The sequence below is a fragment of the Phacochoerus africanus genome, chromosome 1, assembly GCF_016906955.1.
Source record: "Phacochoerus africanus isolate WHEZ1 chromosome 1, ROS_Pafr_v1, whole genome shotgun sequence".
NCBI lineage: Eukaryota > Metazoa > Chordata > Mammalia > Artiodactyla > Suidae > Phacochoerus > Phacochoerus africanus.
In genome coordinates, this window is record NC_062544.1 from 238,619,178 (window position 1) to 239,186,018 (window position 566,841).

A 566,841-nucleotide genomic window follows, 5' to 3' on the forward strand; every position below is an offset into this window, starting at 1 on the left:
AGTGCAGGAGGGTTCCCTTTTCTCCACACCCCCTCCAGCATTTGTTATTTGTGGACTTATTAATGATGGCCATTCTGACTGGTGTGAGGTGGTACCTCAAGGGAGTTTTGATCTGCATTTCTCTAATAATTAGTGATGTTGAGCATTTTTTTCATGTGCCTGTTGGCTATCTGTATTTCTTCTTTGGAGAAATGTCTATTCAGGTCTTTTGCCCATTTTTTTCCATTGGGTTTTTGGCTTTTTTGCTGTTGAGTTGTATAAGTTGCTTGTATATTTTGGAGATTGAGCCCTTGTCAGTTGTATAATTTGAAACTATTTTCTCTTGTTCTGTAAGTTGTCTTTTTTTTTTTAAATGGTTTCCTTTGCTGTGCAAAAGCTCATCAGTTTGATTAGGTCCCATGGGTTTATTTTTACCTTTTATTTCTATTGCCTTAGGAGAATGATCTGAGAAAATAATCTGTAAGGTTGATGTCAGTGAATGTTTTGCCTATGTTCTCTTCTAGGAGTTTGATGGTGTCTTATCTTATGTTTAAGTCTTTAAGGCATTTGGAGTTTATTTTTGTGCTTGGTGTGAGGGTGTGTTCCAGTTTCATTCATTTATATGTGGCTCTCCAGTTTTCCCAGCACCACTTGCTGAAAAGACTCTCTTTTTACCATTTTATATTCTTGCCTCCTTTGTTGAAGATTAGTTGACCTTATGTTTCTGGGTTTATTTCTGGGTTCTCTATTCTGTTGCATTGGTCTGTCTGTCTGTTTTGGTACAAGTACCACCCTGTCTTGATTACTGTGGCTTTGTAATATTGCCTGAAGTCTCAGAGAGTTATGCATCCTGCTTGGTTTCTGTTCCTCAGGATTGCTTTGGCAATTCTGGGTCTTTTGTGGTTCCATATAAAATTTTGGTTTGTTTGTTCTAGTTCTGTGAAACATGTCCTGGGTAATTTGATAGGGATTACATTGAATCTGTAGATTGCTTTGGGTAGTATGGACGTTTTTACAATATTGATTTTTCTAATTAATATTGGAAAGACATTCCAGGAGTATGGAATATCTTTCCACTTCTTTGAATCCTTTTTAATTTCCTCGATTAATATTTTATATTTCTCAGCATGTAAGTCTTTCACCTCCTTGGTCAGGTTTATTCCCAAGGAGGTTATTTTTTTGTTTGTGATCTTAAAAGGTATTGCATTTTTGTAGTGTCATCAGTATTTTGATAGGCATTGCATTGAATTTGTAGATTGCTTGGTGTAGTTTGGCCATTTTAACAATATTATTTCTTCTGATCTAAGAGCATGGGATATATTTCCTTTTCTTTGAATTGTCTTCAATTTCCTTTTAACACTGTTTTATAGTTTTCAGCATATAGGTCTTTCAAATCCTTTGTTGAGTTTATTCATAGATCCTTTTCTTGGGCTGTGATTTTAAATGGAATTTTCTTTTACTTTCCCTTCTGATATTTTATTGTTAGTGTAAAGTAATGTAACATATTTCTGTATGTTAACCTTGTATCCTATTTCCTTGCTGAATTCATTTAATAGTTGTAATCATTTTTATGTGGCGACTTTAGGGTTTTATACATAGGGTGTCATATCACCTGCAAATAGTGACAGTTTTCCTCTTCTCTTGCAATTTGGATACCTCTAATTTCTTTTTATCATGTGATTATTGGCTAGGACCAGCAATACTATGTTGAATAGAAGTGATAAGAGTGAAAATTCTTGTCTTATTCCTGCATTTAACAGGAAGGCTTTCAGCTTCCTGTTGAGTACTATGTTGGTTGTGGGTTTGTCATATATAGATTTTATTATCCTGAGATATGTTCTCTCTATACTCACTTTGGTGAAGTTTTTTTTTTAATCGTCAATGGATGTTGAACTTTGTCAAATGCTTTTTCTTTATCTATTGCGATGATCATGTAGATTTTGTCTTTTCTTTTGTTAATATAGTGTATCACTTTGGTGTATACTGAACCATCCTTGTGGCTCTGGAATCCAGCTTGATTATGTTGTATATCCCTTTTTATATATTGTTGGATCCAATTTGCTAATATTTTGTTGAGAATTTTTGCATCTATGTTCATCAAAGATATTGACCTGCAATTTTCGTTTTTTTTAAATTGCATCTTTCTTTGGTTTTGGTATCAGGGTGGTGATGGCTTCATAGAATGAGGTTGAGTGTTTCTTTCTCTTCAGTATTTTTTGGAACAGTTTGAGCAGGATAGGTTAAATTTTTTGCATATTTGGTAGAATTTTCCAGTAAAGTCTTCTCGTTGTGGTCTTTTGTTTACAGGGAGTTTTTAAAATTAGACTCTATTTCACCTACAGTGATTGGTCTATTCAAGTTATCTATTTCTTCTTGACTCAGTTTTGGCACACTGTGTTTTTCTAAAAACTGTCTATTTTTTCTATATTCTCTAATTTATTGGCATATAACTATTCTTAGTATTTTCTTATGATTTTTAAAAAATATTTCTGTGGTATAAATTGTTATTTTTCCTCTTTAGATTTTTATTTCATTTATTTGTGTCCTTTCTTTTTCCTTTTTGGTGAGGCTGGCTAGAAGCTTGTCAATTTTTTATCTTTTAAAAAATCAGCTCTTGTTTTTATTGATATTTTCTGTTGTTTTTTTAAACCCTATTTTATTTTATTTTCCCCTCTGGTAGTTACCATTTACTTCCTTTTTCTGACGTTGGGTTTTGTTTGTTTTTTTTCTAGTTCCTTTATGTGGAGGTAAGGTTGTTTATTTGAGATTTTTCTTCTTTTTTTAGAAAGGCCTGTATCACTGAATTTCCTGCTTTTGCTGCATCTCATAGATTTTGTAAGGCTGTGTTTTTGTTTTCATTTTCATTTGTCTTGAGGTATTTCTGTTTCTTTTTTATTTCATTGTTGAACCATTGGGGGTTTTTTTAGTAACATGTTGTTTAGTTTCCACGTCTTTGGTCTTTTACCATTTTTTTTTTCCTGTAATTGATTTCTAGTTTCATCTTGTTGCAGTCAGAAAAGATGCTTGAAATAATTTCAGTCCTCTTAAGTGTGCTGAAATTTGTTTTGTGACCTAGTATGTGGTCTATCCTAGAGAACATTCCTTGTGCATTTGAAAAGAATGTGTATTCTAGTTTTTGGATGTGGTGTCCTGTTGATATCAATTAAGTCCAACTGATCTAATGTGTCATTTAGGATCAACTTTGCCTTACTGATTTGCTGTCTGGATAGTCTGTTTGTTGATGTCGTAAGGTGTTAAAATTGTATTTTTGTCAATTCTCCATTTGTATATGTTAGTTTTTGCTTTACACATTTAGGGGCTTCTGTGTGTGTGTGTGTAAATGTAATCTTCTTGTATCCATCTCTTTAGTATATAATGATGCTCTTCTCTCTCTCTCTCTTTTTTTTTCTTTTTTTTTTTTTGCTTTTTTTTAAGGGCCACACCTTGGCATATGGAGGTTCCCAGGTTAGAGGGTCTAATTGGAGCTACAGCTGCCAGCCTGTGCCACAGCCATAGTAATGCCAGATCTGAGCCATGTCTGTGACCTACACCACAGCTCACAGCAATGCTGGATCCTTAACCCACTGAGTAAAGCCAGAGATCGAATGCACAACCTCATGGTTTCTAGTCAGATTTTTTTCTGCCATGCCGGGATGGGAACTCCCAAAGCCTTTGTTTTAAAGTCTATTTTGTATGATATGGATATTGCTACCCCTGCTTTCTTGTCATTTCCATTTTCATGAATTATTTTTTTCTATCCTCTCATTTTCAGTTTGTGTGTATCTTTTCCCCCTAAATGAGTCTCTTATAGCCAGTGTATTGTATGTTCCTGTTTTTTTAAAAAATCCAAACTGTTACTCTGTATGTTTTATTTGGAGCATTTAGTTCATTGACATTTAAAGTAAATATTGATAGGTGTGTACTTGTGGCCATTTTAATATTTGTTTTCCAGTTGTTTTGCAGCTCTTCTTTATTTATTTCTTTTTCATTTTTTTTCCTTTTATGGTTTGATGTTTTTGTTTTGTGGTATGCTTAAGTTCCTTTCTTTTGGTGTCTGTGAATCTGTTGTATATTTTTGAGTTAGGATTACCATGGAATTCAAGTATGCTGACATTAACTGTATCTACTTGCTTTAAATTGATGGTCACTTAAGTTCAGACACTTTATAAAATATTACATTTTTATACTCCCCTCCCCATATTTGGTGATTTTTGATGTCCTATTTTATATCCTCATGCTTATCCTTTTACTCTTAATTGTAGTTGTAATTGCTTTTATAATTTTTGTCTATATTTAAATCCATTTACTGGCTTATTTAAGTGATCTTCAATCCTTTTATATGTTTGCTTTTTATATTGTGATTTTCCCTTTCCTATAGAATCTTTCTTCTTTTGTATTTAAAGAAGACCAATAATTTATTATTATTTATTGTTTAGTATTGCTAAATTATTTAATTTTTGATTGTCTGAGAAATTCCTTATTTTCCTTCTAATTTTTTTGACCACTCCCATAGCATGTGGAACTTCCCGGGCCAGGGCTCAAACCCATACCACAGCTGTGACCCAAGCCACTGCAGTGACAATGCTGGATCCTTAAACTGCTTTGCCACAAGGAAACTCCTCCTTCTATTCTAAGTGATAATCTTGCTGGGTAGACTATCCTGGGTTTCAGGTTTTCCCATTTCAGGACTTTGAATATATCATGCCACTCACTTCTCTCCTGCAAAGTTCCTGCAGAGAAATTGGTTAATAGCTTTATAAGGATTCCTTCACAACTGACTCTATGTTTTTCTCTTTCTACTTTTAGAATCCTCTCTTTAAATTTTTACCATTTTAATTATGATATAGTTTGGTGTGGATCTTTTTGGGTTCATTTTTAGGACCCTGTGTGCTTCATGTACCTGGATATCTGTTTCCTTCTTTAGCTTTGGGAGGTTTTCAGCAGTAATTTCTTCAAATACATTTTGGATTTTCTTTTCTCTCTCTTCTTGTCCTGGAATCCCGTTTATGCATAGATTGGCCCATTTTATATTATTCCATATATCTTGTATGTTGCTCTTATTTTTTTTATTTGTCTTTCTACCTGCTGTTCTGATTGTATGGTTTCCATTATTCTGTCTTCCAGATCACATATTCATTCTGCATGTCATTTAGTCTGCTATTTGTTGCTTCTAGATTGGTTTGTCTCTCAACAATTGAATTGTCTATTTTTGATCATTTTATCTTTATATTTTCTAGTTCCTTTTTACAATGATATGAATTTCTATCAATCTATTAATTTAGTTAGTGTTTTCATTACTTCCTTTTTGAATTTGGGATCTAGTAGACTAGTGAGTTCTATTTCATTATTTGGCTTTTCAGGGGTTTTCTCTTGTTCTTTTAATTGGGAGAAGTTCCTTTGCCTTTTCATTTTGCTTAACTTTCTTTGTCTATTAATTTAGGAGAAACAGTTATGTACTATGGTCTTAAAGTGTTATTTTTATGTAGGAGTGTCCCTGTGTAGACTGTATGTGCCCTTTGTCTTTGGTGCAAGGGCTAGTTTTGGTATAGACACCAGCTATGTCTTTCCTTAGGGTATGCTGGTCATTATCTCCTTGATAGGAAGTATAGTTAGTGTTGTAGTATATGGAGCCTGCACTGAATGTGAGGTGGGCCTTTGCGACAGTCACCACTCTGTCAGGGGGAAGGTCTGCTACCCAGCTGTTGGACTAGAAGCCCTGAGGTCAGGATTGGTCAGGCTTTGTTGTTGTTGGGTGCATGCCCTGCCACAAAGTAGGTGATTGCAAAAGCAAGTAAACCCCGTGCAGTCACAGCAAACTATGCACTATGTGTGAAAGTGTTTGAGGCTCCATGCAAGCAGCTCAAGGTCATGTCTCTTTCTGTTGTGTTTGTCTCTGATCTAGTGCAAGGCTGTGGTATGGAATAGGCTGGGGCTGGTTGTCAGGGTGTTGCAGCCACAGGAATTGAGGGCAGTCTCTGTACCATACTTCTCCTAGGACCTGTCTGTCCCAGATCCATCACTAGGCTACAGTGTGCAGTGGGTTGAGCTCAGGGGCTCTTGCTGATGTGTGAACTGCTGAGTGCTTCTGAGCACACTGACAATGGCTATCACTGATCCCCCAACCCCAGACCAAACCCCAGGCCCTCCAGGCTCTCTCTGTGTAGCTAATGTGTCCTCTTCCAGTTTCTGTTGGTTTGAGAGCCAGAGCTTAGATGCTGCATGCTTGTGGCACTGCCCTGTGTGCATGCTGATAGCGGCCTCTGTGGCTCTGCCCAGATCCCACTCCAGGCACCCCTGAATGTCTCTGCACAGCTAGACTGAGTCTGCCCAAACCTCATGCCAGGCTGTGGTGTGCAGTGAGCAGGGCCAGTGGGTTTGTCCCTTCAGATTGGAAAGTGGGGCAAGGCTGTGGCCATCAATGCAAGGCTGTCTCCACCCTGATTGTTAGCAAGACAGCACATGTGTACTTCTTGAGAGTAGAGTCTAGATTCTCCAGCCCTATTTGTCTCAGCAGATTTCCCCAAAGGCAAGGGGTCCTGCTTTCTCTGCATAGGACTGCAGGACTGGGGTGCCCAGATTGAGGCTCGACCCGTTTACTCTTCAAGGTGAGTGTCTATCCTTGTGAACCTTCTCTTTACAGATCATTTCAGGGTTGCAAGTCCCAACCCAGTGCCATTTTTCTGTCCTCTCTAATTACCTAGAGATATTTCTTAGAGCTTTGGTTGTATGGGAATTTTTCTGCCAATTTCCTGTTAATTTTCGATGAAATTGTTCTACATGTCAGTGTATTTTTGATGTGTTGTGTGGGGAGGTGAGCTCCACATCCTCCTACTCTTCCATCTTTTTTTTTAATCTCCCTTTTAAATTTTATTGGAGTACAATTGACCTACAAAGTTGTATTAGTTTCAGGTATATAGCAAAGTAGATCAGTTATACATATGCGTATATCCATTACTTTTCAGATTATTTTCCTATATATGTTATTACACAGTATTGAATAGATTTCCCTGTGCTATATACTAGGTCCTTGTTACCTATACATTTTATATATAGTAGTGTGTATATGTCAGTCTCAACACCCTAATCTATCCCCCCGCCCCATGCTTCCCCTTTGGTAACTACAAGTTTGGTTTTAAAACCCTCTTCCTCCATCTTGCTCCCCCTCCTCCACGTGTATTTTTCTATTTGGATTTAGAATGTTTCTTTCTGTTTGGAATACTCTTCTATACTTTCAGTGGTAGCTATAGCCAAAAGGACTCAAATACATGTATATCCTAGGAGGGAGATGTAACCTTAAATTGGCTTCAAAGGGATCCTTTTTCATTTCCTTATTTCTATTTATTCTCTTATTAGAGATTTATTCCACAGTGTAATTCTCAAACTCAATTTTGCAGTATCTTTAGACCATTTAATTAACTCTGCTTGCAGCTTTGTTTTCACATCCCCAAACAATGCAACATAATTGGGAAATATCCAGAGGGGTGTCACCTCTGTTAAACAATAAACTGAAAAGCTGTGGACCCTGTAGTTTAAGGAGTGATCATGGCTCTTTCATCCCAGCCTTTAGTATATATCAGCCCTCCCATGTACCACATACAATAATGCGTAAAAGTCAGCCTGCTGGCAAAAGCTCCTATCTAGGGTATATTTAGGACTACCATCCTCTTGTCCTACCTGCTGCCACTTCCTTACATACTTCATGCTCTCAAAATCCCTGATGCTGTACTCTACTTTTAGGACCTGCCTCTGACACATACTCCTGTTCAGAGTCCTTTCTCTGCTTTACTAACTTATATTCCCCACTCAGCCCTCCTTTGATTTTTACATTACTTGAACCCTAGGTGGGAGATATTCTCTCCACCCACCTAAGCCCAGCTCTGTACTTAGCACTTCCGCAAAGAAAACAGAACTAGACAAAATGTGGAAGACAAACTTCATAGCTCCAAGATGTACAACTGAAATCTTAAAGAAGCCTGTTTCCAGCTTAATAGAAGGAATTCCTGACAGTCTTTTATAAATACAAGTTGCTAATTCCTTAAAAGTTATGAAGCCAAAAATCAAGAGTCAAGATGCTTTCAGACATAGCAAAGAATGACCCATGAACATCACTTAGTCATTTAAAGGGCAGTACTTCCCTGTGCTGTAAAAAGCATTGTGGAAAAGAACTTCATGCTCTGGTAATATACCCCCACTGGAGCAGGATACCCCTCCATTTGGACCATGAGTCTCATTCAGTAAGGTAATTGCAGAGACAATGTTTGGGCTGACAACATGGAACACTAGGTTTTCCATTTCAAATATGAGTCATAATAAAAATTACTTTTATTAACATGCCCTAAAGACCACAGCATATCTTTGTATTTTATTAGTTGAAGATATATAAGCCCTTTAAATTCCCCTAGAAGAGGACATTATGTATAAGAAACTCAAAAGTGTGAACTGATGGGTAAAATGACTGCACAGAATTTATGCACAGAATTTGAGAGACTTATGAGTTTTAGAGGACGTCTCATTTGACATAATGGAATTAATGTTGAACACTTAAAATGCCAAACATAAAATGACTGAAAACTATGACACCTTATTTAGAGTAGTCTTCTGGATGTCCTTTTGCCTTTTACCTGCTTTCCCAGGGAGAAAATATAAATAATGATGCCATCCAATCATTGTACCAGGATTCCATTAGGGTCTACTGTTTTGTAGAAAAGGAAAGCAGAGGGCACATTCCAAGATCCCTAGTTTGCCTATTTTGACACATGTTTTTGACACAGCTCCTATGTATGGAGTTAATTGCCTCACCTTGTTCCAGAAAATAAATGAAAGCAACTTAACAAAACCACAAAAAGACTCTAAGTACAATAAGCAATAAAAAAGGGTGGGGATAAAAAAATAAAGCCAGGAATGATGCCAAAACATGCACACTGCAAAGACCTATATACATTTAGTATGGGTGGGGGCCACGTTTGGCTTTGGTTTTCCAGCAGTCGACGCAGAAACAGAACAAGGTCACAAAATAAATGCAGTCGCTCAGAGCAAAAATTACATTTTTTTGGACATAAGAACCGAGGTTTTTCTCCAGGGTTTTTCTAGAGAGAGTACTATAGGATTTAATAAGCAATGTCGACAGCACTCTTACTATATACAATACTGAGCTTTATGGCTGCTTACAGTGAACTTGAATGTAGGTGATGGCACTATACCAAAGATTACCTAATAAAATATTACAGAGTGGGTCAACCCTCAAGTTGAGAATTGCAAAGGGTTGAGATTTTACCATATGTGCAAGCTAACATGCACAGTTCATGGATGCTGGCTGGAGACGCAATGATCCTGGGTCAAAGACAAAGGATGGTTCATTTATTCCCAGCAATAGCCATAGCCCAAATATCAGCGTTCATGCTCATTCAAGGAGCCCCAGTTACCGCAAGGCCACACAAACAAGCACAGGTGATCCTTACACATGTCACAGGTTTATGACAAGAAAGGAAGCACCCCAAGCTTAGGGAACTTGAATCTTTGATAATGGGCAGTGGACATGTGTTCCCTTTGCCCCAGTGTGAGACACTACCTTAATTATATTGGTCAGTAATTAAACTTCTATCTACCAAAGGCTATTTGCTATACCAACATCATTGAAAAGATAGTCTGGTGCATAGGGAATCAGTGCTTCTTCTCAAGGACATTTAGAAATGTGAAGGACCCTTGGAGAATTGTACCCCTCCCTGCAACAACTGTGCATTCCAAGTCACAGTCTAGCTTTTTCTGGCTTAATACCTTTAAACTAGATGGAGGAATTAATGGATTCTGCTTCATTTGACTCATTTATCCTAACATATGGCATTCTTACATATTTTTGTCACTGGGTACAGGGATAAACAAAACAGGCAGAGAGAAAATATAAATACAATGTATGTGTTTTTCCAAAAGTTCTTCCCATATGTTCTCTCAACGAAGATTTTTTTGGTAATAAATTTTATTTTTTTAGAGCAAAATTGAGCAGAAGATACAGAGATCTCCCATATACCTGCTCCCTGCTCCCACACATGCAGAGATATACCTTATAACCCGGCCCTCCCATTGCCAACATCTCTCACCAGAGTCTGTTACAATTTGTATAACTGATGAACCTACACTGACACAGTGTTATCATCCAGAATTCATATTTTACATTTGGGTCCATTCTTGGTGTTATACATTCTTACGGGTTTGATTAAATGCACAAAACAAGTGACTTGGATATTTGTGACTATTTGATGTTTTCTCTGATTTCACAAGTAATAGAGCTTCACATTTTCTGTAGTTCCAGATAATTACAAGTGCTCGCAGAGGCATTTGAACCAAGGCTTAAGGTTGGCATTCTGTTGTGACACCTGGGAACCCTGTGGGGGTGGGGTGGGGTGTGTGTGTAAATTACTCCACAGCCATCATTGCCAACCCATGGGCAGAGGGTAATTATTCCGTAAAAATGACCTTAAATCCTCCAGTGATGCTATGACCCCAGCCCTAATGTTTTCTTCCATGAGCAAGGCACTTACGGTGCTTCTGGAATATTTGCCTACCTTCCATTGAGGTTGGGACTCTGACATGACAGAAAATTTTTGTTTGTTGAGAAGGTGAAACGCCTCCTCTGATGTGGTCCATTTCTTTAGGACCTGCCTCCTCCCATATACCAGGAGGGCTCTATACTTTCAGTATCTCCAATGAGTATTTGTTGTCCTACAAGCTAAGGTAATACAACCAACTTTTTCTTACAAAATTCCAATCAGAGACTGACCTTTATTTAATGCCCTCAGTCAGTTCCAGCCTACAAATAATTGTAATTATTGCTAATATAAACCTGATTTAGCCTGCTGGGCAAGCAGACCCTGATTCCTGAATTCCATTACCTAACCTTCAGGCCAGCCCCTCACACTGTTTTGAAAAACCAGTCTTCTTTCAATTTTTCTATTGTATATATATATATATATATATATATATATAAATTTTTATCCCCTCACAAAAACCTGTCATTTCCTGCTAGCACAGTGGCCTCACTGGCTTAACTTGATGGCAATGGATATAGAAGCAGAATCAGCTGTGCCAGCTGGATGAATGTCCAAACTCGGGTTTGAGAGAGCTGCCTATTCAAGTAAAAAATTAGAGACGAAAAAGACCTGTTAAATAACCCAATCCCCTCCGTAGCCAGTGCCAAAGCATTCCTGTGCTGAAAGCTTAGCTTGGGCCAGCTCTAAATGACTTTAACAATGTGCCTTCTCACGCTTTATTTGGAAGACGGGCTTTCTCTTCAATTTTTCTTTTTTCTTTTAGCAAGTTTTTTTGACTAGAATTTCATTTGACCACCATTATTCCATTTCCCTTTTACTGTTTTGGTTCAGCTACAGCAACCTCATGAAATAAGCTATTTTCAAAGAGTTGATATAAATGTACTGGCAACATTTAAGGTACTTTGTTAACCCAGTCATTCCAGCAGTGCCTGTGTTCGGGGCCGTGTGAGGGAGAGAGGACACACATGGGCTTTGGCGGTACATCTGCTTGGTTAGTATTACAGTTCTACCTAACTGTGGGGTTGATTAATGTCATTATTTTTGTCATTCTCACTGATTCCTGTGTGCCTGGCACTATGGGAAGTACTGTCCAAAAATTCTGCTAGCAAGTTTATAACATTATTACTATCAATGCTGTTTTTGAATTTAAATTTTAATAATGAAGAGTGGAAACTCTAGGGTTAAGTTGTTTGAAATGACAGCTCCGTTGCTTCCTAGCACCATGACCTTGGGCCTTTCTCTTAATTTCTCTATGCCCAGTTACACTGTAAAATGGGGGTGATGGCAATGCTTCTCTCCTAGGTTTATTTTGAGCAATAAATATGAATATTTTTGAATTGATCAGATCAGCCCTTGGCATGAAGAAAGGACTTAAATATATCCACTATTGGTGAGATAGAGATGGAGAAGTTTGTTCAAAAGCACGTGGTATCCAAATTTATACCCATTCAGTTCTACTCCAAAGCTCAGCCAAATTTTTAACTATGAGAACACACCGGCTTGGTCAGAGCTCTTAACTTTTCTGAGGCTCAGTTCTTCTCACTGGTAAATGGGGCTAACACAAGCTCTCCTATACAGTCACTGTGAGGATTAAAGTGCAATAATGTAGGCAAAGATGCTGTTATAGAGCCTCTCCCAGAGCTGGGGGTCAATCAGTGATAGTGATTTCTCTGTATATCTACATCCATATCTATTGAACATCTGTATGCATATATCTCTGTGCATATCTATATATGTACACATGTGTATTATAAAGAATGAATAGCTGTATAGCCAATGACTTGCTCTTAAAAGTTTCTCATGATATTAGAACATCAAAATGGTTCAAAGAGCCTTTTTATGAGTTTACTCCCATTTGAAAGAATTGGATTGTTTACTATATAATTAAAACCAGTTTCCTTTCTAATAAGATTTAATTTTATATTTTTAATTATATATTTTTAATGTTCCAATCGTTTTAAGGATTTGTAAAAATCATTCAAAATTGCCTCAATACCTTTTCTTTCACAAATATAGATGGACCATAATTTCAAGTTTTGTATCACAGAGGAAAGGTAAAGGACAGACAGTTATAACCCAGCAGGAAATGTGATGATATGTTTTTGCTATTGTGCTTTTTTCTTTCTTTTTCTTTCTTTTTTTTTTTTTTTTTTTTTTGGTGTATGTGGGAAAGGGTGTGATGTCATTTTGTCTCCACCCCCTGTGAGTAAGCCCACGGCACAGCTAAGTGCAGCCGCCCGCCTCTGTCACTGGGAGACAGTCCACTTAAATGCAGCTCCAGGGTTGCAGGACCCCCACCAGCATCACTCCCCGTGTGAGGTGGCAAATGCAACATGCTCTCCAGCTTGGGGTGTCTACTTCTCTGTGGAAGTATTGCACTAGCCCTGGGAAATGCACAGAAATTGCCAAAAGGCAAGTAGCTCTGCTGTTTCATGTTTTCAAACTAATATTTAAAAGATACTGGTTTTTAAATGTTAATATTAAATGTGATCTGGTTTGTCAGGTGGGGGGAATAGAGTTCTTCTCAGAGAGTCAAAATTCAAGTGTGTGGAGAAGCAGCTTAAACTTTTGCTTTGTTCCCCACTTCTCTGCTATTTACTTTTCAATTGGATCTCTTTATTGAAAAAGGAAAGAAAAGAAAAGAAAACCAACTTCTTCCTGGGTTTAGCAGATGTTCCCAGCAGGTTGAATGGTATAGATTCAAACTGCAGTATTTGTATATGGAATCATATTGTATAGATGGGTATTGTGGTCGCTTGAAAAGACTTGTTTGGTGTGTTTATCCCCCTCCTCAGAGACTAAACCGGTGCTAGCTTAAGGTTTAAAAGAAGCTAATTTGAAACCTAGAATCTTTTGTGTAAACCTCACATAAACCTGTTAACTTGGAGGCTGAAGAACTCTAGGCAGGGCGCACCAAAGAACAGTCACGCGCTAATTTGTAGACACTTCTCTCTAGTGGAGTTTGGAAGAGGGTTTAATCTGCTGAACACGACACTCCCCCTTTTCCTGGCTAAACTGCTCTCATTTTAGTGTTGGTATTTTGTTTACAAATGTAATCAGAAGAAAATTTAAATGTCCTAATTTAGACACTAAAAATAATCTCTTGAGCCCATCAGCTTGAAAACAAGAGCTCACTTTTCTTCTATCTTTGAATGTAAATGTTGCATGTATTTTTTTGTTGTTGTTGTTCCTCTGTCGAGGCACTTTTCTAAGCCAACTCCAGGTCTGTGAAGGCTTTTTATGGTTGCAGACTGCTGTAGTCAGCAGGATTATGAAAAACAGGCTGGAATTTATCATACAGTTATGATGGAAAATATCAGAGACAATGCAGAGCCACAGGCTTGTCAAAACCCTGGTGTGCATGGAATTGGAAAGAAAGGTTGTTTAGGTCAGAATATCCAGAAGATCCTACCCGATTCTCCCTCTGGATAGTTTGCTCCAAAATATCTTGTCCAGAGTGAAAACTGTTCTCTCCTCAGTATGTTAAGTGAAACTTGAATTCAGAGTGTGAAGGCTGAAAGATTTGGCCAGTTGATATTTCACATGATGATGTAAAAAGCAATAAAAAAGGCTGGGCAAACCTTCTCAACACTAGTAATTATGAACAAAATAAAAATATCCATGATTAGCTCTTTTTCTTTTATCAAGAATTTTGTTTCTTGATCACAGTAAAAGTGTTTAAATAAATCAATCATGAGCCACAAGCATTCAGAATTAATTGTCCCTACTGCTGAAATAGTTAAGAAGGATCAACCATCTGAGCAAAATCTGGAGGTTTTACCTGCAAATGGTTTTATTTTACCTTATATTTACTGTGCAGGAATGATAACTGTAAGTTTGTTACTGCAGACTTCTGCAAATTCCAAATGCTTTAATTACCGTGTTGCAATCACTAGATGCAATATCTTGACACAGTTTTCCTTTACTTGTTATGGCAAAAAAAAAAAAAAAAAAAAGTTGTTGGAAACAACCACATAACTTTTGCCTAGCTCATGGCACTTTAATCTGAAGTATTTTCATCTAGTATTTTCTTTTGTAATTTAAAAACAATATCCATAGGTTTAATACTTTGGGGGAAAAACTGTCAAATTAAAATAATTATATTATAAAGTAAAGAGCAAGTCTCCTTGTCTCTAAGCTTTCTTTTTTGTTTATTATGGAAGCTTTTGAGGAACTTTCTTTTAGCTGAGGTCGCCTTCCTCAAATTGCATTTTTCAGGAATAGGTATACTGTCCTCAAAAGGGGTTCGGGGCTGGCATCTGCTCCTCATCAATTACTTGGGGGACATTTATGCTCTTTCTGTTTTGCCAGGGTGGGGGTGCAGTCACAACAGACTGTAGAACTTGAAAGATTCTAAAAATTTCTCAGTAAAGAAACCTGTCCCATTTTTTTTAACTCATTGTTTTTCAGACTCATTTGATGAAGAACTGCTTTTCTAGTGGAACAGCTATATCTTGCCAGGGGCTTGTCTTTCGGAGAACTTGAGGAAATACTGAGCTAATTTTGAAAAAAAAAAGATAAAAGACCTTTTTTTTTTCCCCCCTTCATACTTTAGAGTTAGTTAACTATCATTTGTCATTTATGAGGAGCATAGAATTTTGGAGTAAGAAAAGATATTAGTGATCACCTAGGCTGGGGGTTCCCAGATCTTTGGACTTATGGACCTGTAAAAATACAGGGTTCCATTACAGAAGATGTACTTGAATTTTGCCATGTGAGAATGTTCAAAGGGGGAAAAATCCCCATGGCTCATAAAGCCTAGCCATTCTAACAGATTTATAAAATAAATGAATTTATACAAATAAGTCCATTGTTTTTATTTTTCCCATTTCACCATAGACTGATGAAAACTTCATCACAGGCCAATATTTGAGAACTACTGACCAGTGTAATTAAGATACCCAAAGGCAAGGAGGTTTAGTAACTTGGACTAAAAAGACTGGATCCCAGGTTCATGACTTGAACTATGTGTTCTGTTCTGTTTTGACACAAGTGTTAGGACTTATGTTCTGTAGTGTACATGTGAATGCCACCCTTCCCTTCAATAAAATGGCTTCTGGTAAAGATCATAAATATCTTCATCTTCACATTTTCCTAAGAACATATCTGCTCTGTGTATGTATATGTGTGTGTGTATAGTTGACAAATATAGCTGACATAGGAAAGAGAAATTATTTTTTAAATAAGAAATCATTACATGTTTTATGCTTATTTGCTTATGTAGCCACATACTTTGTTATAGAAAATAAAATCCCGGGGTTCCCGTCATGGTGCAGTGGTTGACGAATCTGACTAGGAACCATGAGGTTGCAGGTTTGGTCCCTGGCCTTGCTCAGTGGGTTAAGGATCCCGAGTTGCCCTGAGCTGTGGTGTAGGTTGCAGACGCAGCTTGGATCCTGCGTTGCTGTGGCTCTGGCGTCGGCCGGTGGCTATGGCTCCAATTCGACCCCTGGCCTGGGAACCTCCGTGTGCCGCGGGAGTGGCCCTAGAAAAGGCAAAAAGACAAAAAGACAAAAAAAAAAGGAAAAGAAGAAAATACTAAAAGAGTCTTTCCTACTTTTAAAAGCTTAGGATAAAATTTGAGACTATTATTAATGTCTTCTCCTCCCTACACCTTAATGACTTTGTTCTTTGGCAAATCATTTACCTTCACTAATCCTCAGTTTTCTCATCTGTGAAATGGGAATGATGGTAACAATCTTAATGTATTTTAGAATAAAATGGGATAAAATGTGCAAAGCTTTTAGTGATGGGTCTGACAGGTATTTAGCAAATGTTTATTGAATCGCAGAACAATGGATCACTACTGAAAAAATATGCATCCCAAGTAATATGTGATCTTGTGTTCAAACTATCCAACAAACCTCTTGGAAGGCAGCAAATGAAGTGCCATGTTCTTGGTGAAAGGTGGGGCAAGGGAATTAAGAGTTACTCTACTGCACAATGAGAGAAGTTCTCTATTCTTTTCCTGTCTGACCTCCTCAACCCAGTATTTGATGTCAAGTTCAAACACCTCTTTTCTCTGTGGAAATCTGCACCTTTGCCTTGGATCAGATTTTCTGTGGGGACAGAACCTCCAGGAGAGATCCTCTCCACCTTGTTTTTCAGGAGAAGAATTAGACCATAAACACACAGGCCCTGAAGAAGAATTACCACATTGTTGTAAACCCTTGAAACCCCCTGTGCTTCAGCAACCTCTCAGATTCTTTATTCTTGGCACCATAGAACTTTTTCCCCCTGGTATACAGGCTAAACTAAAAACCACAGGGAACAATATGTAGTGAAGGGAGCCAAAGAAAGCTTATGAAGGGGCAGGAGGGCCTTGACACACCTCTCTGTGGAAACTCCTGTGTACAGCAGATTATAATCAGCCAGAGGGCAAAGGCTACCATTTCCAGCCAACTCTCCCAGTCCTCCTGATGTAGGTGTGAGGAAAACTACAGAGGAAGAGCCCAGAGACAAGTGTAACCAGGTGGCCCAAGGACATGAGGCTCTTAGGTGCCAGTCTTGGCTTGTGCAGAGGGAGGTGGCAGCTGGCCCTCAGCCTCAGGTTCTTACCTGACAGGGGAGAAATCTCTGACTCCAAGGAGAAAAAAAATAACAGGCAGATGATAATAATAACAATAATGCTCAAAGCTATTAATAACTCATCATCATTATTATAGAGAACATTATTTGAGCTCATATTGCTTGTGGTAATTTAGAGTTAAATATTTTTAATGTGGGAAAACTAAATACAGAGTTCCCATTGAGGCTCAGTGGGTTAAGAACCCAGCATAGTGTCTATAAGGATGTGTGTTTGATCCCTGGCCTCGCTCAGTGGGTTAAGGATCCAGTATTTCCACAAGCTGCAGCATAGGTCACAGGTGCGGCTCAGATCTGGCAGTGCTGTGGCTGTGGCGTAGGCTGGCAGCTACAGCTCTGATTCAACCCCTAGCATGGGAACTTCCATACACCACAGGTGCAGCCATAAAAAATAAAAGACAACTAAATGCTTGAAGTTCCCCTATAAAGCAGATATTTTATTACTCTCAATTTACAGAGCATAAAATTGTGCCTCAGAGTGATTTGCCCAAAGTCACATAGCCAGAAAATGACAAAAGATCATACCCTTAATTTCTTTGTAATATCAGTTCCCTCCTCTAATAAAGATGTGTTAATTTCTTCAAGTAAAAAACTGTATTCTGTGTATATGTGGAGCACTGAGGCTGGGAAGATACAGCTTGATACCCATCTTTAGGGAGCTGACCAGTTGATGCAGGAGACAAGGATGGAAAGGGATACTGACAATAGAGTGAGATCATCCTTTGATTCGGCTTAAGCACAGAGAACATCCAGAAGGACCCAACCCAGATTGGAGGGGTAAAAATTATGAGAGGATAAGGCACTCAAGTAGAAGCCTGGAAGATAAACATGTGTTGGGATGAGGAGGAGAATAGTGGGAGGGGTAGGTGACATGGCCAGAACCTAGGCTACCCCCAGGGGCCAGAGCTCAGCAGGTGTTCAACTATCCAGAGGGGAAGCCCAGACTGAGAAGTCCACACAAGATGCAACTGCGTCTTCCTGGTCTCTCTCTGCCATGGCTCCCCAAGATGGATTACAAAGCAGAAAGAGAGGTTGTCTTTGGAGAGAAGGGCTCTTCTACTTCCTCTAAACTTTCCCTGCCTCTCACCTGGGGTCTGGCTCATTCTCTGTGGAGCCCTCACTTTAATAAAACAAGAGTGTGTCCCTCTAGTGGCCCCGTTCATTTCTCCAAATGGTGGCTGATACTTGTGAGAGCCCAGGGAGGTTATCTTCCATCTTATGACAGGAAGTTGGGGGCAAAATAGCCGGGAGTGAAAAGAACCCTGCCAGGTAGGATTCTGCCTTTATTAGTCATACATACATACATATATTTACATACATACATATATATATATTTACATACATATATGTACATATGTCATACATACATATATATTTATATGTATATATTTATATTTATATATGTATATATATTTACATTATCCTCAGAAATATTTACTTTTTGCCTGTTTCCTGATTGCCATTTCTAAAATAAGGTATAAAAAAAGGAAAACCACAGGAGAATTAGTGTACCATCTTTTACAGTTCTAAAGTTTCTAGGCAGTTTTATTGATTTGTTTGTCTAATCAAGCAGTGTTTATTGAGCATCTACTTCATAAAGCTGCATAAGCTCCAGCTCCTATGATAAACATATTAGGAATGTAAAAATTGATCAAGTACAATTTTTGTGATGCTAAGACTATCATATTTAGAACCCTAGGATTAAAAATAAGATTTCTCTCTGTTAATTATATATTCATTAGTTTAGATTAGTTTTATAGAGTGCTGTATCAAGCTATGAGATACTAAATATTAAGGAATTTTAGTCTCTGTCTCTCAAAATTTAATGGGGCACAGAGTAACATTTGAAAATAAAAGAATTTGCATGAACTACATTATAGAAAAGAGAGTTAAAATGTTTTTATATGTTAATGTGAGTTCATGAAAGATTTGTCTAGGATAAAAGTGAGGTGTCTAAGAGTTCCTGTCATGGCTCAGTAGTAACAAACCTGACTAGTATCTATGAGGACACAGGCCTCACTCAGTGGGTTAAGGATCCAGTGTTGCTGTGAGCTGCAGATGTGGCTTCGATGCCACTTTGCTGTGGCTGTGGTATAGGTCAGCAACTGCAGCTCCGATTGGACCCCTGGCCTGGGAACTTCCATATTCCATAGGTGTGGCCCTAAGAAGCAAAAAAAAAAAAAAAAAAGTGAAGTGTCTAATAAAGGGAGGGTTATTAAGGAGATGTGACCAACTATTCTTTCTGGGACATTATCCTCAGAAATATTTACTTTTTGCCTGTTTCCTGATTGCCATTTCTAAAATAAGGTATAAAAGAAGGAGAGAAGATTGAAAGTAAATAGATGAACAATTACAGTGATCTAAGCATAAATATAACATTTTAAAATAAGTAGGATAATCTAATGTGAGGAAATTACTAGAATAGTCTAAGGAGAATGTAAAAATAAATAGTATCAGATAAAGAAGGAACATAATAAACGTTAAATAGCAATGGTTTAAATACCTACATTCTGTTAAATTAACATTTAAAGAAGATGATAACAGTTAACCATATTACTATATGCTAAATATTTATATAAATTTTCTCATTTTATCCTCACATCTATTAAATATATTTATATATTATTATTATCCCCACTTCACAGATGAGGAACTAAGTCTATGGAGTATGTTAGCTATCTATTGCTGTGTAACAAATTACCACAAACTTAGCAGCTTAAAACATCACACATTTATTATTTCACGGTTTCTGTGGGTTAGGAGTCCTTTTGGTTTAGCTGGGTCCTCCCCTTCAAGGTTTCTCACAAGGCTGCAACAAAGGTGTCAGCCTGGGCTGAGGTCTCCTTGGAAGGAATTCTGTCCTTGAGAGTCATTTTGATGGCCTCATTTCCATACTGGTTATTGGCCAGAGCTCATCTCAGTTCTTTGCCACATGGGCCTCTTTACTATGGCCTCTCATTTTGTCAAAGTGTATGAGCTCTGATGAGTCAGCAGGCAAGACGGAAATTACGAGCTTGTGTAGCTTAATGGTAGAAGCCACAGCCCCTTACCTTTGCCATACTCTCTTGGATAGAAGCAGCTCACAGGTCCTGTCCCACAGAAGGATTATACAAGGAGTGAGTGTCAGGAGATGGGGATTTTTTATTCGTGATCCTTTTAGTGTCTACCCACTACACAATGGTCAATGGCTGGTTGGAGTTACACAGCTAGTAACTGATACAGTGGAACTATGAATACAGGAAATCTAACTCCAGAAAATATACTAGTTTGAGTATTAATATCCCATCCACCCCCCACAAAATTCAGCCTTTAATGGCTGATGCTCAGCAGGCAAATTGCCAGTATGTCTGCCTCCATGGTTGGAGTTGATGGTAGGAAATCCCTGAGAATTGAGATAAATATCTTACAAGGGCAAAGACTCAAGGTGCATATTCAGTACCCAGTATGGACTTTATTTTCTGTATATAAGTGAGCAGTCAATGCCTAGATTCCTCTGCTGATTTCTTCTGTGGTACATCTAGTGTGGTTGATCCCATGTAGAGCTGTATACAAAGTGAATTGTCCCAAATTAAAAGCTTTGCTTTCCTTGTAAGATTCAGATGCTATCATATCTTAAAGAAAGAGAGAAAACATAAGACAAAGTGAAAATGTTCTTTAAAGAAGTATACAATTTCAAGCAGCTAACACCTATGAAACTTATGATACAGTCCCTGTAAAATTTGATTCTGAAACATCACTAAGTGGTATTTCCAGCAAATGGAGGAGTTGCTATAAGGTTGAATTAAATTTGTGTTTGGAGGAAGAAAGTATACTTCTAGTAGTGGATATGTCGGAGATGACTAGTTAAACTGAAGGAACTTCTTTTAGGTCCTTTTTGGTATGAATAAAATAATAATTCTTTCATATGCTCTACGAATCAAAGTTTAGGTTGTAGACAGAATTCACTCTTAATGGGACACCTAGTATTTTGCAGAACATTTAATACTGGAGTACTTGGTGGGCTTCTTTTTTTTTTTTTTTAAATCTCTAGCCCATAGTTTATCCTGTGCTGAGATGGTCCTAAAGGCCTAGGAGGTACATGGTAAGAAGGGTTTACTTCAAGGTATCAGGCTACTTTATAAAAGTTCTGTGAACAGCAAGACTGAATCAGGACTTACCCTACTGTACATAATTTTATCTTGGGCTCCCCATTAAGAACCTTCTACAGAGAGATTTTTATAGTGTGTTGTAGGTTTCCCTGATCGAACAAAGCCCTGATTATATGTCCAGTGATTTTGATAGAATTTGGAAGCCTTATAGCTAGAGTAAACTTTTTAGGTCCTCTCAGTGTAGCAAGCTGTGAAGTCAGCTAATGTCTTCCCTGTGGAATTCTGAAATGGAGGTAAAAATGTGATGCCTTCATGAAAGTGTCACTGTTGTTCTCCAAGTAAGAACTACACATTTAAAGTCCATACACTAGAAAATCAGGCCAAATCCACCCACTCCAAGCACCTTCTGATAAGATTATAAATTAATTTTTAGAGAAGACTTAGGTCTAATTTAAGCTTCCCCTATGATATAGCAATTCAGTGTAAGCATGTTCTTTATCCGTGAGTACAAAAACTAAGCATCTGTTCTCAATTGTTGTAACCCACACATTAGGATAAATGAAAGTTTTCAAAAATATCAGCACTATTCTGTTTCCCTACTCAGTTACGATTTCATTGGTCTGGGGTGGGAGTTTTAAAAATTTCTCAGTGATTTTAATGTAGCCAGAGTGGAGCACTACTGATCTACAGGTTTTGAAATTTTGCACATGTAAGTGCTTGATAAATCTTTCTGGTTGAGTGCTGGGTAAAATTTAAAATTTGCAAGTGAATTATTTTGATATTTTAAGTTTTAATATCAAGTTAAAGGTGTTTTTTTTTTTTTTTTTAATTTTGTGCTACTTTGCACCTGGATGCTAAAGCATTATTAGGAAACATTTTGAAATTTCCTTCCAGGTCAAACAAAATAAGAAAATGTTTAAATTTGAAATTAACATTTGTTTTTGTTGTTAGAAAAAATTCAAATGTCTGCTTCTTTTTTTTTTTTTTTTTAATTTTTTGGCTTCCCCATGGCATATGGAGTTCCCAGGCCAGATCTGAGCTGTAGTTGCAACCTAAGCCACAGCTTCAGCAACACTGGACCTTAATTTCTGTGCAGGGCCAGGGATTGAACCTGTGTTCCAGTGTTCCCAAGATGCCACTGATCCAGTCAAATGTCTACTTTTGCAAAATCTCAGAAGGTAGAGCTGAGAAGCGATGGTTAATAGTGTTTTTCAGCACAGAACTTATATTTATTTATTCTTTCATTCAATTAATTTAGAAAGAAATCATATTAGGATTACTGGTGTATAAGTATATGTACAGTGGGATACTACTCATCCCTAAAAAGAATGAAATTTGAGGGCATTATTCTAAGTGAAATAAGTCAGAGAAAGACAAATACTATATGATATCACTCATGTGGAATCTAAAAAATACAACAAACTAGTGAATATGATGAAAACAAAGCAGATTCACAGATATACACAACAAACTAGTGTTTACCAGTTGTGGGGTGGAGGGGCAAGATAGGAGTTGGGGGTTGGGAAGTACAAACCATTAGGTGTAAGATAGGCTCAAGGATGTATTGTACAACCTGGGGAATTTAGTCAATATTTTGCAATAACTGTGGAATAAAAGTAACCTTTTAAATTTTTAATAAAATTTTTTAAAAGAAATGTTTTAAAAAATTATCATATTAGGAATATAAGGATGATTTGGACATTTCCTGCCTTTGGGAACTTGAAATTTGTTCTATTTAAAACTGATACAAGTTGGCCACACAAAGGTCATTTTCTTTTAGATGAAACTGTTGGTGTCTTAATTCTTTTTTTTTTTTTTTGTTAGGGCTGCACTCTAGGCATATGGAAATTCCCAGGTTAGGGGTTGAATCAGAGCTACAGCTGCCAGCCTTTGTCACAGCCACAGCAACACAGGATCCAAGCTGCGTCTTAGACCTACACCATAGCTCACAACAATGCCTGATCCTTAACCCACCAAGTAAGGCCAGGGATTGAACCCGCAACCTCATGGTTACTAGTCGGATTCGTTTCCACTGTAGCACAATGAGAACTCCCAGTGTCTTAATTCTTATCCCTGTGTAACAACTAAAATTTGCAAGAGTTAGGCTGTCCCAGTGTGTTACCAGGTACTAGCTTTAAGTGATATATATGTACCTAAGGCAGAAAAAAAATTATTTCATGTAATATATTAAGAAAACCAAAGCAGCCCATGACCTTGATTAATGCAAAATACAAAAGTTAAGAAAACATCCAATAAATTTTCTCATTGAAAAGATCTGGGTTATATGAATTGCCTTTGGAAATGGTTCCTTTAATTGTGCGTGTTACCATATACATTCCAGCTCATCTTCTTACTGTTTTATGTTAAGGATAATTTATAAGCATATGGGATAACTTATAATCTAAAACATCTTTGAAGTGTATTCCATTGTGTGACCAAGAAAATGAAAGGTCTCTTCTCTGAATGGAGACTGAACCCCTGCTAGGACAAAACTGGGGGTACGTTGCTTTCAACAAGATGTCCAAGTGGAGTTTCAGATTTTCTTTCTCCTTAAATGCCATCTTTGGATTTTTCCATTCTCTGAGCTGATAAGAAAACATTCTGGTTTTCCAAGGGCCCTGATGAGGGTTCACTGTGCACTTATTGTGTGGGTGTGTGAGCCCTAACAGGCCTTCCTTCTCTGAGAGCAGCAGATTCTGTCATTGAAGGAGGGGTTTGGGGTGACTGCCAAAGTCATGCTGGCAGAGAACTCTGGAATTCAGTCCTGATACAGATATGCCGGCAGGGGATTCAGGACAGTATCCTTCTCCTTTCACTTTCCCAGATGGAGTTAAAACATCTCTAGCCACTAAGTTTGGGATAAAGTATCAGATGATGTGAAGAATGGCCCCTCCCTTCCTCTCTTGGCTCATCCTCTTCACAGATCCTATTGTTATAGAATAATTCTCTAACTACTCATACTTTTTACTAGTATTAGAAGGAAAATGATGCTGGCCATATTCTGCTATGGAGGTTGACCCAAAACTGCAGTCTCATTATGAACTGGGAGGATAAATACTGGAAAATAGGAATAGGGGCTAGTGGTTAAAGTAAGGAGTAAATGTGAGCCTGGCAAGGGACCTGACATCTCTGAATTATCAGATCTGCTTCCCTGGAAAAAAAGGGAATAATTACCAGTTCTCTTTCTAGCTTCCCCTGATAAATAATACTAGAGTGACGGTAATGGGTTTTTGGTAGTAATTTTCTTAACCTAAGTAAGAGGGGATGTGGAAGACCAGGCCCAGTTTTGAAAACTCTACCTGCCATGGCAGCTACAGAAAGCTAGACGTTCTTGTCTCCTGGACACGTCCTGGAAAGAGCCTGAGCCAGAAGAATACTCTGTTTTTGTGTGTCAGAATCTCACATGTCCGGGCCTGGGGGGTGTCAGCTTCACAGTGACAAGAGGCCTGAGGATGGGATCCACGGAACTGTGGATTTTTCTTAATACAATTCTTGCCATCAGCAGCTTCCATGCCCTTGTCCAGCTTTCCCTGCAGGGCTCAAGAAGATTTACCTTTTATTGCGAGAGACTTGGGAGCACAAATCACAGTCCTTAGTCATTTTCCTTCCATGTACGCTTGAGATGCAGTTCTGTGTAATTTGACTTTCACCTGGATGCCTGGTCTGTCTGATTGATTCTCAGGTACTAGGTTGGACAGCTCAGTCTTCTAATGAGACTCTTTTTTTTTTTTTTTTTTTCCCCTGCCCTCCTCCCTTTTGTGCCTAGTTGTCCTTTCCCTTAGGCTTCCTTCTCTCTCTCTTTTCTTTACAGTTCCCTCCTTTCCTCTTTCCCCCAGCTCTCAACACCATAGGAGTCCTTAGAACATTCTCTGGGCTTCCACTCTCAGTCTCAGCTGCTGGCTATTTTGGCCCTCATCCTCACTGCACAGCTGACTCTTCATCTGTTTGGATTCAGTAGAAATCATCCCTTTGGAAGACAACGAACATTTTGTATTTTTTTTAAAGGCAGGAATAGCTGTTTCTATGTCTTACTAAATGTTCCACATGACTGAGACCATCACGGTTTCCTGCACCTTTATCTTGGCTATGTCAACAAGGTTGCAAGCAGTACAAATTAATATTAATCTGGTGAGCTTTGTGCATATCAAATTGAATAAACCATACTGTATATTTACGGCATAGTTTGTTCTTGAATGATTTTGAACATGGCATGAGTTGGTATGTCCCCCGAAGTATGGCAATAACATATGCATGATAAAAGCCAGATACCGCAGTGTTATTTTTTAAGGTCACTTTTCTACTTGTTCTTGACGTTTTGTTCCAGGGGAGTTGTTGGAGTTTAATATTTTGAAGAATTTACAGAGAACTTTGCCTTTTCGGGTGGCTCGGGCTGGATCTTAACTTCAAATGCCATGGTTCTCTTTATTTGACTGGTGGCCAACATTTCCATGAAAGTGAGTTTCTGTGTCAACTGTCTCCATGAAACATGATCTTCTAATTGGCACCTGGATCACAGTTGTAAGCATTTCATACCGTTTCAACATACCAATCTTCCTCTTTGATCTCGATTTCTCTGATCTCTATGCTATTTTTCTCTATTTCTTTTTTTCCTTGCTGTACTCAACAGATGACTTCCAAATTTTCCCCTCACTCTTTACAACCCTCCTATTTTCTGCTTTCATGTCTTCTTTACATACCCATCTTTGTACTTGGAAGACCTTCCACTATTTCTGCCACAAAAAGTTTATGCAGTCTATTGACTATTAGACTTTTTTCAACCACAGTGATAATGACTAGCGAATACATATATATATATGTATATATATGTATATAAAATTAGATTTCCAGATCCAAGTGTATGCGCTTACACATGTATGTGCCATGCTGCATTCTTGTATTGGTTAGATAAAGGTCTTAGAATGGATTAAATTTGGTGTGATGGACCATTGATTTTTTTTTATTGATAACCATAATGGTAATAATGTGGTTTAGGGTTTTGCTCTCATGAAAACCTAGTTCCCATAAAAACAGCCTTTCACTGGAGCAAGTGATTGTTTTTATTATCCTGTTTGGGGAATAGAAACTCAAAGTATTGATATTACAACTGAATCACCAGAATAACTAATAAAAAACTCCTTGAATCACTTGGAGAAGCAATAATACTTCACACTCTAGGTTAGTCAGAATTCCTTCTCCACATTTCTGTTGGCAAGGAAATCTCACTTTCACAGTTTTTCACCAATGTGTTAATACTTTCTTGAATACTTTTAGGTGCCTTTCTCAGCTGTTTACAAAGAACACCGTTTAGTTTTAGAAGACCTTAAATTTGTCAGATGAATTCATTATATAACATTTGTTCTTAATTGGCCATTCAATCCAAGCATCTGTTTTTACTTATGTCAGAAAATTAAGACAACAAGTATTTACCGTAGTGTTTTCCAAAGTCATCATAACCCATGGCTTACATGTTATCTGTAAGGTTTTTGTGGTGTCCCAGAAACATCCATTTCAAAAAGTTTTTCATGGCCTGAGGTTCATAGGCCACAAAGGAACCATGGATGTTAACACTAAATAAACTTCCTGTAAATTGTGTTATCAAATGATTTAAATGGCATTAAAGGATAAGCATTAGAAGAGTCCAGATCCTTTTAGTAATATCTCTAAGGACTTTTGTATTTTGTCAGAGTGTGTGTTTATTTGTTTCTTTAAAGGGGAGAAGCATGTTCCCCCATTTGCCTGCTTGTATCTGAAGTCTCTCTTCCATCTCCCTTCTTTCTTAATGATACTTGCATCCTGCTTCCATCCACAAATTCTGGTTGTTGAAGATGAGATGGGAGTAGGAAATGAAACCTATGAGTTTTGTCTTATTGAGATGTAGGTGTTTTACAAGGCTGGAGATTATCATTCTCAAACTACATTGAGGAGCAAGACATCACTGACTGCAGTGGTCCTTAAGCTTGAGCATCGGGATCATCTTGTTAAAACTCAGAATGCTGCATCCCATCCCTAGAATTTCTGATTCTGTATATGAAGTGGGCTAGTCCAGAGAATTTGCATTTCTCTCAAGTTCCCAGGTGACAGAGGTGTTGCTTGTCCTCATTTTCAAACCACTACATTAATGAATCTATTAAGAATGCAAAGCCCTACCTCTCCCATCTCCACACTTCTCTCCCTCCGCCTTTAGGATAGTCACACCAGATTCTAACTTAGGAGGTCTGGGTAACATGCATGTTAAATAACTATCACTGATGATTCTGATGCGATTAACTGTATATGGAGAAATAATATTTATTTATATAATCAATACCAAGCATGGGACACTAATTCCAAGAAAGTAGTTAAGAGGAAATCAGCTAACAATATAATTCTATAAATTTGGAGAACCTGTGCTTTTCATTTATTCAGAATATGATACATAACTGTAAAAAATGTTAAGCTTGAGGCAGTAGACCTCTAGTTCTTGTGATGAACTTCTGTCTCCTTTATACTTTGAAACCATCTTTTCCCATAGCTAGCTGGAGCCTGAGCAGCACCCACCATTAATTAACCTTGTTTGGTGGTGAGTAACGTTGAAATCTGGGACTGGAAGATTTGGGTGACATTATGAGATATTAGAGTCATTCTGCTTGTGTATTTGTGTGTTAAAATTAATGCCTAATATTGGCCTGAAGCATCTGTTAAATGTAACCCAAACTTAAGAAAACCCACTCTAAAATATGAATAGTTTACCATGTCAATCAAGAAAAATACAACTGTGAAACTAAAGGTGAATTTGATACTTCACATGAAGGTCCTGTTATTTTGACTTATATAGACTGTTAATGAGCTAGCCCTTCAGCTGACATTGACATCAGCTTATTGTTGAACATTAGCTGTGACATTTATATTTGGTAGTTAGCTAAAAACATTGTGTATGTTGCTTGCAAGTTGGGGTTCCTTTTCTTAGCAACAGGAGTCCATAAACTTATATTTTCAAGTTGTAATGTAAAGTAGCACATTGTGGGTATGTACATTTTGGGGGAGACTATTGGTCTTTAGATATTGAGATTCTCAAAAAAGTCTAATAGCCAATGAAAGTTAAGAAGCACATGTCTATGTCTTTCAATTGAGTTAGAATTAGGATGTGTTGAGTGGCTGGAAGAATTATACTATATTTATAAAACATGCAGAAAGGTCTTTGAGATGGTCCATAAACAATCTCAAATTTCATAACTAAGATGTGAACATACAGTTTATGTAATTGATTTTGATATGGTGCAAAAAAATTTAAATGTGGAAATATAGAATCCAAGATGATTCTCAGTAATCCTCACCTGAGAGTTTATGCCTGTGGAATATCCTCACACGTGGAATCATGAAAGGCCTGTGTATCCATTGGAGTACAGAAGAAGGGAACAGGCTAGGTCGTAAAAGACATTGTAGCTCACACCTTGCTCTTTCCTTTGACCTCCACATCTGGGGAAAACCAGGTACCATGTTAGGAAATACTCAAGCATTCCTGTGAAGAGGTCCATGTGGGTAGGGACTGAGAACTACCTGTAGCCAGGACAAACTTGACATCATAGGAGTGAGCTATCTTGGAAATGCATCCTCTAACCCAAGTGAAGCCTTCAAACGATGGTAGCCCTGGCCTTAATTGCAGTCTCATGAGAGATTCTGAGTTGTAACAACCTAACCAAGCTGTTCTCAGATTCCTTCCTGATCCAAAATAGTATTCCTTCCAAATGCCACTGTTGTTTAAGCCATTAAGCTTTGGGTTAATTTACTATGCAATGATAGGTGATAATAAAGGGAGTGTATTTGCTGCATTTTTAATTGTAATTTAAAGGACTATTTAAGTGGAGCAAAAATAGAATGAGAAATATAGTCTTTATTGGCATATGACTTTGAAAATATTATATGGTCTATGGGCAAAAGGTAAATGGAAATAAATTCAAGAGGAGTATTTTTGAATCAATTCCCTTTTCCAGGACTACAAAAAACTGCATGTATCCCGATCAAAGAGTGACTGGAAAAATATGTGAACAAATGATCTTTTAATCATTGAAAATATTTGATTGTTTAGAGCAACTTAAGGACCACATTTTCTAAGGCCTTGATCGATGGCCTTGTCATTCATTCCAGAGGTGATTTCAGGACCGGCCTTAGGCCAAAGGTGGGTCTGTATTGGTCCTGCTGTCATTTTTAGTAGCGTCAATCTATACCCAGAAGAGCTTAAGGGGGAACTGGATCCAAGATCCACCCTTAGATGACCTGCAATTCCTGAATTCCCCTGAGGAACAAATGGGCCTCCTGGGATAAGCCTGGCTCTCATCTCCTCAGGCATAGCTTTCACCTCATACTGAAGTTTATGCCATGGCATTCTAAATGCGGTTGTATCTCTAGGTTAAGCCTTTGTGAAATTTCCTATTTCTTATTAAAAAAATCATTTTATAAACATCTAATGTTGTAATAGGAGAAATCAAGATATAAGGAAGAGAAATTATTCTTGTCCCTGAGTTTATACCCTAGCAAAAGGAATAGATGAACAAAACGGGAGAATACAATGTAATAAAGGCTGTACCTGAGGAAAGAATAAAGTTGAATTGAGGCATAGAGAGGAAAGGTATTTATTTTGCTTGAAAATGTTGGAAAGGTCTTGAACAGGGCCTTCTCTGTCATTCTGAAAGTTTTTTATGGCATTTACACGAGTGTCTATTTAATAAAATACTTAATATAGAGAATATAGTTATGTGTGCTATCTGGGGAAGGCGAGTAGATTTTTCTACCCCCAAACCAGAGTGCATGGTAAATGTGAAGATATTTTTGAATACATAGATAACATGTTTGAAAGCTAGGGCTCTTCCAAAACATACAAGAGGAGTTCCCGTCGTGGCGCAGTGGTTAACGAATCCGACCAGGAACCAAAACATACAAGATATTCTAACTATATTTTACCTCTGGTGTACTTCATTAATGGATGGTATTAGGACCTTATTAACAAAGCAGCTAGCAAAACATAAAATGAGGTAGGCAGTTTTTTTCCAGTTGGCCAGTTTCTTGGCCAACTGGATGGAAACTGGGTCACTTGGATGATATAGGTTACAAGGGACCTGCTTCGCCCCTCATCCCAGACCAAACTCCAGTCTAGACCTCGAGTCTTCTTCTAACATGCTTCATCATTCAGGGAATCACAAGGCCCCTTGTGGTCTCTTGCTTTCACGCAGATTCAAGGCACCAGGGATTTGACCTTTCCAGAGTGTTTATCATAGTTGCCAAGGAAGGGCTGTTTTAGCAGTAAAAACAGCTCGTTTCCTACCACTCCTTCATCCACTTTAGATGAACACACCTAATTAAGCAATTAAAGCATTCAGGCTTTTGAACCAAGTTCTACTTGTGAAGGATGCTATGGGCAAAGAACACAGTCAGGGAAGCCAAAAAATTGAGTCTTATCTGAAACCATCATCCAAACAGGTGATGTGCCACTAGAACAGTCACAACTGTGACTAGCAATCAACCATGTTAGGATCATTTTCTCACTCTGTCCTCGGAAGTGGGAACACCCTCATCTTCACTGGCCCCTCTTCTCCAAGGCAGTGGTGGGGCTCAGACTTTTTAATTAGAAGTGAGCGCATATTGCTTTGGGATTCAATTGTGTTATCTTCTTTACAGAAGTTTTCTTTTATTGCAGTTTAAATAAAATAAGGAAGTAACTTCCAGTGAGTAAAGGCTTTTATTTACATGCATTTTAGACTTTGCAATATCCTTATTTCTCTTTTCTTCTAAGAAAATATAATTATACCAATGATCTTTGAGGAATTTCCAGGTTGTTGTTAATACGTCTAATTGTTGGATAATATCCACATCACTATATTAAAAGCAACTAATGTATCAAGCAGGAGAAAATTTTCACCCAAACTGTGTGCAAAGAACCTGCCTGTTCTGTTTTAGAGAGATTGGATCTCAAACCACATCTCAGGCATGTTTGACCTTCCAGAGTGCCCCTCTCCTGATATTCCACTCTGCACCTTAAAGTTAAGTGTGGGAGTTCCCATTGTGGCTCAGTGGTTAACAAACCTGACTAGCATCCATGAGGACGGGGGTTCAATCCCTGGCTTCGCTCAATCCCTGGCTTTGCTCAGTGGGTTACGGATCTGGTGTTGCTGTGAGCTGTGGTGTAGGTTGAAAACAAGACTCAGATCCCACGTTGCTGTGGTTCTGGCGTAAGCTGGAGGCTAGAGCTCTGATTTGACCCCCAGCCTGGGAACCTCCATATGCCGCTGGTGCAGCCCTAAAAGACAAAAATACATAAATAAAGTTAAGTGTGATTTATTTTAACATTACTTTCAGTTGATTAGTAAATAGTCTTCTGTAGTTATAGCTTAATCTAGAGGAAAGTAACAAATAAAATTTTTTCCTTTCTATATTGTAAACATACAGTGTGTTTGTCTATCCCCATTTGTCTACCATTTGTCTACCCCATTGTTTCATTCAATCTGATAAATTGTTGTTTTATCAGTTTTAATCAGGATATAAAATGTTTCCAATACCTTAAAAAATTCCATTGTGTTCCTTTGTAGTCAGTCTCTTCCCCAAACCCCCATCTGGGAAGCACTGATGTGATTTCTGTCCCTGTGGTTTTGCTCTTTCCAGACTGTCCTATGATAGAAGCTTGTATTATGTAGCCTTTCTGTCTGGATTTTTTCACCTAGCATAGAGCTTTTGTGATATAGCTATGTTGTTGCTGATATTAGTTTATTCTTTATTGGTGGAATTTGTATTCCATTATATTGCTGGACCACAATTTATTGACACAATCACCAATTGATGGACATCCAGGGTGTTTTTAGTTTGGGGCAATTATGACCTAAACTGCTATAACATTTACTTACACATCTTTGTGTGCATATACGTTTTCATTTCTTTTGGAGTGGGATCGCTTTGTCATATATTAAATGTAATTTTAACTTTAAAAAATGCCAAAGCGTTTTTAAAGAGGCTTTATTACTCTTGATAGGAAAGTATAAGTTTTCAGTTACTCTATATCCTTGCCATTCTGTGATATTGTCAGCTTTTTTTTTTTTTTTACTTTGAGCCATTCTAATAGGAAAGAGTCAGATTAGTTTTGAATCCATGTCTTTACATCTTAGAGACTGGCCCACACTTGATATGATAGGTATCTTCCTTTAAGAAAAAAATATGAGATAAATTTTCTAAGAAACCACAATTTTATCTGAAAGGTCATAGATAAATTAATTTGCTGAAATCCACAGTAATTTCCTTGTGAGATAAGATAAAATATGGAAATTGGCTACACTTGCCTGATAGACACAGAGAAAACATTCTATAAAGTTTAGTCTTATCTCTCTCCCTTCCTATATCTTGTATTCATGAGTCATCATAACCCAACCATTAAAATGATACAATCTAAATGGAACTGTCACATAGGTTTTTTTTTTTGCCTCTTTCAGCTTTAAGACTCACTGTAAGCCTGCCTTACATACTTGAAAAGATACTTTGAACAACAGTGCTCAAGATTAGAGAATGCCAAGTAAATCTGGGCGTCCCATGTAGTGAAGAAATGAAAGCCCTCTATCTGTTACAAGTACATTTTAGAGAGTAGGGAAACTCACAAATATGGGTTCTGCTAATAATGAGGATTCACTGATTGTATTTGCTATCCCTGTTCCACAGGGTGGATCATGCATGTTGTTATTTATGTACAATGACATGGTGATGCCATTCTTATCGCTTAGCATGGGTGTTTTCTCTAGCCAGAGGCTAAGAAAACTTAACATTCATTAGGGGAAAAAAGAAAGAAAGAAACCTCAATACTTAAATATCTCACTCACTGGGCCTCAAACACCATAAGCAGATTAGGAAAACCAACAGCCTAATGAAACTGCTTATTTACACTAAAAATATGCATTAACATATGAAGATAACATCATGTTGAAAAGCCCTGCCTGGCAAAAATAAGAGCTCCACTGTTTGATTTCTTTAATGTGGGTGATGTCTTGTTGGAACCTGATTGCTTTTGTGAACATTTGCAGCTGTCTTGTAGGATCCTTTATAAATGAAGTCGCCATCCATCACTTCTATCCTTGGCTGAAGAGTAGTTTTCACATCTCAGAGGTGCTTTATAAATGTTTGCAATCACCAGCTTTTTTCGTAGATTCCTTTTAGTACAGAGAGATTTTTTTTCCATAAAAATTTGATTTTTCCTGACTTTAATTTCTACAATGTAAATTGTATTTTCTTGCTGTTTTAATGGCAATGTTAGCTTTATTAAATCAAGGAAACCCTAAGTACATCAATGTCTTGAGCTAGTGAGGTGAAATGACCAGGTTGCATAAATATTTTTGCAGGAATCTGGTGCTTTAGGGAAGGATGACATTCCATTCCCCATTGCCCTCCTTTCTACCCCTTTTGTGGAAGACACACCCTTCTCAGTCCACATTTCTGTGATTCTTTCAGTGGCAAAGTGCAAGTTGATTTGACTGGCAAGAGCCAACACGACCTCCTTTATGTTTTAATTTCCATTTTAAAAATCTATTATTAATGACCTTGTTTTTTGATTCATTCATTAAAAAAAAAACCCCAAAAACCCTGTGGTTTTGCTGGGACAAAGAAAGACAAATACCTTGATAAGCAGATGAATGAAATTCAACTTTCCATCAACATCTGTTAAACATCTATCTCTTTACTTGCTAGTTATTTTCATGTTTATTGTGTGATATAATTCTAGGTAAGGCATTTTTTATATTTCAGAGGGAAAAATCCAAAATGGGTGGTAGACATAAATGTGAAAATGAAGCACATTTTATCTATGCCACCCCCCAACATTCCCAGTGTTGTCCTCTCTGGAACCCAAAATCTGAAGACTTCTATTGCTCCAGCAGACCGGCCTTCTCCTTGTCGCATTCCAGACTATCCCATAACTATCTCTTGTCAGAATTTCTCTAAGCAGTGCCCTATTCCTGATAGCCTACTCTTTGAAAATGATATTCTCATTCATAGTAAAGTGTTAATGGCTGGTAATAGCTAAATGTCTTATTTTTCTGAGTCTTTTATCTTAAGGTGCTTATATAAATAAAGACAATATAAGAGAACTGGGTCCATCTTCTCAAATGGGAAGATTTCAACTTTGTAGAGTTAGAGGGAAAGAATTGTTCAAGCATGAGAGCCCTCCTCATGTCTCTCAAATCATGTCCAAATCAGTGACAACCCATTCTGTTTACATGTCCAGTGGGTCTTGGAAAAGGGACCAAGTAATGTCCTCACTGCTGAAAGTCCTGACGGTAATACATATGTTTACAGGCAACTTGCAAGGCATGTTGGGAAAAGGCTGTGTATTTAATTCAGAAAATGGCATCAGCAGTCACCAAAATTTCTTGAAGCAATTATAATCACCAAGAAAGCAGTATTAAGGTCTCTTTGCTCAATGAACTCCTTGGAGTAACTCAGTTTAAATTAAGGTTTAAAGGAAAAAACCCTTGTCTTGAAGCATGTGACATGAACACCCATGGTGAGCCACTCCCCTGTACTTTCACTTGGATCCTGAGAAGGAGCCACACTGATTAATGGGGGTGTGGGGGGTCTTATGGCTCCACACAGTGGTCCCCCATTTGCTCACTTGTATTTATTCCACCTCCCTCATACTCTACAGGGAGGGAGAACAATGTTGTGGACAAAGAAGAAAGCTTTCAGCACTAACTGAAGAGTTGCTGTTCTCAGGGCACTGCTCCAAGTCTAGGGGACGGGGGTAACAAGCCAGGAGCTCATGGCCCTCAGCACCGAGGAGAGGAAGATAAGAACGGTCAGGGGCAGCGTCTGGATGGCACAGATGAGAGAGGTCTAGTCAGGTGGGACCTGGGGATTATCTCTAGAGTGGGTGAGGACAAGTAAATTTAATACACGTTGCTGGGCTCTGAGTCCTTAGGTTCTTTGGAATATTTCAGAGGGGCAAGAGTAAGACCCCAAATCCTATTTGGGTCCATATGTCTCTAAACGTGACAACACTCTGCAACTGAATACCTGAGAAATGGGCTTCATATGCTGTGTCATTTTAGAGTGTCACTTTAGGAAGAACTATAGCAACTTTTCAGATATCCACGTGGACACTGGATTTTGACAGAAGCAAGACCCAACACGTTTCAAAGCCAAATGATGCTTCTGATTTTGCCAGTGTTTTTATAAAATAAAAAGTCTAATTTCTGCTTCAGATCAATAGGAATTCATTCAAAAAGTACTTATTAATTGCCTTCTGTGGTGCAGGCACTATAGGAGGATGAGTATGGAGGAAAGTGCCCTCCATCTTTTTTTATCACATGGACATGAACAGCTGCAAAGGCTGTCAGCCACCCAGGCGTGTGCCTCTGAGGCAATTGGGGCTGCACAGAGACTGGGGGGATGGCCAGGATTCAGCCAGATCAGTGTCTGTGGGAATCCATAGGAGCAATCCATTGAAAGAAAGGCAGTAATTCCTTTTGTAATAGGGAGTTTGTAAATAAAAACAATTTAATAATAATTTTCTTTAAAAAACTATTTCTAATGTAGCTTTGTGTTTGAGGCTAACCTTATATGAGCAGGGGGAAAAAAAAAAGGACAGACTGCATTTTTCTTTAAATCTTAAATAAAAACCAAACCAAAAAAAAAACTTTCCTCTGCTGATTATTGGGGATTTCCTTTGACTCTTGGCAGATGAGTTCCAAAAATGAGTTAACACCCTCTGATGTGGACTCTTCCTACTCCACCCTGATTCTATTCCAGCAAAATCCATTCTTCTCTTTCAAAAAAAACATGTGTGTGGTTTTTTTGTTTGTTTGTTTTTTAAATATTGATGACAGAGATCTGCTTTTCTCTCTGTCCTAAGCTATGCCTGGAGATTTAAAGATACTGGTTTCTCTGTCTTCCTTTTCAAAGGCACATTTTGGGGACAAAATGCTGTTCTGGGGATGACATTTGTCACATGTGATTGATGGAAAATTCTGTCAAGCTTATAATGAAATTCAAAGTCAAGGACCTGCCACAGGCTGTGTTTATTGGTTCTGCTCATCTCTTTCATTCTTGGCTCTCTCTCTGCATTGAGCAGCATGGGGTCTGTGGCATGGAGCTGATTGGTAGACAGGAGGGTTCCAGTTCTGGTGATGCCCCTAGTTAACACTAGAACCCTACAGCAGTCACCTGGCCTCAGTTACCTCCACTTTAAAATGAAGAGCAAGTTCTACAATCTATACATTCCTTTCTATCTCTAAAATTCAGGGTGGTGCCTCTGTAAATAAGAACACATTGGGAATGGCCTTTGTAGCTCATTTGCATCTGCATGTGTGGATGGCTTGGCTCTCCCTTGGGTCTGTGATTTCCTTGCTTCATAGTTTGCCTCATTTAGATTGTGTCTGTGCCACCCCACCCTTGTGTCAAACACTGGATCTGAAGAAGATGAGGCAATGGTGACCCTGCTGGTGAACTGAGAATAAATAGATTACCCCTCCTGTGGGTTTGGAAAAGCTCAACAAATGCCAACAGGAATTATGCAAGAAGCTATGTCTGCAGGAAAAATGCACATGCAAAGGATTACCTCTATTTGTTTTAGTACAGCAAAATTATATTTAAGATCTCTGAAATGTATCATTTCTTAACAGGATTCTGAGATTTGAAGCTATGGTGTATGCTTTTAGAATAATAGGCTGGAAGTAATTTCAATCAGATTCAGAATTTGGATCAAGAAGGCCAGATAGTTCTATTAGAACTCCTCAAGGACTCCATGACAGTCCTTGCCTGGGTCTTCCAACACCCACAGAGCCGTATTTTGATGCCAGCTTCAATCAGGTGATAATTAACCTCTTCCTAATCTCATTTGTCTTGGCAGATTTCGAAAAGCTATGTGTTTATCAACCTAGATTTTTAAAATATGTGTGAATATATATTTTTATGAAGACTAGGCTTAACTGAAAACTATTGGCTAATTGCAGATTAAAATTTTATCTCTCATAAAATGCCTGTTGAGACTTCTTTATTCATAGACTAACATAATAAAATTTATATGTCAGGCTAGTTGTAATCATTGAACATTTTGCATGGATTGAAATCTGAAAATTTCATAGAGAACTGAGTACATTGCCATAAAATTGGAATTTATTAATTTTATTGCACATTTTCTGATAAACTTTCCTTTGTTCTTTGGTGCTTCAAAAGCTTGAGAAGCTGACATATCATTCATTTCAAATAAAATTTGATTTACCAAAATTCTAATACAACAAATACTTGATCTGTCGGGCTAGGAACTGATGGAAATCTAATGGGATTTACCTTTAGCATTCAGAACCAAAAATCCCAGAGGGTATAGAGTTCAAACCTTTCCTTTCAAAAATAAGAACACTGAGGTTTAGTAATATTAAACCAATTAACTATTAACACTGCTAGTCAAGGACAAAATTACATCTGCCAAAGTAACTTTCCTATACCTGACTAATCTTTACTATTGTTAAAAAAAATTAAAACAAAAAAGTCTTACCAAATCTAGATATTTAAATTTTATTGTATATGCAGTAACATTTGAGTTCCTTAGTGCAAGACCCTGTGCTCATCAAGGAGGGGGATGCAGGAAGGGGTGGCCAGGAAGGTACAGAATCAGAACATATGGTTTTCTAGGGAAATAACCATAAATACAAATCCATGAAGGATGACATTAAAATAACAGCTTACGTCTTAGAAGAACATCCTTCTCAGACTAGTCATTTCTACATTAAGGGAGGTGTGTCCGAATATTTATGTTCATAAAGTTCTTATAGTTTAATCTGTATTATAGCATCACAGGTTTAACTAAGTAAGAAACTATATTTAACAAACCATCTCAGCTTTTCATTTGTGATCCAACCTTGTGATAATGAAGAATCTGCTAAAGTTTTCTTATTGTTTAATTAGTTCGCTTTCGAGCAGGGGTCAACAAACTTTCTCAGTAAAAGACCAGATAGTAAACCCTTGATTTACTTGTGATCCATACATAACTGGTCATACTCAACTCTGCCGTTTTTACCAAAAAAGGTGGCAGGCTGAACTTGACCCATGCGCCACCATTTGCCCTTTAGAGCATGAAATGAAGAGATGGTATTGCCTCACCTACTTTACTTCACCAGAGAGAAGCTGGCAAAAGCTATGCTGATGGATAAAGGTCTTACCCAGTTTTCTAGATGATCAAGTTAGACTGAGTTTATTGATATTGGGTCTCTTGTCTGCACTCATAGTTCACACATGAATCATGGGTCTCAATTTTGACATAACAGCTGAGTACAATGGAAACAATTAGTATTGTGAGTCCAGCATGACCACTTGTATGAGTGGAGATCAGAAGCATTCTCAGGATGATGAGATTGATCTTGCTTTCATGTTGCTTTTTTAGGATTAAATTAGGAGGAAAACTAAGCTCATCAGAAAACTAGACCTGGTGTGTGGTCTTCTTTTTTGGCCAACTTTGGCCATCTTTGGCCATGGGTGAAGTCCTTCCTTAACCCAGGGAGATGACAGATGCATGCATTTGTATGCATTCAGACACCTTTACAATAATGGTATCACTTATCATTTGTAAAGATGACTTAGAACACAAAAATTGAGCATTTTTTGGAATGGGAACTTTGTTTTATTCCCAGCTGTGACGTTTTGGCAAAATCACTAAACAAGTCTGGATCTCTTTTGACCTCATTTGTTAGATCCTTAAGGTTCTTCCACCACTAACACACCATGTTTCCATTCCCCAGAGCACCCAGCACAATGCCTGGTACACAGAAGTTACTCAATATTGGCTTCTTTCTGTTTTTAAGAATGCTACATAAACTTTCCTCACTAAAATCCATTCTAATAGTGTACCAAATACTTCCTTTGATATTTTAAGTTCATTCAAAGAATAGAGGCTTCCTAGGTTTTCATGTCATTACGTAGCAACTCTACAAGGATGTACTTTGGTCCAGCAATTATTGACCATATTTAAGGACATTTACTAAAACTGTACAGTTGCATTTCTTTTTTTAAAGCAATAAAAATGGGTTTACTCTAGAAAGTGAGTGCAATATAAAATGCTATAAGTAAACTTAGAGTCTTCAAAGGGAATAAAGTATAGCATCCACACAGATAAAATATTGAATTCCATTCAACTTACATGGATTAATAAGAGGGAATGTTAAATTGTGTTAAATAAAATATATGTAGTCATCAAATAGCTCAATAGGCACTACAATATCTAAAGAGTTGTATTTCTTTCATGAACCCTGCTATTTAAAGAAACTGGAATTCTTAATGTTTTGAGCTGCCAATATTTCTTTCACAAGACCTGTTAATACCTGAATTTTGTAGTTCTTGAAGTAGGAGAGATTTTAGAACTTGAGAAAGATGGAACTTAAGTTCACAGATCCTTAATGTAGATTTACCTTAGACCTGTGATTCTACTAATTCAGATGTCCGAAGTTTGGGTTTATATTCATACTGCAAAGGGTTGGCTTGTGTGTGCAAGAAGTGGCCCTGGGAAACAAGATGCAAATGACCAATAAGAAGTCTTCACCTCCATGTTACCTGTGATCATTCTACTCACACTATTAGAAGTTAGATAATATAATTATCTTTTTCTTACTGATGTGAAAATTTTCCATAAGAAACATCCTAATTCCACCTTAATAGAAATTAACTCTTCAGATCTTTTCCAGTGTGATAATTAGCCAACCAGAGCTATAATGAAGGGAGGATGGCACAACTAGAGAGGGTAGCGAGACTGGTAGAAACCAGAAGTTTGGGTAGGGGGGTGGTTAATGTATTGAAACTGGAACTGGAAACCAGGAGGACTCTGAAATTTTTGTTAAGAAGCTCCCCTTTCCCTCCCAGCCTAGTGCAGGACCAACAAATTGAAAACTTTCTGCAAACTATTATTCTTTTAAAATGATTTAAATGTCTTGAGCCCTTTCATATTAAAATAAAAAAATCAGTCAATGAGGAAAGAGAAAGAGAGAGAGGGAGGAAAGAGGAGAGAGAGAGAGTGGCAGGGAGAAAGGAAGAAACTTCTGCTCAGAAATTTTAGGGGGGAGATTGTACCTAGTTAATTGGTATTTCAGGGCTATTGAATGCTTCTGGTGTGCCAGTTTTTAGGCATTGGGGATACTAAAGTGAATAAAAAAAAGACAATTGTACTTTCAGGAAGTTTACATTTTAGAGGGCAGGAAGATGTTAATTGTATAATAGAATACTAAAGGAACAATACAAACCGAGATCAATGTTCTCCACAAATAAATGTTTGGAAAAGAGAAAACAAGTCCAGGCTGGCGTGTCAGGGAAGGCTTCCATAGGAAGGAACTCTTAGTTAAAGTCTGGAGAATGGGTAAGAGTTTCCCAGGCGAGGAGAGGAGTGAGACTCAGAGCCTCCTTGGGAGAGGAGCCAGCTCTGAGCAGATACCCTACTGTGGATGGAGCAGGTAAGGTGGAGGAAGTGAAAGTTAGCCAGTGTGACTGGAGTGCAGCAAGCAAGTGGAGGGTGCTGCTAGATGAGGCTGCAGAGAGAGGCGCAGGAACTTCTCACACATTGGGGATCAACCACATTGAAACTGTTGGTCATCATCCTAAGAGCAGTGGAAACTTTGAAGTGTTCTGGGCACAGGTGGTATAATCAGAATTATGCTTAAAGACAGTTTCTCTGGTCACCAGTGTAGAGTGTGTTTTAGTAGCTAAACTAAGAGATGGTATTGGTTTGGCTAGTGGAGTAATTTCCTGGTGATAAATAAAAATAAATGAATTTGTGAGATATTAAGAAAGTGGAAATATTCATATTTTACAAAAGAAGATACTGATAAAAGAAGAACACATTAAAGATGACTGCCAGCTTTCTAGCCTATATCTATTGTGAGCACAGAAAATGTACTGACTGAGAATTATACCCTATCCCTGACCATGTTCCGAACCCAACTCTGCTATTTACTAGTGGTGGGGTCTTAAGGTGATTCTTTACCTACTCTGTCTCATCTTTGAAATGGAGATGGTATTAGAATGCACATCACAGAGTTAGAACGAGGATTAAATGAGGCAATGTATTTAAACAATGCATGAACAACCTCATCATAAAGGTAACGGTCATTCTTTGAGATAAGAAAATGGTTCAAAAGAGTTAGTTATAAGGCTAAGAATATGAGATTGGTCTTAGACATATTGAGTCTGAGGTGACTTTGAGCTTTCTTAGTGAAGAGCATTGATCAGAATGTTTTGTGTATAAGAACCTAGACTCAGTGAAAAGGTTTGGACTAGGGTTATGAATTAGGAATCATCCATGTGTAAATGACAGTTCAGGAGTTCCCCTTGTGGTGCAGTGGAAACAAATCTGACTAGTATACATGAAGATGTGGGTATGACCCCTGGCTTTGCTCAGTGGTTTAAGGATCTGGCATTGCTGTGAGCTGTGGTGTAGGTCACAGACGCAGCTCAGATCCCATGTTGCTGGGCTGTGGCTTGGCTGTGGATGGCAGCTGTAGTTCTGATTTGACCCCTAGTCTGGGAACTTCCATCTGTTGCAGCAGCCACCCTAAAAAGCAAAAAAAAAAAAAATCTGATGATAGAAATGAATAAAATCACCATGAAAGTCTTTAGAATGAGGCTCAAGGGCCCTCCAATATTTAACTACAAGGTAGAGGAGTTTGAGACTACAAAAACACAAAAAGGAGCAGTCATAGAATGAGGAGAATTTTGGGGTGTTCTCATAATGGCTCGGTGGAAACAAATCTGACTAGTATACATGAGGACACAGGTTTGATCCCTGGCCTTGCTCAGTGGGTTAAGGATCTGGTGTTGCTGTGAGCTGTATTTTAGGTCACAGACACAGCTGGATCTGGTTTTGCTGTGGCTGCTGTGTAGGCCGGCAGCTATAGCTCTGATTTGACCCCAGCCTGGGAACATCCATATGTCACAAGTATGGCCCTAAAAAGACCCCCCCCCCCAAAAAAAAAAAGAACTAGGAGAATTTTAAAGGAGAGTGTGGCCAACAGTATGTCATGCTGCCAAAGTTCTAGTGAGATGAAGAGTGTCTGCAGAATCTAATGCCCTAGAAAATACAGTTACTGCTGACCTTATAGGGAGCAGCTTCTTTTGTATAATGGACACAGCAGCTATTTCACAGTGGTCTAAGGATGAGGGAAAGAGAAAGAATGAGTAAAGATAATGTTGCAAAATTTGGCTATAAAGAGGAGGGGAGGGAGAAGGTACTGGAAGAGAATGAGAGGTCAGCTGAAGACAGTGTTTCATTGCCATTATTTTTTTTTTTGAGAGCAGTTATAGATTCATAGCAAAATTGAGAGGGGGGTACAGAAATTTCCTGTATATCACCTGCCTCTACAAAGTATAGCCTCCTCCACTATCACCATCCCCCACCAGAGTGGTACATTTGTTGTAACTGATGGACCCACACTGACTGACTTAATCATCCAAAGTCCATAGTTAAAGTTCACTCTTGGTATTGTATATTCCATGGGTTTGGACAAACATATAATGACACATATCCATCTTTATACTATTACATAGGATATTTTCACTGCCCTAAACATCTGCTGTGTTCCACTTATTCATCTGTTCTACCACCAACCGCTCCAAGTCCTGGCAACCATTGTCTTTTTATTCTCCATAGTTTTGCCATTTCTGAAATGTTACATAGTTGGAATCATACACTATATAGCCCTTTCAGATTGGCTTCTTTCATTTAATAATATGCATTTAAGGTTTGTCCATGTCTTTTCACAGATCGATAGCTTATTTCTTTTTAGTACTGGTACATTGTTGGAATGTACCACATTTTATTTATACATTCACCTACTTAAGTGCATTTGGTTGCTTCTAAGTTTTGGTGAATATGAGTAAAGATGTTATAAACATCCACGTACAGGTTTCTGGTGGATATAATTTTTCAATTCCTTTGGGCAAACTCCTAGGAGCATGATTTCTGGGTAACAGATAAGAATATGTTTAGTCTTGTAAGAAACCACCAAACTGTCTTCCAGAAGTGGCTGTACCATTTTGCATTCCTACCAGCAGGGAATGAGAGTTCCCATTGCTCCACATTCTTGCCAGCATTTGATGGTGTCAGTGTGCTGGATTTTGGCATTGTGATAGGTATGTGGTGATATCTCACTATTGTTTTAATTTGTATTTCCCTGATGACATATGATGTGAAGCATCTTTTCATATGCTTATTTTTCCATCTGCATATGTCCTTTGATCAAATGTCTGTCTGTTAAGATCTTTGGCCCATTTTTATATCAGTTTGTTTGTTTTTATTTTTGAGTTTAAAGAGTTCTCTGCATAATTTGAATAACAGTCCTTTATCAGATGTATCTTTTGCAAATATTTTCTCCTAGTCTGGATTTGTCTTTTCAATTCTCTCAGCATTGTCTCTCACAGAACAGAAGGTTTTCATTTTAATAAATTCCAGAGTATCAATTCTTTTCTTTGGTGGATGATGCCTCCAGTGTATTACACATATTTTGTTAGATTTATACATACGTATTTAATTTTGAGGGGTGATAATGCAAATGGTATTTGTTTTTAATTTCAAATATCAATTATTCTTTGCTAGATATAGGAAGGTGATTAACTTTTGTGTATTAACCTTGTATCCTGCAACCTTGCTATAATTGATTATTAGTCCCAGATTCTTTCAGATTTTCTACATTGGCAATTAAGTCATCTGCAAACAAAGGCAGTTTTATTTCTTCCTTCCAAATAAGTATACCTTTTATTTTTATTTTATTTTATTTTATTTATTTTCTTATCTTTCTATATTAGCTAGGACTTCAATTACAATGTAAAAAGGGAGTGGTGAGGGGACATCCTTGCCTCCATGTGATCTTAGGAGGAAAACTTCATTAAGTATGGTGTGAAATATAGGTGTTTTTATAAACATTCTTTATGAAATTGAGGAAGTTTGCTGTTTTATAGCTTGCTGAGAGTTTTTTTTAAATCATAAATAGGTGTTGGATTTTGTCAAATGCATTTTCTGCATCTATTGATATAGTCATATGATTTTTCTTTTTTTGTCTGTCAATGTGATCAATTGTATTAATCAATTTTCAAATGTTGAGTCAGTCTTGTATATCTGGGATAAAGCCCACTTTGTCATGGTCTATACTTCTTTTATATGTTGTAGAATTTGATTTGCTAATATTTTGTTGAGGATTCTTGCATTTATGTTCATGAAACACTGGTCTGCAGTTTTCTTTTCTTGTATGTAGTTTCCTGGTTTCAGTATTAGAGTAATGCTAACCTCAAAGAATGAATTAGGAAGTATTCTCTCTGCTTCTATCCTCTGAAAGATATTGTAGATCGTAAAATCTCTTCCTTAAATATTTGGTAGGATTCACTAGTAAACCTATCTAAGACTGATGCTTTATGTTTTGGAAGACTATTTATGATTAATTCAATTTGTTTAGGCCTATCCATATTGTTTTATTCTTCTTGTGTGAGCTTTGGCAAATAGTGTGTTTCAAGAAACTGGTCATTTCATTTAGGTTATCAAATTTCTGAGAATAGAGTTGTTTCATAGTATTTCTTAATTATCCTTTACTGTCCATAAGATCTATGGTGATGTCTCCTCTTTCATTTCTGATATTACTAATGTGTATCTTTTCTATTTTTTCCTTAATTAACCTGCTTATAGGTTTATCAATTTTATTTTATCTTTCAGAGAACTAGCTTTTGATTTCATCAAATTGCTGTTTTCAATTTCTTTTATTTCTGCTATAATTCTCATTATTTCTTCTGCTTATTTTAGATTTAATTTACTTAGGTTATTGATTTCAGATCTTTCTTATTTATAATACATGCAGTGAATGCTATAAATTTTCCTCTAGGAACCACTCTTATGGCATTCCAAAACTTTTGATAAGTTGTGGGTTTTTTTTTTTTTTTTTTGTCTCTTTAGGGCTTCCCCCATGGCATATGGAAGTTCCCAGGCTAGGGGTTGAATCGGAGCTGTATCCCCTGGCCTATACCACAGCCACAGCCATACCTGATCTGAGCTGCATCTGTGAACTATACCACAGCTCATGGCAACACCAGATCCTTAACTCATTGAGTGAGGCCAGGGATTTAACCTGCATCATCATGGATACTAGTCAGATTTGAGCCATGATGAGAACTCTGATAGGTTGTGTTTTAATTTTCATTTAGTTCAAAATATTTTCAATATTACTTGAGACATTCATTGAACAATGTGTTATTTAGAAGTGTATTGTCTAATCTCCACAATATTTGGGGATTTTCTAGTTATCTTTCTTGATTTCTAATTGATTCCCTTTGTGGTATGAGAGCAGATATATTGTATACTTCTTTTCCTTTTAATTTATTTTCCTTTTAATTTGTTATTGTCTGTTTTATGATCCAGAGTGTGTTCTATTTTTTGAATTTTCAATGTGAGCTTGAGAAGAATGAATATTGAATGTTTGTCAGATAAAGTAACTTACATATTTCATTTATATCATTGACTAATGGGAAAGAATATGCCATACTCATTGTCTCTTTCTTATTAATGCAGCTAACATCTATTTCTAGAGTTGACTTGTGATTCAAAGTTGGAAATTTAAGTGTGATAGTGGGCAGGTGGGGTGAAGTATATTCCATTGAGTAGAGCATTTTAGTGCCTGGAATTGGGCTCCAGATGATCCTTTTTTTTTTTTTTTAACATACTGTTTCCTTATTGAGTGGTTGGTGCTAGATCTGTCTTTGCTAGTCCTTGCTGTTTATGAAGGCTGCCTTTGAGTGAACTGATATAAAGACATTGTATTAGTTTTCTATTTCTGTTGTGATAAGTTACCACAAACTTAGCAATTTCAAATAACAGAAATTTATTATCTTATAGTTTTATAGGTCAGAAGTCTGGGTGTGCATGGTTGGTTTATCTGTTCCATGTCTCAGGAGACATACAGGTGTTGGCTGATGTGGGCTTATTACCTGGAGACTCTAGGGAGAATCCATTTCCAGGCTCATTCAGGATTTTTTTTTAATAATGATTTTATATTTTTTCCATTATAGCTGGTTTACAGTGTTCTGTCAATTTTCTACTGTACAACAAGCTGACCCAGTTACACATACATGTAGACATTCTTTTTTCTCACAATATTATGCTCCATTATAAGTGACTAGATATAGTTGCCAGTGCTATACAGCAGGATCTCATTGCTTATTCATTCCAAAGGCAATAGTTTGCATCTGTTAACCCCAAGCTCCCCAACCACCCCACTCCCTCCCCCACCCCTTAGCCACCACAAGTCTGTTCTCCATGTCCATGATTTTCTTTTCTGTGGAAAGGTTCCTTTGTGCCCCATATTAGATTCCAGATATAAGTGATATCATATGGTATTTGTCTTTCTCTTTCTGACTTACTTCACTCAGTATGAAAGTCTCTATTTCCATCATGTTGCTGCAAATGGCATTATTTTGTTATTTTTTATGGCTGAGTAGTATTCCATTGTGTATATATACCACATCTTCCTAATCCATTCGTCTGTCAGTGAACATTTAGGTTGTTTCCATGTCTTGGCTATCGTGAATAGTGCTGCAGTGAACGTATAAGTGCATGTGTCTTTTTCAAAAAAAGTTTTATCCAGATATATGCCCAAGAGTGGGATTGCTGGGTCATATGGTAGCTCTATGTATGGATTTCTAAGGTACCCACATACTGTTTTCCATTGTGGTTGTACCAGTTTTCATTTCCACCAACAGTGCAAGAGGTTCCCTTTTCTCCACACCCTCTCCAGCATTTGTTATTTGTGGACTTATTAATGATGGCCATTCTGACTGGTGTGTGAGGTGGCACCTCATGGTAGTTTTGATTTGCATTTCTCTAATAATCAGTGGTGTTGAGCATTTTTTCATGTGCTTATTATCCATCTGTATATCTTCTTTTGAGAATGGTCTATTCAGGTCTTTTGCCCATTTTTTTCCATTGGGTTGTTGGCTTTTTTGCTGTTGAGTTGTAGAAGTTGTTTGTATATTTTAGAGATTAAGCCCTTGTATGTTGCATCATTTGAAAGTATTTTCTGCCATTCTTTAAATTGTTTTTTTTGTTTGTTTCTTTTTATGGTTTCCTTTGCTGTGCAAAAGCTTGTCAGTTTGATTAGATTCCGTTGGTTTATTTTTGTTTTTATTTCTGTTGCCTTGGGATACTAACATTTGTAAGGATGATATCAGAGAATTTTTTGCCTATGTTCTCTTCTAGGAGGTTAATGGTGTCTTGTCTTATGTTTAAGTCTTTAAGCCATTTCGAGTTTATTTCTGTGCTTAGTGTGATGCTGTGTTCCAGTTTCATTCATTTATATGTGGCTCTCCAGTTTTACCAGCACCACTTACTGAAAAGACTGTCTGTTTCCCATTTTATGTTCTTGCCTCCTTTGTCAAAGATTAATTGACCATAGGTGTCTGGGTTTACTTCTGTGTTCTCTACTCTGTTCCATTGGTCTGTCTGTCTGTTTTGGTACAAGTACCACACCATCTTGATTGCTGTGGCTTTGTAATATTGCCTGAAGTCTGGGAGAGTTATGCTTCCTGCTTGGTTTCTATTCCTCGGGATTGCTCTGGCATTTCTGGGTCTTTTTTGGTTACATATAAAATTTTGGATTGTTTGTTCTAGTTCTGTGAAAAATGTCCTGGGTAATTTGATAGGGATTGCATTTAATCTGTAGATTTCTTTGGGTAGTATGGCCATTTTTACAATATTAATCTTTCCAACCCAGGAGAATGGAATATCTTTCCATTTCTTTGAATCCTTTTTAGTTTCCTTGATTAATGTTTTATAGTTCTCAGCATATAAGTCTTTCTCCTCCTTGGTCAGGTTACAGCCTGCCAAAACTGAATCAAGAGGAAATAGATCAACTGAACAGACTGATCACTAGAAATGAAATTGAATATGTCATAAAAACACTCCCTACAAATAAAAGTCCAGGACCAGATGGATTCACAGGAGAATTTTACCAAGCATACAAAAAGGAACTTATAGCCATCCTCCTTAAACTTTTCCAAAAGTTTGAAGTACCACTGCCAAAGACATTCTATGATGCCATCATCTCCCTAATTCCAAAACCAGACAAAGATACCACCAAAAAAGAAAACTGTAGGCCAATATCTTTGATGAATAATGATGCAAAAATTCTCAACAAAATTTTGAGAATCCAACAACATATAAAAAAATCATACACTAGGACCAAGTGGGATTCATCCCAGGTTCACAAGGATGGTTCATTGTATGCAAATCAATCAATGTCATACACCCCAGTAACAAAAGTAAAGCCAAAAACCACATGATCATCTCAATAGATGCAGAAAAAGCATCTGACAAAGTCCAACATCCATTCATGATCAAAGCTCTTACCAAAGTGAGTATAGAGGGAACATACCTTAACATAATAAAAGCCATTTACCACAAACCCACAGCAAATATACTATTCAATGGAGAAAATCTGAAAGCCTTCCCACTGCAATCTGGAATAAGACAAGGATGCCCACTCTCACCACTGTTACTCAATATAGTACTGAAAGTCCTAGCCACAGCAATCAGACAAACAAAAGAAATAAAAGGTATTCAAATTGGAAGAGAAGAAGTAAAATTGTCACTGTATACAGATGACATTAATGCTATATATAGAAAACCCTAAGGTCTCGACCCAAAAACTGCTCGAACTGATCAACAAACTCAGCAAAGTAGCAGGATAAAAATTAACATTCAGAAATTAGTCACATTTCTGTGTACTAACAATGAAATATTAGAAAAGAAATATTAAAATACAATACCTTTTAAAATTGCACCCCAAAAAATCATTCAGGGTCTTGGTGGCAATAAGTTCCACATGGTTGCAGGACTAAGGCCCTTCTTTCCTTGCTGGATGTTGGCTGAGAGTCATTCTTAGCTTCTAGAGGGCACCCATACTTCCTGTCAAATGGTCACTTTCATTCATCGTTAAAGTCAGTAACATGAGTTGAGTCCTTCACATGTTTGAATCCTTCTCACTTCTCCTTTTGCCTCCTCTGTCCTGTTTCCAGCAAGAGAAAGTACTCTGCTTTTAAGAGATCATGTGATTAGATTGGGATAACTCATGACAATCACCCAGATAACTCATGACAATCTCCTTACTTATAATTAAGTCTATAACCTTAGTTACATCTGCAAAGTTCCTTTTACCATTTAATATATCTTTTATCTTTTGTATATATTGTGTCTTTTTTCCCTGCTTGCCTCCCAGTTTTTGTCTTTGTCTTATCTTTGTTTCCAGCAATTTGAAGATCGCATGTCTAGCTGTTGTTGTTTGTATTTATTGTCTGATTGTTTCTTGGGTTTCTTGAGTTTCTGTGGTTTGTGGTTTGGTGTGCATCATTTAGAAAATTTTCAACTCTCTCTCTCTTCATATATTTCCCTTGTTCTATTTTCTTTCTTCTTCAGAGTTTCCAATTATATATATCTTGAACTGGTTGATATTGCCCCTCTTAGATGTTCTACCTTTTAAAAATTTTTCTTCTGTAGGTCACAGATGCAGTTCAGATCTGGCATTGCTGGGGCTGTGGCGAAGCCTGGTGGCTGTAGCTCCAATTCAACCCCTAGCCTGGGAATTTCCATATGCCACATCTGTGGCCCTAAAAATCAAAACAAACAAACAAACAAACAAACATTTTGCTTCTTTTTATCTATTATCACGTTCTTCATTTATGACATTCCAATTTGATCCATTCTTGTGCTTTATTTCTTCCTTCTGAATTTATCATGTGATTATGTATATTGTCTGCCTTTTCCACTAGAGCCTTAAACTTATTTATCATAGTTATAAATTTCATATGATAGTTCCAACATCTGTGCCACTATCAAAGTCTGGTTTGGTGGATTGCTTTGTCTCTTGATGGTGTGTTGTTTTCTTCTGCTTCTTAGTACATCTCACTTCTTTTTGTTTTAAACATAAATCATTGTAGATGAGCAGAGAATGAGGAATATAGATTTTAATGCCTGAAAATTAGCCTGCATTTCTTTTGCTGCGGCCTTAAGTTTGAGACTCTTGTGTCATGAGTTGAGCTGGGTTTGTGTTTCCTTGTTGTCATGCTTATTCCATGGCACCACAGACTTCAAATTTCTCTAGCATTACCTTTTAAAGTGAGAAATAATTTTTCAGAGGGTATTTCTTATATTCTTCCCTTTGATCCTGCACCTCAGAGATTTTTCTTCATGCTTTTCATGCTCCCTTAGCATTAAACTAGTAGTGTTGCTAGCCATTCAGCAATTTTTAGACAGTTACCAGGGGGCTTGGATGGGTTCCCTCTGTTGTTCTGATCCAGTTTCTGTCTTAGGAAGGCATTGTGCACTGGGTCTTGGGAATGGGGTCTGCTCTGTGATTCTGCCCCACCCTCAGTGGAAATTTCTATTGGTTTAGGACCAGGAGGTATTCCTGCCCCTCCCCACAAGGGTAACATATGCATTTCTGTTCCATTTTCCCAGGTACAGTGGACCCTCCCCTGTGACCTAGGGCATCAAGCTTATTTTTTTCCACCCAGGAAGTTAGGCTTTTGTTCCACAGGAAAGATAGAAGAGAAGGATCCAGGTGGTACTTGATGAATATCCAATAGTGGCTGCCGAGCCATCATTCCCCACCCCAACCTTGAACCACAAAAGAGGCTTTCTCATGACCCTCTCACTACTTCCAGTCTTTCTTATAAGCAATGAAGAAGGTCATGGAGAAGAGCCTACAAGGGACTGCAAATTCTCCTTGTGTCTATTTCTCCCAGAGGTCTACATTCTCTTCGTAGTGTGAACCTGGTCTTTAGGAATTCATTAAAAATTTTCTGACAAGCTTCTACGTCATCCAGTGGTATCTCTCCTGGGATGTACCTGTCTTCTCTTAGATTTCAGGCTTCCTTACAACTTCAGATTTTTGATTTTTTAAAAAAAAACTTGGAAACTTGAAGATTGTTTGGAGGCACTTTTTTGGTTGTTGTAAGTGTGGAAGTGATATTTTATTCAGCTTTATACATCCTAAGTGAAAATCAGAATTTCACTGTTTTAGAGAAGTTTTGGAACACTTTTATACTATATTTCTGTTTTAAAATTACAGGTATGAGTACTCCTTTCATTAGTTTTCTCAGTATGGTAGTTTAGAGAATATTAGTTACATGGGAGAAAAAAATGTTGAGTTGCTGGTCCCTCTGGTGACCTGTGTCCTAAAAATACATTCTCTCTAATGGAGTGAGGCTGCAAAGAAAATGCCATGCTAACTGTTGCTTTGTCTCTTTCCCTCACTCACATTATCTCTCCTTTGTTCTGTTTCATTTCTTAGTCAGTTTGTTATTTGTAGCACCAGCCATGTGTTTCTCAATTTGGACTATTTTTATGAGGTATTCCACAAAAATTTATATGTAGTTATGCTGGATCCCAGCACAATTCTCCCTACACCCTGAGCTGAGCTGTGAGCAGTGAGGCCCAGAATCATAGTTAATGTTTGAATCTCCTTTGGCAAATAAATTACCATCTCTGGGCTTCAGTTTCCTCATTTGTCTGGTTTTCCTCCTTTCTCACTGGCTCCTCCTTCATCTCCTTTGCTGATTCATTCCATCTTAGCAAGGTCTTAAATTGGAACATTTTAGGACTGAGTATTTAGATCTTCTTTCTCTCCTCTCACTTTGTTGGCAATCTCACCTGGTTTGGTGACATTAAATACCATCTAGATACTAATAAATTGAAAATTTATATTTCCAGACCTGACCACATGCTCAACTTCAGACCCATTTATCCAAATCCCTATTTAATACCCTGCTTGACTTTCTAATAGATACCACGGTTTTAGCATGTCTAAAACTAAGTTCTTGAATGCCTACAGTCTTTCCCAATTCAAAGAAAATTCCATCTTTCCATTTACTCAGGTTGGAAAATGTAGCTATGTTTTTTTGGGGGGGGTCTTTTTAGGGCTACTTCTGTGGCATATGGAAGTTCCTAGGTTAGGGGTCGAATCAGAGCTGTAGCTGCCAGCCTACACTACAGCCACAGCCACAGCAATGTGGGATCCAAGCCATGTCTGTGACCTACACCACAGCACAAAGCAACACCAGATTCTTAACCCAATGAGCAAGGTTGGGGATCAAATCTCTGTCCTCATGGCTATTAATCAGATTTGTTTCTGCTGAGCCATGATGGGAACTCCTGCAGTGACATTTTTAATGCCTTTTTTTTTTTAACTTGTAAATCTCGCATTTGATTCACCAGCAAGTATTTTCAGCTCTACATTCAAATTTTATCGCAAATTTTTATTTCTCTATTCGTCTCACTTGCATTCTCTCCCATCCTGATTCAAAGTCCCATCTTCCTCACTTGGATTATTGCTGTGGTGCCATGACTGGTCTCTCTGCTTTTGCTTTTTAGAATATTCTTAACACAACATTCACAGTAATTTTGTTAAAATATAAATCAGATCATAGCATTCTGCTCAAAATCCTCCAATAACTTACCATCTCAGGGTGAAGATCTAAATCCTCCCTAGAAGGCTCTACTGATCTAGCCCTTTTGCTTTACCTCTTTACCTCATTTCCCTCTTTCTCATCTTCCAGCAGCCAAGTAGCCACATATACACACTTACACTTGGTGCTTCTTCATCCTGCTATGTTCTTCCCCCAGACACCAGAGTGACTCCCTTACTCTTTTTCTTCAGGTCTTTATCCCTTAGCAAAGACCTCTCTGTCCTCTCTATATAAGAGTGTACCTCCTCCCCACATTGAACTTTCCTATCTGCTTCCCTGATTTGCTTTCTTCCACGCATTTATCTCTCTCTACACTAGTCGAGATAGGCTAGATTATTCCTGAACAACAAACAACCCCTAAGTCTCAATGGCCTAAAAATGACAAAACTATACTTCTTGCTCAATTACAGACCCTCTGATAATGGTCATGAACTCTGTCCTTTGTAATCATTCAAGGCCTAGGCTCCATCTGGTTAATTCCTTCCCTGCAGCTGGGGAAGAACGGAGTTGAAGGATCTTGCACCATCAAGTAATGTGTTCAACTGCAAGTGCCAAATATCCCTTTTCCACACAAACTACTGATGACAATTAAGTACATAATTATGACTAAGGAAATAGAAACACATACTCCTTTCTGGTGCACAGAATTAGAGAGGAATTCAATTATCAACAAACAGCAGTGGTACCTGTCACATCATCTGACATACCAGATGCCTTAATTAGTATTTGTTTAGCTTTTTTAACTAAACTGTAAGCTCAATGAAAACATGTCTTTTTGTTTGTTTTATTCATGGATGTATGCTCAGCTCATAGAAAAGAGTTTAGCATATTCTAGACACGCAATACACATTTGTTAAATGAAAGAACGATTGAGTTTCTATAATGATTTTTAAAAAATACCTACCTCCCTGAAAAACTTGTCAAAAATGCAAAAGCTTCTACATGTACAATGTGGTCAATAATATTACATAGTATTGCTGTTATTATATAATTCTAATAGGAATATGTCTGCAAAATGAAAAATATTTTAAATTATCAAAATAATATAAGTTGGAGGAGATGAGATTAAGATGGCTGAATAGAAGGACTGGAGTTCAACTTCTCTCCTAAAAACAACATAATCACAACCAAATGCTGAGAAATCTTAAACCAAATAGACTGGAAACTTTCAAAAAGATATCCTACTCTAGAAGACAAAGAGGAGGTCACATCAAGAGGTAGGAGGGGCGATTATGTGATATAAGCAACCCCATACCTGTGGGGTGGGAAGCCCCATGCACTGGAAAGTAGCTGTATCACAGAGACTCACCTACAGGAGTGAAAGTTCTGAGCCCCAGGTCAAGCCCCCATGCCTGGGGATCTGGCATTTGGAGAAAGGGCCCCCAGAGCATCTGGCATTGAAAGCGAGTGGGGCTTGTGTGCAGGAGCTCCACAGGACTGTGGCTTGTTGTAGGGGAAGGGTGTTGGAAGCAAAGCTCTTGGGAATATTAATCAGTGTACGTTTCTCTGGAGGTGGCCATTTTGGGAAAATCTGGCGCCACACATCAGTGCTGAGAGGCCCTAGGCCAAACAACAATTCAGGCGCAATCATAGCCCCATCCATCAGTAAAAGGACTGCCTAAAGACGCCCCAGGCACACAGCTGCCTCTAATCTCACCCAGAGACAAAGCCCCACCCAAGAGGAATAGGAATCAGCTCCACCTACCAGTGGGAAGGCATTAGTCCCTCCCATCAGGAAGCCTACACCAAGCTCCCATACCAACTTCAGCCACAAGGGGGACAGACACCAGCAGTAAGAGAGGCTACAACTCTATTATCTGCAAAAAAGTTCACCACACCAAAAGCCTATAAAAATGAAAAGACAGAGGACAATAACTCAGATGAGGGAGAAAGAAAAAAAAACGGAAAAACAGCTAAGTGATCTAGAGATTCTCAGCCTTCAGGAAAAAGACTTTACACTGGTGATGCTGAAGATGATGCAAGACATTGGAAATAAACTGGAGGCAAAGATGGATAATTTACAGGATAATTTCGTTACTGAGCAAAGAAATACAAGATATAGAAGTTCCCATTGTGGTGCAGTGGTTAACGAATCTGACTAGGAACCATGAGGTTGCGGGTTCAGTCCCTGTCCTTGCTCAGTGGGTTAAGGATCTGGCATTGCCATAAGCTGTGGTGTAGGTCACAGACACGGCTCGGATCCAGCATTGCTGTGGCTCTGGTGTAGGCCAGTGGCTATAGCTCCAATTCGACCCCTAGCCTGGGAACCTCCATGTGCCGCAAGAGCAGCCCAAAGAAATAGCAAAAGACAACAAAAAAAAAAGAAGAAATACAAGATATAAAATTCAAGCAAGAAGAAGTGTAAAATACAATAACCGAAATAAAAATTTCACTAGAAGCAACCAACAGCAGAGTACATGAGGCAGAAGAACAAATAAGCGAGGTGGAGGACAGATTAGTGGAAATCACAGATGTGGAACAGAAAAGAGAAAAAAGAAAAGAAATGAAGAGAGTCTCAGAGAATTCTGGGACAATGTTAAATGTACCAACATCCTTATTATAGAGGTGACAGAAGGAGAAGAGAGAGAGAAGGGGACAGAAAAACATTCAAAGAATTAATAGCCGAAAACTTCCCTAACATGGGAAAGGATCCACTCATTCAAATCCAGGAAACACAACAAGTACCACATAAAATAAACCCAAGGAGGAACACCTCAAGACACATATTAATCAAACTGACCAAAATTAAAGACAAAGAGAAAATATCAAAAGCAGCTAGGGAAAAGAAACAAATAACATACAAGGGAAACCCGATAGGGTTATCAGCAGATTTTTCAGTAGAAACTCTGCAGGCAAGAAGGGAGTGGCATGATATGCTTAAAAGTGATGAAAGGAAAACACCTCCAACCAAGATTACTTTACCCAGCAAGGCTCTCATTCAGATTTGAAGAAGAAATCAAAACCTTCAGAGATAAGCAAAAGCTGAGAGAATTCAGCAACACTAAACCAGCCTTACAACAAATACTAAAGGAACTTCTCTAGGCAGAAAGGAAAAGACAGCAACAGGAAACAAAAATACAACAAATGACAAGGCTCACCAGTAAAGGTATATGTATGTATATAGTAAAGATATGAAATCATCCACACACAATTATGCCACCAAATTCCGAAATCATGAGACGAGGAGGGTACAGATGCAGGACACCGGAGATGCACTTGCAATTAAGAGACCAACAACTTAAAACGATCTCATATACATATAGTCTCTTATATCAAAACTTCAGAGTAACTGAAAACAAAAATCTACAAATGATACACAAACAAATAAGAAAAATCAACTCAAATACAACACTAAAGATAGTCATCAAACCAGAAGAGGAGAGAACAAGAAAAAAAGGGAAGAAAAAAGAGCAACAAGAACAAATCCAAAGCAATTAATAAAATGGCAATAAAAACATACATATCAATAATTACCTAAAATGGGAGTTCCCTTCATGGTGCAGTGGTTAACGAATCTGACTAGGAGCCATGAGGTTGCGGGTTCGGTCCCTGGCCTTGCTCAGTGGGTTAAAGATCCAGTGTTGCTGTGAGCTGTGGTGTAGGTTGCAGACTCGGCTTGGATCCCACATTGCTATGGCTCTGGCTACAGCCAGTGGCTACAGCTCCGATTAGATACCTAGCCTGGGAACTTCTACATGCTGCGGGAGCAGCCCTGGAAAAGGCAAAAGCCCAAAAAGAAAAATAAATAAATAAATAAATAATTACCTAAAATGTTAAAAGACATAGACTGGTCAAATGGATACAAAAACAAGAACCATATATATGCTGTCTTCAAGAGACCCACTTCACTTCTAGGGACACATACATTGAAAGTGAGAGGATGGAGGAAAATATTCCATGCAAATGGGTATCAAAAGAAATATGGAGTAGCAATACTCATATTGGGAAAAATAGACCTTAAATTGAAGAACATTTTAAGAGACAAGGAAGGTCACTACCTTATGATCAAAGGATTAATCCATGAAGAAGACATAAAAATTTTAAATATCTACACACACAACATAGGATCACCACAATACATAAGGCAACTGCTAACAACCTTAAAAGGACAATTTGACAATAGCACAATAATAGCGGGGGACATTAACACCCCCCTTGAAGCAATGGACAGATCATCCAGACAGAAAATCAATAAGGAAACACAGGCCCTGAATGAAGCATTAGACCAGATAGACTTAATACATGTGTATAGAACATTCCATCCAAAAGCAACAGAATACACATTCTTCTCAAGTGCACATGGAACAGTCTCTAAGATTGATCACATCCTGGGCTACAAATCAACCCTTGGTAACTTTAAGAAAATTGAAAGCATATCAAGCATCTTTTCCGACCACAATGCTATATGACTGGAAATCAACAGCAAGAAAAAAACTGAAAAAAAACACAAACACGTGGAGACTAAACAACATGCTATGAAACAACCAATGAGTCACTGAAGAAATCAAAGAGGAAATTAAAAAATACCTAGAGGCAAATGACAGCTAATATATGACACTCCAAAGCTGATGGGATGCTGCTTAAGCTGTTCTAAGAGGAAAGTTTATAGCAATACAAGCCTAACTCAGGAAACAAGAAAAAGCTCAAATAAACAAGCTAACTTTACAATGAAAGCAGCTCGAGAGAGAAGAACAGACAAGACCTAAAGTTATTAGAAGGGAAGAGAAGTCATAAAGATCAGAGCAGAAATAAATGAAATAGAAACAAAGAAAACCATAGAAAAGATCAATGAAACGAAAAGCTGGCTCTTTGAAAAGATCAACAAAATTGATAAACCCCTAGCCAGACTTATCAAAAAAAAAAAAAAAAAGAGGACTCAAATCAATAAAATTAGAAATGAAAAAGGAGAAGTAACAACGGACATCACAGAAATACAAAGGATCATAAGAGACTGCTATATGCAACTATACACCAATAAAAGAGAAAACCTAGAAGAAATGGACAAATTCTTAGAAAAGTACAATCTTCCAAGACTAAACCAAGATGAAATAGAAAAGATGAACAGACCAATCACAAATACTGAAATTGAAACTGTGATTAAAAAATTTCCAACAAACATAAGTCCAGGACCAGGTAGCTTCACAGGCGAATTCTATCAAACATTTAGACAAGAGCTAACACCGCTCCTTCTGAAACTATTCCAAAAAATTGCAGAGGAAGGGACACTCCCAAACTCATTCTATGAGGCCACCATCACCCTGATACCAAAGCCAGACAAAGACTCCACAAAAAAAGAAAACGACAGGCCAAATTCACTGAGGAACATCGATGCAAATATCCTCAACAAACTGCTAGCAAACTGCATCCAACAATACATTAAAAGGATTGTACATCATGATCAAGTGGGATTTATCCCAGGGATGCAAGGATTCTTCAATATCTGCAAATCAACCAGTGTGATACACCACATTAACAAAATGAAGAATAAAAACCATAGGATCCTCTCAATAGATGCAGAAAAAGCCTTTGACAAAATCCAACACCCATTTCTGATAAAAACCCTTCAGAAAGTGGGCATAGAGGGAATCTACCTCAACATGATAAGGGCCATATATGACAAACCCACAGCTAACATCATTCTCAATGGGGAAAAGCTGAAAGAATTCCCACTGAGATCAGGAACAAGACAAGGATGTCCCCTCTCACCACTACTCTTCAACATAGTTCTGGAATTTCTAGCCACAGCAATCAGAGAAGTAAAAGAAATAAAAGGAATCCATATTGGAAAGGAAGAAGTAAAACTGTCACTATTTACAGAGGACATGATACTATGCCTAAAGACTCTACCAGAAAACTGTTAGAACTCATCCATGAATTTGGCAAAGTTTCAGGATACAAAAGTAATACACAAAAAAAGACTGCATTTCTGTATACTAACAATGAAAGTTCAGAAAGAGAAATTAGGGAAGCAATCCCATTTACCATCACATCAAAAAATTAAAATATCTCGGAGTAAACCTACCTAACAAGACAAAAGACCTGTACTCTGAAAACTATAAGACACTGATGAAAGAAATCAAGGATGACACAAATAGATGGAACGATGTACCATGCTCGTGGATTGGAAGAGTTAATATTATCAAAATGACTATACTACCTAAGGCAATCTATAGATTCAATGCAATCCCTATCAAATTGCCAAGGACATTTTTCACAGAACTTGAACAAAATATTTTAAAGTTTGTTTGGAAGCACAAAAGACCCAGCAACCAAAGACATCCTGAAAAAAAAAAAATGGAGCTGGAGGAATCAGGCTCCCTGACTTTAGTCTGTACCACAAAGCAACAGGCATCAAAACCATATGGTACTGGCACAAAGACAGAAATATGGATCAGTGGAACAGGATAGAAAGCCCAGAATTAAACCCACACACCTACAGCCAAGTAATCTATGACAAAGGAGGCATGAATGTACAATGGAGAAAAGACAGTGTGTTCAATAAGTGGTGCTGGGAAAACCGGACAGCCACATGTAAAAGAATGAAATTAGAACACTTCCTAACACCATACAAAAAATCAACTCCAAATGGATTAAAGACCTAGATATAAGACCAGATACTATAAAACTCTTAGCAGAAAACATAGGCCAAACATATGCTTTCTGACATAAATGACAGCAACATCTTCTCAGATCCACCTCTTAGAGTAATGACAAGAAAAACAAAAAAGAAACAACAACAACAAAAATGGGACTTAATTAAAGTTAAAAGTTTCTGCACAGCAAAGGAAACCCTGAACAAAATGAAAAGACAACCTACAGAGTGAGAGAAAATGTTTGCAAATGAATCAACTGACAAGAGATTCATCTCCAAAATTTATAAACACCTTCTGCAGCTCCATACCAAAAAAACAAACAACCCCATCAAAAAATGGACAGAAGATCTAAACAGACAGTTCTCCAAAGAAGACATACAGATGGCCAGGAAACACACGAAAAGATGTTCAACATCACTCATTATTAGAGAAATGCAAATCAAAACCACTATGAGGTACCACCTTACACCAGCCAGAATGGCCAACATCCAAAAGTCTACAAACAGTGCTGGAAAGGGTGTGGAGAAAAAAGAACACTAGTACACTGTTGTAGGGATTGTAAATTGGTGCAACCACTGTGGAAAACAGTAGGGAGATTCCTCAGAAAACTAAACATAGAATTACCTTTTGATCCAGCAATCCCACTCCTGGGCCTCTATCCAGAGAAAACCATGGCTCACCAAGACACATGTACTCCAATGTTCATTGCAGCACTATTTGCAATAGCCAAGACATGGAAACAACCTAGATGTCCACTGACAGAGGAGTGGATCAAGAAAATGTGGTACAGTACTTCCCATGTGGCTCACAGAAGATGTGGTACATATACACAATGGAATATTACTCAGCCATTAAAAGGAATGAAATAACGGCATTTTTAGCAATATGGATGGACCTAGAAATTATCATGCTGACTGAAGTCAGTCAGACAATGAGACACCAACATCAAATGCTATCACTTACATATAGAATCTAAAAAAAGGACACAATGAACTTTGTAGAACAGATACTGATTCACAGACTGAAAAACTTATGGTTTTCAAAGGAGAAAGGTTGGTGGGTGGGGAGTTGCTGGCGGTTTGGGATGGAAATGCTATATCATTGTACAACTATACACGTAATAAATTCATTGAGTAATATTTAAAAAATAATAATATACGATTCAAGCAGAGAATAATCTAATTTAAAATCTTATGAAGAGCAGAAATATATAGGTCAAATATCTAGTATGGTTTCCAGTAAGTTGTTAAATGTAATGGAAATCTTCTGGTATCTTTTAGCGGGGAGGGACAGGAGATCACACAGTGAACACCTCGCAAAGGGACCCTGGATCTGCAGTGTCATTTGTGAACAATAAAGTTCTTTCTTTTTAAAAAAAAATCCACTCTTCTTCAAGGGAGGAGACCTCCAAAGCCAGTTGTGTGCCCCACCCCACTCGGATGATGAAACACTCGTCTACCAGGCACCGCATGTAGGGCTTTCGCTTTTGTCAAGCTTGTTCCTTTGGGGGTCTGAATTTGTTGTCCTCCTGGGTAGAAGGCACCTCTTTGAACTAGAAATATGCAGCAGGAATGTGCGTCATCAAAACTGCCACTTCTTTCTTCCGATGACATGCATGTTGACAGCTCTCTGTGTGGTTATGGAGAGCCTTTCCTAAATTTGTGAGGGGAGACAGATCTGGTTTCCCTGCACAGTCCCTTGCCAGCCAAGCTCTATGACACTCTGGAGGGGTGGGGGAGACACAGTTAAAAAATGAAAAGAGGAGTTCTCCTGTGTCACAGTGGGTTAAGGACTCAGTTTTGTTACTGTAGTGGCTTGGGTTGCTGCTGTGGCAGCAGGAACTTCACATGCCATGGATGTGGCAGAAAGAAAGGAAGAAAGGAAAAAGAAAAAGAAAGAAAGAAAGAAAAGAAAGAAAGAAAGAAAGAAAGAAAGAAAGAAAGAAAGAAAGAAAGAAAGAAAGAAAGAAAGACAGAAAGAAAGAAAGAAAAAGAAAGAGAGAAAGAAAGAAAGAGAGAAAGAAAGAAAAAGGAAGAAAGGAAGGAAGAAATTATAAACACATTTTACTTTTCCCCCAGGTTTGGTGGAAATATGTTTCTGATAATAACGAGAGCTGCTGATAGGCTTGTCCATGTGTGTTTGTGTCTTGTGGATTTAGACAATTTAGCTGGCACTTTAATTGGGGCCCAGAATTTTGGAAGAAAAGGCTTATCCATCCCTTGAATGCTAATGCAGATTAGTAACTTGACCCTTAAAAGATGAACATTTTCATCCAAAATGAGTGCCAAGCATTTGCTAAGACTGTGTACGTGTGATATAAAAGCCTGTGGAACTGTTTGGATCTTGTCTCATACCACATGTTTTCCATGGGAGTGGCTGACAAAGTAACTGTGATTCCTACCATTGTCCATTTATCGCTACTTCATTTATTTCATTACAAAATTAAGTATTTCAATTGTAACAGTGAAGAACAGAGGAAAGGAATAGGAGAGACACTCGGAATGATCATTCTAAAAATACATGCAACGAAGGGGCTTTAGGGAGAGTATGTAAGTGAAAATGATCCTTAAATTGATTAGAAGTGATTTTGTGACTAATGGCTAGCCAGTGAAATTCTATCCAAAATGCAATTCCAAGATTTCATGAATCCCAGCCCTCTTCAGCCTTTTTATGATTTTGCCAAAAAATTAGAGTTGTTGCCTTTTTGGTCTGAAGTGAGTACTTCCTGTTTGTATTGCTGATTCCAAGTTTTGGTTTATTATGCCACATTAGAAAATAATAGTAAGTTTTTCAAATGACCACTGAATTATTTCTGAAAGGCAGCTATCTCACACATATCTGTAAATGGCACGTTTGAGAGGAAAATATTCTGATGAAAACCAGAAATGCAGTGCCTAGGTTCACTGTGTCTGGGTCTTTGTTAGACAAATTACACTGAGGAAGGAGGAAGTTTCTCAGTTCTTCCTGAGAGCAAAACCATGGTCTGGCTTCAGTGTATCTGTCTAGTGTCATTGGGAGTGGTCCCTTCCAACTCTGAGATTCCAAGGAGCTATGACTATGAACCTTCCATTTCAACCCAAATGGCCTATTTTCTTTCTGTACCTATGTGCAGGGTTTAGAGTTCAACATGACATTCTGCTTCTACCACCTTCAGCCTGAAATGCTCTTCCAAGTCCTACTTTTCATGTGACTCTTATTTTAGGGCTCTGCTAAAGTCCCACCTTCCCCAACAAACTTTCCCTGGAGAGGAATCTCTAAACCCTCTAAATTCAATAATGGCAAGTATTACTTTGTATACAGTACTCTTTCCAACTGGCTGGTAATCTCCACAAGAGCAAAGGTTGTATTACTATCTCTGAGAAGTGTATTCCTTAAAGTATCTTCCTCCATGCTTCAGAAAAATCCTTTTAAACATATCTATCTGGCTGCAGATCTTACCATGTGTTAAACACTTAGAGATCAGTACCCCTCATGACTGAGGTGCAAATGTGGGAAGTGCCTTACTCATTTTTGCATGTGCCGTATTTCCCCTGTGCCTGAAACATTATTTTATAATAGACCATTTTCCCCCATTTATAAGGGTAGCCTTATTTTGACCTTTATCCTTTAAGCATTTGAGTCATCTATTGTTTTGGTACTAAAGGTGGAAGGGGGATAGAGGTAACATAAAGCAGGCTTGTATTATTATTAACCTGGAAATAATAAGAGGAATAGATTGGATAGGTGATGAATTTGGTGATTATAAAAAATGGGTGAGACTGACTTCTCTTTCCAAGCTAAGTGTGTGGGTTTTATGAAGGTCCACAACATACAAGCGCTCCATCCACTTTACATGGGGGTTTGGAAGAGCTATAGTTGAAGAGTGAAAAAAGGAAATCAAAGATGATGTCAGGAGGAGGCAGGATGAGGTTTTAGAAGATAGAAAGATAGAAACAGGGAAAAAAAAAATAGAACAAGAGAGCAACTCAGGAGAACAAAGTGGGGTTTTACAGAAATAAAAAATAGATAGCATGGAGATTTTTATCTAGATTGATTATAGAAGAAACTGACAATTCAGGGTTGAGATGGGTTTGACTTTATATGCACAATGTGTGGTATAGCAGCTTGTTCATAGGAAGCTCCCTAAAAGTAATTCTTTGGGATGAACTGAACTGGGCCGGGGACAGTTTTTACCAAAACCTAAGAGTTTCATTTGTAGACCAGAGAGAAAAATACCTTTTCCCTCAAAGATCAGAATTTGAATAGGAAGAGCTGAGATTATCATTCAATTGTATATAAATAGGATAAATTAGAAATAATAAGCAATGATCATAATAAAAGGGGTCAAGAAAACAGTCAAAATAGGAATTGGTGGAAAACATTGATTCACTCACAACCTATTTCAAAAATTAAATGCTATCACACTATAATTTATATGTGGTTTGTCTTTAAAAGTCTCTTCAGTTATAACAAAAGCATTGGTCTCTGAAAAGAACTGAACTGAAGTGGGCAAGATTAAGTTGGGAGTGAAAAAGAGAGAAAGCTACTTTGCCTCTCAAGTTTAACTTTTCTCAAGAGAACCACTGCTCCAAAGCCCTAGGATGATAGTGAAGCCAAGCCACAGGCATCTTGGCATTTGGATTTCTCCATGTTTGATGCAAGTTTTATAGCAAGATATGAAATGTGACTCTACAAGGGTGACTCCGGTGCCAAGGACTGTGGCAGAAGTAGGGAAGGCAGAGGAGTAAAATGTGATAGTTGATATTTGGTGTCATCAATGATGGCATCAATAGTTCAAAAATTTGAGAAAACTGGAGCAGAGTGAGTATTTAAGAACTAGAAATGAAGATTTCAGGGGAAGCTAAGTTATTTAGTAGGTATCACGTAAATTGTTATTGAAGCCCAAGTGTAAGGGAGTTCTCTGAAGGAGCACAAGACTGAATCTTGTGGTTTTTTTTTTTTTTGTCTTTTTTTGCTATTTTTTGGGCTGCTCCCACAGCATGTGGAAGTTCCCAGGCTAGGGGTCCAATCAGAGCTATAGCTGCTGGCCTACGCCAGAGCCACAGCAATGCAGGATCCGAGCCATGTCTGCAACCTTCACCACAGCTCACGGCAACGCCGGATCGTTAACCCACTGAGCAAGGGCCGGGATCGAACCCGCAACCTCATGGTTCCTAGTCGGATTTGTTAACCACTGCGCCATGACGGGAACTCCCAACAAGACTGAATCTTAATGAATTGCCAATCTCTGAGGGCCAGAAAAGGAAGAGGAGTGAGGGAGAGAGATGGAGAAGCATTCTTGGAAAAACAAGATCCAGCATACTGTGGTGTCACAGAGTAAAACCAATGTGAGTGTGGGTATCTGGGTTCATGCATACATGAATGCACATGTGAAAGCATATGCATTAAGGTGGCCAAAGGTGTTAAATGCTACATGGGGACTCAGAATAAATGCCTGAAGTGTGGCATTCTCCAACCTGTACCAGACTTGTCTCAGACATTTCTAGACTCATTAAAACCATTGAAATTATTTTAAAGCCAGTGTGGGAAATAACAGATTTTTAGCCTCTGTTCTATGAACAGTTTTATAGTAGGTGACTGTTAAGAATTAGTCCATCGCTGCTCATAGAGAAGATTGAGGTTCATCTCTACATTCTTGGCAGATGGAATTGAGTGTGCTGGGCTTAGTGCCATGTCCCCTGGCCATGTTGTGTCCAGCTCCATGAAGCCAAGAACCATGTTACCATGAATGACTGGCATGAGATGCCTGGAATGGGATGGACACTACAGAACTAAGTACCTGTGTTTTTTGATATTTGGACCCCTTAGAAGACATCCCACTCAGATGAGAGATTTCCATGAGGGAATGATATAAAATGGAACCCCATGTTATGATCGTACCCCAAGTTGAAATTAAAGAGTAGATGGAAATATTCTTTTGAACAACAAGAGATTTTGATAGCATACACCTTAAGCAATATCTTACAGGCTGGATTGTCACAGACATTACACCTGCTCATCTTTACTCTTCCTCTGTTTGAAATTCCCTTCCTCCTCTTCTCTGAACAAGTCCTTTTGACATTCAAGACCCAGCTTAGATTCTGCTTCTTCTACGAAACCATTCCTGACCCAGTCGTTTCTAATTAATGTTCTTTTGAATTACCTCAGCTTGCGATTTACTCCTCTTATGTTGAATTTCTTGTGGGTTTTGAGTAATAACTCTTATAGGTCTACATCCTCTAATATAATCCATTTTCTTTAAAGAGACTTATTTGTTTATCTTAACATTGATTCATATTTAATAAAAATGTTTATGTGTTCATTTGTATTTATTGAATAGTCTCTTTGTGCTTGGGACAGTGTCCTTGTATAATTTTAAATCACATGTCAGCTGTATCTTATTTATAGGATGACTATTTGGTTGAAATGCAAGGAACTTTAAAAAGTCAAAGTACTAATAAATTGAAAGAACCCATGAATAAAGTCTCAATAAAAACTACCTGGGAGCTATACCGTTTAGAAACTGCTTTCCAGAAACTATTTCATTTAATCCTACCAGCACCTCTGAGAAGGGAGCTATGTATAATTAATCCTATTTTATATGGAAGAATGTGACATTCAGACCTTAAGTTAATTATTCATATGACAAGGGCAATTGAGGATTTCACTTGGGACTTGAACACAGGTTTCCTGGCTCCAAGATTTGTACACAGTCCTCTCGCCCTAAGGACCACACCTTATAGGATCAGGCAAAGAATCTCAGGGACATGGAAATATTAGTGCTTACATAGCCAAAAATTTTAACAATAATCTTATAAATAATTCAATGAGCTTATACAATTGTCATATGGATTCAGTATGATGGCTCTCAAATCTAATGAAAAACTAGGCTCAAACTAATTGCACAAATTTTTTAAGATCAAGTCTTCATTTCTAAAATGAATATCAAATTTCAGCAAAATAAATTCAATCATGAAATCATTGAGATAATTGTTAAACTCAACTCACCGAAGTGTTACGGGATCTTTTTATCTACTATCATAAAAAGATCTCTATGAATTATTTAAAATATAGTGCAGTCATTAAAAATGAGCCTACAGAGGTATATTTATGTCAAATAAAGTACAAGTTATAAAACAGCACCTAGAATAGAATCCAATTTTTTTAGACAATTACATATATCATACCCAGGAAAAAAATATCTGGAAGGAGAAATATTCTTTACTGAAGACTTCTCTGTATGTTAAGATAATGAGTAATTTTTAAACAAATTTGAGCTCTTGCAACACTTTTGTAAAATTTTAATTTTAACTTTTTAATTAAAATAAATGTATATTATTTGTATTTGTTTTCTTTCTTTTTTTTTTGTCTTTTGTCTCGGCACATGGAGGTTCCCAGGCTAGGGGGTCTAATCAGAGCTGTAGCTGCCGGCCTACACCACAGCCACAGCAATGCCAGATCCGAGCTGCATCTGTGACCTACACCACAGCTCACAGCAACGCCGAATCCCTGACCCGCTGAGCAAGGCCACGGATCAAACTTGCAACTTCAGGGTTCCTAGACAGATTTGTTTCTGCTGCACCACAATGGGAACTCCTTATTTGTATTAGTCTTAAGTTAAAAAGTTAATGCAAGGATTATTATTGGGTGGGGTGGAAATGAGATCAACATATGCAAGGAAGAGGAATAGGAAATATGTTGTCAGCCTGGGGCGGATTACAGGGGAGACAGAATTACTGTAAGGTGTCAGCAGCTTAACTCAACATCTGTCCATGACAATGGAGTCAATTCGAGTCACTGGCTTTATTTTCATTTAGCTTTGGGCTAAATAACAGAATTAATCACAGTTGATTTTTTGTTTTTTAAAAAGAAGCCTTTATTTCCTTGTTTCACAAAGAAAACTGACTGAATTTGTTGTCATAACACATCTGACATTTGCTGGAGGGAGCTCTATTCATTGAATTCCATTTAAACTGTAATCTATTTGGTAAAATATCTTTTGTGTTTTTGTTTGTTTGTTCTTATGGCCACACCAGCGGCATATGGAAGTTCACTGGCTAGGCATTGAATCCCAGCCACAACTGTGACCTTATGCTGCGCCTGCGGCAATGCCAGATCTTTTAACCCACTGCATTGGGCCAGGGATTGAACCTGCAACCCGTGCTGCTGCAATCGGATTCTTAGCACACTGTGTCATGGTGGGAACTCCTCTTTGGTGTTTTTTGATTAAAAAAGCATCTTTTTTTTCCCCCTGATCAAATAAACTCTTGCTGCTTTTTGCTAAAGGGCATGGAAGGCCAAATTTGTATAATGTGGATATATTTTATAACTATAATGTTTACATTTTGTATTATTCACTTCTCAGAAGTTTGTGCACATGGGTAGCTTGATGGGTGAAAATCATTTAGATTTGCTTTTTTAAAAACATTTTTATTTTTTCAATTATAGTTGATTTACAGTATCCTGTAGATTTCTATTGTAAAGCAAAGTGACCCAGTCACACATATATACACATTCTTTTTCTCACATTATCCTCCATCATGTTCCATCATACATCACTGGATATAGTTCTCTGTGCTATATAGCAGGATCTCATTGCTTATCCACTCCAAATGCAATAGTTTGCGTCTATTAACCCAAGACTCCCAGTCCGTCCCACTCCCTTTCCTTCCCCCTTGGGAATCACAAGTCTCTTCTCCAAGTCCATGAGTTTCTTATGTGTGGAAAGGTTCATTTGTGCCATATATTAGATGACAGCTATAAGTGATATCATATGGTGTATGTCTTTCTTTTTCTGATTTGCTTTTAATATATTGACAGATCTTTTCAGGTGGCCTACAGGGACCCCACCTGTCCTCTGAAGCGCCATTGAGTCCCCTTGTCCCATCACACTCCAACCACACTGTCTCTAAATGCACCAATTCTGCCCTCAGTGCCTTTGCCCTTGTCCTTACGGGTTACCTGAGAATGCTGTTTGCGCTCTCTGTCCTCATACCATGTGCACACTGGCACTCTGGCTGACCGATTCCTGGACTTGTTTCCTTCTCAGATCAGAGCAGTCATGGAGCCATGGACGGTTTGGGACCCTCAGCACTGAACCTTGGGTCTTTACTTCAGTATTTCCTTGTGTCTATTTCCTGCTACTAACAAGTTGCCTTGCCCTATATTCTTAATCTTCTTTCTCAGAGTCATAGCTTCTGTTATCTAACAGTTTACCATCTCAACTTCAACTTACATTGGTCCCTTATTTTATCTCCTTGCCTCTCTTATTCTGCTTCCCTTATAACTTAGATGGATTCATTTCACACCAGAGAATGATGTGACCAATGGGAACTGGATGATTCACATCTTTGGTATTTAAGGAACAATTTCCCATGAATAGTTCTTGGAAAACTCAAAAAGAACCATCTCATTTCTTCATTTCAGAGTTTAGAATTTGGAACAGAGAAGGGGGCAATTCATAACAGCTCCTAAGTTCTAAATACAAGCAAAAGAAAAAAACCTCATTTTGTCACATAAAAAAAAGAGTTACGAGGAAGGCTTCCTTCTTACTTCCGCAATTTTGAGTCAAGAAGGCTGTTTTTCCTCAAATAGTTCATTCTGGTAGATATTCCTAACACTATAAATGTGGTAAAATGCTATTTTAAGTACCCAGTCTTGAGTCGCATCCACAATGCAGGCTGGGAAATTTTAATAATAGCAGACCAGTAGGCAATGATACCAAGACATTTTGGCTTTCTTTTCCTCACCTAGGAAAGTTCAAACTTTACATAATTCATAAATACCAGAGAAGTTGATGAGATATATACACCTGAGATAGATATATGATCAGAAATTTCAGTATCTTATCAAAAATGAAAAACATTTTCAGCATTCAAAATGTTTAATGCTGTTTGAAACTGTGACAAGTATTATTAAAATATAAATAAATCTTAAGTCACTATAGATAGCTATTTATTTACATAGAAGAACCCAACTAAGTCATTTTGTTCACAAGGCCAAAGTTTGTATCAAATTTCACTTTAATTTTAGGTTTAAATAATAGTAAAGTTAAACTCTCCAGAAATGGCTAATTCTCTGGGGAACAGATAGTCACATAATTAGTATAGTCTAAAATATTCTTAAACCTGAAATGACTGGAGATTGAGCCGACAACTAGGTAATTTCTCCCGTATCATAATCATTGATAAGAATGTCAATGATCATTGTACTGTTTTGCAGAAATCTTATTTCCTGCATTGTGGATAAATTGGAGTTACTGTGTTTTAAAATAATTACTATAACAACATGAGTGGTCTTATTTTTATTAATGACTAAAGAGAAATCTCAGAGTTTAAAATAATTAATTCATACTATATGTGTAGTGACAGTGATAAAACAATATAGCTCATTTTCTAGATTTCACAATTTGATGTCCTCAAACATAATATTCATAATTTTAAAATTAATATAATAAAAAAACAGACTAATACGGAGAACAAACTTAGTAATTACCATTGGGAAGAGCAATATAGGGGTAGGCAGTTAAGAGGTACAAACTATTGTGTATGAAATAAGCTACAAGGATGTATTGTACAGCACAGAGAACATAAGCAATATTTTGTAATAACTATTAATGGAATATAACCTTTAATCATTGTATTTTACACCTGTAACTTATGAAATATTGTACATCAACTATACTTCGATTTAAAAAAACTGAAAAAAATGGGAAAGTTTAGCAGTTTCTTAAAAAGTTAAGCATCAAGTTATGTTATTACTCAGCTGTTGTACACCTAGGTACTTACCCAAGAAAAATAAAAACACATGTCCACACAAAGACTTATAGCATACCATAATAGCAGCATTATTCCTAATAGCCAAAACTGGAAACAATCCAAATATCCATCAGCTGAACAAATGGATGAACAAAATGTGATCCATAAAATGAAATGCCAGCCAGCAATTACAAGGAATGAACTAGTGATACAACACGGATTGATGAATCTCTCAAACGTTATGCTAAGTGAAAGAAGCCAGACACAAAAGATTACATTTATATTAAATAACCAGAAAAGCAGAAAGCAGAAAAGTAGTTGCCTGGAGCTAAGGGTGGGAGCATGTATTGGTTACAAATTGATACAGGGAAATATTTTAGAGTGATGAAAATCTTCTCAAACTGGATTGCAGTGGATTTGATAAATTCTAGAAGTTTGCTAAATATAAATTTAAACTGTATACTTAGTGAGTTTTATGGAGTGTGATTAGGCCTCCCGAAAACTGTTAAAAATTATATGTGACACACACATTCTTTCCATATATCTATAAAAACATGTGTTCTCCATTTCAAACATGAAGAGGATAATTTGGGAGTCTTGTGAGAAATAAATGTTATATGGAATTCTTAGGATAGTGTTTTGATAAACAAGTTAATGTTCTCATTCATGTCCCTGCCTTTTAACAGGAAGATAGTATTTCGTCTAGATGAGGTGTTAGAAATATCCGTGAATGTGAGATTGAGAATGGATTTGGACTTCTCCAGTTCATTCTACCGAGGAGAAAAAAATGAGCCTTAGAGAGGAAGGAGACTTAGGTCAAACACGCTGAAAAGCAAAGTTGATGCCAGAACCCCTTCATTCTTCCACAACATATTAAATTGGGATGCCCCACTATGGCGTTGCTAGCAAGTAGCCCTTCCTAGAGTCTCCTAAGTCTCATGGCCACGCTGCCTAATACATGGTGCCACCTTATCACACTCTCTTGATGGTTTAGTCATTTTCCTCCATCCCGTGGAGGGCTTTTGATGCCATGAGATCTCAAAATAAGCAGCTTTATACTATCAGCCTGGGGTATTTATTAACTGAACAAATTACAAACAATTCACAAAGACTCCAAATATCTAAATGGTGATGGCGGATGAAACATTTATTCCAGCTCCATCTTGTGTGTTTTTTTTGTGCAATTCTGCATAAATGAATGAATGCCAGAAATAGGTAAGAGTGTTCTGTTACTGTTTTGATGATTTTTTATAAGATGGCAAAATTTTCATTTTTATAACATGTGTTTCCAATTTGCTCCCTCAAGCAATGTTTTAGCAAGAGATATATGATCTTGTTTGTGTAGGATTTCTTATAGTGCTGGTAGAAATTATGTATTTTCTGCTTTGTCCTATAAAGAAGCACCTTGACTATATTTGACTTCTACTTGGTCAGTAGAATTTACTGTGTGCCCATATTGGAGTTATTGACAATATAAGGAATAAGAAATATTGGTCCTTTTAGAAAAGTTGACCAAATAGAATGATATTAACCAGAATGACAGCTTTTCTGTTTTTTGATGCCTGATCATTTTGAAATTGTCGGGACAAGCAATTTGCTTTTCCTCATGAAACATGTTTAAACGTACCCAATTTCTTCATGGTGAAAATCACTCTTAGACCTAAGAAAGTCAATATTGTCAAAAGAGGCTTACCTGTGCCTGGTGTTTCTTTAGCTGGGAGTGAGAGGGTAAAATAACGGAAAACTTAAGTGTCAGTAACCAGTGGTTAGGCTTCCAGTGGAATGAAATCATTATATGGTTTTGTCTTCATTTGCCCTTAAATATTTATTTAAGTCTTATGATTAAGGGTCTATTTTAAATAGGAGGGTTTATTGTTTTGTTTACATGGTAAATTTAAATATCTGGAAAGAATATATATATTTTATATAAATGTGTATATATACATATATATATATACACACACATATATATAATTTTCCCTGGTTCTCAGAGAAAATTTTAATATAATGAAATTAATATTTTTAAAAACTCAGTAAATCAAAAAAGCTGATACTTTGTGAAGATACCAGAAGATATAAGAATGTTGTTTTAATAATTATCTGAATACTACTCAGTGAAGATAACAACAGCAAAAACTGTTGCTACCTACAGCAAAACTGATGAATCTCCAAAACTTTATGGAGGATGGGGTGGGAATGTGGGGAAATCTTCTGGGTTGATGGTAATATACTAAATCTTGATACTGGTTTGTATTACATAGGTATATGGCACTTGGAAAAAATGATTGATGTATAGTTAAGATTTATGTATTTCATTATATGCAAATTTTATCTCAAAAGAAAAATACAAATAAATCTTGAACTCTAGTTAATTATAAAAATACCGAAGCATTTAGGAGTGAAGAATACTGAAATTCAACTTACTTTGAAATTCATTAGGAATAAGATGAACTGGAGTTTTCACCATGGTGCAGTGGGTTAAAATCCAACTAAAGCAGATGGGGTTGCTGTGGAGGGGTTCAATTCCTGGCCCAGTGCAGTGGATTAAAGGATCTGGCATTGCCACAGCTGGATAGGATTCAGTCCTTGGCCCAGAAACTTCCATGTGTGTGGGTGTGGCATAAGAGAAAAAAAAAAGATGGATTGATGGATGGAGAGATAATTTGTGGTAAAACAAATAGGGTATGATATTGATCATTGATTTGTGGTGGTGGCTCTATGGATGTGCACTGAAAATTTTTACTACTTTTCCTAAGTTTGAAATTGTTTATAATAGAAGCAAAGATGAGTTAACCTTTTCAGTTTCTAAATATTGGTTAGATTTAAAAACACATAATCGATGCTAGAAGTCAGAGAAATTTTCCTAGCACTTAAAAACATTGTTTAACATTTAACATTTTATGTAGCTTCAGAAATAGTCATCCTAGAAAACTAATTCACAGAGTTTTTCTAAGACCAAAATATATATAAAATTCTCATGACAGGAAATTTAACTGGGTTGTGGATGAGGTCTTTTTTTTCTGTATTGCCTATCTGTAAATCCCTTTCAAGAGAAGTTGGGCGCATTAATTTTAGGTTTGATACACTGCGTTTGCAGAGTAATGGCTCTCAAAATTGAGTGTGCATCAGAATTACTCAAACAGCTTATTGAAATACATGTTATTGCCCTACTCTGAGCTTCTGATTCAAGAAGTCTGGAGTGGGGGTCTGAGAATGTGTACTTATAACAATTTCCCAGGCCATCTTGATGCTCTCATTGGGGGATCCTTCTTTAAAAACCATGGCATGGAACCTATCCCACCTTCTGTTAGGAGGACCTATTGTATCACTCTTTACTTTAAACAGCAAGAAGATGTAAGCAAATCATCTCTAAGATTTTCATTAAAATTGAGCAGAAAAAGAATAAAAAGAAAAGCAAAAGAGTTCCTGCTGTGGCGCAATGGGATCAGTGGCATCTCTGGAGCTCTGGGATGCAGTTTTGATCCCTGGCCTGGCACAGTGGGTTAAGGATCCGGTATTGCCTCAGCTGTGGTATAGGTCACAACCGTGGCTTGGATCTGATCCCTGGCCTAGGAGCTCCATTTGTTATTGGGTGGCCAAAACAGAAAAGAGTGTTAATCCTTTAGCCTATTCAATTTTTTCTTTTTTACTTTTACATGTATTAAAATAATAAGCAGTAAGAATCTACCAGTTGTCTAGAGCAGTACAGAAAAAGCATTACAAATTAGATTTTGAAATCCACTTCCCTACCTGCATTTGACATATCCTCCTCACATAAAAAGTACTTTTGTGACTAGTTTAACAAAACTAAAGGAACACTTCTGTTATATATCCTCTCATTCCACTCCTTCCATCAGATATAGTGCTGCTCTACTGTAGCTGCATTGGACATTTTTTTTTTCATTATGCTGCACTGAAATAGTTTACTTATCTACCTAATTTACTAGAATGCACAATCTTTGATCAGATTTGACTGGTCATATTTGAATTGATGTCGCTAATGCTTGGTAACTTGCCATGAGCGAGTAGATAAAATGAAAATCAGATGAGTAAAATAGCTAATCCCCAAATTCCCCAAAGCAAATACAGATTTTATTTAGATTTTGTAGTTGTTTGAAATGAATCTCATCACTGAACCCCTTCCCTTATAGCAAATATGTGGTCATTAAGTGCATGTGGTTTCTCCTCCCACCCACCCCTGAAAAAATCCAGCATGCTTCAGACTTCAGTGACTAATTTTAGGAGAATTGGATCAAGGGAGTATGTGCAAATGACAACTGTGTATATCTCAGGATGATATTTCTTCTTAAGTATGAGAGGCTGTTGACTTAGAAGGTAGTCTATGAAAAGTAATTTTCCTGCTTGGCTATTGACTGGGTTACAAAGTAGGTAGTGAAGTTTTCACTCCTTTGGTAAAACTATTAGCCCTACCAAGTGGCCAATGTCAACACTGGCAGGTTCAGTCTGTCTCATTCAGTCATCCAAAGTCACCAGACAGTGAAGTATTGCCCTGAGGTTTCAGGGCGCTGGGGATTCTGACCACAGTGGAAACAGTGGTTATTTTAGCCAAAATGGAAATCACTTACACAAACAGCTGGGCAAAAAGTTATATAGTGTCTGATTAGGGAGAAAACCTTTTCCTCTTCAGATTTCTGGCAAAATGGCATTTTTTTTTTCTGAATTCAAGAGCAAATATCCTCTGTGTATTTGAGGACCATAATGTCTTAATAAGAAGGTAACTACTTGACTCCTGGGGGGTTACAGCTCTATGGGAATTGTTTAGGGGTGGCTTATGAGAGGAGCTCTCCAGGTAAGCTGGGACTTTCCATTCCCTGAACTCTGAGAGCACATGTTGCGTGTGGGAATGTGTCTTTCAGCTGGCAGACTCACCTCAAGGCACTGAAGACAGAGCAGGCTGTTCTGCTTGAGCTGGAGCAGAGATCACGGGAGACGCTCTGGTGTGAGCCTGTTGCTAACATTGATCATATACATGTAAAGTTAAATTTTAAGTTTTTTAAAGTCTCCCATTCCCTGTCTTTGGCAGCTGTCCTTGTGGCTTATGGGACTTTGACCATTTTTTTTTTCTATTTTTTTTAAATGCCATTTTTCCTTAGATTTATAAAAAACATTGTTTTATAGATATCTCTAAATTAATCAGAATTGTTATATTTTCAGATATTTTCTTACATATTCTTATATTTCATATATATATATATACACATATGTATGTATATATACATATGAGTTTGCTTTTTTGTCTTTTTAGGGCCATAACATATGGAAGTTCCCAAGCTAGGGGTCGAATCAGAGCTGCAGCTGCTGGCCTACACCACAGCCATAGCAACGCCAGATCCAAGCTGCATGTGTGACCTACACTGCAGCTCATGGCAATGCTGGATCCCTAAACTACTGAGCAAGGCCAGGTATTGAACCCATATCCTCAAGGACATTAGTCGGGTTCGTTACCACTGAGTCACGTGGGAAGTCCTATATTTTATTTTTTATTGAAGTATAGTTGATGTATATTATATATTACAGGTGTACAATATAGTGATTTATAATTTTTAAAGTTCATACTCCATTTACAGTTTTTATAATATATTTGCTATGTTCCTCATATTGTAAATATATCCTTATAACTTATTTTATTCCTTAGTTTGGACCTTTCAATTGCCCCTTCCCCCTTCCTTCTCCCTACTGGTAGGTAACCATTAGTTTTTTCTCTATATCTGTGAGTCTGTTTCTTTTTTCTCTTATTCAGTAGTTTATTGTATTTTGTTTTTTTTAGATTCTGTATATGTGATATCACACAGTATTTGTCTTTCTCTGTCTGACTTATTACACTTAATGTAATGCCCTCCAATTCCATCCATATTGCTGCAAAGGACAAAATGTCATTTCTTTTTTATGGCTGAGTAGTATTCCATTGTGTATATGTACCACCTTCTTTATCCCTTCCTCTGTTGATGGACACTTAGGTTGCTTCCATATATTTTTTTTTCTTATATCATAAAAACACAAGAAAGGATGCCTTGCTTACCTCTAAAGCTGTGTGCTGTTAATTCATCATTTCTTGAATGTCCAGAATCTCTTTTCTTCTGTTGTTCTTATATAGGTCCCTGACTCAGCTTCTGAGTTGTATATATTTAGTGAAGTAATCTTATTTGTAAATTTGGACATAAATGTCCCAACTATTTGTAGCTGAATCCCTATACTCCTTATGTTGTGCAATCTATCACCCAAAGCCCCTCATTACCAGTGACAGCAGCGTCAGAAGGCAGGGGAGATAGAAGTCAAAGTTATGGAAGTAAGAAGACCAGGGTGGGTGGGAACAGCTTGAGGCCTATGGGAAGATTAGAGAATTTCAGTTGGGTTACCCTTATCAACTTGCCCATTTTTGTAAGTAACAATTATTTTTGCATGGTTTTTGTGAATATGGCTGCTGTATTGGGCCATAAGTAAAAGATGGTCTGAGTGGTGCCATTCAGATTTTTGCAGTGCACAACTTAAACAATTGTCAGTGCCATCCCTGTTTCCAGAAGACATGTCGTAGAGCTGCTCTGTGTTTACCACAAACCAGCTCTTTGCAAGTTCTCAGAAATTCTCTATTGGGCCTTGGTAAAGAGTTTGGAAGAGAGAGAGAGAAATCTGTGGAATTTTGAGGAAGAATTCTAATATGGAGGCCCAGAGAACCAAAATAACATGAGATATATGGGATTAATAGTTGGAATATAAACACTTAAAAATTTTAAAAGGATTTGTCTAGTAACATTCTATAAAGGCTTTTAACTATAATTCTGTATACAGACACCTCCACCACCATCATTATCCCCAAAGCAATTTAATTCCTTCTACCCATTTTGTCTGGCATGCGATTATGTCTTGCAGAATGGACATGGACATTCCTTATCTCCATAACCACCTTGCATAGACTTTCCTTCTGCTGGAAGTTTATTCATGCATCTTGCCATTACAGCACTTGTGGAAGGAGTTTCTATAATACCTAACATTATTTGTTAATAGCAATATTTGATCTTCATTCTGTTTAAAATATTTAACTGAAGTTCTGGTGCTTTTCTTGCCATGGAAAATTTCTAGTCATATGCCTGGCTTTCAGATGATTGTTGTTATTAGTAAGAAAAAGCCACTCTATAGACTACAGACTATACATTTCTGCTGAAGGATCAGGAGCAATTGAAGATATTTAGCTAATCATCTTGGCTGCTCCCTTTACTCTGTGGCTGTAACAAGAAAATCAATGTATTACATATAATTTTCTTTCTCCCTCTAGTATCTTTCCTTGGGTCATGGTATAAGGAAAGTCATTTGGATGCCACTGTTATGTGATACTTTTTGACTCCCTAAGAATTAAAGTGAATATTAAATTATTGCCAAGTCCCATGTTAAAATTATGGTTTGTATAACTTAGCATTATGGCTCAGTTAAACACAATTTATGTCATCAGCTCTGATTTTTTGGGAACCTTTTGAATGTGCTGTAATTGTCCTGCCTAATACATAAAGTTGAGATGAGACACCTTGATAGTTCCTTAATTAGCTGTTATGGACTTAAAGGCATTGAAATTCTTCCCCTTTCAACTGTCTAAGAAGAACGTAGAATACATTTGAAACTTATAATTTTCAGTACTTGGAGCATAATAATACCTGAAAAAGGACTTGCTGGCTTTATATAGGCACCATTGGTTGGTGAATAATAAAATGAGGCACTGTTAAAACTACTTTCTGTTATACAAGTGAAAAACACTACTTTTCAACTATTTGAAAACTTTAACCTTTATACTTCATTCACAATAAACTCTTGTATTGATTGAGGTAATTTGTGCACATGAGTTACTCCATAACCAATCTATGTTTTCTCTATCCTTTTGTATATGGAAAGTATCTGATATAAAAGCAGTCACAGTGTCTTCAGAATAAGAGAACTATGGTCAAATTACATCTTTAACACATAAACTCATAATAGCAATAAGATCTTATTAAAGTACTTAATTTCTTTGGGAAAAAAAAAAAAACTCTACTTTCACCAGTGTGGTAATGCCAAGATGCTTGAATGAACTTCTATCAGGAGAGTCTATATAAGGTGATAACAAAGATGAGGACAATATGGCTCATTCTACAGTGGCATGAAGGCACGCCAGGGAGATTCAACCATGTCGAAATGCTGTTCTGTTCTGTTCTGTTTAATTGCTGAGTCAGGGCCCTATTGTATGGATAAGCCATAATTTGTTTATCTAGTCAACTGCTGATGGACATTTGGGTTGTTTCCAGTTTGGTGGTTCTTTGAATATCTGAATGCAAGTCTTTGCATGGACTTATATTTTCATTTCTCCTGGGTAAATACCTAGGAATTAATTGATGGGTTATTTTGTAGCTGGACCAATAGTTTTCACAAATGGTGAAAGTTTATGAAATATTTAACATTCACATTCAAAATATAAGAGGGCTCCAGTTGCTCTTAATTCTCTCTAACTATTGTTACTAACAATCTTTTTAATCTTAGTCATTCTTATGTGTATGGTATCTCACTGTTGTTTTAACTTGCATTTCCCTGAAGACTAAGGATAATGATCACAAGTGGATGAACCCTAACCAGCCAACCACCTGCCTTTTTTAATAAATATAGTTTTATTGGAACAGAGAAAAGTACATTTGTTTACATAACGTCTATAGCTGCTCTTGCACTGCAGTGGCAGAGTTGAATTGTTGAGGTAGACAACATCTGGCCTGCAAAGTCTAAAATATTTACTATTGATTCTTTACAGAAGACATCCAACAACCCTGGATGTTGAGCATCTTTTTGTGTGCTTGTTGGCTATCATATATCACCTTTACTGAGGGATCCATTCAAATTTTTTGCCCTTTATTCTTAAATTTTTTGTTGTCCTATTGAGTAGAAACATTTTTCTAAATACCCTGGATACAAGTCCTTTAGTAGATAAATGCATGGCAAATATTTTCTGCCAAACTATACATAGAGTTTTCTTCTTCTTTTTAGTCCTTTTAAAGCCCAAGACTAAAATTTGATCAAGTCTAATTTATACATTTTTAAAATATACTTCAAATGCCATATTTGAACTGATGGGAATCGGTTTAATTATTTTTATGCCTTAAAAAATTTGATCTTTTAATAACTAAATAAGTGAACAAGTATACATTTTGACAGTATAAATAGGATGTGTTTTAAAAAAAGAGAGAGAGAGAGAGGAACATACTATTGGTAAGAATAGGATTTATTCTTTTAATCCCAAAACAATTGAGTCATTATTTTAATGACATCACAATTATAGCTATTCTTTTACTTAATATCTTATGGAAATAATTGCTGATCCGACTATTCCCAAACTTGCCATTTAGTGTTTTAGACATTGAAAGCTTATTAGGCCAAGGTAATTATTGCCAGTATAGTAATAGATTTTTTTATTTTATCTTTTACTTAGAATTTTTTTTGTATTTTGCATTTTTTTCCCAAAGTGATTTTATCTACTTGACCGATTTAGACAGTATTCTGAAATATTTTGGAATGTATTAGGATAACCTTAAAGAGAGATTAAGCATTTAAGAATTCTTCCTATTGAATGGTTTGTGATGGTAACTCTTTCTCACAGATCAGTGACTGGATATTCAGGATAGTTTAGCTGGCTTAACTAGGTACCTTGTGTTTGGGCTATGTGGCTTTGCAGAGTTTTATTGAAACTGACCATAGCTACTCAGAATTCTGGGGTCAGAATTAAATGTCTGCTCATCACCTGTGCCTAAGCAATAGCAATCTGCCTCCTCTGGCTGATCAATCTAGAGAGTTATGGACTTGTATGGCTTTAACTTTTGTCGGATTTTTCTCATCTTGTACCTTCCTCACTGTTTCCAATGCCACAGGGCATGTATTTCCTTTTAAAAATTAAAAGGGGATTAATTCTAAATTTGTTTTGAAAGGCATTTTTTCTTTTAGCATTTCACAACACCCTTTGAAACATTTAAAGATACCCTAGGGTATTGCAAACAGAGGATTAGAAACAACTGTCATAGATCCAAAGTTCTATTTTGCCAACATGCGATCTTTTTTTTTTTTCTCAGCCATTCTCATATTGCTTTCTGAAAATGTTAACATTCTTCACTTCTCTCACTCCTTTTTGTTTTTTTTATTACTCAGATGAATTTATCACATCTGTAGCTGTATAATGATCATCACAATCTAATTTTATAGGATTTCCAACCCACAACCCAAGCACATCCCCCCACCCCAAACTGTCTCCTCTGGAGACCATAAGTTTTTCAATGTCTGTGAGTCAGCATCTGTTCTGCAAAGAAGCTCAGTCTGTCCTTTTTTCAGATGCCACATGTCAGTGAAAGCATTTGATGTTGGTGTCTCATTGTACGGCTGACTTCACTTAGCATGATAGTTTCTAGGTCCATCCATGTTGCTAAATTGTATGTAAGTATCAACTCTTCTGGATCCACTCCTCTGTTGATGGACATTGAGGTTGTTTCCATGTCTTGGCTATTGCAAATAGTGCTGCAATGAACATCGGAGTACATGTGTCTTTGCGAGTCATGGTTTTCTCTGGGTAGATGCCCAGGAGTGGGATTGCTGAATCAAATGGTAGTTCTATGATTAGTTTTCTGAGGAATCTCCATACTGTTTTCCACAGTGGTTGCACCAATTTACAATCCCACTAACAGTGTAGTAGGTTTCCCTTTTCTCCACACCCTCTCCAGCACTTATTGTTTGTAGCCTTTTTGAGGATGGCCATTCTGGCTAGTGTAAGGTGGTACCTCATGGTGGTTTTGATTTGCATTTCTCTAATAATGAGTGATGTTGAACATCTTTTCGTGTGTTTCTTGGCCATCTGTATGTCTTCTTTGGAGAACTGTCTGTTTAGATCTTCTTCTGCCCATTTTTTGATGGGGTTGTTTGTTTTTTTGGTATGGAGCTGCAGAAGGAGGTAATAATTTGTGGAGATTAATCCCTTGTCAGTCGATTCACCTGCAAAGATTTTCTCCAATTCGTCGTATTTCTGTGATGTCCGTTGTTACTTCTCCTTTTTCATTTCTAATTTTATTGATTTGAGTCCTCTCTCTTTTTTTCTTGATTAAGTCTGGCTAGGGGTTTATCAATTTTGTTGATCTTTTCAAAGAGCCAGCTTTTCGTTTCATTGATCTTTTCTACGGTTTTCTTTGTTTCTATTTCATTGGTTTCTGCTCTGATCTTTATGATTTCTTCCCTTCTAATAACTTTAGGTCTTGTCTGTTCTTCTCTCTCGAGCTGCTTTCGTTGTAAAGTTAGCTTGTTTATTTGAGCTTTTTCTTGTTTCCTGAGTTAGGCTTGTATTGCTGTAAACTTTCCTCTTAGAACGGCTTTTGCCACATCCCATAGGTTTTGGAGTGTCATATCTTTGTTGTCATTTGCTGCTAGGTATTTTTTAATTTCCTCTTTGATTTCTTCAGTGACCCATTGGTTGTTTCATAGCATGTTGTTTAGTCTCCACGTGTTTGTGTTTTTTTCAGTTTTTTTCTTGTTGTTGATTTCCAGTTGTATAGTGTTGTGGCTGGAAAAGATGCTTGATGTGATTTCAATTTTCTTAAATTTACTGAGGTTGGGTTTGTAGCCCAGGATGTGATCAATCTTAGAGACTGTTCCATGTGCACTTGAGAAGAATGTGTATTCTGTTGCTTTTGGATGGAATGTCCTATAAATATCTAAGTCCATATGGTTTAATGCTTCATTCAAGTCCTGTGTTTCCTTATTGATTTTCTGTCTGGATGATCTGTCCATTGCTGTCAGTGGGGTGTTAAAGTCCCCCACTATGATTGTGTTGTTGTCGATTTGTCCTTTTAAGGTTGTTAGCAGTTGTCTTATTTATTGTAGTGAACCTATGTTGGATGTGTAGATATTTAAAATTGTTATATCTTCTTGGATTGATCCTTGATCATTGTGTAATGACCTTCTTTGTCCCTTAAAATATTCTTCATTTTAAAGGCTACTTTGTCTGATATGAGTATTGCTACTCCAGCTTTCTTTTGATCCCCGTTTGCATTGAATATTTTCTTCCATCCTCTACCTTCAATTTGTATGTGTCCCTAGAAGTGAAGTGGATCTCTTGAAGAGAGCATATATATGGGTCTTCTTTTTGTATCCATTCAGCCAGTTTATGTCTTTTGGTTGGGGCGTTTAGTCCATTAACATTTAAGGTAATTATTGATATGTATGTTCTTATTGCCATTTTATTAATTGCTTTGGATTTGTTCTTGTTGCTCTTTTTTCTTCCCTTCTTCTCTCATTCTCTCCTCTTCTGGTTTGATGACTCTCTTTAGTGTTGTATTTGAGTTGATTTTTCTTATTTGTTTGTGTATCAATTGTAGATTTTTGTTTGCAGTTATTCTGAAGTTTTGATATAAGAGTCTGTATGTATATGAGATTGTTTTAAGTTGTTGTTCTCTTAATTGCAAGTGCATCTCCGGTGTCCTGCATCTGTACCCTCCTCGTCTCATGATTTCGGAATTTGGTGGCATAATTGTGTGTGGATGATTTCATGTCTTTACTATATAATATATATATACATATACCTTTACTGGTGAGCCTTGTCATTTGTTGTATTTTTGTTTCCTGTTGCTGTCTTTCCTTTTCTGCCTAGAGAAGTTCCTTTAGTATTTGTTGTAAGGCTGGTTTAGTGTTGCTGAATTCTCTCAGCTTTTGCTTATGTGTAAATCTTTTGATTTCTCCTCCAAATCTGAATGAGAGCCTTGCTGGGTAAAGTAATCTTGGTTGGAGTTTTTTCCTTTCATCATGTTAAATACATCATGCCACTCCCTTCTTACCTGCAGAGTTTCTACTGAAAAATCTGCTGATAACCCTATCGGGTTTCCCTTGTATGTTATTTGTTTCTTTTCCCTAGCTGCTTTTGATATTTTCTCTCTGTCTTTAATTTTGGTCAGTTTGATTAATATGTGTCTTGAGGTGTTCATCCTTGGGTTTATTTTATGTGGTACTCGTTGTGTTTCCTGGATTTGAGTGAGTGGATCCTTTCCCATGTTAGGGATGTTTTTTGGCTATTATCTCTTGGAATATTTTTTTCTGTCCCCTTCTCTCTCTCTTCTCCTTCTGTCACCCCTATAATATGGATGTTGGTGCGTTTAACATTGTCTCAGAGTTCTCTGAGACTCTCCTCATTTGTTTTCAATCTTTTTTCTCTTTTCTGTTCTGCATCCGTAATTTCTACTAATCTGTCCTCCACCTCGCTTATTCGTTCTTCTGCCTCCTATATTCTGCTGTTGGTTGCTTCTATTGAATTTTTTATTTTGGTTATTGTATTTTGCATCTCTTCTTAAGTTTTATATCTTGTATCTCTTTGCTCAATGATTCCTGTAATTTATACATCTTTGCCTCCAGTTTTTTCCAATATCTTGGGTCATCTTAGGCATCAACAGTGTAAAGTCTTTTTCCTGGAGGCTGATAATCTCCTCATCACTTAGTTGATTTTCTGAGGTTTTTCCTTTCTCCCTCATCTGAATTTTAGTTCTCTGTCTTTTCATTTTTATAGGCTTTTGTTGTGGTGACCTTTTTTTGTAGGTAATAGGGTTGTATCCTCTCTTACTTCTGGTGTCTGCCCCCCTTGTGGCTGAAGTTGGTATGGGCGCTTGCTGGAGGCTTCCTGATGGGAGGGGCTGGTGTTTGCCCACTGGTAGGTGGAGCCAATTCTAATCCCTCTGGTGGGTGGGGCTTAGTCTCTGGATGGGATTAGAGGCAATTGTGTGCCTGAGGGGTCTTTAGGCAGCCTGTTTACTGCAGGGTGGGGCTGTTATCCCACCTGGATTGTTGTTTGGCCTGGGGCTAATCAGTGCTGACTGATGGTGGGGCCAGATTTTCCCAAAATGGCCACCTCCAGAGAAAGGCACACTGATGAATCTTCCCAAGAGTTTTGCTTCCATTGTTCTTCCCCCACAACAAGCCACATTCACCCCTGTTTTCCCAAGAGGTCCTCCACGGACTGCAGTCAGATCTGACCCAGATTCCTATGGAGACTTTGCTTTGCCCTGGGATCCAGTGCACGTGAAAGTCTGTGTTTGCCTTTTAAGAATGGGGTCTCCATTTCCCCCAGTCCCGTGGGGCTCCTGCACACAAGCCCCACTGGCCTTCAAAGCCAGATGCTCTGGGGGCTCTTTCTCCCAGTGCCAGATCCCCACGTGTGGGGGTTTGATGTGGGGCTCAGAACTCTCACTCCTGTAGATGACTCTCTATGATATAGTTAATTCCCAGTCTGTGGAACTTCCCACCCAGAAGGTATGGGGTTGCTCATATCATGTAATTGCCCCTCCTATCTCTTGATGTGGACTTCTCTTTGTCTTCTGGAGTAGGCTATCTTTTGTAAGGTTTCTGGTCCATTTGGTTGAAGATTGCTCAGCCTTTAGTTGTGAATTTTGTTGTTTTTAGGAGAGAAGTTGAGCTCCAGTCCTTTTATTCTGCCATTTTAATCCCACCTCCTCTCACTCCTTTTTTTTTTTTTTTGGTCTTTTTTTTTTAGGGCCGCATCCAGGCATAAGGAGGTTCCCAGGCTCAGGGCCCAATCCCGGGCTCAGGGCCCAATCAGAGTTGTAGCTGCTGCCCTACATCACAGCCACAGCAACATCAGATTCAAGCTGCGCCTATGACCTACTCCACTGCTCATGCAATGCCACATCCTTAACCCACTGAGTGAGGCCAGGGATTTAACCTGTGTCCTCATGGATACTAATAAGATTCCATTGAGCCACGATGGGAATTCCCACTTCTGTCACTCTTGATTGGTGTATGTTTTGTTTCTCATACAGGATACAATAAAGTGTTCTTCCAGGACTCATTTGTCTGTACTCTTGGGCTTTTCTGGGTGATATATATGCTACTTTACTTATGAATATTTTCCTATTTAAGCTTGTATCAGGTTGTAATTTTTTTAATGATATTTTTTTTTTCCATTATAGCTGGTTTACAGTGTTCTGTCAATTTTCTACTGTAGAGCATGGTGACCCAGTTACACATACATGTATACATTTTTTCCTTACATTATCATGCTCCATCATAAGTGACTAGATGTAATTCCCCGTGCTACACAGCAGGATCTCATTCCTAATACGTTCCAAAGGCAATAGTCTGCATCTATTAACCCCAAGCACCTCATCCAACCCACTCCCTCCCCCTCCCCCTCCTCCTTGGCTATTCAGCCATAAAAAAGAATGAAATAATGCCATTTGCAGCAACATGGATGGAAATAGAAACTCTCATACTGAGTGAAGTAAGTCAGAAAGAGAAAGACAAACACCATATCACTTATATCTGGAATCATGTTGTAATTTTTTTAAATTATCTGTACCTCAAGTCATTCACTTGAGGTCTTCAATACTATCTATTGAAAGATAACTGTAATTACATGACTAGTCTTCCAAACCTTTAAGTTCAGAATTACTTTGAGTGAAGAGAAACTTATCAAAGATGAAAAATTACTATAGGATGCACTGACATGTACCCTAAATTACTGGGAAAATTAAGTATATAAAATTGAATCCTAGTTCAAACATTCATTTAAAGGGTCACTTGACAAACTTATTCAGATGAAAAGGATGAAAAAAACTACTTAAGCATTTTGCTGATCTCTGACAGGGTCAATGGGATCATAACTGAGTGAGCGAAGGGGTGTCCTGGGAATCCATGCTGGGTGACAAATGTGAACATGGGTGTAGGGCCAGGGCCTGTATGCACTGCAGAATGTGAGGCGATTTATACTGGCCAAAGAGAAATGAGAGATGTTGAAAAGTAACAAGAAAAAGCATGAGTGGCAAGATAATGAAGGGCTCTGAGTTCCTAGCTCCAATAAGGAACTGGGGTATAGTCTCAAAATACTATTAAATGTGTGACTCTGTTTTGAGAAAAGATTAGTTTGTGTGCTTTACTCTTTTCCAGGACTTTGTAAAGTTTAGCTCTAGAGAGTATTATGAGTTGGAATTTCAGATAAAGTAGGTCAGATAAATGTTAATTTATTCCAAAAGTTACATGATGTTGATACATTTAGCAAAAGAAAGACAGGAGTCATGAAATTTCCAGGCAGAGGAAGCAAGAACACTTCCACTTTTGTTAGTCAGTAATTCTGTTTACAGCCTTCCTCTTTCTCAGTTAGTGCAGCCAAGCTTTCCACTTTCCAAGAGGAGGAATAATGTGGTACATTAGGCCACAATCTGTGAGGGAAGGTCTAATGTGATGATGCTGTGACTCTTAGCTCTTGACAAGAGTACAGCCTAAGTATACTGATTCCTAATCTCTTCCTCCCAACAAGGTGTTTTGATTTATTACCAGACCTTATAACTTTCTAAGGTAGCAGAATATGTGCTTGATTTATAGTCGTTCCTGTCCATTGAGCAAGATGGGTAACTGTAGGTTTAATCCAGGCACATAACTAAGAAGAAAATTGGCTTGGCCAAAATCTGTGTTATATTTGTGAGATTATCTATTTACCTACCTATCTATGATTTTGCTAAGGTGATTAGATAGATGGATAGATAGATAGATAGATAGATAGATAGATAGATAGATAGATAGATCTGATAAAGTTAGGAAAAAAATATTAGCATTTAACATCATTTTGAGCATTGTAGTCTGGGGTTAGTTGCTCCTTACTCAATAGGGTCATGACAAAGTCCAGCCTAGTGAGAACCTAAGATTCAGTTTTGACCCTGTACTTAAGCTGCAGAGTGTCAGAGGTGTGTCTGCCCTCATTTAATCACTTGTGCTATAAGAGAACTGGACTACATGAGCTTGGTAGAGTTTTCCTTTGATTTTGGATAATCCACTCAGTATCTCTGGACTTCAATTTTGCCACAAGTGTAGGAAACACAATCAGACAGTCAAGAAGTTCACAGGAACTTCATAAAATTCTTTGGAAAGTACAAAGTACTATACACATACCTTGAAATCATAGTACCAGCTGCTGGGGTGAGAGTGTCGTTTCCACAGCCTGGTATCCAAGTCAGGATTGTCTTTATTTTTTTCAAAGCCCCAATGGATTCTTTCTTTATGGCTGTATCAAGGTGGTGCTGGATTATTTTCAACTGGAATGGTATAAATTTAGCGTGATGGCTTTGGGATGCCCATACTATTCATAGCTGCTGACTGGTATATACACAGTATGTCTTTGATTAATGAGAAATAAAATGTGAATTATTAAGTTAGTAAGTATAATCTTCCCCACAGGTAAAATACTTTAAAAATATGAAATCCTTGTTAAATGAAGAAATAAAATAATTGGGGTCCACAATCTCTTATCTAAAATTTTTGGGGCCAGATGTGTTTTTGAATTTAGAAAATTTTTAGATTTCAGAAATGTACTAGGATGCCTAGACCATGTATTAAGGAACCTCTTCAGTGGCATCTTGATCAGAACCCCTTACTTAAACTATGATTAAACATGTAAATAAGTCACACTGACTATTCGGTGAGATTAAAGAAAGACTAAGTGGCGCCATAACAGTTCAGATTGAATTTTGTTGCCTAGTTAGTTTGATATAAACTTACGAAATTCTTACAAAGCTTTTTTCTGGATTTCTGAATTATGGCTAAAGGGTTATGGGTGGGCCTGATTAAGTAACCAATTACTGAGCTTTGAGATGGTGCCATATGCATTAACTTTTGTAAACAACCTGTCAGAATTAACATTGTTATCCATTACCTGTAATTTACAAATCAGGAAACAAGTCTCAAGCACACTTCAGTGAGTAGCTGGAGGCATACTGACAAATGTGTGGCAGAGCTGTGATTTGAATCCAGTTCCTTCCAGCCTCAAAGACAAAAGACAGTGTTGTTTCCTCATTGCTTGTCAAGACCTTCAGTGACTGTGACTGTTTGCCCCTGTGGCCTACATAGTTAAAAATAACAATGATGATGCCTTGAAAATATAGGGTTTCTCTCCTTATTCTGCAGACCCTCTGAGGAAGTTCATCCAATGATCATTTACAAGCTAATGACACCCACCTGGATGGGTCTGGATCCCATTTCTGAGCATTACGTTTAGATGGTCAGCTTCTGTTAGCCATCTCCATCTAGTTGTCTCATCGACCCAGTGAACTCCAAATAGACCTAATCATCTTTCCTCTCAACACTGCTCCCTTCAGAATTCCCTATTTTACTATTTCAGTTACCCCTCAGCCAAAACCTACCCACTTCCCTACCTTTTACACTCCGTTAGTCACTAAGCCCTATGGGGGTGCAGGTGGAGAGCAACACTGAGGAGGCTGGGGGTTTCAAAGCGCAGTAATTAAACTTACCAATAAGACATTTCAGATCCCTTCACCATTCCCAGTGTGTATAAAATGAAAGTTCTGACCAATTTTGATAGCCCAAATAGCCTTAAATCCCATTTACCTGCTCAATAATAAACTACCAAATATTAAACCATAAGATTTTACTTTGTATTCTAGATTGCCTTAAATGTTATTGTCTGTTTTCTTTGATCTCAAAATTACTTGTATTTTAGTTATTTAGCTGGATGTGTTGTGATCTTGAGTAGCTATACAGTAGCTACCTTTGCTCCAAATTTATCTTGAGATGCTTAAGAGGTAAAGTTACAGCTGACTATATTTTCTTTTTCATCTTTAGGTAAAAAGCCAAACCTCAAAGTCCACATTAATACCACAAGTGACTCCATCTTCCTGAAGTTCCTGCGTCCACATCCTAATGTAAAATTGGAAGGTTTTCTGCTGGGATATGGCAGCAACTTATCGCCAAACCAGTACTTTCCTCTTCCTGCAGAAGGGAAATACACTGAGGCCATAGTAGGTAAGATATTTGGGTTTCAGGCATAGGAGGAAGAGTTAAAAGGTAATTAGTGTTTTATGATACTTTTTTTTTTTAATTTTTTGGGGTTTTTTTTGAGCTTCGCTCATGGCATATGGAAGTTCCCAGGCCAGGGATCAAATCCAAACCATACCACAGCTGTGTCAACATGGGATCCTTAATCCACTACACTGATGGGGGATCGAACCTGCACCTCAGCAGCAACCTGAGCCACTGCAGAGACATTGCCAGATCCTTAACTTACAGTGCCACAGTGGGAACTCCTCAAAATGTAAAACAATTTTTCTATACCCTCAGCCAAACCAAATGCCATAATTACAAAACATATTCCTAACTGTTGTAACCCATGGCACAATTTTTTACATCAAAAAATGTACAATGCATATTTTGCATGCACTGCAGAAATAATCAACTTCATTTCCATTATACCTGAAATCTCTGACCATATTACTAAACTTGCCTAGGTGAAAAATTAGCTAAAATACCTGGGCTTAAATCTCTGTAACATAGCTTATTTATGCGGATTAATTTTTCTCCCTTGTGTCTTTACTTTCTTCTGGTAGAAAATATCAACTACAGCTTTCTAGGTGTCTCTTCAGGACAAGCTGCCTTTAAAAAGAAAAGACAATGTATTACATTTTTGAACATTTTAGGGTATTTCAGACAAAAGATTAAAATTTTTCTGTGTTATAAAATTTTACATTTCATTGAAAATACTTTGTGTGTGTGTGTGTGTGTGTGTGTGTGTGTGTGTGTGTGTGTGTGTGTGTGTGTCTCTATAGGGCCAAACCCATGGCATATAGAGGTTCCCAGGCTAGGGGTCGAATCAGAGCTGTAGCCACAGGATCCTTAAGCTCAGGATCCCTAACCCACTGAGTGAGGCCAGGGATCAAAACTGCATCTTCATGGATGCTAGTCAGATTCATTTCTGCTGAGCCACGATAGAAGCTCCTAAAAATACTTTTAATCACATTCAAATGTAATTTGAGGATATGGGCACCTTTAAGCCTTCTCTAGGAAAATTACCTGCAAATAAAATGTTTTTAAAGCATAGCATTTTTTTAAAGGGATCATCTATTTAGAATGCTATCAAAAGCTTCCTGAACAGCATGAGATTTGTATTTTCATCCACTGCTAGGGTTATCACTAAAAAGCCTTTCCATGAACTTCCAAAATTTAATCCTATAACTTGAACTACTGAAGACCAGATCTGAAATTCACACATACATGTAACAATGTTGAAGATGAATCTGCTTTGCCCTGTAGCCCTTTGTTCCTCATGGGGAAGTCCCTCTTTTACTTTAGGCAAAAGAGTAACATTATCAATTATAAATGTTTAGACTAGATATTACATAAGATTAAGCACTTTAAAGCAAACACATCACATTTTGTTACCCCTCCCCCCAAAAATTTGAGAATTAGGCATTTTGACAAATATAACAACACTAACCTGTTAAACCATAAGGAATTTGAAAACTTGCAAATATCCCCCATGGTATTTACCCTTTAGTATAAAAAATGACTGGAAGCTATATACTTACCCCACATAAATAGAAAGAGATCTATGGCTTCTTTGCTTATTGAGCATTAGAAGTAGTATTTTATTTATGATAATTTTTTTATCCTTGGTTATATAGATGGAGAATTTGGTCAGTAGTAAACATCCTTTCCTTATGAGGTGGAAGGCATTCAATCTTAAAGTGATAGAAGTCAGATTGCTAATGAAAATTATGTGTAGAAAACCATAAAGAAAATTTCTAGCACAAATATACCAGTCTTTCACTAGTTCAGTGATGAGGGATGATTGAATAGACTAGGTACCCTTTTATTTGTTTACAATTATTTTCATACCTTAAAATGTTTATTATGAAAAACATTCAAACATATAGAGGGAAACCTTATGTCCCATCATGCAACTGGAATACATATCTCTGTTTTGCTGATCTCTTTCCATGTATTCTTCACAGACATTTGGGGATATTTTAAAGCATTACTAGATATAATATTTGTAAAACCTGTGAATACTTCAGCATGTGTTCTAACAGGTAAATATTTTTAGTACTGCCTTGTTTTTCTCGTAACAATAATCCCATGATATTGTTTTATAACTTGTCCATGTTTAAATTTCTCTGGTGATCTTTAAGAATGCCTTCTTAGAGTTGCTGCCTTTTTGAATCAGGACCCTACTTGGTCTACATGTTAGCTTTGGTTATTGTATCTCATAAATTGCTTTCATTTTGTAACCATCCTCTCTCCCTTCCCTTTTTAAATGTTATTGATTTGCTGGAGAAACTGGATTGCACATTCGGTTTGTATTTAATGGTTGCTTCTAATCATTTCTGAACTGGCTCCTCTGTATTTCCTATGAAAGGTATTTAGATTTGGAGTCTATATTAGAGTTGGATTTAGCTTTAGGGGGGAAATAATACTTTACAGACGGAACTGCTTATTTCCTAATAACACGGAAAAGAGGTACATAATGGCTAGTGTTGTACTTTATGAGGTTAAGACTGTTTGGTATGTTTAAGCCACCTCAGCCTGATCCCTCCACTATAAAATTCATCATCAAATTTGCACTTAATGGTTTTAACGTCTATTGATGATCATTGCCCAGATCCATTATTTCATATAGGGGTTATAAAATGGCAATCTTACACCCTAGATGTATACTGCATAGACTCTAATTCTGTCCTTTCTTCTGCATTTTTAGCTAAAATTCTACATTAAAAAAGAATTTTCTTTTTTTTTTTTTTACTTTTTTACTTTCCTTATACAGTTTTTTTGGGGGGGGGGAATTTAGTTTTTATAGGAAATACAGGATAAATTCTTATTGTAATAAATTGATGCCCTGGAAATCTGCAGTGGTGACCAATGTTTTTGTTGTTTGTTTTGTAATCAATAAGAATGCATTGGGTTTTTGGCATTGATTTTTAGACATGTAATGACTTTTGATCAGCATATCACTTAGCCATCCCTTATGATTCTTCTCATTGTCTAGCTTGAATATGGTTGGTTGTTTAACCTTGTTGGTTGTTCACTATTAAATTATGAACTTCTTAAATTCAGAGTTTATGCCTTATTCTTTGCTTATTTATAGCAGAATGACCTACCTTGAGTAGACAGGCAGTAAATATTTATGGCACTGAATTGAATAGTCAAGTGTGTGTAGAATGTTTAGGCTGGAGGAGGCTGTGAGAGATTATATAATCTAGGCCCTTGTCATCAGGCTACTATATATCTAAACCATCCATGGTAGATGACACAGATCACAGTGTGTCTTAAAGATTGCTAAGCACAAAAGATTCCCAAACTTCTCCTGGAAAGCTATACCAAGTAGCAGTTTCAGAACTCTTACCTTATCATTTAGATCAATATGTTCTTTTTTATTTATCTCTTTTCTCTTCTAGTATTCTAGTGGAAGAGGGAAAAAGAATTCCTCTTAGATATTTCCTTTCCCATCTTTCTCATGCCAAAGAATCTGTGTGCTTCTACTTTTATTACTTCAAAATGGACTTGCATTTCCAAATTAGACATTATCTTTGTTTGCTTATGTGGTAAGGGCCCTCCCAGAACAAAGGGAAGGCAATGTGGCATAACCAGCATCTGTGTGCCCATGAGTAACTCTGTGGCAGCAAGACATAATCAGTATCCATGTGCAACTTTGTAACATAGACCATCCACCCAGAAATTACAGAATGTATATTACCTTATAAGGGGGACAAAGGGACCAAAATTTAAAAAGGAAATAACAGAGGGTATATAAGAAAGCGCCCCACTGTGTTCAGGGCTCAGCCTTTGGATGTGAATGTGCTGAGCCACTGCCGACACGAATAAACACTACTTCCTGGCAAAAAGCCTCGGTGTCCCATCTCTCTGTATGAGAATCCTGCAACACTTAATTTGCTTATTTATAATCTTTCTTAATTATTTTGGTTGTAGTAATGACTCTTAAATGATTAGGTAGCTGTCTATTAGTTTTCAATAGCTGCCATAACAAATCACCACAAGCTTGGTGGGTTAAAATGTTACAACTTTATTATCTTACAGTTCTCTATGTCCAAAGCCTATTGTAGGTCCCTCTAGATAAAGTGAAGGTGGTGGGCCTTCCCTTCTGGAGGCTCTGAAGGGAGAATCTCTCTCTCTGCTTTTTGCAGCTTACAGAGGTACCCATATTCCTCTTCTACCTTGAAATCTAAAAAGTAATACAAATAAATGTATGCACAAAACAGAAACAGACTCACAGACATAGAGAACAAACTAGTGGTTACCAAAGAGGAAGGAGAAGGGGCGAAATTGTGGTATGGGATTAAGAGATACAGACTAGTAGATATAAAATAGGCAACAAAGATCTATTGTACAGCAAAGAGAATTACAGCCATTATTTTATAATAACTTTTAATGGCCTATCATCTATAAAATACTGAATCACTGTGCTATACACCTGAAACTAATTTAATATTGTAAATCAACTATACTTCAATTTAAAAAATCCAACAACACTGGATCAAGCTCTACTCACACCATATGGTTCTGATCTCATCTGCCTCCCTCTTCCATTTTTAAGGGTCTCTGTGATTCTGTTGAATCCACCTGGATAAGCCAGGATGCTCTCTCTATTTTAAGGTAAATAGATCAACAACTTTATTAGTATCTGCAGCTTAATTCTCCTTTGTCATAGAGCCTAACATGTTCACAGGTTCTGGAAATGAGGAAGTGGGCAATCTTTAAGTGCCATTATTCTGCTCACCAAAAACTGTATTTTGAAATTTGTCTCTCTACTCTATTCCTGTTCTGCTACCAATTACAGTATGATGATTCTCCTCACCTGTAAAACAGTATTGAAGTCTATTTTTCACAGATGTGGAATGGGCATGTTAGTGAATTCATGAGCATAAAGTGATGAGTGGAAATTCCTTGGATGCAAGTTGTCATACAAGAGCAAGGAATTTTTATTTTTATTTTATTTTATTTATTTATTTATTTATTTTTTTGCCTTTTCTAGGGCCGCTCCCGCGGCATATGGAGGTTCCCAGGCTAGGGGTTGAATCGGAGCTGTAGCCACCGGCCTACACCAGAGCCACAACAACGCGGGATCCGAGCCGCGTCTGCAACCTACACCACAGCTCATGGCAACGCCGGATCGTTAACCCACTGAGCAAGGGCAGGGACCGAACCCGCAACCTCATGGTTCCTAGTCGGATTCGTTAACCACTGCGCCACGACGGGAACTCCAAGAGCAAGGAATTTTTAATGTCTTTGTGGAAAAAAAGCATCACTTACATCCCCTCCCCTTCCTTCATGCTGTAAGAAGATAGTAGTATTTCTTCAATTCCACCAAACTACACCCCAACATTGTAACTTACTTTCCTTTTTGAAATAAAAAGTGCCACTTTGACACATTCTACTTGTTTGATGTGTTTAAAAGATACCACCATTGAAATGAGAAGCTACTAATCATTCAGAAATATTCCAGTTAACATTTAGTGATACATGGACTAATATTTCTACTAAATAATCATTCATAAGCAATTCTAATTTATTTAAATATCTATATAGTATCAGCAGAGGCATTTTCAAAGTCAAATGCTGGTCTTATAAAACTAAAAAACATGAAACATTCACTTTTGCTTCTTTTTTTTTTTTGCTTTTTATTTATATATTTATTTATTTTGCTTTTTTTAAGGCTGCACCTGTGGTATATGAAAGTTCCCAGGCTAGGGCTCAAATTTGTTCTGCAGCTGCTGGTCTAAGCAACACTGGATCCTTAACCTACTGAGTGAGGCCAGGTATCAAACCCACATCCTCATGGACACTAATTGGATTTCTTCCCACTGAGTTACAATGGGAACTCTCCTTTTGCTTCTTTTGAAATAAAGATTCACATGAAACGTTTGTAAAAATTTGACTTACATAGAATCTTCTAATAGTTTTGTAGGTTAATTGGAGCAGCAGAAAAAGTAGTATTTTCCCACGTGACTATTAAAAACTATTAATGGCTATGAGAATCCTGCAATGATGTGATAAAACATGATTCAGTGTAATAGAGCTGCTAAGTTCCCATATCCTCTTTTACCCACATCATGAATGTTCTCATTCTGGTTTACACATCTAACTTTTGCTTTGCTACTTTTATGTTAAGCTGTTGGTAATTTGGAAACATCCAATACAGTAAAAAAAAAAAAAAAAAAAATTCTTTTGACACTGAGTCTTTATGGACTCATACTTTATGATGTTCTCTTGACCTCTGAAAAGACTTTAATCAGTGTCACCTGGGAAGGAAAAAGTTATATTCCACCAGTTTTGAAGAGCAAGTTAGGGAGGTATTTTTGCGTCTTTACTTCAAGAAAATCTTAAATTAAAAAATATCACGTATATTTATCACTACCACAAATTCTAACTAAAATTTGTCTTCCAACCAGGTGTTAGGACTCCAAAGGGATTTAAAAGGGCAAATTTCCTAACTCATGTTCTCACAGCTGCTAACCCCCATACTCACTACCCTGATAGAGTGTTTCTCCCATTCAGCCATGAGCCTCTTAATCACTCTCCCTAGGCGCCATCTTGCCTATATTCCCTCAAAGTGATTCCTGACCTAGGAAGAGGAAGCAATCCTTATAGTCCTCTAAGATGCTCTACCCAGGAGAGAGCTTGGACCAGAATGCTAGCATCTGCATTCTAGGAAAGATTCTCCTGTACTTGGAGAGGCAGCATGATGTGGAGAAACGATATGCATGTTTTCAGTGAGACATCTGAGTTCAGACGCAACACAACTTACTATGGAGTAGTTCTGGGTAAGTTATTTAATCTGTTTCATTTTTTTCTTTATAAAATAGAGAAATAATCTTTCATAAGTGTTGTGAAGACTATAGGTAAATTATTTAGGTAAGACTAAGATAAACCCTGGCACAGAGTAGATATGTTTTATAATTTTTGTTAGTTGCTATTATAACAAGCCGAGTGGTTTTACCTTTTCTGAGCTTTGTTTCATTTGCTCATAATGAATGGACTAAATCACCATCATCACCACCAAAAGTTTTGGTCAAGATTTTAGCACCTAGATTAAAAAACCTTGGTAGCCCTGTGGTTTTGGTTTATGTTTTGTTTGCTTTTTGGAGAATGCAGTGTCAGCAAAATGGCAGAGATAGTTTTTTGTTGTTGTTGTTGTTGTTTTTGTTTTTTTTTTTTAGCAGAGTTGTCAGTTACTGAAAAGTAACAATAATCATCTGTATACCATAACTAAGAAATGTTTTCTTGGAAGAGACAACTCCCAAACAGATTAAGAAACAAAGGAAGAAGCAAAATCTAAAAGTGTGATATAGTTCCCTTGGCACACACACAATGGTTTCCCATGGTCATGATCATCTTTTAGTCATTAAGGGGGAATTCCTGTTCAGTGCAATTGGCTGAAGAGTCATCAGGCACATTTTAGACATTTACAGCTGTGGCCTCCAACAGAAAAGGTGAGTGCTCACAAGACACAGCTGAAAGGGTTTGGAATTGCTAGACATCACTTTTCTCATCTGTCTTATTCTACTAAAGCCATTTTTAGCAAGAAAAGAGCAAGAATTTTGTCCTATTAAGTAGAAGTCAAAATAAGAGCCCAACACTTGTTTCATTTACTTTAACTCAGGGTAGTTTTATCTCAGAAAGTTCAGGCAAAAATTTAATCATCAGTTTCTTATTCTGAAGTTTCTTGCTTTTATTTCACTGAAGACAATTAAAAAATTTTTAATCCAGTTTATTTACAATGACTCAGATATGAATATAATTATATGCTTATAAATTTTATACAATTTATACTGCTATAGATTAACCCCTTACAAGTTTTACCCTTAATTTTTACATTTGTATAGAAGATAAGAAGATATTTTTCCTCATCATTGCAAACCTTAAAAACTTCAGCTGTTCTCTTGGTGATAAAAATATTTTGAGTGTGCTCCTCATTTTTATGGAAGTGGGATGAAATATAAAATAATAGAGATTGCTACTATTCATGGAAGGATCAATGTTACCTAACGACAGAACAAGTGGATACTTATTGTGGAAAGTACCACAAGGACGGTGATGGTGGATTCATTCAAGAAAAATAGGTGGAGGTTGATAACAGAAAGAAGAACATAGGGAATTAAATTAAGCTGAAAATGACTAGTGAAAAGTAGCCAGATAAACTAACAGGGGGAAAAGATACAGTGTCAGCCTGTGAAACCAGCCCAGTTCCCCTCTTCCCTAGCAAAATCCTTAGAAAATAAGCAAGAGGCTGTGAGCAGAGAAAGCAAAATAGCAGCCTGAAGTGAATACAAGGTAGTCCCACAATGTAGATGAAGGATATGCTAGTTATGTGGGGGTAAGGTAGTATTCTTAGTGCCCTTCTACACTTAAGTAAACTGAACCTCTGAGAGTTTTAAGTAAATTTATAAAACTACCTCAGCTAGTAAATAGCACCAGGGTTTGAACCCAGAAAGTCTGATTCTAGAACCTGGATTCTGGAATGCTATACTCTATTGCCTCTCAAAACTTAGGGAATTTTATCTGTTTTTCTACAGTGGAAAGTACACATAAATCCCTGATTTGTTGTTTTTGTAATGTACTTTAAACAAAGAACAGGAAAAAAAGAAAGGCCATGTATCATGGAAGGAGCCATTGGCTACCTAACTCATTAAGGTTTAAATAAGTCAAAATACATAAAGCACTTACTGTGTCCCCAAAACGTGTTCTCCTCTACCCATTCCACTACCACCACCATCTTTCTTTATTATGAGCTGCCCACTGGTCAAGCCCTACCTCTTCTTCTCAACACACAAGGTGAGCATTTTCTTTTGCCATCATTCTTTTTTTTTTTTTTTTTTTTTTTTTTGCTTTTTAGGGCCGCACCTGCAGCATATGGAAGTTCCTAGGCTAGAGGTCGAGTCAGAGCTGCAGCTGCTGGCTTATGCCACAGCAACAACACGGGATCCAAGCCTTGTCATCAACTTAAACCACAGATCATCGCTTAACACACTGAAAGAGGCCAGGGAACAAACCCACATCCTCATGTATACTAGTTGGGCTCGGAACCTGCTAAGCCACAACAGGAACTCTCTGCCCTCATTCCTAATCAATTGCTCTTTATCTTTATTTTGGTTTGTCTTGTCTGTTCCCACACTCCACCCAAATAGAAAACTGCCAGAGCAACTAAGGACCCTAAAACTTAGATTTCTTTTTCACCTCCAATGCTGTCATGATTTAGAAGCACAATAAATGAATGGGTGAGAGGAAAGGGGGAGACCCAGGAAGTCTGAAACAGCTGTGGGTCCCACTTAAGATGGGTATTTTTCTTTTGTTTAAAACTGTTTTCAAAATGTCATCTAATATTCCTACTTAGTTCTTCCTCTGGAAATAGTTTTACCACTGGGAAGTATTTGGCTTTAAATCTTCAAGATTAATCCAGATTTTTCATTTAAAAAATGAATTTCAGAATCACTTGATTTTCCTCCAAGGCGCAAAATTTAGCAGAACTTGAGGAAGCTTCAAAGGGGATTTTTTTTTTTTTAAAGAAATTGGCCTAGTGGGTACCAACTTACTAATAAATATTATGCCATCGCTGGAACAATTCACCCCAAGTTTATGCCAGAATGTCCTTGTTTGAAAATAGATGCCCAGTTTACCTGTTTGGATAAGATAACATCTTTTCAAAGTTTCTTTTTTCTATTGGATTCAACTGTAATGTTTTCATGGTCTTCCTGACCTCACCAAACAATAGATAAACTGTCTCCAAGTTTATCTTTTCTTGGAAACACAATAAAAGAAACTCACTATATTCCAATATAAAGCATTTTTTTTTCAAATTTATTGCACAATGCACTGAGACCAAAGTTTTAACTTTTAAAATTTTATTCTTAATTATATCTGTAAGGGTTCCCCAAAATAGCTTATAGCCCTTTTGTCCTAGGTCAAAAGTGTACCCTGTCCCAGATTCATTGCAAGAGGCTTGTTGAGGAGAAAGGGTCTTAGAAAAACAATTGTCAGCAGGAGGATAAAGTAGAGAATTGTCCAAAACAAGTAGAAAGTTTAGACTTTACAGTTTCCTTTATTTTTAGGATGACAGCTCAAAACCAAGGACTACAATCAAACCCTAGTTTCCTAACTACATGTATTATTTCCTTAAACATTATACTTTCCTGAACACAACACTCCTTGCCACAGATTGATGCCTCCTGAACTGCTCTGCCGTGAGGGCCAGCATTTGATTACATTCTGGTTTGGGTTGTTGGTTTTCATTAGCATCAATCTCACTAGTTAACCAGTGAGCTGCTCAGGGCAAGCTGACTCTCACTATCCCTTGTATACTCCCTGACCTGGCTTGATAGATCTGTGGGGTACCCAGAGTCCATTGGGAGTTTGCTGGGCAAGCCTCCCAGTGAACAAAATTGAAAAAGTCTCTCTTTTCTTGGTGTGGAAATCTCCAGGAGAAAAAAACAAAAAACAAAAAAACTAATTGGCTTAAGACATTGATTCTACCCTCTTTATTAAGCATGGTTATGGTTTACACCTGCTGCTGTGGTAGAATTATTATTGTTGCTCCCCTTTCTCACAAAGGTATCACAGTTTAATTGAAAAATGATAACTTGTGTGGGAGAAAGACTTGAATTTTTGGCATTGTCTCCTGGTATTTGACCACTTGATTCTAAGCTAATAGCTCATCCATTTCTCTGCCACTAGGACCCTTCTCACAGAGAAGAGGTTTCCTGCAAGTTGGCTTCTGACACATTTTATTCACCAAGCAGGATTCATAGTAGCTGCTCACCAAATGCTGGAAGTTCTCACCAATCTTTGGCTGATAATTTAATGTTGTTGGGCATCTACAATGTGCTGGTCCAAGGGCTTTACAGAAATGGGTCACTGACTCCTCAGAGCAACCCCTTGAATCAGGTAATATTAGCATCCTCTTCTCATCAATGAAGACAGTAAATCCCTGAGATATGAAGAAATCTACAGGCACAGGCTGTCTCCAGAGCCTGTGCACTTGACACCCATGCCACAGTGCCTTCCCCATGGCATGTAAAGAATCTGTGTCCTTTGAACCCTATGTATAAACTCATTGTGGGAATTATTCCTGACCTCTCATCCCCATATGGTAATGCTGACAAGAACATTTAAAGAGAGAGAAAACATCTTGCTGATTTGAACACTTTGGTGATTTACCATTTAATGGCTAATATGACCTAGCTTTATTATCTAAAGGGCAAACATCCAAATGAAGTCCTGATTTTTTTTAATCGTATTTCCTGTAGAGATAAATATTAACGAAGTAAACTCACTGGAAAATGTGTGTGAGTGTGTGCAGACTCTCCTTCAAGAGCAAGCATTTGCCAAACCTTAAATGAGTTCACAGACAACACCCTACACTAAATATCTCTGCGGGGTGCACCTATAAAACACAGGCAAGGAAAAAACTACAGGCAATAAAATCAACAATTTTAATGTGTAACAGTCTCCAAACTAGGAAAGGATGTGTATTGACTGTGGTGGCACATGGGTAAGAGAAAGAGTTAAGTATTTATTTCCATTGTCTGGAAGAGAATTTGTCAGGGCTTGACAGTGGGGCAGGGTTAGCCTGGGATAATAGCTGAGTGAGATGCTCCAGAATGAAAGCCAGGACAACAGGAAATGAAGAAGCACCTGGTCCATCTGAGCTGTGGTCAGGATGCAGGAATGGGGTAGGGGCAGGTCAGGCCTGGCTGCCGGGCGTGTGACCAGTGAGCTCAGAGGAGCCCTGCATTTGAAGTTTAATGCTTTGCTGTCTTGAAAATCTTAATAGGTTTACCTTTCAGTTTTATTTTGCCAGTGAGATCGGATGGGACGATGGCATGTGAGCTGAGGGATTGGTGCCTGAGCTCTTATTTTGGCCTCCAACTCCTGCCCCTGACTTGGTCCTCTGGTCCCCCTGTCCCCTGCTGCTGGGCCTTCCTCTTCCCACCCCCACTTAGTCACCACTGCTGCATTCCACCATCTGCAGGAACCTGGGTGTGGTTGCAGGGAGGGTCTGGTGGGCACTCCCTTGGTGATATCTGGCAGGACATGGTGGCTACAGTGCCTGGACCAGCTGGCACTGCCACAGTGCATTCATGGATGCTTTGGCCTATGCCAGCTTCTTTCTCACCCCCATTCAGTGACTGTCCTAAGACTGAGGTTACCATTCCTCTGTGGCCGTGGGTTCCAAAAGCAGACCTTTGGGAAAGGGAGATTGGCTTTGTGCCCTGAAGGGTGAGGTGTGGGGTTAGGCACTTTGATCCTGAGGCTGCCCCTCGTGGGGAAGGTGCTATGCAGTCAAGCAAGAAAGGTTCAGGGGGAGGTGAGCACCTGCACTCCTCCACAGAGCATTTTAAATAACCAATAAATACTGTGACAGGTTGAGACAGAGTCCATGAAAGGAAATATTTTATATTTTGGTGTCTTTAATATTACTTTTAAAATAGGTGGGATCCCACCTGTGGATTTTGCATTGATTGGGGCCATAAAATATGTAGTCGGCACTGGGTCAAGTGTATGTTTTCAAAAGCTCTCAGCAGAATTATAGGAAAACTCAGAAAAAGTTTCCAGCAATGTTGTCGAAACATGTCTTTGAAATGCTCATATGTTTGGAAAAAGGGGGCATCTCTCCTTCCAGATGGCAAGCTGTGAAGAGCGAAGGAGTGTTTAGGAGTCCACATTATAGTGTTTAGGAAAATCCCTCTTTCCCTCCAGCCTCTTCCTTCCACCCCCTCCTTTCCCACACTCTGTCTTCCTATTAAAGCTGAGTTTTCATCTCATATATCTCATCTCATACAGTTTTCATCTCATGAGGCATCACTACTCTGCAGTGCAGACATGATCAGTTCTGAATAACTCCTCTGGCAACATGCACACCAATAAAATTTGTCAGCTCCCTTTAGAACATGTCTATGAGTAAACATTCTAGAATGCCACCAATCGTGGATGGGCTATCCCTAGTCATTTTTGCATCAAGGGTTGCTCAGTGGTTCAGGATGGCTGTGCCTTTTATGGGCCATTTAACCTTCACCATTGTCCCACCCCGCTTGGGGGCTGGGGCCTCAGGCTCCCTCTTAAGGGCTGAGAGATGCCAGAATTGTCTCAGAGCCCCAGAGCATAGCAGAATACTTTATCAAAATGGGCACTGGTTCATTTTCTAAAGGATTTTGTAACATTTAATGGAACAATTACCAACAGGTAATTAGCAGATTTTCTTTAAAATTTGGTTTCAATTATTTTTCAGGTGAAAGATAAATATTCTTAGACATAATGCCACATACTTTTTGTAAGAAAAAACTTCAAAAGGAAAAAATTAGTTCTATAGACAGGCTTAACAAAGACGAATTCGGTGATTAAAGTTTACAAGTTGTTCAAAAGATAATTCGCTTGTGCTGACAGCTATTTCCCAGACCCATAATTTTTTTAAATTGAATATTGTTGATTTACAATATTGTGTTAGTTTCTGCTGTACAACAAAGTGATTCTTTTTCATATTCTTTCCATTATAGTTTATTAAGGATATTGAATATAGTTCCCTGTACTAGACAGTAGGCCTTGTTGTTTATTGGATATTTAGTAGTATGTATCTGATAATCCCAAATTTCTACTTTCTCCCTCCCTTACCACCTTCCCCCTTTGTTAAACCTAAGTTTGTTTCTATGTCTGTAAGTCTTTTTCTGTTTCAAAAATAAGTTCATTTGTGTCATATTAGATATTCCACATATACTTCTGCATACTACTGTCTTTGTCTGATTTTTGATATTCTCTAGGTCCATCCATGTTGTTGCAAGTGGCATTATTTCACTTTTTATGACTTAGTATTTTATCTCTACCACATTTTCTGTATCCATTCATTTATCTGTGGACACTTGGGTTGCTTCCATGACTTGGCTATTGTAAATAGTGCTGCTATGAGCATAGTGGAAGGTATCTTTTTGAATAGGAGTTTTTTCAGATATATGCACAGGAGTAGGATTGCTGGATCATATGGCAAGTCTCTTTATACTTCAGGAGACTCCATACTGTTTTCCATAATGGCTGCACCAATTTACATTCCCACCAACAGTGTAGGAGGGTTCCTTTTCTCCACACCCTCATAAACTCTTTTACTTTTTTTCTCTTTACTTCTTTCTTTTGCCACACCTGAAACATATGGAAGTTCCTGGTCCAGAGACTGAATCTGAGCTGCAGCTACCTACACCAGAGCTGTGGCAACACTGGATCCTTTAACCCACTGTGCTAGGCCAGGGATCAAACCCACACCTCTGCAATGACCCAAGCCACTTCAGTCTGATTCTTAACACACTGTGTCACAGCAGAAATTCCTGTTATTAGTAGAATTCTTAATGATGGGCGCAGTGACCAGAGTGTGCTGGTTCTTCACTGTAGTTTTGATTTGCTTTCCTCTAATAATTAGTGATGTTGAGTATATTTTCATGTGCCTATTCACCATTTATGTGTTTTCTTTGGAGAAATGTCTCTTTAGGTCTTCTGCCCATTTTCTGATTAGGTTGTTTGGTTTTTTGTTGTTGAGTTCTATGAGCTGTTAGTATATTTTTGAAATTAAGCCCTTATTTGTTACATTGTTTGCAAGTATTTTCCCCCAGTCTGTAGGTTCTCTTCTTGCCTTGTTTATTGTTTCCTTTGCTGTGAAAAAACTTTTAAGTTTAATAAGGTACCATTTGTTTATTTTTACTTTTATTTCTATTGCCTTTGGAGACTGACCTAAGAAAACATTGGTATGATGTAAGATTTATGTCAGAATGATTTACCTACGTTCTCATCTAAGAGTTTTAAGGTGTCATGTCTTATATTTTAAGTCTTGAAGCCATTTCGAGTATATTTCTGTATATGATGTGAGGGTGTAATGTAACTTGATTTAAATTATTTAAATTCAGCTGTCCAGCTTTCTCAACACCATTTGCTGAAGAAACTATCTTTTTCTCTTTGTATATTTTTGCCTACTTTGACAAAGGTTAATCGACCCTGGGGATTAGGTTTACTTCTGGGCTCTCTAGTCTGTTCCATTGATCCATATATCTATTTTTGTGCCAATACCATCCTGTTTTGATTACTGTAGCTTTGTAGTATTGTTCAAAGTCTGAGAGGGTTATGCCTCCAGCTTTGTTCTTTTTTCCTTAGGATTACTTTGGCAATTCTGGGTCTTTTATGGTTCCATATAAATTTTAGGAGTATTTTTTCTACTTCTGTGAAAAATGTCATGAGTAAATTGATAAGAGATCACATTAAATCTGTAGATTGCTTTGGATAATATGGCCATTTTAATAATACTAGTTCGTCCAATCTAAGAGCACCAGACCCATAATTATTTTTTCCTTTCTTCCTGAAAAGCATCAGACTTCCTTCATTTTTACTCTAGTCTCAGGCAATAGATAGAGAAATAGACTCATTCTTTCATTCAGAAAATGTTTGCCATAGTCATTTGACATCATTCTTGGAATGCTGAAGTCTTCTTAGATCTGATTCTGATTTCCTCTCCATCAAAGAATTTACGATAATTATAATTAAATAATGCAACTGTACAATTACATAATACAGTTCTACAATTGTATTATTAATAACCATTTCTCTCCATGGTACAATGTAAGGTCTATAATGTCTTGTTTATCACATTACCTAGAATGGTAAAATGCCTATATTGAAGAATCAATAAGATGTAACAAATTGTGAGGACATGTTTATATAGTTACACTGTTTTTTAACCAGTTTATATATTTTATATTTTACTTATTTTCAGAGGGTGTATTATTTTTGTTATTCTTACCAGTTAAGTTATTCTTTTTATTATGCTATATAAAATATTTAATGGTATATAAGGCTTTCTTTATAAATTTTAGTTGCATAATATACACAATTTTAATATAATGCTAATTTTTAAAGAAAAATTGAAATGTAATAGATAATACTAAATAGTAAAGATGAAAGCCATACAAAATGAGATAAAGTATAGAATAAATTTCCTATTTGTCTCAGAATATTTTCCATTCCACTTCTCCAGAAGGAGTTACTTAATGTCTTTCTTAAGATCCATGATATAATAATCTGTGTGAATGTAATTGTGTTTAAATGTATGTATTTTATTCTGTAAAATAAATAAATAAATAAATAAAATTTCAAAAAAAAAAAAAAAAGAAAATGTTTGCCATACAATTACTGTTTCCAGGTTTAAAGGTAGAGAACTGAACAAAATATGAACTGAGTCTGGGCCCAAACCAGTGTGATCCTCAGCCTGCCTTGTCTTCCTCAGGGGGCTTAGAAACACTCTAAAAGTAGACAACTTCAATTAGTTTATAATGAATCGTATTGCTGTAGACATTCATTTTTATGTACAGCTAAGGACACTGTGCTAGTTATCTCCTTAATGATGCATTAAAAATAGCTAAACTTCTGTATTCATAAATCTGGTAAGCAGAGTAAATTTAGAGCAGTTCTGACATTACTTATAACTACTCTGTCTTCTATTTGGAGTTCTGGCTTCTGTGAAACTTTGCAAAGCTATGGCTTGGTATATGCTCAAGCAAACATCAGGAGTCCCCCAATTTTCTAGAAAAATGCCCCATTAATTCTTTTGTAGAAGGGACATTGAACTTTCTGAAAAGACATCAGTGTTGTTCCTGAGTTGGTCCGTGCTATCAGTAGCCACTGTTTTAGCTTGTTAATATGTAATTTAGGGTTACCTAATTATCACGGATGTGTCTTGTGGTGAATTTGTTAACACTACCCTTTGGAGGAGTGCATTTATTTCATCAACAATATTTGAGTCTCGTTTTCTAGTAACTGGACTTCAGAAAGAATACAGACTTTGGTTCAAATGTGAATCATTTGTACCCCCTTGTTGTAACCAATTTGCTATTATGGTGTCAATTTTTTATCTTTACTTTGTCATGTGAGAATGGTTGGGGGTAAGGAGCAAGGTTGGTCACATTACTGAAATTTAGAACTGCTGATAGTGGCCTACAGAATAGTAGCATTTTACTGTCTTTTTACCCCCAACCCTCCCATCAGACTGTGCTCCTTTCTCAAGGAGGCTGCCCTCCTCCATCCCCCTTTCATGGACCAGCAGAGAACAGTGTCTGCAGAACGGGCAGGGTACCTGAGATAGAACTGTAGCACCAAGGGTCCTGACTGGAGCTCTATTTGCTTATCCTCAGTGTGGCCACACTTAAGTGTTTTTTTTTTTTTTTTAAACTGACTAGTGCGTGAGTGGAACTCTCCACCTGAGCTTAAAACACAAGGAAGCTTTTCAAGGGTATTTTTCAAACAGACATTACTCACTGTTGATGAAATAAGGCACAAGCACTGTCTGCCAAATGTTAAAAGCTAAAGGGAATACTTAAATTTGGATTGTACCCACTCAGGTCAGATTACAGCTCTGTGTGGCATGTGGATGCTTGCAGATGCAGAGAAAAACTGACATTTCTGTATGGAGGTTTCCATGACCATAGTTTTTCTTTTTCTTTCAGATTTTGTGGATGATTTTATGCTTAATAGGAGTCTTACGATGTGCCATCTTGATTTCTAATAAAACAGTTACCTGATTTCATCCAATCCAAAGCACTTTTAACTATAAATCATACCACTCTTTTATATAAATCTAAGAAAGAATAAAGCTGAGGATTAATGACAATGTTTTTGTGTCTCTTAGGCTTGTGTTTTGTACTTATTGAAAGAGCTTCCTCTCCCTCATTAATACATAAATGTTATTTTATTAATAGATGATTTTATTTTTAGAAAGTTCTTTGTAGAAAGTTCTTTGTTAGAATAGCTCTAGGTTTTGTTTTGTTTGTCTTTTTTGCCTTTTCTAGGGCTGCTCCGGCGGCATATGGAGATTCCCAGGCTAGGGGTCTAAACAGGGCTGTAGCCACTGGCCTACACCAGAGCCACGGCAACGAGGGATCCAAGCCGTGTCTGTAACCTACACCACAGCTCACAGCGATGCTGGATCCTTAACCTGCTGAGCAAGGCCAGGGATCAATTCCTAGCTGGATTCGTTAACCACTGCGCCACGACGGGAACTCCAAGAATAGCTTTAGGTTTAATAAAAGTTGCAAATGTAGCACAGAGAACCCTTTGTACTTGACACACAATTTCTCCTATTCCTCACATCTTATGTTAATACAGTACAGTCACAACTTTTGAACAAATAGTGATATAATATTAACGGATGTCCATACTGTCCTTCATTTTCATGTAAGATCTTGTGCTGTTCCAGGGTAAGGACACCACATCACACTAGTCCACATAGATTCTTATAAGCCCATCTCCAAGATTTTCCTTAGTTTTGATGGCCTTAATGGTTTGGAGGAGTTCTGGTTAGGTATTTTGTAGAATGTCCTTCAACTTAGTTTTGCTGGAAGTTTTTCTTATTTAGTAGGCTGGGGCTTGGGGGATAAGCAGATCTATTACTTTTTTTAAAAAATTACAAGGAAAATAAGCAAAAGAAAAGTTAAATCACTGCTAAATATTCTTCCCTTTGAGAGTCCAACTCTTCTGCTTCACCCTTCGAACGGCAGCTATCGGTAGCCTTGTTTTTCCACCATACTGCTCTGTGCTGGCAAGAACAGTGATGATACCGTGTTTGGGAAACACTGCTCCACTGGGTTTCCTTTCAAATCACTAAGCTTCTTTTGCCAGTTTTGAAGATGTCACTTTCTTGACCTTATTGGAAGGTGTCAGTAAATGACAGCAAGGATACAGCTGCCCACCTTGGCCAATGTGCTATGCCATTGACTATAAAATGCATTTGAGAGATTGGAAAACCTGAGAGTAAAAGAATGTCTTATAGCCAATGAAATACAGCATTCTGTATTTTTAATATGTCATTTCCTATAAAACAGCTTTATATTGGATATTGTCAAATTACCATTTGGGGTTAAGACATGACTATGTTGATTTTATGTCTCCAAGTGAAAACCAGTTGACTCCCACCTGCTAGATTAGTAAAAAGTCAAATAAATTTCTTAGGACTCTATTGTTGCTTCTCCCCCCGCCATTTTTCAAAATCCCAAGAAGCTGGTATAGTCCCAATGGAGGCCCATCCAACTTCCACATGCCGAGTGGCTATTTTCCATTCAGGGTCCCTTGCTTGCATGGAGCCTTCTCTTGGGCTTGAGATCCAGGGCCTGCTGGCCAGTCTCCACATGGGTGGCACAGCTGCTCAGAGGAGCTACTTCTGTGAACAGCTCTCTGGCTGGACGAAGAGATCTATTACTTTTTTAAAAAAGTGTTCTCCTGTGTTCTCCTTGGTGGGTTTCTAGGGCGGCAGCTCAAATGTCTCACTCTCCATCCCAAAGCATCTTAGGACGCCGTCTACATCCAGAGGGCAGGGGAGGTTCCCGCCTCCACTGGGGACTTGGATGGACTGAGGATTAAGCCCCAATGTTGTTTTTAAACCTCCAGATCATAGTAGAAATAATCTGACCTTTTTTCTTTTTTCTTTCTTTCTTTTTTTTTTTTTTTTTTTTTTTTGCCATTTCTTGGGCCAGTCCTGCGCACATGGAGGTTCCCAGGCTAGGGGTCCAATCGGAGCTGTAGCCACCGGCCTACACCAGAGTCACAGCAATGCAGGATCCGAGCTGCATCTGCAACCTACACCACAGCTCTTGGGAACACCAGATCCTCAACCCACTGAGCAAGGCCAGGGATCAAACCCACAACCCCATGGTTCTAGTCAGATTCGTTAACCACTGAGCCGCAATGGGAACTCCTGGCCTCTTTTTTTTTAAATCCAAAATAAACCTAATTACTGACAAAAGGGGTTTATGGACTATCTTACACAAAGTTGCCTAGAAATTCATTTCAATCTTGAAAATTCTCTCCTGGACACAAAGAGTGACTGAAATTATGTCCACCTTTTGTGATTAGGTTTGAAGGGACCCAGATCTTTAAAGCACAGTAGTATAAGCAGAGTGGTGCCTGGCCCTCTCCTGCCAGAGAAAACCCTCCCCACCCTCCACAGATCTGGCCTCTAACAAGACATCTGCAAGCCAGCTTTCTTTAGCTTAGAGAGAAGGTGGCTCTCTGTACATTATGATTTCAGGGACAGATCAAAGGAATTAGGAAGGGTGCTAGGCCAAAAGCTCCTCCCCATTGGTTACTTGATGCCATTTGTGTATTCAGTAGCTGATATATGCTCTTTTTATGTAATTAAAGTAGAATGGATCATGAGTCCAGGTATTGTATTAACATGAATTCACTCATGCTAAGTTGTAAATTATTGGTTTTGTGCTTCTCTCTGAGAGCAAATGAAAATAAGATTGAAGAGGACAACCACAATCAGTAAAGTGAAAAGAGGCACCTTGAAGAGGGTAATGGAGAGTTCCCATTGTAGCTCAGGAGGTATCAAATCCAACTAGTATCCATGAGGATGTGGGTTTGATCCCTGGCCTCACTCAGTGGGTCAAGGGATCCAGCATTGCTGTGGGCCATGGTGTAGGTCAAAGATGGGGCTCAGATCCTGCGTGGCTATAGCTGTGGCTGTGGCTGTAGCTCTGATTCAACTCTTAGCCTGGTGTGACCCTAAAAAAGCAAAAAAAAGAAAAAAAAAGGTGGGAAATGGACATAGAAAATTGAGTCCTTCATGAGCAAGTCTGTTCTATCTCCCCCTTGTGGCAAGGCTGGTCCTATGTGTAAATATTCCAGGTATGCTTCCAATCCACTGCTTCGTTGTAGATATTCCCACATCACGGCAGTAAAAGAATATATAATATAGTCAGCGACATCATTCTCTATTTACCTAATCTCAGGTAGTCAATAAAAAATGCTGAAGCGGTCTATAAAAATAAAATCATAGAGTAACATTTAAAAATACATACTAATAAAAGGGACACAAAAATGAGGGTTGAATTTTCTGATAAATCCAGGGAGAATTATTCAACAGAAATGTATTTGTGCGATCCTGCACTTTTAAAAAACATGGTTCAGGTATTTTACAATGCATTTTATCATATTGAGGGGGCATTCTATTAAATCCATATTAATTAAGAATTGATGTCAGATTTTGTCAAATGCCTTTTCAGCACTTGTGAAAATTGGAACTTATTTTCTCCTTGTATTACCTTCATGAAATAAACTACACTTGGCTATAATGTATTATTTATCATGTGCTACCAGAATCATCCTGTCAGCATATTTTATAGGATTGTTTGCATTGATATTTCTGAGCAAATAGTGTCTACTCAGTGACACTTAATAAAAATGGTAAGAGACTTTATTCAAGGGGCTGAGGTTTCTCGGATAAGTATAGGGACCACTGCAGGGGGATCTTATAGTGGGGGAAAGAGAGTTGTCTCAACTCCAAATATAACAAGGAAAAATGGGAATTATAGCCAAGGAGCAGAGTGGGAGTGAGTGAATAGAAAACTACTAAGAGAAGACATCAGGGCTCAGGGAGGATTCTGGCTAACCTGACATACCAGGCTTCTTGACAGAGGCAGGCCAGGGTGATCAGATATCTTCTGTGAGGTGGTGGAGGTTGAGGAACCTGAGCTGGTACCAGTGTCATCAGGTATGGAAGATGGGGGATGCTGGCTAAACCATCTCAGCAAGACTCTGGCTAAAACTGGACAATGCAGAGATGAACACAGAAGCCCAAATCAGGGCTTTGTTGAGCAAGAGTTGAAAAGAGCCTGATTAGAGTTGGTCAAGAGAATATTTTTCAAGATGGTGTGTAATTTTCTTTTTTTTAATTGTGAAAGTTTTGTATTTTAAAATATTTGGTGCTTTCTCTTAAAAAAAAACACACAGTTTTGAACATTTTTCCTTTTTTTGCTTTTTAGGGTCATGCATGCAGCATATTGCAGCTCCCAGACTAGGGGTCAAATCAGAGCTATATCTGCTAGCCTATGCCACAGCCATAGCAGCACAAGATCCAAGCTGCATATACAACCTACACCATAGCTCACAGCTGATTGAGGCCAATTGAACCTGCCTCCTCATGGATAATAATCAGATTCATTTGCTCTGTGCCACAATGGGAACTGCCAGAACATTTTCTTTTTAATACATCCTCAAGGCTCTTAGGACACCAATTTACGCTTTTAAGAAATCATCATCATCATGATAGCTAACATTAAACTAGCATTTTCTATAGTTAATCATCACTTAAAACCCCATGAGCCCCGGTACTATGATTTTTTTCCCATCTTCCATGTAAGGAAACTAGGTACACTGATGTTAAGTACTTTTCTTGTCTAGTAAGTAGCTGAGCGGGATTTGATTACTGGCTCCAGAATCCCTGCTCTAATGCCCAGAAATTTAGTTTGACATGAAACCAAATTGTTAAAGAATATGGCAGGGTAAATTAAATGTTTTCATTTTCTCATGCCCTTTACCTGATTTTCCTTAGGATCATCTTGACTTATTTTTTTAACTCAATGAATTCTATCATATTTATAGTTGTACAATAATCATCACAACCCAATCTTCTTGGCTTGTTTGTCTTGTGGAAACTCGCATAGTGGGAAAAAACCCACTACAACAGTATTCTAAAGCAGTGTGCCTTGAAAGGCAGGTGGCCCCTAATAAAAATGTGAGGAATAGGATATATTGAGCAGAGAAATTATTGAAGGATTATTTGTGTTACCAAAAAAATCTAGGTCTTTATAAAGGATTTCAAATGTAGATTTCCTTGAACAGGAGGCTGTTCCTATCTTCTACCATAAAGGCATTTAAAATATGACGCAAATTAGATTTAATTACCTGAAGCATTGTATAGGTTTAATTGTCAGGAATGGAAAGTTTGTCAAGATCACTGCATTCTATACAAATTTTCTTAAAATTTCTTAATAGTATACATTATGTAAATAAAGTAGCAGACTTTGCTTTGGGTTGCTAAAATTTCTGATCAGGTTACAGGGCATATATTTTCATTATGCTCCAAAACCTCGAAGAATTGCATAGTGCAGAACAGTAATAGCAATCTTGTTTTTCAGTTGTTTTATTTTTCCATGTCTGTGTTCCCAATTGAGTGCAAAGACTGCTGAATTACATGAATTTGGAAGTTTTTAATGAGCAGTGAGAGCCAGTATATGCACCCAAGTCCTGACATCTGTTCCAATTTGTAATTGGCTGTAACAGCCTTTGCTTTATACAAAATGACTGATCATAACAAAAATGACTTGTAAATTACTCCTATAACCATATGTCTTGGATCATGGCACTATCTTTGGCTTCTATGTTTATTATTTTTCTAGTATTTCAGGTTTTTTTTTTTTAAAGCACTGAGGCATGGTCGAATTAGTGTGTATCAAGGAAGGAAATAAAAAGCTAACTCTAAGAGACTCTGCAACAGTGAGAATAACTTTATAAAAACGGGGTTTAACTTTGTTTTCTAGAAATAAATTCCAAAGTTGTATTAAAAGGGTATTTGGTGGACAAGATAGCTACATAATTTTCAAGGCCAAGTGCAAAAAATTACACAAGGTCCATGATTCAAAAACCAAGAAAAAGGTGTCATTAAAAGTGCTAACATATACAGTTTTTTTCTTCCACAGTTTCTCTCTTTACTTGTCATGGTACTATTTTATTTACTATTTCATGTCATTTAAATAAAGAAAAATCAAAAGTTTAAATTATGAGAATAAATTTTGCCATTTATCTTTATATTGTGCAAGGCTAAGTGCTTTTAACTCCTGAGCAAAATCACTGGAATTATAGTTTGTACTTTGTAGTTCATACATGCATGTGTATTTTATTCTTACCACACTAGCAAAACTCAAAACTCAACTTTTTGATATTTGCACATTGTACTAATACTCTCTGCCTTCCACTTACTCATGAGTGAGGGAGAACAAGAAAGAAGAGGAACCAGGGATTACTCTAGCTTTCCATTACCCTGTATGTTATAATTTTCAGTGTAGGTGGCTGGCTAAGCCAGGAAAGGAACATGAATAAGAAAGGACATGATAGGATTCTTTGGTCATTTTTGTTTCTGAAAATGCCACTGCCTTCTTTCTGCATTTCGATGCAAGTTCTGGTTCAAATGGAACATGTGATCTCACAGGCCCCTTCCACTGCCCCTTCCTCAGTCATAGATACAATATGCTTACCCTACTCAACCTTCGAGATTTACTGAACCCTCATGTATCATGGGCCCTTTGGAATGCTGTGCTAATGGCCACTTTATGGCTAAATGTGAATGGAAGGAAATGAAGACATGCATTATTGTTGCTATCTCCTCTGCTCACACACATATTCCATTGTCCTGTGAGACAGCTCTTAGAAAACACAAATCAAAGATAAAAGTAGGAAGAATTTCTAAATGGTGACAGCCAGGTATTAAACTGAGCCTAGGACCCTGTGTGACTGCACACATTATTGACCCATAGAGCTGACCTACCCCGTGACCTCCTCTACAAACTGGCTGAGACTATTACTTGTCAAGTAGGATTGCCATGAAGAGTAATTACATTATATATGTAAAGTGCTTAGCAAGTATCCTATACATAAGAAAGTACTCTAATATATACATAGTAGTTTTTTAATACCTGTATTGTTCTATATCCCAAATAAAATCAGGAAATGGTTATTATATTCCTACTAGAAAACTTTATTTAGGTTGAGCATTCCTTATATAAGTTCCACTAAACAAGATGTGCTTTGAATCACATGAAATTCTGAAACACAAAGAATGCTCCTTTATCTGCATTAGGTCATTAGGCACCAATACTCACCTGAGGTCAGTTCAAGAGGTTACCTGGTTCACCTTTTGCAGTGGTAATTATTGCAGCAGGTTATAGCAAATAGGGCTGTGTGGGATGTCCAGGGAAAAGATAAAGCCTCGAGTCATTAAATGTATTGAATTGCCAGGGTGTCGTGGGCTGAGAATGAGGTCAGCCCCGTAAAGCCTTGGGCAGAGAAGGCCTCTGTTTCAAACACATGGAGGGAAGTTATTCAACTGGAAACGAAACCAAGATTTGAGGTCTACCTGAGCAAGTAGGCATGAATTCTGATCAACTACAGCATCCAAATGAAGTTTGGTGTAGAATGAGTTTCAAGATCTAAAATTACTGAAAAAATATTATAAATAATGTGTATCAGTCAATCAATTAATCCAGTAGAGCTGCTTGTAAGATGCTATTTTGAATGCTCAAAGTGGATTGGACTTATTTATATACTGTATTAATATACTGTACATCTAAACCAACCATTCATCTTGAAAACATTAATTTAAAAATGTATTTGATAAATTATTAGCCCCTGATTGAGTGAGCATTTATCATTTAAATATAATTTCTTTTAAAATTTCATTTCAAGAGGCATATGAAAAAGTGTTCAACATCATTAATTATCAGAGAAATGGAAATCAAAACTACATTGAAATACCACTTCATATCTGTCAGAATGACCTTCATTACTACATCTACAAATAACAAATACCGGAGAAGGTATGGAGAAAAGGGAGCCCTCCTATACTGTTGGTGGGAATGCAAATTGGTACAACCACTATGGAAAACAGTATACCTCAGAAAACTAAATAGAGAACTACCATATGACCCAGCAGTCCCACTCCTGGGCATATATCCGGACAAATCTTTCCTTGAAAAATATACATGCACCCCTATGTTCATTGCAGCACTATTCACAATAGCCAAGACATAGAAACAACCTATTTCTAGTTTTTCTGAAGAACTGCCATACTGTTTTCCACAGTGCCTGCACTAGTTTACATTCTCACCAACAGTATAGGAGGGTTTCCTTTTCTATTTCCATTGCCTTGGGAGACTGACCTAAGGAAACTGTGGTACCATTAAGTCAGAGGAACCTTTGCCTATGTTCTCCTCCAGGAGTTTTATGGTATTGTATCTTAGGTTTAAGTCTTTAAGCCATTTTGAGTTTATTTTTGTGCATGATGTGAGCGTGTGTTCTAACTTCACTGATTTACATGCAGCTGTCCAACTTTCCCGACACCACTTGCTAAACAGACTGTTCCCATTTTATATTCTTGCTTCCTTTTATATATTCAAAGATTAATTGACTGTAGGTGTGTGTGTTTCTAAAACCTAAGTATTTTGAAAGAGATTCTCTATTTATTTTCCATTGGTATATTTTAGGTGACTTAAATCATGACTTTTTAAAAACATTGTTCATGAAAATGATTCTTGGATGCAATAATAGACCAAAAATTTGTGAAAATGTGGCATGAAAACAGTATTTATCATGATTCTTTTAAGACTTCTCCCCCACTCCTGTCCATTGGGTTTTGAAAACCTGAATTTAATTTTCATTTTAAAAACTTAGTGGCCTGAACTATCCCCAGCATGAGCTTTCCAAATTCCTGGGCCCTATCACGGGTGGGTGCTGTGGTTACAATGACGAAAGCTGGGGAACACTGAGTCAGGAACGGGCGTGTTGAATGCTGCTCCTTCTTGAAGAATCTCGCTAATAATGTTACTGTTTTACAGATGCTGAGCCTAAATATCTCATAGTTGTGCGACCTGCTCCTCCTCCCAGTCAAAAGAAGTCATGCTCAGGTATTTTTTTTGTTGTTGTTAATTTTTTTTTATTATTGTTAACTTTAAAACATGCCTTTTCATCTCTTTTCTACTCATGTAGACCAAGCACCTTGGGGATGCCTTAGGCATGGAGGTTAGAAGATGCTCAATGCCAGCAGGCCCCAGGTCAACAGATGACCCTGCTTGGGAAACAACATAGCTGGTGGGAGAGGCTCTTGGGGGCCTTACCAGCACCATCACGTCCAAACTGCAGGTGGAAGCAAATTACTGAACCTCTCTGTGCTTCCATTCTCTCACCTGGTAGGGTACTGGTGAAGATAAAATGATTCATGGATATGCAACACATGGGACAGGCTTGGCCCATGGCAGGTGCTGCTCTTGCTGGCCTGCCTCTGTTTTGCAGTGTGTGAACTCACACCTGCTGTTGTGTCTTTCTGGTTTTTAGGGCAGAATTTGATGTCTGACCTTTACTGAAGGGAGCTGTTTACATTTCAAAAGCACAACTCATTTACATGTGTTTTAAATAGGTTGGAACCTGAATTTTATTTATGCCTCTTCCTTCTAAATCTCTTGTATTTAGTCAAACATAGAAAAAAAGACTTTTTTGACAGCAGTACAACATCCATTTTCCCACGGCTATGGAGACTTGGAACTGGAAAGTAGATACCACAGGTGGAAAAAAGTGGAAACATTTCTGCATGACTAAAGGAAGGTTAAAATCCTAAGTTGTCCCAAAATCACCACTAAATTTCCTCTCAGATCAAATAAGCAAGCCCTTGCCTGTGGATATGCTTCTAACTGATGTGGTATCTTCCTAGCTCTGCAGATAGAGCTGATCACAATGCTTTGCTTTGCTTTTTCATGTTCAATGTGACCTGTCCTCAAAATTATTGTTTCCTAATCATATCTACCTTTCATAGTACACTGGATGTACCACAGAAGAAAAGGATCTTTTTTGCTATTTCTTTCCTAAAGGGTGGTGGGGTACATAACAGATACCACATATACTGAGCAAAGGGGTCCTCTGTACCTGTTTATATGGTCTCCTAGGTGTACTAGCCATGCCTGGTTACCAGAAATCAGTTGCCACAATCCCTTCCCCTCCTTCTGTTGGTTTCTACTTTTTCTTCTTCTTCTTTTTTTTTTTTTTTTGCCACACTTGGAGCATGCAGAAATTCCCCAGGCCATGGATTGAACCCCTGCCACAGCAGTTACCAGAGCCATAGCAGTGACAGCCTCAGGTCCTTAACCCACTGAGATACCAGGGAACTCCTGGTTTCCATTTCTTTAGAGGCCCAGTAAGTGGTAAAATGTTTTGAGAAATACAAATTCCTTTTATTAGCCTTCTATATTATCCCAAAGCTTGGGGGAAATTTCAGTCAATACTTACAACTTATTAATGATAGTTGTCTAGGCAGCTTTCCATACACTTTAAAAGAAATGTACTCTCAGTATTACAAGACTTATTTCAAAAAATTTAATAATAAAGTCAGGCAGCATGAGTACAGTTCTATGGGATTCTGGCTTCACAGTTACTGAATTTTTCTTAATACAAATATTATAAAGCAAATACACTAAAATAAGGAAAGTCAAGAGTGATTACAAATTAGCATTTTATAACTTTGTTTCCTTTCATTTTGTGGCTTCTGTGACACTGGCCTTAGAGATGATTTTTCACTGTGTAATGACCAACTCAGGAAATTGTTTCATCTTTCTCAGGATATAATACCCCACCTTTCCTTTCAGGCAACGGATATAATTTTTGTTTTTGTGATCTGCATTTGAGAGTGATGTAATAAGTAATGGATTACCTTCTATTCACTTTACATTTGTATTTGCCATATAAATTTTAACTATTTAATCATTTTCAAATTAAGATCCAAATTTAGTGAAATAATTATTTGATGGTCATGTAAAATTCAGCTTCCTGGGGGAAATGTATCTTTTTTCTCTAAGTGGCATTTCCTCATACATTGTGAACTAAGTCAGTGATGTAGTAAAAAGAAAACTAGATTACCATTCAGGAGACCTGCATTCGAGTCTTAACCTTGCTTTCATTGTGACCTTGAATGCCCTTGAACTACTTTGGGCCTTATTTTTATCTATCTATTCAGACAGTTGTACTATGTTAGTGAAAATAAACTCAGTGGTGGGAAAAGCCATATCAGATTCACCACCGGGCTTTTTTAAACTACATGTGCGCCCTAACATTATCTCAGATTCTGCTCTGCCCCCCTTGAGAGCCAGACTTGAACCCTTTGACTCACAGTTATGTAAAGTACAGGTAGAACTGGAAAAATTTACAGAGAAGTATAATTGCATGTATGCAAACAACTAATAACCATCCTTGAGAATTATTTAAAATATTTTTTAAAAGATTACCTATGGAGTTCCCATTGTGGCTCAGCAATAACAAACCCGACTAGTATCCGTTAGGATGCAGGTTTGATCCCTGGACTCACTCAGTGGGTTAAGGATCCAGCACTGCCATGAGCTGTGGTGTAGGTCACAGACATGGCCCAGATCCTGTGTTGCTGTGGCTGTGGTATAGGCTGGCAGCTGCAGTTCCGATGTGACCCCTAGCCTGGGAACTTCCATATACTGCTGGTATGGCCCTAAAACTCAAAAAAAAAAAAAAATCTTATGTCACAGCAAAGTAATTTGCCACCACTCAGTTATCTTTAGTCTGGTCTCAGAGGGCTTTTCCACCAGAATAACAGTTTATACAATTTAAATCTAACAGAAGCAATAAGCATGGCACAATTTTCAAGGGCATTTAGTTGAAATAACCTCAGCTAAGCTCGTATAAGGGGTACCCTCCCACCCACCTTGTAATAGTTGCAGGCCATTTATTCTGTTTGGTTCCTACTGCAGTAGATAACTGCAACAAAATTATTTTTACAGCAAATATAAACACATAGTCTCATGAAATGAAAGAGGGAATTAATGGAAATACAAAATATCCATGTTTCATGTAAGTTATGCCTAGTTTTATTAGGTCCTACTGCATTTTTAATTAATTAATCCTTTTGGATTTTTATTTACCCAGATTTTTTGTTTATGTGCCAATATTGGTGTCTGTGGTTGAGAATCTTTCCTCTTTTTCACTGTCCTCCCATTCCTAAAGCTTCAAATATTTTTGAGAAGGCAAATGTCTGCACTCCACCCCATGATGCTTGAAAGAATCTACAGTGGTTTCTCAGCATCCGTCTTCGCATTGCCCAAGCCCTATTAGTTTCATCAAAACAACTGTGCTTCCTGTATTATTTCTACTCTTCCAGCATCATTAAAAATGTGTGTACCTTTTCCATTTAGACACCTACTCTAAAAACAAAAATAGGCTTATCGGCATGATCTGATGAGGGATTTTTAAACTTGAAAATAAAAAATTTTGAAGAATTTAACTAATATTATAGATGGTTAACTTTATTTTCTCTTCTGTGACATTAATTTCACACTAATTCACAGTCTCAGGGAAAAAAATAAGCATACTTTTGTCTGTAAAAGAAAAGAAATGAGTATATGTATACCTATATGTGTTTGCATGTGTGTTTATTTCACTGGTAATAGCCAAGACCTCCATATGCCTCCCTAACCCAAAAGAAAATAAAAACTAGGAAGAGATACATTTTATATGCATACACACACATGTAAATCTCAGAGTATTTCATTTGAGTCATGCTTCAATTCATGGACAAAACATCACTAACATTTGTGCACTATATGAAAAGGAAATGAATGCTTTCACATTCTTCATCATCTTGCTAAATCATCTTTACCCAAATCATGGAAAATACACTAAATATTACCAGAGTTAAACTGTCCATTACCTCCATAGGTAAAACACGGTCTCGCAAGCCTCTCCAGCTGGTAGTTGGCACTCTGACACCAAGCTCAGTCTTCCTGTCTTGGGGCTTCCTCATCAACCCTCAGCATGACTGGACATTGCCAAGTCAGTGTCCCAATGACAGGTAAGTCACCATAATGGAAGATTTTGGTTTTTATCTGAAAATTGGCACCTGCTTTCAATAGTATCTACACATGCTTTAGGAAGAATGTATAAATATCAGGTGCATCAGTATTTACAGATCACCTATTAGCTGCAGAGCCTGTTCTAGGTATGGAGGGAATGGGCCCTACCCTTTAGGGAGTTATCATCTACCTCAACAGAAAACATATACAAGTATTTTTTCTTTCCAAAGAACAAACTAGAATGGCAAATAAGCCAAATAGCAAATGAGGTTTTCGGTGATACTAAAAGCTCAGAGGATGAGGCCAAAAGCAGTCAGGAAAGACTGTTAAAAGTTGCAGGAGTTCCCTGGTGGCTCAGTGGGTTAAGGATCTGGTATTGTCACTACTGTGGTTCAGGTGCATTTACTGGCCGGGGAACTTCCACATGCAGGGGTGTGGCCAAAAAAAGTTGTCAATATTGGTCTTTGGTTTCAAAAGGGTGGAAAAGGCAACTGGAAAAATGCTAAAAACAGTCGTTCTCTCTCGATGTGGTCCCCAAACCAAGCAGCATCAGCACCAGCATCATTTGGGAACTTGTCAAAAATGGAAATTCTTGGGTCTTCGGACCTACTGAATGAGAAATTCCCAGGGAGGGGCCAAGTTATTTGTGTTTTAACAAGTCCTCCTGTTGATCCTGATCCCCACCTAATTTGAGGGATCACTGGCTTAGAACACTGGAGCGACACTTAACAAGAAGAATTGTAGGTAGAGAAAAACACAGTTGGAAATGAAGCTACCATCTTCTTTGACAGAACAAAATAAGAAATATCTATAAGTATTTATTTTTTAAAATTACTGCCATTCATCCATCCAACACATGTAGTTGCCATTGTCTTTGTGCTGGGTACTGTACTAAATACTGAACCATGATTCTGAATTGAGTATAAAATGATACTTGCTTATCATAAACATTTTCTACAGTAGCTTCAAAATTCAAAACTTTGCATCTGGCATTCAAAATTTGCAAACCTAGGCTTTTTTATTTCTAAAGTTTTTTTTATTTTAAATACTTGGTGATTTTTAAATTTTAAAAGTTGTTTCATTCCCTTTTTAAATAAAAACTTTGTTATTGAGATATAATTTAAACCCAGTAAAATGCATAAATCTTAGGTGTTTAGTTTAATCAGTTATGAAAAAATGTGTAACCATGTACCAACCTATGAAGCAATAAAACATTTTCATGACTCCAGAAAGTGCTAGAAAGTTTGTCTACTTTGGAATTCCATATAAACAGAACCATATAGTACGTTCTCTTTTTGTTTCTTTTTATTTAGCATGTTTTTGAGATTCATCCATGACATAAAAAATATCAATTGTCCATTCCTTTTCTATTCCTGAGTAGTCTTACATTAAGTGAATATTTCACAATTTATGATCCATTTTCCTGCTGGTGTACACTTGAATTGTGTTTAGCTTTTTATCATTCTGAATATACCTTTTATAAACAATTTTGTATAAGACTCTTATGGACATATCTTTTACTTCCTCTTAGAAATACTAGAAGGAGAACTGCTATGTCACAGGGAAAATAAGTATTTGATTGGGGGGAAGGGCAGTGGGGCTTAATTTTTCCAAAATTCCCACAAGCAATGTGTGCAAGTTCTGGTTGCTCCACATCCTCATCAGCATTTCATGTCATCAATATTTTTCATCTCAGTCATTCTACTATAGTCATATCTCATTGATGTTTTTATATGCATTTCCCTTGTACTAAAGATACTGAAAATTTTCCATGTACTTTTTGACCATATATCCATTTTCTGTAGTGTTGGATTTCTTATTTGTCTAAATTGGATGGAAATAGAGCTTTAAAAATTTTTTGTAAGTTCTCAACTTAAGAAAGGAAAAAAATTAAATTTTGTTTCATATACCCATAGTTCTGAAGGAAGAAACTCTTGGAAAAAGGCATGTAGAAATATGCCAAAACCATGTTTTTTGAAAAATAATGTTGAGCTGTTTGAAAGAACCTGAAATATTCCATATTTCACTCACTGCTAAACCTTTGACTTAGTTTAGAAAGTGAACTCTTCAAAGAACCTGCTTTCTTGTGATAACTCCAGTTTCTAATAGTGTAGTCCAGGGTTTCAGTGCTAAGAAAACAAATGTTTATGGGTTTCTTTCTTTTTCCTTTTCGTATTTGTAGTCTTCTTATTAGGAAAGAAAAAAGGGGGCAGGGGAAGAAGGGAGGGAAGGGCATGGGAAGGAAGAAAGGGAGGGAGGAAGGAGATTCAATACACTTGTAATAAAATGTAGTTCATTTTATTCAACTTGCTTAATAAATCCATGAGGTTCAGTAACTCACAAATATGTATAGCATATAGTTTGATATGATTTCCTCCCCTGTCCCCAAACCTTTCCTTCAATTTCACTTGGTCCTGTGGAACCCTCCATGAAAGAACTTACCTGATGACTGACTCTAGTTGATAGGTGTTGCCATGTTTCAACAACACAAGCAGATAATAAATGTGGAGAAGGCAGGCGAACAGACGGCAAGATGGAGCTAGAATTTTATCCAAGGCATTTGACTTGAAAGCCCAAGCTACTCAGACCATGGGTGGACTTCACCCCCTCCTCCTTGACCAAACATCCTGGCTCTGCTCTTCTCATCAAATAGAAGGAGTCACGCCTATCAAACCACAATATTTAAAGTCAATAATTCCACCTAGAATTAAGCTTTTTTTAAAAAAAAAAAGATTCAATAGAAACATGTCAAGATGTTTGCCAACTTTCAAACCTGAGTGTGTCGGAAGATCAAGGTATCCTTGACAGAAACAGGGAACTGTTAGGACATGACTAAAAGGGAAGAATTAAACAGTAATGACAAAAAGAAGCATTTGAAGTAACTTGCAAATTTTATTTACTCATGCCTCCTTTCTCCCTAGCTAGAACAGCTAATAAAGAGCTGACATTTTAAAGTCTTTGTGGTATTTGAGAAAAAATAATAGTCCTTATTTAAAAACTCTGGAAATACTGTACAGATTATAAGCACGCAAATAAATCCACCATAACAACTCTCAATTACTGTAATTAGAAGCAGACTTGGAGAATTCCACCCTCATATGATTATGCAGATGATTTTTTTTTTTTTTTTTAGAATTCAGAGTAATCCCATAGGTTAGGATAAGCCATGATAGTTATAGGAAATGATTCCTTCTTGAAAATTGGAAGGTTAATTACAGCTCAAGTTTTCTTTCAGAAGTGTATTCTGACAAATATTGGAATCTGAATGCCCTTGGCTTGCTGCAGGAACACCAACTGGTGTCCTTTTAATTAATTTAACTCTAATATTTGGCACCATGTGTAAAGTCTCTGATTGAAAAAAAAAATCGTTTCACTTTGGTTTGCATAGCTTCATTTATCCTATGCAAATGCAAATAATTTATTGGAAAAGTTTTTTTATATTATACCTTGAGTTTGGGCTTTATAATCAAAGTGCTTGTGTAGTGAGTTTTCATTGAGAAAACCTTTGGGGTTTTTTGTTTTATTTATTTTAAGCTTGGAAATATTACTGAAAGTTCACTTCATCCTTTGTGATATGTTTCCATAGGATCCGAATGGGTCTGCCATGTTTTTATATCCTTTTCTGAGTTTACATTGAAGAGTAAATGTACTTAATTTATAGTTTTTTATTCTTAATGGGCTCTGAAGAGAAGAATGTACACATTTGTCTTGAATCTATCAAAGGTCAAAAGAATGCTTTCCAAATTGGCCCAGATCAAGGGTAAAACCACAATTTATTTCACCATTAATAGCATATTTTTTCCTTCCCACATTTCCAACTTGTTAAAATGTTCAAGATTGCTTTAGTTCTCATTCCTTTGCCAACTTATTAAAGCTTTATGATTCGTTTAGAAATCATTTTCACATTTTCTAACACTTTCACAGTGTAGTTACTTGCTCTTAATGTAGAATGAGGGCTCTCTTTTTCGACTGGTCCAGAGCTAACTCTAGCCTTTCTTTTTTTAGTCCCAAGTTTTTAAGAAGCAAATATTTTCGATGTCTGGGATTTCTCACTTGACTGAGACCAGTGCCTCATTACCCACTTGTCTTGCCATGTAAATTTTAACCTCTGTGAGGACAGAGACCATGGGTATCCTAACCACCATTGCCTCCCTAGTCCCTGGGCCAGTATCTGGCACATAGTAAGGCTTTGGCAAATATATGCCAAGTGAATAAACAGTGAAATGTCAGCATTTTCACTTTTGTGTCTCATCATTACTTCAAACTTATGACAAAATGGGACTTAAACTTTCTCTTGAAATATTAGTTCCTTTGTCTTATTACTCTCTGAAGTACCATCATTCTTCCACTCTTCCTCATTTGAAACTTCATTTTTTACTTTTCATTTTCTATAGCTATTGAGGCTCTAAATTATGTTGGCTTTGCCTTTGAGAAGTACCCACATCAGTACCTTTATTTTCTACATCTCCATTTCCACGTCAATGATTCCCATCCAGGCACTCCTTACGTTACCCTGCATCCTGGGAATACAGGCTACTGTCTCTGTCTCTTTTCCTTTCCTAGTCCATCCTGGCTTCTGCAGTACTGAAGAAATGTAGGCTGTCTGCCATCAGTTCACTCTTTCTTCATCCAGGTTTGTCTTTACCTCTCTTCCGTTCTTACCAAGGAACACATTTCTGACTTTAGATGGTGCTCTTCATCGCATCCTTCCCACACTCTGCCAGACCCTGCTCGTCTACATTTGCCTCTTTCCTGATATTGGTACCCTGCCTCTTGATTGTAAACAAGCTCAAGATTTTCCTCCCTGTAAACCTCTTCTCAGTCTCTTCTCTGAATTCCAAAACTTCTCAGACTAATCTGCTCTCATATTTTTTATTTTATTCTACCCTCACCATCCTCATTCCCTTTTGCTGGCTTCCATCCTCTTTTTATCATTCCATTGGAACTTCTCTTGATGACCATCAAGGTCAATTATTTACCAGCTCCAGTAGGGTTTTCTCACTTCTTATCCTTTTAAATCTTTCTATTGATGTTTTTGGCCATCCTCCCATTCTTGAACTCTTGTATCTTGGAAAATTCTATTTAGATTTCCCTCTACCCTCTTTCTTTTCTGCTTCCTTGTTATCTTGTATCTCAAATATGGAATAGAGATCTATCCTTGGATGTCTCACCTATGTATCCACCTTAACTCATCTGTAAGACTTTTCTTCAACTCTCACCTCCATATAGGAGTGGTTCTCAAACTTTGATGTGCTTGCAAATCATATTGGATGTACTGTTAAAAGTACAGATTCTGATTCCATAGTCCTGAGGAAGAGCCTGAGATTATGCATTCCTAAGAGCCCCTAGGAATTTCTGACATTGCTGTTCTATAGGGAATAGTAGGAGTGATAAGGATGTAAATGACTTTCAATACTGAACCTCTGACCTTGACCCAATTCCAGAGTTCTAAGAGTGTATTTTTAGTTTTCTGAGGAATATTTTCTTTCTTTTTTTTTTTTTTTTTATCTTTTTGCTATTTCTTGGGCCGCTCCTGCGGCATATGGAGGTTCCCAGGATAGGGGTCTAATCGGAGCTGTGGCCGCCAGCCTACGCCAGAGCCACAGCAACGCAGGATCCGAGCCGCGTCTTCAACCTACACCACAGCTCACGGCAACGCCAGATCGTCAACCCACTGAGCAAGGGCAGGGACCGAACCCGCAACCTCATGGTTCCTAGTCGGATTCGTTAACCACTGAGCCACGATGGGAACTCCTCTGAGGAATATTTTCATTAGAATGACTAAATGACAGTGTTCATCACTTTAAACTCAAACTGAACATGTTTACTCTCTTACTTTTTTTTCTGTTTTTAATTACTCAATGAATTTTATTATATTTATAGTTGTACAACAATAATCACAACCAAATTTTATAGCATTTAGATCCCTAACTCTTAGTGCATCCCCCCACCCCTCAACCTGACTCATTTAGAAACCATAAGTTTTTCAATGTCCGTGAGTCAGTATCTGTTCTGCAAAGAAGTTCATTATGTCCTTTTTTTAGATTCCACATGTAAGTGATTGCATTTGATGTTGGAGTCTCATTGTCTGACTGACTTCACACAGCATGATAATTTCTAGGTCCATCCCTATTGCTGCAAATGCCATTATTTCATTCCTTTTAGTGGCTGAGTAATACTCCATTGTGTATATGTACCACATCTTCTTGATCCACTCCTCTGTCAATGGACATTTAGGTTGCTTCCATGTCTTGGCTATTGTATAGAGTGCTGCAATGAACATGGGAGTACATGTGTCTTTTCAAGACACAGTTTTCTCTGGATAGATGCCCAGGAGTGGGATTGCTGAATCAAATGGTAGTTATATTTTTATTTATTTATTGTCTTTTTTTTTTTGGCATTTCTTGGGCCACTCCTGCGGCATATGGAGGTTCCTAGGCTAGGGGTCTAATCAGAGCTGTAGCCACCAGCCTATGCCAGAGGCACAGCAACACAGGATCCGAGCCGCGTCTTCAACCTACACCACAGCTCACGGCAATGCCGGATCGTTAACCCACTGAGCAAGGGCAGGGACCGAACCCGCAACCTCATGGTTCCTAGTCGGATTCGTTAACCACTGTGCCACAACGGGAACTCCAGTAGTTCTATTTTTAGTTTTCTGAGGAATCTCCATACTGTTTTCCACAGTGGTTGCACCACTTTACAATCCCACCAACAGTTAATGAGGTTCCTTTTTCTCCACCCCGTCTCTAGCACTTATTTTTTGTAGCCCTTTTGATGATGGCCATTCTGGCTGGTGTAAAGTGGTACCTCATAGTGGTTTTGATTTGCATTTCTCTAATAATGAGTGATGTTGAACATCTTTTCAAGTGTTTTTTGGCCATCTGTATGTGTCCTTTGGAGAATTGTCTGTTTAGATCTTCTGTCCATTTTTTGATGGGGTTGTTTGTTATTTGGTATGGAGCTGCAGAAGGCATTTGTAAATTTTGGAGATGAATCCCTTGTCAGTCAATTCATTCTCAAGTATTTTCTCCCACTCTGTCGTTGTCTTTTCATTTTGTATAGGGTTTCCTTTGCTGTGCAGAAACTTTTAAGTTTAATTAAGTCCCCCTTTTTTTTGTTACTTCTTTGTTTTTACTGTCTTTACTCTAAGAGGTGGATCTGAGAAGACGTTGTTGTCGTTTATGTCAAGGAGTGTTTGGCCTATGTTTTCCTCTAAGAGTTTTATAGTATCTGGACTTATATCTACATCTTTAATCCATTTTGAGTTTATTTTTGTGTATGGTACTAGGAAGTGTTCTAATTTCATTCTTTTCCATGTGGCTGTCCAGTTTTCTCGGCACTACTTATTGAATTGCTGTCCTTTCTTACTGAAAGAAGTTCACTCTCTTACTAAAAGAACTCCTTTTCTATCACTTTAACTTCCCTCTTCTCAAGTTTGAATATTTGGTTTTAATTTTTACTTGTACTTTTCTTGGTACTCCTATCCTATGAGGAATCTAGTCTCATCGTTTCGCAGAAATATAACTTTGATCTGTTCCTTCTTTTCCCCCTTCCTTCTGTTTCTTCCAGGATTCCATATGAGATGATTTCCTTTATCATCTCATATTTGGACTATAGCATATTGAGATTTCTCCCTCCATTTTTTTCTAATTCTTCCACTGCTGATAAATCCAGCTTCCTTTATTACTACTCAACTTTATTTACCTGTTGAAGATTCTCCCCTAGCTCCCCCATTTCCTGGTGAAAGAAATCATAGAATTTCTCCAAAATCTAACTCAAGGAATGTGTGAGTCATGCCCCTGCCATGAGATTGGAATCTGATCTACTTTGCTTTTCCTGGATCTGCTTTCAATCACACCACTGGGATGGGATTTACAATGTAGCCATTTTATAAGTTCAGGCCGCAGGGTGCGGTCCGCAGCCACCCTCCACACTCTCTGCTTTTCACTCTGCCTTCTTTAGTCATAATCAAATGTACATCTGCCTCCTTCCCCATCCTGTGAGCTCATTTTTGAACATATGCCCAGCGTCTTACTCATCTTCACACACACAACCTAGCATCATATTTCTAGTCTCAAGAAATGCATAAATGAATAAGCAAGTGGAATGTCAATAACTAGCCTTAAAATCCATTCCATTCAGCCTTTGAACCTCTTGTGCAACATCACTGATCCAGAGGCCACAATGAGTATCTCCAGGGATGGTAACATAGCGCCAATGCTAGGGGTATTAATTCTGGTCAGACTGACCTAAGTTCAAAGTTGTGCTCTATTATTAACTGGGTGGCCAGGGATAGGTTACTAAAATGCTTTAAGCCTTGGTTTTCTCATCTGTAAAGTACAGGTAATAATTGTAATATCTGGTAGGATTGTTAGAATCAAATGACATGACACATGTAAAATGTGGCTGAGTTAACATAGTGTCCAGCATGCAGTGAACACTCAGGAAATGGTGCTGTTTTCTCCTAGTCGTCTTATTGTTTTTGATACTAGTTAGCTTCTTTATGTGATCATTGCCACTTTAGGCAATCTATTCCATTTGTTATAGCACTAAAAATCACTAGAAGCTTCTTCCTCTTGTTGAGCCAGCCAGCAGTGAGTGATAAAGAGATTTTGGAAATGGTTTACCAGTTTGAAAATTATTCCAAGAGTCCAGAGAGAGTAAGGACCCAAACTGGGCCCTTAAGTGTTACGTAGGAATAGAGAAGAGACAAGTGCAAGAGGTATTGTGCAGGAGGTATATCTGGACTTGAAAACTGATTGGACATAGGAGAGAAAGAACGTGAAGTCAATAGAAATAGAAACAGATTTGGGAAAGATGAGTAGATTTTTAAGGTAGTTATGAAATTCACAGATGAGTCAATCACTGGATTTGATCATGAGGTTTTACTGTACTAACAGGTCAGACAACAGATTGCAAAGAGATTTAGGCATTATGAGTGGTAAGAAAGTGGAAGACACTTGATTAGTTTTGAGAATATTTTTTTTTAAAGTTAATGGCAAGAATAAGAAGTGAGCATTAGTTTCGTTTTTGTTGTTGTTGGTTTTGAAGGTTGTTTGTTTTTTGCTTTTTGGCCATGCCTGTGGCATGTGGAAATTCCCAGGCCAGGGATCAAATCCTCGCCACAGCAGCGACCCAAGCTGCTATAGCAACAATGCCAGATCTCTAACCCACTGCACCACAGGAGAACCCCAAGCATTAGTTTTATTTTACTTTGATATAATGGAACATGTTTGAACAACTTTTTAATTCAGAGAAAAGTCTTCAAAGAATCAAGAGAAAGGATGCATTGTAGGTAGAATAAGAAAATGGAATACAATCACCAAGACATTTATTTTTCAGAAGAATGGATAACCCTGAATCAGGAAGGGCAAGGAGAGAGGGAAAGGGGGAGAAATGGACTTGGAGAGGAAGGGATGAGAGCTAAATTTGTGTCAGCAGGCAGTCTCAGTAAGGCAGGAAGCAAGGACATTGTCGACGGGGCATCAGCAAGTGTCCTTTGATGTGAAGAGAGGAAAAAAAAAAGTGTGTGATGTGTGGAATAGATGTTTTGGGAAATTGGTAGTTAATCATATAGAAATAAAGAATTTCTGGGTTAGTATAGAAAGTTCCTGGAGTTCCCGTCGTGGCTCAGTTGTTGGCAAATCCGGCTAGGAACCATGAGGTTGAGGGTTCGATTCCTGGCCTCGCTCAGTGGGTTAAGGATCTGGCATTGCCCTCGTTGCTGTGGCTCTGGCGTAGACCAGTAGCTACAACTCTGATTAGACCCCTAGCCTGGGAATGTCTATATGCCACAGGACCAGCCCTAGAAAAGACAAAAAAAATAAAAAATAAAAAAAAAAGAACGTTCCAAAGATGACCAACCATGTGCATCAATCCAGGCTAGTTTGTGAGAGGCCTGAATTTATTTTCATGTTATTCAGTTTCTCCACTTGGTAGAATTCACTGCCAGTTACATCATTAATTTTATTAATGGGGTTTCTACCTCTGGGGTTTCTAGTCTGTGTTCTGCCTCTGTATTTTATTAGAATAGAATTCTAATATGTACCTAAAATAAAAATTTAGAAATAGTAAGTTTTCAAAGATTGTCTAATCTAACGCCCATTTTTCAAAGCAGAAAATTGATGCCTAAGTGGGCAGAGAGACTCTCCTGATGTCATGCTACTCATTTGCAGCTGACAAACATCTAAGCCAAACCACAATCTACTTTCTCCATCATATTTTGAGGAGCTATGGGTTTTTTAAGTTATAGCAGTAGTTATCATCAGTTTTGAGCCTATCGAAGAGATCCAAGAATAGAATATTTCCAGTTGAACCAAACGTTATCCTCCACAGTTCCTTACTGCTTAATTAGGGTATGACATGTGCTTCTTTCTAAAATCCAAATTGCTAGGCAGGCTTTCCAGAAGTATTTTCTGATGACATTCACTGGCTACCACCTCTATCTTTAATAGACTTGTTGCTTCTCCATGCACTTGTGCCTAAATTTAATTAACCACAGGAAAAAAAGTGCAATCAACATTTGATCCTACATGTCGTCAGACAATAATGGGAAATCTGTTATTATATGTCATGGTAAATACACAATAAAACAAAACAATGAAAAACCTTAAGTAATGATCAAAGGATTTCTGATTCCTTTTACTTTTCTTCCACTCTGGTCATTTTTCCTATCTTTTTCATCTCCTTTTCCCGAGCACCATAGTAGAGAGATGTTAGCTTAAGAGTCAGAAAAATAGCCATTTGCCTGACTCTGTTACTGATTATCAGGCTTTCAACACTCCTTGCCTCTTTTTCTCCTCTACAGTAATTCTTGCTCTGCTCATTTCACAGTTTATTGTATGCATAAATTGAAATAAATTTAAAAACCTTAAGTCCTCTACAAAAGTACAATGTAGTACAATTTATTGGATTTTCCTTCCCTTTTCTTTGATTCTATAGGAATAGTGAGCTTTGGTAAATGAAACTTACACAGTGACATATTACACAATATAACTGTAGACCTAATGGGTTAAATCAGTATATTTTGGTGATTGAGTCATTCACCATTTAGAGCAATTATATTCTAATTTTAGAATTCCCTATGAGCACCTTAGGATCATTCTATTCATTCTATAATATATATGGAGTAAGTATTCTGTGCTAGGTTGGACAGCACTGTTTATGATCATAAGGCCTACATTTTGCTTTAAAATCAAGAAAATTTACTTCAGCACTTTGTAGCTAGGTAGTCTTGTTTACTATCTCTTAAAATTTAGCTGTTGCCTGGAATTGCTGCTGTGGCATGCAGGTTAAGGATCCAGCATTGTCTCTGCAGTGGCTCGGGTCGCTGCTGAGGCAAGGGTTCAATCCCAGTCCCAGTGCAGCAGGTTAAGGATTGGACATTGCCACGGCTGCAGCATAGGTCTCAGCTATGGCTCAGATTCGATCCCTGAGCAGAGAACTTCCATATGCCACAGAGGGAGCCAAAAAAATAAAATAATTTAGATTTTGTGTATATTATACAATTTTCAGTTAAGCCAGTATTGAGGAAGGTAACCTAACTGAAGCAGAGGAGAAGGTCTAACTGCCTGTACTTGTATTTTTCCTGACCAATTTGGTTCAAGAGGTGGTATTTAGAAAGCTTTGTGATCAAGACAAGAAAATTTTTCAGGCTAGATTTTTTTTTTTTTCTAAGATTTTTTTTTAACACAGTCTGGGAACATTTCTATTTCATTTTATCTTAGGAAGATGACATAAAATCAAACTTATTGGGAATTCTGGAATCTGACCTTTGGTAGTTCTGTTAGCATTGCCCCCTGCTCCCACTGGATCATAGAAACAATTCAGGACTTCAGGAATATATCCAAACTAGAGATACATAATTGTGTAGGCCCATCTGGTCTGATTTTAGCTTCTTATGACTTTCTCAAAATCCTGTTATAGGCAGGGAAGGGAAAAAGACAAACAGAAATTCCATGTGACATCTGTCATCACATGTATTTCATAAATCACTGTTGAGGTTTCAACTCACAGTACACAGAGGGTTGGTATCTATAGCATTTGTTCTCAGTAGCAGTTAGTGCTTTTGCTGGAACAGCCTCCTTTACTCTGTCTTCTGTGACTTTGGAATAGAATTGGAAGCCCAGAGAACTGCTTTTATTAGGAAGAAGCAAGCTAATGAATGAGTTTAAGCATTTCAGTAGTTTGGGACTAGTGAGAAAGTAGGCTTAATATACAACTATGTCATCCCTTTGTACATATGAAACTGTATGGGTTGCATACCCCTTGCTGACTTCATGGGCATGCAACCAATACAGTCACACAGGTTCTCCACTTAGAAGGACCCATGCCTGGTTTAGTGCTTTGTTGTCACCATCTTAATAGTCTTAATCATTTTTGAATAAAGGGTCTTGTGTTTGCATTTTGCAAAGAGACCCACAGATTACATAGCCAGTCCTTGTTTGCAGAGATTCTGGATAATTTTTGTGTATTATCAAGAACCTGTGCCTCAGGGAACTATATCTAGTCACTTGTGATGGAACATGATGGAGAATAATGTGAGAAAAAGAATATATATATGTATGACTGAGTCACTTTGCTGTGCAGTAGAAATTGACAGAACACTGTAAATCAACTACAATGGAAAAAATAAAACCATAAAAAAAGAACCTGTGCCTAACACTTAAAGATAAACACACACACACACACACACACACACACACGTTTTAGCATGAGTAAGTGAGTGAAATTTTAAGCCTTTAAATAAAAGCAGTTAACCTGATAACTGCATTCTCAGTCAATTTACAATATTATTCATTCATTCATTTACTCATTTTCATTCAGTTGCTTCAAAATTTTTAATTTAGTAACTACTGTATGCCATCTTGTAAGATGTAATGGTGAATGTCAAGAATTTGTGGTCTTAGGGGAAAGAGTTCTATTAAAAATTACAGAATTTTTTTTTAAAAAAAGCAATTGACCTGGGAGTTCCCATTGTGGCACAGTGGTTAACGAATCCAACTAGGAACCATGAGGTTGCGGGTTTGATCCCTGACCTTGCTCAGTGGGTTAAGGATCCAGCGTTGCCGTGAGCTGTGGTGTAGGTTGCAGACGTGGCTCAGATCCCGTGTTGCTGTGGCTCTGGTGTAGGCTGGTGGCTACAGCTCCCATTCAAGCCCTAGCCTGGGAACCTCCATATGCCTCGGGAGTGGCCCAAGAAATGGCAAAAAGACCAAAAAAAAAAAAAGAGAAATTGACCTGAATCTTAGTCCATTTATTTTTCAGAGTTAAGAGTTGAGGGGAGGTACTAGATTTTGAGAAAAATTTTAAATGTAAAAAAAAAGAACACAAAATAGAACAACAAACACATTTCCCTCATTATACATACAAGGTATTATTTTATTCTATCTAATTGAAATGTTTATTTAGGAATAAGAATCAGGAGTTCCTGTCATGGCTCAGTGGTTAACGAATCTGACTAGGAACCTTGAGGTTGCAGGTTCTAGCTCAGTGGGTTAAGGATCCAGCACTGCCCTGAGCTATGGTGTAGGTCACAGACTCGGCTCGGATCCCGCATTGCTGTGGCTGTGGCGAAACTCATTGGCTACATCTCCAATTAGACCCCTAGCCTGGGAACCTCCATATGCCATGGATGCAGTCCTAGAAAAGACAAAAAATAAAAATCAGATAAATGTTATCTGTTGGCCCCACCTCTGGGGCCTGCTCTCTCTACCTGCTCATTGAGAGCCAAAGCACTATTTCAAATGCTGCATCCTTCCAGTATTTCTTGTCTTTTTACACTGACAGGAATAATATATGGTAACATATTTTGTGTCAGTGTCTTGATATTTGCGTAAATTACATGAAACTACATGGGCCATTTTTCAACTTGCTATTTGCATTCATTATTTTGTTTGTAAAATCTCTCTATATTGATAAATGTAATCCTAGTTCATTCACTCTCCTTACTGTAGACCGTAGCAGTGCAAATCTCCTTTCCTGATCTGCTGCCTGCTTAGTAAGGCTGTATAGAGCAGAACCAGAGAAGTCTCTATCTTGGTTCTGCCACTACCAATGGTAAAAGTCACTGGCTGGTGACATTAGGCAAGTTGTCATCTTTCTGAAACTCTGTTTTCATGCTTATAAAATGGGATTAATAATTTCTACCATCCAAGATGTTTTTGTGATGATTAAATGAGATAGTATATGTAAAATCTCCCATGTGGTAAAGGTGCAAAAAAATAGTGGTGAGGAGAATCATTACTTTGCCCAATATATGTCTGAATATTGTGAAGGCCTAAATACTTAGGGAATAGTGATCTTAAAATTTGCACTCTTTGATTTTTCTCTTTCTACTCTGAGCTTGGCTATTAGTCTTGATCCTTTTTTTAATAATAAGATAATTTCACCTTTGGAATTTTTGGACGCCTTAGAGTCTTAGCTCCTTCTTTTACAAAACTGAATGATATTTCCTCTAGTGCACCTTCCATGGTGTTAAAAGGCTTAAATCCATACAGTTATGAAGCTCTATTAAATATTCATAAAAATATGCCTATATTCTTCTTTATGCATAATTATAAAAAAATGAACATTTAGTGATTTCTAACTTTCATTTTGCAAAGTAGCAAGTAATAGAACTGAGAGATCTGGAATTCCGTCAGACCACAGCTGTGTGGCCACCCAGTCCCCTAGCTTGCAGTTAGAAATTAAAACCTTAAGCACACATTGAGCTGCTTTTTCATATTCTCTGCAAGTTTTAAAAATTCTTAATAGAAGCCACTATTAAATCTTCAGAGCAGATGAGAGTCTGTGATGTGCTAAGAAATTTGAAATAGTTTCTGAATCTCCTTGTGGTCTTACAGTGTACTTTTTTATTCAACAGATTTTATACAATTCGCTATAGAGAGAAGGATAAGGAAAAGAAATGGATTTTTCAACTCTGTCCAGCTACTGAAACAATTGTGGAAAATCTGAAGCCCGACACGGTTTATGAATTTGGAGTGAAAGACAATGTAGAAGGTGGAATTTGGAGTAAGATTTTTAATCACAAGACTATTGTTGGAAGTAAGTACCTGGAACTATTTGAGTAAGCTTTCTGTAGTTATTTTTCTTTTTTCTGTAATTATTAAATTTCAAATTATTTTATTAGTTGTATAATATGATATGAGTTAATGTCCATCATCTGTATTTGAGAAAATACAAAATGAACAGAATTTGACTCTTGATATTGCAGAATCTTTTTTATAGAGTGGATTTTTTAAAAAATAGGTGATAAACTAGTATTTGATGACAAATTCTTGGTAACTTTATTGGCCATTGTTATATTTTAAATCAGTCTCTGACCTATGAATATTAACTGAGTTACAACACAGTGATGTGTACAAATGTTAGTTAAAAAGCTGGACCAGTAGAAGTGACTCTGCAAAGACCTTAGGGGGCCCTGTGCTTTCCTCCTACCATCCCTTGCTTCAAACATCATTGGAATCAGTATTTGAAGTGATAAAAAAATAACATAATATGTCTGAGTTAGAGCAGGAGTTGTTACTGTCTTCATGATGATTAGTAAGCACTGATTTAGGGAAAAGAAGAATGAAAAGAATGTCATCTTCCTCTTGTTTTTGTCAGGTAAAGGCAAAGTAAATGGGAAAATCCAGAGTACCTATGACCAAGTCAACACAGTGGTACGTACCAGATTATTTTTAAGAATGTTTTTAAAAAATCATGTCTGCTTTGTACTTTTATAAAATAAGAAAATAGTCCTATTATGAGATACTGAAACCAGATTAACTGCCTGGCTATAGAGTGTTGGGTCAAGTATAAAAGCTTTTGAAAATTAGTTTCTTTGTCAGAAAGAGGAGGTGGGGCCATGAGACCAGATCAATTCTCATTTGTTTATAGCTGTAAAATTCTAATATTCAGCAGTTACTCTAGTACTTCGGCATCCTAGTACTTTGAAGTTATACTTACTATCTCCTATCCTGTGGTTATTTTTTACTATTACATGTTTCAAGAGTAAACTAGTATATGCTATACTTAGATTGCTACTGTTCAAATCTTTCTTCTATTTTCTATCATTTCCTACTTCAAAGAACCAACCCTTTCCAAAATGAGGAAGCAACTAGTTTGGTTTTGTAACATGCCCAGCCTCTATTCAGTGCAGTAATGTTTGTATGTTTCATGTGCCAGGCATTTTCCTCCTGTTAACCCTGTTCTTGCTCACCTCAGAAACTCCATTGTTCTTTTTTCCTTCACTTGTCAAAATCTATTCTCAGGAAACATCATATCAATTACATACTACCTGTTATAAATGTAAGCCATTGTTCTAACCGTCACAGAGATGTTTGCCTTTTAAATCACATGCCTAATTATAAAGTAAAGGACATTATGTCACTGAGCAGGTAGAGGTGGCACTTTGGAGAGAAGAGAGGAAGTTGATGTTGGCTTTGGTCCCTATGTATTGGGAATGTCCAGCCAGGGAAGTACCCAGAGTCACGTAAACATGCAGAGACTCTATTGATGGTTGCTAATTGATGGTTGCTATTCATTGTGTGCATGATGCATGTGGATAGATAGCTCTGTATGTCTAATTAAAGAGTCTGCAGAATAACCCATTGCTCATAACCTAGTGGTGAAAAAAATGGTAGTATATACCTTATTGAATAAAAGAAAATGCGGAATTATTTTCAGTGACAGAAAATGAATCTGGGTAAAATAGTCCAGATACAGTAACTGTTTCTTTGTTTTGAATGGGCAGAAAAGTAATTAAAATAATCATAATTATTAGATTATGATAATTCCCCAGGAGACTATTTTGATATATTTCAAATCATGAGATAAGAAAGAAGATTGTAGACAAATTCCTAGGCCTGAGTCGATTTATTCATTTTCTTTCCTTCTTTCCTTTCTCTCTCTCTCTTTCTCTCATTTCAATTATTTTCCTAATTATCTGATATTTGATGGAGAGTATTTTGATATATTTCAAATCATAAGAAAGGAGATTGTAGGAAAATTCCTACACCTGAATTGATTTAATCATTTTCTTCTTTCTCTCTCAATTTGATTATTTTCCTAATTATCTGATATTTGGAGACATGTATAAAATAGGAAAAGAAATATTAACACGATTACCTATAACACTGCCAAATAAAGACTGTGTAAAACCATTTATGCAAACTATTACATTTAGAACAGATAAGCAAAGTTCTACTGTACCACAAAGGGAGCTATATCCAATCTCTTGGGATAGAACATGATGGAAAATAGTATGACAAAAAGAATTTATGTATATTTATGACTGGTTCACTATGCTGTACAGCAGAAATTGGCACAACACTGTAAATCAACTATAATAAAAAATAAATAAAATATAAAAAAAATTTAAATGTATGGTTTTTTTTGTTTTTTTTTGTTTTTTTGTTTTTTGTCTTTTTTGTCTTTTCAGTCTTTTCAGGGCCGCACTTGCGGTATGTGGAGGTTCCCAGGCTAGGGGTCGACATCAGAGCTGTAGCCACTGGCCTACGTCAGAGCCATAGCAACACTAGATTCTAGCTGCCTCTGCAAACTACACCACAGCTCACGGCAACGCTGGATCCTTAACCCACTGAGCAAGGTCAGGGATTGAACCCACAACCTCATGGTTCCTAGGCGGGTTCGTTTCCACTGCGCCAGGTCGGGAACTCCAAAAGTACTTATCATTAAAAAAAAACAACAACAAAAAAAACCCGTTTAGGAGTTCCCATCATGACTCAGCAGAAACGAATCTGACTAGCATCCCTGAGGACACAGGTTTGATCCCTGGCTTGTGGATCCAGCATTGCCACAAGCTGTGGTGTAGATCGCAGACACTGCTGGGATCTGGCATTTCTGTGGCTGTGGCATTAGGCCAGCGGCTGCAGTTTCAATTCAACCCTTAGCCTGGTAACCTCAATATGCCGTGGGTGCAGCCCTAAAAAACAAAAACCAAAAAACCATTTATTGTCTACTGTTAAAACTTTAGAATGTTATCTTTTTTCCAAGCATGTTTCATTATAAAATTAAAATCATGCTAAACAGGCAATTTTAATCTCACTCTTTCACTTAGCCAAAATATGGTCTAGCATATTTCATTTTCTTAAATGCTCTTCATATGCATAATTTCAATTGCTATGTATTATGTAATCTAAGTACACTATCATCAACTCAATCAATTTCAATTTGTAGGCATTTAAGTTATTTCTAGTAGTTGAATTGTAAGTGATGTTATGCTTAGCATTTATGATCATAAATCTTTGTTCACATTTCTGATTATGTCCTTAAAATAGATACTCAGAATGGAAACTAACAGTTAAAATTTTAACATTTTTAAACTTCCTAATATGTTCTGTCAAATTTCTTTCCAGAAATATTTTACCTATTTACAATCTTCCTGACAGTGTATCATAGTCACCTTGCTGTAGTACCCTGATTATCAACATGATGTATTTCCATCACTAAACTTTCAGCTAATGTTATAGTGTAAAATGGTTTTTAAATTTCTGTTTCTCTGATTGCTGATAAAGCAGCATTTTCTTCACTTATTTATTAGCTACTTGTATTTACCATTTAATGACCATTAGTTTCAGTTCTGTTTATTGGGCATCTCATAGTTTCTTTTTTTTAATTGAATAGTTTAAAGACTTTAAAGAAAAGAGAGCTTGTGATATTATCTAGAAACATTACTCACACATTTGTTATCAATTTTGTTTATAGGAATTTGTGAAATAGGCAAGTCTTAATTTGCTTAATCAAGTTATCTGTCTTCTCCTGTCATGTCTTCAATTTCAGAAAGCCCTTCCCTATCCAGAGGTTAGATAAATCTCTCTCTCTTTTCTAAGTTGTTTAATTTTGTAACTAACTCTAAACTACATGGATTTTATTTTGCTATATTACATGTAAATGAGGTTATATATTGATGAGGTTATTTTTCTAAATAATTAACCAATTGGCTTAGCACCAAATATTGAATTCTTCCATTCCTTAAGGCCCCTTTGGCTTTGTCTCTCTTAAATCCAATCACAGGGAATAGAGTTACTCTTACATTCTCTTCTACAACAGTCTTCACTCTTGTTGTGAATGGTTTCCTAGGAAGCATATTTTATCTCCCACCTTCTAGGCAGTCAGGCTTTACCTTGTGTGTAACTCAACATCCTTTGCTTTATTCCTTCTTTTCACCATCATATGCCAACAATTTGTATTTCTTTTGGCAGAATATTTCATTTAGGGTGAGTTACTCAGTGACACTGGGAAAGATGATTGATGTTTTATTCCCAAGAAATTTGATTTATTTTCCACATCATAAATAGCCCTGACAAGAAGATCCAAGAAGAAACTTCCTGCATATGTGACACAGAGCCAGATATTTTATCACTTCAAGCTGTGAGGCAGAGTACCCCCAACTCCAGCCAGTTCCAATGAGCTGTGGTTTAAAACTCTTGGTTATTTCCAAAGGAAAACCCAAATTAATTGAAAAGGTATTTTAAGGCTTCTCTGTGAGGCTTTCTTCATTGTTACCTTTTGGACAGCAGAAAAAAAAAAAAAAAAAAATGTTTCCCAAACGGCCATCTGTTCTTCGTGGGGGAGTTCTAGAACATGGGAAAGTTGAAAAGGAACCTCTTGGGAGTGCTTTTGGCCATCTTAAATGGACACTTAGAATTGATTCTGAAAGTTGATTTGATACTTGGAGGATTAAAATATTTTAATCCAAATGAAATCCATATCAGTCCAAATGTTTACCCATCTCTTCTCTGAGACTGATCTTAGAAGGCAGTATTTCAAGAGATAGGAAATTAATTCCAGAGTTTTAAGTAAAAGATATGTTGTAAAATGTTTCAGTCATCTCTTCGTGCTTAACTGCAGTATAACCCTTTCACACCTCTAAAAATGAGATTTGAAATGGGAACAATTTGAACTTGAGGCTATCCATTTTTAACAGATAAAATGAAATTTAGGTGAAAAATTTGAATGTGAAATACAACCCCATTTTAAGGATCCTGTTACATTATATTTTGTAATCCATGCATCTAAGCATGTGTTCAGCAAGCAAGTCCCAGTACACTTGTGCCAGTGGACATTTAGCAGGGGTCTCTTTTGATTATTAGTGCCTTTGTTCTACCACTTATGAAATACTCTGAATATCACCCCCCTGCCTACACCTCTAGAAAAATCAGAGAAAAGATGTACACATAAACAAAACTATGATTCCCCCTATATAAGTTGTGTCACTTGAGATCCATGTAACTGAGAAGGAAAAAAACACATCATTGCACTATTACCTTTATGCTAAGAATCAAGAACACTGTTTTTTTTATCAGGGTGAAACCTGGTATTTACTATTAGGTTTTATTATATAAAAAAATAAAGTAACAATGATTAACAGGACCTAATTTTAATACAGTATTTCTGTATTAAAAAAAATTTAGTTATCTAAATAGTTCACTAACCAAATAATAAATGTTTGAAGTATGCAGCACATTTTAATAGTTATTTTAAAATAGAAGTTTAATTATTTTAATTAATCCAAATCTCCTTAGAATCAGTGTTCCCCTAAAATAGAACATCTATTTTCACCCTTTTTTCTGTCAGAGAGATATCTACTTATCTTTTTAAAAAGCCATGTCTATCATTGATGAAAAGAGAGGTGGTATCAATTTTGAAAGTGTAACAGTTAGCAGATGAGTGAATAAGGAGAAATACGGTCTGGTCCTCACTCACACCCTGAAATTGTGTGCAGTGAATACATCACGTGCTCCTCCATTCTTAGTAATCACTGTCCAAAGCAGAAACTTGAAAATTTCTATCTAGACCACCAATATTACCAAAGGTGTGTGTCTGAGTCCTCCCTAGCTGACCAGAAATACAGAGACTTTTGCAAATAGGATGTTAGATTCACTTCTGGTCAGAGGTTATGTCGAATCAGTATATTTCGTAATTCTCATCAGAATACCCTAAAAATGAATTAAAACCAAAATGTAACATGCCCAAGTTTTTCTCATGTGGTTTAGCTCTTGAGTCATCGAAATTTGATTTTGAGCAACTCTTAGCCACTCCCCAAATGAACAGCTCTTCTTCATCTCAAGGCCTGAGAACAAAGTTAAATCTACAGTGCATATGTTGACAGAAATACCAAATGGGCAAACCTGTAAAGAATAACTTGCAAAGCATAGCATTCTGGTGTTATCACTGTTTTTATTAAATTAATTTTCAAAATAATATCAAGAGGATTAGCATAACACAAGTTGAATCAAAGTTCTCTCACACTCTATGGTTCCTGCTGGTTATTTCTAGATGAGTGTAGGCTTTCTCTAATCTAAAAAAAGCAAGCTGAATTGGTCACCAAGAGAATTGCCTTTTACGGATTCAGCATCCTCTCCCCATTGAATCTTATCAACTGGATACTCGGCCACAAGTTCCCCCGTATCCACCATGCTCAGGATATAGCACAACCAGTGTTCTTAAGGAAAAGAATTTCAAAAAACTCAAAAAAAAAAATTCATCTCTTATAGGGTAGGAGGGAAGTATGATTACTTCCTGACATACAGTAAACATTTGAAAAAGAATTGCTGAAGAGAGGGGCGAGAGCTGAGGAAGAAGGTGGTGATGGAAGTTTGCAGCAAGAAACTGCAAGGGGTCAGCAAGCTGCAGAGAAAAGAGAGTCAGCAAGGAAATGGCTTAAGAAAGAAAACTGAAACCAGCATGGTGCCAGTGGGCAGCAGTACTGTGCTAAGGGCACCCCAGTGAAACTGTGCATTATCTTGTGGAATGTGAAACTCTCACTGCCCTGCTTCCCACCCCTATGCCCCACAGCACCTACACTGAGACACCTATACACATTGATAAATGCTCCTAAGAGCAAAACTGACAGCAAGGAAAGGTTGCTGGTAACTTTTTAAAAGAACAGTATATGTGAAACTGTTCAGCTGCAACTGAGCTGTAATGGGTTAAACACTGTTAACTTGGGAATTATCACAGTATTTCATTCTCAGCAAGTCCAGGTAACAGACATTTCTCTACACTTTTATAAGAAGGGATTCAGTGTGGATTTCTTATTGGGAATTTTTAGAGCCTTCAGCCTAGATGCTTTCTTTGGGCAGAATGACTTTGCTGATGCCCTTTAAATACCTACTTACAGAGAGGGAGCTGCTAGCTCATTAGGCCGGTCTTGATACATCTTTGGATCTCTGATTAAACAAGAGAATAATTATAGATATAGAAAGATTTGGATTCTGCAGCTAAGTGATGTCCTTATTTTTTGGCAGAACATATTGTCCATATAGCCGTGTCATCGTCTTAATAGAACACTGGTCTGTGGTCAAGTAAAAAGTCCAACAGAAACTGTGTTCCATTCAAGTGAGGAGTGGAATATTTTTCATTTGTTTTTGTCAAAACTTGTTTAAAATAGGTCATCACAGCAAGGGAAATGAGAATTGGAATAATGCATTTCAAAGGCAATCAACATAGCAACACATAGGCGTTTCTGCTGTAATGTGATGTGTCTCTAAAAAACTTCACACTCTGTAAAATGTGTATGAAATGGCAGAACTCACAGGGCAAATGGAAGACAAACCATTCAAAAATCTGTGGAACCGTAGCCACAGCTCTGGCAAAAATGATTATTAATATCTGAAGAGATAATAAAATAATTATTAGGAAGTTCTCGTCGTGGCACAGCAGAAATGAATCTGACTAGGAACCATGAGGTTGCGGGTTCCATCCCTGGTCTCACTCAGTGGGTTAAGGATCTGGCGTTGCTGTGAGTTGTGGTGCAGGTGGCAGACATGGCTCAGATCCCCAGTTGCTGTGGCTGTGGTACACGCCAGCAGCTGTAGCTCTGATTTGACCCCTAGCCTGGGAACCTCCATATGCCGTGGGTATGGCCCTAAAAGAAAAAAATAATAATAATTTAGGGCACCTAATATTTTTATGATAAAGCTTAGAGGCCCTGTGCCAGGGAATACATCAAAGCTAAACATTTTTTTTCTTTCCTGCTTAAGGTTATACTTCCTACTCTTCCCCTATCCCTCACCTGGGAAACATTGTGATAAATTAAATTAGCATCATTCCTCTATTTACCTATAATGTATGAGCTCTGCACCACAGAAGCATATGTAGTAGCTAAACAGACTGCTGGTTAAAATAGCTTTTCATAATTATAAATGTAATTCACTGTTGTAAGGAAGTTGGAAAATGTAGATAGGTATACAAAGTAAAATTAATGTCATAATTACTGTTAAAAAAAAGCTATCATCTAGTTCCTTCTGGTCTTTTGTCTACATATTTATTATATAATTAGATTATACTGGGAACATAAATTTGTTATCTTTTGTATTTATTTATATAACAATGTTTTCCCACCTTATTAAATAGATGTCAAAAATTCGAACCATAATTTATTTAACAAAGCTGCTGCTTTGGATGATGAGCTTGTTTCACATTGTGGTAATAAATGAGTGTAACTTTGATTAATTCCTTAGGCTAGATTGCTAAGTAGGAAATTACTAAATGTAATAGTCCACTAGGGCTGCTAAAATAAAAACACCACAGACTGGGTGGCTTAAACATTTATTTCTCACAGTTGTGGAGCCTGAGAAGTCCAAGGTCAAGGTGCTAGCAGATTTGGTTTCTGATGAGAGTTTGCTTCCTGGCTCAAAGACCAACATCTTCTTGATATGTTCTCATGGGTCACAAGGGTGGAGGGAGGTCTCTGGAGTCTCATAAGAGGACTAATCCCATTCATGAGGGTTCCACCTTCACGAGTTATTTACTTTCCAAAGGCCCCACTTCTAAATACCATCACATTGGGGATTATGTTTTACATTTCAGCATACAAATTTGGGGGGAACACAAGCATTCAGTCTATGGCACTGGATCAATATAACACAAGAAGTATAGATACTTCTTTTATAAAATAATCCAGGAAGAGTAAACTTTTACTTTTTGTGTGTGATTTAAACATAAGGATTTTAATACAAGAAGAAAAATAGCCAATAGTAAGCATGGTATTATGGCCCTTCTTTATTACAGGAATATCATTTGCTAGAATGAGAGCAAATGAGCAAATCTCTTGCTCACAAGTGTAAACATCTATGTGGTTAATATCTCATTCAGCACATTCTGGATTGTTAGCAGATCGGGTACTTACAGTATCTGTATCATGGATAGAGGTTAAATCAAGTGTCCAAAAAGTGATGCCATGCTAAATCCCTTAATGAAATCGAATTCTTCTCTATGTGTTTGTTGCCTTTCTCTTATCTTGTTCCATGTCTCTCCCTTGACTGTCTTCTTGTTGGTTCACAATCATGTCCAGTGAGGACTCTACTATGAAGTTAACACTGAAAGTGTCCCTAGTTCAAACTGCTCTGACATAAAACTTCCTGTGGGGCATATGAGGCAACTTGGAAGGAGGGAGAATACACTGTCCTCTGGGACCTGCCCTTCCAGTTTTGAGGTCCTCTGGGCATAAATACATTCAGAATAGTCAGAAGTACAAGCTTTGGAAGTAGACAAGTCTGGATCTGAGTCCCCGTTCTGCCTTCTTGGGCAAGGAAGTGATTGGTGTCAGGAGCTCATGGTGGTTGTATTGTCTGAAGCAAAAGCTTTGGGACACACTCAAACAATCAATGTTGACTGGTTTTAAAAGATAAAATGTAGGGCATGCATTGTGGTTGATTGCAGATATGTTGATGGGCTGTTTGTTGTTATGGAGGTTTTCAAGGCATTTAGAAAACTAGCTACATCTCTGTTTGTGTGGTCCTCACTTATTACCCGGAATAAAGCAATCCCATTGGCATTCTGATATTCAAGAGCCCGTTCCATATTTTTCTCTTCTATATGGTCAATAAAAGGAAAAGTAGAAGAAAAGTTAAAGAGATAGAAAAGATTGAAGTTAAAACAAAAAAAAAAAGAAAAAGAAAAGATTTGGGAGTTCCTGTTGTGGCTCAGCAGAAATGAATCTGACTAGCATCCATGAGGACACAGGTCTCTGGCCTTGCTCATTGACTTAAGGATCCGGTGATGCCATGAGCTGTGGTGTAGGTCCCAGATGTGGCTCAGGATCTGGTGTTGCTGTGGCTGTGGCACAGACCAGCAACTACAGCTCCCATTCGACCCCTAGCATGCCGCAGATGTGGCCCTAAAAAGACAATAAAATAAATAAATAAATAAATAAATAAATAATAAATAAATAAATAAATAAATAAATAAATGCTAAAGAAACTACGATTTTAAAAAAGATTAAATGTAGCTTAAAATCATTTTGAGAGGGAATGTAAAAACAGAATTTGGCTGGGCCACATGTCAAATGAAGTGAAAATCAGTTAGTATTTAATCCAGAGGATTTAGTTTCTTTCCATTGCAATTTCTAAGTAAACTAAACTAATAAGAATTTTGAAGAAACTGTCAAATCTTTGGACGTTTATGGGGAAAACCAAATGAGTACAATAAAATAGAGGCAGATAAATGTACTAAAGATCTTTCCAGCAACTGTTAACCCAGAGTCATGGGAAACTTCATTGAAGACCAGAAAGGGATACTTCCAGTTTTTTTAATTTACATTTTTTCAAGTTAATAGGAACTCAAATGCTGACTTTCTTCCTCTCTTTTCAGCCATCATATGTCCCGAGAAAAGTGATCCCAGTAACAATCATCAAACAAGGTAATTTGTATAAATCTGTGCTAGATATGTGTTTACAACTATTTTAATATACTATTTAAATGAAGATAATTAAACATAGCACATATTCTTTAGTTTTTCTTATTATTTTTCAGAAAAAGTTTGAAGAAATCAGTAGGTCTAATAAATTAGAATTTAACAGATAGTTTTGACTCTCGTATCAACAGGCCAAGTCTCCGTAAGGCACAATGGTTGGACAACTAGGAAGAGACAACCCTAACCAGTGTTAAAATTTAAAAAGCCAATTAAATATATGTAAGCTTTCTTCAGGCCTATGGTAGTTTACATAAGGAAAATCATTAATAGGAGGTTTGGGTTAATGAAACAACGATGATTTAGTGGTCACTCGAAGGAAGGAAACCCAGATTTCAAGAATAATGTCATTTCATTTCAGGATCCAATTGTTTTTGTTGTGACTTTCAGTTTTTCAGACTATTAAAATGGCTGTATTATTTCCAGAAAGTTTCTTAGTGGAAAAGATTGGCCCTTAAAATAGTTTCATTTTAAATAGATTCTCATTTAAATCATTTTCATAGATTCGTTTTAAGGAAACACAGTGTCCTCAGTGTGTTCTCAAAACAGAGTCAGTTAGTATTAGAATTATCCAAAGGTTCTTTGCTTTGAGAATATACACTTTCTAATTCTTTTTATTTAGTGGGTCATTGCCTCACTTTATGCTAGTTCTTTAACTTGGGTAGGCTTTGGGAAATGGAGCTGAGAAGGGAAATTTTCAGCTCATTAGAATCGAACATGTTATGATGCAGTGGTGGCCTTTCGTTACCTAAAGGCAGGAGTGTTAAGATAAGATGTGCCTGCTAGTTCTTTCTTTCACTGTAGCTAGCCTAATGAGTTCCTTTTTTTAACTGAAAAGTTAGATCAGGGCTTCTCCAGTGCAGATAGCTTCCCTTATTATCTTCTTACTGCTTCCTTTCTCTCCCCACCCCCTCCCCATTCACACTGCTGTCTTTTGGTATTTTACAGTGATTCAGAATGTTACTCACAAAGCTTCAGCTAAGTCCCCAGATAGGACTCCCTATGGAGGAACAATACTAGGTGAGTCTATCTTGAAATCTACATCTACATTACAGAAGGGAGGCTCTTTTTTGATAATAAGACCATTATGGAATTTTTCATTATTAGCAGGTCTATTAAACTGATGTTGGATTATTCTGCTTTCAGTATTTAGCATCCTAGCTTGGCTCCAGTCCAGGCTAGAATCCAAGAGATGATCTCTCTATCCTTGTGTGTTAGAGACACAACTCTAGCCTGTGCCTAGTGGGAAGGATGACTCCTACCCTAAGGCCCCACAGGGCAGTTGTGTTTATGGGAGAGACTTTGTCATAGAAGAACTGCTTTTTTTTTTTAAGGTTATTATTAACAGTGAATTTTTTTATCACACATCTTAAGCAATTATTTTACAATAGTCTATGGATTAAAAACCAAAGTATATTGGTAGTTTAGTTCCAAATAGGGAAATGATTCTGTTTAAAAGTTATTATCATATTTTTTCCAACATTTTAAAGTTTGGGTTAAAATTGGCTAAGCAGGAGTTCCCATCGTGGCTGAGCAGGTTAAAAACCTGACATAGTTTCCATGAGGATGCAGGTTTGATCTCTGGCCTCGCTCAGTGTATTAAGGATCTGGTATTGCCACAAGCTGTGACATAGGTCACAGATGCAGCTCAGATCTGGCATTACTGTGTCTATGGGGTAGGCTGGCAATTGGAGCTTCAATTCAACCCCTAGCACATGAACTTCCATATGCTGCAGCTATGACCGTAAAAAGAAAAACAGAATAGCACTCAAAAAAATGACTAAGCAAAATAAGCACTAGACTTTGTGCTCTGAGTTTTGTGTCATGATGCATTTTTCTTGATTGATCGATTGACTGATTGATTTCTCTTTTCTTGCAGTCCACCTTGTCATTCCAGGTCTTAATGAAACCACCGTAAAACTTCCTACCTCCATAATGTTTGATATATCAAACGCACTCAAGACACAATTAGGTAAGCAGCAAAGATCCATATGTGAACTTTGCAGTGACTGAGTACTAACACAGGTATTCCTAGGATATCTCAGGGATCTATCAAATGAGCTGTTTGGGGATCTCAAAGTAAAAAGTAAGGGATAGGCATGTGCACTGTTGATGAGAAAGTAAAATGGTAGAGCTATTATGGAAAACAGTATGATCATTCCTCAAAAAATTAAAAATAGAATTACCATATGATCCAGCTATTTCACTTTGAGTATATCACCAAAATAATTGTGGGGAAAGGGTTCTGAAAGACATATTTGTACACCCATATTCACTGTAGCATTATTTACAGTAGCTAAAATGTAGACGCAAACCAAGGGTCCTTCAACAGATGAATGGATATGCAAATTGTGGTATATGCAATCAATGGAATTTTATCCAGCCTTAAAAAGGAAGGAGATTCTTACATATACTACAGTATGTAGATGAACCTTGAAGACATGTTGTTAAGTATAATAAGCCAGTCACAAAAGACAAAAAGACTGTATGATTCCACTTACACGAGTTACCTAGAATGGTCAGATTCATATAGACAGAAGGTACAGTGGCGACTACCAGGGACTAGAGGAGGACAATGGGGCATTAGTGTTTAATGGTACAGAGTATCAGTTTTATAAGAAGAGTTCTGGAGACAGATCGTAGAAATTGTTTCACAACATTATGAATGTGTTTAATTATGAACTGTACACTTAAAAGCAGTAAAGTTTATAAATTTTATGTTATGTATGTTTTTTCCCAATTAAATAATTAGAAAAAAGAAAAGGGCAGATAGGTTGGAGTGTTGGAGGTATTCATATAAATCACATTCTACAAGGAAATATTTTTATAATTTATGAAAGAAGAGTGAACATTTATTAAATTATCCAAAATATACACATTTATAGAGATATAATTTTTAAATGGAGTCTTTGTTATAAATTATACTTTTAATGCTATACTATCAAGAAGCTGCTGGATATTTTCAGTGAGAACTGATGTAAAGGTTAGATCTGTTAGAATCATTACTTACTTGAGTTGATACTGCTTCCTACTTCTAGAAAGAACCAAATATGATTTTAGTGTTTAAAAAAACATAGAATATAACAAATTGGGGGGAAAAAACATCGAAACCCTGTAATAGGAGTTCAGGAAACAATTGGTATGGTCAATGGACTAAACTAGTGGCAGCATTTCACTATCAAACAGGTCTGAGTTCACTCTATAGCAGAGGATTTCAAACTTGAGGAAGCATGAAATGCTCTGGAGGGCTCATAACACCCAGACTGCTGGTTTCCCCACCAGATTACTGATTACCTCAGTAGGTCTGGGATGGGGCCTGAGAATTTTCATTTCTACCTAGTACCCAGGTGATACAGATGCTGCTGGTCCATGTCCCACACTTTGAGAACCACCCCTCTAAAGTCTCTGGAAGGTGGTCATGGTCTGCAACCACTAGGGGTGCATGAACAGGCACTACTTGCAGCTCTGATCACCTCAGAGGGCACCACCTAGGAGGGCATTATGACTGAACACCACCCACTATTGTTCTCACTCCCCTGGGAACTCACCCTGCTGCTGTTGCTGCCACTGCCACTGCCAAATGCTCTGGGCACAACCTAAATCTGCCCGAGACTCATTACCTCTTCCCAGGGCCCTGCAACTAGGAGTAGCCTGGGCCACCTTCCGGCAGGTCCTTGCTACTGTCAAGACCCCAGCAGCCAGGCATTGACTACTAGCCCTACCCATTGTTGCCTTCACCCTGGAAACACACTCACCACCCTATCAAAGGGATAAAGGCTTGTTCACACTGTAGAAAGAGATAGCAATTATCCAAACTCCCACATCAAAAATAAATAGTAACCCCCCACACACACAAAATACAAAGGGGCACACTTGCATAGAAATAGCCCTCCAAGACTCAAGTAGTTTGTTTCCCTAAACTCACAGAAAAAGAAAAATATGACCAAAGTGAAGAAGCTTGGGAACCATTTCCAGTTAAAAGAAGAGGAGAATTCACCTGAAGCAGCAAACAACTAAACAGACTTCTGCAGTCTAACAGACACTGAGTTCATAAAAAGTGATAGTGAAAATACCAAAGGAATTAAGGGTGAATATGAAGGAACTGAGAGCAGATATGAACAGTAAATACAGATTACTTGGGAAAGGAACTAGAAAATATAAGGAGGAACATAGAAAAGTTAGAAAATTCATTTTCAGAGAAGCAAACTGAGCTAAAGGCACTAAAGAGCAGAATGAATAGTGCAGAGGAATGAATTAGTGACTTGGAAGATAGGATAATGGGAATCACCCAATCAGGACAGCAGACAGAAAACCAAATGAAAAAAAAATGAAAGATATATAAGAGACCTATGGGATAATATAAAGCAGGCCAATCTACACATACTAAGAATTCCAGAGGATAAGAAAAAGAAAACGGGGGATTGAAAATATATTTGAAGAAATTATGGCTAAAAACTCTCCAAATCTAAAGGATACTGATATCAAGATACAGGAAGCACAGAGGCCCCCAAACACATTGAACCAAAATAGGCCCACACCAAGACATATTATAATAAAAATGGCAAAAATTAAAAATAAAAAGAAGGTTCTAAAGGCAGCAAGAGAAAAACTAAGCATTAATTATAAGGGAACCGCCATGAGGATATCAGCTGATTTCTCTACAGAAATACTACTGGCCAGAAAAGAGTGACAAAATATATTCTAGTTTCTAAAAAGGAAAAATTTGCAGTGTAGAATACTCTACCCAGCAAGAATATAATTTAAAATAGAATGGGAAATAAAGAATTTCTCCAACAAACAAAAGATAAAAGAGTATAGCAATACTAAACACATTCTAAAAGAAATACTGAAAGGGCTTCTCTAAATAAAAAAGAAGTAAGAAGAAATAGGATGGAGGAAATCATAATTGGAAAGCAATCACTTGAATAACCCAGAACACAGATCTAAAAGAAAAAAAAAAAGCTATTATAAAATGATGATAAACACAAGCAACAGCAAAAGGACAAACATGAAGATATTAAAAAAAGGACATCAAAATCGTAAAATATGGAAAAGAAAGTAAGAAAATCTAGACTTTTTTTTTTAGAATGTTTTTGAGCATATATGACTACCAGGCTACAATAAGCAACTATGGAAAGGTGTTAACATACTAGAAAAACAGGGCAACTGCAAATAAAAACCAAACATTACATTCACAAAAACTAAAAAGAAAAGGACAGAAGCATAAAAGGAAATCATCCAAACAAACAAACAAACAAACAAAAAAAAAAAAAAAAAAGAAGGAACAAAGGAGAAACATAGAATCAACTGGAAAACAAGGTTTAAAATGGGAATAAATACATATTTATCAGTAATTACCTGAAATGTCAATGGAATGAATGCTCCAATCAAAAGATATAGAATGGCATATTGGATAAAAAAGCAAGAGCCTACAATATGCTGTCTACGAGAGATTCACCTTAGGGCAAAAGACACATAGAAATTGAAGATGAGGGGAGGGGAAAAGATATTTCGTGTCAATGGAAAAGACAAGAAGGCAGAAGTTGCAATACTCATGTTAGACAAAATAGACCTTAAAACAAAGGCCACAAGGAAAAAGGACAAGATTTAATGATAAAAGGATCCATTCAAGAAGAGGATATTACAATTGTCAATATATATGCCCCTAATATAGGAGCACCCAGATACCTACAACAAACGCTAACAGACATAAAAGGAGAAATTGATGGGGATACAATAATAGTGGGATAACTTAACACCCCACTCACATCAGTGGACAGATCTTCTAGACAGAAAATCAGTACGGCAACAGGGATCCTAAAGGACACAATAGAAACATTAGACTAAATTGACATTTTCAGGACATTAATACCCCGCCAAAATCAGAATATGCATTGTTTTCAAGTGCACATGGAATATTCTCAAGGACTGACCACATACTAGGGCACAAAACTAAGCTCAACCAATTTAAGAGTTCAGAAATTATCTCAAGTATCTTCTCTGACCACAATGTCATGAAACTAGAAATCAACCACAGGAAAAGAAATGAGAAAAAATTGACTACATGGAGACTAAAAAACATGCTACTAAAAAACCAATGGGTCAATGAGGAAATCAAAAAGGAAATGATAATGAAGACACAACCATTCAAAAATCTATGGGATATGGCAAAAGCAGTGCTTTAGAGGGAAGTTCATAGTGATACAGGCCTTCCTCAAAAGAGAAGAAAAATCTCAAGTTGACAACTTAATCCACCACCTAAAAGAATTAGAAAAAAGAAGAACAAATAACACTTAATGTCAAAAGAAGGAATGAAATAGTAAAGATCAGAGAGGAAATCAATAAAATAGAGATTCAAAAAAAAAAAATCAATAAAACTAAGAGCCGATTCTTTGTTAGGGTAAACTAAATTGACAAACCTCTGGCTAGACTCTCCAAGAAGAGGAGAGAAAAAAACCAAATAAACAAAATAAGAAATGAAAAAGAAATCTCAAGGGATGCTGCAGAAATACAAAATAATAATAATAATAATAAGAGACTATTATGAACAATTATATACCAACAAATTTGACAACCTAGAAGGAATGGACAACTTTCTAGAGACTTAACAGCCGCCAAAACTAAATCAAGAAGAAATAGATCAGGGAGTTCCCGCCATGGCTCAGTGGTTAACGAATCCAACCAGGAACCATGAGGTTGCGGGTTCAATCCCTGGCCTCACTCAGTGGGTTAAGTATCCAGCGTTGCTCTACGCTGTGGTGTAGGTCACAGATGTGGCTCAGATCTGGCATTACTGTGGCTCTGGCGTAGGCCGGTGGCAACAGCACCAATTAGACACCTAGCCTGGGAACCTCCATATGCCAATCGTGCTGAAAAGCCAAAAAAAAAAAAAAAAAAGGAAGGAGGAGGATGGAACTAGAGAATCTCATACTGAGTGAAATGAGCCAGAAAGACAAAGACAAATACCATATGATATCACTTATAACTGGAATCTAATATCCAGCACAAATGAACATCTCAGAAAAGAAAATCATGGACTTGGAGAAGAGACTTGTGGCTGCCTGATGGGAGGGGGAGGGAGTGGGAGGGATCGGGAGCTTGGGCTTATCAGACACAACTTAGAATAGATTTACAAGGAGATCCTGCTGAGCAGCACTGAGAACTTTGTCTAGATACTCATGTTGCAACAGAACAAAGGGTGAGGAAAAAAAATGTAATTGTAATGTATACATGTAAGGATAACTTGATCCCCTTGCTGTACAGTGGGAAAATAAAAAAGAAAAAAATAAGAAGGAATAGATCAACTGAATAGACCAATAACTAAACATGAAATTAAATATGTAATAAAAACACTCTTTACAAACAAAATTCAGGGCCAGATGGCTTCACAGGCAAATTCTATCAAACATACAAAGAAGAACTTATACCTGTCCTTCTTAAACTCTTCCAAAAGGTCAAAGAAGGAACACCCCCAAAGACATTCTATGAAGCCACCATCATCCCATTACTAAAACCAGGCAAAGACACTACCAAAAAAGAAAATTATAGGCCAATATCTTTGATGAATATAGACGCAAAAATTCTCAACAAAATTTTAGCCAACCGAATCCAACAACACATAAAAAAGATCATACACCAGGACCAAGTGGGATTCATCCCAGGTTCACAAGAATGGTTCAACATATGAAAGCCAATCAATTTCATATACCCCATTAACAAAAGAAAAGTCAAAAACCATGTGATCTTCTCAATAGATGCGGAAAAAGCATTTGACAAAGTCCAAAATCATTCATGATCAAAACTCTTACCAAAGTGGGTATAGAGGGAACATATCTTAACATAATAAAAGCCATTTACCGCAAACCCATAGCAAATATAATACTCAATGGAGAAAAGCTGAAAGCTTTCCCACTAAAATCTGGAACAAGACAAGGATGCCCACTCTCACCACTATTATTCAACGTAGTATTGGAAGTCCTAGCCACAGCAATCAGATACACAAAAGAAATAAAAGGTATCCAAATTGGAAGAGAAGTAAAATTGTCACTGTATGAAGATGACATGATACTTATATAGAAAACCCTAAGGACTCCACACAAAAACTATTCAAACTGATCAACGAATTCAGCAAATTATCAGGATACTTTGATTAACATTCAGAAATCAGTCGCATTTCTGTGTACTAACAATGAAATATTAGAAAAGGAGAATGAAAATACCATCAAAATGCCATCTACTCTGCCCTATGCCTGGGAAAGGCTTGTTTGCAAGAAGATTTGGTCCCTAACCCATTCTTCAAAATGCAAAAACCACAGGAGTTCCTACTGTGGCTCAGCAGAAACAAACCTGATTAGCATCCATGAGGACACAGGTTCAATCCCTGGCCTCACTCAGTGGGTCAAGGATCCAGCATTGCTGTGAGCTGTGCTTTAGGTCACAGCTGCAACTTAGATTTGGCATGGCTATGGCTGTGGCATAGGCTGGCAGCTGCAGCTTCAATTAGACCTCTAGCCTGGGAGCTTTCATGTGCCACAGGTGCAGCCCTAAATCAACAAACAAAAACAAACAGGATTTGTGAAGGAGACTGAAAACAGCAGAGTTTTTTCCCAGACCACTCTGGTCACTTTTGAACTGGAAGGCATTTTGTTCCTTAGCTCTTAGTTTTGAGGACTTTTCCTAATTTTTTTGTTTGTTTTTGTCAAGTTCCTACCTTAATATCAATTCAGGCTTTTTATTTTCTTGAATTTAGAAAATTGGGAGTTCCCGTCATGGTGCAGTGGTTAACGAATCCGACTAGGAACCATGAGGTTGCAGGTTCAGTCCCTGCCCTTGCTCAGTGGGTTAACGATCCGGCGTTGCCGTGAGCTGTGGTGTAGGTTGCAGACGCGGCTCGGGTCCCGAGTTGCTGTGGCTCTGGCGTAGGCCGGTGGCTACAGCTCCGATTAGACCCCTAGCCTGGGAACCTCCATATGCTGAGGGAGTGGCCCAAGAAATAGCAAAAAGACAAAAAAAAAAAAGAAAAAAAAAAGAAAATTGAACAGTTGATTTCATTGTTTTGCTTTTTGCTTTTATTATTCTGATACAAATCACTAAAGCTTCAGGATTAAGTGTGATTTTAATGAAGACAGATTCTCTATAGTATATAAATAGTAAATGTCTTTTTAAACTTATTTCTAGGGAAATGTGTCTTAAACACATGACAAATTTCTTACACATTGAAGAGACTGATGGACGCTATGTTTGATGATGCCCATCAATCCATCAATTGTTCCATCTTAGACTGTGTTTACAAATTTACAAATTACATTTTAGATTTACTGGTTTTTATGAGAATAGTGTGACCATAAACTGTTCTTTATACCAATGAAGGAAAAACAAACTTTTCCTTAATTATCACTACAATTCAGAAAAGTCTGACTTTGTGAGGGGGTAAATCCTAAATATAACATCCTCGTTTTAGCAGAACCCAACATGGGACATCAAGAAATTATTGGCTTTTGTTCTAAGAACACATGATGTGAATAATGAGAGAAATAAACAAGAAAGCTAGTATACACACACACACACACACACACACACACACACACACACATATTTTCCAGGGGCATAAAAAGAGGTTGCCAAAGCCAAGCCAGAGCCTGCCAAAACTGAAAGGAAACAACTGTGTTGAAAAAAGGCCCAGAAGAATCAGAGAGGAAAAGGAATTTCCTGGGTTTTAGGCAATGTTCTGATGGCATTTTATCTGCTGTTGCCAAGACAGACAGGAGTTGTCCATAGACAGTGCAGGTGAACGCTCAGGGGTTGACAGGAGTCATAAAGGGTCCCATTCAAGCATTTTTCCCTTTAACTAATCTCTCATGCCTGAAGTGCCATATTTAGAAATATGGTGTGCCTCTATAAGGAACTAGTGATATGTGGAGAATATAAATACCTCTTGGAAAGGTGGTTTTCCATTTTTCTTTTATTAGCAGCTTAAGTTAGGTTAATGAGATTACCCTCTCAGGGCATGTTTTGAACATAAGGAGCTAAAGCAATTCAGAGCATTGCCTGAAAGTCTAGAATGTGGAAGTTAAAATAAATAATATCCAAAACATAAATTCAATGAATATATAGTCCTAGTCAACCAGGGAACCACCATGAGTGTAGGGTATTACACAGGAAGAAAAGGATTAGCAAAGATACCCTGAAGGAAAAAAGAACACTGGAAAAGAAGAGACCATTAAAGAAAATCCTTATAATCTTACATTAAAACAAACAAAAAACCTCACTGTGGCACCTGCTGAAAGCAACAGGACTAGAGCCCATAAAAATTTATGATCTGAATGTTGCTTCCTATGCTGACAATCACAGTGGTTCTAAACCAAAGCTATGACTACAGAAGAAGGCAGGAGGGGAAATGTTGATAAAATTTAGAAATCAAAAATTAGGATTTATCCTAAAATTATACTGAATCTGTCTATTTATTTATTTATTTATTTATTTTATTTTTTGCTATTTCTTGGGCTGCTCCCGCAGCATATGGAGGTTCCCAGGCTAGGGGTTGAATCGGAGCTCCAGCCACCGGCCTACACCAGAGCCATAGCAACGCTGGATCCAAGCCGCGTCTGCAACCTACACCACAGCTCATGGCAACGCCGGATCATTAACCCACTGAGCAAGGGCAGGGACCGAACCTGCAACCTCATGGTTCCTAGTGGGATTCGTTAACCACTGCGCCACGACGGGAACTCCTGTCTCTTTTTTTAAAGTTATTCCAGAAAGAGTTCCTTCTCTTTTTGCCCTGATAAATTAATTTGAACAGTAGTGTTAAACATTTCTGTTGTACAAACATGTTGTTCAGCTTCCCACACCAGGAATCCAGAACACCCACTTGACTGATCGATAGGGCAAATACACTAGCAATTGAGCTGTTTCTAGCATGTTAAATCACTCCTGAAAATCCTTTGCTCTAGGAATCTATTTACTTTTCCACAGTACATACAGAAAGTTGATTTGCTTCCATGAACTCTGTGAAAGGGATGACTTTTAACTGTCTTTAAGTTCATTGGAAGTAAATACTTGGTGCCCACATTATCTGAAAAGAAGAAAATGGCCTTTACAGCAGTGATATGAACTATAGAAGGAAGTTACAAAATTTGCATCCCCAAAGAACTTTGAGAGAACAGATACGGATCACTAATTTTCAACAGAGGGTGATTTTGTCCCTTGGGGATATTTGGCAGTGTCAGGAGACATTTGATTGTCATGGCTATGGGAGTGGGTAAAAGCCAGAAATGCCGCTAAATATTCTCTAGTTCACAGGGAAGGCCCCCAACATGAAAAGTTACCCAGCCTAAAATGTCAACAGTGCCAAAATTGAGAAACTCAAGAAGTTCCAGTACAGCCTCAGGACTCCAAAAAATCCCATGTGATTATAATCATTTCAAGGTGACATGATCACGGTATCTCAAATGTGAATAAATTCTTTCATGCCACTAGGCTGTTTCAAAATATTATGTTTATTATTGATTCAGTGCTAAATAGCTGAATCTAGTTAATCCTAAATGCATTTTTTTTTTTAATGGAGAATGTCTTAATCATGGGGCAACTCTGGTATAGAAATGTTCTTTCTTTGAAAAAGAATACCTAAATTTTAGAAAGAAGTTTCCTGAAGAGTTGTCAAAAGAAGAAAAAAAAAAGAAAAAAAAACAAACAAACAGATTTTAGTTTTTTACACTAAGCTCGCATACAGACTCAAAAGATCTGTGTTAACATGGGGCTCAAATAAATATTGGTATTTTTTTACCTCAAATATCTTCAAATAACTTTGTTTCCTATGTGTGTTATTTATGTTTTTCTAAAACTTCAGTGCCATAACCTATTACATTTTTACCATGCATAATAATGGATAATTTCTATTCATTGATTTTTTTTAAACAAGCAGTAATTGAATATAAATTCCAGGGAGCATTGTTACGCAGCCTATATCTTCAAGAAACTATTTATGAATCAGAATGACTTAATCATGTTCTCAAATCATTCTGATTCATAAATGGAGTTATGAATCACAGTGGGTTGTGATTTTTTTTCTTCATTCCAGTGCTTAGATCTTAAAGTATTACTTAGGGTTAGTAGGAAGGAATTCTGAAAACTATCATCTACTAATACTAATCCCTGGTAGAAATGCACAATAAATTCATTGACTTCCTAGTAGGAAGGAATAAGAACAGAATAGATTTCTTGAAATAATCTGTTGTTTGATCGTTTTGAGTGAATTATATTTGGAAACTCTTATTATGAGAAAGTGAGGTAAATTTTTTTCTCTCTGATTTTTAGCTAAGAATGAAACCTTGGCATTACCTGCTGAATCTAAAACGCCAGAGGTAGAAAAAATCCCAGCACAGCCCATCACAGGTAATGAGATCCCTACGTTATTAACTTTGAGAAAAGAAATATATTTTTTCAAATAGTAAATTATTGACAAGACTGATTTTTTTTTTCAGTGAAGAGCCAATAGGAAATGCATTTTGATCAAAATCATACAACAATAGGAGATTCTAGGTCTTTCATCTAATATCTGGAAAAACAATAGATGCAAAGTGAACTATTGAATTAAGTAACTGATATGTAATATGGAAGCTGTATTTTTCACTCTGAAAATTGTTACCTCAACATTCTGAAATATTTTTATAATGAATATAATACCATAGTTTTGGTGGTTTCTGCTTATAAAAAAAGACGAGAGCATTTTTCATTTCTTCACTTTCACAAGTGGTTAGTTTAGTAAAATGCCATTATTCCTCAAAAATCCATCACTTTATGTCTATGAAAGTATCTGGAATCATTTAGTGAAAATGACTCTTGAAGACTAACAATCTTTGTGTAGAAAATATATAAGGTTCAGTAAAAATCCTTTAAAGAATAAATGCAGTATGCATTTCCCCCTGTTTTATCAGCTGTTACTAACAAACATTGAGCATTTCTCCTGTGAATAAAATGCCCAAGTCCAGTCCATTGGGGACACATTTTTCTTTCAACTACATAGTTTTTTGCCAGAGCAATAAAAAGCTCTGTGAAACAAACACCTGGCAAGAATTCCTTCCAAATCCATGTTTAGCAAAGTAATTCCAATCTAAAGTGAATTTTTTAATCCAGAAAATTGCTGTAAATTGAAATACCAGTGATATTTAACTTGTATTAAACTCTTGGACTCATGATTGGTCCAGAGAAGATAAAGATTGGTGAGGAAATAAAATAGCTCGATTTCAAGAAACCTATTGAAGCAGAAATTTTTCTAGGAAGTATTTGGTCCTATGAGTTTCCACTTGCCTCAGTGAGTTAAGAATCTAACTGCAGTGGCTCCAGTAGCTACAGAGTCACCAGTTCGATCCTCAGCCCAGCACAGTGGGTTAAAAGGATCTGGCATTGTCACAGCTGCAGCATAGGCTCAGATTCAGTTCCTGGTGTGGGAACTTTTATGTGCCTCAGGTGCAGCCATAAAATTTTTAAAAGAATATTTGGTCCTACCTAAAGGAGAGAAATGGACCTTCCATCTCCCACCTTCAGGGAAATTGGAGGCGAGGTCGAACCCTATGCTGGAATAATCCATTTGAATTAAATTCCTAGGTAGTTTCCTGATTTCCATATAATTGGTCAGTACCAAGAAGAGCATAGGCATGACCCAGTGGAGAGTCAATCAATTTTTTCCCAATAACACTTTCTTCTCTTGGCACAATATCTGATGGGAGACTCTACAGATTTCTTAGTTCTCTGCCAAGACCTCCTCAGAATTTTCCACCTTGGAAACATTGAAGCAAACACCATAATTCATTATTCAATGTTGTGTTTATTTCATGTCCTTACTCTACAAAATTCTGGAATTGTGTGGCTTGCAAGTCATTGCAGATCTCAGTGAACTTAGTTCTTATTTCTCAAAAGTTATTTACCTGAGGGTCCTCTTTGCCTTTGATCTAGCACTTGAAGCAACCTTGTGACTGAGCGTTTGAATCCTGATAATTTCAACCCAGTTCCAAGCCTTGCATGTTGACTGCAATTTGGAAGAGAGAAATCTTAAAATATCATAGTTCTAAATAAACCTTTTTACCCTGGGTCATTCTTTTATCTGCCCATTTATTACCTCATTTAATAAATATTTATCATGTGCTTGCTTACCATATCCCAGACTTTGGGCTAAACCTTGGAGATAAAGAGGAGAAAAGAAAAGGCAAATAAAAATCTGTAATTAATCTGATATATACTTCCATGGAGGTCAATTCTGGGCCCTTTTTGGAGCACATGGAAAGTGGACCAAACCTAGAAAGAAAGGGTTTAGAGGAACATCTTTTCAGGCCCTGGAGCAAGACAGGGAGCCCTTAATTAACTTGAAGGGAATTGGTCCATGTGAGTGTCAGTTACCGATTCTATAGGGTAGCAAAATTGCCTTATGGTCTTCATTTGTTTCATCTTTTATCTTAATTTGTAAAGTTATCTTTTTTACCTTCCAGCAACTCCAGAATCAGTGCCAAGAACCACTAAACCCACTGCGTCTAGCGCATTAGACATTTCAGAAACAACATTGGGTAATTCTAAGAACTTTTCTTTTTCTTAAAAAAAATAAAATAAAACCTCCCAACCCTTATAGAAAAGAAAAGTAACCCCAATGCTTTGGTTTCCCCATCATCCCCACTTCCTCTCCCCTCTTAGTGGCAGTAGTTCATCTTCCTCTTTCCTGGACCAATTCCATTAAAGAATTAACAATATGACTTGTTCCTGGTGACTAATATTCTAGGCAACCCTGGATGCTAGGTGCTAACCATATACCCTTTTTGCCTGTCTCTTGGGATGTATGGAAGAACAGAATGCCAGCCTTTTAACCTACAAAGCTTAGAGGGGTGAGAATCTTGATAATATCTGTGCTTCCCATTTCAGTTGGCTTTTCCAAGTCTTATGTGTACTAAATTTAAGGAGAATCCCCACAAATGTCGTGCTTTTTTTTAATTAGAATTTTATGTCATGCAAGTTAGCTACTTCTTGGGCCAAGAGAATCTAACTTGCTTTATTCTCTTTCCCCCCACCTCCCCTCAAAAAAGGGGGAGACCGACAGGTATGTATTTTGTTCTGTACCTGTAATGTTGATTTTCATGCCATGAAGGTATACCTTCAAATTGTAACAACTATGTAAAACTATTCCAGGGAATGCCAGCTTTTTCCACGAAAGGCACCCACTGGGCAGTGTACCCTCTGTTATGAACATGCCTCACATAACATTGTTCAGCCACAGTGTCAAAACTCAGGGGGTTTCTAACTGAATTCTTCTTTATTGCTGTTCTCAGGGAAAGGACCCCCAAAACATCACAAGCTATTTTAATACCTAGGTTTGAATTGCCACTGAGCACTCTAGGTCAAAATTATTATTAAACATTGCCGCTTATTATTACTTTGGCAATTTTATGCTTGCTTGAAAGAAGTCCTTAGGCTAATTCATTCAAATTTATCCCCTCACAGGAAAGAAGGGACATGTGGCTTGTAGAATAATAAACTCCCCAAGACTAAGCCCTTAAATGTTATAAAATCTTAATTTTATCATCTAGGAACCTAAAGAGTCTTTACAAGAAACCCTGGTGGGTGGTCAAATTTTGATATCTGATTCTTTTAATTCAAAATCCTTGTCACAGAAGAAATTATTTTCTATATTTTTCCCAAATATCTTTTTACTCAAGTCTTTATCTTGAAAGAGAAGATACATTTATGCTATTTCTGCAGATTGCTTCTTAGAATTCCTAGCATTTGAGTGTAATATAAAAAAAAAAGTTGTTGGGGGAGCTTCAATATAAAGCTATATAGTTACTGAAATTCTAAAAAGCTATTAGACATTTTCTAGTTCAGCTGTGTTTGGTGCTTGATTTAAGTTTAAACAAAATGTATCTGAGAGCACATAGCTGAAGAAATTCAGGACACTAGTTTAAGGGTGAAAAGAAGAGCCTAAACTCCTCAAATTTGGTAGCTTGATTAGCAAAAATAGAAGCTGACATATTATCCATCATTGAAACACATCGGTAAGAAATATTTACTGCTAACAGTCCCTTACTGGAGTAATTTGCTTTTTTTTTAGTTTGTTTTTGCAAGCTTGAGATTTTAAAAACCTTTTCTCTTACTTGCACTTCAAGTCGTAACATTTCTTATGTGTTTCATTGCAGCTCCAAAAAGCCTTCCAGAATTTCCTCAGGCAAAAACACCCTTCCCATTTGAGAAATCTTGGGGCACCTTGGGTAATGATAGCACCTTAAATCTGGTGTTAAGATGTGGGTGGTAATTGCTTAATTCTGAAGGATAGTTTACTGGATCCTATCTATGCAAACCTCAACAAACTGATGAATTCAGTTAACTCAGCCAAACAAGTAGTTAATTTCAAAAGTTAAAAAAAAAAAAACACTATTTGTCTGATTGGATTTTCTACAAATTGAGTAACAATACCTGTTAATTCCATATAGCCCATTTAGTTAGTTTTCTGTCCTCAAAAAGGTTGAGAATACGATCCCAGACTCTGGTATATCTCTAGTCACTACTCAAATGCTCTTTGAATGGGTTCCTATCAATTTCTTCTTGATATATCGTCCTGATGTATAATGATGTTTAGTTGGGTCAACATAAGGTTTTTTTTTTTTTTTATTTCAGGCTACTGGTAACCACTTTACCACACCAGCAACCTATTTCTATCTCTTTATCCTCTCAAAAAAAAAAAAATTCTCAGTGAATTCCATTTTTTTTTTTTTTGCTGTAGCTTCAAGTGAAAAGCCATGGATTGTGCCTACAAGTAAAACATCTGAAGATTCCAAAATTTTACCACCTCAAACTGGTAATTGCATTCTTTTTTAAAAACATAGATTGGAGCAACCATATTGAATAACTTCTCTTGTTTTTATTTTTAGGATGATTATCCATGTACTTGGTAGTAAATGATAAAGCTATAATCATGGTATTTAGATGACTTTTTTTTTTTAATGCAAAAACAGAATACTTTTGCATTTGTGTTAAAGATCTGTGTTTTAGTGTCTGGATATACAATTATATGTCTGGCTAGAAGATGAACTGCAAATTGGCTCATTGAATTTCTAGACAGCTTTTTAGTAACATGAGAGCAGGAACAAAAATAAGAAGCACCATCATGATCTGATTTAACGGTATGAATTTAATATTTTTCTTGCAGGTAGATATTTGCTTCTTTTTCAGTAAAAATATTCAGTGAACATTTGAGAGTTTACTACGTGCAAGACAGTGTTACTAAGTCCCAAAATCTGTACACATATTGCGATGCAGAGGAAAGACCACATGTCTTGGCACTAATATTGTACTTTGGTTCCAGTTCTGGCTTTACTACCAACCATATATTTTAGCCATTTTTCTCTACTTTCCTGGATCTTAGTTTGTTCTTTTGTAAACTATAGCAATTGGCTTTTTTCTCTTGAGAATTCTTGTGTTCCAACACTAAAACTTATTGAGGGGAATAGCTCCCCTTTTTAAAAAAGAGTTTTTTTCTCATTTAAAGGGTTTTCTCCTTTATATCTTTTCTTTGATGTCTAGTAGTCAATTAGTGGTCAACGCTGACATGTGAGAATTAGAAGAAAACCTCACAAACCACTTTGTGTGATTACTTCCATGATTTTTGTTGTACTTATTTGTATTTTAATTTCATGAACTTTCTAGTTGTGATTTTTTTTTTTGAGCACATATGATTAGTATATAATGTAGCTAGAAGTTCATGTAATAATGTTAAACACACCTACATTCTATGGTATTCTCAGGAAAGGAGTCCAGCAGAGGACTGGTTTGAGATAGCATGAGAATGAGCTTACAGACTCATAGAACTTGGTCAAATTATCCTTTCTCTGGTAAGTGTAATGCGTTCAGTTCTTAGCAAAAGATACAAGGATAGCATCAAATGAAGTAAGCGTGTCTGTTACAGTCTCCCCTGGTTTTCTCAAGTCAATCCAGAAAAGCCTCCACCTGGGTCTTTCTAAGCCTTTGTTCCCCACATCACTGACCCTGAGACTCTAGTGCAATTACTTAATGTGGGTGCGAGAACACCTTCAGCAGTCCGGGTCACCTGAATCTAAAATCTGAGCTCTGGGTGATTCCATACTGAGCCTCTAGTTGCTATCACAGAGGCACACAGCTGCCCTGACTATGGAACAAAGACTAGGCTGTGGGCATGTTTATGGTTTATCTGCTGCACTGTGGCAGTCCTGGCCTGACCCCCACATTCTTCATGAGCCTCACATCTCCCAAACCAAAGACTGTTATAGCCCCCTGGACTAGATGAGCTCTTAAGCCTTAGCTTAACCCCTTAGCTTTTGAATTATAAACAGGGGATTTCGGGTGTTCCTTTGTTTCCCTTGAGCAGTCTCTATATTTCAGATATCTATGATTAGTTAGCAAATGGATCAAAACCTTAAGGAAAGCATTTGTAAAATGTAATGCCTAAGACATGAATTGTATAGCAGCCTGAACTGAAGCAAGTTTGGGGGAATAGGAAGAATATGTTTGGATGTGAGGTTTGCAGAGTTATAAGGAGACACCGATAGATGAGATTGGAAATCCCAATCAAAGAAATATTCCTTTTGCATTTAATTACAGTAAAGGAATATTCTGGATTTGCCCTGGTGGAGAGCGAATAGTGGCTAATGCAGGGACCTTTTACTTTCAGAGGAAGGAAGCAGTTTGATTATTCAGCTTCCTGTTTCCTGCCAGGGCCTCCTTAGGCTACCAGAGAACTTCTAAAAGCTTGCCTACCTGCAGTCTCTAGATGAAGTGTTGGGGCTTGTAACAGGTCAGTGGGTATAACTGCAAGCATATGCATTAGCTTCAGAAACTTCCTAACCTACGTTTTATAACACTGAGTTTTATATCTCTGCTACCTGGTATGATTTATGAACATGCAGCACTGTCATCACCAGGGAGCTTGTTAACAAGGAAGAATCATGGGCCTTTCTTCAAATCTATTGAATCAGAGTTTGCTGTTGAACAAGATCTCCAGGTGATTTGCATGAATATTAAAATTTCAGGCTCACTGCCTTATCACTGTGATCTGTGATATTTCATGTGGTGAGGCTGAGAATCATCAAATATGGTCAATTATAGGACAGATGGCCCGAAATCAATACAGCTGGTTCCTCAAAGTGGGTGATTAAGTATTTCTTGTTTCTGCTAATGCTTGCAATGTGCCCATCTAACTCTTTTATATGTGTCCTGTGGCATCTTCCTAACATGTTAAATTTCTAATTAAAATTCATCATATGTGTTATTTAAGATTTAAAAGGTTGATATATTCACATAATCCTTTCACTTATTTCAACATCTGTTTCTTTCTTTTTTTTTTTTGTCTTTTCTAGGGCCGCTCCCGCGGCATATGGAGGTTCCCAGGCTAAGGGTCGAATCGGAGCTGTAGCCACTAGCCTATGCCAGAGCCACAGCAACGCGGGATCCGAGCCACGTCTGCAACCTACACCACAGCTCACGGCAACGCCGGATCGTTAACCCACTGAGCAAGGGCAGGGACCGAACCCGCAACCTCATGGTTCCTAGTCGGATTCGTTAACCACTGCACCACGACGGGAACTCCGACATCTGTTTCTTGATTGATTTTTTGTGAATTTATACATGCACTAAGTTTCTATTTCCTATTTAGTTTCAACATATATGATTATTTTATTTTCTAATTATTCATATGGCTTCCTAATGCAGTTATCTGAGAATTAAGAAAAGAAAGAGGCAGAGATAGTATTTAAATTCCAGTCCATAAAATCAGTGGTCACATTTTTAGTTGTTAAATATTTTGAAGAAATTATATATTTCAGCTTGTTTTAATGACATTATTATAGCAAAATGAACACATTTTGTTTTGTCTGTTGGGATACAATGCATCTATATTCACTATGAAATTCCCTTCAGCCAAAGACCACCAGGAATACACCTGTATTTGAAGAAAGTGAAGTTTATTTATTTATTGTAACAGTGGAGAATGCAGACCATGAGGAACTGTGGATCTCTTAGGAAGAGGATATTGAAAAGGACTTATAGGATTTGGTTTTCTGTTAGGATTCTGAGAAGTGTTTAAGGAAGTGAAGCTTTGCTCTGAATTGGATGCCATCAGAAAGTGGGAGTAATCTGTGATTGAATAGCTTACTCATTCTTATCTAGAAGACAAGGAAAGAGGTGTGAAACTAAAGCTGTGATTGATAAAGATATTAGCCAGAATATAGGGACAGTAATTTTTGGATTCATGCAGTTGTGTTCCATACACTGGCAGAATGCTCCTGTTTTTGTCTTGGTCCATTTTGGTCACTGAGTAGACTAGTCTGAAACTGATGTTCTTTTAAATTGTTGATGTTCAGTGAGAGGACACCACAGCCTAGCTGTGAGCACCCAGCCAACACCTGGATGCCAGGGGCTGCTTTTCTCTTTATCAACCATTAAATGCAGTTTATACATAAATACTTTTTGTAAATTTCATTTTTCTTTGACATTTAGTAGATTTTTTTTCTATGTTTACTTCATATTATGCATTGGTCAGAATGTATGATCTCAAAAAGATTTCTTTTTTACCACTGGATATGAAAAGCTATGTGGAAATTCTAACTTGCATGTCAAATATTGGAATTATTCCAATATTTTATGGCAAGAGTGGGACAGGGTATTTGGAATTTGGACTATCCTTGGAAATCTGAGAAGTGCAGTCATCAAACATATTCTTCCCACTTTTAGCCTATGGGCCCTAATATTTCATTACGGCTGCATTTTGTGATCTCATTATTTGGAATTGTATTTTGTATTAAATCTTCTCTAAGGTATAGTTAGGTAAGATTGATTGATTTTGATTTCCTTGGCAAATCTAATTTTCCTTAAAGTACAAAAAGGAAATTATAAAAATCTACTCTATAACTATGTGCTAGAAAGTAAACTTATTTATAAGTTCTGTATTAAAAGAAAGTTGGCCACATTTTAGAAATACTTAAGTGCTTATAATAATCATTCAGAAAAGTCAATCTTTTTGATTATGCAGTGGAGTTGGTCTATTAGAAGGTGGCCAGTTGACTGTGATTTCTATTACTATAGAGTGAGTTCTAGAAAAGCTCTCAGTACCTTCCACCCCTCAATGAATTGTGCATCTGCATATGTGTGCACAGATTTGTTAGAGTAGCTCTTCATGGGAGTAATATAATTTTGTATTTGCCTGGCAGTTTTCTATTAAGAGATTCAAAGTGTTGTATGTATACCATCATATTGATCTTCAAGAAGTCCCTAGAAGCAAAAAGAGTTACGATTTTCTTTTGTCATAATGAGATAATATGAGAGATTTGGCCTCTGAATGGCAATAAACCACTCCAAGTTAAAAGTGAAACAATGTCATATAGCTTTTGAAATTTTCACTGTATAGATTCGTAGCAGAGTAAACGTTCGTATTAGGACTATGTCTCTCTTAGATGTTTAAGAAACATCAATTGGTCTATAAGAAAGGCTGGCCAGTCCTGAAGTTCATTCTCATTGTGAACATGATCATTAATCTGTGAGCTATAGGGTGAGACAGCACTTGGTTAATAGACAGCTCAACAATTTGCCAGTTATGTGGCGGTAGACAAGTGATTTAACCTCTTAGAGCTTCAGTTTCCCTGTCTATAAGGTAATATATATTTTTTCCACAGGATTGTTATATCTTAGAAATAAAGTGTAAGTCACTTAATCTAATTCACGGTACTAAGGATTCCACATTAGTGGAAATGATTCCATCATTTCCTTGATACAGTAAACCATTGCATTGAATGCCTATTCTCTTCCCACTACACTGCCCATCCCAAACTCCCTGAGTTCCTGAAGATTCTTAATAATAATAACAATAAGAAATTAATTAATAGAAATAAGCAGGAGAGAAAAAAGATTCTCTCTCTCTCTCTCTCTCTCTATATATATATATATATGGCATACCAAATGATTTTGGGGTCTTCATTTCACTTGTATAAAAATGTTTAAGAAGGAAGGAAAGGACATATGTACTGCGAGTTGAAAAAGCCCTGTAACGCCTTGGGAAAGGCCTAATGTCTGTCCTATAAAGCCCACAGCAGGGATGGTAAATCATATCACATGGCAACACTGTAGGGTCAGAGTAGGAGACTGAGTCATTCTGTAAACTGGGCTATGAGGCCCTGCCTCAGATCAGGGTACCATGACCAACTTCATGTGTTTTATATGGCACCAGAGGTGGGTAAGGCAGCATAAGTGCCATGTATATATTGTCCCCCAGAAAGGGCAGATGCATGATTTCTACAGCCCTTATATGGTTGGAGGAGGAAGATGGAATTCACTGTTTTGTCTCTGGCTTGCTAATGCTACCAGTTTTAAGCTGCCTTAATTGACTTGCTTATCCCTTTAAAAGTTCATCATTTTATACCAGGAAGGATTTGAAGCCTGAATCAAATAGGAAACAGTCTCCTTATATAACCCAAGATGATCCAATGTGTTTATTTTTGTCTTTAGAAAACTCTACTGCCAGTTTCCCACCCCCCACCATGCCCAGACTGACTTTTCCCTCTAAGTGTACTGTAACTTATTACTAAGATGACAGTTCCTTATGGCATAATTACTTCCCCTTGAACAATAAACTGTTATCTTTATAGATGTCCCTTGATAGAACAGAGGATAGTTTGCCTTAGTCTTTTCATTAGAACCCACATTGGGAGCTCCCTTTAGGAGTTCATTACTAATTAATTTCAGTGTTTCATTCTTTCAGTACTTTGTAGAACTTTACTAAATTGCTATATGCACTTAAGGTCTATAAATTATTTAAAGACTTGAAAGCTGAAGTGGTGAACAGCTCAAGGAGTGGTATAGCAGCTGGAAAGTTTTGGCCCTAGGTGGTTTGTTTACAGTGGTTGAAAAGAGGTTGAACTCTACATTTGGATTTTTTTATCTGCCTATAAGGTGTTGATTAGCATAGATCTTGCCCACCCAACTGGATTAAGCCCTAGAGAGGAGAAAAAATAGGAATAAATGATGGTAATGGTGTTCTGAGATCAGGAACATAGAATTCAAGTTTAACAGATGGTTTACAGTTTTACTGGGGCCTCTTAGAGGTTTACATCCTCAGATTTTGGTTTCGTTTCATGAGCATTTTCTTGAAGTCAGTATTTTCACAAATTTCAAGGCCAACCAGAAAGGCATTTTATTTTTTTATGAACTGAAGAGAGCATTATTTGCTTATTTAAATTGTACTGAGAACACTGCATGTGGTGTTTATAAATACTTTTCTCTTCCAACTACATATTGATGGTCCTGCTGTATTTTCCTCTTGAGTCTTCCTATATGTGTTTAGGATTCTACTTCCATGATAGGGTATGGACACATAAGCATATGACAGGTGGCTGTTTAGGAGAGAAGAGATTTGTGTGCACACGTGTATCTGTTCTGAAATAATTAAAGAATCTATTAATTTATTCTCATCCTTACTAAGGGCATAAACCGCACCCACCTGTCAAACTCATTGTTATTTGTTCATTGTAGTAGAAATATTGCATATTAATTCCATTGAGTCTCCTCATGTTTCAGGCTCTGTAGTAAACCTTTGTGTGCATAAAGAGCATGACAGGCACAATTTCTATCCTAATGAGGTCATGAGATCTTTTATCTAAGAATTTGTGTTTAAAAAGATGAGGTCTTTCATCTAAGAATTTGTGTTTAAAAAGGAATATTATTCAGCCATAAAAAGAATTTGTGTTTAAAAAGATGAGGTCTTTCATCTAAGAATTTGTGTTTTAAAAGGAATATTATTCAGCCATAAAAAGAATGAAATAAGGCCATTTGCAGCATCATGGATGGACCTAGAGATTTATCATACTAAGTGAAGTAAGTCATACAGAGAAAAATAAAGATCATATGATATCACTTACATGTGGAATCTTAAAAAATGATACAAATGAACTTATTTATGAAACAGCAACAGACTCACAGACATAGCAAACCAATTTATAGTTACCAAAGAGGAAAGGGGGGAGATAAATTAGGTATCTTGGATTAGCAGATACAAACTACTATATATAAAAAGGATAAACAACAAGGTTCTACTGTATAGCAGAGGGAACTTCACTTAATATCTTGTAATAAAATATAATGGAACAGAATGTGAATAAGAGATATACATATATGTATGAATCACTTTGATATATACCAGAAATTAACACAACATTGTAAATCAATTATACTACAATTTAAATATAATAAATTTAGAAACAGTCCAACAGTAAAAAAAAAAAAAAAGTATCTTTTGCATAGTTACTAATGTTCACAGAATTTGAATAAAATAAATTTAGGAATTTTTGATAATTGGAAATACCTTGTCTGTGTGCCATCACATGTTTCCAGAGCAATATCAAAGTATTTTTATTATAGAATTTGCATCTAATCAGCTTTTATAAAAAAAAATAAAATGTACAACCAATACAACATAATTTAGCAATGATGTTTTAGGAAGTTATAAGCAAATGAGCAAATGGTAGTGTGAAAAATATAATTAATATTTTTCTCTGAAAAATATAAAAAGTAAAATTTAGTTATCATGATTATAAGCCATTACTACTTTTTGAAAGAAACTAATATTTCTTTTTATACCCTTTGAATTGAGCTACCTATTTTATTTACATTACACTTCTCCTACAAATTTTGGTATGATTTATGTTCTATGAATTCAGGATTGGAAATAGTGCTTAATGTCAATTAGCTGCAGCACTTCACCATTGAAGTAAACATTGGTGATAGATGATGTCTGCCTCTAAACAGCAACACATGATTGCATGTGGAGATGCTAAAAAGTAGAAGACTTTACCCTTAACTATTTATCAATGTTATAGCTGGAGAAGCCTTTTAAAAACCAGCAATACTTAACCATTTCCTGAATTTTATTCTGGTATAGAAAAAAGTACATTGATAAGAGTTTTATAAAGAAATCAAGGAGTTTCCTGGTGCTCAGCAGGCTAAGGATATGGTGTTGCCACTGCTGCTGACTCAGGCTCGATTCCTGGACCAGAAATTTCCACATACCATGGGTGTAGCCAAAAACAAATTGAATTTTAAAAAAAGAGATCAGGAGTGGTTGATTTTTAGAGAACTCCATTTTCCACACTCTCTCCTCTGACATCCATTACTTCAGAGCTGAAAAGTAGTGTTTAATCCAGGAATAAAATCAGGTTGTTGTGTGTTTCTCAGAGATACCAAACAACATACAAATTCCAGCAAGTGGTGTTTGTGTGTTTTTAGCACTCAACACTCAGAAACTCCAGAAATTAGAACTATCAGAGACCAAGGCTACTGGCAAATGTATAATTTTAATCTTAAGATTTAAGAAAACATTTAGAAGTAAGAGGCCCCTGACATTTGGGATGGTTCAGACATGAGTCACATTTGCAGGAGGAGGATGAAAGGAGGGTTTCTTTCTCCACAATAGTGCCTTCTGGGAATAACTTGAGGGAGGATGGCAGCCTGGCTTGAACCCCCAGAATGGAAGGGCATTGTAGATACAGAGAAGAGGTACAAAGAGAGTGGATAAATATAATCTCTTGGAATAAAAATACAGAATATAAGAAAGTTGGTCCCTCGTCACTAAATGGAAGGGAAATGTTGGAGTTAGGATAAAGACAGTCACAGCATTTTTCAAAAGCAACAATATAATTAAATTGTCTATGAATTTACATTTTCTTACCTAGTATCAGAGGGTTAAATATAAGTTGGTAATGTTTTCCAGTTTATTTAGTAGTTAGAGTGAGCTGACTTTGCTGGATTCGTGCTTTGAAATTGGCTTAAAGCGAACCCAAGATCAGCAACTGCCAACATTTTTGTCCTTTAAAAGATGAGTCATTCTTATCTGACCCTTTAAAACTGGAGCTAGGCTAAAGGAAACTACATTACAAAGTAATGGATTTACTCTCAGGATATTTACATATTTTAACTCATAATATTTTTTTTTGAAGATTTTGCAAAGCAATAAATTCACCTGCACAAACAAATGTATGTCCTACCTCTTTACTATGTAGTACAATATAAATTACCCTCTCTGCATATCAGAGTGTGGCACATGGTCTGGTCTCATCTTTCTGACAGCTTCAGAGGCAATGATTAAAAATCATTACATTGTCACTGAATTACAAGGCACCCCACTGCATAAATTTTCCTGTGAGCTCCTCCCTTTATAGTTTATCTCTGTACAGCCATTTTCAATGGGCAAGGAAAGTAATACCTGCCTCATGACAGCGTATGCTTCCTCTACACCTCTCATTATCATGGTGAAAGCTCTTTGTACCCAAATGAGAACTGTTGTAATTTTGATATTATTTTCGCTTGCAGATTCAACTCTTAAGTGAACATGAAAATTATCCTATATTAAAATCAACTTGTATTTTTAAGGTCACCCTACTTTTCATTATATACAATATACAGTTTATTTTTTAAATCCATCCAGATTATAGGAGGCTCCTGACTTCAAGGAGGAATGTAGAGAGAAATCTGCCTCTAGGTAAAATGGTAGGAATGACAGTGTGAGCAGAAGGAGCTGGTCTTAACTCTGCCATTCCTGGCCCTGCTGATGGAATGGGAAATACGCGGAATTTGATGATCCTAGTGTGGGACCACTAGCAAATACCTTCAAGCCAGTGAATCTCAAGTTCATTATCTAGAAAAATGGAGATTCATGAGGCTAATGTCTACTTCGCTTATTTCTCAGGGATATTAACAGAGTTAAATAAGCTGATGTATGAGGAAGTATTGTGCAAACTGTAAAGTGCTATCTAGATATCATGATGGTAAATTTTACTAAGTAGAAAGACCAAGCAGTAGACTTTGTGCAAATCACCTCAACATGACTGCTATTTCCTTCTTTGGAAATCTCTCCTCAAATTGCCTTCTGACTTCATTTATATTATGCTCTTTGAAGCTATTTGATTTAGAGCTGGCACCACTTCATGTAAACATACCGCACCATGTTCACATCACCCTAGAGGCCAGAGTCAGGGCTCGCTGCATAAAAGCCTTTAGTTTAGGGCGAGAAGGAGGAGAGACAAGTCCTGGTGATTGCTTACACATGGGTGACAAGACCAGTAGCCCACAGCCAATGCTCCCTAGCACCTACATCAAACTGCCCTCCTCTGCCAGCACTGAAATGTGTCATGAAATCTTTTAAAACTAATCAAAACTAACAGCTTCTCTTTTCTTTTACCTTTTCTTTTAAAAGCCGCTTATGATGTTTTCTCAAGCCCTACAACATCAGATGAGCCTGAAATAGCAGAGCCCCACACAGGTATACCTAGCCTCTCAACTCTTGTTTTAGATGCCAGGTGTGCTGACAATACGGCATCTGGTTTTCTCCCTTTCATTTTGGCAGAGGGAAAAATTGCACTTTCTAGAGGTCCCCAGAAGAGGTGTGGCAGTCTGTGCCAGGGAGATGAATTCTACCCCCTTCTCCCATTGAGAGATTATTTCTTCACATCCATCAGGAAATAAACTCTGCCACATGTGGGAGATGCAGATAGATTAGGTTGCCACCGAGGCAGAGTGACAAAATGGCCTATCACTCTACTGTTCAGAATCATTCTAAAATGGCTTTAGATTCCTAAAGAGTTTTCCTTAGAGTTGTGTTTCCCCAGTGGGGGTGGTTTTACTCTTTTTCCTCCACCTCTCCCTTTTCCTGCCCCCACACAAAAATATTCTACCATGGCTAGAGATATTTTTGTTTGTCGCAGTTGGGGAAGGTATTTCTGACAGTGGGTAGAGGCCAGGGATGCTGCTAAACCCTTGCTATGTACAGGACAGCTCCCCAACAAAGAACTATGCAACCCTAAAGAGCAATAGTGCCGAGGGTAGAAATGCTATTCTAGAGCAATCCTGTCATTCATTTGTCAATAGAAATATAATTGGGTCTAATCTTTGGTATTCACTTACTGATCCATACAGTGAGTTTAACTCAGTCTAATCATCCCTTTGAGCAAGTGTTTATTTAGCACTTACTAGGTACTGCAAGAGATTGAATGTGGATAAGACTGGTTTCTGCCACACAGAGACATATATCTGGTAATTTTTGCATATGTAGACTTAGCTCTATGTATGCCATGATAAATAAAGGCAAATAATTTAAAATAGCATCAGAAAATTTTAAAAATTAAAGAGATTGCGTGTTCGATCCTGGCCTTGCTCAGTGGGTTAAGGATCCAGTGTTGCCATGAGCTGTGATGTAGGTTGCAGACAGAGCTCGGATCCCACGTTGCTGTGGCTCTGGCATAGGCTGGTGGCTACAGCTCCAATCAGACCCCTAGCCTGGGAAACTCCATGTGCTTCAGGTGAGGCCCTTAAAAAAATAAAATAAAAATAAAGAGAATGCTAAGATGCTAAGAGTAGGTTCAGTTAGCAGTTAAGAAACAGAGGGACGGAACGAGAAAAATAAGTTGAAAACAAGTTGAATATAGGAAGAACTCTTTTATCACATTTTGTAATGTTTGAAGTATGTATGTTTTTTAAAATGAGTTCATCTTAAACTCCTAATGAATCACTAGTTTGAAAATGTTGGTCAGCAATCTCTCAAATGTTCTTGATATTTTTCCCCATTTGAGGCATAATTTATTACTCATGAATTTGTATTTTATTCCTGGGGCCTTCTACTGCTTTTATAAATGTTGACATTTATTCCAACAGCAACAAGCGATCCATTTCTGGATTCTCTCCCACCTAAAACTTCTAGAACTCTTGAACAGCCAAGGGCAACACTGGGTAATGTTTTTAACAGAAAAATTGTACTTTGTTTTCCATCAAAAGAAAATCCATGTGAATGCCTTTCTTCCAAATGACCATTTCATTCCATCACATCTAATCGTTTCTTTCTTTCCTATTTCTGAATATAATATACATATATTTTTTCCTACAATGCAGGCATCTTACATTCCATTTTGGGCTCTCTCTTTTTTTTTTTTTTTTTGAACCATAATAGATGATATTTTTTCCATCCTTGAAGGAATGAAAAGCTTTGAAAACTGCATGGACATCTTCATCACCATCTCATCCCATCTCCATGTCTGTGGCCTGTATGACCTCTCTTCCATGCACTGAGGCTGCCTGGAGTCAGCTACTGAACATTTTCATTCTTTCCTTTTCCCTCCCTTTTAATTATCATTTCATCCACCAGCTTTCAAGACCACATGCATTTTTCATCCTTATTCATGTCCTTTAGCATGTGCTTGGTTACACCATCTAAAAGCATGTTGAAACTCTTCAAATACCTCATTTTAACCAAAATTACTTGTTGGGATGGGGTGTTTGTGTTTTCAGCTCCAAGTGAAACACCATTCGTTCCTCCAGAACTGGAAATCTTTACCAGTCCTGAAATGCAACCTACAACACCTGGTAATTAATGACGTTTGTATAGTTGAAAGAAGAGATGAAGTGACAAAACGAATCAGTCATGTTGCCCTTTTCAGAATATTTTCAGTAGTAAATATTTCCCTTCATCCTCTACCATGAAATTCTTCAAAGAGCTGCATTATCCATCATCCCTTAGCTTTCTGATAATCCTCAAAGAATTTCCATTGTCTTGGTTTCTATATATATTTTTTAATTGAGCTAAAATTAATATATAACATTAAATTAGTTTCCTGTGTACAACATAACAATCCATTATGTTGAAGAATTATTTCAACATATTTTAAAGAATTATTTCCTTTCTAAACTGCTTGCAAACATGCCAACCAGAAAATGGCAGCAAAATGATGGATGATAATTATTTTAAAATATATTACCTTTAATTAACATATTTAGATGCCCCTTGGTGGGACTGTTTTTCTCAATGTATTTGAAGTACAAAGAGCACCAAGCAGGGTCTGCAGTCCTGGACAAGATAAAGAAAGATGAGTAAAAGAGAGTAACACAACCTATATTCTATAATAGAAAATTATTGGAATAATTAAATTAGTCATGTTTCACTTCTGGTGAGGTTAGGTGTGATCTACAGAATTAAAGAAGTTCTGGAGTCCTGTCATGGCTCAGCGGTTAAGGAGCCTGACTAAGATCCATGAGGAGTGGGTTCGATCCCTCAAGGGTGCTCTGTTTCTGTACATTTAACTGAACAATGTACCTTTGATTTTCACATAGACATTTAATTCTTTTTGGGCCCAATCAACAGTTACTTATTGAGCACGTATTCTATGTAAAACACAGTGCTGGGCATTCTAAGGATACAAAGAAAAAAAAGCAGTTCTTGTACTCGCGAAGTTTACGAATTTATAGTTATAATCAGACTGACCCATGAGAAAAATCAGTTATCAAAGCTATATTAAATCTTCTTTCAGCTCCCCTGCAAACTACATCTATCCCTTCTACACCTAAACGACGCCTCAGGCCTAAAATACCAAGAACTAAACCTGGTAAATAACTGTCTCTTTTAACCTTTCAGGATGTTTAATTCTAAATAAATAATGTCCATCTCCTTATCATAAAAAGTGATATGATTCTATAGATTAAAGACACTTCATAAAATTTGAAATTAACTGAAGATGAATAATTAATGCAATATATCAAAAATCATACCTTTTAATGTGATTTTTATTGAAAATTATATCCATGGCGTTCTCACATGTGAATTTGGGTATAAACGTTGAAACTAGTCATGTTGTCATAGTGATACATAGTGTGACTTATTTTCCTGGCATGCATCTATATTTAAGTGTTTATTAGACTGACAGTTCCTTGTTTTTGTTGCCTGCTTTGTTTCCTGTTTTGCACTCAGGCAATGGCTGAGATGGAGAGGGCATGACTCTGCCTTTCCAATTGCTCATAATCTTCAAAAAATGACATATCATAAACAATGAGAGCAGCAAAAGATTATATAACCTACTTGTGAGACTGTAATACTTGTGTAGAAGCTCAGAAAAGGAAAGTAATAGTCAGAAGTATAAGCCTCAAAATATGCTCCTTGGAGGAAAAGAAGAGGGAAACAGCATATATTATGGCACAGAGTTTCAGGGAGAAGTTTTTTCTCAACCTAGAGGTGATATTCTTCATTGCCAAATACACTCAGAACATGCTTAGCAAACTTCATTGTGCTTATTCCATTGCTTATTCCAATTTTTCATAGCCTACACTATTATGAGCGAGTTTAAAAATTATTTCCCAAACTTTTACTTGCTTTACTACTATAAACACTGACTAAATATGGCAAGATTTTAAAAGGGTCATTCAGTTCCTCTTTGAAGGATGTTCTTTATTGTTTCTAGAATATTTTAATTTGTTTTTCCTTTCCATCACCAGAAAGAACCACACGTCCTGGAATAATTACATCTAAAATTTCTAAAAGCCCTGAACCTACATGGACAACACTGGGTAACAATATGTCCTTAGTAGATGTGTTTCTTCATTTCTCCATGGAAAGTCCAGTATCCCAACTTATATGTAACGTCTTGATCTCTGTTGTTATTGGATCATTTCAAGTGTGTGTACAACAGCCCCATGGCTTTCATGGTTTTGGATAGCTGGCCCTATAGTTAGGAGATGTGAATTCAGCATTGAGACAGCATCCTGTACCTTGGAAAGCTGTTAAACCATTGACACTTTCTCATCTTCTACCAAATCACTGTTTTAAAAATTCTCCATATTTTTGAGTAAGGCCCTCAAGTTCAACTTCAGACTTCATTTGGAAAAATAGCTTTCTATTATGGTGTTAGTAAAATGTCTCTATGCCACAGACCATAGTGTTATGCCTACCAGTAAATATTAATTTTAAAATATTTCTCTTTTCTGGTGTTTAAAGACTTAGATGTGCCTGAAAATGTGAAATAATGTGTAAAATCATTACACTGATTTTGTTTTTTTTTTTTAAGCATGGATTAAAATCATTGTCTCACTTTGTGTAGTTAGGGCAACTAGTTGCAGTGCTATTTCTCTTGAAATGTTTTCTCAAACCAGATGAAAATGTCTTACTGTATTTTATTAAATGCTATTCTTTGAATTATTATTTTAATGGGATATTTCCATAATCATCCAAGATGATAGGTTTATTCCACTTAAAGTATAGATTTTCCTTTTGTGATTTTAGATGCCGAAATGCCTACATATCAATTTGTCGATGACATTGTTTCTTTATTTTTCCAGCTCCCAGTAAAACACCATTTATTTCTTTGAAACCTAAAATTCCTCTCAGTCCAGAAGTGACACACACCAAACCTGGTAATTACCATGAGTTTTCTTTTGATATTCCAAAATTAGGATTGGAAAATTATTTTATGCCATTTTTTGGAGCAAGAACTTCTGATTTGTATTTTCTTATTTGATACAAATTTCCATGAAAAGAACAAAAATCAGATGAAATGACCTCATTTTAGCCATCTCATCTGATATTATCATAGCATGGCTGTGAGCTATGTGGTGGCTCATTATGCTCATGGCCATCACAGAGAAAACACAGAATAGAGTGATGTGAATGATTGAGACCTCTCTTGTCTAGGACTGCAGAATAGTTTCCATGTGGCAAAGCTGATTGGAATTCTGATCATACTGAACAGTAGCCTTTCAGCTGAAAAGTGAAGAAGACTTTCCATCTCCTAAGAATCCTGCCTTGTTTGGGGGCTTCTCCATTCTCAGGCTGCACGATTCTCCTAATGTTCTATGACTTCTTTCTAAATGAGGGTTGATTTCTGAACCCTGACTTCTGTTTAGTTCCCAGGAGATATTAATGGCATTTTACTGAAGAAAAAAAAGGCTTTTTTTTTTTTTCTTTTTTGCTAGGAGAGGTTATTCTGTGTATGTTAAAAGCAGAGACAGTCCCCTGCATAAATATTGCAGGTTATAGTTAATGATCAGATAGATCTTCATTGTTTCTCTCTCTCCAGAATCTATATTGCAGTCTTAAATATTGATTTATAAGATTGTACGTGGGGAGCTTTGTCACAACTCATCATTTTTGTCAACCTTTTAACACCTTAGCTCTGAGAGAAATATATTTCTCACTGTAATGTTCAATGGATTTTTCGTTAATGTATGTTTACAAAATGGGATTATTAAAGCGAGAGATTTTCTACTTAAGTGGGCATATTTGGTTTTTTGCAATGAAATGGGTAAGGCAGAAAAATGTAACTGCTGAGAAACAGAACCTCATGGCTCTTTTCAAAGAGGCAGTGAGATTTCCAGCTGTTGTAGGCCTTGGGCCGAAGGAAATTGGGGATTAGGCAAAGGAAGCAGAGTTGATGTTGCCTCTGTGAGTGAGGTCTCCAAGTCAGAGAAATGGAATTAAGGATTCTTATTCAGAGGGGCAATTTGGAGAGAGAGCATAGCTAATAAAATGTAAGTACCCTAGCAATTTAAATCAAAGGACTCTGACAGCTCTCTGAGTGAAGATTTTAAGGTACATTTTAAAATTATTTTTTAATTTATTTTTAAATTATGCCCAGAGGACTTTGGAATAAGGTAGAAACAATTATATTTATTCTGTATTTAGGGGAGTATTACCAATTCTTTGGGGCTATTACCAAGCAGATCAAGAAGTATTACCCTATGTTTGGGTCAGAACTTTAAATAAATGTTTCTCCAATCTAATAACTTCTGTTATTAGATGATAGAATTTTAAAACATTAAAAAATGCTCCAAATGTTGATTACCATTTATTCATGATAAATTATACTATCAAGTTAAGTGTTTTCTGAAAAATAAAGACTTCTGAGAGGAAATTCATGAATACAAGTTAGGGTGGGAAAGTGTGCTCTTATCACTCTAGGGTATTAGAGCAAAAAGATTTCTTAATTTGACATTTCCTTTGAAAATGTGGGAAATTATTTGGAAGATAATGACTTTATTGTCCTTTGATGTCTACCTTCTAATCACCTAGGAATAGCCACACTTTTTCATCTAATAGCAAGTATTACCACTTCAGAATCTGCACCTAAACTTAAACCAATTCAGTGGACTTTTGAATGGTCTGAGACAACACAGAGTAATGACCTGATGTCTGCAAACCATTGTTTGGGTTTTAGCTTTTTTAAATGTATTATTTTATGGCAGCCACCATTATAGCTCTGCCAGAGGTTTTTGTTCCCAGCTAAGGTCCAGGAGAGCAAATGAACCACCAAAAGTTGTTGGGTTTTTTTGTTTGTTTGTTTGTTTGTTTTGAGTCATTCATTGCTTTTCCCATCTCTCTCCTCATACTCTCCTCTTTTTCCATTTCACTTTCCACACAGGCTGCTTTTCCTGTGGTTTTCCTTTGTGGTTAAACTAACAAGTGAAAACTGTGGATTTTGGTTTGGTTTTTGGTTTTGGTTTGTTTTATAAGCAGAATCCAGTGCTTTTCTTGAAAATCCCAGCCATCTTCCATGTCCCAACTTGTCTGCCTTATTCAGTAAGAATCGTTTCTTTCTTAATCAAGATTGTAATGACATTCGGCTCTTTAAGTTTTTAATTAACTTGAAAAAAAGGGAGAGACTTCCAATTACAGGTGTTTGTTGTACATAGTTCTCTGACACAGTGGATGGAGTTATAAATTGTACTCATTACTAGTCACAGATCCATGAGCAAGTTTCAGTTTTCTTTGTTTTGTGCTGAGGTGAGTGGTATAGTTATTTGGCTATCACTCAGCTTTTTTATGGACCATTTTTATACCTTTATCCATAAGACCTTAAAGCTATGAAATAGAGTAATTCTTATCAGAAGATATATTTGCTTTTAATAAACAATGACTTTAATATATTTATATGTAGGTAAATTGGAAGCATCATTGATGGGGCTCCATACCTATTTGGTCTTAGTCTCTAGAACTCATAAATGCTGATTTTTCTTCATAAAGACAGCATTCTTTAATCTTTGTGAAAAGATGCTACAAGTAGTAAAAATCTTACTTTTTCACACTTTTAGAAGGCAGCTTTGTAGAAATTAAAACATGAATGAAAATCTTGACGTTTCAAGAGTATATTGTTTTTTGCTATTTTCAGATATAGCTCTTTTTTGATACTTATTATATTTAATTACTGATATTTACTATTTATTTTCCCTTTCTCCTATAGCATCTGAGATCTTTAGATTCCTCCACTCCCTGCCCCTTTCTCTCACTCACACACACTTTTTACTTTGCTTAAGGCACTTCTATCTGATATACCACAACAACATTGCCATTGTTATTATCTATTTCTGACAAATTATTGAGAAGTCAGAACTCTTTTCTGGCCACAGACATTCTGATGAATGATGCCGCCTTTTGGTAACACCTTGTGCCATTATGCCTTGCTTTCAGAATAAATGAAAATTCTCTATCTGAATTATTTATCATCATATTTTCTTTTTTAGTTGCTAAAGAGTCACTACTTGCTTCCCCAAAGCTTTCCACACCCACCCATGCAGCAATATCAGTGATAACTCTGGTAAATGTAATAAAAGTAATATTAAGGACAAAATTATTTAAATTCTGTTAAGCTGGTCAAGGGTACGATATTAATTAATTTCTATATGAAAAAAAGTTCAAAAAGTCCTTACTTTTATATTTCAAAAGTTGAGTTCCTTTTTTATTTTCTTTCTGAAAGAAAACAATTCTTTTCGTTCTATAGAAAAAGAATCCTATTGGACGATCCTTTAAAAACCCCAGACAGAGATTTTTACCAAACCATATTCAGCATGAAGAATAATCTACTTTCTGCAGTCTGAATGACATTGGAGAGTTTGTTAACTGTCAGAATATTTAGATAATAATTTTATTCAATATATTCAGCATTTTGTGAAATCTGAGATTATTTTCTGACTTCTATTGCTTTACTAATTTAAATGGAATAAATCTTATATGTAAATCACTTTGTTCAGTACATGCTAGTAAATATGAGGAATATCATATGAACACCTGTGGACCTTTTTAGACCATAGTTGAATTCCGGTTTTTTGCAAAAGAGTCTGATCTCCAATCAGGCTGAAAATTGTTCAGAACTAACAGAGCTTCAATGTGGTTGCAGGTCTGATGGGTCTGCTCTCTCTTCCCGTTTCCTTAGATGAACCTGACTCTCCTGCATTAAAACAAGGTAGCAGGGGAACGACCTCCAAGAGGCCACCCTGACCTCCTTTTAAAGTCAAAAAGGCACCAGAGGCAGTATGGGGAAAATAGCTAAAAATCAACACCAAAAATTATAATTCTCAATTCTTTCTTCTGCTTTGGTTTGTGGAGACACTGTGGGGTGATTGAGATTTTTTTCCGTAAGGCAGTTGAACATGATCACCAGTGAGAGAATTCTCATATGAAAAGGACTTTTCATCTCTACTTTAGATGGTGCTTGTCAGCATCACCTTGGCTAATATTCACTTTCATTGCAGCCCCGGAACCTGAGACCCCACCACCATCACCACCACCAATAGGTAATGGAGTTTACTTTAGTGAGTAGAAAAGAATGGTCTTTCTTTCACACCCTCTGAGTTCAACTTTAGCTTTAGCTTTTTAAAAAATTATTTCTTCGTTATCCTTCAGATCTTTCTCTCAGCCATTTTTGCCAGAAGATAAACTCTCTGCCTGTGCTTATCTAAGCAGAGGCTCTGAGACAGCCATGAAAGCCATCTGGATGTTAGCTTGTCACATTCCCTGCTGTCCCTCCTTATACTTGAGGACTATGTCCTGTGCTGGTTTTAATCTGTTTATTTCCCATAGAGAACCATGGCTTCCCCAGGACATATTTGTGTTTTCACTCTTGGAGGTCTTTTTCTTACTTTCGAAACTCTAATATTTGCAAATTTTCTTGAAAAGCATTATGGTCTTTCCAGATCTAAATGTCCTAATGTGTCCCTTGGAGATTCATTAAACAAGAGAAATAGAAAAACTTACTCCAATCTTTACAGCTTCTTTTTCTTCAAGAGAGCAAAACATGTGTTCTGCTAGTGCCATCTTAGCCAATTACCCATATTTTCCTTCATAACATGAGCTGTTGGTTGCTTTATTGCATTCACATCTCCCATGCCTTTTTTTTTCCACTTTTCTTTCCAAACTTAACTCTCTGGCTATAGTTTTGTTCATTTTGTCTGAAAACACAGGAATCATATAAAAATGAACTTCTCATATGGATAAAAATTTCACCATTTATGTTGGCTCAACTTAGTAATTAAAAGTTAAGTATTTTTCATATTTCAATAAAGTTCATCATTTTTCCTTTGATTCTGATTCTTTCTTGATCATTTTTCATGCAGTCTTAGAACCTGGAACACTGGGAACCAAACCTTCAACAACATTAGGTAATGCAGTGAGTGACCTACCTTTGCTTCCTCTTGTCCTGATTGCTGGTGTCTTTATTAACAGGCTCACAAGTAATGGATTTGTTTATTAATGTCCATTTCTGTGTGTGTGTGTTCTCTCTTCTCTCAGAGAAAACTGTTAAATCCTATAGTTTAAAAACTATACCTCAGTCATTAAAAGTTGCCTTTCCTGAAATAATTTCTGAATCAAAGCCTTTTTACACATGTTACTGATTTGGAGATTTTTCACGTGCTAAGTGAAAAATGTTTCTTTTTGAAGCTTAGGCCAAATTTTAATCTTTATCTCCAGTGCCTTATTAAGTGTAACTTTTATCTTGTTCCTGTTAAATACATACTTTCAAAAATTGTACAAGACTGTCTTCTCCAAGCTGTACAAAGTTATGAATTTTCCAGCTCAAAATAGAAGAATAGATCTCTTGAACAGTTATTTATAAATATTTGGCAAGATAATCATTATTCAAGACCTCCTTAAATTGGGTAAATAATGATAGAAGATTGCAAAACAAAAGAATATGTACCTGCAATAAACCAAAGGGCTTCAGTGTGTTTCCAAGATATACACGGGGTTGTCTGTCAGTGTGTAGAGCCACCATTTGTGTGTTAACTAGCTCATTTTCTTTCTTTAGCGCCACCAAAGACGAAACGACCAGGTCGCCGTCCCCGCCCCCGCCCTAAAACCACACCTAGTCCAGATGTGCCCAAGTCCAAACCTGGTAAATGTGATATTCAGGGTTCCAATTAACTTAGAAAACGGGATATACAGTTTCTGATATAATAGCTACTTTCTACCTAAAGAGCTGGGCTTTAGGAAATAGTATAGTTGATTTTTCTATTTAAACTTTCTATATTCACATTTTATTAGTGCATGTTAATATTTTATTTATAGCTATTAAGTTCACACAGCAATAAACTGGCCCACTAAGTGGACCATTAAAGTAGGTCACCCTGAAAATCTTAGAGGAGATGCATTTTCATGGCAGATGAGGAGTGGGAAAGCAATGGGGAGATGAGGGGCAAATGAAAAAAATAAAAAGGAAAATTACATTCAGAAAAAAGTACCACTTAAGTAAAATTGAAGAATTTTTCCTTCCTCAAGGTGCCACTTCTTGACATAATCGGTATTTTTGGGTTTTGCCTCTGTAGCTCTGGAACCTGCTACGGTACAGCCGGAGCCCTTGGGGCCCACAATCGGTAATTCTGCTCTCCTCCAATTGTTTCCCAAGTTGTCATTTTGCTTTTCCTACTTTCCACCCAGGCATGACTGCTGCTCTGCACACCATCACAGTTTTGTTTCATGCCTTCCCTCATGTTTCCTATCTGGGTCTGAAGAGCCTGAAGATAGGAAACTTCTAGAATTCTGTGTGCTTATTCAGGGAAGGTCTGTGATTTTGGACACAACTTCCTGGTTTTCCATAAATGCTATGTCTTTCCATCACAGGTGTCCTTGTGTTGAGAAAACCATCTACTCTTTCTCAGGGGCTTTTGTGCTCACCCTGGACTTGACAAATGGCAACATTTCATTCTAGTGCTGTGATTTCCATTTCATTGCTCTACCTGTTCAATTTGTAAAGTCCTCTCCCTTTTAAAAAGCTGCATGAAATATAATGAATGGCCTTTTCAGCTTTTCTGTTTCTTCGAAGAATGTTTTTGAGCACGTTTTGATAACCAAAGACACACACACTGTTCTTGGTCTAAGGTACAAGATAAAAATAGTAATGGTCTTAGTAACCTCAGAACATTAAAAGTCTCAAGCTGGTTTTATGGTTTTCAGTCCTCCTACTGTTTGATTATAATTATTTCATTGTAGTTTCTCAGCATTCACAATAAATCTGTCACTGTTTTAGGTTAGAAAATTCTAGAAATCAATAACCATGTAACATTGTGTATAATTTCAAGTATTTATGATTATTTTCCTGGTTTCCTACTAGGCAAGTTTAAAATTTTTTACCTTACTGTTTTTATACTGAAAAACCCTATCAATTAAGAAATAGAACTATTATACTTATTTTAAAAATTACTTACACGGAAAGAAAGTGTTATTGTAGTTCTCCTTACTTTTGCTGAAAGACACATTTTGAATATTTCCTTAAGATTTTTTTTTCAGAAATATCAATAGAGATGGAATAATTTCACACCTTTCCCAAGAATTAATTATGTTGCATATTCACTGAATTTATATAGTATCTTTGAGCATATGTTTCCTTAATTATGACAGTTTCAGCCATGACCATGCTAATTTTTAATACCTTTTTCTTTAGCGTCAAAACCATCCAAAAGACCTAAAACTACACGTAGAACAGATGTACCTAAAATCCAGCTTGGTAATCACTACTTTCAGTACCTTGATCTGTAACTAGGAAAACAGTGTGTAAGTAACATTAATCTTGACATTCACAGCTCTGACATGACACTAATTATAGCACCTTTCTTCTTCAGATTCAAAACCACCAAAGCAATTACTTCCTAAACCCCAAACCACAGCAAAACCAGATATGCCACCACCTAAATCCGGTAAACACAATTTCCAGAGCTTTGGTTTAAGAAGTTTTGGTTCTGAAGTGTTTTGGGGATGTTGCTGAAAATGCTTATAATTTGCCATATCATATAAAGCAGAGAAACCCAAATAATATGATTTTATTCATTATATTCTCAAGGTAGCCACACTGATGTTTTATGTGTTAAATGAACAGATCAATATTTGCGAAATGAGTAAATTTTACATCCGATTGTCTGACAGATTCCTTTTTCTTAAAGCACTTTTAGGCTTTGTTTTCTGAAATCAGGTTTGTAATAAATAGAAGCCTGGTTCTTCTGCATCTGGAACATTTTTGAAAGTGTTTTTAGCAGACACCATTAGAGAGGCTGACACTATTCTTCCTTTATAAGCACATGGAGATTGGTTTTCTCTAAAATACCTTACTGGTATTTTAAACAGTTCCTATTAACTAAGTGATTTTTCAGCTAAGTAAGAAGATATTATGTAATAGTCCTGAAAATTAAGTTGTTTTTCAACTGAAAATTTCTCCTAGAATTCCAATTAGTATAAAATTCAAATTTACTAGGAGAACATCTGTCATAATAAATAAGCTTATCAAGAATGCTATTTAGGAGTTCCTGCTGTGGCATAAAGGGATCTTTGGTATCTCTGTAGCACCAGAACGCAGATTTGATCCCCTGGCCTGGCACAGTGGGTTAAAGATCTGGTATTGCCGCAGCTGTAGTGTAGGTCACAACTGTGGCTCAATCTGATCTCTGGCCTGGGAGCTCTGTATGCCATGGGGTGGCCAAAAAAGGAAAACAAACAGACAAAAAAGTTGTGAGGTAATTTATATCAACTTAGAATCAGCCAGGTTCTGGATCCTGTGAATTAAGCATTAGTGAGTACCTGAAAGTTCAGACTTCTTGACTTTTATGACTTATGTCTGTTTATTTGTTATGGCACAGTCTTGGAGCCTGTTACATCTGAGCCAGAAGCACCCTCCACAACCATAGGTAATGATGGATATCTTCCTTCTTGGTCAATGTTTCTCAGATTTGTCCCTCTCATCTCCATCACTGTCTGTATTCTCTTGTGTAAACAATGGTCATTCATCAACGTTTTCATTTATTCCCCCAAGTTGTTTATCATTTTCAACAAGGACGTTTTCTGTATCGTTGGGCATTCTTACATCTGCTGCCCAGCTTATAACCCCTGACTATTGTTCCTCCTTTGATCACCTTCAGAGGTAGTCTGCTTGCTTGCAGCACTTGATATTGGCAGGAGTCTCAGGCGCTCCCTCCATCCATTCTTCAAACGAGGACATTTTTGAAATCTCTCCTTTGATGTGTATGTAATTTAAGATGTAAGAGAGGAGCAATGAAAAACCTGGTTGGGGCTTGAGAAAATACCTAATTGTCTCTTTCTCATAAAAATCCTTTCCTCCTTTATTCCATACTATTCAAATGCAACTGGGCCCTTCTGCTGACAAATCCATGTAGGGGTGTCGATCCCAAACAAAATAGGGATTCCAAACAAAATAGGGATTCCCCATTTTTGTTTGAAGGCAGTCAGCTTTGAATATTGCTTTTGTCCTGTTGCTGTCACATTCCATCTCATCCAGATGCTGTGTTTTCCATTAGTTCAGAAGATGTTCTCAAATGTGACTTAAACTAACTCTGTGCTATGCTAACTTGGACATTCAGCAAAAGGCAGTCTCTGCATAAATGCTTACAGAGTTTCTGGTGATAAGATATCTTAATGTTGTAGTCAATCTTCTGCACTTAACGAAAAATAGAGACACTAATTTAAAAACAAGGAATCATAAATCTTAGTTTCATATCTATGCATAACTCAATCATTTCAGAATATTATAGGACTATATAGAAATCCTGTTTATCCAGGCAAAAAGTTGAATTTTTACTTTTCAGATTTTTTTCATAATCATCTCTGTTCCTCACTTGAATACTTATCTCCTAAGTGTCCATTTGAAATAAATGTACAAATAAGGACAAATTGTAAGAAAGAAAATCACATTTATTGTGGAGAAAAAGGCACAAGTTCATTAATTGCATAACTGTCACAGATCTCCAATAAATAGACCAAGAACATTTTGAAAATTCTGACCACTACCACCATTTCTCAAAAAAATAGTGAAAGCCTTTCAAATACTAACATAACTTTTCAAAATAATTTGTCAGAGTTATTTAAAATACATAGGAGACAGACTTATTTTGGAGCCAAGTTTCCAATATAGCTACAATCAAATAATTAAACACCAAAAAGGCCACTTTTCATTGGTCTCACTGGGGTGCAAAATGCCAAGGGTATGGCTGTTTTGTAAGATAAATGGGTACCAGAGTACAGCCAGTTATTACAGAATAAATATTCTTTTTCCAGAGTTTATAAATGCTTTTTAAACATTATGGGATTAAAAGGATTCATTTTCAAGGTAATTGTCTCCCTTTTCCTACATTTCTTAAATCTCCATTGATTATTGTATTGCTTTCGGTCAGTTCCTGACACAGACATTGAACCTGTAACTCTGAGAACTGAGGCTCTTCCAACGACATTAGGTAAATGACTGTTTATTTTGTTAAGCAAGAGTGTTTTCTGATTACTGTCCCATCTATTCCATTTCTATCTTGGTCAAAGGGTTTTCTCTTTTGTAAGATTTTCTTTCATCATCCTCTTTCATCACTCAACTCTATTTTTCATTTTGAATGTATTGAAGATGTTTAAAACAAGTTAGTGGGTTAGAATATAAGCCTGTGTAAAGTTAGTGCAGAGATCCTCTTGCTCCTGTTATCCAGCTTTATTAACGCTTTACAGAGCCTGTGGGTCTGCTGAATTTCACGTACTGCAGGGAGTATCTGCCCCATAGGCATCAGGTAAAATTCTGTGGCCATCAATAGAAAGTTGTTTTAAGATATGCCAGGCATTTTTATTGTCAGCCAGTGATCTTAAGAAATAAGATGTCTTTATGCTAATGTTTAAAGGGCTATATGTCTAAGCCAACTAGTTTCTAAATACAATCTCCGCAAAGCAGGCCAGCCTGGTTTCTCTCCAATGTGAAATGGACATGCTGTGCTTCTGACTTCCCTCAGGGTCCTCTTTGAAAATCTGACAGCAGCAATAATAGCAAAGTTTTCAGATAATTAAAATAATGTTATATGTTATTTCTCAAAAGAACTGTTAGTAGACACTCCCACACTGCTTTTGCATATAGAAAATATTGTAAAAAATCCAAACCAAAGAGAAACATTTCTCAAGACTCAAGAAAATGTGGCAAAATTTTAGAAAACCTAGAGCCATGTATAATCCTTTCTTTCTGCAGTCATAAGACATTAACCAGTTTCCTTTCTTCAGCTCCAAAAACATCCCAAAGAACAAGAACACGTCGTCCACGTCCACGTCCCAAACCTAAAACCACGCCGAGCCCCGAGACTCCTCAGGCCAAATTAGGTAAATAAGTGGTTCCTGGCATCCATGAACCCTCTTGGATATGCTACTGGGTGGCAGTGTATCTCTCCACTTAGTAACCCTGTGAGCCTTCAGGGTGGAGGCCCAAGTTACGAGTGCTTGTGTCAGTTTGTGCGACTTCCTCATGCTGCTTGGTATCTTCTTGGTACCTTGTATTTTATTTTCTTCTGTGAACATTCGTTTACATTCTCTCTTTGATTCTGGCCCAACAAAACCTTTCTTTTTTAAGCATTTAACCTATTTAGTTCAATTAGTCTCATATTTGATTAAGTACTACATAAGCATCTGTGAGGGATTGTTTGGAAATAACAAATGATTTAGCTTCTTTGAGGAAAGAAGCTGCTCTTATGTGAAAGTATTCATAAGTGGTTATAAAGGAATATGGACAAAAACAGTATATTTATTGAGTTTTACCGCCTGTTAGACACATAGTTAATTCCTAGGGAAGTGAAAGATCTATGGTCTGAAAAGTGTAATGTGGATCTTGAAGTGTATAGAGTTCATAGGTTCTATGAACAGGAGTATGGAGGATGAACAGGTATTGCATAAACAGAAGCAGGAAGGTGCCGTATGTGTGGATGACAGCAAAGGGATAGGACTTAGAAGTGGAACCCAGTTGTGAGAAGGGAGAAAGGCTATGTCCATTTGGCTGGCACTCGGAAACTGTGGCCAGCAGTGCTACTTTTCGATGGGTCTGTGGAGAGGACTTTGGATGCCTGACGTCCATGATTGGATTTGAGCTGTTTGGCCACAGTGTACTCTTCTTTCTTTCCTGATCAGTCTTTGTCCTGATAACAGAGAGATGCACCGACAAGTTTTGCAGACTGAATGACCTCCTGTATTTGCTCTTCCATATGCCTTTGTTTGGTCTTTTTCCAAAGTAGACTTTCAACGACAAAGAGCATTGTCTGTTTTGGTTATTCATCACAGTATCTACTTCAATGTACCAACCCTTGCATCTATGATGATCTAGGGCTTTGTTTTCCAACATATAGTATTTTAAATTATACTTTCACATTCTTTTCTCATAATTGTTAACCATAACGTTGTTAAAGAGATGCCTAAAGATTTTTCTAAACGAAGTCTTCTATTATATTACCAGATAATATAAAAAAGCAATACTTGGAGCTAACTATGGGGAGATAATAATGACATAACCATTACATAGGATCAAATATCTTTGTACCTTCACCTCAGAACTTTAAAAAGTTTGCTTTCTGGCAGTAGAACCAATGCTTCCTGGTAAAGTTCATTTTCAAGAAAGTGTGGTGATTTTTCTTATGTGTTAACATTTCTTTTTTTAAATTGCTTTTGATCATTTCTTGCTACAGACTTTGAACCTGTTACTCCTGGGACATCTTTAGGTAATGACCCTTTATGTCCTTCAGCAAGTGCTTTTTCTTATTCGTTGTCAGACTTATCGGTGGTGCTATAGAGATGATGATGTCATAATTCATTGTCATCCTATTGCTGTATGCATCTTAAAATAGAAAAGGTTTTCTAACATTAATATATATATGGACTTTATTTCAAGACGGCTGTCTGTGCCATCTCCCAGCTTGTACTTTCATCATGTCAGTCTGAGTCTCTATTTAAATAGTACTGTTTGTTAGCATTGAAGTCCCAATGTGATTCTCCATATAACCCTTGTTTCAAACCACCAATGCAGTATCAATTATGATACAATGAAGTCTCTATAAGCATCTTTATACATTTCAAGTTCTACTTAAATTTTTTAAAATATTTATACTTTATCTAATTTTGTGTAATTACTCTAGTAAATTACCAAATGGCGAATTTTTCCAGGCCTAGCTATTATAAATTGTAAGTGAATACAATAGGATTGTTTGAACTTCTCTCATACTCACCATTTAGTGTGATTTGTCCCTAGGGACCTTTTTAAGAAAATGAGAGTTCCTCACATTCATTTCTTAAACATAGTTGTAATGTAATTCAATTGATAAGGGAATTCTCAAATATAAAAGGAGAAATATATCACTGTATTAAAGGAGAAAATTTCAAACCAAAATTACTAAGGTATCTCCACTCAAAGAAACTGACAAGTTTTAGAAAGTTTAGAACCCTGTTATATCTTCCTATTCAGAGTTAATGGGGGCATCAGCACTATATTAACCCTTAGTTTTCTTCCTTCAGCTCCAACAACAACAACAACAACAACAACCACAAAGAGACCCCGTCGTCCACGCCCCAAACTTAAAACCACACCCCATCCAGAAGTACCTCAGACCAAACTGGGTAAATAATGTGGTTTCTGGTTTAAGGAATCCAAGTATTCTACCCTAGTTGGGACCCTAAATTCTATGCACATAATAGGTCCATCCTTGTATATCTCTTAAGAGAAAAGCTACTTTTTTTATTCATCCCTTCTGTGTCCGCATAACCATATTAGCAGTTATGAGATACATCAGAAGTAGGAATTATGTTTTATTTCCCAATCATTTTGTACCTTAATTGTAAACAAAAACTATAAACAGGTAGAAAATAATGTAAGGCAGCATATTTATACAAAGGTAAAATAATTTCTCAAATGATACAGATGCTATATGCTAGAAGTATAGTAAATACTTAGAGCAGGAAAATAGCCAGGATAATTAAGGCAAAAAATCAGTATAGCGTTTGGACAAGTGGAGGGTTGAGAGAACAGAAACTGATGAACAGGAAACGCTTTGGATGAAGCTGTTGTCCCAGAGGATGGAGTGTGGATACACTCCTGACCTAGGGCCCATAGGATGAACTAAAGAGGGCTGGGGTGACTAGCCAAGAGCATAAGTTAGATCCAGAGGGCTTCAGTGGTCCTTACTTCTGCACAGGACCATACTTTTTCTGTCCTTAGAACTGAAGATCATAGTCTGATATGATACCACAAGCCAAGAGGTTATTCCTCACCATATTATATTAAACAGCAATGTTTTCACTAAGGCTGTGGTGTTTTATCGAGTGTAATCTCAGCTGCTTTTTTGGCTATCTGTCCTATGTGTGGTAGACAGACACTAGGGTGACCTCCCCCCACTCCACACCCCCTCTCCTCCCCTCCACTTCCTACCTCCATAGTTCCTGCCTCTAGGTGTTAAAGCTTTTGTGTAACCCATCCTTTCCCTCCCCCTTCCCTCTTCCCTAGAAGTCTCAGAAGCATTATTTTTACTAATAAGATGAATTTTCTGACACTTCATGCATTCAGAAAATCTCTTTGATTTCTTTTATTACTTTGAGCAGTTCCTGCCACAACCCCTGAACCAGTTACTCTTAGGACGGAGGCTCCAGGGACCACAATAGGTAATGACACATTATGTCCATCAGCCTCTGCTTCTGCTCATTTCAGACACATTTCATCAGTATCACAACCACAGCTTCTCCTGCTTCACAATACTCTATGTCATCCTCTATTGTCATTCAGCTACCTCTCATATAAGATATATTATTAATATATATCTTCAACATATTGAAGAGTATTAAAACAACTCATTTTTGTTATTAAGAGAGCCAGATATGAACTTAGTTTAGTGTACATATCTGCAAGGCGATACATTTGAATTTGTGGCAACTCCTTCCTATGTAACCTTCTAATCAAATTTTGTGTTGCTGATTTTGAAATGCAGTCAGTGGGGGATGGGGAAGGGCATGTCTCGCCTTGATCTAAACTGAGTACATTGTCACAGCTATTATGGTGTGGCATATTTGTTGTGCAGATCTAAACTACATTTTTACTGCGTGCATGATTGTTTTTATTTTGCCACTTTAGGTAATGATACGGTCTATTTCTCAGTAAGGAGTGAAATAGGAAATATGCCCAAAGCTAGTAAATTGAAGTTACAAGCACCATCATTAATATAGAGTTACCCAACACCTCCCCTGCTGTCACCATAATGCAGTAGGTTTTGGAAACTTTTTTTTTTTACTCTAAAATCCCTGTGAGGTCTCCATGTTTCTGTGTGACTTTTGTTTCTCAAAGTAAGATAAATTATATAAAGAGGCAATCATCAAAACAGGGGCAAATATTTCAAACTCAAAAACTTCCTGAAACTCACAAAATTATAATTCTGTCCACAGCTTCTGGAACTAAAAATGCTCTATTAACCTAAAATTTTCTTCCTTAGCTCCCAAAGTGCCTCAAAGAACTCGTCATCCACGTCCCAAACCTAAAACCACACCAAGTCCTGAAGCACCTCATACAGAACCGGGTAAATGTGTAGATCTGGTTGAGGAGTTCGGGCAGCCCGTCCCAGTGGGGTCCAGAGAAGAGAAGGGAAAAGTTAGGATCAGCGGCTGCTTTCACTCCAGAGTAGGCAGCCAGAGCATAGCTGCAGAGGTCTTAAGTGGTGGCCAAATTCCTTCCACTTTGTGAATTAGATTCTGCTCTCTAAATGTCTATTTCATTGGCTTCTCATTCACTTCTATTCATCTTTTATTTATTTATTTATTTGTCTTTTTGCCTTTACGTGAGCCACTCCCGCGGCAAATGGAGGTTCCGAGGCTAGGGGTCTAATCAGAGCTGTAGCTGCCAGCCTATGCCAGAGCCACAGCAACGCGGGATCTGAGCCGTGTCTGCAACCTACACCACAGCTCACGGCAACGCCGGATCGTTAACCCACTGAGCAAGGGCAGGGATCGAACCCACAACCTCATGGTTCCTAGTCGGATTCGTTAACCACTACACCACGACGGGAACTCCTTTTTTTTTTTTTTTTAATTCATCTTTTAAATATTGAATTATGAGGTGGACAGAACCAGCTACAGAACAAACATATGTTTGGACAAATGGATTATTTCTCAGTAACTATAACAGTTGTATAAGTCATGGTAAAGACCTAGGGCAAGAGTTGGCGAATCTTTTCTATAAAGGGCAAGATAGTAAATATTTGGGGATTTGTGGCCCAAATAGTCTCAGGTGCATATTTTTCTTCCCCTTCCTTTTGTATGACCACTTAAAAACAGAAATGGATTTCCCGCTATGTCTCAGTGGGTTAAAAATCTGGCGTTGCTGCAGCTGCAGTGTAATTCACAGCTGCAGCTCAGATTCAGTCCCTGGCCTAGGAACTTCCATATTCCATGGGTACAGCCATTAAAAAAAAAAAAAAAAAAAAAGGAAATGGGCTGTATAAAAGAAACTATTGGCAAGATTTGGCCTACAGACCGTAGTTTGTCAGCCCCTGGTTTAAAGAAATGAGTAGGGAGAACCAGAAGATTAGGAAGGACTTGGGCATTGAAATCACTATAGATTTAGAGGACCAGAGGGTGAAAAGCTCAGAAAGGCAAGACGTGTGGAAACCAGTGAAGTGGGCAGAGACTTCCCTGACCAATGAAGGTGGTCAGTCTTCTAAGTGAAGTAAGTCTTCTAAGACTTGTAAGTCTTCATTTTATTGAAGCTGCTGCAGCTAATTGGGCTCATGGGACCAGTAGAAAAGGAATTTTTACTGTTAGACTTAGGAGTTTGGGTTTCATATAAGAATCATCAGTATCCATATATGGTAGGCATTCTCTGGGCATGGAACGGAGGAATAAATACCCAGCTGAACCATAGACTCAATGGCTGCCCTTTATCTTGCTCTCTTAAGTTGCCCAGTTGACCAAAGCTTGTGGTCTCTTGCCAAAGATGAGCTGTTAGCAAGATGAGTAGGGTCTGTTTTGGTATATTACTTAGACTAGGATCAGCAGAGAAAGAAACTTCAGGGGTACTTCTTAGGAAAAGACTGCAAAGACAGTCCCTCCTAAGTGATGAACTGGTACCCAGGTGCATACACTGTATAAACGTTTATTTTATTATTGTTTTTTGTCAGTTCCTGCTACAGACCTTGAACCAGTTACTCCCATAAAAGAGGCTCCAGGTACACCATTTGGTAATGCCACTCGCTGACCTTCAGCAAGTGTTTTTTTTTTTTTTTTTGCTCATTGTCAGACTTTTGCTCATTCCACTCTGTTGTCATTTAGTTAAATTCTTTATCTTGTGAGTTAAACATGCATAAAATAAGTTACTTCTTATTCTAAAGAGAGCCATGCCTAGATCTTATTTGGGATATCTTCCTGCCCTGTAACTTAAATTTTTTTCTATGCCTCTTTATGCTCAACCAGAGTTCTCTGTTATGGTAAATTTCATATATTCATGAAAGTACCTGATTCGCATCTATGCTAACCAGGTTGTGACAGGGAAATGTATTTATACATCTTTTGTACACTTGCCTTTTTAAAAATCTGCCTGCTTTTTTGTTGTTCGTTAACATTTGGGTAATGTATTTTTAGTGACTTGTCTAACATAATGTGATCAAGGCTAATAAGTTTAAATAGTAAGCCTCATCCTTAAAGTAAATCTGACTCCCTTTTACTCTCCACCATAGTTTAGAAATGATTCTTAAACTTTTCTAATGCAGTCAGAGGACTCTAGGAGAATGTGATAAAAATATCAGTCTTGACTCTTTAAATTAGTAACTTCATTTTATATATCAACTTTGTCCTCAAATTATCTTCAATAACCAAGGAAGATAACTAGCATAGTAGGGGAAAACTTTTCACACTAGAAAGATACATTTCCTGAAACTGAAGAAAATCTATCAAGCTTCAGAAAACTTAAAGAAGATTTTTTTGAAACACCTATAATTTGCAGAAACATAAGCTTTAAAGTAACTGAAGGTTATCTTTTCCTACTTCCAAAAACGTGCCAACGAACATGTCACTCACAACACAAACTTAAAACCACTCCAAGTCCAGATGTAGCTGACACTACACCAGACAAAGCAGGGTCCTGTTTTAAGGTGCCTGGCTGCCTGTCACTGGTTGAAAATGTAAACAAACCTATATACCTCCAGTAAGGGAAGCACGGAGTCCTTTTGACTCTTCAGAGCTGGCAAGAAGTCCATATTTGGAAAGACAAAATCTTCTCTCATGCTGAGTAGTATTTCTTAGTCTGAAGGCTAGTTGAGCACAAATACTTCTCTGCATGAAAAGCCTATAAGATGAAAATTGGGCAGGGTGTTTTTGCAAATTCATTTTTCTTAGGTACACAAATATTAAGTATAAACTTATAGTAGGTATTTTTTTAATGGGCAATATATGATTTTTTTAAACTCGCATGTAATCCAAAATCAGTGCTTTTGATCTATAGTTCTTTCCTAAGCGGTGATTGAGGGACCCAGATTCCTCCATCTCATACCTCTACAGCAGATCTTAAAGAAGTGAAAATCAACATGAGCTTCAGGAGAGCAGGGAAGGTGTTGGAGCCTTGATGTCAGAATTTGCCCAAGTGGAGAAATGAGAGCAAAAGATGAAAAAAAAAAAAAAAAGGATTTATATAGAAGCAACCTGAGGGGGTAGAGATCTTGCTTCTTCTAGTGCCAGGCAACACACTTTTATTGGGGACCATGCATTCAAATGACACCACCTGAAGTTGAATAAGACTAATGTTACTCTTAATGAGCATCATAAATCTCTTCTGTCCACCCTTCAATAGTTTCCTGCATGCTGAGTGTAGAAAGGTGCTTTACTGGGTGCCACGAACCAAATGGCTGCCCCTTCTTGTTTGGGCAGAAGTCATAGGATCTTTCCAAAGCTGAGTTCTCAGCAAGATTATCAGAGCCATCTTTGGCTATTTGTGGAATGACTTCTTGGTTCTTTAGGAACATTTCCCATAATTTGATAAACATGGTTGATATTTTCTTTATTCAGCATGCACAAAAGTGCAAGTTAGTTTTTCACATGAGGGCTATTTGAAACATATTTAAGTAAATGCCTAAGAATGTCCTAAAGTCTACCAAAGTAGACTTGGATAATCAAGCACTGACTACAGGAACCACTTCCCTCTTGTGGGGCTAAAAGGAGACCAGAGGTAATGACTAGCTCATGACTACCTCTACAAATGGGCCAGGTCTGAGCACAGCAATTGAGTTTCCTTGGTATTAACAGCCTCTAGGACTGCCCAAAATAGACTGGGTAGCTTAAACAACAGTAATATATCTCTCATAGCTCTGGAGGCTGGAAGTCTAAGATCAAGAGGTCGGCAGGTTTAATTTCTCTTGAGGCCTCTTTCCTTGGCTTGCAGATGGCCGCCTTCTCTCTTTGTGTGAGCATCCCTTGTGTTCCTCTTCTTACAAGGACAATGGTCCTTTTGGCTTATGGCCTCATCCTTATGACCTCATTTAATCTTAACTGCATCTTTAAAGGCCCTTTAAAGGTAGTCACACTGAAAGTCAGGACCATCAACATAATGAATTTTGAAGAGACACATTTCAATTCACACCACCATTCACTCAGAAATGTTTTAAAAAATTATTCTAGAGGTAATAATATTACACTGGTAAGATTCATTTTGAAGTGAATGTTGTAGCTCTTCACACATTAAAAAAAAACTCTTTTTTTTTTTTTTTTAATTACTTCAGTTCCTGTTACAGACCTTGAACCTGTTACTTTTCCAACCGAGATCTCTGGGATAACATTAGGTAACGACCCTGCGCCACTCACCTAATGCTTTTGCTGCTGGTTGTACAGTTCGTTCAGTCTCCATCCCCATCACATGGCTTTTTCTCTTTCACAACATCACCACCATCACCCTCCGTTGCCATTCAGTCACTTCTTTCATCTGAAGAGTGCGGAAGCCTCTTAAAAACAAGTTTCCTATTGTTTTTACGAGAGCAGGCATGAGCTTAGTTCAGAATATTTCCCTGCCTCATGGTGCACCTGAAATTGTCACATTGCCCTGTGCTTCGTTGAACAGTGTTCTGTGCTACGGCTGAGTTTAAAGCAAATTGGGATCTATGTCTTCTCTAGGCTGATCAGCAATAACAGCTACTCTCAAGCTCCTTTGCACACCTAAGTTTCTAGATATTTAAAAAAATGGTTTGCATGGTATGTTTGTTTCTTTGTTGGTCCTTAAGTAATGATGTGTTTTATTACTGATTTGACAAATAGAAAATTATCCAAATCTGAAAATTTAAATGATAAGCTTCTTCCTTAGTGTGACCCTACCTTCCCCTCCCAGATGCACCAGAATCGAATCCTCCTTCTCAATCATTTTCCCCCAGTGAGGAAGTTCTATGAGTATCTGATTACAAGTACTAAGTTTCATGTCTTGAATCAATAATTTGACTATATACATGAGTCTGCCTCCAAAGTACCCTCAGTGATTAAAAAAAAAAAAAAAGATGCATTGGCATAAAAGAAGTGAAAACTTTAAATTCCAATTTCATGGAACTTTAGAAAAATCTAACAGGTTTTAGAATGAGCTCTCTTTCGTACCCAGAGGGGCAAGACATAGAATAACATAAAGCTTTTCTTTCTTTAGCTACCAAAGCCTCACAAAGACCTCGTCGCCCACGTCCCAGGCCTAAAACCACACCGAGCCCTCAAGTACCTCATACTAAACTGGGTAAATGTGTGATTCCTTGGTTTAAGGGTGAGCCCTACTAGCCTGTCCCAAGGAGGATCCTAACAGTGCTGAGTTCTCCCTCTTTCTAAGCGTGAAGTCATAAGGCACCATTAGGAATGTCTTTTCTACTGGATGTTGGAGAGAACATGACAGGATGGATACAGTTGATGCCAGAATACCTTAGTCTTTCTATGGGAGAGTCTTCTTTGCTATATATTTAGTATATTTCTTACTATCAAATTCCATTCAAATCTTAAAGATAAAACTTCTTTAGCAGAGCCAATATATTCACTTCAACTAAATAAACAAATTTTAAGTACCTTGCAAATTCCTGAACCAATATTGGCAATAGTGGGTGATAGCCTAGCTGTAGGAGTCTTATTTTATTTCTAAAACATTAAAGTTCAGAATATGTTTGCATGATATGAAAGAAAATATCAAGGCACACTGGACTTGGACCTTAGACTTTGGGCCCACTGCAGGATTTGAATGTGTGGGGGGAAACAGGAACCAAGGCAGAAGAATAGGACATGTAGTAGTTGGGGGCTGGGGGTGCCCAGAACAGACTGTTCTACTTCTAGATAGTCAAAGCATGGATGTTGATGCTGCTGCATTTGGATGGATCCATCCAGCCAACTGAAAAGAGTATTTTGAGGAACTGATTCAGGAGCTTAGTTGTGAAACAGAAACATCAATGGTCTTTGGATTCTACTTCCCCTAGGCTCAAGCAAGACAGATGCTCTACTGAGTACTATAGACTGTGTGATCATTTCTGTCCTGCTGTTTTATGTGCCATGGTTTGGACACAGGTCTCAGATTCTTACAAATAAGCTCTTAGCAAGAACAACATAGTCCACTTCAGTGATTAATTTTTATATATATTTCAAACTTAAAACTGTCTATTGCATCTGTGTTTACACACAGTAAGTGCTCATTTTCAGCTCCCATAGAAGTACAGGTTGATCATATTATTTTAAAGACAATTTATTTTCTCAGTGTACATTAGGTTAATGCCTAAAAATATTTTCCACTGACCGCAGACTTTTCCATATCAGTTAGAGTCCATTAGTTAAAACCTACGAGAATTTCATGTTGGCTTCTTTAAGATGCTCAAGACAGTGCCAAGGCTAAGCCTAAGACTGACCATGATTATAATTGGGCCATGTCTTCAAAGAACAGTCATCTTCCCTTTCAGTTTTTTCCTTTCCTTTTCTTTTATAGGAGGAATGATATATATACAAGCAAGTTTTGTTGTGAAATGAATGTTCTAACTTTTCATATATTTTAAATCTCTTTGGTTTACTTACTGTATTATTTTTTGGTCAGTTCCTGTTACAGCCCTTGAACCTGTTACTCTTAAACCAGAGGCCAGAGGAACAACATTAGGTAATGGTACACTGTATTTTCAACAAGTTTTGTTCTGCTTAGTGTCAGAACGAGTTTCATCTTACTTCACGTGACAAAAGTTTTCTTCTTTGTGGCTGTTCATCTACATTCTTTTCAAAATTATGAAAACTCTTATGTTGCCTGATGTTTTTAATAGAACTAGTCATGCGTGAACCTCCTTTAGGACATATATTTGCCACATAACCTCTCTGAAACTGTCTTTCTGTCTTTTGTTCATGCAGTGCTTATGATAAACCTGGCTTTCCCCAGACATATCACAGGTCTACCTCTTGTCTAGACAGATAAAGCTATTAACAGCTCTCAGGGCCAAGAGGATCCAATCATTGCATATCTACATTTCTACCTTGCTCTCTATTTGCATAGTATTTTGTTGTTTTGTTTCTATATAGATAATAATATGTTCTCATTTTAATAGTTATACAGAACATGTGCCAAAGATTAAAAGACAAAATTATAAATCTCAGATTTAGTATGACCATCCTTCCCTATCCATTAAATTTTTTAATAAATTAAAAATAAATACATAATTAAAAAAAAATGGAGTTCCCATGTGGGTTAAGTATCTGGCATTATCACTGCTTTGGTTTAGGTCGCTGCTGTGGCATGGGTTCAATCCCTGACCCAGGAACTTCCACATGCCTCAGGTTCAGCCAAATAAATAAATTAAATTAAATTAAATTTGGCAACAGTTCTTTACCTTTTTGTTGTTCAATCCAACTGCTCTATAAGACTTCAATGATAGTCACTAATCTTTATTTCTTAAATTAAAAAATGGCTTTTGCCCTAGAAGAAACTTCCATGAAAAGAAGATATAAAAGGAGTTTATGTAATTGACAAAAAATCTCAAACTAAAAAGTCAAATATCTAACAAGATGTAGAAAATCTGCAATTATGCTTTCACTTCCCATAACTTCCAGAACCATGGGTAATGTAGTTATGTAATAACCCAAGAACTTCTTCCTTCAGCTTCTAAAACGTCACAATAGAAGGATCATCCATGTCCCAGACCAAAAACCACACCAAGTCCTAAAGCACCTGAGTCCAAGCCAGGTAAACATGTGTTCCTGGTTTAGAGTCCTAGTAACCTAACCCAGCAGGGTCTCAAGAGTAATCCCAGTTGCTGGAAGTAACCAATATGCCCCATGAGAGTAATAATACAACTCATAATAAATTGCAGTTCCCAGAGTTCCCGTCATGGAATAGCAGAAGCGAATCCAACTAGGAACCATGAGGTTGCGGGTTCGATCCCTGGTCTTGCTCAGTGGGTTAAGGATACAGCATTGCTGTGAGCTGAAGGGTAGGTCGCAGACTTGGCTCGGATCCCATGTTGCTGTGGCTGTGGTGTAGGCCAGAAGCTGTAGCTCTGATTCAACGCTAGCCTGGGACCCTCCTATGCTGTGGGTGCAGCCCTAAAAAGCAAAAAAAAAAAAAAAAAAATTTGCACTTCCCACTGTGAAGATGGCAAGAACACAGTTGGGAGATCTGTGGGGCTACTGAATGCCTTATGCTTTCTTAAAAACTTCATCACTGGGTGTTTTATTAACTTCCACTTATCTGAAAATAAAACTTCTTAGAAAAATTACACATATTCAGTTCATATGAAAAACATGAAGTGCTTCAGTATCCCCAAGTTGTATACCTCAAAAGATACTAATATATCAGATGTGTGAGACATGTTTTAGTCCTCAAACCTGCAAGACAATTGAGAACAAAAGCTTTTTTATATGTAAACAAAATAGAGGATGGCATAAAATAGCATCTTTCCAATTATAAGATTGATTTTTGGGTGCTACCAACAAGATGGGCTGGGTATGTAAATATCTGGAATAGAAAAAGATAGATTGAGAGAGAGCAGAACCTTGAAATCATCATAGTACATGGATGAGTAAAAAGATGGAAAGGAATAAAATGTGTAGGAGTGGATATAGGTAGAGACCAACCAAAGGAGATAGTCTAACTGTAATACCAGTATAAAGGACATCTGACTTCAAGGTGGTAGTCAAAGCTTTTATAGATCTTGATCAGTTCATGGACTCCCCTGGTAGAGATCTCTAGGTACCTGACAGAGCAGTTGAGATTTGACTGAGTATATTTCAGCAAGCACATCTTTGCACACGAAGGCATGTTCTTTCTTTACTTAGTATGGAGGGATACCCAAATTGATTCAGTCTCATGCCTCCATCTCTTTCCAAAGTCCTTAGCAACACTCACACATCCCACTTTGACTTATTAGTTAGAATCAGATAATCAAAGGAAGAGGAATAGGAGATATGTACCTAACTTAGGTATGGCCAACTTTTAGGAAATTAACTGTGTACTTTTCTAGTTTAACAGCTTTTAAAAGTTGCTATGTAATCCTAGAAACTATATTATGCTAGTAAAATTCATTTTGAAGTAAAGGTTTTGAGTTTTCATTTATTTAAGATGATCATTTGATTTATTTTTGATACTTTTGGTCAGTTCCAACTGCAGTCTTCGAACCTGTTACACTCAGAACTGAGGCTTGGGTGATGACACGAGGTAATTACACGTTGTGATCCTCAGTAAGTGTATTTCCCTCTCATTGTCAAACTCATTGCATCACCATCACAGCTGGAGGTTCTTTGGCTTCATAGAGCTACATCATCATCCTCTTCTGTGGCTCCATTATAAACGTCATCCTAAAAGCATTAAAGACTCTGACTCTTAAAACAAGTTGTCCCTTGTTTTTAAGAGAGAGCCATGCATGACTCTAACTCAGGTCCACTCTTATACATATAACCATCTGAAATTTTTTTTGTCACCATCTGTGTTTTTTAACCAATCTTTTGTTAAATCTGGGTCTAAGAGGCAATTCTCTTGACTCCCATGACTATTACAGTGTCAGGGGAGTTCTTCGTGGATCTAAAAGTCTACTGTCTTTTTAAACTTTCTATGTGATATTTGTTCTTTAACTGACATTTTAGTTTATGTCAGCGTCTTATTTTAGTAAACTGTCAAACCAATGAGTTTGTAACTGCCTATCACCACCACCCTAATATTTTTGCAGTGATTCTCATCCTTTTTATTCAACGACGACTTCTACAAATGATACTTCACTTCTTGAATGAATAACTACTTTTACATATGACTCATTCCCATTGTTGGAATGAGTTGTTGTTAACAATTGAACATTCAGTTGTTTTTTAAGTAACAACAACAAAAAATTATTTTTAAAAAATGTTTATTTAAAAAAACATAACAGTATAATAAGGATGAAAGCTTCAAATTAAAAAGTTGAAAAAATATACTTCCTATATGTGAGAAATATAATATGAGGAAATCTAATATAAGTTTTAGGAAATCTAGAGCTGTGTCATGGGACCTATAGCTTCTGAACAACAGATTCTATAGTAACTGAAAGTTTTCTTTCTCCAGCTCCTAAAACATCAAAACGGACCCGTCGGCCACGTCCCAAACCTAAAACCACACCAACTCCTGAGGCACCTCGATTCAAACCTGGTAAATGTGGGTTTTCATTAAAGGAGTGAGTCCTTGCAGCTCTTGGGAGTCTGGGATTGATGCCAGTAGAGGCAGAGACAGCCTATGTGCACTCTATATGGGTAAAAGCACAAAATGACCTCCTACTGCTTTCTACCGAGTTAGCAGAGGAAAACATGATGGGAGAGATGTGTATGGCAGCTGGATTCCTTGTGCTTTCTACTCTTACTATATATTTTATTTAGCTTTTCTTATTCTATTGTATTCTTATCTTAAAGACAAGATGTCTTAAGTAGAAGCAAGCATTTCATTTTTATTTCAAGAAACAAACATGAAGTGCCTTCCATCTTCCCACAGCCCATCAATAGCTGTGAGGAGATCACAGAAGTGGGTGGCTTGTTTTTACTTCTCAATCTGCAATGTAGCCAAATTCAGAACCTGCCCCAGTGGGAAACATCAAAAGTTTGAAGGAAGGAAGTATGTCTGTGCAAATTGAGCTTTTTTGCCAGGGTTATAAACCTCCTTGACTTAAAGAGAGAAACGTTTGTGAAGGACAGGAATAAAGAGTTGGACAGAAGTTGGGTCTTAAAATCATGAAGATGAACATAGACAGAAAGAAAGGAGGTATAGAGACCAACCGGAGAGCACAGACTTCTGGCAAAAGAGAGGTTCTACTTCTTTTTTAAAAATTTTATTGGGGTGTAGTTGATTTACACTGCTGTGTTAGCTTCAAGTTTACAGCAGAGTGAATTAATTATACATATACATACAGCCATTCTTTTTTTTTCCCATGGGAGGTTCTACCTCTAAGTGGTGATGATAGTGCTGAGTTCAGAAGGGTCCCTAAGAGCAGTTAAAGAAAGTACTTGAAGACATGACTCGGAAGTTTGGATCTGAACTTAGAAACGTCAGTGGGCTCTTGCCACAGTCTCTTCCACCTACATAGGGTACTGCATTGTTGTGATTAGAGCTGAGGGCTGCTCTAGTGGGAACTACACTCAAAATATTCCTTATCCTGATTTGTTGAGTGCCTTTGTTTCAAGCAAGGAATCAGCCTATTTCCAAATATGAGTTCTCAACAAGATCTCCATGGTTCACTTTGCTTAATTCTTTCTTCTGCCTCTTTTCAAAACATAAAAGCTATTTATTGTAGCCACGCTTGTTTAGACATTCTATTTCCTTTTTTCCTCTAGTTTTACTAGGATACAATTGACATACAGGTCTGTACAAGTTTAAGGTGTATAGCATAATGGTTTGACTTACCTGCATCATGAAATAATTACCACAGTAACTTTAGTCACTTAGTTTAATTCATCTCAGATACAAAATTAAAGAAATATAAATTATATGTTATACCTCAATTTAGAAGAAGGAAATATAAAAAATATCTTTTCCTTGTGATGAAAACTTAGACATTCTATTTCCCTAAAGCTTCCACAGAAAAGCCAACAATTGCCAGAACAGTATATATTAGTAAAACATTTAAACAGATTTCCAAAGGCAGCCTTCTATAATGATTGGAATAAGGTACTTGGACACCTGGGAGAATATCGTGTTGACTTTTTGAGATGTTTACCAGATGTTGTAGGCTATGACTAACTATTTCATAAAAGAAGGTTCAACTGGCTTTAGGTGACCAAATCTTTTAACAACAAGTATGTAATTTAAGAAAAAATATTCAAATTGTTCTATATCTATCAAAGCAATATCATACTGTTAAGATTGAATTTGCTGACTTTTCACCAATGTTTATTTCATTGCTTTTGACTAGTTTCTACTACAGATCTTGTACCTGGCACTGAAGCTCCAGAAATCATGGGTAATGAGAATGTGTGTCCTTCCAGTAGTGCTTTTCCTGCTCATTGTCATCCCATTGTAGCCACCAGTTCTCCTGCATCTTAAAACCACTTCTATATCCTCTATTTTCATTCCATTGCAGTCTTTATCTTGCAATTCTGCTAAATTCTGCATCAAGTTATCTGTTAAATTTAAGAGCACTGTGTTTATACTAATTTCAGAATGTCAAACTGCCATGTAACAGCTCCACATCGTGTCATGTGATCTTGGGCATCTGTTTAAACAGCATTGACTATTTTATGCTTCCTCTTAAACATGAATTTCTATCTATCTCTTATTTTTATCACTTGCTTTTTCCTCATCACTTGTGAAAATACCATGTTTCTTTGATTGAGTTACTTTTTTATCAAATTAGGATCTATGTGATTATAGTGGTGGATCTGTGGTTTCAAGGAATGATGTTTGTATTGATGATTGAATTTTTTAATGTGCCTAAGTCTTAAAAGTTTAAATAGTGGACTTTGATGATAGAATAGGATGATTTTTTTCTCCTTTTCCACTGGGGTTTAACAGAGTTCTTAATTTGCATTGAATCAAGGACCACTTTGACATTTTGATGAGCACACTCCATTTGTTACATTGATCCTTGTACTTTCAGGTATATGAACTCATCTATGTACCATGATTATTGAAATAATAGACACTTATCTCAACTTGTGTAGAAGTATAAGCAGACCAATAAATGCTTTTTCCAGTAGTTAGAAAAGAATATATTATATAAATCTGTAAAAAGTTTAGTCAGACATCTTCCATACTAGAAAGAGTCAGATAATCAAATCTAGAGCTTCTTGTTGGCCAGAGTGATACTGAGCAAAGTGCAATGTTGTGCCTCTAACTTATGAGATAATTTATATTGGCAACAAGTTAGTCAATCTGCAAAGACCAAGAGTGTGGCTCTTTTCTATCATCCATGAAGCTTTAAAATTTGCTTCTAAAAATTAGTTTTCAAATAAATTTTTAAATCTCTTTGGTTTATTTTATTATTTTTTTGTCCAGCTCTTCCTACAGTCCTTGAACCTGTCATTTTTAGAACCAAAACTCCAGAAACCACATTAGGTAATGATATTCTGTGTTGCTCAACAATTTTTTTCCTGCTCATTGTCAACCCACTCTATCATCATCATCATCACATTATCACCAGCTTCATAAGACTGTCTTGCCATCCTCTGCTCTTCTTCAACTTTCTTTTTCTCCTTAATGGAAGTATTAAAGTCTCTAAAAAGAGGTTACCTGTTGTGTTTTTGGTTTTTTGGATTTTTTTTATTACTCAAATGAATTTATCACATCTGTAGTTATATAATGATCATAACAATCCAATTTCAAGTTACCTGTTGTTTTTTAAAGTTATGCATTGACTTAGGTCAGAATATCTGTCTATCATGTAATCTTATTTGAATTTGGGTGATGTACTTTTGTCTAAACAGTGCTCACATTTAAAGCTGAGTTTCGAGCACAGTAATGTCTGTATCTTCTCTAGACCAACTAAATCGTAACAATTTACATGGTACCATGGATTTTTTGATATATTTAAATTTCTCAGTGTGAGCCACCTACAGTTTGGTAATGGTTAGAAGCTGCTTCTTAGACGAAGTTCTTGGTGTCTTTTTTTTTTTGTCTTTTTTTGTTGTTGTTGTTGTTGTTGCTATTTCTTGGGCCACTCCCGCAGCATATGGAGGTTCCCAGGCTAGGGGTCTAATCGGAGCTGCAGCCACCGGCCTACGCCAGAGCCACAGCAATGCGGGATCCAAGCCACGTCTGCAACCTACACCACAGCTCACAGCAACGCTGGATCATTAACCCACTGAGCAAGGGCAGGGACCGAACCCGCAACCTCATGGTTCCTAGTCGGATTCGTTAACCACTGTGCCACGACGGGAACTCCTCTTGGTGTCTTATAACAAGATAGGCATAGTCACTTAAGATTATTTAGTGCTGTATGTACATTTAAACACACATGATCTATTTATTATAGCCATGAGTACATAGACATAGGTATATTTTTTAGCTTGCAAGAAATACAACGTTACTTTCCTATATTTTTTATGTATACTACCTAAACAGATTTTCCAAAGTAAGCTTCCATATTAAAATCAGAAAAGCAAACACCTAGGAAAGCCTCATGTTGACCATACTAAGATTCATAGTAGAATTCAAAGGTTGTGCCTACCTTCTGCGGTGATTTTTTTCCAAACTATAGAGACGATTTGGATTCTATGAATTCAAAGTTTAAAAAAATTTGCTTGTCATTTGAAACTAATGCTCTGAAGAAAAAATAAAGACTTTCTGTGTGTGTTTAAACTTTCTTGTGTTCATGTTGTTGCTTCTGGTTAGTTCCTGCTATGAGCTTTGAACGTGTTACTTATAGTTCTGAGGCTCCAGAAACAACATTAGGTAATGATTTTTGTGACCTCATTAAATGCTTTTACACTCACTGGAAACTCATTCCATCACTGTCGTAGCCAGAGTTGCTCCTGCTTCCTTAGACTCTGCTGTTGCAATTCTGTTTCATACTTCATTTTATAAGTAGTCAGGATTCGTAATTCAAATGCTATGGATAATTTCTAACAGATGTCCCTGGATGGAGCTGAGGAAATCTATCTTCCATGAAACCCCTTTTAACATTCAGTGAAAAATCTGAAGTCCACATTTTCCCTTTCTATTTAGAAATTAGATCTATAAAATGATGATAATTAAGTACCATGAAATTTCTCTGAGGAACTTACTTTCTATAAGTTTATTGTGATATTTTTGTTATTCTCTTCCTATTTTAAGGAATAGGATTTCCCTGTTAAATTATCCAAAAGAAAAAAGTTGCTCCCTGTTAGTGTCAGTTCTAGTGAATATAAGTTACATGTTTTCCCATCATCAATGAACTTGACTATTCTTATTCACCACAGTTCAGCATTGGCTCTTAATCTTTACTAAGCAGGAATCTCTCTGAATACCTAATTATGCATATTAGTATCTGTATCTTTAAATTAACAAATTTCATTATTATTTTGGTCTCCAAAATACCCTCAGGGATAAGGAACAAACTAGTAAAGTGAAATTTTTCCAAATCAGGCAATAAACTCAAGAAAATCTAATGTTTTAGAAAACAATGATCCACTTACATGCTATTTATGGTTTCTACACCTAAATACACAATGACAACTCAAAGATTTTATTCCTTTAGTTTCAAAACATGGTGAGAAATCCTTCTCCCAAACTTTAAACTTCCCAAAGCTTCACAGTTAAAACCAAGAAAATCTATGGTTTGGGTTTAAGGGATCCTTTCAACCCACAGCAGCTGGGTCCCAAGAGTGATAATGTTGTGGCTTTCTAACTTGTACTTCCCACAACTGTGCCCTCCTAGAGAGAAGGTAGCATTTCTGCAATTGTACATGGCCTAGCAGGTTTATAGCTAGAGGAGGTCAATATGATAGCCAAATGCACAAGGATTGTTTCTGATGAATAATGCATCTTATTCAATTCTCTGATCATTCTATTCATCTCTGTTTAAAATAGCACTCCTTCTTTGTCTTAGGTAAATAAGTATTTCTTTGCCCTCTGTGGTCCCAGCACCCTATTAGCAGTTGAATAATGTAGGATGTGGGACAGAGAAAGAGATCAAAGTAAGGGCATGTTTACCTCTCAAACAAGGTACACTATAACTATGAAGAAAACCTCTTAATGAGTTTTTCTTAGATAAAAACAAATTGCTTATACAAAAGCAGCTTGTTTGGTTAAAAAAAGAGAGAGAGAGAGAAAGAAAATATTTAAAGGAGTCAAGGGTCTACATGGGCCAATAGAGAATAGTTGGGCTTTGAAATAACTAGAATTTGAATTAGTGGGTGGAATTATGGGAACAACAAAATAAAACAAGAACTTTTGACACCTATTGAGGGTACCCAAAGGGGGTACATAGAACAAAACACTCCTAGATGCTACTGAATATTTTGTTAATGATACTATCATGAAATCGGCTATAGAAAGCCTTCATGGAAATCAAGATTCAGATGCAATAGTCAACTTAATTGAACTTAATTTTTTCAAATAGGTTCTTGCTTTTTTGAGAAGAATGGTTAAAATCAGGGATCAGCAAAGGAGCAAAACTTTTTATGTAAAGAGTTAGACAGCAAATATTTTAGACTTTGCAGACCATCCATTCTGTCCCAATTACTCATTTCTACTATTGTAGCTTGAAGGTAACCAATGCCAAGATGTAAGTGATATGTAAATATACCTTGAATCATCTTAGTTTGTAGGTGTGGTTGTGTTCCAATAAAACTTTATTTGAATTTCATACCATATTTACATGTAATAGAACATTAATCTTCTTTTAATTTTTTCTATCAATTGAAAATGTTCTTTTCTCACAGGCCAGAAAGAGGGGGGATTTAGGATTTATTATCCGTAATTTGCATAATTTCGGCTTTAAATAACACATAGTTTGCATGCCACTCCATAACCCTGCAATTTTCAAAGTCCGTGTATTGCTACCTTTATTTAAATTCTGTGAAATAAATTATCCATAATAACTTTGACAACTTAGACCCTCTTCTTTCAGCTCCCATTGAACTGCAAACTCTTACTTTGAAACCAGTGACATCACCAAGCCTAGACATGACACAAAGTCAACCTGGTAAATAGATTATTTAATCTGTCTGGGTACACCATGAGCTTCAGGGGACACACTCCAAGTGTTGTATTTGCAAATATTAAAAAATGCAAAATACACGTTTGGTAACTCTGTATTTTGTACTTGCTCTTTCCATGATTGCATGTTGGTGTTAAATTAGTAATACATTGTATTCATATTAGTTGTGTTATTCAACTCTATAGAAATATTTATCTTCATTTTATTGGGTTTTCTCTGTATCATATTAGAGAATAATCACATATCCGATAAAGGAATCAACAAAACTACTTGGAAGAAATGATTTTATCCTTTACCTTTATTTTTCACAAACTTACAGATGTGTGGTTCTCTTTAGTAATAAGCTAAATGGGTGCTGTGCTCTGTGAAAAGTATGCTCATTCAATTGTGAACCTTAAGGAAGGAGAAAGTTCTCACTTTGGTGGTAGAGATAACAAAATTTCACCTTATACAAGAGCCTGAACATTATTGCCCTTCACTATGAAAAACAAATTTTAAAAATCATTCTTAGCAATGTGTTGCAACTCTCTGACATTTATTTTGAAATGATGGATCTTACTTTTCTCTAACATAGGATTATGTAATTTCTTTTCATCCCTTTTGTGTATATTTTAATTAGCTAGCTGGCATTTTGGTGTTCCTGTTGACAGTACAAGGTATGATTGTTAATGATAACCTGCAACACATAAAATTATTAATTCAATTCAGTTACTTGAGTCTCCTTTGGTCTTAATAATACTATTGTTATTATAGTGACAGTCGACACTGAGCACTTACAAGTATAAGGTACTTGTCTAAATAGTTAGTTTGAATTCACTCAGTGCTCACAAGAACCTATCCTTGATCAATTGTACCATTTTGTGTTTTTTTGCTAGTTTCTGAAGTCGTGGAATCGGTTACATTTAGTACTGAGTCATCAAAAGAAGCTATAGGTAATAATGTTTTCCAGTGGAAAGTCAGGTGTATGTGCTTTTCCATCTCATTGTGGAAGTCACCTTGGGATGTCCTCATGCTTTGTGACATTTCATAGCTCTTCACATCTTGTCTGAGCTCACCCAGTGAATCTTGAGAGTCAAATGTTACACGCAGCACGTTGCACTAGTATGGCTATGCAAATTTCGCAGTTTCCTTATTTAGTTTCCTCTTCACTCTGAATGCAAAATTTCATTTGTTAATATTCTGGTCACTCTTGTAATATGAATATGCACATCCTCTTTTTCATTTTCATATTGTTTTTAAGATTCATCCCCATGCTTTCATGAACTCACTCTATGTTGTCCTCTCACTAGAATCCTTAAACAAAATATGTAGGGAAGTGAAATTATCTGCTTTGCTCCAGGTAGAAATTGCTTTAAGACTCTGCCAGTTAGCATGTGTGTGTGTGTGTGTTCATTCACATTCCACATTACACACTGCCTTTATTTCCTGCCTAATATACCTAAATGTTATTTATTCTCACAAGTATATCTACTTAAGATAATTAACCTCTGTCATCAAATTAAGTAGTGTTCCATTACAATGGGTCCTCTGGGCTGCCCACTACTAACCTACAATTCCCTGTTTCTTCCCTAGTACCAACTGAAACAGATTATCCCACTGCCAAAGCACCACTCAGGCCAGAGGAGCCAAAGACTGAAGGTGGTAAAGGTTTCCATGCTTTGATTCACTTATTCAAAAAAAAAGTTTAATTAGCATCTGTCATGTTTCATGAAACATGAAAGTTCAAGCTGGGGTACCTGTTCTACAGTTGAATAGCTTTTTTAGAGCTATAGTTTCCAAAATTCTTGAATTCCTAAAATGGTCTTTGACTCTCTGACTACAGAAATAAATTTCAGTTTTGTAATATCTAAATATTGAGGCATAATAACATTTGACAGTCAGGATGAGGTATGTTGATATTCAAGAAAGAGATACTTGATTATAGCTTAATATCTTACATTTTTAAAAATTGTTCTTCTTTGTTTTGATGCAGTTGTGGAATCTATTACATATGTGTCTGAACCACCCGAGACCATGCTAGGTAATGACACAGCCAGCAGCTTTTGTCTCCATTGTCACCATCACCCAAGAACTGAGGTTCTCCCTCATTGTGAATTTATGCTGCAACATCATTCTTTGTCATGGCAGTTAATTTTCTTTTTAGATGCTTCTATTCATAATCATTGACCAAAAAGTGTCTTTTCCCATTAAGTTTTGTATCTAGACCCTGGTCCCTCTCTCTCTCTCTACTTAAGTCACTGAAACTGTCAAATCTGAAGCATCTTTTTCCTAATGTTGAACATTCTCCCAGCTTGTTGTTCTGTTGAATATTTCAGATAATATTTGTGGTATGATGATCCACTTATACTTCTTCCCCTAGCAAAATGCTTTGCATTAATGCTCACTTTATCATGTTCATTTACATGTTTGGTGTTTTCTTCATTAGTTAAATAAATAAAATTCAACGCTGCTGAATGGCTTATGCTTTCACATTTTTTATCACTTTGTTTTTCTCTTTATGATTACCATCGAACATATCTTTCTAGCATTGTTGGGGAGGTACTAGTGAGGAGTGAGGATTTAAAAAGTAAGGATATTGCTTACTTGGAGAGTATTTTATAACCTGGCATCTCTAAGCAATTTTTAAACTAAATGAACTATGAAGTAGGACTGCTATCTTGCTGCACACTTGGAATTTTCTTTATTTTTTAAAAAATCTCCTTGTTACCATTCTTTCTATCATCTGTACGCAAGTTGTGAGAAGCACTATAGTAACTCTGGGTACTTTCCTTCAGTTACCATAGAAACATCACTTCTGCCTTCCCAAACTATAATCCTACCCAGCCCAGATGAGCCTCAGACCGAACCGGGTAAATACATTTTTTTGTATTTCATGCAGAAGGTGAGTGTTTGCAGAACTTATAAGAATGGAAAGATGATCTATCGGCACTGCTATTAGTTATCTGAAGCCCTAACTTAATCACTGCTCACAGTCTTGGATGGGTGATCTTACCTTTCTAATGTCCCACTTCTATTCACAATCTGTAGCCAGTCACATGGCAGTGTTGTGAATATAATTTAGGATATAGCTGACAAACACCTCTCAACTACTCTGCAAGTCTTTCAGGCAGGAAATAGTAATATTTCTGAGTAAGACCTTTTATATTCTATTTTAAAATATAAATATTGTATCTTAACTTTAAATACTTTATCATTTTGACTAGGTTTACAATGTCTATGGTTATATAAAAACTATTTTAAGATACCTAATTTATGTGTGAGATTAACCGAAACCTCTAGAAACAGATTTCACTATGCAGTCCACGTAAAGGGATACAACTGGCCAGCCATCTCATCATTTTTCAGGTCCCTTACTTCTTTCTACTGTGCCTTCCTGTGGCGGTTTGACCATTTCACTGCATCCAAATAGGAGAAACTAAAATCAAACCAGTTACTTGGCAAGTCATAAAGGTTTATTTGATGGTGAAATTCAAAACATAGGGAACAAATCATCAATGTGGATATCTAAATGTGCTTCTTCTTTCAAGGAAAAATTCTCTCAATATTTGCTGGCTCTCCCAACAGCAGTTTAATCATAAATAAGCCCAAACTTATATTTCAATTGACTTTAAACTATTTTGTATGGCTCTATTTCCAAAAGAAATATGGATATCAATTTTATTCATTGTCCTCTAAAATACCCTTTTCAGCTTTGCCTGTTCAACTGTACAGTTTTATTTTTATCAAGACTTCACACTGACTGTCTTAACTGGATCTGTGTCAATTATCTCTAACTTTTCCAAAGTTTTTTTTTAATAGCTGTGATCATTAATATGATTGAATCATTTAACTGTGAATACTGTTAGTGGTACTAATCTCATTCTGAATCTTTTTTTTTATAGAATTGCCTCATGACATGCCTTTACCTGAAGATGCTCTCTTTTATAAACTGGGGGGAGCAAACAGCCTATCAGTAGGAATCTCAGCAAGCAAAGCAGTTCAAAGTCAGGATATCACAAGACTAAGGAAACTCTAGAAGTATAGCATTTTAGGATTGGAAGGGCTTTTAAAAATCCTTTTACTGTTGATGAAGAACCCATGGTTGTAGACCAAGTGACCAGTAAAGCCAGCTCTAAATCTCCAGGCTCCAGGCTCCTAAACCTGTGTAATCTCCAACAAATCTGGTTCATCTCTCTACAGGCTCCACTGAAACCACTTCATGCCCTGTGTATTTTGATTAAGTTTCAGGAAGAAGTCTCTTACAGACTCAACTGATTCTTTTATCTATAATTCTTCTTTTCAGCAAGCTTTTCTGGAGGTGCCTGAAACTCCATGACCTTGAAACTTTTTTGTTTCTTATCTCTCTTTATCCCAAACACACTTAATCCAATCAAATGAGGCATTTCCACAAGCTGTGACTTTGCATTTAATAGTTCTTTTCCTCCAGCAGGATATGCTTTCAATTTTCTTGGTGAAGAAATAATTGATTTTTACACTGAATGTCCTAGAACTTCTTTAGGAACTACCCAGCAGACGAGTAACTTTCTTCAATAATGTATCCTTTCAATTTCTGTTCAATTTTTCTTCCCCAATGTAACCAATACAAATTGTGTTGTGTTTAACAAGATTAATTTATTTCCATTAGCACTTACTATTAAGATGCTTTCATTTTCTAGACATATTTAGAATGTAACACTTTTTATTTAGAAGAAATTATATGTTTTTGCACTTAAAGTGTTATACTGGGATTTTCTGATTAGACGGTGTGAGCTTATACTAAGGGTGAATTTTTTATTGAGAAATTTAGTTTTAACTCATTTAAAATATATTTGAAGTAGATATTTCTAAAATTCCAACAGTTGTATTTGCCAGCTGAATATCTTGGATATCAGTTAATGTGCTTTCTTATTTTTTATTCTATTATAATAAGAAAATTATCTTCTTATACTTTGTGGCTCTTTGAGAGCTTTAAGTGCATTAATTGCTGTGTATTTAGGTCTTCAGTCACTGCACAAACATCTCTGAGATCCTAGAGGTGTAGGTACTGTGATTCCCAAAGAGCTCAAGGGCTCCAAACCTATATCCTTTCTTTTAGCTCCTAAGCAGACACCGCGCACTCCTCCCAAACCAAAAACATCTCCACGTCCAAGAATCCCACAAACACAGCCAGGTAAATACATATTTTATACTCTGGCCTGAAAAGTTTAATGTTAGTGGGGTTGCTCTGTTGAATTATAGCAAGTTAGATTTTTAATCCTTGTAAACTTAGTTTTCCTTTGAAACCTAGTAACTCTTTAAATTTATTTATTTATTTATTTATTTATTTTGGTCTTTTTGCCTTTTCTAGGGCCGCTCCCGCGGCATATGGAAGTTCCCAGGCTAGGGGTCTAATCAGAGCTGTAATCACCGGCCTACACCAGAGCCACAGCAATGCAGGATCTGAGCCGCGTCTGCAAACTGGACCACAGCTCATGGCACCGCTGGATTCTTAACCCATTGAGCAAGGCCAGGGATCGAACCCACAACTTCATGGTTCCTAGTCATATTCATTAACTATTTCGCCACGACGGGAACTCCTCTTTACATTTATTGTTAGACTTTATAGTAAATTATATCACTGGAGTAGGTCAGTTCAGAAAGCTTCCCTATTGTTACATTATTTGAGAGAGTTTGGAAAAGAATAGAATTTCTTAAAAGAGCAGCCTGCCAAGCCCTTGCCTCTCTCAGCTTGAAAAACCCTTCCTTGGTCTGTGAATGTCCTCCCCCGACAATCACCCACATTTTTTGATCTTTCAGTAGATTTTATTTAATATTAGGTTATGAAGAGTTTTGATATATATCCTCTCCTACAAAATAATGATTACATAATATTGCTTTGATTATTTTGCTATAAATTTTGGAAAGGACTCATACAAGAGTCATTGTAAACTATTTTTATTCTGTTCAATAAGCTCTTGCTTGAATGATTAATTCTAACCCTAACTTCTCAACCAAGATCTTGTCCAGTTCCTCTGACTGCCTTGGCGGATCTCCATTTCAGGCTACCATAAACTCGACATGCCTCAAAGAAAGTTCATCTTTCCCTCCTTTCAGTTTCTCATTTACATCTGTTGCAGACACTCAGCATTTTACATCTGATTTTTATTCTTTTCCTCATCCAGCCACTTAGATCCATCAGTTTTTCCATACATCTCTAGCATTGGTGCCTACTCCAAACACATACCCAGTCATGCCTACTCTACTGTCATTAATCAACTGCTCTCCTGTCCCTCTTCTCTCCTAATTTAAAATTCATATCACCCCTTGATGCTTAAGTGGTTAACTAATTCATTTTATCAGTCAGTCACTCAACAAATATTTATTGCATGCTGAATGCATCGTGCTAGACACTGGGAATATGAAATGAAATTTTATACTCCTATAGTGAAGGAAGTTACAATATAGACCAATCACCTAAATTTAAATTTATGCATGACCCACTTCCAAAAAGTATATGAGGTACACTTTACCCAGTTTACTAGGAAAGCAACCCTAACTATGACTAATGGCCTGGGAAAGGGAAAATATTTGCAACATCAAAATTATGCTTGATCCAGGTAGAAGTTCTGAATTACCAACACAAATTATTTAATCAAATTTCAGCATCCTTACTGAAAAGAAAAACTGTGGATTTGGGGGTGAGCTTTAATATCTGAGTGATGTTAATATATCCTTTTATACTTCAGAGAGGAATTTTGCCTGTTATCTTTTCTTTCAGGGAAACTTCCTTGAAAGACAGTTCTATGTACCACATCTAGCTAATGATTTTAAGTCTGCTTTAATATATTTTGAAATGTGTTTTTGTTTAATTACTACAATTTGCTAAGAAAATGATATGGGTAAAATACATAACTATATGAAGGTACCAAGGCAACAATCATCTGAAAGAATAAGAAATTAGAAATAATAACAAGAAATACATTTGAAATATTAACATACCAGAAATACTGGGGAAAATAATGATTAATAAATAAATAATGATTAATGAATAGAATAAGAATTTTGAAAAACAAGTATATTAGATTTGTGAATAGGAAACCAAAATATAACTTGGTTAGGCCAGCAGCTACAGCTCTGATTTGACCCCTAGCCTGGGAACCTCCATATGTCAGGGGTGCAAGCCTAAAAATAAAATAAAATAAAATATGCATTCTGATTATTCCTCTTAAAAGTTGGTGAAATTAGGTTCTCTCTGACCTAGAGGAATACAAGCTTTACTTAATAGATGCCAGCAATATTCTATGTTTTTATTGTCTTTTAAGGGGGTTTGTGTAGTGATGCATATGCATCACTAAATAGTTCAAAGACAAATATTTAAACCCTAATACCTCCTCCCTTACTCCTGGCTAGCTGTTGTAAATTTCAAAAGCCAATTAGGAGAATGTTCTGTTCTTAAGTACAACACCAAATGCAAATTACTGTTGTTGGGCTGTAAAGGCATCATCTGACAATAGTGTGTACAACTTAAAGAGCAACATGATGTGTTCACCTAGTAATCTTTTTCAGAATGAAATTCTGTAATTGGGCATGCCACCTTCTTATTTATACTTAAGCTATATTTATAAATTAGATAGCAAAATTTAAATTACTGTATTTGGCACTGAAGGACATATTGAGATAAAAATGTGGAACAAATCATCAAGAATCTTTTGTCATTGAGCACAGGTTTGATTTTTAGATTCCTAAGTAACTGTGAACAATCGCATTATTAATAATTTTATGTCTAGAAATCTTATAACCATCCAATTTTTGGATGCTTTCTAGTTTTTGAGGCAGCAAATATGAAAAAAAAAATTTACTCAGATCCTTCAATGTCAAATCTGTAAATTTTCTCCAAAAGTGGAAACAAATGTTTTGTAGGAGTACAGCTTTGACATCATTTTGACATTCCACACTTAATTCTCACAACCACCTTTTGAGTTTGGACAGGTTTATTATTTCCACCTAAAAAATGAGAAACATATTAAAATGTGACCTGCAGAGCTGGGATACAGAGAGCCCAAGGCTTGGGAACTCGTGGTCATGTTTGGATCTCAGTGTTCAGTTCAAGTCTTGTCTCTGGTGCCTGATAACCATGGATCCTCAGGTAGATAGTCTCCAACCCAAGGCTTTAAAGTGAAGCTGAGAGGGAATTCCCACTGTGGCACAGCAGGGTAAGGATCTAGGAACTTCCATATGCCACGGGAGCAGACCAAAAAAAAAAAAAGTTTTAATAAAAAATTTAAAAAATAAAGTGAAGCTCATAATTCCTTCCTCCCAGCATTATAGTGAAAACCAAAGGGCACAATCCTTATGAAAGTATCTTTGAATAAGATATAAATAACTTCACCCTTTTTTTTTTCCTGGTATCTATTACGTTAGCACCTTTTTCTTCAAAGGAACGGTTGTGGAAAGAATTTTGGTTTGTGAACATGTTCATTTAAAGGTTTATTTAGGGCCTGAGACTTGAAGGGGGCTTAAGATGTGACCCACCCACCTCAGCCCCTTGTCCACTTCACTTTCCATTGCTAAGTTGACTGAGTTTCTCTCATGCATACTTCGTGGGCTCCCACTATGAGTTCACCGATTTTATCTTCACAGAAAGACATGGGGATACATTTAAGAAGTCAAGCAAACATCCAAAAAACACAAGCACTTATATTACTTTAATTTCTATCTCTTCTGAAACAAAGATTTCAAAAAAATCTTCATCTTACCCTTAACCTTTAGTCAAATTTTACTGTGTTTCAGATTTCATATTCTTAAAGTATCTGGAAATCTAACTGATCTAATTTTAGAGCTTAAGGTTTATTTTTTCCATCTAACTCCCATTTCAATACTTTTTTTAAAATCAGGGTCAGGCTTATACCTTGTCATATCTTATGTGTTAAGCATGACTGGGAGATGCTGAAACCAAGTGACTCATGATCTGAGCTCTCTCTTTCAGTTCCTAAGGTGTTCCAGCGTGTCACTCCAAAGCCTAAGACATCACCAAGTCCAGAAGTGTCCTATACTCCATCTGGTAAATGCTTTATTTCATGTTTAAGCCAAATGTGTTCTACTGTCACACTTTGCTGCAATGAAACATGAAGGTTGGTGAATATAGGGCCTATATTTCACTTAGGTTCAGATACCACATTGTATCATGCATGATATAATCATTTCAGAGTATTTATAAGAGTTACTTAAGGGTTCATATTGTAAGTCATTGATATAGTTCAAAGCCAGAGAATTACACCTGCCTTCAGAATGCTTCTTCTAGAATTAAATTTCTCTTATTTTCTGACTCATGAAAAATAATCTACCCATGTTAACTGCACTATGCTCACATTTCAGCAAAATACGATAAAATTAAGAATTTCAAAAATTTTGGAATTTTCCCACAAAAATGATAAAATGAAGTTTTACAAATGGAGCAAATGACATTTATGCATTTTCTCAGATTCAGAAATTTTCCATTACCCAGGATTGAGGGTTTTTTCCCTTTTAAATTCTATTTTACCAATTCATGGAGCAATAGCTTAAGAAATTTGTCTCACACACACAGACAAAAATGATTTCATTAGCTAAAATCTATTTCTCACCTATCATATGAGAAGGCTTTTTGTCTGATTATAAGGGGAATAATCTCCTGTTTATGGAAGCAGTGAGGATGGGGACTGCAAGGACCCAGACATTTCTCTAGGTCTTCACATAGGAAGCCGCTGTTACCTTCTCTCGTTAGTTCACTCTTGGTTCATTAATAAGCCAAACCAAGTTATTTTTTTAACTAGAGTACCTGTGAAATACTGTACATTTTCCCCTTTCTTTTTAAATGTTCAATTATTATAAATTCCTAGATGTTCCCAGAAGCATATGGACAGTTCCCAGAACCAAAGGATTGCTGTAACTTGACAACATTTTGGAAGCAAGTACATTCACTTGCTATCATGTTTTCCAGGTTGTATAAGTGCTGCTGTGGGATAGGTTGTTGCAGGTGATGAGAGGCTACAAAGAGCCTCTTTTGTCCTGAAGTCTAGAATTTAAATTTATGCCAGTAAATGCGTCTGTCAATATGAGAAATGCCAATAAGAAAAAAGCTGATCTTCCACTTGCAAAAGGTCTACTTCTTGTTTTCAGTTGTGGAATAAAATATAGAATGGAAGTAGAGTCATTACAGATAACAGGAAAAGATTCAAGTGATTTTTATCACCTTTCCTTTTCATTAGAGAAAGTAATACTTTTGGTGCTGATATGATATCATCTCATTGCAACAATATATCTAATAATTAGACTTTATTGTTTTCTTTTTTTAGGGACACAGCTTTGGCACATGGAAGTTCCCAGGCTAGGGGTTGCATAGGAGATGCAGCTGCCAACCTACACCACAGCCACAGCAATGCAGGATCCGAGCCACATCTGTGACTTACACTCGTGGCATGCCAGATCCTTAACCCACTGAGAAAGGCCAGGAATCGAACCTGTATCCTCATGAATACTAGTCAGGTTCCAAAATGGAACTCCCTTTTTCTTATTTTTTGATGTCTAATATTTGCGTTAATTGCATCAACACCTTATTTTTCACAGACACTCTAACTCGTAAGCTTGAGCCCTGGAACAATAGCGCAAATTCTCCCCTTGGAGCCTTCACTGAGCGTACCCCATTGACCCTCCAGTTCCAAATGTTCAGTTCAAATTCTGTCTCTCAACCTGGTGTTGGTCCTGCCATTGTGTCCATCAGGGGTTCCCCTTTTGCTCCAGGGGGTGTGATGCTACAGGAGGAATTATAAGGCAATCATTACTACTTCTCAGTTTTCTCCCAAGTGTCGATACAAACTGGATTCAAATGGTTTGGGGCTTATTTCTAGGCTCAGGTTTACATCCTAATAAGCCCACAGCGATGCTTCTTGCTCAGAAAAACAGGGTAAATTCCATGTAGATTAAACATATACTGGTATCCTAGGGAAATAGATGCTCTGTAAAAATCTAAAAATGGAAAATGTAGTGCTAAAATCAGGACAGAGTTGTTTTATCACAGTGTTTTTCTCAAAATTTAATCTGAGATATAAGTAAAAAATTCAAATTTTTAGACCAGTAAGTCAGTATCAGTTTCTCTGTTCAACTTTTCCAGTCTATAGATTCCAAGGCATAACACAGTTTTCAACCAATTAGATTTTTAGAAAATATCTTTGAATCATTCAGTTGAAGTTATTTACAACACTTAAAGAGGAATCTAGACAAACAGCCCATGTTCCACATCCAGAACCAAAACAGAACTGACTTTTCTTTTGATCTGCTTTGGAGGAATGATTTCAAATTCAGAGTAAAGGACTTGCCCTGATGCCTAGCTCAGCAGAGATGTACCTTCTTTGTTGATTTGTTTCTGTAGCAAAGGCTGTCTTGGCTTTGAGGTGACTCTTTTGGCCCATAGATATTTGGATAGACTTCAGTCTCTGGGAGCAAACCAGGAAAAAAAAAATCTAGATTTTATCAAGCTATCCAATCCTACAAATGTTCTATTACTACTCTTTGGCAAATTCAAATTTGCAGTCATACTTGAGCATTTTTGCAGTTAGGAGAGAAGAGACTAAGGCTAAAATGTCTTTTGGAGATGGAATTGCTAGGACCTAGACAGTGACTGAGTGGCATTATGGAGAGAAGAATGTCACTGTGGTCTAAAGCTTGGGCAGGCAGTAGATGATAGTGCCATTAACTAAGGCACTTAACACATAGGGAAGAATAAAGGTTTGATGTTTGCAAGTGCTGGGTTTGGAGGGCCGTTGAATTGGTGGTTGAAGTGTATTTTTGGATTTCTAAACATATGTCAATATTTAGGATGTAGATTTGGGAGTCATTTGTCTACATATAGAAGGTTTTTAAATCTTGTGAGTGGATGACATCATCCAAGAGAAAGTACAAACTGAGAAAACAAGAGTTTGGGGATCAAAGTCATGGAGACACAGCTATATTTAAGGAGTGGATAGGGGAAGAGGAGCCAGCAGAAGTTGCTGTCAAAAGATCAGAGAGTACCAGGGAAGAGAGACCAGGGAGGCAAGGCAGGGAAGGATGGCCATCAACAACCATGAGGTGAACAGGGGTCGGAAGAGCTATTGGACTTTGATGGTACAGGTCCAGAAGCCTGCATCTGAAACCTGTGGGCCAGTGCTTCCGAATTTAGCCATCTTCAGACTTTAGAAAGGTGCACCTATACCACTGATTACAAACATACTAATAAGTCTGCAGTGAGAAGTATGAATAGTCACACAACTCAGGATGAATAAAAACTGTAAATGGATTCAAGTCAGTTCTAGTCATGTTTTGCTGTCAAATAAGTTAAGGAAATAACTTTTCTGTTTTCAGAGCATTCTGAGCTTCAGAACTCTGCATGAGGCCTTGTGGATCCATGGGTGCAGGAGATCAGTGAGAGGGAAGCCAGTCCACAGTGGATGAAGAAATGCAGTTATGAGACCAGGAAGCAGAGGCCGATAGAGTTTTTAGATTAAAGGAATGAGGGTGAAAAAGGGATGATTTGAAGAGAAAACCATGTCAAACAAATGATTATTATTTTTAGGATGTTGGAGCAGTTTAGTTGTTTCATAGATGGGGAGGGAGGAACTTGTGGATAAAGAGAAAAATATAAAATAATAAAAAAATATAAAAGAGAGAAAACAAAAAATAATAGAAATAATAGAAAGTGAAAGGCTCCAGAGGAGATAGGAAGGAAGGTGATGGCCCAAGAACACAGATAAAGTTCAGAAAGTGGGCTCTGAAAGGTTTCTACCTTTTTCCTCTCAGACTGGACCTTAGGGTACAAGATTAGAATAAAGCAAGAGAAATGAAAAGGGTGGATAGTCTATGTGTATTTCTTTTCTAAGATAATCTCCTTGTAGCCTATTGCCGGGGGAAACCTTATTGAAGATTTTAAATCCCAGCATCTTTGTCAGAGAACGACACTTTCATTCTCTCATCTACACCTGCCAAACATTCATGCACATTCATTTACATTTGTCCATTTTGGACTTTTCCACCCACGATTGTCATAATTGTCTTGCATTAGTTGATTTTTTTTTAAGGGAGGTGCTCTTTATTCAAAAAGGTAGTTGATATAACTGGTAAGTTCATTGGTTAGTTAATATAAGTATTAAATTGGCTAGTACAAACGGGTCTGAAATATAATAATGGTAATATAAGGAAATCAAAAGTGCCTTCTCCAAGAAATTGTCATGATTTCCATTGATAAGTTTCCCCGAGCATAGAAGATTTAGGTTTTAAGAATCATGCTCTTATTCAATTTAATATATATGAAGGAATGCCACATAGGGAAAAAGAAAAAAAAAATTGCATTTCTTGGAGCACCCGTTAACCAAGTATGAGAATGATTCATATCCCTTTCCTGTGAATATTTCTAGTTCTTTCCTTTCCACTGATTTCACCTGCTTTAGAAAGTTGGGTATGGCAGTTATTAAATCATCACTTCATGCCTAAAATGTGCCAATAGCAGCAGCAAGAATCCACATTACTCCACCCTAAACTCCTCAAGAAACTAAGGTGGGCAGCGAGTAATGTATTTACAGCACAGTGGGTTTATTGGTAGCACATTTCTTCTCAGCTTCTCCTTTCCTTAATCCCAGTGCCTTTCTATAGTCCAGCACTGCAACCAATTAGGGTGTTTATAAACTATAGGCTGTTTTATATGGCCATGACCATGACTTCCACGGAGTCCCACCAAAATGCCTACTCCCTCTACCCTCCAGATAAACAGTCACCTTGATTTACAGCTGAAAATGCCTCACATTTTGCCACTTGAATCCTTAAAAATACCACATAGCAAAGGTGAAATGCTCACTCTTGTGATGGGGTGTTCTCTTTGTCCACCACTAATCTTTTTCAAGTTACCTCAAAAAAAAAAAAAAAAAATCCAGATTTCAGGTTCCCCTGGTTATTTATTCCCTTTCAGGTCATAGAGCTTCTAATAGAGTCACTTGTCTTTTCAATGGACCAAATTCCACAACTGTGATTTCACTGGTACTTACTTAGTGGTCTCTAACAGCAGATGTGATATGCAAGTTAAACGTGCTTCCTATAAGCCATAAAAGAGAATGACTGTCAATTTTATATAATCTATTTCTATACTAATGGTAAAGCGGTGTTTGTCCAACTTACAGTACAGAATTTTTCTTCATCTTTCTCAGAAGCAGAGTTCTAGCCCAAATCCTAATTTTTATTCCTCTAGCACCATATAAGAGACAAGTAAATTCCACTGCATACCAAAGGGTAATAATGAATTCCGTGTGGTAGGAAAATTTTTCTGTGAATGAGTGGGGTTGACAAGGACTCCTTGTAGGGCAACTAAATCAAACACATTTTCTTGCTGCTGAAAGGAGATTTGCCATAAAAACCTGGTATTAACAATAGGTGACTCACCCTAGTATTTTTCCCAATGAGAATTAAGGTATCAAATTCCCAGCTTTCCATTTTATTTTGCCAAAGTAGAACTTGACACAGGCATTAAAAATATCCTGGATATGGGGACTGAATAGGAGTAGGTTTTTTTTGTTTAGCAGACATTTTTCTGCTTTGTTTTCATGTTTTCATATGTTGGGAGGCCCTGATACCTATTATATTAGACTAGATATCACTAAGAATGCAAAAATTGCAACATTTATCTAGCATTTACTATGTAACAAGCACTCTCACAAATTTTACATTTGGTATCTTCCAATAAGTTGCTTTCACTCTCATTTCTCCCCATAATAACTGTTGGTGCTTTTAGAATGAAACTTTGTTCTTCTCTTAAATATTTAAGAATTTTGCCTTTCTTGCTGTTTCCTTCAATTACAAGCCATTTCTGCATTTTAAGATAATGTATTTTCTCTTGCCGTCAGTGGAATTTTAGCAGGAATATCAAATGGCATCTAACCACTTCAGACCAAAACTGACTTATTACTTTGAAGACAACTTGAGGGAGACCCACCTTCTGGTGTTTAATTACATTCATTATTTCTTCCTTCCCCCCCGACCCCAAAGGAATTTTCAAAATGAACTGCAACCAACTTTGTTTTACTGTTACTAGAACCTTCCCTGCACAGTGATATTTTTCCATTTTAGAAAGACTCTTCTTGGCTTAGCTCCTTAGCATTGTGAAAATGCCTTTGCTTTATCCATGCTTCCCAGATTTTATATCTGTGGGTTTAGTTTCACTCCAGGTGTGACATAGAGAGTGCACAGTGTTTTATAATCTTTTTCTTTCAGTTCCAAGAGATGTGTTCCTTCCCCATAAACCAGACCCTGAAGTCTCTCAGAGCGAACCTGGTAAATGAATTGTTTTATTTTCCCCATTAGGAAGTATGTTTTTCCAAAAGTATTCTTGAGGTAAATATATTTTTGCAATGATTTTGATGTGGAAGAAGTTCAGAGAAAATTGTGAATAGAAAATGTGTATTTCTTTTGAGGAAGATTTACTCATACAATTTGTTTGAAATTCTTTTTTTCCCCAGGAGGGAATAGTGTATAATTATTTTCCCTGAAAGTGTTTTTGTTGACTAGGAGATCATGCTAAAGTTATAAGACAGAATTATTAACTGGGTCAACCATTTTCACCTTTTCAGAATGTAAATATAATTCCATTCCAAAATGGTGTACTTTGAAATTTAAAAATATGGATGCTTACGCAGAGTTTCCTCATAGTGACAGTGCATGAAAACTTTAAAGTTTTAGCTAACCTAAGTTTCCTGGGTGTTGCCTGATACATAGAATTTTCTCATATTTGTTATGATTCTAAGAGAATGTTTAAATTTCAAATGGGTGCATATAGAAACACAGGAACTAGGTTTACTTCACCACGTAGTAATTCTCATAACTATATTTCTTTGGTTTGCTTTTGGCCTAGTTCTGCAACCCGTTACCTTTAGAATTGATCTACCAGAGACGACAATAGGTAATGGCTTTCCCATTTGACCCACTCTAATTGTTTTCTTGGCTTCCATCAAGGTTGCAGGTCTTTCTCAAATGACTACATTTAAACATCATCTGTTCTCAATCCTTTTCATTGTTTCATTCTCATTATTTTTACTTTTTCCAAAAATAGAGAGGCAATGATTTCACTGTTCCAAAGGTTGCTCTGAAGACCAACTTAAGACAACTCATTATTGAGTCCATCCTCATCTACCTCATCTGTCTTTCTCTTGAGAAATAGTTCTACCACTCTCACCACTGGTTCCATGGTTCCTCACTCAAACCCATGTAGTTAACATTTTCTGCTAATTCAGTGGTTCTCAGCTGTGGCGTTACATACAACACACTAGCATGTTGTGAAAGGTGTTAGCAAGTATTTATTATTAATATTGGTCAAAACACTGCAATTTAACATTGGTTTATTTCTAAAAATAAACTTTCACAAACTCCAGATGGTTGCTACAGCAATAACACTCTCTCCCTTTGTAATCCTCTGTGCTCTCCTGACAGACCCAGGACCATGGCTAACTCATTCCCATCTTAACCAGGTATGGTCAGGGAGGTGTGTCGAGCAGCCAGTGTCTTTTATTATCCTGGTGGAAAAAAAAAAAAAAGCAGTTGAGAACCATTGTTCTAATATTCCACAACCATTTCCCAGAAGGTTCTATGCACACTTACCTTTCTTTTCCATAATTCACTTAATGTTTTCGTTTTTCTATTTCAAATAAAGGAATCTCATGTAATATTATTTTGGCCAGGTGCTGGCTATTGAATCTCAAGATTGACAACCTTGGTATTTATCTTTTCAGCTCCTTTAGAGACACGAGGCAGCCCTTTCATTCCTATGATCTCACCAAGTTCTAGTCAAGAGGAGCTACAAACCACCCTGGGTAAATTTTGTTTTGATATTTCAGTCCAACGAGGACTAACATTTTAGGGATTGCCCTTAAAGTAGCATTGTGTTCCTGGGTTTCCAAACAACAGAGGGTATCTTTATCATTTTTTAAAAAATATCCATTTCACTTGATTCTTTTACATTAACTGTTTATTTGTCCTTCTAAAATTTATGCTGATTCCTTTTTTTTTTTTTTTTGTCTTCTTAGGGCTGCACCCTTGGCATACGGAATTTCCCAGCCTGGAGGCCGAATTGGAGCTGAAGCTGCCAGCCTACACCCAGCCACAGCAACACCAGATCCAAGCCGCATCTGTGACCTTCACCACAGCTCACGGCAATGCTGGATCCTTAACCCACAGAGCAAGGCCAGGGATCAAACCTGCATCCTCTTGGATGCTAGTCAGATTCATTTCTACTGAGCCATGGTAGGAACTCCTAATTTCTAATGTAAAACGAGAGTGTTTTAAAACATCTTGACAAAATTTCAATTATCTTAAAAAGAAGAATGTTCCCAAAGTATATCAGTGCTATATTATTTTTGTTGCTTTTTCCACATTTGAAACAGCATTTGGGAAGAAAAATTTCATCTAATATTTGAATATTTTATGGGTGCTGTGTGCAATACCAAGCAATGGGACTCCCCAAATAAAACTGTTTTAAAGATGAGTCCTTACCCTGGAAAGCTCGCTATCTAAAATGAAGACAGGATTTAGGGATATTGTGCTTCCTCTGTGCCACCTGGTATTCTACATGAATTTTTAAATTTAAGCCATGTAGCTATTAATTGCCCCATTTTAAAGACTAGAAAATTGAGGCATAGAGAGATTGAAAAATCTGGCCAAGCCATACAGCTAACATCAGGACCAAATTGGAACCCACACACTTAGTCACCAGAACTCCTGGAAAATTAACCCCCATGTTATATGTTACAAAAGTTAATAGAGAAACGAGCAGCATGCCCATTAAGCAAACTACCTGAGGGTATCAGAGAAGGCTTCATACAGGAAGTGACATGGATGCTGGGTCTTCAAGCTGGAATGAGAGTTGAAATTAAAGCTGTGAAAGGTTAAAGACAGATGGAGAGGAAACACGTGGCAGAGAATGACAGCCAGATTCATCTGATGAGCATGTGGGTGGCCTGGAGAAACACAAATGGATGAATGAGTCAGGCAGGTTTGGTGGGATGAGCTGGTCATGCTTTCGAGGAGTTCAGCATCAATGTCTTCACTGTCTAGGAAACCCCAGTTTGCCTGACACTTGGCTGAAATTGAACCGGAAAACAAAAGTTCCCAGCTTGTATTTTCTGGTTTCTCTGCCCTGTCCATGCTGTAGCCCATGTGGCTCTTTTTAAATCAGTGGCTTTATTTTCCCCTCTTCATCCCTTTTCAAATAAATGCATACTTTGCAAGTGTCTGCCAAAATGAAGTTACTGATCACATTATAAAAGAAATCCTTTTTGAAGGAAAAAATTCAAAACTGAATGAACAAATATATCCTAATTACCAAATATTCATCTGTTGTAGCCTAGACCCTCAAAGTCAACACTCCCATAATGGCAAAGTCAAAAGTCCTAGTGTTCTCATTGTGGTGCAATGGAAATGAATCTGACTAGTATCCATGAGGATGCCTGTTCAATCCCTGGCCTTGTTCAGTGGGCTAAGGATTCTGGCATTGCTGTGGCTGTGGTGTAGGGCCTGGCAGCCACAGATCTAACTGGACCCCTAGCCTGGGAACTTCTGTATGCCTCAGATGCAGCCATAAAAAGAAGAAAAAAAAGAAAAGAAAAGAAAGAAAAAGAAAAGAGAAAAAATGTTCTTAATCAGGAACCCTGCTGGGTATGCTAATTATCTAAATGCCACTCCCTGTTTTTTAAATCTATTTTAGTTAAATGGGCCAACAATCACAAGTATCTCTCTTAGGAGTACAATCCAGATTATAAAATAGTCAGAGGACAAGATGACAACCTATTATTTGCACCAAGTATCTCCTTGGGTCCATTATGTGGCAACGTGAACAACATGATCTACTCTGTATGATGTTGTAATGACTTCAAGATAATATGAGGATGGAAGTATTGCCACACTTATTTTTATTTTGTCAGGAGTAATGCATCTGTATGTCAATAAACTTTGATTTTCACGTGAGACAAATAGGATATTTAGTCTTATTTATTCTTATATGGTGTTAATTCACATTAATTCCTATGATCTATTTCTTTTTCTAGCTCACCTAGATAACTTGTGGAGCTCATGAAATATGGAGGAAACTTGAAGGCAATGATAGATAAATACAGGAGGCATCACCAATAATACAGCCATGTCCAAAAATACAATCATGAAACAGTGATCCTGAGTTAAACGCTTTTGGAAATCTTTTTAATAATCATTAAAACCATAGCGAAAAAAGACAGTAAATATGATAAATGAAAGTTATTAAAATGTACATTAATTTTGAAATAAGATGCTTACTGGGCATAGTTACAAATGCAATTTACCACTTTATCATTGCACAGGGAAGAAAGGAGTGTGAGGCTTTTTCGACATGTTCATAATAATAATTATTTAAAGCCAGCTATCTTACTGTGTTCTCTCCCTCAGAAACAGACCAATCCACCCAAGAACTCTTCACAACTAAGCTTCCACGAACAACCGAATTGGCAAAGACAACTCAAGGTAATGCTATTTCCCCAATTCTGGATAGTAAATTTTCCTTCTTTTTTAAGCAGGAAGGAAATTTTCTTTTAAGAACATAATTTTTCATCGCAGTAAATTAATGTATTTTTTTCATTTCATAAGTATAGGACATCAGCCAAATAGGAATATTGATATGAACATCAGTCGAATGTAGGAAAGATAATTTCTTTAGTTAGAGCTTTGCTTTTGGATGTATGGTCAACTGCTTGATACTAATAGCAAAGAAAGCTCCAATTGCTTTTTACTTGCTTAGCTTTCTTTTGCCTCATTTTCCACATCTGAGAAATAAGAATCTTTTCTAGCTTTCTCCTCCTCCTGTTCTTCCTTTCTTTCCTTTTTTCTCCCTTTGTCCTATCTCCCAAACTTGATGAACACATTGATATTGCAGTCTGAAAAAGGAAACTAGTGCCAAGAAAAATCATTTTTTAATGATGACTTAATATTAAAATATCCAGGAAGTTTTACTCTGGGGTTTCCTTATTTTAGTTTTTTCCTTCTTTTTTGGAAGTCAGCTTGCCTACACAAAGCTCTTTCTCACATCTTCGTGTTCTCAGGAGTCTTTCCTTTTTGTATCTTTCTGTCCTACTGGGGTTATAACAAGTTGTGGATTTTCAGTATTTTCTTGTTTCTTTTACTTTGTTTTTTAATTACCCCCTTTTGCCTATTTCTACCCCTAGCATGTAGGCAGCCCAAAAACCAAAAAAAAAAAAAGGAGCAAATAATTTTTAAGAAGTTATAAGACAAGTTTATTTTACTCAGTTATCAGTTACAATGGAGGGGTTTGGTGGAAGAAACAAAATAATAAGAGTAAATAATAATAAAAGGAATCAATTGTAAGATATATATTTTATAATATGTGAAGCAGTACTTATTCTAAATAAACATGACAGAGAATACACTATGGAATAGGACAGTTCTTGTAAGTTTTCTTTTTTTATATAATGATTTTTTATTTTTATCATTATAGCTGGTTTACTGTGTTCTGTCAATTTTCTACTCTCAGTTTTCTTTTGAACTTGTTTGATTTAATTTTTATAATATCTCCAATGTTTATTTTATCATTTACTTTATCACCGCCTTTCTATTTATTAACTTGTATTTATTTAAAAATATGTGCAGAAGAAAGGAGCCCACTAAAATGGCAGCCCGCCCACACCCTCATTACCGCTTCAGCCACTAACAGCAGATGTTCAATCTTATTACATCCATATCCCACCCTGATTTTTATGTTCATTTTTTAATGTTTTTGCAAACCTCTTTAATATCTGGCTTAATAAAATATAGCTGGATTCTCATAAACAAACACGTTTATGTTTAATAGCAAAGTCAAAAATATTTACAGTAAGTAGGATAAAAACTCTATTCAGCTCAAGTTGTATTGCCAAATGAGAACAAGATTTCAGTTCTTTAAAGCTCTGTGGATTTCAGAATTGAGGATAAAAAAATCATAGGCCTGTCCTTTTCTTGGTTTTGCTTTTTCATACTTTAAAGGGACTATCAATATTTGTATCAAATTGCTTCTAGGTTTTATTAGGAGAGTTTCACTGTTGATTGGATGTATATCCAGGATCTGATATCATTCTCTGAATTGTCTTAACATCTTATGTTTTGAGGATCCTTAGCTTGTGCCTTAACTGTGTGTCTCTAGGCTTCACACTCTTCTAAACTTGTGCCAAGGATCTTTAAAGGAGGCTCACCAGGAATGCATTTCCAACCTGATGCAGCCGGAGCCCTGCGTGGGGGTAGAGGGTCAACTTTACTAATGGCACTCTGCATATCCGGGGATCATGCTGCGGTCCAACTCTGTTAAATGTGTGCCTGAGCTCCGTGGACAAGGAAGTCCATCCACTGTATGGTCCTGGGGTTTTTGTGCTGTGGTTTTGGTTTTGTTTTTAACAGCAGGCATTAGATGCACATGACAACACACAACAATTTGAGAGGTCTTGTGGGGGTGAAATCATTCCTTTCATCTTGACACTGCACCCGTGTGTGTACAGGACCCATGAGGCTTCTTGGTCTCCAAGTCCTCAGCAGTGGCCCCCAGTGCTCCAAAGAAACTTAGTGCCTAAAACCTACAGTGTGAACCTACTAGTAGCATCTCCATTACCTTTCTCTCTGCCATTCTTGCTTCTTTGTCTGCTGAGACAGTTCCCTGCAGCTGTAACTCTAACCCTGACATATTCAAGCTTCTCTCCTCTGCCCCTCTCATCTCAACGCATGGTAGAAATCCAATTGGCCAGAAGCCAAAGTATTCTGGGATACCTTGGTTATTTTATTTATTTCAATCCCCGATCCTTAGCCTACCCAGGGCAAACTGTACCCTCCTCCCTTTCCCCCTATACTGGGCAGAAACAGGTCCTTTAAGGTATTTTTCCTGTAATCCCTGTTTGTTTATTTTTGTGTTATCTTCAAGTTTTTTTTTTTCTTTCTTAGCCACCCCTTGCATATGGAGTTCCCAGGCCAGAGATCAGATCCTAGCTGCAGTTGCAACCCAAGCTGCAGCTGCAGCAACACCAAATCCTTAACCCACTCTACCAGGCCAGGGATTGAAGCTGCATCCCAGAACTCCTAAGATGCTTCCGATCCCTTTGCACCACAGTGGGAGTTTCATTCCTCAAGTATTTTTAATGCTGTTTTTAAATAATTTTTATAAAACTATTCAGATATGAAGCCATCTTCTAAAATTATTTATATTATGAATCACCAAAACCATGCATGTGGAGGTGATATTTACAATGTTTACATTCTCACAAGGCTCTTTTGTCTTTATTTTTTTAATTTAAATTTGAAACCCTTGAGCAGTTTTCTCAAGGCCAGGGGTTATGCGTGATGAGCTATGTGAGTAACTCATGACCAAAACTTGTTACATTTCTTCTCCTTTATAAAAAGCTCTTTCAAGATTTAAGAAAAGACTATAGTATAGTAAAAAGGAAAATTCTAATCCTGTGATTCTGAAATAATGACTTGTAGTGCCGATTTTTTCTGTGTTCTGCTCTGTTTCTTTTCTAAAGTTCTAAATTCATATATGTTCTAGAATGAGACTAGTTAAGAGCCTTGATTCTTCTATTTCTTTAAGTAGGAGCAATCTAACATTGAAGAAATTAACAAGAAATCTAAAGTATTTTAATATTTTAGACAGGGAATCCTACCCCTCTCAAAGAAAATTGAAGAAAAACACTCACAAATCATCATCACACATTTTAGGTTGAGCGAGAACTGATTTTTTTTTTTTTTTGTAACATCCTGCGAAAAACATCACTCTAGTTACTACACTTTGAAAGGCCCACATTAAACCTACAGAGAATTTCAGTATGTGTCTGCTGGTTTTGGCCTGAAGTATGGCAAAATTCTGCTCATCAGTCTTTGCTTTGGACGCTTATAAATGAGCAATGTTATAATCTGTTTTGCAGGTGTATTTTTTTAACATAGTAGGCAAGGCATTTGCTGATTTATGGTTACATAAATACCTACTCAAGATGTGAACAAAATCATTGAAACAGTGTAATCCACTTACACAGTTTGCAAGAAAAATTTTTTCCAGTCTTAGCATGTTTGGTAAAAAGCTTGATGAAGCATTCCCAAGAAGGTTGGTGGCAGGAGGCAATGTGGTGTGTCAAGGGGAGCAGAGAAGGGAAGGGAAGGATAAACAAATTCCAGGATGAACACACACCTGAAAACCTGAGGAAGCAAAAGGAAAAGTATTTCAGCTGAATTGCTCATGAATTTGTTAGCATACAATGGTCACTACTTTTTTTTAAAGTATTGGGCAAGTTTTTATTAGTGCTCCTCACTAGGCCAGGCCTTGGATAAGAGGAGCAGGAAGTAACAGGGCTATCTGAGTTCTTGATCTTTGCTTATCCTCTCTTGATGGGCAAGAGAGCAGAGGTCATTTTCTCTCATTTCTAAAGCTTTAATGAATGCCACTAAGTGAGTATTTATTCACATAAGGGTTCATGAGCTAAAACAATTTGATAGAGACAACATGTTTCTACTCTTTTTTTCTTACATACCTAAACATATTTTTCTTTTTGCCTTGAAAATTACTTATTGTCTTTCACAAATGTTCCACAGTGACTCCCTAATTGAGAGATATGAATGGATGGATAGATGGGTTGATGGACAAATGGACATGGATGGGAGGGACAGTTGGTTGGCTTATATGTTTAACCATGTTAAGCCACCACATGGTGAAATAAATCCCCTTGAACAACATGGACTAAATGATGACTAATCCTTACATGATTACAAATAACCTTCTTCACTTTGATTGTGTTAATCTTTCATTTCCAGTCATGAATGTTTTCCCTTGCTTTATTTTCCTTGAGCTTCAATGCTGTGATGCATAATTCAAGATTTAAGAATGTTCTTTATACTTCAATGCAAAGTTACAAGCTGTGGGTCTGTAGGGAGCTAAATCTCTATTTAGGGGCCTTGGCATGTTGGTTAGTAAATATGGTGTGGTTCCTCTGCTTCAGCACCACACAGATTGTTTACTACTCCTGTGAGGCCCAGAACACCCGACAAACCACACGTCAGACCTGGTAAGTTGTTTCTCTTTCTGATGAGCTAAATAATCAGCACATCTAAGAGGATATAAAATGGGAGTTCCCATCATGGCTCAGCAGTTAAGGAACCCGGCTAGCATCCATGAGGATGCGGGTTCAATCCCTGGCCTTGCTCAGTGGGTTAAGGATCCGGCATTGCTGTGAGCTGTGGTATAAGTCACAGATGCGGTTCGGATCCTGCGTTGCTGTGGCTCTGTCATAGGCCAGCAGCTAGAGCTCAGATTCAACCCCTAGCCTGGGAACCTCCATATGCCGAGGGTGCAGCTCTAAAAAGACCAAAAAAAAAAAAAAAAAGAGTGTATGAAATGTATTGAAACAAGTCAAATGTATCGTAAGAGGGCTATATATCCTTATAGTGAAATAAATAACATACAAAATCCTAATCCTTGTGGCTAAATAGAGAGGTACTGATGAATCCATGGAAATAGAAAGAGTTGACAGAGATGTTTAAGGATAATTACATTCAGAGACCAGTACAGAAACTTAACAGTAAAAAAATCTTTAAAATAGTACTTTCGTGTAAATCACACTCCCCCATTCAGTTTTCCTTGGTGATTATAGAGATAGCATTACTATTAGCCATGATGTATTACATGTTTTAAATGTTACCTTTTAAGAAAAGACGGTCTCTTTCTAATAGAAAAAACTCTTATTCTGGGAGAATATTTTTACTTGATTCTTTCAGATGATAAAAAATGAACACATTTTACAGGTTGTAAACAGCAAAAATATAGGGCTAATTAAACCGGAAAATACTTTAAATTTTCTAAATTCACTAAAGGTTCTAGGATTCCCCTTCACTGGAGCTTGTTAAGGAAAAGTTAACTTGAGAGGTTGATTCTATCTGTGTAAATTACTCCTGTGCTAACGTATAAGTTGGACCAGAGACTTTAGTGTTTCCTCCACTTTTTCTCTCTGTGATTCTAAGAAATCTTAAAGTTCTAGTACTTCCCGTCATGGCTCAGCAGTTAATGAACCTGACTAGTATCCATGAGGATGTGGGTTTGATCCCTGGCCTCACTCAGCAGGTTAATCCAGTGTTGCCTTCAGCTGTGGTGTAGGTCACAGGTATGGCTCAAATCTGGCATGGCTGTGGCATAGGCCAGCAGCTGCAGCTCCGATTGGACCCCTAGCCTGGGAACCTCCATATATGCTGCGAGTACAGCCCTAAAAAAGAACCCCCCCCCAAAAAAAAAAGAAAGAAATCTTAAAGTTCTAAATGAAAAAACTGGCTTATAAGGTAACATTCCTATTGAACATCTCTCCAGGCACATAGAAGAAAGAACAAATACATTTTTCTCTCCGTCGGTTTATAGAGGAACCCATATTTTTTTGAGTAGTCCTCCAACTCCTAAAGGTAATAGGTGCAGAAATCTTGCAAAACAAATATCCCTCCATGTGACTTTTGTATCATGATAGCTGTTGAGAGCTTAATGTGTGGCTGGTTATATTAAACCTTTCTACAAAATAATGAAACAGAAACAATAATGGCTAACAGAGACTGGGTGCTTATGGGTTCCTGTGAGGTACCACTGAGGGAGCTAAGGCATAAGAAGAGCTAGGAAGTGGATTCAAAGACAAGCAGTCTGGCTATAGAGTTTGATCTCTTAATCCCAGTACACTTAGTGCTTTCCTTAAAGACCTTTCTAAATGGAGGATAAAACAGGTAACCTCAATGTCTTGGTAATATCATGACTCTCAACAGATTATTTTATTGATGGTTGTTCAGCAGTTAGTTGTAATTTTGGTGTTTCTGTAAGACAAGGTAAGCTTAAGTCCTTTTACTCGGCCACCTTCTCCCAACCTCTCATGACTCTCAATGGAACAGGAGAGAAATTTCAGTGATTTTATCATTGTTCGGTGTTTAATGATGGACTTGTGCCAGATGTGAGAGCATCTGTACCTAGAGCCCCCTCCAAAAGGACCACCAACTTATGTGTTACGAATTAAGGCCTTGACAAATAAATACAGTTCAAGTTTTGGGTTTTCATTAGGCATAATAATTCCTGATCTTTTTTCAGTCCCGTTTTGAAATGCACCTAGTGCTTATAAATGAAGCAAGATATTTCCCATTTAGAACTATAAATTCCTTTTATTTTTTCAAGCCCAGTGACCACCTCAGAGTACAAACTCCTATCTCTAGTCCCAAATTCAAGTCTGTGATTTTTATACCAGAATTGTGGTTCCTGTATTCTGAACAATAATTTTTGGTAAGCCATCATATTTTTATTCCCCAGTTAAGTTAACTCCAATTCTCTGGAAAGTTTTATTTTTCTTTGGCGGCAAATTTTCAGTAAGAAAATGTCTAAACTATTTCTCGCTTTTTTGTAGTTCTCAATAAGACAACTGCAAGACCTAGTAGACCGAAGCCCAGTGGGATGCCCAGAGGGAATGGAATAGGAACAGGTAATGATCACAAATTTATTTCCTTTTGATCCTATTAAATTGTAAATAGTTTCATTCATTTTTTCATAATTTGGTTGAATTCACATTTTAATTCCTATTTTGCCAGTTTGGGAAGTTCATAGAACTGAAACTTGTAATTCATTCCAAAATGACAATTTCAAATGTCTCTGAAAACATTAAAAAAGAGTTTTTCATTTTTCTCAACCCACTCCACTAAACTGGCTACAATATACAGTCTTGATTCTTAAAAGATCCTGATTAAGTATGAGTTACTGGATTCAAATATCAAAATAGCTGTTTTCCTAATTTCAAAACACTTTCCACATACAGGCTTGGCCTTGTATCACTTGGTTCTCAAGTTTATAATTTCATAAGTACCATTATAATTTTTTCAGAAGACCCACATCTCTTAGCCATTTGGAATATGGCATTTGAGTGATAAGAGCAATTAGCAGGAGTTCCCGTCGTGGCGCAGTGGTTAACGAATCCGACTAGGAACCATGAGGTTGCGGGTTCGGTCCCTGCCCTTGCTCAGTGGGTTAACGATCTGGCGTTGCCGTGAGCTATGGTGTAGGTTGCAGACGCGGCTCAGATCCCGCGTTGCTGTGGCTCTGGCATAGGCCGGTGGCTACAGCTCCGATTCAACCCCTAGCCTGGGAACCTCCATATGCCGCGGGAGCGGCCCAAGAAATAGCAACAACAACAACAACAACAAAAAAAGACAAAAGACAAAAAAAAAGAGCAATTAGCAGTTGATCTCCTTACTTATAAGCATATTAATGTTTCCAAATCACTCAGCTTTATTAAATGGCATTACCTTAGTCCAGTCTGATCTGGTCCAGTCTGATCTATGTAATATCATACAAATAACTAGGAAAATGATCTGATAAAAGTTCAAACATCCAACTCATTAAGTGGATAAATGCCAATTATTAAATGCCTTAATATATGATTACAATGGTCCCTTGAAATATTTTTTAAGTGGTATAAATCTTGTGCCTGCTTATGAGAAATGCATGAAAATTACAGTTTATTGAATGCATATCTATTTAATCAACCCATAATTGTTTCCTAATGAGAAAGTGATGTGACTATTACCTGATGATATGCACTCAGTCTAAAAACCATATTGATTTTTTTTTCAGTGTGTGTTTTTGTGCTATGTTATTACAGTGTCTTAAGTTCTAGAAATTCACTTCCCTCAAAATCAGTTAATGAGGCAGACACTATAAATTCCTGAAATTTTTTCCTCATGAAAAATAAGAAAGCATTTCAATATCTATTTCTGCTCAGTTGCTCCTTTAATTCTTTCCAAGTGAGATTAGACACTGCATAGTGTTTCAGATCTACTTAAACGATTTGGCTCTAAGCAGAGCCACCTTCTTAATATTCAAAATAATTCCCCAGAGTTTGCCTAAGTGAAAATAGAAGAAAGCATTTATGCAACAAAGCAAATAAAAGAAACAAGTAGCTGTGATCAAACTTGAAAGCCATTAACCTTCAGTATAATAAAGCATTGATTCTCACTAGGTTAAATGCTAATTATCTTTCGGAAGGAAAACAGAGCATTATTATATTTTAGTTTATCAGCAATATATATGTTTTTCCAGGGACACTTATAATGCAAATTGACATCTATTATTCTCTTGTGTGGACCAATTCAACTTTGTAATCACTTATCTAAATTAGCTTTGAAAGGATTATCTCTTACCAAAATTTCTCCTGTGTAATTAGTTGATTGCTGGTAAAAACAGGTTGGTGAGCACAGGAAAACAAAGCTGAGCTCACTGCTTCCCCTCTCCTTGCTCCACTACCACCCCCAATAAAAATTCATTCTATGTCTGACTATTGGGATCCCCCATTCAGGGAAGGACTTTCTGCCCACCTGCAGGGAATGAAGTCAGCAGGCTCCTACTGTTGGCCTCAGTTGAGAGAGCCTAGCTTAGATATGGGTGGTACATCTCCCTGTCTACCACAACAAAACATAACATCAGGAAGGCAAGTCTGGCTCAACATTCAAACAAAATTGGTGTAATTTACCATATTAACAGAGCAAAAGAAAAAATTATATCACAATCTCAATACATTAAAAAATCAACCGTTGGACTAAATCCAAAATCCATTCATGATGAAAACTCTTAGAAAACTAAGAGTAGAAGGAATTTTCCTCACTATGATAAAGGCCATCTCTGAAAAACCTACAGCTAACATCATACTCAGTGGTGAAAGTCTGAATGTTTTTCTCCTAACACCAAGAGCATGAGAAAGGATTCCTGCTTTTACCTCTTCCACTGAAAATAGAAGTGGAGTGTTAAGCCAGTGCAGTAAGTCAAGGAAAGAAGTAAATGGTATAGAAATTGCAAATCCCAGATGACATTAACTAGCATATTATGAAAGGAAAATTTAACAACTCTCAAGCTATTTGCCTGGGGAATAATGTTTTGAGAAATTGGTGAGAAAATGAATGTTTTTAAATCTATTCTCTTCAGGTTATAGACTTACATGGGTCCACCTTACTTTGACTCTGCATAGTTTTGATCTGACTTGTTTGCAGAAATGCAGGTATTTACATCAAGTTTATTTTATCCTCTGATCCAGTCCTGCTATCTCATTCATAAGCACTTCTAGCCTCTACTGAATCTTAATGAGACACCATTTCTCTGTTAACTGATTTCTTATCCAACTTTGACATTTTATCAAGACTATGTATCTTTATTACCCATCTCACATATATTTTCCTATGGGTTTTCTTGCTGAAATTTTCAGCACAGATATTTTACATTTAAAGATAATCAGTTGATAAAAGGATATGTTTGGGAGTTATAGGACATTCCTCATGGTCTTAGGTTGCTTAAGTTTTGCCTTTGGAAGACTGAAATGGAAAGATTCTGAGGCCTCAAAAATATTGATTATTTGGGCCTCTATAAAAATTTTGCAGTGATTTCATAAACCCCAGGAATCTTTAAGCCATCTCGAGCCAAGTTCCTTATTGTATAACATCATTACATATATTTCCCCTGCTTTATGTGCATTTCACATCTATATGCATAAATATTTCTCCACCAAGTTAGAAAGTAGCCTGAAGAGAATGAAGTTTTAGGTAGGTCATTTTTCCAGCAGTCTGATTTTTCAGGGCTTCCAGAAATGTATCTCAACTTAACTGATGTGTTCTACATGTTATACACAACTTGAGATCTGACTCCAGAGATGCAACCACCCTGCCCCAGACCAGCGGTCTGCACAAACCACAATCCCACAGGCCAACTCCAGCTCACTGCCTTTTTTTGTAAATAAAGTTTTATAGAAACATAGCTGGCTTTCACAATTGAGTGGCAAAGTTGAATAGTTGTGACAGAGACAGTGTGGCCCACAGAGCTAAAAATATTTACTGTCTGACCCTTGACGGAAAAAAATTGCCCACCCTGTGCTAGATAATGTCTCCAGCTTTCTCCCTGTAGAAGGAAGCTGCTAAGTTGTGCAGCTCTTCTTTCATTCAACCAACATTTATTGAAGGCCCAATGTGTGCCAGGCAAAGTGTAGTTTGGGAACCACCTTGGCACATGTGGTTTGGCAGATACATTAAATACCTGAACCCAGACTCCTTTCTCTACTCCTTTCTCTCCTAATGAGGACTCCATACTTCACTGGCCCCACACAGATTGTGCTTGACAACCAGAACCCAGATTCCTCCAAGGTGAGGAATGTGTTTGTCTGAGCCATGGCTCAATCATCCAGTCTGCTGGCTCATCATCCTGACTTGTTAGCCAGGTGCTAAGGTTTGGCAACAAGAGTGAGGGAACTGATCATCCATAAACAACACTCACTCCTTTCTGGTCACAGGGAATAGTCTCTGATACATTTGGAAATTGATTCCGGGTTTACTGTGTTTGTTTGCAAAGTTTCTGTTACCATGGTTAAAAATACCCTGATTGTTACTTCATTTTTTGACAATAAATTGCTAAGGGGTGAACTATATATAAATCCAGAGATTTTTGGAGAATTCCCTTATGACATTTGGAGGCTCACACTGAAGTTCAAATCATGATCCTTCCAGAGCCACCTCTGCCCTTTAGAAAATAGTGGATTAATCCTGCATGAGGGAAAAAGAATTCAGGTCTCAGCCAGGGCCAGACTGGCTGATTAGATGCCAATTCCCGAGATTTCTTTCTCTGCAGTCTCTCTTACTGGCTTCCTCTTTGACCCTCCCATTGCCTCTCTGCTACCTTTGACCTTTATTTGCTCTCCTCAATTCAGGGCAACAGAACTTCACTGGTGTCCAGGTCCTTTGTCTGCACTGCTGCCTGGCTGACATGCAAACCACAGCTAGGTAGAGCCAAGGCCGGAGCTGGAGTTCAGTCTCCTGCCCCCAGTTCAGTGCTCTTTCCCTGAACCACAAGGCCGCCTTCTGCAGGGCTCTCCACAATCTTCTCATCCACTGCTGGTTTTTCTCTGTTTCTAAAATCTAGAAAAAAGTCCAGTTTAGTAGCTAACCTTCTACTGATTTGGGTTTTTATATTTAAGGATCATAATATGCTTCCATCTCTACCTATACAGAAAGTGATAGAAAATGACTGGTTTCTGCTGATTTCTCCCTTAATCAGAAAAGAGATGGAGTTCCTGTTGTGGCTCAGCAGGTTAAGTACCCAACGTGGTCTCTGAGAGGATACGGGCATGATCCGTGGCCCTGCTCAGTGGGTTAAGGATTCGGTGTTGCCTTAAGCTGTGGTGTGGCTCAAAGACGTGGCTCAGATCTGGCTTTGCTGTGACTGTGGTATAGGCTGGCAGCTGCAGCTATGATTTGACCCCTAGCTGGGAAACTTCCATATGCTGTGAGTGCAGCCCTAAAAAGAAAATGAAAAGAAAAAAGTTGGAGAAATAAAGAATATACTTTTTAAAAAAGAAATAAAAGAGGCCAGGGATGTTTCCATCTTTGGTCTTATTCAGAAAATAATCCTGCAGAATTTCAGATTTTCTCCTAGATCTCCCTGTCACCAACCTGTGACTTGCCAATCTGCATGTTCCTGGTTGGGAAACCATGTCATCCTTGCATTTCTGAGTCCCACAAACCCCCACATGCTTGCCAGCCAAGGCCCTTTAGCCATCACCCCATGGTGGCACTTCAAACCACTCGAAAGACCATATAGAACTCGAGGGCTGAAGTCACTTAGAGTTATTGTGAGGAGTAAGAGAAACATTAGAAAACAAAGCTCAACCAAGTAAACTTGAAGTCTGAATGGGCTTTATTCAACAGTTTATGAATTGGACAGCATCCCATCTAGCAACTGGAAGGGCACTAAGTGGGATTGTGCAAAATGAAAGGTTTTTACAGGAAGAAGGATGGGTGGAGCAAGGGAGCTATTAGCAAAGGGAGAGAAAATGTTATCTTTAGGCCAGGACATCTTCTTTGAGGGCAGATGGGAACTGCATGGGTTTTATTATGTAGATTGCCTCTTCTTACTTTGGGGAATGGAGGGGGCCCTTGTGGCAGATCACCTCATGGGTGCTGACCAGAAAATTCCAGACTGGTTGGTTGAGATTACATTTTTTTTTTTCAGGGCTGCGCCTGTGGCATATGGAGGTTCCCAGGTTAGGGGTCTAATCGGAGCTGTAGCTGCTGGCCTACACCACAGCCACAGCAATGCCAGTCTGCGACCTCCACCACAGCTCATGGCAACGCTGGATCCTTAACCCACTGAACAAAGCCAGGGATCAAACCCACAACCTAGTTGGATCCGTTTCCACTGTGCCACGATGGGAACTCTGAGATTACATTTCTAGGGAAGGTCAACACTGCCATAAGTCAGGCAGTAACTCTAGGTTTGGTATCGTGGGCTTTGGCACAAGTGACACCATTCAGGGCCTATACTTTTCTCTTTAATAAAAGGCTATCCCAATTAGTGCTTAAGAGATGGGCTTGGGAATTGAGCACCTGTGGGTGTGAATGCCTACACTTGAGATGTGAGCCCCTGGGTGAGTGCTTAATCTCCCCTCACCTTAGATTTTCTCATCTGTGCTGTTAGGGTGAGATCTCTCACCCAGAAGGGTTGTAAGGATCAAATCAGGTAATGAATGTGTAAGGGGCTTGCAGAGCATTGGATCAAAATACTTTGTTTATTTAAGGATGGAAAATTTGGAGAGGGTATAATAGAGTTGTACCCTTGAAAAAATAGTGGTAAATCAAATCTCATCAAGCCAGGTTATCCCAGTGACACAATGAAAGTACTTTCCATTCCCTGGAACCATGCACAGAGCACCCAGCCAAATGAGTCATTTTTCACACCATTACCACTAAGAGGAGGGCACAGGAAGAAGACTGAAGAGCTGTTTGTTCTCACAGTGTTTGTGGGATTAGCCACAAAATAGTCATTGACCCCAGAAACATTTTCTTTTCCTACCACAAATAAACAGCATTTGATTCATGGCTCCATATAAACCATTCACCATGATTTTATGTATTATGTCTTATTCAAGCAGTAGAGAGTGCAGGATTACAATATTCAGTTCCATAAATTTTTAGTCATAATTATTATTATAATTATAATGTTAGTAATATATTAATACTATAATGTGTTAACATTAATTAGTTATAATTAACAATGTAATAAATTAATGTGAAAATATCATCTACTTTTTGGCAAGCAGAGCTTCTGTTGTGTGTTTAATATATCTGCCCACACATTAAATGAGACTAAGTGTGTAATGTCCCTACGGATGCCTAGAACAGAGCGACCACTCAGAACAGGGTTGTGGTTGTGTTTGTCCTTGTTAATGCACTAACTAGTATATTAATTCAGTGTTCATTCTTATTTTTTAATATGTGAATTACAGTCAGGTCCTCAGAGTAAGGATTTTTTTTTTTTTTTTTAGGATGAGCCATTACACCTCACATAATATTTACTTTAGAGATTCTAAAAACATCTGTTCTTACTCTTTCTTAATGAAGACTGCCAATCATATCAGGGGAGGTTATTTTATAATGTAAAAGAATAATATTTTTTAAAAACAGCATGAAACCTGAACTGCTTCCCTCTACCCTTAGGATTGCTACCCCAAATCCTAGCATGGGCACCAGGTAATTGACTTAGTAATAACCACCAGATGGTGTTTGAGAGACTTCAGAGATGAAATATCAGGCAAAGTAGTTTTTAGATCAATTTCTTCTAAACAGCAATTTGGAGTTCTAAGTCTGCCCACGCCTAGCTTACAAATCTCGAAGGTACAGATCTAGTCTATGGCCTAACCAGACTGCTAGCCAAAGCCCCCCCAAATATATTTTTAAAGTCAGGTCATTAAGTACAAACGCAAACACATTGGAATTTTAAGGGTTTTTACTGGGGTAGAGTAGTTAGAGAAAAATTTTTTAAAAACCACAAAATGTTCCCATGAATACTGGCAAAAAAAATGGCCAGTCCTGTAGATGAAATCCTCCTGGTGAGACAGTGCCACCAGGAAGGCTATGCAGGGTGGGCATCATGGATAATGAAGGCAAAACCATGATTTACAAACACTGTCCCTTCAGAGAAAATATTACAACTAATGAATGCAGCAGGGCTTTAAATTTTTTCTCCTACATGCAGATGGGAAAAGCCAATTAAAATGTTTTGGCACAAAAATACCTATTCCCTTGCTCTGCAAAAAATGCACATTATCACTGACAACTCTACCAAGTTTCCATGAAGATTCTTTTACACATTTTTGCCCTTTATTTATTCTGTCATTATCTCTGCTCACAGGGGTCAAGCAAACACCACTGCCATCTGGTCCTGGTAGAAATGTATCCGTGGACTCTACTCACTCCACAAAAAAACCAGGTAAGAAATAATATGCTAACTCCCTCACTCAGCTCTGCTCTAAAAATAGTAACTGTAAGTTACATTTGTTGCAGCCAAAAAATCAGCATTCTCACAATCCTCAAATCTTCAGAACCACCTAACTGTGTGTGGGTCTTAATAGGAAAACATACAAACATTTTGCCTTTGGGGAAGTGAAAAGTGCTTTGGCACTCAAGTTGAATATGAATAAGAACCTTTAGTGGGGCACCGATTTCGTAATTACTTCACATAATGTTCAGAAATGCTGAAGAGTCACTATGGATTTTAGTTTTCATCGTGTACAAGGTTTCTTCTTATGTAATTTATTATTATACCCTTTTTCCTGCAATGATATATGTTCCTAATTTAGGACTGTGCTCTGTATAATAGGCCAAAATTATGAAGCTGTAATATCTTTGCATTGAATAAGAGTTCTGTGCTTTTTAAATGGATGCTGTAAAACCTACTCTGATGTATTAATATCTGGGCTACTGATTTATACACTGTCATCACCACTCACTCCCCCATGTGCTCACACAAACACACACACATACTCTCTCACACACTCTTGCACGTGAACGCACACACACAGTGCAGACACACAAACACATGCACATAAGTCTTAATATCCCAGGAAATACTTAAAACCACAGGGCGTTTTCCTGGATTGTCCATTTTACTTGAAGTTTTTTTTGTTTGTTTTTTTGTCTTTTTAGGGCCGCACCTGAGGCATATGGAATTTCCCAGGCTAGGGCTCAAATCTGAGCTGCAGCTGCTGACCTACACCACAGTCACAGCAACGCAGGATCTGAACTGCGTCTGCAACCTACACCACAGCTCAGGGCAATGCTGGATCTTTAACCCACTGAGCAAGGCCAGGGATAGAACCCACATCCTCATGAATACTAGTCAGGTTCGTTACCACTGAGCCACAACGGGGAATCCAAAGATTTTTAAACCAACATATATTTTGCAAAGTAGGAGATGAATTTTGAAGCTGTAGTACAAGACCTAAAATTTGGGCTAGGAAGGGCTATTCCAGATACCTCTAGCCTTGTCAGCCTTTGTGCACATTATAAAAAGATACCTCTTCCCTCTGGCCTTTAGGCAAACCATTTAGGAAAATGTGCCTTTCTTCTAGGTTGACAGGCTTACACCATGGTTGGGTGAGTGAGCAATTGGGTGTTAAACTTTGTCCCCCACTTACAACTCTGTGGCCAGGTGCCCTCGTGTGACACACAACCCTTCTTAGTGACCTTGCTCTCCATGGGCACAGGCTTATTGCTTCTGCCATCAGGACTACTTTATTGTCATCATTTGAGAAGTTCTGAAAGTGTTTGTTTAGTTATACCTATGTAATAGAGTTGGAGGTTGGCTGGAACACCTACTAAAGGAGAAATAATATGCTTTATCAGCCCAAAGTTAAAACGGTGTAAGAATTGCATCTGAAAATCAAAGGCAATTGGAGCTAAGGAAGCTCAGAAATGCTGCTGTTGCATCTCTATGGGAAATTAAAGATGTTAAATTCTAGGAGTTCCCATCGTGGCTTAGTGGTTAATGAATCTGACTAGGAACCATGAGGTTGCGGGTTTGATCCCTGGCCTCGCTCACTGGGTTAAGGATCCAGCATTGCCATAAGCTGTGGTGTAGGCCGCAGACATGGCTCAGATCCCACGTTGCTGTGGCTCTGGTGTAGGCCAGCAGCTATAGCTCCGATTAGACCCCTAGCCTGGGAACCTCCATATGCTGCGGGAGCAACCCTAGAAAAGGAAAAAAAAAAAAAAAACGATGTTAAATTCTATACATCTATACACCTGCTCAAAAGGCAGATGCACTGATATATTTTCATCTATAATTAGAGAATATTTTTCCATACACTAATATGCTTCATTATCCCTGGGTACATTATAAACACTTGCTTAGAAGAATACCAGAAAATATTACAGGCACTTTTCTATAGAATCTCTTCTCTGTCATCCAGCTGCTACTTGTCAAACATTACATTTTTTAAAAAAACCCGTGATTTTTATAGAGTGAATCCTTATGACCATGTTATCTGTAATATAATCTCTTAGCCATGATCCCAGGCACTCGTTGCCCACCGTTGCCGCCTCGACCCACGCCCCCACGAAGAAAGCCTCTGCCACCAAATAATGTCACTGGAAAGCCAGGAAGTGCAGGTATGTCCTTCACTTACCTTCCTTCTCCCTGCCTGATTTCAGTTTTACTGCCCAACCATAAGTCCTTCTTAGCTCAAGCAATGGACAAGCCTTTGGTGTGTGTATGGCATGTGTCTATGTTGGCCCCCAAGAGCCAACAGCTTTGAGGACTCACATCTTGATTCTGGTTGGGTGGGGTGAAAGCATCCATTCATGTGCACACAGGCCAGTTTGCTTCTTAGATGCTATGCCTGGAGCTGAGACAGAAGCTGACTTAGGTTCTTCAACAAGTGGATTATTTTGGATGAGATGTTTTTTGCTGCCAACCCACCAGGGGTAATGGACAATACCATCTGCTTATCATTCTGTCTCTCTTTTTCTTTCTTTCTTTTTTTTTTTGTCTTTTGTCTTTTTATGGCCGCACCCACAGCATTGGAGTTTCCCAGGTTAGGGATCAAATTGGAGCTGCTGGCCTATACCACAGAACAGCAACATGGCATTTGAGTCATGTCTGAGACCTACACCACAGCTCACAGCAATGCAAGATCCTTAACCATCTGAGTGAGGCCAGGGATCGAACTTGTGTCCTCACGGATGCTAGTCAGGTTCGCTGACTGCTGAGCCACAACGGGAACTCCTATCATGCTGTCTCTTAAAATAAAACTCTATACATCTCCTTGTTGGCGTCCCTGTCCACCAGCCTTCCTGCTGACCCCACTATATGGTGCAAAGGAAAGACTGGGGACTGGAACACTCAGGGTGATTGAGCAGGTCCAGCCTGTGCAACCAGTCAGGAATCTGTTGTAGCAGTCAAGCTGCCCCTCACCTCTGCATTGTGGCGTGTGTGGTCTTCTTCCCATAGAATGACCACTCCCAGCCACCCAGGATACTCGTACTTCATTCTTTTCCTGAGGAAACTTCTCCAGCTCCCCCAAAGTAGTCTTAGTATTGCTTCTCTGTTCTACTTGTCCCTGATACATACCTCTGTTAGAGCAAAGGGCATGCAGTTTTATACCTGTTTGTGTTCTTGTCTTCCCTACTAGATCATGAGCTCTGTGATGACAGATGACATTTTCTCTGAATTTCCAGAGCCAAATCCAGTGCTTGGCACATAGAGAATGTTTAATAAGTAATCACTGAGAGAATATATGAATGGAATTAAGAATCAGTGAAAATTGGAATTCCTGACATAGCTCAGCAGATTAAGAGCCCGACTAATATCCATGAAGATGTGGTTCCGATCCTAGCCTTACTCAGTGCGTTGAGGATCTGGCATTGCTGTGGTTGTAGTATAGGCCAGCAGCTGCAGCTCCAATCTCGACCCCTAGCCCAGGAACTTCCAAATGCCACAGGTGCAGCCCTAAGACCAAAATAACTACATTTTTAATTAAATTAAATAGGCAGAGTGATATGTGGTCCAAATCCAGGACTTTGCAGAGATTCCCATGGAGAAGCCCCACTGTCCCATCCCCACCAGCCCCTTCATGTTCATTTAAAAAAAAAAAAAAAAAGAATCTGAAAATTGACCCAGTTCAGAGCAAAGATTCACCTCAATTCTCTTAAAGGTTTTTCTATTGGACCTGCCGGCAAAACACAGCATGTTCCCCATCTTTCCTGACTCTTCCCTCATCATCTATAGTCAGAAGCAGGATAACAGTGTTAAAGAAAGCTATGGAAGATGAAACTGATAAGGATTTATGAGAAAGGGAATGGATGTCACTTTTTTCACAGGACGAAAAGAGGGTATAGTGATAGAGAAGCTTTCATGCTACAGCACAGGGACAGTGAACCCTAGGTTGCTTTTCCCATCACCGAAGTAGGAATCAGCCTTTCATCCATGCTTCTGGTGTCTTCCTGAGTCAAGGCCCAGGGACATGGCCCCAGTGAGGAGACCAGGTTTTCCTCATTAATTGTAACCTGGAGTGTCTGTGACTTGAGTTTCTGCAGCTCTCAGATCAGACTGGATGAGTCCCACACTGAAAGTGATGCCTCAGTGTCCCCCATGGAAGACCTCCATGGGACCTCCCATGTCCCCCATGGGACCTCCCCCCATGGGACCTCCCCCCATAGAGCTCCCCTGCAGGGCTCTGTGTCTGCAGCTGCAGCTCCATGTCCCCCATGGGACCTCCCCCCATAGAGCTCCCCTGCAGGGCTCTGTGTCTGCAGCTGCAGCTCCACGACCTTGGATTCTGCCATATGAAAACTTTTTCTCTCTCATCAATAACTGTAGCTTTAGTATAACCCACTCAGCTTCAAGAATAAAGATAAACACCTCCCACTTCTGAAATTAACTTTGGTCCCCTCCCCACACCTTCCCATCTACCTCTAACTCAAAAGAAATTGTTACACTAATGTTACACTAATATATGTACATAATGGCTGATTCCCTTTGCTGTACACCTGAAGCTAACAACATTGTAAGTCACCTATACTCCAATAAAATTTATTTTTAAAAAATAAAAGAAATGGCTACACTGAGGAGCCAAACTCAATTAAGGTCAGTTGTATAGATTTGGCCCTGTGAACATCACAGAAAGTGTATAGGGAAATCAGGAAATCAACTAAATGTTCCAGGAGTTCTCTGAACACACACCCTCTCGCATAAGTGCCTCCAAGCACAGTCTTAGTCTGCCGTGAGGCATCTCCACTTGTCCCCTCTCTCCAGATCTACTGAGGCCTCTCAGCTCCACTCCCCTTGCCAGGGTGAAAAGGCCATGCCATGCTTCTCATAGTTTTTGCTCACCCTCATTGGGCCCACTCTCACCAGGAGTGTGAGTCTGCAGGGGCTGGACCAGCAGCCCATCTGAATGGTGCATCCGTGATTCCATGCTGGACCATGGTCATGGGTCAGTCCTATACCCCTTGACTCTATTGTCTGAGAATGACTCCTTTTCCCAGGAGGACTATAAAACCTATTCTGGCCTCCATTCCACTCTGCTCTGCTCTGTCCCACCTGCCTGGACCTTGGGTTGTATCCTGTTTGGGAGACCTCCAAGTGTTTTTGGAGTGGAGGAGGCATTGTTGAGTACAGCATCTCAGGATGACACTCTTCTGGCTACTAGCTCAGGATCACAGCGTTACCTTAGAAATCTTTTTCTTTTTCCCTGGCTGTCTCCCATGCCTGACAATTAATCTCACATCAGCCCGCTCCATTCCCTCGACATCTCCCATGTCAAACCCCTTCCATCCAGCCTCATTTCTTCTTAAGTAGTTCACCTCCTCAGCCCTTGCCTATGCAACCTAAGTCTCTTGACTACTCTCTCTGCCACGAGACTTGCAACCCAACCATTCACCCTCTTCTCATCTGATTCTGTTACTTCTCTGGTGACAACTTTCAATGGTGCCTTGTCACCTAAACATAATGTCCAAATCCATAGTGTGCAAGGCCCTTCATGAGCCACCCTTCCCTGATCTCCTATGCTCTGCTGTCACTGTGCCTGCCACTCTTGGCTCTCACCCCTTCAAATTCAACACACCATGTGATCTCAAGCATCCTTCACCTGGTCTTGCTCTAACCTCTGACTAGAATATAGCTCTCATGCCTGCCTGCTGATTGCTTCTCCTCTTTACTGGCGCATCCTCTGGGAAGGCATTCATACCCTCCCCCCCAAGTCAACACTCATCATCTTTCCCCAGAGTCTTGTCCTCTCTGAGACCTTATCCCATTCTTTCACAAAATCACTAAATCTTCAGTAGAACTTGGCTCATACATCTTTCCCAATCAAGGACATCAGGTATTGTTTTCTCTCTAATCCTAGCACATAGTGCCAAGCCATATGGTAAGTGCTTAACAAATATTAATTGAATAAATGAATGGGGACCTTAGCGGGGCTCTCTATAAACCTGACTCCTTTGATTCTACATTACAGGAATCATTTCATCAGGCCGAGTAACATCCCCACCCTTGAGGGCAACCCTCAGACCTACAGAAGCCCCCTTGGAGAGAATAGAGACGGACAAAAAGCAACCAACAGCTCCTGCCTCTGGAGAAGACCTTGGTTAGTATGTCAGGCACTCACTATCAGAAGCTAAGCTACAGTGTACTAAAGGATTTCAAATTAGGGAGAAAAGAGCCCCAGTTCTGGATCATATATTTAACTCAATTTTATGATTGATATGAGTTTTTAATTTAAACATTATACTTATTTACCAGAGTTCCCGCTGTAGCACAGTGGGTTAAGGATCCAGTGTTGCTGCAGTTGTGGCATAGGTTCATAGCTGAAGCTCCCTGGGAACTTCCATATGCCATGAGTAAGGCCAAAAAAAAAAAAAGGAAATTGTACTTATTTATAATATTTTATTATGAAATATGCTCCTTTCCTTTGCACACATAGAAGAAAGTACCCAAGACATTTAGGAAAGTCTTGGAGTTATAGATCAGGAGTTCCCACTGTGGCTCGGTGTGTTAAGAACCTGACATAGTGTCCATGAGGATGGAGATTCAAGCCCTGGCCTCAGTGATTGTGTTAAAGATCTGGCATTGCCACAAGCTGCATCATAGGTCGCAGATAAGACTTAGATCTGGCATTGCCATAGCTGTGGTGTATGCCTGAAGCTGAAGCTCTGATTCAGTCCCTAGCCTGGGAACTTCCATGTGCCACAGGTTCAGCCTTAAAAAGAAAAAAAAAAAAAAAGATCTATATCACCCAATGTTTCTTACTCAATTATATGTCACTACTAATTACACATAATTTGTTAATGAGTATTAGCTACTTGGTTGTAATCTTTAAATCATTATTTATTACACTGAAGAACACTTGTAGCAGGACACAACTAAAGGCGTTTTAGTGTGTATCACATTTATTATAATAATGATGGAATTCAAAGTTGCAAACAATTGACCAGGAAGCATATTAAGAATTTATGGTCTTTACTACTTTTTCTTTGTATCTTCCATGCTCAGGTAATATGACTGACTTTAGTTCAAGTCCAACAAGAGAAACTGATCCTCTTGGGAAGCCAAGATTCAAAGGTATGGATAACTAGCTCCAAATCTCAATTTTAACAAAGCTATCTTTGGTGGATGTATCAGTCAGCTGTTGGTGTGTAACAACCAACCACAAAGCTTAGTAGCATATGCTAAAAAGGATTTGTTTCTCACATGCTTCCAAGTCATCTGGAAGTCAGCTAGTCTAGGATGTGCTTGGCTGGGTGGTCCTACTTCTAGCAGCAGGTACAGCAAGGCCTCTTATAGGTTGGGCTCAGGTCTGCTCCACATCTATTCTTTTGGGAGCCAATAATGAAGGACTAACCATGACCCCAGAGAAACCATTCCCATAACAATACAAAGTGAAGATATGGGGAGTCCAAAAACACAACCACATTACAAGTTCCTTTTTTTGTTATACCTGCCAATATTCAATGGCTAAAGTCACATTACCAAGCTCAGATCAAAGATTGGGGAAGTATACTCCTTCCATGGATACTTTTGAACAGTAATCTATGATCTACTACAAAGGGGGAGAGATTACATTAGATAGAGCCCAGTATTTCCTTTTGAGATATATTTTTCTGAAATAAAAATTTGATAAATTTTAGCATATGTGTATGCCCATAAAACTGTCATAACCTAAAGATAATGAATACATGCACCACCTCCAAAGGTTTCATCATGTACCTTTGTAATCCTTCCTCCTCACTCCTCCCTCCTCACCTCTAGTCCCTAGGTAACCACAGATATCCTATGTTATAGATTAGTATGCTTTTCTAGAATTTCATATAAATGGAAAGAATACAGTATGAACTTTTTTGGTCTGATTTCTTTCACTCAGCATGTCCAGGTCACTGTGGTTTATAAGTTCTGTAATAAAAATTGTTCTTCTTTTTCAAGAGTTGTTTTGGTAACTCTGGGTCCTTTCATATTCCCATCTAAATTTTAGAATGAGTTTCTCAATATAACCTGCTTATATTTTGATTAAAATTTCATTGAATCTATAGGTCAATTGGGGAAAATTGACAGCTATACAGCGTTAAGTCTTCTTACCTACATATATGGCATTTCTCACCATTTATTTTGGTGGTCTTTATTTCTCTCACCGTAGTTTTCAGTATAAAGAAAACCATAAAAGTAGTATTTTTATTTCCATTTCCAGTTGTTCATTGCTAATATATAGAAAAACAATTGGTTTTTGTTCACTTATATTGTATTATGCAAACTTGCAAAGCTCTGTAGTTTTGCTGGGTTGTTTTTTTTTTTTTGGTGGGGGGGGGGTTGTTTTTTTGTTTTTTTGTTTTGTATACCCATTGGATTTTCTACATACAAAATCATGTCATCTGAGAGGAAAGTTTTACTTTCTCCTTTCCAACTTGGGTACCTTTTTTCTTGCATTTCTGTGCTGGCTAGACAGAACAGAAATAGTGAGGATGCACTTTTACATATTGGATACATCACACTACGCTGTAATCATTTTTGTTTAAATAGTAAATTAACTTTTACAAAGAATTAAATAATGAGAAAAATGATGTGTATATTTATATAGTTACTGTTTCCAGTGCTCTCCATTCCTTTGTGTGGAGCCCTATTTCCATCTGGCATTATTTTCCTTCTGCCTAAAGGACTTCCTTGAATCTTTATTATAGGGTGCCTGCTGATCATGAATTCTTTCAGCTTTTGTATGTCTAAAAGGTATTTTGCTTTTGTTTTTTTAAAGGACATTTTCACTAGTTACAGAATTCTAGATGATAAGGTTTTTTATTTGGGGTTTTGTTTTTTTAGTGTATAAAGAACCTTGTTCTACTGCCTTCTCACTTGAATTCTTTCCAATGAGAAATCTGCCACAATCCTTGTTTGTTGTTCTATATATAATGTGCCTTTTTTTCCCTTTCTCCTTTAAAGATCTCTAGAAATTTAATTTGGGTCTTTTTTTATATCTTCCTTAACTTTTTGACCATGTAGATGATAATGAAAATAACTCTTTCATTGTCCTTATCTCATGATTTTAACTTCTATGCAAGTGTCAAGTTGGCTTCAAATGATTTATTTTTCTCCTTATTATGAATAGTAACTTCCTATTAATTTTATCTAGTTGGGTGCTAGATATGTTTTCTATTCCCAAAATGTTCTTGGATTTTATTCTGAGGTACAATTAAATAACTTGAAACCACTTGGTCTTTTTGAGACTGGCTTTTAAGCTTATTAGGTGGGATCAGAACTGTGTTTGATGAGGGCTCATCATTCCCCACTATGAGGCAAATCTTCCAATGCCCTATAAATTATGCAGTTTAAACCACACTCAGGGACACCAATTACTTTTGGATATTAGCATACACTAAACCTATTTAGACAAAAAAAAAAATCAACAATAACACCCATATCATGTATCCCAAAGATAGGATTCTGGATTTTCACAAATTCAAGCTATCCATATCACTGCTTTGACCCATCTGCTTATAATATTAGATCAAATGTCCTCAAATAGATCATTTTCCTTGTGAGTTCACCTCCACCTTTTTTTACAAGCTCATAAAATGCTCAATGTCCTCTCTCTTAGGTCCTCATGTGCGGTATATCCAAAAGCCTGAAAATAGGCCCTGCTCCATCACTGACTCTGTCAAACGGTTCCCCAAAGAGGAGGCTACAGAGGGGAATGCCACCAGCCCACCTCAGAACCCACCTACCAACCTCACAGTGGTCACTGTGGAAGGGTGTCCCTCATTTGTCATCTTGGACTGGGATAAGCCGCTAAATGACACTGTAACTGGTAAGATCCTGGCATGAGGACAGTCACTATGGTGGGAGGTGCCAATAAGACAATGTATTGGGAATGTGGTACCTAGAGTCTAACTGTGATCTGTGAGGCATAGCTCAGGAATAGCAAGTCCCAGCAGAGTTCATGTCTCTGTGGCATATGATTGTCAAAAGTGTCACAAGTTGGGAAATGATCATCTTTGTCCAGGTTATGGTGTCCCTGTTAATTTAGCAGATCTCTTTAAGGTATATATCTTCCTTTTCCTCTCAGAACTCTTTCTGCTTGTTTGTTTGTTTGTTTTATCACTTAGAATTTTAACCTTGTACTTCAAAATTGCTTTTTAGATTTCTTTGCACATGGACTTTTTTTAAACTGAAATATAGTTGGTTTACAGTGTGTGTTAGTTTCAGGTGTAGAGCAAAATGATTCTGTTCTAATACAAACGTGTGTATGTATACACTCATGCGTTCTGAAAGAATTTTTCGAAAGAATTTTTCAGATTCTTTTCCCTTATAGCTTATTAGAAGATATTGACTACAGTTTCCTGTGCTGTACAGTAGAACTCTTTTTTTCACAATATGAAGTTATATCTAGTCTTTTCATTACCAGAAAATTATGGATAACATATGAGAAGTTGCCACTGCTGATAATGTTTAAACCTGCTTTCCTTTCAACATCCCAGTTTCTAGATTGACCTTGAAATTTTCAAGCAAGTTAAAAGTTATTTAAATCATTTTAGAAGAAAAAATTGTTTTAGATTCTAATCCTGGTCAATTTTTTGCTCATCTCAGGAAATTTTGATTTTGCTATCACTCACCAAATTTGTCTAACAATGACAGGGAAAAATAAGGAACTCTGAGTTATTCTTTGAATTTGTTATATGCGCATTTAATTCTCCATAATGAGCAGGACAGTCAAACTAGAAGGAGAGGGTAGGTGGGAAGACTAACAACCCAAATCAGCTAGAGGATGTAGCACATCCAGTGGGTTGATGAGGTTCCTGATGCTTGTGTGTACCCCTGTCTTGTGCCTGGGGTAAGCACAGGGAATAGAGGCACCCACTGAGGAGGAGTAGAGAGAGGTACACAGGCCAAGTGGGGAGATGCAGGATCTGCCAAAAAATTTTCTATGAATAAAGGAGAAAACAGCAGCTATTTCTCCTCAGACAAAACCATTTGGTCTAGGCCACTTCCCAGTGTAAGCAATTTATCTTTTCTTTGCTGGCTTTTTAAAAAGAGTAGCCATATTTTATGAATTTCCTTTCTCATGGAAACTTGCCTTTGTTTTGAGAAAGAACCAACCACTGCCCATTGTTCCTGGGGATTTGACTAGTCTTGTTTCTTTACTTGGAATTGTGCCAGTAGGTGGTATCATCCCACCATCTAAAAATCAGTCTCTAAGTATTGTTTATCTATAAGTATTAAAAAGTCTAAAACTCTCAATCCATATACAATACTAATAAGGAGTTCCTAAGATAGTCTGAGGCTTAGTTCTCTCAAAACCAAATGATCTATAGAGGAGTAAATCCCAGCAGGGTTCATGTCCCTGTGGTACATGATTGTCAAAAGTGTCACAAGCTGGGAAAAGATTGTCTTGTCTTGCCTTAAATTTCACTTGCCTTAAAGATATAGGACATCAAGTTGAAATTGGTTAATCTAATATATCTAATAATATAACACATATTCATCTAGGTATGTCAATAATATATGATTTAACTTCTTAAAGCAGAAAGATTTTCTGTATTTTCCTTTTTTTAAAATTATAACTTTTTTAAAATTAAATGTGTATATAAACCTGCAATCTAAAAGAATCATAAATAGGATATACTTTGTCTAACCAATTACTTTTGTAACATTATTATGAGATCTTTCACTAGATACTGGACTCCTAATAACAATTTTCAAGGATAAGAATCACATCTATAGCTATAATTTTTTTTTTTTTTTGTCTTTTCTAAGGCCGCACCCGTGGCATATAAAGGTTCCCAGGCTAGGGGTCTAATCATAACTATAGCTGCCAGCTACACCACAGCCACAGCAATGCAGGATCCAAGCCAAGTCTGAGACCTACACCACAGCTCAGGGCAATGCTGGATCTTTAACCCACTAAGCAAGGCCAGGGATTGAACCCACAACCTCATGATTCCTAGTCGGATTCGTTAACCACTGAGCCATGACGGGAACTCCTATAATATTTTCTAAATAGAAATAAATCCATATTTAACCATTACTCACCTAGTCTATGTTTAAATGTTGGACACATGCCCTAATGATCTATTTTTTCTATTTTTGTTTATTTTTAGTGTTCCATTAAATATCACTTGATTTCAAGTGTAATCTTTTATAAACCAGCTTGGAAAATAGATTAATTCTTATATCACTGGAAATGGTTTTGCAAGAAAAAATTTATAAAAATAACAAAAAGAGAGTGAAATATAGTCCTTGTTACCCAGATTAACTTCTGTTAGTAGTCTTTCCTTTAATTGACAGGCATGTATTCACCTCTAGTGAATACATTCAAATTCAGATGTCCCTTCTACACTAAAGTAGAAATAAGTGCACCATAGAAACAAGTCATAGCCTGGGGCCTTGGACAACTTAAAGTAAGTTAGTTATGAGGTGTTACCTTGTGACATTGTCAAGAGAAAGCTGACATAGATTTAAATCTCAGATCAGCTGTGTTCTTGATACTCAGTTTGTGTCTATAATTAGCTTCTTTGAACTTTAGCAGCTTTTTATTTATAATAATAATTCCCATTGTTATCAATTTATTGCAAGTATAAAACTTAACAGAGAATTTGCGCAGCAAGAATTAGAAGCTGTTAAAGTTGGTCAATAGTAGCAAAAGTAGGACTGCTAAAGTAGTTATCACCAGTACTATTTTTGATGCTGGAAAAGATGGTACCGGAATCTGGATTCTTGTTCATGGTGGTCAAAGAATGAACTCCACACACACACAGGCAGCAAGCAAGCAAAGTTTTTGTTAAAGGAAAGCAGATAGCTCCCAGGGTTACTGGGAGGGGGGAGAAGAGCCCCCCTTTCTCTATTGTCCTATAGGGGTTTTTATTCCTTAAAGATGGGGGGGGTACCAATGTGGGGTCCAGAGAGATGTGATCTTCTCCCATTGGCCTTATTCGGTTACCTATATCAGTCCTTGTCCAGTAGGGTCCTAGGGGTGGAAATGTCCTATAGGTCTCATAGTTTCTTTGACATTTTCCTCCCATAAAGTGAGTCACAGGGGATTAGGGATTAAATGTCCATCTGGGAGTAGGTGCACTCCCTATAGTAAACAAGGCCTGTGGGAATGTTACTCCCTGGAGTCCTTAAGCCACAAATGTTAATCAATGGCCATATCAAATAATGCATCAAAGCCCATGCTCCTACACTGACTCCCTGAGTTAATATTCTGCCTCATTTTCATGCCCTATTCACCAACTGCCATGTTCTCAATCTTTGTAATAAGTAATTATCTCCTAAGTAAATTACCTCATAATAGAACAATAAAACCTTCTGCAGGAGAAAAAAAAGAGACCAATTATTCAGTGTTAGTTTTTTATAGATTTTCTTATATCTTTACTATTAACGAAATTATTTTAAAATCAGAAAAATAAACACATACTTTTTTGTTGGTGGTATATGTTTATAATATTGGTGGATTTATGAAAATAATTATCAGTTTTATTTCCACTATCTACCTCCTACCTTTGGTCTCATTTTATTTTAAAGCATGAAAAACAAATAACAAGAATTCTGAAATTCTAAGTATCTTTTTAATTATGAAGGTAATTTCTCCATTTTGAAAACTCCAATCTTTCAGGACAAAATAATATTAATTAACATTTAAAACTCAAATCAAAAGAAAATTGAGATGTGCAAATAAGTATTTCAAGTGCTAAAAGACCAGGGTGATATTAAAAACACTGCATGGTTGGTAAGGAATGACCCAAACCAAAGATGTTTTTTGAACATGGTTGCTTTCATGGATAACCAACTGGAGTCTCATATAAATTGCTTTTGTGGTGACTCAGCAGCACTTGAATCTTTCCAGTTGGAATCTTTCAAATTTTTGTGATCCTATTTTTAAAACAAAACTCACGGATAATAATAATAAAAGCAATAATAAGTACCACCTGTTGTACAAAATATATGCAAAACACTATTGAGCACTTTCCATGTATTCCTACTTTAATCCCAATAAGCCTCACTATGAAGAGATATTATGGACATTTCACAGATGGGAAAATTGAGGCTGAGATGGAGGCAAGTGGCTTGGTCTCGATCCATTAAATCATGCAGTTTCCATTTTTAAAAAAATCAGTAGTACTTTCCTTGTAAGTACTCCCATCTTTTTTTAGCTAATGTCCCTTTGCAGCTGAGGAAAGGATATAAAATGAATACATTGAATTCAGGATCCTCTCTCTCCCTCTCTTTCTACCTTCTGTGAGAACGGAAAACAATTGAGACCTAAGTTGGGAGCAAAGAGTCTGAAGAAGGAATCCTAAATCACCCATTAGCCTTTAATAGCTGAACTAATGTGTCCAGATACAATGGCCATTGCCTTCCAGTTTAATTTCAGAAACTCAAAAGGAGGGTTATAGGAAATTATTCAGAAAAAGTGATCCTCCTTTTTGCATTTTTAAAAATTAACCATTAAAGATCCTTCCCAAATTAAAACTGGTGTGTAAGTCTCCATAAACAATTCTATAATTTCAGTTTTATTTCCATCTATCTCCTACCTTTGGTCTGAGCAATAACAGCAGAAACTGCCAGCTCCTTTGCAACCTTCCTGTGTTCCCTGATGCCCACCACCATGTATTTCTTCATATTTATGGAGTTGTTTTTGACTGGGGTTTTGTGGTTTGTTGGTTTTTGTTTGATATTTTTCAATCTTCTTTGTGATCTTATCACATGCATTAAACTAAATCCCAACTGTGAGCAAGAAGAAACAATTAACAAATTTTTAAATTATATTCTCTTACTCTAAAAGTCTTTCTCTTTTGATTAGCCCTGCAATTTCATAAATACTTGCCCTTAAATTAAATTTATGCAGATCTCTATGCAGATTTTAAGGGCATAATTATCAAGGGGACATATGTAAGCAGTACATACAAAACTTATGTAACTTTCATAAGAAGTAGGTACCAAGATCCCATCATTTAAAATAACAAACTAGGAGTTCCCACTGTGGCAGTGGGATTGGCCAGGTCTTGAGAGCGATGGGACACAGGTTCAATTCCCAGCCTGGCACAATGGGTTAAGGATCCAGCATTGCTGCAGCTGCAGCTTAGGTTTCAATTGTGGCTGGGATCTGATCCCTGGCCCAGGAACCCCATATGCAGTGGGGTGGCCAAAAAAGAAAAAAAAGTAAGTAAATAATGAACTGTAAGAAAGTAGAGTTCATTATTTGGTTAGCCATTATTTGCTGCTATGGTTTTCAACTCACAGTCTTTTGCAGCAGTGCCATGTATTGAGTGACAGTTTTCCTATCTATATTTTAAAGCCCCGTGAGCAGGAAAGGTGCTTCCAGTGAAGCACCGCTCCTTGTACAACACTGGGTTTTCCAACCATGGCCGACAATCTGACTTACCTAACAAAATCATAGGTTACCAATACCCAGTGCTACTACAGAAGCATCATCAGTCTTCGTGGTTAGCAGGCCTTTCTTGCTCTAATAAAGAGAAAACAGATGTGGTCAATGAGTAACTCCCCACATCCTTCTCGACCTTCATCATCTGCTGACAGACCCCATCTGGAAGTTCTAATGTGTATGATCAATCAGCAATCTCAGTGGCTCACTTTTGTTATGCTGTTGGCTTCAAGAACATTGAATTTGCCCAAACATAGACAAGTGTCTGTTGCCTATTTGCCTTTCAGAATATGAAGTTATATCGAGAGAAAATGGGTCCTTCAGTGGTAAGAACAAGTCCATTCAAACTACAAATCAAACCTTCTCCACAGTAGAAAATCTAAAACCAGACACAAGGTAAGCCACCAGTACCATTAAAGGTGAATTCAAAGCACAAAAATCGTAACAAAGGAATGAAATGACATCATCCTTCTCTATCTTAAGGGAAGGTCTACTTTGTATTTCCTTCCTTGGCTCTCTAGATAACAGCACTAGATAGCCCTAGAGTCAAGGTTTACAAGTATGCATGTTATTGGTGGGGATACAACAGCTGACAAGACAGTCTTGTAAGTTAACAGTATAGCTGGGAACACTGAAAAATAGAAGGCTGTTTATATCAAACATTGATAGTAAATCCAAATGTTGAAAAGGAAATTTCTATAGACCAGAGACAACTGGAGCATGCATGGTGTAAACTAGATTTGAAGCACAGAAGAATTTGGCTGGCATGCTGGAAGGGGAGGGCACAGAAACAAAAGCCATGTGACAAATATAGGTGAAAGTTTGTAATTGTTGATGCTTAAAATAGCTGCAAACTAGTCCCAGACACAGTAATCCTTTGCTTTGGGTTTTTTTTTATCATAGACAAATGAGAAAAGATTTTTGAAATGGATATATATAATATTAACATTTTTCAGTAACTTTTCATGGCATCCCTTATTACACATTGATACCAGGTTGTTTATATTGTGAGTCCTTTTTAAAATACCTAAATCTAAAATACCTAATATTTTATCAGTTTATTTTATCATTACAAAAAGAAGAATGGCCTTAAACATTTCTAGAAATGTAGTAGAGAAGGGGTTTTTGGTTTTCGTTTTGCTTTACGTGGCTAAATCATCAAACGTATTGCTCAAGGAGAATCTCAAACGGATCTAGCCAAGTATTTCCTTAAAAAAAGACAATGTGCTGAATTCACTTCTGGACTCACTTTCACTCTCTGTGGGAAATCAATTTCTTTCCTCAAACTCCCAAATACTGTTTGATATTCAGATGCTTTCTGTGTAAAATAACAACAACAACAACAACAACAAAAACCTGACATCTTAAGTTACAGTACACCAAGCAGCACAGATCAATTTTCAGAGAGTCACAATCAGGAGATTTTCCAGATGGATTATTTCATAACTTGATAAAGTTCCTGTGTTGAAAAGGATCAGCAGAGGTAAAGACGGGAACTTCAGCATCAGAGATTATTTTTCATGTTTTATTTCTTAGATCTTTCACTGTCATCAGGTGACTGAATTGAATTGAATATTGTGACCCCAGAAGAGCCTATTTTGGCTCTGACAGCAGGGAGACTTTTAATCTTTTCAGGGGAAAAGGAAGCATCGTAAGTCATTATAGATGGTTTGCTGTATATAAACTGTAGTCCTATACTGCAAAAATAACACGTTTCGGCAAGTGTGGATTTTTTTTTTAAGTTCTCTGTTTTAAGTTGTAATGTGGAAAATTTTGCAACTGCTAATTTTCTTAAAGATATTAAGTTTTCCAAAATAAGTATATATTGCAGTAAAATCCTATTTGGTGATCTTGGTTCTGTTTCCTTAGCAAGATTATCAGGGAGAGAGAGCCTGTTTTTACCATGATCAATTTTAAGGAGAGTAAAAGAGAAAAGATCACTTAATTTGGCCTTTTTAATAGGCGGATCTGGATTTACAGAACCTGGTTTTTCTCTTCAGTTTTTTATTCTACTCGAGAAAAAGTGAGCTGTGTAGTACACAGAAAGTACATTGCAGGACATCCAATTTCTAAATGTTCATTGTGTTCCTTTTCTGAATCAGGCTGTTCTCAGATTTTCACAGTGCACCTATTAGCTCATGATCAGAAGTAGAACACAGTAATGCCAGTGACATTTTAAACCTGATTTGTTTGTAAAAAGGTTTGTGTTTGTATTCAAGTAACATTTACTAAATGCCAGTGATGTGCTCAGCCATGTGCCTGGTATTGTGCCTACAAACAGAAGTAAATACAGGGCCACCCTTGAGAGCTTAAGGCTAGTAGGGTAGGTTGCTGAGTTGCTAATGACTGCTTATTTTACACAAGGTGGTAAGAGCTCTGGTAGAAGCCTGCACCAGCAGGTGATGGGAACCCAGAGTGGGCGGCATGTTGCCAAGTCTGGGGAAATGAGGAAAAACTTCCTGGAGAAGGTAAGACTTGAAGGATGAGGAAGAAGGTAGCAGCCAGGTGACTGTGGTAGGGGAAAGGAATGTCAGGGAGATAGCATGTGTCAGTGCAGTGCCCCTGCATGGCATGACTGTGTGTGGTGAATAACAGGCTATTTTTACCATGTGAGGGGTGAAAAGTGGACAGAAGCAGTGGAAGCAAAGAGAGGTGGGATCCAAGTTACAGAGAGCCTTCTGGACCAGATCAGGAGTCTAGGAGAGATGGGAAGACCCTGAAAGTAACTAGGCAGTGACTTGCATTTTAGTTTTCATTCTGACTTTTGCTTAGTTGGAATAATCACTTTTTTTCTTTTTTTTTTCTTTTCTTTTTTCTTTTTCTTTTTCTTTTTTCTTTTTTTTTTTTTTTCCTTTGGTCTTTTGAGGGCCGCACCTGCAGCATATAGAAGTTCCTAGACTAGGGGTCGAATCAGAGCTGTAGCCGCAGGCCTACACCACAGCCACGGCAACATGGGATCCGAGCAAGCCTTCAATCTACACCACAGCTCACAGCAACGCCAGATTCTTAACCCACTGAGTGAGGCCAGGGATCGAACCTGTGTCCTCATGCATACTAGTCAGATTTGTTTCTGCTGAGCCATGACAGGAACTCCAGAATAATCACTTTTGATGCTAGAGCTACTTATAATGAGTAGCAGTTGGTAGAATACCACTTTGGCATCAGACCTTTGGTCCAATAGGTGTGTAAGAGAAAAGTTCCTTTGGGCTGAGCTGGGTTTCATTCTGGAATCATAGGACCAATCCGGTCATAGGGCTCACATCTAGCATCTATTTGTCATTGCCGAAGACTCATGCTGATCCTTTCTGGAGTTTGCCTCAGACTCAGATACAACCATGTCCCCTTTATCCCAGCCTCATAGCATGTCTTGCTTTTCTCTCCCATCTTTTATCAGTGTCCCTTCTAAGGAGGACTCCGGCAACCTACCCCAGCTCAAGGCCAGCAAAGCCCAAAGGAGCCTTTGCAAAAAGCATTATTACACTAAGTTTAGGAATCCTTGAAGTCAAAACACCATGCCAAGTTTTACCACTTGGCATAAATTTGGGGCCATAAGTATGTCTGCATTTGGTATATTTAATGTTATTTTCAGTTTGGTGTGAATGAATGAAATCTATTCAGATAGAAAGACTGCTAATGTTCATCAGTATGATTTGACCAGGATTAAATTGATCATTAGGGTTTAAAAGTTGCATATCAGTAAGTTTGAAGTAAAGAATATTTTCACATTGGGGACAAATATAACACACATGGGTGTAAATTTTCTAATGAAAACTACTTAGTCTAAACTATGGGAAACTTGGTGGTGGTCAAGCAGTTCAGTAGATCCCAGTCCCCACTGAGCTGGTAAATATATTTTGTGCTCTCAGAGGTATGCTTAGAGATTATCTATTTAATGGGCAAAAATGTTTTCAGCTGAAATATTAAAATTATGCATTGAAACCCTTATTAGTCAACTAGTCAAATAAGAATAAAGTGAAATAAGTAAAATAAAGTGAAGTAAACAAATCTCATTCAATTTGAGATTTCTGAGCCTAAAGCTACATGAGGAAACAAAACTAACATCCATGAAATATCATAACACAGAATAAAAGAATGCCAATGCAGAATTTCACCAAGTTCTGCAATTTAGAAGAGAGAAAGCCTCATGGAACCCTTGAGACTAGAACGTGATGGTAAAGGATAGATGGAATGGGGCAGGATGGCAAGAAAACGAAGAGCAACAACAGTATTGTTTTTTCAAATGAAATCTATGCACACAATTTAGGTGAAATACCAGTAGTCCTCAAAGTTACTAATGATGGCAAGGCTACAGCAAGAATAATAAAATTATGGGTTCCCTAATTTAGATTTGTTGGTTTTTTCGATGCAAGCTTTTTTTTTTTTATACTGTCTTAAATGGTTAAGGCAAGATTTTTTTCCATTGTATGTTCTCTGCCCCAACCAAGATTAATGCTAAGAAAGGGCAACCTGTAAACTAAACAGGAAGGGAGTACTGAATGCAATTAACAAGTGGTTTTTATTAGCCATAAAGAATGACTTTAGTCATATTTCATTGCTTAAGGACAATTTTAAGTCAAAATGTCAAAATGTATAGTAAACATTCCCGAATAGGCAAATTTCACCATGAGGTTCTGAAATTCCCTATGTGAAAAGCTGGAAGATAATAATTTCTGAAGGAGTAGAGTTCCTGTCATGGCTCAGTGGTTAGCGAATCTGACTAGGAACCATGAGGTTGCAGGTTCGATCCCTGGCCTTGCTCAGTGGGTTAAGGATCTGGCATTGCCATGTAGGTCGCAGACGCGGCTCGGATCCCGCGTTGCTGTGGCTGTGGTGTAGGCTGGTGGCTACATCTCCAATTAGACCCCTAGCCTGGGAACCTCCATATGCCGCAGGAGCGGCCCTAGAAAAGGCAAAAAGACAAAAAAAAAAAAATTCTGAAGGAGTATCTATAGCTTTGTTTCAATTCTGAGACCCATATAAATAATTTATTTTTGTTGCACTTTTCACCATTTTTCCTGACTTAAAAAAAGAGAGCATGGACTCTAAAACAGGTGATTGTCACTGGTTAAGCATTAAACACTGACATAAGCGGGGTAGAGCTTGCTGTTAGAACATTCAGCTCAGGAGGATTAAGACAGAGAAAATGACCCACAAAACTTTGGGGGTTAAAAGTTCTAAACCTTCACACACTATACTAGAACCAAAAAGATGGTCGATGATGTTACCTTTTCTCTTCATAGTGTATGTCAACCTTCTCTCTGCCTGTTTCTAATGACTTAGCCAGTTTTTTATTTACTCTGCTAAAAACTAACCCACAGTAAGGGACCATCCAGCAGCTGTCTTGATGCTGGGAGAATTCAGCTGCATACCTGGTGTGAGATGTGTCTGTCCCTAGAAAGCAGAGCCCCTGAGGAACCTGGGGGCAGCTCCAAAGGCGGCAGAGCAGGGATAGGCCCAGTCTTGCCGACGGCTGTTTGCAGCTGGGGTGACGTGTGTGTGCACAGGGAAGAGGGGCTGTTCGTGGGGAGCAGAACTGTCTTAGTCAAGTGAAGCAGAAAAGACCTGTTGACAGAGGCAAACAGCTGTGGCACAACTCCATCACTTTCTTTCGAGGACCCCTCTCTCACCCCGACACCTAAAATACAAAGAAGATGTAAAGATGTTAGTGTCCAGCTAAATCAGTACCCATCTAGCCCACTCTCCAATATTTATTTTCCACTTCTTTTTTTCCCCGTGAAACCTCGTTGTGTGGCTCTTGTTAAACTAAAAGAAAAATATTAAAGAGAGCCTCTCCTGTTTGGAGCCGGCTACTTTGTTTGCAAAGACCACTATGATTATGTTCGGTTCTATAAACAGAAGAACTGATAAAGTATACAGCTTAAAAAGTAAGTCTTGGGAGTTCCCGTTGTGGCTCAGTGGTTACAAACCCAACTAGGATCCACGAGGACATGGGTCCAATCCCTGGCCTCATGCAGTGGGTTAAAGATCCAGCATTGCCTTGCGCTGTGGTGTAGGTTGCAGAAGCGGCTCGGATCCTGCATTGCTGTGACTGTGGTGTAGGGCGGCAGCTACATACTGCTCCTATTCAAACCCTAGCCTGGGAACTTCCATATGCTGCGTGTGGGGCCCTAAAGAAAAAAAAAAAGTAAGTCTTGCACCACTGCTTATTAAAATAATATAATCTTACGACATCTGAAGCCAGGCACAGAAACAGTATGGGGAAACTGGAACTAAAAATAAAACCTAAGTCTGTCCTACAGCAAAGAGAATTGTCCTGATAAACCATTTCTGCTTTGAATCTATGTCTGTGGTCTGCAATTTGTTTTCAGACAAATTATTTTTAGCACATTTTGGTAAGCCATTGATGGGCCAGATTCTTCCTGATGAGCTAGTTGGGGAATATGGTTTGACACATAATCATTGTCCACTTAAAAAGCCCTTTAATCTCTCTCTCTCTCTGTTTTTGTTTTTGTTTTGTTTTGTTTCTTCATATGAGTCCATGTCTCTGCTTGCTTTTTTATTACTCAAATGAATTTATCACATCCATAGTTGTATAATGATCATAACAATCCAATTTCACAGGATTTCCATCCCTAAAAAAACAAAGAATCCACATTGTGTGCCAAATGTACATGTGGCCCAGCAATTTCCTATGGAAAATGTACTCTGTCTGGTAATTAAGATAAATCAAGTTTATTGAACCAGCTCAAGTACTTCTCCTGTCCTCTGCGGCTTGGGAGGGTTCTGGAGAACAGTTCTTTCTCGAATGCTAAAACTCACCAAAATTTCCTGTAGCTGACAGCAAAGACCGTTTGAGACTGTTGTTTACATTGTTTGACCTAATAAAATCTTGGCAGTTAAAATAAACTGGAGTAGAGGCAGCAACTTCTTATAAATTGTAAATCTGACTGAAAAAAGCAGGCATATGGAATGGCTATTGTGCCCTTGTTCCTAGTGTTTTTGTGAAATTCTGGTCTCTGCAATCTGCATTAAAACTTTTCAGTATCTCTTCTCATGGGTTTTGTAGAAGGGAATAAAATATGCTGCCAGAGCATCAGGCTTTTTGTTTAGTTTTATTGTAGCTTTGAGCAGCAGCAGAACAATTATTTCCTCATTAAGGAAGGAAGAAATAGAGTTGGTTCCTCTTGCTTGCAACTTTGTTTTTTCTTTTCTTTCTTTTCTTTCTTTCTTTCTTTTTTTTTTTTTTTTTTTTTCTTTTTAGGACCACACTCACAGCATATGGAAGTTCCCAGGCTAGGAGTCGAATCTGAGCTACATCTTGCCAGCCTACGCCCAGCCACAGCAATGCCAGATTCGAACCGCTTCTGTGACCTATACCACAGCTCATGGCAATGCTGGATCCTTAACCCACTGAGCAAGGCCAGGGATTGAACCTGCATCCTCATGAATCCCAGGGACCTCCATGGCTTGCAACTTTTCATTGGGCAAAAGAATAGCTAGGAGCACAAAATTCTACTAGTCTCTAAAGAGAACAATTCTTCACTATATTCTTTTCATTTTCGTATTCTTCGTTTCACTTTGAATTTCCTAGTAGCTGGGCAGGGGGGCAGGGGGGAGGCAAGAGAGATACTCATAGCACCAGTACAGAATTAGAGTTCAGCCCAGATCTGGGATTTGTGTGTCCCACACAGAAATGGAAGATACAAGAAATGACCCTAAGGACTGCCTGGGCAGCTAGTTAATGCTCTCTGATGCCTGCTGCTGTTCTGCTCTTCTTCCTTATGTCTGATTTAAGATTATTTTATCCTTTAAGTGTCCCTGCAGCTCTGCCATTTGCTTCTCATCTGTCTTCCCAGCCAGCACAGTGTTGTGCCAGGGATCCAGAAATGCTTTCCATCATCCTGCAGTGTTCTTGGAGAACTGATTGATTTGATTTCTGTTTCCCCTTCCACTGCCCCTACGTTTATTGTCTTATTCCATTCTTCCTCTCCTCTACCCATGGCTGAAACCCAACCTGAATGGGGCCCAAATATTTGCAAGATGACACTAGGGGTCAAATCAGGTAACCAAACACTTCAAACCCACAAAGAGCTACAGGGTGGCCTTTTTAATATAAAATCAGGTTGCTTGAGGTTTCTGAAGTTTTGTGAAGTTTATCACATAAGATAAACTATAATTCAGCTCTATGTTATGGGAAAAAATAGAGGAAAATTTTTCTAGAGAGGAACAAAGGAAGGGGAGGCAGGGAGATGACAGGGTGTCTGCCCTTAGGCTGAGATTAGTCTCAGGCTGAAGGTCTATCCTACAGGTTGGAGCTTCCCATCTCCTCCAGGTTTGCCCATGAACCACAGATGCCCTGTCTATAACCTTTACAAACACAAAAGCAAGCATGTGAACATAGAAGAGTTTTGCCTTGGGAGGTCTATGGAAGTATTTGTCAAATTCCCCAAGAATAGAAGCACCTTAAAAAAAATTCATTCTTTGACAGCTGTGGTCAAGCCTTTCCAACTCCAGAATCCATGACCTTAACCACAGCACCATGATGCCTTTTGATGGGGCAGCTGGGAAAATTGTTTTTGTTTGGATCCACACCTGCCTGGGAGAACCACGCACAGCTTCTGCCAGGGCCATTATTCATTTGGCTTATCCTCTAGGAGACCCAAAGACTTTACCATAGCTTTCACCTGGGCTGTACTCCACTTAGTTACTTTGATGAAATATGTCTTAGAAATAGCTCTCTCTCTTTATGTATGTATGTATGTATTTATGTATGTATATATGTATGTGTGTGTGTTTTTTTAATGGCTGTTCCTGTGGCATATGGAAGTTCCCAGGCCAGGGGTTGAATCGGAGCTGCAGCTGCCAGCCTATGTCACAGCCACAGCAATACAGGATCTGAGCCACATTTGCAACCTACACGACAGCTCATAGCAATGGCAGATCCTTAACCCACGGAGCAAGACCAGGGATAGAATCTGCATCCCCACAGACACAATGTTGGGTTCTTAACCCACTGAGCCATAACAGGAACTCCAGAAATAGCTTGTTAAATTTAATTTTCATTTTTATCAGAAGAACATCCATATGGTTTTAAAACTCAAAGGCTACAAAGCAATTAATTTTTAATCCTAAATTCTGCTTGCCAAAAGCAACCATTTTCAATAATTTTGTTCTTTTTTCAGCTTTATTGTAAATAAAATTGTAAGATAAAGCCTACAACGTGATGATTTGATATACATACATGTTATGAAAGGACTCCCTTTGAATTAATTAATGTATACATTACCTCATTTATTTACTACTTTTTAATTGGTGAGAACATTTAAACTATAACTTCTTGGCAAATTTAAATTAAATAATTAAATGTTAGCAACTATAGTCACCATGCTATACCTTGGATCCTCAGGTACTATTGAGTTGTATGAGTTCCTTATATATTTTGGATATTAACCACTTATCAGATATATGATTGGCAAATATTTTCTCCCATTCTATAGGTTGCCTTTTTATTTCATTGGTGGTTTTCTTTGTTGTACAGAAGATTTTCAATTTGAGGTTGTTCTACTTATTTATTTTTGCTTTGGTTACCTTTGCTTTTGGAGTCAGATCCAAAACTCATTGCCAAAACTGGTATCAAGGAGGTTTCCCCCTGTGTTTTCTTTGGAGAATTTTATGATTTCAGGTTTTGTGTTCAAGTTTTTAAACCATTTTGAGTTGATTTTTATGTACAGTATAAGGATCCAGTTTCATTTTTTTGCATGTAGCTACCCAATTTTCCCAACACCAAAAAGGAACCATCCTTTCCCCATTGTGTATCCTTGGCTTGTTTGTCATAAATTAATTGACCATATATATGTAGGTTTATGTATAGGTTTTCTACTCTGTTCCGTTGATGTATGTGTCTTTTTTATGTCCGTACCATACTGTTTTTATTATTGTAGCTTTGTAATATAGTTTGGTGTTTTTGTTTTGGTTTGGTTTTGGCTACACCCACAGCGTGTGAAAATTCTTGGGCCAGGAATCAAACCTGCACCACAGCAGCAACCCAAGCCATTGCAGTGACAAGGCCAGATCCTTAACTCACTGCACCACAAGAGAATTCCCTGTAATATAGTTTGAAATCAGGACATTTGAGGCCTCAAACTTTGGCTACTTAGGGTCTTTTGTGATTCCATATGAATTAGGATTTTTTTTTCTATTTCTGTAAAAAAAAAAACCAAACACCATTTTGATATGCGTTTTGATATGGATTGCACTGAAACTCTGGATCACTTGGGGTATATAAAAAAATTTAACAATATTAATCCTTTCAGTCCATGAATATGGACTATATTTCATTTTTGTGTCTTATTCAATTTCTTTTATTAATATCTTAAAATTTTCAATGTACATATCTTTTATCTCCTTCAATAAAATTACTCCTAAGATTTTATTGTTTTTGAGGCTATTATAAATGAGATTGTTTCCTTAATTTCTCTTTCTGATTATTTTTGGTGTATAGAAAAACAACAGATTTCTATATATCAATCTTATATCCTACAAATATATCAAATTCTTTAGTCTAGCAGCTTTTTGGTGCAGTGTTTTAGGGTTTTCTATATATAATACATCACCATCTGCAAATTGAACAATTTTACTTCTTCCTTTCCAATTTCTGTGTCTTTTATTTTTTCTCTTGACTACTTGCTCCGCCTAGGACTTCCAGTGCTATATTGAAAAGTGGTGAAAGTAGGGGTCCTTCTCTTGTTCCTGATTTTAGAGGAAAAGTTTTCAGCATTTCATCATTGAGCATGATGTTAGCTGTGGGCTTCTCATATAAGCCTTTATTATGTTGAGGTATGTTCCCTCTGTACCCAGTTTGTTGAGCTTTTATCATGAAAGAATGTTGAATTTTGTCAAATGCTTTTTCTACATATATTGAAATCATATAGATCATATAGATTTTTATCCCTCATTTTGTTAATGTGGTATATCACATTGATTGATTTGTGGTTCTTGAACCGTCTTCACATCCTCAGAATGAATCCTACTTGATCATGGCTTATGATCTTTTACTGTAATATTTAACTCGGTGTGTCAATGTTTTGTTGAGGATTTTTGCATCTATGTTTCATCAGGAATATTGGACTATGATTTTCTTTTCTTGCAGTGTCCTTGTCTGGCTTTGGTATCTTGGTAATGCTGGTCCATAATATAAATATAATATAAAATAATATAAAAATAATATAAACTCAATATAATGAGTTTGGAAGTGCCCTCCCTTCTATTTATTGAAAGAGTTTGAGAAGGATGGGTGTTAATTCTTCTTTAAATGTTTGCTGGAATTCACTAGTAAAACCATCTGGTCCTGAGCTTTTTTGTTTGTTTGTTGGGAAGTTTTTGATTACTGACTCAATCTCCTTCCTAGTAATTGATCTATTCAAATTGTATATTTCTTCATGATTTAATCTTGGTAGGTTATATGTTTCTAAGAATTTTATGCATTTCTTCTAGGCTATCCAATTTTGCAGGTACAATTATTCATACTAATCTCTTATGATCCTTTGTATTTCTGCAGTATCAGTATTTATTCTTTTGTTTTTTATTTTATTTTATTTCTCCCACTTTTCTTAGTAACTCTAGCTATTTGTCAGCTTTGTTTATCTTCATGAAAAAAATAGCTCTTCACTTTGTTGATCTTTTATATTGTTTTTCTGGTCCCTATTTATTTGACTTCCACTATAATATTTGTTCCTTCCTTCCTTAAACTAATTTTGGGTTTAGCTTATTCTTCCTTTTCTTGTTCCTTATGTAAAGTTAGGTTGTTTATTTGATATAATTCTTTTTCTAAATATAAGCATTTATTACTATTAATTTCCCTGTTAGAATTGCTTTTGAGGCATTCTATAAATTGTGTGTAGTCTTTCCATTTTCATTTGGTTTAAGAATATTCTTTTGATAATTCTTGATTTTTTTCTTTGACCCATTTGTTGTTCAGTAGCATGTTTGGTTAATCTCCACATATTTGTGACTTTTCCAATTTCTTCTTTTAATTGATTTCTATTTTCTTACCATTGTGGTTAGAAAATATATTTTATGTGATTTCAATTTTCTTAAATTTATGAAGACTTGTTTTGCAGCCCAACATACGACCTATCCTGAGGAATGTTCCATGTTCACTTGAGAAGAAAGTGTATTTTGTTGCTGTTGGATAGAATGTTCTGTATGTGTTCATTAGGTCCATCAGCTATAATATGTAGGTTAAGTACAATGTTTCCATATTAATTTTCTTTATAGATGATTTATACATTGTTGAAAGTGTGGCATTGAAGTCCCCTGCTATTATTGTAATGCTATTTCTCTAATAGATCTATTAATATTTAGGTCCTTCTATGTTGGGTACATAAATATTTATAAATGTTATTTACATTCTCTTGATTATATGACCACTTTATCATTATATAATGACGTTCTTTGTCTCTTATCACAGTCTTTGGGTTAAATAGGTATACCTGCTCTCTTTTGGTTTCCATTTGCATAGAATATCTTTTGCATCCCTTATCATTCAGTTTATGTGTGTCCTTAAAACTGAAGTCAGTATCATATAGGAAGCATTAGATGGGTCTTTTTTTTTTTTTTTAATCCATTCAGCCATTAAATGTCTTTTAACTGGAGAGTTTGGTCCGTTTACATTTAAAATAATTATTGGTAAGTATAGACTTATTATTGCTCTTTTGTTCATTATTTTTTGGTGGTTTTGTAATTCCTTTGTTCCTTTCTTCCTCTAGTACTCTCTTCCCTTTTGATTTGATGATTTTTGTAGTGTTAGGCTGTGATTCTGTTCTCTTTTTTGTGTGTTTATCTACTATTGGTTATTACTTCATGGTTCCTGTGACGTTTACTTCAAGCTTCATATAACATCAATTTAAACTGGTAACAGATTCAAACAAATACAAAACTTTACCTTTTTATATTCTTCTCTCCACGTTTTTGTCATGATTTACATTTTACACTGTATATCCATTAACAAATTATTGTAGTTGTATTGACTGTAATATTTTTGCATTTTAACTTTCATATAAGAGTTATAAGTGATTTTCCAACCACAATTTCAATATTAGAGTATTCTGAATGTAACTGTATATTTACTTTTTACCACTGAGTTTTACACTTTCATGTTTTCCTCTTCCTAATTAGTACTCTCTTGTTTCTGTTTGAAGAACTTTTTTTTCCCATTTTTTTATTACTCAAATGAATTTATCACATCTGTAGTTGTTTAATGATCATAACAATCTGATTTCACAGGATTTCCATCCCACAACCCAAGCACATCCCCCCACCCCCCAAACTGTCTCCTCCGGAGACCGTATCAATGTCTGTGAGTAAGCATCTGTTCTGCAAAGAAGTTCATTCTGTCCTTTTTTCAGATGCCACATGTCAGTGAAAGCATTTGATGTTGGTGTCTCATTGTATGGCTGACTTCACTTAGCATGATAGTTTCTAGGTTCATCCATGTTGCAAAAAATGCTGGTATTTCGTTCCTTTTGATGGCTGAGTAATATTCCATTGTGTATATGTACCACCTCTTCTGGATCCACTTCTCTGTCGATGGACACTGAGGTTGTTTCCATGTCTTGGCTATTACAAATAGTGCTGCAATGAACACTGGAGTACATGAGTCTTTGTGAGCCATGATTTTCTCTGGGTAGATGGCCAGGAGTGGGATTGCTGGATCAAATGGTAGTTCTATGTTTAGTTTACTGATGCATCTCCATACTGCTTTCCACAGTGGTTGCACCAATTTACATTCCCACCAACAGTGTACTAGGGTTCCTTTTTCTCCACACCCTCTCCAGCACTTATTGTTTGTAGACTTTTTGATGCTGGCCATTCTGGCTGGTGTAAGGTGGTGCCTCAGAGTGGTTTTGATTTGAAACACTTCTTGTAAGGCTGATGTAGCAGGATGAACTCATCAACTTTTGTCTTGGAAACTCTTATATCCTCTTCAATTCCAAAGAGAAATATTTCTGATAATTTTTTTTATTTCAGCACTTTGAATATATCATGCCTCTCCCTTCTGATCTGAAAGTTTCTGCTGAAAAATCTGTTGATGTTATTATGGGAGTTCCCCTGTACATAACAAGTTGTTTTTTTACTTGCTGCTTTTAAGATTCTCTCCTTGTTCTTAACTTTTTTAACATTTTCTTATTAAAGTAGAGTTTGATTTCCAATGTTGTGCCAACTTCTGCTATTCAGAAAGTAAGCCAGTTTTATACACACACACGCACACACATATTCCTTTTCTTATATTAGCTACCATCATGGTCCACCCTAAGAGATTGGACATAGTTTCCTCTGCTATATGTAGGAGTCTTTTTTGATAACTAAATTATCATTAATATGTGTCTCTTATAATTAAAGTGGGTCTCATGGTATAGAGCTCTTTGGATTCCACTTGGAACTTTCTGGCCTTCCTGGATCTGGATGTCTCTTTCTCAAGGTTAAGAAAATTTTCAGCCTTATTTCTTTGAATAAGCTTTCCACTCCTTTTCTTTCTCTCTAACCCTTCTGAACTCATAATGTTCTTGGTCCATTTGATGGTGCCCATTATCCCTTAAGCTATCTTTTTAGTCACTCTTCTGACTGGATTAATTTCATTACCCCATCTTCACACCCACTGACCCTTTCTTCCACTTAATCTGATCTGATATTGAACTCCTCTAATGAATTTTTCAGGTGAATTATTATATTCTTGGGCACTTTTTATTATTATTTTTTTACCCCTTTGTTGAAATTCTCACTTTGTTTATGCATTGTTCTCCTGACCTCAGTAGGTATCTTAATGGCTGTTATTTTGAACTGTCTGTTATGACCAGTTCATTAAGATACGTTTCTGGAGATTTTTCATACTCTTTTTTTTTTGGAACATATTCCTGTTTCTTAATTTCCCTCAATTCTCTGTAGTTTCTGCACATTAGATTTCTCAAAAAGCCACCTCTCCAAGTCTTAATAGAATGGTCTCAAGTGGGATATTAACCTCTTCAATCAGCCCTGCCTGCTCTACATGTTTCTCAAATCTCTAAGATTGTCCAGGCAACTTTCTTAATTCTAGTGGTGCCTAGTAGTAAGGGTGTGTCAAAACTTATCAGTTTCCCAAAGGGAAGAGTCACAATCAACAACTAGAGTGGGCTGGCCATAGGTAGCAGCTGGGAAATAATGCGGGTAAGCCCCTTCCAGGGAGACACTAGGAGATGGTTCTTTTTGCCTGCTGGGCCCATTACAAACTGCTTCTTTGTTTGTTAGTCCTCTGGAACTTGTGAACACAGGTCCCATTGGATCTCAGAGACAGGCAATATGGAACCCCTTCCCTTGGGTAGCAGCTACAAGAGCTGAGTTGTCAGCCATTCATACAATCTCCTTCCAGGGATATACTAGTGACTTGGTTTTATTGTTGAAGCACACTGGAGAGAGAGGGTAGGGAAGGTGTATGCCAAATTTCCTGTCTCTGAGGAGGGTCACAGCCTGCCCCATATATGTGCTAAAGCTAGAAGTCTCACCCTCTGGTTTGCAGATAGGGAGTACCCATTGAGGCTCAGCAGTAATGAACCTGACTGGTATCCATGAGGATGTGGATTCAATCCCTGGCCTCTCTCAGTGGGTTAAGGATCCAGCATTGCCATGAACTGTGGTGTAGGTTACAGACATGGCTCATATCTGGCATTCCTGTGGCTATAGTGTAGGCCAGCATCTGCAGCTCTGATTTAACCCCTGTCCTGGGAACTTCCATATGGTACAGGTGCAGCCCTAAAAAAAAAAAAAAAAAAAAAAAAAAGAGAAATAGAAAAAAGAAAGTATGCAGATTAAACTTTTTCAGGAAAAGATAAGGAGGATAGGCATTTTTGCCTGTGCCCTCCATTCTAAGCTGGAGGAGGAAGGCTGCTGTATATGCAGCTGTGCATTCAATCTGTCTGTGGCAGGAGGAGTACTCAGGAGCCCCCTATGTCACCATGTCAGTTGACCCACTCTCATTTTCAATTATTTTAGTTATTTCTTCTCTTAATTAAATTCGTATTTCTAAGCTTGACCGTTTCTCCAAATTGGTCAGATAATCAAGTCATCTATTTGTTACATGTATTCATTTGTTTATGGCTACCTCTCTTGGAGCCCATCACCATCATGTTTTGTCTCTCTCCTATGTTAAATCCCCCTAATTCCTACAACCTATGTCTTTCTTCTTTACTCCCTTACTTTCTGGCATTTCTTGAAAAACACATCTTTAAGAAAGGTTATGGAAGTCCTTATGTGTCTGAAAATATTGTTGTTTTACTCTGATACTGTTTACTACATATCCTAAACACAGATTCTAGGATAAAATGAACTCTTGAAAGCATTGTTCTGTTGTTTTCTAACTTCCAGAGCTGCCAAGATGTCATAGGTCATTTTGATTCTGGATCCTTTGGATGGACCTAATTTTCTTCTCAGAAATTTTTAAGATGTTGTCTTCAGGACTCTGAATTTTTGTAGAAACTTGCCTTTCAGAAAATTACTTTAAAACTTTCTGGGATAATTTTTGACCCTACTTTCCCCCTCATCTCTATTCTGGAACCTACTAGCTAAGTATTGTATTCCCCAAAATAATATGCTAATTTTCTTATTTCTCTCATTTTTTACTCTTTTTTTTCTAGTACTTGTAAAATGTCCTTATCTTCCAAACATTCTATTTAAAGTTTTATTTATTCTATACTTTCTGTTTTAAATAACTCTCTTGTCTTCTATGGAATTGTTGCATAGATAAAATCCTACGCTTATTTCCTATGTATAATCAATATCTTCTCTGAGACATTACTCTCTTTTACCTATACAGTCATAAATCTTGTGATAAAATGTGCTTTTGGGAAAGATTTTTGTTTTTAAAATATATTGTTTATATATTTTCTGTTTAATTACCAAAAAAAATATGTCCCGTTTAGTTTTGATACTATTAATTAAACTTTGAAGTGATTTCTTCAGAACTTGTCATGTATCATAAAATGGTGGCCAAAAAAAGTAGCGTATCAGTATTTGTGGCCATGCTACAAATACAGCTAAGTTGTAAATAGCTGTGAAATAAAAAGATATGGTGATAATCTCGGCAATCAGACTTGGCCAAAGCACAGGACTCTTTGGCAATGGCCTGGAATGTGGAATGCATTGTCCACTGAATCAAAGTCCAGATTCCTATGATTTCTTTTTTCCACTTTTAGTTCACCAGAGTGGGGTGACTTTTTCTTAATATAAAATCATCAGGCCCCTGAAATTGAAATCAATCTGTGGGAAATAATTCTATGCCAAAACACACCATGTATGTGCAATTTATTTAAGTAAGCAACATGAGTGGTCATATATCAGCAATCTCTTATTGCAAAGGATAATAGCACTTTCTATCAGTTGATTAGTTTACAAAGTGCTTTGATATTTGGCCTCTCACTATAAAAACCTTGCATGTTTTAATCCCCATATCACAAAGTTTGAAAGTTTAGAAAAGCAAAGACAATAAGAGTTCAATGCTTAAGAGCCTCATTGTTCTTAACTGAAAAAATAGGATTATACCTATCTCTTGGGGTTTGTGTGTGTTGTATTACTTTTTATATGTAGTATCTAATACATAGAAAGAACTCAAAATTGGCTGCCATTGTAATGCTACAATCTGTCTTCCTTATAAATTCCAGGTGTGTTGTAATGCAGTATGTCAGTATTAAAAAATCTGACTCCTTGACCCCCAGAAAGGTCTCCATTATTGCTTACTTGGTATCCTCCATATTAAATTGAGGGCTGTCATCCTGTTTTTCACTTTTTTATAAAACATTTTATGTGCGTTCTATATTTTTATTCAACTACAAACTTCCCCAAAAGGGGAATTATCTCCCAAAAGTATTTTATAATTTTGAGACTCACAGTTCTATCAGCTGACTTAAGCTGGTTTTACATTCAAAATTACTTTCCCAGTAAGGGTGCTACTGAACGGAAATCTTAGTTTTAGGCAAACAGGAAATAGCTTTACTGTTTGAATTTAAAAGAATTTGCTCTGCTTGAATATTCTATGGGTGAAACTTGTCAAATACTGCATAGCAATTTAGTGCACAACTCTTAAGGATAGAATCAAATATAACTACAAGGGATACGGTTATTTTGTGTTTTTTGTTTTTTGGGTTTTTTTTAATGTAAAGGATTAAGGGCCCCGCCCATATGAATCCAGTTTATAGAGGGAGAGAAGTGACTTTGTGCCCATGCTCTTCATGAGGTTATACTACCACGCCCCTACTCGTGTGGCTTCCCATAATCCACAGAAGACCTGAATTCCAGAAGATATAACCAGCAACTCCTGCAACAAAATAGTTTCATGGCTAAGTCTAGTAGTTCTCAAATGTCAGTGGGCGCAGGATTCACCTCAGGAACTTATTATAAAAATACCTACCTGGAAACCCTCAAATATGAATTCATTAACTAGAATGAAGCTAGAAATCTGCATTTTAAACAAACTTACCCCACTGCATCACTGTCATGTGATTCTGACAGATAGTTCAAACCCCACAATGAGGAACATTGCCTGCATCTGAGGCTAGACCCAGGATTGGGATAATAAAGAATAAAAAGGAATTTTTGCAATTCTTTGCTACTAGGAAATAGCTGAAACTTTCAAAGGTAATTTAGGTTCCTGGTTACTGGAATTAGAATGGGTCCTCCACATACCTCTTTCCTGTATGTGCATTACCAATCTGCCCAGTTACTTCTATTAATTTGGAGTTTTTTTGGGATTTTTTATATTCTTTTTTTAATATTCTTTTCTATATGGTTTATCATAGACTATTGAATATAGTTCCCTGTGCTATCCAGTGAGATCTTGTCATTTATCCATTCTACATATAATAGCTTACATCTCCTAAACCCAATCTCACACTCCATCCCTCCCTCAACTCCCTCCCCCTTGGCGACCGCAAGTCTATTCTCTACGTCTGTGAGTCTCTTTCTGTTTCAAAGTTTACTTGTATCATATTTTGCATTCCACATATAAGTGATATCATACAGGATCTTTCTCTTGCTGATTTGGTATGATAATCCCAGTTCCATCCATGTTGCTACGGATGGCATTATTTTGTTCTTTTTTTATGGCTAAGCAGTATTCCTTTCCATATATGTACCACATCTTCTTTATCCAGTCATCTGTCAATGGACATTTTAGGTTGGTTCCATGTCTTTGCTGTTGTGAATAGTGTTGCTATGAACATAGGGGCATGTGTATCTTTTTTGAATTCTAGTTTGTCTGGATATATGTCCAGGAGTGGGAATGCTGGATCTCATGGTAATTCCATTTCTAGTTTTCTGAAGAACTTCCATATTGTTTTCCATAGAGGCCGCACTAATTTACATTCCTACCAACAGTGTAGGATGGTTCCCTTTTCTCTACACCCTTCCTAGCATTTTTATTTGTAGACTTTTTAATGATGGCCATTCTGACTGGCACGAGATGGTACCTCGCTGTAGTTTTGATTTGTATTTCTCTAATAATTAGCAATGTTGAGCAACTTTTCATATGCCTATTGGTCATCTGTACCTCTTTGGCGAAATGTCTAATTAGGTCTAATGCCCATTTTCCAGTTGGGCTGTTTTTTTTTTATTGTTGTTGAGTTGTATGAATTATTTATTTTGGAAATTAAGCCTTTGTTGGTCACAACATTTGCAAATATTTTCTCCCATTCTCTGTTGTCTTTTCATTGTTTGTGGTTTCCTTTGCTGTGCAGAAGCTTGCAACTTTAATCAGGTCCTGTTTGTTTATTATTGTTTTTATTTCCATTACCTTGGGGGACTGACCTAAGAAAACATTGCTAAGATTTATGTCAAAGAATGTTTTGCCTATGAGCCCTCCTAAGAGTTTTATGGTATCATATCTTATATTTAAGTCTTTAATCCATTTTGAATTTGGTTTTCTGTATGGTATGAGGATGTGTTCTAATTTCATTGATTTACATGCAGCTAACTTTCCCAGCACCACTTACTAAAGTGACTATCTTTTCCCCATTATATATTCTTGCCTAGTCAAAGATTAACCACAGATGTGTGGGTTTATTTCTGGGCTTTGTTTTCTGTTCCATTGATCCATCTTGTGCCAGGACCATGCCATTTTATTTACTATAGCTTTGTACTATTGCCTGCTTTATTCTTTTTCTTTGGCAATTCTGGGTCTTTCACTGCTCCATATAAATTTTAAGATTATTTGTTCTACTTCTTTGAAAAATGTCATGGTTAATTTGATAGGGGTTGCATTGAATCTGTAGACTGCTTTGGGTAGGACAGCCTTTTTTTTTCAGTTTTTTTTGTTTTGTTTTTTTGGTTTTTGTTTTTTTTAGTATGGCCATTTTAATAACATTACTTTTTCCAAGCCAAGAGCATGGGATATCTTTCCATTTCTTTGAATCATCTTCAGTTTCCTTACTATTTTATATTCTCATCATATACATCTTTCACCTCCTTGGTCATGTTTATTCCTAAGTACTTTATTTTGGGGTTGTGGTTTTAAAAGTTTTTTTTCTCGCATTTCCTTTCTGGTATTTCATTGCTAGTGTAAAGAAACTTATTTCTGTATGTTAATCTTGTATCCTGCTACCTTGCTAAATTCATTTATCAGTTCTAATAGTTTCTATTTGGAGTCTTTAAGGTTTCCTATACATATTATCAAGTCATCTGCATATAATGATAATTTTTACCTCTCCCCTCCCAATTTGTATACCTTTTATTTCTTGTCTGATTGCTGTGGCTAGGACTTTCAATACTACATTGAATAGAAGAAATAAGAGTGGGCATCCTTGGGAGTTCCTGCTGTGGTGCAGTGGTTAACAAATCCAACTAGGAACCACGAGGCTGCAGGTTCGATCCCTGGCCTTGTTCGGTGAGTTAAGTATCCGGCATTGCCGTGAGCTGTGGTGTAGGTCGAAAATGCGGCTCAGATCCCGGGTTGCTATGGCTCTGGCGTAGGCCGGCAGCTACAGCTCCATTTAGACCCCTAGCCCGGGAATCTCCATATGCCGCAGGAGCAGCCCTAGAAAAGGCAAAAAGACAAAAAAAAAAAAGTGGGCATCCTTGTTCCAGATTTTAGTGGGGAATTCAGCTTTTCACTATTATGTATTATATTGGCTGTGGTTTTGTCATAAATAGCTTTTATTATGTTGAGATATGTTCTGTCTATACCCACTTTGGTAAGAGTTTTTATCATGAATGGATGTTGTATTTTGTCAAATGCTTTTTCTGCATCTACTGAGGTGATCATGTGGTTTTTGTCTTTTATTTAGTTAATGTGGTTATGATATCAATTGATTTGCCAATGCTGAACCATCTTTTTGAACTTGGGGTAAATACCACTTGGTCACAGTGTATGATCTGTTTTATGTATTGTTGGATTTGGTTGGCTAATAACTTGTTGAGAATGTTTGCATCTATATTCATCAAAGATATTGGCTTGTAACTTTCTTTTTTGGTGGTCTTTGTCTGGTTTTGGTATTAGGGTGATTGTAGCTTCATAGACTGTCTTAGGAGTGTTTCCTCCTCCTCAATCTTTTGGAAGAATTTAAGGATCATTCTAAGTTTTTTGTATGTTTGGTAAAATCCACCTAGGAAGCCATCTGGTCCTGGACTTTTGAGTTTTTAAATTAGATTCTACTTTACTTCTAATGATTTGGTCAGTTGTTCTTCAGTTGATAGGCTGTTATGTTTCTAGAAACCTGACGATTTTTTCTAGGTTGTCAGATTTGTTGGCATATTAATTGTCATAGTATCCCTTTATGGATTTTTTCTATTTCTGCAGTATCAGTTGTTAATCTCCTTTCTCATTTATTGTATAAATTCTCACTTTTCTTCTTGATGAGCCTGGCCAGAAATTTGTCAATTTTATCTTTCAAAGAACCAGCTCTTAGTTTTATTGGCTTTTTCCTATTCTTTTCTATTTTATTTCCTTTCTGATATTTATTGTATTTCCCTCCTTTTGCTGACCTTAGGTTTTGTTTGTTTTCTAGTTCTCTTCAGTGGCGGGTCAGGCTGTTTGAGATTTTTCTTGTTGAGGAAGGCTTATGTCACTATGAACTTCCCCCTAAGAACTGCTTTTGTATGGTTGTGTTGTGTCATTTACGTCAAGGTATTTAATTTCCTCTTGTGATTTCATCACTGATCCACTGGTTTTTCAGTAGCATACTGTTGAGTCTCTATGTAATTGTTTTACTCTCTTTTTCTGTGACTGATTTCCAGTTTCACACCATTGTGGTCAGAAAAGATGCTTGAGATAATTTCTATACTCAGGTTTGTTGAGGCCGGTTTTGTTCCCTAGTGTGTGGTCAACCTGGGGAAATATTCATGTGCAATTAAAAACAATGTGTGTGTTGGGGGGGCCATGTTTACATGTAATGTTCTGAAACTATCAAGTCCAAGTGTTCCATTTTATCATTTAGCGTATCTGCTACCTTTTAAATTTTCTATCTGGAAGATTTGTCCATTTATGTCAGTGGGGTGTTAAAGTCTATTGTACTCCTGTCAACTTCTCTCTTTATATCTGTTAGTATTTGTGTCTTTGAGTACTGACAAGTATAAATTCCTCTTGTATTGTTTTTATCATTATATAATGCCCTTCATCTTTGTGACTTTTGTTTTAAAATTTATTTCATCTGATGAGTACTGCAACTCCCACTTTCTTGTCTTTTCCTTTTGCATGAAATTTTTTCCCATCCCCTCAGTTTCAATCTATTTTCTTTGCCCTAAATTAGGGGGTATCTTACAGGAAGTATATTGTAGGCTTTTTTTTTTTTTTCTTAACCCAATCTGCCACTCTGTCTTTCGATTGAAGCATTAGGTTCACTGACATTTATGGTAATTATTGATACGTATTTATTACCATTTTAGATGTTAGGAGTTTTTAAAAGACGACTGTCTTTTAAAAAATTAACTTAATCCTTTTCTTCTAGAAAACAATTAGATAAGCAGTTTGGAAAGTAAAATTAAAGACTTTTTTCTTTCTTGAAGCTGCTTCTAGAATACATGTCCATTCACCATTAAGATGATTTCAAAACAATCAGAAGGAACATCAGTATGACAAGAAAATGTTTCCTACCCCTGAATAATACATTTGGTTTTTTTCTCCTACACAGCTATGAATTCCAGGTGAAACCCAAAAACCCACTTGGTGAAGGCCCAGCCAGCAACACAGTGGCCTTCAGTACTGAATCAGGTAACCGTATCAACAGTGATTATATCTTAGCAAGGATATAAAGCACCAAAAGGCTTCACACAGCTTGTTAGGAACCCAGCTAAACACTGGGTAAAGCATTTCTTGAATTTCAAAAAAAAAAAAAAAATCATTTGAAAAAGCAAACTAACAAAGGTACCTTTAAGGAAACACCACTTAGGTTCTTCCTCATTTATCTTCATGTCAGAAAAAAAGGCAGGAGTTCCCATCGTGGCGCAGTGGTTAACGAAGCCGACTAGGAACCATGAGGTTGCAGGTTCGGTCCCTGCCCTTGCTCAGTGGGTTAACGATCTGGCGTTGCCGTGAGCTGTGGTGTAGGTTGCAGACGCGGCTCGGATCCCGCGTTGCTGTGGCTCTGGCGTAGGCCGGTGGCTACAGCTCTGATTCGACCCCTAGCCTGGGAACCTCCATATGCCGCGGGAGTGGCCCAAAGAAATAGCAAAAAGACAAAAAAAAAAAAGGCATATCAGTTTAAAAGAAAAAAGCACATAGTCAATCTCTCAAAAATAGTGAATGAATGCTCCTCCCTGCCTAGAATATCAGACATACTGTGCCGCAATATCCAGAAAGGGAATTCATTTAATATTTTTTATGATAAACAGCTGTGAAATTTTCTAATTTGGCCTAAGCTCCAATTCCTTAATGAGATACATCTGTACTTACAGCATTAGTGTGTAATTTTTACACTAACTGCAGTTCATGGGATCTTGGTGATTTTACCATTAACAGTTCTTTAGGAAACTAAAAGATGGAAGATTTTCAAATGAAAGTAAAGTCTAGAACAGCAATAGACTACTCAAGTCACATATAGAAGATACAGCTAAGTACGAGACACAGGAGATTCTCCAATGGAGAACAATTCCCAAAACAAAATACACAAGTTTCAAATTTGAACTTTAACAAGAGTGCACTGTTTTTCAGGATACTTAACAAGTATAAGCACCCATCTTCTTTATTGTACCGTAGAACACTGGGCCTTACCTAATAACTTCTGACTCTTGTGTTTGCTATTTCTTCTCAGCTGACCCAAGAGTGAGTGAGCCAGTTTCTGGTAAGTACCTATCTTAACAAGAACACAACTATATCCTTCTTCTTGCAAGGATTCAACTAACCAGGTATGGTAGAATTTCAGTCATGATTTCACTTTAGTCCATTTAGCCTTCTTAGAATATCAATCTGGTGTGAATGCTTACCTAAAACATTCAACATTGAGAGCCCATGATGTTCCAGGAACAAGGTTAACATTTTGGAATCTGCTTTCATTCATGTAACAGATCAGCTCTAATTTTGTTTAATAATGAAGTCAAGGAGTTCCCGTCGTGGCGCAGTGGTTAGCGAAGCCGACTAGAAACCATGAGGTTGCGGGTTCGGTCCCTGCCCTTGCTCAGTGGGTTAACAATCCGGCGTTGCCATGAGCTGTGGTGTAGGTCGCAGACGCGGCTCGGATCCCGCGTTGCTGTGGCTCTGGTGTAGGCTGGCGGCTACAGCTCCAATTCAACCCCTAGCCTGGGAACCTCCATACGCCGTGGGAGCGGCCCAAAGAAATAGCAAAAAGACAAAAAAAAAAAAATGAAGTCAAGATACAGCACCCTCATTTCCACTTTTAATAACAAGTCACATTAAAGCAACTGTTTAAATTGTATAATATGCTGAAAAAAAAATCTAAATTTGTTCCTAAAAGGATGCTCTCTACATGTAGCACTGCAAAGTCTATTCAATACTGACACATACTGCTCCAAGATTTACCTCAGTATTGACAAGTTTAATTAGTCATTTATGTGTTTAAACTCCTATATTTGGGGCTCTAATACTTAGCACTGGAGGAAACCAGGTATCAGCAATTTGACAATGAACTCTTCAAACTACTTACTAAAAAGTTTTCAAGACACTTCATTACGCAAAGTCAGATACTAAACTCAAACCATGTGCTTTCTTTATGCAGCGGGAAGAGATGCCATCTGGACTGAGAGACCCTTTAATTCAGACTCTTACTCAGAATGTAAGGGCAAACAGTATGTCAAAAGGACCTGGTATAAAAAGTTTGTAGGGGTGCAGCTGTGCAACTCTCTCAGATACAAGATTTATCTGAGTGATTCCCTCACAGGTAAGCTGGGCCACAGTTGTTTTGAGCCTTGTCCTTCAGGGAACACTTTGCACACTTCTGTAAATTGGCCTTTCCTATGGACACCTGTAAATAATGTGTGACATAAATACAAGTTTTGGCATTTTTTTGAGAAAGGTGTTACTGGAATCCACAATTTGAAATATGCTGTTAGAAAGTAAATAATGAAAATGCAATTTGAAACAATGCCATCATGGCAAACTTGAATGCAGAAAAACAAGCCACATCCAAGGTAAATTTTGTCATAGCCAACCAAGGATAAAAAACCTCCTGGTAATAAAAATCAGTCATGGTTATTATAAAATCACATATTTAAGATTTTAAGTTTGTCAGAGACAAGAGCAAGATTAAAACATCGAGTCAGGGCTCTTGTGGTCAGTAGGTTAAGGATCCAGTGTTGTCACTGCTGTGGCTCTAGTAACAGCTGTGGTGTGGGTTTGATCCCTGGCCTGGGAACTTCTACATGCCATGGGTATGGCCAAAAAATTTAAAAACAAAAATAAAAACACTGAGTCAGAAGGGCTATAACCCCTTACCCCAGACTCGGTGGGTTATCATTTTCTCTTCCATATTCATACAGTAAAAATTTTAAATAAGTAAGACTTACCCCAGCATAGAAAGGCAGGCATTTGTTCAATCATTCAACAACTATTGCCTGCTTTGTTGGGAAACTGTTCTAGGTATTGGGGGCAAGACAGGAAGTAAGACATTCCTGCTCTTTGTAGCTTACAATCTAATAGGGAGAGACAGAAAACAAACATGTAAATAAGAATTTCATATAGTGCTCTGAAGGAAAAAAAAGGATGAGAGGAAATGACTGAATGCAGTGAAAATCGACAGAAAATGGCTAAATGAAAATGCCTTTAGTTAGAATGGTTAGGAAAGGCCTCCTTTGAAAGGTACCACTTGTGCTGAGAAGAAAATCATGAGAAGGAACCAAGGAAGCAAAAATGGAAGGAGAAACCACCAGAGGTAAAAGGAAAGAAACACAAAGGCCTGCGGCAGAAAATGCCTTGCTTGTTCCACTAACATGGCTGAGGTTGAGTAAGGGGGAGATCAGGCAGGTGAAGCTTGAAAACCAGGTAAGGAATCCAGGTTTTATTCTGAGTATAACTTAAGACTGCTGGAGAGATTTGGGGAAGGGAGGAAGAACAGGGAAATACAAGGTGAAAGCAGAAGTGCCAGCTGGGTGTCCATTCCATAGTTCAGTCAAGGAACACTGACTGAAGCGATAGCTTGAACCAGAGTGAAAGGAGGCGGGTGGGCAGGGGGTGGGGGTACAAGAACAGTGAAGACAGATTATTTCAAACAACTTCATTATTTCACGGCCACATGTAAAAGAATGAAATTATTACACTCCTTAACACCATACACAAAAATAAACCCCAAATGGATTAAAGACCTAGATATCAGACCAGACACTATAAAACTTTTAGAGGAAAACGTAGGCCAAACACTCTCTGACCTAAACCACAGCAACATATTCTCAGATCCACCTCTTAGAGTAATGACAGTAAAAACAAAAATAAACAAATGGGACCTAATCAAACTTAAGTTTCTGCACAGCAAAGGAAACCCTAAACAAAATGAAAAGATAACCCACAGAATGGGAGAAAATCTTTGCAAATGAATCAACTGACAAGGGATTCATCTCCAAAATTTATAAACACCTCCTACAGATCAATACCAAAAAAACAAACAACCCCATCAAAAAATGGGCAGATCTAAACAGACAGTTCTCCAAAGAAGACATACAGATGGCAAAAAAAACACATGAAAAGATGTTCAACATCACTCATTATTAGAGAAATGCAAAATGAAAACCAATATGAGGCACCACCTTACACCAGCCAGAATGGCCAGCATCAAAAAGTCTACAAACAATAAGTGCTGGAGAGGGTGTGGAGAAAAAGGAACCCTAGTACACTGTTGGTGGGAATGTAAATTGGTGCAACCACTGTGGAAAGCAGTATGGAGATGCATCAGTAAACTAAACATAGAACTACCATTTGATCCAGCAATCCCACTCCTGGCCATCTACCCAGAGAAAACCACAACTTGCAAAGACACATGTACTCCAATGTTCAGTGCAGCACTATTTGCAATAGCTAAGACATGGAAACAACCTCAACGTCCATTGACAGAGGAGTGGATCAAGAAGAGGTGGTACATATACACAATGGAATATTACTCAGCCATCAAAAGGAACGAAATACCAGCATTTGTAGCAACATGGATGGACCTAGAGATTATCATGCTAAGTGAAGTCAGCCATAAAATGAGACACCAACATCAAATGCTTTCACTGACATGTGGCATCTGAAAAAAGGACAGACTGAACTTCTTTGCAGAACAGATACTGACTCACAGACTTTGAAAAACTTATGGTCTCCAGAGGAGACAGTTTGGGGGGTGGGAGGATGTGCTTGGGTTGTGGGATGGAAATCGTATGAAATTGGACTGTGATGATCATTGTACAACTACAAATGTAATAAATTCATTGAGTAATAAAAATCTGAAAAAAATTTATTTCAGAGTTGTCCTCTATCAAAGAAAGTAACACTTCATGGACCTTTTAATTTCTTTTTTTTTCAGGAAAATTTTATAACATAGGAGATCAGAGAGGCCATGGAGAAGATCACTGCCAGTTTGTGGACTCATTTTTAGATGGACGCACAGGACAGCAACTCTCTTCTGACCAGTTACCCACCAAAGAAGGTATGTTTTCTGAGCCTCATAACCAGGAGGCTCTCATAAATTAACCCAAAAAGCATTCAAGCTGAGGAAGTAATCACTTTAAAATAATTCTGTAGTACACAACTTTATCTGCCTAGAAAGACTTCACAAAAGACCTTAATATAAAGACTTTAATAGAAGTTTCTCAAGTTTCCTCCCATTCCTTAAGCTGCTGTTCCTTAGAGCCAATGGAAATTAAACAGATTTACATAAATGCATTCTACTTCAGGAAAACCTAAATTTGCAATGTCAGCTATAAAAGTGCAGCATTTCCCAAACTTAAATCATTCATGTATTACCTTTATAGTTTTTGTCACACTGAGCACACAGTGTGACAGTTTTCTTTATTCCTTTAAAAAAGTTTTTTAAAGACAGCTTTACTACTTTGATAGAAGGAAAAAAAGAATATTATTTGCCTTATAAACAAACACAATTAAAACAGTTCTGCTGAGAAATGACTAACCACTGCAACTCGCTAAAGGCACATTAGCACCAAGCTGCTTAATGAGGATTGAAAAGACTGAAAACTGACTTAACCACCCTGCCCAGGCAGGGTAGGAGAGGATAAGTTAAATATCCATATTACTCAGGAATTACCAAGAGAGTTTATTTAAATACTTAAAATTATTTGATTAGTCTTTTGAGCAACACATTTTGTTCCCTAGTATTAAAAATACCAGGCATAGTAAAAGATGACTCAGTGAGATCTGTGTACTCACTAACAGGAAGTAGAAACTGTTGCCTCAGAGGAAATGGATATAAAATATACTGTAAATTACACCTATTTCCATTTTACAGTCACAGCAAAGCTTTTAATCATTTAGTGTAGGAAGAAAGATTTCACCAAAGTTTAATTCTTAGAAATTTAACAGTCTTAGAACTACCTTTCTTTTGTTTCCTAACACGTTAGTATAACTCATCTTTACCAGGTCACTTCTTCAGAGCCCGCCACTAGTCTGTGTACACAAAGTATACTTTCACGTACTGTGTGTACTGAACTTAGTCAATGACAAAACAAAAACTCTCCCAAGTCCTGCCCCTTGTCAGCTTTATCTCTCAAACACTGCCCAGCATCCTATCCTGATATATTGCCAGCCCTTACTACTTCAGCAAAGACAGCAGTGCCTCTGTTGCTATTCATTTTCTAAAATACTCTGTTCTACCTAGCATAAACTTTAGGCATTCGGTGACACCCTTCAATCTATGAGCAGTGAGGACAAAAATAAAACATAGCAGCTATTAAAATTAATTATTTTCCCCCTTAGGCTATTTCAGAGCAGTTCGCCAGGAACCTGTCCAATTCGGAGAAATTGGCGGTCACACCCAAATTAATTACGTCCAGTGGTATGAATGTGGGACCACAATTCCTGGAAAATGGTAGATGCTACAATCATGTTCAAAAGTGCCTTCTGTTTCAACATGGCAAAAAATAATTGGAAACAGTATGATATTTGTCATATGCATTTAAAGCTCTTATGTTTACTATGTATAAAAGTTTAAAATCTAATTAATAGCAGTATTAGATGTTTATTAGAAAGATTGCTAAGAATATTTATCAGGTTTTACAAAGTCATTTTAAAAAAGCAAGATATTGACATTAACAGAATAACATTTTTTTGGGGAAGCTGGCTCCCTTTTCATGGTATTTTAAGAGATCATTGTATATTATTTATCACATTGTTGTAATGTTTTGAGATACTTTTATAACAAAATTAACATCAAAAAACTAATATACTTGTTAAAATATTTACTTTTATTGTGTATTCTTCCTACTGGTGAGTTAATTCCATAAATCTCTACTTAGTTTAACTTATTAGGTCAAATTATCTTCAGCATATAAATCTGGGAGGAAAAAAGTCCTAATATTTACTTGTTTATTTAAACTTCAACTTTTTAGCAACAGCTGAGTATCTCTTCTGAAGCGTTTAAATATAGCCACTCATGCTAATATTTCCTTAAATATCTGCAAGTTATGTGATTAAAATTTTGTTTAAATCAGTAAATTCATATTAGCTAAAAATGGAATTGAGAATTTGATATAGCATTTCAAGACACCTATTTTGTTCTTTCTCTACCCCGAAATATGTTAGTCTGAATTTTCTTTGTAAAACTATCCCTTTAAGCAGCTGTGTTCATGCTGTTTTTAATTCAAATCAAGCTTTATGCAGAAACTGATTGTAAAGTCTAAAGCACAAAAGGATAATGCATGATGAAATCCCTATTATTTTATAGGGTATTTACTATATTTTTAACACAGAAAATCTCTAGGAATGAATGTTACCAGAGGCTGTTTTCATAATTCTATCTAACTCAACTTGTAATGAAAATCTGACTCATTTTAATTTACAAAAGTGTTGTTCCACTTCATTTGGGGAGAGAGATGGGAATGTTGCATTGTTGCCCTCATTCTTAAAGGACCTTTCTTTGCATCCTTTCAACATGCTTCAATTTTATACTACGTTTATGTTTTTCAAACAAGTATTAACTCTGCAATAAAGAGATGTAGTTTTTTTTAAGACTGAGTTATCGCTAAATAGTTCACCTCTGTAAGGAAAATTCTAAGTTAGGATCCTCTCTTTGTATTTTTTAATACAGTATCTATTGTGTTTATGTATAATGCTGATCTATCTTTCCGTGAAATCCACTTTCAAGTTTCATTGTTTTAAGCCAAAGGACAAAATTCAACAGGACTGTGCATTTCTGAATAGAAAGGCATAAGATAAAATGTCTACATTTCAAGACCAAAATATCAATTTCTATTGCTTTTTTTCTCATGTCTATATAGTGTCAATGACTAAATTAAATTACAAGACCATTAATGGATTCAATCATCTTTATTAACCTATCAGTGTTACATTTTATACATAATATCTAGTTGTCTTTTCAAAGGAATCTACTTTAGTACATCATGTTAATAGTAAAAAGCCAAGTAAGATGACTGAACTTCAACCTAGCATTTTAATATCCTCTGGACAAGGCAAGCTAGAAAGTCAATCACTTTGCACACATTTAAGAGTAGTGTTCCAAAGTAACTAGGAAGCTGCTACACTTATTTTAAGCAAGGGAGGAAAAGAACTTTCATTTTGGTCTTTTTTTTTTCCCAGCAAATTATACTCTCAATTAACAGCAACAATAAAAAATGCTCTGCTTTTTAAATTTCTGAACTTCAATACAAATTAAAATAGTAGTATTGGAGTCTTTTGGGAGGCAAAGAGCTAGCAGCTACAATCATCAGTGTAACTGAGCCTCTTTATCGGTAACCTGGTCCAGGTTGGGTATAGCCCTGACCAAAGGGAGGACGGCTACGTGCATAAGGGTTAGACCCACTTGGAAGAGGGGTCATGGTACTTCCAGGAGGTGGAGTAAAACCTGGTCTGGGCTGATAGGCCCCGGGTTGGCTTGGAGCCATTCCAGGTTGTGAGGCAGGGGCCACAGTGTAATTAGTAGGCTGGGAAGTCTGGGTAGTGTAAGTCTGTGGAGGGTAACTGCTCGCCTGGTACTGCTGTGGTGGTTGAGCAGGCATCTGCTGAGGCTGGCCAGAAAAGGCAGGAGCCGGTGCCTGGGAAGTTGGTTGCTGGCCATATCCCTGGAACTGCTGAGGTTGTTGGGGTCCGGTCTGCTGACTATAGCCTGCTGAAAAGGCAAAACATGCAGATCTTATTTTTTCTCTTGGTAAACATTTTTCAGAGAATTAGTCTTACGGTTATGAACCAAAAATGATGAGAAATTTAACAAACTTAATCCTGAGTACTTATGTAACAAGTAGAGTAGTAGATTCCATATTTCAAGACCACATAGTATCAAAGAAGTGTTTTCCAGATAATTTCTTAAATCCTCTAAAATTAAAACTACTACATATATTCTTCTACTGCAACTTCTTCTAAACTATATAATCCCTGAGAGCAAGTGCCTATTCTAGCATAACTCCCAGTATATACAGTAGATGCTCAAATGATAAGTGTAGAAATTAATTCAAAAGCTAGTTATTAACCTGGTTTTGAGGGGAAGCCTTAAAACAGTACCAAATAAAAAAAACATTGTAGAGAGTATTAAATGAAACAATAGTGCTACAAACATCTTACTGTGCTAATGAGATGCTTTAAGGTTTATTCACTCTATAAAAACTAAGCCATTTAAGAATAAACATTAAGTGCCCATTTTCACAATTCTTAAAATCTTTCTAGCCTTTATAATTCAAACTTCTGGCTTAGCAATAACAAGGTAACACATGAAAGCATATCATATTGCCCCACAAAAAGCAACATCTATATTCATTAGTTACTAGGATGTAAAATTTTTTAAAAGAAAAGGTCTGCTTCACTAAAAACTTTTATCTCTACCATGAAACACACCTGCAGCTACTTGCAATGAAACCTCTCCATTGACTGGAATCCTGTCAGCATTAAATACCAGATACATAAGAAAATTATTAAAATATGTACAACCCTGCATTAAAAAAATAAAAAGGATTGAATGAATTTGAGTATATTCTGAACTCACCTTGAACCTGGGTTCAAAATTTACTCATGAAAGAAAGCTTTTTGACATAGTCCATGAATAAAACTGGAAAAGGTCACAGAGGGAAACTGCCAAACCAGCAGAGTGTCAAAGATGGTCCAATGTTACCACCACCAAGCAGAGTATTTAGTTGACTAGTTCCATATCTCCCAAATTCAAGTTAAAAGGACTAGCAGGATCAGAAATACAAAGATAATAATTTGAAAAGAACTAAACTTTACTCAGTGAAGACCCTGACTAAAATCATTAAGAGCAAGCTTAAATTTTAACAAGTAAATTAAATATCTAATGCATTTTACTCACGGTAATGTCTAAATACTAAACCAAAACTTTGAATGTCATACAATTTCTTCTATCCTCTACATAAATGTAAAGTGTTTTACTGTCTAAATTTTTGGAGAAACAGAAGGACTCAGCTTTTATACTGAAAATGCCTATTCAACTTAAGATCGTAACTGAAATCTAAACCAGCTTTTTAATAGAATCTGGGGACAACAATATCCTTAATTATTTCTTAAGAGAAGGGATAAACTCTACGGGCATATGATGTTGTTTCATTAGCAACCTACTAGTGTTTGATCAAAACGTGGCAATACCTCTATTATGTATACACTCTCCCTCCCACTGCCATCCTCTCCTTTGAAAAACAAAATGAATCAGTAACTTTGGTAAAAATGACAAGAAATGGTAAGAAATGGAAATTCTGTGGTTTTTTAAATAAATGAGTATTACAGGACAAGGAACCATATGGTCCACAAAGCCTCAAGTACTTACTATATAGCTTTTTATGGCAGAAAAGTCTGTTAATCCCTGGTCAAGGGTGGAGAACGCAGAATGAGATAGCTAAGTAATCAACTGCAGAGTTGAGTGTACTGAATTCTGGTCTAGTTTCCCCAATGAATGGCATCAATACATCACAACTCTTTGAACCCTGGTTCCCAAATTCATAAAATGAGTGGATGGTCCAAGATCAGTGGCTCCCCAACCCTGGCTGCACTTTAGAATGACCTATAAAGTTTTTAAAGTATCAAAGCCCAAGTCCCACCCGTGACAAATGAAACAAGATCTCTGGGAGTAGAGCCCAGGCACCTATAACTTTTAAAACACACCTCTCCAGGTGATTCTAAAGCACAGCAAAGGTTGAAATTATCTGGATTAGATACCTAGCTCTTTTCCACTCAGATATCTATTATTTCTACAAATTGTGTAATTTGTAACACTGATTTTTCTTTAAAGGTCTATATCCTAAGCATAAACTCTCCCCAGTATTACAGTCCAAGTTAAAATTTCCACATAGTTTATATAATAAAAACTATTACCTACATGTTAAATCACTCTACAACAAATTAATCTGAATAAATTGCTGTTTGTATTAAAATATGTCCAACTCTGATGGTAGAACTTTATGATCTAGTTCAGAGGGTTGGCAAACATTTTTCTGTTAAAAGACTAGGTAGTAAATATTCTTGGGGGCTATGTGGTCTCTGAAACTTTTAACCCCAAAATTTATGCATTTTCATAATGGGTTTGGAAAAAAAAATAGAACACATGCTTGCTTTAATAGTTGTACCCTGTCATTTTTTATTGAGGAAAATAATCAGGCATTTTCAAGTCAGAGTTCCTTAGACTCACTGATGGCAGCTGTCTACTACATGGAGCTTTAATTTCAGATTTTTTGATGATACTTGAGTTGGTATTTATATTTAATGAGAATGTGTACAAACTCCTTTTAAACTAACACTCTAGATTTATACCTGGGCTCCAGTGGTTGTACTTACTAGTTATGATTACTGACCCCCATATAAGTTGCTTAATCTTTCCATACCTGAAATAGGGATTGCTCATTCTCCCATTATTTACTGCCTTTTCTTTGCTCATTTTTGTATTGCAGAGTTAATCTAATTTTTAAAATTACAGTTGAAATTTTGATACTTAAATCTTTGACTGTAAACTCAGAGTTAAACACAAATTCTCAGATTTAACAAATGTAAAAACTGCCTGAATCATAACCACAATGTTCAAAGCTATACCGAAGAGATCATTATGTTCTTAGTTGCCCGAATTATGTCTTACACATTTCTACTTTTATGGTCTGTTTCTGGTATTCCTACATACTTTGGGGGGATTTAAAAACCCATGTAGCTTAATTTGGTTCTTATTTAATAAGATCACCTCTTTCCATGTATGAGGGAACTGTGAATATTTTTTATAAGTATTAAGAGTACACTGGCATAATTAATGTATTACATAAAAGGGAGGAAAAATACTGCATTTTTACAGCTTTAAGTCACCTAGCAATAAGTTGATCAAATCAGTAGGAGCGAGCTATGTATTAAAAAAATTTTATACAAGTTATTAAAGAATCCTATGATTCTAAGTTTTACCTATCCACTGACAAACTGAAATGGTGACTTACAGTAAAATTTTTATGCAAAATATTTACAAATAAATAAAACAAATGTTATTTTCCCCAATAAATAAATACTTAATACCTACTATAACAGACAGGTCAAGGGATTAGGAGGAAAGAGTTAAAGTTTAATGAGTACAAAAACTGCTCCCTCCGGCTGCCCGCTCACCTGAATACTGAATACCGTACTGCTGTGGCGGCTGGGGCGGCGCCTGTGGCTGCTGAGTGCCATAGCCAGCCTGCTGCGGGTACTGCTGGTACATCTGACCTGAAACAGACAGGACGAGGAAAAGAGGCATGTTTAATTCAGCAGAAGAGAAATATTTTTAAGGCACATTTAATTCTCTCCCTATTCAAACACATGAACACACTGAGTACCAAGACACAACAACATGTCTGTTCCCCTTTCAATGTCTATGAAGAAGAGAAGAATGAACAATTTAGTAAGTGTGGCTACTCTGTTGTGGATTAACTGCAGAGAACTCTAATAAGGTAGCAAATAGCAGTAGCAATTACTTCAGAAATTCCAGAAAAACAAATGTTTTCAAACCCAACAGCCAATAGATATGTACTACTACTATTCAGTAAAGATCAAGTGAGTCAAAAATCAAAAAATAAAAATCTGAGAAAAGGGATAAAAACCACTAATAGCTCCTAATCTTTCCCAAAATACTATCTTTGTCATCTAAAGGTTTAAACTTTTGTTACCATATGAACGGACTCTGTGGTATAGCAAAGATGCGAATCTCTTGTACCAGAACTCAAAAATAGGTCTGGCATTTAAGAACAGTTTGTGTTTCCATCATATGAGTGTACTAGCCAATCATGTGGAACATGACAAAGTCTAAATGCACTTTTTAAAAACAGCAGATCTGTTTAACACTGGGGATGAGTTCTTGGAAATAGGAGTCCTATTTCAGGGTCACAGTTCCTATGCACACTTATTACCTGTGATTTCCAAACAAGTAAAGATATATTGGTTCATGTCCTTACCATCTCTATCACTTTATAGTTGTTCTAATGGTGGATTTAGCTAGATCTAATGGCTAGAGTAGCAATAAAACTTGAATTGTAATATTTAACTAGTATTTAAATTTTTTAAAAATCTAGCTAGTATTTAAATCTTTACAATATATGTTGCTGATTCTTCAAAAAAAAAAAAAGATGGCCAAACTACCTGCTACTAGTCAAAAATCTACAGGTAAATAGCATATTCTGGCAGAAAAAGACAAACAGTAGGGGGAAAAGGTCAATGATTATCTAATGCCATTCAAATTGAGGAGCGAGGAGCAAGAGGCAACTAGTGCTCACAGGCTGAGATCCCAGGACAGAACCCACTCTACTGGACTGGGTGCCCAGCTCTATGCACTATGCTTTTTTTATAGTAGAAATATAACTTGCTTAATTTATGTTTTAGGCCTTTAATCCTCTTCCCAAATACAACCAAAAACTGCCAAAAAGATTCTTAAATGCTTAATGATTCAATTTCAAGATTTAGAGATAGCACAAAAGGTAGTATAGAAGTTAACCACCTTCTAGGGGATACTGCCTTAATTCTAGACTGTATTTCATAACTAAATTTTAGAACAGAAGTGACTAGGATCTGGTCCAGAAATATAATCAAAGGGTAGATATGTGTATAGCATTTGACAATGGGTTCTAATTCTTAAAAACCAGAAGGATTAACTCCACAATAGAAAAATAAAGAACTTGCAATAAATATATGGGAGAAAACAGTCTACTTCATTAGCAATCCCTATCTCAGATACAGAAAGATTAAGCAACTTACCTGGGGTCAATACATCAAAGCTGAAAAAAAACATCAGTGAAACCCACATAGGCTCTAAGGCATTAGTTTAAAAGGAATTTTATACACACCATCTCATTTAATGTAAATATTCACTCGGGTATCATCAAAAAGTCTGAGATTAAAACTCCATGTAATAGACTGCTGCCATCAGTGAGTCTAAGGAACTCCCACTCAAAAAAGCATAATTATTTTCCTCAAGAAAAAAATGACAGGGTAAAAGGAATGGATGGATGTATAATTGACTCACTTTGCTGTACACCTGAAACACAACACTGTAAATCAACTATACACCAATAAAATTTTTTAAGAAATAAAAAAATAGCTATTTCCTTGCCAAACTACAAATTAAAAAAAAAAAAAAGACAGGGTACGACTATTCTTAAAGCAAGCACATGGCTCTATTTTTTTCTTAATCTGCTTCAAACTCATTGGGAAAATGCCACCCTTTGGATGGCATTCCTTTTACTTATTTTAAATAAGTAAATACTGTGACTTAAGTCCAAAATGGGATTCTTTGTCACAGTATTCTGAAACTTAAGAAGTCTCTGTGCAGTTGTAAACAATGAGGGAAAACCTGACATACAAGAAGGAGGAGAGAACTACAAGCTATATTAAGCAAAAAAGCAAGGTGCCAACACAGCTTGGAGTAAGCTATGTTTTATGTATCATATTTTCAGATTCAATGGTAGAAAAAACTAAAAATAATAATAATAAAAAAAAATGTATTACCTAAGGGGGGAGAGAATAGGATGAAGCAAAAAGCAATGGTGAGGCTTCTGGGACTGTACTTTGTTCCAGAGCCAGCCAGCCTCTGTGATGACCCTCAATGACTCCTTCACATGTGACTCCAGCATGTGACAACAGGTTAGTATCCTTTACATTTTTAGAAATTAGAAAGAGGAACTCCACAATACAAAAATAAGCAAAGAACAAGTAATAAACATACAAGTATTCACTCTCATATAATCTCCTCTTATTAAACAGGACTGACCTATAAACCATTAGAATACTGCAGAAATGACATGACATTTCTAAGGACAGGTCGTAAAAGACAGCCATCTCCTATCACTCTGTCTTGATCATTCACTCTGGTGGAAGCTGCCATGTAATGAGGTCATCCCAGCAGTCTATGAGGCCCTGTGTGGTGAGGAAATGAAGCCTCCTGCCAGTAACCATGTGAGGAAGTCATCTTAGAAATGAATCCTTCAGCTCAGGTTAAGCTTCAGATGACTATAACCTCATGAGAGACTCTGAGCCAAAACCACCAAACTAAGCTTCTTCTAAATCCCTGATTCTGATACCACGAAATAATAAATCTCAGTTTGGGAGTTCCCGTCGTGGTGCAGTGGTTAACGAGTCCGACTAGGAACCATGAGGTTGCAGGTTCAATCCCTGGCCTTGCTCAGGTTTAAGGATCCGGCGTTGCTGTGAACTGTGGTGTAAGTCACAAACACGGCTCGGATCCCGTGTTGCTGTGGCTCTGGCGTAGGCTGGCAGCTACAGCTCTGATTCGACCCCTAGCCTGGGAACCTCCATATGCCGTGGGAGCGGCCCAAGAAATGGCAAAAAGACAAAAATAAATAAATAAAAAATAAATCTCAGTTTTTTAAGCATCTATGATTTGGGATAAATTGTTAGATAGCAATAGATAATATACATAGTTCTGACTTCAGAACATGTAGGGTTAACAGCTATTTTTTTAAAAAGACTAAGACACATAGTCAAATGGAAAATGTGAACCTTGAGGCTAGGTGGTTAACAATCTGACTAGGAACCATGGGGTTGCAGGTTCGATCCCTGGCCTTGCTAGTAGGTTAAGGATCCTGTGCTGCCATGAGCTGTGGTGTAGGTTGCAGATGTGGCTCAGATCTGGCATTACTGTGGCTGTGGTGTGGCTGGCAGCTACAGCTACAATTAGACCCCAACCTGGGAACCTCCATATGCTGCAGGTGTGGCCTTAAAAAGACAAAAGTAAAAACAAAACAAAACAAAAATATTTCTGGGGAGTTCCCATCGTGGCGCAGTGGCTAACAAATCCGACTAGGAACCATGAGGTTGCGGGTTCGATCCTTGGCCTTGCTCAGTGGGTTAAGGATCCGGCGTTGCCATGAGCTGTGGTGTAGGTTGCAGATGTGGCTCGGATCCCGCGTTGCTGTGGCTGTGGTGTAGGCCAGCGGCTACGGCTCCGATTAAGACCCCTAGCCTGGGAACCTCCATATGCCACGAGAGCAGCCCAAGAAATGGCAAAAAGACAAAAAAAAAAAAAAAAAGATTTCTGAATTTAAATCTCAGAATTATTTAGATTACTTCATATTCTAAGAGACTGCTATGTTGATTAGTTGTAATAGGTTTTTATGCTGATTATTCTGCTTATTGATCTAAATGCCTAGTGATGCCAAGGACAAATTAATATACACGTCAAAAAGTATTAAAGTAGCCTATAATTCATCTTGGGAACTGTAATTTTTATATATATGTACGTATACACACACACACATATATACTTATTTCCCCCCCCCCATGGCCATGTATGCAGCATGTGGAAGTGTCTAAGCAAGGGATCGAACCCAAGCCACAGCAATAACAACACTGAATCCTTAACCAATAGGCCACCAGGGAATTCCTAATAACTGATATATTAATCTAGAGCTGTGCTATCCAATGCAACAGGTAATAGCCGCATATGGCCGCTAATAATAAGCACCTGAAATATGATACACTATACATATTTTGAAGAGTTTTAATGTCACACCCTGGATTTCCAACATATATGAGAAACAGAACGTAAATCAATTTTTTTTAATACTTATATATGTAGATACACGATATACTGGATTAAATAAAATGTATGATAGGAAATCATTTTACCATTTAAAAAAATTTTTAAATGTTTTACTGTGACTGATAAACTCAGCCAGTTGCTACTGGTGCTGAAAAACATGCTTCTGGTGCTGAAAATAGATCATATTGCCACCTGGCCCCTTTACACAAAGAGTTATAGCACCACCTGGTGATTGTTTTAAGGTAAAATATGTGGTTTTAAAGGTCCTAAATTGCTTGCATGAGCAATTCAAAGAAATAACATTTTAACATCTAGAAGGAACCATAGATCAGTAGCCACGTGGCCATAATCTGCAGAACTCCAAGGGTTTCAGTGATGCCCCTCAGTGCCTGCAATCCTGAACTGCAGCCCCTCAATTCCCTTCAATACTATCAATGACCCATGACTTGCTTTAAATACTGAGCTTTTAAGTTCTATTTCACTTAGGACTGAAGACATTCTTTTAAAACCAGTGATTTTGTCCAATTTTCACAATTTGCAGGGGAGAATATCAAAACTAATCACCTGAGGACACACCACTTAAAGAAAAGTTTGGCTTAAAATACATTGCTTTTTCCATAAAAGACATTTAGCTAACTACACAAAAATATAAAGGGCTATTTAAAAAATCTACTTATCCAAAGTTATGCTTTACCTCTATTTTTTAAATCTTTTTAAATTGCAAAAATGCACTGTTGAGAAAGAGGGAGGAAGAATGGAATAAAACAGCACCTAAATATTATGCTTTATACTTAAGGTTTTCTTTTTCTTTTCAATAATCAGGAGCGTACCTGACATTATTCTATTTGTTTTTTTTTTTTTAACCCAGAAGCACACTACATCAGTAAATCAAAAATTTTCAGAACCATGTTCATAGCGTGAGTACACATATAAGCTTTTCACTGTTACCAACAATCCCACAATAAACACTTCTGCACAGGTGCTCTAGGCTCTATTTTACCTTCACTCTGACCTGCTTGAGTCAGAGCTCCTGTATATGGTGGCTGCTGTGGCTGAACTCCTGGTGGGTGAGCTGCGGAGGAGGAAGAAGCAATGCTGTCGGGAGTTCCTGAACGGTCTTCTGCAGGAGCACTGGGTGGCCCTGGGTGGTCATGAAAAGTCAGCTCAGTTTCTAATACAAGACCTTTCCCCAACAAAATCAATTAGTAAGTTTGCTTAAGAGACTAAAAATAAAAGTACTATAGAATAAGCATAACCCAAATGTAGCCTTTTATACTGATAAACACACTATTTTCCCTTTGCTCCAGTCTCTTAAGAATCCAAAGCTACTGGAAATCTTTCCCTATAAAGTGTGGAGTGTTACATTACTGAGTCCTATACTGCCCCTGTAAAAAACCAAACCTCAACTCTGTGATACCTATACTCTCCACTTTATGCAATCTACTTTTATATCACCCAAAAGTATCATTTCATTGTTCAGTAGAACACCACTCCCCATAAAGTTCAATTCTCTGGTTTGGTATTCAAGGGTCCAAACATTTCTCACAGCTCCTTTTCTCACATGTCCCATTCAGCTAAGCCTATTTCCTATTCCCCTAATATAGCTAACACTTTTTCTGCCTCTATTTTATTTACTACTGTTCCATTGTCCCACTTGTACACATCTAAATAAAAATTCCTTAAAACTCAGCTGTAACGCCACACTTTGAGTAAGACTTTTCCACCCATACTTTTTCCTACTTGTAAACTTCTACAGAGTGTACTTTTATTAAGACCCTTACCAACTTCCTACTCTGCATTTCTAACAGCCCTTATCTTCCCTCTTACACTAGGAGCTCTTCTGGCCAAGCTCTCTTCTGAGTCTCTTCATTTGCCTCATAAGGCCTAGTTCTCTTACTCATAAAACCATTCAAAATTCTTCTAAAATAATGAACAAAGAAGTAAAGGGAGAAAATTCACTATAGTTCCAATACTATAACAGGTAAAAAAGACATTCTGAAGACAAGTGTAGATATGTTTACTTCTTTAAGTTTTTCTTATTTAGGCAATATAGAAGAGTGGTTAAAGTACAGGTTTTAGAGCCAGACTGCCTAGGTTCAAATCCCAGTGCTGCTACTTTAACAGCTGTGTAATTCTGGGCATGTTACTTGATCTCTTTCTGTGCCTCAGTTTCCTCATTTGTACAAAAGAAATACTAATTCCTACTGCATAAGGTTACTGTAAGGATTATGAAGTTAACAAGAGCTCATAGCGAGTACTGATAAAAGCATACTATAGGGGAAGGAACAAGAGGGGCAGAAGGTTAAAAAAGTCCAAAGTACTATATATAAAATAAATAAGCTACAAGATTATACAAGAGAATATAGCTAACATTTTATAATAACTGTAAGTGAAGTACAACCTTTAATACAAATCAATATGTTGTTCACCTGAAACTTACATAATATTATACCAACAACTATACCTTAACGAAAAAAATTTAAAAATTAAAATAAAGTGATTATACAGCAAGAGCTTATAAAAATGACTACCACTCAGAAAACTCCACATAAGTACTTGCAATTACTAGCAGACGAATTTCCCTGAGGACAAACCTCTATCCTTTGAACTGGTATATCCTAGAACTTAACACTGTACTAGGCACACAGATGGAAGCTGATAGTCTAGGTATTGATGAGAACCTAAACTAGAATAACAAACAGTAAGTGGTAATGCAAGAGAAACTGATGACTGTCAGATTGCTTCTGTATACCATTATACTGATATTTATCAACATGTAGACAAATAAATACATACAGACACATCCCTCCTAAGAAGGATAACAAAGATAATACAAAAACACTATGGTATTATCATAAAAATATATATATTACTTTGATTCCTCTTTTCTGTCTTGTATGTAAACTATTAGTTAATGTTGCTCATTCTGTCATAATACTCCATCCCTCCTCTTTCCCATGTCCACATTCACTACTGCAGCCAAGTTTTTCACATCATAACCTAAGTGACTACAAAGTATCCTGGCATTTTCTATGTGTACAGTCTTCCTTACTTCAGTTCAACATACAAAGCTACCAGAAAAAGTCTTCAAATATAATGTGAATCATATTATTCTAGTCTATACCATATTCTAATGAAAACTTTTAAGCCTGACCTTATATATAACTATTTTATTTACTCTTCTATCTGCCATATCTTGAAGTCTTAAATATTAAGAAGCTATAATATTAACTTATTTCAATTGCTCTAAATGTGTGTTTTTCAGATGGACTGTCTTATCTTTTTGTTTGTTTTTTTTTTTGTCTTTTCTAGGGCTGCACCTGCGGCATATGAAGTTCCCAGGCTAGGGGTCTAATCGGAGCTATAGCTGCCGGCTATACCACAGCCACAGCAACGCAGGATCCAAGCAAAGTTTGCAACCTACACCACAGCTCACAGCAATGTCGGATCCTTAACCCATTGAGGGAGACCAGGGATTGAACCCACAACCTCATGGTTCCTAGTTGGATTTGTCAACCACTGAGCCACAACAGGAACTCCAGGACTGTCTTATCTTGGTATCTTACTCCACCACGAACATACATCATATACAATTATCTGTCTTAATTCAGAGTTTCACACAATTCTCTTTAATAAATAATCCCATAAAAGTCTCAAAAAGAAAGAAAATTAATAGACAAAATCCTATTTTTCCAGTTACTGATAATGACAAACTGCTCAGGTAAAACCTCCCACAAGTAACAACTTAAAAACCTGGATAAAATACAATAAAACAGCTATTTGATTACTGGAGGTTAACAAAATGTCAGAAGACACCAGAAAAGAGTTTACCCCCACTGGACTTATAATGGCTAAAAATTGCAAACCCCAACCTCTGTAGCTCCAATAGCAGAAAGCCACAGAGCAAGCAGATAGGAATTTGAAGGGGAAAAATCCTTTGGTAGGGAAGTCACTGAAGGAATGAGACCTAAAATTTGAGTATAAGCTCAGCCCCAAGTTCCCAAGTGACCGTGCAGTTAGGCGGGGAGAGTGACACCCTCGAGGGCACAGAAGAAAAGGCAGCACCTAGAACTGAAAGGACTGAGCAGAGCTATCAGCTTCTATAATCCCCTGGGAAAAAAGAAGCAGTCTGAGTAAATGTAAGTCAACTCCCTACTAGAGCAACAGTAACAAAAAATCCTCACAAGAACCTAAAAGAATCCCAAGTCTTTGATGAAATAGCTCAGTGGAGAGAGCATTATGCTGAAGAATTCCAAGTCACTACAACAATAACCACAATATCCAGTTTACAATCAAAAACTATTAGGAGTTCCCCTGTGGTGTAGTGGGTTAAGGATCCGGCATTGTCAATGCAGTGGCCTGGGTGGCTGCTGTGGTATAGGTTCAATCCCTGGCCTTGGAACTTCCAGGTGTCTCAGGCTTGGCCAAAAAACAAACTCCAAAAAACAAACAAAAAAACTATCAGACATGAAAACAAACAAGAATGTGACCCATACTCAAGGGAAAAGGCAAGCAAAAGAAAGTGACTTCAAATAGGCCCAGATGCTGGACGCAGCAAATGTTTCAAAACAACTTTATAAATATTTTTAGAGAATTAAACAAAAATATCTTCAATGAATTAAAGGGAAATACAATCTTAATGAATGAAAAGATAAGGAATCAAAGGAGAAAAATAAAATTATAAAAGAACCATATGGAAATTCTAAAGCTAAAAGAACAATAATTGAGATGAAAAATTCACTAGAAAGGTTCAACAGCAGATTGAAAATGGAAGGAAAAAATCAGTGAACTTGAGGGAGATCAATAGGAATCATCCGATCTGAAGAACAAAGAATGAAGAAAAATGAATCTCAGAAACCCATGCGACAATACTAAGCTCCCCAATGTATGTGTAACTGAAATCCCCAAAGAAGAAGGCAGTAAAAATGCTGGCCAAAATATAAAAAGAAAGCACAGTATAGATGCTGTTTTAAGGTTAAAAACATTCACATAAAAGGACTTTCTACACTAAAACAATCTAACCAGAAATCTACTTTTAAATTTCCCTAATTTGGGAGTTCCCGTCGTGGTTCAGTGGTTAACGAACCCGACTAGCGTCCATGAGGACACGGGTTCAATCCCTGGCCTCGCTCAGTGGGTTAAGGATCCAGCATTGCCGTGGCTGTGGTATAGGTCACAGAAACGGTTCGGATCCCATGTTGCTGTGGCTGTGGTGTAGGCCGGTGGCTACATCTCCAATTTGACCCCTGGCCTGGGAACGTCCATATGCCATGGGTGCAGCACTAAAAAGACAAACGACAAAATAAATTTCCCTAATTTAAGATCAGAAGAGAATAAAACATCAAATATAACTTAAATCTGGCAATAAATCTGAAGACTATAAAATGACTCAGATTTTTAAAATAACATACCCCCTGAATTCTACTTTTAATACAATGTACCTGAACTGTACAAAGGTTATTCTCTAAAGAGGAGGAGGGTTCTACTGACTGGGAGAGAGCATGAGAAAGCTTTCCAAGGTGCTGGAAACCACCTACATCTTGATCAAGTTGGTGTTTTTTATAGGTGTATACATATTTAAACATTTATACAACTGCCTTTAAGATCTAAGCACTTCACCATATCCAAGTTATCTTCTATTTAAGAAGGAAAGAAGGAATGGGAGGGAAAGACGGAGAAAGGAAATAAAGGATGGAGGAAGACACTAACTTACCTGAAACCTGATCATCTGTTAGGCCAAATGCTGACATGACATTTTTATTGATTTCATCTTGGTTTTTTAAAGGATCAAAAGCTGACATACTTGCTGCCATCACCTGAGTAGACTGTTTTCCAGAAGAATCAGAAGCAGCAGGCTTTTCTTCCCTACCATCCACAGTATCTATAAAAGGAATAAGCAAAAACTTGTTTCCATTTTATCTATACTTAATAAGGCCTAAAATATACAGAACAGGAAAACACATATGTGCATATAGTCTGGAAGGTTGAGAGTATCTCTGAATACAGGATTATAATTTCATTTCTTTGTACTTGTTTATATTTTTGTTTGTAAAATCAGGAAAAAAGGCCAGTAAGAAATTCAGGATAAATAATAGCCTTTTCAAAAATTATACCTAGGTCCTTCCCTAAGAACTGTCAGATAAGGGGGAAAAAAAATACAAGCTCCTTTACAAACAGAAACATTTTACCCTTTTTTGGAGCCCTATAACCCATACCCTAGTAGCAGACACATACTGTGCACTAATGCTTTATTTTGTAGAAGGATAAGAAGCTAAAGTTATGATATCAACCTTTTATGTTTTATTTCTACTTGTCTACTAGTTCATTACTAAAGTACATGGAAATCTCAAGCCAACACATAATTTTAATTTACTACTTCTTCCTTTAAAATATTCATTAAATTCCTCATCTAAGTCTTTACAGATGAAAGATAGTTGTCTGGCATTGAAAAACTTTTGGTCTCCGGAGGAGACAGTTTGGGGGGTGGGGGGATGTGCTTGGGCTGTGGGATGGAAATCCTGTGAAATCAGATTGTTATGATCATTATACAACTACAGATGTGATAAATTCATTTGAATAATAAAAAAAGAAGAAAGATAGTTGTCTGGGATTTACTCAAAATGACATGGGAGGGATGGAAATGTGGGGGGTATAGAGCACATGAAACTGTGATTTGACAACTGTTGAAGGTGAGTATGGGCTCATGGGATTCATTATACTATTATGTCTATTTCTGCCTATGTTTAAATTTTTTCATAATAAAATACTTTGAAAAACGGGCTTTTAAACATTATGAGCAGGTAAATGTAAAACCATGCTTTTCTAAGGATACTAAGGTTCTAAACAGACATTTATACCCTGTTAAGGAAAAGGGGTTCAAGAATAATACATACTTTATAAATAGGAACTTAAGGCCAAGATTTTAAAAAGATATTAAAAACAAAACAAAATAAATAAATAAACAAAAAGAATACTGCTGACCATTTACTCAAATAACAGGTAACTATCAATTCCTTTCTGCTATCAATTCACCAAGTAAGTGAATATAAGTTATGAGGTCATCTCTGTGATCTAAACCAAATTCATCTTGCAAAAACATACACACTAAGTGGAATCCAAGCATACATGGGCTTGCAGCTCTCATTTATTCCTATCATTCCTCTAGTTTCATTAATATTTCCTAAATTTCTCGAAGAAAGCTCCCATAAGTACTCCTTTTAAATAAGTCTGCCACCTATCAAACTACCCATGACATTTTTCACAGAACTAGAACAAACAACCCAAAAATGTACATGGGGAGTTTCCGTCGTGGCTCAGTGGTTAACAAATCCGACTAGGAACCATGAGGTTAAGGGTTCGATCCCTGGCCTTGCTCAGTGGGTTAAGGATCCGGTGTTGCTGTGAGCTGTGGTGAAGGTCCCAGACATGGGTCAGATCCCGTGTTGGTGTGGCTCTGGCGCAGGCTGCAGCTACATGTCCAATTAGACCCCTAGCCTGGGAACCTCCATATGCCACGGAAGTGGCCCTATAAACAGCAAAAAGACAAAAAAAAAGAAAAAAAAAAGTATATGGAACTATAAAAGACCCAGAATCCCCAAAGCAATCCTGAGGAAAAAAAAACTAAGCAGGAGGCATAATGCTCTCACACTTCAGACAATATAACAAAGCTACAGTAATCAAGACAGTATGCTACTGGTACAAAACCAGACATACAGACCAATGGAACAGAATAGAGAACCCAGAAATAAACCCAGACACCTAAGATCAATTAATCTTTGACAAAGGAGGCAAAAAGACAGTCTCCACAGAAAGTGGTGCTGGAAAAACTGGACAGCTGCATGTAAATCAATGAAACTAGAACACACCCTCACACCATGAACAAAAATAAACTAAAAATGGCTTAAAGACTTAAACATAAGACAAGACACCATAAAACTCCTAGAAGAGAACACAGGCAAAACATTCTCTGACATCAACCATATAGATGTTCTCTTAGGTCGGTCTCCTAAGGCAATAGAAATAAACAAAAATAAACCAATGAGACCTAATCAAACTGACAAGATTTTGCACAGCAAAGGAAACCATTAAAAAAAAAAAAAAAGACAACCTATAGAATGGGAGAAAAGTTTCAAATAATGCAAGTGGCAAGTGACAAGGGCTTAATCTCTAAAATACACAAACAACTTCTACAACAGCAAAAAAAAAAAAAAAACAACCCAATTGAAAAATGGGCAGAAGACCTGAATAGACATTTTTCTGAAGATATACAGATACACAGATGGCCAACAAGCACGTGAAAAAAATGCTCAACATCACTGATTATCACAGAAATGCAAATCAAAACTACAATGAGGTACCATCTCACAGCAGTCAGAATGGCCATCATTAACAAGTCAACAAATAACAAATATTGGAGAGGGTATGGAAAAAAGAGTACCCTCCTTCACTGTTGATGGGAATGTAAATTGGTACAACCACTATGGAAACCAGTATAGAGGTACCTCAGAAAACTAAATATAGAAATACCACATGACCCAGCAATCCCACTCCTGGGAATATATACAGACAAAATTTTCATTGAAAAAGACACATGCACCCCTATGTTCATTGCAGCACTATCTGCAATAGCCCAAGACATGGAAAAACCCAAATGCCCATGCTAAAAAAACCCAAAAACCCAAATGCTATTCATCAACAGATGAATAGATTAAGAAGATGTGGTACATATACATAATAGAATACCACTCAGCCATAAAAAGAACAAAATAATGCCACATGCAGCAACATGGATGGAACTAGAGACTCTCATACTAAGAGAAATAAATCAGAAAGATAAAGCCAAATACCATGATATCATTTATATATGGAATCTAATATATGGCACAAATGAAACTACCTACAGAAAAGAAACAAACTCGTGGACTTGGAGAACAGTTGCTGGGGGAGGGGGAGGGAGTGGGATGGACTGGGAGTTTGGGGTTAGTAGATGCAAACAACTGCATTTGGAGAAGATAAGCAATGAGATCCTGCTGTATAGCACAGGGAACTATATCTATAGTCACTTGCGATGGAACATAATAGAGGATTATGCAAGAAAAGAATGTATATATATATGTATGACTGGGTCACTTTGCTGTACAGCAGAAATTGATAGAATATTATAAATCAACTACAATAGAAAAAATAAAAACCTTAAAAAAAAAAAGTCTGCTAGTCACCCATCTTCCTTAACAATTTCCTTCATCTATTTCCAAGGCTATATCCCAAGAGAGTATCACATCAATCTTATGATTATTTCCTCTCACACTGCAACCTTCCACTACCTATGCATTCTTGCACTTACTGCAAAATAAATTCATCAGGAATATATGTCCACTATCCTACTAGTTGCTCCAGTACCTACTGCAATAGGGTGATCCAGTATTTAATGTAGCCGATACATCATTTGCCTCACTGAGGAAAGCAAATGTCCAAGCAGTTCCATCACAGAGGCAGAGAACTGGAGAACAGTTAGCCACATGTTTCTGGAAGGGCAAGCCACATGGTTCTAAAGAGTACTGACAGAGGGAGTTCCCGTCGTGGCGCAGTGGTTAACGAATCCGACTAGGAACCATGAGGTTGCGGGTTCGGTCCCTGCCCTTGCTCAGTGGGTTAAGGATCCGGCGTTGCCGTGAGCTGTGGTGTAGGTTGCAGACGCCGGGCGGCTTGGATCCCGCGTTGCTGTGGCTCTGGTGTAGGCCGGTGGCTACAGCTCCGATTCAACCCCTAGCCTGGGAACCTCCATACACCTCGGGAGCGGCCCAAGAAATAGCAACAACAACAAAAAAGACAAAAGACAAAAAAAAAAAAAAGAGTACTGACAGTGATTGGTAGTTTTGTTCTGTGGACTAGACTTTTTTTTGATGTAGCTTGGGGCGGGGCGGGGGGCTTGTTTAATGCTTTTTTTTTTTCCTTGAGAAGATTAAGAGCTTACAAATTTAGGATATTTCATAAAAGGCAGGTGGTCAAGAGGTAAGTGATCAGATACTAATACAGAAAGTATTAGTTCATTAGATTAACTCAGGACACAATGACTAGAAGGATGGTCACATAAAGAAACAACATATGATATAATTTCCAAGATGCGAAGAAGAAACCAATTTTAACATCTTTTATATTAACATAAGTGAAAGGTTAACAATAAAACAGGTAACACCTGGAAATAAACTGATAAAGAAAAGTAGTATGTGGCAAGAAGTGAGTAAACAGACTGTTTCAACAAAACCAAAAAGCTTATAAATCTAGATAATTTAGCTTATAAATCTAGATAATTTCTGCACAGTACTAGATCTACTTGTTAAATTTTTATCTGTTTCATAATATTCTACAAATGCTTAAAGCCCCTCAAATTACATGCAAATGTTGTTTTATCAGCATCTATGATTTCTTCTGGGAAAATGGTCAAAAGTTTTCTCTAGATCCTTGACCTAAAATTGAAGAGTTTTGTTTGGAGAGACAGGGTTCAGAGAAGGCAATCTGCTTTGATCTGAAATACAAAGGTTTCACTATAAAGAGGCCAGAAGGATCTCATTACAGTTTTTCAGCAAATCTCTAATACATTCTGAAATCTAGAGGTGGAATCAGAAATTACTAATCTATCACCAAATATTTGTCAAGTATCTACCATTAACACAATTCCACATGGCTGGAGGAAGAAGAAAATTATGGAAAATATAACTTTACTTAAACTAGAAGTAAATTAAACAGAATTACAAAATTTGAATAGGGCCAAAAAATAGAGTATCTCAGAATCTAAATGTTGCAATATGCCACTTTCCACAAAATCATTTTCAATTAAGCCCCTTACAGCCAGTAATCCACAATCTATAAAATGCTACTATTTCACAAGTTTTATGCAAATAAAACTTATATGCAAATATAAAAATTATTAAAAAAATTTTTTTAAAGTGCAACATCTAAGAATAGTAAAAGTTGAGGAAAGCAAGTTTTTAAAAATCTAATTTCAAGCCATACTTAAATTCCAGTCTACATTTCATATTTGATTCCAAAACTATATTGTTCCAAATTTTTCAATAAACCTTGCTTTAACTATAGCACATATCTATAAAATGGGGGAAAAAATATGTATTTTTCTTTGCATATTATGAACATCCTGTTTAAGATAAACTTTACAATAAACCATTTGAATGTACTTATCTAAAATTACTTTTACTTGAAACTCCTTTCTATAGCACATAAAATTCATGAAATGATTTCCATTCCTAAGGTTCATTAATTAACTATTACACTGAAAAGGGTTCAAGAGTCAAAGAGGTTTAAAAACTGACCTATACCATAAACTCAGGTGTCTTAAGACCAGCTGTAAAACAATCACCCAGAGGGCACTTTAACAATGGTATCCCCAGACCCAGAGATACAGGAACTGGTATAATAAAATCTCCCGGTAATCTTGATGAAAGCCAGGTTTGGAGATACAGATATGAAGATTAGCACAATGACAATGAAAATGACAGTGGGTGACAAAGGAAGTGCCAACCTACTCCAGAAGAGTTTTTAAAAAGAGAGAGAGAGAGAGATCTGCAAAAGGAAGGATAAGTCAGAATAAAATGGACTCATGGTCTACCATTTTCAGTAATGTTGGTGGACGGTCCTGGTTCTCCAGGTGGTTCCAAGCTATCCAACAAGCGATTCACTTTATTTCGAAGTTCTATCAGTTCTCGACGTAGATATTTCACTTGACTTGATTCAAGGGGTCTTGGTTGACCATTAACTGAAATAAAGCATTCATTTTCTTAAAATCAGGAAATATTCTTTAATAGGTTTATCAATAGAATAGTATGCAGTGAGAAAAAAAAAAGCTTCAAAATAACCTCTTTAAAAAGTTAAAATCAAACAAGATACCTATTGATATCATTTGAAGAACTTTTTAAGGAATAAATAAAATACTTATTTTCAGAAATAATATTCACCCATCTTAATAAATGCCAGATCTATAGCTTATGACCCATAATGGTTTTTTGTTTTTTTTTTAAAGGCTTGAGAGGAATTCAAGGAGTTCCCTTCATGGCTCAGCAGTAACAAATTCAACTAATATCCATGAGGACATAGGTTCGATCCCTGCCCTCGCTCAGTGGGTTAAGGATCCTGTGTTACTGTGAGCTATGATGTAGGTCGCAGATGCAGTTCAGATCCCATGTTGCTGTGAGTGTGGTGTAGGCCCGAAGCTACAGCTCCGATTCAACCCCTAGCCGGGGAACTTCCATATGCCATGAGTTTGACCTTAAAAAGACCAAAAAAAAAAAAAAAAAAAGAATTCAACTACAGTGAAATAAAAACTACAGAAAGCTTTAATATATTTTAATAGAAATTATGTACCTTTAAAAGCTCATTTTATTTCACACAATTCTTTTACATCCATGAAATAATACAATAAATACCTTATTAAAGGTGTAATATGACCGTAGGTCTGTTATTCTTCTTGCCTACTTCTGACCTTAAAAAAAGGAAAAATTAGCTACCTAAAATAACTGACCTAAAAAGTAACCTATTAAGAAAATGAAGAACTCATGAATCTACATCACCACTGTCCTTCTAAGTAGTTACTTCAAAAGCAGCACGTAAGCCACAAAAAGTCAGAGATTATTCGATAATCACGATGTTATTTTTTAAATGAAGGCAATATTACCTCATTTGACTATCCATTTTGTCCAAATGACTTTCGGCTGACTTAAAAAAAAAAACCCTCCATCCAGCAACAGACTGTCACCACTGAGATTATTAATTTAAAAAAAAAAAAAAAGTGACACAAGGCTCTGAAGGCAAACCTCAAGATAGGAATTCAAAAATTAAACTAAAAATTTTTATGCATTGTTAATATACATATACACAAATTCCTAAGACACCAAATTAGAAAAGGAAATCTATTTGAAAATAAAGGTTCTTTGAGATTCTTTGTAAAATGTTTCAAACATCAAACCACCAATATAAGTTTTTAAAAGACAATCCACCAGTATTTTACATATTCCCTATATAGTTACAAGGAAGTTCAATATAATCTCCTATATGTATCAATTAATTATTGGCTTTCACTGGGAATTACTATTTTTCTCTAACAGCTGAAGAGAAGAAAAGCAGATTCTGACAGCTGGGAACTGGCCCAGTGCTGTAAGACAGGCTTTAGTGTTGCCAGAAGCTGGCCTGGCACTCACAGGTTAGTGGTGGTCTCTTGTTGAACATGAACAATTTCAACGGACACCAACAGTATATCAACTATATTTCCATTAAAAAAAATTTTTTTAATATCAGTGAGAAAAGATCACTCTGGGACTGTGATAAATCAAGACAAAAAAGAAAGCCAGGCCATAATCATGTGAGAACTCAGGAAAAAACAACAACACTGAACGAACCACAAAAAAGACCAAATAATGCTGGCTAATGGGTGATTGCCACTTGTACCAATTGCAGCTTTAGCCTCAATTCATTCCCCCCCCCTGCACCTGCTGGATAAGATTTAGTAAAACACCCAATCATAGGACTACCCCCCATTTCCTGACGCCATTCAATCTTGAGTAAAGCCTCACCATCTTGAACTTGATCCAAATCACCTAACATAAGCCCTAACCCTATGAAAATTCCTAACATATTTTTACTAACACTCCATCATTCTCCAGTGTTCATGCTCCCTTACAGCAATGCATCTGAAGTTATGCCCCTTTTCATTCCTAATACTGCTTGTCTTTTTTCTTAAATAAACTTAATAGAGATTTATCATACCTTTTCAAAATTGCTAATCCTATCAATTCTCCAGCTTCTAGTTAATTTCTGCTCTCTAATTTCTTCCTACTAAGTTATCTGAACTTATCCTGTCCTTTTTGTACTTGGCTTTGGCATACTCTAAAAACTGTCATATAAAAGTCATCACTAATTATTTCTAATTCCCATTATGATTTCTTCTTTGACATGTTATTTTAAAGCATTTTTTGAGGTGTTCTGGTGGCCTAAAAGTTAAGCATCAGCATTGTCACTGCTGTGGCTCAGATTTGATCCCTGGCCTGGAAACTTCCACATGCCGTGGACAAAACCAAAAACAAACAAAAAAACCATATGCATATACACATATGTATATATTCATACATCCATATAAAATTTTTTAAAATAACTAAATAAAAACATTTTTTTATCTTCAAAAGTATTGGGAGTTTGTGTGACCTTTTTAATCTAGTGGTTTCTAACGAGACTTAAGAATAATTTCTAGGCTATTCCTTCTTGGATATTTACTGAGACTCATTGGAAAACCTAGTACATGGTCAATTTTTATAAATGTCCATCTGCACTAAAGAAAAACTGAATCCCTTCCTAATTACTAGATGCACAAGATCAAGCCTGTTATCCGTTTTGTTTAAATTTTGAGGCTGCTGGATCTATCAGTTTCAGTAAGAAGAGTATTAAATGCTCCCCTATGATTATGAATTTTTCCTTTTTCTGTCAATTTCTTCTCGAGGAAAAATCTAAAGCTACTGGCATAAGTGTTCAGAATTATCTTCCCAGAGAATTATTTTTTATCATGATGAAGTGACTATTACTAATAAAGTTTTCACTTAAGAGTCTATTCCGTTAATATCACCAGAATATTAGCTTTGTGGTTTTCGGTATGTCTCTTGTAACCAGCATGTAACAAGATTCTGTTTAACTCCAATAAAAGAGTCTGTCTTTTAACTTTATGTTTAGTCTCTTTATGTGTACTGTGATTAGTAGTTTGTGCTTTCTATTTATCAAGCTTTCTCTCTGCTTCTTTTCCTCCTTCCTCACCATCTAATGAACCAAGTAAGTACCCTTTGTTTCCTTCTTTTCCCTTTAGGGGCTATTTCTAGTCTTTCAATAGTCACTCTTATTTTAGAAATGCACACTTTGGGAGTTCCTGTAGTGGCTCAGCGGTTAACGAATCTGACTAGCATCCATGAGGATGCAGGTTCGATTTCTGGCCTCGCTCAGGGGGTTAAGGATCCGGTGTTGCCATAAGATCTTGCGTGGCTGTGCTGTACGCCGGCGGCTACAGCTCCAATTTGATCCCTAGCCTGGGAACCTCCATATACCCTAAAAAAACAAAAATGCACACTTCAATTTTAAAAATTACTATTCTTCTCCACAAAAATCCAGTTCTTTAAAACATTTTAATTCCTATTATCCTCTGCTGTCTTACATATAATTATTGCTCAGTATTTTTGTCCCATCTTGTTTCCATATTCCTAAAACTATTATTTCTTAATAATCAATGCTCGTTTAAATTTATACATGTTAAAGCAATTTATCTGCTCACAGATTCTTACATCTTTCAACATTCTAGATTCAATTTCCTTCTTGGGGCATGTGTGTGTGAGTGTGTTTTCTTTCTAATAAGAAAGTGTGTTCACACACACACATCCTATTAAGATTTTTATCCTGCCCTGGACTCACCTATAGCATATGGATGTTACCAGGCTAAGGGTCGAATCAGAGCTGCACCTGCCAGCCTATAGCACAGCTACAGCAATGCCAGATCCAAGCCACATCTGTGACCTACACCTCAGCTTGTGGCATGCCAGGTCCTTAACTCAATGAGCAAGGCCAGGGATCCAACCCACATCTGTGTGGATACCAGTCAGATTCTTAACCCACTGAGCCACAATCAGAACTCCTCAATTTCTTGTTAATGAACCATTTAAAAAAATCTTTTAACAAGGCTCCATGAGTGATAAATTCTGTCTTTGTTTGATAATGTTTTTATTTACCCTTATTCCTTAACAGACCACAGTCTGTTGCTTTTTTACTCACCTTTTCCTGAAGTGGAGGATGTTATTCTATTGTGTTTTGGCTTCTATTATTATTATGAAGAAATCTACTAACAGTTTATTGTTATGTAGGTGACCAGTCTTATTTACTTAGGCTACTTTTGAGATTATCTCTGTCTTATGTATTCTCCAGCTTCATGACAATTCATCCTATTAAGATTTTTATCCTGCCCAGGACTCATTGTGCCTCCTCAAACTGAGGGTTTATATCTTTTACAAATTCTAAAAATTTCTTTAGCCATTACTGCCTCATTTATTTCCACTTCCCTATTCTTGCCTTCCTTAAAGTCTTAATGAAAATAGGCTGGACTTCCTCAAATTCTATTATTCTCCATCTCCGCTTTTGTGCTCTATTGTATAATTCCTTTAGACTACCTTCCAATTTACTAACGCCCTTTTCAGCAGTTCTTCCTCTCTACTTAGCAGTTAATTTTAATGATTGTATTTTTCATTTCCAAAATTTACTAAGTTCTTTGGGGGGGGGGGGATTTTTTTGGTTTTTTTTATTGACATGTAGTTGATTTACAATGTCATGTTACAGGTGTACAGCAAAGTGATTCAGTTATACGTGTGTGTGTGTGTATTCTTTTTCAGATTCTTTTCCATTACAAGTTATTATAAGATGCTGAATATGGTTCCCTATGCTACACAGTAGGTCCTTGTTTATCTACTTCATGTTTTTTTAAACTGTCTTATTCCTTTTTCATAGTGCCTTCTTATATAATCTCTTCTTACAACTTGTAACACATATTTTATTATTTCTATTAACTGAAGTTTTTGGAAATCTCTACTAGTTGTGTCCATAGTTTCTTGCTTACATAGGTGTTTCACATGTCTCACAGTTTCGAGCTTTAAGTTCACCAACAGGATTTTATCTCTGAGAAGTCTATGTGACTTGGACTGAGAACATATATTCCTCCAAAGAGATTTTTGCCTATATTCCTTGCAGTTCTTTGTGGTGGTATCTGAGCTTGGGAGTTCGCAAACTATGAAGAAAGTTTAAGGACCATGGTTCTGAATCCTCAAAAGAGCCTTCACAAACAGTCCAGGGTATATGACAGTTTCCTTTGTCAATTCTTGATTTTTCCTCTATCAGTGAAGATTTTTCTTCCATAATACTCTTTTGAAAGTATAGCCACAGGGAATCTAGGATCCAAGGTCTAGATCATATAGATACCAAAGGACAAGTCCTTAGATTATGTAGTCCTTCACCATCACCACCAAAAACATCCCAAGTTTCAGCTTTCACTATTTCAGGCCCTGGTTTTTAATTCCTACTATACTTTGGTCCCTAATATTTTCCTTACTCTCCTGAGCAGGCTGAGGTATGTAATTCACAAAGTATACCTGAAATGTTTTTCTAACATGTCCTGTTTCTGGAATGAAGGTTTTTCAATTTATCTAACAGTGCTTAAGTATTTTAGATTCAATACTGTAAGAAAATACTTTTAATTTTAAAAATTTTTTAACAGTTTGTTATTAGCATTTTTAAATGTCTCATATTCACCCTTCCTAGATGGAAATGAAATAAATACAAATTAAATCAACTGGCCATGATCATATTTCATGGAACCGTAAGGTTCAGTGCCACATTAATTTTTTTTTAAATGCTAACCGAAACATCCAGGAAAAGCCCACATTTTATTTTTCACATAATAATACTGCCACTTTAATTAACTCTACAATCATTTCTATCTTATGTCTTAAGAGGTCTGCCTTGCAAATCTGTTATAATCTACAAGAAATAAAACCTAAAAGATTAAAATTAGTCTTATATATTTTTAAATCAGATCTCTAATCTTAAGTATTCCTTGAAAAACAATGTCTGAAAAGTATCAGGCCTATATGTTAAACCCTGAGAATAAGTAAAAACATACTATGTTATAAAAGATAATTATACATTCTTAGAGAACTAAACTTAATAAAGGCAGTTTTAACCTTGCAATTATTTTCAATCTTGGAAATATTTATACAAGTTGTACATATTACTATTTACGGTAACAACAGACAAAGAATTTAAAATATGCCTATTTCCTATTAATCTTCAAAGAAATAGAATATATACCTTAATAATTCAAAAATTCTGATAAAGCTGAAAAAGTTATCACTTAATTCTGAGTCTTTAAAAGGAAAAAAATAAAAAGTTTTTAATAAAAATACAATGAATAAAACAAATCAGGAAGTTTACCACTTACCAAATAATGTCAGTTTCAGTATCCTACTACATTGAATTGCAAAGGAAAGGTCAGAACTATCAAAAATTGTTATAAGATCTCCATCTGAAATTAAAAAAAAAAGTCTCAGATCTGCATCAACAGTAAACTAGGATCTATGTTCAATTAAAATCCAAAATTTAGATCACATAGTATAATTAGAATCTCCCACAAAATCCTTAAACATTAAAGGAAATAGGAAAAATGTATTTGTTCAAAAAGATACTAAATCAATTCTGATTACTTTTATGGCAAGATATCTATCATATCCTCATAAAAAGAGTCAAAACATTGCAAAGATTAATACATCAAGTAATCTTTTACTAGTCACCAGATTATAGTTTAGACTGAAATCTTTTCCATTCTAAAATTTTTAATATATATATTAGAAATTAAAATAATGATTCTCAAAGTTCAAACTTTAATTCTAAGTACAGTAAAATGACACTGACGGTAATGGAGGGGAAGCCACATATAACAGTAACTAAAAAGGTTGCAAAAAAGAGTTTTACAGAATTGTTCTTAAAATGGATAGGCAGTGGAGTCTTTTAGGTCCCTGACCATTTTGACACGAAGATGAAAACTATCAATTCTCCCCAGAAAAAGTATTCATATATACAAGATTCAGAAATCCCCTGATCCCAAGGATAAAGAGTACTGTAATTAACATATCAACTCCCTGTTCAAACGCTTTCAAAGTGCTAGGGAAAAAAACTGCTAGAGAGAGAAAGAAGAGAAAAGCAGCCAGAGCAAGGAGCTGTGGTCAGGGGCCTCTGCAAGGTATCTTCACAGACACAGCTGGGGGCAGAGGGGGGTTGTCCTAAAGAGGCTAAGAGGCCGCTCCAGCAATGCTCTGCTACACCAATTCTAACACTGATTAGGCACACTTATTTTGGACAAAGATGGCAATAAAAGGCGTGACTAAGGATTTTGTTATTGTTTTCAGCTGTTTATAACCAGACCCATTTCTTAAATCAAATGTATCTAATGCTCAACTTCAGGGATTCTATTCATAGACGTATTTTTTAGAAGAAGGAAACTTTCTATAACTGCCTTTTTCTTTATTGAATTCCACAATGGAACAGAGTAACTCCAATGGCAGGAAATTTTTACCTAAGCCAGCCCTCTAATACAGTGCTCAAAAGCCTATGGAACACAAATACATACAACTCAAAACACTCAAATACACGATTAAAAACAAATCCAATGCAGTAGCTGGAGGTGAAGACAAAATTTCAACAATGAGGACACCCTAAGCTAGGGGATCATAAACTGCAACCAATGGTCATATCCTTGTTTATAGGACTTCAGACTAAAAACGGTTTTTATACTTTTTAAAGAGTCTAGAAAAAAATGAGATAGAAGCCTTATGTGACCTACAATACTAAAATATTTACTATCTGATTCTTTAAGGAAAAAATATGCTGACCCTTTGCTAAACAAAAATAAGAGGAGTTCCCGTGGTGGCACAGCAGAAATGAATCCAACCAGGAACCATGAGGTTGCAGGTTCGATCCCTGGCCTTGCTCAGTGGGTGAAGGATCTGACGTTGCCATGAACTGTGGTGTAGGTCGCAGACATGGCTCTGATCTGGCATGGCTATGGCTGTGGTATAGGCCAGCAGCTGTAGCTCCGATTAGACCCCTAGCCTGGGAAGCTCCATATAGCACAGGTGCGGCCCTAAAAAGAGACAAAAGACCAAAAAATAAATAAATAAATAAATAAATAAATAACAGAGTTAAGAGAAAGCCAGTAAAACAGTGAGGGCAGTTTAAAATATGCCCAGTTGAGGTAAGAGCAAATCATCTCAAATAAAACATAAAACAAAAACCATAAAAACTTGAGTTGTGACCTCAAAAAAAAAAAAGAACAAATTGATCAAACTTAGGCATGCAATTGAAAGTCACACAAGTGGAGTTCCCATCGCGGCTAGGTGGTTAACAATCTGACTAGGAACCATGGGGTTGCGGGTTCGATCCCTGGCCTTGCTCAGTGGGTTAAGGATCCGGTGTTGTCGTGAGCTGTGGTGTAGGTCACATACTCAGCTGGGATCTGGCATTGCTGTGCTATGGCGTAGGCCAGTGGCTACAGCTCCAATCAGACCCCTAGCCTGGGAACCTCCATATGCCACGAGTACAGCCCCAGAAAAGACCAAAAAAAAAAAAAAAGAAAATCACACAAGTTAAAGTCAATGTACTGTAAGTAGATGGTATTGTTAGGGAAGAAAACTGCTCTCCTTTTTTGTTCCTTAACATGGGTTTGGGGTACCACTACATCATATGTTACAAAAAAGAAAAACAAGTTACACCTGTGGCTAAATAATCAGCTTAGCTGATCATCAATGATTTATACTCCCCTTTCATAGTGTAAATTGTTGGAAAAGTGGCTGTCCAACCAGGCCAATGTTTTATGAGGGAATTGACATATACCACCTCAGGGCCTAGAGAGTACAATCTTCCACATGATCCTCTACACTGTCTCCATACAGCTGCTTGCTGGATGTCAATGCTCAAGGTGAGCTTGTAAGGCACATGTTGAAGATACCAGATTTTGTCAACCTAATTGCCTGAATGATTTCTTGAGTGTTAAGGAACTGAGATTTTAAGATTTCTGTTATAACAGCTGGCATTACTTCAAGTCAACACACACAGAGGCAGAAAAGATATTAGTGATAAGAAGAAAACTGAAACGGCACAGTGTCAGAGATGTTACAGTATAAGAGTATTTTAAAAAAAGATGGTGTGGATAGCAGTGCCTATTATTGAGATCAAGTGAAATAACTGGAAATATATTCAGGGGTAATAAAGACACTGGTGAACACCTAAAGCACAATTTCAGTAGAGATGTTAACAAAGAAGACAGGTCCAAAGAAAAAGAAATAAAGACAGTCCACTACTATAGTTCCACAAGTGTTTGAAGAAACACATGTCATGTAAAATCCATCTCCATAAAAACAGTTTTGTGGTCAAATGTGCCAGGGAATACTGCATAAACTGACAGCATACATCAGCATGTTACATGCTCTAAAAATTCCTGCAATAAAGAAATATGCTTTTTTGTTAAACTAGATTTCCCATACTTAGTTGACCATCAAATTCTTTCTCATTCAGGAGTTCCCGTCCTGGCATAGTGGAAACGAATCTGACTAGGAACCATAAGGCTTCAGATTCGATCCCTGGCCTCGCTCAGTGGGCTAAGGATCTGGCACTGCCGTGAGCTGGGCATAGGTCACAGAAACGGCCTGGATCCCTCGTTGCTGTGCAGCTACAGCTCCCATTAGATCCCTAGCAGGTGTGGCACTAAAAAGGACAAAAGACCAAAAAAAAAAAAAAAATTCTTCCTCATTCAAAACCTACTAATCTCCCTTTCACTTTGGGAAATGAGTGAAAGTTTGGTTTTAAAAGCAAAAAGGCAGGCAGAACTGCACAAGTAGAAGAGGAAAAAAAAATGCCTTTTAAAAACATATGTGGAAGTGTCCTATCGCTTAAAACCCCCTTCTAGTAATAAATCACTTATTTTTAACTTATGAGAAAAATTACAGTACAGCAGAAAGTGCCACACATTGTAAATCAACTCTAATTTTTTTTTTAAAAAAAATTATAACTACATGAACATCTCATTAAATAAAATGGTATTCAATTACCATGGAAGGGAACATAATTTTTATTGAGTACAATGAAAAAAATGGGCAAAAGAACACATATAATACTTAGGCTTTTAAAAACTAACTTTGGAAACACTCTTACCTTCATCTTTATATTTTATTGTAACTTCATCATTACTCAGAAGTTTTCCTCTGAAGACTCTTTGCATCATTAGCACTAATTCATCATAAGTAATATCTTCATTATGAATGGGAATTCGTCGAATATCCTCCCCAAGTTGAGCTTTGATGATTAGCTTCCCACTCAGATCCAATTGTCCATTCATGGTAGACTCCAGGATGTTCTATATGTCTAACTCTAGAGAAAGACTGATAAAATAGTTTTGCTAATTAGCTATAAAATATATTTTAAAAGTTTAAAGAAAATCTACTATTAGAATCTAAGAAATTCTGGCCTTCAAAGGAAAGTCCCTGTTCCAGTGTTACCATATTCATGTTAAAATTGTCTGCAGGTAACTATTTTATTATATGCCTAAGAAAATAAGCTTTATTATTTTTTCTATTATTATTTTACCCACGTATTTAACTACTTATCTGATTTGGATTTCTTACTTAACAGGTCTAGAACAAAAACTCCAGATTTTCCCCTCAAAATCTTCTCCTATAGTCTTCTCTCAGTTAGTGACAATTCTTTTCTTCTAAATTATTCAACATAAAAAAATCTTAGTTCCTCTTAGTTTCCTCTTTTTCTCCTCTCGCACCTTACATTCACCAAATTGCCAATAAATCTAGTTGCCACAACCCTTAAAATATCTCTAGAATCCAATCATTTTAGTATCTTCGCCTCTATCAACTTAATCCAAGCCATCATCCATCATCTCTTGCCTAGATTACTGAAAATGACTCCTAACTGGCCTGGCTGCTTTTTATGTTTGTCTGCGTTTAACCTATTCTCAACACACTGGAGTTTTATCCTATTAAATAAAATCTAATATCACTACTTCAAAGTCTTTCAATAGATAACCATCTCACTCTTGGTAAAAGCCACAACTACAAGGTCCTGATCTGACCTCTGGCCCCTGGCCAAGTATTTAACCTCATTTCCCACCTCTCTCCCTGGCTACCCTGCTACACTCATATTTTACATTCTCCTTCTCAACTCTAGGCTTGGCACTTGCTACTCCCTTTATCTTAAGTCCTTTTCACCCCCCCCTCACATGATTCAAGTCCCTGATCTGTTAATTTCTCAGAGGTTTTTCCATGACTATAACTTAAAATGGCTTTACCATCAATTTCTTACCGTGCTTCATGTTTCTACAAAGCACTTATCACTAGAAGACATTGAAATTTTATTAATTTTTAATTGTCTTTTCCACTAGAAAGTAGGGAAATAGATGGTTTTGTTCACTGTATTTCCAGAGACTAGAACAGTGCCTAGCATATGTTAATCATGCAACAGTCGCTATATGGAGAAATACATACTGGCCTCCAAACTCAGCCTATATACACTAAAAGCTATCCCTGAAAAGAAAAGAGTATGTGAATTGAAACAGCCTCAAAATTTTCTCACTAAACTAAGGAAGACCTCATTTTCCCCAACTTTTCTCTTTGGGAACTTGAGGACAAAGAACAAGTGAGCGATATCCTCCTGAGATTTTAAACAAGACTGTCCACTACTGTCTCTATGCCTTCTGTAACACACTTCTTCCCAGACCTGAGTGTATGCAATTAGACTGCCCACTTCAAGAGTAGGACAGTGCCAGAGAACTAAATACTAACAACTTACTACAGAATTTTCTCTTCTTGGGTTTTACTTTGGTCTTATTTTAGGTTATTCAGTGTGCTTCTCCTATAATGACTTTGTAGCCCTAAACTCAAAATAATGCCTGAGGTCTCTAGTAATTTACGCCATTATCATATAATAATAAGAGAATATACATATGCTTAATTAATGTTAGTGTGTCTTCTTCTCAAGGTCTATCTCTTCTGTCCAAAATCAAGATGTTCTTGAACGCATTATGTGTAACCACTGAGCATTTCCCTAGCATCAACTTCTTCCTCCTCCTGCCCCAAGCAAATGCTCTCTCAGACTATTTAAAGTACCCTACCATCTCCTATTGTCCACATTCTGGTTTCAACACCACACGTTTCTACTGGCGGCTTTCTGTTTTCTCCTCTCAAATTTGTTGTTTCATTTACATCATTTTTAGTTTTCATTATTCTCTACATTTACTCCTTTGTGTGTGTATGTGAAAACACTCCACTTGGCCCCCAATACATCAACACCTGAAGAAAGCTTTCACCAATCCTAATTTATTTAAACAATAGTACACATAAATGCTCTAATAGTCTTCATATAAATGCCCTATGTCCTTCCATTAACTACTCCTTAAACATAGTTAATTTTAATTTTTCCTTTTTTTCTTTTAATTTTTTAATTTTATGGCCACACCCACAGAATAGGGACATTCCTGGGCCAGGTACTGAATCTGAGCCACAGCTGTAACCTACACTACAGCTGTGGTAATGCCAGATCCTTCAACCCACCGGGCTGGGCCAGGGATCAAACCTGTGCCGCCACAGCAACCCAAGTTACCACAGCCAGATTCTTAACCAAGTGTTGCACAGCCAAGAACTTCTTAATTTTTCTTTTAAAATGTCTCCCGACCCCCTTGCCATCCTTTGAACAAATTAATTCTGGGAATGAATCTTTAATGCCCCATGTTAAAACGGGGCATTAAACACTGAATCTAACACTCTAAGGTCAGTTCAGAACAGAGTGGATTGTGTTCCACGATCTGGATGCTATGTTTGTCTTACTATAAAATAAGAATAGTTAGTTTTTTATCTGCAAATTCTGACAATTGACTTCTCATGTAGAGTCTGAAACCTCCATACATCTTGCCCTGTTAGCCAAACCAGCCCTTTTCATTCAGGAAACACTTACTGAATACCTTCTATGTGCCAAACTCTGAAGTATAATTATTTCAACAACATGATAATTTGTTTGTTATCACCTTGTCTTGCAGCCTGAGAATAATAAAGAACTTCACAAATCAATGTACATTACCTTCTCTTACCTATAAGATGTGTAAACAGGCAATAATGCAGCTAAGGACCAGGGCTTAGCTTTAGCAGGACAGTACTACCTACTCTAAGCAGCATCTAGAATAGTGCCTAACATACATACAGTAAATATTTAAAGACTTGTTTTTGTTCCCTAAACAAAAGATGAATGACAAATAATGAAGTTCTGCTAAACGAATGAGAGAAAAAAAAGCTATACTACCAGGTCAGTTCCTAAGCCAAACCTTCACAATGTACCTTCTTTACATAGCTAGAAGTGCCTCTTTACGACATACCCCTAATTAAAAGAAATTTCCAACATCGAAAATAACTGACATAACCCTTTTGATTGTGAGGAGACTGTTGCTCGGTTCCAATGGATCTGAATATGAGTCTCTTTTACTTTGCATTTGCCATGTCTGCAAATTCACTTAATGGTTGATGTTTCTTAAAGTCTGTAAACTACCTGTGGCCAGGAACTGGGCCTTCTCTAAGGTTTCACCCAGTTTGTGCTGTAATCTCCATAAGGCATGCACTCAAGTATCACAAAAATAAAAGTACCACAAAATTTTCCCTTCCAGAGAAAACCCCGTCCCCACATTTTTTTTAATGTAACACCAGACTTAGGTCCTCTTTTTCTCTAACTTCAATCACAAAGTATGGACGGGTATGGACTACTATGAACTGCTGGCGAGATCCTTACAGCTCTTCTTCTCCCATCTTGTCCTTGCTTCCCTCCCTCTGAAAACCAGAAATGACACAGCCACAAACTTATGAAATCTTCCAAGAGAAACACTGTTCTCAGAACTGGAGAATAAAGTGACATATCCAAAGACACACATAAAAAGCCTGCCTGCCTCTTGAACCAGCATCTAGGTTCATGGCCAAACCTCCAGCTCCACTCCCCTTGTGGTTAGGGCCTTGCAAAAATTCAGAGAAGCCTGCGTAGGCACCTCCAGAGGATAACAACTGCCTTTAAGAAATCCTAAGCAAAATCAACCCTTGAGTATTCCAAATAATTCAAGAAGCCTCAAATCCTGCCCGACTAGAGGCAGTGTAGTAAAATGATAAAGATTCCCACTACTAGCTATGTGACCTTAAGCAAATACTTCACCAAGCCTCATTTCCACCATATGCAAAACAGAAATAATATCTAAATTTGAAAGAATCTTTGTGATGATTCAATGAGACCATGCATCTAAAGTACTTTCATAGTGCCTTGAAAACTAAACTCTTAAAAGTTAGTTGTCATCACCACTATCAAACTAGGTTGGGCCTCCAGACGGCGCTTGATTAAACACTGACATAGCCAAGGAACAAGGTTTCTCCTCTGTAAGCCAATCAACTTACTTCCGAAGGTGCCATCCTCCACCTTCTCACCCTTACAAGCCCCCTAGAAAGTTAGGCGCTGGACCGCGCCAGGCCTCCCAAAGTCCCTCTCCTCCCCCTCGGTCAGCCCGACCCCTTGGACCCGGGCAGAATGGGTGCAAGAGAACTTGCTGCCCCAAACAACCCCCCCGGAGAATCCCTCCCGCCGAGGCCCGCTTCGCTGCCTCAGTTGCTGCCGAGAGCCCTTGCCCTTCCCCTCCCCCTCCGTGGCCTCCCCTCCCCCACGCGAGGCCCCGCCCGGCCTCCCTCTTCCCGGCTCCAGCCCCTTCCCACCGCCCCTGCAACCCCACCTGCCCCGCACCCGCCGGTTAGAAAGAAGCCGTCTCGGCGTTTCTAAGTCTCCCGGGCCGCCTAGCCCGAGAAATCGGCCGCGCCCCCGCCTCCAGCGGCCATACCGGTTTGCCGAGGCCGCCGCCACCCCTCCGCAGGTCTCCGCTGATTCAACTCGTGCGAGGCTACCACTGCCAGGCTTTGGGGCTCTGGGAGAAAGCTGCAGTCACGGCCCACTCGGTTGCCCTCCGGCCCGCCGCACCTCGCTGGCAGGCTTGCGCTGGCCGCGGCCAATCACACAGACCCACCAAGCCTAGCGAGACCTCGGGCCCAGTACGTGGCAGGTGGGGAAAGCAGAGGGGGCGGGTACAAGAAGAAAACTGTGCGTTCGCTCCGCCTCAGAGCGAGCAAGCCAACCCAGAACGCATGCGCGACGGCTGGGCTCCCCCCCCCCCGGGACTGACCACGTCCTGGCCTGCAGGGCCCTGGGTCTGCTTTCTCACTGGATGACCCAGTGTAGGAAGTGAGAGCGCAACGGAAGCGCGCATGCGCGGGGCGTGACCAGGCACTTCCGGTTTTCCAGAGCGCTAGCGTTCTCCTTCGCTCGCCCGTGGGCGGGGCGTAATTTGGTGTCCTGTACTCCTTTTGAGAGCGGATTGAAACTGGGCATTTGTCCAAGTCTGAGTGTTTTTTTGTTTTGTGGCCATTGTAGTCTTACTAGTCCTATCTCAAAAAAACTAACCCTTTTCCTGCCTTCCTTTTACAAACTCATTCATTCATTGTTGGGCGCCTACGCTTTTGCCAAGCCCTGTGCTGGAAATGGGAATGAATCAGTTTGTAAGCAAGGAGTTACACAGCGTTTACGAGTTATGAAGTGTGTAAAGGGTAAAGGCTGGGAAATAATGGCTGATTAAAGATTCCAGAAGCCTTTTTGGAAGTAAAGTATTTGAGCGTACCCTACATACTCTTCCCTCGCTCTAACCGCATATGTTAATTTATGTAAGAGACGGTCTGACGGGGGTGGGTCGGAATAGGTGATGATATCTGAGTTTCGGGGTCAGTGCTGTTGTAAAAGGTGCAAGGAATTTTGCCTTCTAAAACTAAGCAAAAAGCAATGTGAACTTACTTGCTTCCCCAGCTGTTCACCAGATGAAGTGAATTCAGGGTGAGAAGTTATTGTTATTTTAGTAGTTTAAGAAATATGACATTTTTGCAGCTTTAAGTCTGAAAAGTTCTGTTTGAGAGTGAAATATATGAGTTTAAAATTCTTTTGCATCTGAAAGGTATTTTCCAATGCTGTATGGAGCAATTGCTTCCAGGGCTTGAGAAGCGGAAGACTGAAGAAAGAATGAAAAAAGTTCCAGATTTTATCCTTCAGTGCTTGTTGTGACTTGAATATCCAAATTTGGGGAAATGAACTGCTGTCCAATAATAGTGTCCTGAGGTCTTTGAAATGGCTTGAGGTTGGATTAAAAAAAAAAAAAAAACTACACAAATATGGACATAGGTAAAAAACTCTCAAAAGAAGTAAGTAATACCACAATCTTCCTAATGAGAGGTCAGAACCTGGAGCAGGGTAAAAGTGAACCTTAGCCTGAAATGAGGGGAAAAAATTTCCTCTTGCTAGGCTCAGAGGAAAGGGGCAATCACTCAAGAGGCTTGCCATTGAGGAGAAATAAACTGATCTCTGTTAAACTGAGGCCAGCTGGAAGCTGGGAAGAAAGCACCCATAGAGTGGTCTTCTGGAACCCTGAAAGCAGTTTAAGGTTCTTTAAGTTGTAATTCCCTCGTGCTTCATCCTCAAGCAATCAGTGAAGTCTTGTTTAATGTTAATACCTCCTCCAGCCACCATTGGGGAAACTGAGAGGTGAGGTAGTTATGATTCCTTAGATCACAGTAGAAGCAGGAGCTGCCTGGGGCAAGGCATTAGAAAATGAGAGGCTGAGGTGCTGTTTGTAAGCCAGATCAGAGACTCAGGTGACATGAGACAAGGATATCTATGCAACATTAAAGCGTTCCCTAGGAGTCTCCAGAAATATAAATTTGAAATTTTTTAAATTTTATTTTTTAAAGTTTTAGTGAAGTATAATTGATTTATAAGGTGGTGATAATTTCTGCTGTACAACAAAGTAATTCAGTTATAAGATACACCATCCATTCTCTCTCAGATTATTTTCCCACGATGAAAAACTTTATGATAGATTTTTGCCTCTTGTTATCCAGCTGGATGTAGGCTTACAATATTGTGATTGAGCATGAAATCAAGGCTATTTGGGTTTAGTAATATGTCATATAAAAGCATGAAATTACCAGATATCTGAGTTTGTCATATTGCCCCCTTTATAAACACCTTTATAACCAAAACCATATCCTGCCCATTTTTTTATTTCAGCTAAATACTAAATTGTCCACAAAAACTTCAGCAATGTTTCCTGTTCCTGATCCTTTATAACAATTACATTTTAATTTAAGAGCATAATGAACAGGTGGAACTCAATACCCAACCCAAAGATTAGAACATTACCAATAAATAATACCTCCCAGTGTGCTCCTCTCCCCTGTGGTCCTTGTGCCTCTCTCCTGATTTTCTGTTTAGCATTTCCTTGGGGTGTTGGTGGTGGTGTTGTTTTAATCTTCTATATAGTTTAATTTACATATATATGTATGCCTGTGGAATATGTTGTTTAGTTTTACTTGGTAGAGACATTATATAGAGTATCATTGCTATGTTGTTTTCTGGGGCATAATGTTTACACTCAAGATAACGTATTTAGGAGTTTCCGTCGTGGCGCAGTGGTTAACGAATCCGACTAGGAACCATGAGGTTGCGGGTTCGGTCCCTGCCCTTGCTCAGTGGGTTAACGATCCGGCGTTGACGTGAGCTGTGGTGTAGGTCGCAGACGCGGCTCGGATCCTGCGTTGCTGTGGCTCTCGCGTAGGCTGGCAGCTACAGCTCCGATTCGACCCTTAGCCTGGGAACCTCCATATGCCGCGGGAGCAGCCCAAGAAATGGCAAAAAAGACAAAAAAAAAAAAAAGATAACATATTTAGATATACCCATGTTGTTACACATAGCTAGAATTCATTTATTTTCCTTGCTGAATAATATTCCTTTAGAAAAATATACCACAAATTTTTCTTTTTTTGTTGTTTTTATTTATTTATTTATTTATTTATTTATTTATTTATTTATTTATTGTCTTTTTGCTATTTCTTGGGCCTCTCCCGCGGCATGTGGAGGTTCCCAGGCTAGGGGTCTAATCGGAGCCATAACCACCGGCCTACGCCAGAGGCACAGCAACGTGGGATCTGAGCCGCGTCTGCAACCTTCACCACAGGTCATGGCAACGCCAGATCGTTAACCCACTGAGCAAGGGCAGGGACCGAACCCGCAACCTCATGGTTCCTAGTTGGATTCGTTAACCACTGCGCCACGATGGGAACTCCAAATTTTTCTTTTTTTTTAATCTATTCTCCAGTCAAATTATATTTAGGTTTTTTCCAGTTCCTGCAATGTGCCTCTATGTATATACTTCTCATATGAGAGTTTCTCTTGGTTATATGCTAATACATGGATTGCTGAATGGTAGGTTATGCAGATATTTAGCTGTGTAAAATAATGCCAGCTCTTGATATCATTAAGATTTGGGGTGAAGGGGCAGTGTAAATGCTATCTTTTATGATTTTTTTAAAGACAGTAAAGACTACATTATAACCCTGACTTTTGTAACAAATATTTGACAATTCTTTATGAAATCTCATGTGATTGTTCTGTATCCTCCCTTGTAATCCTGTCTTTGAGCGTCTTTCTTGTTCATCATTACCACCACCACTCCCGCCCCCACCCAACTTGAGGGCAGTGATTATATTCTCTTTATCCCTCCAAGCATCTGGCATTGATTGCCTTAAGTGAATAGTAGGCATTCATTGAATATCTGTTGAGTCAATAAAACAGTTACCGTTTTTCTGTAATGTGCCATGGTTGCTGATGGTACGGTTGTCTGTACTTAGACTCCCAATAAATGCAGGTGATAACTGGCCACAGAGCAATAACATGAATTGAACCACTTACCACCCTTACCAAGAATATGATTTATCCCACTGCATACGCCGGTTTTAGTTACTGCTGCCTTCCATTAGAGACACCAGAAAGGCTAAGTTTTATCATTGTTATTTATTAAGCAATTATGGTCACATTTATTGGGATAAGCATCAATCAAACCACTAAGAAGATTGTTCTAGGAATTCTATAAGTAAGCACACCTTTAAAGCACTATTAGTCAGAAAACATGTTACCCTCTTTTTGTGTGTTTATATGACTTAGAAAGGTAAACTGAACTTCATAATCACCTGGCCCTCTGTCCTACGTCAGGTGAATTTGGTTTGAAAGGAACATCAACAATAACCTTGAATCAGACATGTGAAAGGTGGAAATATATGAAAAAAGGAGAATCAGTGTAAGGAAATGCAGTTGGCTTTGCCTATAGCAAGGGATGAAATGAGCAAGTTTCACAGACATCTGAAGAAGGGTTACAGTTGTATTGCAGTTTTGAGAGATACAGTCAACTCACTTACCTACCACCTGCTTTTTCTCCCTGAAAGTTCTTCAAATAGAAGGGGGAAAATCCTGAGAATGAAAAAGGGAGATTCTCTGACTGGATTGGAAATAGGACAAAGACTATGAGCCTTATAAGTAAGTTGGATGAAAACTCTCTTTCACCATATTCTCCCTTAGTAGTATACATCATTTTGAAATTGTCAATCATCTCAGCTACCCTCAAGGGGAACCAAACAAATAATGTAAGTCCTCCTAGGATGAGAAATACAAAGGCGAAGTTATGTCCCTCCCTAAGAGTCAGCTCAGTTGTGGCAGTAGGTGACTAAGTAAGAGAACTCACAAACGAGGGAAAACTCATGAGAACCAAATAGGGGCCAGTTGGTCAAATGAGCCTCCCCATCACTGGCCAAACATAAAGATCTGTTTGTGTTAACAAAGGAAGATGCTGCCCAATTAAAAAATAATAAAGGAGAAAAGACTGATATTCATTCAGGTGCACCACTGACCCAAATATGTTTTTACCTTACCAGGGGGCTCTAATGTTCAACTCACTTAAGAGACATTGCTTTTCTCTCTCTCTCTCTTTTTAGAGCTGCACCTGTGACATATGGAAATTCCCAGGCTCGGGGCTGAATTGGAGCTGCAGCTACTGGTCTATGCCACAGTTCCAGCAACGCCGGATCTGAGCCACATCTGAGACCTACACTGCAGCTTGTGGCAACACCAGAATCCTTAACCCACTGAGCAAGGCCAAGGATGTCAATCTACATGCTCACAGAGACTATGTCAGGTTCTTAAGCCACTGAGCCACAATGGGAACTCCAAGAAATTGCTCCTTGAAGGCAATTCTTCCTAGATTTTATATCCCTAGAGTCTGGGCCCTCCTACGGAATGAAAGAATGAAGTTTCCCACCACTTCATAGAGCAGGCTTCCAGAAACAGGGAGCAGCCATCACTGGTGAGTTCCTAGCATCCTAGCCATACAGGATTTCATCTCCGACTAATCTTTAACTGTTTGCTTTTCTTCATTTATGTTTCCTGGAGACTATATGGAGTTACCTCTGTGCACTCTGTCAGAGTTTAGATTGAAAGACTAATTCCATGAGATGTACAAGGAGATCTCTTACCTTTTCATTTGATTAGGTAGCTTCTTCAGCTCTTATAAGAAAACTGGATGTCAGATTCTAGAAATCACACCTGTTAAATCAAACTCTGTGTACTGTGTACTCGCATCTCTAATATAATGTTTATGCCAATGATCCTGCTTTTAATCCCTCCATATAAATGAAAAATTAAACAGGGCATTCTCAAAAAGTGATTTCAATGAAGAAAAACTTAGTCATAATAAGAATGCAAAATAAGGAGTTCACTGGCGACTCATCAGGGTAAGGATCCAGTGTAGTCACTGCTGTGACGAAGGTTTGATTCCTGGCCCAAGGATTCCTAATGCCAGGGGTGCAGCCAAAAAAAAAAAGTGCAAAGTAAAACCATAATGATATGATGTTTTGTAATTCTGTAACATATTATAGAAAAGAGTAGGGCAAAAGAGACATTCAAACTTAGTTGTGGGGGCATACCATTTAAACAAACCATTAAAAGGGTAGTATGGTAATAGTTATCAATATCTAAAATAATCAGCCTAATAGGGAGTTCCCATTGTGGCTCAGAGGGTTAAGAACCCAACATAGCATCTGCAAGGATGCAGGTTCGATCCCTGGCCTTGCTCAGTGGGTTAAGGATCCAGCATTGCCACAAGCTGAAGTATAGGTTACAGATTCAGCTTGGATTCAGCATTCAGCTTGGATTCAGCTTGGATTCAGCATTGCATAAAGATCTGTTTGTGTTAACAGATTGCCGTGGCTGTGGCATAGGCTGGAAGCTTCACCTCTGATTTGATCCCTAGCCTGGGAACTTCCATATGCCACAGGTACAGCCCTGAAAAGAAGGGGAAAGGAAAAAAAAAAAACAAAAAACCCAACCCAATGTGACCCAGCAATCCTACTTTTAGGATACCAGAGAAATCTTCTTGCATGAGAATACACATATGCCTCCGTGTATTATTTTCAAACAAAAGAGTACAGAGCAATTAGAAGAAATGTATACACAGAGATCTCCAAAATATTTTTTGAGTGAAAAAAAGCAAGTTTCAGAAAATTATGTTAACAGGGCAGGAAAGAGTTAGTGTAGCAGCCTGAGGCTGCTATCCTTAGAAAACCCTGCTTGCAAGGTGGGGAGAATGGTTGACCGTACCTAAGCTGTTGTACAAACAACATGGTTTATGATAAACAGCTGCTTGCTTTCTGGGAGTCTGGGATTTTGGTACAGACCAGGGAGAGCATGCCTCTGTGACCTACCCCAAGTAAAAACCTGGGCCCTGAGTCTCTAATGAAAATTCCTGATAGACTGCATTTCATTGCTGGAGGAATTAAGCACATCCTTTGTGCTGTACAGAAAGAGAACTTTTGAAAGCCTATACCTCCTTTCCTCTAGACTTCACCACGTGCAACTTTTTCTTTTGCTAATTTAGCTTTACACTGTTTTGCTGTAATATATCAGAGCGGTGAATATGACTTTACACTGAATCTTATGAGTGCTCCTAGTAAATTGCTGAACCCGGGAGTGTGCTTGGGGACCACCAAATCAGTTCCCTCTACCATTTACATAAAAAAAGAGAAAAAAGCACATGTAGGAGACTATGAATTTCTATGAATATACAATTTTGTGTATATGCATTTCTTAAAATCTGGAAGAATACACAGCAAATTTATTACAGTGGCTCACTGTGGGGAGAAAGGGGGAGGAAAAGAAGATGAAGGGGATGGGGCTTTGGCTTTACTTGGCATGCTCTAATTTATCTTCTTTTTTTAAGGAAAATATATGCATATAATACATAGGTAGAAACAATATTTTAAGTTGATTTTAGCATAATTTCAGCCTGCATTCAGAGTCACAAAATTTTACAGCTGGTACAGAATTTAGAATTCACGTAGTCCTGCCCATTACAAAGGTAGAGCCTAGGCTTATGCCCAGAGAGACAAATGTCTTGCCTCAAGTCACATAGCTTATAGCTGGGACCACAAATGCCAGTCCAGAATGCTTCCCTAATGGCTTGGTAGTAACTATGGCAAAAAAAAAAAAAAAAAATCAGTCTATTTTCTGAAGTATTTCAAAGGTCCAGGCAGTCTGAACTGTTATATCATGATTTCATAGCAGCTTATATCAAAGTTCAGCAAATTATCAACGTCATACTTCCACGTGTAACAAAACTCTACTGGAAGAAGATAAGAATTGGACTATAGTTCCCTGGGAAATACCACTTTTAAGAGATAACAACATTAGATCATACCACTCTGCTTTGCTTTTATTTTCTTCTTTTTCTTTGTTAAAATAAAGTGTTAACCTATCAAGCAATAGGATTTTTCAGAAACATGGTCAGTAGCTTGCAAAAAGGATTTATGACCTGTTTCTACTTTTTGAAAAAATTCAAAAATCAGGACTTTAAATACTAACTCCCATATGTTGCCATTGAGAGTATAAAAAGATAAAACTACTTTGGAAAACCGTTTGTCAGTTTCCTATATAGTTAAACGAACACTTGCTCTATAATTCAGCAATTTCACTACTAGATATTTTAAGAAAAAACATGTCTCACAAAGACTTGAAGAAGAATGTTTATATCAGTTTTATTCGTGTTTTTCAAAACCTAGAAATGATCAAATGTCCCTCGACCAGTGAATACATAAACAAGATGTGGTCTATCCAAACAACCGAATTCTACTCAGCAATAAAAATTAGCAAACCACTGATATATACAATATGGATGAATCTCAAAAACACCATACTGAGTTAAAGAAGCCAGACTCAAAAAAGGATTTGGTTCCATTTACATGGCATTCCAGAACAGGCAAAACTAATACATGGTAATAGAAAGCAGATCAGTGGCTGCCAGGACCAGGGATGGGGGAAGGGTTTTGGGAAGGGGTGCATTACAAGGTGAAGGAAATGTTCTTAATCTTAGGGTGGTGGTTTCACAGGGGTACACGTTTGTTAAAACTCATCTAAGTATACACTTAATCTGGGTGCCTTTTATTGTATGTAAATATATGTCAATAAAGTTAATTTTAAAAATAAAAAAAGTAAGCAAACAGCAAATTATTTCCAACAACCAAAATGTAAACAAATAATTGCTAATCTCCTCTAAGTTTAGTGTTTCATTTTTAACAAAAGGTGGATGGACACAAAAAGACAGAAAGCACATTTGAGGAGAAAAAATAACTGTCATGGAACTCCACACAATTGCAGTCAATATAATGAAGGGGGAGAGATGTCATGTGTCTGCCAACATGATTCATTTGCTCTCAGTTGGTATATTTAAGCCCTTGTTCTTCATTTTAGAAGTTTCTAACATATTCCTTAATACAAAAAGAAATATACTCTGCCTATATAAAGACATTTAAATGCAAGAAATGCTAAATGCTCCATAAATCTTTTGGATATTTTGAATCAAATGCAGTGTGATCGTTTCATTATATTAAAAAGAGAGGAAAATAATACACTGGGGGGAAATACTGTCACCAAAAGTAATAATTAAAGGGCTAATAACTGTAATAGAAAAGAATGCATACAAATTTATGAGAAAAAAATAACAGTTCAATCGATAAATGGACAACGCATGTAAATCATTTTAAAAATAAAATATCAAAGTAAACAGTATACCGAAAAAAAAAGTTTATGGTAGGCCAAATGTTGGTGACCTTATAAATTAGTGTAATCTTTTCAAGACAATATAATAGTATATACAGGGAACTTAAACAAATGCCCATATCTTTATTTATTTTTTTCTTTTTTGGCCATATCTTTGGCATATGGAGGTCCCCAGGCCAGAGATTGAATCTGAGCCACAGCTGTGTCAATGCCAGATCCTAACCCACTGTGCCACGGCAGGAACTCCCAAATGTCCACACCTTTGACATGTTTATCCTAATCTTGAGAATTTATCATCAGAAAATAATTAAAAAGAAAGGAAGAGTTCCCGTTGTGGAGCAGTGAAAATGAATGTGACAAGGAACCATGAGGTTTCAGGTTCGATTCCTAGCCTCTCTCAGTGGGTTAAGGATCCTGCGTTGCTGTGAGCTGTGGTGTAGGCCGGCGGCTACAGCTCCAACTAGATCCCTAGCATGGGAACCTCCATATGCCGCGGGTGCAGCCCTAAAAAGGCAAAAAAAAAAAAAAAAGAAAAGAAAAAAAAGAAAAAAAAAGAAGAAAGGAAAAATATATGTACCAGTTTATTAGTTATATTCACTACAATATTAAACACTGAGATGATCTAGATATCCAATAATAGAACAACTTGGTAACTTATGCCATATTATGCAATTATTATAAGAATGAGGAGATTGTAAGCAAAAATCAGAATAAAATTTCACTTACTATAATTACAGTTATTTAAATTTTTATGCATTCAAATAAAGAGTATAAGGGAAAATGGAAAAACAGGCATTATTGATAGATTAGGGAATTATGGATTTTGTTTTGAAAAATATAACTTATAAATATCTTCTAAAACTGCCATAATGGTTAGCATGATGTTTTAAAAATATAAATAGGAAGCCATTTCCTCTCTTAGTAACTGGGCCCTCCCCCTATAACCCCCATATTTGTTCCCCTACCCCAGCCACCCCCAGGATAGAACCAATCCTGGTGACTCTGTCTTGGACCTCATCTGAGGAACCAGGTACTAAAGGTCCCAGGGTCACAGTAAGGGGATTCCACAGAGCCAGAGACTCCAGTGTTTGACAGGCTAGTATGATCCAGTTGGCACTTTTGGCCTAGGTTTTCCAAGCATTGGCAAAGAATGCCATGCTCTTCTGAATAAGGCAATGACAAATTGATAGCAATTGAGCTTGAGAATGTCCTCCCTTTGTTGGTTACAGGGAAAAAAAAAAAAAAAAAAAGAGGCAAGATAAACTTCAAAATTTAAGAAGTAAGAGAAAAAGCAATCCAGACTCTAACTGGATTAAACAGTGAGCCCTGAACTATTAAGACCTGAGAAAGGTTGCTGTGGCTGTGGTGTAGGCCAGCAGCTGCAGCTCCGAATGGACCCCGATCCTGGGAACTTCCATATGCTGCAGGTGCAGCCCTAAAAAAAAAAAAAAATTAAAATTAAAATTAAAAAAAATAATGAAAATTTTAAAAAGACCCAGGAAAGGAAACCCAAAGGTCAGGATGGTTGTTCCCTGAAGAAACTACATGTGCTGACACAACCAAAAAGGGCATAGGGTACTGTTATCACATGAAATATATCAGAAACAGGGAACAGTGTATTCACAGAATATCATGAAAACCAGTTCTGCAGTACTCTGAGTCTCCCTTTCATGAAAATTTCTTTTCCAATAAAATTACCCTTCAGCCCTTATAGTCCCTGTCCTTACTGCTCAAATTCCAAGGCACCAAATAATTTCATGCTTTCCTTACCCACTCCATTCAAACCCTGCTCAAATAAGGACCTAAGAGGCTTGCTCAAAGTAAGACTAAAACGCCTGCAAGAAGTTGTTTTCCCAGGATGCCCTTGTATTTTGGAGATACAGCGAAAGCACCTCTATGCTTTGCTGCCAGCTTCCTGTCCTTGGTGTAACTGTCAACTCTCCCCTCAGGGTATCCTGTCAACCGGGTCATTTCCCCAGACCTCCACTTCACAGTGAGTATGTGACTCAGTCTGAATCAACAGTCTCTGGATACAATGCCTGTGGGCACAGAAGCCATGAAGGTATGCCAGTTCTTGGTCCTTTCCTCTCCCTGCCCCTGCTGTGCACTGTATCAGAGGGGACTGAACAGCACAGTTTCCTGGCTCAAGTGGCTTCTGGCTGGCTGCAGCCAGTGGGACACTGATAGCAACCTGCAGGGCAGGAGGAGGGGGATGCTAATGGCCAGTTTCCAGCCATTAAAACCCAATGTGAGGATGAGGCCAAACATGGAAGGACAAAGCCAAGAAAACAGGGAGAGAAAAAGAGAATCCTGACATGTTCTTTGAACTCACTGAGTTTAAACTCTAAAATACAAAGTTAGTGTCATCACATATTTTATGGTCCAAAGCAGGACACTAGAGTTAAAAGGGGCTACTAGTAATGCTTAAGTCAGGACAATAGGAACAAATTGGGACTGGCTCAGACAAACCAAAACATACAGTCAACTCACTTAAACCCAACTCAGCCCCTACACTTTACGATGAATTGAACCATTAAACTCTGACTCTTAACCTAATTGGAGTTGCATCTCCCTCACTAAAAACTAAGATTCCTGACCAGTGTATGAGGTGAAGGCTTAAATCAGTAGAATTATTTCCAGGGTTCCCTTGTGGTAAAACAGGTTAAGGATCTGGTTGTAGCAGCTCAAGTTGCTGCTGTGGCAAGGGATCAGTCACTGGCCTGGGAATGCCCTCATGCTCCGGGTGCAGCCAAAAAAAAAATAGAATTATTTCCAAGTGGCAGGATTTCAGCGTAGGCAGGGGAACAGTACTGCCCACATGACTTAACTCCACAACATGCATGTGGAGCTTCCACATTTCTGGTACAGTCATTCCAGGAACATGGTATGGAATTATGGTTGATCTACCCCCAAATCATGGAAAAAAATGAAAACTAAAACCACCAAGGGAAAAATATATTTCACCCTCGGACTTAATGTAGCTCTTTGGTTACTTTTTTTTCCCTACATTTAAAGTGACCTTTACTAGGAGATCCTGTCGTGGCTCAGCGGAAACGAATCTGACTGGTATCCGTGGGGATGCAGGTTTGATCCCTGGCCTCGTTCAGTAGGTTGGGGATCCAGTGTTGCTGTGAGCTGTGGTGTAGGTCACAGACGTGGCTTGGATCCTGAGTTGCTGTGGTGTAGGGCTGGTTGAGCTGTGAGTTGCTCTGATTAGGCCCCTTGCCTGGGAACTTCCATATGCTGCAGGCATGGCCCTAAAACGCAAAAAAAAGAAAAGAAAAGAAAAAAAGAAAATACATACATGCCCTTTACTTAAGGTTTATTTTCATCTGAATGTGAATTTCAGGGCATAAAGTAGGTCAACCACATCTTGTAATTTTCCCAAAATCCAGTGCCTATTTAGGGATGGCACTAGAACACCACTGAAAACACTGCCCTCTGAGAACTGCTTTACTTCTACATTCTCTTCCTTTTACTTTATTCCATTATCCTGTAAGGTCTCAGTTAAGCTACAGATAAAATAGGCTCTTGGCTCACCTAGAAACCCAACAGTCATTTACAACCATTTCTATTAGAACAAACAAGCAAACCATGTTCTTTAGAGTGTGGTAAGGGTGTGCCACAGCTCACATGACATTTGAGTCCCTTAGTTCAGTGCATTCACAGCAGCTGCCCAATTTACAGCAGAGCACACCAACTAAAAGACTCTATCTCCAAGTCCAGCAAGAGTTCTCCCCCACCCAGGAGAGGTCATTTTTTATTTAGGAAGCCTTTCATGATTCAAGTATTTGAAACTCCAGGAGCAGCTAGATCTTTTAAAAGCTATAAGAGGTGATTGTAACTAAGTTTCCATATTTTGAGTCTCACTGTCATTTCATCAATATAAGGGCAGATATCAAGAACTGGAAGGAAATATCCAGAGGCTTTAGCAACCAGCTATATATATATATTTTTTTTTTTTGTCTTTTGTTGTTGTTGTTATTGTTGTTGTTGTTGCTATTTCTTGGGCCGCTCCTACGGCATATGGAGGTTCCCAGGCTAGGGGTCCAATCGGAGCTGTAGCCACCGGCCTACGCCAGAGCCATAGCAATGCGGGATCCGAGCCGCATCTGCAACCTACACCACAGCTCACGGCAACGCCGGATCGTTAACCCACTGAGCAAGGGCAGGGACCGAACCCGCAACCTCATGGTTCCTAGTCGGATTCGTTAACCACTGCACCACGATGGGAACTCCAGCTATATATTTTTTTAAATGTCTTACTGCCCATTTCTCATGGAGTCAATTCCTCTGGTCATAAAACATATTTTTTTTAGCAGAAAAAAAGCCATTTCCAAAGGTTAAATTGGTACAAAAGTCTTAACTGGAAATAAAAGTATAAGCACATACAAAATTTAAAATATGCACAGATCAGAAGTATGATACATACAAGCAATTCCCTGCAGTGTTTATCAAGAGTCATTTTGTTCTGGAGGGTAAATTCTTCTCTTCATGTCTTTTTCAATAAATTGCAAAAGAATGTATTTTACGTTCAATATTTTTAGCAAAGTTTCTCACAAAGACTATGTATGAGGGACAAAGATAATTTTGAATATTCTTGAAAGCTGAGTGGAAGTCTTCACTTCATTGGTATAAGAATCTATTGACTAAGAGAGAAATTACCAAATCCATTATCCCTGATGATAACAGATAACAGGTTTTACTGGATTCTTAACTTTGAGCAAAATACACTGAGGGAGACCCCCCTGGAAGACTGTGTACTAAAGGAAGGAAACAGAAAAAGTAAAACTCAACATGCGATGGGTAGAAAGAGGACCACAAAAGGTAAGAGTTTTACTGTCCATCTGCTTGGTCACTTTCAGGGTCTGTCATTTCCTCAGTAAGTACAGATGGATCCAGCAGCCTAAAGCGTCCGTATAGGGCTGGAAATGACCTGAGCACGTTATACATCCTGACACGCAGCCGCAGTGGGCTCATTGACGGCAGCACCTTCACTTTCCCAGCAGATGACGACAATGATTTCAACACTGTGGAAGCTTTATTCTGAAAGATTTTTGTTCTGACAGTGTAGAGGATAAAAATTTGCAATCCCTGGAGAAAAAAATAAAAGTTTATTATTAGATAAGTATTGAGATACAGAGTCAGGGAAGAGATTTTACTTTAGCCTACCACCTACCCTTCTCAACCTGAGGTGACCCAATCAGGAGCTGCTCTGTCCTTTTTTGGTCTAAGAAGGTTGAGGCAGTGTTCTTCTCATATCTAAGCTCCTATATATATAAGGAGGAGAGTTAGGAGACCTGCGTTCAGGGTCCTGTTCACCACATGCTGGCTGTGCAACCGAGAGGCATTTTTTTTTTCCTCCTGACACCAACCAACTCTGACCCTAATTAGGTGTTCTACAACTTGATTCAATTCTGATGCTAATTACTAAGAGTTCATGTCAGACTCCACAGGTTTAGGGCTCAGTCCCACAAGACAGCCCCACTGGTGCTGCCATGCATGAGCGTTAGGTCCGAGGTTTATCCACACCTCTGTCCAAATTGGCTACTGCCTCCCCACTTCAGGTCTGACGACTCACTATAGAGACTCACAGAACTCACTAGGGAAACGAGTTTAACTTCCCGTCATCTGTTTATTATAAAAGAACAGCCAAACAGAAGAGATTACAGGGCAAGAGTACGGAGCTTCCATGCCCTCTCTGAGTGTTGTGTGTCACCCTCCCAGTGCTTCAGTCTGTTCACCAACCTGGAAGCTCTCCAAACCCCTTCAGTTAGGGGTTTTTATAAAGGTTTCATAATATAGGCATGACTGATTAAATCATAAGCTGTGGGTGACTGACTCCATCTCCATCCCTTCTCCTGTTCCTAGATGTTGGAGAGTGGGACTGGAAGTTTCAAGCTTCTAACCAAGCCTTGGTCTTTCTGGTGAACAGCCTCCATCCTGAAGCTATCTGGGGGCCCCAGCCACTGATTATCTTATTAGCATACAAAAAAACACTCATTACTCAGCGATTTTAGGAACTGTGTGCCAGAAACCAAGGACAAAGGCCAAATGCTAATTTTTTAGTATACCACAGTAACTTTGCTCCTTTTCTAATGTCTATGATTATCCTAACAGAGGCAGACTCACTCTGGATTACCTAATTCTTTTAGTTCTAACATTCTGTAAGTCTACATTTCTTGGAGTTTTAGAAACATAACTAGAAATTTGGTGCATTTAAAGACAAAAAAAAATTGGAGTTCCATTGTGGCTCAGCCATAACAAACCCAACTATTATCCATGAGGATGTGGGTTGATACCCTACCCCACTTAATGGGTTAAGGATCTGGTGTTGCTGCCAGCTGGATGTAGGTCACAGATGTGGCTCGGATCTGGCGTTCCTGTGGCTGTGGTGTAGGCCAACAGCTGAGGCTCCAATTCGACCACTCACCTGGGAACTTCCATGTGCCGTGAGTATGGCCTAAAAAGCAAAAAAGAAAAATAAAAAAAAGAAAGTTGAAAAACATTTAAGCACTGTTATTCATTGTTTTTCTGTACTTTAAATATGAAGGCCGTATGTGCATGAGGAATTAACCCACAAAAGATTAAGCACTATTTTGTATTCATTTTAAAATAAAAACTACCACTTATTAAAGTCCTATTAATATCAGACACTTGCTTTTCATTGAGCTTCATCATTTAATCTTTCTTATTTATTCCTAATAACAACCCTATAAAATAAACCTTACTATCCTCATGTTACAGATAAGAAAACTATAGCTCAGATAAATTAAGCAACTTGCCTAAGATTACCTAACCAGTAATCAGTACAGCTTTGAACTATATATTTGGCTTCAAAACTCCTCTATCTAGTACACTACACTGCCTCTTGCTTGTAAATATAATAGAAAGACAATGTCAAGTGTATTACAGCATCTAAAAGACCCCTAATAATTCCTCATTAATAAAATTTGTGGGAAAAAAAGATTAAATATTATCTGTAGTTGAGAATATTGTGCTAATGTTCATTTCTTGATTTTGACAACATTATATAATTATTATCATTGGGGAAAACTGGAAAAGGGGTACATGGGAACTCTGTATTATTTTTGCAACTTGGTATATTAAGACTATTTCAAAATAAAAAAGTTATTTAAAAACAATCCATGGATGTCTCCCAGACTGGCACCTATAGAGCCCCAATCCTTAAAAGGATTATTTCTAGAATCATATCCAATGGATACTATTATAGGAGGCTTCATGCTATGGCAAGATAACTCTGAGAGTTTGACTAATGAAATCAATACATATTGGCAAGAAATATTCCATCTATAGTTCTCTGGCCAAAAGCAGAAAGACTAACTTGATTGGGTGGTATCTGCTCCTCTGAAGAAGGCCTTAATGGCACATGGAAGTATGCAAGGGGACACAGGTTTCAGAAGGACAAAAGTGGCCACTGATCATCCTGCTTGTTCAAGGGAGAAAGTTTTGTTTTGGGGACATGAAAAAAATCTTCTTTCTTAGAGAAGTATTCTTTTGGTGGGGTACACTGTTTCACTTGGCTTTTCCAGAATTTAAATTCTAAGATAAAGATAAGACTGGATAGAATTTCTGATTGAACAATAATTAGAAAAAACCTAGATCATGGAGAATCCATAAAGACACCATCCTGCAAGGCTCTGACTAAATAGACTACCAATATCTTTGTGCTACCTAAAGCCTCAAAGATGTTATTTGAAAAGACAAAATGTATGGATGAAACTAATTCTCACTAGCACAAAGTAATATCTGTAGCACTTAGTAAGTGTATATTAGAATTATAGATTATTCCAAATCTAGAAGGAGCCTTCCAAGTAAACTAATCTAGTTGTTCCTACACTTTAGTATGCATAACAATCTCCTGGGGCCCTCGATTAAAGTGAAGGTTCCTGGCTCTTAATAGATTCTGATTCCAGGAAATGGCATTTAACACATTATGTAAATTCTGTCGTGGACAATATTTGGATCCACTTTGAAAAACGTGTCAATATCAATAGACCCCTTTCATTTTATATTTTACATGCCTGACTCAGAGAGGCTGTGTGTCTTTCCTAAAATCATATGAACCATTAATTGTAAAGCTGGAAGCAGCTTAAATATCCTGACTTCATCGGGTGCTCTTGCCATATATCCGCCTTCAATTTTAAAACATGGTATTAACATTTTGTAATAACCTTCTATTTTGTAATATACTTCTCCTATGCATGAAAGAGGGAATATCCTTGACCAGACCTTTTTTTAGATACTTTTCTAAATTACTGGGCACTCTAGGCAACAAATCCATGGTTCAGCTGGCAATCCCAGACTAATCTTGCACTATTTAATGCTCTTCTGGGGAGTTTCCTTTGGGCATTACAAACAGTAGAGATCTGCCTTATAATACATTCAAATTTGGTGGCAGGCACACATCCATTGTTTAAAGGAATTATTTTCAAAGGCACTGGAGAGGGCTGCCTGGGATGGAGTGAGGTCTTACAAATGTTGAACGTGGTGGTAGCAATTCAGACAGCCAAGCAGTTCCCAACACTGCACTTTATAGACTATCATTTGTGGTCAAGCCAAATTTACCTAATGCCCTTCCCAATGATTTCCATTTGTATCAGACTTCTCTCCTCAATATTTGACCAGAGCCAGAAATAACACCATGAAACTAACTTCACTTAATGGTTACTATTCTCAGTGACTTAATAAGACAATCATCAAATGCTACAGTTTTTTCACAAAATAATAGACTAGTCCATCCTGATATCAGACAAGATGATATCTACTGTGAAAGATACACACAGGCATATTTCTTCCCTTTTTTTTTTTTTTTTTTTTTACTTTTTAGGACCAAATCTGAGGCCTATGGAAGTTTCCAGGCTAGAGGTCTAATCAGAGCTACAGCTGCTGGCCTACACCACAGCTACAGCAACACAGGAGGCGAGCTATGTCTGTGACCTATACCACAGCTCATGGCAATGCTGGATCCTTAACCCACTGAATGGGATCAGGGATTGAACCCACATCCTCACGGATAAGAGCTTCATTTCCACTGAGCCACAACAGTTAACTCCACAAGAATGTTTCTTGCACTAGAGAACTGGGAATCTAGTTGAGGAGATGAGAGTTGTATGCATAAAAAATTAATTTCTCAGTACCAGAAAAAAAGGAATAAATGAACTTACAAAAATATATAAATTATGTTTTGATAACAAATTATATTTATTTATTTAATTCAGAGTTAAATTAATAAAGTTACAATTGAGGCCATCATTTTAAGAGATTAATGCCTGTAAGTAAATAAATTATATGGATTGTACCAATGCCCACTTCCTGAGTTTTATTATATGTTATAGTTATATATAAGATGTTATCATTGGAAGAGCTGGCTGAAGGATACAATTGGAACACTCCACTATTTTTATAACTTCTTGTGAGCCCAAAATTATTTCAAGAAAATATTCTAAGGGATGACCTGAGAGTAGGAATAACCAAAAACAAACAAACAAACAAACAAAAAAACCCAAACACACACACACACACACACACACACACAAACACACACACACAGAAAGAAAGAAAAGAATTCTAACCTTTCTAGACTTTTTCCCACAATACAAAATCTCAGTAAGTCTATAGAATTTCAAAGAAAAAAACACTATTGCCAAGAATTAAACGCCAAGCTAATATGGGGTTCATGTGCCATGGTACCTAAAGAAAAATTATCAGCTAAGAGAGTTCTCACTAATATTTATGAACTATCCACAAATAATTACTCAAAAATATGCTATAATTAATGAGAAATTCCTTAAAATTAAAAAGTCAAAGTGACAGGACATTATAATATAGAAGGACTGGCTAAAGACACAGGAACTATTTAAGTATAAGAAAATGCAGTTAGTACATTTATCAAACAAAATCTAAATATTATGAATAACTTTTGAAAGAAAAGAATTTAACAACAATAATTGTATGAAAAATTTTAAGTTGTACCGATAAAACTGGGAGACAATGAGCAGCTAAACGATGTTCATTATTACTATCTTTTTTTTTTTTTTTGCTTTTTTGCTTTTTAGGGCCCCATCCGTGGCATATGGAGGTTCCCAGGCTAGGCGTCAAATCAGAGCTATAGCTGTGGGCCTATACCACAGCCACAGTAACTCAGGATTTTAGCCAAGTTTGCAACCTACACCGCAGCTCGTGGCAATGCCAGATCCTTAACCCACTGAGTGAGGCCAGGGATCAAAACTGCAACCTCATGGTTCCTAGTCGGATTCCTTTCTGCTGCACCGTGACGGGAACTCTCATATTACCAACTTTGAAAGGAAAGAATCAATACACTGTTTTACTTTAGAAATTTAAAATCTCCTCTTACAAATTGTATCAATGTTTAATGGACAAAAGTAATAATTAATGGAGTGAAAATGTCCTAATAATTAGAGAAGTTCAAATAAAAGAAAATGTAATTAATATGGTAAAATATATAAAACTAAAACATGTAATGGATACATGTGAAAAAAGAAAATAAAATGACAACATAATATGCATATCAGTTTCAATATGCTAAATTTAATATTAAACATACTAATATTTAGCTACATAGATAAAACTTTTTTTTTTGTTTTGTTTTTTGGGGCCACACTCAAGGCATATGGAAGTTCCCAGGCTAGGGGTGGAATTGGAGCTACAGCTGCCAGCCTTCGCCACAGCCACAGCAATGCAGGATTCGAGCCACATCTGAGACCTACACCACAGCTCATAGCAACACCAAATCCTCAACCCTCTGAGCAAGGCCAGGGATCAAAACTGCAACCTCATGGTTCCTAGTCAGATTCATTTCTGCCGCTCAGTAATAGGAACTCAAAAGTTTAACTTTTTAATTGAAATGGAAAAACAGTGAGAAAATGTTTTAAAAAACACAAATCTAAATATATGGGGTCTGAAAAGAAGTAAGTCAAAAGCAAAGTGACACAGAAAGGTTATAGGCAAAAGAACTAACATAGATTGGATAAGATCACATTAAAAACAAATTAGAAGTTACTATACTAATATACGGCAAATTAGATTTCAAGATAAAATAGGAATGAGAATGACGTTACACTGATGGAAGGTATAATGTCTTAGATATATACAACATCCATAAATTTTTACAAACATGATAATACAGCATTAATTTGTATAAAAACAAACAGTTAAACATTATAAGAAAAACTGGTAGAAAAGTATAAAAGGGAATTTTACATGCCTTTCTCAGTCTTCAGTGAACAAGTTAAAGGTAAATAAGATTTTATTAAAAATAATTTAAAAATCATATCATCTTTAAAAATTATGTATGCAACTCTGATGTACACCTGAAACTAATACAACATTGTAAGTCAACTATACTCCAGTAAAACTAAAAGAACTTAGAAAATACTAGTACTAGTTCTGGTGTTCAAGACAAATGTATGTCATGCAAACTATTGCTTTTGGAATGGATTAGCAATGAGATCCTACTGTATAGCACTGAGAACTATGTCTAGTCACTTATGATGGAGCATGATAATGGGAAAAAAAAGAACATATACATGTATGTGTAACTGGGTCACCATGCTGTACTGTAGAAAAAAAAATTGTATTGGGGAAATAACAATTTAAAAATGTTTTAAAAAAGACAAACTTATGTCATATTCAGGAGGAAAAGCATATTTTTTTATTAAACATATTAAAGATATTACCAGAAAGTAATTTCAATAAATATTAAATTGGAAAATTTTCTAAAGCAATAACGATCTACATGGAATTTTAGGAATTATATCTTTGCTTTCAAGATTAGAGGTCTGGAGATTAAGGAGTGCCTTTTCTTGCCCCATGCAGGTGATCCAGTGATCCTATTTATTCACACAAATGCTGGTGTAGGGTGTGTACTTTGGAAGAACAGTACTTTTCACTGTTGGTGGGAATGTAAATTGGTGCAGCCACTGTGGAAAACAGTATGGAGGTTCCTCAAAAAACTAAAAATAAGACTACCATATGACCCAGTAATTCCAGTCCTAGGTGTATACTTGAAAGAAACAAAAACTAATTCAAAAAGATGCACCAAAATGGTCATAGCATAGCAGTATTATTTAGAGTAGCCAAGATTTGGAAGCAACCTAAGTGGGCTATCAACAGATCAATGGATAAAGAAATCATGGTATATATACAATGGAATACTATTGAGCCATAAACAATGAAATTTTGCCATTTGCAACAACAAATGGCGGGTATTAATTATGCTTAGTGAAGTAAGTAAGACAAAGAAAAATAAGCACTGTATGATATCACATACGTGGAATCTAAAAAATAAAAGAAACTAGTGAATGTAACCAAAAAGAAATAGACTTTCAGATCTAGAGAACAAATTAGTGGTTACCAGTGAGGAGAGGGAGATGGGAGAGGCAAGATAGGGGCAGGGACTAGGAGGTACAAACAACTATGTATAAAACAAATAAGCTACAACGATATATTGTACAGCTCAGGGAATATAGCCAATATTTTATGATGACTATAAACGGAGTATAACCATTAATAATTGTGAATAACTATATTGTATACTTGAAAGTTATATAATACTATAAATCAACTACACCTCATTTTAAACAAAATACATTTTAAAAAGAAGAGAAAAAAAAGGAGTTCCCACTGTGGCTCAGTGGTAATGAACCCAACTAATATCCATGAGGATGTGGGTTCGATCCCTGGCTTCACTCAGTGGGTTAAGGATCTGATGTTTCCATGAGCTATGGTGTAGGCCACAGATGCAGCTTGGATCTGGTGTTGCTGAGGCTGTGGCATAGGCCAGCAGCTGTAGTTCTGATTCGACCCCTAGCCTGAGAACTTCCATATGCTGCACCTGTGGCCCTTAAAAAAAAAAAAAAAACAAATTGCATTTTTTAACACTGCATTGTAGGATTTATAACGTATGCATATGTAATACAAAAGACAACTAAATGTAAAGGAAAGGAGGATAACAAGTGAACTTACACTGTTACAAGAGTCTTACATTTTAGCAGAAGTGGTAAAATGTTAACTCTCAGTTGATTATGAAAAGTTAAGGATATATAATATATCCCTAAATCCACAAAAAAAGTCTAAGAGTCACTGCTTAATAACCGACATAAATATGGAATCCTAGCAATACTAAATTTATCCAAAAATAGGCAGGAAAAGAGGAACAAAGGAATAAAAAAAATAGAGTGGCAACAGAAAGCAAATAAAATGTTAATGAATTCACCCACATCAAAAAGACATTAGCTCTAAACAAACTAAGCACTCAAAAGACAGAGATTGTCAGAAGAAAAAAGTAAGACCCACTGAGTCACTGTCTGTAATATACATACTTTAAATATAAGAGCATAGATAGATTGAAAGTGAATGGATGAAAAACATACATCATGTAACCAATATGAATAAGAAGGTTAGATATCAGATAAAGTAGACTTCATGACAAAGGGCATTATCAGTGTTAAGGGGGCATTTCCAAATGATAAAGGACAAATTCATGCAAAAGATGTAATTATCATGTGCATAGCAGAACCTCAATATAGATGACATAAAAATTGACAGAATTAAGGAGAGAATAAATTAATTCCCAATCACAGTTGGGGATTTTAATACTCCTTTTTCAGCAATGGAGAGAAGCAGACAAAAATATTGGTAAGGACAGAAAATCTGTGTAACATGAACAGTTACTCAATCCTATTGACATACCCAACAACTGTAGAATACCATTCTTTTCCAGGTTAAATGTTTTGTTCACCAAGATAGATCAAATGCTTTCTAGGCCATAAAATCAATCTCAATAAATTTAAAAAAATTAAAAGAAAAAAATTCACACACAACTTACCAAGACCGAATCAGGAAGTAATAGAAAATCTAAATGGAGTAATAATGAACACAGAGATGGATCAGTAATTTAAAATCTCACAACAAATAAAAGCCAATGCTCAGATGGCTTCCCAGGTGAGTTATAACAAACATTTAAAGAATTAATACAAAACCTTCTCAAACTCTTCCAAAAAAAGTGAAGATGAAGGAACACTTTCCAACTCTTTACAGGGCCAGGATAACCCTAATACTGAAGCTGGACAAGGATTCTATAGGAAGAGAAAATTGCAAGCCATATTCTTGATGAATATAGATGCAGCAAACCTCAACAAAATATTAGCAAACTAAATTCCAAAAAACATTAAAAGGATCATACAACATGATCAATGGGATTCATTCCTGGGATACAGGACTGGTTCAACATATGCAAATCAATAAATGTGATACACCACATTAACAGAATAAAGGACATAAATCAGGATTGTTTCAATAGATGCAGAAAAAGCATTTAACAAAATTCAACATTCTTTCATGAGGAAAACTCTCAAAGAATTAGGTATAGAAGGATTGTTCCTCAACATAATAAAGGCCACAAATGACAAAGCCCACAGCTAACATCATACTTGACAGTGAAAAGCTAAAAGAATTTCCTCTAAGATCAGGAGCAAGACAAGTATGCCCACTCTTGCCACTTCTATTCAACATAGTACTGAAAGCCCTAGTCAGAGCAGTTGGTAGGAAAAAGAAATAAGGCATCCAAATCAGAAAGGAAGAAGTAAAATTACCTCTGTTAGCAGATGACATGATCTTAAATACAGAAAACCCAAAGACTCCACCAAAAAAAACAAAAAACAAAACAAAAAACAAAAAACAAACAAACAAAAAAACCCCAGAACTAATAAATTCAATAAAGTTGCAGGCTTAAAAAAAAAAAAAACCACCATACAGAAATCAGTGGCATTTTGATACACTAAAAACAAACTACCTGAAAAAGTAATTAAGAAATCAATCCCACTTGCCATAGCATCAAAGACAACGAAATACTTAGAAATACATTTAGTCAAGGAAAACCATATACACTGATGACTATGACACTGATGAAAAAGATTGAAGAAGGCAAAGATACACAGAAAGACATCTGTATGCTTGGATTTGAAAAAAATTAATATTGTGAAAATGTCTATATTACCCCAAGTAGCATAAAGATACAATGCAATCTCTGCCAAAATTCCAATGGTATTTTTCACAGAAATAGAAAAAACTATCCTAAAATTTGAAATCATTACCTTGAAGGGAAAACAGAACATCCATGTTCACTGCTGAATTATTCACAATAGCCAAGATATGGATATAGTCTAAATTCCCTTTGTTGAATGAATGAGTAAAGGAAATATATGGTAAACAGAGGCAGTGTGTCAATATTATTCAGCCATAAAAATGAAGGAAATCCTTCCGTTTGTAACAACATGGATGAGCCTGGTGAGCCTTATGCTAACTGATATAAGCCAAACAGATAATGACAAATACTATCTGATATCAGTTACCAGTGGAATTTTTTTTTTTTTTGGTCTTTTTGTCTTATTAGGGCCACACCCATGGCATATGGAGGTTCCCAGGCTAGGGGTCCAGTTGGAGCTGTAGCTGCCGGCCTGTGCCACAGTCACAGCAATGACAGATCCAAGCCGAGTCTGTGACCTACACCACAGCTCACGGCAACACCGGATCCTTAACCCACTGAGTGAGGCCAGGGATCAAACCTGCAACCTCATGGTTCCTAGTCGGATTCATTTCCGCTGAGCCAGAAAGGGAACTCCATCAGCGGAATTTTTTTTTAAGTGAACTTCATAGAAACAGAAAGTAGAATGGTGGTTGCCAGGGGCTGAGAGGAGAGGTAAATGGGGGAAATGTAGATCCAAGAATACAAATTTTTCAATCATAAGAAAAGATAAGGATCTAACATACAGCATGGAGACTATAGTTAATAACATGGCTTGTGTCCTTACAAGTTGCTGAGTAGTTAAGCATTCTTGCCTTACACACACACACACACACACACACACAATGTCTTAAAAATGATATAAACACATCTATTTACAAAATAGAAACAGAGTCACGGACATACAAAACAAACTTATGGTTACCAAAGGGGATAGCAAGGGTGGGGGAGATAAGTTAGAAGTCTGGGATTAACATATAAACCCTACTATTGAAAAAATAGGTACATAACAAGGACCTACTGTATAGTACAGGGAACTATACTCAATATCTTGGGTATACCCAAAATACCTATAATGGAAGAGAATCTGAAAGAGAATATGTGTATACATCGTGTGTGTGTGTGTGTGTGTGTGTGTGTGTGTGTGTGTATACATGTATAACTGAATCACTTTGCTATACACTTGAAACTAATACAACATTGTAAATTAACTATTCCTCAATAAAAAAAAGAAAAAAGGAAAAAATTAACTATGTGAAGTGATGGATGTGTTATTTTGGTCATTCTGTATGTATATGTGTATCAGATCATCGTTGTGCATTTTAAAATATACAATTATATCTGGCAATTATTCCTCAAAAGCATTTTTAAAAGATAAATAATAACAAAATTTCAAAAAAAAGAAAGGAAAAATTCAGCCAACCCCGCAAGGGTCCAAGCTCCAGGAATCACTGTGGCATTGACCATATCCATCATGGTGAGGAGCTGTTGTGAATCTGTTGCATGGGAAAAAGGGAAAGGGGGTGTTGCTAGCCACTCAACAAAATCTCTTCTGCTCAAAGGAGTGGGACTAACGTCACCCATCCCTATTGCAATCATATTCCGTGAACTCCAGCTCAGCAAAGGACATAGGTACATCATAAAAAGCTATTTTTTCCCTTTCCTCAAAGTGTATTAAAAATAGAATCACCTAGGTAACTAAGTAATGACCTTAAAGGGGTTTTAAAATAAGAAAACTTTTGTCCAGGGTGATACATCTCTGCCACTCTGTGGTCTGCTACTCTCAGACTAATCCACACCATACCTGCGTAGTGTTGAATAGGCAGAATATGTAGCTGAAGATGATCCTGATGTCATCATTATTCATTAGCATTAAATATGCCAGAATCCAGGTAATTCCAAAAACAACTGCAATAGATAATGTGCTAAGAATCTTCTTTAGGGATGAAACCTTTTTTGTGCTAAGAGAAGGCAAGAAAGAAAATATGGTTCACTTAGGTTTTTACTTATTAATATCATTGTTACACTCCTATTGAAAACACATATTTAGCTGCCCATATATACTGTTCATTAAATAAGATTATGCCTCAAGTGAAAAAAAACCCATGCCAACCTGGATAAAATATATACACAAAAAGAAATATGGTGACCCCACAAAAATCTCAGGGGTCAACAGTTCCTTAAATAAAATTTTGGGCAATTTCACAAAGAACTCACTTTTTCTTTGGAAAGAAATTTTATTTTAGTGATTGTTACAACTGGATCAGTAATTCCTTTTGGGAGTATCTGGGACTTTCTCATGCCATTGGTTGAATTATTAAAGTGCAGTGTTATCTTCCTCCCTGTCACGATGAGTCTGTATTCTTGGAATCTAAGCTTGGCCATATGACATACTTTCATCAGTGGACATTAGCATTTATTCCACAAACAGAAGCCTGAAAGCATCTGCTCATCAGGGCATGCCTTTTCTTATTGCCCCTTAGAACCCTGAGAGTACTATGTTAAGAAGGCTGGACTTGACCTAATGGAGAATGAGAGATCATATGGAGCAGAGATGAGCTTCCCCAACTGAGCACTTTCCACTCAATATCAACCAACCACGAGCCATGGTGGCATGAGAGTGAATTATCTAAGATTATCCACCAGCATTCAAGTCAGCCAAGACCAGAACAATTGACCAACACTCAAACTTATGACAAATAAAAAATACTTGTCATCCTAAGCCATTGAATTTTAGGGTAACTTGTTATACAGCAAAGCTAACTGATACATAGAAGATAATTTACTAAACAATTTCTCCATTGAAACTGAGCCAATTTAAGAACCATGAGCTATCAGTCAAAATTTTGAAATACAAATCTGATTGATGTCTGTGACCAAAATGGTATTGTTTTATGTAAAGGAAATACAAGCTGATTTTCAATTAGACTAACAAGACTTAGCCAAGGTTTATGTAAATTGCTAAGAAAGCATAGGTGTGAATGATTATTAGTGATATCTTTTCCCATATTTCCCCTCAATATGGGCTATCATCCTTATAGGAAAGATGATATTTACTCTTAATTGGTAAAAGTACACACCTAAGATTAAATTCCCACTAATGATGGTTGTTTTGACCCATCTCTTCATACTAAATGGATCTATTTGGTAACCAACCAAGTTCAGAGATGTGTTTAGAGTAATTCTACTTGGGTTACGCAGAGTTTTGTAGAATTAAGCCTGAATTCACAGCCTCATTAGCACCATGTTCTAACCAACTCATGCCATGGGAGATAGGGATGGGGAATGTACATGTTTATTAGTTTCTGTTCTTCGTCTCTCTATCCGAAAGCTCTTTCTGTACATGAGGGATGACAGGGAAGATGCTTGCTGGGGTCAGAAAGGTTAAAGAGAGGAAAGAAGCAGTCTATATGGGAACTGATAAACCAGAAGCACGTCTCATTTGCAGCAAATGTGGGCCCAATGTTGTCAGACAATCCAATTTTTTTCAAGAGAAAATATAATTTTTCAGTGAAATCTCCCAATTGTTATATGGTTGCAACTAATTTTTACAAATTGAAAGCCATTATGTGATTCAGGTGACACGTGTAAAATATAACCTACAGTTACCAGTCTGTAAAATGAAAATACAGTTACAAGAATCTCCTCACAACCTTCTCATATTTTTAATTATTTGAATTTGATTTTATGAATATTGGGATTGGGGGAGAAATTGTTTTTATTTAGTGTCTTTAGGTTTAGTTTTTAGTTGAGCTCATACAGCACAAAAGTATCTTATATAATGCAAAAGACCCACCTTGTAGTACCGATGCTGGAAGATGAGAAGATTCACTTCCTGAGATACAGTTTAAGGGAAGCTATGTCCTGCAAACCACATATCCTGCCATTGCCCCAGAGTCTGAAAACTCTTCTAGGAGCTGTGGATATTTTACCGTGCTGTATCATGTACTAGATGAGTCATGTCTGCCAACTTCTCATTCATTGGGAATCTTACCTTGTCAGATTCTGGTTATTCCTCCACAGCACTTTGACTGCGATGACAATAAATAGAACAATGTTGCTGATGAGGATAATGGTCACAGGTACGATGAATGACCACAACAATGGGCTTTTTATAAAATCATTGCCTTCCTGAACTGCCAGCCAGCAGCTGGAGAGAGAAAAGTAATGATTTCAGCAGACTAAGAAAGGCATACAAACTCTCTAGGCTATTAACACTATTAACATTCACTCAACTGAAAGACCCGCTAAGAGTCAATATCCCTTTGCCTTCTATATATTTGAGATGACTTTTAAGAATGCAACCTACTGGAAAAATGAAATGCATTGGTTCTTCCATCTTTCTCTGTGAGACAGCATGGGCTATTTGAAAGAAAGTGGGCTTTTGAGTTAGCTGGTCCTAAATTTAAATGTCACTCTCTGTCACTTACTAGATGTCTGATTAGACAAGCTATTGTTTTAATTTATTTTTGAATATGTAGCACAACCAGATGGCTCCAAATTTTAAAGGTGCAAATATTTAAAGATAAGACCTCCTCCTATAACTCTCCCTAGTTACTTAGTTTTTATCTCCAGTGATAATCAATGTTTCTTGTGTATTCTTCCAGATTTAGGCTGTGCATACACCAGCAAATATACATTTTTTCCTAATTTTTAAGCAAATGATACCATATAATATTTCTATATCTTACTTAGCAACATGTCTTGGAAATCACACCATATCAGAACATAAAGACTGTCCTCATAGTTTTTACAGCTGCGTATCATTCCATTATTTTGCTATGCCATAAATTAATTAAACTATCTCCTATTAATGGGAATTTTTTTAAGTTTAAAGTTTAAAAAATATGTGAATAGAGGAGTTCCTGTTGTGGTTCATTAGGTTAAGAACCTAATTAGTATCCATGAAGATACGAGTTCGATCCTTGGCCTCTTTCAGTGGGTTAAGGATCTGACATTACTGCAAGCTGCACCAGAGGTCATAGACATGGCTTGAATCCCACATTGCTGTGGCTGTGGCTGTGGCTATGGCATAAGCCAGTAGCTGCAGCTCCAATTTGACCCCTAGCCTGGGAACCTTCATATGTTCTTTTTAAGGCGCAGCCTTAAAAAGAAAAATATATATATACATAAATAAAAAATACATGAATCATTCTTTAACCTCAGTGCATATACTTTTGTCTTTTAGCTATTGTTGACAGTAGTTCCAGTGGTATTTTCTCTCTCATCTGTGAGGTATGGTAATCAACTTCTGGCATTGTTGTAAGAATAAATTCATTCACTTAAAAAGTATTTACAGAGTACATGCTATATGCCAAATGCTGTTCTAGATAACAAGATATTAGAAGTGAAAGAAAAACCAAAAAATCTTTCTTCGGTGAGTTTATTCCAGTGCAGAGAAATAGATTAAAAATGAATTAATTAATAAAATACTATATCAGATGGTAATGAGTGCTGTTGAGAAAAGTAAAGCAGTTAATGAGGGTAGGTCTAAAGTATATGCGTGTCCATATGTCTGAGTGTGTGCATAGGGGAGCAGGGGAGGGAATGTTTCATTTTAAATAGAATGATCAGGAAAATTCTTATGGAAAAAAAGTGATACTTGAGTAAAGATCATAAGTAGATAAGAGGGTGGGGTATTCTAGGCAGAGGGAACTGCACATGCAAAGGCTCTGAATTGAGAGGTAAAAGCAAAGAGGCCAGTATGGCTAAAACAAAGCATGGAAGTAGATGGGATTAGTGAAAAGATGTAAATTATGTCAGGGCATTATAAGTGACTGCAGGTACTCTCTGTGAGAAGGAGAAACCTAACATGATCTGTCTTTAGTTTTAAAAGTATTACTCTAGCTGGATGCAGGGATAAGAGAAGAGCATACGCAAAAGTCAGAAGTGCAATAATCTGATGGCTTAGACTTAGGGAGAAGAGATGCTGAGAAATAGTCTGATTCCAGATGTATTTAAAAGTAAAGCAGGAGTTCCCATCGTGGCTCAGTGGTTAACAAATCCGACAAGAAACCATGAGGTTGTGGGTTCGATCCTTGGCCTCGCTCAGTGGGTTAAGGATCCGGCTTTGCTGTGAGCTGTCGTGGAGTTTGCAGATGTGGCTCAGATCCGTGTTGCTGTGGCCTGGGCATAGGCCGGCAGCTACAGCTCCCATTAGACCCCTAGCCTGGAAACCTCCATGTGTCACGGGAGTGGCCCTAGAAAAGGCAAAACGACAAAAAAAAAAAAAAAAACAGTAAAGCAAAATAATTTATTGATAGGTTAGATGTGAATTATAAAAGAATTAAGAGTAACACCAAAGTCTTCGGCCTGGGTACCTGGAAGAATGGAATTACCATTAACTGAGTTGGGGAAGATGACAGAAGAGCAAGTTTGGGAGGGAAGATCATGAGATGCCATATCCCCTTATCCCATCCAAGTGAAGGTGTCAGGTAGGCATTAGAGTATTAAGAAAATAACGGGAGTTCCCATCGTGGTTCAGCGGAAACAAATCTGACTAGCATCCATGAGGATGCAGGTTCGATCCCTGGCCTCCCTCAATGGGTTAAGGATCCGGCATTGCTGTGAGCTGTGGTATAAGTCACAGACACGGCTCAGATCCCACCTTGTTGTGGCTGTGATGTAGGCCAGAAGCCACAGCTCCAGTTCGACCCCCACCCTGGGAACCCTCCATATGACAAAAAAAAAAAACAAAAAAGAAAGAAAAAAAGGAAGAAAGAAAATAATGTAAGAAGCCCTGGCACATATTTGGCAATGGATTAATGTGTGCTTTCTTTCTCCTGCAGGTAAAACACCGTTATTACACACACCAGAGGATTTCTAAATTGTTTTGCATTGGAAGGTTATTATAATTTAAATTATTAGAAACCGTATGTCTACTATGATGACCTAGAAGGAAATTGGGATGATGTTCAGGTCTCTGTAGTGAATTTAAAAATGAAAGGAGTGCCTTCAATTCATTAATAGAAAGATAGCTCCAAATGGTGAGAGAGAGAGCGCAAAGTTTACCTTCAGGATTTCTGGCTTCCCTGTCTTTTCAACTGTAAACAAAAGATAACACTCCTGCCATCCTTAATCTCACAATCCCCTACAAGGAAGAAATAGAAGTGCACTTGGCTAAGAATTTAATAAAATCCTACTGAGAAGTACTTTCAGATCTCTAGAAACTTTTTGGTGGCTGAGCCATCAAAATTTTCAGTTAAAAAGATGGACGGGGAGTTCCCGTCGTGGCACAGTGGTTAAAGAATCCGACTAGGAACCATGAGGTTGCGGGTTCGGTCCCTGCCCTTGCTCAGTGGGTTAACGATCCGGCATTGCCGTGAGCTGTGGTGTAGGTTGCAGACGCGGCTCGGATCCCAAGTTGCTGTGGCTCTGGCGTAGGTCGGTGGCTACAGCTCCGATTCAACCCCTGGCCTGGGAACCTCCATATGCCGCGGGAGCGGCCCAAGAAATAGCAACAACAACAACAACAAAAAAGACAAAAGACAAAAAAAAAAAAAAAGATGGACACATTTCTGATACAGGCAGCCTAGAGAAACACAGTTTAAAAGGGGAAAAAAGGAGAGAAAAAAAGGAACAATCTAACTATTTTTTGATAAAGGCAGACCTGCAAATGATGAAACAATTAGACAAATATTAATTTTTATCTGTATGAGTGTTGAGTTGTTTAAACTTCAGACAATACAATTTCTGAGAATTCCTATTTGTACTATAGGCCTGAGTGAGTGTGTATATGCATACAAGTGTCTATAAGATTCCTCAGTTACCTCACACAGAAGGGGAGACCTGGACAGGAAAGAGGCTGGGATGTCCACGGCCATCAGGAGGTATGCACTAAGGGACTCCTCGCCTCTCATCTTTGTATCACTTGGAGAGAGAGTCATGCTAGATTTGTTCTCAGGAGACTCTCCCTTTGTTATTCGGAGTCCAATAAGCCAGATTTTGAGAAATAGCCTGTTGAGGAGACAGATGGCTCCTACAATGGAGACTAACCTTTGGAGAAAGGGGATTTCTAAAATTGAGATTGGAGAGTCACACGGTCAAGGTCAAATTTGACACACAGCTATGAACCTGAGGTCGGGAGAACACCACAGGTGAACCCCAGATGTAGTATCTAACTTCTTGATAATTTTATCATGAAACATGGGAAAAGACAGTTTTAGCAGATACAGCACATGCTTCCAAAAAATTCGCCCTTATTTCCTATGGTTATCTCAACTCTTCAGGGAAATCTGAAAAGGCCTATATGGTGGCACAGAGATTTGGGGAATAAAATATTAAGGAGTGTGACATCCCCTGCAGTTACCCCTTAATTGAGTCTTAGCAGAGATAGCAGTACTTCAAGGGAACTGGGTTAGGGGTTTTAGGTATGACTAGTGGAACTGGGAGCCATGAGGGGCAAGGAGTATGGTATATTGAGGAGCAATTGCTAAGAGGATAACTAAAAAAAAAAAAAATCCCTCCCCTTTGTAAATATATGCTAAAGACATGTGACTTTTTTTTTCATCATTTTTTTTTATTACTCAAATGAATTTATCACATCTGTAGGACATGTGACTTTTGATGTGTGTGTTTGGAGTGGAAGGTGGGGGTAAGGCTCCAAGACGAAGCTGATATTCATGCCACACATCCTTTCTCGTCTTTGCAACTCTTATTATCAGTCGCCTGGTGTCTTTCCTAACATCAAAAACTGTACCCAAGAACGAATCTGCTCTCAATTATTTACAGCTCAGTGTGAATCAATTTAATACAGAAGGCTTCTTTCTCCTGAAGACTTCCGTAGGAGTAGGTCTAGCCCTGTGGCGGGTATTGGGTAGGAAATTAATCATAATGCAATTTGAAGAGAATTCCCTTTCTCATAAGATACCTGCATTTTACCCTTGATCTCTATTTGTGGAATTAACATTTTAAAACTCATTAAAACATATTTAATCCCAATTAGACAGAGAAAATAGTGCCTGGAGTATTCGGCTCCTTAAACCAAGCCAGGCAGTTAGTCCTCTGGTCAACACTGGTCACGGGCAGCCCTGGGAATAGCTGACACTAGAGCCTTCTTTTGGTGTACTTGCACAATTTCAAGAGTTTTGTTTTGATTTGAGTTGGTTTGGGACTTAAGGCAGAATCCAGGTATCAGAATGGTTTAATTTATAAAATAAGAAAGTAGGATAAATACAAGAGCAGCTGCCATTTGGTGGCAGGAATACACATAGAGCTCAGCCTAGCTTTCCTCTCAAACTCTCAAATACGCATAGAGTTCAGCCCAGCTTTCTTCCCAAACTCCCCACATAAAAAGCAAACACCATACAGAAATCTACTTCCATTATTGACAGTTAATTATTCATGCAGGCATCACAAGGAGAATTAATGTGTGATAAATCCCCATGAAATACTCATGATAATCATATCAACATAGAATTGATTCATAAGCATGGATAGTGCTCTTCAAGTTATAAAAATGTTTTTGCACTTGCTTGACCCTTCAGAACAGGTGTTCTGTTATTGTTATTCCTGTTTTCTAGGTAAGAAAATTAAGATAAGGAGTACTAAGGATCATATTTCTATTTTCAAATGAATTGATTGACAAGGCATTCATCTCTAAAATGTATAAACAACTCCTACAGCTCAATACTAAAAAAGCAAACCACCCCGTCAAAAAATGGGCAGAATATCTAAACAGATAATTCTCCAAAGAAGACATACAGATGGCAGAAAAACACATGAAAAGATGTTCAACATCACTCATTATTAGAGAAATGCAAGTCAAAACCATGATGAGGTACCACCTTACACCAACCAGAATGGCCAGCATCCAAAAGTCTACAATCAATGCTGGAGAGGGTGTGGAGAAAAAGGAACACTAGTACACTGTTGGTGGGATTGTAAATTGGTGCAACCACTGTGGAAAGCAGTATGGAGATGCCTCAGAAAACTAAACATAGAACTACCATTTAATCCAGCAGTCCCACTCCTGGCCATCTACCCAGAGAAAACCATGGCTCGCAAAGACACATGTACTCTGATGTTCACTGCAACACTATTTGCAATGGCCAAGACATGGAAACAACCTCAATGTCCATCAACAGAGAAGTGGATCAAGATGTGGTACATATACACAGTGGAATATTACTCAGCCATTAAAAGGAAAGAAATAACAGCATTTGTAGCAACATGGATGGACCTAGAATTTATCATGTTAAGTAAAGTCAGTCAGGCAATGAGACACCAAAATCAAATGCTGTCACTTACATGTGGAATCTAAAAAAAGGACAATGAATTTCTTTGCAGAACATATACTGACTCACGGACTTTGAAAAACTTATGGTTTCCAAATGAGACAGGTTGGGGAATGGGGGGATGCACTGAGGGTTTGGGATGGACATGCTGTAAAATTTGGTTGTGATGATTGTTATACACCTATAAATGTAATAAAACTCATTAAGCAATGAAAAAAGGAGTTACTAAGGATCATACTTCTGGTGTCTCATGATTTTCAGACTTAAAAAAGACAAATTTAATATTAAAAAGTTCACATTTATAAACTTTCCCTACAAAAGTATTTATCATAGGGAAATTTCATGTCACCATATTTTAAATGTAATGTGTTCTTTGAGAATTTAAAATATACTTATAATATGGCAATTACAAAGTGAGATACACATGTACAGTTACACTTGGGCCCAATGTCGCTGAAAGTTACACCCTTATATTAAAGAAATGGACAAAAAATACATATAAACTTACATTTCTTCTTGCCGGTAGTTTAACTCCCATTGTAAATTATTCCCATTCTGAGAATAAATAATGCCCACAGTCAGAGCCACCACTATTGCCGGGACTCCTATGTAATAAAGATAAGCACAGAATCTATAATTTACCCCAAACTGGGATTAATTATAAAAGACCATTATTGAGTTGTACATCTGACCTTTTCTAGGATGTATTGCTGTCCACTACAGACAATGTACTAAAAGATTCTCCAAATGTAGGTCAACAGCAGACATTGTTTTTCTGTTTTCCTTTCTCTTTCAGTATTGGCCATACACACCAATCCTACTCTATTTTTGATTTCCTTGTAACTCAACACAATTTCCACGCTTAAATGGCCTAATTCCTCTTTGGCTTCGATAATTTTTTTTTTTTTTTTTTGCCATTTCTTGGGCCACTCCCGCGGCATATGGAAGTTCCCAGGCTAGGGGTCGAATTGGAGCTGTAGCCACCACCCTACACCAGAGCCACAGCAATGCGGGATCCGAGCTGTGTCTGCAAACTACACCACAGCTCCCGGCAACGCCGGATCTTTTAACCCACTGAGCAAGGCCAGGGACCGAACCCGCCACCTCATGGTTCCTAGTCAGATTCACTAGCCACTGAGCCACAACGGGAACTCCTGGCTTTGATAATTTTAAATTTAGATAATACTAAAACAGTTCTCCTTCGCTAGAACTCAGTAAGTTTTCCAGGTTATTTTACTTTCTTTCTTTCTTTTTTTTTTTTTTTTTGTCTTTTTCAGGGCCGCACACATGGCATATGAAGGTTCCCAGGCTAGGGGTCCAATCAGAGCTATAGCTGCTGGCCTACCACCACAGCCACAGAAACACAGGATCTGAGCTGCGTCTGCAAAATGCACCACAGCTCATGGCAATGCCGGTTCCTTAACCCACTGAGCAAGTAAGGGTTGCTCAGGGGATCGAACCTGCAACCTCATGGTCCCTAGTCGGATTCGTTAACCACTAAGCCGTGATGGGAACTCCTCAAGTTATTTTTCTTAAAGAGCCCCTTGGATTGTCTTGAAACATTTCCTTTAAAATAGCTAGTTAATGCTATGCAAGTCTGAATCTTCAGTCAAATTATTGGAGATGTTAAAGGAAATTAACACCTTGAAGTTATTGGCTCATCATGTAGCCAGCACGGCTTCTTTGATCACATCTGCCTTCTTCACAGGAGAAGACACTCCTTACCTAGACAGAAGGCACTCTTAGTGACTGCTGGATTTCCATGTCTCCTGCCTCAAAGCCTTGCACTATTAGGTCTTTGATGGATGTTTGTTTAAATTAAATAATTTCAACAAAATTAAATCCCTTCTAAGTAGAGAAACAAACACTTACCCCATCCAATCAAAGACAGGAAAAGGATGAAATGTTGAGGAAGAGGCTTCATGGTCCTAATTAGAAGGAAATAGAGCTGGGCAGCACTGAGGCCCATCCAGGTGAATGTCGCTAACAGGAAATAGTGCAGCAAGGCAGCAATCACAGTGCACTTGGGGTTCGAGATGAAAATGATGTCCTCTCTGAGCATTTCGTTACTACTAAGGTCAGTATTATCAGTGTCACTCTTACTTGTCTGTTGGTTCTTATTGGAGTTTTCAATGCCAAACACAAAGAGGAGGTTGAAAATCAACATGGACCCGCACAGACTGACCAACACCCAGGTGACTGAGGTTTTTCGGACTTTCCTGAAAATAAATAAATTAAATAAACAAAACAACTGCAAAAAATGCACTCTTGTGAAATCCTGAAGGGACAGAAGAATATTATTACCCAATGTAAATCCAGCTCTTAGCCCAGTGGGCCAGCTGGAAAATTTTACCTTCCCACCTACACCAGAGAAACACTGTTTCTTCGTATCTGATTCCCACAAAGAAGTAAGTTAGAGAAAACAGGTTGATTCCTCCTTTTTTGAAACTATGTTCTAATCACGGTGATAGCTGTTCTCCAGAGCTGGGCCTGTGAACTCTGCTTCCAGGTATTTATGCCCTGGGTAGGCCCCTCCCATAGCTGGCCTGTGAGTTGGTATTACTAACAGAATACAGCAGAGGGCCTGGCAGCCAGAGCCAACCTATCCATCAAACACAGTAGCACTGAGTGTCCACAACATGTTTATACTTCCATGGCCCACAATAAGATCTTCTAATGTACAACATGTCTGAGGACTGTTCCTTCATTTGAAGATATAATTTGTGGGTGTAGAACCAAGCGCTCCTTAAAACCCATGACTTACTCTCTCACAGTTCTCTGTATAATATGCAATATAGTCCTATAGTAAAGAAAGTTTAAAATGTCCATCCACTACCATCTAGACCTTCTGGATTTTTCAGACCTCAAGGCCTCTTGAAATAACTATTTCCCTATTAATGTGATTAAAGCTCCAACACCTTCAAGTACTTATCTATTTCTAATGTCTCAGAATTTGATGAACAAGTCTGTTCGCTAATTACATATTCTATATGACTTTATAACAGTCCATCATGGCCCTTCTCAGTCTTCAGATTTCCACACTGAATAAAAAGCTTATATTAAGACAAAACTTTGTCCATCCTCTTGATATTCTGTTTGAGATTTTCTAGATAATTCAAAATTTCATTAAGTCTTTTGAAAGGTTTAATGACAAGAACTGCAAAAAAAAAAAAATTCAAAAGGATTTGTTTATATAAAAGTAAAGTTAGTTCTATAGTTTTTCTTTTTTTTTTTTTGTCTTTTTGCTATTTCTTGGGCCACTCCTGTGGCATATGGAGGTTCCCAGGCTAGGGGTCGAATTGGAGCTGTAGCCGCTGGCCTACACCAGAGCCACAGCAATGCAGGATCCGAGCCGCGTCTGCAACCTACACCACAGCTCACGGCAACACCGGATCCTTAACCCACTGAGCAAGGGCAGGGACTGAACCCGCCACCTCATGGTCCCTAGTCGGATTCGTTAACCACTGCGCCACGACAGGAACTCCAAGTTCTATAATTTTCCTCCAAATTCAAATATAAATTATAACCCATGGAGAGAAGAGGTTATTTCCAAATAGACTATTTTCAAATTGACTATTTCAGTGTCTTCTGTACATGTCTATATTCTGTGCATTTGTATTATATGCACAGAAATATATATTATATATTATACAAGTAACTATATATATATATAATCTATGGCAGCAAAACTGTGCTAAAAAACATGTTGATAGAGGATACAAAAAAATATGACAATTGGACAGAGTGAGATTTAAGGCAAAAAAACAAGTTATTCAGTGACCACAGCTTATTCACATGAGATGAAATAATTTCCATTCAAATGTCTTTTCATTAAAAGATAAATACAAGAGCCATTTCATTTTACATGACAGACTTGTAATGACACGGCATGTAGTTTTCCTTCAAGGCACTTACCACAATTTGTAATTATATTTTATTTCTGTATATATTTGTATAATGCCTGTCTTCCCCCAAAGAATGTAAATTCTGAGGGAGTTGGGAGATTATCTGTCTTGTTCATAGTTTTGTTTTCAGCTCTTCACATATTTCTTGGCACATAGTAAGCACTCAGTGTAAAGATTTGAAATGAATGGCAAGAGACTCACTGAGTATGAAAGGTAAAGAAAAGAATCAAAAGTAATCCTGGCTCTTCGGACAAATGGTTAACTCTAAGTACGGGAAGGAGAAAGTGTGAGATGTACCTGGATCATCTTGCTGTGCCTGAAATAAGAAATGCTTATAGACTGATAGGAATGTGACAAAACATGAAGGGACTCTCTGGCTACATTGGAGAGGACATTTCTTTCCAAAGGAAAACAGTAACTACAGAAAGAATGACAGATCAGAAGATCATCATCCCACCACCAATGTAATAATACATTTCCATAAGGATCATCACTAAATACCAAAACACAGAGTAAAAGTTGGGGACCAGGATATTCACACAGTCCCAAAGAATCACTTCATGTTACAAAAGGAAAAAAAAATGAGACTTCATTGTGTCAAAATCTGACAGACACTACTTTAAACAAGGAAGCAAACGTAATACTAATAATGGGACAAACTGACATCATGTACTTCTTGCTGTGTCGCAACGAAAAACACTTAATGCACAACATTGTGAATCAACTATGCTTTAAAAAATGCTAATGAAAAAAATTTTAATACGAAAATATACTTGAAAGGGTTCTTACCCTAAATTTTAAGATAGGAACAAAAAGGAAAAGACCTAATGATTAGAATTGTCATCAAAAAATACTTAACCGATATCTAATCATTAGAAATTTTCAGACAAATTTTAAATTGCAGAATATTCTACCTTCTATAAAATAACTAACCTGAACACTTCAAATATTTCACTGTGATGAGAGACCAAGATAAACAAATAAAAAAAAGAAGCACAGGACTTATTCTGGGTTAAAGGAGACAAAAGAGACAATAACTAAATAAACTGAGGAGAGGAAAGACAGCTAAAAGAGACAGCTGAACAACAGGAGAAATCTGACTATGGATATTAACATGACAATATTATATTAATGTTAAATTCTTGACTTAAATCTGAGTGAGGATAATAACTACATTATGCAGGAGTGCCCTTGTCCTTAGGAGATGCACACATGCTCAAAGAATTTGGAGATGACAGTCATGACGTTCAGTTTCAAATTTTCAGGGAAAAAAATAGAAGAGAAAAAGCCAAATATTAATAATTGGTGAATCTAGGAGAAAGGTATATAGGTATTCAGTATGCTCTTTCAACTTTTCTGTAGATTTTTAGTTTTTTAAACAAAACTTCAGGAGAAAAGTGTTTTGAATAGCAATAATTTTAAACACAAAAAATTCCTGACCATACACATCTGAGAAAATAGATGTGAAGGAACTTAGGAGGGAGAAATAATTCTAAAGGAAAGATGAGTTTATTCAGAGTTTGAGAGGAGAACCAGGTGGAAATGCACATAGACCCATTTATTCCACAGATACCCCTCCACTATGGGTCACGAACTGTGTGCAGTCCCAAGGATGGAGTTATGAAAACAAACACAAGACAAGCGACAGCAGCCACAACAAAATCGGGGGTGGGGGAGGGGTCCTTAGCCTCACCAATTGTCATGCCTATGAAATAAGCGAATGAACGAGCTTACATTTACAGATTGTTAAAAATGTAGCACATGACCAAAAATAATAGTGCTGTACAAAACTGGACCTTGAGTGAGGGAGTCGAGGTGGGAAGGTTTAAGGGTTGATAGCAAATTTCTTAAATTTTTTTTAAACTACATAGTTCCAACTCTTTTCAAACTTTTAAAAGTTTCAGCATTTGAAATGTTAATGTAGTTTAAAATGTACTTTTACTTTCAAAAACCTGCTGTTTAGCACTGTTTCTTTTGACAATGCAAATTGGTAGTTATGCTTCTATTCAACAGTAGGGAACTGTGGCATTAACAAACTATGGGATCGTATTAATTTTACATGACAAACTTGTACTTACATAGTATGTAATTTTCCTTCAAGGCACTTACCACAGTTTGTAATTGTATACTTATTTGTGGGTATTTCTTAGCCCCTTCAGGACTGAGTGTCCTGTAAAATGAACATGTGGAACTAAATCTGATTTCCCTTCTAGTTCCAAGAGACTGTATTCTAATGGGAATATGCTGAGAGGAAATAATATCAGCAACTTCTCTCATGAGGAGAAACTGCTTCCCTTCTTACCTGGTGACAACCTGAAATATAATTGTGAGAGCCAGACCAGTGATGGATAGTGCACATCCAAAATTGGATAATATGTCCAGTGATTTAGGATATTTATAGTCCTTTTTGAAACTCTGAAAAATAAGTTAAGATTCATTATGTTATTTATTTATTTATTTACTTATTTATTTTTTGCTTTTCAGGGCCGCACCCACAGCATATGGAGATTCCCAGGCTAGGGGTCCAGTCTGAGCCACAGCTGCTAGCCTATGCCACAGCCACAGCAAAGCAGAATCTGAGCCATGTCTGCAACCTACACCACAGATCACAGCAATGCCAGATCCTTAACCCACTGAGTGAGGACAGGGATCAAAGTTGACCATGGTTCCTAATTGGACTCGTTTCTGCTGTGCCACAACGGAAACTCCAAGACTCATTATTTTAAAATAGCCATTCCTCAAATGCTTGTGAAAGTCAATATCATGAAGAGATATATTGGTTAAAATAACCAGATATATTGGTCAAAATAGCCAGATATGTCTTCTTTTACATAGAGCTGTGATAGATGTTCAAAGGAAATTAATTAATCTCTTACCACTAAGCAGTTTACATGAAGTAGAGGCTTGAGAACCATTATCTAACTAATCCACAACATACAAAAACATTCCATCCAGTTTAATAGACAAGCATTTGTTTTTTGGCCATGCCCATAGCATGCGGAAGTTCCCAGGCCAGGGATCCAACCCACACTGCAGCAGTGATCTGCACCGCAGCAGTGACACCAGATCCTTAATTTCTAAGCCTCCAAGGAACTCCTATAGATAAACATTTTTGCTTTCACCAGAATACCAGGTTTCCAGAAATGAGACAAACAGAAGCCCCTCTTCTCAAAAGGGTCAGTCTAAGAACTCTCAGAGGTATATAAGTAGCTGCACAATAGAGCTGTTATCCGTTACTTGTACAGGGTAATGCTGGAGTTAAAAGGAACACATAGAGGAACTATGGGAGAAGCTGAATTAAAGAGCTTTTCCTTTTGTGTCTCCTAGCATAAACTTGGTAACTTAGATGACTAGAATGGAAAAAGCTTTGGGTAAGTGATTTAAACTACCCACTCAACAGTGAAGTAAGAACTGAACCTGTCCTCAGCACAGCTATAGAGCCTTACCTCTGACTGCAGCAACTTCATGCTTCTGACATGTGAATTAGCTGAATGGAGTCTGTCAGCTTCTCTTTTGCACACGTGCTCCCTTCTCATTATTAAATGCACAGAACTGAACTCATATATCCTGAGACCATACTGCAAAAAATCTCTATTCTACTTGCCTTTACCAGCACTTTCCTTTTTAGTCCTATAATTCCATTCCTTGCTTTGCTATTTAATCTGAGTTGAGTCTCTATGTAAATTAATCCCAAAATTTATCTTCAATTAGCACATACCAGAATTGTGTATAAGGAAAATCTTATCTGGAAAGAGATTATTATATATACCCCTACCATTAATACAGCAAAGTTGGTAGTATGGTTGCAGCGACAGCGCAAGAATCCATCAACAAATCCTTCCTTGTGACAGCCATACGTGTCCCAGTCCTTCATGGAGAAATTCCAGTAGACACAGGCATAGGAATGAAGCTGGAATTCTTTTTGGTTGTACTGTGAAGTGATAAGACAATTGCAACTAATTTTTCAAAATGCTTAATTGGATAGAAAAAATCAAATAGGCTAAGATAAGCATATGAGAAATCTATTAGGTATGTACTTTTATAACATCTTCATTATAGATTAGGGAGAGAAAAGAGGATATAAAATTCAAATTAGTTCATTTTGCATTTAGCTAGTCTCACAAAAATATGGATGGGGGGGATTTAAGTGAATACCATCAAAGAATCTCAAAGAGTTGTTCTGTGGATTTCTTTTGCCCAAACTATCTCTGCTTTTGTAATCAAGAGTGGGCTGAATTTTTTTTATTTCTGTTAATGGGAAAACTCACCCTTGGACTAAAGGCCATTTCAACAGAAGCATTTTGATTTTCCATATTTTGATCAGTTTTGCTTGAGACAATTTTCTGACTAAACTCTGATTTAGTTATAAAAGTTTTTGATTGGAAAAGCTTGTTGTTTTGATACACTACAAAGCCACATGCCTTGGCATTAGCTGTGAAGGGAAAAAAGACACTAAAATCAATAAATGAACTCTAAAGTAAACAAGAAACAAAGTCCCATGCCATTACTGAACTGCATGATTGCTTAATATTTGAGTAAAGTACAGAAAAAAATGGTTTACTGACTGCCTTTACTTAATTGCAGTATGTAATTAATATGTATAATCTATGATTGGCCATTCCACCCACATTAATTTTTTTCCTGAGATTAATATTCCTTATGTTCTAAATGGGAATCATAATTTCTGCATAATCTACCTCAAAAAAAATTGGAAGGATCTCATGTACAAAGTAAATATTCTTGCTTTTTATGCAGTGAAACAAAGTGAACACGAGGGAATTCCCCTCATGGCTTAGTGGTAAGGAACCCAACTAGTAACCATGAGAATTCAGGTTTGATCCCTGGCTCTGCTCAGTGGGTTAAGGATCTGGTGTTGTCATGAGCTGTGGTGTAGGTTGCAGACAAGACTTAGAATCTAAGTTGCTGTGTCTGAGGTGTAGGTCACAGACACAGCTCAGATCTGGCATTGCTGTGGCTCTGGTGTAGGCTGGCAGCTACAGCTCTGATTCGACCCCTAGCCTGGGAACCTCCATATGCCATGGGTGCGGCCCTAAAAAGACAAAAGACAAAAAAATTAAAAAAAAAAGACAGCCCACATAATGGGAAAAAATTTTTGCAAATGACTCAACTGACAAAGGTTTAATCTCTAAAATATACGAACAACTCATACAACTCAACAACAAAAAAACAAACAACCCAATTGAAAAATGGGCAGAAGACCTAAATAGACATTTCTCCAAAGAAGACACACAGATGGCCAGTAGGCACATGAAAAAATGCTCAACATCACTAATTATTAGAGAAGTGCAAATAAAAACCACAATGAGGTACCACTTCACACCAGTTAGAGTGGCCATCATTAACAAGTCAACAAATAACAAATGCTGAAGAGGATGTGGAAAAAAGGGAACCCTCCTTCACTGTTGGTGGGAAGGCAAATTGGTATAACCACTATGGAAAACAGTATGGAGGTACCTCAGAAAACTAAATATGGAACTACCATATGGAAGTTCCCATTGTGGTGCAGCAGAAACGAATCCAACTAGGAACCGTGAGGCTGTGGGTTCGATCCCTGGTCTCGCTCAGTGGGTTGGGGATCTGGCATTGCCATGAGCTGTGGTGTAGGTTGCAGACACGGCTCAGATCCTGCCTTGCTGTGGCTGTGGTGGAGGCCAGCAGCTAAAGCTCTGATTTGACCCCTAGCCTGGGAATCCATATGCCATGGGTGTGGCCTTAAAATAAAATAAAAAAATTTAAAAAGTAAAAGAATTACCATATGACCCAACAATCCCACTCCAGGGCATATGTCCGGACAAATATTTCATTGAAAAAGACACATGCACCCATATGTTCATTGCAGCCCTGTTCACAATAGCTAAGACATGGAAACAACTTAAATGCCCACCAACAAATGAATGGATCAGGAAGATGTGGTACATATACAATGGGATACTACTCAGCCATAAAAAGGAAAAAATAATGCCATTTGCAACAACATGGATGGAACTAGAGATCCTCATACTGAGTGAAGTAAGTCAGAAGGAGAAACACAGACATCATATGATACCACTTACATGTGGAATCTAAAATATAGCACAAATGGGGAGTTCCCGTCATGGTGCAATGGTTAACGAATCCGACTAGGAACCATGAGGTGGAGGGTTCAGTCCCTGCCCTTGCTCAGTGGGTTGAGGATCCGGCATTGCCGTGAGCTGTGGTGTAGGTTGCAGTCACGGATCGGATCCGACATTGCTGTGGCTCTGGCGTAGGCCGGGGGCTACAGCTCTGATTCAACCCCTACCCTGGGAACCTCCATATGCCGTGGGAGTGGCCCAAGAAATGGCAAAAAAGACAAAAAATAATAATAATAATAAATAAAAAATAAAATAAAATAAAATATGGCACAAATGATCTATCTACAAAATAGAAAAGATCATGGACATGTAGGACAGACTTGTGTTTGTCGGGGGAAGGGGAAGGACTGGTATAGATTGGGAGTGTGGGGTTAGTAGATGACAACTCTTGCATTTGGAGTGGATGGACAATGAGAATCTGCTGTAGAGCACAGGGAACTATATTATCATTTGTGATGAAACATGATGGAGGATAATGTGAGAGAAAGAATGTGTATATATGTATGGGTGGGGCACTTTGCTGTACAGCAGAAATTGACAGAACATTTTAAATCAATTATAATAAAAAAATAAAAACAAAAATCAAAAAAATTTCCTTTCTAATAATGGTGTTTTAAAATTTCTAACTGGATAAAATTTTGGCTATCCTTTTGCGGTACACTTCTAATTTTATTGCACTGTGGCCAAGAACTGTGTCCTGTGTAACTTTTATTTTATAAAACAAAAGTTTTCTATGTGGCCTAAGAAATGGTCATTTTTTTGAAGCATACCACGGATGTTTTAAATTTTTATTATGTATTTTCTGTCTACAACCAAAATATACACACAAATGTATATAAAGGTCAAATTTATTAGTTATTTTTTTGTCTAACTGATCTTTAATTTCTGGGATTGTTGCATTAAAATCTCTCCCTATAATACTCTGTATTACTAACTATTTTTTCTTATACATTTCAATGTTGTCTTTTTAGGGGAACAAAGAATTAAAATATAGATAATTTTGGAGGCTATTTAAAACAATATAAAATCATGTCCCTTTCAGTCCAATCTGAGTCTTTGTCTCTAGACAGTGCTATTTTAACCAATTTGACCATACTAATAGTTTATATGGAATAAAAAATTAAATTAAATCCCTATTCATCACCAAAAAAAATTTAAATTTTATGTGCATGCAAGACCTAAATGTAAACACAAACACTAAAAACATTCAAAAGAAAATGTAGGAGACTATCATCATGACTTTAGTAGAGCAAAGAATGTTTTTAAGTACCATTTATAGATGAAAAGATTGATACTTTGAATCCCATTACAAATTAAAATTTGAGTATGACAAAAGACATGAAATACCAATACCAACCAAGATATTTACACACTGGAAGTAAGACTTTTGCAACTTATATAACCAATAATTAGCTAACCAATTAGCATATACAACCAATGAGAATTATACATTTCATCTTTCTAAAATATGTACTTTCTGGATATTTTTATTTGGAAAGAGAATAAAAGTAAATGTGTGTACATAACTAGAACAAATAGTCCTAAAATTTATATGGAACCACAAAAGACCCAGAATTGCCAAAGCAATCCTGAGGAAAAAAGAATAAAGCAGGAGGCATAATTTTCCCAGACTTCAGACAATACTACAAACCTACAGTAATCCAAACAGTGTGGTATTAGCACAAAAAAAACAGACATAGAGATCACTGGAACAGAATAGAGAGCCTAAAAATAAACTCACATTCCTATAGACAATTAATCTTAAACAAAAGAGGCAAGCATATACAATGGAGAAAATACAGTCTCTTCAGCAATTGGTGCTGGCAAAACTGGACAGCTACTTATCCAAGTCAGCGAAATTAGAACACACCTTCAAACCATATAGAAAAACAAACTGAAAATGCCTTAAAGACTTAAACTTAAGACATGACATCATAAAACTCCTAGAAGAGATCATATGCAAAACATTCTCTGACATATACCAATATTTTCTTAGACTTTAGAATAAAATAAAAGCAAAAATAAACAAATAGGAATAAAAGCAATAAAAATAAAAGGAAAAATAAACAAGTGGAACATAATCAAACTTATAAGCTTCTGCACAGCAAACTATAAACAAAATGAAAAGACAATTTACAGAATGATAGAAAATATTTGCAAATAATGTGACTGACAAAGGCTTCATTTCCGAAGTATACAAACAACACATACAACTCAATAACAAAGAAACAAACAATCTAATCAAAAAATGGGCAGAAGACCTGAATAGACATTTCTCTAAAAAAAATACAGATGGCCAATAGGCAAATAAAAAGATGCTCATCATTGCTAATTCTTAGAAAAGTGAAAATCAAAACTATAATGAGGTATTGCCTCACACAGGTCGGAATGGCCACTGTTAAAAAGTCTACAAATAACAAATGCTATAGGGTGTGTAGAGGAAAGGGAACCTTCCTACACTGTTGGTGGGAATATAAATTGGTGCAGCCACTATAGAGAATAATATGGAGGTTCCTCAAATAACTAAAAATAAAGTTGCCATATGATCCAGCATTCCCACTCCTGGGTATATACCCAGACAAAATATAATTGGAAAATATACATGCACCCCAATCTTGATAGCAATACTATTTACAATTGCCATGCATGGAATTAATCTAAGTGTCCATCAACAGAGGAATGGATAAAGAAGATGTAGCACATATATACAATGGAATACTACTCAGTCATAAAAAGAATGAAATAATGTCTTTTGCAGCAACATGGATAGACCTAGAGATTCTCATACTAAGTGAAATAAGTCAGAAAGAGAAAGACATTACCATATGATATCACTTATATGTGGAAACTAAAATATGACACAAATTTACGTACAAAACAGAAACAGACTCACAGACATAGAAAACAAACTTGTAGTTGCCAAGGGTGGGGAGACGGATTAGGAGTTTGGGGTTAGCAGATGCAAACTATTACATATAGAAAGGATAAATAACAAGGTCCTACTATATAGCACAGGGAACTATATTCATTATCCTGTTGTAAGCCATAATGAAAAGAACACGAAAAAGAATATATATATATAATATGTAACTGAATATAATATATATAACTGAATCACTTTGCTGCACAGCAGACGTTAATACATTGTAAATCAACTATATTGCAATAAAATAATTTTTTTTGTCTTTTTTTTTTTGCCATTTCTTGGGCCGCTCCAGCGGCATATGGCGGTTCCAGGCTAGGGGTCGAATTGGAGTTGTTGCCATGGGCCTACACCACAGACACAGCAAAGTGGGATCCCAGCCACCTCTGTGGCCTAGACCACAGCTCATGGCAACGCTGGATCCTTAACCCATGGAGCAAGGCCAGGGATCAAACCCAAAACCTCATGGTTCCTAGTCGGATTCGTTAACCACTGAGCCACGACAGGAACTCCCAAAATAAATTTTTTTAAAGCAAAAAAATGTGTGTGTTTAGTTTGCTCTTTTTTTTTTTTTTTTTTTTTTTTGTGTGTGTGTGTGTGTGTCTTTTTGCTATTTCTTGGGCTGCTCCCGCGGCATATGGAGGTTCCCAGGCTAGGGGTCCAATCGGAGCTGTAGCCACCAGACCAGGCCAGAGCCACAGCAACGCGGGATCCAAGCCGCATCTGCAACCTACACCACAGCTCACGGTAACGCCGGATCGTTAACCCACTGAGCAAGGGCAGAGACCGAACCCATGACCTCATGGTTCCTAGTCAGATTCGTTAACCACTGCGCCACGACGGGAACTCCGAGTTTGCTCTTTATAAATAAACTAATCAGTCAGGGGGGTTTTTCGTTTTGTTTTATTTTGGTTTTTTTGTTGTTGACTTTGAAAAGCATAAATCTTTCAAATTAAACATAAGAATTCCTGAAGGGCCATATGCCAGATGATAAGGAGCTCACAGTGGGCACCACACTTGTGGAGATGACTGAAAATTGGTACTGCTAGATGATGTCTGCCAATACATAAAATATCCCAAGGACAGGCCTATAGGAGCCTGTGGGCACCTAAATATTTTTTTAGTATAAAACTGAACCATTTTAGCTAGATTTTTATTAGAAAACAGATTTGTATTCATGGTCAGAGCATTTCAATTCTGCCACCCACCAAAGGGTTTTTGAAAAAAAAGAAAGAAAAAAAAAAAAGAAATCATCTCTATGGCCTAAAATAGAAGCGCTTACCATAATTTGTCAGAGATTAAACATACTCAAATTATTCCATGTGAAACTAAGTAAACATTATCTCCCCCTCAATGAGTTTTAAGTTATTAATTCCATAAATTTGAGTGCATTTTTCATGTAACATCATTTAAGACCTACTTTTTGAAGTGTTGAGCAAGATCTGAAGTTCAGCCTGTTCATTCAGATTTAGTTTGTCCACATTTGTATTTAGAAGTGTGGAACCAGAAACCAGAGAACCACTAGCTCCTATGAAAAGGAAAAAAGCAGAATTTTATAAAAATCTACACTTTCATAAGTAGAGCATTATTCGTGGCTGGTAGCAGAATGTTCTCTACTATTACAAAAACATGAAACAAATCATTCACCTTTCAGCACAGTGAAGAGAACACCTGTAGACCCCCCAGAATCTTCCGAAGAGAAATTAACAGACTGTATTGCTATATTCGGTTCCACCACTGAAGTGTTGCCCAAAGACAAGGAATAAGTCTCCATTTGCTCAATAAGCCTGCACAGGGTAAAACATAACATAATACTGGAGAGCCTTGTCATAATAAAATCAGTCATGTGTCCTGCATTCCAGAAAAAAAGGCATGGCCACCAAACTCAAGCATTCACAACAACACTGGTACAATCCTCTCAAAGGAACTGATTTTCATTATCAGTCTTGCTGTGTTACGTAGACCTTTTTTTTAAAGTTCTGGTGGATTCTCCCCACTGAAGGGTACTTTGGACAGAGATGCCAAATAGTAGGAATTCAAGAATGACAGATTTCCCGATAGAAATAGTCTTTAACATGCTGGTCTTCCCACCCACCACTGGCCAGGCATTTGATTCTTGTTTCTCCAGTAGGGACTCAATTTCCACTTACTCAATTCCTTCCTCTCACCCAATCCCCTTGGGTTCCAAAACATCACTTACAAGTGTCAACTCCCGAGGCAAAAGTTCATATACAACAATGGAAGAGCAGAGCTCTCAGCTCATTACCTTGGTTGTTACTAAACATTGCGGGTTTCCAGACCATTCTTTTCTACTTTGGATAAGTCCAAAGATAGATTAGATGGAAGGTGGGAGGGAGTGGGGGGGGGGAAATCTGTTAATTTGGTGTTCTCCAAAGGTAAGTCATAAGACTATTTCTTTTTCCTGTTTCCTGTAAAAAGATATTTACATTCTTTCTGTACTTGACAAAAAAAAAGTCCATATCTAAGATAACTGGTTCAATCCCATCTTCCCATAAATGAAAGAATTTTACTAAAACATAATTTTTCTTTATTCTAAATCTTTATTTCTGCCACTAAAATATCTTTTCCCTTCCTCAAGTGAGATTTTTTTTAAAGATAAATTTTAAATAATAAAAGATCAGTTCATAGAGAGAATGTGATAATCACTCATATGGAAACATTCAAGTCATGTTCTTTATCACAACGCCATTTTCTGTCATTTTCAGCAGTTCACTCTAGGTGTTTAATGACTAGACAATCATATTCCAGAGCTGCTTTTAACAGGAGGAACACCTAACAAAACACTAACCTGCTAAGAACTTAATTCATGCATTCATTCAAGCAACTGTATCTGTTGAGCACCCACTAAAAGGTCAGCACCTGTGAAACACTGGGGACACTACATGGCATTCCATCAGGCATTTGAAGGCTAAAGGGAAAGATGGGCTAGAGATATGGGAGTGGTTGCAGCTTTTGAATGTGCGGGGAGCCAAGGAGATGCAGGAGGCCTAGGAAGGGAACTAGCCTGACAGCACTGTTCCGAAGGCAGGGTTCCTAACCGAGGAAAAAAAGCCTACCCGCCAGCACAGTTCCGAGGGCAGGTTTAGAAATAGGGAAAAGGGCTTACCCGGCGGCACAGTTGCGAGGGCAAGTTCTAAAAATAATGAGGCTCACCTGCTAACCCGACAACAATGGCTACAATAACAAAATGAAAGCTTTGCACAATAGTGCAAGAATAAAAATCGCTTCTTGGAAAAATTAGTCTTTCTTGTTATTTACTTATTGTTCAATCTTTCCTGTTATTTGTTTGTTATTCTTTATTATTTTCCTATATTGTTTTGTGACCCAATAAAATTGGAACAGTAATAAAATAATAAGAGCTTCACCTTGGTTGAATTCCCCCTATTCAGATCCAATGTAGGTAAAAACAAAGTATTCATTAGTTTGTTACAGATAAGAATAGGTTTTAGAGTTAGGTAATTGTGTTATGTACAATAGGTTAGACATACATGAAAAAACATAATAATAATCTTGCTTTTAATGAATTTTGTAAAAAGCTTTTAAGTTTTAGGAAATTAAGTTGCTTTGATATAAAAAATATTTTCTCATACTGTCGTGCCCTGACCATAACGCTTTGAAGTTTTTTACCCTAGGTTTTAATCTAAAAATGAAATTTGTTAATGTCAGATTCTTATGCCTGTGACCTTTCTGGCTGTTAATGATTAGTTTAACATAATAATAGGTAGTAACCACAAGATGCTTTGTACCAAAACTTCTTATTTTTATCTAATTTTTTTTTTCCGCATGATGTTTTGTGCCCATTATAGTTTTACATGATGTGTTGTATTTGTTGGTTTTAATTAAAATCCTTAGAATACAATGTATATCTACTGTACCATGCAATCTAAAAGTTTAACCTTTAAAAATATGACCTAAGCACTGTAATGTAAGTTACAATTAAGCTCTCTATATAAACTGCTACTCATGCTAATAAAATTTGAGCAGTCCAGCGCCCTGAAAGAAGGGACAAAGAGGCTGTCTCCGTGTGCATTGCCGACACTATCCATCCCCATAGGGATACCCTGGCTGCTGGAGCTGGACTCTGGCATAAATGGTTGCTCTAGCCACAGCCTATTCTAAGACCATTTTTTCCATTTATATTGTTCTTTCCTCCTCTTATCATAACCAACTGGTTTATAGGTGGGTGCCTGCCTCAGAGTTGCCAATTAGGAGCATGGGCATCAACACGGCACAAATGACTAGAAGAAGCAATCAGAGTCTTTCGTTTAGGAATTTAGTGCAGCAGCTATATCAGGAAAGCCTGGCTTAAAAGATCATTACAGCTGGCCTTCCATAGCTGTGGGTTTTGCATCTGCTGTCTGTTGAATCTGCCAATGCAGAACCATGGATAGAGAGGGTCAACCACACTATTTTATATAAGGGACTTGAGCATCTGGGAATTTTGTTATCCATGGGAGCGGGGGAGGTAAGAGAGGGGGTAGTCCTGGAACCAATCCCCGATGGATACTTAGAGAGGACTGTGTATCACTGTAAAGACAAGTACAAATTAAAAATGACAGGCTTAAGTTTTCCTATTGAAAATAAGGGAAGAAATTTCTCACCCATCCTTTTTCTTTGAGCATTTACTTTAAAAAAAACTTGTAAATACTTTCTCTTCTCTTTGAAATGTAAATAAATTCTTTTGAAGACTAGATTGGCATTTTGTCAGGTTTATGACCTAGGAATGTCTTTCTCAAGGACCTGAGGATCACCTCTTTGAAAGGGAAGCTCCAAGGGAGCTAGCACCACTATCCCCTAGTTTCTGTGGGAGGGTAGGAGCTTAACTTCGAAGGCAGACACCTTGCTCCAAGTTGCAAAACTACCTCCTTTCATAAAGATAGGAGAGGTTTGTTTTTCTTCTGGATAAAGTCAATACACTAACACAAATGGTTGCCTCGATCATCAGGTTAACTTAGGATAAACTGTGTGTGACAAATAGTGCTGTCAAGTTCTCTTACTTGAGAAATAGTTATTATCTGAAAACACGTATGTAAGAGATTGCAACCGCTTGGCTCCATAAGAAGGTCAGATTCTTTTCCATCTTCTCAGTCTCTTAGGGCTTTGCCATGATGTGTATCATGTTCTGCTTAGTTCCTGTGCAATAATTTAAGGGTTTTCTTCATCTCCTACCTTTGTGGAGAGGATTTCTGGGTTGGGAGGAGATTTTGTTTTTAATTTTACTTCCCCAACATCACGAAAGGGTTAAATTATGAGAGAGCAGAAACATAAGATGAGACATACATGTTTACTGAGTCATATTAATGATAATGACAACTACTAACTTTTTTTCCAAGACTTAATATGGATAAGTTAGGTCTTACACTAGTGATTTACATATATTATCTCATTTGAGCCTCACAAGAATCCTGCTGAAGTGAGTCTCAAAATTACTCCCATATTACATTGAAGAATCTGAAAGTTTCTAGAGAGACAGGAAGTAATTTGGCCAAAATCATGTAGCTACTAAATAACAACACCAAGATCTGAATCCAGAACTGTCTGACTCCCAATAGCCACAACCATTACATTATCCCAAAGGGTGGACACACATACTATGAAACCTTCAAAGCTGCTTTAGATGCCCTGCCATGCCCCTGCTCCAGTGTCCATAAGGCCCAACTGTATTAAGATTATGTTCCTAGGTTTCTATGAGATTCCATATCCCTCTTTACAGTAAATCTCTTTTGGTCAAAATAACTTAAGCAAGTGTCTCACAAGCATATGAAGCTGGCTGGAACAGGAATGTGCCATGTAAATGCATAAGGTCATCAATATTAGGGGTGTAATTTTACATTCCTAAAGTTAGGTAAACAAAGACAATTACAAGCTTGAATGTAACAGCAAAGTTTCAAAGTTATGGATCAGTCTTTCCAGCAAGTGTTCAAAATGGAGAAATGAGGTCTAAGATTCACTGATTGTAGTAGGATGCCCTTACCAGCAGAGACCCTTCCTTGGCTGGGCACACTTCAACATCTTGGCTCCTCCCAGTTTAGAACAAGAGGATGCATGAAAGGACATTAAAGAATGTTTCTATGATAATGTGAGATGGCTGACGCTGGAGTGAGTTCTTTCCTCCCTGTCACTCTCCTCTGTGTTACTATCACTCTGTCCCCTTCATCCCATAAATGCAGAAGGGGAGTTCAGTAGCTTATACACACAAAAGGAAACAGAATGAAAGGAGGGAAAAGTCAAAGTGAGATGGACCACTAAGACTGGTGCCTATCAGGAGACCTGGCACCTTGGTCCCAGTTCAGGGGATAAAGTCTGAAAAGGAAGAGCTGCCTTGAGTAACAATTTCCTTCCCGGGGAGAGAGGGGAGAGAGAGGGAGATCTGCCTCTGTTGGCAGCTCACCGAGAGTGTTCTCCCTAGGAGAGTTAAGGGGCTGGTGACCTGATCTTGGGACTGAAGGCTGAGGCAAAAGCCTTATCTACATGAATGTAGGACCTGAATCCACAAGGGCTTATGCAAAAGATCACCTGGGAGAGGGTAGACTAATAGCTCATCATTAGAAAAATAAGTAGACCAGAGATTGACAGTAGGAGGAAGGAAGGATTTTGTGTGCTTAGGCCATTTCATATTTCAATGTGTTCTATATTTATTATTTATTCTCTAAACACCTTCCTTGATGTTATCTGGACTTTACAAATAAATCACAAAGAATTGTTTTTTCCTCTAGGTCTTAAGCCAGCAAAATTCGTAACTGTTTATTGTTACGGACAGTGTTTTCATCTGTCTCATGACCTGCGACTTTCCCAGCTGAATCCCACAACTGCTCTTTCCTCAGCCTTCTCACCAAAAACGTCCATGCCTCTCTGCCTCCAACGAGACTGCAAACACAGAGCTTCCAGCTCTAACCGAACATAGACTCTGGGGCTGTTTCCTTCTCCAACTTCAAGAAAAACGAGAGTGTTCACACTCTGAGTGAGAAGGACACAGACTCCCAGTAAAATACGAGGTCAAAAAATACACAAGTTATATTGCTTACAGCACCTCTAACATCACCTCTCAGAAATATAATTTTGTGAATGTTCTGTTCCATGCTTTTTCCACTTTGAAGACTCAACATTAAATAAGTACTGGTTGTAATAGTTAGAAAACTGAGAACTACTTCTAGGAACTTCTCCTAAGGAAATAATTGGTCATGCGAACAAAAATGTTGGAATTCTCTTGTGGCCTAGCAGTTAGGGATTCAGCATTGTCACTCCAGTTTGATCCCTGGCCTGGGAACTTCCACATGCTGTGGGCACGGCACAGAAAAAAAAAAAAAAAAAAACAATACTGATTGCTCAAAATACTAAAGAACTTGATACTATCTAAATGTGCAGCAATAGAGAATTGCATAAGAGTTCACTAATATTATGCAATTATCCTAAATTTATGATGTAGACGCTTAGGTATTTATACTAAAAATATGCTTATAAGGTACTATAAAGTGACAAAGACAAGTTACAAATTAAAACAGTATGTAGTGTGACAGACACACACACATTTACAGAGGGAAAAAATATGGAAAAATACATACCAACAAATTAATAAAGATGAGACAGACAATTTTTATATTTCTGCTCCTCTACAGTTTCTTGTTTTTCTATAATGATCATGTACATTTAATTAAATTTTGAAAGAGTTAAGAAAATTGTATATAACATAAAAATACAATGAATTCTAATGCGAGATCTCTATGAATATATGACTTTTAGTATAAAAATACAACCAAAAGTAATCTACAACCTAAGAACTGAAAAAGAGAAAAAGCAGATAGAGTTGGATCCTTTTTTTTTCTTTCTATTTAGAACTGCACCCAGGGCATATGGAAGTTCCCCAGGGGTTGAATTGGAGCCACAGCCACAGTCTACGCAACAGCTATAGCAATGCCAGATCAGAGCCACATCTGTGACCTATGCTGCAGTTTGCGGCAACACTACATCTTTAGCCCATTGAGCGAGGCCAGGGATCGAACCCACCTCCTCATACCAGCTGGTTTCTTAACCTGCTGAGCCACAATGGGAACTCCTGGATCCTTTTTGGGTTTTGTTTGTTTGTTTGTATGTTTTTTTTTCTTTTTGGTTTTTTTTTTTTAATGTAGTCTTGGGAAAGCTAAAGAAAACAATCAAAATACACAAGTATCTTGGGGAGAGCAAGGGTATTGGGGTGGGGCAGGATACTGGCCACATGTCCTAAAGTTATTCTGTTATTTGCAACTCTGTGCACTGAGAAAGGAGTTGGGAAGAACACTTACCACACATGCAATTGTCCTTGAGCCAGACCAAATAAGGCTGGGAAAACAAGTCCTAATCTAAATCATCCTAGTTACTGTATCTCCTACGCCATGGCCACCCCTGGAACCAGGAGTTAACATTTACCATTCTGTCTAGTAAGTGAAGATCAGGTGGAAAGCTATGGCTTTAATCTGCATCCCAGAGGAATCAGTCATTTAGTGCGTCCATAAGAAAAATAAAGATACCTCTGTTAATGCTTTAACCTATAAAAGTAAATTTTGTTAGGTTTTCCTTCCAAACTGGAATCATGCTTACGTTGCAAAGGTATCATCATTAGTCGTAGCAGCAGCTCTTTGAAAAGCATCTTCACTGGCATCCAGAAGTTGACTCACTGTTGTTACAGCCACTATTTTTGCCTGCCAGGAAGAAGGCACCAATCATCACAGAAGACACATATACATCATCACCACCAAAGCTATCATGAATTGTTATGCTATCAAATGGCACCATTGGTACGTAATCTAGAGATGTTTTTCAAAATCCAAGGTTTAGCTTTTAATCTACATAAGACAGCAGAGAGAATGAAGATAAAGCACAGTGAAAACAAAATTGAGTCAATTAGGAGGCTTAGGTCTCTGAAGTGGACCTCACAGCAAGGTCTTTCACAGAATCTTCACCTCCAACTGTTAGAATACAAAAGCAGATGCTTGGGGAGTTCCCTTCATGGCTCAGCAGTTAATGAACCTGTCTAGGATCCATGAGGATGCAGGTTCCATCCTTGGCCTCGCTCAGTGGGTTAAGGATCCGGCATTGCTGTGAGCTGTGGTGTAAGTTGCAGACGTGGCTAGAATCCCATGTTGTTGTGGCTGTGGTGTAGGGCAGCAGCTACAGCTCCTATTCAACGCCTAGCCTGAGAACTTCCACATACCAAGGGTGGAGCCCTAAAAAACAAAAAAACAAAAAACAAAAAAAAGCAGAAACTTGGATACAGAAGCAGAAACAAAATAAGAAGAATTCAGAGCTCTTCAAACATTATAATCGACAATACTTAGTATAGTTTATTAGTTATACTTTGTATAAATATTATACTTAGTAACTGTTAAATTTAGTAAAATTATTTCTAGTTTTCTTAAAATTAAAAACTCAGAAGTACATCAGAGATGATCTCTCAGCATTTGATTATACTTTTAGCTCCCTTCTTTTGGGGTATGGATACTCTTCTGTGTTTACGGGCTACATTTGGTGGTCATTACTTTTCTTTCAATTCCATTTTTATTAACTCATTATTTGAATCCCACTTTCTAAAGGACCAAGGATAACAAAAAATAATTTTTGAAATAAAACATTTCAGAGGAATAGAAGAAAGGAGTAGATATTTTCAGGCCATGCTGATATACAGTTGGTAGACACTGGACCATTACACACTGGTGGCTTATAGTCCTGCTCAACCAGTACCCAACCAGTGCCAATTGATAAGTGCTGTCTGTAGTTTTCATTTTCAGGTACCAGAGTTTAACAGGTTGTGATACAGAAAGGTAAACCAGGCTTGATGTTTTTAGAAAGCCAAAACCAAAATGCAAATAAGCTCAACAGAAAGAGATTATAGGTTAAAATGGCATGTTCCAAAGTGCATTTCTTGGAAGCCTAGGAATTGAATAGGGGTACTGAGGTCAAGGAGTTGATAAATATACTAATAAAGTGAAGGAGTTCATTCCAGGACTTTCTTGAATATTTAATATAGTAATGATCATTATGACTATCTCAAAAGAGAATATTTAGACAAGGAGTACCTTTTATATTCCTTTGAGCATCTCTCAGAAAGAGTGCCCTGCAATCTGGTTTTAAGCAATCTAAACTATGCCCAAGTCCAAACCATGGAACAAGAAGTGGAGTTTGGGACGTCTTTCCTTTCCTTCCTTCCCTTCTCCACCCTCCCCCCTTAAAAAAAAAGTGAGTTTTACCTCAGGCAAAGCATTTCTGGATTTGTTAAAAATCTGTCCAACCACTCTAGTAGCAGAAGTGATGTTCTCAGGAGTTAATTTACTGGCATCAGATGTTAAAATCCGGGTTTCATCAGAAATATTTTGAGACTGTGTTGGGATGTTGACTATCTGTTAAAAAAGAAAAAAAATTTAAAAAGCCCTGGCTTTATACAATTAGGTCTAAACACTTTACAAGCAACTATACACGAATCAGCTGGAGTTTAATTGATCCTCGGTCTCCTGAACATCACATGCACTTGGTTTTTCATGTGTGCATCTGTCCTTGAATAAAAGATGGTGATTTTCTCAGCCCTTACTATTTGCCAGGATTCATTAACTAGATCAGCGCTCCGCAAGGTGTGATCTATGGACCAACGCTGGTTCACTGTTTACAGGGTCCATAGAGAGATAAGCATAGAAACTGAAAATGGACAGAAACTTATGTAACAATTCTACGCTATTGAATGTAATAATTTTTAAAAATGGGTTTGTATTTTATATATCTTTTTTCACTTCATTTTCCTACTAATCATTTTTACAATATTTTACAAAATTATGATCTGCAATGGGTTGGAAAATTTTAAATCTGGCTTTTCAGCACAGACAGTCTGAGAAGCACTGACCTAGCCAGACTCTCCAGATACCAGTGTGTCTCCAGGCTGTGAGTTGTGAGGCTAAAACATGTTAATCCATATGTCTTTAGTGGAGTCATGTGTCAGTGTGTGTGTGTGTGTGTGTGCGCGCGCACCCGCCTTCTTTATGTGCCTGTATGGCTTAGTTTTCACTAGATGGCAGCATCATTTCAAAAATCAAACCAAAGTCACAGGCTCTTCAACTCTGAGGAAAAGTTGAAAACTATCTAACCAGTAAATACAATGTTCTCATTCAATAGCCACCTCTCTGCTATGTCTTAGGCACTTTTGCAACATGTTTTATGTGTTATCACATTTAATAATCAAAACAACAATGTGAGTTGAGCATCCGTATTTAAAGGCTTGGAGAGTTTATGGAGCTAACTATAAGTCCAAGTAGCTCAGAAGTGACAGAGCTGAGAGTTAAAACTTGGATTATCAGACTCCAAAATGTGAGAAGTTTCCCTCAATCTGTGTAGGTGGCACAACCTGCATGGTTGGCAGCCACCTCCACACTCCACCCTCATCCCCACCACACCCCTGCCCAACTGTGATTAGGGAACCAGTGTGGTACAAGTGGGCTTGAAAATCAAAACCAGTTCCATCACTTTTTTGGTTGTGGTTCCCTGGCCAAAATACTACACCTCTCAGAGACACAGTTTCCTCATCTACAGAATGCACATATTAATACCTATCTATATAGTTATTTTTTTCTTTTGGGCTGCACCCATGGCATGCAGAAGTTCCTGGACCAGGGGTTGAACCTGCACCACAGCAGTGACAATGCCAGATCCTTAACCCACTGCACCATCAGGGAACTCCTATATAATTGTTTAAAAAATAAAATTACATGTAAAATGTTCAACACAGTACTTAACATGCAATAAGTGCTCAGTAGCTAGTAAGTGAGATTAACTAGAAGTACAATATGGGAATAAAAATCTTAACTCACAGAGGTTATGTAAGGACTAAATGAGATAACATGTGAAACATACCCAGCACCAAGAAGGACCACATAAAGATAAGTTTCTTCCTTTCCTTGCTTAGCCCAGGTATTAGCAATTCCATGCATTTGCATTTGTGTATATCCTTAGTCAAAATAATTTAATTGACATGAAAAAAATATTTAATCAGATAGTTTTTTGTTTTTTGGTTTTTTTTGTCTTTTTGCTATTTCTTTGGGCCTCTCCTACGGCATATGGAGATTCCCAGGCTAGGGGTCGAATGGGAGCTGTAGCCGCCGGCCTACGCCAGAGCCACAGCAACGAGGGATCCAAGCCATGTCTGTAACCTACACCACAGCTCACGGCAACGCCAGATCCTCAACCCACTGAGCAAGGGCAGGACCGAACCCGCAACCTCATGGTTCCTAGTCAGATTCGTCAACCACTGCGCCACGACGGGAACTCCTTAATCAGATAGTTTTATACTTCACTTGCTCATGGATAGAGCCTCGAGATCAGTATCAAGTTCTGGATTTTTCTTCTTCAAAAGGTCTTTGGTCATAGTATGTTTCTCTTTATTCTAATCCAGTGGACCATCAAAATACCTTCCTTTTGGTTACAAATGTCAGGGATCTATCTTCACTCAAAATGTAAGTGGTTTAAAAATATGAGGTTATTTAAAATATGCTATAGATAATCATTTGCTGAACTTTGCCAACTGATATGTCCAAATGTCCCTTTTTGTGAACAGATATCAACTCAAAAAAAAAAAAAAAGAATGATTTCAGTTACTAGCTTTTGTTATTTCTAATTTGGGAATTTTAAAAGCATTGATTTGACCATCAGGTATCTGAAGAATAGAGAACCTGCAGAGTCTGAACTTTTTCCTCTTGCCCCTCTCATGCAACATATGGCATACCTGCTTTTCCAGGGTTTCCAAGTTTTCATTGCAATTTCCTATTGTCACATTTTGCAATTCTATCTCTCCATATATATTAAGACTGCACAACCGGGTTGCCACTGGATTGCCCGCTTTAATAAAAAGAAGAAGGGAAGGGGGACGAATTAGGAGTATGGTATTAACAGATACACACTAATATGTATAAAATAGATAAACAACAAGTCTTTAGTGCATAGGGAACTATAGTCAGTATCTTGTAATAACCTATAATGGAAAAGAATCAAATAGCTGAATCACTTTGCTGTATACCTGAAACACAATATCATGAATCAACTATACTTCATTTTTTTAGAAAAGAAGAAATAAAAACAATGTTTGCAAAGTGGATGCAGTAACTATGTGCTCCAGTATGCATAAATGTGATTTTACTGCTCCTGAATCTAGGCTGGCCTGGGAACTTGCTTTGATCAACACAATATAGTAGAAAGGACATTGTGTGAGTTCCAAACTCTAAATCTGCAAGAAGGCTTGAAGTTTAGCCTTTGCCCTCTTGGAATGCTGTGCTGAGACTATCATATAAGGAATCAAGTTAATCTCCTGGAGGATGAGACACCATGTAGAGAGAACTGAAGCTCTCCAGCCAACAGCAAGTGCCTCATGAGAATGAGGTCATCTTGGACCACCCACCACAATCCAGCTGCCATGATCAACCCACAGGATTCTAAGAAATCTAAATCATTATTTCTTTTAAGCTAGTACATTTGGTGTGGTTTGATACACAGCAATGGAAAGTGGATCAGACAGTCACAGTCACTATAAGAATATTTTAGGCAGATATTGCTTGTCTTAACTATTAAATATGGAATTCAAAGACCTTCCTTCCTTTCATGTCAGCAAGGAAGATATGCCTTTCAATATCTAAGAACATGCAGGCTTTGAACTGTACATACTGTATATGATGGGGGAATACCAGGATGAGAGACTAAAAACAACATGAAAAACTCCTACTAAATAGTGAATTATATGTTGATCTTTCCTTCTTTATCCAAATTTGGGTAATACTTGGAAGGCAAAGAGTTCTATTGCATTGCAGCATCTGGTCAATATGGGTTGGCTCCAAATAAATAGTAGCTGAATCACTGGGTTTATTTCCTAGGATTATGACCTGAGCCTCCCTATCTCAATGTGCCCCTATGGCTATTACTTAAGAGGCTGTTAATAAATAAAATCACTTTCAGCTGTCTTTGGAGGGACAGCTGATGAGAAGGTGAACTTTCCTAAGAACTGGCTTTGGGTGGCTGCTTAAGGGGGGCAGCAACTGGAAATTAGAGACTGCTTCAACAAACTTAAAATAGAAAGTTAAAGTCACTTTTAACTTATAGGATGAGATTGCAGTTCATATGCCTAAACAGAGGAGATGGTTGGAAGAGCACATACCATTTAGAGTGTTCTCGTCACATGTTTGCAAGGAAGATCCATATCTTCCCACTGGAATTCTGTTAAAAGTAAAACTCCCATAGGTACTGTTTTCACAGAAATTAGCTATAATGGGAAACATATTTTTCATCATAAATTCATCATTAATTAAAAATTTTTCATTATAAATTTTCATCACTTTTCAAATTTCAAATCAGATAAAAGTCAAAGTTCAAAACCTAACCAGTGTAAGTTGAAGGATAATACAAGGCTTACGGGACTCACAGGCCAGCCAGGAACTACATACTTTCTTATTTAGTTAAGTTACTACTATGACAATAAATAGTATGTCAGGTAACAGGTTCCACTTGAAATGAGAACAACATATAATGCAGTAGAGGTAGGATGTGACCACTAATATATCAGAAAGGATAGTGTATCGGATGTGTTGAAATCTTTTCTGCAACTATTGAGATGATCATATGGTTTTTGACTTTTCTTTTGTTAATGTGGTATCTTACATTGATTGATTTGCATATATTGAACCACCCTTATGAATTTAGGATGAATGTCACTTGGTCATGGTATATAATCTTTTTTATGTGTCGTTGGATTCAATTAGCTAAAATTTTGTTGAGAATTTTTGCATCTATTTTCATCAAAGATATGGGCCTATAATTTTCTTTTTTGGTAGTTTCTTTGGTTTTGGTATGAGTGATAGTGGCTTCATGAAATGTCTTTAGGAGTGTTCCTTCTTCTTCAATCTTTGGAAGAGTTTAAGAAGGATCAATATAAGTTTTTCTTTGTATGTTTGGTAGAATTCACCTGTGAAGCCATCTGGTCCTGGATTTTGTTTATAGGGAATTTTTTTTTAATTACATATTCAGTTTCATTGCTAGTGATCAGTCTGTTTGAATTACCTATTTCTTTTTGATACAGTTTTGGTGGGCAGATTGGTTGAAATCTTGAAAATTAAAGATATAGAGCTTACAGTGGCAAAGGGCATTATGATGATATGGGTTGAAGCAAAAAGCCAGTCACAGTATTTGTGGGATACATTGGCTGGTCAGTGCAAGAAATTACAGAAATAATTTCTAGGGCTCTGAATCCTACACAGGCAGCATGAAGTGTGTTGTGTTGGGAAGCACACTGCAGAACAGAAAGAGGCTTTGAACTTTGATTCTGATACCATTGATTGAAGTTAAAGCCACTAATTTAATAATATCCCTCCAAGAGAAATGAAGAAAAAAAGAACTTCATTTAAATATATACCTAGGTAAAGGGATGCATCTTGATTTCAGAGAAGTATGTTAGAATTACAGTATTTGAAATGGGGTAATACAGCATATCACCCATTGAAAAGACCTAAGAAAGCCATATTATCCACTGCCCTATGGTAGAAATGCAGACAGAAAGAAAAGCAACTATGAGTTTACAGAGAAACATGACAATTGGGAAAGAAACAAGACACATTAAACATACGTAAATAGCACAAGAAGAAAAGTCAGCTCTTACTGTTGAGCTAATAAACACATCTTAAATCCATCATCATGTTCATCATTACTATAATCATTAATGGAAGCTTCAAGAAGCTTTGCTACTGGCCTTATAAATGCAGGAGTCACCTACATCTTACATCCTATTATTATCCCAAGTAACTTACTGATTGTACATCTCAGTCCTTTCCACTCTTCTGGACAAATGCATCTGCCATTTTCCCAGGTTCCACCATTCCTGCAGAACTCTACAGGGATGCTTGATGGGGGAGTAAGCGTTTCTAGAGAAACAATAAAGAAAAGTATGTAAATCAGCTGATCAGTTTCTCCCTTGGGGTCTGTGACTTTTAATTTCTATATGTAAAATCATTACTTTGAATACCACTGCTGAAAACTATTATTTGTAATATCGTCAAAAATATGTGTACACTGAGAATCTACACAGGGTATGCAATGCTTACTAGATGTTATGAATATATATATATATATATATATATATATATATATATATTCACACACTCACACAGTACATATATATATATGTACATACATGTAAAAGATACCGCACTTTGACCAAGGACATTAGAATCTAGGAAACAGGAGACTGAAGGAATCCGGAGGAAACAGGAGATTATGTCTAGATGACATAGATATATGAGACAGACAGATAGATAGATAGATAGATAGATAGACAGACAGACAGACAGAAAAAAACCATCCAAATCAACATTCAGATTTATAAGTGCTATAAGCACAGAAGAGACAGAGGAAACCTATCCAGGGAAGACTTTTCAGAAGAAGTGGTATTTGCATCAGATTTTAAGACTAAATCTAGAAAAACCACATAAAAATGGATTGACTCCAAGTAGGCAGGATACAAAGAGCAAAAAAAAAAAAATGCAGAAAGTTCTGTTATGTTCAAGAACAGAGAAAATCTTAACATATCAGGGGCATTGGTTCTATATGGAGAAATAGCAAGACATAACCTGAATTGTGAGCAGTTTTATAGACCAAGCCAAAAAGATTTATTCCTGCAGGAGGAGAGAGGTCTTAGAACAAGGGAGTAACATAGAAGTCATGTTTTTTTAGGAAGAGAACTATAACTCAGATAAGGGAGAAAGAAAAAAAAACAGAAAAACAGCTAAGTGATCTGGAGATTCTCAGCCTCCAGGAAAAAGACTTTACACTGTTGATGCTGAAGATGACGCAAGACATTGGAAATAAACCGGAGGCAAAGATGGATAATTTACAGCAAACATTGGGCAAAGAAATACAAGATTTAAAACTTAAGCAAGCAGAGATGCAAAATAAAATAACTGAAATAAAAAAAATTCATTAGAAGCAACCAACAGCAGAATACAGAAGTCTGAAGAATGAATAAGCAAGATGGAGGACATACTAGTGGAAATCATGGATGCAGAACAGAAAAGAGAAAAAAGACAGAAAAGAAATAAAGAGAGTCTCAGAGAATGCTGGGACAATGTTAAACACACCAACATCTGTACTACAGGGTTGCCAGAAGGAGAAGAGAGAGAGAAAGGTACAGAAAAATATTCGAAGAGTTAATAGCTGAAAAATTCCCCAACATGGCAAAGAAACCACTCACTTCAAATCCAGGAAGCACAACGAGTACCACATAAAATAAACCCAAGGAGGAACACCCCAAGACACATTATTAATCAAACTGACCAAAATTAAAGACAAACAGAAAATATTGAAAACAGCTAGAGAAAAGAAACAAATAACGTACAAGCGAACCCTGATAAGGTTATTGGCAGATTTTTCAGCAGTAACTCTACATGCCAGAAGGGAGTGGCATGATGTAATTAATGTGATGAAAGGAAAAAAACTCCAACCAAGATTACTTTACCCAGAAAGGCTCTCATTCAGATTTGAAGGAGAAATCAAAAGCTTTACAGATAAGCAAAAGCTAAGAGAATTCAGCAACACTAAACCAGCTTTACAACAAATACTAAAGGGACTTCTCTAGGCAGAAAAGGCCACAACGGGAAACAAAAATACCACAAATGATAAGGCTCATTAGTAAAGAAATATATACAGGAAAGATAAGAAATCGTCCATGTACAGCTATGCCACCAAAATCAGAAATGATGAGAAGAGTAGGGTACAAATGCAGGACATTGGAAATGCACTTGCAATTAAAAGACCAACAACTTAAAACAATCTCATATATACATATATTGACTCCTATATCAAAACTTCAGGGCAACTGCAAACCAAAAATCAACAGATTATACACAAACAAATGAAAAAAATCAACTCAAAACACTAAAGATAGTCATCAAACCACAAGAGGAGAGAATGAGAGAAGAAGGGAAGAAAAAAGAGCAACAAGAACAAATCCAAAACCGTTAATAAAATGGCAATAAGAACATACATATCAATAATTACCTTAAATGTAAATGGACTAAATGCCCCAACCAAAAGACATAGACTGGCTGAATGGATACAAAAATAAGACCCATTTATACGCTGTCTTCAAGAGACCCACTTCACTTCTAGGGACACATACAAATTGAAAGTGAGAGGATGGAAGAAAATATTCCATGAACATGGGAATCAAAAGAAAGCTGGAGTAGCAATACTCATATCAAACAAAATAGACCAAAATGAAGAATATTTTAAGGGACAAGGAAGGACATTACATAATGATCAAAGGATAAATCCAAGAAGATATAATAATTTTAAATATCTACGCACCCAACATAGGTTCACCAAAATATATAAGGCAACTGCTAACAACCTTAAAAGGACAAATCAACAATAAACCACTAATAGTGGGAGACTTTAACACCCCACTGACAGCAATGGACAGATCATCCAGACAGAAAATCCATAAGGAAACACAGGTCCTGAATGAAGCATTAAACCAGATGGACTTAATAGATATTTATAGGACATTCCATCCAAAAGCAACAGAACACACATTCTTCTCAAGTGCACATGGAACATTCTCTAAGATTGATCATATCCTGGGCTACAAGTCCAACCTCGGTAATTTTAAGAAAAGTGAAATCATATCAAGCATCTTTTCTGACCACAATGCTATACAACTGGAAATCAACAAGAAAAAATTGCAAAAAACACAAACACATGGAGACTAAACAACATGCTACCAAAAACCAATGAGTCAAATGATGACGAAGATACAACACTCCAAAACCCATGGGATGCAGCAAAAGCCATTCTAAGAGGAAAGTTTAGAGCAATACAAGCCCACCTCAGGAAATAAGCAAAAGCTCAAATAAACAACCTAACTTTACATCTAAAGCAGCTAGAGAGAGAAGAAAAGACAGGCCCTAAAGTCAACAGAAGGAAAGAAATCATAAAGATCAGAGCTGAAATCAATTAAATAGAAATGAAGAAAACCATAGAAAAAAATCAATGAAACGAAAAGCTGGTTCTTTGAAAAGATCAACAAAATGGATAAACCCTTAGCCAGACTTACCAAGAAAAAAAGAAAGAGGACTCAAATCAATAAAATTAGAAATGAAAAAGTAGAGGTAACAACAGACATCACAGAAATACAAAAGATCATAAGAGACTTCTATATGCAACTATATGCCAATAAAATAGAAAACCAAGAAGAAATGGACAAATCCTTAGAAAAGTGCAATCTTCCAAGACTAAACCAAGATGAAGTAGAAAAGATGAATAGACCCATCACAAGAACTGAAATTGAAACTGTGATTTAAAAACTTCCAACAAACAAAAGCCCAGGACCAGATGGCTTCACAGGCGAATTCTATCAAACATTTAGAGAAGATCTAACACCTTATCCTTCTGAAACTATTCCAAAAAATTGCAGAGGAAGGGACACTCCCAAACTCATTCTATGAGGCCACCATCACCCTGATACCAAAACCAGACAAAGATACCACAAAAAAAAAAGGAAATTACAGGCCAATTTCACTGATGGACATCGATGCAAAAATCCTCAACAAAATACTAGCAAACTGCATCCAACAATATGTTAAAAGGATTGTAATCATGATCAAGTGGGATTTATCCCAGGGAGGCAAGTGTTCTTCAATATCTGCAAATCAACCAGTGTGATACACCACAATAACAAACTGAAGAATAAAAACCATAGGATCCTCTCAATAGATGCGGAAGAAAAAGCCTTTGACAAAATCCAACACCCATTTCTGATAAAAACCCTTCAGAAAGTGGGCATAACGGGAACCTACCTCAACACGATAAAGGCCATATATGACAAACCCACAGCTGACATCATTCTCAATGGTGAAAAGCTGAAAGAATTCCCGCTGAGATCAGGAACAAGACAAGGATGTCTGCTTTCGCCACTATTCTTCAACATAGTTTTGGAAGTCCTAGCCACAGCAATTAGAGAAGTAAAAGAAATAAAAGGAATCCAAATTGGAATGGAAGAAGTAAAACTATCCCTATTTGCAGAGGACATGATACTATAGCTAGAGAATCCTAAAGACTCTACCAGAAAAGTATTAGAGTTCATCCATGAATTTGGCAATGTCGCAGGATACAAAATTAATACACAGAAATTGACAGCATTTCTACACACTAACAATGAAAGAACAGAAAGAGAAATTAGGGAAGCAATCCCATTTACCATCACATCCAAAAGAATAAAATACCTAGGAGTAAACCTACCTAAAGAAACAAAAGACCTATACTCTGAAAATTACAAGCCACTGATGAAAGAAATCAAAGATGACACAAATAGATGGAAAGATATACCATGCTCGTGGATTGGAAGAGTTAATATTATCAAAATGACTATACTACCCAAGGCAATATACAGATTCAATGCAATCAAATTACTAAGGACATTTTTCGCAGAACTCGAACAAAAGATTTTCAAGTTTGTTTGGAAGCACAAAAGACCCAGACTAGCCAAAGACATCCTGAAAAAGAAAAATGGAGCTGGAGGAATCAGGCTCCCGGACTTCAGACTATACTACAAAGCAACAGTCATCAAAACTGTATGGTACTGGCACAAAGAGAGAAATATAGATCAGTGGAACAGGATAGAAAGCCCAGAATTAAACCCACACACCTACAGCCAACTAATCTTATGACAAAGGAGGCAAGGACATACAATGGAAAAAGGACAGCTTGTTCAATAAGTGGTGCTGGGAAAACTGGACAGCCACATGGAAAAGAATGAAATTAGAACACTCCCTAACACCAGACACAAAAATAAACTCCAAATGGATTAAAGACCTAGATATAAGACCAGACACTATAAAACTCTTAGAGGAAAACATAGGCCAAACATTCTCTGACATAAACGACAGCAACATCTTCTCAGATCCACCTCTTAGTGTAATGACAATAAAAACAAGAATAAACAAATGGGACCTAATCAAACTTCAAAGTTTCTGCACAGCAAAGGACACCCTAAACAAAACAAAAAGACAACCCACAGAATGGGAGAAAATCTTTGCAAGTGAATCAACTCACAAGGGATTCATCTCCAAAATTTATAAACACCTTCCACAGCTCCATACCAAAAAAAAAAAACAAACAACCCCATCAAAAATGGGCAGAAGATCTAAACAGACAGTTCTCCAAAGAAGACATGCAGATGGCCAAAACACACTCATTATTAGAGACATGCAAATCAAAACCACTATGAGGTACCACCTTACACTAGTCAGAATGGCCATCATCAAAAAGTCTACAAACAGTAAGTGCTGGAGAGGGTGTGGAGAAAAAGGAACACTAGTACACTGTTGGTGGGATTGTAAATTGATGCAACCACTGTGGAAAGCAGTATGGAGATTCCTCAGAAAACTAAAAATAGAACTACCATTTGATCCAGCAATCCCATTCCTGGGCCATCTACCCAGAGAAAACCATGACTTACAAAGACACATGTACTCCAATGTTCAGTGCAGCACTATTTGCAATAGCCAAGACATGGAAACAACTTCAATGTCCATCAACAGAGAATTGGATCAAGAAGAGGTGGTACATATACACAATGGAATATTGCTCAGCCATCAAAAGGAACGAAATACCAGCATTTGTAGCAACATGGATGGACCTAGAAACTATCATGCTAAGTGAAGTCAGCCATACAATCAGACACCAACATCAAATGCTTTCACTGACATGTGGCATCTGAAAAAAGGACAGACTGAACTTCTTTGCAGAACAGATGCTTACTCACAGACATTGAAAAACTTATGGTCTCCAGAGGAGACAGTTTGGGGTGTGGGGGGATGTGCTTGGGTTGTGGGATGGAAATCCTGTGAAATCAGATTGTTATGATCATTAAACAACTACAGATGTGATAAATTCATTTGAGTAATAAAAAAGAAAAAAAAAAGAAATAGCCAACCCAATTAAAAAGTGCACAAAAGATGTAAACAGACATCTCTTCAAAGAAGATATACAGATGCCAAATAAGTATATGAAAAGATGCTCAGCATCACATGTAATCAGGGAATTGCAAATTAAAACAACAATGAAATAGTCACACACACCTATTAGAATGGCTAAAATCTAAAACATTGTCAACATCAAATGCCATCCAGGATGTGGAACAACTGGAACTCACTCACTGCTGGTGAGAATGTAAAATGGTACAGGCAGTTTCTTATAAAGGAACACATGGTTTTACCATACAATCCAGCAATTGTGCTTGTAGCTTTTTTTTTTTTTAATACTGGTAACTATTTCTTTTGTTTTTGTTTGTTTGTTTGTTTTGCTTTTTGCTTTTGGAGGTTCCCAGGCTAGGGGTTTAATTCAGAGCTACCAGCTTACACCACAGCCATGCGGGATCCAAGCCTCGTCAGAGACCTACACCACAGCTCACAGCAGTGTTGGATCCTTCACCCACTGAGCAAAGCCAGGAATTGAACCTGCATCCTCATGGATGCTAGTCGGGTTGGTTAACAGCTGAGCCATGAAGAGAACTCCAATACTGGTAGCTATTTCAATGGATTCTGTTCTATTTAGTTTTTTTCCCCTTCCTTTTGCAGTAAATTTTGGTCATTGATATTTTTTTAAGAAAATCGCCACTTGACCAAAGTTTCATAGTAGTAAGATAAGGTTTTCCATGGTATTTGCTTATGATTTTTCTTATTAGTTATTATTTTTTGAAATCACTGTATTATTTTATCATATGTTTTAATATGTAATACAGTCACAGAGTTGAAATATAAAAATAATACTTGTGGAGTTCCCATCATGGCTCAGTGGTTAATGAACCCAACTAGTAACCATGAGATGGCAGGTTCAATCCCTAGGTCTCAGACTCTGCTTGGATCCCGCATTGCTGCAGCTGAGGTGTAGGCTGGCAGCTACAGCTCCGATTCGACCCCTAGCCTGGGAACCTCCATATGCCGTGGGTGTGGCCCTAAAAAGACAAAAGACAAAAAAAATTTAGAAAATAAAATAAAAATAACATTTGTTGTCATTCCTAAATATACACAAGTAACCATTTCTATCCATTTTTCCCATCCTTCTTTCACAAGTCATGAGCAAATATAATCTATAGCCTTATTTTCTTCCTCTCTTTTCCATAGCTTGCTCTTGCACTAAATGAATGTCAAAAATCTTCTCACAGCAGTTCACAGAGAACTTCCACAACTTCTTCCACAACTGCATTACATTCCTTTGTGTGACTGTGCCCTAATTTATTTAACTAACTCCTTATTGATGGCATGTGTTGTTTTCAATGGTTGCTTCAAAATTGCATTGTATACATTTTGCCATTGTACAAACTTACCTGTAGAAGAAATTTCCAGAAATGGAATCCCCCAGCCAAAGAGTACACATTTGTCATTTTTGACAGTGATTGCCAGCCTGCCCCATGAGGTAAACTAATTTGTGTTTTTACCAGCAGCGAAACCATATATGCAAGGTCTGGGACAAAGTACAATGAAATGTAGAACTCGATTCTAATGTCATGATAAACATACCTTCACAAAGACCTAGAAATCCAGGCCTGAATTTAGAAACGGTGGGTTCTCCCTAGTCCTAGGTCAGAGTGTGGCGAACAGCCCCTGGCTTGCAGCGCCCTAAGGCTCCCCTTCTGCTCTTGACCCACACTCAGGGGGCTTTGCGCTCACACATCTGACACCCCATGGCACACCTCCAAGCTCTTTTCACACCGCCCCATTCCAGCCAGCCCTCGAGGGCAGTGAAGCACCAGTTGACCCTCCAGAGATGGGCGGGAAAGGGCGACACATTCCTAGGACCAGAGCCAGCAAGGTTTCCGAGGACTGGAAAGCAGGAAGCAGGAGCTAGAAGGAAGATGCAGGAGCTAGAAGGAAGATGCAGGATCTGGGTGGGCGCGTATTCTTGTCCTCGCAGAGAAGTATGGTTTTGCTTCAAGAGAGGGTCTTGACGCTTTTATTTTTGTACATGTTGCTTAATTATGCCTTTTTTTTTTCTGTCTTAACGAATCTTGCTGGGAATTTATCTATTTAAATTCATCTCTTCAAAAAATGGGCTTTTTGTTATATTGCTCTTCACTCTTGTTTATTTCCGTTCCATTAATTTGTTCTTATTTTTATTATTGCCAAACATACTTCCTTAGAATTTACTCTTGATTTATTTATTTTTGCTTTTTAGGGCTGCAAGTTCCCAGGAAGTTCCCAGGCTAGGGATCTAATAGCAGCTACAGCTGTCAGCCTACACCACAGCTCACAGCAATGTGGGATCCCTGACCCACTGTGTAAGTCTGGGGATCAAACCCTCATCCTCATGGATACTAGTCAGATTCACTTCCACCGCACCATAACAGGAACTACTCTTTCTTTTTTTAACTTCTAAAGTTAAAATGCTTAATCACTAATTTCCATCTGCTTTTTAATATATACCTAAATGTCATTTTAAATATGTTTTAGCTGTGCCCACAAGTTATAGAGTGCTTCCACTGAAGTTTTAAATATTTTGTAATTTTCATTTGATTTCTTCTTTGAATTATTTAAAACAATTTTTTCTACATTTATTAAAATTTTTTTGGTTATTTTATGCACTGTCTTCTAATGGTATTGCATTGTAGTCACAGGAAATGATCTATAGGATTGATTCTTTGGTAGTCAATTTCTTTTGAAAATAATGTATACTCTTCATTTATTGGGACAATTCAAATATATAAATCCATATATTTTTCAAATTTCTGAATCCTTTTTGATTTTCTCTACTTGATCTATCAGTTTTCTACAGGATAACATTAGACTCAACCACCTTGATTGTAATTTTATTTATTTATCTATATAATTTTGTCCTGTTTTGCTTTATATGGGTCTGTGTTATTTGATGTGTGTGGGCCCAAGATTATTGACTTTTTTCTTGTTGAATTACTTCCATCTGTGAGTAATAAAATTCTTATTCTTCATAACATTTTTTGCCTTTAGTTCAGATTTTTCTGATATTAATATTGTTGGAGTCACCCTTGTGATTTTTTCCTCCTATATTTTTAATTTTTCAGTCACTTTTTAACACTTTTATATTCTCTTTCAGATTGTTTTATTATATTCAGTTCAGGAAGGGTTAATCTTATTGGCTACATTTCAAGTCTCTCTAAGATCATGGTTCATTTGTAATTTGGACTGTAAACTCACTTTTGTCTTACATGTTATTCTTCCATGAAACTTTTATGGATCCTATTTGTGAAAACATTTCTACAGGGAAATTTTGTGACTACTTCTGTTATGATCTTGGGGTACCATCAGTAGTAGTCTTAAACTAGTTTTAGGATAATGTCTCACTGGGAGTTTCAGCCCTGAAGGTAGGACACATTCAGATTCTATAACTTGGGGTTTTAATTACATGTAGTTCCCATTGTGGCACAGTGGAAACAAATCCAACTAGTATCCATGAGGACTCAGGTTCAGTTCCTGGCCTCACGCAGTGGGTTGGGGATCCAGCGTTCCTATGAGCTGTGGTGTAGGTCACAGACGTGGCTCGGATCTTGTGTTGCCGTAGCTGTAGCAGAGGCCAGCAGCTGTAGCTCCAATTCAGCCCCTAGCTGGAACTTCCATATGCCACGGATGCAGCCCTAAAACAGAAAGGAAAAAAAAAAAAAAAGGTATTTTGACGCCCTTTAGAGAAGGGCTGTGGCTTTTATCTGCAGGTCCTAACATAGTGCTGGATGCTTAAAAGGATATTTGCTGACTGGCTTCTTTGCCATTTGCTTTTTTGTTGTTGTTGAAGATATCAAGCCCAAGAAGAGCTATCTGCTCCTCAGTCATCACATTTTAACACTTTGTTCTCCCCAGTTCAAAACGCTATCCTCTGAAATACTTAAACTACCCACAGAGTATAGCAAAAGTAGTAATATTTTTAAACCTCTCTATTTTAAGTAAAGACCCAGGAAGATTAAGTGGCTTGTTTATATTCTATAACTAGTTTTTTAGAATTATGAACTCATAAAAGTGACCTTAGCTACTCATTAACCCAACTTCCTCAATTTATAGAAAGAGTAGGTAAAGAGTACCTTCTCCATAAAGAATAACTCCTCAGAGCCATAAGTGATTGGAAGCTGAGTGGGGACTAGAATTCAGATCTCTTGGTTAGTAATCAAGTGCTCCAAGTCCCTTCTCTTTGGGCCTGCCTTCACCACAGGGGTAACAGGGGGAGAAAGCATCACCTTCATTTTACTTGGGGATCCACACACTGGAACATATTTAATAGTAGTCTTTTTCTTCTACAAGGCCAATGTGATAGTATGATATCCTTATATTCTTTTAATTGTGATAAGTAATATCTCCAAAAACACTAGTCCTATTTTTAATATCTTTACTATATACGTCATGGAAAATTAAATGCAGAATATATGTGACACACACTTCATGCTGCTTGAAAAGGTAGCATAAAATATTAGAAATCCCAAATGGAAAACATTAATTGAATTTTTCTCCTAAACTAGATAAAATTAGAATCTACTTTGAAAAACCTAGTTTGATTAAGCATGGAGATAAAAATATTTTTCCTTAGTCAAATAAATTCCATCAGGAAACTCTAGTATCTAGCTAAGAGTCTTCAGGAGTTTAAAAATACAGGCATCTATCATTTGTCCCAGACCAGGAATTTGAAATATTTGGCTAAGGATAAAGTTTATTCTTAAATGAAAGAACAATGTTTATAGAAGCTTATTCCATGGTTGGAAAAACACCTAAAAAAACTAAGCAAATAAAATACATAGTCTTTATCTGAGGTAAAAGTTGTTCAGTATTTAACTACCTGGCTACATGTTCCAATATACTGGTTAAATATTTTAATAAAAATTTCCCAGATGGAGAAATGCAAATCAAAACTACCATGAGATCCCACCTCACACCAGTCAGAATGGCCATCATTAATAAGTCCACAAATAACAAATGCTGGAGGGGCTGTGGAGAAAAGGGAACCCTCCTGCACTGTTGGTGGGAATGTAAACTGGTACAGCCACTATGGAGAACAGTTTGGAGATACCTCAGAAATCTATACATAGAACTTCCATATGACCCCGCAATCCCACTCTTGGGCATCTGTCCGGACAAAACTCTACTTAAAAGAGACACGTGCACCCGCATGTTCATTGCAGCACTATTCACAATAGCCAGGACATGGAAACAACCCAAATGTTCATCGACAGAGGATTGGATTCGGAAGAGGTGGTATATATACACAATGGAATACTACTCAGCCATAAAAAAGAATGACATCATGCCATTTGCAGCAACATGGATGGAACTAGAGACTCTCATACTGAGTGAAATGAGCCAGAAAGACAAAGACAAATACCATATGATATCACTTATAACTGGAATCTAATATCCAGCACAAATGAACATCTCCTCAGAAAAGAAAATCATGGACGTGGAGAAAAGACTTGTGGCTGCCTGATGGGAGGGGGAGGGAGTGGAAGGGATCGGGAGCTTGGGCTTATCAGACACAACTTAGAATAGATTTACAAGGAGATCCTGCTGAATAGCATTGAGAACTTTGTCTAGATACTCATGTTGCAACAGAACAAAGGGTGGGGGAAAAAATGTACTTGTAATGTATACATGTAAGGATAACTTGATCCCCTTGCTGTACAGTGGGAAAATAAAAAATAAAATAAAATAAAATAAAATAATAAAATAGTTAAAAAAAATTTCCCAGATGGTCTAGTATAGTATCAATACTGAAAAACAAACATATGAAGACATGTCAGTTCTTTGAAATATTTCTGTTTCTATTTCTATTTCAAGCTGGTCAATTGAACTTTATGATTAAACATTCTGTAGACCTACAGTTTGTTAAGTTTAGTTTTAATGCAAAGGTCCATCCCAAATCAATGGTGTCTATTCAAGGTATTTGTCAGGGAGTGGAGAAAATGAAACACTAAGTTATCTAAAAATTCATAAATAAGAGACGGTAGCTAACATTTATTGAGTGCTTACATTGTACTAGACATCATCTTCAACCTGTAGATGTATTAGCTAATTCTCATAATAACCCTATACGGTAGAGTATTATTAATAGGAAGACTGGAACACAGAAATATTGAGTAACTTACTCAAGCTTATTTAGTAAATACAGCATTAGGATTTAAACCAGGCAGTCTGGCTGCACAGCTTTTTCTCCCCCTACTCATATAAATTTTCTCCAACACTCACATACACACTCTTAATCACCATGTTCTCAATTAGATGTTCTTAATAACGTGTGTTATGAAAGATCCATCGGTGGGTTGTATTCAGAATTTCAACTAAAAATATCTAATACCTGCAAATCAAGGAAAATACACCAAGCCAAGCTTCTGGCCTCTTAATTTAAGAAAGTGACATTAAAAATAAGATCAGCAATTTAAACATCACTAATTCTGATGTTATAATCATTCATGCCCCTTAGCCAATTATATAACAAAATTTCTTCTTCAAAAAAAATCTCTTCTTTTTCACAGGAATTATTTTCTTGATTTAAAGAATGATTATATGAAGAAGTAAGAAGGGAAACTGGTAAAGGAACCAAAAAAAAGAGATTCACAAATGGAATTAAGATTAAATAGCACTACACTGACAAAAATCCAACTTCCTCCACTGTGAATACACTTCTTTCAACTTTTTATTTCTTTTTAACCCCAAAATGCAACCTGTCCTCCAGGAACTGTCACATGAGTTTGATTTATTATCAAGTTTGCCTCTCAAGGGAGTATCATAATTGAGTAAAATGAAAGCCAAGTATCTACAACATGGATATGATTACAACTGCCTCAAATGTAGTTGTCGGGATTAAATAAGATACGTGAAGTTTTTAGCATAGTACCTAGGCTATAGTAAAAAAAAATTTAACTTTAAGTTTTATAATAATGAACTATATAAGTGGTATGAATATGGCCACATTAATGTTCACTCTGTAGCCAAACAACAGCAATTACTAATAGAAATTTACTTAGAGCAGAATTTAAATTTTTTCTATTTTTTTCATACAGAGGCTATTACCTTTTCATAAAAAATGAAGGTGAGGGAGATGTAACTTGTTTATATAAACATAAATCATATAAATATATATAAATTTGGAATGCAATAAAATTAATTTTCCCCAAATTGAATGTGTTTATGCATATATTTTTCTAAGTAAGACATTCATAGTTTTCCTCAGTTTCTCAGACATATCCATGACCCACCCCTTAAAAAACAAGTTTAAAAACAATTGACCTCTATACCCAAGTAAAGGGACTAGAGTGAGAGCCTTTGATCCATACAGAGATGGGATGAGATGAGAAGGAAAGAGGCACAGGAGAATAAGCAGAATGAGTTGAAGGGAATGAAGTGGTTCTAACCAGAATTTACTACGACAAAGTCTGGATAAACTATACGAGGTAAGAGTGCAACAGCAAACAATACCAGTCTTTCCATCTTTCTCTTTAAATGATAGCAACAACCACCTCCTTTTCCACTGGGTTTACCAAAAACCTGAGAGATATCCCTTATATAGCCACTTGAAAAAAAATCTGCTAAGGAGTTCCCACTGTGGCTCATCAGTAACGAACCTATTATCTATGAGGACCCAGGTTTGATCCCTGGCATCTCTCAGTGGATTAAGGATCCAGCATTGCCATGAGCTGTGGTGTAGGCCAGCAGCTGTAGTTCCAATTTGACTCCTAGCCTGGGAACTTCCATATGGCATAAGTGCAGCCCTTAAAAGAAAAACAAACAAAAAAAATCTGCTAAGAATAAGGAAATATTTGTCTTTTCTAAGGAGCTAGTATTTTTTTATTGTTAAATATAGGTTCTTTATTACTTATTATGTGTTTGGGGTCTTAGCACTCAGGAAACACAGACATGTCTTGTGTTTATTTTTACCAATTCTTTCCAGCCTTTGACTTTCATGTAGTTTCTATCCCCCACCTTGTCCTCTTTCTCATAACATTTTTGTACTTTGGTCCTTGTTTTAATGGTTCTATTGTACCTGTGTTCTTTATAAGTCACCACAAATTTCACTTTAAAACTAGATGCCTTATAAAGGAAGAAAAGAAGAAAGGAGGAAAGGAGGGAAGGAAGGAAAGAAAGAAGGGAGGGAAGGAAGGATGAATGGAAGTTAGTTCTTAAAATAGCACCCTTTAAGCTCTTATAAATTTAGTAGCTTTAATAGGGTATAAACCCTGTAGTTCATAATTTTTTAAACCTCAGATTATTTCACAAACCTTAAATAAACAAAAACACACTTCCCCCAAGTTTAAATTGTATTGTTTTTTTTCTGATAAATTTTCTCTTGCTAGCTCTCTATTAATATAGTGTTAATAGTAGTAAATCCTATTAATACAGTATTCTCTAAATATGTTCTTTAGGGAAAAAAAGCGTATCTATTCTCAGCTACCACTGCATCAGCAGCCAATATATTTGGCTCCTTTTGCCAACAGTGGGTCTTTGGAGCCCTTCGTTGTGCTCCTGCTGGCTCCCCCACCCCTCTGTCCTCTGCAGTTATCGTCTCAGGGGGCAGATTGCCTCTCCTGCCTTTTCTAGACCGTCGTAATTTATCCTTATTTACTCAGTTTCACTAGAAAATCTCTCTCTTTTTTTTTAAACAAAAGGGAGTACTCAGCACATCCTTTTGAATCCCTTTACGGAAAACCCCAAGGCACTGGGGAACTGACATTGAGTTTATGGAAAGTCTCTTATGAGTTTCTAGGCCTTTCCTTTAACATCATTGTTTATACAACTTTGCCCCCCTTCCCCCCTTTCTGAGGCTCAGCTCTAGCCCACAGCAGGTGACTGCTGAATAACCAGGAAAATTGTTTTCTAAATGATCTTAATTTTAAGTAGTTTTCAACACCTGAAAAGTGGGAACTTTGGGTGCAAAACATAAGATCATTTTATTTACAATCCTAGTGAAAACATTCCTAAACTTTCTTATTGAAATGAAATTTCATTTTGCATATGTTTAATTGTCTGTTGGGAGCATAACTATTATCCTTTCTTGGATTTAGCTAAACAAACCAAAGCATGTGTTATTAATGATTTTAATCATCACTCTGCTATTCATTCAGTCAGGTGTTAAAGGAGAATGAAGAGGACAATTCAACTTTGTTGTTTGTCACCCTGTCCCTTCACACACAAACACACACACACACACACACACACACACACATACACGTATTCATGTACACGCAACCGTATGCAGCCACCAATTGACCCTTGTCTTTTACATTTCATAAATGCAGGCAGCCTCAGCCTAGACATGGCACTTGCCAGTGCTGATGGGTCAGCTGGCAAAGACAGAAGCTTGATGCCTTCTCTCGCTCTGAGTTAAACATAACAGGACAACATTACCTCTCTGGATCCTGATCACGAACCTCCAGATGCCCAGTCCCAAAACAACAGCAGTCAGCAACCCACACACAGTGGCCACCAGCACTTTGAGGTCACAGGCGCGGCAGGAAGCCATGGGGAATCCGAACCACAAATCCACTCCTGGGGGAAAAACAACTAGCTTCTTTTCTTCTCAAGCCAAGAATTTTAACCAGAAACTATTCTGAAAAACATTAAAATAATTCCTTCTTTAAAGGTTTTATCCATCAGATGACCACATTTAAAAAATTTTTTGAGGTCAATCAGATGGGAGGCAGTTCAATCACTTAATGAAAGGTACATATTCTGCTTGCAATTTCCTCATCCTTCACTGAATGAGAGAATGAAAAAAGTGATGGGAGTTATGGGAAAAAGGAAGATGTAACTCAGGGCAATAAAAGAGAAAGGGAGGGAATAGCTAACAGGGTCAAAGTGTAAATATCCTGACAAGCAAGGAAGCAGGAAGGGAACCAAAACAGCAAGAACCAGAGAACATACCCTTTAGGCAGTGGACCTGGGGTCACCCATGGCTCAGCTTCCTGTGTTTTGTTAGAAGGCCCTAGCTAGCAGAGGTAGACCAGCAGGCCCTCCAGGCTGTCACCAGAGGTCAAACAATGATGCCAACAAATGATTCCTGTACTTGCACATTTTTAAGGAGCCCACACTGACAGCCACAGTTGGTGAGTAAACATTTCTGGCACAGGGCAAATTCTAAAAAGCATTGAAATCCAGCATTACAACCCATCTGTAATGGGAGTTCCCACAGTGGCTCAGAGGTAATGAACCCACCTGGTATCTATGAGGATGCAGGTTTGATCCCTAGCCTCACTTAGTGGATTAAGGATCCAGCATTGCCGTGAGTGTGATGTGGGTCACAGACATGGCTCAGATCATGCTTTGCTGCAGCTGTGGTGTAGGCTGGCAGCTGTAGTTCTCCAATTTGCTCCCCTCCCCTGGAAACTTCTATATGCCATGAGTGCAGCCCTAAAAAGAAAAAGAAACAACCCCTCTGTCAGGAGCTGAATTTTGTTCCCCTAAAAATTCATATGTTGTAGTCTTGACCTCCCCCCTGTCCCTCAGAATGTGACCTTCTTTGGAAATAGGGTCATTACAGAGGTTATGGACAAAAATGGGGTCATTAGAGTGGCCCCTAATCCAATATGACTGGTGTCCTTATAAGAAGAGGAAATTTGGACACAGAGATGCGTAGAGGGAAGAGGACATGAAGAATCACAGGGAGAAGATGGCCATCTACAAGCCAAGGAAGGAGGGTGGGCACAGATCTTTCCCTCCCAGCCCTAGGAAGGAACCAACATCTTGACTTTGGTCTTCCAGCTTCCAGAACTCTGAGACAAGAAATTTCTGTGGTTTTAGCCACTTAGTCATAAGTACTTCGTTACAGCAACTCTAGCAAACTAACCCACCACCCGCGTCACTGTCAGCTGATATCTCTACAGCTGCAGCTCTGACCCTCTCCTGCCCAGGGACCTATGTTCCTCTTCCCATCATTCTCCAGCCTCAACTGAAAGAAAAAAATGAATGAATGAAAGAATATTCACCTCATCCATTAGAGTTCTGTTCTTGATAGATTAGGAGAGGTTTTACAGAAGAGGACAAACTTAAGCTGACTTTTTTCAACCCCCAAACAACTATTTTTCCCCCTTATTATCTATAACACTTATTTTATCAAAGTGCAACCTGGGGGTGGTGGTGGGGGGGGAGTGGAGCACACACCTAAGCTCTAAAATTTGCACCAGCCAGGGGCTTCAAAAAGACCAATTAGTGTATCACCAAATGGAAGAACTTAGAGGTAATGCTGCAGAAGCACAAAATAAATGAAGGTGAATCCATTATCTCATTTACTATAAATAGATTAAAAAATAGCTGCTTCTACATGTATGTGTGCAGAAAATGTCTGAAAGTGTACATTGAAAAAATTCCTCTTGGGAATCTGAGGGATCTAATGAGAAATATATTTTTAATTTTATACCCCTTCTATGATTTGAAGATTTTATTTTATACATTTATTATTTTTTCAATTATTGGAAAATATATTATTTCTTCAATAATAGGGGAATCATCCTCAGTAAATAATAAAAAGCATACCAAGTGCTGTGCCAGGCACCTGACATAATCTTTACCTCATTTATATATATGTACAATAACCCCATGTAACAGATACTTTTGCCCATTGCTTGAAGGAAGAAATGAGACTTGGGCAGGTATTACTGTAAACAGGTGCTCTATGGTTCAGGAAATCTGGATGACATTAAGTTACCTAAAAGTAATAGTTTTCTTCAATTCTAGGATTTCTTAGACCCTTTCATGTGCTCGTATACATTGTGAATGATCAAGTTCTTAACACTATTTGACCACAGAATCCTCTTCTTGAGAAGAATCTCTCAGAGATAGCATCCTTAGGAACAGGCTCTGGAAACAGCCCTACATGAACATATGCAGGATGGTCTTTGTTGCAGTGTGACCGTAGGCCCTGATTGTGGTCCTGTGTTTGCCATATGGTAACGGTGTTCATCCCATGTAGGAATCCAGATATTTTAAAGGGGTGGAGGGATTGTACTCTGGTGACTGAAAACTGACTTTGGTGGCACTCAGACATTTCTCTTCCATATAAGTTCAGGAATCCTGGGATGTAACAATGGCCCTGGCTTTTTAGTGCTTTCCTGTCTTCATCTATAGGCCAGCTATCTAGAGAACAACTCTAGAAATGCATGAAATGGAAGAAATCCCTAGGCACAGAAATCTAAATGTTAACATTTATGTAAGAGCATGAATTTCTAATGGTTATAGATAAATACACAAAGTCATAAATTTCTATATACACACATATTAAGATGACAAAGAAGGAAAGAAAAAGAACTAAATTGAATAATTTATTTACTCATTCATTTATTCATACATGCAGAATTTGTGCTAGGTGCTGGAGAGAAAAGAGTAACCAAGAGAGGCAAGGTCCCTACACTCACACAGCTTCAACTCAGAGAGACCTGGATTTGTATTGACTTTGTCTCAATTTGTTCTGTGACCTGGGACAAGCTACGCAAGCTTCTGAATCTGTTTCTTCCCATTTTAAACAACCTATTTGAGGGCTTTCCTTCCTAAAAATTTCATTCCTAGAGTCATATTTGGGGAGGAACAAGGTAGGAATCTGGTGGGGATATGGCAGAGCTGTAGCCCAGAGCAAATATCAGAATCCAGTGGGGGAAGTAGGGAGCCCACAAGGGCAGAGGGCAAAGGGTGGAGCTGAGTCTGGCACAAGATGTCAGGCCCCAGGCTGGGTGAATCCATGTGCAGGGAGAAGCAGCCTGGCTTGAGGTGCTAGAAGCAAGGAGTAAGGGATGTATCAGGGGAGAGTCAGCCTGGTGTGGGAAATCAAAGCCAGAGCAGAGAGAGGAGGGCTCAGGAACACATCTTTGTGGGTGGGCTGGTTGGTGTACAAAGTCAGAGCCATTGTTTTTGAGGAGAGTTAGTGCCACGTGGGGTGGTGGCCTAGAATAGGGAGTCAGACCCCAAAAACAGGAAGAGAAGGGTATCCATGCCTAGGTGTGGGCGGGGGGTGAAGATCAGAGATTGGTTATATACAAGATGCTCAATCAAACAGGTAAACATAGAAGAGTATCAGAGCCAAGTTATTCTAGGAGAAGCAAGTTACAGCTGTGCAAAGGAAGCAAACTTGAATTCCATAAGAATTTTAAAGTAAGTAATCAGAAACATGGAGAAAGAAAAGCTATATGTAATCAATTCTGAAGGAAGCAACATTCTCCAGGGAACGTGGCTATCAGACAAGTGCATAAATGCAGTCATGAGCCTCTTATCCAAAAGAGGAAAATTTAAACTGTGGAGTAGGGGTAGGGGAGGATAAATTAAGAAGATACACACTCTGTATATAAAATAGGTAACTAACAAGGACCTACTATATAGCACAGAGAAAGCTACTCTATTTTGTGATAACCTAGATGGGGAAAAAAAGAATGGATGTATGTATATGTATAACTGATTCACTTTTCTGTATACCTGGAATGAATAGAACATTGTAAGTCAACTATACTGCAATAAAATTAAATAAATAAGAAATAAAACAAAAGATGAAAGCTTATGACTACAACAAAGACAAGTATTTCAAAGATTATTTCTCATTTCTAATACTTGAACTAAATAATTTCCATTGTACCTTTTATTTATTTATTTATTTATTTGTCTTTTTGCCTTTTCTAGGGCCACTCCTGTGGCATATGGAGGTTCCCAGGCTAGGGGTCTAATCGGAGCTGTAACCACCGGCCTATGCCAGAGCCACAACAACTCAGGATCCAAGCTGAGTCTGCGACCTACACCATAGCTCACCACATCGCTGGATCCTTAACCCACTGAGCAAGGCCAGGGATCGAACTGGCAACCTCATGGTTCCTAGTCAGATTCATTAACCACTGAGCCATGACATGAACTCCTCCATTGTACCTTTTAAAAAAATCTATAGTGCTGGACTGGAATTGGATTATGTATCAATATGAGCTCATTGGAGAGGGTTTGGTTTATTTGTTTTTTGCTTTTTAGGGCCACATTTAATGGCATATGGAAGTTCCCAGGCTAGGGAACTAATAGAAGCTGCAGCAGCCAGCCTACGCCACAGCCACAGCAACGTGGGATCCAAGCTGTGTCTGCAAGATTCACCACAGCTCAGGGCAATGCCGATCCTTAACCCATTGACCAAGGTCTGGGATCAAACCCACATCCTCATGGTTACTAGTTGGGTTCATTACCTCTGAGCTGCAATGGGAACTTCCTTATGGTTTTTAATACATATTTGCAATAATATGTATCAATATGTAGTCAATAAACACATTATATGTAAATAACATAGAAGTAAAGATAGGTGCACAAAGGTATTAATACACAAAAATGCATAAGTTGCGCATTTATAGTATATACCACACATTTACATTTATATATTCTCTAGCTCCAGCCACTCATTGGGCCTAGAAGCAGTTATACCCCTTTAGCAATAAGAATACATAAAGCCTAGATCCCGGTTTCTAAAAACAATTTTCCACTAAAAGGAATATGGCTCCTTAGGAAATGGCTAATGCCAAGACTAGGGCAGGAGAAGCCCAAGATGAGCCTAGCATATCTTATTCCAGTGAGCAAAAATGTGTTCAGGAGTGATGGGTATATATCAAATGGGCAGAGAATCCAGCATGAAATTACTCCCCATTAACAAACGGGAAACAATTTGAGCATCAAAATAAATGAGGCTTATAAAATATTATACTAAAAGAAATAGGAAATCTACCAAATCTGAAACTCTGGGGGTTTTCCCAGGAAATAGGACCTACTAGTTTTCCAGGTAATAGGAAATTCCTTTGTTAATGCTTAGGAAAAATCCCATGGCTTTAAAGATGGCCAGGCAGGCAGCTAAGTATGATAAAATTCATAAGGAGCCTCTATTTTTGTCATCTGTGAAACTACCATTCTGTTTTATTCATTTATTTGAACAAATTTTTAATGAATTTATACCCAGAAGCATCGAGAAGTTCTGACATCCCTTTTACTTCCCTACCATCTGGACTGTGACCCCAACAGGGAGTTAAATACACAGAAATCTGTTTACCTTGCCTCCCATGGCACAGATGACAAGGCCAATCTCAACTTCCCCACCTCTTAAACCCTAGAAAGAAGCCTCCGAGTTTCTCCATTGGAAAACCTCCCAGTGGCGTTTGATACCCCTTGATTAGTGAAAACTCTGAGCTAACAGAGAAACCCTTGAATTCACATGTTTGTATATCTACACAAACCTATGGTCCTCTGTTTCCACTTGGTTAACGATGGGCAGGGAGAAAGCTATCAGAAAAGCTTTCCTGGGCCAAGAGGAAGTTACCAACTTACCTTTCTTGATGCCTCCCCTCTTCTCCTGGTTTCCTCTGCTCTGAATGCTTTTTGGGTTGGGTGGGTGGGGGTTGCGCACCTGCAGCATGTAGAAGTTCCCAGGTCAGGGGTCAAACCTGTGCCACAGCAGTGACCCAAGCCACTTCAGTGACAACACCAGATCATTAACCTGCTGCACCACAGGAGAACTCCCTGCTCTCTGTGCCTTTGTCCTTCAGGTGCCTCCTTCCTGCATTGGCCAGAGCCAGGTGTTCCAGATAGGCTCTCAAGGGCTGATTGCTTCAGCGAGGGAAGTGAGTCACTTAGCACTAGCAGAAGTTTGTTGCCTAATGAAACTGAAATATGTGTGGAGGATGCTGAATTCTGATTAATGTAACCCTGAGTTCACCTCTTTGTGCCTCAGAAATTAAAAGAAAAGGAACCCTCCAATTCCTTTTTAGTTTTAAATTTACTCTTGCATCTGCTATAGAGAACCTCAATTCCTCTCTTCATGTCTTCTGACTTGTTCCTTTACATTTCTTTTCCCATTTCTTTCTATTTCATTTCTTCTCTCCCCCTGCCCCCCCAAGTCTGAGCTGATAGGCACAGGTGTGTGGTCAAGTCTGAAAGAAGAGAGAAATGGTCAACTATGAGTTAAGAAAATTAGTGTGGGAAAGAGTTTAATTTTATTCTTTTCCTCCTAGAAACCCTGATTCAAGTGAGAGGCAAATCCAGAATTTATAGCAACTAGACAAGTATTTCAGCCAAGAAACACTAATCCCATGTAACTACTCCTTCTAAAAATCATAGTGTAAAATCTGAAGCTTACTTGAGGCAAGATGAGTTGATAATTTAATCACCGTGCATACAATAGCACTATGATCTACTTTAACAAGATAGTATTCTAGATCCTGAATCTCTCCATTTAGTATAATTATTTACATAAAATATTGACACAGACCTCAGTTCTCTACTGTTGCCTAACAGGCCACTACCAAACTTAGTGATTTAAAACATAACCACTGCTTATTTGCTCAAAACCAGGTAATTTGGGCAGGACTCAGAACTGGTGGTTTCATTCCATGTGATTGTTTAGCCAAGTCATCTGAAAGTTTGACAGGCGCGGCAAGGACCCAAGATGGCCTTTCCCACATGTCTGGGATCTCAGCTGAGACGGCTGGAAAGGCCAGGGTGACTGGCCCTCTCTCTACCTAACGGTCTTTTCTCCTCTAGGACCTCCCCCACTTGAAGATTTCTCAACAGAATAACCTTGCCTTCTTCACATTCAGGCTGGTTCTAAGACAGCAACATTGCAAGCTGCAAGACCTCTTAAAGTCTAAGACCATCATTAGTTCAGTGTCACTTTTACCACATTCTTTTGGTCAGGGAAAATTATAAGACATGTCCAGATGCAATGCTGGAGGGAGCTACAAAAGGCATGAATTCAAGAAGGCAAAATTCACTGGGAGCTGTGAAGTTTAATTTTATGTGTCAACCAGGCTAGGCTGTGGTACACAGTTATTGGTCAAACATTATTCTAGATGTTTCTGTGAAGGTTTTTTTTTTTTAGATGAGATTAATGTTTAAATCTGTAGACTTTGAGCAAAGTTGATTACCCTCATTCAAGAAGTTGAGGCCCCAGCAGAAAAAACACTGACCTCCACTGAAGAAGGAATTCTGCCAGCAGACTGCCTTTAGACTCAAAGTGCAGCATCAACTCTTTCCAGCCCACCTGCCTTCCCAGCCAGCCTTCCTAAAAGCTTAGGAGCCTACCCTAGAGATTTTGGACTTGATAACCTCAACAATGGCTCAGTTCTTTAAAATAGTGTGTGTTTGTGTGTGTGTGTGTGTGTGTGTGTGTGTGTGTGTGTGTAATATTGCTTCTGTTTCTCGCCAACTTGGCTAATACAAGGCCATCTTGCAATTAATGCCATGCATTTTCCAGATAAGGACCATAATTCCCAGAAAGTTTGGTAATATAGTGTGTGATACTCAAGGAGTTCGTGGTCTGACTAGGGAGCAGATAGATAAAAATTTAGAGCACCCTGGGAGTTTCCTTTGGTGCAGGGGATTAAGGATCCGGCATTGTCACTGCAGTGGCTTGGATGGCTACTGTGGCACAGGTTTGATCCCTGGCCCAGAAACTTCTACATGCCACAGCTGTGGCCAAAAAACAAAAGTTAGAGCACACTAAAGATAATGCAGAAGTCACTAGTCAATAAATGATTTACTCTACAAGCATAAACTCTACCTACCTGAGGAATGTTGGACAAAAAGACCAGTTAAGGAAACTTGCCGACCTGAGTGAGGCCATAAAATGGCATAAATGTATAACCAAGCCAAGCTGTCAGCAGGTTTCTCAATAAGGATAATACATTTTATGGTTGGTAATAAAACCTGGGAGAGAACTCATTGTCATGTCTGACATTTGCCATATAACCTTCAGCTTATCATTTTATGACTCAAATATATGCCTCATTTTGAAGTCTCAAACATCAAAATTAAAACTAGTGTTAGAGTAATTAGATGTATTAGTTTTCTACAGCTGCTGTAACAAAGTACTGCAAACTGAGTGGTTTAACAAAACTCATTGTCTCACAGTTCTGAGGCCTTAGAAGTCCAAGATCAAGTTACCAACAGGACTACGCTCCCTCCCTCATAAAGTGCTAGGGAAGAATCTGCTCCAACCCACTCTCCAACTTCTGGTGATTTGCTGGCATCTTTGGCGTTCCCTGACTTAGAGACATGTCATCACCTCAGTCTGTGCCTTCCTGTTCATGTGACATTCTCCCTGTGTGTGTCTTTGTCCTAATTTCCTCTTTTTATAAGGAATACACTCATATTGGATTGGGGCCTACTGTACTCCATTATGACTTCATGTTAACTAAAACAATTATATCTACAATATCCCTATTTGCAAATAAGGTTACATTGAGGTACTGGAGGTTAGGACTTGAACGTACGAACTGAGGGGGTGGGTGGAAGCGGTTCAACTCGTAGTAATGGGTTAGAGTACTAAGAGTTTAAAATCTAAGATAGTTTTTTTCTTTCTAGGGCTGCACCGCGGCCTAAGGAATTTCCCATGCTGGGGTCAAATCAGAGCTGTAGTCCTGGCCTACACCACAGCCACAGCAGCTCTGTATCCAAGCCACCTCTGCAACCTGTACCACAGCTCGTGGCAATGCCAGACACTTAACCCACTGAGCAAGGCCAGGGATCAAACCCACATCCTCATGGATACTAGTCAGTCTCATTTCCGCTGAGCCACAATAGGAACTCCTAAGATTTTAAAAAATAACCCAAACTCTTCTTTAGCAATGCTTGTGGACTGATTTGTTACTTGAGTTAAGGAAACTTCTTTTAAGATATGAACCTGGTATTTTGGCTCACAAGTTGTATTTCCATACTTTGCCACTAGAGGGAAGCACCATTGCTGTTGTTTTTCCTGTTAAGCCTATCCCACAGTATCTTCAGGACTCAGCCATTCATCCTTAATGTAGGCACAACAGAGAAGAAATAAATTTAGACACATTTCTGGGAAGTGGGGAAGATCTATGCTGGGAATAATAGAGTCTCCTGGTTAATCCCTGTCCTGGTGATTCTCTCTTGGATTTCTGCTCTGGACTAAATGTCTGTGTCTCCTCAGAATCCATGTATTGAAGTTCTAATCCCCAGTGTGGTGGTTATTTGGAGGTGAGCCCTTTGAGAGGCAATTAAGTCAATCAGGGTGGAGTCTTCATGATGGAATTAACAACCTTATAAAAAAAGAGACTGGAGAAAGATAATCTGTTTCTCCCACCAGGAAGTGGGCTTTTACCACTGATCTTGGACTTCCCAAACTCCAGAATTGTGAGAAATAAACATTTGCTGTTTAAGCCACCCAGTTTATGGTGTTCTTTTATAGCAGCCCAAACTGACTAAGATGATTTCTGACCAGAATCAAATCACTGAAGCCAAAGTCTTGGGAGTTCCCTGGTGGCTCAGTGGGTTAAGGATCCAGCATTATCTCTTTATGGCATGGGTTCAGTCCTTGGCCCAGGAATTTCTGCATGCTGTGGGTGCAGCCAAAAAAAGCCAAAATCTCTCTCTCTCTCTTTTTTTTTTTTTTTTGGTCTTTGCAGGGCTGCACTCAGGGCATATGGAGGTTCTCAGGCCAGAGGTCCAATCGGAGCTATTGCTGCCGTCCTATACCACAGCCACAGCAATGCCAGATTTGAGCTGTTTCTGCAACCTACGTCACAGCTCACGGCAACACCGGATCCTTAACCCACTGAGCGAGGCCAGGGATCAAACCGGCAACCTCATGGTTCCTAGTCAGGTTTGTTTCCATTGCGCCACAACGGGAACTCCCAAAACCTCTTCCTCTGAATGGGACATCTGCGTAGAAAGCAGGACTGGGAGACAGATGGCCTTAAGAAGAAAACCAGTCCCTCTAAGAAGGAAGTGGGACATTCACTATGCAGTAGTGTCATATCAGCAGTGGAAAAAGCCCTCTCTCCTGGTGGCTGGAAAATTATATCCCATCCTGGATGTAGCACTTAATTAACAGCATGACCTTGGACAAGTCACTAACTCTGGTCTCAGAATCCTCAGACAACCTTTTAGGACCTATTTTCTCTAAATAAAATCTTCCTTCAATATTTCCCTCTTTTCCTGTTCCTATAACTTCTCTTTCAATGCTACAGGTTGAGAAGGACTCCTTAGGTGCTACAATGGAGACAAAAGAAGTATGGTTATCTTTAGGGGATTATAATATAGGAAGAAGGGAGCATTATGTGGAGATAATTGGAGGACTAAACAGCATGTGATCCAGTGCTGCTCTGGTCTCTGTGCTGAGCTGTGGGTGTTTACAACAGAAGAATGTGGGATGCAGCAGCAGAAAAAAAAAGAAAAAGAAAAAAAAAAAAGCTTTGAAGGGGGCTTTAAAGATTTCCAGAAGCTAAGCTGCAAGGAGCTTGAGGGGAGGGAGAGTGGTTACTACAACGTAGATAGGGACATTAAAACCCACAGTCCTAGGAAACAGGGAAGAAGTCAGCCCGACTGGCACACGTGCTGTGTTGGACAATATGAGAGCATAACTGCATACTGAATTAACTCAAAGTGATTTTATTTTATTCGGGCACAATGCTAATCAATTTAGATTTGATCTAAGGTTCTAGGAGAACCTGAGTCAGTTTCTGAGCAGTTTCTGAGAGAGCTGTTCCATTCCCAATTGCTAAGCCCTTTGTTTATTCGGCTGAGCTTATCCCTGTGTTTTAGAGCCTGTGTGTATTTTGGCTTCAAACACAAACTGTCAAGCAGGGGATTATATTGGGCTCCACCCCCATCTTCTTACTAAAAATCTTTAATCCTCCTTTCAGGACATTTAAAAACAGGCAGAACAGCTCAAGTCCAGGAGAGGAGCCAGATAAGAGGCACTTTCTTGCCTCTATTGTAACATTTTGCATTATTCACGGCAATTCCTCCCACAACTCCTACAGGCACTGAACAAAGATGTCTCGTCCCTGTTTTAAACTAATAAAGGATAAGAAATGCTGACATCCAAGCTCAGAGCTGTTGGATTATCTTTAAAGGACAGTGACCTAGAATGCATTAGATTAGCACCTTAATATCTGTAAAAAGTGAGCGGTCTCACCAGATAGGAAATATATGGCAGGATTATATCAAGTTCAGGAGTTTTTACCCTTAGAAGGAAACATATTTAATATCTTAAGAGCTAAAGAATAATAAAATCCCATTAAATGACATGACAACCTGGGCGGGGTGGCAGATTTTCATGAGTAGGCAGAAAAGACAGATAATTTTAAGTATGACTCCTGCTGGGGAGGACACCTTTCCTGTGCTGTGGGAAAACTGGGACACAGTCTGTGTTGAGGGTTTGAGGTAGTGACTCCAAATCACAGGATACAGCATGTGCCATCAGGGTCACTCTCAAGAAGCCTATCCCATTCAATATCTGAGACAAGCAGACTAGGAGTTCCCAGCCATTGCCTGTCATAAACAAATCCTTTCCTTAACAGTATGCCTCTTTTAACATGGAAAGACTTCCAGTTAAGTACAGAAATGTTTAAGAGACTCAAAATCACAATGTTGACATTTGTGCATTAAGGAATTGTGCACATATCGCATTTTAGGTATTTATAATTTTTTTTTTTAAGGGGCAACTGTGGCATATGTAAGTTTTCAGGTCAAGGTTCAAATCCAAGCCATAGCTGCAACCTACATCATAGCTGCAGCAAAGCTGGATCTTTAACCCACTGCACCAGGCCAGGGATAAAACTCATGCCTCAGCAGCAACCCAAGCTGCTATAGAGACAATGCCAGATCCTTAACCCAATGTACCATAGCAGGAACTCCAGGTATTTATAGTTTTAAAAATAATCTTATCTCTGCACATTAGTCTTATAAGTTCAGTTTATAAATGTGCAATTGACTAACAAATATACACATGTGCATTTAAGTTGAAATCTCACTAAGTTTATGCAGTATTGGAATATTTTTTTAAAAACTTGTTTTTCACCATTTATAAGTCTAATAAATTAGATTCATAATAATAACAACTTGAGAAGGTTTGTCAGTTAATTGAAGTATTTAAGAAGAATATAGGTGTTCCCCTTATGGATCAGTGGGTTAAGAACCTGGCATAGTGTCCCTGAGAACACAGGTTCTATCCCTGGCCTCACTCAGTGAGTTAAGGATCCAGCATTACTGCAAGCTGTGGCACAGGTCACAGATGAAGCTTGGATCTGGTGTTACTGCAGCTGTGGTGGAAGCCAGCAGCTGCAGTTCCCATTCATCCCTAGCCTGGGAACTTCCATATGCTGCAGGTAAAGAGAAAAAAAATGAATATAAAAAATATTTAGGCATCCCCACTGGGGCACAGTGCATGAAGAAACCAACCGCAGCAGCTCAGGTCACTGCAGAGGCACAGGTTTGATCCTCGGCCCATCACAGTAGGTCAAAGGATCCAGTGGTGTTGCCACAGCTGTGGCATAGGCTACAATTACAGCTCAGATTTGATCCCTGACCCAGGAACTTCCATATGCCACGGGCGCAGCCATAAAAATTTTTTTTAAATACTTAATTCACAAATACTGTGTAAGATGTTTAAAGGGAGGTCTAATTGTCTAAGTTTAAAATTGTGCCCAAACATTTAAACTGAGTGTTAAAATTTATTAGACTTAAAACACTCAGTTTTAAGTCTAACAAACTTAAAACTGAGTGTTACAATTTGTTAGACTTAAAAATAGAATAAGATTTATAAAATTAACTTAAAAGAAAGGCTTACATTTTTTTCACTTTTACCAGTTTGGTCCAGAAACCCAATTTCGGTACCTCTCTTGAAGCACTTCTCCAAGTGTAAAGAAAAAAATCTCCTTTGACATTTATTTAGGGGAAATTTTTTTCTATTGTTTCATGCCTATCCTGTATTCTCCCAATTTTCTCCATCTGGAATTCACATTAAACAGAGCACAGAATTTCCGGATCTATTCTCCATGTGTGTAAATGTTTCTTTCATACTTTTTAATATTTTGACTCTTTGTATTTGGGAGAACTCCTGACATCTCAGCATTTATTTTCTTTTTTCTCTCTTTTTTTTTTTTGTCTTTTTGCCTTTTCTAGGGCTGCATCCGAGGCACATGGAGGTTCCCAGGTTAGGGGTCGAACTGGAGCAGCAGCCACAGAAACACAGGATCCGAGCCGTGTCTGCGACCTACACCACAGCTTGCCGCATTGCTGGATCCTTAACCCACTGAGCAAGGCCAGGGATCGAACCCGAAACCTCACGGTTCCTATTCGGATTTGTTAACCACTGAGCCATGATGGGAACTCCTCAGCATTTATTTTCATTGTTCTTTTGTCCCTAGTGGCTCCTATACCACCTAATTAATCCACATCCAAGATACAAACAATACAAGCTTGATTAATGAGCCATATGGTGACAAAATGATGAGGAGGACCCTGGGACAGTCATAACCTGATCTCCCATTTCAACAATGAGCTGGAAGTTAACTGCCGTCAAGAGGCTGCCACTTTCCCATCAAAGATGATTAGAGATCACAGAAATCACCGAGGAGCTAGTATCACATCAATGGCCAGTGCTGATATTGCACCGAGTTCTTTAAAGAGTTTCTTTACTTTGGTCCTGAGAAATGGAGCATGGGATGCCCATGAAAGTGTTTGGCAAAAGCTCAGGAATCAAGACCGCAGGTTTTTAGAAGAACTGAGGTAAAATATGAACCAAAGTTATGAAGGGCGGCCTTCCTCCACCCCTTCCTTGGTGAAGGCTTCCATAAAGTCATAATAATGGTGTTCAATGTATTGCTCTTTGCAGGGACTAGAAGCAGACAGCCCCAAACTGTGGACTTAGACTTGAACCAGAAGTTCCTCCTCTGAGAATTCACTGGGTTTCATTTCACTTGAATTCTCTCTGTGCAGAGACTGTAGGCATAAACGTTTTTCCTCTCTCATAGAGACTGGTGGTAGGTTTATACTTAAAGTTTTCAAAATGCTAGCCTTAATCTGGTTCATGCTAATTATTCCCAGAGTTCCTGCTCAGGCCTAGATACCAGCAATGCCATGTTCACATAACTGCAGCTGACAACTCACTCTCACTCTTTGGAAATACAAACTTGCCAAAATCGTAGATACTTCCTAAGCTGGGAAAAACCTCCAAGATAGAGGGTGCACATGGGGCAAAATGTCATGATCATCTGGGTGTCACAGTGTGTGGGCATTTTATTTGCCAGAAATGCATTAAGGTATTGAATTGTTCTACATCCGTTCTTTTCAACACCTATGTTTAAAAAAGAGAGAAAAGAAAAGAAATGTTTCCAGTTCTTTGGCCTAAAGAATCCACTCACCTACCTCTTCCATGTCAAGAGATAGCACCAGACTGGGGCAGCTTTCTGGATTTGTCAGCACTTTTGAAACACCAAAGAGCTCATGTGTCACGTCCAGCTACCCACTAGACAGTCTCTTTCCCTCCATGTTCAAGTCAACCATCATCGGCTCCTGTAGCCCTCCTCATTTTTCTATCACAGCAGAGGCTGGCCTTTCTCACGTGGTACTAAAGTAGCTTCGATTTTGTCTCAGAGACTGTAGGTTTATAAAATGTGACAGAAAGGCAGGGCCCCATGATTCATCCAATCCAATTCCCTCACTTCAGAGAGGAAATAGTTAATGTTAAAACCCTAGAGGCTGGTTAATGATAGAGCCAGAATTAGAAACAAGAATCCTTGACTCTCCTATTGGGGGCTACTTTCTCCACTGACAAGGTAAGAGCTCTGACTTTTTACCCAGATATTCCATAAAAGGCTTTTCCTTGTTTTAATCCTTCAGTTATTTCAGCAGAGGGGATGCATGGTGGCCATACTATTCTGTGTGATGACTTTTTACTCTATAAATAATAGCTCCTTTATCAAATGCTCATGGCTTTGCCAGAGTGTGTCCTTTTGCAATCACAGATCAGCCCTTTTATCTTCTCTGAATGAATGCACAACTCAGGATGATTTCTGGCTTGCTTTTCCCAGAGGAAGATGCAGGCGCTATGGACAGAGATGTCTCACAATAAGGCATTTCAGTGCCACACAGCTTCTTCTTCATGACATCAAGGTGGGATGCAGTTAAATAACTAAAACAAAGATCCGAGGTGTCTGAACCAAGGTCCGTGTATTCATTTATTTCTCATTGCAGCAACAAGATAAACAAGTGTAATTCCATCTCTACCGAGTTACAAATGGTAGCAAGACAGGAACCTTGAGCATATATATCTATAAGGCAAATAAAACAAGTATTTTTCATAGCATGGGCATCAAATGAGATGACCAGGGAAGAGCTGCTCCAAGCCCCAAACGCCATGATTGACGTATTAACATTCAAAGTATTTTCAAACCCCACAATAAAACATTTAAATTCAAATACTTCAACAAAATTGTAAATACAAGCAGTACCCCAAGTATCATTTCTTAGCCAGTTGTTCTCAAACAAAAGGTGTGGGGGGGGAGCAAAAAACCTTGATTAAAAATATTGAAAAAAAAGAATGATTTCATCCAGAAAGACTAGGCGCCCATCACAGTCACATCTCTTCTTCTGATTCTTGTTCTCGTTCAGTGTTTTTCAGGAGTCCAACTTCTGAGGGGAAGAACCTCTTAAATCGAGATTCAACCAACCTGAGGAGAATTAAAGGCATCCCGTGTTATGCTGTTTAAAATTAAAACCCAAAGCAATAAGAAGCTACAATACAACAAACTCTGAATTACCTGTGCAGATAGAAGAGGCCCTTCCCCAAAATAAATCACTTTTATTTGGCTTTGGAGCTACTGGAAAATGTTTTGTGAATGAAGGCAGCATATAACTAAACAGATACAATGTAACTCCTGAATGTGTACCATGATTGTTTGTATCAAGTTCATAATTTATGACTAATCATTTCTAAAACAATCATGAGAATCTCTGGCCTGTAGCAAATCCAAAGGAAATAGAGTTCAGCTGTGTGTTATAAAAAGGAGCCCTCTCTGGGGAAGGAAGTGTGTGAAGGCACTTGCCTCCCCTTGTCAAGCCCCAAGTCAAGTCTGTACTGCAGCTCTTACTGTGTCTTCAAAGGGGTACTTTTGTGCTGCCACAGGCTACCCAACTGTGTGTGATGGTCTTCGATGAATTAAGAAGTTGAAAGAAGTGACCTCAACTCTTGTGACTGTTTTCATAGATAAGAGAATCTGTAGGTCTGGGGAAATTATAATTTTTGACATCGGAATATGTGAGGCTTCTTAGCAGCAGAAACTCAGTAGGCTCTCCACTTCTCTAATGAAGCAGGAACTAGGCAAAGACTTTCCTGTGCATGATTATTGTAAAGACACTTGCTGTGACCATGTCAATAAAGCAAGTCAACTTCCAGGAATACATAGGGATACACAAACAAAATGATAAGCCAAATCATCAAAGTCATTCTCATTTTATGAAAAATATCACCAGCCTATCTGTACCTTTACACATTTTCTGCCTTTTTCTTCCAGTGAAGGTTCATCCCACCCCTCTCAATATGCAATGGCCTTGTTTGTTCTCTGAATCCCACTACAGTATGGGCTTCATAAGAACAGAGACTTTATCTTATTTATTGCTCTGACCTTAGCTAGAGTGTAAAACAATGTCCGTACACAATAGTGGCTCACCACACATTTGATGAATCAATGGGCTCTGTAGCAATGTCCCAGGAGTTCATATCACTCATCTCTTCAGAGGTAATTCTCCAGCCACTTCCAACTCAGCATGAATTCCTCCAACACGCAACAACTGAGCAGTATCAGTAACATCTGTTGACTCTTCCAGAGCCAAGAAAAACCATTCCAAGACAACTACCTTGATAATTGACCATTGATGTTGCTACCAATGTTCTCTCTCTCTCTCTTTTTTTGGTCTTTCTCTATTTTTAGGGCTGCACTTGCTGCTTATGGAGGTTCCCAGGCTAGGGGTCCAACTGGAGCTGTAGCTGCCAGCCTACACCACAGCTACAGCAATTCGGCATCCTTGCCATATCTGCCACCTACACCACAGCTCAAGGCAGCGCCAGATCCTTAACCGACTGAGTGAGGCCAGGGAGTGAACCTGCATCCTCATGGATGCCAGTCAGGTTTATTAAACACTGAGCCATGACAGGAACTCCTCAACTCTTTTTGTTTTTGTGAAAGGTTAACAGTCTTGAGTAAGTTGCCAACTGGGATGGTATGCCATTTTTAAAACTACATAGCTATCTCCACATTGCACAACCTGAATGCAAGCTAAATGAAAGGGATTAAATAGTGAATACATTCATTAGATTCATTCCTGGTGACTCTTGTGAAAAATAAAACAAAGCATTGTCTACATATGACAAATTAATTGTTAACACAAATCCTAGTCATGCCTCCTGTTTCCTACACCTCCTCTCTGGATTGTGTCTGCTGTTGTGACAAACCGCCAAGCTGAGGCATGTTCAGGTGCTACCTGCATCCTGAAGCCCTTGGTATTGGCACATGCAAAATGGCCACTGGGGACAGACTCATGGTGGGATAATTGCTGGTTCCTGGAATAACAAAGATCCAAGGAACTAAGGTCAGGGTGTGGCTGTGTTTTTGTTCCCATATGCTCTCTTCAATTTATATAAGAGCAGAGATGAGACTGTGGGTATACTTCCACATTTCCCTCTGGAAATCAAACTTTCAGAAGGCAAACTATCATATGCCTGGAATTTGGTCATCTCTATTTTGTTCTTCAAAATGGCTCACATGAATCATTGCTAGGAAAGTCAACCCGAAAGTGGGCAATATTTCTCTGTCCACAGCAAGGGGCTTTTGAAATAGTTCTCTACAGTAGTGGTGTTTTGATGCGAAATATAGTGTAACATATACTAACATTTCCACAAGTATTCCATTCCTGGGCACATATTAGAGAAAATCATAAGTTGGAAAGATAGATTCACCCCTATGTTCATTACAGCACTGTTTATAATAGCCAACCCTTGGAAGCAACCTAAATGTCCATCAACAGAGGATTAGATAAAGAAGAAGTGTGTGTGTGTGTGTTTCTGTGTGTGTGTGTGATTCACGCAATGGAATATCACTCAGTCATAAAAAAGAATGAAATAATGTCATTTGCAGCAGCACGGATAGATCTAGAAATTATCATAAGTAAGCTAGACAGAGAAAAACAAATATCACATAAGCTTACTAATATGTTGAATCTAATTTAAGAAATGATACAAAAGAACTTACAAAACAGAAACAGACTTAAAAATTTTGAAACCAAATTTATGATTACCAAAGGGGAAATGTGGGGTGGGAGGGGTAAATTAGGGGACTGGGATTAACATATACACACTACTATATATAAAATAGATAGGTACTAAAGACCTACTGTATTGTACAGGGTAACATACTCAATACTGTGTAATCTGAAAAGGAATGGATGTATGTACACCTGCTGTACACCTGAAACTAATACAACTATCCAAGTCAACTATACTTCAATGAAATTTATTTTTTAGAAAAATAAGATTTCCAAACAAGTCTCTCCTATGAGCTTTCATAATAAGAACTCCAGGCATGGGACCAGATGAAACAATATTTGAACCATCATTCTAGAAAGCTAGGAAGTACAGCTTCATTTTTCAGAGATTTGAGGGCAGTAGTTCCATAACCCAGTTTTGTTTCTTTGTTTGTGATCTTTGTGCTCTGTCAAATAGATTCTGATATAATGTCCTCAAAACCCATCACCTACAACTGAATTACAATCTATTTCACAGTCAAACCCTAAAAAACAGATTTTTCAAAGCTCTTTATAATGACAGTATTGAACTGTCCTGCACATGACCTCACCGAAAGTCAGTACTGAATTTTTAATATACTGCTTAAGTTTATACTTAATCTTATCTTAATATGAGCTCTTGGTCTTATATTTAAAAGAAGTATGAGAGAAAAACTAAAAACTGTATAAAACATGATTTCCAAACAAATGAAGCCTATATTTGAATAGCTCTGAAACAGATCTATTGAAACATAAAATAAGTGTTTATTGAGTGCCTAATATATGTTTAACAGTATGCCAAGAGGTAAGGAAGAGAGGGAGAGAGGGAGGGAAGGAGGAAGGAAGGAGGGAGGGAGGGAGAAATTACAAGCCAATATCACTGATGAACACAGGTGCAAAAATCCTCAACAAAATACTGGATAACTGAATTCAAGAATACATTAAAAAGACCATATACCCTGAACAAGTGGGATTTATTCCAGGGATGCAAGGATGGTTCAACATCCACAAATTAATCAATGTGATGTATCACATTAACAAAAAGAAGGATAAAAATCATAGGATTATCTCAATAGAAAAAGAAAAAGCATTTGACAAAATTCAACATCATTTTGATAAAAACTCACAACAAATTGGGTATAGACAGAACATACCTTAACATAATAAAGGTCAAGACAAGCTTACAGCTAACATCATATTCAGTGGTAAAATCCTGAAAAATTTTTCCTTAAAGTCAGGAACACAACAATGATGCCAATCTTGACATTTTTAGTCAACACAGCACTCTAAATCCCAGCCAGAACATTTAGGCAGGGAAAAGGAACAAAAGGCATCCAAAATGAAAAGGAAGAAGTAAAACTGTAACTATTTGCAGACAACATGGTATTATATATAGAAAACCCTAAAGACTCCATCAAAAAACTGTTAGAACTAATAAACAAATTCAGTGAAGTTGTAGGGCACAAAATCAACATGCAAAAATGTGTTCCATTTTTAATAATGCTAACAATGTACTATAAGAAAAAATCCCATTTATAATTGTATCAAAAAGAATAAACTGGAGTTCCCGTTATGGCACAGTGGAAATGAATCTGACTAGGAACCAGGAGTTGCAGGTTTGATCCCTGGCTTTGCTCAGTGGGTTAAGGATCTGGCATTGCTGTGAGCTGTGGTGTAGGACACAGATGTGGCTCGGATTTGGCATTGCTGTGGCTGTGGGATAGGCTGGCAGCTATAGCTCCAATTAGACCCCTAGCCTGGGAACCTCCATATGCCACAGGTGTGGCCTTCAAAAGACAAGAGATTTAAAAAATTTTTTAAAAAAAGAATAAACTACCTAGGAACAAATTTAACCAAGGATATGAAAGATCTATGCACTGAAAACTATAAGGCTCTGGTGAGAGAAACTGAAAACAGTTTCCTGGAATGATTGAAAGATATTCCATGCTTACAGATTAGAAGAATTAATATTATTTAAAAGGTCCATATTACTCAACACAGTCTACAGATTCAGCACAATCCCTACCAAATTCCAAAGGCATTTTTCACAAAAGTAGAACAAACAATCCTAAAATTTGTATGGAACCGCAAAGATCCTGAATAGCCAAAGCAATTTTGAAAAAGAAGAACAAAGCTGGGGGTCAAATCAGACAAATCAGGGAAGCATAATACTCCCTGACTTCAGACTGTATTACAGAGCCATAGTAATCTAAACAGTATGGTGTTGACATAAAAATAGACACACAGATCAACGGACAAGAATAGAGAGCCTAAAAATAAACCCACACACATATGGTCTATTAATTTATGACAAAGGAGGCAAGAATATAGGGTGGGGAAAGGCCAGTCTCTTCAAAAATGTCCAAGGAAAACTGGAGAGCCACATGTAGAAGAATGAAATTCTACCACTATCTTACATCATACACAACAATTAACCCAAAATGGATTAAAGTTTTGAATGTAAGACTAAAACCATAAAAATCCTAGGAGAATACATAGGTGGTAAGCTCCTTGACATTGCCCTTGGTGGTATTTTTTGGATCCGACTCCAAAAGCTATGGCAACAAAAGCAAAACTGAACAAATAGGACTACATAAAACTAGAAAGCTACTGCACAGTGAAGGAAACATCAACACAAAGGAAGGAAACATCAAAATAAAATGGAAATTTACTGACTGGAAGATATTAATAAATTATAGTGATAAAAGATTAATATCCAAAATATATGTAGAATTCACACAACCTAATGACAAACAACAAAATTCCAATTTAAAAATACGCAGATAATTTGAATTGACACTTTTCCAAAGAAGACATATAAAGGACTATAAAAGGAATATTAGGGAGTTCCTGTTGTGGCTCAGTGGATTACAAACCTGACTAGCAACCCCTGGCCTCGTTCAGTAGGTTAAGGATCCGTGAGCTGTGGTATGGGTTGCAGACATGGCTCAGATACCCTGTTGCTGTGGTGCAGGCACACACCAATAGCTCCAATTTAACCCGTAGCCTGGGAACTTCCATATGCTGCAGATGCAGCCCTAAAAAGCAAAAATAAATAAATAAAATTAATAAATTTAAAAAATTAAAAAGGCACATTAAAAGATTCTCATCAGCATCACTAATCATTAGGGAAATGCAAATCCCCAGTGAGATATTACCTCACACCTGCAGGATGGGTATTATCAAAATGACAAGAAATAATAAATGCTGGCAAGGATATGGAGAAAGGAGAACCCTCATGAACTGTTGGTGAAAATGTAAATCGGTATAGCTACTGTGGAAAATAGCTTAGAGGTTCCTCAAAAAATTAAAAATAGAACTATAACACAATCTAGCAATTCCACTTATGAGTATTTATCTGAAGAAAATGAAAACAGCAATTCAAAAAAATATAGGTACCCCTAGGTTCATTGCATCATATTTATAATAACCAAGATATAGAAAAAAACCTAAGTATCTATCAATGGATGAATGAAAAAAGATGGGTTTTTGGTTTGTTTGTTTTTCCTTTTTAGGGCTGCACCCATCTTATATGGAGGCTCCCAGGCTAGGGGTCAAATCAGAGCTATAGCTGCTGGCCTACACCACAGCTCACAGCAATGCCGGATCTTTAACCCACTGAGCAAGGTCAGGGGTTGAACCTGAGTCCTCATGGATGCTAGTCAGATTCGTTAACCACTGAGCCACAATGGGAACTCCATAAAAAGATGTTTTATATTCATCTTTATATATATATATATATATAATATTTATAAATATTTTATGTTTATATAAGTAACAGAATACTCAGTTACAAAAGAATTAAATGGACCTTGAAGGTATTATGCTAAGTGAAATAAGTCAGATAAAGACAAGTACCATATGATTTCACTTATTTGTAGAATCTAAAAAGCAAATGAACAAACAAAACAAAACAGATGGCTACAGTCAACAGGTTGGTGGTTTCCAGAGTTGCGGGAGGTGGACAAAATGGCAAACAAAATGGGAACAAGAGGCATTAATGTCCAGTTATAAAATAAATAAATCATAGGGATGTTATATATAGCATGGTGACTATCATCAATAATATCATATTACAAATTTGAAAGTTGCTAAGAAAGTAAATCTTGAAAGCTCTCATCACAACTGAAAAATTTTTGTAACTTTATGTATATGGTGACAGACAATAACTAGATCTATTGTGGTGGACATTTTGCAATGTATACAAGAGCTGAATCATTATGTCGTATACCTGAAATTAGTATAATGGTATATGTCAATTATACTTCAACTTAAAAAAAATCTGTCACAGGAACGAACAACACACACACGCACACACACACACACACACACACATACACACAAGAAGAAGGAGGATAATCTTTGTAAACTTTTATGTCCCAGGCAGTTTAAAGACATGATCCCATTAAGTGCCGTTATCCCCATTTTGCAAACAACAAAACTGATACCCAGTGTGGTTAAATAATTTATCCAGAGTCATAGAGCTGACAAGTAGCAGTGATAGGAATATGGGTTCTTGTCAATCTGATATATTGCTCCTTATCCATCATGGAAAACTGAATCAGAGTCCTTGGAAAAACATATATGATTCAACTACATCTTAGAAATATTAGAGTAAATGTCAAATTAATCAGATATTTAATGGGAGACATACATGTTGTTCAAAAATGACACATCTTGGGAAGTGCACGTGGACAAATGGAGGGCTAATTGCAGGGGTGGAGAGGACCATTTGGAAAAGAAAACAACATGTGCAAAGACAGGGAGGTACAGAAGAGTGTACTGAAGGGTAATGCAAAGACTAGAAGCACAGAAGAGATACTTTTTAGCTATTCTAACTTTAAACCAGCATTTATTCTTTTTTTTTTTTTTTCTTTTCGGCTGATCCAATGGCATGCAGAAGTTCCTTGGGCCAGAGATCAAAACTATACCACAGCAGCGTCCCAAGCTGCAGCAGTGACAACACCAGACCCTTAACCCACTGAGCCATAAGGGAACTCCTAAACCAACATTTATTCTTTTTACTGGAAATGTTTGTGTTTGCAGCTAATTTTCTGCTATATTCCCTGTTTTGTGGAGTGTTAAGACACCTCTTTGAACATAAAGTTCAGAACTATTGAGTATCGATCATTACATACCAAAAAGTAGATATTTCATAAACAAAAATCACTAACTTACCAGGTGACAAAGGCATAAATTGCTCCAATTATGATAATGGCTAATACATAATGCCAACAAAAGCATATGGTGAGAAACATAATGTTGTCATGATCCACTGAATTCCATGCAGGACCTCCACTGGGGGGATAAAGGACAAAACCAATCTGTAATTTAAAACAAAAAGTACACATTAAAAAATTCCAGCAATATTCTCAAAGATAGTGTATTTCAAAATGCCTCATTTCAAGATAAATGGTAACTAAAATATCTCCCATTATCTGAGATGCTACAGATAAGATACCTGTTGCCTGTTTCAGTAAAATAGACAGTATCTTCCAGATCATATTTGTGAAAAAAGTGTTAAGGACATCTAAAGATCAATTTTTCTGATCTTAGAAGAAATGTTTTCAGTTTTTCACCATCAAGGATGTCCACTTTCTCCACTGTTATTCAGCATAGTTTTGGAAGTCCTAGCCATGACAATCAGAGAAAAAAAAAAGGGGGAATGAAAGGAATACAAATTGGAAAAGAAGTAAAACTTCACTGTTTGTATATTACATGATACTATACCTAGAAAATCCTAAAGTCACTACCAGAAAATGGTTAGAGCTTATCAATGAATTTGGTAAAGTTGAAGGATACAAAATTAATACACAGAAATCAACTAAATTTCTATATACTAACAATGAAAGATCAGAAAGAAATTAGGGAAACTATCCCATGTACCATCATATGAAAAGAATAAAATCACACCTATCTAAAGAGACAAAAGACCTATACTCTGAAAACTATAATATGTGAATGAAAGAAATCAAAGATGACACAAACATATAGAAAGATATAGAAAGATATACTATGCTCTTGGATTGGAAGAATCAATATTGTATAAATAACTATACCACCCAAGGTAATCCACAGATTTAATGCAATCTCTATCAAATTACCAATGATAGTCTTCACAGAGCTAGAACAAAATACTTTAAAATTTGTATGGAAATGCAAAAGATCCCAAATAGCCAAAGAAATCCTGAGAAAGAAAAATGGAGTAGAGGAATCAGGCTCCCTGATTTCAGATATATTACAAAGCTACAGTCATCAGAATAGCATGGTACTGGCACAAAAACAGAAATATCAATCAATGGAAAAGGACAGAAAGCCCAGAAATAAACCCAACTACCTATGGTCAACCAATCTATGACAAAAGAGGCAAGAATATACAGTGGAAGAAAGGTAGTCTCCTCAATATGTGGTGCTGGGAAAACTGGACAACTACATGTACAAGAATGAAATTAGAACATTCTCTAACACAATACACAAAAATATACTCAAAATGGATTAAAGAACTAAATGTAAGGACAGATACTATAAAACTCCTGGAGGAAAACATAGGCGGAACGCCTTTGACATAAATCACAACATCTTATTTCATCTACCTCCTAGAATAATGACAATAAAAAGTAAACCAAAGGGACCTAATTAAACTCAAAAGTTTAACACAAAGGAAACCATTAAAAAAACAAAAGACAACCAACAGAATAGGAGAAAATCTTTGCAAATGAAGCAACTGACAAGAGCCTAATCTCTGCAATATACAAACACCTCATGAAGATTTATATTAAAAATACAACCTATCAGGAGTTCCATAGTGGCTCAGCAGTAACAAAGCCGACTAGCATCCATGAGGACATGTTTTTGATCCCTGGCCCTGCTCAGTGGGTTAGGGTTCTGGCATTTCTGTGAGTTGCAGTTTAGGTCACAGACACAGCTTGGATCTGGCATTGCTTTGGCCATGGTATAGGCCAGCAGCTGCAGCTCCAATTTAAGCCCTAGCCTGGGAACTTCCATGTGCCACAGGTGAGGCCTTAAAAAGACAAAAATAAAGAAAAAAAAAACTACAAGAAAATGGGCAGAAGCTCTACATAGACATTTCTCCAAAGAAGATAGACTGAGGGCCAACAAACAGATGAAAAAAATGCTCAACATCACTAATTATTAGAGAAATGCAAATCAAAACTATAATAAGGTATCATTACACACCAGTCGGAATGTCAATCATCAAAATATCTACAAACAATAAATGCTGGAGAGGATGTGGAGAAAAGGGAACCCTCCTACACTGTTAGTGGGAATGTAAATTGGTGCAACCACTATGGAGGACACTATGGAGGTTCCTTCAAAAACTAAATACAAAACTACCACATGATCCAGCAATCCCACTTCTGGGCAGAGATCCAGCAAAACTATAATTAAAAATATACATGCATTCCTATGTTCATTGCAGTACTATACACAATCGACAAGAGATGGAAACAACCTAAACGTCCATTGACAGATGAATGAATTAAGAAGATGAGGTACATATATATAATGGAATACCACTACTCAGGCATAAAGAAGAACAAAATAATGCCAGCAACATGGATGCAACTAGATTTTCATACTAAGTGAAGTAAGTCAGTAAGAGAAAGACAAATAAGACATGATATCACTTACATGCATAATCTAAAATATGACGCAAATGAACCTATCTACAAAGCAGAAACAGACTCACAGACATAGAGAACAGACTTGTGGTTGCCAAGAAATGAGATGGATGGGGACTTGGGGACTTGGGGTTAGCAGATGCAGGCTATTACATTTAGAATGGATAAGCAATGAGGTTCTACTGTATGGCACAGGGTACTATATCCAGTCTCTTGGGATATACCATGATGGAAGATAATATGAGAAAAAGAATGTACATATATATGACTAGGCCACTGTGATGTACAACAGAAACTGACTCAAAACTATAAATCAACTATACCCTAATAAAAAAAACAAATTTTATTTTTTTATGCTTTTCCCCAAACTATTTTTTTTCATTTTTTTATTTTTATTTTATTTTATTTTCCCACTGTACAGCAAGGGGATCAAGTTTTCCTTACATGTATACATTACAATTACATTTTTTTCCCCACACTTGTTCTGTTGCAACATGAGTATCTAGACAAAGATCTCAATGCTATTCAGCAGGATCTCCTTGTAAATCTATTCTAAGTTGTGTCTGATAAGTCCAAGCTCCCGATCCCTTCCACTCCCTCCCCCTCCCATCAGGCAGCCACAAGTCTTTTCTCCACGTCCATGATTTTTTTTTCTGTGGAGATGTTCATTTGTGCTGGATATTAGATTCCAGTTATAAGTGATATCATATGGTATTTGTCTTTGTCTTTCTGGCTCATTTCACTCAGTATGAGAGTCTCTAGTTCCATCCATGTTGCTGCAAATGGCATTATGTCATTCTTTTTTATGGCTGAGTAGTATTCCATTGTGTATATATACCACCTCTTCCGAATCCAATCCTCTGTCGATGAACATTTGGGTTGTTTCCATGTCCTGGCTATTGTGAATAGTGCTGCAATGAACATGCGGGTGCACGTGTCTCTTTTAAGTAGAGTTTTGTCCGGATAGATGCCCAAGAGTGGGATTGCGGGGTCATATGGAAGTTCTATGTATAGATTTCTGAGGTATCTCCAAACTGTTCTCCATAGTGGCTGTACCAGTTTACATTCCCACCAACAGTGCAGGAGGGTTCCCTTTTCTCCACAGCCCCTCCAGCACTTGTTATTTGTGGACTTATTAATGATGGCCATTCTGACTGGTGTGAGGTGGTATCTCATGGTAGTTTTGATTTGCATTTTTCTTATAATCAGCGATGTTGAGCATTTTTTCATGTGTTTGTTGGCCATCTGTATATCTTCCTTGGAGAAATGTCTATTCAGGTCTTTTGCCCATTTTTCCATTGATTGATTGGCTTTTTTGCTGTTGGGTTGTATAAGTTGTTTATATATTCTAGAGATTAAACCCTTGTCGGTTGCATCATTTGAAGCTGTGTTCTCCCATTCTGTAAGTTGTCTTTTTGTTTTCTTTTGGGTTTCCTTCGCTGTGCAAAAGCTTTTCAGTTTGATGAGGTCCCATGGGTTTATTTTTGCTCTAATTTCTATTGCTTTGGGAGACTGACCTGAGAAAATATTCATGATGTTGATGTCAGAGTGTTTTGCCTATGTTTTCTTCTAGGAGTTTGATGGTGTCCTGTCGTATATTTAAGTCTTTCAGCCATTTGGAGTTTATTTTTGTGCATGGTGTGAGGGTGTGTTCTAGTTTCATTGCTTTGCATGCAGCTGTCCAGGTTTCCCAGCAAAGCTTGCTGAATAGACTTTCTTTTTCCCATTTTATGTTCTTGCCTCCCTTGTCAAAGATTAATTGACCATAGGTGTCAGGGTTCATTTCCAGGTTCTCTATTCTGTTCCATTGGTCTGTCTGTCTGTTTTGATACCAGTACCACACTGTTTTGAGGACTGTGGCTTTGTAGTATTTCTTGAAGTCTGGGAGAGTTATGCCTCCTGCTTGGTTTTTGTTTCTCAGGATTGCTTTGGCGATTCTGGGTCTTTTGTGGTTCCATATAAATGTTTGGATTGTTTGTTCTAGTTGTGTGAAAAATGTCATGGGTCATTTGATAGGGATTGCATTGAACCTGTAGATTGCTTTGGGTAGGATGGCCATTTTTACACTATTGATTTTCCCAATCCAGGAACATGGAATATCTTTCCATTTCTTTACATCTTCTTTGATTTCTTTGATTAAAGTTTTATAGTTCTCGGCATGTAGGTCCTTTACCTCCTCGGTCAGGTGTATTCCGAGGTATTTGATTTTGTGAGGTGCAATTTTAAAAGGTATCGTATTTTTGTATTCCTTTTCTAATATTTCATTGCTGGTATACAGAAAAGCAACTGACTTCTGAATGTTAATCTTATATCCTGCTACTTTGCTGAATTTATGAATCAGTTCAAGGAGTTTTTGGGTTGAGTCCTTAGGGTTTTCTATGTATCATATAATGTCATCTGCATACAGTGACAGTTTTATCTCTTCTCTTCCTACATGGATGCCTTTTATTTCTTTTGTTTGTCTAATTGCTGTGGCTAGGACTTCCAAAACTATGTTGAAGAGCAGTGGTGAGAGTGGGCATCCCTGTCTTGTTCCAGATTTGAGTAGAGGATTGCTGGCAACTGGCTAGGAGGGCACATAGGATAAATTCTCCCTTTGAGCCTCCAAGAAAGAACCGACCTGCAGACACATTAATTTTTTGTTCTGTCTCCCAAGACAGTGAAGCATAAATTTCCATGGTTTTAAGTCTTCCTGGCTGTGGGAATTTGTTATTGCAGCCACAGGACCCTAATACAGGAGCTAAGGCGGAGATAAGCAGAGGAGCACCACCTGTCCTAAAGCTCAAACTAGACACAGTGGTGACTCTCATCTATCTTCCAAACTCCAACTCAAGTTCACCTTCTCCTGGAAGCTTTCTCAAACCTCTTCCTACGGAATTAAAAGCATCTTCTTGGGTTAGGAGGCATTTTCAGGTTGGAAAGTTCCATTCTAGCAACAATTCATGAAATATTTCTGTTCTTTTGTTGAGAAACCTTAAATGCACAGAATAGCTATTCCACGGTCACATGATTGGTATGTAGATCCAGAATTCAGATCCAGATCTGCCTGACCTAGAGGCACACAGACTGTGCCCTCCAGGCCATAGTCACAACTGTTTTTTGGAGCTTCCAAAATAAAATCCCTTTTAAATGACCTCCATCAATTCATCATCAATTCTACTAGTCAAAACATTTACTGTTTTACACCAGGAAAAGAGAAACTTTGAGCAGCCCCCACTGCTAATCTCACTGGGACCCCCTTAGAGGCTGATGTATTGAAAGCTAAAGATTTTACCGTAGGCCACTGTGAACAGAAATAATGTGATTATACTGAAAGCCATAGAAATGTTCCAAAGTCATTTCAAGCTAAACCCAAGTAAATTAGGAAAGCTGAAACTTAAGGCCAGATAATGCCACAACCCATTAAATCCTCCCTTAAATATAAAAGTCAGTTACCACTCTTTCATCTGCTGTCCTGATTTTATTCCTAATATAAAATTCCAATTTAAAAAAAAAGACCTAAAAGAATTTTTTTCTTGCTCTGTATTGTATGCCACTTCTGAACATCTGTTTTTGACTAGTTTAAGCTTCATTAATATCACATTTAAAATGTAAATAATGATCTTCTAATTGGCAACCAACCAGGGAATCCATTACTTATACATTAGTTTGAATTCTCTTGTGTTTTATATCTTATTCTCTAATCGCCTTTTGGAACACTCTAAGCCTCAACAAGTGTCTGATCTACTATATCAGACCTCAGGCCACGGCTGCTTAGGTGGGTCTTTTTGTCATTTTCGAATGAACTTTTGCCTTCTTAAAAGTAAGGCGAGGAGTTCCCATCATGGCTCAGTGGTTAACAAATCCTACTAGGAACCATGAGGTTGCAGGTTTGATCCCTGGCCTTGCTCAGTGGGTGAAGGATCCGGCATTGCCGTGAGCTGTAGTGTAGATTACAGACTCGCTCGGATCCCACGTTGCTGTGGCTGTGGTGTAGGCCAGCAGCTGCAGCTCCAATTTGACCCCTAGCCTGGGAACCTCCATATGCCGCAGGAGCGGCCCAAGAAATGGCAAAAAGACAAAAAAAAAAAAAAAGGCGAGGCAGGGTTTTCATGTGAGCCTAGAGATCTGGGATCATGGGAGCCACTGGGGCAATTAGTGGAGCTGGGAGAGGCAACAGAAGGAACTGTCCAAAGTCGTGAGGAGCAAAGGCAGCAGGCCTGTTTTCCCCACCTGCTAACTGGCTCTGACAATGAAGGGTGGAAACATGGGAATGACCAAGTGCAGGATTGAGCTTTAGAAATATTCTCCCACACACAGACTCAGAAAATATGATTCATGGAATAAATGGGCTTGAAGGATTTTTTTTTTTTCCCTTTTTAAAATTTCATCATATGGTTAGATTTTTTGAGAAAACACGCATGGTTGTAACGTGGTTCAGGGGAAAAAAAATCATTTTTATAGGTCAGGAGGGGAGTTCCCTCTAGATTTCTCTCTTACCTAATCACAAATATATCAGTTACAAAAAAAGAGCCAATGTGAGCATTTGCCTCCTTCAGTTCACATCTCTATACTCATGGCTCAAGTACCTAGGTGTGCCTTTTCTCTAATTTATTTATACATTGTTTGTGTGCTAGTATTAACCACGTATGGAGAAGTAGTGAGGGAAAAAATATAGTGAAAAGCAAATCGTAATGTGTTATTACTAGCTTGAGATAGAGTTTGAGGCATAAACATTCATACACCACACAGAGCAAAAAAACATGGAAGCATAATACACTGACCTAAAAAAGTCCCTAGGCATTTTTGTGTCAGCGGACATTAAGAGGGCGAGGCACTCTGGATGAAACTTCATTTCCTTCCAGTGTGCATGTTTGCATTGGTATTCAATTTTTTTTTTTTAAGTCTCCAAGCATTATTTAGTCTGGCCACCAGGTAAAAAAAATAATGCTGGTCTAGACATACTGATAGATGGAAAATTTTTTAAATAAGCTCAGATTTATGCCCAAAGAAAAGCTCTTGGGGAAATATGAAAGCATTATTTCTCTGCCAAAAGGGACAATATTAGGCCAACCTATTCTCAGTTGTGACAGCCCACAGCTTCCTCCCTCAGATACTGAATTAATTGTTACTTATTAATGGAATAAAAATTCATTCATTCATTCTCCTCTTATCTTTACTATTCTTTCTTCAATCCTTTCTAGGTTTCCCCTTTTGTTCTTACTTTCTAACTTCTTTATTTGAACATTTAGCTCTTTAAGATACTTGATTTAGTAAATATACACAGAATCCTGAACCCAACAAAATTAGAATTTACTTTCTTTCCAAACACATGGAACATTTACTACCACTGACACTGGGCTATGTCCCAAAGGAAGACCCAACACATTTCAGAGAACACTTCTCTGACTACAAAGCAACTGAATTGAAAATGAATAGTAAAAAGAAAAAGAATATTTTTGGAAACTTAAAAGTGCACTCCTAAACTACTCATCAGTTCAAGAGGAAAGCACATGGAAAATGCAACATTCAAAATTTCCCAGGAGTGAAAGCTACCACCCACCAAATCTCACTGGAGATAAGTAATTATATCATAGTTTATGGAGGGAAATCTAGAGCTTTAGGTGTGTTTATTTAAAAACAAGAAAGATTGAAAACAAATGAACACTCAACTCAAAAAAAAAAAAAAAACCTAGAAAAAGAGAAGCAGGATAAGCAGGATACAGCCTCATAACATAAAGCAAAAACTGAAAATAAGGGGAAACTGACAAATCCACAGCTACAATATAAAATTTAACAGAACTCTATCACAAAGTGAAAGATCAGGAGTTCCCATTGTGACTCAGCAGCTCAGCAAGTTTAGAACCCAACACAGTGTCAGTGAGGATGCGGGTTTGATCCCTGGTCTCACTCGCTCTTACGTTGCTGTGGCTATGGCATAGGTCGCAGATGAGGCTCAGATTTGATCCCTAGCCTGGAAACTTCCATATGCTGCAGGTGTGGCTGTAAAAGGAAAAAAAGAAAGTGAAAGTCAATTTAATGAAAAGCAATTACTAATAGAGAATATACAAACAATATAAGTAAAGATTTGCAATAACCTGGCTTTACCCCCATACTGAGAGGAAACCTTTAATTTCCTTTTAGTTTCCCTGGAACCATACTATCAAGCATTACTGTCTACCCTAGACCTGGAGCCCACAGGCCTGCAGCCCAGCTCTAGCCCAACTGTACACCTCTATTCCGAGTCTGGCCCACAGGTATGCCCTATTTTTATTCGTGTTGTTTAATTGCAGCTAGGTATTTTTCACTCTTTTTAAATTTACTTTTAATTTATTTTTAAGTATTTTTAGACTCTGTCATTATTATATGTTTGAAGCAGAGGAGAGACACTGAAGCATAAACTTACTGTGTCATCTGGATCAGAAGTTATCTGCTAAATTTTTTAAAAATTATATTTCTGAATTGGCAACACATGCACATAGTAAAACATTTCAATGAGGAGATATGGAATGCATAGTCGTGTTTTATATACCATTGTATTTAGCTTCACAGCAGATGATAAATAAGCTCACAAAACAACTTCAGTATATCAGCTAGTTACCAATGATCAACTTTATCACATTATAACATATTTGTTATGTTTTCTATATCATCTTTCCTTCAAAATAACCCTGAATCTATTGCCTTCTTTACTAGCCTCTGCTCCAGCAGCTTTCCTACTCCCCAACATGCTGAAGTATCACAGTTTCCTATCCACTGTTTTGACCATGACCTTTCCCTCCAGCTCACCTACCAGTGCTTTCTTATCACCCCTCGCCGAAATGCAAATCCCTGAAATAACCTGGCATGCCAAGTCCCTGCTCTCTAGGGACTAAAAACCTCCTCTAAGAAATCTTACCTGATTAAACCACATTCACCTTTCACCCCAGATTTCTTTTACGTCTATATATATGCATTGCATTATGATTCATCAGTCTTTATGAAGTATATGTTCACTGACTGGAGGACATGTTTTCAACAATACTCCAAGGTTAGGGAACTGACAGAGTAAAATGAAAAAAGAGCCAGGGATTTGAAGTCAGAAAGGCTCATATTTAGATCCTCCCTCCATTACTGTGTGATTCTGGGAAAGAAGCTTGGTCTCGCTGAGTCTTCTTTATCAGTAAATTGGGGATGATAATACCTAATGTCCAAGTTGTTGGGAGGACAAAATGAAACAATGTGTATGTAAAAGTCCTGAACAGTGGCTGGCATATAGTTGTTTCAACTCCCTTTCCTGCCTTCCATGTTTCTCAAGCTTATTATTCATGAGGCTATAAGGTGCTTTAGCATCAGGAACTGCTTCCAACCAAAAGTGCAGGCTCGGAGTTCCTTCATAATGGATATTCAGGAGTGTGATAAAGATGCACAGCCCCCCACTTCCTTCCCTGCTGCTCTGTCACCGCTCACACCAGAGCCACTGGGCCACTCAAAGAAACATCACCTCTCAAAGGTCCACATTCTCACTACAAGCACATATCAGAAGGAAGTCTCCATGTTCGAGAGCAAAACACCCACTAATCCAAGACAAGGTTATTGGTGGAAACACCGGATGTATTAGCTGGAGGCCCAACTCACCTGCCAGAACCAGCTTCCCTGAAGCAGGATGAAGCTTGTCCGTAGAAGCTCCACAGCTATATTGGTTCGTGCAATGATTTCCATGAAGGCAACCAGTCCAGCCAAAAATGCGGCCAAGACCAGAAGCTTATGCACATAGACGTCCAGCATTTCCCGGCCATGAGTGTGGTTATAGAAAATAAAAGCTGATGGAGGGACAACAAATAATTTGTCTTTCAATGATACCAAGAGAACCTACTGTTTCTCCCCCAACCCTTCCACATACAACAAAAACACACGTTTGTCCAAAATACCACATGCCTGCTGCTTCCCATAGTAACGGAAACCTCTAGCATCTTTTGGAGTCATAAATCCCTCTTTAGGATGGAATCTTTGAAATCTCCTCTCCCTTCCTCAACCTTTATTCTCTTCTCCAACACATCATGACAATTTCAACAAACTACATTTCAAATCACATTCTGTACAAAAGGATGAATAATAAGCACCATAAGGGCAGGGGAGAAGGAGTTAGGGTGAAGAGATAGATAATGAGACCAGGACATGGCTTAAAACATTCAGTCCACTGGAGACAGCAAAAATACACACAAATCATAAAACTGGACTTTTATGGGAAGGCAAGATTCTCTGGAAGCTTCCAAGAAGCAGTAACTAACTACATTTTTTAAACCCATGAACAGATTCCAGCTTCTAATTCATGCTTTTCATTTGGAGAAGGAGGAAAAGATGTTCATTCAAAACGTGGTAACACCCTGAGACAATGAGAATCATGCTGTTGCTCGCTGGTGCCCAACTTTTATCTCACTCTTGTTCTCAAAGAGTTTGGCAAAAGCTCTTATCTGTAGATGTGGGAGGCAAGGTGGACATTATGAAATGACTTCCCTGATAATTCAGGGCTTTTTTAGTTCTATGATCAATCTATTTCTTACATGTAAAATAAATGAAAACCAATCAAATACTTGTTTTCAGTGTTTCCTTATACAGTTAACAGGGCGGCCAACTGAACAAAAAATGTTAGGAACTCATTTTTATGTGACTGAATTTTTTGGACCCTATTTATCATGCAATGATGGAGTTTTACAACATCAGGATAAAAAAGCCTAATCTGCAGGTGCAGAAGCTACTCTGCTGTGAGTGGTCTCCTCGTCAGAGAATATCTGTGCTTCGCTACTCTGAGCCCAGTTTCACTTGTTAAAAATGGAAATAATGGTGATCTCCAGGACAAACCAGAGATAAATAACCATGGTAGATGGTTCTTTAAGACAGAGGTGAAATGTGAATAAAGCACACTGAGTGTTTGTGCTTGTCCAGTTGTACCAAATGAGTCAGGGGGAGGGAAATCTTTGGCATCCTGTCTAGGACATCTCAATAGCTCACCATGGCCCAAATAGTTGGTCCCATGGATGAAGGCGGCACCAGGACACTAAAGAACTATTATTGTAAAGGGCAAGCCAAATGCCCAATGACAGTGAAAGATATATGAAAATACCCATACTTACTCTCCACAAAGAAGGCATTTGAAAATATTAACTTGGCAAAGGAGGCAGGAAGTGACCTGATGGTGGAACATAAGATGTTTGTCACACCCACCAGCCCAAAGAAGAAGTACATGGTACAATGTTGCCAGCCCAGGAGTTGGACCCACTGGCTATTTTTATAGTCATATAAGGTCAGGTAGGGTCCTCCAGGAAAAAACTGTTCTCCAAGCATGCCTGCAGAGGAACATATCACAGTTTTAGCAACCTTTCCATAACTTTATTAAGAAAGCACGAAGATGAAAAAGGTTCAGTCCAATATAATGTCCTTTTATGACACTGATTCTTTTTTCTGGGCTATTCCCTAACAGCTGAGCACTGGTTCTTTGGGTTGGTTTTAGAACTTCAAATAATGGATAATCACTTTTAGTCAAAGATAACCAATTTAGTGAAACAGCTTTTTCAGATCTTCAGAGGTAATGATCTTGATTCCACTTAGTTCCATGATCGGTTCCATGATGGTCTTAATTCCCATTTTAATTTAATGACTAGATAAATCCTGAATAATTGGGGATTTAGATTTGTGAGATTAGTCCTATAGAGGCTGATTACTTCCTTCATACACACTATGTTTTTGGGTAGGGAGTAGTGTGTGATTTAGAATAAAAATGTTAGAGATCAGCTTCTCCCCAATTAAGGATCACTGAGAAAGCACAGACAGATGTAGGATACAGTCTAGTCAGTTATACAAACAGTTAAACTCTCCTAAAGATGCTGCTTTACTTGTTAATCTATAAAATTCAGCAAGGAAACTCTTTTCTTTGGAAATGGTTTCTCCGTAATGTGATGGCCATAGCAAAGACCTACTACCATGAACAAACCATGAAGAAATCCAAAAGAAAATCAGGAAGTTTTGCCCTTTGCAAAGGAGGCTAAATTAGAACTTTAAAAACACCAAACATTTTTACAGAATCTTATAGGCAATAATAAGGCCTTAGAAGTCATCTGGCCCAATCTCCCGCTCTAATTTAGCAATCACACAAAAAGGATGAATGAAGAAGGTAGGTCTTCTTCAGCCTGAACCTTTTTTACAGCTTACCAGTAACAACTTACTCTTGAAGCTTTCCCAGGATTACGTGATTATTTCATTGCATTTCGAAAAAATGATTTCCAATGGAGTTGACTCTTTCATGCATCAAGAATAATTGATATAAAATTATTTTAAAGGCAAATACTACAAAAGACATTCACTTTGAGAACTCATTAGGGATTATCGCTTTGTATAAACATGAAGAATAACCTTCTAACAGGTTAGATAGAAATTATAATTAGAATATGTATTCAGAGATATTTTTAATAAAAATTTATTTTTTAGCAGTTTCTTGTTTTGACACTGAATCATCTCTTTATATGTGAAAATACCCCCAAAGGAAAACATAACAGAGAAAACATTCACTCACCACTTATAGCCATTACAATTAGTACAGTCCCCTCCGAAATCTCTATTCGATGGAATAATGCTTTGGAACCAAGGTAAGAAGTCCTCTTGTGCTTTTTTAAGAAATATTTCATAATGCACTTGATAGTCCACCAAATACCCATGATATAGAAGAAGGTTCCAGGGACGGCATGACCTTTGAAATTCCCCATGACTACAAAAATAAGAACATTAAAGACATGTCATTTCCAGAACCTGGCCAAAACATGGCTTATTCTCATAAAGTACATTATTTTCTGATCATTATGGATACACCACTGATTCAGAGGATCCAGTAATACTGCTGATAGCATAGATTTACTACAATATCAACAATACCAACAAGAAGAAAAATTCACATTTGCTGACAATTTATCTCCTTCTAGTCAAGGCGTCAAGTGTTTTGCATGAAATCTTTAACCTAATGTTCACAACATATCCATGAATGAGGGGTTAAATCACATTTTCATTTGGGATACAAGTTTAGAGAAGTTAAATGACTTATCTCTTAAAATGGTAGTGCATACTCAAACAACAGATGCACTTTAAGCATATTTGAAAGAAAGGAATAGAAAAGTTTTACCTTTATGTTTAAAACTTGAAATGATATGAAATTACCAAGTTTTTTAGTAGGCAATTTCAAAGCATCAACCATCAAGTGTGTGGAAGAGACCATTAGTGTCCATCAAATATGTGTGTACTGCTCCACATATTTTCCCAGACTCTTCTCTCTCCATTTGAATCAGAACCACATTTCTAGTTCTGGTCAGTGTACTATGGCATCTGTCACTTTCAGGCTGAGCCAGACAAGAGTCTACATGACTCCTATAACTCTCTTCCTCAGCCCTACCCCATCCCGCCTTGGCAAATTTGGCACAGCATATCTGTAACATAAAAGCAGTCAACCAGCCTGTACCAGAGTTTTGCAAGAAACAACTCTTTATTATGTTGTCATTAAACCATTGAGGTTTAACACCTTAACCAAACCTATCCAAATGGATACTAAGCTAAAGCAAACTGCAAATTCTGTTTACACGATTGCCACAGGATCGAGCAATAAGAAGTAGAAATATCCTCCTTCTTTTGGTCAGTATTATAGAAAACCAGTCTTGAACTATGTGTTTTAAATTACATAAGCAGTCCTTTGTTCAAAGGTGTTGCACCATCTATAAAATAACAAAGACAGTTCATAATCATCCTGTGGATCTGACAGTAGGGTAGATGCAGGAGTACTCATGAAAGGGAATTTCAGGATTGCCACCAGCCCAGAAGAGTTCTTTATCACCTTGGGTGAGTACTGGACCTCACAATTTGGGGCAGACCCTTCTGGGTTAATTCCACATAGCTCCAACACAACTGTGAAGTTTTACGTGGGAAATATAAAGCCAGCTCAAACATTCACAACTCTTAAATCTCTAGTTGAGACCCCAAATGGACATTGTAGCACATTCCTGAATCATTCAAACCATCCAAGAGACTCTGATTCAATGTATTACATAGTGCCACTCAAATTAGTGGAATGGTTTGGACTATGTCCCCTAACCTCTCTGAACCTTGGTTCTTAATAAAAAGAAGGAGGTAACCTACATGACAGCTGGCACTCCTTTCTGCTCTAACAGATTCTGATTCATTTTCCTAACCATCAACTTTATCATACAATCACTGAGTTCTTATTTGTCTTGGCTTAGGCAACAATATGAAACTGAAAAATACTTCTACATGGGCTTAAAAAGTACATATAGACTGTTAATTGTTTAAACTTATCTGGAAAAGAATTTGCTATGTTCTAGGGGGGCTTAAAACTTTTATATTCCTTGGTACAGAAAACATACTTCCAGGAATTTATCCTAGGGATCTAACCATAAATACAGGCACATATAGATTAGAAACAATGTATGTCTAAAATTAGGAGAATGATTTAATTTTACAGCAACTAAAAATAATGCTTTCAAATAACTTAAATGATATGGGATATATTTAGTAAAAAGAACAGAACTTGTGATAAACTGAGGAGAGGGACTTTGGATTCAGACTGACTAGATCTGAATCCCAACTTTACCATTTACCAGAGACATGACTTTGAGCAAGTTATTCAACCTCTCTGTGCCTGTTTTTTTTTTTTTTTTTTGGTTCTCAGGGTCACATCCATGGCCTATGGAGGTTCCCAGCCTAGGGGTTGAATCAGAGTTATAGCTGCTGTCCTACAGCACAGCTCACAGCACTGCCAGATCCTTAACCCACTGAGCAAGGCCAGGGATCGAACCTGCCTCTTTGTGGATACTAGTCAGATTCATTTCCACTGAGCCATGATGGGAACTCCTCAGTTTCCTTTTCTGTAGGATAAGACAAATAGCAAATTTTCTACCTCATAAAATGTAAATGATTCATTCGAAAGCAAATAACCCACAGTATGTTGTCCTCAACCCATCTCAAACTATGAAGGTAAAACCAGATGAGCAATTCCACTTAGGTATCAATTACAGAAAACCAAGAAGCCCCTACACAATTCAGTTAGCAATCATTCAAGTACTGCCTATAACATTGTTCTCGCTGTTGTCTTAGAGGGTTACTAGACTCTTCTGTGGTTATTTAACTCCTTTACTGTTCCTTGAAAGCAGGGACTGCATATAGATTCTATTCCCCACTGAACTTGCATAGTGCCTATACACTGTGAAGTTCTAAGTTAACATGAGAAACTAAGTCCTTTTTATAAGATCATGTAGAACACCTCCACTCTGATGTTTCAAAGGATGCTCTTTCTCAACCTATCCCAAAATTGAACTAATCCTTATTCACCCACCCACTACCAGAAAACAATTTCTCCCCCAGTTACCTATGCTGGCTACCACAACCATTCACCCACTTGCTCAAAATCAAACTATGAAAGTCATCCTAGAATCCACCTATGTCCCTGAAAATGAATTGGTTATTGAGACCTACTGCCTGTGCTGCCTTATTCAATGCTCTCCTGCTCCAAACTTGGCTGGCTTCCCCTAGCCTTTCAGTTTTATCCAGGAAATCCTTCCTGATGGCCCAGACAGGAGAGGGCCCCTCTTGTACCTTCTCTTTAACAAGTTCTTTGTGTGATTAGTCACTGGAAGTCTGCCCTCTCCATTAGCCTCTATGTTCATTACTGTATTGTGAGAGCCTGTGAAGCAGGCAATTGAAGAATCTCAGAGGTTAGGGCCTGGGGCTTTTTTTTTTTTTTTAGGGCTCCTGATATATGAAGAAAGAAAGAAAATCCCAGGACAAAGTTACAAAAAATGTAATTGCTCATAAATATTTATATATTTACCTAATAAACACTTCGAACATACACGTAAAATATATTGCCTATGAAAATTTCTGAGGGTGTATCTCTAGACCAAACAATGCTCCCGACCCACTTCTATGACAGGCTAACAGGTTCCCACTCCCCCAAGGGCTGAACGGACTCATGTATCTCAGCACAGTCATTGGGATATGATAGGGAGGCAATGGGAAATAGCTGGAAGATTTTGAGATAATCATAGTGGGGAAAGAAATGATGCCTTGTTCCTATATCATTTACAGAACTGTGTTTTTAGCCTTTTGGTCTGAAACAATCTGATGCTTCTGATCTTTCTCTGTTTAAACAAGAGCCAAAGAAAAGAAAGTCAAAGTGGGCTTGCTATATTTGCCTGGCCAAGGGACCCAACAGACCCAGTTGTTCCTAGCAACAAAAATGGCATTTAGTTCATTTCATTTTCACTGTGTAGAGAAAAAAAATCACTCAGATCCTCAAACATGACTCCACTTAACTTCTAGAATACCACTATCTATGTATCTGTCTTTTGTTCCCTGCTTTACTATTACCTGCAGGTGCAACTCACCACTTGTAAAAAATGAGCAGTCCAGAGTTTAATTAAATCTCAAGCCAAAAAGCAGAAGGAAGAACTTCTGCACTTGGAAGGAGAACACAGGGCTTTCCTTTTCCGCAAAGCAGGACATACCTGCTAGACAGCATGAAACCCCAGAGAAAATCTCTAGGATGGCCAAGCAAAAGGTCCTTCCTCCTTGATCCCACTGCTTGTAATCTCATGGGGAGAGTGGTTCAGGCAGGCCTAAAATGGTGGGCTTCAACATTCAATCACTGGCTTCCAGCTGCCATGCATCCTAAACATTTATACTTTTCCTCATTCCAAAAAAAAAGAAAAAGAAAACCCTCTACTCCAAATGATGTCAAACATCACCACCTGGGCTAAGAAACAACTCCTGAAACCCTCGTTGTTTCCTTTTTTCTGACCAGCCCCTGACAACATATAGATCATACCACCCAAAAGGGAAATATTTTTAAACACTTGCACTTGGAGATAATACTTGGCAAAACTAAAGATCTAAATCAGGTGTTTGATGTTAATTCCCATTTACTAAAGCCATTTAAAAGACCAGGCCTGGACACAGAAAGAGAGAATTCAAAATAGCCCAGAGAGGAGTTCCTGTAGTGGCTCAGCAGTAAGGAACCCACCTAGCATCCATGAGGACTCGGGTTCGATCCCTGGCATTGTTCAGTGGGTTAAAAGATCCGGCGTTGCCATGAGCTGTGGTGTACGTCACAGACACGACTCGGATCCCACACGGCTGTGCATAGGCTGGTGGCTATAGCCGATTTGACCCCTAGCCTGCGAAATTCTGTATGCTGTGCATATGGCCCTAAAAAGACAAAAAAATAGAATAAAATAACCCAGAGAAAGAGATTCTACAATTTTCCTGGTGGAATCTCAACCTTACACCTAACTTCAATATAAAATGAATACCCTGGAAAAAAAACTTAAACTAAAAATTCATCTTGAGACGCCATCCAAATAAGGTATTCCTAAATTTTAATCAATGACTCATATTTCAAGACATTTATGTATTCCAACACACTAAACTGATTTGAACTACTTCTTAAGCTCACTTTGCCATTTGCCTTAATTCTCAAGGCAAAGTATATATGAGGCTTTAGTTTTTTCTATTTTCTCATCATTCCATACCACTTACTTACTCTCCCAAATTTCAACTGTTTTGAAAGACTTTTCTTAGTTAAATTATCCGTACCTTTACACTTTTCTCAATGTCAAGTCCAACGTAATTCTCTCCTCCCAGGAATTTACAACAGTTCCAGTTTCAAGAAGGAAAAGCATACACTGACTAGTCTAAATCTAAACCTGCCCACTATTCCTTGCTGGAGACTAAACCAATGTGCTTGCATCTTTCCAGCTTGAACTTGAGCAGATAAGCCTTCAGAATATGTCACAACGCCTAGATAAATGTAAATCTAAAGACCATGCCCTTTTGAACATCCTACCCTCTATGTCTTGCCATAGAGTATTTCTCAATAAGACTCACCTTGACACACCACCCACAGGACCACAGTCATGCCCCACCTTCTGTGAGAACCAAAGCTAACAGAGCATATCTGATCTTTGCATTCTCTCTTCCAGGTCATCAGGATGCACCGATGGGATTTCCCATCATGACTCAGAGGTAAATAACCCAATTAGTATCCATGAGGACGAGGGTTTGATCCCTGGCCTGGTTCAGTAGGTTAAGGATCCGGCGTTGCCATGAGCTGTGGTGTAGTTCGCAGACATAGCTCAGATCCCACATTGCTTGGCTGTGGTGTAGGCCGACAGCTGTAGCTCTAATTCAACCCCTAGCCTGGAAACTTCCATATGCCTTGGTTGCAGCCCCAAAAAGACAAAAAAAAAAAAAAAGCACAGACAATAAAGGGAGCAGGAACATAATAAAGCCTGATTGATAAGTCCTATTAAAACAAACCATTTTTTAACATCACTCATTATTAGAGAAATGCAAATCAAAACCACTATGAGGTACCACCTTACACCAGCCAGAATGGCCAGCATCAAAAAATCTACAAACAATAAGCGCTGGAGAGGGTGTGGAGAAAAAGGAACCCTAGTACACTATTGGTGGAATTGTAAATTGGTGCAACCACTGTGGAAAGCAGTATGGAGATGCCTCAGAAAACTAAACATAGAACTACCATTTGATCCAGCAATCCCACTCCTGGCCATCTACCCAGAGAAAACCACAACTCGCAAAGACACATGTACTCCAATGTTCATTGCAGCACTATTTACAATAGCCAAGACATGGAAACAACCTCAATGTCCATCGACAGAGGAGTGGATCAAGAAGAGGTGGTACATATACACAATGGAATATTACTTAGCCATCAAAAGGAACGAAATACCAGCATTTTTTGCAACATGGATGAACCTAGAAACTATCATGCTAAGTGAAGTCAGCCATACAATGAGACACCAACATCAAATTCTTTCACTGACATGTGGAATCTGAAAAAAGGACAGACTGAACTTCTTTGCAGAACAGATGCTGACTCACAGACTTTGAAAAACTTATGGTCTCAAAGTTTGGAGGAGGAGAGAGTTTGGGAGTTAGGGGATGTGCTTAGGTTGTGGGATGGAAATCCTGTGAAACTGGATTGTGATGATCATTATACAACTACAGATGTGATAAATTCATTTGAGTAATAAAAAAATAAAAAATTTAAAAATTTTAAAAAAAGGACAAACTATTTTCTAACATACAGTGCCTCAAGCATGAGATTGCCACAGGAGCTAGGGCTGGAGTCATGAGCAAAAATCAAAGTTATAGGAATAAGAAAAAGTGATGGGGTAAAATTGCTGTAGGTCAAAAATGAAGTTCACTCATCCTCAATGAATACATAATCTGATAAAGAGGTAAGTGAATAAATAAGTTAGAATAAAATTATTCTAAACCACCATGAAGCTTGAACAGACTAAAATGCAAACAAGGAAGAAGAAACCATCTGACTTTAATCTGGAGAGCCAGCAGCTGCTACCATGTCTGTATCCAAGTCTTATGTCCCCCTCATTGTAAACTCTTGACAAACAAGGACAATATCCCCTATAACGCTTTGGACCCAGGTAGCACTCGATAAATATCCAATGACTGATGACCTCCTGCCTAGGACACCACCTCCCTGAAACACTGACCTGTCTGACAACCAGGATCAGACACAGCTGGAATGGATAATTAAGTGCAGATTCCTGGGCTCCACTTCAGATCTACTGAGTCAATCACAAGGGAAGGCCCAGAAGTCTGCAGTTTTAACAGGCACTCTCCAGTTGGTTTTTATGTATTCTTGAGTTTTGAGAACCAGAGGTGTAGCGTATGTGGAGACAAGCAAAGAGCACTAAGACACTAAGATTTAAATGTGACCTTTCCATCATCACAGCCCAGAGGCCATTTTGCTGCCATCAGTGTCATAAGACCTGATATACTTCCTTTTATCAGGCTTCATATTGGGTGAAGATGGGTGGCTCAGAATGTTAATCTGGTTAATCTGGTTCTGAGAGGAGACAAGAACCATTCTAGGGTGTAGCCATTCTATTTATTTTATCACGTTATTAAAATATTATTTGATATCATTTTGATCTCTTCTGTACCCCTGGCTCTACTTCCCATACCCCTCTCAATTTTTAAATAATTAAAATCATCAATGTCACTTGGGCTATTCTCAAGCAGACATCCAGAATGCCAAACAGAACTCTAAACCTGAAATATGGGACTGGATAAGGCAATTGAAAGCCTTATGCCTTGACAAATAAAACCAATAAATAGGAAGTAAGAACAAATGTCACACTGCATTACCTACCTGTAGCCAACTCTTCAAAATAAATAAAAGTCTGGATTATTTCTGTTAGTAGTATTGTACCTGAGATGGATAGGAAGCTAGCATTGATTGAACATCTACTATGTGCTGATAGTTTTTCATGTATCTGCTTATTCTATCTTTAAGATAACTCAAGGAAGTATTATTTATGCCATGAGGAAACTGAGACTTCAAGAGATTTACTAACCTACTCTAAGTCACAGAGTGAGTAAAGACCAGAGCCAGGATTCCAAGTCTTTTTTATGTATTTGATTTCAAATCCCATACTGCTCTCCTCAATCAGGGCAAAGGCTAAAAAAGGTTTGTGAACATCCCCATCAAACAGTCTTCAAGTACATTTGAGTAGGTTAAACACTGTAGGGAAAGGGCTTCTCTTTCTGGGACTATCATTGAGCTGTCAGGACATGTAAAGAAGGTGAAGCTTTGCACGTAATATTTATTTACCACCATGTATTCAAAGTCAAGCTGCACAAAGATGCCAACAAAAAGGAAAGCCAGGCTGAGGAGTCTGCAATGATCTCATTTGACAAAGTCTAGATGCTAGAGATGAGTATTGGTGATGTGGTAAGAGCACAAAGAAGTCATTATCAGTCACAGCCTTCATGCTGCTTCACAATTCAAGTCCATGAACAATGACAGCACTTCATATACATCTAAGGATCTGCTTCAAGTTATAAAGGATCGCATGATGCATAAGTATCCATTTCCTTTTGCTGCTATAATTTAACTGGTAAATGTCAAATTTTAAGGACCCACATGATTATATTGGGCCTGCCAGGATAAACTCCCCAGCTCAAGGTCATTAATTCAATCACCTATGCAAAATCCCTTTTTCCATGTCAGGTAATAAACCACAAGTTCCAGGAATTAGAACATGGGAGTGGGAACATTATTCTGTCTATCACAGCAATGTGTAAGCATTTACAGTGTGTCAGGGTAAAGAACACATATGACTGTGACACAAAGGAGATGAGCTAAGATTTACATCAAGGAAGTAAAGTACTAGAGGTGTGCTGAGTCTTTTCATTTAATTCAGGTGAGGAGAGATGTATATGACAGGACTCTAAAGTACTCTAAGGGTCTTTGCAGCTTGACCCTGAAGAATAAGTGGAATTTTGAAAGGTGGAGCTAAAAGGAAAGAACACCCCAGACATAAGGAACAGCATGAACAAATTCAAGCTGATAGAAACATATAGGAGATGTTGAAGTCACTTCTCCTATGTGAGTAGGAGATAGTAGAAAATAGAGCTTAATCCCCTGCACACAGAGAAGTTGGTTAAGTGGCAGAAATGACAATATAAATTACTAATCAGTGGAAAAATTATGTTTTTACAACTGAGTCTCTAGATATGGATAAAAATTAAACTAGATCCCTACCTTACACCAGATTCAAAAGTAAATTCTAGGAGTTCCCATTGTGGTTCAGCAATAACAAACTACTATCCATGGGGATGTGGGTTTGATCAGGTGTTGCCATGAGCTGTGGTATAGGTCACAGAAGCAGCTTGGATCCCGCTTTGCTGTGGTTCTGGCATAGGCCGGCGGCTACAGCTCCAATTCGACCCCTAGTATGGAAACCTCCATATGCTGCGGGAGCGGCCCTAGAAAAGGCAAAAAGACAAAAAAAGAAAGAAAAAGATCTCTGAAGTAGATACTATTGTCACTCTGATTTTGTGAATGAAGAAATTGAGACAAAGTTAGAAAGAAACTAATATGTTCATGGTCACACAGGTGAGAAAAAATGGAACTGGGATTCATTCCAGCCCTGGGTGCATCATACCTCTACCACAATGTACCATAAATAAAGTTATGACAGAAAAGATACTGTCAATAAATATTGAAATAAATAAATAACAAATAAATGTTTGCAATAAATGTAAAAACAAGGATATGCACTAGTAATAGTGGTTTCCTTTGGGGAGGATGAAGGAGATTACAGCTGAAGGATGTCAAGGGGGGCTTGACCTTTAATATTTTATTTATTTTATTTAAAAGAAGGAAAAACTTGAAGCAAATAATACAAAATGTCAGTTCTGCATGGTAGGAAGACTAGCACATGCCACATTTTTTGTGATTTTCATTATTTTTTAAATTAGTGAACATTATTTTTTAGAGAAGTCCTAGTTTTATAGAAAATTGAGTAAAAACTATAGAGTTTCGTATGTTTTCTTTTCCCAACCCTCGCAATTTCCTAATTAAATATCTTGCCTTAGTGTGGTACATTTGTAACAAGTGATGAACCAATTGTGATACATTATTTCTAAATGAAGTCCATAATTTATATTAGGGTTCACTCTTTGTATTTTACAGTTCTCTGGGTTTAGACAAGTACATAATGTTATGTATTTATCATTTCAGAATCATACTGAATATGCCACAAAATCTCCTTTGCTTCACATATTCATCCCTTCCTTCTTCTCCTGAGCCCCTGGCAGTCACTGATCATTTTACTATTTCTAAAGTTTCACCTTTTCCAGAACATCATATAATAGGAATCACACAATATGTAGCCTTTTCAGACTAAATCCTTTCACTGAGCAATATGCATTTAAATTTCCTTCATGTCTTTTTGTGGTTTGACATTTCTTTTTATTGCTGAATAACATTCCACTGTATGAATGTATCATTTTTTGTTGTTTTTGTTTTTTTATCCATTCATTTATTGAAGGACATCTTGGTTGCTTCCAGTATGAGGTGATTATATTATATAGCAGTGATAAACATTCATGTGAAGGTTTTTGTATGGATATCAGTTCCCAACTCACTTGCGTGAATAACTAGGAGCACAATCCTGAATCATATTGTGAGAGTTTAAGTTGTTAAGCAGCTGTCAAACTGTCTTCCAAAATGGCAGTACCATTTTGCGCTCCCACCAGCAACAAATAAGTCAGAGTTGTTGCTTCATATCCTCTCCAGCATTTGGTGTCATCAGTGTTTTGGATTTCGACAATTCTAATAGGTATGTAGTGGTATCTCATTGTTTAAATTTTCAAGTTCCATAAAGACATATGATAATTTACCATCTGTGTAACTTCTTTGATGAAGTGTCTGTTTGGATCTGTTGCTTACTTTTTAATTTGGTTATTTGTTTTCATAGTGCTGACTTGCAAGTGTTCTTTGTATATTTTTAATATCTGTCCTTTTTTTTTTTTTGTCTTTTTTGCCATTTCTTGGGCTGCTCCCGCAGCATATGGAGGTTCCCAGGCTAGGGGTCCAATTGGAGCTGTAGCCGCCAGCCTACACCAGAGCCACAGCAACGCAGGATCCAAGCCGCATCTGCAGCCTGCACCACAGCTCACGGCAACGCCAGATCGTTAACCCACTGAGCAAGGCCAGGGACTGAACCCACAACCTCATGGTTCCTAATTGGATTCGTTAACCACTGAGCCATAAAGGGAACTCCTAATATCTGCCCTTTATCAGACATATGAATTGCAAATATTTTCTCCCATTGTGTGATTCATCTTTTCATTCTCTTAAAACTTTTTCACAGATTGGAAGTTTTTAATTATAATGTAGTATTATATATATTTTTTTCTTTCATGGATTGTGCACTTGATGTATCTCATCATACTCAAGGTCACTTTAATTTTACCCTATGTTATCTTCTACAACTTTTATAGCTTTTTGTTTGCATTTTATACATTTAGGTCTAGGATCTATTTTGAGCTAATTTTTGTAAAAAAAAAATGTAAAGATTGTGTCTAGATTCTGTTTTTACATATATATATATAGTTTATATATATTGTTTATTGAAAAGATTATCCTCTCTATATAGAATTCTTTTGTCCCTTCACCAAAGATAAGTTGACTTTTTAGGGCCATATATGTGCGTCATATGGAAGTTCCCAGGCTAGGGGTTGAATTAGAGCTATAGCTTCTGGCCTATGCCACAGCCACAGCAACGCAGGATCTGAACCACATCTGTGACCTACACCACAGCTCACAGCAACACTGGATCCCTAACCCACTGAGCGAGGCCAGGGATCAAACCCACATCCTCCTGGACACTAGTCAGGTTCATTACCACTGAGCCACTAAGGGAACTCTCAATATACAAGTTTATTTATGGGTTCTCTATTCTATTTTATTCATTTATATGTCTCTTCTTTCACCAGTACTACAGTGTCTTGATAATTTGAGCTTTATAGTAATTCTTGAAGTCAGATAGTGTTAGTTCTCTGATTTTGTTCTTCAAGATTGAGTTGGTTATTCTCAGTCTTTTCCCTTTCCACATAAGCTTTAGAATCAGTTGGTCAATATCCACAAAAAAAAAAAAAAAATTCCGGAATTTTGATTGGGATTGCATTGAATGTATAGACCAAGTTGGGAAGAACTGACAACATAACATTGATTCTTCCAATCCATAATCATGGAATATCTTTTCATTTATGCAGAGCTTTGATTTTTTTCATTAGAGGTTTGAGATTTTCTTCATATAAATCTTGTGTATACATTCTTAAACATATTTCTTTTCTTTTTTCAGTTCTACTGTAAATAATGTTATATTTTAAATTTCAAACTCAAATTTGTCACTGCAGGTATGCAGGAGAGCAGTTGACTTCAATATATTAATCTTATATCTTGCAAAAATAATCATTTATGAGCTCCAGGAGTTTTGTTGTTGTTGTTGATTCTTTGGGATTTTCTACATAAACAATCATATCATCTGCTGAGCCAGGTTTGTTTCTTCTTTCCTAATCTGTATACTTTGTATTTCCTTCTCTTATATTACTGCACTAGCTAGAACTTTCAGTATGATGATGAACAGTGGTGGTGAAAGGGGACACCTTTGCCTTGTTCCCAGTCTTAGGGAGGAAGCATCTAATCTTTCACCTTTAAGTATGATGTTAACTGGAGGTTTTTGGTAGATATTCTGTATCAAATGGAGGAAGTTCCCCCTCTATTCCTAGTTTGATACTTTGCAGATTTTTTTTGTAATTTTTCTTAAAAAAACAAGACAGAGAGTGTACAGAGCCAGATAATAGAGGGAACCTTAAGGTTAAGAAGCTTAAACTGAGAGTTGCCATCATGGCACAGTGGAAATGAATCTAACTAGGAACCATGAGGTTGCAGGTTCGATCCCTGGCCTTGCTCAGTGGAATAAGGATCTGGCATTGCTATGGCTGTGGTGTAGGCCAGCAGGTGCAGCTCCGATTTGACCCCTAGCCTGGGAACCTCCATATGCTGCAGGTGCGGCCCTTAAAAAAAAATAAAAAAATTAAAAAAAAGCTTAAACTGTATTCCACGGACAGTAAGAAGCAACTGAACATTTTGAGGAAAAAAAAATGATTTAACAAAAATAAGCATCAGACCCTCCCCCCTTAAACCCTTTCATAATATGAGAGTATAATTTCTATTTAAAGATGTCCAGAAAAGGGAACTCCTCCAACACCTTCAATATCTCATTCTGGTGACATACAAATATCATGTTCCATTAACCCTGCCTCAGAGCCAACATGAATCCCCTGGAGGCCCCAGGGAAGATGTAGAATATTCCTCAGTCTTGATAAACAGCTTCCACAAAAACATGACTTCCAAACCAGGTCTTCTACGACCCACTCCCTGCCCAGAAGACAAGGCTACATCACTCAGGCTCCAGGCAGAGACACAGGCACCCAGTCTCACTTACTAAGCAATGTACAGCCAAAATACAGTGACCACACCTGAATCAACAATGTTGAAAATTTTGCATCACACCTTCTAGAGAGGAGTTGCAGGTGTCAAGTGCTCTGTTGATAATGACATCTGAATGCCAGTCTTCAGAGAACAACCTGTAGCCCAGTTCTGTACAATGGGACATGAGATTGAATCAGGATCCTAACTTCAAGCCAGATCCCCATGTGATTCATACATATATTGAAAACCAGAAACACCGGTCTAAGGTAGGATTTCTCAACGGCTGCACAATTGACATTTCAGTCCCAATAATTCTTTGTTGTATGCTGCTGTCCTGTGCTTTTTAGAATTTTTGGCAACATTTCTGGCCCCCCTTACTAGATTCTGGTACAACTTTCCCCCTAGTCATGATAGTCAAATATATCTAGAGATATTGATAAGTGTTCCCTGAGGGGCTAAGGTTGTAGCCCCTTTCCCAATTAAGAAGCACTAGCTTAGAAGACCATTCGTCAAATCCCTCTAACATAAAAACAATTTTTTTTTTTGCTACAGTGTTATGTGAATACCTACTGTACAGCAAAGTGACACAGTAACTCATATATATACATTCCCCTTCTTCCTTCTTCCATCATGGTCTATCCCAAGAGACTGGATATAGTTTCCTGTGCTATAAAGCAGGACCCTGTTGCTTACCCATTCTAAGTGTAATTCTCAATGTAATACATTTCTAAACCAGGCATTCTCATGCTCTATTCATCTTGGGCCCAAGCAGACTTTTCAAATCTTTTGGATCATGCAATACTTTGCCTAACTTGTGGGTTCCCCCACAGATCAAAGTAAAAATGATAGAAGTGAAGAGTAAGTAAAGGGCTATCAGATCTCTTCCCTAGCTCTTCCCCTTTATTAATCACACTAACCAGCTAGTGACCAAGCTATGTGAACAAGATAACATCTAGAGGAAGGTCATGAGGAGTGGACATGCCTGCACACAGGCCTGCACAAAGTAGGGGGTGACAACAACTCTGACCTCCCATCTCAAGTGATTAACTGAAATCACGTCCCTCCTTCCTTTTAGAAGTTTCGGCTGAGCAGAACCTTCAGAGGTGGTTTTCTGGAGACACTGGGTCCACCATCTCCCCAGATTGCCAGGATCCTGATTAAAGGCACTTTTTCTTTCTTTTCTTTCCACATGTTTGTGAGTATATAATTGATTTTGTAAGCTGTGAGCTGCAGGACCCCCATTTGATAACAGTTCTCTCAGAAGTGCTAAACCGGGCTGAGCTGAGCCAAAGGATGGAAGCTAAAGCAGGGAACATATCTGCCAAGTGGATGAGGCCATCAGCTCAGGCCTGCCCTCAAATATATCCCGTTTCATGGTTCTGTTACATGGACACTGCAGCTGAGCTTAGAGACATTTGCAACTTGCCTGAACATCTATTGCCACAAAGTGGGGAAAGGCAGAAAAGATAGCAAAATCCCCAGGGTCCTGGTGGACAGTGTTCTCTTTTCTTTTTTTTTTTTTTTTTTTTTTCAGGGCTGCACCTGCGGCATATAGAGGTTTCCAGGCGAGAGGTCCAATCTGAGCTACAGCTGCCAGCCTATGCCACAGCCACAGCCACGCCAGCTCTGAGCCGCATCTGCAAACTACGCCACAGCTCATGACAACGCGGGATCCTTAACCTACTGAGCGAGGCCAGGGATCAAACCTGAAACCTCATGGTCCCTGGTCAGATTTGTTTCCGCTGAACCACAACAGGAACTCCGACAGTGTTCTTTCTATAACACCACATACCCCTGCTGCTCTAACAAATCACAAGTTACAACACAGAATTCAATCCTACAGTTCTGGGGGACAGAAATCTGACATGAGTCTCACTCAGATCTCAAGCCCTCTCTACACTGAGCCCCATTCTTCTGAAACTACTTGACCTTTTCTTGGCTCTGATCATCCTGCCTCCTTCTCACAAGGATCTTTCAATTACACTGGATTGACCCGGATAAACCAGAGTACTCTCCCCCAAGATCCTTAACTTAAGCAAATCTTCAAAATCCCTTCTACCATGTGAAGGAAAGCAGAACATGTCACCCCAAAGAATGCCTCTTTGACATAAAAATTATTTTGAGCTGAAAGCAATTAAGAATGCAGGGAGGGGTTCCCGTTGTGGCTCAGCGGGTCGCAACTCGACTAGTTACAATCCACATGGTTACAATCCACGAGGACACAGGTTCAATCCCAGGCCTCGTTCAGTAGGTTAAGGATCATGAATTGCCATGAGCTATGGTGTAGGCTGCAGACAAGGCTCAGATCCTGCATTGCTGTGGCTGTGGTGTAGGCCAGTGGCTTCAGTTCCTATTAGACTCCTAGCCTGGGAACATCCATATGCCACAGATGTGGCCTTAGAAAAAGACAAAAAAAAAATAGGTACACTTTTAAAGATTGAGGCTTTTATACCTAAAAGGATATTTTAAAGAGCTCTCATTCTAAATAAATGTCTTATTGGTGCCTAGAGACTGGTTTTTAGCAAGTCCCCAAGAACACACAAGGCTGTTTTATTTTTCCTTATTCTGTAACCAGACCTCCCAGCTCCAGGTCTTTCCATATTTTAAGTGCCTTCCAAAAAAAAAAAAAAGAAAGAAAAAATTCACTGAACTGTCCTATACTTAAGAAATATCTTAAATAGTAATTGCTTTAAATTTCTCATAATAAACAAATATACCCCTTAATTTCTTCTTAAGAAAAAAAAATTTATGGTGACTTGGTTTCTGGTGATATAAATTTTACCGCACCTGGAGTTCCCATTGTGGCTCAGTGGAAATGAATCCGAATAGGAACCATAAGATTGCAGGTTCGATCCCTGGCTTTGATCAGCAGGTTAAGGATCCGGCATTGCTGTGAGCTGTGATATAGGTGGTAGATGTGGCTCAGATCTGCCATTGCTGTGGCTGTGGTGTAGGCTGGCAGCTGTAGCTCCAATTCGATTCCTAGCCTGGGAACCTCCATACGCTGCGTATGTGGCCCTGAAAAGCAAAAATAAATAAATAAATTTATTTATTTATTTTACCACATCTTTAAAATATAAAAACAACAGAAGAGTTAACTAAAACACATCCTACAAACACCTGAGACTGGAGGGAAAAAAAGAGAAAAATAGATTTTTATTAAACAGACTGCTAGGAAAACCTCCCTTGCTCAAAATCTAGTCCACAACCTCTATGAGGTTACCTATCAAGAGAAAATTTTAAAATCTTAAAAGTTTTCTCCACAAATATTGGTAGAAAAGTTTATCTCTCTAAGCAGTTAATCTTAACTTATTCATCTGCCAGAAATGCAATTTGAATTGTTCTTTTATAAACTAGTAAGTTTTATATTATGTAATTGTCTCTAGCCATAAACAGTTAAATTTTTTTTAAATGAAAGGCATAAGATCTCTATTTGTATCTGTCTATATGTTTATGTATGTCTATGCATGAGTTATATGTACATATTTTTCTACCTTTGGATGGAATTACCAAAAATAACTTTTGAAAGAGCTTAATAAACACTTACAGAAATTAAATGTTCACAATAACTTCAGAAATACAGAAAAAAACCAAAATATTTTTCAAGTACATGTGATCTGGAATAATCTTCAGTAAATAAAAGCTAGTTTAAGTCTTTTGGTTTAACAAAACAAGCAAATCTTCAGAGTTATTAACATTAAATTTAACACATGAGGGAGTTCCCATTGTGGCTCAGTAGTAACAAACCCAACTAGTATCCTTGAGGATGCAGGTTTGGTCCCTGGCCCCGCTCACTGGGTTGAGGATCTGGCATTGCCATGAGCTGCAGTATGGCTCATGGCCGCAGCTTGGCTCAGATCTGGTGTTGCTGTGGCTGTGGTATAGGCTGGCAGTGGTAGCTCTAACTAGACCCTTAGTCTGGGAAATTCCATATGCTGTAGGTATGGCACTATTTTTTTTTATTACTCAATGAATTTATCACATCTGTAGTTGTATAATGATCATCACGATCCAATTTCACAGGATTTCCATCCCACAACCCAAGCACATCCCTCCAACCCTCAAACTGTCTCCTCCAGAGACCATAAGTTTTTCAATGTCTGTGAGTCAGCTCCAATTGGACTCCTAGCCTGGGACCCTCCATGTGCCGGGGGTGTGGCCTTAAAAAAGACAAAAAGACAAAAAGAAAAAGAAAAACTTATGGTTACCAAAGGGGGCAGGTTTAGGGAAGGAGGTGTGGACTGGGGTTTGGGGGATAGAAATGTGCTAAAATTAGGTTGTGGTGATGGTTGTACAACTATAAATATAATAAAAATTCATTGAATTAATTAAAAAATAAACTTTTTTAAAAAATAAATAAATTGCTTAACGTATGTCAAGCACAGCAGCAAAGAGAGAAGCCATACATTTAACTTTTTAGGTGGTTTGCTTCTATGATGTTTGATGCTTGCCTAATATATATGTTACAATAATTGTTAGCAAGAAAAATAATTTAAGATGATGGCTAGCTTTGTCTAATATTATGAAATTTTCATAAGTAATCTAAAAATAATTGTTAAGAACAAATGAATTAAATAGAGACAGGTGGGATAAATGTTTATAAATTATCTCTTCAACAGTGATTATGTTTTATAAAAATATATCTACTTAAAAATAGCTTCCAAAATCTTTTTAGTAAAATGAAACCTTAAAGTCATACCATGTTAAGTGATGGATTGTCATTGAATATGTAGATCATTTCCAAATAAGATAAAATACTGAAACATTATTGCTAAACATAAGTTTATTTACTTTTGGCTTCTTATGACAGAGGGACAAAAAATATTTGTGTCCATTAATAAAGTATTTTTCTGTGATGTTAAACATTTGTACTGTGAATAAAAGGCATATGCCTCTAAGAATTATGAAATGGTTTATTCCTAATTTGCCAATCTAGTACAGAATGTTGGTATATGACAAGCCATTCACATCTGTCTGCTCGCTAGTTTTCATCAAAAATTAGGGTTACCAGAAATAAAAACTTTTAATAATACAGGTAATTTTAACTGCTAAAATAATAAGAAAAAACTATATGCAAAGGAATCTGTAAAAAGAAAGTAAGATTTTTTTATAAGAAAACGTATGAGTATAAAGCCTGACTTTTTGTTAATTTTGTCTTGGTTTAGAGGTTATTTAAACGTTGTTTCAAGTCTCATAGATTTCAAAATTAAACTTATGATGACCAAAGGGGAAACGTGGTGAGGAGAGTGAACTGGGATTTTGGGACTGACATAGACACACTACTATGTGTGGAACAGATAACTAACAAGGAGCTGCTCTATAGCACAGGGAAATCCATTCACTGTTCTATGATAACCTATATGGGAAAAGAATCTGAAAGGGCATGAATATATGTATATGTATAGCTGACTCACTTTGCTCTACGCCTGAAACTAACACAATATTATAAATCAACTATACTTCAATTCATTTTTTTAAATTAAAGTTTGTTTCAGAGTAACAGAAAAAGGGAAAGAAAATAAAGGAAGAAAACTAAATCATTGTAGAAAGTTGAGAATACAACGAGGGAGTGAGAAAATCTTGTGTAGTCAGATTGGTTAAAACTAAATTAATTTATTTTTTTAAATAAGCTTTAATATCAAGTGTGCCTATATACATCTAAAATTTTAATTTTCTTTCTCTCTTTTGACAAAGTCTTTTTGGATTATGGTTTGCTCTTAATAAGAGATTATAAAAGGTTTTTCTTTACCTTTTAAGAACTCAGCCTGGAAAACCAAGATTTTATGTCTTATAAAAATATTTCCTGTGCTTCATGTAGTCTTTATCAGTTCTTAAGAAAAACTTAAGAAAAACAGAGTCTTCTCAATATTAAGAGAGCTATGATTGTTTTTGGTTGTTGTTGTTGTTGTTGTTTTGTCTTTGTTTTTGTTTTTTTACAACATGTAAGTTTCTGTATTTGCCTTTGAAATCTTTCTATTGTCACTTTGGTTAAATGGGTAACTAAGTAATATTTCACAGTGACCTGTGATCCTATTAAATCAAGTGACATTTTTTACAAACTTCTCAAAATCAAATTCTAAATAATGTCTTTGATTTGGAAATAACATTGGGATTTTCCAGAAGGTCTCTGGAAAATCTTAAAGGATTTGTTCTCTCTCCTTGTAAAAAGAAAAATGTTAAACTAATTATGATTATTTGATCTGATAAATTACATAGAAATAAGAAATGATACTAAAGCTTCTTTAGGTTGTATTTATACAGGTATATGTTACTAAAATAAGTAGTCCAGAAATCATATAAAATCTGACATGTCCTTATAAGATGTTATCAGTCATAATTCCAGCTATTATCTTAAAATGTTGTTATTATACACAATGGAATACTACTCAGCCATAAAAAGAAGAAAATAATGCCATTTGCAGCAACATGGATGGAACTAGAGACTCTCATCCTGAGTGAAGTAAGTCAGAAAGAGAAAGACAAATACCGTATGATATCACTTATATCTGGAATCTAATATATTGCACAAATGAACCTTTCCACAGAAAAGAAAATCATGGACTTGGAGAACAGACTTGTGTTTGCTGAGGCAGAGGGAGTGGGGTGGTCTGGGAGTCTGGGGTTAACAGATGCAGACTATTGTGTTTGGAATGGATAGGCGATGAGATCCTACTGTATAGCACTAGGAATTATGTCTAATCACTTGTGATGAATCTATACATGTATTTGTAGCCAGGTTACCACGCTGTACACTAGAAAATTGACAGAACACTGTAAACCAGCTATAATGAAAAAAATAAAAATCATTATTAAAAAAAAGTTATGTCACAGATATAAACAAATTTCCTTGTGAATTAAATTATACTAAATTCTCATCAGATCTTTTACCATGGTCATTTTAAGTCTTTTGGCATTCATAGAAAGTTATTTTTTTAGTCTGATGATTTCCTAAAAGCTTTTACAAGCAGGTATGATCCAAAATTACTACGTCTTCAAAGAGCTTTATGGAAAAGACCTTGACAAGTGCTCTAGAATATAAGTTTCTGAAAACTCTAAGATCATATCACTGAATGAGTAAGAATTTCTAGAACTGTAATGGAGAAACTGATTCATAAAACTTCAAACCCAAGATAAAGCAGAACAAGAATTAATTACATGGGACTGAATGAACTGATGAGGATGATTATAAATTTTTATGACTTTTTTTCTTTGAAACATTGCCATTTCATTAACGTTGTTTTTCTGTTTTGGGGTTTTTTTTTAGGTTTTGGGGGGTTTAAATCTGTAAAAAAAAAAAAAACTTTTTCTATTTTCTACTACAGCAATATGATACATAATATCTTTGCAAACAGAATTGTTTCCCTACCTAATCCCTCAAAAACTCAGAAGCTCTTATTGAGTATTCTTGTTTTCATGGCAATATAGTTGTTTGCATAAATTCAGGAAGAAATTGTTTTCCTTATAACAAGACACAGTGGAAAATATTACTTATATTACCAAGACTTTGACTGGAATGTTATTTGAGAATGATGTACAGAGACATAACCAGACAGTCTTAAGAAACTAAGGCTGATTTTATGGAGCCAAAAATGCCTCCCTTCAAAAAATTAGCTGGTGTCTTGCTTACAGGGTTCCTAGCCTAATAGATGAGTATGGAAGGTCACCTACAGACATATCCAGAACCTCAGGATATTTTGGAGACCTAAAGAAGAGAGAAATTCACCCAAATCTACAGGCTTTGCAAGTAGGTCTTCTGCTTAACTTCCAGAATGTCATATTCTTTACTGAAAATTCCAGCCAAACAGACCTAAAAGAGCTTATATGATGTCACTATCCTTGATGACTTTATATCAATAATCAGACCATATTCAATGAGACTAGAATTATTTTGCAAACCAATTAGTCTTACCATGATCATCTTTGGTAAAAATGGGGGTTATTGTAGAGAGAAAAATTATGTTTCAGTGAAAAACTATAATACATCTTTGTGGATATTAGATTCTAGCCCTGTTTATTTTCATTGAGATTTGGTTATTTACCTGGAATGGAACTGGAATGGATCCTGGATTCTAGTTTCCTCCAATATCTGGCTATAACTCTCCAAACTAACATTTCCAGCTTTTCTCCTACCCTTTTGATTAGGAATCGCTAAGAAATAAAACTGCCTTTCCCCAGAGCCCTATAAGCTGAAGCTGGATGACTTGATATAAACAGAAAAATCACAACAGCTTGGGTATGGAAAACCTCCATGCCTGTTGTTTTGTGAGTCACTCAGAAAGTTCACTGGAACACCTAATGACATCCTTAGAGACATTCAAACTACAAAAGATGCTTTGAGCCCAATATCCAGAAATCTTCTGGACTCAAAAACTGGTTTATGGTCTGCTTTTCTTTTGATTCAATAGAAATGCCTCTTATTAAATTCCTAATTGCTCACACACATAGTGGCTTCATTTAGGTGGAAGCTCACCCACAACAGCACCTTCTAAAATGAGACACAACTGTTAAATGGACTGACCTATTCCCAATTGAAGAGACTGGTTCAATCAGTCAGGGAACAATGTACTTAAATTCATTCTTTTCTGCTTGTTCCAGTGTACATTTTTCTCCCCTTTTGCTGAGCTCTTACCTCACAACTTCTAACCCAAATCTCTTCACAGCTACCAACTCAGTTTTTAATACATGACACTTTCTAAAAATAAAGTTTCACATTGGGAACTAAAAGAAACCAGAATATGTCATCCCAAAATATGCCTCTTTGACATAAAAGTTATTTTGAGCTGAAAGCAATTAAGCAGCAGCAAGTGCAGGATGAACTCTCCTCGTTTCTGTCTAAAGGCAGGGTATATATTCTCCTTCCACCAGAGACAAATTTTATCAGCCCAGAGGTGACAGGAGGAATGTGCAAATAAAGCTTAGCTTTTAGTTCCCTCCATATATTTATCTTTCCACAGTCTGCTGCCCTTGAAAGGCTACACTGCTTTCCTTTGTCCCATTGTTTCTCTACACATTTCCTGTTCTTTGCTGAAGATGCTATATAATCAGAGTTCTAAGCTGCTGCTTTGCATTACTTTTCATTGAGGTTTCTCCTGCATGATGTGTGCAGTGCATGTTTTAAAAAAATTAAAAATTAAAAAAAATCATAACAACAGCTGTTAGTTTTTCTCCTGTTAATCTGTCTTTTTGTTTAAAAGCCCCAGTTGAGAACCTAAGATGTGCAGAGGTCAAGTTTTGCCTCCCCTGCGCATGTAAGGCAACACATTCTCAGTTTCCGGAGACTAGAAGCTGGCCATCTTTGGGGGCCATTTTTCAGCTTGTCATACTCTCTTAGGAATGCCAGTCAGAAGGAGGGCCTCAGACAGTCATAAATAATCAAAACTTTAAAAATCACCAGCAGACAGGGGAAGAAGAGAACTGGAATAGAAGGAAACTCCTCAGACTGTCCAGCTCCAAACCACTAAGGGAGACTCGAGGACTTGGTGTTATCTACTCCTCTATCCTGGCTGCACCAGAGAATCCCCTGAACAGCTCATAAAAAACAACCAATGCCTGCCTGACCCCAGTTCCTGGAGATGCTGCTTCAATTAGTCTGGGTAAATCACCCAAGCATCAACATTTTAAAATTCCATCTAAATAATCAAGATTCCTAGATTCTGGGATCAATTTACCCACATCCAAAGGCCAGCTCCACCACAGTGTGCTTCATCAGAGGCACATTATTTAACTTTGCCTCAGTTTCTTCTTCTATAAAATGGGAACAATGACATGAATAGAACCATTTTATAAACCTGAAAATGAGCCAACAAAATATAAGTTTTTGCCATATAATGGATATCATGTAAATGTTATAGGTTGTTTTTGTTTCAGTTGCCTCAAAGCTCTTCAGAGGCGTACCTTTTTTCTCCTCAGGCAGGAACCGAACCTGATGTCTGTGTGTCTAGGATGTGAGAAGCAAGATTGGCAGGCACTCTCCAGGCACATTGCCCCCCGCCCTGCTTGGTTGCGATGGGCTCCGGGAATGCTCACCCTGATGTGCCAAGGGAAGAGCAGCACTGGGACAGGCTTGCAGGTCTCCTCATGCTGGGATGTACACAGACGGACAAATGAGTACAAAACAGTGGAAAGGCTGGGGTTGGGGTTAGAAAAGTTGTGGTGGGCTGTATACATGGGGAAAATGCCAAAAGCCGAGGACAGTGATCCAGGTTTAGCTGTCTATCAGAGAAATGGTCCTCAGCCTGGCTGCCCCTGAAGACATGAGGAACCATAAAAAATATTTGCATTGTCCAGTCTCCACCCAGACCAATTAAATCAGAATCTTTGTGGAGTTCCCATCATGGCTCAGCAGAAATGAACCTGACTAGTATCCATGAGGATGCGGGTTTGATCCCTAGCCCCACTCAGTGGGTTAAGGATCTGGCATTGCCAGGAGATGTGGTGTAGGTTGCAGATATGGCTCACACTTGCATTGCTGTGTCTGTGGTGTAGGCTGGTCCCTAGCCTGAGAATTTCCATATGCCACACCTGTGGCCCTTTAAAAAAAAAAATCTTTGTGCATCTGGAAATCTCCTGTGTGTGTGTGTGTGTGTGTGTGTGTGTGTGTGTATAAAAAAAACAGAGTGTCACTCACCAGCTGGTTATACAGTTAAACTGCAACCCATGGCAGTTACCCACTGAAAGTATGGCCTGAGGGAAGTTGGGAAGGAAAAAAACAGAATGAGGTATTCTATTTTGGATAAATGGGCCCTAGATAGTTAAGATGCATATCTCAGGAAAAATTTCAATGACTCCAGATTCTTGTATCTTCCCCGAGGTAGAAAGCACTAAAATTATTAACTTGAGATATCTCTTCTATTTTTTTTTTCAGGTTAGGGGTCAGATCAGAGCTGTAGCCACCAGCCTAGGCCACAGCCACAGCAATGCCAAATCTGAGATGCATCTGAGACCTAAACCACAGCTCATGGCAACACCAGATCCTTAACCCACTGTGTGAGGCCAGGGATCGAACCACCATCCTCATGGATACTAGTCAGGTTTGTTACTGCTGAGCCACAAAGGGAACTCCAGGATATCTATTCTTTGTCATTAGCAGTAATCTTTTACCAAAATATGTGATTGACCACATGTATTTCCTAGCCAAAAAAAATCACATATATATTGGTTTCTCCCCTTCCTCTTTGGAGAAGTTCCTCAGATCTACTGAGGGGGTACATTTTTCCCTTCAGGCAGGAACCCAATGTGATGTTTGTGCGTCTAGGATGTGAGAAGCGAGACTGGCAGATCCTGGACTGTAGTCTTCAGTAAGATCCTGCATAAAACTCAAACTCACAACCCTAATGTTGTGCATTTTTCTTTAAGTTGACAATTTGTAAGCTCTCCAGATGAATCTCCTTAGGTAGAGTTGAAACCACTGAGCCCTTCTCTTATGCCTGGTATCTAATCTTAGTCAGTTTCATCAACTGCAACACTAAATGAAGGAAGGGAGGAAAGAGAGAATGGACCATGAATGGATGTGCCAACATGTAATTCACTACACGGCACCAATTACTTTAATCCCCGTGATTATTATTTTTATTTTAAAGATAATGATAAAAAGTGCATTTCATAAGGATTATAGCATCACTCACAGTGATGTTGTGATCCAACAAAGATTCAATCCCAAGCCTATGTTCAAACGGGGCAAAGGAAAAAAGTGATATTTTTTGAGTACCCACCAAATCTAGGAGCTATACAGCTCCTAGAATCCTCTCAATTCCCTGGCACAGTATTTTCCTCCGTTTTACATTTGACGGGTCAGAGACTTGAAAGACTATCTAACTTGCTCAGGTCAAATGGCTTGTAAATGGCAAAACTGGGATCCTGATTCATCTATCCATTTCTAAACCTCCAGCCTCTATCCCATCATTTCTGCCCTTCTCTATGGCTCAAAAGCTAATTATAACAATCATAACAAGAATCACCAGAGTTCCCATCGTGGCTCAGCAGAAATAAATCTGACTGGTATCCATGACACCAGTTCAATCCTGAGCCTCGCTCAAGGGGTTAGGGATCTGGTGTCGCCATGAGCTGTGGTATAGGTCACAGACACAGCTCAGATCCCTCATTCCTGTGGCTGTGACATAGGTCAGTAGCTACAGCTCTGACTCAACCCTGAGAACCTCTGTATGCCAAGGGTTTGACCCTAAAGAGATAAAAAAAAATCACTAACATTTATTAAATGTATGTATCATCCAAGGAAAAATCTAGTTAGATAATTATAATATAGAGATAAAATAGTTTTCCTATAATTCAAATTTCCAATGTTCATTGCAGCACTATTCACAATAACCAAGACATGGAAACAACCTAAATGTCCATTGCCAGATGAATGGATAAAGAAGATGTGGTACATATACACAGTGGAATACCACTCAGCCATAAAAAAGAATGGAATAATGCCATTTGCAGCAACATAGATGCAACTAGAGATTTTCATACTAAGTAAGTCAAGAAAAGAAGAACAAATACCATATGATATCACTTATATGTGGAATCTAAAATATGATACAAATGAACTTTATGAAATAGAGAGTCACAGACATGGAAAATAGACTTGTGATTGTCAAGGTGGGGTGGGTGGGAAAAGGATGGAGTGGGAGTTTGGGATTACCAATGCAAATTATTTTATATAGAATGGATATACAACAAGGTCCTACTATATAGCACAGGGAAGTATATTCAATATCCGCAATGGTAGTTCTCATTGTGTCAGTGGGTTAAGAACACAACATAGCATCCATGAGGATGCAAGTTTGATCCCTGGCTTTACTCAGTGGATTAAGGATCCAGCTTGCCACAAGCTGTGGCTTAATTCTCAGATGCAGCTCAGATCCAGCGTTGCTGTGGCTGTGGTGTAGACCAAAAGCTACAGCTCCAATTTGAACCCTGGCCCAGGAACCTCCATATGCCACAGATGCAGCTGTTAAAATATACATATAGATCCATAATGGAAAAGAATCACTTGGGGGCTTTAAGTAGGTAGGCTCCATTTCTACCTATTGAGTCAGAATCTGCATTTCAACAACATCCCCAGGTAACTCATCAGCACACCAAGGTTGGAGAAGACTGCTTCAGATGGTTTTTGTTTTCTTCTTATCTTTCCAAAGAATTGTTCTGGTAATGTGTAGGTCTAGCCTAAGAGTCTGCATTTATCAAACGTCCCATGTCAGGTAGGGCAGGAAGCACCCAAACACCCTCTCTCCAGTACAGCTTTTTTCTTTGAGTGTTCCAGGGTGTTGGTGACTAGATACAGACCCTTCTCCCAATATCTTCAGCAGGAGGTCACTCCTTAACAAGACAAATTACACTGAAGGTGGAATTAGGTAATAGCCCTGGGAAAGGCAAAATGCGATAAAGCAGTGTTTCTCAAACTTGAGTAATATGCAGATATTTTAAAAGGAAAAAATTCTTTTAGAGCCAGTATGCTAACAAATTGGTGGGTTTTTCAAAAATAAATTTTATTGGAGTATAGTTGACTTAGAAAGTTGTATTAGTTTATATACATATATCCACTCCTTTTCGGATTCTTTTCCTATATAGGTGATTACATAGTATTGAGTAGATTACCTTGTACTATACAGTAGGTTCTTGTTACCCATATATTTTATATATAGCAGTGTGTATTTGTCGGTATCAACCCCCTAATTTATTCCTCCCACCCCACATTTCCCCTTTGGAAACCATAAATTTGGTTTCAAAATCTTTCAGTCTGTTTCTGTTTTGTAAGTTCTTGACAAACTGTTTTTATTACAAACTTTCTAAAATAGTAAAAATATCTATTTGGACAACTATAAAAATAAAACCAATTTGCAAATTAAATATAAGCCAAAAACTACAAAACCAACACAAATCAAATAAACAAATGCAAATCAATAGACAATTGTTTCTCTTCAAATAATTGGCTTTTCACAGCATAACTCTGGCATTGACAGATATAGCACATATTCTTTTGGGTCCAGAGATGTATATTATTGTACCCTCCTAAACTGACTCCATTCTCTATTCAAACTAAAATCCAGTGGAAGGCTGTCTGGTATATTAAGCTCATCTTCTTTATTCATCAACCCTTGATAATTAAAGCAGTGCTCTATGGCTGTCTGTTGGAAGGAAGTCACTAAATCCAGCCCCTACTCAAAGGGAGGAGAATTTGTCTCCATTTCCTAGAGGGGGCATTATCTACATAAATTATTTAGAATTCTTCTGTAAGTAAGGTGTGTCCTTTCTTCCCACATATTTATTCAATCATTTTTTCTATCAGTATGCAATAGATAGATATTTATTTTATCCTCTGAGATATAATCTAATCCTATAGGTATTTATTTGGTTGCTCAAATTATCCCAAGTTTGGCCATTGGACATTCTTTCATTTGGTTCCTCTGTCTCTTTAATAATAACTCCTCCTTGTTTCTCTCTCTCTCTTTCCCTCCCTCTCCCTCCCTACATCTCCTTCCCTCTCTCCTATATCTTCTTTTAAGCATTTTCTTAATTTTTAGCACTAACAAGATGATGCAGGCTCATCTTGCATTGTCCATGCCCCAGTCCAGGAGAAGAAACCCAGCTGAAAGCAAGCAACGTTTCCAGGAGTCTTAGTTTCCTTTCTTGGAAAATAGTGATAGAAGCAAGATCTGGTCCCATGTGTGTTCCTTGTTACTGAGAGTTAATGTTTTCTAGGTCCTCTCAAAAGACATAGTAAAGGAACAAATGTATATATAGTAACCCATGTATACACACATACTATATATTTATTTATCTACCTGTCAAAGATAGGAGATATATATGTGTGCATATTTAATACATACCTCAAAGATAAGGAAAAATGTAGGTATGTGTATATGTATACGTGAGTATACATGTGCATATCTATCAGAAGATGGATGAATAGATAGGTAGATAGATAGATAGTTAGATAGATAGATAATCTCTGACTCTAATTCAGGTTTATTCTAGTATTCTTCTTTTGCTTATTTATAAATTCTTCTTGAGTTTCCATTTGGGCTCAGCAGATATGAACCCAACTAGTATCCATGAGGACACGGCCTCAATTCCTGGCCTCATTCAGTGGGTTAAGGATCCGGCGTTTGCCATGAGCTGTGGCATAGGTCACAGATGCAGCTCAGATCTGGCATTGCTATGGCTGTGGCGTAGGCCAGCAGCTGTAGCTCCGATTGGACCCCTAACCTAGGACCTTCCATACGCCGCTGCAGGTATGGCCATAAAAAACTAAATAAATAAATAAATTCTTCTTCTGAGAGTATGAAATCTGGCTCCCATTACGCATAGTTTATTTGTTCATTTTTTAACCCTAGCCTACATATAAAGTAGTTTCAGAATTGCTAACTCCTACGCCACTGAGAAACTTATTTACTAAAATACACTGTTGATACGCAGACCTTTTCTTCTTTAGACTTAGGTTTTGTTCAAAACACTATTTTCCAAAATTACCTAGATCAGTAACTCTCTAATTCCTTGTATGAAGCTATGTCATACTTTTGGAATACAGTTATGTTTCTTTTTCACAGCCTGCATTCTGTCCTGGGAAGCCCTAACATCTCGACTGATTTTTGTTTTTAATTTGCATGCAACAAGTTCATTCCTTGTGGGTCACAGTTCTATGGATTTTAACAAATTCACAGAGTCATGTATCCACTACCCCAGTACCATTGACCTCAAATTCCCCTTGTTCAAATTATTACATACAGAATGCATAAACAACAAAGTCCCACTTTATACCACAGGGAACTATATTCAATATCCTGAGATAAACCATAATGGTAAAGAATGTAAAAAAGAATATATAGATATAACTGAATCACTTTGCTGTACAGAAGAAACTAACAACATTGTAAATCAACCATAATTCAATTTTTTAATAATAAATAAAAAAATAAAGTAGTGCTTTATGGCCCTTTCATGATCCTAAGTACAAAAATATTAGCTTCAGCACTGAGATCATTGGCTGAACTCTGATACAAAGTCCTCATTCAGTGATATAGAATATGCTTATAATATTTCTCAGTAATGGCTGAGATGAAAATGCAGTTAGATTACTATAACAGAAAGCATGCAGACCTCCCCTCTCCCTCCTCAAGATCATGTCATGTCAGCAGATACCTAGAAGTGCATCAACTCTAAATTGGGAAACGCTGGAATAGAGAATTAGGAAGAACTGTACCCAAATATTTTATGAAGGAAAATTCCTCTTTATGTAAATATTTCAGCTAATAAATGCAGAAGAATTTATATAATTTAGAATTTTATGAATCCTGATGAACTAATAAATTCAAGCAATGATCAACAAAGACAGCTGACATCCAAGAAAGACAACCTAACAAAATGTTCCTGAGTATTCCTGCACAGAAAGTGACCCTGGGTATGATACAACCTCTCTATGTAATTACCAATTTACAGCAAATATAAGGGCAGAGGAGCATGTTAAATGACATCATAGGGGTGAAACTAGTAAAACCAAATGACGCAAAATCCTACAGGACAAACTAGCTCCTTCAACAAATTGTAAAAATAAAACAAACAGAAATAGAGAACTTCCATATTAGTACAGACTTCTGAGTCCTACCTGTAATTGCAATGTATGAGCTTTATTTAGATCCTAATTCAAACAAAAATAGTTCAAGATGTTTAATTTTATAGGGTTTATCATAATATTGTATTTAAGATTTTTCCTAATCTTTATTTTTAAAAGATATACACATAAATATTATGGACCAAATAATATGATGACTTGGATTACTTTCCAAACTGCGATGGTTAATTTTCTGTGTAAGATTGGCTAAGCTTATGCTACCCAGTTTTTGGTCAAACACCAGTCTAGAGGTTTCTGTGAAAGCGTCTTTAGGATATGATCAACATTTAAATCAGTGGACATAGAGTAAAGCAGATTACCCTCCACACACAGTAGAGGGTATTTTGGGGCCAACTCAATTGGATGAAGAGCTTATGAGAAGACTGAGGTTTTCCAAGTAAGAAGTAATTCTTCTCCCACTTTGTCTTCCCAACAGAAAATGCAGCATCAACTCTTCCCAGAGTCTTTAGTCTGCTGGTCTAATCTACATTATTTCAGACTTGCCAGCCCCCGTTAGCTCCAGAATCAATTCCTTAAAATTAATCAATCTCTCTCTCATTCTCCATATATTCATGTGCAAGAGTGCACATACACACACACACATCTGTTTTTGTGGAGAATTCTAAATAATATAAAAATCACTTGGGGGAGAGGCAATATAAATAAGGAAACAGATAAAACAAAATTGACCATGAGTTAGTAAATGCTGAACCTGGCTAATGGGTATGGTATACTATTATCTCTATTTTTTTTTTTTTTTTGGTCTTTTTAGGGCTGTACTCACAGCATATGGAGTTTCCCAGGCTAGGGGCTGAATCGGAGCTATAGCTACCTGCCTATGCCACAGCCACAGCAACTCAGGATCCAAGCCACATTTGTGACCTACACCACAGCTCACGGCAATGCCAGATCTATAACCCACTGATCGAGGCCAGGGATCCTCATGGATGCTAGTCAGATTCATTTCCACTGAGCCATGAAGGGAACTCCGCTACTATCTCTATTTTTGTGTCTTGACATTTCCTACTTAAAAAGTTGGGAAAGATAAAAAGAATGGAAGAGCTACATCAAAAGAAATGAAAGATGCTGGATAGCACAGGGAACTATATCTGATCACTTGTGATGGAACATGATGAAGGATAATGTGAAAAAAAAGAATGTATATGGATGTATGGCTGGGTCACTTTGCTGTGCAGCAGAAATTGGCAGAACACTGTAAATCAACTATAATAAAGAAATTTTTAATTTAAAAAAATGAAAGAGACTTCGGGTTTTTCGGGGCATGGGTTTTGGGGTCTTTTTGTCATAGGGTCTTGACGACAGCACAGCATATGGGAAATCAAAGCTATCCTGAGAAATCCAAGGCTGTGACCCCAAGACTTTTAAAGGAGAAGCTAAAGCTGGAAGGGCCTGGCCTTGGAGGTGACTCTTCCCTTGACATTGAACTTCCAGTCTGATTTAGATTGTCCCCTCCCTGGCCCCATCCCTTTTCCACAGCACTTTTCTGTACTTTTACTCTCAATCTCTCTCACTCGACAGGAAGTCTGTACTCAGCTAAGCACCAAGTTGCGCTCAAAATGTTCCATGAATGAATTACAGCAATGTTCAACTATTAAGCCATCTCATATGCTACTGCCGTCTAGTCCTTATTTCCTTCTGTTAATTATTAGAGCCTACCACTAACTCCTCCATTTTTTAATTTCTTCATATCCCTTGATTCAAAACATTTACCTCCCACCAACCAAACATTTGAAGTCTTACTTTAGGTGTGGGGCAGACACTGGCATTCACCATCATAGTACTTTGTAAAATGAATCTTCAAAATTCCATTTCTGGTCAGGACACAAAACCCCATCCAACAGGTAGCCTGATTTGCAGTGCTTTCTTTCCAACCTCATAATGAGCAAAATCTCTCTGACCCTTAGTATCTGCTGTGAACATCATTTTTTTACACATTTGCCCTTAGATGACAGAATTTCAATGTGGCTATCCATCAAATGAACTGTATCTTTGGCTTTGTCAGAGGAGTCTGTATGTTTTTGGAATAAATTCTTTGGTTTTACACCTGGACTGAAGAAAAAAATCATAGGATATCCCACTTTATAAATTAAATTAATGGGGGGAGGAGGTCCAACTGGCTGCATCTATAGCATGCAGGAGTTCCTGGGCCACAGATTGAACCCACCTGCCCCAGAGCTGTAACCAGACCCATAGCAGTGACAATGCTGGATCCTTTACCCACTAAGCCACAAGGGAACTCCTCTTTGCATCTACTTTGTAGAGGGAAAGAGAAGTTGTGTGAGGTAAAAATGAGAAAGAGTTTGGCATTTAAACCCCAGCCTCTTTCAAATTTAAGTTTAGACAAAAAAAAAAAAAAAAACCAAAAAAAAACACAGAGTTTTATGGCTCACTATGCTCCATAGCAAATGCTCTGACTCCTGGACAGGAAACTGAGGGCTCTAAATGAGTTGAAATCTCCTTCCTTCCTGCCTCCTCCTGTATCTCCTTATTTGACATTTAAATCCATTATTTCAGCCAAAAACAAAAAAACAAACAAACAAACAAAAAAACCTCTCTTTGCTTCTGTCCACACCTCACAGAAGCACAAGTATACAAGTTCATGACAAAGCCTCAAGGTAAAGGAGAAAGAACAAAGCAAGCAAAGAGGACTAAGTACTGCTTCCTGGGCATCTGAGTTGGATTGTATGTCTGTGGAGAACAGCAAGTCTCCACGAGAAAACCATACACAGGCCTCCCTTTGACATAAATCTGAAAGGTCTCCAGAAAACGTGTCAGTCACTGGTGTTGACAGCTTTTCAAGGGTGTCACCCAGGTTTTCAGTTCCTGCCCTTCAGCCCTTGGTGCTACTTTGTGGAGGTAAAAAGTTAGGTACACTTGTTCACATTTGACCACCACAACAACAAAGCACAGGATGCCAGTGAATTTTAAAATCCAGAAAAAAAACTTTTTCTCTAAGTGTGTCCCATATATTGCATGTGGTTATTTGGGAATACAAATTTCACTAGGTATCCTGTGTTTTACCTGGCAACCCATGAAGGCATTTCCAGGGGTAAAGAACTTCTCAGTGTGGAGATTTCTCAGGAAATACACATGAAGACATTGTCAGTGAAGTGCCACATGAAAATAAGAGGGAAATGCCAGAGAATATTTGTCTCCTGAAGAATGAAATCCATTAGCATGTTTCTCTGAGTAGAAAATCTCGAGTTGACTTGGTCTTGACTTCTGAATATTTCCAAGTCTCTCTTTAAACATCCTATGCTTTCCTGAATTACACTCTGGCTTTTTCTTAATCAAACACGTCCCTGTGCCTCATTTATACAATAAGAAATTTAGTCTAAAATGTTGGAGCTCTCATCAAGTAAGCTGACAACCCCTGGGCCCAGGTTCCATTGTAAGAGCCCACTTGAACTGCTATGGCTCTGTCTTTTTATCTCAGTCAACTGATGGTAAAAAAAAATAGCCACAATCAAATTGTGGGATGCAGTAGGAAGGAATGCTAGAAATCCTCTGATGTTAAGAATGGGTCAATCTTAAAAAAAAATTGTCTATCTTATATTTGATAAGGTTAAATTGTGGGATGCAATAGGAAGGAATGCTAGAAATCCTCTGATGTTAAAAATGGGTCAATCTCAAAAAAATTTCTCTATCTTATATTCGATAAGGTTAAATTGTGGGATGCAATAGGAAGGAATGCTAGAAATCCTCTGATATTAAAAATGGGTCAGTCTCACAAAGGGGGGGGTCAATCTTATATTTGATAAGTTTGGAATCATTGGTCAAGGATGGTTTCCAGTGCCTCTTCCAACCTCTTCATAATTTCCAGCATTCCAACATCCGAGCACTGAATGAATCATTGGTTCTTCACTAGTTCTTCCACAAATTGGCTCTGAGCAAGTAGATTAAGAGAGGAAAGTCTTGAGACCCTAGGTAAATACCGTCATAAAAGTGGTCATATATGATGGTGCACTATATTAATCTTGTTGTTCCTCTCAACAAATGTAGATCAAGGACCTAATATACAAGATATTTTCTGAACTTCTGTTGGTGATTTGTTTCTTTCCCGTAGTCAAATACTACAGTAATTTAGGTGGTGTAATTTATAGACATTTTGATCTCCATAAAGGAGTTGTTAAAAACTTAACTTTTTGTATTAGTTTTCATTTATTCTCATTTTACAAATATTTGTGGTGCACTAATTCTGGACCAGATACTATATTCCTCTCTTGTTGACAATCTGCTACATACTACATCTTCCAAAGAGATAAAAACAAAAGGAATATGAAGTCTCTTGTTCAGTGACTCCTTGTGCAGATAATACCCCAAATATATATATTTGTTTATATATATTTGCATACATATTTGCTTTTTGACTAACTCCTTTGGAACTACTTGGACACCCTGAGAGGCCTCAGGGGTCCTACACTAGATGGCTCTTGTGGTCCACCCAGCTCCTTGACACCACTATTCAGTGTCCCCATCCAATGTTCCCAGCCAGCATCACAACTGCACAGAAGTCAGACCACAGCCGATCTTGAAGTATTTAAAGAGGCTGCTAACTGGAACCAGGGATACAAAAAGAAAGGAAACATCACTGTTCATCAGCACACAAATGGCTTACCATTCATTTAAACACGGCACATGGATTAAGGACTTACTATGGACTAGGCACCTGTGAAATGCTTTCCCCACAGTGCCTTGCCTTATCCACCCATCCCCAAGGGGTACAAACTACCATTAGCCTTATGGTATTAATAGGGAGAAACTAAGGCTTAGAAAGGATAAAGAACTTATTGAAAGGGTTCTCATGGCAGAGCTGGGACATTAACCTGGTCTGGCTGACTCTGGAACCCAGGCTCTTACTAATTAATATGTTTCTGCCCTTCCACCGTACAACTCGGTGTGTGAAGGACAAAGAGGACATCAGCAGGCCTGGCCCAGAGCACAAGGCGGGGTGGGAGTGGAATGAAGGAAGACGGCTAGAGGTGAACTTCAGAGCTTACGCAATGCCATCTGAAGAGGCTGCCATCCCTGCTGCAGCCCCACTTCTCCAGGAACCCTCATTATCCAGAGAAAGAAAAGTAAAGGTTGAAAAGAGGTGAGAGAGAGGTGTTGCAGCTCCAGGCACACTGCTCCTCTGCCAGTATCAGGAAGCTAGTAAAAGCTTTGAAGCAAGTAAGTTACATGTCTAAATGGTATTTCAGGAAGATTAATTTGGCAGCAATGCACAGCAGATATTAAAGGGAGCAATAGGCTGGAGGCAAGGAAACTGGTTAAGAGGCTATTACAGATGTTCATTTCTGAGATGATGAGCCTGAATCAGAACTGAGCAGTGGGAACAGGAGAACAGAGACAAATGTGAGCATTTCCCACCAAGAAGGAAGAACTGACCAGCTCTGGGGACTTGCAGGGTCAAGGCTGTGGTCCACAGTGGTCTGAGGCTGGGAGAGGAGGGGAGGAAAGACACCCCTAGGGCCAGTAGTTGTCCCAACCCTGCACACTGGGGTACCTGTCTCCTCTCCAGACCACAATACCCAAGAGGTCACCGAGCCTCCCTGTGTCTGGCAGACTCACAGCTTTGCCCATTGCCAACCACAGGCTGGGGTTTGGTAGACTCAATAAATATTGACCAGCAGTCTGTTTCCTCTAGCTGGAATGCTCTGTTCCCACCTTTGCCTGGAAAGGCCTCCCTGGGGGCCCAGCACAAACATCTCTCCCTCAGAGAGGCCCCTGTGACCAGTCAATCTAAATTAAGTCTTCCAGGTTTCCTCCCAGAGAAACTTCTCTTCCCCATATTTTTTTACAATGTGAAATTTTACATTTGTTGTTTTTTTTCATTCATTTTTAATTTCCTTTCATTGTTTTTGTTATCGGTGGTGTTTTCTACCTTCCTGCACTAGACTAGAAGCTCTGTAAAGTCAGTTTTTCTTTCCACCATTGAGTCCCCAATAGCTGGCACAGTACTGTGCCACAGAAATAAAATGGAAGCCATATATGTAATTTCAAATTTCTAGTAGTCACATTTTTAAAAGTAAGAAGAAATGGGTGAAATTAATTTTAATAACATGTTATTTAACCAAACACATCCAACATGTTATCATTTAAACATATGATCTACAGAAAAAACTACCAGTGGGACATCTTCCATTCCTTTTTTTGGACTAAGTCTTCAATGTCTGTATTTCACACTCACAGTACATTTCAACTGAGACTATCCACTGTCAAGTATTCCATAACTACCTGTGACAAGTAGCTACCATAATGGACAATACAGGTCCTTGCAGGATACTTGGCATGTATTACTTACATAATAAAAAGTCAATTCATGAAAAAAGTAGAGCAAGAAGGGTGGAAAGATAGGGGAAAAAAAGGAGAGAGACAAAGAAAGGAAAGAGAAACTAACATCTATCAGGTATTTACTATGTTAGCTTCTTCCCTCTATCAATAAACTATGTGATTTAATTCTCACATCAACCCTGGTGAAGTAGGCATTATGCGAACAATCTTTATAAATGGTTTGGAGGTGGCTTGTAACTTTCCCAAGATCATGTACTCATTGGAGTGAAAGAAGCAAGATTTTAAAACAAATCTCGGAGTTCCCGTTGTGGCGCAGTGGTTAACGAATCTGACTAGGAACCATGAGGTTGCGGGTTCGGTCCCTGCCCTTGCTCAGTGGGTTAACGATCCGGCGTTGCCGTAAGCTGTGGTGTAGGTTGCAGACGCGGCTTGGATCCCGAGTTGCTGTGGCTCTGGCATAGGCCGGGGGCTACAGCTCCGATTCAACCCCTAGCCTGGGAAACTCCATATGCCTCGGGAGCGGCCCAAAAAATAGCAACAACAACAACAACAAGACAAAAAAAAAAAATCTTCCTTCCCCAACTGTGCTGCCTCACTCCCAGAAGCCATACGTAATGCATCTGGTCAACCCACACTGCTGTCTAAATCTCTCTCTCCTCCAAGGGCTCCTATAACACAACATTTTGAATCTCACGGACACTCTCATCTCAAATGTAGAGTCTTCCCACTGCAGGCTAACTTGGTAGTGTCCCCTTCCCCCTCCAGACATATTTTAGGGGGAGTCTTACTTCATTTGCTGCTGTCCATTGAGACTGTGCTATGACCAAACAAAAGAGTGGCATTTAAAGTTCCCAAAATAGGGAGTTCCCATTGTGGCACAGCGGATATGAATTTGACTAGTATCCATGCAGATGCACCCATGAGGATGTGGGTTCCATGCCTTGCTCAGTGGGTTAAGGATCCAGCATTGCCATGAGCTGTGGTGCAGGTCACAGACGCAGCTTGGATCCTGTGTTGCTGTGGCTGTGGTGTAGGCCCGCAGCTGTAGGTCTGATTCAACCCCTAGCCTGGGAACTTCCATATGCTGCAGCTGTAGCCCTATAAAAAGTTCCCCAAATATGCCAAGCTCTCGAACATGCCTCTGTAGCTTCATACAGTTTTTCTGCTGCCGGAACCCTTCCTTCCTTCAACCAATGAACATACATCTTGCATGACTCAGATCCAGGAAAAAGGGGGAAGAAAGAGATGGGGAAAAAATTCAGTTCAGCACTCATCTCAGCCAAGGACTTGACCCACTCTCCAAGTGTAAGGGTCCCCTTTTCCATGTTCCCAAGGCACTCTCATGGAGTTTTTCTTGTAGGCCACCATTATTCATCCAGATCTCCCTCACTGGATGGTGAGCTTCTGGAAAGCAAGAACTGTGTCTTTTACCTTTACATCCTCGTTGCCCAGCATTTATTGAATAGGTTGTTAAACAAGTAGATAAATGAACGAATGGACTGATGAGCATGCTTACAGCCCTGTTTGAGTATAAGAGGCAATATCTGGTCCCAAGAGTTAAAAGAGGATAAAGGACTCTTGCAATATCTGCATCCCACTCACACCAGTTGTCAGGGTGTGAGTCACAGGGACAGGAGCAGACAGTGTTAGCAGAGCACTGTGAGATGCCTTCAACCATTTCACAAGAAGCCATGTTCTAGGCTGTGCAGAAGATGTGGCAAAGCTGGGGTCGGCCTTCACATTAGCTCCCAGGAGGTCAGGAATGTGTGGAAGGGGTGAAATGTAGTAGGTAGGAAGAACCATGCTAAGCATATGAATGTGGCCACAGAGCCAAGGAGCCCAGGCTCACTGACCTGGAAGGGACAGGCGGCAGGCAGTGTTGGTATTCATCTACCCACTAGAAGGGCAGATGATGGCAAACTGCAGTGAGCAAAGGGCAGGACCATAGGAACTATTGTGAGTTAGTTCTCCCTAACTCACAAGATCCTGGGCAGGTGGATTCAGGTGCTGAGGAGACCACGAGAGATGTTTATAGATGGGACTGTTAATTGCACTGAAATTGTGGTCTATTCTGTCTGGGACCAAAACCTCTAATTTTTGATGCAGCATACTCGTGTGCCCCTGGTGGATACTGTTGTGTCAGAGGAAAATACAAATTCCCTCAGTCCCAGAAGCAGCCACATGAATATAAGGGGCACCAAAGCTTGTGGAATCCAGATCTCCCCAGCTGGTTGCCTAGAAATGAGCCCTCTTATCCACAGTGTCATGATCCATGTACACTGTGACAGGAAAAATGCTTAGAAGCATTGAGTTAGACTATATGAGATGAATGAGCAGCACCAGAGATGTAGGACTCTAGAAAGGATTGCATTTAACAGGGTCCAGAGGGTAGAGGATAGAATACATGACAGTAGTTAGGACAAGAGTCGCAAGCTCTCAAACGTACAGACCAAAGTCATCCTATTTATGTGATTGTTTCTGTGAGTTCACTTGGAAGGTGGGACACTAGGGTGTATTACACTATTAAAAATAACTAAATGACAAGAGCTCACAAGAATAAAGCCCAGGTTCTCAGCAAAGGTACACTCCTGAAAAACTAACAAATCAAGGCAAGTGACATTTTGTCACACCAATAGCCCACATCTCCTCAATCTGAGAGGCAGATTAGGGGCCAGAGTCAGCCCTACAAACACAGCCTAGCACCCACTCTCCCCTATGGCCCAGGGAGAAATTAGCTCCTTAGGATTAGAAACTCTCATGGAATTTCTCAGACATACCATCATTATAGCATCATAGACAAGCTGGAAAGTGAGGAGAAGAGGGTGTAGTTAGCATGAGCCAGGCCCATCAACCCCATGCCCAACATTTACTCTCCTGCTGCTGTTTGCCTTTGTCTTTTCTGGCTTAGGTCTTAACTCAGTGTTGGACAGAGCTAGGCAGGTATATAACCAGAGACCCACAATGCTACCTGAGCGAGGACTGGAAATATTAGGAAAGCATGACTTCCACTGAACTACTACTCCTCAACCAGAAATAACAATCCACAACACCTTTTTCCACATTCCTAAACTGGCCAGAAATACATTTCATAGTCATGGCAAATGGGCTTAGAGCTCTCCTGGGGCTAGGAGTCAGGAGGAAGGCAGGGGCTAAATGTGGCAAGGAAGCTCTGGTCACTCTGTACAGGCACCAGATCAGTCCCACCTATCAGAGTGGCTCTGGTTGGCATTGCTCTGCTGTGGCCTGCATGGGCAGAAGGCCAGATCCAGCTGGCACAGAGTGCTATGGAGTCAAAGGCCCAAGGATCTGTGTGTACGTGCTGTGTGTACGTTCAACAGCCCTAGCCAAGAAGCAGCTAACATCTGAGATCCAAATAAGACTGCCAGGGTGGGGTTGATGCCAAAAAAGTGAAACTAAAGCAAATCCTACCACACCCAACCTCAGCCAGAGCTGCAGATGTCACATGGACTCCATCTAACATTGCCAGTGGGGACCAGAGCACATGCTAGAGGAATTTAAGCTCCTCTAAATCCCAAATTAAAAGCCATGCAAGGCCTTCCCAGAGCTCTACTCTCTAAACTTTTCCCCTAGCTTCTAAAAGGGGTCTTCAACATTTGGAAATGACTAGAAAGCAACAATCTTCCTTCCTAAAAGCTATTAAAATGTTTACCCGCTCATCATCCACCATGGGCCAAAGAAGAATTAGGGAGTCTCCTTGATGTGAATCCAACCCTAATCCTGCAAAGGTTGCTCCAGGTCCCAGCCTGGCAGTGCCACCGTGATGACCTCAACTTTCTGACTTCCCCTTATCCCTCCACCTCTTAGACCAAGACAGGAAAAGTGAGTTTTCTTAGTGATGAAATATTCTGCTTTCACGCTCTTAGAGACAGGAAATGATAAAGGCAGAGGCAGCTGTTATCCAAAAAGGTGAGGCCAGGTTGTCAGTCTGTGTCTGCTTGCTTCTCCAAGGGATGCAGGAAAAATATTTGAAGCAGAGACCCCACAATATCTCACATCAAGCTGCACAGAGTTGGAGGCTCCTTTGGAGTGTGTGTGTCTCAGGGATGAGATGGGGGAGGAATATGGGTGGTTATGTAAAAAGGCATTATAGGTAAAGCCACAAAAGGCAGAAAAGAGAAAAATGTTAAAATAGGAACAAAAAACAAGAGCAATGAATAGAAAACAGTAACAAATACAGTAGATATTAATCCAACTATAGCAATAATCACTTTAAATGTCAATGGTCAAAATGCACCAATTAAAAGGCAAGATTGTCAGAGCAGATCAAAAATTTTTAAGACCCAACCATATGTTGTCTACAAGAAATTCACTTCAGGGAGTTCCTGTTGTGGTTTAGTGGGTTACAAACCAGACTAGTATCCATGAGGATGAGGGTTTGATCCCTGGCTCCGTTCAGTGGGTTAAGGATGCAGTGTTGCTGTGGCTGTGGCATAGGCTGGCAGCTACAGCTCTGATTCAACCCCTGCCCTGGGAACTTCCATACGTCTCAGGTGCGACCCTACAAAGCAAAACAACAGCAACCACAATAAAATTCACTTTAAATATAAAGATACCTATAGATTAAAAGAATAGAGAAAGTTATGTTATGCTAACACTAATCAAAAGAGAGCAGGAGTAGCAATATTAATTTCAGCCAGAAGAGACTTCGGAGCAAAGAAAATTATCAGGAATAAGGAGGAGTATTGCATAATGAAAAAGGGGTCAATACTCCAAGAAGACATAAAGATGTTTAATGGGTAGCACCCTAAAAACAGAGCATCAAAACACATAAGGCAAAAAGTGATAGACCTACAGAAAGAAACAGATGAATCCATTATTTTAGCTAGAGATTTTAACACCCTTTACAAGAAATGGACAGATCCAGCGGGCAGAAAATCAGTAAGAACACAGTTGAACTCAATAATATTCATCAATCAATTGTATATAATTGACATGGATAAACTACTTCATCCAACAATAGTAGAATACACATTCTTCTCAAGTTCAAATGAAACAGTCACCAAGATAAATCATATTCTGGGCCATAAAACATACCTTAACAAATTTAAAAGAATAGAAATACTTCACTGTATCCTCTCAGACCACAATGAAATTTAACTAGAAATCAGTAAGATAAAAATAGCTGGAAAACCCCCAAACACAAAAAGATTAAACAACATTCTTCTAAATAACACAAGGGACAAAGAAAAAAATCTCAAGAGAATTTTTAATCTTAAATTAAAATGAAATGAAAGTGAAAAGACAACTTATCAAAATTTGTGGGATGCAGTAAAAGTAGTGCTTAGTAGGAAATTTATAACATTAAATGCATATATTTAGAAAGAAGAAAGATCTAGAATGAGTAACCTAAATTTTCATGTTAGAAAACTAGGAAAAGAAGAGAAAATTAAATCTAAAGTTAGCAGAAGAAAATAAATAGTAAGAATTAGGACAGAAATTAATAAAATTGAAAACAGAAAATGAGTAATGAAAATCAACAAAACCAAAAGCCATTTCTTTAAAAAGTTCAAAAATAAATAAATAAATAAGCCTCTAACCAGGTTAACTAAGGAAAAAAGAGAGAAGACACAAATTACTAATATCAGATATGAAAGAAGGGACATCAATACAAATTCTATGAACACTAAAAAGATAGTAAAGGAACACTATGAACAAGTCCCAACAAAGTCTACAATAACTTGGATGAAATAGACAGATTCTTTGAAAGATACAATCTACTAAACTCACATGAGAAGACAGAGACAATCTGAATAGCCCTATATCTAATAAAGAAATTGAACAGAAAATTAATCACCTTCCAAAAGAAGAAAGCAGCAGGCCCACACAGGTTCACTGATGAATTCTATGAAACATTTAAGGAAGAAATTATACCAATTCTCTATAATCTCTTCCAGAAGACAGAAGCTAAGGGAGTATTTCCTAACTCATTTTATGAGACCAGTATTATTCTAACACCAAAATGTGACAAAGATTTTATGGGAAAACAAAAATACAGACCAATATATCTTATAAACAGAGATGCCAAACTGCTCATTAAAATACTAGCAAATCAAATCCAACAATATACAAAAAATAATTATACACCACAAGTAAGTGGGATTTATTCCATGTATGCAAAGTTGGTTCAACATTCAAAAATCAGTTAATGTGATGCATCAAAACAATAGGCTAAAGAAGAAAAATCATGTGATCATATCGATAGATGCAGAAATAGCATTTGAGGAGTTCCCTCTATAGCACAGTGGGTTAAGAATCTGACTGCAGCAGCTCAGGTCACTGTGCAACAGCTATGGCTTGGATTTAACCCCTGGTTCAGAACTTCCATATGCCATGGATGCAGCCATTAAAAAAGAAAGAAGGAAAAGAAAAAAAAAAGAAATAGCATCTGACAAAATCTAACACACATTCAACATTTAAAATAAAAAGATACAACAACAAAAACAAAACATCTCTCCACAAACTAGGAATAGAGGGGACTTCCTCAGCTTGATAAAGTCTTTTACCAAAATCTATAGCTAACATCATCCTTGATGAGGAACTAGAAGTCTTCTTGCTAAGATCAGGAAAAGCAGAGGTAGTTCCTCTCTCCTTTTCAACATTGTATTGGAAGTCTTAGCTAATTCAGTAAGACAAGGAAGGGAAATAAAAGGTATACACTTGGAAGGAAGAAACAAAACTTTGTTCACAGATGACATGATCATCTATGTAGAAAATCCAAAAGAATCAGTAAAAACTGGGAGTAAAAGTATTCATAGCAAGATTTTGAGATAACAAGTTTAACATACAAAAGTAAGTAGAAATATAGCAAACTAAAAATCTTCTATGCAGCAAATGAAATCATCAACAGAAAGAAAATGCAACCTATGGGAAGGGAGAAAATGTTTAAAAATAACAGATCTCCTAAGGAGTTAATACCAAAAATGTATAACAAACTTATACAATTCAATAACAAAAAAATTAGCAATCCAATTTAAAAATGAGCAGAAGAACTGAATAGACATTTTTCCAAAGAATACATACAAATGACCAACAGGTACATGAAAAGGTGCTCAACATCACTAATCATTAGGGAAATGTAAATCAAAACTACAATGAGATGATAACACCTTACACCTGATAGAATGGCTATTATAAAAAAGATAAGAAATAATAATTGTTAGCAAGGATGTGAAGTCAAGAATCCCTGGGCTTTTCAATTTCTTTTTTTGTTTTTGTAGGGCTGCACCTGCAGCATATGGAGGTTCCCAGGCTAGAGGTCCAATAGGAGCTGTAGCCGCCAGCCTACACCACAGCCATAGCAACACCAGATCTGACCACATCAGCAACCTACACCACAGCTAACAGCAAAGCGGATCCTTAATCCACTGAGTGAGGCCAGGGATCAAACCCGCAACCTCATGTTTCCTAGTGAGATGCGTTAACCACTGAGCCATGACTGGAACTCCAAGAATCCCTGTGCATTTTGGATGGGAATATAAATTGGTGCGAACACTATGGAAAAGTGTGGAGGGTCCTCAAAAAATTGAAAATAAAACTGCTAACAGAGTTCCCATCGTGGTGCAGTGGTTAATGAATCTGACTTGGAACCAGGAGGTCGCAGGTTTGATCCCTGGCCTTGCTCAGTGGGTTAAGGATCTGACATTGCCGTGAGCTGTGGTGTAGGTTGAAGACGCGGCTTGGATCCTGTGTTGCTGTGGCTCTGGTGTAGGCCGGCAGCTACAGCTCCAATTAGACCCCTAGCCTGGGAACCTCCATATGCCATGAGAGCAGCCCTAGAAAAGGCAGAACAACAAATAAATAAATAAGTAAATAAATAAAACTGCTATCATGATGCAGCAAATCCACTTTTGGATATTTAACCAAAGGAAACAAAATCATTCTTAAAAAAGATATCTGCACCCCCAGGTTCCCTGCAATATTATTTACTATAGTCAAGACATGGAAACACCCTAAGTGTCAATTGACAGATGAATGTATAGAGAATATGTGGTATAGGAGTCCCGTTGTGGCTCAGTGGTTAATGAATTCAGCTAAGAACCATGAGGTTGCAGGTTCAATCCCTGGCCTCGCTCAGTGGGTTAAGGATCTGGTGTTTCTTGAGCTGTGGTGTAGGTGCAGACACGGCTCGGATTCCGCGTTGCTGTGACTCTGGTGTAGGCCAGCAGCTACAGCTCCAAATAGACCCCTAGCCTGAGAACCTCCATATGCTGCCCTTGCAGCCCTACAAAAGCAAAAAAAGAAAAAAAAGAAGAAAATGTAGTATACATGCAGTGGAATATTATTCAACCACGAAAAAGAGGGGAGTCCTGCCATTTGCAACAACACGGATAAGAGTCTGAGAAAGAAAGACAAATATTGTATGATCTCAATTACATGTGCAATCTTTTCCTGTGTGTGTGGAGGGTGCTTTTTAGGGCCACACCAGCGGCATATAGAAGTTCCCAGGCTAGGAGTTGAATCAGCACTACAGCAACCACCTACCCCACAGCTCACAGCAACACCAGATCCTTAACTCACTGAATGAGGCCAGGGATAGAACCTGCATCCTCATGGATACTAGTCAGATTCATTTCTGCTATACCACTATAGGAACTCCGTATACGTGCAATCTCAAAAAAAACTCCAAACTCATTAATACAAAGAACAGATCAACGGTTGCCACAGGATGGTGAGAAAGGGGAAATAAAATGGGAAAATGTGGTCAAAAGATACAAATTCCCAGTTATAAGATAAAAAATACCTGGGGATGTAATATTCTACATGATAATTATACTTAATAATTTGAAAGTAGCTAAGAAAGTAGATTTTAAAAGTTTCCATAGACTATACTACAAAGCAACAATCATCAAAACCATATGGTACTGGCACAAAAGCAGAAATATAGATCAGTGGAACAGGATAGAAAGCCCAGAATTAAACCCACGCACCTACAGCCAACTCATCTATGACAAAGGAGGCAAGAATATACAATGGAGAAAGGACAGCTTGTTCAATAAGTGGTGCTGGGAAAACTGGACAGCCACATGGAAAAGAATGAAATTAGAACACTCCCTAACACCATACACAAAAATAAGCTCGAAATAGATTAAAGACCTAGATAGAAGACCAGACACTATCAAACTCCTAGAGGAAAACATAGGACAAACACTCTCCGACATAAATGACAGCAACATCTTCTCAGATCCACCTCTTAGCGTCATGACAATAAAAACAAAAATAAACAAATGGGACCTAATCAAACTTCAAAGTTTCTGCACAGCAAAGAACACCCTAAACAAAACAAAAAGACAACCCACAGAATGGGAGAAAATCTTTGCAAATGAATCAACTGACAAGGGATTCATCTCCAAAATTTATAAACACCTTCTGCAGCTCCATACCAAAAAAACAAACAACCCCATCAAAAAATGGGCAGAAGATCTAAACAGATAGTTCTCCAAAGAAGACATGCAGGTGGCCAAAACACACATGAAAAGATCTTCAATATCACTCATTATTAGAGAAATGCAAATCAAAACCACTATGAGGTACCACCTTACACCGGCCAGAATGGCCAGCATCAAAAAATCTACAAATAAGTGCTGGAGAGGGTGTGGAGAAAAGGGAAACCTACTACACTGTTAGTGGGATTGTAAATTGGTGCAACCACTGTGGAAAACAGTATGGAGAGTCCTCAGAAAACTAAACATAGAACTACCATTTGATCCAGCAATCCCACTCCTGGCCATCTACCCAGAGAAAACCACAACTCGCAAAGACACATGTACTCCAATGTTCATTGCAGCACTATTTGCAATAGCCAAGACATGGAAACAACCTCAATGTCCATCGACAGAGGAGTGGATCAAGAAGAGGTGGTACATATACACAATGGAATATTACTTAGCCATCAAAAGGAACGAAATACCAGCATTTTTTGCAACATGGATGAACCTAGAAACTATCATGCTAAGTGAAGTCAGCCATACAATGAGACACCAACATCAAATTCTTTCACTGACATGTGGAATCTGAAAAAAGGACAGACTGAACTTCTTTGCAGAACAGATGCTGACTCACAGACTTTGAAAAACTTATGGTCTCCAAAGGAGACAGTTTGGGGGGTGGGAGGATGTGCTTGGGTTGTGGGATGGAAATCCTGTGAAATTGGATTGTGATGATCATTATACAACTACAGATGTGATAAATTCATTGAATAATAAAAAAAGAAATATTTCAAAAAGAGCTAGAAGATTTAAAGAACAAACAGAAATGAACAATACCGGAACTGAAATGAAAAAATACACTATAAGGTACCAATAGTAGAATAACTGAGGCAGAGGAACAAATAAGTGAGCTGGAAAACAGACTGGTGGAAATCACTGCTACGGAAGAGAATAAAGAAAAAAGGATGAAAAAGAAATGAGAACAACATTATACGTTTCAACATTCACATCATAGGGGTCCCAGAAGATGAGAGAAAAAAGTGCTAAGAAAATATGTGAAGAGATAATAGCTGAAAAATTTCCTAACTTGGGAAAGGAAACACTTCCCCAAGTCCAGGAAATGTAGAGAGTCCCCTACAGGATAAATCTACCAGGTGTTCCCTAGTGGCATAGAGATTAAGGACTTGTAACTGTCACTGCTGTGGCAAGGGTTCAGTCCCTGGCCCAGGAACTTCCACATGCCACAGATGCAGCACCCCCCCCAAAAAAAGTTACCAAAGTGATCCATGAATAGGATTAATATTGAAGACTATAATATAATGAAAATTAATAGTTCATTTTTTCATTTATCAATTTTAGACATTGTCTAAAGCTATTATAAGAAACAATCTGCACACAGCTTTATATGGACTCTGGAGCCAGCTTGTCTAGTTTTGAATATGGCTTCACCACTCTCTAGATGAGAGACCTTGAGTGGGTTACTTGATCTCTGTATGCTTGTGTTTTCATTTGTAAAGTAAGGATGAAAATAGCATCTTCCCTGGAGGATCACTATGAGAATTAAACAATTTGAAGTTCTTAAAATAAATAAATAAATAAATAAATAAGTTCCCAGCAGACACACACACAATTTGTAACTGTGTGTGATAACTGATGTTAACTAATCTTATTATGGTAGTCATTTCTCAGCATATATTTAAATCATTATGTTGTATACCTAAAACTAATACAATGTTATATGTAGATTTTATCTTAATAAAAAACAAAGGAAAACAAAACAAGACAAACAACTAAATTAAAAAGTGGGCCAAAGACCTAAACAGACACTTCATCAAAGATATACAGTTAAAAAATAAGCACATGAAGAGAAGCTCAATATCATGTCATTAGGGAACTGTAAATTAAAGCAACAATGAGGTCCCACTACACATCTATTAGAATGGCTAATATGTGGAAAACACCAAATGCTGTGATGATGTGGAGCCACAGGAACTCCTCCTATTCATTGCTGATGGGAAAACAATATGGTACAGATACTTTGAAAGCCCATCTGGCAGCTTCTTTAAAAAAATAAATCTTATTCTTACCGTGTGATCCAACAACCATGTTCCTTAGTATTTACCCAAAGGAATTGAAAGCATGTCCACACAAAAACCTGCACATGGATTTTTTGGCGGGGGCCGGGGAAGAGAGTTGTGGTTGTGTCCAGGGTGTGCTGAAGTTCCTGGGCCAGGGAGCAAACCAGTTCCACAGCTGTGATAATGCCATATCCTTAACCCACTAAACCACCGGGGAGCTTCAGTACATGGATGTTTATAATGTTTTTATTCACAACTGTCAAAACTTAGAGGAGTTCCTGCTGTGGCACAATGGGATTGGTGGTGTCTCTGCAGCACCAGACACAAGTTGGACCCCTGGCCCAGCACAGTGAGTTAAAGGATCTGGCATTGCTGCAGCTGCAGCATATTTGCAATCGTGGCTTGGATCCGATCCCTCTCCTGGGATTCCATATGCCTTGGGGTGGCCAAAAAAAAAACCTTAGAAAGACCAAGATGTCCTTCAGTAGATGAATTTATAATTAAGTGTAACACATCCATACAATGGAATATTATCCAGTGATAAAAAGAAATGAGCTACCAAGGCACAAAAAGACATGGAAGAAACTTTAAGTACACATTGCCAAGTGAAAGAAGCCAGTCTGGAAAGGCTACTTACTACATGATTTCAACTATGTGACATTCTAGAAAAGGCAAAACCACAGAGATAGGAAAAAGATCAGTGGTTGCCAGGAGTTAGGAAAGGAGTGTTGAACAGGCAGAGCATAGAGGATTTTTAGGGCAGTGAATTTATTAGATATGATACTATAATGGTAGATACATGTCATTGTACATTTACCAAAACCCATGGAATGTACACCAACAAGAATGAACTATACTGTGAACTAGGAACTCTGAGAAATAATAATGTGTCAGTGTAGGTTTGTCACAATGTACCTCTCTGCAGTGAGATGTAGATAGTGAGGAAGGCTGTGCATGTGTTGGGGGAGAGGGTACATGGGACCTCTCTGTACTTTCTGCTCATTTTTGCTGTGACTCTAAAATTTCTCTGAAAAATAAAATCTATTTCTTAAAAGGTCACTGCATGTAGATGCCCAATGAAGAAGGCTGCATAAACAACAGAGCAGGCGGTACCACTTTCCAGAACCCAGCAGGGGCAGCAAAAAGGGGATCCCACCAATTTGTCCCATGTCTAGCATCTACAAGCATTCTAACACAGCCCTAAAGTAAAACCCAAAAATCATGTTCTGTGCTCCCAAACAATTCCTGTTTTCATGAGCCAAAAATGGTGAGCCCTCAGTGAATCAACAGAAGGGGAGTAGAGGAGTCAGCAGACAGCCCTGTTTACTGGGAATTGTGTCCAGTACCCTGCAGCAGAGCACACTTGGTATCTCAACAAAAGCCAACTCTGTCCAAGTCATTTGAGTCATCCTTTGGCCAAGGCCCAGCAAAGAGTCTCCCTGAAACACCTCCCAGATTCCAGTCATTCTTGAAATGTAGGTCAGCCTCTGCAGGCCCACACACTCCACAGCCCTAAAGAGAGACAACCACAGCACAGTGGCTTGCTCATGTATCCTGATATTTTTTCTCCTTTCACAATTATGTTGCTCACTCTGTTGCTCTCTTCTGAAATCCCTCTAGTTTATCCTAAAGTTTGAGAGTTTTATTGCCCTTCTCTGAGCCTGTAACAACAGGTGCTAAAACATGGTTACTCTGTGGCCTCACCAAGACGCAAGGAGAACAAGCTCCAACCTGCCCTGCATGATCATGCCCCAAGCACGTCCCCCTAAGAGGGCACACATCTCCCACGTAAGGCAGTGTGCACAGCTGTGTCTGGAAGCACCCCTCTCAGGACCTTGCCTGTGACTGCTATCCTACCATCAAACATGAAGGGAAGTGATAAAATGCCCTGGATCCCAACAGAGGCGGAAACAAACCTATGCGGGGGGAGTATCCCATCTTGCTTGCTTGCCAGCTCATCCAAAAAGAATTTACTGTTGCTTACAAAGATGAATAGAGTCAGCAAAATAAAATAAAGATGAATGAGAAAAATGGGAAGTTGAGATGTTTGGTTCTTCTGCATTGGGAATGAGGAAAGATTGGCAGCAATTTAATGATCTCTAACTTCACCTTTCCCAACCTCAATCTGTCCCTTCTTTACTGGTCCTACATGATTCTAGCCTCTTGTCAAGGTCACCAAAGATCCCTAAAATGTTCAATTCAATAGCCAATTCCAATCCAAAGAAAACCCTAATTTGATAAGTACATGCACCCCTATGTTCATAGCAGCACTATTCACAATAGCCAAGACATGGAAACAACTTAAATATCTATCGACAGATGAATGAATAAGAGGGGTACCTATACACAATGGAATACTACTCAGCCATAAGAAAATGAAATAATGCCATTTGTAGCAACATGAATGGATGTTGAGATTGTAATAATAAGTCAGACAAAGACAAATACATGATATCACTTATTTGTGGAATCTTAAAAAATGATACAAATGAACTTATTTACAAAACAGAAACAGACTTACAGACATAGAAAATTAATTTATATAGAGCTCTCTGATGGTCTAGTGGTTAGGACTTGATGCTTTCACTGCTGCAGCCCAAATTAAACCCCTAGTCTGAGAACAGAGATCTCACATCAAGCTGCTACATGCCACACACCCCACCCCACTGCCCCCCGCCCCCAGGCCCTGAAAAGGAAGGAAGGAAAGGAAAGGAAAGGATACAACTACAGATGTGATAAATTCATTTGAGTAATAAAAAAATTTTTTTAAAAGAAAGGAAAGGAAAGGAAATAAAAAAGATAAATTTATGGTTACCATAGGGGAAAGGGGAGAGCAGCAAGATAAATTAGGAGCTTGGGATTAACAGATACACATTACTTTATATAAAATATATAAAAAACCAGGTCCTACTCTATAGCACAGAGAACTATATTCAATGTCTTATAATAACTATAATGGAAAAGAATCTGTGAATATATATATATACATATATACATATATATCACTTTGTTGTACAACAGAAACTAATACAACATTATAAATCAACTATATTTCAATTAAAATAAATAAAGAAATAAATAGCCAACTCTGTCCTCAACTCACTTGAGCCACTAGCAGAATTTCAAAAGTGATCACTGTCCCCCACCCACTGCAAATATTCTTCTCCTTTGTTTCCTCTTCTCTACTCTCTCCTTCTTTCCTACCATCTCCTAATCTCACAGCTAGTTAAAATTTTAGAATGTCCTAGTGCTCAGTTTTTAGAACTCTCTCCTTTTCTATCACCCTCAGTACTGAGGGATCTCATTCTGCTTCTTGGCATTAAATACATGTCACATGTCCACCACTCCCAGATTTGTACCTTAAGTCCTGGCTTCCCCTGAATGCTAGACTCCTATATCCAACTCCCCTCTCAGCATCTTCACTCAGATGTTTAACATAACTCTCAAAACTGTCCAAAACAGATCTAATCTGGTTTTCCCCACTCAATCACACTTCATCTTCCTTTTACTCATCCCCCCCACCAAAATTAAAGTCATCCATGACCCTTCTCTTTCTCTCACTTCCCATATCTAATCCATGAGTAAATTCTGTTGACTCCACCTCCAAACTATGCCCAGGACCTGTCTACACCTCACCCCTTCCCTGTGGCCACTCTTGTACAGACTTGGGTTATTTATTACAAAGATCTAACTGGACTCTCTGCTTCCAGCTTTGCCTGTTCAGATTATTCTCAATACAGGAGCCAGAGTTATCCCATTGAAATGTAGGCCAAGCCCAAGTCTTCACAAGGGCCCTCATAGCCCAACATGATTTAGCCCCCATCACTCCACCTGAGCCCTCTCCTCATCCTCTTCTCACTAGTCACACGGGCCTCCCTGCCTTGCCTTACACACCAGGTTGGCCTCCACTTTCTGGCCTTTGCACTTGCTGCTTCTCCTGCTTGAAATGTTCTTCCCTTTTATATCCTCTAAGCTTTTGCTCAAAAACTTTCTCAATAAGGCTCTCCCTGATCATCCTAAAGTACCTCAACACTGCATCCCCTTTTCTTGCCTTACTTTCTCCATAATAATTCCCCATCTGAAATATTAGACTTGGAGTTCCCATTATGATTCAGCAGCTTAAGAGCCAAATGTTGTCTCTGTGAGGATGAAGGTTTGATTCCCGGCCTTGCTCAGTGGGTTAAGGATCCAGCAATGTTACAAGCTGTGGGAACACACTAGCCTGGGAATTTCCATATGCCACAGGTGCAGACATAAAAAGAAAAAAAATAATAAAATAAAACACTACAGATCTTACTTTGCAGAGGAAGGAACACTCCCAAGCTCATACTATGAGGTTATCATCACCCTAATACCAAAACCATACAAAGATACCACAAAAAAGAAATTACAGGTCAATATCACTGATGAACATAGATGCAAAAATCCTCAACAAAATATTAGCAAACAGAATCCAAAAATATATTAAAAGGATCATACACCATGATCAAGTGGGATTTATCCCAGGGATGCAAGGATTTTTCGATATCCACAAATCAATCAGTGTGATATACCATATTAACAAACCAAAGAATAAAAACTATATGATCATCTCAATAGATGAAGAAAAATCTTTTGACAAAATTCAACACCCATTTTTGATAAAAAAACTCTTCAGAAAGTGGACATAGAGAAAACCTACCTCAATGTAATAAAGGCCATATATGACAAACCCACAATTAACATCATTTTTAACAGTGAAAAGCTGAAAGCATCAGGAATAAGACAAGGAGGTCCACTCTCACCTCTGTTATCCAACATAGTTCTTGAAGTGCTGCCCATGATAATCAGAGAAGAAAAAGAAACAAAAGGAATCCAAATTGGAAAGGAAGAAATAAAACTATCACTGTTTGCAGATGACATGATACAATACATAGAAAATCCTAAAGATGCTACCAGAAAACTCTTAGCGCTCATCAATGAATTCAGTGAAGTGGCAGGATACAAAATTAATATATAGAATTCTCTTGTATTCCTGTACACTAACAACACAAGATCAGAGAGAGAAATTAAGGAAACAATACTGCTTACTACTGTGTCAAGGAGAATACCTAGGAATAAACCTACCTACTCTGAAAACTATAAGACACTGATGAAAGAAATCAAAGATTATACAAAGAGATGGAAAGATATAACATGATCTTGGGTTGAAAGAATCAGTACTGTCAAAATGACCATACTACCCAAGGCAACTACAGATTCAATGCAATCTTTTTCAAATTACCAATGACATTCTTCACAGAACTAGAGAAGAATATTTTAAAATTTGTATGGAAACACAAAAGACCCTGACTAGCCAAAGTAATCTTTGAGGGGGGGGAAGAAAAAACAAAAAAAAAATAGAACTGGAAGAATCAGGCTCCCTGATTTCAGACTATACTACAGTCATCAAAACAGTAAGCGACTGGCACAAAAACAGAAATATTGATCAATGGAATAGGATAGAAAGGCCAGAAATAAACCCAAGTACCTATGGTAAATTAGTCTAAAACAGGAGGCAAGAACATACAATAGAGAAAGACAGTCTCATCAATAAGTGGTGCTGGGAAAATTGGAGAGCTACATGTAAAAGAATGAAATTAGAACATTCTCTAACATCATACACAAAAATAAATTCAAAATGGATTAAGGACCGAACATAAGGCCAGACAATACAAAACTCCTAGAGGAAAACATAGGCAGAATACTCTTTGACATAAATCACAGCAATATCTTTCTTGATCCACTGCCTAGAGTAAGGAAAATCAAAACAAAAATAAACAAATGGAACCTAATTAAACTTAAAAGCTTTTGCGCAGCAAAGGGAACAATTTTAAAAAATGAAAAGGCAACCCACAGAATAGGAGAAAATCTTCTCAAACACAGCGACTGACAAGGGATTAATCTCCAAAATAAACAAACATCTCATGCAGCTTTATATAAAAAAAATACAACTAAATCAAAAACTGGAAAGATCTAAATAGACATTACTCCAAAGACAGACAGATGACCAAAAAACACATGAAAAGATAATCAACACCACTAATTATTAGAGAAATGCAAATCAAAACTACAAAGAAGTATTACCTCATACCAGTTAGAATGGCAATCATCAAAAAGTCTACAAACAATAAATGCTAGAGAGGGTGTGGAGAAAAGGGAACCCTCCTACATTGTTGGTGGGAATGTAAATTGGTGCAACCACTAGGGAGGACAGTATGGAGGCTCCTGAAAAAAACTAAAAAAAGAATTACCATATGATCCAGAAATCCCAGTCCTGGGCATATATCCAAAGAAAATTCTAACTCTAAAAGAAACATGCAGCACAGTTTACAATAGCCAAGACATAGAAATAACCTAAATGTCTATAAACAGAGGATTGGATAAAGAAGATCTGGTACATATTTACAATGGAATATATACTCATCCATAAAAAATAATGAAATAATGTCATTTGCAGCAACATGGATGGACCTAGAAATGATCATCCTGAGTGACGCAAGGCAGAAAGAAAAAGATAAATATCATAAGATATCACTTATACATGTAATCTAATAAAAATGATACAAAAGAACTTATTTATAAAACAGAAACAAACTCACAGATTTCAAAACCAATCTTATGGTTACCTCAGGGGAAACCATGGGGGGAGGGAGGAATTAGAAGGATGGGAATAACACACACACTAATGTATAAAATAGATAATAAGAACCCCCTGTATAGTACAGGAAAATCCACTCAATAGTTTGTAATAACCTATGTGAGAAAAGAGAATGTATATATATATACACAACCGATTCACTTTGCTGTACACCTGAAACTAATACAACACTGTAAGTCAACTATACACCAATAAAATTTTAAAAATAAAAATACTGCAGACTTTATTGACTTATTTTGTTGATAACATCTCCCTTCACTAGAATAAAAGCTCCGTGAATGAACAAAGGGTTTTTTTTTTTTTTTCCTTCTATTTTTCTCTACTGCTTAACCTCTGGCTCTTAGAACTATGCTTGGCATATGGTGATTCAGCACATAAGTGTTGGATGGATGGAAGGAAAGAGTGAATTTCAGGACTTATGCTTCAGCCTTCCAGATTCCTAAAGATCCAGAAGAGGAAAATGCTACAAATCAAGTAAGGCATAATTCAGCATTTAAGACACATACCTTCCCACATCTACTCTATCTAACTGCAATGCTAGATCCTAACAAAAAATGAAATGACACGTCCATAGAAACATTAGAAATAGGCTAGTCTTAGCTTTACCATAGTCAGCCACAACCTACAATAAGCAGGCCGAGGAAACACTATGATTACAGGAGTTGAGAATGGTAGACCACAACTCCAATGCTAAGGAAGGGGGCTAGAGGAAGGCTTGATAACAAAGGTAACCAACTTTTGCTGAGTTTCTACCGGGAGGCAGATACTGCACTAGGCTCTTTGCTAACATTATTTCGTTAAATCCTTCCCACTCTGGGAAGCAGGTTCTATTACCCCATTTTACAAGCAAGAAAACTGAAATTCAGAGAATTTAAGTTATTTCCCTAATGTCGCAAATACACGGTAGAGTCAGGATTTAGATTAGGTCTATATGAATGAAAAGTTCCTGCTCTTTCCACCCTAAAGTTTTCTCTAGAAATGGTGATCTTGCCCTAGACTACATCAAAACAATTCTCTCTTTCTAGTCATTCATCATCTTTGGTCTGAATAGATCGAGCACCTTAGCTTTGAAGCAGTAGGGTTAAGAAACAAGATAAAATCCTGTCTCATGTAATGCTGAAAATTTGCCAATAGAATAAAAAAATCCAGAGGCTGCAACGTGAAATCCTGTCTCATGTAATGCTGAAAATTTGCCAATAGAATAAAAAAATCCAGAGGCTGCAACGTGAAATCTTTCAGTCACTTTTACACGCATACACATAACCCTATGCACAACAAAAGCAACTAGTGAGAAAACACATTAAAATTTATCACACTTTTACCTTTACCAGAATTCCTCGTGGCTCATGAGTATCAAAGACGTGCTGCCCAATAGTTGACAATCCTGGGAGATGCTGCTTAGTACTCAAGAAAGATAAGCGTATTTGACCAGCATCAGCCTTGCAGCAGCCCCAGAGAAATCTCTTCTTCTTCCCACTCACCTGTCTCTCCCTGGGTGTTGTATATATTGCCAGTGGCCTCCACCTCCACCCAATTTGCAGAAACCTGGCCCACAACACCCTGTAATTAATGTCAACAGACATGCAAGTCTGAGATTCAACCCACTGGGCATGCTCTAGGCTCAGCAGAAGACACTGTCCTTTGCAATCAGGGAGGCATGCCTGAGCCCTGTCAGTAGGTATTTCTCCAGTACCTGAGAAGGATTTACATACCTTCTTTTATACCAGGTCTGTCTCCTGGCTAATCATTTCTACAAAATTATTCAACCATCCAGCTTAGGCAGCCAGCATGTAAGTGCAGTAAAAGTAGAAGACTCCCACCAGGATTAGGCCCACCCATGACTCTGCTACTCTCGCATGGGCCAATCTACCAAGCCAACCAACGCACACCCATTCCCTCCCAAGGAACTGGGTAAATGCTTGAGTGTGCACCCATCACCTGTGCACTGCTGTGCCTCTGAAGATTTAAGACAACTCAGGAATGAATATTCACAGACATTGCTGCCAGCTTCAGTATTTGGACCCATCAGCCAGTAAGAATATTTCTTAGTTCTTGCTTAAAACATAAGACATACAGGTCCGTGTGTGAAATGCACCATGAAATTGAGGTTATTGCTACCTATCATAAAACAAAGTAAACCCAAGAGATTTAAAAAAATACTTCTTCTTGGGAGTTCCCGTCGTGGCGCAGTGGTTAACAAATCCAACTAGGAAACCATGAGGTTGCGGGTTCGATCCCTGCCCTTGTTCAGTGGGTTAACGATCCGGCGTTGCCGTGAGCTGCGGTGTAGGTTGCAGACGTGGCTCGGATCCCGCATTGCTGTGGCTCTGGTGTCAGCCAGCAGCTACAGCTTTGATTAGACCCCTGGCCTGGGAACCCCCATATGCCATGGGAACGACCCAAAGAAATAGCAAAAAGACCAAAAAAAAAAAAAAATGCTTCTTCTTGGGAGTTCCCGTCATGGCTCAGTGGCTAACGAATCCAACTAGGAACCATGAGGTTGCGGGTTCGATCCCTAGCCTTGCTCAGTCGGTTAATGATCCGCCATTGCCATGAGCTGTGGTGTAGGTTGCAGATGCGGCTCGGATCCCATGTTGCTGTGGCTCTGGTGTCAGCAGCAGCTACAGCTTTGATTAGACCCCTGGCCTGGGAACAACCCCCATATGCCGTGGGAATGGCCCTAGAAAAGGCAAAAAGTCAAAAAAACAAAAACAAAAAAAAAAAAACAAAAAAAACGCTTCTGTTCAAAGAAGAGAGGTACCACATGTTGCCAAGATCCGAATCACTCTTTTAACTAGAGATTCTAAATCAATATGGACATTGTTCTAGAAGGGGAAAAGAGACTTCTGAGAACCTCTTATTAAATGAGGTTAGGAGTTCCCGTCGTGGCGCAGTGGTTAACGAAGCCGACTAGGAACCATGAGGTTGCGGGTTCGGTCCCTGCCCTTGCTCAGTGGGTTAACGATCCGGCGTTGCCGTGAGCTGTGGTGTAGGTTGCAGACACGGCTCAGATCCCGCGTTGCTGTGGCTCTGGCATAGGCCAGTGGCTATAGCTCCGATTTGACCCCTAGCCTGGGAACCTCCATATGCTCTGGGAGCGGCCCAAAGAAATAGCAAAAAGACAAAAAAAAAAAAAGGAGGTTAAATATGAAATCAATAAAGATCAGAGAATGTGCAGCAGTTTCATTAGGTGCTCATCTGGATACATTAACTCAGAGGAAGGTGACAAAGTGGGCCCTTGATTTTTATTTTCACAATTTTGCTACACTTGAGTGACCCCCCGAAGCATAGAGGTAGAAACAGCTACAGAGCAAAATGAAAATGTGAGGTGTCATGTTTATAAATTGTGATGAATTTCACAATGACAATAGAGCATTAAACTAAGAACAGGACCCTTCCTTCTAAAACTGGGCCCTGTCCAACTATACAGGTTGCACAACCAGGATACTGGCCCTGCTGGTAAAGAATGTGTCCTCTGATGGTTAAGAGACCTGGAGGGAAACCACAGTGAAATGAGATGCTCTTGGGTGTCATTCATCCTGGGCAGAGTGCCCTGGAAGGTTCAATGACCCTATGAAGGATCACTCCATGCTGGTAACACTTAAGGAGGAGAAGAGTAATTTTCGCCATTGATCAAATCCTGAAGTGGACTTCCACAAACATGTCTATCTACCACCTCCCCCCGCCCCCCGCCCCAGGAGATTTAAAAACTTTCTGCCCCTGTAATTGGTACTTACTTATTTAAAATTAATTTGGGGAGTTCCCATTGTGGCGCAGCAGAAATGAATCCAACTAAGAACCATGAGGTTGCAGGTTCGATCCCTGGCTTCATTCAGTGGGTTAAGGATCCAGCATTGCCATGAGCTGTGGTGTAAGTCACAGACACAGCTCAGATTCTGCTTTGCTGTGGCTGTGGTGTAGGCCAGCAGCTGTAGCTTTGATTTGACCCCTAGCCTGGAAACCTCCATATGCCATGGGTGCGGCCCTAAAAAGCAAAAAGTAAAATAAAATAAAATTAACTTGGCTCCAATTAACCAAACCAACCGTACAGATCTGGGAAGAGAAATCTTGCAGGAGGGGGCCAGTAAGAAATCTAATTGCTTGGTGGCAGAAAACGTTCTATAATTTTGGTTAAAGGAGATTTCTCTCTACCCTACCAAGGTGGAAGAGACTTCTTTGGTCATCGGATTAGAAATGGGTAGACTTTATAAGAACTAGTTCCAAAAAAGAGGACTCGACCATACGGAAAAGGAGAGTAAATTAGACTTCAAGCAGATTTCCAGCCAAAGTCTTTAAAAGATTAGGTCAGTTGCTTCTTTTTTCTCTTTCTGACTCTTAACTGGCCTTCCCTCTTCATGTTGTTCAGGCCCTCGGTGGAAAAACCAGCAGGCCCTCGCCTTTCCATCTACCACCACCTCCCCACCAATCAAAATCTAGTCATCCTGTGAGCCAAACGGTCCCTCTAATAAATTAATTTTAGAAATGTGGTTAACGATGATTAAAGGTGGACGTGAGCCCAAAGGAAGACCAATGGAGAAGCTCTTTAAACCAGTCTTTCCACAAAGGATGTCAGTGCTTTCTCCAATCGTGAGACTAATGGCTCTTCCTATAACAGAAAGATGCTCAGTGATGTAAGCGAGCATGCGCATCATTTCTCCATGACTTGGAACACCAGAAAAAAAAAATTCATTCACTTTATTCTTGCTTTTTTATTCAACAGGCTCAGAATTGCTTCTCTATAAATTGATTCTCAAATGGTGCCCATAGGAAGAAAGACAAAAGGATGAGCTTTGGTTTGGGGATGGTAAAGGAGAAGATACTTCTCCAAATCAATTGTTAACTAAAACAAGGAAAAGTAATGATATGTCACACAATGAAGGAGCGATGGTACCCTTTGAGCCTGTAGCTTTTCCTGAAAATTTATTTTTTTAGGCCTTCCTAAGTTCCCTCATTAACAATACTCCATCCCCAAGTCCTAGCCGCATGCTTCATGATTCAGCACCATCAGTGACTAATAATGCACCAAAAGGAAAATTCAGAGGCTTCACTGTGCTCAGTGTGAAAGTCAACTGTCTTCCATAAAACATAGGAACACCATGCTCTTTGAGGGTAGGAGTGGGTACTTTTTCATGACAGCCCTGATCTTTTGTTTGCACAAGAACTACTTTCATGCTAGTGTCAGAATATCTCAAAATCCAAACATCCGAAGTTCCTGTTGTGGCTCAGCAGTTAACAAACCGGACTAGGATCCATGAGGACGCAGTCAGAATGTAACTGCTTATCAGGGCTCAGGGCTCAAAACTAGTTTCATCTTCTTACCCGGCCCTCTGTTACTCACTACCACCATAGGCATAACTAATTAAAAATAATGCCAAAAGCAAAACCAACAAGCTTACCACAATTAACAAGATCACAGTTAGATCATATCAAGTTTTTATGTGCATTTTCTCCAAAAATCATAATCTTTGTCCCTGAGTGCATCTTCCTTCTCAGCTGACAGCCACAGGTACCTGCAGCTGTATAGAGGGCAGTCCTTGCCCATCAGGTAGAGGCAGAAAGCCTCACCCAGGCTCCCTTAATCTCTCCCAAATCTGTCTCTCCCATTTGAAAACACCAGAAAAGAGTGGAACCTCCTCCAATCAATGCTGATTAGGAGAAAATTAAAGTGGTAAACTTATTCCATCTAACATCTAGAGCTGCCACTGCTGTTGTTATTTTTATTATTGTTATTATGATTAGATACCACAAGTGAATCGTTTCTGCCATGAGAACCATCATAGTGTCCATGAGAACACTAACCAGCATGCATCCCTGGAGCCCAGCTGTAGTTACCCAAACCATAGTATGGTCAACGGTGGGAAGAAAAGTAAAGTTTTTGAAGTCCTCTTATCAAAAGCCTGCTTTTTAGATGAAAACATGATTTTAAGATCTCTCCTTCAAAAAAAAAAAAAAACTGACTTCCATTTTTTCTTTCAAAGACAGACTCTTTAGTCCTAACCCTTCAAAGAAAGTAAAAAATTCCTATCAAATGATAATAACAATATCCTGGTATCATCTTCAAGTAGGGGCATTCATAAGAATTGATCTGGGATAAAACATTTTAAGAAACAAATAGGGGGAGTTCGTGTCGTGGCGCAGTGGTTAATGAATCCAACTAGGAACCATGAGGTTGCGGGTTCGGTCCCTGGCCTTGCTCAGTGGGTTAACGATCTGGCATTGCTGTGAGCTGTGGTGTAGGTTGCAGATGTGGCTCGGATCCTGTATTGCTGTGGCTCTGGCGTGGTCCGGAGGCTACAGCTCCAATTCAACCCCTAGCCTGGGAACCTCCATATTGCGGTGGGAGCGGCCCAAAGAAATAGCAAAAAGTAAAAAAAGAAACAAATAGGAGAGGCGGGCTACTGGCAGGCATCTAGGCCTCTACCGAGGCAAATCCGGTGGAAATCAGAGCCATCAGAACTGCCACCATGACTGCGGGCAAGAGCAGCAAGATGCTGAAGTACATCGACTACAGGATGAGGTGCATCCTGCAAGACAGCTGTATCTTCATTGGCACCTTTAAAGCTTTTGACAAGCATATGAATTTGATCCTCTGTGACTGTGATGAGTTCAGGAAGATCAAACCAAAGAACTCAAAACAAGCGGAGAGAGAAGCGAGTCCTCGGTCTGGTGCTACTTCGAGGGGAGAACCTGGTCTCAATGACAGTAGTGGGACCACCTTCCAAAGATACCAGTGTTGCCCTAGTGCTGCTAGCTGGGGGCCCAGGGATTGGCAGAGCTGCTGTCAGGGGAATCCCAGCCAATGTTCCTATGCCCCAGGCTCCTGCAGGACTTGCCGGGCCAGTCTGTGGGGTTGGTGGGCCATCCCAACAGGTGATTACCCTGCAAGGAAGAGGCACTGTTGCAGCAGATGCAGCTGCAGCTGCTGCTACAGCCAGTATTGCAGGGGCCCCAACCCAGTACCCACCTGGCCGAGCAGGTCCTCCCCAACCTATGGGCCGAGGAGCACCCCCTCCAGCATGATGGGCCTACCTCCTGGTATGAGGCCTCCCATGGGTCCCCCAGTGGGAATTACCCCTGGAAGAGGAACTCCAATGGGCATGCCCCCACCCGCAATGAGGCCCCCTCCCCCAGGGATACGAGGCCTTCTTTGACCTTGGCCACTGAGTTATGGAAGTAGCTCCACAGAGGCATGGGCCTGATCCCCCAGGGCCATGTTACCACACCTGTTTGTTTGTTAAGCCATTGTTCCCCTTGAGTCTCACCGGATTGTCTGGTTTCCCTTACAGGGCCCCCTCCCCCGGGAATGTGCCCACCAAGGCCCTCCTCAGCTACCTGCCTGTTTCCCGTAAGGCTGTACATAGTCCTTTTACTTCCTTGTGGCCTGTGAAACTAGTTTATAATAAACTCTTAAGGGAATGCCATAAATGCACCTGGTATGTTCATTTATTTTCAGAAAAGTCTTTGATGTACTGGACGCTTAAATAAGAGGAAGGGTTGCCTTGGAAAAATGAGCCCTAATCCTTAGTTGCTTCCCTTGTAAAATACTATATTCTTTTGCAGAAATGCACAGCCTCATCAAAGAGAATTACAAAATTGAACTACAAGGAGATACTTTTCACCTTGTCAAACTGGCAAAAATCATTTTGTTGAAATAAAACATTCATATCCTAAAAAAAAAAAAAATAGTTTTCTGGCCTCCCAGAGATTTATAAGTTGCAGGAAGAAAAGCCACATATTTGCACAGGCAGAATGTCAAAGGATGTCAAGGGGCTTAGCACCCAGCAAACTGAAGAAAATTTGTTCAAGCAACAGAGCATCTATGCAGAGATATCCAGAATATACAGTGTCAGACTGAACTTCAGGGCAATGATGAATCAGAGAAACACACCCAATGACAAAATTAAAAACTATCTAATTCTCAGAGGAGCCTACACAGCCCAGGCTCAAACCTTGGAGCTCACTTATGGACCTCCGTCCCCTCAGACCATTAAGCTCATGCATGAGCCCAGAGTAACCTCTCTGATCCAACCTCAAACATGTAGCAGCAAGTGCTGATTCTTCAGCCTTGGTCAGTCCTAACATGACCTTGGTGACTTCAATCCCTGTACACTCCTGTTAAGTTTCAAAGGTTCTGGTTCTAGACCCAGGCTTAGTCGACCCCTTAGGCCTGTCAGCAGATCTTGGCCTCCCTGGTTTGGCCCTTAGTGCTCTCTGAGGCATGTGATTCCAAGTCATCCATTGTTCTCAGAAAATCAGCCCCCACCCCTACCCATCACCCCCTCCTTCCAGCTACAGCCCTTAACATACAAGATGCACTTGGCCAACATTGCTCTTAGCTGAGTTTCCTTTACCATAATCCATATCAACACAGACATTGGTTTAGCAGACTTTAGCCTGTTATGTACAAAATATTACACTGAAGGCCTCAGCTGTTTGACCTTTTAATGGTCCAAAAATGTGTAGGAGTTCCCTTCATGGCTCAGTGGTAATGAACTGACTAGTATCCATGAGGAAATGGGTTCAATCCCTGGCTTCACTCAGTGGGTTAAGGATGCGGCATTGCTGTGAGCTATGGTGTTGATTGCATATGCGGCTCAGATCCCGCATTGCTGTGGCTGTGATGTATGCTCTGATTTGGCTCCTAGCCTGGAAACTTCCGTATGACCCAGGTGTGGCCCTAAAAATACAAAAAAAAAAAAGTGTGTGAAAATACTCCTCAGGACAGCCAGGGAGGGGATAGTGTGTTTCCATTTTAAACACAACTGTTTTACTATTTGGGAGTGCCAGGCATTGTGAATTTTACCCTGTTGGACACTGGATATTTTTTGATATCTGTAAATATTTTTGAGCTCTGTTCCAGGATGAGTAAGTGACCTGGAAGCAACTTGAACCTTTTGCATATTGCATTTTTACGATTTGTCAGGCATGTCTGCAGCAGTGCTCAGTGGAGGGCTAATCACTCCCCACTACTGGGGCAAGACCTCTCTGACTGTTCTACCCAATACTCCATGAATTATGAGTTTTCCAGTCTGTTTGGAGAGAACAAGCCATATTCCCAGACTTCTGTGAGGGCAGGGCACTGTTTTCCACTCCCTCCCTCCCTGCCCCTCCCTGCTCCCTCCCCACTTCCCTCAGAGTAATTTCCTCACTTACTCTGATGAATATAAGGGATGATCCTGCAGCTCTCCAGTGCCCTCTCTCTGGGCAGCTCTCCCGTTTCTGGAGCTCTGTTCTACAAACTCTAGCCATCTTGTTTCCCGGGGGCCTTAGCACCACCTTCTCAACTCAGGGAGTTCGAGTTCCACCTGGGTCTCAGCATGGATGCTCTCCAGGGCAGCTGGAGCAGCCCTAGTGCTCACCTCGTTTGTTTGTGATTTCTTGAAAATCTTTGCCCTCACCTTACCTCATAGCCAATGTTTCAAAAGCCACATGTGGTTTCATATGTTTTATCTGATATTTTTTGGTTATTTCAGGCACAAGAATAATGGCCCTGTTACTCTCGGGCAAAAACAGAACCTCTTCAAAATTCAGTCACCTTAACACTCAATGCCAATATTACTACACAGGAAAGATACTACTTTAACCCATGTTTTCCAAAATAATGTCCTGAACCACCTACTTGTGAATCTCCCAGGATGCTTGATAAAATGCACATTCCTGCATCATATCCCCAGAGCTGTTGACTATAAATTTCTTGCCACTAAAATGTGAGAACTGTTTTCATTACCATGACAATTCATTAACAAAAGACCATAAAATGTGGGAAATCATTAGAATAGGCAATGGATTCAAAAGGCAAGGAGAATATTGACAGTTCAGCCTGAAATGATGTTGACACCAGGTATGACACTCCAACATCTCTTGCAGCTGCAAAAGCGTGCTTTTTATAAACCATGACTCTCCATGGCTACATGAACAATTCTGGAGCTGCTTCCTTCTCATGCACTGCAACAGCTGTGCTCCATTTGGAGACTGGAAAGCAATGGTGAGATGGGGAGAGAATCTTGGCTGCACAGAGGCCCTCTGCCTGGCAATGCCCGAGACTGAAGCCAAACCAACCTGGAACCTATTTGCCAGTATGTGTGTTTCCCCTGAAATAATGAAGTCATGTTCCCCACCAATGAATGTTCATCAACAGTAACAACAATCACACTATCAATCTTTTATTCCCCAATCTCAAGAGCAATTGGAATGACTCCTGTGCCATCCTAACTCACAACAGTCCCATTTTCAGGGTAAGGAAACAAACAGCCTAAAAGGCATGTATAAGCTGTGAACAGAATATGGACATAGTGAGGCTGAGTCCATCAGAGGAGCCAGGGGTTCACTACTTGAGCACAGTTGCTCACAAACTTTCTCTGAGACTTGGTGTTGGTCATCTCACTCACTTTGAAACTAGTAGCAGAGCTCTTGCTACTGGATGGAGAAAGTGATGGCAGCATGAGTCCATTGCTCGAGTTTGTAGATGAAGGAACAAAACCAAGCATATCTCACACCCCAAGTCATTATGTGAACTCTACCTAAACCTACATTTTTAATCCAAGGTCTGACTATATTTCAGTAGCTTGGGGAAAGAGTGGGCCAGGTAGAGGTGGAAGTGAGCAGATATAGGCAGAACCAGATTTCCTTCTAGGTCATGGTGACTATCTGGACTTTATTTTAAATATAATGGAAATGTTTAACAATGTAGAGCTACTTGGAAATGAGGGATGGCTTCTGAATTTTATGAGAGTAGTTATTAATCCCAATATTTTGATATTTTTATCTTGTTTTATCTTTAGAGGAATATTTTAGGAACTAATATATCTTTTTTTAAGAAATGCTTAGCTGAAGTTAAAAAAATTCCTTGTATTTCATTTTGGTTTCTTTTTCTTCTATTAAATTTATGACAAATGAAATATACCACTTTTTATGGAGTTACCATTGTGGCTCGGAGGTCTTAAGAACCAGACTAGTATCCATGAGCATGCGGATTCATTCCCTGGCCTAGCTCAGTGAGCTGTGGACCTGGCGTTGCTTCAAGCTGTTGTGTGGGTTGCAGAGGCAACTCAGATCCATTGTTTCTGTGGCTGAGGCATAAAAAGGCAGCTGCAGCTCCAATTCAACCCATAGCCCAGGAATTTCCATATGCCACAGGTGCGGCCCTAAAAGGGAAAAAAAGAAAGGAAAAAAAGAAGAAAGAAATATAGTTTTGCTGAAAATGTAATTGGTCGTAGACTTTGAGCCAGAGAGAAATGTGGTCTCTATACTGAAGTAACTGGGTCTACCTGGCTACCCAGTTGTTGATGCAAGTCAGAAAACGCACTAATTCGCCTTTCAGGTCCTTTGAAGGGAATTCAGATGCCACCTAAACACCTAGGTTACTAACAGGAACTAACACAGCCCTAAGGGAACTTTGGCTGTTAGAAAAGTGAAGTTAATGGAAGCTCTACAAATTTGATGAGAAAGAATTCACCTTTCAGCTCAAATAATTGAGCTGGGAAAGAGGCCACAAGATGAAAAGGGAACCACTCTAAATACTCCGTTTGATTTATTTGCTGTTGTTGTTTTATTGAGATATAATTGACATTTAACATTATATTAGTTTCAGGTGTACAACATAACAGTCAATATATGTATATATTGCAAAATGATTACCACAAGTCTAGTTAACACCCATCGCCACACATGTTTTTTTAATTCGACATTATGAGGTGTTTTCCTCCAACTGTGACAGCTTGGGCCAGTTCTGAGCATTGAGAATGAAGGACATCAGCCTAGCTGGGTATTTACCCTACCTGAGAAAGGCTTATTACCTTTGGCTGGGAAACTCCTCCCCCAGAACGTGATTCACAACCTAGGCCAAGCATCACATTTCTACGGGGAATTTTGCATAGATGCCTGGCCTCATTACACACCTGCTGAAAAAATCTCCAGGGGCAGGACAGGAGTGGGTATATTTTTTAATAGCTCCCCAGGCGACTCAGCTGCACAGCTGGAGTTACATACTGCAGCACTAGACTGTAGAATTCTCATGGGACGCTTAGAGGCAACAGGGATGCTTAATGAAAGGAGCACTAAAATCAGATAAATTTTCATATTCTTCACTTACTAGACAAATAGCAAAATTTACCTTTCTGAACATCAATTTCCTTAGGCATACAGTAGTACTTTTCTAAAAATCAATTTTCTCATCTATTAAAGGGAATTCAATAAAATAATGTATGTATTTTTTAAGACACTATAGAATTTCAGGCACCATAGAAAAGGGTGCTGACACGCTACTCACCTCCTTGCCATGGAAAGTGCTACTTCACTTTTTTTTTCTTTTTTCTTTTTTTTTTTTTTTTTTTTGTCTTCTAGGGCCGCTCCCGCAGCATATGGAGGTTCCCAGGCCGGGGGTCTAATCGGAGCTGTAGCCTCTGGCATACGCCAGAGCCACAGCAACGCGGGATCCGAGCCGCGCCTGCGACCTACACCACAGCTAACGGCAACGCCGGATCCTTAACTAACTGAGCAAGGCCAGGGGTTGAACCCACAACCTCATGGTTCCTAGTTGGATTTGTTAACCACTGAGCCATGACGGGAACTCCTAGTTCACTTTTTATAAGAGAAAAAATATCAAAGCCACAGAGGATATCAAACTTTGCAAAAGACAGCAAGGACAGAAGGAGACCTTTGCCTCAGACTTTTTCCATTTTAGGAGAGCTGATGGCACCAGATGGGCCCAAGCTGATCAGAGTTGTGGCAGGTCCATGGGAGAAAAAACTCATTGTCTTTCAAAGTTTCACTGAGGCAGCTGGAGTGTCAGAGTCCTTGGCAGGATCTCTGAAAGCCAGAGGAGACTGGAAACTGTCAAATGGTTCACAGGGAGAAGCCAACAGTCCAGAGAGAAGGAACAGTGCAAATGGCCTGGTTAGACACATTTGGTCCCACGCCACTGTTACTTTAAGTGACTTCGTCTTCTATAGAAAAAGAATATTCTTCCATTCAAGCTTCCTCTCTGTTCTCCATGACAAAATATACTACAAAGATCTATATGTCTCAACCAATAAGTTGAGATGTGTGTTACACGTGCACATGCATATGTGTGTGTGGAGTTAAATAAAAGCAAAAGCAGAATGATGAATATAATATGGTCTCATTTATATTTTAAAATTATATTTGTGCTTAGATCTATACATGTGAGTGGATTCTTGGAGGAAATCTAGACGGATACAGGTCAAACAATTAACAAAGTTACCTCTGAAAAGAGTAGCGGGATGGGAAGAAAACAGGTAAGAAAAGGGGAAAGCATTACTTTTGACTCTATACATTGTTTCCATTTTTTCAACATATATAGATTATTTTTTCAATTCTAAAACCAAAAAAAAAAAAAAGATTAACAGGGTTAGGGAAAAAAGGAAGAAAGAATGAAAAAAAGAAACAAGCAAATAAACAAAGGATAGCTTTCAACAACCAATGCCCTTTAACCACAGGAAAAATCGTTCTTCCTTGGAAACAGTATAAAAGTTATGAATAGAAATCCTGAGTAATTCTATGAGGAAAAAATTAGCACTTTAGATGAAATTTTTAAAAATCAAGAATGAGTCAATATTTTTATACTATGACTATATCTACGCTAATGATGTTTATATAGAGAGGGATGATAAGTGAATTGCTTAGATATCCACATGCAAAAGAATAGTCAGACCTATGTCTCCATCATATACAAAAATTAACTCAAAATATATCAAAGACCCAAACAGAAATAATACTATAAGCCTCTTAGAAGAAAATCTTCATGACATTTGCTTAGGCAATGATTTCTTGGATATGACACCAAAACCACAGGCAACCAAAGAAAAAATATATTAACTGGACTACACCAAAGGACAATATTAACAGAGTCAAAAGACAACCCAGGGAATGGGAAGGAATATCTTCAAATCAGATATTCCTGATACATAAATAACATCAAGAATATATAAAGAACACTACAACTCAATAACAAAACAAAACAAAACCTGACTTTAAAATGAGCAAAGGATGTAAACAGATATTTCTCCAAAAAAATATACAAATGGCCATTACACAGTGAAAGGATGCTCAACATTACTAATCACTAGATAAATGTAAATAAAAACCTACAATAATATACCATTTCACATCCATGAGGATGGCTATTATTAAAACAACAACAACAACAAAACCAGAATAACAAGTGTTAGTGAGGTGTAGAGAAATCGGAATACTTATGCATTGCTTATGAGACTATAAAATGGTGTAGCTGCCATGGAAAACAGTATGGTTGTTCCTCAAAAAGTGAAAAATGGCATTACTTTACAACCATGCAATTTCACTTCTGGGTTTATACCTAAAAGAATTGAAAGCAGGAACCCCAACAGATATACAGCAACGTTCATAACAGCATTATTCACAATAGCCAGAAGATGGCATATTAGTCAGGTTCTCCAGAGAAATAGAACCAAGAGGATACAGCTATAAAGGGGTGTGTGTGTGTGTGTGTGTATACACACCTTTATACCTATATATATAAAGAGAGAGAGAGTTATTTTAGGAATTGGCTTACAGGACTATGGAGGCTAGTATGTCCAAAATCATCAGGGCAAGAAAGCAGACTGGAAATCCAGGGAAGAATTAATGCCGCAGTTCAAGTCTTAAGGCAGTCTGCTGGCAGAATTCCCTCTTCTTCAAGGAAGATCATTCTTATGCTATTAAAGCCTTCAAATGCTTGGATGAGACCCACCTGCATTATGGGAGGTCATTTGCTTTCTCAAAGTCTACTAATTTAAATGTGAATCACATCTAGAAAATGCCTTCACAGAAATATCTAGAGTAATTTTGACCAAATATCTGGATACTGTGGCCTAGGCAAATTGACACAAAAAATTAACCATCACAGATGGAAATAACCCAAATGGCCACCAACAGATGAATGGATAAAATGTGGTATACACATACAATGGAAAATTATTCAGCCTTAAAAAGCAAATAAAATTATGACACATAGTACAATGTGGGTGAACCTTGAAGACATTTTGCTAATTGAAACAAGCCAGTCATAAAAGGACACATTTTGCATAATTCCACTTATATGAGATACCTAAGTTCATAGAGACAGAGTAAAGAATGGTGGTTGCTAGAGGCTGGGGGAAGGGGGAGGAAGTAATAGACAGTTAGAGTACAGAGTTTCAGTTTGATGAAAAATTTCTGGAGATGCATAGTGGTGATGGCTGCATGACCATGTGAATGTATTTAATGTCACTGAACTATACACTTAGAAATGGTTATAACACCAAATTTTATGTTACATTTATTTTACCACACTAAAAAAAAAAATGAATTGTTTACATGTATTGGCTTTACTGTGATGCAGGAACCATGCTAAGTGCTTTATACTGATTTTCTCATTGAATGCCTATTGATAGTCCCATTTTATATATAATAAAGCTCCCCAGAAAAAGTGACTCACTCAAGGTACAGTAGTAAGAAGCAAATCTGGGTTGAAATCCTCAGTCTGACTCCAAAGTCTATGTGCTCAGTCAGTGTGCCATACTGAAAAGAGTGACCACATTAAGGTAATGAGATTAAAAAGCAAATTAAATTGTTTTTCAAGTAATATTTTAAAGTTGATTCAATATATTAAAAATGTTAGGAATGATAATAAGACGAAGTGGGAAGAACACAGCTCCTCATCTATGTTATTTTTAACCTAATCATGAGAAAATATCAGAAAAACCAAACTCAAGGATAATGTTACAAAATAAATGATTTATATACCTCAAAAATGCTCACTTCATAAAAGTCAAGGAACTGTTCCAGATGGGAGACTAAAGAGATATGACAACTAGATGCAAAGCATGATTTTGAAGTGAATCTTATAAAAGACATTATTGGAACAATTGGTGAAACTCCAGAGGGGTCTGAGGATTGGTTGGTGATTAAACTTCTTTTGATGACTGTGTTGTGGTTGGATAGCAGAATGCCCTTGTTTGTAGGAAATGCACATGAACTATGTGAGTGTGATGGCATATCACGTCAGCAACTCATTCTGAGATGATTCAGGAATAAGCCCCTTTGTACAATACTCATAACTTTTTTATACATTTGAGATTGTTCGAAATAAAAAATTTAAAGTTGCTCTTGTGGTTTTGGCCAAAAAAAATTTACTTAAGAATGAATTCCCCAAAAGATGTGTGAGTGTGACTAATAACAGGTCACCTAAAATAGTCCTGCACTGACCTTCACCACAAGAAATTCTTATCCCCAAATCACAGCATCTCCAGAAATAAGACAAGAAACCAGGATGCCCAAGAAATAGGAATAGGGAGTTCCCGTCGTGGCGCAGTGGTTAACGAATCCAACAAGGAACCATGAGGTTGCGGGTTCGGTCCCTGTCCTTGCTCAGTGGGTTAACGATCCGGCATTGCCCTGAGCTGTGGTGTAGGTTGCAGACACGGCTCAGATCCCGTGTTGCTGTGGCTCTGGCGTAGGCCGGTGGCTACAGCTCCAATTCGACCCCTAGCCTGGGAACCTCCATATGCCGCGGGAGCGGCCCAAGAAATAGCAAAAAGACAAAAAAAAAGAAAAAGAAATAGGAATAGAATGTGTACCTGGAATCCGCCCCATTCTTCCGCAAGCCTTGGAACACTTGATAGTTCTCTATATTTTAAAAAATAAAATTACTGTGGTACCATTTATATTTTTAAATTCTATTTATGTTTAGATCTACATCTGCAAGGAGACTCTGAGAGGACTGGAAGGATACATATCAAACTATTTACAAAGGTTACCTCCGGAGAAAGTAGCAGAAGGTGAAGAAGGGAAGTATATAAAGGGGAAACCATTACTTTCGATGCTTATAAATTCGTTTCAGTTTCTCAAAGGAGACCATCATTCAACTGACATTACTGAATGTCTACCTTAAGTCCAGGTCTATAGTGGTTCTGTTCAAACAAGATGAAAAAAAACAGAATGATTGTAATGCATTCCATCTAATAAACAAGTAAAACATCTCCTGTCTGCATGTGTAGCACACCCCATAGACAAGACTCATGTTGGTATTCTGGCCTCTCTGGAGAAACTTCACTAATTCCACTCCTCCAAATACTACCTCCCCCTCCAGTGACCCTCCTTCCACAGACTTCTTGACTACCAGCACCACCACCAAGAAGAGCAGCCCTGCAGTATTACACCCAAGGCAGCGTAGACTCAAGTTACAGCTTGAGCTCTGGAGTTAAACCGTCTGGGTCTTCATCTGCCATTTGTACACTGTGTGACCTTAGGCAAGTTACTTAATTTGCCTGTGCCTCAGTCTCCTCGGCTAATAGGTACCAACCCTCACAGGGGTGCTGAGAGGCTTACAGGAGGTAAGACAGGTAAAGAAACATTCAGAACAATGTCTTCCATGTATTAAGTGTTCAGAAAATGTTAGCCATTGATGGATCAAAGAGCCATCTGAAAACAATAGAATGCCCCAGGGATGCAGGGGGGGGGGGGGAATAAAAGATCATCCAAGGGAAAAGGGACCTTAGAGATCATTTTACAGATGATGGCACAGAAAGGGCCATAATGGCTCAAAGTCTTGCCTGAGGTAAAGCAGGTGGTCAGCGACTGCTGATGTCAGGGCCAGATTCAGGTTCTCTATGACACAGAACAATGCCCTCAAGAAAGAGAAATCAGAGATCTCCAAAGTGGGTCTGCCCTTAGGTGCATGTTACAGGTCTTATCTACTTGAATAATTGTACATCATAAAGTTACAAGTATTAACAGATGAATACTCGATTCTCTCAGATGAAAAAGTGCTATTTGGCCCATGTTGTGTGTATGTAGGGGTCGGGGAGGGGTGCAACACTCACATCCATGTCAAAGACTTTAGAAGGTGGCTTGATTCTGATAAGTAGCCTAGGTAATAGTCTAGGATGCCAGACCACTTCAACAGAGCTCCAAGATAGCCACCTAAGAGTGAGTCCAAAAAGTGGGGCCCAGACTCACTGGTCAGTCCAGCAAGGCCCTGAAGGATGAGTCACTGAAGCAGTGGAGCATACAGTGAGGGTATCTTGGGTTGGGGTCTGGGGAGACCAGACCCCAGAGATGGATTGTTCTAGGAACACCTCTACTATGGAACTGCTGCCAGTCCAGCCCACCACCCCCTATTAATCTTACCTCCTAAGCCTCTTCTTCGCATAGACTCTCCATGCCATGCCTCCTCCTCTCCCACCTTTCCAACCTTTCCACCCACTAACCTCTCACAGATTCTCCTGCATAAAAACTCAATGTCTCCAAACACAGATTCACATTTTCCAGCCTCAGTGCTTTTGCCCATGCTTTCCCTTCCTCCTAGAATGCCTGCCACTGTTTCTTCTTTGATCCCTTTCCCCTCAATAAAAAATGTTTGGCAAAATCCTTTCCCAGAAATGCCAAATCTTCCAAGAAGCCATTCTGCAATAAGAAGTCCTCTTTCCATCCTCTATATGCCCAGAACCTTTCAGATCTTTCTAAGGCACTTGATCAATTCCACTTTACTCCCCTCTCAAGACTCTCCTTTACAGCCTTATACAATGCCCTACTAACAAGTGGTCTGCAGAGTTCCCATTGTGGTTCAGCAGTAATGAACTGACTAGTATCCATGAGGACTCAGGTTCAAGCCCTGGCCTGGACATGGCCAGGAGCTGTGGTGTAGGTCACAAACCCAGCTCCGATCCCACATTGCTGTGGCTGTGGACTAGGCCAGCAGCTGCAGCTCAGATTCAACCCCTAGCCTGAGAACTTCCCTATGCCACAGGTGTGGCCCTCAAAAGACAAAAAAAAAAAAAAAAAAGAAAGAAAGAAAAAAAAGAAAAAAGTGGTCTGCACCCAGTAAATACTAGGTGCTAATGTAGAGATCAGAATGGCAGCTGGGAAAACTCAAGTGAAGCAGGGAAACTAAGAAGAAAGTCAATGAAGTGTGAGTACAACATCAAAGACTAAAAAGGCAAAAACTCTGTGCCCAAACTATTCTAAGTATTTAATGTATGTTGACTCAGTTTTTAAGACAGACCCATGAGATAGGTGCTGTTATCTCCACAGAGGATGGAACTGAAGTATGATGGACTGAGTAACTTGCGCAAGGTCAAACAGTAGGGTTTTGAGTTGAACCCGGCCAGCTGGCTCTTTATATGGTTTCTCTGCATATGGTTTCTCTTCTAATCCCCCATTCCTGAAAACCACTTCAGCTCTTCACTCACAGTATGCATTGCCTTTCTGAATCAAAAACACACTCTGTAACTTGCAATTATGGCACCTACTGCTTTCTAAGCCAGAAATTAAAGACCAATTCTGGCCACATCTGCCATGACAGTAAATAACATATGATAAAGTCTCAAATCCAAAGCATTGCTTAAACCGAGACAATTATAGATGTTTAAGATGGAATGGGCCTCAGGCTTTCCACCTAGCTTAATATTTGTCGTCATTTCCAATTTTAAATCCTGAAACACATGCCAGAATTATGCGAAACACAAACATCTAATGATCACTCTGAATATTATTTTGACAGAATTATGGGATTAAAATGATAATTATAAGATTATTGATACACACCTGTGGTCTTTCACCTGTATGGTGAGTTTTTTTTTAACAATCATCAAGGAATTTGGGCCTACCACTAATGGATAGGAGATTAAAGGCATTGAGCTTCATTTACATTTAAGTGAAACATTAATTACCTATATAATTCAGGATTTATATAATTTAATATTAAAAATCCCATTAAAGGAAGCAAAAGTTTTGATAATTCTGAATAAGCCAGATAAATTTCTCAAACCTGTATCAAAACAGGGAGTGGGGGATGGATAAAAATTTCCGGCTTTACAAATGTATACTCTGTTCTCACAGAAGAACACAGAAAAATAAATTTTTCAATAGATTCAACTTTGAAGTTCGGAGAAGCTTATAAAGGGATAACTGTTACAATTCTGTCCCCAGGAAATTTTAAAATAGCATACAGATGACCAAAAATTTAAATTAAAATAAAATGTTAGCAAAGCAGAAGAAAAGGAAACGACGGTCTATGCAGTTTGTGGCAGCAAGCGATATTTTTCTCTCCCTGATGAAGAGAAGGCCAGTGAGAATAGCAAAAAGATGCAGGGTAGAGATCGCAGCGGAAGAAACAGGATATCCAGCACGTATCCAAAACTTACCCAACTTGGTCTTACTCAACACTATTTTTCCCACTTTGCCAGTTTTAAATCAGACAGCGGCTGGGCTTTAGTTGCTGTTTGTGTCCTTTTGATCTCAAAGCCCCATGAAAATTAAACTATGTGTTGGATAGGATCTGGCCCCGTCTCGCATTAAGGGAAAAAAGTTTTAAACTTGGATTCCTGGTTGCTTCTCAGGAGAATGAATAAATAATAAGTGGCTGAAAGGAGAGGACGTGGGGGACGTGCTCAGATGACGTCCGGCCCGCGAAGGGGCCGCACAGTTCCTCAGCGCAGCTGTCCAGATGTGCCTCATCTGGTTCCCCCGCCGGGCACGAGCCTCGGCGGCCTCGGCTAACACAAACTCCAGCTCATTTGTCTCCGGGGCTCCTCGCTGGCTGCCTATTGGCCAGCCGGCCCGCCACTCTTGCGGGCCTCGGGCCCGCCCCCACCCTCCGGGCCAGCTCACTTCATCCTCTAAAGGAACCTGGAAGTGCAGCTCGGGCGCTGATGTGGCACTCGGCGGCCTCTGCAGCCCGGGAGGGGCTCGGGCCGAGAGGGGGGTCTTCCACACCCAGGTCTTGCTCATGCCCTGGTCCCTGTTATGCCCAACTTTTCAGGCAGTTAGGCCGTTTTGTTCAAACAGGATTATTTTAATCTGTTCTTGGGATGGAAGTAAGGCGCACCCCCCCACACCCCCGGGGGGCACTTTGGCTTAAATCCCCAAATGGAAGGGACTGGGGCCCGGGATGCCCACGCCCCCAAAGGGCATTCAGGCCACACCTCAGAACTTCACTTTCCCCTTTTTCTTCAGGGAGCAAATGATGAATAAATTTCAAGAGCCTGCTCCATGGGAACAGTATTCTTTTACTGGAGGGAAAAACTTAATGTTCCTTCACTGAAGTCCTCATAACTAGAAAGTTTGTTCTTTCTGCAGCGGAGACCAGGGTTGATTACAGGAATGATTTGGAAGACTTGGTTTGGATTTTTGTTGGGTGGGGGTAGTTGTAGGAAAATGAGAAAGGTTGCTTTCTTCCATGAGAATTTAGATGGGACAGCATCAATCGATGCTCTTTTTTCTTTTGTTTTTTCTTTTTGTCTTTTTAGGCCCAAACCTGTGGCATATGGAGGTTCCCAGGCTGGTGGGGTCAAATCGGAGATGCAGCTGCCAGCCTACACCACAGCCGCAGAAACTGCCATATCCTTAACTCACTGAGCAAGGCCAGGGGTCAAAGCCATGTCCTAATGGATACTAGTTGGGTTTGTTAACTGCCGAGCCATGATGGGAACTCCCAATCCGTGCTTTGATCCTGGGGAAATCATTGAAAAGTTGATTAGTGGAGGTGGGGAGGTGAAAATCAATCACCATTATAATTTGAGGATGTTGACAGATATGTGACTTCACTGAAATGTTAAGAGGGCAAGACCTACACTCTTTGGGCTAAACTATGAGCTGTGCCCAGCCCTATATTAAACAGATTTACCTGCATTAACACATTTAATTCTCATAAGCATCTTATGAAGTAGATATTAAAATTATCTCTATTTTCAGATGAGGCTATCAAGACGTGGAACAGCCTATCCCAGCATGCCGCCAAGGTCTCCAATACGTGTTCATATCATGGGTACATAAACTTACCTGCCATTTGCCAGAAATAAGTGGGTCAGAATTTATTGTGAGTGCCTATATCTTCTGGTGTCCAGAGCTTTCACTTCACAGATGATGTCCTCTTGGTACACTTGTTACCTATTGGTATGTAACAGATTACCACCAATTTAGCATCTTAAAACACTACATTTATTATTACACAGTTTCTAAGGGTCAGGAGTCCAGACATGGCTTAACTGGATCATCTGCTCAGGATCTCACAAGGTGGCACTCACAGTATCCTCATATGGAGGCTCAAGGGAGGAAGAATCGCTTCCAGTCTTCTTCAAGCTGTTGGCAGAATTCATTTCTTTGCAGCCTTGTCCCCAGTTTCTTTCTAGATGTCACCTAGCTGCTGCCTTCATCTCCTAGAATCTAGGCTCAGGCTCCTGCAGTTCTTGATAGTCAGGAGGTGGACATCATGGAGGGGGCCACATTAGAGTCTGTTTGCCACAGTGGGCTAGTCAGACACCTCAATTTTTCTATAGCCCTGATTGCAATTTTATCTCCACAAGTCCTCCAAAAATTCAGGACCCCATTCACCAAGTAAAAATATATGTGTGTGTGTATGAATGGATTTGCAACACTCAGTCCCTTTGGCAGTCAGGAAAACCCACAAAGGAGGGTTGACCCTTGAAATTAATCAGAGTTTGGCTTTCAGAAACATTTATAATCTGATAATGGTAATTTTTATCAAAAATTAGGAGTTCCCATTGTGGCTCAGGGGGTTCAGAACCTGACATAGTCTCTGTGAGGATGTAGGTTCCATCCCCGGCCTTTCTCAGAGGGTTAAGGATCCAGCCTAGGCCACAGATGCAGCTTAGATCCAGTGTTGCTGTGGCTGTGCTGTAGGCCTGCAGTTGCAGCTCCCATTCAACCCCTAGCCTGGGAACTTCCATATGCTGCAGGTGTGGCCATAAAAGGAAAAAAATTTACTCGACAATGGGCTATATAATTAAGGTATACGATCAACCTTCTATATTCGTTACCATTGACAAGCATCTGATGTTGTTAACCATTGGAACAGCTTCCTCAAAAATCTACTAAAAAGTAGATTTCTGGGGACTTCTGCTTTCAAGAAGATGGAGTAGATATCATTTTCCCTGATTCTCCTGCTAATACAAACAAAAATCCTGACTTTACATATAAACAAACATAAGAAGACTTTGAAAGGTTGAAAAAAGAAGACAGATGGGCTAGGAATCTAGGGACTCAAGGAATGACATGATGGTGAGTTCCCTGGGTTCTCTTGTGTGTCACTAACCCAGACTTGGAACCCAGCAAAAGCTTGCTGTCTTTTGTTGTTAGCTAAAGAACTAGAAAGGAAGTGCCTAGAAAGACAAAAATAAGTTAACACAATAATGGTTATACTCCAGCCAAACATCCCAGGAAAAAAAAAAATGTAGCTTCCCCAAAACCCACACCAGCAAAGGCCAGATTGGATCCTAAACTTCCACCCTTATCACAAAGGTGTTTATAGGTAAAAACAAATGGTGAGTTTTTTGAAAAGATCAATGTAATGGACAAACTGCTAGAACAACTGACTGACAAAGAAAGTAAAGAGGGAATAAACAAATTACCAATGTCAGGAACAAAATAGGTGATCTCACTACAGACCTGGCAGGCATCAAAAAGAAAATAAAGAAATACTCCAAACAACTCTGCATGGATAAATTTGACTTAAATGAAATGGACCAATTCCATGAAAAATATAAATTACCACAACTCACCCCAAATGAAATAAATAATTCAAATAGCCCTGTTACTATTAAGGAAGTTGAACTCATAATTCAAATACTCTTGTAAAAGAAATCTCCAGACCCAGATAGTTTCACTGGAGAACTCTACCAAATGTTTAAGGAAGAACTAACCTCAATTCTACATAATCTCTTCCAGAAAATAAAAGAGAACACTTTCCAATTGATTTTGTGAAGACAACATTACTCTGATGCAATAACCAAAGACACATAGCACAAAAAGAAAACTATAGACAAATATCCTTCATGAATATAGATGCAAAAATCCTTAACATAATATTAGCAAATAGAACTCAGCAATATATAAAAATGATTATATACCATAACCAAGGGGGGCTTTTTCCCAGAGATGCAAGCCATATTTAATATCCAAAATCAATCAGTATAATCTATGACATTAACAGACTAAAGAAAAATTACACAAACATATCAATCGATGTAAAGCAAGCATTTTGCAAGGTTCAGCATCACAAAGATGCTCAGAAAAATACTAAAAGAGGAAAGAACTTCCATGAGAACACCTACAAAATCCCCAGAGCTGACATTATACTTAAAGACTAGATGCTTTTCATATATACTTTGTGATTCTATTTAGACAATATTCTTGAAATGACAAAATTATGGAAATGGGAAACAGATTAGTGATTGCCAGGAGTTAAGGAGGTGGTGGGGTGAAAGGGAAATGAGTATGACCATAAAAGGGTAAAACAGAGGATCCTTCCTTGTGCTATTGGAAGTGTTCTGCTGGTTGATTATATCCATGGGATATTGTGTGGATATTGTGCTATAATCTTGCAAAATGTTATGATTGGGGGAAAACTGATTAAAGAGTGCATGAGCTCTCCTGTATTATTTCTTTTTTGTTGTTGTTGTTGTTGCTATTTCTTGGGCCGCTCCCGCGGCATATGGAGGTTCCCAGGCTAGGGGTTGAATCGGAGCTATAGCCACTGGCCTACACCAGAGCCACAGCAACGCGGGATCCGAGCCACGTCTGCAACCTACACCACAGCTCACGGCAACGCCGGATCGTTAACCCACTGAGCAAGGGCAGGGACCGAACCCGCAACCTCATGGTTCCTAGTCGGATTCGTTAACCACTGCGCCATGACGGGAACTCCTCCTGTATTATTTCTTACAGCTGTCTTTGTATTTATAATTATCTCTAAATAAAATATTTAATGAAAAAATGGATTTCTGACTATCTCCCTCACTTCTTCCTGGTCCACACAACTTATTAAACACTTTGGTCACAGAATGCAGCTCTGTCTAGAAAGAGATAATCTCCTATCAGCCAGTTACTTTCTGGGTAATATTCTAGATGAGAGAGGTGGAAGATTACACACAAGTATTTTGAAAATTCTGAATTTTGCATTGCCCATTCTTGGGCATGATATCTCATCCTTTCTCTTCATGGCAATACTAGGATGGCTGGATTAGTACACTGTCCAGGTGGCATCCTTGCCCAAAGGGGGCCTAGAGGCTTCAAAACTAATTGTGATTCAGCTGTTACAGCAGGCAGATAGTTAGATTGAGCAGAGAAGAGGTACCTGGGGCCAGAAGGCAGGAAATCACACATCAGGCAAACAGCAGAGCCTATAGTTGGATAATGAAAGGCCGAAACCTCCAGACTAATAGGAAACCACATCTTTTGGGGTGATATGTGCCCTGGGGCAGACAAAGAAAGGTGGATAAGAGCACGAATCTACAATGTCCAGATGTAACCCGTTGCTCATTATGCCCTTATTATAATAAAATTATAATGAAAATTAGCTACGCAGACAAGAAGTACCCATCATACACTGATGCCATAACACTTCTGAAAAAACTGAATAAGGACAAAAATCCCTCCTCCCTTCAGGAAGGTGAAGCTGGGATGAAAATTAAGGAATATGACTCCCAAAGCCCTCCTTCCCAGTGAATATCCCACCCATAAAATTAGATGCCCTGTATAATCAGTGTGCCAAAAAAATGCAGGGCAGCTGCTCACCTCTCTGCCTGCTTCTCCTTAAAAGGTATATTTCTCACTTAAATAAATCATCAATTTTCTTTCTCAATTTCTGTCTTATTTCTGAATTCTTTCTGCAACGAGACAAGAACTAACCTACACAACCACCTACATTCTCTCGTTGGATGACATGGTCCTAGATCATAAGGACAATGGACACTTGATTGAGCACACTGATCAATGCTCTCCAACACTAGCCCATGCATGCCCAAGTGGAGGACATAAAGAAGCTCTAAGTTTTAGATAAATGGGCTTGTCTCTCTTGTACCTGACTCACTGGACAAAAGATGTGGGTGTGAATGGGGTATGATTAGGAAAAAGGTGAGGTTCTAGCTACCAGAAAGGAAACACTGATTTTATAGAAGGAGAGGGAGAGCAGCAACCCTGGTGCCAGAGGCAGGAACACCATAAACCCTGGGATAGAGAGAAGAAGGGGAAATAGTAAACATTCTTCATTTTTCAGAGCTGCCTCAGAGATTTTCTCCCTGAAGAAAATGCCTAGACGCAATTTTCCCAGATCTTGTATGGCATTGTAAGTCTGTCATCCCCTGCCAGACAGCTCTAACCACAGTTCCATAACCATTCCCCTTAACCATTCCAAAAAGTCTATTGGAGAAGGCAAGAGATGACTCCAGCTCCTAAATTTCCCATACAGAACACCTGTCAATACCTCCAAATATTTTCTTCACTCTCATTCTCAGTCAGCCCATGGGATGAGATGTCACTCATCTAGTGGCAGGGATAAACATGACAGGTTGGACTGACTACCCTCAGGTGGTCTTTCCAAAAAAGAATTAGCCTCAATTATTCTAATTTAACTGGAAACCTAAGACTAACCTAATAGCTGGGAGGCCACAATGGAGGCACTGTTAATTTGTGCTTTCCATCCCCCCACTAATACAGACTTCCTGGAGAAACTGGAAGAATTATCAACAGACCTGATCATTCCAGGGACACTATGTGCATCCCCCAAATTCTACTTCTTTAAGTGAAAGCCAGGCACTAAATTACAACCATCTCCAAAACACAGTGACTTGCATTTTAGGAATGCTCATAAGAGACCTACAAGTATTAAACAACACGTTACTCAGAGACTATGTACATCTCTTAGAAACAAGACTATCATTGGGATAATCATGTGAGCTAATTCTGACAGGATTAAGATGGTAGAATAGAAGGACTAGAGCTCAATTTCTCTCCTAAAAACAACAAAATTACAACCAAAAGCTCAACAAACTTCAACCAAATGGACTGGAAACTTTCGAAAAAGTTATTCTACTCCAGATGACAAAGAAAAGGCCACATCAAGTGGTAGGAGGGGTGATTACATGATATAAGCAACCCCATACCTCTCAGGTGGGAAGCCCCACAGACTTCCTGTTTCACAGAGACTCACCTACAGGAGTGAAAGTTCTGAGTCCCACGTCAAGTCCCCATGCCTGGGGATTTGGCATTGGGAGAAAAAGCCCCAAGACCATCTAGCATTGAAGGCCAGTGGGGTTTGTGAGCAGGAGCTCCACAGGACTGGGGGAAATGGAGACCCCATTCTTAAAAGGTTTCCATGTGCACTGGGTCCCATAGGAATCTGGGTCAGACCTAACTACAGTTGTTGGAGGACCTCCTGGGAAAATAGGAGGTGAGTGTGGCTTGTTGTGGGGGAAGGGCATTGGAAGGAAAGCTCATGGGAATATTCATCAATGTGTGTCTCTCTGGAGGTGGCCATTTTGGGAAACTCTGGCCCCACACACCAGCACTGAGATCCCCAGGCCAAACAACAATCCAGGTGGGATCATGGCCCCGCCCATCAGTAAACTGGCTGCCTAAAGATCCCCCAGGCACACAGCCACCTCTAATCTCACTGAGAAACAAAGCCCCACCAACCAGAGGGAAAGGAATAATCCCCACCTACCAGGGGGCAGGCATCAGTCCCTCCCATCAAGAGGCCTACATCAAGGCCCCACTCGCCATACCAAATTTAGCCACAAGGGGGGCAGACACCAGAAGTAAGAGAGTCTACATTCCTTTTATATGTAAATAAGCCACCACACCAAAAACCTATAAAAATTAAAACACAGAGGACTATGACTCAGGTAAGGGAGAAAGGAAAAAAACCCAGAAAAACAGCTAACTGATCAGGACAGTCTCAGCCTCCAGGAAAAAGACTTTACACTGTTGATGCTGAAGATGATGCAAGACATTGGAAATAAACTAGAGGCAAAGATGGATAATTTACAGGAAACACTAAACAAAGAAATACAAGATATAAAACATAAGCAAGAAGAGATGCAAAATTCAATAACTGAAATAAAAAAACTCATTAGAAGCAGCCAATAGCAGAATACAAGAGACAGAAGAACGAATAAGCAAGGTGGAAGACAGATTAGTGGAAATCACTGATGTGGAACAGAAAAGAGTAAAAACATGGAAAAGAAATGAAGAGAGTCTCAGAGACTCTGGGACAATGTTAAACGCACCAACATCCATGTTATAGGGGTGACAGAAGGAGAAGAGAGAGGGAAAAGGACAGAACAAATATTCAAGGAGATAATAGCCAAAAACTTCCTTAACATGGGAAAGAAACCACTCACTCAAATCCAGGAAGCACAGTGAGAAACACATAAAATAAACCCAAGGAGGAACACCTCAAGACACATATTAATCAAACTGACCCAAATTAAAGACAAACAGAAAATATAGAAAGCAGCTAGGGAAAAAGAAACAAATAACATACAAGGAAACCCTGACAAGGTTATTAGTTATTGGCAGATTTTTCAGCTGAAACTCTACAGGCCAGAAGGGAGTGGCATGATATACTTAATGTGATGAAAGGAAAAAAAGCTCCAACCAAGATTACCTTACCCAGCAAGGCTCTCATTCAGATTTGAAGGAGAAATCAAAAGATTTACAGATAAGCAAAAGCTAAGAGAATTCAGCAACACTAAACCAGCTTTACAACAAATACTAAAGGAACTTCTTTAGGCAGAAAAGAAAAGGTTATAACCAGAAACGAAAATACCACAAATGGCAAAGCTCACCAGTAAAGGTATATATACATTAAATATACGAAATCATCCGTACATAATTATGCCACCAAAATCCGAAATTGTGAGAAGAGGAGGGTGCAAATGCAGGACACTGAAGACAGACTTGCAATTAAGAGACCAACAACTTAAAACAATTTCGTGTATATATATATATAGACTCTTAAATCAAAACCTCAGAATAACTGCAAAACAAAAATCTACAATTGATACACAAACAAATAAGAAAAATCAACTCAAATACCACACTAAAGGTAGTCATCAAATCGCAAGAGGAGGGAACAAGAAAAGAAGGGAAGAAAAAGAGCAACAAAAACAAATCCAAAACCGTTAATAAAATGGCAATAAGAACATACATATCAATAATTACCTTAAATGTAAATGGACTAAACACCCCAGCCAATAGACATAGACTAGCTGAATGAATACAAAAATAAAACCCATTTATACGCTGTCTTCAAGAGACCCACTTCACTTATAGGGACACATAAAATTGAAAGTGAGAGGATGGAAGAAAATATTCCATGCAAACAGGAATCAAAAGAAAGCTAGGGTAGCAATACTCATATAAGACAAAATAGACCTTAAAGAATATTTTAAGAGACAGGGAAGGACACTACACAATGATCAAAGGATCAATCCAAGAAGAAGATAAAACAATTTTAAATATCCATGCACCCAACCTAGGTTCACCACAATATATAAGGCAACAGCTAACAACCTTAAAAGGAGAAACTGACAATAACACAATCATAATGAGGGACTTTAACACCCCACTGACAGCAATGGACAGATCATCCAGACAGAAAATCCATAAGGAAACACAGGCCCTGAATGAAGCATTAAACCAGATGGACTTAATAGATAGTTATAGGACATTTCATCCAAAAGCAACAGAACACACATTCTTCTCAAGTGCACATGGAACATTCTCTAAGATTGATCATATCCTGGGATACAAATCCAACCTCAGTAACTTTAAGAAAATTGAAATCATATCAAGCATCTTTTCTGACCACAACGCTATACAACTGGAAATCAACAACAAGAAAAAAACTGCAAAAAAACACGAACACGTGGAGACTGCACAACATGCTACTAAAAAACCAATGGATCACTGGAGAAATCAAAGAGGAAATTAAAAAATACCTAGAAGCAAATGACAACAAAGACATGACACTCCAAAACCTACAGGATGCAGCAAAAGCCATTCTAAGAGGAAAGTTTAGAGCAATACAAGCCCACCTCAGGAAACAATAAAAAGCTCAAATAAACAACCTAACTTTACATCTAAAGCGGCTAGAGAGAGAAGAAAAGACAGGCCCTAAAGTCAACAGAAGGAAAGAAATCATAAAGATCAGAGCTGAAATCAATTAAATAGAAATGAAGAAAACCATAGAAAAAAATCAATGAAACGAAAAGCTGGTTCTTTGAAAAGATCAACAAAATTGATAAACCCTTAGCCAGACTTACCAAGAAAAAAAGAGAGAGGACTCAAATCAATAAAATTAGAAATGAAAAAGGAGAGGTAACAACAGACATCACAGAAATACAAAGGATCATAAGAGACTTCTATACGCGACTATATGCCAATAAAACAGAAAACCTAGAAGAAATGGAAAAATTCTTAGAAAAGTGCAATCTTCCAAGACTAAACCAAGATAAAATAGAAAAGATGAATGGACCAATCACAAGTACTAAAATTGAACTTCCAGCAAACAAAAGTCCAGGACCAGATGGCTTCACAGGCGAATTCTATCAAACATTTAGAGAAGACCTAACACCTATCCTTCGGAAACTATTCCAAAAAATGGTAGAGGAAAGGATACTCGCAAACTCATTCTATGAGGCCACCATCACCCTGATACCAAAGTCAGACAAAGATACCACAAAAAAAGGAAATTACAGGCCAATTTCACTGATGAACATCGATGCAAAAATCCTCAACAAAATGCTAGCAAATGGAATCCAACAATACATTAAAAGGATTGTACACCATAATCAAGTGGGATTTATCCCAGGGATGCAAGGGTTCTTCAATATCCACAAATTGATCAGTGTGATACACCATATTAACAAACTGAATTATAAAAACCACATGATTCTCTCAATAGATGCAGAAAAAGCCTTTGACAAAATCCAACACCCATTTCTGATAAAAACCCTTCAGAAAGTGAGCATAGAGGGAACCTACCTCAGCATAATAAAGGCCGTATATGACAAACCCACAGCTAACATCATTCTCAACGGGGAAAAGCTGAAAGAACTCCCACTGAGATCAGGAACAAGACAAGGATGTCCCCTCTCACCACTACTCTTCAACATAGTTTTGGAAGTCCTGGCCACAGCAATCAGAGAAGTAAAAGAAATAAAAGGAATCCAAATGGGAAAGGAAGAAGTAAAACTGTCACTATTTACAGAGGACATGATACTATACCTAGAGAATCTAAAGACTACCAGAAAACTGTTAGAGCTCATCCATGAATTTGGCAATGTCGCAGGATACAAAATTAATACACAGAAATTGACAGCATTTCTATATACTAACAATGAAAGAGCAGAAAGAGAAATTAGGGAAGCAATCCTGTTTACCATCACATACAAAAGAATAAAATACCTTGGAGTAAACCTACCTAAAAAGACAAAAGACCTGTATTCTGAAAACTATAAGACACTAATGAAAGAAATCAAAGATGACACAAACAGATGGAAAGACATACCATGTTCTTGGTTTGGAAGAGTCAGTATAATCAAAATGACTATACTACCCAAGGCAATCTACAGATTCAATGCAATCCCTATCAAATTACCAAGGACATTTTTCACAGAACTCAAACAAAATATTTTAAAGTTTGTTTGGAAGCACAAAAGACCCAGAATAGCCAAAGACATCCTGAAAAAGAAAAATGGAGCTGGAGGAATCAGGCACCCTGACTTTGGACTATACTACAAAGCAACAGTCATCTAAACCATATGGTACTGGCACAAAAGCAGAAATATAGATCAGTGGAATAGGATAGAAAGCCCAGAATTAAACCCACGCACCTACAGCCAACTCATCTATGACAAAGGAGGCAAGAATATACAATGGAGAAAGGACAGCTTGTTCAATAAGTGGTGCTGGGAAAACTGGACAGCCACATGGAAAAGAATGAAATTAGAACACTCCCTAACACCATACACAAAAATAAGCTCGAAATAGATTAAAGACCTAGATAGAAGACCAGACACTATAAAACTCTCAGAGGAAAACATAGGACAAACACTTTCCGACATAAATGACAGCAACATCTTCTCAGATCCACCTCTTAGCATAATGACAATAAAAACAAAAATAAACAAATGGGACCTAATCAAACTTAAAAGATTTTGCACAGAAAAGGACACCCTAAACAAAACAAAAAGACAACCTACAGAATGCGAGAAAATCTTTGCAAGTGAGTCAACTGACAAAGGGATTCATCTCCAAAATTTATAAACTCCTCAATACCAAAAAAACAAACAACTCCATCAAAAAATGGGCAGAAGATCTAAACAGACAGTTCTCCAAAGAAGACATGCAGGTGGCCAAAACACACATGAAAAGATCTTCAATATCACTCATTATTAGAGACACGCAAATCAAAACCACTATGAGGTACCACCTTACACCGGCCAGAATGGCCAGCATCAAAAAAATCTACAAACAATAAGTGCTGGAGAGGGTGTGGAGAAAAAGGAACCCTATTACACTGTTGGTGGGAATGTAAATTGGTGCAACCACTGTAGAAAACAGTATGGAGATTCCTTAGAAAACTGATCCAGCAGGACAGGACAAACATTTGATCCAGCAGTCCCACTCCTGGGCATCTACCCAGAGAAAACCATGGCTCACAAAGACACATGTACTCCAATGTTCATTGCAGCACTATTTGCAATAGCCAAGACATGGAAACAACCTAACTGTCCATCGACAGAGGAGTGGATCAAGAAGTGGTACATATACACAGTGGAATATTACTCAGCCATTAAAAGGAATGAAATACCAGCATTTTTAGCAACATGGATGGACCTAGAAATTACAATGCTAAGTGAAGTCAGCCATACAATGAGACACCAACATCAAATGCTTTCACTGACATGTGGAATCTGAAAAAAGGACAGATGCTGACTCACAGACTTTGAAAAACTTATGGTTTCCAAAGGAGACAGGTTGGGGGGTGGGAGGATGCGCTGGGGGTTTGGGATGGAAATGCCATAAAATTGGGTTGTGACGATCGTTGTACAACTATAAGTGTAATAAATTCATTGAGTAACATTTAAAAAAAAAGACTATAATTATTACTTAGAGAAGCTTCCCCTAGGGTTAAGTGACTCATTACCAATATTTTTCCCTACAGTGGGCATCATCCAATTAGAAAAGATGGTGCAAATTTACCCCTTACTTTATTTTTTTAATTATTTTTATTTTTTTCCATTATAGGTGGTTTGCATTTTCTACTGTACAGTAAGGTAACCCAGTCACAAATACTTATATACATTCTTTTTTCTCACATTATCATGCTCCATCACAAGTGAAGATATAGTTCCCAGTGCTATACAGCAGGATCTCATTGTTTATCCATTCCAAAGACAATAGTTTGCATTTATAAATGCCAAATCCCTAGTCTGTCCCACTCCCTCCCCCTCCACCTGGGCAATGACAAATCTGTTCTCCATATCCATGATTTTCTTTTATATAGAAAGTTTCATTTGTGCCATGTATTAGATTCCAGATATAAGTGATGTCATACAGTATTTGTCTTTCTCTTTCTGACTTATTTCGCTTAGTATGAGTCTCTAGTTCCATCCATGTTGCTGCAAATGGCATTATTTTGTTCTTTTTTATCGCTGAGTAGTATTTCATTGTGTATATATACATCACATCTTACTAATCCAATCATCTGTCGATGGACATTTAGGCTGTTTCCATGTCTTGACTATTGTAAATAGTGCTGCAATGAAGATAAGAGTGCATTCGTCTTTTTCAAGGAAAGTTTTGTCTAGATATATGCCCAAGGGTGGGATTTCTGGGTCATATGGTGGTTCTATGTATAGTTTTCTAAGGTACCTCCATACTGTTTTCCATAGTGGTTGTACCAATTTATATTCCCACCAACAGTGCTGGATGGTTCCCATTTCTCCACACCCCCTCCAGCATTTGTTATTTGTGGACTTATTAATGATGGCCATTCTGACTGGTGTGAGGTGGTACCTCATAGTAGTTTTGATTTGCATTTCTCTAATACTCAGTGACACTGAGCATTTTTTCACATGCTTTTTGGGCATCTGTATATCTTCTTTGGAGAAATGTCTCTGCAGGTCTTTTGCCCATTTTTCAATTGGGTTGTTGGCTTTTTTGCTGTTGAGTTGTATAAGTTGTTTGTATATTTTGGAGATTAAGCCCTTGTCAGTTTCATCATTTGAAACTATTTTCTCCCATTCTGTAAGTTGTCTTTTTGTTTGTTTGTTTTCATGATTTTCTTTGCTGTGCAAAACTTGTCAGTTTAGGTCCCATTGGTCTAGTTTTGCTTTTTATTTCTGTTACTTTCAGAGACTGACCTGAGAAAACATTTGTAAGTTTGATATCAGAGAATGTTTTGCCTATGTTCTCTTCTAGGAGCTTGATGGCATCTTGTCTTACATTTAAGTTTTTAGGCCATTTCGAGTTTCTTTTTGTGCATGGTATGAGGGTGTGTTCCAGTTTCACTGATTTACATGCTGCTGTCCAGGTTCCCAGCACCACTCGCTGAAAAGACTCTTTTTCTCATTTTATATTCTTGCCTCCTTTGTGGAAGATTAATTGACCATAGGTGTCTGAGTTTATTTCTGGATTCTCTATTCTGTTGCATTAATGTTATTGGTACCAGTGCCCCAAAAAATTAAATACCTGGGAATAAAGTTGACTGAGAAGGTGAAAGACTTATACACTGAAAACTATGAAACATTAATCAAGGAAATTAAAAAGGATTCAAAGAAATGGAAAGATATTCCATGCTCCTGGGTTGGAAAAATTAATATTGTAAAAACGGCCATACTACCCAAAGCATTCTACAGATTCAATGCAATCCCTATCAAATTACCCATGACATTTTCCACAGAACTGGAACAAATCATCCAAAAATTTATAAACAACCACAAAAGACCCAGAATTTCCAAAGCAATCCTGAAGAACAAAAATCAAGCAGGAGGCCTAACTCCCTCAGACTTTAGGCAATATTACAAAGCCACAGTAATCAAGACAGTATGATACTGGTACCCCTTACTTTAGATGAAGTGATCAGGGACACCACTTTGATCCTCAAAGACATTCAGGTCAGCCTCACATCAGTAGTCAGGATTGTTAGGGATGATAATCTGTCTCCTTACAGGCAAAGGCAGGGTCTGTACAATCACAAATACATCCTGCTGAATCTAGAGTGATGCCTTGGGCCAAGTGGAGCAGTCAATACAGAAATTTCAAGAGAAAGCCACTTGACTTCCTAAAGTAGACCCAGATGGCTTACGGGAATTGTTCAGCTGTTGCAATCCAGGACTGTGTGGGGAGGATGGCAAATTTGAGGTCAGTACTGCAGGTTGGGTTCACCCTGCTACTTAGAGTCCTGTTGAGGTTGGCCTTAATTAGATGCTGTCTGAGACAAGCCCCTTAATTAGATGCTGTCTTGGTCCCAGCGCCTTTTGGTCAGATTAATCAGATTGGTTGACAGAGTGGCACACTCATAGGAAAATATGCCCCAAGTAAAGATGGTACTGAAACAAAGGATAGATAATGTTGTGAGGTAATTCTCCATGGATGTCTCAGGTGTCTGCATGTTTTATGAGAAGCACTGACAGCCATTGTTCCAGACTATCTTCTCAAGAATGGTTATAGAGGGAGTTCCTGTTGTGGTGCAGCAGAAACAAATCCAACTGGGAACCATAAGGTTGAGGGTTCCATCTCTGGCCTCGCTCAGTGGATTAAGGATCCGGCGTTGCCGTGAGCTGTGGCATAGGTTGAAGACATTGCTCAGATCTGGCATTGTGTCCTTCTGGTGTAGGCTGGCAGCAAAAGCTCCAATTGGACTCCTAGCCTGGGAACATCCATATGCCATAGGTGCGACCCTAGAATACCAAAAGACAAAAAAAAAAGAACATTTATAGAGTAAATCTTGGAAAATACACAAAATGTCTCCTTCCAGAGGAGAGGGCATTCTGTTCAATAATAAAGATAATGTCGCCTTCCAGGGCAGGGATTGGAAAGGTTTTCTTGTAACTCAGTATAAAATATTAGGATTTTCTAACCTTGGGGACGCACTGTACGTTCAGACAGCAACTGGCCGTCATCCTGTGGAACTTGGGGTTCTGGGAATCAGCTCAAATACAAATAGTCTGGCTGCTGTTATTACTGAGAGTAATTAACTGTCTTTTGTCTCTGACCCAGGGCAAAGGACCCAGGATGTCCTTTGTCATTATCCATGACACTGTGGCAGACTACCTTGTTCTTGATAGGAACATCAAGGTCTATTAGACATCACCACAGATCCCTGTCCATAAGGGCACTCTGGTTACTACTCTGACCTTATTTCTCATTACAGTCATTAAATCTACCTTGCTTCTAAGGTTAGTGTCCCACCTGCATTCTTGTATTCTGAAATCGCATCACTACTTTGAGGGAGCCAAGCACTATGGAAGATCGCCTTCCAGGAACTTAGCCTACCTGGATGACCACTATTTCTCAAAGACACAAAGGCCCCATCCTCTTTCTTGTGCATTTCTTGTTACCTTAATAAGTGGGGTGTCCTCTGGGCCTTCTTGAGTAATATGATCAAGGGATATGTTCTCTGGCCTCATATAGTAAATCCACTTTAATATTCCCAAATTTCAGAGCCCTGTCTCAGATCCCTTCCTCAATACTCTGGTCAAGACAGTTGTAGCATTTCCATCTCTTTTGTAAATCTTTTTTTTTTCTTTTTAGGGCTGCAACTGTGACATATGGAAGGTCCCAGGCTAGGGGCCAAATCAGAGCTGCAGCTGCCAGCTTACACCATAGCCACAGCAACACTGGCTCCAAGCCACGTCTGTAACATACACCACAGCCCATGGCAACACCACATCCTAAATCCATTGAGAGAGGCCAGGGATCAAACCCATATCCTCATGGTTACTAGTTATGTTCATAACCTGCTGAGCTACAATGGGAACTCCCTCTTTTGTTATAAATCTTTATCATGCCCAAGCTTCAAAGAGTCATTTCAGCATAGTACAAAGACTCCAGGTGTCCTTTCCAAGTCATTAAATTCACAGGAAAGTGCTATGATGTCAAATAACCTTTCCCTATCTAGTCTCATACATCACACCATGTACACCAAATTTTACACACACGCTCCTATTTCCCACTGGCTAATTAGTATCAGCTGAGTCCTGTGATTCTTTTAGGAAGCAAGGTATTTTATCTTGGTGATGGATCTGTATTTATCACCGAGGCGACTGGTATACAGGCAGTGAGCTATAGTGGTGCAAATCTTGAGAAGGTTGAGCATGGCTGTGAAACAGCCACCTCAGGGAGTCTTTCGTGGTTACCAGGCAAAGAAAGATGACTTTAACAAAGGACAGACGGAGTTCCCGTCATGGCACAGCAGAAACGAATCCAACTAGAAACCATGAGGTTTGGGGTTCCATCCCTGGCCTCTCTCAGTGGGTTAAGGATCTGGCGTTGCTGTGAGCTCTGGTGTAGGTCACAGATGCGGCTCAGATTTGGCATTGCTGTGGCTATGGCATAGGCTGGCAGCTGTAGCTCCAGTCAGACCACTAGCCTGGGAACCTCCATCATGTGCTGTGGGTGCGGCTCTAAAAAGACAAAAAAAAAAAACCAAGAAACAAAAAACAAAGGACAGGCAACTGCTTCTGCCAATCTCAAGAGTTTAGGGAAATGTAGGAGCTCAAGATTCTCTGACATATCTGCCCAATTACCTCCAGTGCAGGTCTGAGAGTCCCACTTCTTGGTCAGGGCTCCAACCTTTATCATATAAGAAAGACATATCAAGGCTATTTAGTCTTGTTTTCAGCTCCACTGTTTTCGATTAAATGTCGGGCTTGATTTCTTAATCACCATCTCCTGATCTTGTCAAGTGATGGGTGTCTCTTTAAACACTGCCGTTGTGGCCATCTGGTTTTCATAGCTTGGCTTGAGTTCATAGTTGGCTGAACTGAGCCTGTAATTCTCTTCAAGGTTTTTGAGGCAAATAATAAAAGTCCATGAACTCTGTGGTTACTATAATCTCTTCTCCGAATACTGTTCAAGTGCTGGCCCTATTGCATAAACCACTGTTTCCTCTTCTGCTTATACCTCATCCCAATGCACAAAAGAGGAGAATCTCAGTAATGGTGATGTGAGAACATGCCAGAAGTTATCCCTACTTCTTTTCCACAGCAACGGAATCCTTGGTATCATCTCACCAGTAAGTGATCAGATTCTAGGGGCTCATCCTAATTATCAGTTTCCCACCACTATTTCCAGTAATATGTCTTAATTTGGGTCTCTCTCCACCACACACACACACACACACACAAATACAAATTAGGGGACCTGGGGGGTAATGAATGCAGGTAGTTCACTTACTAGGTGATCCCAGGAAGTGGTAATGAGGGAGCAGAGAGACTAAGAAAAGGAAGGAGGGGAGCCCCTGGTAGTCTAGCAGTTAAGGATCCAGCCTTGTCACTACTGTGGCTCAGGTCACTGCTGTGGTGTGGGCTGGTTCCATGGCCTGGGCGGGGGAAAGAAAAGAAAAACAAGGAATGATGAAGAGTCATTAATAGGCGGTGGCTAACAGGGACTAGCACACACACAGACAACCTGAGAATCCTACAAAATGCTTCCCACCAGAAGCTAGAGCGTTAACTCACCAGCACCTGTCCTTGGTTGGTTGAGAGTTGCCCTGAGGGCATTAACTCCCCTGCCCTTCCAGACGTACTTGCTGTCTTTGGGCATCAAAGAAGTCCCTGGGGCAAAAACTGAAAAGTCCACATTGACTGCTTGAGTTGAGGTGCTGTTTACCTGAGGTAAGACTGCATTCACAAGGGCCTGCCTACCAGAGCTGCAGCAGAGATCCGAAGTGGGCTGAGGGGATGTGACACAAGGCACCAGAGGCTTCAAGTACAACTACCAAGCTAACGGAAGGGGCAAATGGAAAGGAAGAAATACTAAATTTAAAAGTCAATAAAAGAGAGAAAAGAGAACTTGAAACATGTGGGACAAATAGAAAGCAGATAGCAGTACGGTAGGTTTAAACAGCAAAATGTCAGGAATTACATTAAATGTAAATAAACCAAACACTCCAAAAAAATCAGATGGTCAGAGTAGACAAAATTCACTTACACAAAAATTCATATACAACTATATACTGTTCACAAAAAAAAGGCATCTAAAATAAAGACCATGTGATGAACACTAACAAAAGAAAGCCAATGTAGTAAACATTTTCTTACTGAGATAAAATTGGCATATAACATTATATTACTTTCAGATGTGCAACATAATGATTCCTTTCCATAAAAGGGGAAAAAAAAAACTTCTGCTCTTAGAAAAACATTAGTAACAGAATGAAAAGACAATTTACTGGGAAAGAATACTTACAAATCACATATCTGATAAAAACTTGTATCTAGAATATAATAAGGAACTCTAATGTGCAAAAAATTTTAACTGCTTCATACCATTTGCCTGGAGTTCCTCCTCTGTTTTTGGCTGATCTCCTCACCACTGGGGGAACTTCCTATGGTGCAGGAGCTATTCCTCTTCACAGCTCCCTCCTGGGAGAGAAGGTCCCCTCTTTTTCTTTCTCTTTCACTTCTTTATCTCTTATTCTTCTTCTTTCTTTTGTCCTATCTGGTTGTTTTTGTTGGGTTTTTTGTTTGTTTTGTTTTAGTATTTTTATTACTCTGAATTTATTACATTTATAGTTGTACAATGATCATCACAATCCAATTTTATAGAATTTCCATCCCACACCCCCAAGTCCTATCTAGTTTTGTAAAGCTTTTCTTGCTCTATCATTATTTTGAGGTATTTTGTCAGTTTTTCACAAATGTTCTGTGCAAATATTTCCACACGTAGTTGTATTTTCAATGTATTTGTGGAAGTAGGTGGGCTTTACATCCTGCTACTCCACCTTCTTTGACCCTCCTCATCTTATAAACAAAAAATTTGAAAGCTACTCAGCTTTTTAAAATGGGCAAAATATTTGAACAGGAATTCATTAAAAATACATATACTGATGGCAAATAAGCCCCTAAAAATATTCAATACCATTAGTCATTTGGGAAATAGAAAATTAAAATTGCAATGAGACATCACTACATACCTATTAGAATGGCTGAAATTGGAAAGACTGGCCACATCATGTATTGGTAAGAATGTGGAGCAACTAAAATTCTCATAAACCACTGGGTGTAGAAAATAGTACAACCATTTTGGAAAACAGTTTGGCACTTTCAAAGTTAAATATACACTTACCTTGTGAGGAGCCTTTCCATCCATCAAAAAACATAAAGCATATATCCACACAAAGATTAACGATGTATACAGCAACTTTATTTTTAACAGCCAACAACTAGGAACAACCCAAATGTCCATTAAGGTGAATGATTCTACATATAAGTGAGATCATACAGTATTTGTCTGTCTTTGACCTATTTCATTTAGCATAATGCCATCAAGCTACATCCATGTTGTTGTAAATGGCAGGATTTCCTTTTTTTTTTTTTTTTTTTGTCTTTTTGCCATTCCTTGGGCCACTCCCGCAGCATACGGAGGTTCCCAGGCTGGGGTCCAATTGGAGCTGTAGCCGCCGGCCTTCGTCACAGCCACAGCAATGAGGGATCCGAGCTGCGCTGCGACCTACACCACAGCTCACCGCAACGCCAGATCCTTCACCCACTGAGCAAGGTCAGGGATCAAACCCGCAATCTCATGGTTCCTAGTTGGATTCATTAACCACTGAGCCATGATGGGAACTCCTTCATTATTTTTTTAACTCAATGAATTTTATTACATTTATAGTTGTACAATGATCATTACTACTCAATTTTATAGCATTTCCATCCCAAACCCTCAGACCATCCCCCCACCCCCAAACTGTCTCCTTTGCAAACCACAAGTTTTTTGAAGTCTGTGAGTCAGTATCTGTTCTGCAAAGAAATTCATTGTATCCTTTTTTGGATAGCATGTAGGTGATAGCATATGACGTTGGTGTCTCACTGTCTGACTAACTTTACAAAACTAATTTCTAGGTCCATCCATGTTACTGCAAATGCCATTATTTCTTTCCTTTTAATGGCTGAGTAATATTCAATTGTGCATATGTATCACATCTTCTTTATCCTTTCCTCCGTCGATAGGCATTTAGGTTGTTTCCATGTCTTGGCTATTGTATACAGTGCTGCAATGAACATTGGAGTACATGGTTCTTTTTGAGTCATGGTTTTCTCTGAATAGATGCTCAAGAGTGGGAAAATTCATTATTTTTATGGATGAATAATATTCCTCTGTGTGAGAGACAGAGAGATCTTTACCCATTCATCTATCAATTAAATTGTTTCCATATCTTGGCTGTTATAAATAATGCTGCAACGGACATGGGAGTGCATATATATTTTGAACTACTCTTTTGCTTCCTTCATATAAATATCCAGGAGTGGAATTGCTGGATTTTATGGTAGCTCTATTTTCAACTTTTAGAGGAACTTCCATACACTTGTCCATAGTGACTACATCAATTTATATGCCCACCAACGGTACACTAGGGTTCCCATCCACTGTTGTTTTTTCCTCACATCTCCATACTGGCAAATGGGGCACAACTGTGCTCAGTCAATTAATATGATAATTGGCTCCAAAGTTGCAGCAGGAATTCAGCCAAAACGAATATATAAACCAAGATTACGGTAGACTGTTAAAAACTCCAAAGCAGAGAAACGTAGAATTTATAGTCCCTCCCTTTGCCAGTTTAAAATTTTCTATTGTGCAAATTTAAATCAGCAGCACAAGTATTTAAAGCCCTCTTTTGGAAATAACCAACCAGTTCATCATCCTCCCTCATGTGTACCTTTAAATACATTAATGAGTCATAAAGATTACTCAGACTTTAATCTGCTTAATCCAACCTCCAAGTGTTTTGATAGAAAATGCTGCAGGTCTCTCCTTTCTGTCGGAAAGTAATGGTAGCAATTTTGTCGTTGGCTCATCACAGAGGCGATTGTGTCCAGCATTACCATCCAAATATCGGCTCAAGTCTGCCCCCTAGAGTAGAGTAAGTAGTGTGCCTTTACAGTAATGATGAACTGTATTAATTTCATATTTCTGACACTGGTCTTTTCCAAAGAATGACCACCGTCTATTTTCTATGCTTCTGCATTATTTGAAAGTGTGTCAGATACTGCTTTTATAAGTTAAAAAAATTCATTTTAGTGGGGGAAATTTTATCTACAAATACAATTTTTCTGTTTTCTTTTTCTTTTCTTTTTGGTTAAGGCCACCCCTGCAGCGCATGGAAGTTCCAGGCAGGGATTGAATCTGAGCTGCATCTTCGACCCAAGCCATAGCTGTGGCAGCGCCAGATCCTTTAACCTACTAGTGCCCAGGGCTGGGATCAAACCCACACATCTGCAGTGACACACGTTGCTACATTTTTTTTTTTTTGTCTTTATTTCAGGGCTGCACCCAGGGCACATGGAGGTTCCCAGGCTAGGGGTCTAATGGGAGCTATAGCCTCGGGCCTATGCCACAGCCACGCAGGGTCCAAGCCACATCTTCGACCTACACCACAGCTCATGGCAACACCAGATCCTTAACCCACTGAGTGAGGCCAGGGATTGAATCTGCAACCTCATGGTTCCTAGTCGGATTCGTTTCCAATGCACCATGATGGGAACTCCAAGTTGCTACATTCTGATTCTTAACCCACTGCACCAGGGTGGGAACTCCAAATTTTTCTCTCTTTTTTTTCTTTTTTTTCTTTCTTTTTTTTTTTTGCTCCTGCCTGCAGCACACAGAAATTCCCTGGTCAGGGATGGAACTGGTGCCACAGCAGTAAACCAGAGCCACAGCAATAACAAGGGAGGATCCTTAACCTGGTGAGCCACCAGGGTACTCCCAGGTACAGCCCATCCTTGAATCCAGAAAGGGAAAGAACTTTCATATGTATCCTAGCTGAATTAGGAAGTAGCTATTGTCTCAGCCAGCCAGCCATGAGCCCTGGGAACTTGATTCAGTTCCCCTCCCATGAGTGGGCCACCACTCCTCGGACCTTTCTGCAGAGGTCCCAGCAGATGAGCAGACCATCCCCGAATCTGAACCTTGGTTGGTAAGACTAAAAAGTACCCAAAGTGAGGGTGGGGAAACAACTTTGTTCCCCACAACTGCAGCATAGCATGGATCTCAAAGGCAGGTCAGGTCCATCCTCCCCCTCAGTAGCAGCAAGTAACAGGCATACACGCCATATAATAGCTTAAAGTCATCTTTTTTTACTGTGTGGAAAAGCATAATTAAAAGGCTGCATGAAAGTGTCAATTCAAAATGGTGAGGGTACAAGTATGAGAATGGAAAAAATGCAAGTCAAAGATCATCACTATTTTACTTTTCTTTCACTATTTTCCTCTTCTTTTTTTCTGCCTTAATTTCCTTCTTCTGGAGTTCCCGTCATGGCTCAGTGGTTAACGAATCTGACTAGGAACCATGAGGTTGCAGGTTCAATCCCTGGCCTTGCTCAATGGGTTAAGGATCTGGCGTTGCCATGAGCTGTGGTGTAGGCTGCAGACATGGCTCGGATCCCGAGTTGCTGTGGCTCTGGCATAGGCCGGTGGCTACAGCTCCAATTAGACCCCTAGTCTGGGAACCTCCATATGCCTCGGGTGCGGCCCTAGAAAAGACAAAAAGACAAAAAAAAAATTTCCTTCTTTTTACTGTCTATGCTGAAGTGAGTTTGCTTCTTACATAAGCAATCAGTTGCAGTATGAGTTATGAGTAGTAGTTTTAAGAGATATTCTCCTTTACAAAATGGAGATTTTAGTAGCCCTTGGGCAATTGAAGATCCAAGACAGAGACAAAGGAAAAATAGAATTCTAGTATCCTTTCTTCTAAGGGAAAAAAAAATAGAATATGGACCTAATGTCTTTATTAATCTGATCGTAGCGATCATTTCGCAAAGTATGTCAAATCTGCATAAAGCCAAGAAAAAAAGTAGTGCCTGGAGTTCCCGTCGTGGCTCAGTGATTAACAAATCTGACTAGGAACCATGAGGTTGCAGGTTCCACCCCTGGACTACTCAGTGGGTTAAGGATTCGGAGTTGCCGTGAGCTATGGTGTAGGTTGCAGACACGGCTCCGATCCTGCATTGCTGTGGCTCTGGCATAGGCTGGTGGCTACAGCTCCAATTCGACCCCTAGCGTGGGAACCTCCATGTGCCGTGGGAGCAGCCCAAGAAATTACAAAAAAAGACCAAAAAAAAGGAGTGACTGCTTCATCAGCATAATGCACTAAAATTTGAAGTCTCTGGATACAGAGAAGATTAGCACAGCTCCCACATGAGGATGAGGCACAAATGTGTGGGGCATTCCATGTGTTTCAAATAAGTAATGAATGTAATGCACAGCATAGTGACTATATTGTATTGTATATTTGAAAGTTGCTAAGAGAGTAGATCTTAAAAGTTCTCATTACAAGAAAAAGATGTGTCCTGCTGTGTAGCACTGGGAACTATGTCTAGTCACTTATGATGGAGCATGATAATGTGCGAAAATAGAATGTGCGAAAATAGAATGTATACATGTATAAATTGTATTGGAGAAATAACTTAAAAATAATAATTTTTAACAATTAAAAAATAAAAAAGCAAGAAAAAGATGTGTAACTGTATGGTGATGGATGTTAATTAGATTTACTGTGGTTATCATTTCACAATATAGGCAAATACTGAAGCATTACATTGGACACCTGAAACTAATACGTTGTTATATGTCAATTATACTTCAATAAAAACAAGAAATAATTAAATACAATGTTGCCTCATAAAGTTAGAACCCAGCACATAAAACTAATCTCAGAGAATCACTCCCCACCCATGTAATCCAAATTGTAACCTACTTCAATCCTGCTTTTGCCATCCACACCTGCCCATTCACAAGCACATCACAAGCCTGCTAAACTAAAGAGAAACGAAAGTCCTGCCTCGGGTTAGGAACATGAGTCAGAATAAACTGGACTCAGTCCTAACTCTGCCACCTCACCAATGGGTTACCGAACCTCCCAAAACTCAGTTTCCTCAGCCAGCAAGTGAAAAGAATAGGTCTCATTTCAGAGTGGTGAGGATTATTTTAGGTAATGCATTCAAAGCTCAGCATAGTACTTGGCACATTAAATACCAGTTCTCCTTAAGTGATGGCCATTAGACATACTTACATAATAGCTTCTAATAAGGAAGTAAACTTCGAGTCACACCAATGACTTTTATTTAAAATTATTTGCAAGGCTGACGTGGAAGAAGGGTTGGTGAAGACATGTGGGTGGCTCTTTAAATATCTTTCTTTACATTTTCGAGAATTACTTTACTCAATCAAAATACCTTTTCTTCTTTTTATTCCCATAAAAGGGCAACAGCAGATCATACTCTCAAAAGCAGTTGGAGAATGACGCCAGCTGTCTTGGGGAGCAGCTGGACCTACCACCCCCTGAGTCACTCAGCATCTGCGACACACTTTTATAGCTCCCTCTCCTGGGCCTGGTGAATTGGGGCTCAGAAAACACGATAGCATCTGTAGTTGTGGTGCGGAAACAAAGCATTATTTGGGCCCTTTTTCAGGCAGGGCAGGTATATATGCTTCTCCAAGCTCTTCCTTCCTAGAGCTCCTCCTTTCCTCCACTTTCTTGTGAGACCTCATCTCCAGCCTCCAGCATTCTCTCTCATTTCTCTCCTTTCTGCTCTCAGGTCCCTGAAAATGAAGAGTCAGAAAAGGGTAGATATGCCAATAGGTAACAACATTCCATGTTTTTCCTAATGATCATAAGTGAAGAAAGCCATAATCATGTAGTAGACTTCACATCTTAGTTTCTAGCAGTAAATTAGCATAAATAAGTTAGCATGTTACTAAAGACTCAGCCATGGAATGGGGGGGTGGGCATCAGCAGATGGTCAAGGAGGAAACTCAAGCTGCCCTCAACTCTGACTGTGCCCCTCACAGAGGGATGTGATTTCACCACACAATAAAATTAGTGTTCTCCCAGTGCTTTTTGAAAAGGAACATGGCAAGTGAATCATACATGGAATGATTTTAACCTTATATTCACTCCCTTAAATTATATTAACTGGGTTTGCACTATGTTTTCATGTGAGGACTATGTAAAGAATGACATCCAACCACATTAACATTCCCAACAGGTTGTCCAGGGGTTCACATTCAATGATGAGTTAAACACATACTGTTGTTCTAGGATCAGGAGATACAGCACTAACTAGAGAGACCCTACCTCCTAGATGCTACACCTAGGTGGAGGGAGATAGACAATAAACTTTAAAGGAAACAAGAAACAATAATAACTATAAGCATGGTGAAATGACAGGAAGCTAGTGGGGGTAGGGACTCTGGTTCCCTTGGTCAGAGAGTGATTTTTAAGGGAATTAATTAAAAGGAATGGTGTTGGAGTTCCCGTCGTGGCGCAGTGGTTAACGAATCTGACTAGGAACCATGAGGTTGCGGCTTCGGTCCCTGCCCTTGCTCAGTGGGTTAAAGATCCGGCGTTGCCGTGAGCTGTGGTGTAGGTTGCAGACGCGGCTTGGATCCCGCGTTGCTGTGGCTCTGGCGTAGGCCCGTGGCTACAGCTCCGATTCGACCCCTAGCCTGGGAACCTCCATATGCCGCAGCCCAAGAAATAGCAAAAAGACAAAAAAAAAAAAAAAAAAGCATTACTCTCCCTCTCCTCCATTTGAACTGGAAAGGTGGAAAACCCCTGAGTGTCTATAAGGTGAACATATGCAGTGGTGAGTGGCAGTCAGATGAGCAAGGTCATGACTCAGCCCTGCAGGGTGAGTTATGGGGAATGTCTGGTTACTGTGGTGGTGTCGGCTACGCTACAGTGTTAAATTGTTGTCATAACCAGGTTATTTCATTTCTACCTATAATGGTCCATTAGTCAAAATCAGAAAGCCCAACAAATGATGAAGCCAACTACAAGTTAAAAGGAGCTTAAAAATTGTACATGCTCTGCAAATGTGCCTCCAGATTATTTTCATTAGCTCCAGAGGGTGTATTAAATCTATCCATCTGAACATATTTCATATTTAGCAGCCATGAATATCTCTAATCCCTATGAGAACAGTATAAAAAAAGAAAATATAGTGATGATTATTTGCGGATTGGATTTTCTCTTATTGAGAATAGAGACTGAGAACTGCTCATAAATAATGACCTGAAATATTTCTTTCTTTCACAAAATGTGAAAAATTAACAAAATAAGCCAGTTGAGTTTTTCAAAATCAAAATGAAAATATTTAATATTGTTGGTCATGATCAGGTCAAAAAGCTGTTTCTGGCTCTTCTTGATGATAAAAGATATAAAATTTAGGAGTTCCCACTGTGTCACAATGGGATTGGCAGCATCTTGGGAGTGAGCGCTGGGTTTCAGGTTCAATCCCCAGGTACAGTGGGCTAAGGATCTGGTGCTGCTGCAGCTTAGATCAGGACTGTGGGTAGGATCTGATCCCTGGCCTGGAGAACTCCATAAGCCACAGGGTGGCCAAAAATGAAAATAAATAAATCAATAAGTAAAATAAAAAATGTAAAATTTAAATCTACATATTAGCATGCCTTGGGCTCCCAAATAAAATATATATATATTTTTTAATTTGCTGACAAATCACACTTTTTAATGGCGTTAGCTTTAGAAAGCATATCAATTGCTAAATAGAAAAAAGTTTTAAAGTATGCAACATTCTGAATGTTTTATTTTGCATTAAGATAAACTTTACAATATATATTCCCTTTAAAAACTGACATGGGTGTTCCTGTTGTGGCTTAGCAGCAATGAACCCAACTAGTACCCATGAGGACACAGATTCAGTCCCTGGCCTCACTCAGCGAGTTAAGGATCTGGCATTGCCAAGAACTGTGGTGTAGATCACAGATGAGGCTTGGATCTGGTGTTGCTGTGGCTGTGGTGTAGGCTGGCAGCTGCAGCTCTAATTCAACCCCTAGCCTGGGAACTTCCATGTGCCAAGAGTTCAGCCCTAATAAGCTAAAAAAAAAAAAAAAGACATAAAATAAAATAAACTTAAAATTATTTCTCATATATATTTATCATATAATATGATAACAAAGTTTAATGATTTTATAAATTCCTAGCAGATTTCTAGTTATTATACAGTTGTCCCTCATTATCTGCAAGGGGATTGGTTCCAGGACCACCCATGGACACCAAAAGCTGAAGATGTTCAAGTCCATGGGTAAGGAATCTGAGAATACAAAGGACCAACTGTATAAAACTGTGAAGAGAGTTCTTGAGTCAAAAAAGTTGAAAATGCTGCCTTGGCTATCTTGGCATTCAAAATGAAGAAGTGGGAAATGAATGAAACATTTTTATATTTTAGTGATATTGTAATGAACATCTCTTTAAATAAGAAAACTGATTTCACAGAGTTCCTGCTGTGATGCAGTAGGTTAAGAATCTGACTGCAGCAGCTCTGGTTGCAGCTCTGGTTACTGCAGATGCACAAGTTTGATCCTCAGCCCACCACAGAGGGTTAAAGGATCTGGCATTGCCAGAGCTGCAGCCATTTAAAAAAAAAAAAAAAAAAGGAAAGAAAGAAAACTGATTTCACACCACACACTTCTGTAAATATGTGATATGAATTTTTTTTCTGAGGCCACAGAACCAACAAAGAACTGTTCAGATTAAAATTGTTTTTCAAAATATATTTATGGAGTTCCCGTCGTGGTGCAGTGGTTAGCGAATCCGACTAGGAACCATGAGGTTGCGGGTTCAGTCCCTGCCCTTGCTCAGTGGGTTAACGATCCGGCGTTGCCATGAGCTGTGGTGTAGGTTGCAGACGCGGCTTGGATCCCGCGTTGCTGTGGCTCTGGTGTAGGCTGGCGGCTACAGCTCCGATTCAACCCCTAGCCTGGGGACTTCCATATGCCGTGGGAGCGGCCCAAAGAAATAGCAAAAAGACAAAAAAAAAAAAAAAAATATATATATATATATATATATATATATATATATATATATATATATATACCCTCCCTTGTTCTGAAGAATTTAAAGCAAGACAGTCCCCTAATTAATATAGTTAATGACTTTAACATATAGTTTTGAGACAGAAATTCTTTCACATGTTTTATTCCTGCCAAAAGTTCATAATGTGAATCTAATCATGAGGAAATATCAGATGAACTCAAACTGAGCTTCATTCTAGAAAACCATTGGCCTATACTCTTCAGATGCCAGTTCCATCAAAGACAAGAAAAGACTGAGGCACTGCCCCAGAATAAAATAGCTTAAAGGGACATGAAAATCTGTTGTAATGTATGATCTAGAATCTCACTATAAAAAATATTATTGAGACAACTGGCAAAATATGAATAAGTTCAATAGATTAGACAAAAGTATCAGTGTTAATTTCCTGAGTTTAATTACCATACTGTGTTTATGTAAAAAAAAATTTTCTCGTGCCTTTGCAGGTGGGAAGGAGAAAGAGGGTATAAGTTAACGTAATAATGGAATTCCCTGGTGGTGCAGTGAGTTAAGGATCTGGCATTGTCACTGCTATGGCTCGGGTCACTGCTATGGTGCAGGTTTAATCCTTAGCCCAGGAGTTTTCACATGCTGTGGGTGCAGCCAAAAAAAAAAAAAAATGTGATAACATGTTGGGAGGGAATCTAGATGAAGGGTGTATTCTTTGCACTATTCTTGCAACATTGCTCTAAGTCTGAAGCCATATCCTTAAAAAAAAAAGTACAAAGAAAAGACATAAACTTAAGATTGGAGATACAGTGAATGACAGCTATTCACTATTCTTCCTTCCTTATTCCCCTTACGATCCTGTAGAGAAAGCAGCCGACTGAAGGAGAATCATAGATCCAGAAAGACACCATCAGTGACAAAAGCAAGGTGTCACCTCTGAGACAAAGACACACAGGGACAGTACCCCAACAACCATCACTGCTGGGCAGAAGGCACTATGCTCAGGTGGACAGTGAGATCAGAAGCACTTGAGTGTCTTCCCCTTTCCATTCACAGAGCCTAGCTCAAAAACCAGGTGGCAATACACCTAGGTTACTTACTTGGCTCTGCCCACTACATGGCAGAAACAGATCATGATTCTTGTTTTGCAAAAAAAAACAAAAACCAAAGACCCACAAAAAAAGAAGTATTTTGTTCAAGGCCTCTCAGTGAGCATGCTGCTGAGATGAAAAACTACCTCCCAATTAATTTATCTCAGATTTATTATGTTATGTATCATGTTTGGCATCATCAGTGGTGTTTCTATTCTTCCCCCATCTCATGCACTTGAATCTCCTGTGGTTTACTTAGACTCCCATGAGGCCACTGTGAATGCCTAGCCTTCTCTTGCTCCTGCTTCTGCTCCTGATCCTGCTCCTGGATATCCACTCAACAGAGTACAGAGATTGCCCTCTGAGTGCTTCTTAAAGCACAGGGAAGGAGTTCCCCCATGGCCTAGCAGGTTAAAGATCCAGCATTGTTACTGCAGCAGCTCTGGCCACTGCTGTGGTGTGGGTTTGATCTGGGACCCGGGAAATTCTGCTTGCCTCTGGTGCAGCCAAAAAAAACTTTTTTTTAATTTTTAAAAAGCCCTTACAAGGAGATATCACTTGTATCTGGAATCTAATAAAAATTATGGAACTAGAGACTCTCATACTAAATGAAGTCAAAAAGAGAAAGACAAATACCATAATATCACTTCTATATGTAATCTAATATACAGCACAAATGAACCTATCTACAGAAAAGAAACAAACTCATGGACTTGGAGAACAGACTTGTGGTTGCCAAGGGGGAGGGAGAAGGAGTGGGATGGACTGAGAGTTCAGGGTTAGTAGATGCAAACCATTGCACTTGGAGTGAATAAGCAATGAGATCCTGCTCTATAGCACAGGGAAATATATCCAATCACTTCTGATGGAACATGATGGAGGATAATGTGAAAAAAAAAGAATATATATGTATATATTTTATATATTTATATATATATATATAAAATATATATTTATATATTTTATATATTTATATATATATATATATATATATAAAACTGGGTCACTTTGCCGTATAGCAGAAATTGAAAGAACTTCAAATCAGCTATAACAAAAAATATTTACATGTTTTATTAATAAATGAGAATGAAAAAGGAAAAAAATCATAAATGAGTTCTCTTGTGGTGCAATTGGGTAAGGATCTGATGTTGTCCCTGCAGTAGCTTGGGTCACTGCTATGGTGCAGGTTTAATCCCTGGCCCAAGAACTTCCACATGCCACAGGCATGGCCCAAAAAAAAAGATACAAAAGAGGACTCACTTATAAAACAGAAACTCACAGATTTCAAAATCAAACTTATGATTACCAAAGGGGAAACCACGGCGGGGAGGGGTAAATTGGGAGGATGGTTTTAACTCACATTCACTACTATATATAAAATAGATAACTAACAGGGACTTACTGTACAGCACAGGGAGGTCTAGTCAATGTTCTGTAATAACATATATGGGGGAAAGAATGGATATATGTATATGAATGGATATATGATTCACTTTGCTATACACCTGAAACTAATACAACATTGTAAATCAACTATACTGCAATAAAAAAAAATTTTTTTTAAGCACAGGGGAACACAGAACCATCACAAACTACTTCCTACCAGATTAAATATGAAAGGACAGGAGCAGTAGGGGGAGTTTCTTCCTCCTCAGATAGAGAAAGGAGAATGAATCACAATTATTCATAAGGGTGATGAAAATAGCCCCAAAGAACCAGAGGACCTTGGTAACAAAAACATTCCATATATGATCCTTCAGGAATTCTTCCTATACCAGATGTCTTCAAAAATAATAATTTTAAAATGTTATATACATCTGGGTTCCCTAAAATTGAGTGCCATTTCTCAAAGATCTCAACACCAAGTTGAGAAAATTTGTTTCTCCTTAAACTAGAGGAAGGTGGACCTTTTGGTGTTCCTTTTCTAAAATGGCTTAAATATTCAATAATTCTGTTACATACCAAAGAGACAGAGCGCTTGGTTCTAAAGCACAGCTGCTGTTCAAAGGACTCTGAAAATGCCTGAATTTTGGAATGAGATCTTTCTTTTGATTCCAGTGGCTCCTTGAATGACCCATCCCCTGAGCGTTTTCTGTAATCCCGCATGTGAGTACAGCTTCGAAATCCCTGGTCCTCATATGAATGTCTTCTAGGGTGGCTATCAGATGACATGAGCCTGGGAAGCACAGGAAACTGGGAATACAGAATAAAAAAATTTACAATCTAAAGAGATTACACAATATTAGCACAGAGATAGAATGTCTATAAATTACTAACCATACAAATCTGATGTTGAACTGAAATTTTATCTCCTTGATTGGTGGGACTTTTCTCCTGCAGCGAGGTAGTATAGTCAATTGATTAAAACATTAAGTGGAACATCCCAAGCCTAGCTTTGTTGCTCCTTCGTCATTAGGGCAGTATAATGAATGTTCCAAGCCTTAAATTGATATGTAAAAATAAATTCCTAAATGATCAAGAGAAATGTTTAGTGAGGCCATAAATACTTAAGAAATAATACAAAAGTGAATATTTGTGTGATTTCTATACGGAGAAGGCATTTCTAAACAAAAGAGCAAAAGAAAAAGTCATAAGGAAAAATATTAATTAAGTATATAAAAATAAAGGTAGTGTGCCTAATAAAACATATAAGTGTATGGTAGACCAAAAAAATTTTTTTAAATATGTGTTACATACTACTAATGTTTAATAAAATATCTTGAAAATAAATAAGTGTATTTCATATAATACCGACAAACATTTCATGTAATACAAAGACATCAATGTTAAAATCACAACTGGAAAATAATCAAAGGACAGACCGTTCAGAGAAGCCAAACTTCTTAAAAGAATTGTGATCTTGGAGTTCCCATTGTGGCACAGCAGAAACAAATCTGACTAGTAACTATGAGGATGCGGGTTCAATCCCTGGCCTCACTCAGAGGGTTAAGCATCCAGAGCTGCTGTGAGCTGTGGTGTAGGATGCAAACACAGCTCGGGTCCTGCGTTGCTGTGGCTGTGACATAGGCTGGCAGCTGCAGCTCTGATTCGACCCCTAGCGTGGGAACCTCCATATGCTACAGATGCGGCCCTAAAAAGCAAAAATAAATAAATAAATAAGAATTGTGATCTTTGCTCTCTTAATGTCTCTCACTTTCCAACCCACTACAATTCAGCTTTTTCACCCACACTAACTTGAGTCAGGATATTGGTCTCCATGTTGCCAAATTCTGTGCACTTTTTGGTCTTCTAATTATTCAGTAGAATTTAATAGCAGGTGCCCAGGGGACCCTTCTGGCAACAGTCTTTGTCTTGCCTTCTACCACTGCACCCTCTTGGTTTCCCTTTTGATCTTTCTGTCATGGTGTCTTAGACTTTTTTGCTCACTTCATCCTTCTATCTGCTCATAACTGTTGGAGTCTCCCAGTGCTCTAAATTAGTCTTCCTTCCCCCCCTTTCCTTTCTCACTTTACATTGTCTCCCTAAATGTCTCATCTCTAGGCTTCAATTTCTATCCATAACCCAGTTTCCTCATGTATATTGTGAGCCCAGACCCCTCTTCTGAACTTCTGCCCACTCAGCTTCTCCTCTTGTTATCCCATAGGCACTCAAGCCAACTTGTCTGAATTGGAATTTATCATTTCTCCTCCCCAAACCCATTTCTCAAGTGCCCCTCACTCAGGAAAAGGCACCACCATTTGCCCAGTGATTCAGAACAGTAACTCTGAAGCCACCCTCCACATCCAATTGCCAAGTCAGCAGATTCCACTCAAGTGTCTCTCAAAACCATCCACTTTTTTCCAGTGCCACTGTTACTACCCTAATCCAAGTTATCATTACCTTTCATCCAAATTACAACAGCACCCTCAAAGTAGTGGATATCTGTATTCACTCTTACTTTATTTCATCCCCACAGCAGCCAGTGTTGTTAAAATAACAACAAAGAACTCGTACCTGAACACTTTCCGCTTTGCACCTCATCTTGCACCACCCCACCCCTTCAGTGACACAGCCTTACTGGTCTCTGTCTGTTCCTCCAGCTCACAGGCACTTTCACAAGGGGTCTTTTCTGGCTGTGACCTCACCCACCACCCCACCCCTTCACCTCATTACTGGCCAATCATCCTTCAGTCACTGTGGAAACTGCATTTCCCCAGAAAGTCTTTCCTACCATCCCTGAACATTCTTCTGAGATCTCATCCTTAATTATGATACTAATTACAACTGTCATCACTAATTTGGTTACTTTTGTTACACAACTCTCTTCTCCATTAGACTATATGCGCTATCATGTCAAGGGCTGTATTTCATCTCTGCTAGAATCCCAGTATGCGAACTTTGCCTTGTTCAGAGCTGGCATTCATTAAATATATATTGAATGAATACATGTATAAAGAATGAAAGAAAAAGAAATACCAAATGGTAAAAATTTGGTATTTCTTTTGGTAATGGTAAAAATTGTTAATGCTTAGCAGTAGTCAAAAATTATGGTAAAATGAAATAACATACAATTTTACCTTTATATATATATATATATATATATATACACATATATTTTTTTGTCTGTTTTTATTTATTTATTTATTTTAATTTTTTGTCTTTTTGCTATTTCTTTGGGCCGCTCCAGCGGCATATGGAGGTTCCCAGGCTAGGGGTCCAACCGGAGCTGTAGCCACCGGCCTACGCCAGAGCCACAGCAACGCGGGATCCAAGCCGCATCTGCAACCTACACCACAGCTCACAGCAACGCCGGATCATTAACCCACTGAACAAGGGCAGGGACTGAACCCGCAACCTCATGGTTCCTAGTCGGATTCATTAACCACTGCGCCACGACAGGAACTCCTTTTTTTTTTTTTTTTTTTTTTTTAATGATACTAACACTAGCAAGAGTGCCAGGGAATAGGCACTGTCATTTCTGGCTGGTAGGACTAGAAATGTGCACAACCTTCCTAGAAAGTTGTTGGCAATAGGAGCCTAAAGTCTTAAAATACTTCTCTCCTTGAGCTGATCCCTTGCACATCATTGTGGGCTGTATTGTGTCATCCTTCCCCCCAAATTCACATGTCGAAGACCTACATGAGTAGCTGAGAACTGACTGTATTTGGAGATTGGACATTTAAAGATTAGGTTAAAATGAGGCCATGAGTGTGGCCCTAATCCAATCTGATGAGTGTCCTTATTATAAGAAGAAGAGATGAGAGACACCAGGGATACATTCACACAGAGGAAAGACCATGTGAGGACACAGCAATAATGTGCCATCTACAAGCCAAGGAGAGAGGCCTCAGAAGAAACCAAACCTGCTGACACCTGGATCTTGAACTTCCAGCCTCCAAATCTGTGTGGAAATAAATGTCTATTGTTTAAGCCATCCAGTCTATGGCATTTTGTTATGGCAGCCTGGGGAAACCCACACACATGTCTAGAAAGTTACTCTCAAACAATAATCACAAATATGGGAAGCTCCTGCTGTGCACAATGGGATTGGCAGCATCTGGGAGCATTGGGATGTGGGTTCGATCCCCAGCCCAGCACAGTGGGTTAAGGATCTGTGTCACCACAGTTGTGGCTTAGGTCATTACTATGGCTTGGATCTGATCTCTGGTCCAGGAGCTCCATAAGCCTAGGAGTGGCCAAAAACGAAGGAAAAAAAAAGGAGTTCCCATCGTGGCTCAGCAGTAATGAACCCAACTAGTATCTATGAGGATGTGGGTTCAATCCCTAACCCAGCTCAGTAGGTCAAGGATCCAGCATTGTCGTGAGCTGTAGCATAGGCCGGCAGCTACAGCTTGGATTTGACCGCTAGCCTGGGAACCTCCATATGCCATGGGTGAAGTCCTAAAAGAAAAAGAAAAAAAGAAAGAAATATGGTTAAAGATTTATAGAGCTGCTAGGATACATGAGGTAACTGTATATTAGTCCATTTACTCCAGGTCAGACATAATACTTGATGTTGTGGATAAAGTGGGGAGCAAAGTACACAGTGTTTCTCCCTTTTAGAGTTTATGTCTACCTGGGAGAAAAATACTAAACAAACAGGGCCTATGCCTACATTCTTGACCAAATGCTATAAAGGGAATGTTCAAGGTGCCATAAGATGGTATATCAGAGTAAAATCTCATATATTTGAGGGGGTGTTGGGGTGGCTGGGAGGCTCAGTGGAGACTTCTGCAACGGGGTGACAATTCAGCTATAAGCTGAAGAACTAATTAGGGAACAGAGTCCACTTGTCTGCCTGAGGATGAGACCATGTGTACAGAAGCCCTGCCACAGAGAGAGCTTGCTGGCATGGAAGGAAAGAAGCCTGATGGGGTTGGGGAGCACCTGAGAGGAGGAAGAAGGGCTGGAATGGGAAGGTGGTAAGGGGCTGGAGTCAGGAGAAATAAGATAAGCCATATATATTTTTTTTTTTCAGAGCAGTACCCATGGCACATGGAAGTTCTCAGGCTAGTGAGTCAAATCCAAGCTGCAGCTGCTGGCCTATACCACAGCCACAGCAATGCGGGATCCAAGCTGCATCTGTGACCTACACCACAACTCATGGCAACACCTGATCATTAGCCCACTGGATCGAGGCCTGGGATCAAACCCAAATCTTCATGGATATTAGTCCAGTTTGTAACCCGCTGAACCACAATGGCAACTCCCAAGATAAGCAATCTTAACATAATCAACTCTGGGAGTTCTCTGGTGGTCTAGTGGTTAGGATTTGGCACTTCCACCCCTGTGGCCCAGGTTCAGTCTCTAGTCTTGGAGCTGAGATCCCACATCAAGCTGCTGTGCATTGTGGGAAAAAAAAAAAAAAAAAAAAACACAAAACAAAAAACATACCCAACTGTTATCAAAGGCTTTCTCTGCGATGTGGCCTTGTTTTCTTCATGATCCACAGTGATCATGTATTGTATGATTAGGAAAACAACACTTAAAAATTTTGAGATTGGGGCACAGAAGGACAAATATGGCATGATTCCGTTTACATTAGGTATCTGGTCAACTCATAAAAGCAAGGAATATAAAAGTGATTGTCAAGGGCTGGGAGGATGCAGAAATGGGGAGTTGCTAATCAATGGGTCTAAAATTTCAGTTATGCAAAGTGAGTAAGTTCTAGAAATCTGCTACACAACATTGTGTCTATAGAAAACAATACTGTACTGTACACTTAAAAGTCTGCCAAGGAGGGGAGTTCCCATCGTGGCTCAGCAGAAATGAATCTGACTAGCATCCATGAGGACACAGGTTCGATCCTTGGCCTTGCTCAGTGGGTTAAGGATCCGGGGTTGCTGTGAGCTGCGGTGTATTATGTCACAGAAGTGCTCAGATCTGACGTTGCTGTGGCTGTGGCACAGGCCTGCAGCTGCAGCCCTGATTTGACACCTAGCCTGGAAACATCCATATGCCACAGGCGGTGGCCCTAAAAAAAAAAAAAAAAAAAGGAAAAAAATCTGCCAAGGGATAGCTCTCATGTTACTTGTTCTCACCATACTAAAATTTTTAAAATAATAATTTAAAATGTGAGAGTGGGAGTGAAATTCAGATGTTTGTACAAATGTCCTCTTCCACTGAGAGGCCTGAAAAAAATGACAAGGGTTTCCATCACAATATAATTAAAGTGTATATTTAATACCTCTTTATGTCAGAGGAAATTTTCAGTTTATTTGTTCTGGTGTGGGACCTTGTGAGAAATAAGCTTAAAAGAGCATTCTAGGAGTTTCTGTCGTGGCTCAGTGGTTAACGAATCCGACTACGAACCATGAGGTTGCGGGTTCGAATCCTGGCCTTGCTCAGTGGGTTAGGGATCCGGCATTGCCTAGAGCTATGGAGTAGGTTGCAGACACAGCTTGGATCCTGCATTGCTGTGGCTCTGGTGTAGGCCAGTGGCTACAGCTCCGATTGGACCCCTAGCCTGGGAACCTCCATGTGCTGCAGGAGCGGCCCAAGAAATGGCAAAAAGACAAAAAAAAAAAAAGGCATTCTAATTGGTTACAGAGAAAAGCTCCCACTTTTAAAAATGTTTGCTTACTGAGAAAGCTCTACTTACATAATTTTATATACCCTTCTAATGTAATTTCCCTCATTAAGATTGGTATCAATGCCCTAAATAGCTTATTTTTACAAGGTATGGACTTGTCACCTCCACAACCATGGACCAACTTTATCCCCATGCTGTGAAGCAGGTCTGACACATGGGCTGGAATCCCCCACACCCTGAGCTCGCCAGCTAGGCTCCCCAGCCCCCAGACTACAAAGCCCAGAAAACGATTTCTGTCAAAGAAAAATCCTACGCAGTCTCTGACCCCAAGCCATAGGTTCTCAACTTTTTTTTGTTTTTAAATAAAAGGGTTATGTAATATCTTTACTTCAAGAGCTTAACTACTTGATGTTCTTTTTTCTGGGTTTAATTGCAATTACCCTTCAATTGTACCCCTCTGGCTCTCTGAGTAAATGCAAGCACCTGAGCCACCCATTAACAACAGCAAGATGAGAAACAAGAGGGATAAAAATCCAGGTGCTGAGATAATAAGAGCTATGTTGATTCATCGTGCATGGTGTGTGTCAGGCACTCTGGGGGCCATGCCCTTATTGCTAACCTCAGAATAAATCCTACAAGGGAATCATTCCTCCCCTTTTACAGTTGAGGAAAATGAATCTTAGTCTGGCTAAGTGACTTGCCTAACATTATGTGACTAGTAGACAGGATTAAGATGGCAGAATGGAAGGACTGGAGTTCAACTTCTCTCATAAAAACAACAAAATTACAACCAAGGAGTTCCCGTCGTGGCGCAGTGGTTAACGAATCCGACTAGGAACCATGAGGTTGCGGGTTTGGTCCCTGCCCTTGCTCAGTGGGTTAATGATCCGGCGTTGCCGTGAGCTGTGGTGTAGGGTGCAGACGCGGCTTGGATCCCGCGTTGCTGTGGCTCTGGCGTAGGCCGGTGGCTACAGCTCCGATTCAACCCCTAGCCTGGGAACCTCCATATGCCGCGGGAGCGGCCCAAGAAATAGCAACAACAACAACAAAAGACAACAAAAGACAAAAAGACAAAAAAAAAATACAACCAAATGCTGAGCAATCTTCAATCAAATGGACTGGAAACTTTCAAAAAGATATCCTACTCCAGAAGACAAAGAGGAGGCCACATCAAGAGGTAGGAGGGGCAATTATGTGATATAAGTAACCCCATATCTCCTGGGTGGGAAGCTCCACAGACTGGAAAGTAACTGGTTCACAGAGACTCACCTATAGGAGTGAGAGTTCTGAGTCCCACGTCAAGTCCCCACGCCTGGGGATCTGGCACTGAAAGAGCCCCCAGAGCATCTGGCATTGAAGGCCAGTGGGGCTTGTGTGCAGGAGCTCCATGGGACTGGGGAAATGGAGACCCCATTCTTGAAAGGCACACACAGGATTTCATGTGCACTGGGTCCCAGGGCAAGGCAGAGGCTCCATAGGAATCATGGTTGGACCTGACTGCAGTTCTTGGAGGCTTTCCTGGGAAAACAGGGAGTAACTGTGGCTCATTGAGGGAGAAGGACATTGGATGCAAAGGCCTTGGGAATATTCATCAGCATGTGTTTCTCTGGAGATGGCCATTTTGAGAAAATCTGGCCCTACCCATCAGCGCTGAGAAGCCCCATGCCACACAATAATCCAGGTGGGATCACAGCCCCACCCATCAGTAAACAGACTGCCTGAAGACCCCCTTCCCCCTGCCAGGCACACAGCCACCTCTAATCTCACCCAGAGACAAAGCCCCACCCACCAGAGGGATAGGAATAAGCCCCACCTATCAGTGGGAAGGCACCAGTCCCTCCCATCAGGAAGCCTACAACAAGCTCCCCTCCACACACCACCTTCAGCCCCAAGGGAAGCAGACATCAGAAATTAAACGGAAAGAAATAACAGCATTTGCAGTAACATGGATGGACCTAGAAATTATCATACTAAGTGAAATCAGTCAGATGGTGAGATACCAATACCAAATGCTATCACTTACATGTGGAATCTAAAAAAAGACACAATGAACTTCTTTGCAGAACAGTTACCAACTCACAGACTTTGAAAAACTTATGGTTTCCAAATGAGACAGGTCAGGGGGTGGAGGGATGCACTGAGGGGTTGGGATGGAAAGTCTATAAAATTTGGCTGTGATGATCATTGTACAACTATAAATGTAATAAAATTCATTGAGTAATAAAATACTAAAGGAAAAAAAAAGATGTAAAAAAAAATAAAGAAAACCAGGAAGTTCCCTTGTGGCACAGCGGGTTAAGGATCCAGCATTGCTGCAGCTGTGGCGCAGGTTGCAACTGTGGCGTGGGTTTGATTCCTGGCTTGGGAACTTCCTCATGCCAAAACAAAACAAACAAGCAAAAATAGGTGACTAGTGAGTTTACTAGAGGTAAATTGCCAAGTCTAAGTGTAAGACAGACTTTCTTTGGATTTAAAAATCCTAAACTTCTGTCTTCAGCACCCTAACAACTTCATTCTGTTTCTGTGTAAAACTGCCTGTAAACATTCTTTTAACAATGTATCAGTTATAAAAATACTGTATGGTACTCTTAAAAATCTGCCAAGAGATCTCATGTTAACCTGTTCTCATTATACTCAAACTTTAAACATTCTATTTCAGAAGTGATAATGGTAATTTGTAGGTCTTTAGGAATTAGTCTAAAAGAATTTTATGTGATGAGTATTTGATAATGTAGTCTAATTGCTTATAAACAGAGCTAAGATGCTATATATGGAAACAACATCAGGAAAAAAATAGATTTAGGTGTTCAACTGGTAAAATAGTAGGTCAACACCATCCACTGGACATCATTTAGGGAAACTAAAAGATGTTTTAAACTCTGATGAAGAAAATGAAGAAGAAGGGGGAGTGGGAGGGAAAAAGAGGGGGAGGGAAGAGGAGGAGGAAGGAGGCGGGGGGAGTAAAAGAAGAATTGGTACTTATTAGGTACCAGGCACTGTCCCATTTACATGTTGGGAATTTGAAGCAGAGTGAGGTCGGGTAAACTTGCTCAGAGTTCGGCTGCCAGCAGTAGATTCTGGGAGGCTACCTCCAGAGGCGACACTCTTAACCACTCCGCTCTGCTGCCTTCCCTGCAACTCCTCTATCTCAGTACCCAGCAGAAAAGAAAACAATCCATGGACCATTATGTTAAAAGCTCCTCTGTAGAATTGTTGCTGATGCCTGAAATTCTATCACTAGTTTCATTTCTTTGGATTAAAGCATCATCTCCTCTTGAAATTAAATCCAAATTTAATCTGAAAAACAAGGAACTGGGCGCAGTGGAAAACAAATCTGACCAGTATCCATCAGGACGAGGTTTTGATCCCTGTCTTCACTCAGTGGGTCCAGGATCCGGCGTTGCCCTGAGCTGTGGTGTAGGTCACAGACTAAGCTCAGATCCCACATTGCTGTGGCTGTGGTATAGGCCACCTGCTACAGCTCTGATTCCACTCCTAGCCTGGGAACCTCCATATGCCACAGGTGCGGCCCAAAAAAGAAAAAAAAAATTAAGGAACCGCTATTAGTCATGAAACTTGAGAGCATGCCCTCTCTCTTGGGGTTTGTGAGAAACCCTCTAAGGGGTCCATGCCCCCACCCCATCCCTATTGTGAGCAACTACAGGAGAAAAATTGCTATAGTGTAATACTACAATGAAGAGAGTGTGTAGCCATCATTGGGTCAATCAGAAATAAAAATTAAAATTAGATATACCTATACAGCTTTTTTTTAGGGGGGGTCTTTTGTGCATTTAGAGCCTCACCCACACCATATGGAGGTTCCCAGGCTAGGGGTCGAATCGGAGCTGTAGCTGCTGACCATGCCACAGCCACAGCAATGCGGGATGTGAGCTACATCTGCAACCTACACCACAGCTCAGGGCAACACTGGATCCTTAACCCACTGAGCAAGGCCACAGACGGAACCTCATGGATACTAGTCAGATTCGTTAACCACTGAGCCATGACAGAAACTCCTCTACACAGCTTTAAATGGAGAATATGAAGACAATATAAAATTGGCTAAAGGTGATTTTTTTTTTTTCTTTTTAAGGCTGCATATGGAAGTTCCCAGGCTAGGGATGGAATCAGAGCTACAGCTTCCCGCCTACACCATAGCCACAGCAATGCTGGATCCTTAACCCACTGAGTGAGGCCAGGGGTAAAGCCCATGTCCTCAGGGTTACTAGTTGGGCTCCATTACTGCTGAGCCACAATGGGAACTTCCTAAAGGTGATTATTTTAAAAAAGAGAAAGAATCCATTGGGTGCAGATAGGTAGAAGCTACTTTTATATCTTCTCATACGATATCATGAGGGCCAGCATATACTGTCCCTCCCTACCTTAAACATCAAAGAAGCACTAAGAGAAAAGAAAGACTTCAAATTACTGACTTTATTTTTTTTTTACCAAGGACTTCAGGACAATAAAGTTAGATTTTTTTAATTTGCTTTAAATCATCAATCACAGATTATAATGAGATTAAAATATGAAAAAGGAGTATTCTCTGAGAAGGAGAAAACTTCACCCTTTGACTACCTCATTCTTTCTGCTAAATTTGTATCTTCTGCTAGATTGGAAGTTCCACAAGCACAGAAGCCATGTATGTTTTCTTTTACCCTATAATCCTACTGTGCCTTGCACAATGCCTGGCACATAGTAGGTGTTCAATAAATAGGTTTAATAAATTAACACTCCATCACATGGTTTTGCAAGATACAAGAGGCTAAAGAACCATATTAGAAACCACATTCAAATAGGAAAGGGGGGAGAAATTCTTCTCTTCCTATGCACGTAATACTGATGGATATAGATTACTAATAAGTTGCAAAAGGGAAGGGCCTTAGACTGGATCACTGGGGAGAGGAAGAAAAAAGATAAGGCTAAGAGTAAGCTTTTTAACAACATTTTTATTGAGCTCAAGCAAAACACAAAAAACTTGAAAATCTAATTGTTCTCTTATCTCTAAAGTAAGAAAAATTTTAACACATTTTAGAATTAGAAAAGTTAAGTATCCAACTACAGACGCACTTCACAAATACCTGTCCTTGTGTGAACAGAGATGAAGAATCAGACTCCCTATTTTTCAGAACTCTGCCCACACTGCCCTGGGTCCCCTGATCTGTGTTCTGTGATTTGTGCTTTCTATTAAGTCAGGTTGTCATGTTTACCCCTTGCTTTATCTTCTTAAATAAACTTATGCAGAGTTTTCTTGTGGCACAGCAGGTTAAGCATCTGGCATTGTCACTGCAGCAGCTTGGGTCACTGCTGTGACATGGGTTTCAACCCTGGCCTGGGAACTTCCACAAAAAATAAATAAACACACGCTTTCTGCATGTCAGTCTGATAATTATGGAATTTATTATTGACTCAGAGAATGCAAGCAGGTTGATTCAGGCATATGTCCAAAGCAGTATGAGCAGGAAAAAAAAATATATGTGGACCCATTTAGAAATGTTCTGCAAAACAAATCCTGTTATTCCCCAATAGTTTGAGGCAAACAACATTGCAATCTACAAGAGGATTCTCTAATAGGGTGGATTATCCCAGTTCTTAAAGTCTAATAGATACTAAAATTTATTCAAGAAACTGTATTTTATAAGTCATGTTTCTTTGTTTTCATATTTTCTGTGGCTCCAATGGGCTGTCATAGTAAATAGTGAATCTCATTTTTTCTCTTTATTTCTCCCTGGTTCTCATTATCTAGCTAAAGGCTAGTCACACTCCTGGTTCATACATTATGAATACCCAACTCAATGTGTGACATAAGAGATTAAAAGGAGACCATGACAAGCAGGTGTTTATTTTCTAACAGAATCACAAAAAATTAGAGCTAAAAGCGTTCCTGGAGATCATCCAGTGCAACCTCTCTCCTTTATCACTTAAAGAACCCGAAGTTCAATGAAGTGTTGAAACATGCCCTTTATCCTTGAATATATATTTGGTAAGAGATCTGATTTCAAATATTTGTGTCTCAAAGAGGTCTCATTCCTTAAACTTGCTGATCATTGGGAGTAAAAGAGATTGCCTTACACACTATAATATACTTCTCACGCATTATGCTTCCAGGAACTGTGGAGCTAAAAATAAAATAAAATAATATTACCCCCCAAACTTATTTGGTTCTGGAGTTAGCAGAAGCAGGGAGATGGTGGAATATTCTCTGGTAGCTGGAATGCTAAGTGTTATGCGAAAAAGAAAAGCTATATTAATCTCCATAACTCTGAAGCAGAAAACAAACATGTCTACCGGGGGGTCTTCTAGCACCTCAGTTGAGCAAAAATCCCTGGCTGTACCTGCTGCCAAGTCCAAACCTGGCCAGGCCCATCCAATCCCCTCTTGGGACTTTTCCTGCTCATACCTTGCTCCCCCTCGATTCCAGGTGCTCTGCCTAGCCATGGGGAAATAGTGCTAAGGGCAGGAGAATTTTGGCTTTCTCTCCCACCCCAAAACAAAATAAGAACCAAAAGAAAGGATATATCAGATTTATCAAAGGTAGTGATTAATTTTGTGGAATCCCCAATTCCTTAGATATCACCAAATAGTGGAGCTATTTTCAGTATTTCAAAAAGACCATTGAAAATTGTACAGTGATCCACACCAATGCTATGCAAACTATAACATCGGGTTTCTTTCCTTTGGCTTGAATTACATTACCACTCAACAGGATTATCTCAGGCTTATCAGGAGCTCTGAAGAGCAGTTAAATATATCTTAGGTTGCTAAAAACAAAGGAATCATTACTTAATAGATGAAAACCAGGTCCCTTGGAGGACAGGATAAAATGATAAAAGGGATTTTTGTGAATATGAAAAAAAGGCTTGGAAGTACTGATTTTCAGCCAAAGAAAACTTTATACTTCAAAAAGATCTCAGAGAAATCCCCCTCCCCTAGTTCAGCTCTCCCCTGGTTCCATGATAATAACTCACTGGGCAGGGCAGGGAGGTTTTCCTGCTAATGGCATCTTGTGATCCATGGCGGTCCCGGAGTCCTCTCTCATCCTCCTCTATCCAGCTGTGACCCCAGAAGCTGCTCATCCATTTGGCAAAACACACATCATCATCATCATCATCTTTGTGCTCCATGTAAAGGTGATTCAAAATATCGACGCCCTGTCCCTAAATTTGGCAGAGAGAAATATTACCCAACAGGGCTGACTTGATGAAACCCAGGATATCCCCAAAAGACAAAAGGAAACCGGTGTTTTCAAATGGTCTCTGATAATGCAGTCCTTAAAGAAGAAAGATTTACTAAACAACCACTTCACCATCAGGCAGCCTCTGGTAATGTCTATTTATAAATTGTGCAGCCCACATTCCCCTCCCCTCCCCCTGTCTTTTCAAATTGAGAGGATTTTTAATCCTTCCATTGCTGGGGCTTGTGCCTCACAGCCTAAGGGTGGGAAGCACAGTTCACTGCCTGGTTTTCCCTGTGCTTTGCTGCTGATGGCATGTGATGGCATCTCCAGCTGTCAATGATGACAAAGCATGACCCTCCTAATATGCCTGTCAGCTCCAGGCCAGCTCTGGAAGCAGGCCACTTGCAAGGGACAGACCGCAGCCTGCAAGATAGCCAGCTATCAGCATGTCTACCTAGAGCTAAATCCTCTCCTACTAAACAAATTCAATTTTGATAGAAAATCCAGCTCCTGGAGCAAAGGGAACAGTTTTTTTTTAATTGACATTTATACATATACACATGTAAATAATGCACAAATACACATAAAATGTACAAATCCTAAGTGTATAATTTAATGAATTTATACATACATATACCTTCTATGACCACAACTATGCAGATAAAGACGTAGAACATTTCCAGGACTCCATCAGTCTCCTCCCCCTGCCTCATTCCAATCTAACCTCTCTCCAAAAGGTTAAGACTTCTGACCTCTGTCACTGTAGATTAATTTTGCCTTTTTTTGAGTTTTATTTTGTGTCACTTAATATCATGTTAGTGATATTTATCTATACTTGTATAGTAATGGTAGTTCATGCTGTATAGTATTGCATAGAGAGATTATCCAACTTTTAAAAATTCAGTCTACTATTGATGGTCACTTTGGGCTGTCATTTGGGTTGTTTCCAGTTGGGGCTATTAAAAATAAAGCTTCTGTGAACTTTAGAGGCCCTACCTTCAAAAAAATTTTTATTGTAGTTGATTTACAATGTTCTGTCAACTTCTGCTGTACATCAAAGTGACCCAGTCATATAAATACACACACACACACACACACACACACACACACACACACACACTGTTTTTCTCATATTATTGTCTATCATGTTCTGTAACAAGTGATTGGATGTAGTTCCCTGGGCTATACAGCATATAAAGTCTCTGTCTTTCAGTAGGCATCTTTTTTCAAGGTAAGAATATTATATTTATTGAGCCCATACTTTATGCCAAATATGGAATCAAGTATTTTACAAATGCTATTTTAATTATTAACAACCCTGTGCCTGGGACATTTTCATCATATTTTACAGGTAAGGAAATTGAGATTCCAATAGACCATCACTTGCCCAAGGTGAAATTACTGAGGCAGCACCTCAAAGTGTGACACAAGGAGTATAACAAAGTCCAGTTTCTCCCCATCATTCTACCAGTATTCTAAGAAACCTTTGATAAATCTTATTTTTTTGTTTGTTTGTTTGTTTTTTGTCTTTTTGCCATTTCTTGGGCCGCTCCCTCGGCATATGGAGGTTCCCAGGCTAGGGGTCGAATCGGAGCTGTAGCCACCGGCCTACGCCAGAGCCACAGCAACGCGGGATCCGAGCCGCGTCTACAACCTACACCACAGCTCACGGTAACGCCGGATTGTTAACCCACTGAGCAAGGGCAGGGATCGAACTGCAACCTCATGATTCCTAGTCAGATTCATTAACCACTGCGCCACGACGGGAACTCCTGATAAATATTGTATTTTTAAGTAGAAGTATTCTTAAGTACACTTTCCTTATGAAAGATTTTCCTTGAGATATAAATATGGACTTAATAAATAATTGTAATCAGTGTTCCTAGATCACTGTTCCACAACTTATGTTACTAAGGGAAAGTAACCACAGCATAAAAATGCCTTGCAACTTTTTAAATTTTTTTTGTCTTTTTTGTCTTTTTTGTTGCTGTTGTTGTTGTTAATTTCTTACTTTAAATAATAAGATGCATGCTCGTTACTTTGTAATATTTTTACTAAAGAATGGAGGAAGCCTAGCTTCTCAATGACCCAGATGAGGAGTTCCCTTGCAGTGCAGTGGATTAAGGACCCAGCATTTTCACTGCAATGGCTCGGGTCTCTGCTGTGGCGCAAGTTCGATCCCTGGCCTGGGAACTTCCATATGCCGTTGGGTGTGGCTGAAAAGAAAAAATGACCCAATTGAGAAAGGAAAACATATAATGCTATGTCATCACTATTGGTTGTCTCTGTTATTAAAGAAAGAAATCAGATAACTTCTCTTGGGGGAACAGGATCAGATCTATCCATAAAAGTTGGCTATGGATGGACCTCTTCTTTCCTGCTCCTCCTAAGACAGAAGCATCTTTTCTTTCAATTTCTGAAACAAAAATAAATCTCTGGGCAGGGGATAGAGAAACCAGAACAAATAATATCTAATTATTACCTGAAAGCATTTTGGAGAGAAGAAATAGAAATTTATTTTAAAATCTCTTTGAGTAATATCTAGTTCTTGGACTTCTGAATGATTTGTAGACACAGAAACAATTTAGATATTGGAAAATGTGCAGAAAAAAAAAGAGCATGTATATGGAGATTTATTATAAGAATTGGCTCGTGCTATTGTAGAGATTGGGAAGCCCCACAATTTGCCATCTGCTGGCTGGAGACCAAAGAAGCCAGTGGTATAATTCAGTCTGAGTCCACAGGCTTTCAGGGAAAGCAATGGTGGAAATTCAGGCCAAACACAGAAGATGAGATGAGATATCCTAGCTCAGGGAGAGAGGCAGAAAAAAAAGGGTGAATTCCTGCTTATGCCTTCTGTTCTATTCCAGTCCTCAGTTGATTAAATGATGCCAAGCCACATGGCATGATTTACTTCACTGAGCCCACTGAAGGCTGATTTCATCTAGAAACATCCTCACAGATATACCCATAGACAGTCAAGTTTTGTTTTCTTTTTTTCCTTTTTAAGGCTGCACCTGCAGCATATGGAAGTTCCTGGGCTAAGGTCTAATCACAACTGCACCTGTAAACCTACACTACAGCTTGTGGCAAGTCAGGATCCTTAACCCACTGAGTGAGGCCAGGGAGGGAACCTGCATCCTCATGGATACTGTGTCAGTTCTTTAACCCACTGAGCCACAACGCAAACACCAATAGCCAGTCAAATTTAACTTAGGCACCCCATATCCAGTCAAGTTGGCATATAAAATTAACCACACAAAACAAATCAATAAAAATAAAATAAAATTAATCACACAGATACTGATCCCATTCCCGAGAGCTCCATCCTCATGATCTAGTTGCCTTCCAAAGGCCCCATCTCCAAATACCATCACATTGGTTTGTGTGTGTGTGTGTGTCTTTTTGCCTTTTCTAGGGCCACTCCTGTGGCATATGGAGGTTCCCAGGCTAGGGGTCTAATCAGAGCTGTAGATGCCGGCCTACACCAGAGCCACAGCAGCACGGGATCCGAGCCGCGTCTGCGACCTACACCACAGCTCGCGGCAACGCCAGATCCTTAACCCACTGAGCAAGGCCAGGGATCGAACTGGCAATCTCATGGTTCCTAGTTGGATTCGTTAACCACTGAGCCACAGCAGGCACTCCCAAATACCATCACATTGGAGACTGGGCTTCAGTATAAGAATTTGGAGGCTCATAGACATTCAGTTCATAAGGGGGTGCCTACATGACCAGTACCCATTAAAACCCTTGGGCACTAAGTCTTTAATGAGCATGTAGACAACTTTTCACTCGTGTTACCATAACTCACTGGTGCAATTAACCACATCCTATGGGATTTCACTGGAAAAGGAATTTTGGAAACTTATTCCTGGTTTCCTTTAGACTTTACCCAGTATGTCTTTCCCTTTCTGATTTTGCTTTGTATCTTTTCAGTGTAATAAACCATAACCACAAATACTCCATATGGAATTTTAAGATGCTACATATAACCCCAGGAGAAATGGATCACTGAATGTGTTGGCTGCTTTTGGCAGTGGTAGCTAAAGTGAAGAGATTAAAGTGCAGCCTGGATGATGCCTCAGGGTTTCATTCTTTCCTCCAAGAGGGAGGGACAAAGACTAGGTCAGTATCAAGGCTGAAGCAAATTTTAGATAAATCAGAAATAAAGGAGAGGGGGAAAGCAACACTTTCCACTGGTACAGCAGCCCCTTGCATTCTAGCTGAGCTCTCTCTGTGATGTTAATCTTGAAAGTGTTGAGTTTACTGCTAGAGGTGTGTATAAACTTGCAATGAAAAAGAAAGAGAGAAAGGTTTTCAAAAAAATGGCTTTTTATTTTGCGGCTGTTGCTTCTAGATGTATGATAAAAACTGATATAAAATACTATATGTTTGTTATTTCATACATGCTAGAGGAATTATCCCAATCAGGGAAAACTGTCCAATAAAAAGTGTTAGTAGAACATAAAATCCGTGCTTTTTGCTCCTGGTGGATGAGTTAAAATGTAAGCTCTTTGACTGATTGAGAATTAAAACCTCACAGCTGATTATTTTTGCTAACATTTTTGCCTTTTGGAGCCTATGGGAAAAGCTAGACAACATAAAAGGAAAGAAAATATCCACAGGAAAATATAACTTTGAGTTTTAAAAGGCAGTTTTTAGTTTGCTATGACAGTCTTGTAAAATGAGATGTCTGACCCTTAGACGTTGATGATTTTCCAGCTTCATATGCATATTTTTGAGTGGGTCAATTTGGACTTTAAGTCTAACCAAATAAGAGAGGCTTAGAAGGACTTGGAACCTCACTGTCTGGCCCTGTAGACTCTTGACTTTGCCATTGCTAAAGAAGAAAAATCACTGGCTTTTTTGGGATCCTGAATTCAGAGATTCTATTTGCCTGGACCTAAGAGTAGAATTAAACCTTATTAAGTCTGAGATGGACTGTTTCAGCCTCTGAAAGCAGACACAGGCTCAATAATTCAGACTCTGAGATTATTGCAGACTTAAGACTCCCTCTATGGGGCCATAAACTATAAAAACATTATGGGGATATCCCCTTGTGGCACAGCAAAAACAATTCAATTAGCATCCATGAGGACGTGGGTTTGATCCCTGGCCCCTTTCAGTGGGTTAAGGATCCGGCATTGCTATGAGCTGTGGTGTAAGTCTCAGACGTGGCTCGGATCTCATGTTGCTGTGGCTGGGGGTAGGATGGCAGCTGTAGCTCTGATTCGACCCCTAGCCTGGGAACTTCCATATGCCACAGGTGCAGCCCTAGGAAAAAAAAAAAATTATGGATGCTGACTGGACCGCATGGGTTACTTGCAAGTGCCCACGGGAAAGGATTTGTTCTCAGATGGGACCATCTGAAACCAAGCTGCTAGTGGCTCTATATATCTATTTGCAGGGAATAATTGCATCTGAGATGATTAGTCACAAGAAATATAACCTGTGATTCCTTTTTTTTTTTTTTTTTTGGCTTTTCTAGGGCCACTCCCGTGGCATTATGGAGGTTCCCAGGCTAGGGGTCTAATTGGATCTGTAGCTGTCAGCCTACACCAGAGCCACAGCAACTAGGGATCTGAGCCGCGTCTGCAACCAACACCACAGCTCACGGCAATGCTGGATCGTTAACCCACTGAGCGCGGCCAGGGATCGAACTGGCAACCTCATGGTCAGATTCATTAACCACGGCGCCATGATGGGGACTCCATAACCTGTGATTCCTATCACGAGTCCAAGTTGGGAGAGAGCACATTACAGGGAATGGGACCCTCCACCCATTCCTGACACATAGTGTTCTCAACCCCTTGCCAGAGATGCTTCACTGCTGTTGACTCGTGTTATGATTTTCAGATTATTTTGTTTGCAACAGTGTATTGATAACCTGATTCTACTTCACTCACCTTTCTTCTTAATTATGTAGTTTGATTATTAAATCTAGCTGTCCCCAAACAAAGATGGATCTTTTCGGGTGGCAGTTATATAAACACATTTTGAAAACTTTTGAAGTCAGGATTTTGTCCTATCAGTTCCTGAGTATGATTTGTCTTTCTGGTTAAGTTTATTAAAAATGTTTTTGTATGTAAATTCTTCTGTTCCTCTGTTTGGATTTGTTAAATTCATACTTATTAAATGGAGGGCAGTGTGTCAGATGATGAGCTGTAATTCAACAACCAACCTCAAGAGGAATTAAAATAGAGAAGTTTATTACCGATAGGTACTGGAGGAAGTACCTGGCATGCTTTGAGGGACCACATGAGATGTCAAGGCAGAGTGCAGATAGCGAGGACCTGGGGAACATGTTTTTTTGTTTGTTTATGTTTTTTTATCTTTTTGCCATTTCTTGGGCCGCTCCTATGTTATATGGAGGTTCCCAGGCTAGGCGTCCAATCAGAGCTATAGCTGCTGGCCTGCACCAGAGCCACAGCAATGCGAGATCCGAGCAGTGTCTGCAACCTACACCATAGCTCACAGCAATGCCGATCATTAGCCCACTGAGCAAGGCCAGGGGTCGAACCCGCAACCTCACGGTTCCTAGTCGGATTCATTAACCACTGAGCCATGATGGGAACTCCCAGAACATGTTTTTATTAGAATCTGGGTAGAGTGCTTGGCAGTTGTCAGGCTAATGCCAGATTTGATTCAAACCAGAAGAGCAGGATTTTGATAAGTCCATCAAAGTTCTTATGGTCTTATCTAAGGAGTGCATAAGGAGAAAGCACTGGAAGACAGAGGAGACTGTTGATCACGAGGGCTGTTGGGGAAGTCATATCAGGAACTTATATTACCTTGTGACTCTGCGGGCTGCCATCTAGGGCATGATTTTGTCTGAGGGGACTAGTGTCAGTTTAAGATCATTGCTGGCTGCTTGGCCAACACAAGAGATGCTGAGGCAGCAATCCTATGA

The 566,841-nt window shown here is 38.1% G+C and overlaps 6 protein-coding genes and 1 pseudogene across 35 annotated transcripts; 3 read left to right on the forward strand and 4 right to left on the reverse strand.

Moving 5' to 3' along the window:
- Positions 1-12,743: 12,743 nt before the first annotated feature.
- Positions 12,744-289,241, forward strand: ABI3BP (ABI family member 3 binding protein). 25 transcript variants are annotated; one of them, XM_047793435.1, is made up of 62 exons: positions 12,744-12,935; positions 88,632-88,811; positions 115,262-115,330; positions 119,151-119,283; positions 134,151-134,332; positions 134,894-134,949; positions 144,887-144,935; positions 145,935-146,006; positions 146,866-146,958; positions 157,302-157,379; positions 159,470-159,544; positions 161,746-161,820; positions 172,231-172,296; positions 173,685-173,759; positions 174,315-174,389; positions 175,331-175,405; positions 176,289-176,360; positions 177,129-177,203; positions 181,314-181,355; positions 182,175-182,219; positions 182,867-182,953; positions 183,384-183,431; positions 184,677-184,751; positions 185,685-185,732; positions 187,233-187,292; positions 188,086-188,181; positions 189,531-189,563; positions 190,354-190,455; positions 191,434-191,493; positions 192,315-192,398; positions 193,995-194,054; positions 196,584-196,643; positions 197,486-197,569; positions 198,896-198,955; positions 201,437-201,496; positions 202,373-202,456; positions 204,207-204,254; positions 205,289-205,348; positions 208,842-208,916; positions 209,807-209,863; positions 210,504-210,569; positions 210,904-210,951; positions 211,706-211,780; positions 214,006-214,080; positions 217,876-217,950; positions 224,160-224,219; positions 224,797-224,844; positions 225,671-225,751; positions 228,354-228,428; positions 232,925-232,990; positions 235,346-235,420; positions 243,154-243,231; positions 245,307-245,411; positions 249,260-249,388; positions 250,294-250,362; positions 252,881-253,090; positions 258,952-259,060; positions 281,770-281,849; positions 282,889-282,918; positions 283,810-283,971; positions 286,585-286,707; positions 287,991-289,241. In XM_047793435.1, the coding sequence occupies exons 1-62, from the start codon at positions 12,857-12,859 to the stop codon at positions 288,104-288,106; spliced, it is 4,962 nt and encodes a 1,653-aa protein (XP_047649391.1). In that variant the 5' UTR covers positions 12,744-12,856; the 3' UTR covers positions 288,107-289,241. The 25 variants fall into 25 exon arrangements, with proteins under 25 accessions (XP_047649391.1, XP_047649402.1, XP_047649421.1 ...); XM_047793446.1 differs by having other exon boundaries at positions 193,995-194,042; XM_047793465.1 differs by lacking the exon at positions 224,797-224,844.
- Positions 289,242-289,540: 299 nt separating this feature from the next.
- TFG (trafficking from ER to golgi regulator) lies at positions 289,541-325,038 on the reverse strand. 4 transcript variants are annotated; one of them, XM_047793695.1, is made up of 8 exons: positions 324,740-325,038; positions 320,032-320,258; positions 316,268-316,351; positions 309,869-310,015; positions 303,959-304,126; positions 299,258-299,386; positions 293,823-293,921; positions 289,541-290,355 (listed from the first exon to the last, which is right to left on the reverse strand). In XM_047793695.1, exons 2-8 carry the CDS (start codon positions 320,213-320,215, stop codon positions 289,976-289,978), a joined length of 1,191 nt encoding a protein of 396 aa, XP_047649651.1. In that variant the 5' UTR covers positions 320,216-320,258; positions 324,740-325,038; the 3' UTR covers positions 289,541-289,975. The 4 variants fall into 4 exon arrangements, with proteins under 4 accessions (XP_047649651.1, XP_047649642.1, XP_047649634.1 ...); XM_047793686.1 differs by having other exon boundaries at positions 289,541-290,358; positions 324,740-325,036; XM_047793678.1 differs by having other exon boundaries at positions 299,246-299,386; positions 324,740-325,034.
- Positions 321,356-325,077, forward strand: LOC125111167 (vegetative cell wall protein gp1-like). Its single transcript, XM_047753013.1, has 3 exons — positions 321,356-321,424; positions 324,353-324,772; positions 324,835-325,077. Exons 1-3 carry the CDS (start codon positions 321,356-321,358, stop codon positions 325,075-325,077), a joined length of 732 nt encoding a protein of 243 aa, XP_047608969.1.
- A 13,371-nt stretch (positions 325,078-338,448) lies between these two features.
- Positions 338,449-403,725, reverse strand: ADGRG7 (adhesion G protein-coupled receptor G7). The gene is made up of 16 exons (XM_047755820.1): positions 403,556-403,725; positions 387,959-388,072; positions 386,317-386,421; positions 384,898-385,010; positions 382,382-382,531; positions 380,736-380,836; positions 373,788-373,927; positions 373,561-373,668; positions 367,352-367,515; positions 366,859-367,014; positions 365,386-365,498; positions 361,051-361,397; positions 359,687-359,783; positions 352,938-353,093; positions 350,748-350,904; positions 338,449-338,970 (listed from the first exon to the last, which is right to left on the reverse strand). Exons 1-16 carry the CDS (start codon positions 403,668-403,670, stop codon positions 338,713-338,715), a joined length of 2,394 nt encoding a protein of 797 aa, XP_047611776.1. The 5' UTR covers positions 403,671-403,725; the 3' UTR covers positions 338,449-338,712.
- A 15,380-nt stretch (positions 403,726-419,105) lies between these two features.
- On the reverse strand, positions 419,106-515,372 carry TMEM45A (transmembrane protein 45A). Of its 2 annotated transcripts, none has more exons than XM_047793708.1 (6): positions 515,017-515,372; positions 440,402-440,593; positions 438,966-439,178; positions 437,470-437,654; positions 427,409-427,554; positions 419,106-419,622 (listed from the first exon to the last, which is right to left on the reverse strand). In XM_047793708.1, exons 2-6 carry the CDS (start codon positions 440,589-440,591, stop codon positions 419,529-419,531), a joined length of 828 nt encoding a protein of 275 aa, XP_047649664.1. In that variant the 5' UTR covers positions 440,592-440,593; positions 515,017-515,372; the 3' UTR covers positions 419,106-419,528. The 2 variants fall into 2 exon arrangements, with proteins under 2 accessions (XP_047649664.1, XP_047649670.1); XM_047793714.1 differs by lacking the exon at positions 515,017-515,372 and adding an exon at positions 496,177-496,339.
- Positions 501,319-502,055, forward strand: LOC125134427 (small nuclear ribonucleoprotein-associated protein B-like; annotated as a pseudogene).
- Positions 515,373-539,941: 24,569 nt separating the features above from the next.
- Positions 539,942-560,221, reverse strand: LNP1 (leukemia NUP98 fusion partner 1). 2 transcript variants are annotated; one of them, XM_047755829.1, is made up of 4 exons: positions 559,720-560,221; positions 547,057-547,113; positions 546,742-546,972; positions 539,942-540,444 (listed from the first exon to the last, which is right to left on the reverse strand). In XM_047755829.1, the coding sequence occupies exons 1-4, from the start codon at positions 559,873-559,875 to the stop codon at positions 540,295-540,297; spliced, it is 594 nt and encodes a 197-aa protein (XP_047611785.1). In that variant the 5' UTR covers positions 559,876-560,221; the 3' UTR covers positions 539,942-540,294. The 2 variants fall into 2 exon arrangements, with proteins under 2 accessions (XP_047611785.1, XP_047611794.1); XM_047755838.1 differs by lacking the exon at positions 547,057-547,113.
- Between the last annotated feature and the right edge of the window lie 6,620 nt (positions 560,222-566,841).

Coding starts and splice junctions, on each gene's coding strand:
- LNP1 (XM_047755829.1), bottom strand. CDS start 559,875: ATGGAGCACAAAGATGATGATGATGATGATGTGTGTTTTGCCAAATGG. Junction 547,114..559,719: donor AAACCTCCCTGCCCTGCCCA/GTGAGTTATTAT, acceptor ACCTCGCTGCAG/GAGAAAAGTCCCACCAATCA. Junction 546,973..547,056: donor TTCAACATCAGATTTGTATG/GTTAGTAATTTA, acceptor CTGTATTCCCAG/TTTCCTGTGCTTCCCAGGCT.
- LOC125111167 (XM_047753013.1), top strand. CDS start 321,356: ATGGAGAAATACATACTGGCCTCCAAACTCAGCCTATATACACTAAAA. Junction 321,425..324,352: donor CTATCCCTGAAAAGAAAAGA/GTATGTGAATTG, acceptor CAAGCCCCCTAG/AAAGTTAGGCGCTGGACCGC. Junction 324,773..324,834: donor CCGCCGCCACCCCTCCGCAG/GTCTCCGCTGAT, acceptor TCTGGGAGAAAG/CTGCAGTCACGGCCCACTCG.
- TMEM45A (XM_047793708.1), bottom strand. CDS start 440,591: ATGGGGAATTTCAAAGGTCATGCCGTCCCTGGAACCTTCTTCTATATC. Junction 439,179..440,401: donor AATTGTAATGGCTATAAGTG/GTGAGTGAATGT, acceptor GTTCCTCTGCAG/GCATGCTTGGAGAACAGTTT. Junction 427,555..437,469: donor AGGGAAGCTGGTTCTGGCAG/GTGAGTTGGGCC, acceptor TTTAAATTACAG/ATTGGTTTTGTCCTTTATCC.
- ABI3BP (XM_047793435.1), top strand. CDS start 12,857: ATGCTCTCCAGCTTGGGGTGTCTACTTCTCTGTGGAAGTATTGCACTA. Junction 115,331..119,150: donor TCAAAAGAAGTCATGCTCAG/GTATTTTTTTTG, acceptor TTACCTCCATAG/GTAAAACACGGTCTCGCAAG. Junction 196,644..197,485: donor GATCTCTGGGATAACATTAG/GTAACGACCCTG, acceptor TTCTTTCTTTAG/CTACCAAAGCCTCACAAAGA.
- TFG (XM_047793668.1), bottom strand. CDS start 320,215: ATGAATGGACAATTGGATCTGAGTGGGAAGCTAATCATCAAAGCTCAA. Junction 310,016..316,267: donor ACTGAAACTGACATTATTTG/GTAAGTGGTAAA, acceptor GCTTTATTTCAG/TTAATGGTCAACCAAGACCC. Junction 290,359..293,822: donor GTACGGTATTCAGTATTCAG/GTGAGCGGGCAG, acceptor TTGCCTTTTCAG/CAGGCTATAGTCAGCAGACC.
- ADGRG7 (XM_047755820.1), bottom strand. CDS start 403,670: ATGGCTTCCTGCCGCGCCTGTGACCTCAAAGTGCTGGTGGCCACTGTG. Junction 388,073..403,555: donor CGTGATCAGGATCCAGAGAG/GTAATGTTGTCC, acceptor TTGTTTCTCTAG/AAACGCTTACTCCCCCATCA. Junction 385,011..386,316: donor TGACGAGAACACTCTAAATG/GTATGTGCTCTT, acceptor TTTTTATTAAAG/CGGGCAATCCAGTGGCAACC.